At 52.3% G+C, this 554,082-nt stretch overlaps 25 protein-coding genes, 3 long non-coding RNA genes, 2 other non-coding genes and 4 pseudogenes across 83 annotated transcripts in view; 23 read left to right on the top strand and 11 right to left on the bottom strand.

The window, feature by feature from the left end:
• IGSF23 (immunoglobulin superfamily member 23) overlaps nucleotides 1–9,275 on the top strand; it is an 11,349-nt gene extending 2,074 nt beyond the window's left edge. Inside the window, exons 2-5 of the mRNA XM_081515938.1 lie at nucleotides 862–1,203; nucleotides 5,066–5,335; nucleotides 7,392–7,545; nucleotides 9,168–9,275. Of these exons, the coding sequence (XP_081372064.1) occupies nucleotides 862–1,203; nucleotides 5,066–5,335; nucleotides 7,392–7,545; nucleotides 9,168–9,177 (776 nt within the window). The 3' untranslated portion in view covers nucleotides 9,178–9,275. The remainder of the gene's footprint in view (nucleotides 1–861; nucleotides 1,204–5,065; nucleotides 5,336–7,391; nucleotides 7,546–9,167) is intronic.
• Nucleotides 9,276–9,553: 278 nt separating this feature from the next.
• On the top strand, nucleotides 9,554–9,626 carry TRNAG-UCC (transfer RNA glycine (anticodon UCC)). Its single transcript has one exon. It is a non-coding gene; the product is annotated as a tRNA-Gly (tRNA).
• A 9,825-nt stretch (nucleotides 9,627–19,451) lies between these two features.
• On the bottom strand, nucleotides 19,452–24,198 carry LOC145515469 (uncharacterized). Its single transcript, XR_014060896.1, has 2 exons — nucleotides 23,836–24,198; nucleotides 19,452–20,641 (listed from the first exon to the last, which is right to left on the bottom strand). It is a non-coding gene; the product is annotated as an uncharacterized LOC145515469 (long non-coding RNA).
• PVR (PVR cell adhesion molecule) lies at nucleotides 23,783–44,393 on the top strand. 6 transcript variants are annotated; one of them, XM_081515930.1, is made up of 9 exons: nucleotides 23,783–24,106; nucleotides 27,120–27,479; nucleotides 29,487–29,777; nucleotides 31,679–31,796; nucleotides 35,758–35,906; nucleotides 37,063–37,185; nucleotides 38,799–38,830; nucleotides 42,104–42,175; nucleotides 42,611–44,393. In XM_081515930.1, the coding sequence occupies exons 1-9, from the start codon at nucleotides 24,031–24,033 to the stop codon at nucleotides 42,746–42,748; spliced, it is 1,359 nt and encodes a 452-aa protein (XP_081372056.1). In that variant the 5' UTR covers nucleotides 23,783–24,030; the 3' UTR covers nucleotides 42,749–44,393. The 6 variants fall into 6 exon arrangements, 5 of the variants coding, with proteins under 5 accessions (XP_081372056.1, XP_081372059.1, XP_081372060.1 ...); XM_081515932.1 differs by lacking the exon at nucleotides 23,783–24,106 and adding an exon at nucleotides 25,838–25,894; XR_014060890.1 differs by lacking the exons at nucleotides 42,104–42,175; nucleotides 42,611–44,393 and adding an exon at nucleotides 39,266–40,572 and having other exon boundaries at nucleotides 37,063–37,219; nucleotides 38,759–38,830.
• An 8,899-nt stretch (nucleotides 44,394–53,292) lies between these two features.
• Nucleotides 53,293–71,100, top strand: CEACAM19 (CEA cell adhesion molecule 19). Its single transcript, XM_081515937.1, has 8 exons — nucleotides 53,293–53,347; nucleotides 54,070–54,438; nucleotides 64,279–64,429; nucleotides 67,171–67,254; nucleotides 67,659–67,705; nucleotides 68,722–68,801; nucleotides 69,570–69,638; nucleotides 70,259–71,100. Exons 1-8 carry the CDS (start codon nucleotides 53,293–53,295, stop codon nucleotides 70,310–70,312), a joined length of 909 nt encoding a protein of 302 aa, XP_081372063.1. The 3' UTR covers nucleotides 70,313–71,100.
• A 13,812-nt stretch (nucleotides 71,101–84,912) lies between these two features.
• Nucleotides 84,913–94,541, top strand: CEACAM16 (CEA cell adhesion molecule 16, tectorial membrane component). Its single transcript, XM_081507629.1, has 7 exons — nucleotides 84,913–84,925; nucleotides 85,298–85,375; nucleotides 88,561–88,905; nucleotides 89,225–89,500; nucleotides 90,628–90,906; nucleotides 93,062–93,388; nucleotides 94,099–94,541. Exons 1-7 carry the CDS (start codon nucleotides 84,913–84,915, stop codon nucleotides 94,539–94,541), a joined length of 1,761 nt encoding a protein of 586 aa, XP_081363755.1.
• A 31,496-nt stretch (nucleotides 94,542–126,037) lies between these two features.
• Nucleotides 126,038–135,727, top strand: BCL3 (BCL3 transcription coactivator). The gene is made up of 9 exons (XM_081505846.1): nucleotides 126,038–126,403; nucleotides 128,069–128,222; nucleotides 132,481–132,589; nucleotides 132,776–132,980; nucleotides 133,088–133,176; nucleotides 133,364–133,441; nucleotides 134,324–134,491; nucleotides 134,831–134,948; nucleotides 135,093–135,727. Exons 1-9 carry the CDS (start codon nucleotides 126,148–126,150, stop codon nucleotides 135,278–135,280), a joined length of 1,365 nt encoding a protein of 454 aa, XP_081361972.1. The 5' UTR covers nucleotides 126,038–126,147; the 3' UTR covers nucleotides 135,281–135,727.
• Nucleotides 135,728–147,832: 12,105 nt separating this feature from the next.
• Nucleotides 147,833–162,999, top strand: CBLC (Cbl proto-oncogene C). Of its 3 annotated transcripts, none has more exons than XM_081507616.1 (12): nucleotides 147,833–148,198; nucleotides 150,848–150,994; nucleotides 151,225–151,381; nucleotides 151,654–151,775; nucleotides 152,834–152,971; nucleotides 155,635–155,722; nucleotides 156,535–156,666; nucleotides 158,430–158,564; nucleotides 158,925–159,002; nucleotides 162,516–162,631; nucleotides 162,751–162,817; nucleotides 162,923–162,999. In XM_081507616.1, the coding sequence occupies exons 1-11, from the start codon at nucleotides 147,849–147,851 to the stop codon at nucleotides 162,758–162,760; spliced, it is 1,473 nt and encodes a 490-aa protein (XP_081363742.1). In that variant the 5' UTR covers nucleotides 147,833–147,848; the 3' UTR covers nucleotides 162,761–162,817; nucleotides 162,923–162,999. The 3 variants fall into 3 exon arrangements, with proteins under 3 accessions (XP_081363742.1, XP_081363743.1, XP_081363744.1); XM_081507617.1 differs by having other exon boundaries at nucleotides 158,925–159,020; XM_081507618.1 differs by lacking the exon at nucleotides 158,925–159,002.
• Nucleotides 163,000–168,954: 5,955 nt separating this feature from the next.
• Nucleotides 168,955–179,387, top strand: BCAM (basal cell adhesion molecule (Lutheran blood group)). Its single transcript, XM_081515821.1, has 15 exons — nucleotides 168,955–169,130; nucleotides 170,933–171,054; nucleotides 171,614–171,842; nucleotides 171,963–172,033; nucleotides 172,298–172,394; nucleotides 172,497–172,679; nucleotides 173,555–173,691; nucleotides 173,936–174,092; nucleotides 176,564–176,679; nucleotides 176,786–176,927; nucleotides 177,092–177,228; nucleotides 177,409–177,553; nucleotides 177,644–177,788; nucleotides 178,719–178,836; nucleotides 178,929–179,387. The coding sequence occupies exons 1-15, from the start codon at nucleotides 169,049–169,051 to the stop codon at nucleotides 178,932–178,934; spliced, it is 1,887 nt and encodes a 628-aa protein (XP_081371947.1). The 5' UTR covers nucleotides 168,955–169,048; the 3' UTR covers nucleotides 178,935–179,387.
• An 8,150-nt stretch (nucleotides 179,388–187,537) lies between these two features.
• NECTIN2 (nectin cell adhesion molecule 2) lies at nucleotides 187,538–222,334 on the top strand. 4 transcript variants are annotated; one of them, XM_081515818.1, is made up of 11 exons: nucleotides 187,538–187,832; nucleotides 201,094–201,489; nucleotides 205,247–205,543; nucleotides 206,728–206,845; nucleotides 208,950–209,098; nucleotides 216,411–216,564; nucleotides 220,070–220,133; nucleotides 220,281–220,358; nucleotides 221,233–221,486; nucleotides 221,671–221,723; nucleotides 222,084–222,334. In XM_081515818.1, the coding sequence occupies exons 1-11, from the start codon at nucleotides 187,742–187,744 to the stop codon at nucleotides 222,089–222,091; spliced, it is 1,662 nt and encodes a 553-aa protein (XP_081371944.1). In that variant the 5' UTR covers nucleotides 187,538–187,741; the 3' UTR covers nucleotides 222,092–222,334. The 4 variants fall into 4 exon arrangements, with proteins under 4 accessions (XP_081371944.1, XP_081371943.1, XP_081371945.1 ...); XM_081515817.1 differs by having other exon boundaries at nucleotides 222,020–222,334; XM_081515819.1 differs by lacking the exon at nucleotides 222,084–222,334 and having other exon boundaries at nucleotides 221,233–221,675.
• Nucleotides 197,447–199,914, top strand: LOC145515438 (large ribosomal subunit protein eL15 pseudogene; annotated as a pseudogene). Its single transcript, XR_014060888.1, has one exon. The product of XR_014060888.1 is annotated as a large ribosomal subunit protein eL15 pseudogene (transcript).
• Nucleotides 222,335–223,934: 1,600 nt separating the features above from the next.
• Nucleotides 223,935–235,067, top strand: TOMM40 (translocase of outer mitochondrial membrane 40). Its single transcript, XM_081515810.1, has 10 exons — nucleotides 223,935–224,035; nucleotides 224,148–224,427; nucleotides 225,107–225,174; nucleotides 225,603–225,695; nucleotides 226,563–226,664; nucleotides 227,741–227,846; nucleotides 232,752–232,874; nucleotides 233,017–233,093; nucleotides 233,202–233,304; nucleotides 234,407–235,067. Exons 2-10 carry the CDS (start codon nucleotides 224,154–224,156, stop codon nucleotides 234,544–234,546), a joined length of 1,086 nt encoding a protein of 361 aa, XP_081371936.1. The 5' UTR covers nucleotides 223,935–224,035; nucleotides 224,148–224,153; the 3' UTR covers nucleotides 234,547–235,067.
• On the bottom strand, nucleotides 233,848–263,330 carry LOC145515436 (uncharacterized). Of its 2 annotated transcripts, none has more exons than XR_014060886.1 (3): nucleotides 262,777–263,330; nucleotides 236,964–237,035; nucleotides 233,848–236,023 (listed from the first exon to the last, which is right to left on the bottom strand). It is a non-coding gene; the product is annotated as an uncharacterized LOC145515436 (long non-coding RNA). The 2 variants fall into 2 exon arrangements; XR_014060887.1 differs by lacking the exon at nucleotides 262,777–263,330 and adding an exon at nucleotides 242,351–242,486.
• On the top strand, nucleotides 240,011–245,283 carry APOE (apolipoprotein E). 4 transcript variants are annotated; one of them, XM_081515813.1, is made up of 4 exons: nucleotides 240,011–240,466; nucleotides 243,412–243,477; nucleotides 243,943–244,132; nucleotides 244,435–245,283. In XM_081515813.1, the coding sequence occupies exons 2-4, from the start codon at nucleotides 243,435–243,437 to the stop codon at nucleotides 245,141–245,143; spliced, it is 942 nt and encodes a 313-aa protein (XP_081371939.1). In that variant the 5' UTR covers nucleotides 240,011–240,466; nucleotides 243,412–243,434; the 3' UTR covers nucleotides 245,144–245,283. The 4 variants fall into 4 exon arrangements, with proteins under 4 accessions (XP_081371939.1, XP_081371937.1, XP_081371938.1 ...); XM_081515811.1 differs by lacking the exon at nucleotides 240,011–240,466 and adding an exon at nucleotides 242,585–242,635; XM_081515812.1 differs by lacking the exon at nucleotides 240,011–240,466 and adding an exon at nucleotides 242,585–242,950.
• On the bottom strand, nucleotides 249,991–252,740 carry LOC145512381 (small ribosomal subunit protein eS17 pseudogene; annotated as a pseudogene).
• On the top strand, nucleotides 257,084–259,029 carry APOC4 (apolipoprotein C4). The gene is made up of 3 exons (XM_081515815.1): nucleotides 257,084–257,159; nucleotides 258,348–258,489; nucleotides 258,841–259,029. Exons 1-3 carry the CDS (start codon nucleotides 257,084–257,086, stop codon nucleotides 259,004–259,006), a joined length of 384 nt encoding a protein of 127 aa, XP_081371941.1. The 3' UTR covers nucleotides 259,007–259,029.
• APOC2 (apolipoprotein C2) lies at nucleotides 260,893–261,638 on the top strand. The gene is made up of 3 exons (XM_081515816.1): nucleotides 260,893–260,947; nucleotides 261,120–261,279; nucleotides 261,548–261,638. The coding sequence occupies exons 1-3, from the start codon at nucleotides 260,893–260,895 to the stop codon at nucleotides 261,636–261,638; spliced, it is 306 nt and encodes a 101-aa protein (XP_081371942.1).
• Nucleotides 263,331–267,238: 3,908 nt separating the features above from the next.
• CLPTM1 (CLPTM1 regulator of GABA type A receptor forward trafficking) lies at nucleotides 267,239–294,360 on the top strand. The gene is made up of 14 exons (XM_081515809.1): nucleotides 267,239–267,335; nucleotides 273,365–273,477; nucleotides 279,238–279,361; nucleotides 280,356–280,514; nucleotides 282,935–283,052; nucleotides 287,313–287,398; nucleotides 288,150–288,270; nucleotides 288,878–289,122; nucleotides 289,851–289,944; nucleotides 291,954–292,144; nucleotides 292,422–292,517; nucleotides 292,838–292,973; nucleotides 293,607–293,774; nucleotides 293,986–294,360. Exons 1-14 carry the CDS (start codon nucleotides 267,264–267,266, stop codon nucleotides 294,273–294,275), a joined length of 2,013 nt encoding a protein of 670 aa, XP_081371935.1. The 5' UTR covers nucleotides 267,239–267,263; the 3' UTR covers nucleotides 294,276–294,360.
• A 4,257-nt stretch (nucleotides 294,361–298,617) lies between these two features.
• Nucleotides 298,618–327,492, top strand: RELB (RELB proto-oncogene, NF-kB subunit). Its single transcript, XM_081507628.1, has 12 exons — nucleotides 298,618–298,713; nucleotides 298,959–299,256; nucleotides 300,260–300,307; nucleotides 306,204–306,550; nucleotides 315,712–315,869; nucleotides 317,268–317,359; nucleotides 317,538–317,669; nucleotides 319,310–319,414; nucleotides 321,451–321,666; nucleotides 322,460–322,528; nucleotides 322,673–322,750; nucleotides 326,697–327,492. Exons 1-12 carry the CDS (start codon nucleotides 298,618–298,620, stop codon nucleotides 327,080–327,082), a joined length of 2,025 nt encoding a protein of 674 aa, XP_081363754.1. The 3' UTR covers nucleotides 327,083–327,492.
• Nucleotides 327,493–327,694: 202 nt separating this feature from the next.
• Nucleotides 327,695–353,213, top strand: CLASRP (CLK4 associating serine/arginine rich protein). Of its 11 annotated transcripts, none has more exons than XR_014060884.1 (21): nucleotides 327,695–327,739; nucleotides 328,789–328,916; nucleotides 335,887–335,984; nucleotides 336,532–336,633; nucleotides 336,798–336,877; nucleotides 339,017–339,101; nucleotides 340,177–340,325; nucleotides 341,138–341,234; nucleotides 342,240–342,318; nucleotides 342,403–342,476; nucleotides 343,316–343,357; nucleotides 347,272–347,487; nucleotides 347,602–347,889; nucleotides 349,283–349,540; nucleotides 349,854–349,897; nucleotides 350,180–350,240; nucleotides 350,471–350,529; nucleotides 350,606–350,652; nucleotides 352,195–352,277; nucleotides 352,773–352,797; nucleotides 353,068–353,213. XR_014060884.1 is itself a non-coding variant. In XM_081515808.1 (21 exons), exons 2-21 carry the CDS (start codon nucleotides 328,818–328,820, stop codon nucleotides 353,108–353,110), a joined length of 2,025 nt encoding a protein of 674 aa, XP_081371934.1. In that variant the 5' UTR covers nucleotides 327,695–327,739; nucleotides 328,789–328,817; the 3' UTR covers nucleotides 353,111–353,213. The 11 variants fall into 11 exon arrangements, 6 of the variants coding, with proteins under 6 accessions (XP_081371934.1, XP_081371933.1, XP_081371930.1 ...); XR_014060881.1 differs by having other exon boundaries at nucleotides 327,695–327,955; XM_081515808.1 differs by having other exon boundaries at nucleotides 349,854–349,893.
• A 509-nt stretch (nucleotides 353,214–353,722) lies between these two features.
• Nucleotides 353,723–357,476, bottom strand: ZNF296 (zinc finger protein 296). The gene is made up of 3 exons (XM_081515799.1): nucleotides 357,096–357,476; nucleotides 356,708–356,857; nucleotides 353,723–354,811 (listed from the first exon to the last, which is right to left on the bottom strand). Exons 1-3 carry the CDS (start codon nucleotides 357,382–357,384, stop codon nucleotides 353,826–353,828), a joined length of 1,425 nt encoding a protein of 474 aa, XP_081371925.1. The 5' UTR covers nucleotides 357,385–357,476; the 3' UTR covers nucleotides 353,723–353,825.
• On the top strand, nucleotides 356,652–367,649 carry GEMIN7 (gem nuclear organelle associated protein 7). Of its 3 annotated transcripts, none has more exons than XM_081515801.1 (3): nucleotides 356,652–356,817; nucleotides 363,174–363,261; nucleotides 366,843–367,649. In XM_081515801.1, the coding sequence occupies exon 3, from the start codon at nucleotides 366,851–366,853 to the stop codon at nucleotides 367,235–367,237; it is 387 nt and encodes a 128-aa protein (XP_081371927.1). In that variant the 5' UTR covers nucleotides 356,652–356,817; nucleotides 363,174–363,261; nucleotides 366,843–366,850; the 3' UTR covers nucleotides 367,238–367,649. The 3 variants fall into 3 exon arrangements, with proteins under 3 accessions (XP_081371927.1, XP_081371926.1, XP_081371928.1); XM_081515800.1 differs by lacking the exon at nucleotides 356,652–356,817 and adding an exon at nucleotides 360,443–360,600; XM_081515802.1 differs by lacking the exon at nucleotides 356,652–356,817 and adding an exon at nucleotides 360,603–360,753.
• A 463-nt stretch (nucleotides 367,650–368,112) lies between these two features.
• Nucleotides 368,113–369,182, bottom strand: LOC145515428 (uncharacterized). Its single transcript, XR_014060880.1, has 2 exons — nucleotides 368,860–369,182; nucleotides 368,113–368,737 (listed from the first exon to the last, which is right to left on the bottom strand). It is a non-coding gene; the product is annotated as an uncharacterized LOC145515428 (long non-coding RNA).
• Nucleotides 369,183–369,504: 322 nt separating this feature from the next.
• PPP1R37 (protein phosphatase 1 regulatory subunit 37) lies at nucleotides 369,505–405,833 on the top strand. 2 transcript variants are annotated; one of them, XM_081515798.1, is made up of 13 exons: nucleotides 369,505–369,853; nucleotides 398,752–398,849; nucleotides 399,873–399,918; nucleotides 400,197–400,297; nucleotides 400,652–400,771; nucleotides 400,962–401,112; nucleotides 401,203–401,358; nucleotides 402,654–402,766; nucleotides 403,402–403,543; nucleotides 403,630–403,796; nucleotides 403,896–404,616; nucleotides 404,950–405,040; nucleotides 405,132–405,833. In XM_081515798.1, exons 1-12 carry the CDS (start codon nucleotides 369,652–369,654, stop codon nucleotides 405,030–405,032), a joined length of 2,100 nt encoding a protein of 699 aa, XP_081371924.1. In that variant the 5' UTR covers nucleotides 369,505–369,651; the 3' UTR covers nucleotides 405,033–405,040; nucleotides 405,132–405,833. The 2 variants fall into 2 exon arrangements, with proteins under 2 accessions (XP_081371924.1, XP_081371923.1); XM_081515797.1 differs by lacking the exons at nucleotides 404,950–405,040; nucleotides 405,132–405,833 and having other exon boundaries at nucleotides 403,896–404,819.
• Nucleotides 405,834–409,832: 3,999 nt separating this feature from the next.
• On the bottom strand, nucleotides 409,833–419,094 carry NKPD1 (NTPase KAP family P-loop domain containing 1). Of its 5 annotated transcripts, XM_081515773.1 has the most exons (5): nucleotides 416,449–416,561; nucleotides 415,544–415,614; nucleotides 414,585–414,691; nucleotides 413,298–413,429; nucleotides 409,833–411,940 (listed from the first exon to the last, which is right to left on the bottom strand). In XM_081515773.1, the coding sequence occupies exons 4-5, from the start codon at nucleotides 413,317–413,319 to the stop codon at nucleotides 410,130–410,132; spliced, it is 1,833 nt and encodes a 610-aa protein (XP_081371899.1). In that variant the 5' UTR covers nucleotides 413,320–413,429; nucleotides 414,585–414,691; nucleotides 415,544–415,614; nucleotides 416,449–416,561; the 3' UTR covers nucleotides 409,833–410,129. The 5 variants fall into 5 exon arrangements, with proteins under 5 accessions (XP_081371899.1, XP_081371896.1, XP_081371895.1 ...); XM_081515770.1 differs by lacking the exons at nucleotides 414,585–414,691; nucleotides 415,544–415,614 and adding an exon at nucleotides 417,292–417,442; XM_081515769.1 differs by lacking the exon at nucleotides 414,585–414,691 and having other exon boundaries at nucleotides 415,165–415,614; nucleotides 416,449–416,856.
• Nucleotides 419,095–419,641: 547 nt separating this feature from the next.
• Nucleotides 419,642–429,478, bottom strand: TRAPPC6A (trafficking protein particle complex subunit 6A). 2 transcript variants are annotated; one of them, XM_081515795.1, is made up of 6 exons: nucleotides 429,349–429,478; nucleotides 421,832–421,899; nucleotides 421,557–421,708; nucleotides 420,983–421,066; nucleotides 420,729–420,822; nucleotides 419,642–419,941 (listed from the first exon to the last, which is right to left on the bottom strand). In XM_081515795.1, the coding sequence occupies exons 1-6, from the start codon at nucleotides 429,430–429,432 to the stop codon at nucleotides 419,938–419,940; spliced, it is 486 nt and encodes a 161-aa protein (XP_081371921.1). In that variant the 5' UTR covers nucleotides 429,433–429,478; the 3' UTR covers nucleotides 419,642–419,937. The 2 variants fall into 2 exon arrangements, with proteins under 2 accessions (XP_081371921.1, XP_081371922.1); XM_081515796.1 differs by having other exon boundaries at nucleotides 421,557–421,674.
• A 501-nt stretch (nucleotides 429,479–429,979) lies between these two features.
• BLOC1S3 (biogenesis of lysosomal organelles complex 1 subunit 3) lies at nucleotides 429,980–433,575 on the top strand. The gene is made up of 2 exons (XM_081515794.1): nucleotides 429,980–430,029; nucleotides 430,497–433,575. Exon 2 carries the CDS (start codon nucleotides 430,505–430,507, stop codon nucleotides 431,096–431,098), a length of 594 nt encoding a protein of 197 aa, XP_081371920.1. The 5' UTR covers nucleotides 429,980–430,029; nucleotides 430,497–430,504; the 3' UTR covers nucleotides 431,099–433,575.
• A 3,037-nt stretch (nucleotides 433,576–436,612) lies between these two features.
• On the bottom strand, nucleotides 436,613–436,893 carry LOC145515423 (cytochrome b-c1 complex subunit 6, mitochondrial pseudogene; annotated as a pseudogene).
• Nucleotides 436,894–454,849: 17,956 nt separating this feature from the next.
• Nucleotides 454,850–454,922, bottom strand: TRNAG-ACC (transfer RNA glycine (anticodon ACC)). The gene has a single exon. It is a non-coding gene; the product is annotated as a tRNA-Gly (tRNA).
• A 9,067-nt stretch (nucleotides 454,923–463,989) lies between these two features.
• LOC145515420 (very-long-chain 3-oxoacyl-CoA reductase-B-like) lies at nucleotides 463,990–476,292 on the top strand. Its single transcript, XM_081515793.1, has 11 exons — nucleotides 463,990–464,179; nucleotides 464,510–464,556; nucleotides 468,879–468,954; nucleotides 469,199–469,309; nucleotides 469,479–469,546; nucleotides 473,465–473,509; nucleotides 473,737–473,771; nucleotides 474,086–474,167; nucleotides 474,676–474,741; nucleotides 475,442–475,591; nucleotides 475,782–476,292. Exons 1-11 carry the CDS (start codon nucleotides 464,020–464,022, stop codon nucleotides 475,887–475,889), a joined length of 948 nt encoding a protein of 315 aa, XP_081371919.1. The 5' UTR covers nucleotides 463,990–464,019; the 3' UTR covers nucleotides 475,890–476,292.
• A 697-nt stretch (nucleotides 476,293–476,989) lies between these two features.
• On the top strand, nucleotides 476,990–479,599 carry LOC145512916 (retinoblastoma-like protein 1; annotated as a pseudogene).
• Nucleotides 479,600–490,798: 11,199 nt separating this feature from the next.
• Nucleotides 490,799–508,978, bottom strand: EXOC3L2 (exocyst complex component 3 like 2). Its single transcript, XM_081515764.1, has 11 exons — nucleotides 508,456–508,978; nucleotides 504,923–505,556; nucleotides 503,241–503,352; nucleotides 502,139–502,240; nucleotides 501,943–502,043; nucleotides 501,633–501,743; nucleotides 500,018–500,153; nucleotides 497,037–497,159; nucleotides 496,419–496,574; nucleotides 495,535–495,656; nucleotides 490,799–493,332 (listed from the first exon to the last, which is right to left on the bottom strand). Exons 1-11 carry the CDS (start codon nucleotides 508,976–508,978, stop codon nucleotides 493,050–493,052), a joined length of 2,403 nt encoding a protein of 800 aa, XP_081371890.1. The 3' UTR covers nucleotides 490,799–493,049.
• A 7,738-nt stretch (nucleotides 508,979–516,716) lies between these two features.
• MARK4 (microtubule affinity regulating kinase 4) lies at nucleotides 516,717–546,580 on the top strand. 3 transcript variants are annotated; one of them, XM_081515767.1, is made up of 18 exons: nucleotides 516,717–517,055; nucleotides 521,780–521,980; nucleotides 524,239–524,292; nucleotides 524,390–524,438; nucleotides 525,167–525,232; nucleotides 525,314–525,384; nucleotides 526,513–526,569; nucleotides 529,132–529,368; nucleotides 532,727–532,846; nucleotides 533,300–533,399; nucleotides 534,722–534,831; nucleotides 534,939–535,098; nucleotides 537,552–537,769; nucleotides 540,068–540,171; nucleotides 542,372–542,650; nucleotides 542,805–542,884; nucleotides 543,822–543,866; nucleotides 545,268–546,580. In XM_081515767.1, the coding sequence occupies exons 1-18, from the start codon at nucleotides 517,005–517,007 to the stop codon at nucleotides 545,330–545,332; spliced, it is 2,067 nt and encodes a 688-aa protein (XP_081371893.1). In that variant the 5' UTR covers nucleotides 516,717–517,004; the 3' UTR covers nucleotides 545,333–546,580. The 3 variants fall into 3 exon arrangements, with proteins under 3 accessions (XP_081371893.1, XP_081371891.1, XP_081371894.1); XM_081515765.1 differs by lacking the exon at nucleotides 542,805–542,884; XM_081515768.1 differs by lacking the exons at nucleotides 529,132–529,368; nucleotides 542,805–542,884.
• Nucleotides 546,581–550,412: 3,832 nt separating this feature from the next.
• The window catches only part of CKM (creatine kinase, M-type), a 9,371-nt gene continuing 5,701 nt past the window's right edge, over nucleotides 550,413–554,082 (bottom strand). For 5 of the 19 annotated variants that reach the window (XM_081515792.1, XM_081515790.1, XM_081515791.1 and 2 more), the window contains exons 5-8: nucleotides 553,405–553,576; nucleotides 552,020–552,143; nucleotides 551,418–551,607; nucleotides 550,413–550,910 (exon numbers count right to left, since the gene is read on the bottom strand). In XM_081515792.1, coding sequence (XP_081371918.1) covers nucleotides 550,732–550,910; nucleotides 551,418–551,607; nucleotides 552,020–552,143; nucleotides 553,405–553,576 — 665 coding nt within the window. In that variant the 3' untranslated portion in view covers nucleotides 550,413–550,731. Of the gene's footprint in view, nucleotides 551,018–551,308; nucleotides 551,640–551,900; nucleotides 552,144–553,404; nucleotides 553,577–554,082 lie in introns of all 19 variants that reach the window. The other 14 variants (XR_014060879.1, XR_014060878.1, XM_081515776.1 and 11 more) reach the window with 14 other exon arrangements.

Raw genomic sequence — 554,082 nt, 5'->3', positions numbered from 1 at the left:
GGAATGGCAACCCACTCCAGTATTCTTGCTTGGAGAATTCCATGGACAGGGGAGTCTGGCAAGCTACAGTCCTTGGGGTCGCAAAGAGTCAGACATGACTGAGTGACTAATACAAAAACAACCCGTGTTAGCTAGACCTCAGTTGGGAATGGGGAGTTCTTGGTGTCTGTTGTTTTGTTCTCAGCCTCTGGAACCTTTGGGGAGATTCTACAACAATGGAAGAGTCAAGTTTAACATTCTGGTGTATTTATATTTATATATAGTGATTCAAGGAACTGTTCTGTGATCAAATAGGGAAAAACTGAATAGTGACTTTTTCTCACTTGATTGAAGGTTAGAAATGAAATAAAATAGCCATGCTCCAGGCAAGTAGGACTTCTGGAATTATCTCTATGGTTCTAGCTCTGAAATTCCATATGTATACACATATGGAATTATATATATATTATATATATATATAGGTTTTATAGGTATTGTATATATATATAAATTGCATGTACATGCTAAGTTGCTTCAATTGTGTCCAGCTGTCTGTGACCCCATGGCTGTAGCCCGCCAGGCTCCTCTGTCCATGGGATTTCCCAGGCAAGAATACTGGAGTGGGTTGCCATACCCTCCTCCAAGGGATCTTCCCGATCCAGCAATCGAACCCTTGTCTCCTGCATTGGCGGGCAGATTCTTTACCACTGTGCCACCTGAGAAGCCCCTCCTTTCTATTTATTATTATTATCACCGTTGTCACATCAGCTCTCCATGGCACTCATTCTCACCAGGGCGGGAAGGGTTAGCGGCTGGGGCAGCATCTTGCCTTTGGTCCCATTGCTCCCTCACTCTCTCTTCTCCCTCCCACCCTCCTACAAGGCACCCTGCTCGCATTCAGTACCTGCTCTGCCTCCTTGGAGCTACCCTCCTCTGTGTCTCTGGACCCCTTGACCGAAGGAGCCGATGCCCACCTGCCAGTCCCCAGAAGCCTGGATGGGGTTCTCGCCACTTCTTGGTTCCGAGGGCATGAAATCCAGCCAGAAGCCATGATCTTCTCTCCCGAGGGCCTCCCAGGGCCTGGCCACACTGGCCGGGAGACGCTGGACACCCAGGGCAGCCTGATCATCAGAAACGTGACAACTCTAGATGCGGGCAGCTACACGGTGGTGCTGGAAACCAGCAGGGGACGCAGGAGTGCAACGAAGCAGATACAGGTCAAAGGTAAGGTCACCCCTCTCCCTCCTCGGCAGGGCGGGAGGGACGGAGTTTTCGGTCCGCAGGGCCCCGCGGGACCCATTCTGAACCCATCATCCATTCCAAACATCCCAGAACTTAGAATAGCAACCAATATTTTTTAGCTTTTGATTCTTGTGAACAGTTCTGGTCTCAGCTAATTTTAGCCGGTCTCACTCTGGTGTCTGCAGTCAGCCGGTTCGGAAGGATTGCCTGGGCACTGGTGCGGGATGGCCTCCTCCCTATGTCTGACAGTGGCCTGGCTGGCAGTTGGGGGGATGGGGGTAATTGGGCCACGAGTCTTCCCATCTTCCAGCCCAGTAGCCTGAGCTCGTTTTCTTATCAAAGGTGCAGAAGCTGCAAGGCTCTGGAGGCCCAGGCTCAGAATTGGCCTGCCAGTACTTCCGCCATGTTTTATTGGCCAAAGTGAGTCACATGACCGGCTTTGCTCCAATGGGACGGAAATGGGCTGAGGTCCATCAGTCTGGGCTTCCCAGGGGACTCAGCAGTAAAGAACCCGCCTGCCAATGCAGGAGGCATAAGAGACTCGGTTTCGATCCCTGGGTCGGGAAGATGCCCTGGAGGAGGAAATGGCGACCCACTCCAGTATTTGTGCCTGGGAAATCCCATGGACAGAGGAGCCTGGCAAGCTGCAGTCCATGGGGTCACAACAGTCAGACTCAATTTTGCAACTACACCATCACCACCATCAGTCTACATATCTGTGATCTGAAGGCCAGTTCTTCTAGAAGCCTACTCTGCCTAGAGTGTGTGCAGACTCTGAAACTCAAACCACCTGCGTCAAGTCCTTGCTCCTTCACTTCCTAGCCACATCCCTTTGCAAAGTGACTTGCCCTCTGTGTCCTTCAGCATCCTCCTCTGTAAAAACAGATCCATGGTAGACCCCCCCTTGTAGGAGTGCTGTGAGGAACAAATGAATTAATCCACACCAAATACCTAGAACAGTGCCTGGCACCTGTTGCCAAAATCTTGGTTCTCTGTGTGAGATGCCAGGTAAAAATACAGAGACAGGATTTTGGAGGAAAGAGAAAGAGTAGCTTTATTTCTTTGCCAGGCAAAGAGGGAACACAGCAGGCTACTCCAGGCAAAGAGGGAACACAGCAGGCTACTCCATTAAGAACTGTGTTCCCCGCTGGAGGGGCTAGTGAGGAGTTTTATAATCTTTATAATGGGGCTCATGGTCTGGGGTAGGTGATAAACGATCAAAGTAAGGAAGGTCTTGTATTCTTCCTTTTGTAGAATTTCGACACAGCCCTAGTTGACCTCAGGCAACTCAGTGACTCAGTCTTTCTGTCTCCTGGGGTTATTGGCCCGTTATCTTCTTTCTGACAGGAAGAATGCTACGGAGAATTGTTACAAGAAGTGTGGGGGAAGGTGAACCCCAGGTGCAGGGTGTAACTCACATAGAGTCTGAGAGTGGTTAAGGACTTAGCTTTGCAAAAGGCAGGCCTTGCAACCTGCACAGTGAATCAGTGGCAGTTAAAGTAAAACTGGTATTGCTTAACTCTTTCAGGCCAGTTTATGCTATTTCCCCAGCCTGCTCATTGGTTCCTTATTTTCCTTCTTTATCAGCAAAATCTCATTTCTATCTTTGCTGCAATGCACAGAGTAAGCAAATGTTTGCCATGAGTATTTCAGGGGACCTGACCTCTTTGACAGAGAAGGCAATGGCACCCCACTCCAGTATTCTTGCCTAGAAAATCCCATGGATGGAGGAGCTTGGTAGGCTACAGTCCATGGGGTCGCTACGAGTCGGACACGACTGAGCAACTTCACTTTGACTTTTCCCTTTCATGCACCGGAGAAGGAAATGGCAACCCGCTCCGGTGTTCTTGCCTGGAGAATCCTAGGGACGGCGGAGGCTTGTGGGCTGCCGTCCGTGGGGTCGCACGGAGTTGGACACGACTGAAGCGACTTAGCAGCAGCAGCAGCAGACCTCTTTGAGCCCTTGTTTTCCCATTAAAAGGATGATAACAATGAGATCTACCTTGTAGGGTTGTTGTGAGGATTAAATGAGTAAATCCAGTGGCTTTCAAGTTTTTTAAATCATGACCCAGTATGTTCATATATCTATACATCACAAGTCACTTGTCTTTACAAGTGTCATAAAATAACAATTATTGCTATGAGTAATGCATTCTGATACTTTCTTTTACATCTCATTTCACATTTTAAATGCTGATTATTCACTCAATGTGCTCAGTCATGTCCGACTTTTTGGGACCCCATGGACTGTAGCCCTAAATGCTGATTACAACCTACTAAAACAACCTACTAAATGACTTCACCCAAGCATGGGTCTTACTCATAACATAAGAAGCCAGTAATATAACGAGCTATAATTAACATGTGTTGTTGTAGTTAACATGTTTAGAATGGTGCTTGGCTCACAGTAACAGTCCAATATAGATGGCTATTATATCAATTCTTGTTTTTAATAATTTTATTTATTTTTGGCTGTGCTGGGTCTTCATTGTTGTGTGGGTTTTTCTCTAGTTGCATTGAGTGGCGGCTACTCTCTGGTTGTGGTGCACAGGCTTCTCCTGCGGTGGCTTCTGTTCTTGCCAACCACAGGCTCTAGGTGCATGGGCTTCAGTAGTTGTGGCTCGTGGGCTCTAGAGCACAAGCTCAGTAGTTGTAGCACAGGGGCTTAGTTGCTCTGTGGCATGTGGGATCTTGCCAGACTAGGGATCAAATCTGTGTCTTCTGCATTGGCAGGCAGATTCTTTACCACTGAGCCACGAGGGAGGCCCCTACATTGATTCTTATTTCTATACCCGTGGGTTCTTTCTCCTTCTGCAAGGCTTAGCTCAGGCACCACCTCCTCCAGGAAGAATTCTCTGAGCTCTTTGGCTGGATTGAAGTTTTTTTTCACTTTTCATATTGCACCGAATGGTAATCAGCTCCATATGGAGGTCTCCAGCACTCACCATGACATCAGATCCAAATCCCAGCTGTGCCTCTCTCTCTCTGACCATGAGCCCTGGCCCTAAGACCCCCAGACCTGTCTTTCACCTGAAAAAAAAATAAAGAACTGTGGTGAGGAGGTGGGGAGGGGAGCTTCCCTGGTGGCTCAGCGGTAAAGAATCTGCTTGCCAATGCAGGAGATGTGGGTTCCATCCCTGGGTCAGGAAGATCCTCTGGAGAAGGAAATGACAACTGACTCCAGTATTCTTGCCTAGGAAATCCCCTGGACAGAGGAGCCTGGTGAGCTACAGTCCATAGGGTCACAAAGAGTTGGACACGACTTAGTGACTCAGCAATAACAATAAATGGTGAGGATGATGATGTATGCTGTCTGTAAGGAGCCCTCCCACGAGCCAGTGGCCCAGGCCCCAAGCCTTGGAGGACCCCTTGAACACCACCACCCTCACCTACATCCAATCTATCAGCAAATCCTGTGGACTCTACCTGCAAAATAGTTCAGAATCCAGCCACTCCTCCAGAAGCTCTTGGCTTCTACCCTGGTCCAGCTGAGGGCAGGGGACCTGGGGTATTTATGTACCAGTCCACATTGGTCACTGTGGAAGGCTGTGTGCCCACTCTCCAGTGCTTTGGCTGCTGCTACCATAAGCAGAGCAGGCTCTGGCAGCCTGTGAATGCCCTGAAGCCACAGATGCAGTGTTGGCAGTCATATGCGCTGAGGACAGCTCAGCTCCATCCAGTGTCTGGATCAACAGTGGGCACAGACCAGGCCCTCCAAACATGTTGATGAATGAATGAATGAGTGAGTGAATGAATGAATGAATGCCTCTGTGGTGAACAGAGGAAGTTGTTGGCCTCTCTGAGTGGTCTCCACCCATGTGACCTTGCTCCCTTGTTTGTACAGCCAACTATGATGGGGTGCAGCTGGTGACATTCCCGGGAAATAGACAAGGTATCCTCTGGAGTGACCTCAACTACTCTGTGATCCTGCAGTGGGAGGCTTTAATCACACCTGAACCTGTGCTACGGTGGACCTTCAATGGGAGACCTCGCAAAACTGGGGAAAGGCTGATTATCCACAGGTTGTCCATGAATGATCTGGGCACCTACTTATGCTTGGCCGAGAATAGCCAGGGAGTGTACCTCTCCCAGCCTGTGACTATCATGCTACCACGTGAGTCTCCCACCCTCACCCCAGGCCCCTGGTCAGTGGCCAGCTTTCCTGATTCCATTGAGCCAGCTTCTGTGAGCAGTTCCCTCTGAGACCCTTTACAATCAAGATGGCATCCCATTCTTTCATCCTCCTGGCAGAGGGGGATTATTATCCCATTTTACAAATGAGAGGCTGTGACCCAAAGACATGAAGGCTAATGAAAGATCGGGGCAGGATCTGGAGCTGGCTGTCTGGGTCCTGGCTCCAATCGCTTTCTACTGTGTGAGTTTGAGAAATCTCTTTGCCTCTCTGAATCTCAGCACATGCCAGAGGAAAAATGAAAGTGATAATACAACAAGTGGTTCCAAGCACGGGCTTTGGAATTTGAATTCCGGCTCCACTACTTGCTGGCTGTGTGGCTCTGAGCCAGTGCCTTGACTTCTCTGTGCTTCAGTTTCCTCAGTATTCAGAGGGATATAAACTGGGAAAACAATAGTGCCCACCCCAAAATGTAGCTGTGAGCATTCAGTGAGATAAGCAGGTGAACAGCTTAAAATAAGAGTGCCTAGCACTATGGAACACTAGTGAGTGCTCAATAAACATGAACTAGTATCATTGCTATGATTAGTATTATCCATATTATTATTAATTTCGTGCCTATTACCAGAGGCAAGAGTGTGTACAGAGGCTCAGGTGGCAATCACAAGAAGAGCCAGTTATCGGGATTAAAAAAAGTGGTTTGGGAGCCAGTCAAAGTGGAGTTCAGTTCCTGCCCCTGTGCCTTCTTAGCTGGGTGACTTAGGACAGGTGGCGTCCCTTCTCTGGAGCTTCAGTTTCCTCCTGTGTATAACCAATGTGATCGCGTAGACCTCTACAAAATTGCTGTTAAGGAACTGAAATGGTAAATGCTGGAAGCTAGTTAGCTGGTGCTTTAAATAGCAGCAGTTACCATCCATGTTATTTTTAGTATTTCTATTCAGAGAGTGGTGAAGAGGAGCTGCCTAGAGAAGAGGGGGAGGCATGTAGGCAGAAGGAATCACTTGAGCAAAAGTCCAGAGCAAGGAAAGGATGGAGATGGTGGAGAGCCTGGCTTGGCTACATTCCTAGAGCTGCGCCCAGCCACGGTTCACTGGGAGGTTTCAGGATTTGATTTTAGGTAATTTACTGGGAGAAAAAATATAAATCTTGGAATACCTGGTGACCCTGATACATTCACTGAGAATGACTGTACTTCTAAGACCCCCTTTCCTTGTTCATCAACTGTTCAGGAAATGTTTATTGAGCACCTATTATGTGACTGGCCTATGCTGGGCAGTGCTGAAGACAACTGGTAACAGAGACAGTCCTGGTTCTGCCATCACAGGACTTCCAGTACAGTAGGGGACAGACCTGTCCACAAACAGTAATGACCAGAGTGGGCAGGGCTGGGGTGGGGGAACTCAAACGGCTGTGAGACCCAAGGGGGCGCCTGACCCAGCAAGGGAATCAGGGAGGGTTTCCTGGAAGAGGGGACATCTGAGTTGGTAATAGGACACATAGAAATTGTCCAGGCCAGGGGGAGAAAATGGCATTCCAGGGGCACAGATAAAGGCTTAGAAGTAGGAGAGGGAAGTAGAAAATTAAGTAGAATCCAACAAGGCTCGGTTATAAATGTAGAGGGTAGAAAGAGATGAGACTGGCCAGATGCAGGTTCTTAAAGGTCAAGGTGAAGTCCTGGGAAGTCATGGGAAGGTTCTGAGCAAGAGAGGAACAGGGTCAAGTGTGGACTTTACAAAGACCCCTCTGGGGACTTACCTGGTGGTCCAATGGTTACGACTCTGTCCTTCCAATGCAGGGGGCACGCGTGGGTTCAATACCTGGTCAGGGAACTAAGATCCCACATAACAAGATGTGGCCAAAAAGAAAAAAACCCTCTGGCTTCTATGTGGTGATGAGATGGGTTGGGGAGAGACTGAGATGGGAGAGCAGGGAGGCTGGGGTGGAGACAGGGAGGATGGGGGAGGAGGTGGAATGGCAGGGGGAGTGGGGGTATGGAGGGAGGGTGTCTCCTCCAGTCTCTCCCCTTCTTGGTTCCCAGAAGCTGACATGGAACCCACAGAACCTGCACCCATCTCTCAGAAACCCCCGCTCTCCCTGTCAGGAGGATCTGCCATTGCTCTCATCGTGGCCGCATCTGTGGTAGGCTTGGTACTGGTTGGAAGCGTGCTCTTCACCTTCATCCAGAAGCTAAGGTACCTGCCTTCCCTTCCTCCCATCCACTCAGCCTCCACAAGGCACAGAGCTCTCTCTGCAGCAAGACTGAAGCCAAACCAACAACCTTATCCCAGGGAGCATAAAGTTCATTCAGAGAGAATGACATGGACCCCCGATGTGCTCCACCCAACTAGTCAGTTCCCAAAGTAGCCCCGGGGAAACAGAGACAGGAGACGGTCCTGGAGCTGGATTCAAATCCCCGTTCTGTCACTTACCCAAAGTGAGGCCATGGCAAGTCACCACCCCTCTGGGCCTCAGTTTGCCCATCTACAAAATGGGGGTGGTATTAATAGCACCTGCCTCATAGGGCTCTCATTTGGATTTCTCAAGCCTTTTGGGGCTTCCCTTGGTGGTCCTGTTATTAGAGCTCTGTGCTTCCACTGCAGGGGGTACAGGTTCAATCCCTGGTGGAGAACTAAGATCCTACAAGACACACAGCAGAAAAAAAAAAAAGCAGGGCCTAGGATATGGTCCTCATTTTCCACATGAGTAGAACTAAACTGCAGAAAAATCCATCAACTTACCCAAGGACATGCTGCTAGCAAAGAGTTGACCCTAAATCAAACCCAGGTCTAACTCCAAAGTCATATTCTTAGAGGGGAAAGGTGAGATATCAGGTAGTATGAAAATGCTCACTCAGACTACTCAGAGTCCCTGCCTCCATGAACAGCAGAAGGGGTCACTTCCTGTCCTCCCTGCCGTTCTTGCCAAGACCTGTTTCTGACAGACCACTGCTGATGTCATCCAGAAGGAACCAGCCTTGTCCAATCAGCTGGGACCTTGGAGATGAGGTCATGAGGACAAGCATGGCTGTCTTGACTCTCCCGGTGGGAAGAGGCAGTCTCCAGAAAAGAGGGGTCTGGACTGAGAAGCACCCCAGGAAGGCCTGCCAAACCCACCAAGGGCCAAGGGAGATTCCCCATAGGTTTGCAGTTAAGTTCTTGGACCCTGACACCTTAAGCTCATCCTAGCTCTGTCATATGCTAGCTTGTGGGACTTTGGGTGACCCCTTTAACTGCTCTGTGCTCCATCTGTAAAACAGGGATAATGGTAATATAATATCTGCTTCAAAAAGTAGGTGTGTGAGGGACTTCCCTGGTGCTCCAATGGCTAAGACACCGTGCTCCCAATGCAGGGGTCGTGGGTTCAATCTCTTGTCTGGGAACCAAGATCCCACGTGCCGCAACTTAAGAGTTGAGTTCACATGCCTCCATGGGGCAGCTAAGACCCGGCACAGCCAAATAAATAAATTAAATAAATATTTTTTTAAAATAAAGGGTAGATGTGGGAATTCCCTGGTGATCCAGTTGTTAAAGACTCCATGCTTCCACTGCAGGGAGCGTGAGTTTGATACCTGGTCAGGGAACTAAGATCCCACATGTGGCCAAAAAATAAAAATAAATAAATACTAAAAAACAAAACAAAACAAAACAGGGTAGATGTGTGGATTACATAATATGGTGAGAGTGAGATACTGTTAATAGTGCCTGGCACATGGTGAGCCTTCAAAGAATGTCAGCCGCGTGTATTATTATTATGGCTATTTTGTTATTATTATTATTATTATTATTATTATTATTTCTCTCTCTCTCCATTGTAGGTCTGGCTGACAACGAAGAGATGGGGGAACCATTTGGGGTATTTTTCAGTTTAAAAAAATTGAATAAAAATAAAAATACAAACAAATGAATCTAGACAAAAGGAGACATTACAAGCAGATCTTAATCATGAATTTTTCTGTGGTATTAAAATACTAACAGCTATTTTACCATATCCAGTCAAAATATACATTTTGTGGAACATGTGTACATTTCTATTCAGTATATAATTAGTAGTGGAATTTCACAGTTGTAGAATATGTATATCTTCAGCTTTTCTCAAACAGTTTTTATAAAACAGTTTGGGAGTATCGATAACTGTTTTCCAATCAAATTCAATGTATTTTCAGACAATGGGTTCCACGGTGAAATACCACGTAGTAGGATTTCCCTGGTGGTCCAGTGGATAGGACCCTGTGCTTCCAATGCAGGGGACGTAGGTTCAATCCCTGGTCAGGGAACTAAGAGCCCACATGCCATCCGGCATGGCTGAGAACAGGCTCCTGGGCTCTGAAATCCCTATTTCCAATCATTCTACTGTCCCATTGCTCCCTCCCTGGAGCCAGACCCCACCTTCCCATTGCTCCTTCCTATGTCAGGGAGGTGTCCTTGTGTTCAAGTACATAAGCTAAAAGCAAGGTACAGAGAGGGTAAGTGATTTGCCCAAAGTCACACAGCCACATGCGATGCCAGCTCAAGTCTGCCCAATACCAAAGCCTATTTCTTAGACTAGCACTGTTCAAGAACACTCTCTGGTGATGGAACTGTCCCTATCTGTACTGTCCACCACAATATTATCCAACACAAGTGGTTATTGAGCCCTTGAAATGGACATCATGTAACTGAGGAACTGAATTTTTTAATTGACTTTTAATTAATTTTAGTTTATATATCCACCCGTGGCTAGTGGCTATTGCATTGGATGGTGCAACTCAAACTCCTAATTGTTAGAAAATAATAATAGTAAATCCTCCAGCAGCCATATGTGTATATTACTGACTGCATGGCAGTTCTGGGGTCCTTGCTCTGATCTATCCAAGGGTCCAGATTTGCTCAGAAACCCCTAATACTGAACCAGATCCTTTCCTACCTGAGGCATCCTGCCCTCCCACATCCCTCTACTATAAAGGACAAATGAGTTATTTCGTGTCTGGGCAGTGGTAAAGGCAGCTGGTTCCCTGGGTCTTAGAGTTGACTGCAGCTGCCACTCAGCCACCAGCTAGAGAACAGCTGGCCAGGGCTTCAGAACAGCTGAGAATCATTACGATGTTCCTCCCTCACAAAAAATAAATTGTGCAAATTTTCTCAAAGAGATTTCCTGACCACCTCTGTTATAAATTCACTCCCCTGATTGAACTTACCCATAGGACTGTTCTGCCTTATAGTACTTAGCACATTATGTGATTAAATATTTATTGGTTATACCAATTGATAATTTAACAATTATCTCCATGATAGGGCTTCCCAGGGGGCTCCAGTGGTAAAGAATCCACCTGCCAAGCAGAAGATGCGGGTTCAGTCCCTGAGTTGGGAAGGTCCTCTGGAGAAGGAAATGGCAACCCACTCCAGTATTCTTGCCTGGGAAATCCCATGGACAGGGAGCCTGGTGGGCTACATACAGTCCATGGGGTCACAAAGAGTTGGACACGACTTAGCAACTAACCAACAACTTCTCCATGTTAAATGTCAGCCCCATGAGAGCCAGACCTGTATCTGCTACACAGTGTGTGCTCAATAAATGTTTGTTGAATGAATGAATGAATGAGAGACTAAACCCACACCACTAGGAAAACTCAAAAGCTCAGAAATGAAAGCATTGGCTGAATCTCCAGCCTTCTCTAAGTTGGAGTTTAACAGCAATAACAACCTGACTTGAACTCCTCTCTGTCTCTCTATCAGAAAAAAAAATTAAAAGGTCAGGCATCTTGAGTCCCCTCCCCTAATCCCATGTGGAGGGTAAACGATCATCTGGCTGCAGCAGAAGAGCCCAGTCTCAGCAACTGTGGTAGCAGTTACCCTCAGAGTCCCAGAATTCATTCTCTCCTCCCTCTATAATAACCACATCCTCAGTTTCAGCTGGGCACGTGATGTCCAAGGGGAAAGAAAAACAACCTTGTCAGTAAAATGTGTAAGGGTTATGTGTGAATTGCAGAACATGCCCTTCAGGTGAGGGAGCATCTTCTTCTGTTGGCAGGAATGAGAATGTGATGGCTGGAACCAAGCAGATATATAGGATCATGAGGTGACCGTCTCACATGCAGGAGGACAGAGTAGCAAGTGTGAAGTGTGCTGAACCCAGCTTGTGCCGGCTCACAAGAACTTACTTTGGGAAATTCCCCAGCAGTCCAGTGGTTAAGACTCTAGGCTTCTACTGTAGGGGGCTTGGGTTCAGTCACTGGTCAGGGAACAGATCTCATATGTCTCAGGGCAAAAAAAAAAAAAACCCAGAAAACATAAAACAGAAGCAATATTGTAACAAATTCAATAAAGACTTAAAATGATCCACATCAATAATCTTAAAAAAAAAACTTACTGTGTACATCTCTTCCTAACTCCACATTCAAAGATGGCATGTTGGTAGACTGAAATCAATTGTGATAGTGATATTTACACCGAGGAATTTGGGAATTACTACAAATCCGGAAAATTTTTTCCAGAGAGGTAATTTACCAACCCTCTGCTGAAAAACAGATATCTGGAGATTTTGTGAAGCTGTTCAACTAGCCCTGTCTTAAGTGAAAGTGAAGTCGCTCAGTCGTGTCCGACTCTTTGCGACCCCATGAACTGTAGGCTACCAGGATCCTCCGTCTGTGGGATTTTCCAGGCAAGAGTACTGGAGTGGGTTGCCATTTCCTTCTCCAGGGGATCTTCCCAACCCAGGGATCGAACCCGGGTCTCCAGCATTGTAGGGAGATGTTTTACTGTCTGAGCCCTATCTTAAACACATGTACAGTTCCTTTTACATGAAAGAAGAAACAGAAGTCTATCTTGCCGAAGCCACTCTTGTTTTAGTTCCATTGTTTTTTGCAACCCAGCCATTATTCCTTTTTTAAAACATTTATTTATTTGGCTGCACCAGGTCTTAGTTGCAGCATGTGAGATCTTGTTCCCTGACCAGGGATTGAACTTCGGTCCCCTGTATTGGGAGCTCAGAGTCTTAGCCACTGGACCACGAGAGAAGTCCCAATCTGGCCTACTCCTAATGGATATATCTAACCCTAAGATTTAAGCCATAAAGTCAAAGATTTAAATGCCACTTGGAGGACTTCTATGGTGGTCCAGTGGTCCAGTGGAAGAATCTGACTTCCAGTGCAGGGGACAAGGGTTCGATCCCTGGTCAGGGAACTAAGATCACACATGCCTCAGGGCAGTTAAATGTCACAACTAGAGAAGCCCACGCACCACAAGGAAAGATCGCAAGTGCCACAACTAAGATGTGACACAGACAAATAAGTAATAAATGTTAAAACAAAATAATAAATAAATTCCACTTGGCAAAACAGAGGCTGAATGGCTGGAAGAGAGCCTATGACCATATATGCTACTGCTACTGCTAAGTCACCTCAGTCGTGTCCGACTCTGTGCGACCCCATAGACGGCAGCCCGCCAGGCTCCACCGTCCCTGGGATTCTCCAGGCAAGAACGCTGGAGTGGGTTGCTATTTCCTTCTCCAGTGCATGAAAGTGAAAAGTGAAAGTGAAGTCGCTCAGTTGTGTCCGACTCTCCATGACCCCATGGACTGCAGCCTACCAGGCTCCGCTGTCCCTGGGATTCTCCAGGCAAGAGTACTGGAGTGGGGTGCCATTGCCTTCTCCGATGACCATATATAGGCTTGAATGAATTGGGCCACAATCAAAGTGTGAGACAGGAACAAGGAAAATAAATTGCCAACTTCCCATGGTGGCAGTGGGGGGTGGGGCGGGCAGGCTGGGGAATGCAACTATCAAAAACATGAAAGAACTGAGAATCCCACACCTTGTTCTGGTTTTCTGGCTCTGATTGTGTAGATGTTCTGTATCCAGACAAAAGAAAGATAAAAACAAAGAAAAACTGGAACTTTCCTTCTCTGGGCAGCAATTCTCTCCCTCCCTGGCAGCCACATCTGCCATGATGAGCTCACTGACTATAGGCAGAAGCTAAGAAGGAAGAATAGACTAGATGTGGGGTAGAAGGAGAGGGCAGAGAGAAAGCTGAACTGCCTTCAGATTAGAGGAGACTCAAGGAGGAGCAGAAACTGATGAGACAAGGTTGCCTCCAAGATGTGTCCCAGACTCACAGCTCATCCTCTCAACCTGCTCTTCTCCCAGGGATCCCCCATCTTGACAGGATATAAGCTTGGCAGGGACCCCAAATCACTGAGGCTTAAACAAGATAGAAGTGGACTTCCCTTGCAGTCCAGTGGTTAAGAATCCACTTTACAGGGGACCTAAGTTCCATCCCTGGTCGGGGAACTAAGATCCTACATTCCAAGGGGCAACTAAACCCACATGCCACAGCTAGAGAGCCTGTGTGCCAAAACTTAAGATCCAGCGCAGCCAAAAATAAATATTTAAAAGGAAAAAAAAAATTCCATGCTCCCAATGCAGAAGTCATGGGTTCAATTCCCAGTCAGGGAACTAAGATTCTGTATGCCACACAGCATGGCCAGAAAAACAAAACAAGATAGAAGTTGGTTTCTCTCGCGTGTAACAATCCTGATGGATGCAGTCCGGGAATGGTATGGAAGCTGTGCTTGGTGACATCATCCAGGAGCCCTGGTTTCTTTACCTTGTAGTCTGGTCCTCCCCAGGATGTTACACAGTCAGAATGGTGCATGGCAAAGTCCCCATTCCAGCCAGCAAGAGGTGGCAATGTTGGAGACAGTCTCACTGCCTTCCTTTGATGGCACAACCATCAAAGGTGACGTGAGAAGTTTCTCACATCACTTGTACTCACATTCCAGGGATCAGAACTTGGTCACATGACCCCACAAGACTCTACTATTAATTTATTGTCGTTCAATTGCTCAGTCATGTCTGACTCTTTGTGACCCCATGGACTGCAGCACACCAGGCTCCCCTGTCCTTCACTATCTCCCGGAGTTTGCTCAAACTCATGTCCATTAAGTCGATGATGCCATCCACCCATCTCATCCTCTGTCGTCCCCTTCTCCTCATGCCCTCAATCTTTCCCAGCATCAAGGTCTTTTCTAATGAATCAGCTCTTCGCATCAAGTGATCAAAGTATTGGAGCTTCAACTTCAGCATCAGTCCTTCCAATGAATATTCAGTGTTGATTTCTTTTTGATTGCCTGGTTTGACCCCCTTGCTATCCAAGGGAATCTCAACAGTCTTCTCCAGCATCACAGTTTGAAAGCATCAGTTCTTCAGCACTCAGCCTTCTTTATGGTCCAACTATCACATCTGTACATGACTACCAGAGAAAAACCATAGCTTTAACTGTTCACTTTGTTAGCAAAGTGAAGTCTCTGTTTTTTAATATGCTGTCAAGTTTTGTCATAACTTTCCTTCCAAGGACCAAGCATCTTTTTTTTTTTTTTCTGGGTTGAGTCTTTTTATTTTTTTTTTTAATAAATTTAATTATTTTAGTTGGGGGCTAATTACTTTACAATATTGTAGTGGTTTTTGTTTCATGGCCGCAGTTGCCGTCCATAGTGATTTTGGAGCCCAAGAAAATAAAGTCTGTCACTTTTTCCATTTTTTTCCCTTCTATTTGCCATGAAGTGATGCACTGTTAATTACTCACTCACATCTCCAGTCTCACTTTGCCCCCTTGTTGCCCCTCTCCAGCTGCACTGACTTTAGTCAGGGCTGGATAACTGCTGTAACAGATATCTCCAAAATGTCAGGGGTGTGACCCAGTAAAAGCGTTATCACCCACTCATACCATAGTTCACTGCAGGTCACTGAGGAGACTCCGTCCCTGCACAGTCATTCCTGGACCTGCTTTGCTTCAAGCCTGGGTCTCTGCCCTGCTCTGGGTCATATGACCACAGTACTATGAGAGATTCTGAGAAATGAAATTTTCCTGAGCTCCTGGAAATAAGAGGAAATAGGTTTAGGGGAACAGCTAGCCAGTTGAACTTAACGGAGTGCTCTTATGCCACCAGTTGTTGCACATGCTATTTTCTCTGCCTGGAAAGTTTACTCACCTTTTTTCAACCAGTTAATTCCTAGTGATTAAAAAAATCTCCATTCAGTCACCACCACCTGCCTGGATTTCACTCCCCCACCCTAGCTGCACACACCCAGGAAATCCCTCTTTGATAGTCATCACAAGTTAGGGACTTCCCTGGCAGTACCGTTGTTAAGATTCTGCCTTTCTACTGCAGGGGCTGCAGGTTGGTTTCCTGGTTGGGAAACTAAGATCCCACATGCTACACAGCGTGGGAAAAAAAGTTGCCGATTTATAAGTGTTTGGGTGATACTTTCACAATGTCTGTCTCCCCAGTCAAGACTGAGTCCCAAAGGACCGAACTGTGTTTCCCTTTGCTCAACATCTTGCCCTCTGAACCTACAGCAATGCCAGTCCATGATGGGCGCTCAATGAACACCTGCGAAAGGAATAAATGAATGGATAGAAGAAATTTAAACACTTTTTGAGCCCCCAAAGTTCTGCAGCATGGAATAAAACACTAACCTAGTTCTTTTCTGTCCTCATGGGGTGAACCAAGGCGTCCAGGATCTAAGGTAAGGTGAATAAACACACCCAAATGCGTAAGGAATGCCTAACTATAATCTCTGGCCATAATTTCTCTCCACAACGCTTATTTTTCACATCTATTTGCCAGGGATGACAAATACATTTCTTCTCAACTACCACTTTTCTAAAAAATATTATCATTGTTTTAATTCACAGTTTCTTTTTATTTATTTATTTATTTTTGGCTGTGCTGCATCTTCACTGCTGTGTGGGCGTTTCTCGAGTTGCGGCAAGCAGGGGCTACTCTTCATCGCAGTCCATGGGCTTCTCAGTGCTGTGGCTTCTCTCGCTACCAAGCATGGGCTCTAGAGCACCCGGGCTTCAGGAGTTTCAGCAGGTGGGCTCCGTAGTTGCAGTTCCCGGGCTCTAGAGCACAGGCTCAGTAGCTGTGGCACATGGGCTTAGTTGCCCCACAGCATGTGGGATCTTCCCCGACCAGGGATTGAACCCGTGTTTCCTGAACTGTTAAAGGATTCTTTACCACTGAGCCATCAGGGAAACCCTCAACTGCCATTTTTGATAATCTGGCAGTGGGTCCTCGAAGATCGGTATTAAGAATTCTGGGAACCTACTCATGCTCCCCAGGAAGGAATGCCTGCACTGATTGCTGATGCCTGCTGAGAGCCTGGACATGAGAGTGAAGTCAGCAACCCCGTATTTGCTTCCGCTGCTCATCAGCCAGGTGTCACATTCTCTGTACTCTCTGATGGGGACTGAAAGAATTTTAGGCCTACTCAAAATATACTATGATTCACAATTACAGAGGCACAGCAACATTTCTGAGCTATTTTAACAATGTCTAACACATTCATTGGGCCAAGAAATATGTACTGAGCACCATCTATGTGACAGGCTCATGCTAGATGCTGGCAATACTGCCATGAACAAGACAGACTTGGTCTCTTCTTAACAGTTTACAAATTCAGTCTCCAACATCCACCCATTTCTTGCCCAAGTTCTCAGCCTTTCCCCCCTCTTCCAGCCCACCCTCAATTTCTTCCCTCTTTCAAACACACCCAAAGGTTCTTCCTCAAGTTCTCTCAAGCCCACTCTCTACCTCTCTCTCTGTTTCTCTCTCTCATATACACCCACACAAGTCAATGAGTAGTGAAAGTCGCTCAGTTGTGCTTGACTCTTTGCGACCCCATGGACTATACAGCCCATGGGAATTCTCCAGGCCGGCATATTGTAGTGGGTAGCCTTTCCCTTCTCCAGGGGATCTTCCCAACCCAGGGATCGAACTCAGGTCTCCTGCATTGCAGGTGGATTCTTTACCAAATGAGCCACACAAGTCAATGAGTAAGTTTTGTTTAAATTCCAGTATTTACAGAAAACATAATTGTATATTCTAGAGCAAGAAAGAGGAATTAAGGTCATATAACAATCAGAGACCAAATAATCACTAAAGTCATTCTTTCATTCATTCATTCATTCATCCAGCATGCCTTCCTCTGGCAACTGGTATTGAATCCTGTGCTGGGCAGTACTGGGGACCCAGAGGTGACCATCACAGCCACGCCCCTGTCCTCCCAGGGCTCACAGTTCACTGGGGGAGACAGAACCATCCCCAGATAGTGATAACCCAGAGTAGTTGGGGCTGGGACATGGGAGCCCAGAGAGGGCTCCTCATCCAGTCTGGGAGTCTAAGAGGTCATTTTGTGGGAGGGGTCAGCTGTATTGGAGAACAACATTAAGATGATTAACAACAAGAGCAGCCATATACCCTGAAAGTGATATTTACCAGACATTGTACTGAAGGGCTTTAATGCATCATTTCCCCAAACCCTGGAAAGTAGATATTATTATTAGTCCCATTTTACAAGATGAGGAAGTTGAATTGTCACTGCCAAGCTGTCAGTTACACAGCCCTGGGTTCTGCCTCTGTGGAACTTTACAGCCCAGCAGGTGACAGATCCACCCCTAGAAAGTGATAACTCAGAGTGTGCAAGGCTGGGACAGCAGAGCTCAGGGGGCTCAGGGAGACCTGAGGAGGGATAACCCAGCCTGGGGGATCCAGGAAGGCTTCCTGGAGGAGGGGGTGGCTTAGCCTGAAGTGGGAGCCATTAACTAGTTAAGACCAGAGGGAAAGTGTTCTGGCCTGAAGGTGACCAAATATGGTTTGCTTAAAAGGATTACAAGGGTTTCCGTCTGGCTGACACATAAAGGGGGAGTGGAAGAGCATTTGATCGGCGGCCCAGTCATGCAGGAACTAGTCAGCTGGGCTTTGGAACTGGAACTCGTTCACGCTAATGCCAAGGATGCATCAAAAGGTGTGGTTCTGATGAGTCATCCATGGGCAGAGGGAAGGGCAGGAAGGTTTCATTTCCTTCCTCGGGTGGTGAGAGGACTGTGGGATTTGGAAGGGAAGGATAGAGGGGAACAACCATTGTGAGGCATCGGTACATCTCAAATAGAAGTGAGGTTATCGGGCTGGTGGGAGGTGAGAGGGAGGAAGTGTTTGCTCTGGTAGCCCTTGCGGAAAGGCGGGAAAGTGTTTTTTATTTGGGGGTTTCTCTGCGGCTTTTGCTGCCTAGCTTCGGAGTACAGAGATGAAAGCTCTGCCCTTGCCTACCCCTCTCCCCCAATTCTCTGTCCCAAACCACAAAGAGGGCAGGGCACCAGGGCACGTCACTGCTATTTTCCACCTGAGGAACATGAGCTTTATTATCTGCCATGAGACCCTCCCCCTGCATAACACCGAATGACTCTCTGCTGCCCAAGTTTGTCGTTCCTAACCAGGGCACGTGGCAAGGCAATACAAGGAGATCTCCCAAGCCCCGGGACGCCAATAATAACAGCTGCCATTTGTCAGAGCAGCAAAATAAACAACCTTTTTAGCCATATAACTTATTTAACCATCACTCTATGTTTTTGTGATCTGTTTCCCAGATGAGAAAAAGGAGGCAAGAAAATCCATACAGGTTGCCTAGGATCAGCAGCTGTTAGTTGGTGAAGGTGGGATTTGAATCAAGGGCGTCACATTCAGGAGCCCCCACCGCATTGTTCCTGTCTCACCTTCTTTCGTTCTCCCCCACCCCCACCGCCTCTATCTCCCTCTCTCCCTCTTTCCCCCCTCACCCCATTCTGCCACCCCCTCTCCCTCTTTTTCTCTTTTCCTTCCCTACCCTCCCACCCAGGCTCCACGTTCCTACAGCAAATCAAAACTTCACATCTGAAATTGTAAAAGCTTCATTTCACTACTACATGATTCCCTGGGTAGGAAACACTGCCACATTCCTAGTTGGCTGGCAAGAGTACTGAATGACAGCTAGGCAATATCCTCCAAAACCACAAATGTGCATGTGCTTTGACCTGGCAAATCAGCTTCTAGGAACCTAGGGAACTGATACTATCACAGGCGTGGGAAATGGTGTGGACATGTCACTCATCAGAGGATAGTTTGCAAATGCAAAGAGTTGGAAACACTCTAAGGGCTCATCCGCTGAAGACAGGTTCACAATTTATTGTGGGTTCATGCATTGGAATGCTGCATAGCTGTGAATGAATGAACCAATGAACCAATGAATGAATGAATGAATGAATGAGGCAGCATGCTATGTCCTTGCCTGGAAAGATCAACAAGATTTGTTGCTAGGTAAAAAGCAGGAAGAGGCAGAACAATGCTACTATTTATTTTTTTCAATGTGGGAGGAAAGAATAAGGAAATTATGTATAAGGAATATATATAATATTTGTATAGGTATATAAGGAAATTTGTATATGTCTGTATATATAAGGAAAATACACACATATACAAAATAAGTTTCTTTTATATACATAAGAAAAGAATAAGGAAATATGTTCATATTTGCTTAATTATACAAGCTTCCATGTGATTCTGTTAAAATACAAATCTGATCATATTGGCTCAAAACCCTCCAAAGTCTTCCAACTTCTTAAAATGTCAATGTCTTATCCTGACCTGTTCTTGTTGTTGTTCAGTCACTAAGTTGTGTCCGACTTTTTTCACCCCATAGACTGCAGCACACCAGTCTCTCCTGTCCTTCACTATCTCCAGAGTTTGCTCAGATTCATGTCTAGTGAGTCGGTGATGCTATCTAACCATCTCATCCTCTGCTGCCCTCTTCTCCTTTTGCCTTCAATTTTTCTCAGCATCAGGGTCTTTTCCAACGAGTCAGCTCTTCACATCAGGTGACCAAAGTATTGGAGTTTCAGCTATAGCAGCAGTCCTTCTAAAGAATATTCAGGGTTGATTTTCTTTAGGATTAACTGATTTGATCTGCTTGCAGTCCAAGGGACTCTCAAGAATCTTCTCCAGCACCACAGTTCAAAAGCATCAATTCTTTGGTGCTCAGCCTTCTTTATGATCTAATTCTCACATCCATACATGACTACTGGAAAAACCATAGCTTTGATTATATGGGCCTTTGTTGGCAAAGTGATGTCTCTGCTCTATAAAATGCTGTCAAGATTTGTCATAACTTTCCTTCCAAGGACCAAGCATCTTTTAATTTCAGGCTGCAATTGCCATCCACAGTGATTTTGGAGCCCAAGAAAAGAAAATCTGTCACTGCTTCCACATTTTCCCCTTCTATTTGCCATGAAGTGATGGGATCGGATTCCATCATCTTAGTTTTTTAATGTCCTTGTCTCCTTCACTTGTCTTATTCTTCTTCATAGCTTTTACCATCTCGTGGTATATATAGTACCTGTCTACTTTTTTATTATCTTCCTCTCCCCAACTCTCATTCAACCCAGGACCTCCAGGAAGGCAGGGACTTTTTTTCTTGCAGGTCGCTGTTATCTGTAGCACCTAGGACAGGGCCAAACACACAGCAGGTGCTCGATCAACATGTATTGACTGAATTAATACAAAGAGCAAAGGGCCATGGTGGGAGAGCCCAGGGAGCTGTGGGAACCAGAGGAGGGTGGTTTCAATGGGACACCAGACCACTCTCAGGGCTCAGAGGTGGAAAGGACCTGGAGTGGGGGTGCTACCGGGAACCAGACAACTCCTTAACTCCACCCACTCATTCCAGCTGACACCCTTTTCTCTCCATCATGTCCTTGCCCAGTCATATCCAGACCTGCAACAAGATATTTTATTTTATTTATTTTATTTTGGTTGTGCTGAGTCTTCATTGCTGCACATGGGCTTCCTCTAGCGGGGACTAGATGGGACTTCTCTTGTTGCAGAGCACAGGTTCTAGGAGCACGGGCTTCAGTAGTTGTGTGGTGCAGGCTCAGTAGTTTCTGCTCATGGGCTCTAGAGCACAGGCTCACACATTGTGGCCCACACGCTCTGAGGCATGTGGAATCTTCCCACAGGCTCGAACCCATATCCCTTGCATTGGCAGGAGGATTCTCATCCACTGTGTGTGTGCGCTAAGTCGCTTCAGTCGTGCCTGACTCTTTGCTACACTGTGGACCATAGCCCACCAGGCTCCTCTGTCCATGGGATTCTCCATGCTAGAATACTGGATGTTGCAATGCCCACCAGGGAAGTCCAGGACATTTTATTTAATTCGTAGATTTTGACAGCCTGGAGCTTTTGGCCTTCCCAAGTATTTATCAACTGAAAGGGGTTTTCCCTGGGAATACCAGCCACCAAAGGACCTTCCCCTTCTACTGATCCTCACCACATCCTAACCCTATCCCTGAGGCCCTCCCTTTTTGACCCCATCTTTGACTTCATCCCTAACTTTCACCCCATCCCTGACCCTCAGCCTTGCCTTGACCCCACTTTTCAGCTACAATAACAGAGCCCATAATATCCCCATTGCATGAATTGTTCAGGACCAAGGTTCTAATGGTCTGATTGGAAGCAGAGGCCCCACTCTTGTTGCTAGGAAGTCAGACGTCCAATGGGGAGAAGACAGAGTGTGGGGTGACCTGGGCCCAAAATATGAAGTCCAAACACTGGTAAGGGCAGGGGGCAGCCGTTAACTATCCAGAGTCAGAGAGGTGGCTATTGAAACCAGAGTAGCCGTAGCTGGGAGCCCTGGGAGGAGGGGGAACCCCAGAGGTGACGTCACAGCTCAGGGGGGGAACAAAGCAACAGCCAGTTTCCCAATTTGGAAATTACTCACAGGCCCTGAACAAGAGTGCCAGGAAATTCAGAGATTTCCCAGAGACCAGCTTCCACATTTCCATTCAGAAATTCACCTACGTACATGCAGAGTGAGAGACACCCAGCATCAGAACCACCCACCCATGGCTGTGTGCCAGGAGTGGGCTCCGGGACCAAGGCAGAGAGGACAGCAAGAAACAGTATCCTCTGAACTGGCCCAAGTCCAAAGGGGGAATTTTCTAGAAAGATATGGGGATATCCCAGAACATGGGTCAGAATTGCTAGTGGGCCAGGTGGGGACCCTGGCTAGGATGAACAGGACTGGGGATGAGGAAGTCTCACAAGTTTTATATCTGAGCACAGCGCTGTCTGGGTCTCTCTGTCACCTCTTGATTCTCTTTCACCTTACCCTCTGCCCTGTGTTTCTCTATCTTTATGTCTTTTGTCTTTTCTCTTTTTCCCCATCTCCCAGTGACTATCTGAATTTATCTCCATTCCTCTGTTATTCCTCCATTTCTATCTTGGTCTCTCCCATCTCTCTCCCTTCTATATGTTCATCCCTAACCGTTATCACCTCCAGACATGATGCTATTCTGTGTATTGCTCTTTCAGTGGTCGGTTTCCTTCCAGTAGAAGTGGGCTTCATGAAGGCAGGGATTTTTGTCTGTATTGCTTTCTGCTGTGTCCCCTGTGCCTGGAATACTGCCTGGTTCAATAAGTATCTGTGGAATGATAACTGAATGAACTGTCATTCTCATCCAAGTGAGGATATTAACATTCAATGCCATCAACATTATTTTATAATAATTGTAAAGCAACATGAGTTGTTATTCGTGATCGTGGCTGTTTACTGAGTACAAAATATATACCAGGAATTGGACCAAGTGTGGTAGAGAAGAAGCCAATTCTGACTCCATGTTGGAACTGTTTCTTTGACTTGCTTTTTGTTGCTTTTGTTATTATAATCATACAGAATGGCCCACCTCAGAGAATCCTTCCCCTCTGCCTGACTGTTAAATTAAGGGTTTAATTTAATTAATTTTAAGGATTCGGTCCACCTATCGATGGCACAAAGAAATGAACACATTCCCTGCCTCAGGCGTGCCATTCTGAGAGATGTTGGCAAGATTAATGGCTTTTTTACTTTGCTTCCTCATCTCCTCCCATCTCTGATCTATAAAAGAACCTGTCATCCAGACCCCATAAGATGGTTGTTTTGAGGCACTAGCTTGTCATCTTCTTATTTAGGCGGCACCCCAAATAAAATTTCTTCCTTGTCCCAATCCCTCATCTCTCATTGGCCTGTCGGGCAGCGAGCAGAGCCAGCTTGGACTCGGTAACATTAGCAGTTGCATGTTTAAGTCTTTACAAACAGACAGGGTATTGTTATCCTGTCCATTTTTCAGATGAGAAAACTGAGGCCCCAAGAGGAGAAGCAACTTGCCCAATATGACCCCAGGGGTGGCAGCTTTGGGAGTTAGGAACTCAGGATCTGTCCCCATGACAGACTCGAATCCCTTGCTCTGTCCCTCGCCAATCCTGAACTTTAGAAAGTCGCTGAACCTCTTTGCCAGCGCCTCAGTTTCCTCGGGGCTCAGCGGTAAAGAACCCGCCTGCAGTGCTGGAGGAAACCCCAGTTGGATCCCCGGGTGGGGAAGAATCCCCTGGAGAAGGAAATGTCTACTTGCCGCGGTATTTCTTGCCTGGGAAATCCCATGGACAGAGAGGAGCCTGGCCGGCCACAGTCCGTGGGGTCACCACGACTAGGACACGACTCAGCGACTGAAACAACAACGACACATCCGAACCCATGTCCTAGCGAAGTCACCGTCGTAGGTGACGTCAGCAGAGTGTAGCAAGGGGGCGGAGGGAGGGGCAGTACACGGCGCCTCCGCGGGCGCCGCAGGAGCCAGACGGGTACCTGCGAGGGAGCCCACCTCCACTTCTTCCTCGCTGCTAGTCCAAGGAGGTCCTCCCCGAGGCTGCGGCGGCTGAGTGAGGCCGAGATTCCTGCCCAGAAGGTGTGGAATCAGCACGAGCCGCGCCCGCGCGGCTGGCAGAGCGAGCAGACGCCCGGCTCGAGTGTGGGAGGCCAGGCGCGCCCTGCCCTGGGGCGCCGGGAGGAAGCCGGCATGGCCCCTGCCTTTCTCTTCACTTGGCGGCTGCTGCTGTTCCTGCTGTCGCTGTTCTGGGTGCCCCTGGGAGCCGGTGAGTGATACCGCGCGATCGGGCGGCCCCCGTTCCCCCTCTCCCTCCCCACCGGCCCGGGCGCTCGCCCCACCCTGAGTTACTCGCCGCCCTTCGCCCGCTCCCCTCCGCCCCAGTGCTGCAGGAACGCCGGGGCTGGGCCCGACTCTCCAGAGAGCTTCCCGGAAAACCGCCGGACTTCGAGAGATTTCTGAAGGGCAGGGCAGGCAGGCCTCTGGGGGGAAAAATAAGGCGGAAGGTGAACTTTCACGGGACCACACTTGCCCGGGCATCACACCCGCGCACCTGCTCGCTATATCAGCGCACTCTTCTCCCCAGTCCTAACAGCCACCGAGGATGCTTGATGAGGGGAAGGAGGGCAGCGGCAGATAACCTCGTTTTCTCGTTCCCCTTCGACCGCGTCTGGCTCTAGACCGCGGCCATTCATTCATTCACGCATTCATCCCACACACGTTTATTGAGTGCCTACTACAGGCCACGTTCCGCATACTGGGAGTATAGCTCTGGTGTCAGACAGCGGTGAGTTCAAAATAGCTTTTGGCATTTAACGCCTGTGTGAGCTCAGGAAAATGACCTGAGCTCGCGGTTTCCCTGAAATGTCTGTTGGGGGCTGGGAGGAGGAAGGAGGGGAGAGTGGAATCCCACCTAGATGGTGTCTTGGAAACACCCTGAGCTAGATGCATTGAAGAAAAACAATAATGGTGATGATGATTCACGTGAACAGTAATAATACTGAACACAGACTCGAGGAAACCAGAATCTCCTCATTTCCCAAAAGGTCTCAACCCAGGCTCTGCCCCTCTCTTGCTGGTTTACCCAGGCAGGTAGCTTGACCATGAAAGGCTCACTTGACCCCTCTGTCCAATGAGGGTGAAAATCCTAGTGCTAGGAGTGTGGATCTCATGGACCTTGGAGAGGGTTGGAGGAGGAGTGGCCCAAGGGAGCAGCCCGGGGGCCTGGCACACAGTGGAACTTGGACCTGGCTGTGACACAGGGTATAAGCCTAGAGAAAGGCCACTTCACCCAGTGTCAACCTCACAGAGGTCGAACCATCAGAGAAGGAGACACACTTGCCCAGAGCTGCACAGCACATCCATGGTAGAGCTGGCATTCCATCCGAGACTAGCATGCTCAGCTCAACACTCAATCCCCTCGTGTCCAGACCAGGTCCTCCCTCCGCACGCCTTGCTCCAAGCACCCTAGTCCACTATGTCCTGACCTCCTCTTCCTCATAGCAATAATTATAATATTCACCTGTATAGAGTGCTTGGCATATGTCTTTACATAAATTTCATCATTTAGTCCTCCCAACTCCCTCTTAGGTTACAACCACCTCCATTTTAAAGATGAGGAGACTGAGGCTCAGAGGAGTGAAACCATGGGCACAAAGGCCACAGTTAGTGAGTGGAAGGACTGAGATTCAAAGCAATTAACTCCTTCTCACCGTCTCCTTTATCGCTATTATTATTAATAAGGATGCATAGCATTGTGTTTATCAATATGGATAAAAGTCAACACATATTGAGGATCTAGTGTGTGCTGGGACTCTAGGCAGAATGATTTTCATATGGAGTCTGTGGATGAGAGATCAGGAGTCTTGATTGAAGATGGCCCAGGTTCAAATCCCACCTCTGCCACTTGCTCTCAGTGTGACCTGGAGCAAAAGACTCTGTGGTTTGGATTTCCCCTCTATAAAGTGGGGCTGACAGTGGTGCTTTGCCTCAAGGTGCTGCTTAAGGACCAAACGCTGGGAGATGTGTGAAGCACTCAGAACAGCTCCTAATCTGTGTAAGCAACTGCAGAATGTTAACTGTAATTAGTCCTATTTTACAAACTACCAAAAAAGAATCAGAGATGTTAAGGAATCTGCCTGAAGCCCTCACAGCAGAGAGCTGAGGGGATCCAAAAACCCTGGGGCTATAATCACCTCCCTTCTTTTTAAAAAACACTTTTTTTTTTGGGATGTGGACACTTTTCAATGGTCTTTATTGAATTTGTTGCAATCCTGCTTCACTTTTATGTTTTGGCCTTTTGGCTGCAAGGCATGTGGGACCTTAGCTTCCTGACCAGGGAGGGATCAAGCCTGTGCCTCCTGCATTGGAAGTCTTAACTACTGGACCACCAGGGAAGTCCCATCTACTCCCTTCTTATGCTCGGACCCCCTACATTTTCCCAACCCAAGGTCACAAAGAGTAATAATAATACTACTTTATTTCATGGATCCTAAGACGTTGAGTTTCTTCCCCCTTGTGTGTGTGTGTGTGTGTGTGTGTGTGTGTGTGTGTGTGTGTGTGTGTGTGTGCGCGCGTGCGCATGCGCTCAGTCACTCAGTCGTGTCCAACTCTTTGTGGCCTCATGAACTGTAGCCTACTAGGCTCCTCTCTCCACGGAATTTTCCAGGCAAGAATACTGGAGGGGGTTGCCTTTTCCTACTCCAGGAGATCTTCCCCACCCGGGGATTGAACCAGCATCTCCTGCATTGGCAGGTGGATTCTTTACCTCTGAGCCACCTGAGAACCCCTTCCTCCCCTTCCCATACCTCTAAATCGGAAGTGCTCCAACAGCGTCCCAGTGCATCTTAAAATTGATGACTGGAGATAACAGAAAAGTTTTGGAGCTAGAGAGTGATGCTGGCTTCATAACATCATGAATGTACTTAATTGCCACTGGATTATATGTTTTAAAGTGGTTTAAGAGGCAAATTTAATTGTTTAACTGCAACACGGACCGCAATTTCAAAAATTGATGATGCTGAGATAGAGGAAATACGGTAATAACAACCCAATGGGGCGGGGGAGGGGGGAGGGGAGCGGCAGGGAGGAGAGGGGCGGCGGGACCCAGTTGCAGACCCAGTCCAGCCCCCATCTCATCCTCACCCCTGGACCAGGATTGGTGCTCCGCATCCCCTTTCCCCTCAACACACACATACCCAAGGGGCTCCAAGCTCCAGTAACCCCCTACCGCATCCGGATCAGGGACACTCAGATGTGACCCACCCTGTGTTTCCCCGCAGGGACCAAGATAATCCCAGTACTGGCCCCAGCCCAGGTGTCCGGCTTCGTGGGAGAAACTGTGACACTGCCATGCCAACTGCACCCCCCGGAACACAATGTGACGGTGACGCAAGTGACCTGGACCAGGCAGAGACCGGCAGAGCTCGCCCGCAGCGTGGCGGTCTTCCACCCCATCCAGGGCCCCAGCTTCCACGAGTCCAGCCGGTTGGAATTCACGGCCGCCAAGCCCGGCGAGAAGCTGTGGGACGCCTCGCTGGCCGTGCGGGAGCTGCGTGTGGAAGATGAAGCTAATTACACCTGCCAGTTCGCCACGTTCCCGAATGGTGACACGAGCGCTCGAACCCAGCTCCGTGTGCTCGGTGAGCTGGGAGGAGGGAGGAGCCGAAAGGGAGGGATGTGGAGTGGGGTAGGGAGGTAAGCCAAGAGAGGGAAGGGTCCAGGAGGGAGGGAGAAATTCCGAGGGAACAAAAGAAGGAGGTCGGGCAATGACCGGCGGGACGCAGGGGAGATTAGAAGGGGGAGGGGGTCAAGGACGGAAGAGAGTCAGAGGTCCTGGGATGTAAGATCTTGGGGACTGTGGGCCAAGGGGATTGGAGGATCTGGGGATGCTGGTGGTATAGGGGGGAGTGGCTGATGCAAGAAGTAGGTGGGGACAGAGACTGGCCTGGGAAGCTGGGAAGCCACTGCCAGCTTGGGCAGGCGGATTCGTCTTGCAACCTGCTTTCTTCGTCTGTAAAAGAGGCTTAGTAACAATAGGGCTGCCTTCAGAAAGCTATCCTGAGGGTCCAAGGAGTTCATCCAGGTGAATCACTTAGAGCAGAGACCTATGTGGGCTGGGGATAGTGGGTCAGTTATTGTTACTCCTTTTGGTGAGGAAGTGAGTGAGTGACTGCTCAGTCGTGTCCGACTCTTTGTGACCCCATGAACTGTAGCCCGCCAGGCTCCTCCCTGTGGGATTTCCCAGGCAAGAGTACTGTAGTGGATGGCCATTTCCTGCTCCAGAGCATTTTCGCAGCCCAGGGATCGAACCCATGTCTCCCGTGTCTCATGCATTGCAGGCGGGTTCTTTACCCACTGAGCCAAAGGGAGAGCTGAAATAGACTGGGAGGGGAAGATTCTGATATCCAGGAGTGGAGGGCTTTCTCCTACCTGGGGGGGGGGGGGGAATGTCCTTGGCATTGTCATGGAAACATGCATTCATTTTTATGAGTACCAGAGAAAATATGACAGGCCTTCCTCTTGGCAACTGAGTATGAAGTCGCTTTGCCTCAGTTTTCTCATCTGTGAAATGGAGATCGCTATGAGGATGAACAAGAGCTCATGTTTCTTTTTTGCTTCTGTGTCAGGAACCGTTCTGGGCCTTGTAAGAATGACTCACCATTCTCCAAGGGATCTTCCCAATGCAGGGATCCAACCTGGGTTCCCTGCATTGCAGGCAGATTCTTTAGTCTGAGCCACCAGGGGAAGCTCACTATCACTTTCTGCGTCAGTAACTGTTCCGGGCCTTGCATGAATGACTCATGGAAGGTTAATTCCTTGGAGCAGTGCCTGACACACGCCCCCAACCAAAGGCATCTCTCATCATTTCCAAAAACTTAAGACTTCAGGTCTTATGATTTAGGATGAGAGTAAAACAGAACCAGTGAGTCAAATTAAAGAGAAATCTTGGGTAACAAGAGCACAGGTACTGAGGGAAAAGGAACCACATGAAATCCCAGGTCTGGGAATCACCAGAATGATTAAGAAATGGGCAAGGTAGTTTTAGAGTCAGACAGACCTTGTGGGAAGATCCAGTTCTGTCATTTATGACTATGGAACCTTGAGCCAGTCACTCTTGTCTGAATCTCCAGAGCACAGCTCAGCCCTCCCCTCCTCTATGAAGCCCTCAGTAACCACCACCCCCGAGATTCAGGCACCCCTTCCGGGATCCCCCATCCCAGCTTTGCCCAGTCTGAGTCATCACTGTCTGGGGAAATCCATTTTCCTTTCTGACAGTCCACCCCATGAAGGCAGGGGTGGGGCTGTCTCAGTCGTTCCTGAGTCCTCAATATTGCCCATCACAGAGCCAGGCACCGTATTCAATTACCAATCATAATTATATATATTGAGCACTTATTTCCTGCCAAGTACCGTTTTAAGAGCTTTACTTATAAATTCTCATCGCTAGTCATCCTCCCCTTATCCCCAGTTGACAGACAAGGAAACTGAGGCACAGACTTGCCCAAGGCCACCCTACTGCTGGGGCAAAGCGGGGATTTGAACATGGCCACATCCGGTGCCCTCATCTCGGTACTCCCCTGCTGCTGAGATGTTTATTGCATGACTGCTGGTGAGGCGTAACCCGTGTCTTTTGCTCCTCTTCTCAGCCCAGCCCCAGAACGAGGCTGAGACCCTGGACATCCCACTCAGCCCGAACCCTGTGCCGGCTGCCCGCTGTGTCTCCACCGGAGGTCACCCACCTGCCCGCATCTCCTGGTCCTCAGATGGAAAGACCAATACCACCCAGGTGCCAGGGCCCCTGCCCGGCACCGTCACCGTCATCAGCCTCTTAATCTTAACACCGTCCAGCCGGGTAGATGGCAGAAATGTCACCTGCAGAGTGGAGCACGAGAGCTTTAAGGAGCCCGTGGTGCTCCCCATTACCCTGGCTGTGTCCTGTGAGTTGATCTAAGTGTGAGCAAGGGAGGGAGGGGCTGCCAGACTGTCTCCACCCTCCCCCTGCCATTGGCCAGCTGTCTCCACCCTCCCCCTACACTGACTCCGAGGATCGCTTTCAACATTACATCATCATCAGAGCTGGCTCTCTGACTATTGCCTTACACCCATCCCCACATCGTCTACACCAACTCCCCTAGGCCATAGATAACCCTGTCCTTCACTGTCTATACCAGCTTCTTTTTTCTTTTCCTTTTGGCCATCCCACAGGGCGTGTGGGATCTTAGTTCCCTGTGCCTAAGTGCGTGCTGTCACTTCAGTCGTGTCCAACTCTTTGTGACCCCATGGACTGTACCAGGGTCTTCTGTCCATGGGATTCTCCAGGAAAGAATACTGGAGTGGGTTGCCATGCCCTTCTCCAGGGGATCTTCCCCATCCAGGGAGTGAATATGAGGCTCTTATGTCTCCTGCATTGGCAGATGGGTTCTTCACCACTAGCACCATGTGAGAAGCCCCTTAGTTCCCTGACCAGGGATCAAACCCATGCCCTGTGCAATGGAAGCGCTGAGTCTTAAACACTGGACTGCTAGGGAAGGACTCTACCAGCTTTTTAGACCATACTTCACACTGCTCCCTGGGGGCCGCTGTCTACACGGACACCCCACATACGCTCTCTTGAGCCTGCACACAGTGCCTACACCCTCTTCCCTGGGCAGCAGTCTGCACTGACCTTGTGCACACTGCTACACCGCTTCCTCACCATCAATACCAACTCCCTTGTGTTTCCTACACTGCCATAATTCCATTTGGTAACGCTACTTCCCAGGTGATGCTACTGGTAAAGAATCTGTCTGCCAATGCAGAAGATGCAGGTTTGATCCCTGGGTCGGGAAGATCCCCTGGAGGAGGAAGTGACAACCCACTCCAGTATTCTTGGAAAATTCCACAGACAAGAGGAGGCTGGTGGGCTACAGTTCGTGGTGTCACAAAGAGTTGGACGCTACTGAGCACACACACACACTATTATCTACACTGGCTCCTGTGGGCCCCAGACAGCATTACCCTCACTGTCTACACCACTCCTTTAGGCCACCAGCTGAGGGCAGTTGGCAGTTGACCACTGCTGCCTTGACACCCTGCATTTTCTACTCAGGTTCTCCTAGATACTCTCTCACACCGACCCACAACATTGTCTACACTGGCTATCCTGGAGAACTGCCTACATTGTCCCCACCCCCACCCCCCATGTAGTCTACACTCCCCTTTGCCCCACTGTTGTCTACACTGGCTCATCTACAGACTGGGTCCTCCCATCACTGTCTGGACTGACTACTCCCTGCCTGACAGTTGCTGCACTGTCTACACCCGACCCCCTCAACTGGATCTGAGTGAGGAGGATGTCTAAACTGTCTCCTCCCCAACACACATAGAAAAACACCCTTTCTCATTGGCCTTCCCCCTGGGGACTTTAAAATCTTCCCTGTTGACCACATTTGAGTTGGGTAAGACGCAGACTGAAATGTGGTCATCCAGGATTCTCTTCTGCGGGACTTGTCAGAGCCTTGAATATGCTCACGTGTGTTATGAACATCCAGAAAGAGGCTTTTTCTCACAGGACATCCCAGGCATGCCAGGACCTGGCTTTATAGGGAAAACCAATCGAGAAGCAGGTCGTGGGAAGCACTCCCTGTGAGCCCCGCCCTAGCACCCTGCTGAGGACTCCTAGGCTTCTATTCTTGGGGTGGAAGCTGGAACCCATTGCCCAGACCCCTCTCAGGCCTCTCCACCTTGAGCTGTTCCCCAAACCTGCCAAGGCCCTCTTCCTGTTGTGGCATGAATCCCAGCTATCTTTAGGCCCCTTGAAGGCTCCCTGTCTCTAAGCCTGTGTGTCTGTTTCCCCCAGACCCCCCCGAGGTCTCCATATCCGGCTATGATGACAACTGGTACATCGGCCGTAGAGAGGTTGCCCTGAACTGTGACATCCGCAGCAAACCAGAGCCCGTGGTCTACAACTGGAGCACGTGAGTTTCTGGGTCAGAGGAAGGAGAGGCTGGGGGCCTGGACTCCAGGGTCTGAGGGAGGAGGGGCTGGGGGCCTGGACTCCTGGGTCTGAGGAAGGACGGGTGTAGGCAGGAAAGTTAAAAACAAAACAAGAAGTCAACTGTGGGCCCCCAGGAAAATATCTTGTATGCACAGAGTTAATGAAGTGATAAAGTCCAGGTTTGTTGACACACCTGCTCTTTATGGGGTGCCTGCTGTGCCAGGTACTTACATGCACCCCACGTGATCCCCATGCTCTGGCCACAGTCTACACTATCGCCAGGCCCAGGTTAAAGATCTGCCCAGGAGCTGTGGTCATCTGCCGGGGCACACAGGTATAGAGGTGACTCTCTCATCGGTGTCTGGCTCCAAACCCAATCCTCTTAAGCCCCGGGCTATGCCACCTGCCCAGCCACCTTGTGTAACCTGCTCAGTCACCTCTTACAGAGCAAATACTGTCCCGTCCCCATTCTCATTTTTTAAAAATATCTATTTATTTGGCTGCATCGGGCCTTAGTTGTGGCCCGTGGGATCTTCGTTGTGGCGCACAGACTCTCTAGCTGTGGCGTGCATGCTTAGCAGTTGCAGCGCACAGGCTCAGTTGCCCCAAGGTGTGTGGGATCTTAGTTCCCCAAGTGAAAATCGCTCAGTCGTGTCCAACTGTTTGTGACCCCATGGACTACACAGTCCGTGGAATTCTCCAGGCCAGAGTACCAGAGTGGGTAGCCTTTCCCTTCTCCAGGGGATCTTCCGAACCCAGGGATCGAACCTGGGTCTCCTGCATTGCAGGTGGATTCTTTACCAACTGAGCTACCAAAATTCTTTACCAACTGTGCTACCAGGGATCGAACCTGCCTTGCAAGGCGAATTCTTAACCACTGGAAGCTACCACCAGGGAAGTAGCCCCCTCCTGATTTTCCTGATTGAGGAGCAGAGCAATCAAAAAACTTCCTCAAATTCCTATTGAGACCAAGGACAAGCGTGGGGAAAGATAAAGGCAAAGGGATAAATGGTTTAACCTAATTTTTATTGGGCCCAGTTTTTCTTATTACAAAAATAACTTATGAGCACTGTAGAAACTTTGGGCAATATGGTTATGAGTAAAAAGAAGAAAATAGCTCTTATAGTCCTGTACCCACTCATCTCCAGAAACATCACTGTTACCCTTTGTTATATATCCTTCCTGTCTCTTTTTCAATATTTCTAAAAAAAAAAGAAAGAAACTGTGCTGTATGTATAATTTTTGAAAATTTTCCTCTGTCCATGGATACATTTCTTTTGTTTTTGTTTTGTCTTTGCCACACCTCACAGCATATCTGATCTCAGTTCCCCGACCAGGGATGGAACCCACGCTCCTTTGCAGTGGAAGCACAGAGTCTTAACTACTGGGCCACCAGGGAAGTCCCTCTAGTGAGCACCTTTCCAAGTCAGGGCACATAGATCTATTTTCCCCCAGCATTTTATCAGGAAATGTTTCAAGCCTACAGAAGGCTTGTAAGCATTTTCCAGTAAACATTCAAAAGCCCGCTGTGTGGATTCTCTCACTAACATTTTCCTGGCCTTGCTTTATCACATTCCTGGCCTTCAGTCCATCCCTGTTGCCATCTATCCAACAGTCCTCATCATTTATGCATTTCAAAACCCCACCACCTGCTTCTTTGAGGGGCTAGGACTCTGTCACAAATGAGGCTGTCAGTGACATAACCAGTCCCACTTGGGGATACAGAGGTGCTTTCCCGTTCTCAACTATGCAAATGTCGTGGTGGCGGGCATCCCCATCTGTCCACCTCTGTGGACAGCCAGTCATGTCTCAATGGCCGGCCAGCGAAGCTGCCAATCGAAGGTTTTCGATTGGTATTGACAGCTGGCCTTTACCTTCCTGTCTCAAAGTACTGCAGCTCAGACTCATGAGCCATACGGCCAGGTTTCCATGCCAGCTCTGCAGAATACCCACACCCGTGTCCCGGTTTCCTCTGTCCGTTAAACCAGTGTTTTCTTTCTTTCTTTTTAAATATTTATCTATTTATTTGGTTGCACTGGTTTTAGTTGTGCCATGTGGGATCTAGTTCCCTGACCAGGGATCGAACATGGGCCCCCTGAATTGGGAAGGCAGAGTCTTAGCCACTGGACCACCAGGGAAATCCCTAAACCAGCGTTTCTTGACTACTTACTATGTGCTGGATGCTACTGACCCACGTGCTGCATGCTAAGTCACTTCAGTCATGTCCGACTGTACTGTAGCCCAGCAGGCTCCTCTCTCCATGGTATTCTCCAGGCAAGAATATTGGAGGGGGTTGCCATTCCCTCCTCCAGGGGATCTTCCCCACCCAGGGACTGAATTTGCATCTCTTAAGACTCCTGTATTGGTAGGTGGGTTCTTTACCACTAGCACCATCCACAGGCTTCGGTAAATGAAAAAGAACCAAGTTCCCCCCTCTCAGATCTCCCGGTCTGGGGAGAGAAACAAACAAGGTAATGTTGGAATTCCTTGGTGGGTCACAAGTTATGTTTCCACACTTTCACTGCCAAGGGCCCCTGGAGTTTAATCACAGATCAGGGAACGAAGATCCCACAAGCTTTAGGGCATGGCCAAAATAAAAAAAACTTTTTTTTGTAATTTAAAAAATAAACAAGATACCATTTTTAAGGATGGAGTGTATCAGGTGGTGATAAATGCTGTAGGAAAGATCATGCAGAGGAGGCGGAGGGTCACTACAGTTGAAAGAGTGTAACCAAGGAAGGTGTCACAAAGGTGATGTCTGAGTAGAGGACTGAAGGAGGTAAGGGTGAGCAGTGTGGGTACCAATGGGAAGGGCATTCCAGGAATAGGGAACAGCATATGCAAAGACCCTGAGGTGGGAACATAACTGAAGAGTTCCGGGTCAACAAGTCAGCCACCATGGATATAGAGGCAGGAGCAAATGGGTCAGTGCGTCAGGGGGCCAGCTTGTGCGGGACCTGTGCCCGTGGTCAGGACTTTTCCTTTACGGAAGGGCTCTGGACAGAGGGCTGAAGAACTTATGCTTTCAAATTGCGGTGCTGGTGAAGACTCTTGAGAGTCCCTTGGACTGCAAGGAGATCAAACCAGTCAGTCCTACAGGAAATCAACCCTGAATATTCATGGAAAGGACTGATGCTGAAGCTGAAGCTCCAATACTTTGGCCACCTGATGCGAAGAGCTGACTCATTGGAAAAGACCCTGATGCTGGGAAAGATGGAGGGACGGAGGAGAAAAAGGCAGCAGAGAATGAGATAGTTAGATAGCATTATCAACTCGATGGACATGAATTTGAACAAACTCCAGGAGATAGTGAAGGACAGGGGAGCCTGGAGGGCTACAGTTCATGAGGTCGCAAAGAGTCGGACACGACTGAGCAAATGAACAACAACAACAGCAACTGGACAGAGGAGAGACTGTGGCTATGTTCTTTTTGTTTTTGATGTTTATTTATTTTCGGTTGAGTTGGGTCTTAGTTGCTACACACAGGATCTTCCTTGCAGCGCGTGGGCTTCTCTCCAGTCATGGTGCGCAGGCTCCAGAGTACGTGGACTCTGTGGTTTGCAGCAGACAGGTTCTCTAGCTGAGGCGCCTGGGCTCAGTAGTTGTGACTTGCAAACTTAGTTGCCCCCCAGCATGTGAGATCCCAGTTCCCCAACCAGGGATCAAGCTCATGTCCCCTGGATTGATTGGCAGGCAGATTCTTAACCACTGGACAACCAGGCAAGTCCATCTGTGTGGATTTTGAACGTGGGGCAGACAGGCTTTGCTGATAGGCTGGATGGGAGTGTGAGAGGCAGAGTTGGGGGAAATCCAGGCTTGCTCTGAACTTGTATTATAGTTGGTGTGAGAGTTTCTATATTCCTGCTATGCAGTGGTGCCCCAACACCTGTTACTCTAGGCCTCCGACTGAGACCACTTCCTCACCCATCTGTCTCTCCCAGGACCAACGGAACCCTGCCATCCTCTGCTGTGGCCCAGGGCACTCGGCTCCAGATTCGTACTGTGGATGAGACCATCAATGTGACTTTCATCTGCCTTGTCACCAATGCCCTAGGGACCAGCCAGGCAAATGTGACCGTCCTGGTCAGAGGTGAGGAACCCCCTGGGTGGGGAGAACAGAGGAACTTAGGATAGATATCGAAGAGGATATTGAAGTAGGATTCCCCCTGAGGGAGGGGTTTAGAGGTGGTCCCTGGTTAAAGGAGTCCCTAAACCACAAGAATGCTCAAAGCTCCCATTCTTTCCCTAAGCCCCTCCATGGAAGGTTCAACGGGCTCAGCTTTACTATCTGTTAACTCACCATCTGAACCATTGGAACCACTGTACAGCCACCTGGACACAGCCCCTCTGCAAACCCAGGCTGGGGGAGTTGCATAATGCCTCTTCCCAATGGATTCAGGCAGGCTTTTCCAGGTATATTAGACAGAACTCTGTCATTTGCAGTTGATAGAAGCACAACTCAAAATAGTCCAGGCAAAAATGGGACTTTATTAGAAATCACCTTCAGGTATGGTTAGATCCAGGTGCTCCAACTGTGTAACCCAGGAACTTTTCTTGACCTCTATTGTCTCTGCTTTTCTTTTGCTGGCTTTGTTCCCTGGCAGGCTTTCCTCTCAGGAAGGTAAGATGATCCCCAGCAGCTTATAGGCTCACAGCCCATCAGTTTAGTAATCCCAAGGGAAAGAATACACCACTTTCAATACCTCTAGCCAGAGTCCAAAGGCTGGCTCTCATTGGCTCAACTTAGGTCACAGTCCACCCCCACCTCATGAACCAATTGCAGCAGCCAGAGAGAATAGAATGCTCTGATTGGCTAGGCCCAGGTCAAAGTCCCATCCTCTGGCATGTACACGCTGCTATATTTAAAATGGGTAACCAACAAGGACCTACTATATAGCAGGTGGAACTCTGTTCAATGTTATGTGGCAACCTGGACAGGAGAGGGGTTTGGGGGAGAATGGATACATATATATGTATGGCTGAGTCCCTTCGCTGTTCACCTGAAACTATCACAACGTCATCTGTTAATCAGCTCTACCCCAACACATAATAAAAATTAAAAAAAAAAAGAAAACCCAAGTCCCATCCTAGAAACCAGAGGGTGGGGTAAAGCTCAGCTAAACCATATAGACTGAGGGAGGCAGAGCGGTAGCCTCCTTCAAAAGTGAAGTCTAATATTTTGGGAGGCAGGTGAAACCCCCCAAAAGTCTCTCAGCTTAAATCTCTGCTTCCTTCTCTTCTGACAGAACGTCCTGGGGAGCAGTCACAAGAGGGCTTGACCTCCAGGCTTTATATCATCCTGTTCTTCGTAATCCTGTTTGTTCTCCTGCTGGTGTTCCTGATTTATCTCTTCTGGCGCAAAAGATCCAGTGAGTCCCCTCTTTTTTGCAATATAACTCGCCTGTCTGCTATAAATGAACATCATCACAGCCGCCATAATTAAGCACGCACTGTTAGCCTACAGCCTCTGTACTAAGCCTTCCACGTGGCAACCTCTCCCTGAACCCTCATGCCAACACCATGAGGTTCCCTCACTTGACAGACAGGGACACTGAGACCAGGGAGTTTTATTCATTGGATCATTGACTCATTTTTACCAAGTGGGAGTAGATCCTGTAAGTCCTGAAATGCCACAGTAAGGACTTTGGCTTTCAATCCAGGTGACATAGAAGCTCCTGCCAAAGGGATGAAGTGTAGAATAACACTTAACCACCCCCCCACTTTCCTTCATCTGCCTTGCTCAGGACTGGCTCCCTGAAAGGAGGGGTTGCCCCAACCCCTGGCTCTAAAAGGTGCCCAGATCCCTGGCTCAAGGGCTTTGCAAGGCTGTTCGCCTGCCTGGAATGGCTCCCTCTGGCAAAGTCCTGTGGCTAATTCTGTAACCAAAAGAGCTACATTTTGCTGAGCACTTTCTCTGTGCCAGGCACTTCCTGTGCACAGCCCCCTTGAATGCGCACAACCACCCTGTAAATAAAGTCCTCCTGTGAGCCCATTTTACAGATGAGGAAACATTTGCTCAGAGAGATGACATTACCTGCCAGCTGGCACACAGCTGGAAAGTCAAGAGTTGAAGGCAGATCTGTTGGTTACAAAGTTTTATTCATTCAACCACTAACCAAAAAGGCCTCCTCGCATCCCAGTGGGAAGCCCTCTCCTCCAGGGAGCCCTCCCTGATCTTCCCCTGAAATGAACCAAGCACCTGCTCTGGGCTTCTCCACCCCCACCCCTTGCCCACTCAGGGGCATCACGGTGTGGGGACTTGTCTGTCTCTCCAGTGGACTGGGAAACCCAAGAGCACCGAGCTAGAACTGTCAGTCATGGCTCTGTCCCCAGCCCTACCACTGGATCAGGCACAAAAGAGGCATCTGAGGAAATGTTTGGTGAATGCATCACATCCAGAGCCAGACTGCCTGTGTCTGAGGCCACAGGCAGTCACCATGGGCCAAAGCCTTACTATGACTCAGTTTCCTCATCTGTGAAACGGGCATGTCCATACCTGTTAATGTAGACCCAGCACTTACCATAGCATTTGGCACATTGTAAGCCACATGCTGGGTATTTTTGTCTATTTTGTTTACATCTATATCCCCAGCACCCAGAATGCATCTGGCACAAAGTAGACATTTGCTATTTGCTGAATAAATCCTTGTTTGATGGTTGAGGAAACTGAGGCACAGAGAGGTTAAGTCAATTGCCCATGGTCACACAGCTCCTAAAGGACTGGGATTTGAACTCTTCCGTCTGGTTCCAGAGCCCATGCTCAATAAAGATTTATGTATACTTAATAACTGAAGGAATAACTAGATGAAGCCTATACCCCAGCTGTGTTTTTAAATGTAGAAACCATTTTGGGACATGACTCCCCCATGTCAATAGCAGAGCCGGGACTTAGAATTCAACGGGCCTGGTCACCCACCTGTGTCTTCTTCCCATGCTTTCCAGCATTGTCATTCACTGCTGATCACTTCTCCTCTCTCCTCAGGTCGGAACAAGTACAGTCCCACTGATAATGGGGTAAGTGTGGTGGTGGAGCTGAGGAGGGGGTGGGGGTCTACACGAACCCCAGATTAATGGCCGTGGGCTTTCCCAAGAAAGGGCCAGGCATCTCTGGGCGCCCGCAGCACTTAACCTGGGATTGTGCATTTTCAGATCTCGCCTTTCCTCCCCATTCATGACCATACCTGGAGAAGTGCTGCCCTGGCTTCCAGGGTTGGGAAAGGAGCAGGCCTGTAGCTCTCTGCATGCTGGGCTTTGGCAGGAAGAATTTTTTTTATAAGGGCTTGAGGCTAAAGTTAGGATAGAGGATGAGATGGTTGGCATCATGGACATGAGTTTGAGCAGACACTATGAGATAGTGAAGGACAGGGAAGCCTGGTGTGCTGCAGTCCATGGGGTTGCAAAGAGTTGGACACAACTGAACAAGAGGCTAAAGTTTGCATATTTCCCTAGAAAGTCACCTATTCAGAGGTTGCCAGCAATTCCCAGGAACCACCAACAGAGGGCCCCAGGTGACAGCGTGGGGGCTGGATGGTGAGACTGAAGCTGGTGAGCACGTGGGTCTTCCAGCTGGACTCCCGCCCCCGCCTCAATGAAGGGAGTCTCCCTCCAAAGACACTGGCCACCCTTCCCCTGCCAGACCTCAAGGAGGCCCCCTCTGACTCACAACATGGTAACCCGGGTGGAGGGCAAGTTCAGGGGTCTACAAGACCAGCCTCAGGTTCAGTCATTCGCTACAAGGACTATGGAACTCAGGAACACTGTTTACTCACGGACATAATTTACTACACTGCAAGGATGAGACCAAGAACAGCAATGTGAAAAAGCACACAGGGCAGGGTCCCGGCACGAGCTTCTGGTTGTTCAGCCCTGGTGGAGTCATGTGGACAGCACTTACTGCTCCTGGCAGTGACATGTGACAGCACACACAGAGTGTTGCCAAGCAGGAAAGCGCGCCTGCGCCTTGGTTTCCAGAGGTGTCGCTCGTGTAGACATGGCTGACCACCCATGCAGCTGCCCTTGGCACCAACATAGAAAGGGTTGAAGAAAGAGTGCGCGCATGATCAATCGTGTCTCACTCTTTGCGACCCCATCGGTGTCCATGGGATTCTCCAAGAAAGAATGCTGGAGTGGGTTGCCGTTTCCTCCTCTAGGGGATCTTCTCGGCAGGGATTGAACCTGTGTCTCTTGCATCTCCTGCATTAGCAGGCGAATTGTTTACCGCCGCGCCCCCTGGGAAGCCTGGCACCAACATAGGTCAAGCCATTATTGTGGGGCCTAATGCCCCCACCATGAATCACACCATTGGCATAGATTATCCTGTATAGCCCACAGCCCCAGGTAAACAAAGCCTTCTGTCGGCCAGGACATTCCAAAGAAGGGCTAAGAGGTTACTTCACAGGAACCAGGGCCAAAGGGCCAGGTCTTTTTCTGAACAAGGTTAATCCTTTCCTGCATCGTAGGGCCACACAGAATGTTGCAACTACCAGAGATTTTTTTGGTGAGAATTTGACTTCCAGCCTAGAGCTTCTAAATCTCTGTTTTAGTTGAATCTCGGTGGCTTATAAGAAATAGTCAATGATCCTTGTCATCAGAAGGGAACCAGAGGCTGGAACTCAGCTGCCCCGGGACTGTCCAAGGAGCAGGAGCAAGTGGTGGCCCTGAAGTGATGCGGTCCCAGGAGAGCCTCTGTGGCCAGCGTGCTGGGGTTAACAAGACCTTGGTCATCCACAGAGGAAAGCAGGAAGTTGTTTCCAAAACAAGGAGGAAAAGATAGATGCTGAAGAATCAGAAGCTACAGCTGTGCAACACAGGCTGCCCTCAGATCTGGATGGACATAGCCCAAGCCCCAGGACGAAGAGCTTCTCTGATACACTGACATGTTTATTTTATAACTGTCCGTAATCTTGGGACTCATTTTTACAAAGTGGGAGTAGCTCCTGTAAGTCCTGAAATGCCGCAGTAAGGACTTTGGCTTTCAATCCAGGTGACATAGAAGCTCCTGCCAAAGGGATGAAGTGTAGAATAACACTTAACCACCCCCCCCCCTCCACTTTCCTTCATCTGCCTTGCTCAGGACTGGCTCCCTGAAAGGAGGGGTTGCCCCAATCCCTGGCTCTAAAAGGTGCCCAGATCCCTGGCTCAAGGGCTTTGCAAGGCTGTTCGCCTGCCTGGAGCCCCATTCCCCACGGCTCCCTCTGGCAAAGTCCTGTGGCTAATTCTGTAACCAAAAGAGCTACATTTTGCTGAGCACTTTCTCTGTGCCAGGCACTTCCTGTGCACAGCCCCCTTGAATGCGCACAACCACCCTGTAAATAAAGTCCTCCTGTGAGCCCATTTTACAGATGAGGAAACATTTGCTCAGAGAGATGACATTACCTGCCAGCTGGCACACAGCTGGAAAGTCAAGAGTTGAAGGCAGATCTGTTGGTTACAAAGTTTTATTCATTCAACCACTAACCAAAAAGGCCTCCTCGCATCCCAGTGGGAAGCCCTCTCCTCCAGGGAGCCCTCCCTGATCTTCCCCTGAAATGAACCAAGCACCTGCTCTGGGCTTCTCCACCCCCACCCCTTGCCCACTCAGGGGCATCACGGTGTGGGGACTTGTCTGTCTCTCCAGTGGACTGGGAAACCCAGGAGCACCGAGCTAGAACTGTCAGTCATGGCTGTGTCCCCAGCACCTCCTACCACTGGATCAGGCACAAAAGAGGCATTTGAGGAAATGTTTGGTGAATGCATCACATCCAGAGCCAGACTGCCTGTGTCTGAGCCCACAGGCAGTCACCATGGGCCAAAGCCTTACTATGACTCAGTTTCCTCATCTGTGAAATGGGCATGTCCATACCTGTTAATGTAGACCCAGCACTTACCATAGCATTTGGCACATTGTAAGCCACATGCTGGGTATTTTTGTCTGTTTTGTTTACATCTATATCCCCAGCACCCAGAATGCATCTGGCACAAAGTAGACATTTGCTATTTGCTGAATAAATCCTTGTTTGATGGTTGAGGAAACTGAGGCACAGAGAGGTTAAGTCAATTGCCCATGGTCACACAGCTCCTAAAGGACTGGGATTTGAACTCTTCCGTCTGGTTCCAGAGCCCATGCTCAATAAAGATTTATGTATACTTAATAACTGAAGGAATAACTAGATGAAGCCTATACCCCAGCTGTGTTTTTAAATGTAGAAACCATTTTGGGACATGACTCCCCCATGTCAATAGCAGAGCCGGGACTTAGAATTCAAGGGGCCTGGTCACCCACCTGTGTCTTCTTCCCATGCTTTCCAGCATTGTCATTCATTTCCGATCACTTCTCCTGTCTCCTCTGGTCGGAACCAGAACCGTCCCTCTGATAATGGGGTAAGTGTGGTGGTGGAGCTGAGGAGGGGGTGGGGGTCTACACGAACCCCAGATTAATGGCCGTGGGCTTTCCCAAGAAAGGGCCAGGCATCTCTGGGCACCCGCAGCACTTAACCTGGGAATCTGCATTTTCAGATCTCGCCTTTCCTCTCCATTCATGACCATACCTGGAGAAGTGCTGCCCTGGCTTCCAGGGTTGGGAAAGGAGCAGGCCTGCAGCTCTCTGCATGCTGGGCTTTGGCAGGAAGAATTTTTTTTATAAGGGCTTGAGGCTAAAGTTAGGATAGAGGATGAGATGGTTGGCATCATGGACATGAGTTTGAGCAGACACTAGGAGATAGTGAAGGACAGGGAAGCCTGGTGTGCTGCAGTCCATGGGGTTGCAAAGAGTTGGACACAACTGAACAAGAGGCTAAAGTTTGCATATTTCCCTAGGTCACCTATGCACCTGTTAGAAGCAATTCCGTATCCACCAACAGAGGGCGCCAGGTGACAGTGCAGGGGCTGGATGGTGAGACTGAAGCTGGTGAGCACGTGGGTCTTCCAGCTGGACTCCCACCCCCGCCTCAATGAAGGGAGTCTCCCTCCAAAGACACTGGCCACCCTTCCCCTGCCAGACCTCAAGGAGGCCCCCTCTGACTCACAACATGGTAACCCGGGCGGAGGGCAAGTTCAGGGGTCTACAAGACCAGCCTCAGGTTGAGTCATTCGCTACAAGGACTGTGGAACTCAGGAACACTGTTTATTCACGGACATAATTTACTACACTGCAAGGATGAGACCAAGAACAGCAATGTGAAAAAGCACACAGGGCAGGGTCCCGGCACGAGCTTCTGGTTGTTCAGCCCTGGTGGAGTCATGTGGACAGCACTTACTGCTCCTGGCAGTGACATGTGACAGCACACACAGAGTGTTACCAAGCAGGAAAGCGCGCCTGCGCCTTGGTTTCCAGAGGTGTCGCTCGTGTAGACATGGCTGACCACCCATGCAGCTGCCCTTGGCACCAACTTAGAAAGGGTTGAAGAAAGAGTGCGCGCATGATCAATCGTGTCTGACTCTTTGCGACCCCATCAGTGTCCATGGGATTCTCCAAGAAAGAATGCTGGAGTGGGTTGCCGTTTCCTCCTCTAGGGGATCTTCTCGGCAGGGATTGAACCTGTGTCTCTTGCATCTCCTGCATTAGCAGGCGAATTGTTTACCGCCGCGCCCCCTGGGAAGCCTGGCACCAACATAGGTCAAGCCATTATTGTGGGGCCTAATGCCCCCACCATGAATCACACCATTGGCATAGATTATCCCATATAGCCCACAGCCCCAGGTAAACAAAACCTTCTGTCAACCAGGACATTCCAAAGAAGGGCTAAGAGGTTACTTCACAGGAACCAGGGCCAAAGGGCCAGGTCTTTTTCTGAACAAGGTTAATCCTTTCCTGCATCGTAGGGCCACACAGAATGTTGCAACTACCAGAGATTTTTTTGGTAAGAATTTGACTTCCGGCCTAGAGCTTCTAAATCTCTGTTTTAGTTGAATCTCGGTGGCTTATAAGAAATAGTCAATGATCCTTATCATCAGAAGGGAACCAGAGGCCGGAACTCAGCTGCCCCGGGACTGTCCAAGGAGCAGGATCAAGCGGTGGTCCTGAACTGATGCGGTCCCAGGAGAGCCTCTGTGGCCAGCGTGCTGGGGTTAACAAGACCTTGGTCATCCACAGAGGAAAGCAGGAAGTTGTTTCCAAAACAAGGAGGAAAAGATAGTTGCTGAAGAATCAGAAGCTACCGCTGTGCAGCACAGGCTGCTCTCAGACCTGGATGGACATAGCCCAAGCCCCAGGACGAAGAGCTTCTCTGATACACTGACATGTTTATTTTATAACTGTCCGTAATCTTGGGGGTAGGCACCAGAATTCCTCTGTCTGTTGGAGAAAATATTTTAAGCAGATAGAGACCTTGGGCCAGAATGCTAAACCAGAGAGCTGGGCATGAGCCACTCTGCAAGAGAAAGTGGGAAGGATGTGTGGCCTTCTGTCTGGGAAGATGGGAGAATGCAAAACAGAGAAGGGTGGGGAAGAGATGGGACCCAAATGGGAGGGATAGGGCATGACAAGGCCAGTGGGGCTCCACAGTGCAGGGGCATAAAGGGAGACTGGTTGCCCAGCTGCTACATAAACCCCTTGTCCATTCCCAGCCCCCAAACCTTATTAAAGTTAATTTATTACACCTCGAGTGGCTGTGTGCGAGGGGGTCTTTTGTGGGAACTGGGGAGGAACAGCGTTTTGCCCAAACCGTCACCATGAGAGACAGAAACAAAGGTGTGGAGGCAAGACCTTGAATCAAGAGGGCCACAAAGAGGGACTGCCCTGGTGGTCCAGTGGTTAAAGCTCCCAATGCAGGGGCCCCAGGTTTGATCCCTGGTCAGGGAACTAGATCCCACACGCCGCAACTAAAGACCCTGAAGGCCACAACTAGAACCAAGCACAGCCAAACAGATAAATGGTGGTGGTGGTTTAGCTGCTAAGTCACGTGCAACTCTTGCAACCCCATGGACTGTAGCCCGCCAGGCTCCTCTGTCCATGGAATTTCTCAGGCAAGAATACTGGAGTGGGCTGCCATAACCTCCTCCAGGGGATCTTCCCGACTCAGGGATCAAACCTGCAGCTCTGGTGTCTGCTGCCTTCGAAGGCAGATTCTTTACCACTGCACCACCTGGACTTCAATGTGCACACCTTAATTTTAAAATGCTGTATTGCTAAAAAAAAAAAAAAAATTCTAACCATCATCTGAGCCTTCAGTAAGTCATCGTCTTTTTGCAACAGTAACACCAAAGATAACAGATCACAGACCATGATAACAGATAGAATCATGAAAAAAGCTTGAAACATTGCAAGAATTACCAAAATAAGATACAGAGACACCAAGTCAGCAGAAGCTTTTGGAAAAATGACACAGACCGATTTGCTCAATGTGGAGCTGCTCAATTTATTTAAAAAAAAAGCCAACAGTATCTGCCAAGTGTAATAAGGCAAAGAGCCATCAGATGAGGTGGGCCTGTACATAAAACCCTCAAATCAAAAGTTATAAGAAGATATCAGGGGTCCACTTTGAGTTTATTTGCACAGAAGTAATAAAGTGAGGGTTTAGCTCAGTCCCTCAACAGATGAATGGATAAACAAAATCTGGTCTATCCACAAAACAGAATATTATCCAGCCATGAAAAGGGATGGGGTACTAATGCATGTGACAGTCTTGGAAACATGATGCTAAATGAAAGAAGCCAGACACAAAAGGTCACTTCTTGCATGATTCCATGTAAATGAAATATCCAGTATAGGCAAATCCATAGAGACAGAAAAGAGATCAGTGTTTATTGGGGCCTGGGGGAAGGGGGAATGGGGAGGGAGTGCTTAGTGGGTTCAAAGTTTCCCTTTGGCATGATAAAAAATGTTCTAGAAATAGATAACAGTGATGGTTGCACAAGATCATGAACCTACAAATGCCACTGAATTGTACACATTAAAACAGTAAATGTATGTGGATTTTGTCACAACAAAAAAAATAATTTAAAGTTTTTATTTGAAGAATTTTTTCATTCCCCAGAGATTACTGGAAGAATTTTCAGGAACCAATTAAACTCATGAAGGGTAGGTGAATTGTTGGAGAAAAAATAATATTCTAACTGTTAAAGAAAAAATTACCTAATGACACTTGTTAAAACATGGTGTTCTCAGACACTCAGTCATGTCTGACTCTTTGTGACCCCCCCGGACTGTAGCCTGCCAGGCTCCTCTGTCCATGGGATTTCCCAGGCAAGAATACTGGAGTAGGGTGCCATTTCCTCCTCCAAGGGATCTTCCCTATGCAGGGATCGAACCCACATCTCTTCCATCTCCTGCACTGGCAGGTGGATTCTTTACTGATAGCGCCACCTGGGGAGCCCAGTTAAAGCATAAAGTGAAAGTGTTAGTGGCTCAGTCATGTCTGACTCTTTCCAGCCCCATGGACTGTAGCCTGCCAGGCTCCTCTGCCCATGGGATTTCCCAGACAGGAATTCTGGAGTGGTTCTTTACCATCTGAGCCACCAGGGAAGCCCAAGGCAGACTTTATTTAGGGAGATGGGGTCATCACCTTAGGTACAGGGAGCATCTGCCAAGGGGAGAGGGACTGGACCCAATTCCAAATACAGTGTGGACACGTGGGGATTCATAGCCAAGGAGCAGGCTGGGAGTCAGTGGACGGAAAACAACTAAGAGGTGGTGATAGGGAGCAAGATCCCTGTGGGGCTCCTGGGCACAAAAGCCTTTCTGTGTCCCTCATTTCTTGATTACAGGAAAGATGCTTCATTCAGCCTCCCTGACCTTCCCAGAGTTCCAACAGCAGGTTCAAACAGTTGCTATTAATATTATGGAAAGGAGAGGGTATGGAGACAAAGGAGGAAGAGTCAAGAGAAATAACAGTGCGCACTTGGGGCAGGGTCCTGGTTCACCCTCAAGGGATACATATAAACAATATCTTTGAGCCGTTTTGCACACCCTGGAGCCCCCACTAGATGGAAGAAGTTAAGGGGTGTGCTGCCCACAAGGACATAGACCCCAGACCGGTTGGCACCAGAAGGTTGGTGATGCTGACTCCCACTTACCTCACCACCAACCAATCAGAACCATTATTATAACCAATGGAGCAAGTGTTCTCTGAACTGGGAGAGGGAGAGGCAGGGCAGTTATTCTAGATTTTCCAGTTCCTAAAGCTTCTCTCTCTCTCTTTCTCCCCCCTCCCTCCTTCCTTCCTGCCTCCCTGTCACCTAATGACTTTGATTCCTCTTATAACTACTAAAAGGAAAGTCAAGGTTTATTTAGAACATTTAGACAGAATGAACACAAAAGGAAGAGTAAAATTCAGCCAGCTTCCAACTGCCTGGAGAGAATCACTGTTAATTGTTGTTGTTGTTGTTTAGTCACTAAACAACATGCCCCCCTCCCATGCCCCCCTCGAGATGGTTCAAAGTCAAGATTTCTTTCCTGTCCCAACCTAAGGGATTTCCCTGGTGGTCCAGTGGTTAGGACTCAGTGCTGACAATGCTAGGGATTCGAGTTCAATCCCTGGTCAGGGAACTAAGATCCCACGTGCCATATAACTATTATTATAACCAACCATTATTATAAAACTCCTCACCGGAGATCCCTGGTGGTTCAGTGGTTAGGACTTCATACATCAACTGTAGGGGACACAGGTTCTATCCCTGGTGGGGGAACTAAGATCCCATGTGCCAAGTGGCATGGCTAAAAGTAATAATGACGGTAAATTAGGGGCTTCCCTGGTGGCTCAGTGATCAAGAATCCCCCTGCCAATGCAGGAGACTTGGGTTCGATCCCTAATCCAGGAAGATCCCACTTGCCGAGGAGCAACTAAGCCCATGCGCCACAACTATTGAGCCTGTGCTCTAGAGCCCGGGAACCATGACTAGTGAGTCCCCATGCCAAAAGTCCTGAAGCCTGAGCGCCCTAAAGCCTGTGCTCTGCAAAAAGAGAAGCCTAATGCAATGAGAAGCCCGTGCACCACAGCTGGAGAGCAGCCCCCACTCGCCACAGCTAGAGAAAAGCCCATGCAGCACTCAAGACCAAGCACAGCCCAAAATAACGAATAATAAATTACGTTAATAATAATAATAAATTTTAAACATTATGTTAAAATAAAACTCTTCACAACCCCCTGCAGGTCAGGACACAGCTTCAAGTTCATTAGCCCCCTGTCGTCCCCTTACCTGGCAAAACAAGAGAGCTCTTCTTTTCTACTTCTCCCAAAACTATGTCTCTGAGATTTAGTTTGGCAGAGGGGTACAGAGGCTGGATTCAGCTTCAGTAGCTTCAAAGGTAAGAAAGAGTTTAGCTATGCTGATCTAACAGGATTCTTACTGGATCAGATATCACCTGGGGGGGTGGGGGGGTGGGGTGGAGGAATAAGAACCCGATCAGATACCAAAGGAAGGCAGTTCTGGCTGAACTGATTTAGAAGGATTCTTGCTCAAAATGGACAAGGCCAAGATGAACAACAGAAGTCAAACGTCAATCCTAGCTGGGAAAAAGTTCAAGAAAGCTTACGCAGAGTTCAGTCAATGAGAGAATTTTTGTCAGTGTTTGAAAATGTAACAGTGGGGGTGCTTCAGACTCCAACAGCAGAAAACCCCTCTCGCCCCGCCCACCCCCACCCCAAACTCCCCAGGCTGAGGGTAAAAACAAAGAACTGGATTGGTGTTCAGCTCTGCTTCTCTGCTGTTTACTCTGTTTTCCTCCACATACTGGCTGTCATCCTCAGGCTGGTGCCAAGGTGGCTGCTGTATTCCAGCCATCACAGCCAAACAACTATGGGGAGAAGCAACCCACTCCATTCAGGGAGAGTTTCCCCAGCAGCCTCCCCTCAGCTCTGATTGGCCGGTACTACCCACTGCTCAACCAATCCCTGGCCAGAGAATGGGACCACCTGGGAGTGAGGCAGGAGACAGATGGGCTCTAGGCTAGGTATTTGCAATTATCCTCCTGCTTACATTTCCTGGGAAAAGAGGCAGACAGGCTCTAGGTTAGATATTTACAATGAGCCTCCTGTTTGCACTTTGAGTTAGAAATAACAGGAACAGGGTAAATAACGGGACTTTGTCTCCTGTGGACACTTTAAGATAACAGTCACAGCAGGGACAGAGACAGGCTAAATTCTGTTTGAGTAAAAGATCAAGAGGTCACACATTTCCCATCCCTGGGGCAAGGGAGACACAGCACATGTGCAGAAAGATTCCTTGGGGGTCAAAAAGGAGGAGGCGCCAAACCATAATAGGTGATGCCAAGGCCCTCCATAGACCTCTGGGATGAAATCCATCTTGAAAAAAGTTGTGCATCCTTGTTGGGGAGGGTCCTAGAGCAGGTCAAGTGTGGAAAAAGAAGTCAGATAATTGGCAAAAGGTAAACAAAGACCTGGGCTCCCCAGGTGGTACTAATGGTAAAGAATCTGCCTGCTAATGCAGGCAACGTGGGTTGGATCTGTTAGGTAGGTAGAATAGGAAACAGGAGTTAAAAATGGCGGTGGCTAAAAGACAAGGAAGGGAAAAGCCCGCGAAAATAGAACAAAGGAAGGTCCATGTACCGGAGGGAGGCTCTCAGGTAGAACAAACAGCACTCCTGGCTAATCCAATTTGCATAGGGCAGGTCCAGGGGGGAGGAAAAAACATATAAAAAGAGGAGCCAAAGGGCTCTCTCTCTCTCCCGCGCACTGGCTCGCTCCCCCACTCTCTTCTCTTCACGTCTTTGGGTTGGCATGCCCTCACACCTCGAGGATGGAGTCTCCTAATAGTTTCTAAATAAAATAGAGCTGTAACACGGAGCTGTAACACTGATTTGTCTAAGAGCTATAACACGGTCTGTCCAAGACCCGAGAGCTGTGACGCGCCGAGGGCTTTAATGTCCGTCACTCCAAATCTTTGTTGTGACGAGACAGAACGGAGAAGCATACACTTGCCTGACAGATCCCTGGGTCAGGAAGATCCCCTGGAGGAGGGCACAGCAACCCACTTCAGTGTTCTTGCCTAGAGAATCCCAGGAAGAGAGGAGACTAGTGGGCTACAGTCCAAAGGGTCACAAAGAGTTGGACACAACTGAAGCAACTTAGCACACATGCATAAAGACCCAGAAGAATTGCACCAGATACTGTGTTCCTCCTCATTAGTGGGGGAAGCCCACACCCTTTCTCTCCAGTTGTGCATCTCTCCCTTGCTTCTGTCTTAACTAAACAAACTGTTCCTCTGCGTGTTCTCCCACCTGTTGTACTATGCCTCCAATAATAAACCTTGCATGTGTTTTCACAGTTTTTGCCTCCTTAAAACATTCTCGCTTTCAAATGGAAGCGAGAGACAGGGAAATTCTGCTTCTAGCCTCTAGCCCTTTGTGGTCTGGTGGCTAGGATTCCTGGTTTTCGCCCAGGTTACCCAGCTTCAGTTCCTGGGCAGGGAACTAAAATGTGGCTTCAAGTCACCACTCACTGCTGCGTCTCTGAGATTAAGAGGCTTGGTCCAACCAGGACTTGCTTTCTGGGGCTGGTGAAAAGCCAGGATGAAGACTACAGAACAGAGGATGGAATTAACATCTGGTACCAGTGACCAGTTTCCCTAGCAGCTTGGCAGTAAAGAATCCGCCTGCCAATGCAGGAGACGCAGGTTCGACGCCTGGATCAGGGAGATCCCCCGGAAAAGGAAATGGCAACCCACGTGGGCTACAGTCCATGGGGTCGCACAGAGTTGGACACAACTGAGTGACTAAACAACAACAATTAACAGTGATTCTCTCCAGGCAGTTGGAAGCTGGCTGAATTTTACTCTTCCTTTTGTGTTCATTCTGTCTAAATGTTCTAAATAAACCTTGACTTTCCTTTTAGTAGTTATAAGAGGAATCAAAGTCATTAGGTGACAGGGAGGCAGGAAGGAAGGAGGGAGGGGGGAGAAAGAGAGAGAGAGAAGCTTTAGGAACTGGAAAATCTAGAATAACTGGCTTTGCTTGGTGCCCTGCCTCTCCCTCTCCCAGTTCAGAGAACACTTGCTCCTAGAGTTTAACAGGAAAAATTCATTAGAATCCCTGTGGCCCCTAAACTCCACTTCTGCTGCGCTCCAAATTCCTACCAGAATGAGGCCGGTCTGGGCAATCTGATTGCAGCCCAAGATTGGGGCAACGACCTTGGAAAGAAATAAAGGCTGGGTTTGCAACAATCCCTCTGAGGCAAATGGACAGAGCAAACCTCAAAACAGCAGCAAAAGATCCTGGAAGAATTCTGACCCCCGGAACACCGCCTCAAGACCTTCCAGGCTGTAGAGACCGTTTGGGAGGCGAGGATTGAAAACACCTCCAGGGAAACACACTAACCACAAGCAGGGTCACAAATCTGGGAGGCAGGGCAGGCCCATAGACAAGGTGGATAATAATTACAAATAACGGGCATTTACTGGCCCCTGCCTGCAAAGTCTCATTACTCCTCCCAACAGCCCCATAAGTAAGGGTGTTTGCCCCATCCTCCAGAGGAGGAAACCAAAGTTTCAAGAGGTGAACTCTTTTGCCCAAGATCCCATAACCAAGTGGTGGCAGAGCTGGGCTGACAGCCAGGCTCACCCACTCACAGCAGGGCAGTCCTCGAGTCTACGGATGTTCAGACATCTGGACCATGCCCCCCTCGAGATGGTTCAAAGTCAAGATTTCTTTCCTGTCCCAACCTAAGGGATTTCCCTGGTGGTCCAGTGGTTAGGACTCAGTGCTGACAATGCTAGGGATTCGAGTTCAATCCCTGGTCAGGGAACTAAGATCCCACGTGCCATGCAGCACTGCCAAAAGATTAAAAAAGAAGAAAAAGGAAAAGAAAGAAAAGTGTTCCAACCTGGGGACCCTGGAAGATGCCAATCTGCTGAAGTGTGTCCAACACATACACATACACACACACACACACACACACATATACACATACACACGCGCATACGCACACGCACGCACACACGCACATACACACACTCACACACACATACACACACTCACACACATGCGCGCACACACATGCACACATACACACGCACGCATACACACATACACATGCATACACACGCATAGACACACGCATACACATGCACACACGCATACACACACATACACGTGCGCATACACACACACACATTCACACACACTGCTACATGATGTATGGCACCCTGACTTGGTGTTCTCTCCTCCTACAAGACAAGAAATCTCACCTGGCATCAACCCTCTCAGATCCCTAGGTGTGCGCTGTCCCATAGAAGTTTCTCTGACGATGATGGAAATGTCCTGTACCCATGCTCTCAAGTGTGGTAGCCACTGGCCACATGGGGCTGTTGAGCACTTGAAAGTGGCTAGTTCGAGGAACTAGGTTTTTTAAGGCATTACATTTCAATTAATTTAAATTTATATTTAAATAGCCTTATGTGGCTACGGTCATAGCACAATCCTGGAGCCTCCAGCACCCAGGTCATGCCCCAACAGAGCTCAAAATTACACTTGGTTCCCTCCTACTTCTTCAGCTTCACCCCCCAACATGCACTTCCTCCCCACTCGGCCCTCCATTCTTCCAGGATTTTGCTGACTCCTCAATGTACCTCGAGGGCTGTCTCAGCCTCCATGCCTTTTGCCTATGCTGTTTACACTGCCTGGTATACCTTTCCCCAATCCATCCCACCACATTCCTCCTCCTACTCTAGGAGGAGACATCCCCTCCTCCAGGAAGTCCTCCCTGCCTCTCTTGTTGAGTAAGGCATTCCCTCAGGTTCTCCCGGGTCCTGAGGCTCCTCCATCCCAGCATTGATGATCACTCTGTATCATCATTGTCTGGGGATGGGCCTCTCTCTCTCACACACAGACACACGCGCGCACGCATACACACACACAGAACTGTGAGCCCCGCTGTGGACCGAGGGCAGAGCAGGAGCTGTCTCAGTCATCACCATGTTCTCAGCATCACTTGGCCCAGGGCTGGGCATAGCGTGTGCATGTTGGACTGAACGAACAGAGGGATGTTTTTGAACAACTATGCTAAGAGCTTCAGAGTGAGCTAGCTACAGGTCAGATTCCATCTTCACCTGCTTATCAACTTGCCTCTTTCCTTGAGCCTCAGTTTTCTCATTCCATGAAATGGAAAGTTATGCATGGTGGATATGGGATGAGATAATTTGGACAAGGTATTACCTACCTCCTTGCCTGGCCCAGGGGGATTGCTCAATCCAAGGCTGCTGTGACTGTTGTTTTTGCTGTTATAATTATTGCCTTGGTAGTGACAGGGAAGAAGAGATGTAAAGGGGTCAAGGGAGGAGTCTTGGGAATCCCCAGGAAGTTCTTCAGTCACCCTGGAAAACTGGTTCAACCAGCTTCTGTGCGGATCATCCCTCATCTGAAGGAGCACAGGTGAGGCCTTCAGAGCCTATGGAAAAGGGGTGCTAGGCTGGGCCGGGCTCAGCCATGTCTCAGAGGCACCCCCAGGATCCCCACTGAGCGGCTCACTTCAGATAGCCAGGGCCCCACCCTCGGGTCCCCTCGGTGTCCAGTGGGTGGCCCCTTGGCATCTCCATAGGACATCAAGATGGAGATTCCTGCTAGGGCCCAGCACACCTTCCCCAGGAGGCTCTTGCTCTCAGGTAAGGAGGAAATGTACCCCCAGGGCTAAGGAGAGAAGGGGTCCTTAGCCCAGGGGCTGAGGTTTCCTCTTGAAAGAAGGGAAAGTTTGTCAGGGGAAAGGAAATTATGAGAGTAAGATGGGAGGGAGGGGCAGAAGAATCACAACCTCATCCCCACTTAACCTGTGGAGTTTTCTAGAACGTCAGGGCCACGAAGGCTGGAATTGACTTCTGTTTGACTCCCTGCTGAACTTCCAGGGCTTAGGAATCTAGGGAATTTTATTTTCTTTTATTATTGTTTTGGCTGTACCACGCAGCATATGGGATCTTAATTCCCTGACCCACACCCCCTGCGTTGGAAGTCTTAACTACTGGACCACCAGGGAAGTCCATAAGGAATTTTAGACATATCATATATAACTGGTATTGTAGCATGAACAATATATTGGTTAAACAATTATTAGTTAGACAAATTAATAAATTAATTCAGAGAGTCCATGTGTTTGGAGGCAGATCACATACCATCTCCAAGATGAAAAACTTTCTGGACCAATGGGATGGCAGATCTGTGACATTCACACCTGGGTTCCCACTTTTGCACCCAGAGCAGACATCACTAATCAATCCCAGCACTGCTGCCAATGAGCAGCACACAGAGCCTGCAGTTGAGGACCTATAGGGAAGAGAATGCTATGGTCCCTGCCCAACACTTCTGATCCCGGGCCTCGCCTATAACCCCACAGCCTCCATCCTGACCCTCTGGGTCCCCCAAGGCTCCTGGGCAGCCCTCCGTATCCAGAAGATTCCAGAGCAGCCTCAAATGAACCAGGACCTTCTCCTGTCTGTCCGAGGCATCCCCAAAACCTTCCAGGACTTCAGCTGGTACCTGGGGGAGGAGACCCATGGAGGAACAATGCTATTCACCTACATCCCCAAGCTACAACGACCCCAGAGGGATGGCAGTGCCATGAATCAGCGAGACATCGTCGGCTTCTCCAACGGCTCCATGCTGCTGCGTCATGCCCAGCCCAGTGACAGTGGCACCTATCAGGTAGCTGTCACCATCAACCCTTCCTGGACCATGCGGGCCAAGACTGAGGTCCAGGTGGTCGGTGAGTGTTGGGCACTGGGGGAAGAAGTGGGGAGGCTAATGCAACCTGAGCAGCCACCAAGCTCTGTGCAAACATTTGGTCCTCTCGTTCCTTCATGCAACACATATTGGTTAAGCACTTACTCAGTACCAGCCTCGAAGTTGTCATTTAATCCTCTGGTGCATTAACTAAGAATACATCTATTGAATGTCTACTTTGTGCCAGACACTGAGCCGGACCCTGGAGAGTGCACCATTCATTTATTCTTCACATGCATGAATTCATGAAATATGTATTGAGCACCTACTGTATGCCTAGTCTTGAGGGATCTATGTTCATAAGTCAAGAATTTATTGGGAATTCCCTGGTAGTCCAGTGGTTAGGTCTTGGCACTTTCACTGTGGGGACCAAGGGTTGATCCCTGGTCAGGGAACTAAGATCCCACAAGCCTCGCAGTACAGCCAAAAAAATAAAAATATTGATGAATCTACTCTGAGAAAAACAGAGATATGGCGGCAGACAACAGCAATAGCTAATATTTCCTGGGTACTTGTTATGGATCAAAAACTGTTCTAAACACCTGCCCTAGAACACAACTTCTCAACCTGGGCACTATTAACATTTTGGACTGGCTATTTCTTTGTAGCAGAGGCTTCACAGTTCTGTGCACTGTCAAGTATTTAGCACCTTCCCTGGGCTCTAGTCACCAGATGCCAATAGTGCCCTCCCGGTAGTGATAACCAAAAATATCTTCAGACATTGCCAAATGTCACCCCTGTTTGAGAACCACTACCTATATTAATTCATGTGTATCTTTTCTCAGAACTCCGTGAACTATTCTATGCCAATTATATCTCAATAGAGCTGGGAGTGGAATGACTTAACTTTTCCAGGCAGACTTGGTCACTCATCATCTAGGTCCCCACAGGACTCTGCTCATCCCTTTACCTTTGTGATTGTCATCATGGGTTCTAATTTATCACCTTAAGAACTTGTCCTGTGGTAACTCCCTGGCGTTCCAGTGCTTACAATGCCTCGCTTCCACTGCAGAGGGCACAGGTTCGATCCCTGGTTGGGGAACTAAGATTCCACGTGTGCATCAGTGCAGCCAATCAAACAGACCACAGAGTGAGAAAAATGGAACATACTCACCCTTTTATTTTTTAATTAATGCTTACCGAAGTATAGTTGCTTTACAACGTTGTGTTATTACTGTTCCTATTGTACAGAAAAGTGAATCAGCCATACATATATCCCCTCCCTTTTGAACTTCCTTCCCATTCAATTCACCATTAAGTAGAGTCCCTGTGCTGTACTATTAAATGACTTATTATAGGTAAATGCCAGCTTTACCCATAATAACTCATTTAATCCTCACTGCAGCTCTGCTAAGCAGGTAACATTATTAGATCCATGTTACAGATGAGGAAACTGAGGCACAGAGAGGTTAGACTTGTCCAGTAAAAACAAATAAATAAATAAACAATGATGTGATATAGAATAGGCTTTGCTGAGAAAGTAGGCAAAAGAAGGAAGCGGGTCCTGAAGATTTCTAGGGCAAGAGTTCCTGGTAGAGGGAATAGCATATACAAAGGCCCAGAGATTAGACTAGCTGGGTGTGTTTAAAGTATAGACAGAAGGACTCCATAGCTAGAAGACAGTGAATGAGTTGGGTGTGGAGAGGTGAGGTCTGAGAAGTAGACAGGGGCCAGGTTTATAGGCCATGGAAAGAGTGACAAGAAGCCACGAGAGGGTTTAAGCAGGGGAGTGATCGGATTCACAGCTTAACCCATCCATCAGGCACACGGCAGGTTGAATCTCTGTTTTATCCTGAAGGTTTGAGGCAGAGTATCAGGCAGCTCACCATCAAATCAGCAGCAGAGATGGGACTCAAATGCAGCGCATCCTGAATTAGACACACAACTGCCTCTGCAGGAGCTAAATTCCCCATTCACTCCTCCTTCAGCAAGCACCCCCTAAGAACCACCTCCTCAAGGCCTCCTCTGTGTCCGGCCAGTACTGGGCAGTGCTGGGGGCAGAGTGGTGACCAAGGCAGCCCTGACCTTCCCCTCCTGGGGCTCACAGCCCAGTGAGGGAGACAGATATTAACTTCATAATCACACACACATACAATAGATTCTTATGCACAGTGCAGGTACTGGGAAGGAAAGTACAGGAATTATGAGACTGTAAAGAGGGGTGTCAGGGAGGTTATCTGAAAAGGTGATCCTTCAACAAAGTTTGGATGATGATCGGCAGTTCTTTTTTTTTTTTTTTTTAATATTTTTTGTTTTGGTTGTCCTGAGTCTTAGCTGGGGCATGCAAACTCTTAGTTGCGCCATGTGGGATCTAGTTCCTTGACCAGGGATTGAACCCAGGCCCCCCACATTGGGAGCACAGAGTCTTAGCCACTGGAACCACCAGGAAAGTCCCCTGGAAGTTCTAATTGGAGAAGAAAGGAGCTCTGAAAGGTGTATGGGCAGAGGGCTCAGCCTGTGCATAGAGCCTGGGGCAGGAAGCTATAGGGCTCACAAATTAGCTGGCAGGAGGCCAGCATGGCTGAGACAGGGCAGTGAACAGGGGGCATCCTAGAAGGCCAGCACTGCAGGATAGATTTGAGCCAAGGCCAAGGGCTTCCCTGGTGGCTTAGACCGTAAAGAATCTGCCTGCAATGCAGGAGACCTGGATTTGATCCCTGGGTTGGGAAGATCCCCTGGAGAAGGGGATGGCAACCCACTCCAGTATTCTTGCCTGGAGAATTCCATGGACGGAGGAGCCTGGCAGGCTACAGTTTATGAAGTCATGAAAGTTCGGACATGACTGAGCAACTAACACTTGGGTTGTAAGGATAGAAGCTCTCTCCAACTGACTCAGAGTGGGGGTGTCTTGTAGAACCCCAGAGGTAGCCCCTGGGATGTGGGCTTTATATTAGGCCTGGGTTCACAGATGCATCAGAGCCTAGAACAGGGCCAGACACACTATTGAATGAATGAATGGACCAGGCGCCCAGCCTGGAGGGTGGGAAAGGAAGCTTTACTGGGAAAGCAAGTGCTCCCTCCCCCTCCAGGGGGCGCCATCTCTGGTCTCATGTCTGCTCCAGGGCTCCAATCTCCTCTCACAGCCAAGGATTCCTACTAAGACACTACATAGGCTTCTTTGCATATTCTGAGTCTTCTCTTCCAAGATGTGGAGATAGAGAGAAAGGGAGCTGGAGAGACAGACAGAAAATCTGGTTGGCCCTATCTGGCCTGTGGGTCTGCTTCCCCTTGAGTCAAAGGCCCACCCCTTTTCCAAGGAGATGGGGTCAAGTACAACAAACCAGAAGGGGAGCTGGGGATCACGGCTGGGAAGATGAACCAGGACTCAACAGCCGAGTAATAGTCACAAGGTAGACTTTATCATTTTGTTCAAGATCAATCTTCTAGTGCCTAGAGCATGGCTTAGCACACATGAGCCATTCAGTAAATATTTGCAACCCCATCTCTGGTTTATGAAGCACTTCCTACTTGCTGGCACCTCCAACTAAGTGCTTTGCTGACCTCACTTTATTCCATTCCCATAAGAACCTTGCAGGTAGCCCTGGGATGGTCCCCATTTTACGGAAGGGTAAATGGAGGCCCAGAGCGAGCCCCAGAGCACGCCTCTGGGAAGGGGAGAAGTCAAGTGCATAGCCCTGGCCCTCCTGCCACGCAATTCTTACACACAGACTCCCATGGAAGTACTGAGGGGTCCCCGCGGAGATAGCAAGCAAAGGGGGCAGGGAATGGCCTTGATTTCAGAGCACTGAGCACAGGGACCAGGCAAGCCAGGCAGTTCGGCCCAGCAGAAAAAGAAAAGCAGAGGAAAAGGCAGAGGGAATTAGGGATAGGCTTGGTTGGGAGGGTCCTCATGTTAGGGTGGGTGTCCTCAGCTCCAGACATTTATATTGGAGGGCTCCAAATTCAGCCCCCCAACCTAGGTGGGAATGGAAATGGCCGACAGCACTTCCAGCATCCCAGGGAACTCACACACTCAATCTCTCTTCATCACGAGGGAGTTTGGCTGGAACAGAAGCCAACTCCGACTGGCATGTGCAGGAAGGTGTTTTTAGGTTTGTTTTTTTTAATATATTGATCTTTTAAATTTATTTATTTGGCTGTGCCAGGTCTTAGTTGCATCACATGCGATCTTCTAGTTCCAGTATGTAGACTCTAGTTCCCTGACCAGGGATCGAACCCAAGCCCCCTGCATTGGGAGCGTAGTGTCTTAGCCACTAGACCACCAGGGAAGTCCCCAGAAAGGGGTTTAATAAAGCTTAGCATGTCTGAAAAAAAAAAAAAAAAACACATCAATTTATTTAAAGCTCAGAAACAGACTCACAGACATGAAAAGCAAACTTATGGTTATCAAAGGGGATGAGGAGGGATAAGTGAGGAGTATGGGATATAGAGCATTATATATAAAATAGATAAACATTAGGGATTTACTGTATAGCACAGAGAACCATTGGGGAAGGAAATGGCCACCCGCTCCAGTGTTCTCGCCTGGAGAATCCCTTGGACAGAGGAGCTTGGAGGGCTACAGTCCATGGGGTCGCCGAGTCGGACCTGACTGAGTGACTAACACTACTGCAGGGAACCATAGTCAGTATCTTGCAACAATTTACAATAAAGGAATCTGAAGTTATACAGCTAAAACTAGCCCAACGTTGTTAACCAACTATAGTTAATTAAAAAAAAAAAAACTATAAAAAAATAAAATAAAAAAGGTAGTACATGTTCACAGGAACTTCTCGAGGCTAGAAACAAGGAACAAGGTATAAATAACTTGGTGGAACTGCTCCTACTGGAATAGCCATTGCCCACAACATCTGGGCCCCTGGGGCCCAGAACCCCTGCCTGCGGGCCTTTGGGAGGCTGTATTCATTCAATGAGCATCTACATCAAGCACCTACTGTATGCCAGGCACTGAATTTACAGAAGGAAAGTACAAAGATCACTGCTCTTGTGGAGTTTATATGTTGGTGGACGTGCCGGCTCCAGCCTCACCATCACAGGCCCCACGTGGTATCTGCATCTCTGGCTTCACATGGATGCATCTGATCAGGGAGCCTGGGTCACATGACAGGTCCCCATGGAAAAAGAACCGAAGAAAGAGAGTCTCTGGCAGGACTCCCAAGGCATATGATTCACAGAAACACAAGTGAAGGCTCAGGATGTGTAGATACCGTAAACCGTCCCTAGTTTACAGATGACAATACTGGGGCTCAGAGAGGGGAAGTCAGTCTCCCGAGGTCACACAGCCCGCAAGCAACAGAAACTTGGCTCAAAAGTACAGAGAGGGGAGCCACAGTCCCAGACACCTAGTCATGAGGGTTTGGGGCCTTTGAGCTACTCTGCCCAGTTTCCTCAAAGTCTTCAGGCCCTTTGATACCCGTGGGGGTTAATTGTGGAGCCTGACTGCCCCTGACTGACCATGTACAGTGCGTTTCTCACACAGTTATCTTCTATGCCCTCCCAACCATGGCACGATGATCCCCATTTTACAGATGGGAAATCTGAAGCACAATCTGAGTAACTTGTCTAGGTCATCCACATAGGGAGAAGCAGATGCTGGACTGGAACCCAAGCTAGTTGGCTCCAGAGTCTATGCTCCTAGCTAGGTCTCTATTCTGCCTGAGTGTTAACAGCTATCATCGTAAACTAACTATATGGAATCAAGAGTTTAGTCCTGACCCACAGTGCAGTTACGGAATTAGACACAAAGCCTGCCCTTGGGGCCCTAGTTGAACCCAAAGCCCCCCTGGCTCAGGGAGTTCTTTCCCACTCAGGCTCAAGTTTAAGCTGCCAATAATGAAACTGAATGTGGTGCAAGCAAGACAGGCTTGAAAGTGGCCAGAGAATGGAGAAGGGGAACTTCTACTCTAAAAGCCTCTTCCCTCTGAAGGGGGAGGAGTAGGGGGATTTTAAGGGTTAGGAAACAGACAGGTCATCAGGGCTCTAGGAAAGGGGTGGAGATTTCAGGGGCAGCCTTGGGCACGCGCAGTCACCCATGCTCCTTTGCACATAGCTCTAACTGAGCCTTTGTTATTTTAGTTGTTAAGTCACATCCGACTCTTTTCAACTCCACGGACTGCAGCCCACCGGGCTCCTCTGTCCATGGGATTTCCCAGGCAAGAATACTGGAGTGGGTTGCCATTTCCTTCTCCAGGGGATCTTCTGACCCAGGGATTAAACCCGAGTCTCCTGCATTGGCAGACGGATTCTTTACCACTGAGCCACCAAGGAAGCTAATTTTGCCTATCAGAGTATAAATCCCCTCTTTGGGCAGAGATCTAATGAAACAAAGGTAACTCTTGGACACCTCCAGGTCTCAGCTGCACAGGCGCACTCATGGGGTCATGTCAGAGCCTGTTTTGGGGCGGTTGACCACTGTATATCTCTTAGCGCACAGCTGCAAAGCATCGCTGGAAGATACCAAGTGCTTTGAAACCAACACAGAGGTAAATCAGAGCGAGTGTTCTTCAGCTCTCAGGGCCAGGTATGAAAACAGAGATAAACGAGGCAAGGAAAGTCGGCCTTCTTGGATCTAGCCAGTTCAGTCTGGTTTTGTCTCGGGTCTTGGCGACATCCTGTTGATAAAACACAACTAACCTGTGTGGTTTTTTTTAAAAAAAAAAAAAAACAGTTTCTGTACCTGGGACCTGGACTGCATAACACAGGTGTCAACATGACCTTTAGTGAAATGGCCAAAACTTTCAGAGGCTTTGTTCTTATGTCTGTAAAATGGGGGCAACAACATCACCACCATCATAGGATCCTTTAGATCCCCAACATTTTTGGCACCAGGGATTGGTTTCATAAAAGACAATTTTTCCATGGCGGGTGGGGTGGGGTGAGTAGTTTAGGGATGATTCAAACGCATTACTATTATTATGCACTTTATTTCTGTTTATTATTACATCAGCTCCACCTTAGATCATCAGGCATCAGATCCCAGAATTTGGGGACCCCCTGTTTAGAGGACTGCCTTGGCAAATCTATGTGAAGCTGTTACTTTTGAAACTGTGGAAATAAAGGATAACCAAAGGAGGAAAACAAAGGCTATTAATACAGAGCTTGCTGTAGCAGGGGAGTCAACCACTATCCCTTGCATTTTGGCAGAGACTCAAAGGCAGGCGGAGAGGTGGAAAAGCTTTGGAATGAAAAACAGGAAAGGCTACAGGTGTGTCCTTGTGGGAGGCTGTTGGCACAGAAAAGCAGGACATCCTAGGTGATTGCTTAGGGTACGTGTTTGGCTTTCTCTGGCTGGCCCTGAGTTAGAAAAAAGGGACAAAAATTAGGGAGGCTGTTAGTTGTTAATCAAGTCCTGGCCATTTGGCACTGATTGTTACAGAAGTTATTGTTCAGCTTCCTGCATTGTCACTAGAGATAGAAATCTGGCTTCCTGTAAGTCTGACTTTAGCTGGCTTCCTGGGCTATTTGTAAGAGAGTTGGTTTCCTAGGCAGTTCGCTGCACCTTGTGAGTCAGAATTCTGTTTTCAGAGCGGGTCTGACAGTTGTCGGTTTGCATACTGGTCTCCAAAAGCTCTTTTTCAATGTGATTCTATCTGATCAAAGATCAACATGGAGGGACTTCCCTGGTGGTGCAATGGTTAAGAATCCACCTGCCAACACAGGGGCCACGGGTTCAATCTCTGGTCCGGGAAGATCGCGCATGCCATGGGGCAGGTACGCCCGTATGCCGCGAGTACTGAACCCACGCTCTAGAGCCTGAGAACCACAGCTACTGAAGTCCATGCGCCCTAGAGCCTGTGCTCCGCAAAAGGGAAGCTACCGCAATGAAAAGCCCTCACACAGCAATGAAGCGCAGACTCCGCTCCACAGCAACAAAGACCCACTGCTGCCAAAAATCAAATTAAAAATAAAAGGATCAACAGGGATAAATCTACCCCAGGGAAGACCCAGATTCTTTGTTAGTAGAACTGAGAATAGATGGTCCCAGAGACCAGTGAAGCAAAAAGCCAAAAGAAAAGAAGTTTCAGTCCTGAAAGAAGAAATAGAATGTGAGGCTTGGTTCCAGCTACTTCTTGCTGTGGGACACACTCAGTAGTATAAAACAAAAACCATTTTATTATGTTCATGATTTCTGGGATCAAGAATACAGAGAGCTTCGTGATATCCAGCCTCAGACGAAAGGCTTCAAAAGGCTGAGCTTGGCTCAAATGCCGGAAGCTAAAAGCACCCAGAGGTGTCTTCATGCACTTGCTGGGCGTTCAGTTGGGGCTATCAACAGGATCACCATCACGTGTCCTCACCCGTGTAACTGCTTGGGCTTCCTCACAACATGGTGGCTGGGTTCTGGGTTCATGATGGGAAAGCATGGGAAGAGCAAGTGTTCTGGAAGACCACACAGAAACTCTGTGGCTTCTTCAGACCTAGCCTTGGAAGTCACACACCTTGATCTACACCGTATCTTTCTGATTACAAGTGAATCACTAAGGTTGGCCCACATTCATGGGAGGGGAGATTAGACCTTCCACTGGATAGGAGAACGGCAAAGTCATATTGAAGAAGAGTGTTCAGTTGCAATCAACTTTGGAAAATATAGTGATTCACAGGCTGGCTCTTCACAAGCTCACTGTCTGTAATAAAGGGCAGAAAAACTTCCTTGGTAGTCCAGTGGTTGAGAATCCGCCCGCAAGGCAGAGGACACCATTTGGATCCCTGGCCGGAGAAGTGTTCACATGCCTCGGAGCAACCAAGCCTGCACACCACAACTACTGAAGCCCTTGCACCGAAGAGCCCTGGATGCAGCACACAGCAAAGACCCAGCCCAGCCAAAAATAAATAAAAATTTTTAAATAAATAATATTTTTTAAAAATAATAAAATAAAAGGCAGAAAAGATAGCTAAAAATAAATAAAATTTTAAAATAATATTTTTAAAAATAATCAAATCAAAGGCAGAAAATACAAACAAGCTGTGAAAATCATGTGAATCAGGGAAGTTTTCTGCTACAGCAACAGAAACTGCTTCTGCCTGATTTAAACAGAAAAGGAAAAAATTCAAGGATCCTAGACAACTCAGAGAGTCTCCAGAATGGTAGGGAACCAGGCTTGGAACATGTTGTATGTTGAATTGCATGCTCAGTTGCTTCAGTCATGCCCAACTCTCTGCGACCCTGTGGACTATAGCCCACCAGGCTCCTCTGTCCTGTGGGGATTCTCCAGGCAAGAATCCTGAAGTGGTTGCCATGCCCTCCTCCAGGGGACCTTCCCAACCCAGAGATCAAACCCATGTCTCTTATGTCTCCTGAATTGGCAAGTGGATTCTAAACCCCAGGCTTAGCTACCAAGAAGGACTGGGATAAAACAGATGTCTAGATTGAGATTAAATGCTGGAGGTCCTCTTGCAGGGGGCCAGAGTCAGGTAAGGCTTGGTCCCAGATCTGGCATGTTGAGTTTGAGAATCCTATGAGTCCTTTATGTCCCTGACAGTCCAGAACCTCATCCTTTTCCTGGAAGCGGGGGTCATCAGCTGAGGCAAGAAAAAGCCAGTCGGTGGAGCAAGGGTGGGGCAGTGTATCAGGAGGTAGGTGTGGGATGTGCTGAGGTTGGAAGGAAATCCTAGAGAAGCAGAGATTTTGAGGTGGGGGGAGCCAAGGTATTCCATCTGGGACATGCTGACTTTTCCGTGCAGCGGAATCAACCAGACAGTTGGATGCTCAGATCTGAAATACAGGAGAAAGCTCTGAGCTGGGAAGATGAAATCACACATCGGTGTTCTATGGACTGTCACTGATACAGTGGGGAGGATGATGCGGAGACTTTCCAAAGCATCACATGGCCCTCTCTCTCTCTCTCTCTCTCTCACTCCCCAGAAAAGCCTAAGGAGCTGCCGGTTACCAACCTGCCTGTGAGTGCTGGGATTGTGGCTGCTATTGTCATTGGATCTCTTGCCACTGGGTGTATCTTCGTTGGCAGCATTGCCTATCTCCTGGTGACAAGAGGCTGGAGGGCTCAGAACCACAGGTACAGGAGACCCAGCCCTCTCTCCTTCCCATCGGTCTGCTTCCCCTCCCCTATTGGATCCCCTTGATTCTTCTTCCCCAAGTCACATCATCCAACTCATACACAATCTCATCCGTCCTGGAACCCCTGAGGTGGAGAGGATCTTCCTATCTTGTATTAGACAGAATTCTGCATTGTAAGGGACAGAGACCTTACCTTTATACTGACTTACCAAGTAATAAGAAATGTTCTTGTCCAATATAAGTGAGCTTCAGGTATGGCTGGATCCAGGGGCTCGATTCTATTAGGAAACTCCTCTGTAGACGTCTCAACTTTCCTTTTCTCTATGGTGGCTCCATTTCCAGGCAGGTTCTCCCCTTAAGGTGTGACAAGATAGCTCTCAGTGGCTCTAGGCTTATATTCCACCAGCTCAGCCACCCAAGAGGAAAAATAATACCTTTTTCCTGTTAGTTCCATCAAAAACCCTAGAGCTGCCTCTCACCGGCTTAACTAAATCATATGTCCTTACATGAAACAATCACTGTGGCCAGGTCTTAGAATGCAAACTTGAGCTACTTGTATAACCTTGGAGCCAGAGAGATAAACCTGATGAATGAAATCCATATGATGAAATGGATTGAGAGTGGGGAAGGTTCCTCAGAAGAAAACCCAATATAATTGCCAAAGAATGGGAGTGGATGGTGGGCAGGCAAAGGCAGGAAGGAGGGAGAGGCAAAGACATAGAGAGAAGGGGGAGGAGGCCTGTTTTCCCGGGAACAGCGTATTCATGAAAAATTACCTTTTCATGAGATCAGTCTCTTCAGAACTTTGTCTCCTACCTTGATTCTGAGCTGAGATGTCTCATTTCACTTCCACTCAGTAATCCCTAGAAAATGAAAGCAGTAATTTTGTCTCCTCCCTCAACTCTTCCTTATGTGTTATAGTTTCCTGACCTTCAAGATTTTGTCCTCCCTGAATATGTTCTAATTTAGGGGTGGCAAACAGCTTTCACCTCCCAGCCCAATTCTGATCAGTAAATCAACCTACACATATTTGCTGAGGGCCTGCTATGGGCCCGGCACTGTTCTAGGCACTAGACAGCTTGATGGAAAAGGAGGTGGGGGGGTCCCATCTAAGTTAGTGAGAAAAGATACTGTGATGGATTAACAATGTCTGCTACAGTCATATCAAAGGTAGTGGAGGCACATAAACCTTGCCTGCTAGACATCCTTGTCATCTCAAAGGTGATGCAAAAAGAGATGATGGGGGACTTCTCTGGTGCTCTGGTGGTGAAGAATCCACCTTGCAATGCAGGGGATGAGGGTTCAGTCCATGTTTGAGAAACTAAGATCCCACATGCTGAGGAGCAACTAAGCCTGTGTCCTGCAACTAGAGAAGCCCACATGCCACAGCTAAGACCAGATGCAGCCAAAATAAATAAGTAAATAAAAGGGAGCTGCAGTCCATGGAGTCACAAAGAGAAGGACACGACTGAGCAAACACACACACACACAAACACCATAGTTTGCCATAGCCTTCGAGACTAGAAGTCATTTACCAAATGGCACAGAACTGGTCCATGAATGGCAAAAAGTTCTCAAGATAGTGAACCTTACCTGCCTACCTTGTAAGCTCCAGAACCAAAGCTAGACACCGTATATCCTGACCCTCTGACCAGCTTCCTTCCCACAGGGCCAGTGATTCTAGGTAAGTTTGAAACATTTCCAAATCTAAAAAATTTTTAACCTTTTGATGACATTTTTAAAGTTATAATATTTTTAAAGGCGTTGAATCAGATGGGGAAAAGAATTCCTTTTTCTTCTCTTTTTGCATGATTTTGAGCGTGGCAAATGAACACCTTGATCAGGTTCTTTAATGCCTTTCTAATGCTTGCTAGCTTCTAAGAAGAGAAAATAAGAAACATATGGAGCTACGAATCTAAACCATTGTTTGATTTTTATTTTCTCACTTTCTATACTTATGTCCAGCTGTACGGAGTTTTATTTTCATTCACAATGTAACAGCTTCCAACTGGTCTCTCTGCTGCCACTCCCGCCCCCATAGTCCGTCTCCCATTCTCCCGTTTAGCAGCCGGAGAGTCTGTTAAAATTGGTCAGGGACACCCCTGGTGGTTCAGTGGTTAAGAATCAGCCTTGCTATGCAGGAGACTTGGGTTCGATCCCTGGCCTGGGAACTAAGATCCCACAGGCAACTAAGCCCGGGTGCTGCAGCTACTCAGCCAGCAAAGATCCCGCATGATGCACTGAAGATTCCCCCGGGCTGCAACTAAGACTCGACAGAGCCAAATAAATAAATAAATCAGTCAGCTCTGGTCCTGGAGTCAAGGCCAAAGTCCACACCATGGCCACAAGTCCCAGTTCAACCTGCCACCCACCTTCTCACCTCCCTGACCTCACCTCTTGCCACTCTCTCCCTCACTCTCTCCTTGCTATTCTTTTGCTGTTCTGGCTCCTGCCTCAGGACCTTTGCACAGACTGTCATCTCTACTTGGAACTCTCTTCTCTTGATTTCTGCACACCTGGTCCCCCTGTCTACTTCAAGCCTTTGCTCAGTTGTCACCTTCTCGATGATGCACCCCAAACCACCCTGCCTGAAACTGCACACACATACACACACACACACACACACACACACACCACCCTCTGCCCCCTGCAGCCTTCATTTTCCTTCATCCCACTTTTCATTCCCTGATGTTCAATGTCCCATCATTTATTCGAATCCTCTCCCTCTCTCCTCACTAGGGTATCCACTCCAGGAGGCCAGGGGTCTTTGTCAGTCTTGTTCCCAGCTGTGTCCCCAGTGACTTCAACAGTGCCCAGCCCGTGGTCAGTGTTTTTATAAATATTTGTTTAGTGAATCAATGAATTGGTGGTAGGGAAGTCATGTACTTTTTAAACAAGGGTATTCAAAAGAGCCGATTTAAAGAGGAATGAATATTAAGGAAATCATGAAACACGATTCAGGAGCTGAATCGTTCAGGTGGTCTGTGTAATTGACGAGGTTAAGGATGCCCTGTGTAAGGTGGCAGCAGGGGAAACCTGAGGAAGGACTGTGTGACTGGGGATTATGGGTGAAGAAGCTGGGATGGGGCAGGACTTGTCCTGGGTCATTTTGAAGCAGGGACCCTCTCTCTCTCTAGGGCCTGATGGGTTTTCCGGCTTCTCTGAGTCTCTCTCCAGCCACCTGAGCATCTTACAATTCTAATATCCTTTCCTCCATGTGCCCCCAGGATAACAACCACAGAGAAACCAGAGCTGGGCCCCAGTCATCGTGCCGGTAAGCCAGAGGCCCCCATCTCGCAACCCGGCTCTCCTCAAGGGCTCCCCCCTCCTCTGCCTCCCAGTCGAAAACCCCCTTGTGGTCCCCAGTTTGGGGCCTCCCAATCACTTCCCCCACCCAGACCTTGCTAGGACTCCCCAGATTCAGCCCACAGATTCTGAGCACATTAGCGCTCACCCCAAACCTGTTTCTCCTCCTTTTCTCAATGTCTACTACTCCCATCCTCTGTCACCACCTCACTGGTGGCTCCTGTCCTCCAATGGGTCACAATCCCACCCAAGCTCCATCTTCTGGATCTCCCAACCCAGTTCCTCACTGTCGTCCCAGCTCCCACACTCACCTCCACCCCATTTCTGAGCAGAGTCCTTCTAAATCTCTGACCCTGTCTCTCCTCTGCTCAAAAACCCTCTATGGCTCCCTAGTACCCTTACAACAAAGTTCAGACTCCTTAACATGACTCTCAAGGCCCCTCGTAAACTGGTCCCCTCTGTCTTTCTTGGCTTCATCTCTCACAAGTAACATTTCCATCCCCAAAACAATACAAAGAAATATATATATATATTGGGGTTGCCAAAAAGTTCATTCAGATTTTTCCATAAGATCTTATGGAAAAACCGGAACAAATTTTTTGACCTACCCAATATAATCCAGACAGATGAAACATAGTTCCACAAACACCAGCGTTCTCACCGCCAGGCCTCTGCACACCTGCTCTCTTGCCTTTGCATGGCTCTCACTTCTCTTTCTGTTCTCAGAGGTCCCCTCCTCCAGGAAGCTCTCCCTGACCCCCTTCCAGGAGCCCTATGGGCTCCCCCACTCCAGCTCTGCACACTCTGGGTTGTCCCTGACTGGGGACAGGCTTGTCTCCCCCACTGAACCATGCGCCCCAGGAAGGCAGGGCAAGGTCAGTGCTGCCTCAGTCACTACTGTGTCCCCAGCACAGGGCTGGGCAAGAAGAAGGCTAACACAAATGTTAGTTGCAGCAGCTGGAACGGACCTGTCCTCTGCTTCAGGTGATGACAACATCTATGAAGCAATGCCATCTCCAGTCCTCCTGGTGTCCCCTCTCGGTGACACGGGGCCCATGAACACCGTCACGGTGAGTCCCCACCCCTCTCCCCTAAAGCCTACTTTTGACCTGTTGCCTCCCCTCCGAGTGTGCTGGGGTGTCCTAGGGTGCCTTGTCACACAGTTTGGGAACTCCTGTTCCCTGTCTAGGCCACTCCCTATTTTAAAAATATAAGCAAAAGAGCCTGAAAGGAAACAGCACAACACAAAGACAATTTGTCTCTGGGCGTGGAGGCTGGTGGGTGGGCTTTATCTGCCTCTTATAAGTGTCTGGATTTTCTACACTGAGCAGATATTCCCTGTACAGTCAGGTGGAAAGGGTTGATTAAAGTAAGAAATAAGAAGAGAGACTGGGAATTCCCTGGCGGTCCTGTGGTTAAGACTGCACTTTCACCGCCAAGGGTGCAGGTTCAATCCTTGATCAGGAAACTAAGATCTCACAAGCCTCATGGTGCAATCAGAAAAAGAAAAAGAAATAAGAAGAAGGTGGAGGAGAAGAAGGAAAGGGGACTTAAACAGTTAAGACTGAAAGCTTAGAACCATATGTGTTTTCGGGGAGGCTGAGCATTACCTGGGTGATTGTCAGGCCATTGGTTGCACCTCCCATGCACCCATTCCTCAGAGGAGAACTCAGGACACTGAGTACAAGGGAGGTTAATTCCCTTCACTTAGAGGCCTCAGAGTCAGGGAGGGGAGATGGAGACCCGGATTCCAGGTGTGTCTGGACACGAGGGCAAAGGTGGGGGGTGTTAGGGTGCCGGGGGCCTGGCTCACCTGTGTTCTTCCCTTGCAGCCGCCAGACCTGCCTCTGCCCCCGCCCCCACCGCCCCCAGCGCCGGAGCCTGAGAACCACCCCTACCAGGTGTGGAGCTGGGGGAGGGGAGGGGGGGGGTCAGGACCACCAGGCTCGGTGGGAGGGGCTTCCTTTCCGACCCCGCCCCCGATTCCCGCGCTCCCGGGAAGGAAGTGCGTCGCAGCCTCGCTGAGACTTCCCGGGCAAGTCATTTCCCGTCTCGGGGGGGGGGGGGCGAGGGGCGGGTTACAGTTTCCTCCTTCGTCGAATGAGTTCCAATGCAGTGAACTTACACAGGAAGAAATGAAGTCCAGAGAGGGGAAGGGCCTTGCCCTGGCTCACACAGCGAGTCAGGGCCCCACTGCAGGTGCCCCGCCGTTCCTGGGCCTGGGTCTCAGCCGGTCGCCCGCTGTCTGCCCCTGAGCTTCTGCCTCCGTCTGTGTCCCTGTGTGTCCTGTCTTACGTTTCTCTGTACGTGTCTCTCTACCCCTGGGGGGTCTCCCCACCCCGCCCCCCAGCTCCTTGTGACCTTGTGTCTCTCCCTAACTTTTTTCTGTTCTCTGCACAGAACTTTGTTTCTGTCTCTCTCACTGTCTCCTTGTCCCTCCTTTTTTGTGTCTCTGTCTCCCCCTGGCTCTCACCCCCAACCACAACAACCCCTCCATCTCTTTCCCTCCCCTTCCCCCCAGGATCTGCTGAACCCCGACCCTGCCCCCTACTGCCAACTGGTGCCCGCACCCTGAAGGGGTCCCAGGCGAGGCCAGCCAGGGAGAGGAGACGCCTCAGACTTCCCCGGGGGCCTTGAACCCGCAGAAAAGCCTCCGCAGAGACGCAGCTGCACGGCCGGGACCCCGGGGCTGTGAGGTCGACAAGATGGACTCAGCCAGTGGCTTAGGCAGCATCCAGCAGGATGGTGATGGGCCTAGCTCCCCACTCCCCAGCTGAGTGAACAACCTGCCCTGAGGTCTGGCTCTCCAGCAACCTGACCTGGGCCCATTCCTGGGAAAAGCAGGCTCTTGCTACCCCCGCTCCACTCCAGAGCCCTCCATCTGGATATTTGGAGGTGAAGAGGGTGGTCTCAGGCCTGCTTCCAGCCAGACCTCACAAGCGCCTGCTTGGCCGGGCCCCCTCATCTCAACCCACAGCGCCCCACCCAGCTCTGTTGACCGCCCCGGGAGCCCCTTCCCCTGGGCTCCCCACCACACGTGCCCCAGGGCACAGGGCACATGACCACATGACCACAAGCTCTGGCCTCATGAACCTGTGGCCCCAGAGGACATTCCAGGCCAGTTTCCACGGCCACTGGGGCCCCTTCCCTGTCCAGGTAGATCCAGCCCCTCTTAAAATTCAGTCTCTCAGAACCTGTGGCCAACTTCTGCCCGTTTTCCCCCACACCCCCAGTTTGGGGCAGCCACTTTCTCCTCTACCCCGACTCAACCCTGTCCTCAATGTGGGTTCCATCTCTCGCCCTCTAATTTATTCATTCATTCAGCAATAAATAAACTGTGTGCCCTGCACGGTTCAAAACAAACATTCCTGCTCTCCTGGAGGGTCACTTTGGCAACAGAGAGTCAAGAAACAAATAACATATGTGGTGTGTTGGCGGGAGGCATAAAGAGAGAAGGAGAGTGGAAGTGTTGGGGGACTGTGTGTGTGTGTGTGTGTGTTTGCACACGCGTGCACACACACGTGCTCAGTCACTCAGTCGTGTCCGACTCTTTTGCAGCCCCATGGACTGTAGACCGCCAGGATCATCTGTCTGGGATTTTCCAGGCAAGAATACTGGACTGGGTTGCCATTTCCTCTTCCAGGGGATCTTCCCAACCCAGGGATTCTTTACCACTGAGCCACCCGTGGTGTGTTGGGGTGGGAGGGATAGAGAAGAGTGAGAGTGTTTGGGGATTGAGGTTTTAAATGAAGAGGGCAGAGGAGGCTTTAGCCGAGAAGGTAACAGTGAACAAAGACCTAAAGGAGGAGAGGGAGGGAGCCATGGGGGGATCTAGAAGGAAAGCACTCCAGGCAGGGGGAATAGCAAATGCTAAGGCCCTGAGGTAGAAATCTGCCTGGTGTGTTTGAGGAGCAGCAAGGAGGCCAGCGTGGCAGAAGCAGAGTAAAGAACGGGGAAAAGGTGGCAGGTGAGGTCAGGGAGATGAGCAGGGGCAGACCACGTAGGACATGTAAGCCCCTGTGAAGACTGGCCTTTGCTCTGGGAGCCGAAAAATAAAGACGGTATGGTAGATGCAAGAAAGACCCTTGCATTACTTAGGGATTCTGTTACACCCAGCTCCCTGTAAATCCTGATTGAAACAACCCCCACATCCAGAATGGCAGTACTTTTAAGAGTAAGTTCTCTGAGGCTGACTGCATGCCTTCTAGCTCACTTGGTACCAGCTTTGTTCTACAATAAATTGTGTTCCCCAAAATTCATGTTGAAGCCCTAATCCCCCATGTGACTCTATTTGGAGTAGGACCTTTAAAGAGATAATTAAGACTCTTGAGAGTCCCTTGGACTGCAAGGAGATCCAACCAGTCAATCTTCAAGGAAATCAGACCTGAATATTCATTGGAAGGACTAATGCTGAAGCTGAAGCTCCAATACTTTGGCCACCTCATGCGAAGAGTTGACTCATTGGAAAAGACCCTGATGCTGGGAAGGATTGGGGGCAGGAGGAGAAGGGGACGACAGAGGATGAGATGGCTGGATGGCATCACCGACTCGATGGACAAGAGTTTGGGTAAACTCCGGGAGTTGGTGATGGACAGGGAGGCCTGGCGTGCTGCGATTCATGGGGTCGCAAAGAGTTGGACACGACTGAACGACTGAACTGAACTGAACTGAACCAGGTCTTAGTTGCAGCACGTGGGGGTTCTGATCTTCATTGTGGCATGCAGGATCTTTAGTTGCAGCATGTGGGCTTGAGTTCCCCGACCAGGGCTCAAACCCAGTCCCCCTGCATTGAGAGTGCAGAGTCTTAGCCACTGAGCCACAAAGGAAGCCCATACCCAGAATACGTGCATCTGTGCATGCTAAGTCAGCTCAGTTGTGTCCAGCTTTTTGCATCCCTTGGACTGTAGCCTGCCAGGCTCCTCTGTCCATGGGATTCTCCAGGCAAGAATACTGGAGTGGGTTGCCATGCCCTCCTCCAAGGGATCTTCCCAACCCAGGAATCAAACCCATGTCTCCTGTGGCTCCTGCATTGGCAGGCGTATTCTCTTACCGCTGAGCCTCCAGGGAAGCCCTCATACCCAGAATATGGAGAATCAAAATATATGTGAACAGCCCAGTCAATACACCTTCAGGATTCATGTCAGAGCCCACGCTCTCACCCACTATGCTTCCTGGAGAGAAATTCTCAGGCAAGTCTGCCCTCCCCCATCTATTCATTCAGCGACTCATCCGTTCATTCAGCGAGTGCTAGACAGGGTGGAGGGGGTGGCTGGGGAAGAAGTGCACAGAGCTAAAAGATATTTAGAATGAAATATTGATATTCTATAATTTTATCCTGGATTAGATGTGGTGGATGAAGGAGAAGGGTGTTGTCAACAATGTGTTCGTTCATCTATTCAACAAACATTAATCGATCACCTGCTGTGCGCGGCCGTTCTAGGCTCAGAGGAGACACCTGTGAACAACACATACGGAGATCCCTGCCCTCAGAGAGCTGACAGCCAGCAGCACTGAAGGTAGTGTCTGAGGGGAATGAGGGAGAGGGGCTATGAGGGAGAAGAAAACAGGCACCAAGGAAGCCAGGGTGCCAGAGTGCCCGGGTGCCTGGTTTGCCACTGCAGGGTAGGGGACTGGTGCCATTCAAGCTGCAAGAGGGCAAGGTTTGCAAGAAATGAAGGCATACATCCCCACAGAAACTTGTTCACAAGGGTTCATAGTAGTGTTATTCATAACAGCTTAAAATTAAAACCACCCAACTGGCTGTAGGCAGATGAATGGATAAGCAAAATGTGATCTACCTGTAGAGGAATGAAATAGGAGTTTCCCTGGTGGCTCAGTGGTAAAGAATCTGTCTGCCAATGCAGGAGACTCAGGTTCGATCCCTGGTCCGGGAAAATCCCACATACCAAGGGGTAACTAAGCCCGAACGCCACAACTACTGAAGCCCATGCTCTGCAACGAGAGAAGCCACCGCAATGAGAAGGCTGAGCACTGCAACTAGAGAGTAGCCCCTACTCGCTGCAACTAGAGACAAGCCCATGCAGCAACAAGAAAGACCCAGCAAAACCATAAATTAGTAAATACATGGAATGAAATACTGATCCACACTACAATGTGGAGGAAACTTGAGAACACCATGCTAAGTGAAAGAAGCCAGACACCAAAGACCACCCGGTGTATGACTGCACTGGAATGAAATATCCAGAACAGGCAAATCCAGAGAGGCAGAAAAGAGATTAATGTCTGTTTGGCAGGGGACTGGGAGGGAGAGAGAATGGGGAATGACTGCTAATGGAGACAGGGTTTCTTTTGGGAATGATGGAAATGTTCTAAGGTTGATTGTGGTGATGGTTGTACAACTCTGCTGCTGCTGCTGCTAAGTCGCTTCAGTCGTGTCCGACTCTGTGCGACCCATAGACGGCAGCCCATCAGGCTCCGCCGTCCCTGGGATTCTCCAGGCAAGAACACTGGAGTGGGTTGCCATTTCCTTCTCCAATGCATGAAAGTGAAAAGTGAAAGTGAAGTTGCTTAGTCATGTCCGACTCTTAGCGACCCCATGGACTGCAGCCTACCAGGCTCCTCCGTCCATGGGATTTTCCAGGCAAGAGTACTGGAGCCGGGTGCCATTGCCTCTACAACACTAGGAACACACTAAAAACTTAGCACGTGCGTTACATCTCAATAGCACTGTTTTTTGTTTTTGTTTTTTTTTAATAAATTTATTTATTTTAGTTGGGGGCTAATTACTTTACAATATTGTAGTAGTTTTTGCCATACATTGACATGAATCAGCCCTGGGTTTACATGTGTTCCCCTTCCTGGACCCCCCTCCCACCTCCCTCCCCATCCCATCCCTCTGGGTCATCCCATTGCCCCAGTCCTGAGCATTTGTCTCATGCATCGAACATGGAATGGTGTTCTGTTTCACATGTGATAATATACATGTTTCAATGCTATTCTCCCAGAACGTCCCACCCTCACCTTCTCCCTCAGAGTCCATAAGACTGTTCTATGCATCTGTGTCTCTTATTCTGTCTCGCATATAGGATTATCGTTACCATCTTTCAAATTCCATATATATGCACTAGTATACTGTATTGGTGTTTTTCTTTCTGGCTTACTTCACTCTGTATAATGGGCTCCAGTTTCATCCATCTCAACAGAACCGATTCAAATGTATATTTTTTAATGGCTGAGTAATATTCCATTGTGTATATGTACCACAGCTTCCTTATCCATTCGTCTGCTGATGGACATCTAGGTTGCTTCCATGTCCTGGCTATTGTAAACAGTGCTGCGATGAACATTGGGGTACATGTGTCTCTTTCACTTCTGGTTTCCTCGGTGTGTATGCCCAGCAGTGGGATTGCTGGGTCATATGGCAATTCTATTCCCAGTTTTTTAAGGAATCTCCACACTGTTCTCCATAGTGTCTGTACTAGTTTACATTCCCACCAGCAGTGTAAGAGGGTTCCCTTTTCTCCACACCCTCTCCAGCATTCATTGCTTATAGAATTTTGGATAGCAGCCATTCTGACTGCTGTGAAATGGTACCTCATTGTGGTTTTGATTTGCATTTCTCTAATAATGAGTGATGTTGAGCATCTTTTCATGTTTGTTAGCCATCTGTATGTCTTCTTTGGAGAAATGTCTGTTTAGTTCTTTGGCCCATTTTTTGATTGGGTCGTTTATTTTTCTGGAATTCAGCTGCAAGAGTTGCTTGTATATTTTTGAGATTGTTTGTCTCTTGCTTCATTTGCTATTATTTTCTCCCATTCTGAAGGCTGTCTTTTCACCTTGCTTATAGTTTCCTTTGTTGTGCAAAAGCTTTTAATTTTAATTAGGTCCCATTTGTTTATTTTTGCTTTTATTTCCGGTATTCTGGGAGGTGGGTCATGGAGGATCCTGCTATGATTTATGTTGGAGAGTGTTTTGCCTATGTTTTCCTCTAGGAGTTTTATAGTTTCTGGTCTTACGTTTAGATCTTTAATCCATTTTGAGTTTATTTTTGTGTATGGTGTTAATAACACTGTTTTGTAAAAAAGAAAGAAAGAAAAGGGGAGGGTTTGGGAGGCCAGTCTTGAGTTTAGTTCAGTGTGTCAGCAGGGGAAGGCAGTTGGAGATCCAGGTCGGTGGTGTTAGACTGGGGACAGTGAATGGCGTGCTCCCTGCAGCACGGCTGCCCAGGTAATACCCTCTTTGTCACTGGTTGAGTTTGGGCTTTCTGGACCCGTTCTGGTTGCTAAGACTTGCAGGCAGGACGCGAGTCAAAGCGGAGCCAACAGGGGGCAGCATAGGGCCGCGCAGACCCATCGGCCAGTGCCGGGCTGCGCGGTGCCGCGTATCCACCTGCCTCCAGCCTCGGCCCCTTTCTTTGGCCCTCTGGGCACCCATGGAGTCCACACGGCTGCCCAGACCCCGAAACATGGGCGCCTCCCTCCCTTGGTCTCACTGAGGCGGGCCGCGGACCCTGCCCCCTAGTGTCCTGAGCTGGGCCTTCCCTCCTCTCTATAGTCACCGCAGCTTTCAACTACCTGCGAGGCCTGCCTGCTGGTGGGACCCTCAGCCTTACCTCTCAGACTTCTAGCTCTCGCCCCAACCTTTGGTCTGTGATCTGAGGGACTGAACTTCTTCAAGAACCTTGAAGAAGGTTTCTCTTCCCTCTTCCTGGAGTATGCCTGTAGCCACATCACCCCCACTGTACCTGCCTTACATATTTATTCATCCTCCAATCTTGGCTCAGATGCCTCTTCCTCCAGGAAGTCCTCCCGGACTCCCAATCTGGGTCAGATCTCCCATTCTGAGTTCCTATCCACCCCAGCCCTGCCCATGCTAGGTCATCATCACTGTCTGGAGATGGGTTTATCTCTCTGCTGGACTGTGGGTTCCCCAGAGAACACAGTCAGGGTCACCCGATGAGTCCCAGCACGACCCAGCATGGGGCACAGGGTAAGGGTTCCAGGAATGCGTGTGGAATAAGTGAACCTGTGTGAATTCTCGTTATCTGTATCTTCTTTTCCTGTGTCCAGCATCTCCATTCAGTTACTATACATCAAACTCTGTTGAGTGAACTCAACTGAGCACCAGAGACAGGAAGATAAACTGGACTAACCCCCACTCTCAGGGAGCTCAAAGTCTAGTGAGGGAGGAAATGTGGAAGCCAATATAATAATAATAATAAATGTTTCTTGAGCATTTACCAAACACCATGCAATAAGTGCTTTACTTATTTATTTTATCCTCAAAACAGCTTCATGAGGCAAGTACTATGATTCCAACGATTTTACAGATGCAGAAACGGAGGCTAAGAAAGGTCAAGTAAGGGACTTCCCTGGCAGCCTAGTGCTTAGGACTCCGAGCTTCCACTGCAGGGGGCATGGGTTCAATCCCTGGTTGGGGAACCTTTAATATTCCACATGACCCACTGTGCAGCCAAAAAAAAAAAAGGCCAGGTCACACAGGCTGTAAAGGGACAAACTGGGAATGGAACCAAAGACTCCAACTCCAAGCTTTATCCTCTGCACGGTTCCAGTCTGAAAGGACGAGAGACCAGGATGTAACCCACACCCACTCAAATGCTGGGATCTGTGTGTCCAAGCAGAGGGCAATGCTTAATCCGAAGGAGATATCGCTGATGGTGGGATTTCGGGCACTGGCCCAGTTTTCGGCCCTGTTAGGAAGAGACCAATGTCCTTGGCTGGGACTGGGAGCCTCTAGGCTCCCTGGCTCACTCAGACCCATCTCTGTCCGCTAGGGGTCACTGCCCACCACCACCTACTTCCCATGAGTCCACGGACACCTCTAGACTCTCAGGCCCGTGGCTCCTTGTTTTACAAACGAGGAAGTGGCTGCGTGGGGAAGGAAGTGCGCTGGGCCATGACCAAGAATGATAATGATTCATGGGGAAAACCCTTTTCTCCCAAATTCAACCCCTTTGTGCGCAAAAGGGCATTGCACTCTGAAAGAGTCGGCCAGGGTCAGATGGTGTGAGTAGCCTGGCCTCAGAGGTGTGGATGCCCCTTCACCACCCTCCACACCTTTGATGAGGGTGCAGGTTTGTTCCTCTACTCGGGAGAGGGGGCTGAGTCGAGCCCCGAGGTATTTTTATCTGCTGAATGCACTGGGGTTCCATAGACGATTTCGTTTGAGGAAAGCATTCCACTGAATGGAAGCAAACACACCTGAAGTGAAGCAAACACTTCAAAATATTGAACCATTTTTGGATCTTGGCACACGGAAACCCTTGAGGGGTGATGAAAGGGTTCTAAAACTGTATTTGGGGAATGGCCGAATATTATGAATATTATGGGATGGAAAGTATACCCCTCAATGAAGCTGGCAAAGAGATTATGACATTCAGGAGGTGACTGGAAATTTGGACACTGATTGGGTATATGAAGATACTAAGGAATTGTTCACTGTTGGTTTTGTTTTCACTTTTTAGGTGAAACAGTGACATTTCAAGTATGTTTTTTTTAACGAGTCCTTACCTTTTTAATGAGTCCTTACCTTTTGAAAAGACCCTGATGCTGGGAAAGATTGAAGACAGGAGGAGAAGGGGACGACAGAGGATGAGATGGTTGGATGGCATCACCGACTCAATGGGCATGAGTTTGAATAAACTCCAGGAGTTGGTGACGGACAGGGAGGCCTGGCGTGCTGCAGTCCATGGGGTCGCAAAGAGTCGGACTTGACTGAGAGACTGAACTGAACTGAACCGAACCTTTTAGAGATACAGAGTGAAGTATGAATAAAAACAACACCATGGCTGGAATTTGCTTTCAGAATCCAGTGGGAGAAGAGCATGGGTTGGAAACAGGAAACAAGATTGGCCTGAGCTCGGGGGGAGGGCGTTATTCTGCCCTCTGCTTTGGATGAGCATGTAAAATCTGAAGTTTTCCAAAGCTTTTAAATTGCTTTTAACCATAACTCAAAATCCAAGTCCAGCCCCTTCCCATATTCTTGATGGGGAAAAATGAGGCCCAGAGAGTAAGGACAGTTAGCCAGGTCATCCCTCCCAGGCCCTTTCTGCCCTTTTGGGGTCCTCAGAGAACCCCGGCACTCTCTCTGCTCCCTTCCACCTCCCTAATTCTGCCCTTCACTTCCAGGCCTCGACCACCTTCCAGAAAAACCCAGCCCCTCACACGTGCCAACCTGGCCCCCTGTGGCCCCTCACCCTACACTTAAACCCTTCCCTTCTGTTCCTGGAGAAGGGGATGGCAACCCGCTCCAGTATTCTTGCCTGGAGAATCCCATGGACAGAGGAGAGCCTGGTGGGCTACAGGCCATGGGGTTGCAAAGAGTCAGACACAACTGAGCGACTTTCACTCACTCTGTTCCTCATTGGCGCTTATCCCAAGTTCAACTTTACCATCACGTGACTCATCTATAATGCGCTATCTTCTGTCCAAAGGGCCCTGTTCTGGGTCCCCTGCTCCTTTTTCTATTTTTTTCTTGGCTGTGCCACACAGCATGTGGGATGTTAGTTAGGGATCTTGGTTCTCCAACCCGGTATTGAGCTTGTGCCCCCTGCAGTGGAAGTGCAGAGTCTTAACCACTGGCCCACCAGGGAAGTACCCCCCTCTTCTATAACCAGCTCCTCCCACTGTCCTGTCTCACTCAGTTCCAGCCACACCCGGTCTCCTTGCCTTCTTCACACTCATCCTGGCCCTTGCTGCCTCAGGGCCTTTGCACTTGCCCATTGTTATTTAGCCACTAAGTCATAGCCAACTCTTTTGCAACCCCGTGGACTGTAGCCTGCCAGGCTCCTCTGTCCATGAGATTTCCCCCAGGCAAGAATGCTGGACTGGGTTGCCATTTTCTTCTCCAGGGGATCTTCCCAACCCAGGGATCCAACCCGTGTCTCTTGAGTCTCCAGTATTGGCAGGGGGATTCTTTACTACTGAGCCACCTGGAAGCCCAAGACTTCCGCCAAAAACACAGCTCCCCTAGATAGTCACAGTCTTCCTTGGTCTCCTCCTTCAGGTCTCAGCTCAAACATCACCTCCTAGAAAGTCTCCCTGACCTCCCTACCAAAAGAGCAACCCCTGCCACTCCTGATCCTCTGGCCCTATCTTATGTTTTTATAACACTTATCTCCACCTGACATGATATTCTCTATCAGTCTTTCCATTATGACCCGTCTCCCTCCAATAGGATTTAGCCCCACAAGGAGAGGGATGTTGCCTGTCTCCCCAACCAGCCTAGCAGGTAGTCCGTGTTTGATAAATATTTGTTCAATGATTGAATGACCTGGAAAAACCCAGGTGAATAAGGTGAGACTGGGGTGGGGGCAGGGAGCGAGACAGGTATCCAGGCGACGGGAACAGCCAAGGCGAAGGTCTGAGGCTGGCCCCTCCAGTCCACTGTCCACCCCCCACCGGGCACAGTAGCCTGGTTCTTCCAAGGGTGAGGAATTAAGGGGACGTGGAGTTCTTTCTCCCCAACAACAGCTTCCCCAAGACCAAGCCCAGACCTTGCCAAGCTGGCACAGGAAGCCACACCCTGAAGTCAGATCCATGAGTAAATATTACAGCACCCTCGGCCTCGCCCTGGAGAGATAAGGGGAACAGGAAAAAGGGGTCCAGAAACCTGCTTCAGCCTCACTAAGTGAGTAGCTCTCAGAGCGAGGGCTCTGACCAGAAGGACAGGGCAAATGTCCTGGCACAAGAGCCCCAGCCACGGGTTCCATCTTAGAAATGTTGTCAATCATGGGTGGAGTCTCAGAGAGGAGACAGAGTGGAGGAGGCCCCAGGTCACCTCCAGCTCCCTGGGGCACTAGTGACGTGGCTGGTGAGATAAGAGGGCAGGGGTCAGGGGACAGAGTTGACAAAATAAGATCAGAAAAGTTTGTCCCCAGCTGCAGAGAAGATTAAGACTTGCCCACTTCAATTTCCCAAAGCTAAGGTCTGAGCCTCAGTTTCTTTGTCTGCAAAATGGGTTTTCAGGGAGGAAGGGTGATGCTGGCTGAGACAATAGGTAAAGTCAATGCAACAGTTAGAACTGGACATGGAACAACAGACTGGTTCCAAATAGGAAAAGGAGTACGTCAAGGCTGTATATTGTCACCCTGCTTATTTAATTTATATGCAGAGTACATCATGAGAAACACTGGGCTGGAAGAAGCACATGCTGGGATCAAGATTGCCGGGAGAAATATCAATAACCTCAGGTATGCAGATGACACCACCCTCATGGCAGAAAATGAAGAGGAACTAAAGAGCCTCTTGATGAAAGTGAAAGAGGAGAGTGAAAAAGTTGGCTTAAAGCTCAACATTCAGAAAACTAAGATCATGGCATCTGGTCCCATCACTTCATGGGAAATAGATGGGAAAACAGTGGAAACAGTGTCAGACTTTATTTTTTGGGGCTCCAAAATCACTGCAGATGGTGATTGCAGCCATGAAATTAAAAGATGCTTGCTCCTTGGAAGGAAAGTTATGACCAACCTAGATAGCATATTAAAAGCAGAGACATTACTTTGTCCACAAAGGTCCGTTTAGTCAAGGCTATGGTTTTTCCAGTAGTCATGTATGGATGTGAGAGTTGGACTGTGAAGAAAGCTGAGCACCGAAGAATTGATGCTTTTGAACTGTGGTGTTGGAGAAGACTCTTGAGAGTCCGTTGGACTGCAAGGAGATCCAACCAGTCCATTCTAAAGGAGATCAGTCCTGGGTGTTCATTGGAAAGACTGATGTTGAAGCTGAAACTCCAATACTTTGGCCACCTCATGCGAAGAGTTGACTCATTGGTAAAGACCCTGATGCTGGGAAGGATTGGGGGCAGGAGGAGAAGGGGACGACAGAGGATGAGATGGCTGGATGGCATCACCGACTCGATGGACACGAGTTTGAATTGGTGATAGACAGGGAGGCCTGGCGTGGTGCAATTCATGGGGTTGCAAAGAGTCGGACACGACTGAGCGACTGAACTGAACTGAATAATGTCAAAATAATGTATAAATTGTTAGTAAAATATATCAGTGACCCAACCTCTTCTCTCCTCCCTGGTCCAGCCAGGCACACACTTTAAAATGTTCAAATATCACATGGAGAATAACAAAAAGAAACAGGTGAACCAAATTTATGTCACCCATTGTAGGCAAAATGTTATCATTTCAACATGCTGCTACGTCTCTTCAGTCGTGTTCAACTCTGTGTGACCCCACAGACTGTAGCCACCAGGCTCCTCTGTTCACGGGATTCTTCAGGCAAGAACACTGGAGTGGGTTGCCATACCCTCCTCCAGGGGATCTTCCTGACCCAGGGATCAAACCCATGTCTCTTATGTCTCCTGCATTGGCAGGTGCGTTCTTTATCACTAGCGCCCATCATTTAAACATGGACTCAACATAAAAAGTGATCAATAGGTTTTGCATTCTTTGTGTATGTGTCTGCAATAAATCTCCAATATTTTGGGGGCTTTTTTTTCCTTTTCACTTTCAGGTGTTTTGTTTTTTTTTCAGTTTTATTAGGAAAAAACTTCTATAGGGAGTTCCCTCATGGTCTCCATGCTCTCACTGCAGAGGGCTCGGGTTCAAACCCTGGTCAGGAAACTAAGATCCCTTAAGCCACGCAGCATGGCCAAAAAGGAAAAGGAAAGAAAAAGTTGAATATATCACTGTTTAAAGTGCACGGCAAGATGGTTTGATTTACATATTTTGTGAAATGATTGTCACAACAGGTTTAGTTAAACCTATCACCTATAAATACAATAAAAAAAGAGAAAAATAATTTTAAATTTATAGATGTTATAAGACATGAAGATTTAATACCTCCACCTCTCCTTCCTCATCCTCTCTTCAAAATTTTATCACACATGCATGCTCAGTCGTGTTTGATTCTTTGCAACCCCATGAACTGTAGCCTGCCAGGCTCTTCTGTCCATGGGGTTTTCCAAGCAAGAATTACTGGAGCTGGTTGCTGTTTCCTTCCCCAGGGGATCTTCTCAACCTGGGAATGGAACCCATGTCTCCTGCATTGCAGGCAGATTCTTTACCACTGTGCCACCTAAGAAGCCCATGCTTTTAATTATATCAATAATTAGTGTTTGCACCATTATAATGACAATGTAAATATTGTTCACTGCAGGACCTATTAGGATACTGCGATTATGTGTCTTCCGTTTTAGTTGATGTGTAATTGACCTACAGCACTGTTAGTTTCAGGTGCACAACATAATGATTCAATACTTCTGTACATTACAAAATGATCACCTCTTCGGTGTGTACTTTTCACTCACAGCTCATCTAATCGCTGTGACTACCACACTGGATGAGATGGTTGGATAGCATCCCCGACTCAATGGACATGAGTTTCAGCAAACTCTGGGAGATGGTGAAGAATAGGTAAGCCTACTGTGCTGCAGTTCATGGGGTCACAAAGAGTCAGACACAACTGAGTGACCGAACAACAACCAGCACCCTGGACAGCATGTCTAGACTTCTGCAGTCACCTCACTGCCTCCCAGCATCTGCTGTCACCTCCCACAGTCTGTGCCCCACACGCGGCCAGAAGATCCCATCGACACCTAGATCAGCTCCCATGCCTTCTCTGCTCACATCTCTCCCAGGGCTCCTATCTCAGAGTGAAAGCCAAAGTCCTCCTGTAGCCCACAAGGCCCTGCAGGATCTGCCCGTGTCCCCTCTCTGCCCCCTCTGCTCACTGTGCTCCAGCCACACCAGCCTCCCACTCACCAAAACACTGCTGGCTCAGGGCCTTTGCACTTGCTGTTCTGTCTGCCTGGAATGCTTTTCCCCCAGAATCCCCCAGATTCAATTTTCCCTCATTGAGTCTCTACTCTGATGTCATATCCTAAAATGTCTTCTCTTGACCCTACATAAACCAGTGCCCCAGACACCTCCATCCCCTCTCCTGCTTTCTTCTTCTCCATCCCATTATCTCCACCTGATATATTATACCTATTTATTTGTCAGCTGACTATCGCCCCAAACAAAAGGTCAGCTCTATAGGGCAGAGATTTTTCCAGTCTTGTTCGTAGCTGTAACCCAGAACCTAGCACAGTGCCCAGCACCTAGTAGATGCTCAATAAATGTTTGTTGAAAGGTGAATGAATGATCGCCCCTGAGTAGCCCACTCTGGAATAGGCACAGCACTGAGCCCTCCACACACCTGCTCTCCCTTACCCCCAGAGAAACCCCAGAGAGGTCAGTGTCATGACCACCTACCACCCGCTTGCCAGACAGGCAAAGGCCCCTGCCCAGGATGGCCAGGTTTACTTTCTTCCCAGCTCTGGGCCTGGCACATAGTAGGTGCTCAAGAAACCACAGCACTTAATTGGACCAAAAATCCAGGCTCGTGTCTGGGAGCACCAGGGGGAGGAGCTGGGGAGATGGAGCCGGGAGTGAATCAGGAAGTGCAAGGACCACAGAGAGAGGAGGGTCTGTGTGTTGCTGAGGGTGGTAGGGAGCCATGGTGGAGTCTGGACAAAAGCCAGGATCTGTCCTCAAGACTCTTGGAGCTGAAGCCTCTTCTCGCTACTCAGCCAGATGACAAATCCCCAGAAACCCAGACCTCCCTGGAGACTCTTCTGTCTGTGTCATCCGTCCCTGGCGTCCAGTTTCACAAACACTCTCTCAGCCTCTGGTCCATCATCCAATCCTGTGCTGGGCAGTGCTGGGGACATGGTGATGCCCACAGCACAGCAGCCCCAGTCCTGCCCTCCCACGACTCAGTCACTTTGAAGAAACAGACCTGCCCTCTGACAGTGAAGACCCAAGGTGGTCAGGGCTGGGACTGACTGGGGATGAGGGGCGCACCTCATGAAGTCTGGGAGTCCAGGAGGGCTTCCTGGAGGAGGAAGGGAAGTTGTTGAATAGGCAATGAAATAGAGCAGGGGGAAGCAGGGATGTGCTGGGTGGAGAGAGCGCAAGTGAGGCAGAATAACTGGAACAGAGTTCCCAGAAAGAACAGGTGTTCAAGCAGGCAGGGACCAGGCCATGCGGGGCCACAGTGACAAGCTGGGCTTTCTCCTGAAGGCACTGAGGAGCCATAGCAGATTCTGGGCACTGAGAGGGAGCCAAACCAGGGTCAGAGACCAGGGAGGAGTTGGGGAGGGGAAGCCAGATGAGGGGCCAGTGAGGGTTGGGGAGAACTGGACTAAGGCAGGAGCCACAGGGAGAGAGACAAAGACGCACAGGGCATTTAAGAAGCAGGCATGATAGAGTGTGGTATGTGGTGGCGGGGAGTGGGGGGTGGGGAGGGGGTAGATTAGAATCAGGGACAAGGCCCTGTCTCTGTCCCAGTGACGGTAGACGGTGGCGCCATCTCTGATAAGAGGATGGGGAGGAGGAGCAGGTCTAGGGAAAGATCTCGAGGTCAGTTTGGGACGGGGTGAGCGAGAGGTGCCCAGGGACATCCGGGGAGGTGGGGGGGGGAAAGCATCCTGAATGATATCCTGAGCCCCTGGATGAGGTTCCCGGGGCTCAGGGGAGAGGGCTGGGCTAGGATAGAGAAGGGTGAGTTGAGGTCACAGGAGGGATGGGGGAAGCAGACCGTGCCAGGTCACCCACAACTCACCTGGCCACACCCACCCCTCTCAGCTCACGCTGTCCCCCACGTCAGAGCCCTGCCTGCCAGGGCAGCTCAGGACGCGATGCTGGAGGAACAAACCAGGACAGGTGAGCCACAGGTATGGCCCCCGGCCCAGAAGCAGGATGCTGGAGCCTCAGAGACACCAGAACCCAGATGCCATCGAGATACTGATAACACATTTGTCAAGGACAAATATTCTTGGCTGGGGGGGGTGCTTCTCACCCCCACCCCGTCCCCCTACGGCCTCTACCAAGCATCACCTTCCCAGAGACAGCCCCCCTGCCCCCCCCACCTCTGGCCCCAATTCCAAAATTGCCAGCCCCCTTCCTGGCTTGATTTTTTCCCCACAGCACTTATCTCCATCTGACGTGGGATAGATTTTATGTTTGGTTTGTTTACCCCGCAAATCTCATCCCCACAAGGGCAGGAATTCTACCTACTAGCCCCTAGAACAGTGCTTGGGAGACCAACAATGCTGATTAAATATTTGTAGGATGAATGAATGCGCAATTTCTTTTTTAAAAAATATATTTTATTTGTTTATTTGGCTGCACCGGGTCTTAGTTACAGCATGTGGGATCGAACTTGGGCCCCCTGCATTAGGAGCATGGAGTCTTAGCCACTGGACAACCAGGGAAGTCCCTGAATGATTTATTCTTGAGCCTCTGCTCCTTACCAGGCATCATGGTAAGTACTTCACACAAGTTCATTCATTTCATCCTTCCAACAGCCCACGACGTGGGTATTATCATTGCTCCCATTTTACAGATGAGGAAACTGAGGCCCAGTGGGCTCCATAACTTGCCTATGGTCATGGAAACTAGGAACAGCAGAACTAGGTCCAATAACACCACCACCCCTTGTGTTAGGGACCCAACTCTGCCAGGCACTAAGTTCCTGATACGTGGCAACTCACTAACCACTCAACAACCCTGATTAGAGTCTACACATCCCTGGTATTCAGAGCAATCAACAGAGACTCAGGAAGAGGCTGCTTCTAGCCTTGCTTCCAAAAAGTGTAGAGCCAAAGTCAAGACTGGACTCTCTCTGGCCCCAAAGTGTCCACATAAGCCCATTTCACAGACAGAAAGAACAAGGCTTCAAGAGAAGAAGAGAGAGAATGTGGCTTGCTCAGCCCCATGTAGGAAACCAACAAGAAACACAGCCCCTGGGACTTCCAGTGGTTAAGATCCCACATTTCCAATGCGGGGGGCCCGGGTTCAATCCCTGGTCAGAGAACTTGGACACTGTGCCACCACTAAAGATCCTGCCTCCCACAACGAAGATTAAAGATCCCATGTTCCGCATCTGAGAACCGGTGCAGTCAAATAAATGAATATGTATAAAAAACAAACAAAAAACAGAGCCCCACAGAAAGTATGCAGTCACTAGCCTCCTTCCCTTCTGTGTGGGTTCAGAAACAGAGCAGAGTTCAGAACCCCCTGCCTGCAGGAACTTGGGCAAGTCAGAGCCCTTACCCCATGCCTCAGTTTCCCCATCTGCCCGCAGGGGCTCTGACAGTGATCGCATCACAGGGCAGCCACTGAGATGAAACCTGAGGGTCACCCACAGATTTGGGCCTGGGAAAATGGCAGTCATGGTGACTGGGTTTTATCCCTCGGTGTCCCCCGCAAGTTCACCGGGGAGAACAAGGCCTGCACCGTGGGTAAGAACTGCCCTAAAATCTTCCCCTGGCCCTCCTCCCGCCTCCCTGGTGACCTGGTTCTTCTCCCGGTACCAAACCCAGGCCCTCGGCACAAAGAAGGTCAGGCAGCGCCCCAGGAGGCCTGACCAGGTCGTGGCCCCTGGCCTGTGCCTGCCACACCCGCTCTGGTACCCAAACGGGGCCCCAGATCCTTGGTGACTCGATCCCTCCAAATTCAGGTGATCTCCCCCAGCTCCAAATCACCGAACCCTCCCAGGTCTGGCGCCAGACAGAGCCAAACCCCAACCAGGAAGGGCCTCGGAGCGCCGGGCCACCAACGCCGTTGTCTCCAAGAGCCGACTTTGGGGTGAAAGATGGTGCTGATCCGAAGCAGATGGCTCCTTCTCAGTGGTGAGCGAGATCGGCACCCCTAGAGCCTTACCCCCCGTGGTCTCGAAGAAGGGAGGGGAGCCTGGGGAGGGAAGGTATGAGCCAGAAACCCAGCAGGTAGGGGCGACAGCTCTGCTTCATGCAGGCACGATTTGCTCCTCCAAGAAGCACCAGTGTGGGGCAGGCCGGGGACTGTCACCCAAAGAGATTTTTGAGGTGACTTTGGAGATTTCTAAAACCGGGGTGTAAGTTAGGGTTAGGGAGCTACTGCTGTGCCTCATTCATGTGGCAAACCCTTACTAAGCTACAGAAGCCTTAACTAGCGTGAATTGTAATCAACAGCTCAGCCCCTCCCTCAGGATGTGGTTTGGGCCGTGCTTTCCTCTTCTTGGCCTCAGTTTCCTCATCTATGAAATGGGTCTAACTCCTGGGGTCATTTGAAGGTCATCCCCAGCAGCATTTACTACCATCTACTGGGTGTTGTCCTATATGCTTTTTGTGTATTCAAACCACCCCACCCCTGACCCTCACTCCATAGACCAGAAGCCTGAGGTTCAGAGAGGTGAAGTCACTGGTCAGGGTCACACAGCCAGAAAGTGACAGGGCTGAGTGCTAGATCCAGAGCCCTTGCTCATAGCCAAGCTCCATCAGCATGGAAAGTACCAGAAACCAGGCCAGGCATGTAAACACTTCTTACATGAGAACCGCGACAGCTTCCTGATCCAGGCAGCCACACACAATTCCATCCCAGGCAGACCCGACCAGCTAGTCGGGTTTGGGGCTTATCTGCTGGGTTGAGAACAGAAAGGGTGGAGTGGATTAATCATAGCCCTACTTTCTGCTGTGGTTGAGCCTGAGGAGGCAAAGGAAGGGCACCCAACCAGGGACCGAGGTTCCCTGGGGGGGTGGATGAGGCAGCTTAATCTTGTACGTGGAGACCTGATGGCTCTCACGGCTGGGGAAAACCCTCTGGGTCTCGTCCTGGGTCCCATAGGCTGAGTGGGTGCTGTGAGCTTGCTATGAGCAAGGCCAATGCTAGATCCTTAGCACAGCCCATCAAATCCGGTCCTCAGGTCATAGCCCCCAGGACTGAGTCCCCCGTTAGCACCTGGCAGACAGTTATTGAGCACTTACTATATGAAAGAAACACATGTGCCAGGAGCCCATGTCTCCTCCCCCATCAGATGTGGGGAGCGGTCAAGCCCACCTCACCCCACCCCTCTGGCTCCTTTTCAGCCATGTTCCTGAGTTCGAGGGCCGAGATCATTATCACCCCGGAGCCTGCCCAGCCAGCCGAGGGCGACAACGTCACTCTGGCTGTCCAGGGGCTTTCTGGGGAACTGCTGGCCTACAACTGGTACGCAGGGCCCACGCTCAGCCTGTCTTACCTGGTAGCCAGCTACATTGTAAGCACAGGAGATGAGACCCCTGGCCCAGCCCATACGGGGCGGGAGGCTGTGCGCCCCGATGGTGGCCTGGACATCCAGGGTGCCCTGCCTGGGCACTCGGGCACCTACATCCTGCAGACTCTCAACAGGCAGTTTCAGACGGAGGTGGGCTACGGACACATGCAGGTCTATGGTGAGACACCCCCCAGAGCCCCTCTACCCTAGCTGGGCTTTCCCAGCTCCTTCCCAATCCTTCTTAAGAAAAAAAAAAAAACTAAAAAATGTTAAACCCATTAAAAAAAAAAAAGAAAAAGTTCTAAAATAACATTAAAATGCTCACCTCCTCCCAGATGGCTTCCAGGATTAAACCTGCCTCCCATCCCATTCTTTGCCCCTCTGGCTGGGGTTTCAGGGGTACTGCTGGGATCCAGCCATGCCCCCTGCCTGGGGAAGGGGAGACCCTGGGAGCAGGCAGTGCCCGGCCCCCTCCCCCTCTGTCTCTTGCCCCACAGAGATCCTGGCCCAGCCCGTGGTCGTGGCCAACAGCACAGCCTTGGTGGAGCGCCGGGACACACTACACCTGATGTGCAGCAGCCCCAGCCCCGCTGAGGTCCGCTGGTTCTTCAAGGGCGATGCCTTGCCCATCGCCGTGCGCCTTGGCCTGTCCCCCGACGGCCGGGTGCTGACCCGGCATGGCATCCGCAGGGAGGAGGCAGGCGCCTACCAGTGTGAGGTCTGGAACCCTGTCAGTGTCAGCCGCAGCGAGCCCGTCAACCTGACCGTGTACTGTGAGTCCTCCCGGCCCAGCCCCCAGCCTCATAGATGGGGAAACTGAGGCCAGGAGAGGGTGCCCGAGGTCACACAGTGACCAGTAGGCCAGCTGGGGTTAGAGTCCCCTCAGAATGCACTTGACCCATCTCCCAAGGATGAGAAGACCACGTATGAAATTGAATCAACTTTCCCTTTGAATCAATATCTTCAGGACTGGTTGTTTTCGAAAGGGAGCGGGGACATGAATGGTGGAATGGGAGTGTAAATAAAATTAAAAACATAACCGAAGTATGGAGTCATCCCCAGGGGCAGCAGATACACTATGTGGCATTCAGAGAAAGGGCTTCTCAGGTGGCTCAGTGGTAAAGAATCCACCTGCCAATGCAGGAGATGCAGGTTCGATCCCTGGGTCGGGAAGATCACTTGGAGAAGGGAATGGCAGCCCACTCCAGTATTCTTGCCTGGAGAATCCCATGGACAGAGGAGCCTGGGGGGCCATAGTCCACAGGGTCACAAAGAGTCAGACACGACTGAGCGACTAAACAATAACGACAACCCAGAGAAAAGAGATCACTCAGGTACACGAGGGATGGCAATGTAGAAAAACTTAGAACCTAGAACCCTACAACCAGGGAATTCTGGATTTGAGAAGCTCTGGATTCTAGACTCTGAGAACCCCAGAAACTTTAGAGGCAGAGATTCTTAGACTCTAATTCTAAAAACTTAGAGCTGCCCAACCCTAGAATCTTAGAAACAGATTTCTAGACTCTTAGCCTCCTAGAACATAGAAACACCTGCTCTTAGAACCCTAGAATTCTAGATTCTTAGAATGGCTTATTGGAAACCAATCATTTAGACCTTCTTTTCCCTTAATGAGCCCGTAGATGTCAAAAACATTTTGCAGCGTTGTCTGCTCCAACATCGTCTTTCTACAGAAAAGACAACTGAAATCCTCTGAGAGGGAAAGTGATTGTCAAGATCTTAGAGCAAGTTAGAGATCCATGTGGGATTTGCAAAGGCCAGAGCACTTTTTTCCTCCAGATTTTCCCAGGGGCCCCTCCTGGTGGAAAGGAAGCCAGGGGGGTGCCCACCTCAATGGCCCTCTCCCTCCACTGCCCTGTTTCTCTCCCTCCCGCCCTCACAGTTGGCCCAGAACGCGTGGCCATACTCCAGGACTCCACCACCCGCACAGGCTGCACCATCAAAGTCGACTTCAACACATCCCTCACGCTGTGGTGTGTGTCCCGGTCCTGCCCGGAGCCCGAGTATGTGTGGGCTTTCAATGGGCGGGCCTTAAAGAACGGCCAGGACCACCTGAACATCAGTAGCATGACGGCCGCCCAGGAGGGCACGTACACGTGTATTGCTAAGAACCCCAAGACCCTGCTGTCTGGATCTGCCTCAGTGGTGGTCAAACTCTCTGGTGAGTCGCCCCAGCCTGACCACCGCCCCCTCCCCTTGGAGGCCCAGTTGGACCCCAGCTTTGGCTGCTCCACCCACAAGTCTGCTGCCGTTTGCCCAATAGATGATGGGAAAGGGAGAGATTCTCACACCATTCATTGGCCAAGGGACAAAGTGGCATTTCAGGTGGACCCTCTTCATCCCCAGGTGACAAAAGGAAGGCAATCCGTGCCTTATCATACCCCCCTCCATGAAAAAACAACAACAACAACAAACCATCAACATATCAGACTCTCTTCCTTGAGGGGTGGCAAAGCCAAAAATGGATTACATGTCCCAAACGGTGCAGCGGTAGAGTGGAAAAACATTCGATGTCCCTTTACATGAACGGCCCTGTTTTAAATTCAGTCTGTCACAGCAGCTGCAGGCTGGACCCCCTCTCTGCCCCAGAAACAGCTGAACCTCCGCGCAGCCAACTCAATTATTCAGTTATCTGGCGCGGATGCTGGTGCGCGCGTGCGCACACCGGTGCACAGGCAAATGCACTCCCGGGGAAATGACAGCCATTCATTGGCAAATGGAAAAACACAGCGAGAGAGGCACTGTCTTGCCTCTGTCCTTAAACAACCTGGCGGTGGGAGTAGCACGACACAGCTGGTGTTCTCAGAGCCATCAGGATCCTCAGGGGACATCTGCTCATCCCCTGGGGATGGTGGCTTTGAACACGAGGGCCTCATTCATTCCGCCTTGGTTCCTTCCCAAGTGGCCACCATCCCCCGGGGACAGTGGGAACAATCCTTCCCTCCCTCGTGCCTCCCTCCTACTAACAGGCTGGGTCTCATCCAAAGGGTGGAATCTCTTTCACCCAAAGCAGAAATGGCATCCCCAGAGGTAAGTGTACCTCCTGCCCCACCCTACGGGGGGCCTTGGCAGCTGGTCTTGGCAGGAGATGGGGGGGGGTGGACCAGATGACCTGAGGTGCTGCCCAGAGCCCTGTCTCTACAGGTCAAGATGGGGGGTGTCCAAGGTGTGCAGGTATGTGCAGGGAGTGGGTACAGCACCCCCAAGGGCCTGCTGAACTGTCAGCCACCCTGTGGCAGGTACCAAGGGGGGGAGACAGAGGAAAGGGAGCCACCACCCTGCCCCCACCTGGTCTGATGGAGGAGACATGGTCTCTGCCCTCGGAGAGATGGTCTTGAAATAGGGAAGCACGGCCTCCCTATTCAAGAGCTGCCAGTCAGAGAGAAGATGCCTCACACATCACCCAAGCAGTGATGAAGAAGACACGGCAGCCACCTCCTGTGAATTCTAATCAGATGGAGGAGACACAGGGGACACTGGGACACTTAAGCAGATTTTGTATTCTGATGGGGTAGACATGGTCTTAAAGAGACATGGCTATTTTTTTTTTTTTTTTGAGAATTCCTAGTCTGATGGGGGAAACTCAGTTTCCACCTTTGGGGGTACTCCCAATCTGATGGGGGAGTACAGGCCCCCCACTTTCTAGGACTTTCCAGTCTGATGGGATAGACATGCCCCCCCATTCAACTTCTGGGGTCCCCAGCTGACTGGAAAGACCCAGCCCAATAATAAATTGGAATTTCCAATCTGATGGAGGAGACATGGCCTCCCACCCTGTGGAATCTTTCAATCTAATGGGGAACTATAGCTCCCCCTGTTCTGAGGTCTTGCAAGCTAACAAAAAAGACAACACCTGGAGTACATAGCTCCCAACGATCTAATGGGGGAGACACGGCCCCCATAATCTGAGAATTTCCAATCTGATGGGGGAGATGCAGCCCCTGGACTTTTAACAATTTCCAGTCTGATGGAGGAGACATGATTCGGCCCTCTAGGGTCTTCCAGTTTAATGGGGAGAGATAGTTCCCCAAGAGCTGGAAATTCCTAGTCTAATGGGAGAGAGACGGCCCCCACCCACAGGGGTCTCCCACACTGATGAGGGAAAACGCAGCTCCCTGGCAGGCAGGCATTGTTGAGACACCAAATCACCTCCACTGCCACACAAGTCACCTCCTTCCTCTGTCTCCCTCCTGGCACCCCGGCACAGAGAGGGCCAGTCAGTTGGGGGAGGCATAGATGAGCTGGCTCGGGGTGGGCGGGGGGCACTGTGACCCATGCAGGCCCAGCTGACCCAGCCGCCCTGGCTCTCTCCCCAGCGGCCGTTGTCGCCATGACCATTGTTCCGGTGCCGACCCGGCCGATGGAGGGCCAGGACGTGACGCTGACCGTCCAGGGCTACCCCAAGGACCTGCTGGTCTACGCCTGGTACCGTGGGCCTGCCTCCGAGCCCAACCGGCTACTCAGCCAACTTCCTTCTGGGAACTGGATCGCAGGCCCCGCGCACACAGGCCGGGAGGTGGGCTTCCCCAACTGCTCACTGCTGGTGCAGAAACTGAACCTCACGGATGCCGGCCGCTATACACTCAAGACGGTCACTCTGCAGGGCAAGACTGAGACGCTGGAAGTGGAGCTACAGGTGGCCCGTGAGTGTGAAGGAGGGGACAGGAAGGGGTGGCTCTTTTCAGGCAAGGGCTCCCAAAAGTGGGGAGGGGGAACTCTGCCTCCTCCAGCTGACTTGGGCCTCCCCAGGTGGAGCTCCTGCCTCGTCTGTCAAACTGATAGACCAGGGGCAGATTGGCTTCCTCCGTCAGACTGGGGGCACTCAATGGGACTTCCATGCCTTCTCTCTTCTGTAAGAAGCACCCCAGACCAAAGGTTTCAAAATAGAGGGTGTAGACTGAGGGTAAGGTACCCTTTCGCCTGGAACATAAAACACAGGAGATACTGCCGCTACCCTCACGCTGTTCCTCTTCCGTCAGCGGTATAGAGTGAGGGTGGATCCATGCCTCCCTCTTCAGACTGTCATCTTAGACCATGCAGATCATGTTTTGTGCTTTGTGTTACAATAAGAAAACAGAATTTCTACCCTCAGAGGGTACCTTTCTCTCTCAAGCTGAAATAAGGACGATCTCCTCCATCGGGATGGAGACCCCTAGGTGGTGGGAATTGGGTTTCCTCTTCAGACCAAAAATTCCCAGTGGTCAGAAACAATGTCTCCTCCATCAGACTGGGAATTTCCGGATGTTGAGGACTATAACTCCCAGTCAGACTGGGAGCTCCCAGAAGTCAGGAATAATATCTCCTCCATCAGACTGGGAGCTTCCAGATGGTGGGGACCGTGTCTCCCCATCAGACTTGGAGCTCCCAGAGGCAGAGATCATGTCTCCTCCATCAGACTGGGAGCTCCCAGAGGCAGGGAACGTGTCTCCTCCATCAGACTGGGAGCTCCCAGAGGCAGGGAACGTGTCTCCTCCATCAGACTGGGAGCTCCCAGAGGCAGGGAACGTGTCTCCTCCATCAGACTGGGAGCTCCCAGAGGCAGGGAACATGTCTCCTCCATCAGACTGGGAGCTCCCAGAGGCAGGGACCGTGTCTCCTCCATCAGACTGGGAGCTCCCAGAGGCAGGGACCGTGTCTCCTCCATCAGACTGGGAGCTCCCAGAGGCAGGGAACGTGTCTCCTCCATCAGACTGGGAGCTCCCAGAGGCAGGGAACATGTCTCCTCCATCAGACTGGGAGCTCCCAGAGGCAGGGACCATGTCTCTCCCATCAGACCGAGCATCCTCAGAGGTCTAAGAGGCCATGTCCCTGGAGCCTTCCCTCCCATAGCAGATCCGGCAGTCTCAGAAGCCATGTCCCTGAGTCAAGGACTGTGACCCCTCTCCCTCAGACTTGAAGCTCCCAGGATCAAGGACCCAATCACTTCCAGACACCCCTAGCACCCTCCTTCATCCATTCACTCATCAAAACCTAGTTTTCTGGGTCAGTGTTGGGGGTAGAACGCTGGTCCATAACAGCAGGTCACCCCCTGATGCAGCTTCGGAACTCCTTTTCACCCTGTCTCTCTTCTCACAGTCAACCTTCCTTCCTCGCACAAGGACCAACGCCACACCTTCCTGAATCTGAACCTGGCGCAGGCTGAGCATGGGGCGGGTGGGGCCGCCGGGAGGCCAGGGTCGGGCCGGGGAGCAGGAGGAATGGGGGCACTGGGGACCTGGTCCCCCACCTCCCCTGATGGCTTCCTCCACCCCTGTGCCCCGTCCTTCCCCCCACAGTCCTGGAGTAGCCCTGTGGACCTGGAGACCTCCAGAGAGACGAGCTCTTCGCGTCGCTCTCCTTGTCTCCTCCCCTGGAGCAGAGGAACACGCGCTTCCAGCAAGGATGCCGGACCGTGGTCCTCTGTTCTCCTGCTTTTACCCTAGAGTTACAGCCAACAGGGCCCTACTCCTTCGCTGAGCTGTCGGAGAGCCACAGAGGCTATAAACATCCTGGTTAACACACGCCTGTGTCAGCCTCTCCTTCCACCGCTGCCAGTCTTGTCATTCCTGGTGGCCACACTTGCTTCCCTTCCCACCCAAGATGATCTTGGTCTGGCTGCATGCATGCACAGGGATGCCCAAAACGCAGGGCTCCAAGCCCCCACTGCTTCATGTCACAGCCTCAGGCCCTTCCCACATCACCCCAGTTTATTTCTGAGGGTCCTGCTTTCCAGTGGCTGAAAGAGTGCCTCTCCTGTGGCACCAAACAGCTGTGGGACATGCCACCCCCCTCTACACTGCACTTCCCTCCATAACCTGGAGCCTGATGCAAAGCTATTCGTGCACAGGACAAGGAATGACCTAATTTCTCAGAAAGAGTTCCAGCACTTTCTGGCCCATGTTGATTTAATCAAAGATGCCCTTTTGTGCCCTCCACTATCCTGGGATTCCCCCACCCCCACTCCATGTATCTCTCAAGCATCACCTGCAGAATCCTAAAAATATCTCCCTCCTCCTCTACACACACACAAAAAAGCCCCTATGAATTAATGAATGCAAATGGAGTAGGGGTGGGGTTGAGAGGTGGAGAGCAGTGGTGAGTGGGAACCAGAGGGCGAGTGTCTTCTGACCCCTCTCACTAGGGTCTGAGCCACAAGCCTCCCCCAGCCAAGATGACCCACTATAGTGAGACCTGGTGTTAATCAGAAGTGTTATAGCAGACTCCAGGCTCAGGGTGGAAAGAGAGGTTTGGGCAGGGATGGAAAAACTCAGTAGAGCTATTTCTCAGAAACCTTCAAGACAGAGCCTTTCTGGGGATGGCCGTGTTGAGCTGAGATGATGAGTGGTGAAATTCACCCAGAATGAGGGCTCTAAAATCTGGGCTAGAGTCCTGCATTTGCTATGGATTCACTAGACCCTCCATTTGTCCACCAGCAAAAAGGTGTGGACTTAACAATACTGGAGTGGGTTGCCATTTTCTTCTCCAGGAGAATCTTCCCACCCAGGGATCAAACCCAGGTCTCCGGCATTACAGGCAGATTCTTTATCATCTGATCCACCACGGAAGACCTAGGATAGACTAGCGTTTTCCAAACCATTTTATTAGCCTCAGAACCCTTTCTTCAAATGCAAGCTTACATGGTATGTCAATATATTATTTTTTAAAACTTTTTTAATATATGATTTTAAATCACAGTGCGATAAAAGCAGATATCAATTCAAAAGCTATAGCCCTCTTCTCTCACCACCACCAACTTTCTACACACTGTTGAAAAAATATTCTTACATTTAAATAATACTTGGATTACAGAGGCAATTAAAATGCAAAGTACCAACCAAAATCAAATGACAGTGAAAATATTATATATAGAAACTGTGGGATATGATCAAAGCCACACTTGGGGCAGGATGATAGCTTTAAAATGCTTAAATACATTGAGAGTACCAAAAAGAAAAGATTTTGAAATTGAGCAAAATAAGATTACCACTCAAGAAACTAGAAAAAGTCCATGAAATAAACCAAAGAAAAAATGTAAGAAGTTAAGAAAGGTAAAAGCAGAAATGGATGAAATATAAAATCAAACAGTCAATAAAACCTAAAGCTGGTTCTTTGAAAATACCAGAGAAATGGACAAACTTTTTGCAAGTATGATAAGAGACAGAGAAGACTAATATATAAACAAGAAACTGTTCTGATAGAAGTAGAGCAGATTAGATGCTCAATAAATATGTATAAGGAGGGAAGAGTATGTGGATACTTCACCAGCAGCCACTCCTCTTTGCTCTTTTATGACAGCAGGCACTGCCTCCCATAAAGGAAGCTGAAAATGCCAGATACTCACTTTCCCAAACTGCCTTGCAGTTTCAAGTGGTCATGTGACCAATTCTGGCCAATGAAGGAAGGAGAGAACTAAAAATTCTGTCCAGTGACTCTCCCTACCTAAGTGGGCACTAAGGGAATTCCATGGAGTTGAAAGCTACTGGCTAAGTCAATGTTCTCCAATATGAGGTTTCCAGGCAATGGCACAGCTAGGAAGTGAGGATGGATTTTAGCCCATACTCTTAACCCCAACAACACTATCCAGACCCAAAATGGGAAATAGCATCCACATTCTCCCCACACCTCCAAGTTCACATAAGAGTCAGTGACATATGTATCAGTGAGAATTTTTCTTCAATGGCTAGTAAGAGAGATTGGACATAACACAAACAACAAAGACAACACTAGAATACAAGATAAAAGAGAAACTGATACGTTTAAGAGTAGCTTACATAGATAGAAGATTATTTCTCTCACACATAAAAGGTGACCATAAGCAGAGCTGGGATGATGGCTCCACAGTGTCATTAGAAACACAGTTCTTTCTGTCTTTCTGCTCCATCATTCTTAGCTTGGGGCTTTCATTCTCTTGATCACCTCATGGCCCAAGATGGCTGCTGGAGCTGCAGCTGCCTCATCCAAGTTCCAGGCAGGAAGCAGAAAGAAGAGAACAAAAAGTAAAAGCACCTCCATGCCTGATTATCGACTGTACCCCCTACCTGCCCCTTATTTTCCTTTTTGGCCACACCGCGTGGCATGGGAAACTTTCCTGATAAGGGATCAAATCCATGCCTTCTGCACCAGAAGCACAGAGTCTTAACCTCTGGACCACCATGGAAGTCCTAAACCATGTTCTTTTTTAAGGAACCTTCCCCAAAGGCCCATCCTACAATTTCCATTTACATCTGATTGACCAGCTCTTAGTCATGTGGCCACCCTAGCTGCAAAGGAGGCTGGGACATGTAGTCTTTTCCCTGGGTATATCACAGCTCCAAAAGAATGGATCCCAGGTGGACAGCTGGCAGGCTCTGCCATGACATACCTTGGAACTCCTACTTTCCAAGCTGGATGAAATGGCCTTTCTCCTCTAAGCCCAAAGGGAAGGAGCCCCAGATACAGTAGCCAGGATTTGGGAAAGACTGAGGTGGTGTTCTGCCAGAGCTTGCTTTGTGTAGTGGAGAATGAGGCCAGCAGGAGGGGTGAAGGAGGGGAAGGGGTGGCAGCTCAGTTTTCTAGGTCAAGCCAGATCCTATATCCTCGGAGTGTGGAGGCTCAGATGTCCCCAGGACCAAGTCTCCTGTCCCCCTAAGCTTACCTGGGCTTCTGGACTGAATCCTCCAGGCAGCCCAATCCCCCTCTTTAACAGTCCAGGAAAGAAAAATAGCAACAAAACTTCCCAGGTGGCTCAATGGTAAAGAATTTGCCTGCCAATAAAGGAGACCACAGGAGACATGGCTTCTGTCCCTGGGTCGGGAAGATCCTCTGAAGGAGGGCATGGCTACCCACTCCAGTATTCTTGCCTGGAGAATTCCACAGACAGAGGAGCCTGGGGGTCACAGAGAGTTGGAAACAACTTGACAACTAAACTATGCTGACCCTGGTGGTCCCATGGTTGACGCTGCCCTCCCAACTGCAGGGGCCCTGGGAGTGGGGAACAATAGTAATAGCTCCTAATATCTCAAACATTGATTTTGTCCTTTTGTGTCTCTATCTCAATGAATTCCTACAAGAACCCTGAGTAATTACTGGCAGTTCCTCCATTTTACAGATGAGGAAATTGAGACCTAGGGAGCCAAAAACCTCGCTCCAGGTCCCATAGTTCCCACGGCTCCTGGAAGGAAGCTAGCTGAGTTTCCGTCACTCCTCGGCAGAGCCGGCCAGGCCAGGGCACAGGCTTGGAGCCCAGACAGAACTGAGAGCAGCCACTTGAGCTGAAGGACTCCAGGCAAAGTGACTTTTCTCACTTACAAGACAGAGATAATAATAGTATCCACCTCCGAGGGCTGTTGGTTGAAAAGATTAAATGAGTCAATATAAGGAAAGAATTTATTTACCCAAGTGCTTGATGAATGCTTTTTAGCTCACTCAGGTGGTAGTTTGGGCAACAGGCAGATGGAAAAGCCAAAAATAACTATTTTTCTGTCATGTCTTCTTCCTGAGGGGCTTAATTAAGCCTGTGTCACAAGTTCCCCTGTGACAAACCTAGGCAGTGTGTTAAAAAGCAGAGCCATCACTTTGCCAACAAAGGTCCATATAGTCAAAGCTATGGTTTTTCCAGTAGTCATGTACAGATGTGAGAGTTGGACCATAAAGAAGGCTGAGTGCCAAAGAATTACTCCTTTTGAATTGTGGTGCTGGAGAAGACTCCTGAGAGTCCCTTGGACAGTAAGGAGATCCAACCAGTCTATCCTAAAGGAAATCAACCCTGAATATTCACTGGAAGGCTGAAGCTGAAGCTCCAATACTTTGGCCACCTGACTGGAATAGAATGGCCACCTCTCTGGAAAAGACCCAGATGCTGGGAAAGATTGAAGGGGAAAGGGGAAGGGGGCGACAGAGGATGAGATGAGATGGTTAGATGACATCACTGACTCAGTGGACATGAATCTGAGCCAAACTTCGGGAGATAGCAGAGGCCAGGGAGGCCTGGTGTGCCACAGTCCATAGGCTTAGAAAAAGTCAGACACAGCTTAGTGACTGAACAACAACAACACAGGTTGCCCTCATTTTATGGAATACAGGATGTTCTTGAAAAATTGTAATCATCTGAAAATAGTTTATGAGAAAGATAATACATGTGTACAATTAGAATCCTGAAGCTGAAAGCTTTTTATTTTAATTTAAAAATAAAAAATAATGAGGAATCCCCTGACAGTCCAGTGGTTAAGACTCGGCGCGTTCACTGCTGGGGCCCCAGAGTTCCATCCCTGGTTGGGGAACTAAGACCCCACAAGCCATTCGTTGCAGCTAACAACAACAACAAAAGAACAAAAAAGAAAAAGAAAATCTAAAAAAATCAAAATAATCCCAATGCTGCTCATCACAGGTGCCAGGGGAATGTGCCCTCAACACAGATCCTCTGGCTTGCGCCTCACCGCCTGCCTTTGAAATGGAGCTCTATTTCTCCAGTCTCCTAGCTCTTCATTAAAAATACACCTTCCAGGTCTCACCCTGGGTCCAGGAAGTCTGTGTGTCTCCAAGGAAGGGAACTGGAAACTGGATTCTTTTTTTTTTTTTAATAAATAGCCTGGATGATTTTTGTCGGCTGCAAAGTTGGGGGACCCAGATGCAAGCACTGTCTGATCAAAAAAAAGGAAAATAAGGCACAAAGAGTAGGAGGCAACTTACCCAAAGTCACTGAACCAGGAAGGGGCAGGGCCAGGGATTGGCCCAGGATCACACAGCAGGTTTTCAGACTGGAGGCTGAGACTGGGGCCTCTTCTTCCCCAGGGGCCTCATAACCACTCCCCTTCTCCCCGCACCCCCACTACCCACTCCCTCCCCACAAAGCGCAGAGGGTGCTGGGGTCCTCTAGGACCCTTAGCAGTGGGTGGGAGCCAAGCCATAAATCCAGTGCAGTCTCTGCCTCTCTCTGCTCCCTCCCTCCCTGCTCCCCCAAGATGCCTTTTCTCAAGTAACCTTTCTGACTTGAGTAGGGGAGGGGTGGGGGTAGCAACGACCTTGAGGCCAAAACACACAATGGCCCAGTCAGGCTCTGGAGCCCTGCCAGGGAGAGGAAGGAAGCCTGCCCTGTTTTTCTCCCCTGGGCTGGAATGTTGATTCAGGAGAGAGAGAGAGGAGGGTGAGACAGAGAGGGAGAAGGAGGGGGAATGGGGGGGGACAGGAGAAAGAGATGCGGGTGGACTAGGAAGGAGGGAGTGGGCAGGAGAACAATAGTAAAAGAGGTGGGTACCCAGCACCAAGGTGCCAAGCCTGGACTTTGGGAACCAAGCGGGGAGTCTGGTCAGCACACACTGTTCAGGGTCCAGAGGGGTCATCCAAGCCCCTCGAGGTTGTGCAGGACCAGGGCAGCCAAAGGGCCTCACTCGTCTGCTGACCACAGACAGAAGCTCCCTGAGTTCCCATGGTGACCATCAGAAGCAGGTGTCAGGTGCCCCCAGAGGTAAGGTCACCTTTCTGAATCATCTCCCCTTTTGCATCATGGTCTGTCCCCTCCTCTTTTTTTCCTCTCACTCCACTCTGGCCACACTGATCTCCTGGTTATTGTTTGAACAAACCATGCAACTCCTGCCTCAGGGCCTTTGCACCGGCCTTTCCCTCTGCCGGGAATATTCTCACCATGGATTCTTGAATCACTCTATTCAGGTCTCTACTCAAATGTCATCTCTTTAGAAGGCGATCCCCCCAACACCCAATGGCGTCTAGCTTTGTTCTTCAGAGCCTCTATGACACATACACCCACCACTTCACATCTTCATATTATAGTTTTTTCTCTTTTTTTGGCCACACCAAAGGGTTTGGGGATCTCAGTCCCCCAGCAGTGAAAGCCCTGAATCCTAACCACTAGATCTCCAGGGAACTCCAGATTCTATATTTCTTCCTTCACTTGTTCATTATCTGTCTTTTCCACCAGACTGTGAGCTCCATGAGGCAGGAATTTTCCTTCTTTTGACTATCACCTTAAATCAGTGCTTGGCACAAAGTAGGTGCTCAATAAATAGTAGTAATAATGATAAGGAGACTATCTCTACCAGATAACAAAATACACAGTAGAATGATTGTATCAGCTATCTACTTACTGTGTAACAAATTACCCCAACACTCAGCAGGTTTATTATCTCAGCTTCTGTGAGTCAAGAATTCGAGAGTCGGGACTTCTTTGGCAGTCCAGTGGTTTAGACTCTGTGCTTTCACTGCAGGGGGCGAGTGTTCTATCCCTGGTCAGAGAACTAAGATCCTGCATGCTGCTTGCTTCAACCAAAAAAAAAAAAAAGGAATCCAAGAGTGGCTTCGCTAGGTGGTTCTGACTCAAGGTCTCTGGTGAGGGTACAGTTAAGATGATGGCTGGGTCACAGTCATCTGAAGGCTTGACTGGGACTGGTTGAGAACCCACTTCCTGGCTCACTCACATGACCATTGGCAGAAGGCCTCAGTTCCTTGCCACATGAACCTCTCTGTAGAAGGCTCATGACAAAGCAGTTGGATTTTCGCAAAGCAAGTGACTCCATGGAAGAACAAGAGAGAAGCCACAGTGCCTTCAAGACTTGGTCTCAGAAGTCACACACCACCATCTCTGCCAAACTCTACCAACTAGAAGCAAGTCACTACTTCTAGTCACATTCGAGGGGAGGGGAATTCCTCTCCACCTTTCAATGGGAAGATTGTCAAAGAAGTTGTGGACATATTCTTAAACCACCGTAGACGTAATAAGATGTAATAAATGAAACAGTGTGGAATGAGGAAAAAAACAGCTGAGAGACAAGGAATGCTAGAAGGTGTCTGAGTCAGTTCACACTGCCGTAACAAAGAACCACAGACAGGGTGGCTTAGACAACAGATGTTTCTTTCTCACAGTTCAAGAGGCTGGGAAGTGCAAGATCGAGGAGCCAGCAAGGTAGATTTTAGCCTGAGGCCTCTTCTTAAGGCTTGCAGGTGGGTCCCCCTCACCCTCTGCTCTCATGGCCTCTTCTTTGTGGGCTCACAGAGACAGAAAGAGAGCAAGCTGTCTGGGGTCTCTTCTTCTAAGGACACTAATCCTATCAGCTCAGGGCCCCACCCTTGATTACTTCCCGATAGGCCCCATTTCCAAACACAAGCACACTGGAGGTTAGGACTTCCACATATTGAATTTGGGTGGGGAAACACAAGCATTCAGTTCATAATAAGGGGCAACATAGGACTTCCCTGGCAGTCCAGTGGTTAAGACTGTGTGCTTCCAATGCAGGAGGGGCAGGTTGGATCCCTGGTTGGGGAAGTAAGATTCCACGTGCTGTCTGGCTCAGCCAAAAAGATAAAAAGCAAACAATAACACATAATAAGTGGTGACACGGGGGCAGAATCACTGTCTGCATTCCCCAATTCCAAGAACAGTGCCAGGCAAATACTTGGTATTCAATAAATACTTGATAAGTTTACTAAATGAATGAATGGATGAATTTGACCAATATCTGCTGACTATGTACTCCTGAGAGTCCCATGGACAGCAAGGTGATCAAACTAGTCAATCCTAAAGGAAATCAACCCTGAATATTCATTGGAAAGACTGATGCTGAAGCTGAAGCTACAATATTTTGATCACCTGATATGAAGAGCCAACTCATTGGAAAAGACCTTGATGCTGGGAAAGATTGAAGGCAAAAGGAGAAGGAGGTGGCAGAGGATGAGATGGTTAGAGAGCATCACTGGCTCAATGGACATGAATTTGAGCAAACTCCAGGAAACAGTGAGGGACAAGGGAGCCTGGCATGCTACAGTCCATGGGGTCACAAAGACTGAGCACCTGAACAACGATGACAACAGTGTACCCTCAGCAGGTCCCATGCAAGGTCACAAGAGCACATTCTGATGGAGACAGCCTGACCTCACAGAGCTTACAGCCCAGAGCAGCGGACAGGTGTTAAGAGGTTGTTACAGAGTCATGACAAAGGGTCATGAAGCCTTGATGGAAAAAGGGTGGTTTCTGAGAGAGAAACACCAGAGCATGTAATTTAGGTGGAGGCTCCAAAGCAACCTCCCTGGGATGATAGTCACAGTGTGTATCAGTTTCCTGTGGCTGCTGTAATAAACTGTCACCAACTCAGTGGCTTTAAACAGCAGAAATGTATTCTCTTACAGTTCTGGAGATCAGAAGTCTGAAATGAGTTTTACAGAGATCAAATCAAGGGTGTCACAGGGCTGGTTCCTTCTGGAGGCTCCAGGAAAAAAAAAATCCATTCCATTCCTTGCCTCTTCCAGCTTCTGGCAGCTGCCAGCATCACTGGGCTGTGGCTGTATCACTCCCATCATCATCTCACCATCTCTTCTGGGGTCAGATCTCTCTCTGCCTCCTTCTTACAAGGATGCTTGTGATTACACTGAGGGCCCACCAAGATCATGCAGGATCATCTCTCCAGCTCGCGATCCTGAACTTCATCGCCTCTGCCGAGTCCCTTTTGTCACACAAGGTACCATTCTCAAGTCAGATTCAGACCTGGACCTCTTTGCGTGCTAAGTCGTGTCCAACTCTTTGCAACTCCATGGACTGTAACCCACAAGGCTGCTCTGTCCATGGAAGTCTCCAGGCAAGAATACTGGAGTGGGTTGTCATTTCCTCCTCCAGGGGATCTTCCCGACCCAGGAATCAAACCCAGGTCTCCCACATTGCAGGTGGATTCTTTACCACCTGAGCCATGAGGGTAGCAGATTTCTCTGGGGAGCATTACTCAGCCTATCACAAAGTCGGAGGAGCTAGGTGGAAAGTTGGCAGAGAAAGCATGTCAAACCAAGGGCCAGGAGGAAGGAAAGCAGATTCAAGCCAGTGTGGCAGGGACTTCCCTGGTGGTCCAGTGGCTAAGACTGCACTCCCAAGGCTGGGGGCCCGGTTTCCATCCCTGGTCAGGGCACTACATCCCATGTGCCGTGACTAAGGGCTTGCTTGCCCCAACTAAAAGATCCCGCCTGCCGCACCTAAGACCCAGCGCAGCCAAATAAATAAACATTTTAAGTGTGGCAGGAGTGGAGTCAACACAGGGAGAGTGGAGGAGGTGAGGCCGAGGGGGAACAGGGAAGGTGCAGGGCCTTGTAGGCTGCGGTGAGGACCTTGGCTGTCACCTTGAGAGGGATGGGAGCCCCGGGAGGCTCTGAGCAGAGGCTGGATGGGCTCTGACTCAGGTCCTAAGAGGATCTCTCTGGCCACCTCTTGGAAGACACTCTGGTAAGCAGACATAAGAGCAGGGAACTCAGAGAGGAGGTGACAGCGGTACTGACCGGAGGTGACGGCAGCTGGGCCAAGATGGTGGCCGTGGAAGTGGGGAGAGATTTTGCAGCCAGAGTCGACAGCATTTGCTGATGGACTGGAGGGAAGAGAGGAGTCAAGGGGTCTCTCAGCCTTTCTCTGAGCAGGCGCTGGAGGAGGGGCTACCATACATGAGGCTGGAAGGCTGCAGGCAGAGTGGGATCTGAGGTTGGAATGAAGACATGTGACATTTCAGAGGCCAGTGATCGGGCAGACGGCCTGGATGGACCCCAAGGCCCACAGGCTCCGAGAGGGAAGTTGGCACAAGTTGTGGACTGTGGTTTTCACCCACTTCGAGGGGCCCTTTGTCCTCTCCCCCAACTTCCCCTCACGCCCGGGTGGAGCCAGCCTTGTTTGTTTCCCTCCCGTCATCCGTTTTATGATGGGGAAGGCTGGTTTTCCCCTAACCCAGCAGACACCTCTCCCCTCTGCCTGTCCCTGACCCTCCCGCCTTGGGAAGCCCCGCGCTGGTCTCCTGAAATGTCCCAGCAGGATGGGGCCCCTGCCACCCATGCAGCCAGCCAGATGGGCCCCAAAAGGGGAAGTGGGTCACCCACAGTCACCCGGCATGCGGTCAGCTCAGGACCCAGGGTCTCGTCTTCTTGATGTCCCACCACAGTCCTGGGAGGCTGGGGGAGGAAGTGACCATCCTTTTCACATTTCTCATGAGAAAACTGGGGCTCCAGGAGAGGACCGAGCTCACCCAAAACGCTCCACCAATGGGGAAGCTGGGATTGAAACCCAGGTCCTGACAGACGGATGTCTTCGTTGTAAGCACTGTGGACAAGGTGATGGGTGAACAGAACCCAGTCCCGTCCTCCCAGGACCCCAGTAGGGGAGACGTAACTGTCACCGACAGTGACAACCCAGCGCTGGTCAGGGCTGAAATGGAGGGGGCCCAGGAGTCTGGGTTGGGGATGCCTGAGCCAGCTGGAGAGTCAAGGAGGACTTCTTGGAGGAGGGGATGGCTCACTGAGACCTAGAGGATGAGTGCGAGGGAGTTAATACACGCAAATATTCCACTCGCAGGGAACAGCATTTGCGAAGGCCCAGGATTAAGAGGAGGAACCTGGGGACTTCTAAATCTAACCTTGTACCTCCTCTGATTAAACTCCTGTGGCTGCTGGCAAACTCTTTAGCCTGGCATTCTTTCATTCATTCAAACTAACATTCCCTAAAGTTCACAGCTAGTGTCAAGACCTGTGGGGACACAGCCCTCCCCATGGGACTGTGACCCTGACTTGGAGAGGGGGTCAGAGAGGGACTCCTGGAGGAGGAGACATCTCCTCCAAGACCTGAGGGAGAAGAACAAGAGATGCTGGGAAGGGGACTTCCCTGGTGGTCCAAGGAAGTGGCTAAGCCTCTGAGCTCCCAGTGCAGGGGACCTGGGTTCGATCCCCGTTCAAGGAACTAGATCCCACATGCTGCAACTAAGACCTGGCACAGCCAAACAAATTGATAATAAGAGAGATCCTAGCAAAGAGGCAGGGAAGGGCGTTCCAGGCAGAAGGAACAGCCTGTGCGAAGGCCTGAAGGTGAGTTCTGAGTATGACACGCTCCAAAAACTACTCACGTTCAGTTGAGGCACAGGGCGGTTTGCGAGAGGTAAGAGAGGCCAGCCTCGCAGCCCCGTGTGCGGACTTCCTTCCTTCCAGGGCACTGGGAAGCGGCGGGAAAGTTGTGTGCAGGGGAGAGACAGGAGTAGGCTGATAAGTCAGAGAGACACCGCCCTCCACCGCTGGAGGATGAGCGCGAGGAAGCCTTAGAATCACAGATGGGTTTCTTTGGAGGTGGGATGGCGGGGAGGATTTGAACCTAGCTTCTGAAGGACGGGGTCCCGATCTTCTGAGGGGCTCCAGCTCTGAACGGGAGGCTTGGTCCGTAGCAACCGCTAGGTGGCGCGAGGACACCACCATCACCACCAGCCGGTTCTGCTCACGAAAGGGAGTCCGGCCCAGAGTCCCGCAGCCCCGAGCCTGGGTGGGGGCAAAGCCCACAGGCCCTTTGCTTCTGTGTCCCGTGGTCCTGGTCCCTCCAGAGCTGGGGCTTGCTCATGGTGGTATTTCAAGCATTTAGGTGCTGCTCGGACTTGGAGGGTCCGGAAAGAGGTGGCTGAGCGGCAGCATATTTTATCTGTCATCACATTGGAAACTCAGACTAGAGGGTCTTGTTTCCCGCTTCCGGGTCTTGGTGCGTGTGTTGGGGATGGGAGAGCGGTATTCTTACCTCCTTCATCAGACTGGGGCTACCAGTCTCCTCCCTCAGATTGGAAACTCATTTCACACATCAGAATGAACCTTCCTTACCTTCCCCCAACAGACTGGAAATCCTGTTCTGCATCCAGAGAACTGGGCCTTATCTTCTCTGTCCTACTTGGGAAATCCTGTCTCCCTCCTCAGACTTGATAAGAGCACTTTATTGTCCTATCGGGCTGGGACTTCTGCTGTCTCCCTCCACCCCCTCCACCACCACCACCCCCAACCCGGCCACCGGAGGGGAAGATACACCGGGCAGTTACCAGTCCTTCTTCCATCCGTTGAAGGACCCACACTCATTTTACCCAGAGGTAAACTGAGGCCCAGAGCTGCGAGGCTGCAGGGCCAGGTGGAACTGCAGATGCTCGCCTTCCCCTTTTGCCCCCTTCTCTGCACCTGCCCTTTGCCCTCCGCGCCCTGGGTAACTCCCCTGGCACAGGGAGTAGGGGAATTTCGCCCGCAGGCCTCAGCATTGCTTGCCCGCCTTTTATTGGCACGGGGCGGAGGCTGGGGGTAAAGTCCAGAGCTGGGCTTGGGGCTCAGGGCAGGAAGGAGGGAGGGGTGGCGACCTAACCCGCCCGAGGCCACCCCTGGAGGGGAGCCCTGGCAGGTGGGGAATGGGCAGGACCGCATCCTGGTCTCGCACAGAGAAACAGGGTGTGGGTTCAAATCTCCCCACTTCTGGTTCCCCGCTGTGTGGGCTTGGAGTGGAAACTCTGCAGGCTCTCCAATCCTCAGCTTCCCCAGCTATGAAAAGAGGATGCTCCTCTGGGTGGTTGTGAAGACTCGCTGAGTTCCTGCATGAGAAGCACTTGGCTCAGTGGCTGATGGTGACCCTGGAAGTCAACATGGACCCCCACCATCTCCTGTCCCCAGGGGTCTACCTCCTAAATCTCTCCAGTTGACCCTCTCCACTCCTCTTGCACCTACCCTCCCAACCCAAGCCACCTGCTGTCTTGAGGCACACAGCTGGTCCCCCTGCACAGTCAGAGGGGTCTTTCCAAAACTCAAATTTGGGAATTCCCTGGCAGTCCAGTGGTTAGAGTGCCAAGCTGCCACTGCAGGGGACAAGGGTTGGATCCCTGGTCAGGGAACTAAGATCCCACAAGCTGAACAGGGTGGCCAAAAAATAAAACAAAGACTCAATCCTGACTTCTGCTCAGAACCTACTCTGGCTCCCCCGTGTCCTCGGGAGAAAGCCTGAGCACTGCACCTCAGTTCCAGGCCTCCTGGACACTGTGTGGCCTGACCACTGCTTGCCTCCACCTTCCTTTCCGTTTTTCTAAAAGATCCTAGTGTTCTCTCCATCAGACACTTCCTCAGCTGCTTTAGGTCTCAGCTGAAACATCAGGGCCCCAAGGATGGTTTCCCCTGATCTCCACAAAACAGGCCTGATCCTCTCGTTCCTCCCCTTCCTGTTCCCTGTACCTCTCCACACAGCCCCTCTCACAGGTAGAAATCAGACACATTGGGGTGTCCACCTTCAAAATAGCCTCTGAATTCAGCCACTTCTCTCCATCGCAACTGCTCCACCCACCATCACATCACCTATGGCCTGGACCACTGAGTCTCCTCCTCCTTACTGGGCTCCCTGCCTCTGTCCTTGGCCCTCATGCAGCCAGAGTTTGTTGTTGTTTAGTCACTTCAGCCATGTACGACTCTTTGTGGCCCCATGGACTATAGTCCACCAGGCTCCTCTGTCTGTGGCATTATCCCAGGCAAGAATACTGTAGTGGGTGGCCATTTCCTACTCCAGGGGATCTTCCCGACCGAGGGATTGAACCTGCATCTCGTGTGTTGCAGGAGGATTCTTTGCTACTGAATCACCACACCCAGAGGGACCCTGTTAAATCCTAAATCCGATCACATCCTTCCCTGGGGGCCTGGCTCAGAACCCTCTCGTGGCTCCCATCTCCCTCCGAATAAAAGCCGAAGTCTCTATAGTGACCCGGAAAACCCGAACAGTCTGTTCAAGCCTCCCTCCACCCCTCATCTTCCTAATCTCGTTTCCATCCTTCCTCCCTGCTCCCTCTACTCCAGCCACACTGGCCTCACATAGCCAGCACAATCCACCTCACCACCTCAGGGCCTTTGCACCTGCTGTCCCCTCAGCCTGGAACACTCTTCCTCCCAGATGTCCGTACGACTCCTTCTCTCCCCTCCTTCACGTCCTTGCCCAAATGTCGCTCCTTATAGGGGCCTTTCAATTCACTGCAAAACAGTATTTTCTAATTACTTAGAACTTTTAAAGTGGTCTCCTTAATGGTGTTTGGGTGAAAGAGGAAATAAAAACTGCAATTACAGACGATTTAGGAAAAGATGATGAGAGCATTTCATTTCACACCTCATGATGAAAGCAAAGCTGTGCTCCTGGAAAAACATTTATATCCATGAATGCAGAAGTCTAATCGAGTGATTAGAATGAATTACTCTAGTGTCTGGGCTTCCCTGGTGGCTCAGTGGTAAAGAATCCGTCTGACAACGCAGGAGACATGGGTTTGATCCCTGGGTCAGGAAGGTTCCCTGGAGAAGAAAATGCCAACCCACTCCAGTATTCTTGCCTGGGAAATCCCATGGACACAGAAGCCTGGCGGGCTACAGTCCATGGGGTCACAAAGAGTCGGATCATGACTTAGCTACCAAACAATAAATAGGGGCCTCTGGATTCAAACAAACAAACACTTTAGGACTTCCCTGGTGGTCCAGTGGTTGGGAATCCACCTGCCAATACAGGGGACACAGGTTCAGTCCTTGGTCTGGAAAGATTCCTCATGCCAAGGGGTGGCTAAGCCCATAGGCCACAACTCGAGAAAGCTCTGGAACAGCAGTGAAGACCCAACACAGCCAAAAATAAATAAATAAATTTTTAAAATGAATATAGGGGGAGAATGGATACATGTATACGTACAGCTGAGTCCCTTTCTTGTACACCTGAAACTATTGCAACATTGTTAATTGACTATACTCCAATATGAAATAAGAAGTTTAAAAAATTAAATAAATTAATTTTTTTTAAATTTAAACCAGGGGATGACAGAGGATAAGATGGTTGGATAGCATCACTGACTCGATGGACATGAGTTTGAGCAAGCTCCGGGAGTTGGTGATGGACAGGGAAGCTGGGTGTGCTGCAGTCCATGGGGTCACAGAGAGTCACACACGACTGAGCCACTGCACTGAACTGAAACCACTCTCCGCCTCTCCCTCCCCCCACCCAGTCCCTTGACGACTTCATTTTTTTTTTTTTTTTTTTTAGTTCTTTATTTATTTATGGCTACACTGGGTCTTTGCTGCTGTGCACAGGCTTTCTCTAGTTGCAGTAAGCCAGGGCTACGTTCATTGTGGTACACAGGCTTCTCATCGCGGTGGCTTCTCTTGCTGTGGAGCACGGGCTCTAGGTGGGAGGGCTTCAGTAGCTGCAGCACCCAGGCTCAGCAGCTGCGGCGCACCCCACGGGCTTAGATGCTCCGTGGCTCGTGGGATCTTCCCGGAGCATGGATGCAACCCGTGTCCCCTGCATTGGCAGGCAGATGCCCATCTGCCTGCGGAATCCCTGACAGCTTCATTTTTCTCCCCAGCAAATACTTGACACTCTCTGTATTTTCCTTGCCCTATTGATAGTCTGTCTTGAGAACTAGACTCTGACTCCCCAGGGGCCAGGCCTTATTGGTTCACCCCCAGAACAAGGCCTGAAATACCTGTCGGTGAAGTGTGTGGATTGCATGCCTCTATTTTGAACCTGTAAGACATTCACAAGTTTCAAAATCCAAAAGACAGAAAATGGAAATGAGAAGCAACCTATCCACCACAGCGACCTATCGACCTGGCCTGACCCTCCCCATTGCTGTTCCTCCATCCCAGTGTCTTGTCCAGAGATAGTCTATGCACGGATGAGAAAATGTGTACACGTATTTCTTCCCCCTCCTTTCTTTGCAAAATGGCACACACTCTTATCCTGTTCTGCAGTTTCCTCCTAGCAATACATCTAGGAGATCACACCACATCAGTTTCTGATTGCTTCCTCATTCTTTCATTTTTCTCTTTAAGCAACTGCATGCATGGTGACCAAGGTGGAAAGAGTTTTTGTCGCAATCACAGTTTTCCAGGAGCAGTGGTGGCTGAGAGCTCAGTGCCATCTCACAGACCCCCAGACTCACACTGTGAGTCTGCAATCAGGATCTCCCACAGGCTTCTGGTGGGCATGCAAACCAGAGTGGCCACTTTGGAAAACAGTTTGCCAATCTCCCCAGAGGTTAAATATACACTTCTAATATGACCCAGCCCTTTCATTCCTGGATGTTTACCCAAGAGAAATGAAAACCTCTGGACACACACACACACACAAAACCTGTATGTGCATGTCTCTAGCAGCTCTCTTCTGAATCACCAACAGTTGGAAAACAGCCCAGATGTTTCTTCAGCTGGGAGATGGAAAAGCAAAACTGTGGTTCCTCCCCACGTGGCAAGAAAAATGCAACACACTTCGAATTCGACAACCTGAATGAATGGCAGATGCGTTCAGCTGAGTGAAGGAAGCAAGACTCGGAAGGCTCTATTATTCCATTTAGAAGACATTCTGAAAAAGGCCACTTGGTAGTGACAGAAAGAGCTGTGGTTGTGGGGGCGGAGTGGGGGAAGGGTGTGACCACAGAGGGCCAGCAGGAGGGGATTTTGGGGGTAATGGAAACCATCTGCATTTTGATTCTGGGTGACTACTGCATGTGTGGCACAAAGCTTATAGAGCAGCACAGAGAAAAGAGTAAATTTTACTGTATGCAAATATTTTCATGAGTTTTACTAAAAGGGTACCTAGCTTCATAGGAGCCCATGTATAGGACATTCTGGAACAGCAAAACTATAGGAATGAAAAACAAACCAGTGGGTGCCAGGGTTGGGGGATGAGGGGAGGGGTTGACTGCAAAGGGGTATAGGGGTAGTTTGGGGATGATGGAACTTGATGGTATCTTGATTGTGATTTGACGATATGACTATAAACTTTTATCAAAAGTCATACCTTGTACACACTTAAAATGAGCGCCTTCTATTGTATCGTATTGTATTATAAATTATATTTCAATAAAATTGGGTTTGGGGGGGTTTAAATATAATTTAATCTCAAGTGGTGGTGGTGGTTTAGTCACTAAGTCATGTCCAACTCTTGCAACCCCATGGACTGTAGCCCACCAGGCTCCTCTGTCCGTGGGACTTCCCAAGCAGAAATACTGGAGTGGGTTGCCATTTCCTCCTTCAGGGGATCTTTCTGACCCAGGGATTGAACCCGTGTCTCCAGCATTGCAGGCAATTCTTTACCACTGAGCCACCAGGGGAAGCCTCAATAAAGTTGGTCTTAAGTATCCTATCTCAGGACTTCCTTGGTGGTTGGGTGGCTAAGACTCCATGCTCCCAATGCAGGGGGGCCTGGGTTCAATCTCTGTCAGGGAACTAGATCCCACATGCCACAGCTAAGAGTTCGCATGCCACAAGCAAAGATCTCGCGTCTGCAATGAAGATCGAAGACTCCATGTGCGGCAACTAAGACCCAGCACGGCCAAATAAGTAAACACTTTTTAAAATTAAAAAATAAATGTTTATTAAAAAAAAAAATCTTATCTCCCCTTGCCCTTCCCTGACTGTGTGACCTTAGGCAAAGCCCCTAACCTCTCTGTGCCTCCAGTGAAGGAGGAAGGATTTGGGGAGGAGGTGGGTGCTGAGGTCTCGGGTCTCATCATGAGTACCTAGGTACACCAGTATCCGCAAGAGATGTTTACAAACAAAGCAGAGGGGCTTTATGAGGCTTTAGGGTGAAACTGGGGTCAGACAGCTGAGCTGTTGACAATGGCTCCTGTGTCTTGGAAGGACAGGTCCTGGACTGAGCACTGTCAGGCCTTTCCTGAGTCCCTTTGAACCACCGGGCACTCCTTGTTGACCTAGAAGAGAGGAGAAGCATCCCTGGGTCCCAGAGGGATGGTGTCAGGGATGCATATTTCAGAGCATTGTAAGAGTCTTTTCAGTAGTCAGATGGAACTGCCAGATCAGTTCCCTGCGGTCTCAGCTGTTCGAGGCAGAGTTTGGGTATGTACAGCCCCTGGCCTGCTCTTACCGGCTCACACGTAGGGGAGACTAAGCTATATCAGTGATATCCCAGAAGAGCTGGCGGCTCAGGCTGAGGAATCCAGAGGGGGCACGACCCAGCCTAAGGAGAGAAATCAGGAAGGGCTTCCTGGAGGACAGGCTGCCAGAGCTGAACCCTAATATGCTGACTGAACACCTACTGAATGCCCTGGTTTGGATCTCGGTGGAAGAGACTATTTTTGAGGCTGAAGTGAAAGGGGTGTGTATGGGCAGAAGGGTGGGGGCAGAGGCTGATGCTAAAAGCAGGGGTGTGGGTGGGGGCAGAACAGTGGGAGCTAAGACAGGAGTAAGATGGTACCTGGTTCAAGGCCTCCCTGGCAGGAGCCTGGACTTTCTTCCTCTCATGCCCCGGGTAGGAGCAGCTTTGTTAAGATCCATCCACGTGTGCAGGGAGACTGAGATGGGAAGAAGCTGGGAGGGGTTGGGGGAAGTGATGGGAATGAGGTGACTGAGTGATGGGAATGAGCCACATGGAGAAGCGGGTACACGTGTTACTGAAAGCTGAGGCGGACCGGGCTGCTCAAAAGCCAACAAACAGGCCAGACTGGTGGAAAGGAGAGTCTGCTTTATTTCAGATGCCTGCAGCTGGTAGGGGTGGGGGTGGGGGCAGACATCTGTCCAAAGGCCGACTACCCCCCACTCCTGGCAACCAGTGGGGCAAGAGTTTCATAGACAGAAGTGGCCGGGGAGGGGGGCTACTTGCAGAAACAGTACAGTCAGCTCTGACAGTCGTCTGCAAATTGGTCATTGGTGGTCTGACCAGCATCATCTTGATTGTTCCAGGGACAGTTAATCTTCATTCCCAGGGTCCCTTTGTTCTCATTTCTTTGAGGCCAGTTCTTGGAATCGTGGCAGCTCATGTCCTGGGTACAGTCTGGTCATCATGTAGTTAACTTCTCCACCTGATGTTTTGGTGTCTATAAGACAGCTCACAGGATATGGCTCAGAATATTATCTATAGCCCTTGAGAAAGAAGTAAAGGTTCTTGACTCTGCTTAATGACTACATTATTATTATTTGGTCTCCTTTGACTGTTTTCCTTTGTTTCTTCATTTCTCGTATCTCTGATTAAACTTACTCTTTGACTAAAGTTTTCCACAGACAGAAGGCAGGCAGAGGACATGGGGCAGGAAGTGAAGGACCGTAAGGTCCTGCTCCATTTCACAGGTAGAGTGAGAAGGCAGAGTTCTTCTCTCTTAGGTCCCACCCAAGACCCTTCCAAGAGCTAGGAGGTCTCTGCTAATAGAGCTTTGTTATTTTTAAAGCATTAACACAATGATGCTTTAAAGATGCATTGCCAAAGATGCATTTTTCTCATTCTTTAGTTCCTCAGACTCTCTGATCTGATCATCCCTCGTTTCTTAAATTCTGTTCATCTTGGCTCCTAAAGTTCCACAGTGGCAAATATCTTTGATCCTTGGAGGCTCTGATTTGTTCATTCAGTAAACATTTATTGAGCCTCTGTCCTGTGTGAGTGCCAAGAACACAGAAAAGAACAAAATAGATGAAATGATGCAAAGAGCCGACTCATTAGAAAACACTCTGATGCTGGGAAAGATTGAAGGCAGGAGGAGAAAAGGACAACAGAGATGGTTGGATGACATCACCGACTCAATGGACATCCGTTTGAGCAAACTTCGGGAGATGGTGAGAGACAGGGAAGCATGATGTGCTGCAGTCCATGGGATTGCAGAGAGTTGGACACAACTGAGTGACTGAAAAACAACAAGATGAAATTCCTGCCCTAGGGGAAACCACATTTATTGAGGGCTAAGGTACCAGGATCAATTCTAGGTGTCCACATGTAACTCCTTTAATCCTGCCCCCAACCTTATGAGTTAGAAACTTGAGTAATCCCCATTACCAAATTCAACATTCAAAAAAAAAAGATTATGGCATCCGGTTCCATTACTTCATGGGAAATAGATGGGGAAACAGTGGAAACAGTGACAGAATTTATTTTGGGGGGGCTCCAAAATCACTGCAGATGGTGAGTCCAGCTATGAAATTAAAAGACGCTTGCTTCTTGGAAGAAAAGTTATGATCAACCTAGACAGCATATTAAAAAGCAGAGACATTACTTTGCCAACAAAGGTCCGTCTAGTCAAAGCTATGGTTTTTCCAGTAGTCATGTATGGATGTGAGAGTTGGACTATAAAGAAAGCTGAGTGCCGAAGAATTGATGCTTTTGAACTGTGGTGTTGGAGAAGACTCTTAAAGAGTCCCTTGGACTGCAAGGAGATCCAACCAGTCCATCCTAAAGGAGATCAGTCCTGAATATTCATTGGAAGGACTGATACTGAAGCTGAAGCTCCAATACTTTGGCCACCTGATGCAAAGAGCTGACTCATTGGAAAAGACCTTGATACTGGGAAAGATTGAAGGGAGGAGGAGAAGGGGACGATAAAGGATGAGATGGTTGGATGGCATCACCGACTCAATGGACATGAGTTTGAGTAAACTCTGGGAGTTGGTGATGGACAGGGAAGCCTGGAATGCTGCAGTCCGGACACGACTGAGCAACTGAATTGAACTGACAAATGAGGAAACAGAGGCACAGGATTCTGGAATGCCTTGCTCCTAAAAGTCTCAGTCAGTCAGTTCAGTCGCTCAGCCATGTCCGGGACTCAAGGATTCTTTGCTCCTAAGATTCTAAGGTCTCACAGTTGTTGGTGTTGTTGTTTAATGAAGTCTAGTTGATTTCTGATGTGTGTTCACTTCTGCTGTACAGCAGAATGATTCATTTATACATATATATTTTCTTTTTCATACTCTTTTCCATTATGGTTTCTCTAAGTTTCTAGAGCTGTCTGTCCTAAAGAGTCTGTTGTCCTTCCATTCAAGTGAACAGTGGACTCAACCTCATCGTGGAGTGAGAAATTGCAAGTTAGAACCACCATGAGATTCACACATGTACACACACATGCACACACACCAGGATGACTCACATTTTCAAAGTCTGACCAGATTCGGTGCTGACAAGGTTGTGGGGAAAGGAAAACCCACAGCAGACACCGAGATGGGAGTGAAAATTGGAGCAAACTGTCTGGCGGTATCTCCCACATCTGGACATCTGCTCACCCTATATCCCAACAATTCCATTCTAGGGTTATGGGGAGAAATGTGTGCTCATGGGCTCTAGGAGATGTACACAGCATTGTCAACAGAAGACAGAACCTGGAGACCGCTCGCATGCCCATCAACAGGCAAATGGTTTTGTAAATTTCCATACAAGAGAGTGATCCACAGTTGTGGAAATGAAAGAAATCCAATAGATGTAAGAATATGCATGAACCTCACAGACATACCTCACAGAGAGCTTCCTAGGTGGCTCAGCTGGTAAAGAATCCGCCCACAGTGCGGGAGACCTGGGTTTGATCCCTGCGTTGGGAAGATCCCCTGGAGAAAGGAAAGGCTAACCACTCCAGTATTCTGGCCTGGAGAATTCCATGGACTGTATAGTCCATGGGGTAAAAAAAAAAAAAAAAAAAAAAAGAATCCACCTGCTAATGCAGGAGATGCAGGAGACATCGGTTCGATCCCTTGGTGGGGAAGATCCCCTGGAGAAGGAAATGGCAACTCACTCCGGAATTCTTGCCTAGGAAATTCCAGCGACAGAGGAGTCTGGTGGGCTACAATCCATGGGGTCACAAAGAGTCGGACACAACTGAGCGCGCGCACACACACTGACATAAGATTGAGTGCAAGAAGCCAGATCCAAGAGACAGCATTCGAAGATTCTCTTTATTAAAAACTCAAGGGACTTGCCTAACAGCCTAGTGGTTAAGACTCTGCGCTTCCACGGCAGGGGGCATGGGTTTGAACTCTGAGCAGGGAACTAAGATCCCACATGCCTAGTGGTGTAGCCAAAACAAAACAAAACAAAAAAAAAAAATCAAAACTGGGTGGGGGAAATAAATCAAGAGTTTGAAACTAACATATACACACTACAATATATAAAAATAACCAAAAAGGACCTAACGTATAGCACAGGAAACTATACTCAACATTTTATAAAGATCTACAAGGGAAAAGAATCTGTAAAAGAACGAATACATATATATGTATATGTGTGTATATATATATATATATATATGGAGAAGGCAATGGCACCCCACTCCAGTACTCTTGCCTGGAAAATCCCATGGATGGAGGAGCCTGGTAGGCTACAGTCCATGGGGTCACTAAGAGTCGGAAACGACTGAGCGACTTCACTTTCACTTTTCGCTTTCATGCACTGGAGAAGGAAATGGCAGCCCACTCCAGTATTCTTGCCTGGAGAATCCCAGGGACGGCGAAGCCTGGTGGGCTGCCGTCTATGGGGTCGCACAGAGTCGGACACGACTGAAACGACTTAGCAGCAGCAGCAGCAGCAGCAGCAGCAGCAGTATATATATATATGTATAACTGAATCACTTTGCCTGTACACCTGAAATTAACACAGCATTGTAAATCAACTATTGTGTGTGTTCAGGTTGTCGGACTCTTTGCAACCCCATGGACTATAGCCCACCAGTCTCCTCTGTCCATGGCAAGAATTCTGGAGCCGGTTGCCACTTCCTACTCCAGGGGATCTTCCCAACCCAGGGATGGAACCCACATCTCTTGCATCTCCTGCCTTGGCAGGTGGATTCTTTACCACTAATATCACCCCTCCAAAAAAAGAAATGAAAAAAAGAAATACAGTTGTCATTTATAAATTGACCTCACATTCGAAGCCTCACTACATTACTATTTATGGTGGCTTTTCATAGATATGGAATGTCCTGTGTCACATGCCTTATGTGAATAAAGACAGTGTCAGTTCTTCAGGATAAATAAACAAAAGAATAAATTAATCAATTAAAAACTGTAGTGGTCAGGTGTGTATTCTTAGGCAGTAAACGGAAAATAATAACGGCATCAAAGAATGAGTTACCTTGAGAAAAAGAGAGAGCTGCGATTGGGAAGAAGCCTTGGAGAAACTAGCATAACCATTTCTGAACCTAACTGTCCCTTTGAAAAGAGTTGGCGAAATGGAGCATCATCTGCCATGCGATATTTCATAATTTGAAGATTTATATTCTTCTTCATCCCATGATTCTACAATCTCTCTGTTTATCCTATGACTTGTTTCTCCAAGGGGGGGGGCAAGATTTCTCAGCCCAGTTGCGGGGACGGTGTGGGCGGGGGGCGCGGCAGGAGACCGCGGTGGGAAGCCACAAGAAGAGAATCTGGGATCTGAAACACAAGATACCATTTGACTTTCCCAGCAGTGAGCAAGGGTTCTGGGACCGTGTAACCACAGGAGGCCCGAAGGCACAAGTTCAGAGGTGGGCACGGCCGCAAGCCAACCCCACCTCCACCTCCCGCGGAGCCTGGCAGTAAGAGGTCCCGCGTACCCCACTTCTCACCAGCCAGCCCAGAGCCAGGGCTCCAGGGGCACAACCTTTCGAGGACGCCTGGCGCCACCCCCAGGCTTTCTGATGTGGAAACTGAGCCGGCCCAGGGCTGCGCAGCTGGGAGGCTGCGGTGCAGCCAGCGACCTGATTCCTCGGGGCGGGGTAGCGGAGACACGCCCGCCCGGTCCTCACTCTCATGGGAAAGTGCGCAGGGCAGGGGTGGCCCCGACTGGCACGGGCGGATAGAGACAGGGAAGGTGAGTCCAGCGTGGCCCCCGGTCAAATGAGGAAGGGAGGGTCTGGCCTGACCTGCTTTCCCAAGAGCCTGGGGGACTTTCGCATCTGTGTTTCTAAGCCCGGGTGGCTGCAGGGGAGGTTGTGGCCTCGGGCTGGGGAGGCACCGACTTCCAGGGAAAAGGCCAGCTTTTCAGAGAAGGTGCTGTCCCTTCATCTGAGGTGGCCTCTGTGCTCTGCCCTGCTCGAGAAGGGGGCGGGGGGCTCCCAGTTCATTGGGGGAGGGTCGCCTCATCTGGGGAAGGGTCTAGACTGATGGAGGAGGCAGACATCCCCTTTCCTCCTGGGTAATTTATAGCTTGTACTTCAATACTGGAGGAGGGCATGTCAATCCACTTCAGTGTTCTTGCCTGGACAACCCCACGGACAAGGAGCTTAGCGGGCTACAATCCATAGCGTCGCACAGAGTCGGACATGACTGAAGCGACTTAGCACCCACATACTTCAGTATTGGGGACAAGACTCAGTCTCATTAAGTGTTCCCAGTAAGATGGCTGGTTCAAGCGACACCACTCAGTGAGCTAGTCTGAGGGAGGAGGTGACCCTCAGGACCTCAGCTAGTCTGAGGGACCTGGAGGACGACTAGACCAGGCTCAGAGAGTAAAGCACTTGGCAGCAGCCACAGGGTTGGAAACTGGCAGAGTAGAAGGTAGACTCAGATTCGATTCATCTCACTCCTTACAGGTGAGGATGACGTCGGCAACTGTGCCAAAGGCCCTAGGAAAATTCACTGGATCCACTCAGCCATCGTGTTATCACCACCATGATGACTCAGAGGACGATACTGATACCCAGAGAGATCAGATGCCACTCCAAAGCCACTCAGGCAGAGCTGACAATCACACTCAGGTCATCTTAACTCCAAAACCCATTGTCGAGACGGGGTCCCCCAGAAAGCAGATATTTAGAGTTGTTGTTGTTGTTCAGTCGCTAAGTCCTGTCCAACTCTTTGTGACCCCATGGACTGCAGCACACCAGGCTTCCCTGTCCTTCACCATTTCCCGGAGTTTGCTCAAATGGAAGTCCATTGAGTCAGTGATGCCATCCAACTATCTCATCCTCTGTCGCCCCCCCCCCCCGCCCTCAATCTTTCCCAGCATCAGGGTCTTTTCCAATGAGTCAGCTCTTCGAATCAGGTGGCCTAGAGTTAGGAGAGCAAAAGATTTATGGAGAGTGCCATGTGGGAAAGGGGGCGTGGGGAAAGCAGGATTGGGTAGGGGGACCATCGGGCCAGGATGCTAGCCCCAGGGGCTCCTGTGGAAGCAGACCGCCCGTGAGGAATTCCACAGTGGACAGAAAATGGCCAGACCCTCTGACCCCGCTTGGCTCTGTCAATGGCCGGAATCCCCAACTGGCAAGCTGAGACAGACCCTGAAGGAGCCAACTGTCAGCCATCTACATGCCTGGCAGCTGGGCCACTAGTCCTTTCTTCAAAGGGCATCCAAGCAGCGTGCCTCTGTGGCAGCCCTCCCATACCCTATATTAATAATAGCAATCATTTGAAAATAACAGCTTCCACTTACTGAGAATTTACTCCACGCTGGTCTGTGCCAGCATGTGTTAACACCTTTGACCCTCGCTACAATCCTGTGAGACGTGCACTGGTTTCACCCCATGTTATAGATGAGGAAACTGAGGTTCAGAGAGTGTGAGTCACTTGCCCAGGGTCACACAGCTGCTAAGTGGCAGAGATGGGGTTTGAAGACCCTCAATTAAAGCGTGAGCCTCGTTTACAGATGAGGACACTGAGGCCCAGCAGCACACCTCCTTTTAGTCCACCATCACCTCACTGGGACGTCCCTGCCTTACACCTGACCTTCCCAGAACCCCACTCCCACCCCCTATCCTCTCAGGGCAGATGCTGATATCCACAAACCCCTCCCACTGCATCTCCCCTGTCTGATCGAAGCAGTGAATTGGGGGCGGGGGGAGGCTGTCCAGTCTCCAAACTTGCCTGGGGAGAATGTTGCAATCTTCTGACTCAGCGGCGTGCGTGCAGACCCAGCAGGAGGGAGAAAAGGGAAGATTAAGTCTTGGCCCAAGCCCCAAATGGGCTGTGTAGCCTGGTGCCAGGGATTCCAGCAGCTGCCAAGGCCCCAGGGTGGGGAGGAAGCAGGAGGTGCAGGCCGGCCTCCAGGAAGCTGGCCTGTATTCACCCCTGGGGGTGGGGTGGAGCCTGGGAGCTGTCTGCTGACCCAGAAGGGACTTGCAGCTCAAAACTGTGTGACTGGGAGGCTATGTGACCTTGGGCAAGTCCCTTCCCATCCCAGCTCAGCATCTCTGTTTCCCTCATGTCTGCAAAATTCACTTGCTCTTCCCAAGCCTCTCTTATATCTAACTCAGTCCTGCTGCAAGGCAATCTTCTCTCCATCTGCTCCACCCTCCCTGGCCTGCAGAAGAGCACCGGAGAAAGAGCGCAGACTCAGACATCTGACCTTGCCTCTCCTGTGCCCTAGTTTCCCCATCTAAATGATTCCTTCCCAGGAAGTGGCTAGGATGAGAGCCGAGAAGGGAGGCCTACCGTCTCTGGGACTAATGAGCATCCCTTCTAGGTCTGTGGTGCAGCAATCAAGATGCTGGGGTCACAGAGTCCTGGTTTAAAATTGTGCCTCCCCCACCCATCTCTCATCATGTTCCCCTAGGCAGTGACTTCACTGCTCTGTGTCCCTTTCCTTCCCTTTAAAACAGAGATTTTCACTGAATTTTTCTTACCAGGTGTTAAGAGAATGAAGTTAGCCTGTTCCTAAGCGGGAGCTCGGGCAGAGCAAATGGGCCTATCTTGTCTCATCTCTGGGTGGAAAGCATGACAAGAAAGGCCTGGCCTGGGGACTTCCCTGGTGGTCTAGTGGCTGAGACTCCAAGACTTGGAACTCCCAATGCCAGGGACCCAGGCTTCGATCCCTGGCCGGGGATCGAGATCCCGCATGCCACAACTGAGACATCACATGCTGCAACTATTAACAAAAAAGCCCACATGACACAATGAAGATCAAAGATCCCGCGAACCACACACTAAGACCCGGAGCAGTCAAATAAATTTATTAATTAAAAAATTACAAATAATCAAAGGCTTGGCCTGGTGGTGAAGGCAGACAACGTGAAGCATAGATATCATTCACTCATTCAGTCAGCCATTCACTCTGCACACCTGGTATCAATCTGCTCAGAAATCCTGGGAGGCAGAAGCTGTCATCATTCCCAACCATAAAGTCACAAGGAAAGCCCAGAGTGGGAAAGCCACCTATCCAAGGTCACACAGCTAACATGCTGCAGAACTAGGGCTCAAACCCAGCATGTTGAATCAATGAAATGGGTCCTGCCGTTGAAAATTTGGGTTAATGGATTAATAAGAATTGATATCATTCCTACACCAGGTTATAACAGGAAGAATGGTTATAATGGGAAGAATAATAACAGCAGCTACATTGTATCAAGCACTTTCTATAGTTCAGGACCTACAGAATGGAAGCATGTTTTCTTGATTTAGTCTATTTTATAAATGAGGGAACTGAGACGCTATCAGTTCGGTTCAGTTCAGTTCAGTCGCTCAGTCGTGTCCGACTCTTTGTGACCCCGTGAATTGCAGCACACCAGCCCTCCCTGTCCATCACCAACTCCTGGAGTTTACCCAAACTCATGTCCATCGAGTTGGTGATGCCATACAGCCATCTCATCCTCTGTCGTCCCCTTCTCCTCCCACCCCCAATCCAGCCCATGAAAGCCGGAGACAGGACTCCTCAGTCAGAAGCAAAGAGGACAAAGGCCAGGAATTAAGCCGATAGGAACTTAGGGTCTGAGCAGCCCAATCTTCTCCTTTTAGGAGAAACTGAGGCCCCAAGGGCAAGAAAGCTGGCCCAGAATCACAGCCTTCTAGCTGTGGGACTTCACTTCCCTCTTGGGACCGTGAGCAGGTATAATCGTGGCGCTTCCTTCCCCAGGGAGGTTTGAGGAAGGACAAGGGAAGAAGAAGCAGTAGGAGGCAGTGTGACCAGGCACAAAGGTTGGTCTGCGCGGGGAAAGTGGTTAGACACCAAGCAGAACTTCCCGGCCTCCTCTGGGAAGTTTCTGGGACTCATCCAGGGGCCGCCCCTGCCTATGGGGGGGGCCCTCCAGAGCTCATGGCCCAGAGAGGGGAGACCCTAGTCCTCCCCGCCAAGGGTGCAGGGAACAAGGGGGGAAAGGAGGGGGGAGCCGTCCTGGTTCCGCATCCTCCATTCCCGACACAGGAGGGAGGTGGCTGTGGGAGCTGGGACTTTCCTGAGCAGCAGAAGATTCTGGGAAATTAGAGACAGCTGCGGGGCGGGGCTGACTCCAGGCCTCCCTTCTCTTCCCTCCCCTCAGTCCCTGCTGGTTCCCCAAGCATGCCTCCCTCTGCCCCAAGGAGGCCCTCCTCCAACTGATCCTCCTCCCTCAGACCATGGCCACCACCCTGAGACCCTCAGCTCTTCTCCCTCAGAATTTGCCTCCACGCTCACAGCCTCTTCGAATCTCCTCTTCCCTCAAACCCTTCTTCCCCCACCCTCCACTTTCTCCTCCTCTCTCAGAGCCACTGGCCTCACTTAGTTCTCTCTCTGTCTCAGACCCTCACCTCCCCACTCAGACCCTCACCTCCTCCCCTCAGACCCTCACCTCCCCACTCAGACCCTCACCTCCCCACTCAGACCCTCACTTCCTCCCTCAGACCCTCATCTCCTCCCTCAGACCACCTACTTCCCTCTTGGACCTGTCTTCCTCCTTCAGCTCCTCCTCCCTCAGACTCTTTTATCCCTCCTCCACCCTCAGATTCAGAACCAGCAGCACCCTCTCTTTCAGCCCCTCCAAGCCCCCTCTGGGCTGAAAGCAGACGCCCCCTCCCCAGTCCCTTCTGGGCCCAGAGTCATTGCTCCACCTGCAGCAAGGGAGCCGGGCATGGGAGGACCTTGGGCGTCCTTCCAACCCTACCTCCTAGGGTCATCACCTTGACAAGCCTCACAAGCAGAGGCTCGGCTGCTCTCTGTACAGCGGGGCAGTGCTCTACACCCCATCCCTCCCCTGTGTTGGAGAGTCACCAGAGGTGAGGGCTGAGTGGGTGGGAACCCCAGACTTCACAACCTAATTCCCTCACCTCTTCCTCTGTAGCCCCCACAACTCTGGGGGCAAGGGTTGACTTCAGCCTCATTTTCCAGTAGAACAAACTCAAGAGAGTTTGAGGCTCAAGAGAAATGACCTAAGGTCCACTGTCAACAAGGGGTGGGAGTGGGACTTGAACCCAGGTCTTGCCCCCAGACACTCTCCCTTTACAGGGCTCCGAGGGGGAGACCCAGAGAGGCAGAAAGGAGAGAAGCAGGGAAGAGAGGGAGGCTCCTGTCTGCCCACAGCTGCCCCTGATATCTCAGTGAACGATCCCCTGGGGTGGGGTCCCAGTCTTGGACAAAGTCCCTTCCTGAGAACTGGGGGCCTTACACCCATTTTCAGGGTCCCAGGATGGGGAGACTGAGATGCAGACAGAGATGGAGAGACAAGGCGACAAGGCGGGACTGGAGGCTGAGGGACGGAGACGAGGGAAGGAGATACAGAGACTGGGGGAGACACACAAAACCAGGAAGACCTAGAGTGCCGCCTGGACAGACCCGGGGTGCAGCACCCATTCCCTCGCCCCTTTAGGTCCCCCAAGTCTTCCGCTCCGCCTCCCGTAAGTCAATGACCGGCACTCAACCCCAGCGACAGCCCCGCCTCCAGGGAAATCCGGGAAAGCCCCGAGCGGCTGGGGCCCCTCCCCGGGGCGGGGAGAAGGGCGGCAGGGGAGGGGTCAGGGGAGAGGCCCGCCTCCATCCTTCCCTCCCCCTGGCCCCGCCGTCCCCAGCTCCAGCCTGCCTCTGAGTCATGCCCCCAACCAGCCTGGCCTGTTCCCCAACCACCAACCCCGCCAGGGATGGGAGGGGGATGCGGGGGCAGAAGGGAAGCCGGCCGGCCCCTCGTCTTCTGGACCCGGGCTTTGGTCGCTGTGACTCTGATCTTGTGACTCTAAGGCTCTTGCTGTCTCCCCGTCTCCCTCTTACTTGGCCTCTCACGACCTCTGGACCCCTTTCGCCACATCTGTTTCACTGTGTATCGAAGATTTCGGGGGCACCCACCCTGTGCGCGGAGGCTTGGGCTGGATCATGGGACCCCGCGGGGAGAGACACGTTCAGGGTTTCTCTGTGCACTCCCCACCGAAGTCCCCGTCCCCCGCCCCCAGCGAAGTTCACACCCCAAATTGAGCAGGCACATGGAGGAGGCAGAGATGGGGGCAGGGCAGGCAGAGGGATAGTGCCCGGGCGCCCGCCGAGGGTAGTCCCTGCCCTGGGTGCGTCTTCTCGCTCCCACAAAGGAGGAAACGACTCAGAGAAGGGAAGTGCCTGGTCAAGGTCACCCAGCGAGGAAGTGGGAGTCTGGAATCGAACCCACGTCCTGGCGACCCCAAGGGCCTCAGGGAACTGCCTCCCTAAGGAGAAGGGGGTCACGGGGAGAGGAAGAGGCTGAGAAGCAGACAGCGCTCGAGAGACAGACGCACGGAAAGGGGTGCCCAGAGACGATGGAGACAGAAACATTGAGAACAGAGAGAGACACAGAGATACAGAGACATCCATCCAGACCCGCGAGTCAGGGACAGTTCCAGACTAAGATACAGAGATAGAGACCTACAGCCAGAGAGAGACGGAGACGCAGCCTGAGGCCCGCAGCCGCAGGGGTGGGGACCCCGCAACCCGGCGACCCCGCCTCCTTCCCACCCCCTGCTCACCCCCGGCCCCCGCCTAGGCCCAGCCGCCCCCGGCGCCCCGGGGCCGGGAGGGGGCGGGCGCGGGGCGCGGCGCGGGCGGGGCGATCGGCGGGCTGCACCGCGGGACGGCGGGAGCGGCGGCGGGTCCAGGAAACCCCTGGGGCGGACGGGTGGCCCCGGGGGGGCCGGGGGCGGGGAGGCGGGCAGCCGGCACCGCCCGGGCCGACAAAAGTCCCTTCAGTTCAGCCGGCGGCAGGGGAAGTCCCGGCTCTCGGCGCAACCACCCTCCCGTGCCGCCGAGCCCAGCCGCGCTCCGGCCGCCCGCTCGGCCGCCGTCCCCGGCGGCCCCATGCCCCGATGCCCCGCGGGGACCATGGACGAGGGGCCCGTGGACCTGCGCACCCGGCCCAAGGCCACTGGACCCCCGGGCGCCGCGCTGCCGCTCCGCAAGCGCCCTCTGCGCGCGCCCTCCCCGGAGCCCGCCGCCCCGCGCGGCGCTGCGGGCCCCGTCGTCCCCCCGGATCCCCTCCGCGGTGGCTCCGACACACCGGCTGTGCCCGCGCCCCCTCACGGCCTGGCGCGGCCGGAGGCAATTTACTACCAGGGTGAGTGGCTTCCGCGGGTCATGGCCGGGTGGGGGGCAGGCAGTGCAGAGGGTCACCACCCGAGTCAGGCGGCAGAGCTCCGACCTTAACACAGGGGGCCTCGGGGGAGCCGAGGGACAGAAGCCAAGGTCCCAAGAACACAGAGAGGGGGTTCCTGGGGAGTTGCGGGCAGAGACTGAGGTCCCAGGGGTGCAGATATGGGAGCTTCAGAGAGCCAGCACCTTGGGACACAGATACCGGAGTTCTAGGAAGCTGGGTGTGGAAGTCCTGAGATCTGAGACCCACCTATAGGGAGCCAGGAAACAGTGCCCAGCAGTCCAGATACCGGGTCTCAGGGAGTCAAGTCCCAGGAACACAGAATTATAAACTCTTAAGAACCCAGATATATAGGGTTATAAGGAATCAGCAGCTGGACCCAAGAAGCTGGGGGTTTGGGGATCCTTGAACTTTATGTGGGGTCAAAGGGAGTGAGGGGAACAGAGGCTGGGGTTCTAAGGAGACATATTAAGGATCCCCATTTGTCAAAATCTCAGGAACCCAGATGTCAGGAGAAGATCAGCACAGAGTGGGAGTACTGAGTACTCCAATATCTGGGATCACAAAACCCCAAGGAAACTGATCCCAATACCAGGGGTCCTAACAGTCAGCAGGACAGAGATCTGGGGTTCTAAGCACCCGGTACTGTGTGCTTGCAAGTGATCAGTGTCTCACTGGTGTCATGAGGTCAGGTGGCCTTAGAGGGGGCTTTGGGGACTGAGGATTCTAAGAACTGGGGGGCAGGACTGAGGAGTTCTGGGCCTCAAGGATTTAGGACCAGGAAGGATTTGGGGGTCTCTGGGCAGAAGGCCTGAGGTCACCAAGGCCTGGTATTGAACATACAAGGACCAGGAAACTTGGGGGTTTCAGGAATGGAGCCCCCAAGAACCAGGAGATGACAGAGAATAGACACTATTCTTCCCATCCTGTCTCCGTCCCTGATATCCAGGAGGGGGCAGCCTCTCCCACAGCTGTGCCCACTTCACAATCTCCCAGTGACCCCCAGAGCTGCAGAGACCCCAGGCCTTGGGCCTCCAGAACTTTGCCCAGTTTCTGCACCTTTCATCCCCTCAGGGTACAGCTTCAAGCCCTCCATCAGGAGGCCTGTCACTGCCTTCTCCTTCCCATTCCCCCATGAAAACCTGAGCCTCAGTTTTCCCCATCTGAGTGATGAGTAGATGTGGATTTGCCAGCTAGCCCGGTGCCTTCCAGCAGTTTGATCTGTGCCGGATTCTGGCAGTACTCCCTCTCCCCAAACTCTGTACACATTCACCCCACCCCCTACACCTGGTGCTTCATCCACCCTTACCTTCCTCAGCCACAAATTCACTCAGCAAACTGGCCCTGAGGTCCCCATGCTGGGCGATAGTGCAGAATCGTTGCCTAGTAGAAGATGAGGGGTCAGACCGAAGTAAAGATAAGTGACAATGTCCAGGGCTGGGGAGGGGAGCTGCAGGAACACAGAGGAGGGACGTGGTAGAGGAGTTTGTCTTGGGCTTGGAGGGCTCAGGAGGAGATGCAAAAGGGACCAAGGGAAAAGGGCAGGTAACACAAGAGCGAAGGCCTGGAGCTGGGGGGCAGGTTGATGATCTGTGGGCTTGGCCTCATGCATGTCCTTTCTCTTCCCAGGACCTTTGCTGTCCCTGTACCCCACCCCGACCATGGGCTCCCCCTTTCCTCTGCTGAACTTGCCTACACCTCTGTACCCCGTGGTGTGCTCCATGGAACACCCCCTGTCAGCTGACATCGCCATGGCCACGCGAGCTGATGAGGATGGAGATACGTGAGTGACAGTCCCCCGTTCATGAAGGGGAGTAGAAGGGTGGGGAGGCCAACCCTCCACCCACCTCAGCCACCCATTGCAACACAGGGGCACTCAGCACGAGCTCTCAAGTTGCCCGCACTGAGTTAGAATCCTGCCTCCCCTGTCTGTGCGACTTTGAGGAAGCCCCTTTCCCTCTCAGTTTCCTCTTCTGAAAAATGGGCACCCTGAGAGCCCTTACCCCCCAGGACTGTTTTTGAAGCAGTGGGCTTTAAAGTTTTTACCAAAAGCCAAAAGTGAGAAAGACATTTTACTTTTAAGACTGACTTATTATATGAATTATACATGTTAAGCTCCTTGCCCAGAGCCTCGTAGATTGAAAGCGTTCAATCTGTATTAATTAATGTTACTATTATCATTATTACCCTTTGCTAAGCACACACACATATATAAACTTGAAATAAAAATTGCACAGAACAAAACAGCACTCATGCTTACTACTTTGGGGTTTTCTATTCTAGTCTATGTCGCTGTTTCCTGGTCATAGCCTACTAAATTAATCTGACAATTCTTTAAGTTGATTTCACAAATCTCATGGTTTTATCATCTATTGTTTGAAGGACAGGCTTCTGAGCTGCATGAAGCCACCAAGAAATCCTGCATGGGATCATTTAGCCCAGGCCTAGCACTCACAACACTTGACCACCATGGTTATGGTAATTCTACCAACCTTGGATGGAATCTCAGCTGGTCACTTTCTCACACCTCTCTACCTCAGTTTCCCCCTGTACAAACAAGAACCACAAGATGAAGGTCTCTATGAGGCAGAAAAGAAATGATTTCAATAAAGCAATTATCTAGGAATCAGCTTTGGGACTCTGGAAACCACAGGGGGGGGATGCAAGAAAAGTGGGGGGTCTCCACCACTGACTCCTGGGTGACTTCACATTCCGAAGCCTCAGTTTCCCTATCTGGAAATCAGGCCTCATGATCACAATGGGGATTCAATGCAGTGAAGTACAGGACTTACAGTGCATAGAACAAGACAGGACACACAGTGGGTACTCAGTACATGGGAGTGGATTTTGTTGGAACAGAGCTACCAGGGTGGTTGTGGACTATCCTTGTGAACCCAAGCAGGACAAAGTGTCTGAGATATAAATGTATCTTTATATATATGTGTATATATAAAGATATATATATTTACACACAAAGGTCTCAGTAAAACTAGTTCCCGCCGCCTCTGGGTACCTGTGGGGTCATCTGTGAAATAGATTCAATTTGTCTCTGTCCCCAAGGGTGGTTTGTTTGCAGCCTGTGAAAGCCGGGTGCAGAAGACGACCTGGCACACCAGTCTCCAGCCCCACGCCCCAGCCTCCCTCCCCGCCCTCCCCCTTCTCCCCCAAAGCAAACACTTCTGCCTCAGCTGCCTGGTGGGGGAAATCCCTTCCCGCAGAACTTGACCGCAGCCCAGCTGCTCTGCCTTCCCCACGTCAGCACCCGTCACTCACTCGCAGCCTCCCCCTCCTGGCGCTCCCTCTAACCTTAACCCCTTCCGCTGGGGCCAAGGCTTTACCGGAATGGGCAGCAGGCCGGGCGGGGGCGGGGTGGGGGGACACGCTAGGTCTGGGTCCCCAAAGGGACAATGCTACGGTTCGGAGGCCGGACTTCGAGGTATTCAGGGCAGTAAGATCTCAGGGCATTTGCAATCACCCACCCCCACCTCCCAAAGGTCTGGCAGTGGGGAGCTGGAAGTCTGAGTTTCCACAGGGGTGGGGTGGGGGGACGCGTTCTGAGTCCCAGAGGGCAGAAGTTGGGGTACTACATGCCTTGACCGCTGAGCGGGTAAGGCGCCGGGAGGCAGGGCAGCCGGGGGTCCTAGAACTAGGAGCGATGGGGACAGTTCGTACCCGCCAAGAGTTAGGGCATCGTATGCCAGGGTCGCAGGAGGATGCATGCCAGGATGTGGGGAACAGGGAGGCAGCTGGAGTCTGAACCCTGCGGGATGGAGTTCTAGCGGGGTCCCCTGGCTGGAGCAATTGGGGTCCTTCCTTACCCCCAAGGTAACTAGAGCTCTTTGGGTCGGGCTCCCCTCTCCGCCTCATTCGAGGATGGAAGTTGGGGTGCCGGGGTGGCCGGGGTAGATCCCCAAAGGGCCAGGCTTCCCTCCCCCGGGAGCAGGAAGCGGAGCCCCGCCCAGCAGACCTGTTACTGGAAGTCCGAGGGCTGGGCCGCCCCTCCCGTCCCCACTTCCTCCAGCCCCGCCCCACCCCCTGCGGCCCGCGCGTTTATGGGAACTCAGGCCTGGACGGTTTCTCTGAAATCATTTTCTCCCTCTGCCCTCGCTTAACCCCGCCCGCCCCGAAGGGGACCCAGGCGGGGCGTCCTGAAAGATGCGGGGAGGGGATGGAGCCCTTCCCCGGGGGCCCCTGGCCCAGGTCCGATCCCTCCCCCGAGATTTCTTTTTTTAAATGTGGCTCTCCCGGTTCAGGATCCGAGTTCAGCGTTTCACCTGCAGAATCTCTTCCTGGGAGCTGGGAGTTATTGCGGGCGATACTTTACCGAGGAGAAACCCGAGGCTGTAAAGGGCCACGTGACTTTGCCCACGCCTCAGGGCAAGAGATACTTGCAACCCAATTTGCAACCCTGGCTCAGCCCCCGCAAAGCCCTCAGGGGCTGCAGAACTTCTCTGCCTCCAGCACCTAGGAGGTGGATTCAATTCCGCCGTGGGGAGGACCGCCGTTCACCTCTCTTAGCCTGGCCCAGGTTTGGCAACAAGCAGCGGCGGGTGAGAAGGAAGTTGCCCCCAGTAAATGGCCGTTAAAGAGAGGTTGTGGGGCCTGTGTAACTTCAGCCAGCCTTATGGCCTCAGCGCCAGCGTCTCCCCACCCTCCTACAATCATCCTAGATTGTCCTCAGCTCTGAATGGCTCTTCCATCTTCGGGGGCCCTGAGAAGCTGGCAGGAGGTTTATTGGAAAGGGTTCTCCAGCCCAGTGCCCGCGGGGATGGAGAAAGCAGGACTGGGCCGAGGGAGAATTCGAGCCGCTCTGTAGTTTCAACAGGGCCTCAGGGATCCCACAGGGAATATGGCAGCTGGAGCGGCCTTTCAGAGAGTTGGGGCCAGAAGGCTGGGCCTTCTATGCCCACACGGACCAGTCAGCGGATGCCATTGGGTGGCGTCTACCCACCCCCATGACCTGGGCAAGCAGCCCTTTTCAGCGGAGGGTAATTCCCAGAGAGAGCCGCGATTTGACAACCTTCCCAGAAGCTGAGGAAATAGAGTCCTTCAGTCCTAAAGCGGGGATCTGGGTTGCACAGTCCGGCCTCCCAAGCAGTGACCCCCATCCCAGCTTGTCCCACCTGTGCCGTCATCTCCCTTCTGGGCAAAACTTGCCCCGTGTACCTACTCCTGGGTTGGAGGCTGAATGTGATCTCCAATCACCACGGATGAAGACCATCCAGTTCATCCCCACCCATTCCACAGATGAGAAAACTGTGGCCCAGAACGGGGTGAGCACATGGTCCCCAGCTTCAGGGATGGTCAGGGATCCTTGAGCGGGCCTCATCTATTCAGGGTGTTTGTGGAGCACTTTCTCAGCACCAGTCACTGCAAAAATGCTTTACCTGGTGGAGTTGACATTCTATCGAGGGAGATTCAGACAGGAAACAAGTGTACGATGTCAGGTGATGATGTGGAGGAAAATAAAGCGGCGGGGGGGGAAGCCGCTGCTGTACCATTTAAGCAGAGGCCCCAGTGAGGGGAGTTAGCCCCAAAGATATGGGGGTGGGGGAGATACTGTTCCTGGCAGAGGGAACAGCCAGTGCAAAGGCCCAGGAGGCAAGCATGCTTGGTATGTTTGAGGAAGAGCAAGGAGGCTAGTGGCCAGAGTGAACTGAGGAGAGTGAACAGAGAAGACATCAAAAGGAATCGAAGAGAGAGAGACAAGATCACCTGGGGCCTGTGGGCCATGGTGAGGACTTTGAGAATTCTGTGCAGAAAAGGGGCATGATCTGACTCAGGTTCTAAAAGGGTCTCTCTAGCTGCTATGTGGGGGGCAGACAGAAGGGCAGTGTGCAATTAGAGAGGCCAGTAAAGAGGAGACACTCCAAGAGGGAGATGATGGTGCCTGAACCAGGATGGAGGGAATGGGGGTGGGGAGCAGGGGTTGGATACCCTAGTTACTTCTAAAGCATCCTGAGCATTTTGGAGTTAGCACTGCTAAGCGTACAGGGGTGAGAGGTGACCACTCTCTCATGCCTGTAATTCTGCACCCCCAGGCCACTCCACATTGCCGTGGTGCAGGGCAATCTGCCAGCTGTGCATCGACTCGTCAACCTCTTCCAGCATGGCGGCCGGGAACTGGATATTTACAACAACCTCCGGCAGGTGAGGCTGTGGACCTGAGTCCTAGGGGAAGAAGAACTGGGGGCCCTGACGCTTGAATCTGATGGAGGAGGGGCTCAGATTTCTGGTTCAGACTACCCCTGGGGGTCAGGATTCGGAAACTCTGAGGGAAGCAGGCCTGGGTCGCAGGGCAGGAAACACGAGTCCCTCACAGTCTCTGTTCCCCAGACACCGCTACACCTGGCTGTGATCACCACCTTGCCGTCTGTGGTCCGGCTCCTGGTGATGGCCGGTGCCAGCCCCATGGCACTGGACCGCCACGGCCAGACAGCAGCCCACCTGGCGTGCGAGCACCGCAGCCCCGCCTGCCTGCGAGCCCTGCTGGACAGCGCGGCCGGGGGCACCATGGACCTGGAGGCCCGCAATTACGATGGTGAGTACCTACCCGGGCGCTGGATGGGGCTGTCTGGTAGGACCTGGAGTCCTTCTGAGGCTGCAAAGCCCCAGGCCTACTTTTAACTGAGTCTCCCGCTCTTTGAGGGCTCACCGCCCTGCACGTGGCCGTGAACACCGAGTGCCAAGAAGCGGTGCTGCTCTTGTTGGAGCACGGCGCGGACATCGACGCGGTGGTGAGCGCGCTTGTGTCGGGGTTGGGGTGGGATGGAGGCGCCTGGAGGAGCAGGGAGGGGCGGGGCCAATGGGACGGGGCTCGAAGTACCTAAGGAAACTGAGATGCTGGACCCAGGGTCGGGATGAGGGCCTCCGGCTGCTTGGGCAGAGCAAGGGGACGCTCAAGACCTTCCTTCCTTGCCGCAGGACATTAAGAGCGGCCGCTCCCCACTCATCCACGCCGTGGAAAACAACAGCCTGGGTATGGTGCAGCTGCTGCTGCAGGTGGGTGCAGCCCCTTCCTGTGGCCTCTCGCCCACCCTCTCCTCTGGCCCTGACCGCCTGTCGCTCCATCCCTGCCACCGACCCCTCCTCCTTCCAGTTCTGGCACCTGAGCTTGCTACGCTTCCAGCCCCGACCCGTCCTCCTAGGCCTCTTTCAGCCAACCCTAGGACTTCACTCGGAGAAGGCAATGGCAGCCCACTCCAGTACTCTTGCCTGGAAAATCCCATGGATGGAGGAGCCTGGTAGGCTGCAGTCCATGGGGTCGCGACGAGTCAGACATGACTGAGCGACTTCACTTTCACGTTTCACTTTCATGCATTGGAGAAGGAAATGGCAACCCACTCCAGTGTTCTTGCCTGGAGAATCCCAGGGACGGCGGAGCCTGGTGGGCTGCTGTCTATGGGGTCGCACAGAGTCGGACACGACTGAAGCGACTTAGCAGCAGCAGCAGCAGGACTTCACTCCTCCAGACTACGAACCAGACTCGGGCCATCTCGCATTCCTTCCTCTAAACCCCTAAAACGTTCCAGGCCCCGCCCAGCTAGAGTCTTGCTGACCCTTGTCTTCCGGCTTTGGCCCAGTCCCCGCGCTGTCCTTCCGCTCTGACTCCGTCTGCGATCAGGCCCAGACCCCTGGACCCCGCCGTTCTCTGACCCCGCCCCCTTTGCCTTGGCCGGGGCTGCGGAGTCCCACGCCAGTAGATTCGGTACCGCCCCCAGACCCGCGTGGTCCCGCCCCTGTTTCCAGTTTCCACCCTTCTCTGACCGTCCCTGGGTCTGGCCCCGCCCCAGCTTATGACCCCGCCCCTCGTGCTGGCCCCGCCCCTGGGTCCCGCCCCCTTCCACCCAGGCGGTGGTCCTGACCCGCACCTCCCCGCCGCAGCACGGCGCCAACGTGAACGCGCAGATGTACTCGGGCAGCTCGGCGCTGCACTCGGCGTCCGGCCGCGGGCTCCTCCCGCTTGTGCGCACGCTGGTCCGCAGCGGCGCAGACAGCGGCCTCAAGAACTGCCACAACGACACGCCGCTCATGGTGGCGCGCAGCCGCCGGGTGAGTGCGCGCGCTGGTGGCGGTGAGGGGATTGCAGGAGTTGCGGGAGTTGGGGGGGTGGGGCCTGGATGGGGAGGGGTCTGTCCCCAAGCGCCGGTCTGCAGGGATGGGACAGATGAGTGGCATGTGTGTGCAAGGGATGCGGCAGTGTGCGTGTGCGCGTAAGTGCTAGGGCGTGGAGGCGAGCCGGTGCAGCCTGACGCGTGAGTGTGAGTTCTAGGCGGAGGAGAGACTGAGGCCCAAAGAAAGGAATTGACTTAACCCCCTTGCACGTCCTGGGAGAGAGGCAGGGCTGTGTGGGCAGGGCTGGCCCGGAGGTGCTCATGCAACGTCCCACAGGTCATCGACATCCTGAGAGGCAAGGCCACACGTCCTGCTCTGGCATCCCAGCCGGAGCCCTCCCCGGACCGGAGCACCACCACCTCCCCTGAGAGCAGCAGCCGCCTCAGCTCCAATGGTGAGAAGCCAGCACCCAACGCCAGCCCCCCAACTCCCAGAACCCTCCTCCCTCAGCACCCAGGAGTCGGGACCCCCAGCCTCCTCCTCCCTGGATCTAACCTCTGGCCACCCTCACCCCCTCCTCTCTCTTGTCTTCCCGCAGGTCTTCTGTCAGCATCACCACGCTCCTCGCCCTCCCAGTCTCCCCCCAAGGACCCTTCTGGATTCCCCATGGCTCCCCCCAGTTTCTTCCTTCCTCCCCCATCTCCACCGACCTTCCTGCCCTATGTCGGGGTCCTCCGAGCCCCTGGCCGGCCGGTGCCCCCTTCCCCAGCTCCAGGAGGTAGCTGAGAGGAATGGGGGGGCAGATCTCGGACTCGTGAGGAGGGACCTCGCTGCCCTGTGGGGTCAGCCCTCCTGGAAAACTGTGAAGATCTCACTCTGCCCCCCCCCCCATCTTCTGGATCAGAATTTGCACAGAAGCACATGTATTTACCCATAATCCCCCTCTTCTCAGCACGGATATTCGTGGATCTCATCCCCGCCCCCAACCCAGGACTCTTACCCCCATTTTTCTCAGGCATCCTTGTCTCCCAGTCTTCAGTCTGGAACTGCACCCAAACGTTCATTTCCTTCTCCTCTCCCAGAGCTGGTGGAACCAAGGAACAGCTCTCCCTTCTGCACTCTACCCACCTCAGTGAGGAGGGAGAGATGGGCTGACACCAGGCACTGATATCCATGTAAATTATTAGGCGTTTTGGTCGGATTTCTTTTGTAATAAACTATTTTTGTACCATATCCCTAGCTTTGCTGGGTCTCTTACATGAGGAGGTTGGGAGGAAGTGTCACACGCACACACCTGGATGCCATATCCAGCTGACTCAAGTGAGTCTCAGACTGACAATGACAGGTGTGGGCGATGCTGGGACTTCCAGGTGTGTTGTAAACATTGCATCGTTTTGTCACTGTGCCATTGTTTCTGGAGGGTGATATGAAGTGTGATATCTTTCCAGAGGACCCTATTGGATTCCATAGTAACCTTGGGTGTGTGTGTGTGTGTCTCTGAAGGACTCTGCGGTTTGTGGGTCCCTGTGGTACCACAGCTGCCTGTGTTGACCTGTTGTAAACTGTTAATTCCAGTTGTCTCTGGGTCTCCATGCATGAGTGTTCTTAACACTGAGACCTGCATTTATTGTGTGATTGGTTCTGTGTGACCGCTTAGCTTCATGTGTCACATTTATTCAGTGGCTCCAGGGTCCCCCCAACATACATACATATATATATACACACATATATACATGTGTGTATATACATATATGGGCTTCCCAGGTGGCGCTAGTGGTTAAAGAACCTGCCCTGCTGGTGCAGGGGCCGTAAGAGACACAGGTTCGATCAGGAAGATCTGGAGGAGAGCATGGCAATCCACTCCAGTATTCTTGCTAGAGAATCCCGTAGACAGAGGAGCCTGGCAGGTTACAATCCATAGGGTCACAGAGTTGGACACAATCGAAGCAACTTAGCACAGGTACACACACACATATACATATATACATATGGGTATATAATTATACACACACACACACACACATATATAGGCCTCACTGTGGGGCATGTGGGATCCTAATTCCCTGACCAGGGATTGAAACTTCGTCCACTGCATTGGAAGGCAGATTCTTAACCACTGCCCCACCCCCCACCCCGGGAAGTCCCCAGATATATTTTTGACTCTATAGACACATTTCTTATGTATCAGTCAGGGTTTGCATTCATTCCCTGTTGCCACTGTAACAAAGCACCACAAATTCAGTATCTTAAAACAGCACAACTTCAACCTCCTACAGTTCTGGAGGTCAGCAGTCCAAAATCAGGCTCACCAAGTCAAAGTGCCAGGAGAGCTGCTTCCCTCTGGAAGCCAGAGAGGAGAATCTGTCCCCTTGCATTATCCAGCCCGCAGAGGCTGCCTGCATTCCTTGGCTCTTGGCCCCTTCCTTGTATCAGAGCAATTTCTGTCTTCCATCTGTACATCTATTCTGATCTCCTGTCTCCCTCTTACGAGGTCCCTCTGATTCCCCGGGGTCCACCCAGATAATCCAGGATAATCTCCCTTCCCGAGACTGTTAACTTCCTCACATCTGCCAAATCCTTTTTGCCATATAAAGGAAAAGTCACAGATTTCCAGGGGTTCTGATGTGGATATCATTGGGAGTCTTTATTCAGCCAACTCCTTGGCTTCAGTCAGAGAAACAACATTACTAGCAAAAGGTATATGGATAAGAGATTCATTAAAGGGATTTGCTTGGGGACTTCCTTGGTGGTCCAGTGGTTATGACTCTGCACTCCCAATGCAGGGGGCCTGGGTTCAATCCTTGGTCAGGGAACTAGATCCCACATGCCACAACTAAGAGTCTGCAAGCTGCAGCTAAAGATCCCACATGCTGCAGCCAAATAAGCTAACATATAAATAATAAATAAACAAATTAATTCTCTAACAGTTCTGGAGGCCAGAAGTTCAAAATCAAGGTGTCAACAGGCCACACTCCCTCCAAAGCCTCTTGGAGAGAATCCATCCTTGTCTCTTCCAGCTTCCAGTGGCAGCTGGCATTCCTTGGCTTGTGGCCGCATCACTCCCATCTCTACCTCCCTCTTCACGTGGCCTCCTTCTCTGTGTATCTGTGTCTTCTCTTCTGTCTCTTATAAGGACCATTTTCACTGGGCTTAGGACCCACCCAGACCCCATCCAGCATGATCTAATTCTTGACATCCTAACCTGAAGTGCATCTGCAAAGACCCTTTTCCCAAATAAGACCACATTCACAATTTCCAGGGCCTTCGGAATGTTTCCTTGTGGGAGGCCACCATTCAACCCAGGGCTTCTCAGGTGGTGCTAGTGGTAAAGAATCCACCTGCCAATGTGGAAGATACAGAAGATTCCCCTGGAGAAGGAAATGGCAACCCACTCCAGTATTCTTGCGTAGAGAATCCTAGGGACAGAGGAGCCTGATGGGCTGCAGTCCATGGGCTTGCAGAGACACAACTGAGCACATACACACACACATGCATGGCTCAACCCACTACACAGGGTGACTTTTGGGCGCTGTAAGCAGCTGCATGTGAGAACTTCCCTTGTGATAATCCCACCACATGAGCAAGGTCATGTGCAATGCTGGTCTCTCCAGCAGACAGTGAGCTTTGGGAGGGCAGTGTCCTCTTGCTGCCTGACCGACGGCAGCCAGCACACTGCCTGGCACAGAGCAGACCCCTGAGAAATGATGGTAGAATGCCCTACAGTGTCTGTGATTCTTCATGGCTGTGTCTGATCCCTTGTCCCACTGTGTGGCCAACGCAGGGGCAAATATTAGCAGCAATGTATTGACCATGCGTGCTAAGTCGCTTCAGTCGCGTCTGACTCTTTGCAACCCCGTAGACTGTAGCCTGCCAGGCTCCTCTGCCCATGGGATTCTCCAGGCAAGAATACTGGAGTGGGTTGCCATTTCCTCCTCTAGGGGATCTTCCCAACCCAGGGACTGAACCCGTGTCTCTTACATCTCCTGCATTGGCAGGTGCATTGGCATGAACACCACCTGGGAAGTCCCGCATTGATCATGCTGCTGCTGCTAAGTCGCTTCAGTCGTGTCCGACTCTGTGCGACCCCATAGACGGCAGCCCACTAGGCTCCCCCGTCCCTGGGATTCTCCAGGCAAGAGTACTGGAGTGGGGTGCCATTTCCTTCTCCAATGCACGAAAGTAAAAAGTGAAAGTGAAGTCGCTCAGTCGTGTCCGACTCTTCTCGACCCCATGGACTGCAGCCTACCAGGCTCCTCCATCCATGGGATTTTCCAGGCAAGAGTACTGGAGTGGGGTGCCATTGCCTTCTCCCGCATTGATCATAATGGGGCCCATATTCCAGATGGGAAAACTGAGACTCAGAGAGAGCAAGCTGCCTGTCTAAGGCCAGGTCTGCTGCCTCCTAAATCCACGTTCATAGTCCCTGGGGCCTCTTGACTCACGGGAAGTTACTGTGTGGCTGTGTCTATTATTTTAAGTGTGTGCATGGGCACCTGTGTGTGGAAAGGGTGTAGGAAAGCAGGTACGTGTGATTGAGAGCACAGGCCCTGGAGTCAGAACTGGGTTTGAGTCCTGCCCTTCTGCTCCCTAGCTGTGTGACCTGGATTGGGTGACTTTCATGGCCCTGAGCCTCCATATCCTCAATTGTAAAATGAGAATAATGTCGACCTCTCAGGGTCGATGGGTTGATGACGGTTTGATGAGAGTAGAGGTACCAGCCCTATCATTGGCCTGGAATGTGTATATCAGGATCTCCTTGTATCTGTGGGTCCAGACAGTGGGTGACGTGCCTCTTTGTGTGTGAGAAACTATCTCTGGGTTCAAAAGCTGAACCCGGCCCCTGACCTTGGCAAGCTACTTCTCTAAAACAAAGGATCTGGCTTCTCCACAGATGGAAATCCCCACTCAGCGTCCTGACCTTGGGACTGGGCACGTGTCCTTCCTCACCCGGCCCCCTTCCCCTGAAGAAAGGCAGACTCCTAGGAGGTGGTGAGGAGGGTCATAGAGAGGGTCTCCAGCCCCCTTACACCAGCCCTCCCAGAATTAAACATGCCTCCCTCAACCAGTGCCACCAAGGCTGTTCTCATCTGTGAAAGTCCTTGCATTCTTGGGCCAGAAGTCATACTTCCGAAGCATTTCTCCACGAGCCCTACTCCTGTTGCAAAGTTTCACTTGTAATCACCACCCTGGGTAAACCCACACGCTCAGCCAGAGAACATCACTTCCAAGTGAATGCATTGTTGTTTCTGCATGCTGTTCTCACTCAGTCGTGTCTGACTCTTTGCAGCCCCATGGACTGTAACCGCCAGGCTCCTCTGTCCATGGGATTTTCCAGTCAAGAATACTAGAGTGGGTTGCCATTTCCTTCTCCAGCGGATCTTCCTGACCCAGCAATCGAACCCTTGTCTCCTGCATTGGCAGGTGGATTCTGTACCACCGGCGCCACCTGGGAAGCTCCAAGTGCTTGCAAGAAATCTTCCAAATCTTAAATATGGGTGCTGTTCCCCCCAAATGCTTTTATGAACATTAGAACTAAACAGAGTGCATCAGCTGGTTGATAAGGATTTGATGAGAGTGTAGGTGCAAGCTCCAAGCATGTGAGCAGACCCTCAGGTCAGCCACACCTCCATTTTACAGAAAGGGAGACTGAGGCCCAGAAAGGGGAGACTCTGACTCGGTGAGGTGATGAGTCCGGGATTCCATGATTTACCTTCACCAAGCGATGGAATTCATCATCAAGAGTACAACCACCCCTACCGTGTACCTCCTGATATGATGCACAGAGAAGGACACAGCATCATTTTTATAATAGTCCTGCCCCCAGAATCTGATCACAAGGAAATGTCAGACAAACCCAATCCTATACATTGTTACGAAAGAACTAAGAAGGGGCCTGCAATTGATCAAAAACGTCAACTTCATGAAACACAAAGATAGGCTGAGTGACTGTACCAGACTGAAGGACACTAAAAAAGACATTAAAACTAAGTTCACGAACTTCCCTGCCGGTCCAGCGGCTAAGATTTCGCCTTCCATTGCAGCAGGTGTGGGTTCCATCCCTGGGGGTGGAGCTGGGATCCACATGGCATGTGGCCGAAAACACAAACATAAAATAGAAGCAATATTGTAACAAATTCAATAAACACTTTAAAAATAGTCCACATTAAAAAAAAAAAAAAACTTAACTAAATGCAACTTGTGATCTCAGATTGAATACTGGACTGAAAAAAATAGCTTGCTATGAAGGAGAGTTTGGGAACAACTGGCGATTTGAATATAAACTGTGTTGTTAGATGTCAGTATTGGATCACTGTTATATGTCCTGCTTTTGATAACTATACAGTGACTGTGTAAGAGAATGTCCTTAGATTCGAAGCAAAGAGGTATTTAATCTGAAATTTACTCTCAAACTGTTAGAGGAAGTGGGGAGAGCAAATAATAAAGCAAACTGGCAAGTCGACAGCTGGTGAATCTGGATGAAGGGTATACAAGACGTCTTTGTCCTATTCTTGAGAATTTTCTGTAAGTTTTAAATGATTTCAAAACAGAGAAGAAAGTTTGCAAATTAAAAGTCATGGTTTTAAGGCTCAACGTTTCTAAGAGGATAAGTCTGTGCACGCATCTGTGCTCAGACCTCGGGGAGTCAGAAAAGTGAACTTGCTGCTTCAGACTGCTTTGGAGTGTGACCTGGGCTTTAGGGTGTGTTTAAGGTCTAGGGATGTGGTCAAGGCCCTGGGGGCGTGGCCAGAATGAGGGGCCGGCCATATCCTTGGGTGTGGACAGATTCTCAGAGGTGTGGCCAGAGTCTACCAATAGGGCCTGATAAACTCAGTTCCCAAGGGAGGAGGTAAATCTGTGCATAGAGCGCCCTCTTGTGGCTACCCTGGGGTGTGGCCTCCACTTTTAAAAACTGTTCAGTCGCTCAGTCGTCTCTGACTCCTTGCGACGCTATGGACTGCAGCACGCCAGGCCTACCTGTCCATCGCCAATTCCGAGTTTCCTCAAACTCATGTCCATTGAGTCGGTGATGCCATCCAACCATCTCGTCCTCTGTCGTCCCCGTCTCCTGCCTTCAATCTTTTCCAGCATCAGGGTCTTTTCAAATAAATCAGTTCTTCACATCAGGTGGCCAAAGTATTGGAGCTTCAGCTTCAGCATTAGTCCTTCCAATGAATATTCAGGACTGATTTCCTCTAGGATGGACTGGTTGGATCTCCTTGCAGTCCAAGAGACTCTCAAAGAGTCTTCTCAAAACCACAGTTCAAAAGCATCAGTTCTTTGGTGCTCAGCTTTCGTTATGGTCCAACTCTCACATCCATACATGACTACTGGAAAAACCATAGCTTTGACTAGACGGACCTTTGTTGGCAAAGTAATGTCTCTGCTTTTTAATATGCTGTCTATGTTGGTCATAACTTTTCTTCCAAAGAGCAAGTGTCTTTTAATTTCATGGCTGCAATCACCATCTGCAGTGATTTTGGAGCCCAAGAAAATAAAGTCTGACACTGTTTCCACTGTTTCCTCATCTATTTGCCATGAAGTGATGGGACCAGATGTCATGATCTTAGTTTTCTGGATGTTGAACTTTAAGCCAACTTTCCCACTCTCTTCTTTAACTTTCATCAAGAGGCTCTTTAGTTCTTCTTCACTTTCTGCCATAAGGGTGGTATCATCTGCATATCTGAGGTTATTGATATTTCTCCCAGCAATCTTGATTCCAGCTTGTGTTTCATCTAGCCCAGCATTTCTCATGATGTACTCTGCATATAAATTAAATAAGCAGAGTGACACTATACAGCCTTGATGTACTCCTTTCCCTATTTGGAACCAGTCTGTTGTTCCATGTCTAGTTCTAACTGTTGCTTCCTGACCTGCATACAGATTTCTCAAGAGGCAGGTCAGGTGGTCTGGTATTCCCATCTCTTTCAGAATTTTCCAGAGTTTGTTGTGGTCCACACAATCAAAGGCTTTGGCATAGTCAATAAAGCAGAAGTAGATGTTTTTCTGGAAGTCTCCTGCTTTTTCGATGATCCAGCGGATGTTGGCAATTTGATCTGTGGTTCCTCTGCCTCTTCTAAATCCAGCTTGAACATCTGGAAGTTCACAGTTCCCAAACTGTTGAAGCCTGGCTTAGAGAATTTTGAGCATTACTTTGCTAGCGTGTGAGATGAGTGCAATTGTGCGGTAGTTTGAGCATTCTTTGGCACTGCTTTTCTTTGGGATTGGAATGAAAACTGACCTTTTCCAGTCCTGTGGCCACTGCTGAGTTTTCCAAATTTGCTGGCGTATTAAATGCAGCACTTTCACAGCATCATCTTTTAGGATTTGAAATAGCTCAACTGGAATTCCATCACCTCCACTAGCTTTGTTCGTAGTGATGCTTCCTAAGGCCCACTTGACTTCACATTCCAGGATGTCTGGCTCTAGGCTGGTGATCACACCATCGTGATTATCTGGGTCATGAAGATCTTTTTTGTATAGTTCTTCTGTGTATTCTTGCCACCTCTTCTTAATATCTTCTGCTTCTGTTAGGTCCATACCATTTCTGTCTTTTATTGTGGCCATCTTTGCATGAAATCACTCCCTATTTCCCTCTAGCTCCCTTCCTTCAGCCCCAGGCAACCCATAATATATTTTCTGTCTCTATAGATTTGCCTATTCTGGACATTTTATATAAATCAAATCATATAATATGTGGTCTTTTATGACTGGCTTCTTTTACCTTAGCATAATGTTTCTGAGGTTCATCCATTTCTTTCAATGGTCAAATAATATTCCATTGTATAGAAGAATTGCACTTAATTTACCCATGTATCCATTTTCATCTGACAGACATTTAAGTTGTTTCCACAAATCTTTGTGTGAATATATATTTTATAATATTATTTCTTTATTTTTGACTATTCTGGGTCTTCGTTGCTATGTGGGCTTTCTCTAGATGTGGCAAGTGGGGGAGTGGGTAGTCTCTGGTTGCAGTGGACAGGCTTCACATTGCAGTGACTTCTCACATTGTGGAACAGGGGCTGTAAGCTATGCAGGCTTCAATAGTTGCAGCTTGAGAGCTCAGTAATTGTGGCTCCCGGGCTCTGGAGTACAGGCTCAACAGTTGTGGTGCACTGGCTTTCTTGTTCCAGGGCGTGTGGGATCTTCCCGGATCAAGGATCGAACCTGTGTCCTCTGCATTAACAGGCAGATTCTTTACCACTGAGCCACCAGGGAAGTACCTGGATGTATGTTTTTAATTCTCTGCGATAGGTAGAGATTGCATGCAACTCCTGGATCATATGATGACACTGTTTAACATTTTGAAGAGCTACCAAACTATTTTCTGCAGCAGCTGAAACATTTTACATCCTCACTGGTAGGCTGCAGTCCATGGGGTCACTAAGAGTCGGACACGACTGAGCGACTTCACTTTCACGTTTCACTTTCATGCATTGGAGAAGGAAATGGCAACCCACTCCAGTGTTCCTGCCTGGAGAATCCCAGGGACGGGAGAGCCTGGTGGGCTGCCGTCTATGGGGCCGCACAGAGTCGGACACGACTGAAGCGACTTAGCAGCAGCAGCAGCAGCAGTGCCTGAGGCTTCCAGTTTCTTCACAGACTCTCCAATACTTGTTACTGCCTGTCTTTGGAGGAGGGAGCACTGCACAGCTTGTGGGATCTTAGTCCCCAGACCAAGGATGGAATCTATGCCCCCTTTATTGGAAGCACAGAATCTTAATCACTGGACCACCAGGGAAATCCTAGTGTCTGTATTTTTTATTACAGCCTTCCTGGCAGGTGTGAAGTAGGATCTCCTTGTGGTTTCAATTTTTGTTTCCCTAACTGATCGTGTCTTTTCAGTATCTTTTCTTATCATCAGTTCATTTGTATCTGCTTTGCAGCTACATGAACTCTTAACCAGTTTGCCATATGCGATCCAGATATTTTTTAAGCATTAATGATATCTTCAGAGTCCATCTTTCCCTTTGCTGTGTCTTACATTTAATGCTCAACGTTACCACTCATGGTTTCATACTATTATCACAAACAATGCATTCCCCAGGTAATATAGAGTACTGGTTTTGCAATTCTTCTTACTTGGTATAAAAAAGGAGGGAATGGCCACCCACTACAGTATTCTTGCCTACAAAATCCCATGAACAGAGGAGCCTGGAGGGCTAGTCCATGGGGTTGCAAAGTGTGGGACATGACTGAGCACACACGTGTAAATAACATTGTGTTACACTAACTCCTCTGTACTTGCTTTTTTTTTTTTCTAAAGTCATTGTATTAGTTTCCTATTGCTGCTGTAACAAAGGACCATAAACTGAGTGGCTTAAAACAACACATTTCTCTCACCATCCTGGGGACCAGAAGCCCCAGATCAATGTGCTGGCAGGACTCTGCTCTCTCTGAAGGCTCTAGGGGAGTGTCCTTCCTTGCCTTTTCCTAGCTTCTGGCTTCTGCCAGCAATCCTTGGTTTATATATGCATCACTCCAACCTCTGCCTCCATCGTCACAAGGCTTTCTCCCAGTCAGCATACCTTTTTTTGCATCCCAGTTTCCAGTCATACTGGATGTAGTGTGTATACTCAGTTGCTCAGTCATTCTCGACTCTTTGTGACCCCGTGAACTATGGCCCACCAGGCTCCTCTGTCTATGGGATTTTCCAGGCAAGAATACTGGAGTGGGTTGCCATTTCCTCCTCCAGGGGATCTTCCCAACCCAGGGATGGAAATCGCATCTCTTGTGTCTCCTGCATGGGCAGATGGATTCTTTACCACTGGGCCACCTGGGAAGACTGGATGTATGGCACACCTCGTCTAAACTTGGTTAAAGCCTGCAAAACCTCATTTTCTGATAAGGGCCACTCACAGGTTCCAGTGGAGACAGATGGGGGAGGGGGACTATTCAACCCAGTAACACTCATCGTTGCGTTTTTACGATTCACGCTATTGGAATGTGTGTCCATTTCATTCATTTGGACTGCTGTATGGAAGTCCTTTGTGGAAGGATACCACAATGTAGTCATTCCTTCTCCTGATAATGAAACTGGCCTTGTCTTCAGTTTTCTCCATTTCCGACAAGGTTGCAATTAACATCCCTGAACCTGTCTCCTGGAGGCTTTTAGGGCAGTATTTTTCAACCTGCCAAAAAAGATCCATTAGTGGGTTGTGAAATCAATTTAGTGGGTTGCAAACACAATTTCCCCTTTAATGAAATGAAATTAACTAGAAGATATGAGAGCGCATGCGCATAGATGGGGTAAGGCTTGCCCTGTGGAACTGTTTCAGGTGTATAACGTCTCAACGTGAGCAAAAGTGTTTACAAGCCACCGCTCTGAAGGATGTAGCTGGCAATGAACTTGTCCTGCCAAGGCTTTGTTGGACTCTGTCAAATTACTCTCAAACCTAATTTGTCCATTTACACTTGCATCAACTCCTCGTCAACACTTGGCATGGTCAAAATTTTGAATTTTTGCCAGGCCAGTGGGTTGTCATCCTGCTTCCTGGAGGTGGAAACAGGCTCAGAGAGAGCAGGAACACAAGGAGCTGGGAGGTGGACCCTTCCATCCTGACTACAAAGACCCAGTCTTTGTCTAGTTTGAGGAGCAAATTCAAAGATTCCACAAATTAAGGATTCTCAGGTTCTAAGAGATAAGGGATGGGGGCTGAGGAGGGAAGTAGGGTGTGACGGAGGCCTCAGATCTCATCCTAAGTGTTCTGCCTCTCCTTCTACCTCACTTTTTGAGAATTCAGTGAGAAAATGTAAAGCCTGACACACAGGGCTTGACAGAGAGTGTTTAATAAATGTTTTGTTGTTGCTCAGTCGCTCAGTGGTTTCTGACTCTTTGCAATCCCGTGGACTGCAGCACGCCAGGCTTCCTTGTCCTTCACCATCTCCCGGAGCTTGCTCAAATTCATGTCCATTGAGTCAGTGATGCCATCCAACCATCTCATCCTCTGTCACCCCCTTCTCCTCTTGCCTTCACTCCTTCCCAGCATCAGGGTCTTTTCTAATGAGTCGGCTCTTCACATCAGGTGGCCAAAGTATTGGAGCTTCAGCTTCAGCATCAGTTCTTCCAGTGAATTTTCAGGGTTGATTTCCTTTAGGACTGACTGGTTTGATCTATCATTATTATTATTACTATTATTCTCTGATTAGAAATTCTCTGTGCTGTGTGCTTAATCGCTTCAGTCGTGTCCGACTCTTTGCGACCCCATGGACTGTAGCCCTCCAGGCTCCTCTGTCCATGGGGATTCTCCAGGCAAGAATACTGGAGTGGGTTTCCATGCCCTCCTCCAAGGGGATCTTCCCAACTCAGGGACAGAACCCAGGTCTCCCGCACTGCAGGTAGATTCTTTACCGTCTGAGCCAGCAGGGAAGAAATTCTCTAGGTAGGGGCATATTTGTCATCAGAACTAGGCCTCTCCTGGCCGGGGCGTGGCCAGGAAGCCAGGGGGCGTGGCCGGATGCCAAGAGGGACGGAGGGACGGTCTGACCCACCAGGGCCCCGCGCAAAGGCCCAGCGCGCAGCCCTGGCTGGGTAGCTGCTATAGGCGAAGCAGGTTGGGGAGAAAACCGCGTCTCTCCATCCCTGCTCTGAGCAGCTGCTGCATTCATGAGTCCCATCTTCCGGCCTCATCCCCTGGGGACCCAGAAGCCTCCCCCCCCTTTGGAAATCTGGGTGTCGCAATTCCAGCCTGATTTCTCTCAGGCCCCTGCTTATTATGTCACCAGATTCCTGCTCCCTCAGACACCCTCCTCCCAACTCCTGCTCTTAGCGGACCCACGGGTCTGGGCACGCGGTATTCCTTCTCCGGGACAGAAAGGTCGCACTATTTCCCTAACGTTTCCTCCTAGAAGGTTCAGCTCTAACCTTTAATTCCATGCCACGACCAATGACCCAAACTTTGACCCACGACCCAGGAAAGCTACCTTCCAACACAACTCTCCTTCACGGTCTGGGTAGCTAAACTCCCAGCCCCACCCTCGCCTCCAGCAGAAGTCCTAGATTTCCCCCAACCCCTCCTCCTTGGGACCCAGGCTCCCACCCCTCCCCAGAAAGGGCTCAGGCATCGGACCTGCGATTCCCACCCGCCCAGGAAGTCCTATCGCCACCCACCAAAGCCACCCCATCTGGCTTTCCTTTGGGGATCGGACGTGAGAAACCTCATCTCTAAGGAACCCAGGTGCCAGAGTCCCCAGCCCCCGCCCCCTTGGGGCACACGAGTACCGGCAGTCACCTCCCCCGGTTCTCCAGGGGCCGCCCTCACCTCTCCCGCCCCGTCCCGCCCCTACCTGGGGCTGGGCGGTGCCAGGCCTTTATCTGCGCGCCCCCGTCCCTCCTCCGGCGTCAGAGGGACCCATGGCTGCGGCGGCCCTGCGGGGACGACAGTGGGGAGAATCCCGCTCGTTCGGCCGCGCGGTGAGGCTGCTGCAGCGCCTGGAAGAACAATGCGGGGACCCCCGGCTCTCCTCGAGTCCCCCCTCCCTTCGGGACCTGCTGCCTCGCACGGCGCAGCTGCTGCGCCAGGTGGCGCAAGCCCGGAGGGAGGCCGGCAGAGGCGTCCCCGAGGGTCCCGGGGGGGCGTGGGACTTTCTGGTGGTCTATCTGGCTAACCTGGAGGCCAAGAGCAGGCAGGTGGCGGCGCTGCTGCCACCCCAGGGCCGAAAGATTGCCAACGACGAGCTCTTCCGGGAGGGCTCCAGATTCAGGTGAGCTCTTGCGCCAGGACAAAGGTTGAGATCGCCGGTGGGGCTCCCGTCAGGCTCCGAGCATCCTCCTTCCTCCGACCCGGGAGTCCCGATCGCAAGCCCGTCTCCGTGAAAGAACCTGGGAAACTAGGCCTCCTAGGTTTTTTTCCTTCTTTGGGCATTGAGACCCTGAGCTCACCATGTCCCCTTCTTTCTTGGCTCAGAAGCGGGCTGCTCGCCCCGAGTAGACACACATTCCCGAATGTGGGGACGCCTGGAAGCTTCCTGCAAGAGGAGCACTGGAGAAAGTGCTCTGAAGCCCCCATCACCAACCCTGCCTGGGACACTCTCAGAGCCTGTCTTTAGTTCCTTGGGTGGCTAGCTCAGGATCTAAGGCTTCTTTTTTTTTTCTTTTTGTCTGCAGGCTGCCTGCTCTGGTTCTGAATTTCCGAGAAAGGGCTGTTGAGTGACAGGGGCAGAGTTTTGAGGCCTAGAGCCCAGAACAAGGCTTGGAACAGTAGCTCTCAAACCCAACAGGCCCCCAAGCCCTTTCTTTAGAGCAAATATTTTGTGGTGTCTCTTTAAATCTATCCTGAAATGACATACACCGGGTGAACAACCTACCTACTCATAATTCTTTTTAAAAAATCACTGTAATGCTCAAATTGTATTATAAAGGAATGATCAAAGGAATGTTCTTTATAATAAAATTATTTATATTTGGAATGAAAATGCCCAGGCACTGTTACAGTTACTCTGGAAGGCAGAATTGACTAGTTCTTGTACACTTGTACCTGGGGGAAAAAATCATCCATTTCTGAACGAAACAGACTTCCCTTGACACATAGGATAGTGAATTTCTGTAAAATTCAGAATCGATTTTCAATGTGCAATAAATGCTTATGTAGGGTTAGGACTCTGTTTTCACTGCAGAGCCAGGATTTGATCTCTGGTCAGGGACCTAAGACCACAAGCCAAGGGGCCCTGCAAAAAAAGAAAAGAAAAGAAAAGCTTATGTAAAATGCAATTGGACTCTAAGCTCAGATCACTGTAACCAGATTTTCCCAGATTTTCCATCTTCACGAATGTCTGATGGGACATTGGAAAGTGGAGTAGGGGGTGGGTAAATCTTACTGGAGGGGATGGTGCCCCACAATCTAGCCTCAAGCAAATTTCTAGAAGCTCCTTAGAAGGGTAATATAACTCCACTGAGCACTACTGTTCTAGATTCAGTAGGTTCTAGAAACTAGGAAGCTTAGGGACTCAGAGAGTGGCTCAGTGGATTTTCTAGAGTCAGGGGGTCCTAGCAACTCTTTGATGGAGATTCTAGACCAGGACTTTCCACAAAAATTTAATGGAAGCCACATATGTAGTTTTTCATTTTCCAGTAGACATATTACAAAAAGTTTTTTAGGCAGGTGAAATGAATTTCAGAAACTTTAAAAAATTCGTTATATCCAAAATATTATGAGCTCAACTTATAATCAATAAATATAAGGTGATGCTTAATGTGATAACTCACATTCTTTTTTTTTTTCCTTTTGCACTAGTGAAAGTCACTCAGTCTTGTCCAACTCTTTGTGACCTCATGGACTATATGGTTCATGGAATTCTCCAGGCCAGAATACTGGAGTGGGTAGCCTTTCCCTTCTCCAGGGGATCTTCCCAACCCAGGGATCAAACCCAGGTCTCCCACATTGCAGGCAGATTCTTTACCAGCTAAGCTACCAGGGAAAGGATATCCACTCCACTATTCTGCCCTAGAGAATTCCATAGACTGTATAATCCATGGGGTGGAAAAGAGTCGGACATGACAGAGTGACTTTCACTTTCATTTTTGCACCAAGTTTCTGAAACCTAGTGTGTATTTCACATTTAGAACACATTTCAAGTTGGACCAGTCACATGTGAATAGTGACTGCTTTACAGACTGTGGGAAGGGAGGGTGCTTAGAAACTATCGACAGTTTCCCTATAAAAGGCATCAAGAATCCAACAGACCTGGAGGCTATTAATATAAAATAATAAGAACAGTAACTAATTAACATGCCCTGAATGCTGACTGTATACCAGGTTGTGCCTGGCATCTTATATGCTCATAAGATGGGTAAGAATCCTCATTGCGCACCACCCCCTACCCTACCATGAGGCAGGGGCTGTACCCATTTCACAGCTGAGGAAACTGAGGCTTGAAGAGGAAAAAAGGAACTTGCCAAAAATCACAGAGCTAAGTGTCAGAGCTATCCTCTGCTGCTCCCCACATCCTGGGTGGTTCCTCAGGGAGGCAGTGAGCAGGAGGAAGCCCAGGGGTCCACCATCCAGGGCTGCCTAAACCAACAGGGAGTCTCTGAGCTCAGACTGCCCTAAATGGCCCCAGCCCCAGTGCTCCCCACATCTGACTAGGCAAGGCTTCAGGCAGAGGCTGGGATTCATTTGCTAGGGGATGCCTCAGATATGAGGCAGTACCTCCCTTTCCTTCACAGATGGGGAAAGAGAGGTTCCCAGAGGGGACACATCAGGACTGTAACAGGTGGTCTCAGAACCGACTTTTATCGTGCATTAACATTTTAGAGGCTGGGGGCCTCATCCCTGCGGGTGTTCCCCACACAGCGTGGAAGGGTCAGTGGGGGTCCCAAGGTCAAATCCAAGTCCTCAGAGCTCATCCCCGCAGGCGGCAGCTGGCCAAGCTGGCCCTCATCTTCAGCTACATGCACGCGGAGCTGGACGCGCTCTTCCCTGGGGGCAAGTACTGCGGACACACGTACCAGCTCACCAAGGCCTCCGCCCACACTTTCTGGAGGGAGTACTGCGGAACCCGGTGAGTGAGGGCCCAGCCCAGGACCCCTCAGTGGCTAGAGCCCCATCCTGCCCCTGACCAGGGGCCCAGGAATTCAGGCCCTCAGGCCCCCTCCTCCCTCAGACCCAGGAGTCAGACCCTCAGCCCTTCCTCCCTCAGACCCAGGGGTCCAGCCCTGCTCCTTCCCAGGAGTACTCCCATGCTAGGCTCCCAGAGGCTTCATGTGCATCCCCCACCCTACCCCCATCTAGATGTGTGCTGCCCTGGGCTGAGTTTGAGGCGATTTTAGGCATCTGCCACCCAGTGGAGCCAGGTTCCACAGCCCTGGCCTTGCGCTCCACCATCGACCTCACCTGCAGCGGCCACGTGTCCATCTTCGAGTTTGACATCTTCACCAGGCTCTTCCAGGTCAGGGAAGGCCAGGGTTTGAAGCCCAGGCTTGTGGGTCCTGGGGGAGGAGAGGTTGGGAGCCCAGACTCCTGGGTCTGTGGGAGGGAGGGCTGGGGGCCTGGACTCCTGAGTCCTGGAGGTGGAAGGGCCTGGAATCTTCTATGTCAAAGATATTCCTGAGGCCCACGGTGGGTGTGAGTGAGGCGTCTGTGTTCTTGGACCCCGGGAGGCACTAGGAGCGTGGACAGCTTCCTCAGCGCCTCCCTGACCTCAGCGCCGCCCCACCCTAGCCGTGGCCAACACTCCTCAAGAACTGGCAGCTTCTGGCAGTCAACCACCCGGGTTACATGGCCTTCCTCACATACGAAGAGGTCCGAGCCCGTCTGCAGACTTTCAGAGACAAGCCAGGCAGGTAAAAAGGCCAGGCCTCGTGAGGAGGAGGCTACGGGGCTTGCAGGGTCTGGATCCTGGGCTGGGGTGTCTGGGTGACCCAGACATCCTTCAGAAAGTAAGAACTGAAGGGCCGTGGTACATGGGACCCAAGAGAGTCAAGAACTCAGAGGAAGAATGCTGAGTGCCCCTGCAACCTAGGTTGTCCTGGGACCACCTAAACCCACCCACAGTCCAGCAGCTAAAGGGACAATACCCCTGGTCCAGCAAGGGGACCCAAAAATCTTGCCCTGGGATACGATCTGTTTCTCATAGGTTAGAACCCATGCATCTGTTAAATATTTTGAATATGACCTCCCACCTGCTGGGAAACCAGACACCTGAGTCCTTAAAGTATTTCAAGCCAGGAGTTTTGAGCCATTGGATCCCTCTAGAGGGCTAAAAATTGAGGGACTGAGCTACCTGAAACACCAAGAGGTTAAAGGAATGGATGTCAGATTCCTGAGTCTTTGCAGGGCAGAGGTGCGGGACCCTCAAGATGGTATGTTAGCACTTTTCCAGTTACACTTGAGACTGGTGTAAAGGGAAAGAAAAAGTAATTAATTAATGGCCATAATTGAAAAGACCAGGCATGGGTTTCAGGAACAGCTGGATCCAGGAGCTCAAGTGCTGTTGTCAGAAATCAGTTCCTGTTCCTCCCCAGCTTTCCTCTGTGCTAGCCTCATTCTCAGACAGTCTTTCCTTGTGGTGGCAAATGCTTTCTAGAAGCCACGCCTGTACACCCTACCAGCTTAGCAGCCCCTATAGAAACGGGGTGCCTTGCTCCTATTACTTCCAGCAAAAGTCCCAGCGTTGTCTAAACCCAGTGATGGTGGAGGAGCAACCTAGCAGGTGAACACCCCCAGACATTCCCTACAGTGGTGGACAGGGACTTAGTGCCTCTTTTGCCTAAAAGATAGGAAGTTTATGAGGGAGCAAGAATTTAGACACCTGGATCCTCAACAGGGTGAGGGGCTAGGAGGTTCCAGAGGGTCAGCGGTGACCACTCCCTCCCCCATCCCTTCCTACCCCTTCCTCCAGCTACATCTTCCGGCCCAGTTGCACTCGCCCGGGGAAGTGGGCCATCGGATACGTGAGCTCAGACGGCAGCATCTTACAGACCATCCCTCTCAACAAACCCCTCTTCCAGGTGCTCCTGGAAGGACGGAAGGAAGGCTTGTGAGTCACCATCCTAGGAGGGATGACCACGTCTGAGAGCACAGGGTTCACAGACAGACAACATGCATTTGACAACATAAAATTGCAATACTATAGTGTTCCAGCAGGTGGCAGGCAAAGGTGCAGGAAGGGACGTCTTTCCAGTTCCCACACAGCTGCCATGTTGAGCTACTAGCAGGTCTAGGAGGAGTGTGTGGGAGCTGGACACAACCCCAGTGGTCCCCTTCCTTGAACTTGCACTCAAGGCTTTTGCTTCTAGATATCCATGTCCTGTTCTAGAATCTAGACTGTGAGAGCAGAAGGAGAACTGAGCAAAAAGCTAGACTGGGGTTTTCAGTCTGTAATCTTGGCCACCCCAGGGCCCCTCTTTCAGAATCTGACTTGTGTGGGACAGGAGGGGTGAAAAAGGTAAACAAGGTTCCTGAGTCTCACCTTGGAGGTTTAACCAGAGCCTCTTTAGCTAGCAGTAATATCTATATGATATGCTGAGATAGATAACGGATAGATATATGATAGATGGATACATAGATGATAGATAGATAGATAGGAAGAAAGAATAGATGAACAGATAGATTAGATAGGCAGCTAGCTAGGTAGGTAGGTAGATGCATGGATGATGTTGGATAGATAGATAGAATGGATGAATGTATAGATAGATATAGGGAGATAGGTAGGTAGGTAGATAGATAAAATGGAGGATAGGTAGATTAGATAGGTAGCTAGATAAGTAGATGGATGGATGGATGGATAGACAGGTAGACATGCAGTTGTGTGTGTGCTAAGTCGATTCAGTCATGTCTGACTCTTTGTGACCCCATGGACTGTAGCCCACCAGGCTTCTCTGTCCATGGAATTCTCCAGGCAAGAATACTGGAGTGGGTTGCCATTCCCTCCTCCAGGGGATCTTCCTGACCCACAGATCGAACCCACATCTCCTGTATCTTCTGCATGGCAGGCGGATTCTTTACCACTGAGCCACCGGGGAAGCCCATATTTCTGTTTAAAGACACCTAATTTAATATCTTTCGTTGATACATTCGCTTTGAACTTGTGGCCAGCAGCACATAACTCCCGCCTGAACGAAGCTCATCTCCCACACGTATTTTCTCCATAAGGCACATCACAGCCTTCCTACGCTTAGGACACTAGACGGCACTTCAGCACTCTGCCTAGGGGTGTTGACACCAGTGCAGTCACCAAGACAGAGCACTAAAATGGGGCACTACTCAGACTGGGAAAAGAACACGTTTATAATATGAGAGCTGAAAGGAAAAGGCCAAATGCTGCCCAGTTCATTCTCAGCTAGGAGCAGGCCCGGCTGTGAATGACCGTGAAAGTGCCGCAGGGAGTATTGATTTTGAGGTTCCAAATACAGTTTAGCAAGTAGGCAAGTCTGCACATACAAAATCCACAAGTAATGAAGATCTACCGGGTATGTGTGTGTGTGTATTTATGTATGTATGTGTGCTCAGTCGCTCATCTGACTCTTTTCGACCCCATGGACTGCAGCACACCAGGCTTCCCTGGCATGCTATATACCTTATGCTATATACTATAAGGTATTGAGTTCCAGGTCAGATTTCAGTGGAGGATTCCAGAGTTAAAATAAATGTGAACCCCATCCATCTGGTTTAACCCCTCTGATCTATGTACATGAGTGCATGCACGCACACACACACACAATTCTAGAAAAGGACACGTCAAGAGAGAGGTGGGGACGGGACACCAAGCTCTTTCTACCTCACAGTGAGACAGTTCTCTGGGTCTTCAAACACTGATCCTAGCAGTTCCTCTCTCACTGGGTGTTTGTGTGTGGGGACTGAGTCCTCTGTGTTTTCTAAGCACTGTCTTACTTGATCCTCATCACCCATCTTTAGCCTATGATTACATCCATTTTACAGAAGAGAAAACTGAGGCCGGTGAGGTAGAGTTGCCCAGTACTGATCACTTATGACTTGGGTGGGAGACTCAGGGTGTGCAGAGCCTTCTTCTGGGCTGTCCTGGAGCCAGTCTCTCAGACCTGGCCCACAGCATGACTGTGTGGCCTCAGGCATCGCCCTTCTCATTCAGAGACCCAGTCACCCTCTGTGAAGTGAAAACAGTGTAGACAGACCAGGAGGTCCTTCCAGCCCTGTGGGCCTAAGACTGTAGGATCTGGTCACTCGTGCAATCTGTGACAAAGATGCTATTATGGGGACTTCCCTGGTGGTCCAGTGGATAAAACTCTGTACTCTCAATGCAGGGGGTCCAGGTTTGATCCCTGGTTGGAGAACTAGATCTTGCACGCTGCAACTAAGACACAGCACAGCCAAATAACTTTTAAAAAGAAAGGTGATGGGTGAGCTGTGAAGGAAGATGGTTTTGCAGTTTTAGGGGGGAAAAAAAAGATGATTTTACGCTGGGGCCTGAAGACTCTAGGATGAGTGAAGTTCTGGAAGGGCTGGGCCTGAGGTTTGATGCTTCCTGGTTCTCATTCATCTGGGGTTTCCAGAGCTGGAGTCCTTCTATGGGGGTCTGAGGGGACACAGTTTGCCCAAGTCCCCATTTGAGGAGAAGGGAGGGAAATATCCCCAGGCTGGCCATGTATTTGGGACAGCCGCTCCGGGGTGGGGTGGGGGCGCTGGATGGCCCCCCGCTCCGTACCACCTCCTCCCTTCCCCCAGCTACCTCTACCCGGATGGGAAGAACCAGAACCCGGACCTGACTGAACTCTGCCAGATGGAACCGCATCAGCGCATCCACGTGTCGGAGGTGAGGCCCACCCCCAACCCCAGCTCACCTGCCCCCTACCCACACTGCACCGCTGCTCAGGGATCCTCTGCCCTGAGTCAGGCCCCGGACACCCAGAAGCCTTCAGGTTTTGTGCTGGCTTGGTGGCCATGTAACCTGGGGTAAATTGCTTGACCTCTCTGTCCCTTCTCTGGAAAACACAGCCCCTCCTGCCTCTTACCCAGGGGCTTTCCTGGTAATGAAGCCAGGAAATTATACTGCTGAGAGCATCAGGGCAGCTAATGCACTTTGTGCATTCACCAGCGGCAGCTTTTAGTCTTCCAACCATCCCAAGGGGTGAGAGAAATGACAAACAAAATTTTGAGTAGAAGTGTATCCCATGTAGGGACTTCCCTGGCAGTCCAGTGGCTAAGACCCTGCACTTCCACTGCAGGGGGACGCAGGTTGGATCCCTGGTCAGGGAACTAAGATCCCACATGCCATGCAGTGCAGTCAAAAATTTTTAAAAATTAAAAAAAAATTTAAGGTATATCCATGCGATATTTGGGACACACTTAGATTTCAAAATGTATTCACTGTTCATCAGAAAATCAAATTTAACAGGGCATCCTGTATGTTTATTGGCTGAATCTGGCAACCCTGAGTGTAGACCAGCCCCAGAGAACAAATCTGATAACAAAAGCACATGTAGGAGGCAGCTGGACACACAGCCTTGAACCTGGGAGAGGGTTCAAGGCTGGTGCTGAGGTTTGGGACTCACTCCCAGTGGCCCGACTTGCCTGCCCGCGGCTGACAGCACCCCTGCTTCCGGTGGTCCCCTTCTCACCTGACAGGAGCAGCTGCAGCTGTACTGGGCCATGGACTCCACGTTTGAGCTCTGCAAGATCTGTGCTGAGAGCAACAAGGACGTGAAGATAGAGCCCTGCGGGCACCTGCTCTGTAGCCGCTGCCTGGCTGCCTGGCTGGTGGGTCTGACCCCGCCCCGCCTTCCCGCCCCGTCTCCCACCCCTTTCCTCCAATAGAGCATCTCCCCTGAAGGTAGGAGGAGAAGGGGACGACAGAAGATGAGATGGTTGGATGGCATCACCGACTTAATGGACATGAGTTTGAGCAAGCTCCAGGAGTTGGTGATGATGGACAGGGAAGCCTGGCGTGCTGCAATCCATGGGGTGGCAAAGAGTCGGACACGACTGAGTGACTGAACTGAGAGCATCTCCCACATGCCTCATCGACCACATGGGGAAACTGAGGCCCAGGAAGAGCAGAGGCTTGCTCCATCTATGCCTCTGTCTTTCTCGCTCTACACTTGTCACCTCTGCTTCTCCGTCTCCAGTTACATTATTCATGGAAAATTCTGCATTGGCCCCGGTGGGAGACAGTGGTGTCTGCCGGACTGGCCACAGTTAACATGCCCCGGGCATTTTGAGCCTGTAGCAGTCCCTCGCTGGGTGATCTGGACCAGTGGCTTTACCTCTCTGGGCCTTATCTGCCTTCTCAGGGGAATGCGGCTGAGGCTAGTGACCTCCCAAGGGAGGATCCAGGCCTGAGGGTAAGAGGAGCCCCTGTGGAGTATAGGTGCCTAATACACAGCTTTTCCTTTGTGATGTAAGTGTTTGGCCTTAAGCTTTTGATTGAGGAGATTATCATAACAAAGACATCCCTCTTCCGGACTCAGCAACTAGCAAAACAACTAGATAAGGGAACCGCAGCCCTGAGCCTTGAAGTTTCCCTTGAGAAAGCCCTAGGTAACTGAACATGGAGTGTCCCGCTTCTTTTCCAGTCCCTGATTCTTCCTCTTCTGCTTTAAATTTGCCAGTCAACAGTGAACACCCGAAATCCTAGGCACCCCACTCCATCCCCAATAAAGGCAGAGCCCCAGGTCTGTCTCCTCTGCCCTCTACCTGCAACCTCCTCTACCCTCCAGGACCTGTGAGTAGTAAGTCTTGTTCTTCAAAGTTCCCTGATGGTTGATGCTGAGATGCGCCCGGCAGTCATAAGAACCAAAGGGCCGGTCCAGCCACAACACTGGCCCCGGTGGTGGTGGCAGGGGGTGTCTCTGGGGATCCCCCACAATGAATATGTACAGGCCAGGCAAGTGTCTCAGGCATTCCTTTTGTTGCTCAGTCGCTCAGTTGTGTCCGACTCTTTGTGACCCCATGGACTGCAGCACACCAGCCTTCCCTGCCTTTCACCATGTCCTGGAGCTTGCTCAAACTCATATCCATTTGATAGAGTCGGTGATGCTATTTAACCGTCTCATCCTCTGTCACCCCCTTCTCCTCCTGCTCTCAATTTTCCCCAGCATCAGGGTCGTTTCCAATGAGTCAGCTCTTAGCATCAGGTAGCCAAAGTATTGGAGCTTCAGCATCAGTCCTTCCAATGAGTATTCAGGGTTGATCTCCATTAGGTTTGACTGGTCTGATTTCCTTGCAGTCCAAAGGACTCTTAGGAGTCTTCCCCAGGCATTCCTACCCCATAGCATCTCTACCACGAGGCTGAGACCCACATAGCACCCTGTCTTCCCTGGGCTCCTCCTGACCTCAGGCAGCCCCTCCTTCCCATCCTACATCTCTCTCTGTCCATCTTTCTCTCTTCCTCCTCTCTCTCCCTCCGTTTCACTCCCTCTGTCCTCCCCACATCACTCGGTGGGGGATAAAGGCCCCTGTCGTCCCAGGGGACGTGGTGGGAACAGGGAGACACTGACCCTTTCCCTCTCCACTTCCCCCAGAGCTCAGACAGCCAGACCTGCCCCTTCTGCCGCTGCGAGATCAAGGGCCAAGAGGCTGTGAGAATCCATCAGTTCCAAGTCAGCACCACTGTGGAGGACTCAGAGGACAGCAGTGATGAAGAGGAGCTGGAACAGGTAAGCAGGGCCAGGCAGGAGCTGGAACGGGAATCCTTAGGGTCTGAGGGAGGGGGGGCTGGAGGACTGGACTCCTGGGTCTGAGGGAGGAGGGGCTGGGGGCCTGGACACTGGGTCTGAGGCAGAGGGAGCTGGTGACAGGATTCTGGGGTCCCAAGGACACAGACTTTCGCCTCCCCTAGGGTTTGGGGCTATGACTTTCTCTAGTATAACCCTCCCGAGGGTAGGACTTTGTCTCATTCTCCATTCTACCTCCAAAGCCTACAAAGTGCCTGAATGCTGGGCCTCCTGGCAAGGGGCACATGTAGGTGAGCAGAAAGTGATGGCTCACATGCCCTCCCCACCCTCTGTCTCCCTTAGATGGCCCCTTCAGCTCCTCCCCTGCCCCCTCGGCTGGATCTGTGCTCCAAGAACCCCAGCAGCAGAGGCCAGCTGAAGGTGATGAGTGGGGCACTTGTCTGGGGTGGGCAGGTGGCTTCCGTTCACCCCTGGGGTCCCCAGTCTGGCCAGATGCCTAGGGGTGCAGGCCAGGCACCCATTCTTTGCACCCATTTACAGATGCCATCTGACATCCATACCTCTGTGGCCTCTTCTCTTCTTCTCTCCCTTACTTACCCCACCTCACTGGCTTTCTGGCTCCTCTTGCAGCATCCCAGGCATGCCCTACCCCAGGGCCTTTGCACCAGCTGTTCCCTCTGCTTAGATCTCCTTTCCCAAGGCTCATTTTCCCATCCACTCTTTAGGGAGGCCTTCCCTGACCATCTATTGAAAATAACACCCCCATGGGGCTTCCCTGGATTTCCTTGGTGGCTCAGACAGTAAAGAATCTGCCTGCAATGAAGGAGACCTGGGTTCGATCCCTGAGTTGGGAAGATCCCCCAGAGAAGGAAATGGCTACCCACTCCAGTATTCTCGTCTGGAAAATCCCACAGACAGAGGAGCCTGGTGGGCTACAGTCCACAGGGTCAAAAAGAGCTGGACACAACGGAGGACTAACACTTTCACTTTCTGGGGCTTCCTTGGTGGTCCAGTGGTTAAGACTCCTAGCTTCCATTTCAGGGTGCACGGTTTCAATCTCTGGTCGGGGACGTTCCACATGCTATGAGGTGTGGCCAAAAAAGAAAATAGAGCCCCTCACCCCCACCCTCCCATCCCTCCAAGCCCCTGCCTGTCTGAATTCTCCTCGTCCTCTCACGAGGCTGGCAGAGCATATAATCCATTGTTTTCTGTCACCATCAGCAGGTTGTCATCTTCCCGAAGATTAGGACTTTGCCTCATTCTCTGTTATGTGAACTGTGCCTGACACATAGTAGGTGCTCAAGAAACAGACATTTGAATGAGCCAGTGGAATGAGTCTTCCCCATAGCCCTAGGAAGTCAAAAATGTTCCTCTCCTCATTTTCCAGAAGAAAAAAAACTCAGAGAGCAGACTGCACCTGCCCAAACACACAGCCTGAAAGAGGAGAATACCCTTAAAAAAAAATCTGTTTATTTTCTTAGCAAGCCCCCACTTTGCTTCCCCCCCCGCCCCCCCCGTACTCTTCACCGGAGCATTTTCCAAATCCCAGGCTTCCTGGAGTGGGGGCAGGGGGTAAGAGGAGGTCTCTGTTAGATTTCAGGCTGAATACACACCAGATCCAATCGATACTGGGCAGTCTTCAAACAAACAGCTCAGGAAGTCCGGGAACATTATTCGACCACAGCAAACAGGAGAGCCAGCCGGGGAGCGGGGGCCGGGGACGGGGGGAGGCGGGTGGTGACACCAGCCAGGGAAGCTAAAAACAGATCTGGACCTGCAGCCAAAACCAAATGGAAACAGTGAGAGGCACTCAGCCGGCTCCCAGTGGACGATCAAAGGGACACAGGGCAATGGGCTCCTCTGACCAGATGGTCGCACCGTCACTGAGGCTGTACCCTCCGCCCAGCAGACTCTTTTCTCCTCTGCCCAGACCCTTCCCAGTTCAAATTCCAGTCAACTCTTCTTCCTTCATTGCTTAAAACATGCTGTAGGAGGGAGCCCCAGTGTGCTATTTCCCAGCAAGGTGACTGTCATAATGAGAACAGCTCATATATATGTGTGTAACTCTTGCTATAGGCCTGGGGCTACCTTTTTTGGGGGGGGGGTGGCCGGCCATGCCACGCAACTTGCGGGATCTTAGTTCCCTGACCAGGGATTGAACCCGTGCTCCCTGCAGGGGAAGTGCGAAGTCTTAACCACTGGACCACCAGGGAAGTTCCTGGCACTGTTTTGTTGTTGTTGTTGTTGTTTTGCTGTGCCAGGTCTTCTTTGCTTTGCGTGGGGTTTCTCTAGTTGCAGCCAGTGGGGGCTACTTGTTGTCATGGTGCCTGGGCTCATCATTGCAGTGGCTTCTCTAGCTGTGGCACACCGGCTTAGTTGCTCGGTGGCATGTGGGATCTTCCCAGGCCTGGGATCAAACCCTTGCCCCCTGCATTGGCAGGCCTATTCCTATCCACTGTGCCACCAGGGAAATCCCTCCCTGGTGCTGCTTTTTAATGCAGTCATTTAGTTGCCATGACAACCTGATAAGGTAGATGCTATTATGACCCCTATTACACAGAGGGGTACACTGAGGCTCCAAGACCTGAAGGCCACCCAGCTCAAGGATGTGAGAGTCAGGACTGGGAACCCAGGCCCCTGGCTTCAGACTCCAGAGTCCATCCTTGTTTTTCTTGTCTGTGAAATGGCCGTGATGCCAGTCCCTGCCATGTGGGTAGGATGAATCCCCTGACTGGGCATGCTCCCACACAATGCTGTTCTCCAGCAGAGAAATCCCCCTTCGGGGGTTGAAACAGTCATTCAAAGGGACCCAGGTACCTTGCTGTGGCCACTGGGGATCTCTCCCCTCCTCAGTGCCTACACGTGGAGTATATGGGGACATGCATGGCATGCACCCCATGGGTTGTGAGGAAGTCAGCAAGATTGGGCATTTGTAACCTGAATCAGATCCCCTCCCTCACCTTTCAGAAGCCCCCAAGACCTCAGGACTCCAAGAATTAAAGCTATCGTCCTCTCCATCAGCCCATAAGACCTGGGGATCGGACCCCTCCCCACCGCTCTGACCTCCCAGCGCAACCTCGACTCCTTTCCAGCATCAATGGACCCCTTATTGTTCTAACAAAGCCAGCAAGCCCACCACGCACTGCAACACTTCTGCTCACATCCTTCTTGCACTCAGACTTCTGCTCAATTTCCCCCTCCTCCAAGAGGCTTTCCCCAGTCACCCTCAGGTCTGATCACCACCCCCTCACCCCGTCCACTCTCAGGTCTTTGAAGGACACACAACTTTCTGGGATATTTCCTTGTTCATGCACTGATGACTCATGTTAATCCTCTTGCTTAATAGACTATTGGCTCCATGAGGACAGAGATTTTTGTCTGTCTAGTTCCTGCTGTCTCTTCAGAGCCCACAACAGTGGCTGACACACTGTAGCTACTCAGGAAATTTGTGGGATGGATGGATGAATAAACAAATGAATAGGTAGATTGCTGGGTAGATGGATGGATGGACAGTCAGACAGATGGATGGATGGGGGATAGAAGGGGGAATGGCTGGATGGCTGGATGGGTAGGTAAGCAGATGGGTGGATGGATGGACGAATGGACAGATGGATGGAAGGGTAGATGGATAGATGAATGGATGAATGGCTAGGTGAGCAGATGGGTGGATGGATGGATGGATGGATGGGTGGGTGTATGGATGGACAGGTGAATGGATGGGTGGATGTATGGATAGACAAACAAAAATTTTTTCTACTCAAGCCAGAGGTGTTAGGGGAACAAAACAGCATGGACTAGGGACAAGACCCTACCATGCTGCCCCCCACTCCCCACCCCTGCTCCTGCCATCACCATGTTACCCCTGGTCCAGGCCTGTGAGATGAAGTACTGCTGCAGCTTATCTGTGAGATTTCTTAATCTCCTCCCCTGCAGGCACCTCTGACCCTTCCCAGACTTCGAGACCCTCTTCCCTTGCCAAGATTCTGGACTGAGGCCTCAGCCCCATGGGAACTCACCTCCAGCCCCCAGGCCAGGGAGGGAGCCCGAGGGTAGGTGCAGAGGGCAGCTGGGGCCCAGGACTCCAGGGTCTGAGAGAAGGGGGGTGGGGGCCGAAGGGGAACGCTGGTGCTAGGAAATCAACACTGCCTTTAAACTCTTGCCATTGCAGAAACTCCTAAAGCGAAAGTCTCCCCTTCCATCTGCCCCTGAGGGATCCGTGAAGGCCTGGATGCCAGGTGAGGCCCCCTTCCCACCCAGGTTCCTGCCCTCAGCCTGGCCTTGCTCACCCCACCCCACCTTCCTATGATACTCTCTAAACCACCTCTCTTTCCGCCCCACAGGGCACCAAGATGTGCTGTGGCAAGGGAGCCCCAGGGGATGGAAGGGGTTTATGGTGCAAAATAAACTGCTGAGCCCAGTCTGTCCTCTGGTGTGTGGAGGAGTGTGGCAACCACTAGGGGGCAGCTTGGCGTAGGTGGCGGTGCCTGAGGCTTGATCCCCACCTGCTTAACCCAAGCGTCTGGAGTTCGAGAGTCAGGAGTGGGGGACCCAGCTCCTCTGGATCCAGGAATCTAGACACCCAGACCCCTCCCCTCTCAGACCCAGGAATCCCGCCCTCAGGACTTAGAACTTAGGAATTCTCAGAGAATCAAGCATCCGACTGCCTTTCCTCATCATGGCAAAAAAGAAAAAATATTCCTGGACCCAAATCCAGATGCTGCTGTTTAATTGCTAAGTTGTGTCCAACTCTTTGCAACCCTGTGGACTGTAGCCCGCCAGGCTCCTCTGTCCATGGGATTTCCCCCAGGCCAGAATACTGGAGTGGGTAGCCTTTCCCTTCTCCAGGGGATCTTCCCAACCCAGGGATCAAACCCAGGTCTCTCAGGAGAGACTTTCACTTTCACTTTCTTTACCAGCTGAGCCACCAAGGAAACCCAAGAATACTGGTGTGGGTAGCCTATCCCTTCGCCAGCCAATCTTCCCAACCCAGGAATCGAACCAGGGTCTCCTGCACTGCAGGTGGATTCTGAAGCCCTCAAACCCAGACACCCAAGTTCTAATGCCCTTAGACAAAAAGTCCCCACATTTCCTTGAAAGTGACACACCCAGTCTTCCCACAATCCATTCTCATATCTCTCTCCTCCTCTCCTCGTGGGAACCTTCTTCCAAAGTAGCAATGGAAGTGTCTCCCCACCGCATCACTAATCCTGAAGGAACCCAAGCCTCCCTCTGCCTAAGTTTAAACCAGTTGCCATCCCAGGAGCCCCCAGCCTGTGCTCAGTCCCTGGCCGGGCAAGGAGGGCAAGTAGAGGGCTGCAGGAACCTGGAACAGAGAGCTGATTCAATTGAGGAGGTCAGGGAGGGCTTCCAGAAGGAGGAAACATCTAAGCTGCATCTGAAAAGATGAGTTAAAAGGTAATTCAGTGTAAACAGAACATGGAAGTATGAGTCACAGATTTAGTTACAAGGAACAGAAGCCTCCTCTGGGGCAGGAAGGGAATTGATTGAGAGTACTTGGGATCACTCACAGATTCCCAGAAGTGATTAGAGAATCAGGATCGGAAAGTGATCGAGAGAACACGACAGGCAGCTGGCCTCCAACCATAACCCAGCCACGATCACATCACAGAACGTGTCTAAAGGGGATACGCTGGGGCCTCAGTGACCACCAGATGTTGGTCATCTCTCTGCCTCTGCCACCCCAGAATAGGCTAGCTGTTGCATGGAACAAATCACACCGAAACTTTTTTTAAATATAATTTTATTTATTTACTTAGGGCCGCGCTGGGTCTTCATTGCTTTGCGCAGGCTTTCTCTAGTTGTGGCGAGCAGGGGCTACTCTTCATTGCGGTGCACGGGCTTCTCATTCCAGTGGCTTCTCTTGTTGTGGAGCACAGGCACTGGGCACACGGTCTTCAGTACTTGCAGCACGTGGGCTCAGGAGTTGCGGCTCATGGGATCTAGAGCACAGGCTCAACAGCTGTGGCCCAGGGGCTTAGCTGCTCCGAGGCATGTGGAATGTTCCAGGACCAGGGATCGAACCTATGTTCCTTGCACTGGCAGGTGGATTCTTATCCACTGTGCCACCAGGCAAGTCCAATACAGAAACTTATTTGTGCGCAACAGTAAGGGTTTTGGGTGGTTCTGGCTCAGGGTGTGATTGAGTGGTGCTTGGAACAGGGCAGCTGGGGACTGGACAGACATCCCTCTGCTGTCTCAGACCTCTCCACGTGGTCTCCAGGCTTGCTAGTTTGGGCTTCCCCACAGCATGGCTGCCTCAAGGTAGTCAGAGTGCTTATATGGTGACTGAAGTCTTCACAGAAGATACTCCAGTGACGCAAACAGAAGTTACATGGTTTTTTTCTACCTAATCTTGGAACTCATGAACGAAGTGTTTTTTTTTTGGTCAAGCTGCATCTATTGTGGTACACGGGCTTTCTCTAAGCTTCAGTGCCAGGGCTTATTTTCCCCTCGGCACGTGGGATCTTAATTCCACGACCAAGGATCAAACCTATGTACCCTGATTTGGAAGGCAGATTCTTAGCCCCTGGACCACCAGGGAAGTCCCCAGTTCTGCCACATTTTAATGGTTAGATGCACTGATTTAAAAGGAGGGGCATGTTTAACAGATAGACCCTCACCTCTCAATGGAAAGATGGTCAAGCTCAGCTTGTAGGAGATTATGTGGGATGAGAGCTATCGTCACAGCCATCTTTGAAAAGTAGCACCTGTCTACTACTTTGAAAAGTAGGATCTTTTCAAAGTAGCATCTTTGGAAAGTAGTAGTCTTGGTTTGTTTGGTGTTAGCACCTGATTCCAAGGTAGAGGGGTATTCTCCAGGCTTAGCGCATCTGAGCTACAATGGAGGCAGGAAAGAAATATCTGTTTGGTTTCAACAGAGGGTAACAGGCTTTTGGATGGAAGGATTTTTTTTAATGTGGGATGAGGTTGTGTGCATGCTAAGTCACTTCAGTCGTGTCTGACTCTTTGCAACCCTATGGACTGTAGCCCGCCAGGCTCCTCTGTCCATGGGGATTCTCCAGACAAGAATACTGAAGTGGGCTGCCATTCCCTCCTCCAGGGGATCTTCCCAACCCAGGGATCGAACCCACATCTCTTATGTCTTCTGCATTGGCAGGCAGGGTCTTTACCACTAGCGCCACCTGGGAAGCCCTGAAGGGAGTGCAGCTACTAGCTAACCCACCCCCACAAAAGTCCATTGTAATCCACCGCTTTGAATGTTCAGCATCAGTAGGTATCCTTTACTTTAGACTTACATTCTCTTCCCCACAGAGTTCTTTTTTTAATATTTATTTTTATTTATTATTTTGGCTGCGCCAGGTCTTAGTTGCAGCATGTGAACTCTAAGTTGTGGCGTATGGGATCTAGTTCCCTGATCGGGGATCGGACATCAGCCCCCTGCATTGGGAGTTCAGAGTCTTAGCCACTGGGCCACCAGAGAAGTCTCCAACCCCAAAAATTCTTATCAAAGCTCTCCTTGCACAATTAAGTATTGTACAAATAAAAATGCATCATGCTGGCCCCCGAGACAACACAAACTCTCAGTAGTTACATTTTCCAGATGCAAGTCTCGAGTCATGGGGGAGTAGACATTCCTCCTCCAAACACATCATGACTCCCCTGTATTCCACAATCTGTGAACTAGTTTCAGAGTAACCGGTCCATGCTGTGGATTTTCCCCGTGGCTCATCGGTAAAGAATCTGGCTGGGTTCGATCCCTGGGTCAGGAAGATCCCCTGGAGGAGGAAATGGCAACCCACTCCAGCATTCTTGCCTGGGAAATCCCATGGATAGAGGAGCCTGGCAGGCTACAGAGTCAGAAGCGACTGAGCACGCACACACATCCCACACTATATCTAAGATAATAGGATAAAGGTATAGAAATACAGGGCTTGTTACTTAAAATGTCTAAGTAGCTACACATGAGACAGCAATGGAATTACAAAATTCATTGACTTCAGGCATAGCTCCTTACACCAAGTACCATTCAGACACTGGGGATACAGTGGTGAACTAAAGTTCCCATTCTCTTGGAGCTTCTGTTTTGTGCAAAACAATAAAAAATAAATATGTGGCAGTGATAAGTGCTGCAGAGGAAAAATGTAGTGAGATAAAGGGCTGGGTTAGTTGCTGCATCAGAAAGGATGGTTAAGGGAAGCTCTGTGATAAGATGATGCGGTAGAGATTTGAAGCCAGACAGGGAGGGAGAGATGGCAGGAAAGAATGTCCCACGAGAGGGAAGAGCAAGAGCAAAGGTCCTAAGACTGGAGCAAGCCTGGCGATGGAGGAAGACCATGGAGGCAAAGAGATCAATGTGGCAGGAAGAGAGCTAGCGAGGCGGGGCAGAGAAGAGGAAGATGAGGCCGGGGAGGCAATGAGGACCAGATCCAGGACATTGCGCACCATGGAAAGGACTTAAACTTTTACTCAGAAGGAGAGGATCTGAGCAGAAGGGTGACAGGGGCTGACTCACATTTTAATGAGATCCTTTCGGCTGTTTTGTGGAAGTAAATTGTAGGGGACAAAGACAGATATTTCAGTACTAGTTGGTGCAAGTCCTCAAGGAAACGGCCCTGGTATTTATGACTTCCCTCCTTCATACACACTCCATACACCCCCACATTTATGAACCAGAACCAGAACCCCGGCTGGTTGGATTCTTAAGGAAGGTGGAAGGGGGCTGTTGAGGAAAGGGTATACCTAGCAGCCCCAGCAGAAGGTGTATGAGCCAGGGTCAGGGGAGCTGGGGAGTGGGTGCCTGGGGTCCCTGTGTGGACGCTTGTGCCAGGGAGCTCTTTTGTCCACTCGCGAGTTTGCAGGTGTGTTGGGTGATGATCCAGTCTGGGTGGGGTTTGCATGTGAGCCTGTGTGCTCCTGCATTTGAGCCTTGCAAACCTTCCCTGAGTGCTTATTCCATGTCTTGCCTGGGCTGGACACTACTGGGGACACAATAGTGACCACAATAGCCCTGGCCCTTCCCTTACCGGCTCATGGTCCAGTGGGGGAGATAGACTTATCCCCAGACAGAGATGACCCAGAATGGGCAGGGCTGGGTGGGGGAGCCCAGAGGTGGACACTTGACTCAGCCTAGGAGAGCAGGGAGGGCTTCCTGGAGAAGGGGAGCTAACACTAAAAGCTCACCTCTCCCAACTATAACAATCGCTCTCCTGTATGGACAAAGTAGCCTTGATCAGTCTAACCAATAACCCCCGTGGTGACTTGTAATCTAAGATGTCCCTGGTGCCTGACCAGTGGTCCCCCTTCTGCCCATCCACCCCCCACATCTGATCAGAGGCCTGGGGAAAGTCTCCCAGCATGACCAGCTGCCCATTACTAGCCAGTGTTGAGGGCTAGCTTCTCCCGGGTAACCAGTGAAATCTCGCCCCACCCCCACCCCCACCCCCACCCCCACCCCCACCCCCACCCCCACCCCCCAACCAGCATCTAGGAATTTTGTCCCAGCCAGGCCTGCCTTGTAAGGAGCCGTGGACACTCTGATCTGTGATCCCAAGTCTGACCTGTGACCCTTCCTTGTGACCCATGGTGGGACTCCTCCTTTTTTGCCCTCAGGTGCCTGGGCCTCCTCCTCGCCCCCACTCACCTGTCAACCCCATTCTCTTCCCCTCCCCCCAAAGTTGGAAGGGAGTAAAGGGAAGAGAAAGGGAGGAAGGGGGGTGGCATTCCTAGGATTCCCTGGAAGGGGGGAAGAGAGGGAGGGCCCTAGGGAGGAGAGCTAAGAGAAGAGCGCCCCACAGCCCCCGCCCCCGCCAGCATCTCGGGGGCCTAGGCAGAGCTGGGTGTTGAAAACCATCAGACATCAGACCCATTAGACAGTAGACATTAGAACCGGGTGGGTTCCACGCCACTGGTCAGACAGGAAAGCAGCCCAGCGCACTGGCCACTGGGAAGGCTTCACGGGGCATACTGGGAGAAGCTGTTCTAGGCCACTGGTCAGGCTGGGGATTGCTGGTTGGACTGGGAGAGGCTGGTGCAGGCCACTGGTTAGACCCGGGCCAGCAGGTCGAAAACGACGAGGGGAGCCCAGGTCACTGGCCGGGGTGGGAACGGGTCCCGCCGGTGAGAATGAGGCGGAGAGGGTCCGCGGTGGTCCAGGGAGGACCCCGCTCTGGACACTGGCCGAACTGGTTGGTCAGGTCCCCCGCCAGGGGCGCTGGTCAGTCGGAGCCTGACACCCTGGGGCCTGGGGGCGGGGAGCCTGGCTCCCGGCTGAGCGCTGGGAGGTCGGCTCCGGGCAGTGGGAGGTCCTGGCCTGGCGCCCGGGTTTGGAGGGGGACGAGAGGGAGACCGGGAGGGCGGGTTGGGGCGGGGCTGCCTGGGGCGGGGCCTCCTCGCTCCAGCCCGGGCGGCGGAGGAGCCCCAGCCCGGGCTCAGTCTCTGCCCCTGCCGCCCGCCGCTCGCCGCCCGCTGCCGCCGCCGCCTTGAACATGGAGCCCCCGGACGCGCGGGCTGGGGCGCGCAGGGCCCCGTGGTTGCTGGTGCTCGCGCTCCTGCTGGCGGCGCACCCAGGTATGGCTCGGGCTGAGAGCAGGGCGCGCCTAGGGGGCGCGGGAAGGGGAGGGGAGGTGGGGAGGGGCTTTCACCGACCCCAGGGACCCCAGGAAAAGAGGGATATGGGGGTGCCCCATCCCAGTGAGAGACCTAGCGACAGCCAGGCAGAGGGGTGGGGATCTTCGGCTGTGTATTAGAAGCGATCTGAGAAGTCGTGGGACCCTGGCGTGCGGGCGCTCCGCTCCCTACCCCCTCAGAAGCTGGGATCTGACCCCACTCCCATCCCTGCATGGCCCCTACTCCCCCGGACCCAGAGGTCCTGGCCTCCTGTGGCCGGAGTGCCTTTTCCCCGGGGACAGAAGAGACCAAAACGGAGCTCCCCGCTCACAAGTTGTCAAGTTTTGAGAGGGTCAGGGACCCTCTGGCTAGAAACCAGCAAGTCACATGCGATTGCGGGTTCCCCCCATTCAGATTCAGAGACCAGACTCTAAAGGACCCGCCTCCCTTGCCTCCCGCTCCATCAGAAAGGGCTGGAGCCCAGCCCCTGGGCAGTGACAGCGGAACCGAGTGTTTCCAAGTGACAGAGCCCCCCTTCCCGGGGGCCCAGATAAAGCCACACACCTGTGTGGTGGTTGGAGGAGAGGTAGAGGCCCTAAGGGGCTGGGGGAAGACAGAACTGGGGCAGAGAGAGATCTCTCCGACCCTCCTTGCTGCCTCTACCGCTCAGACCCAGCCCTGGGCACCAGCCTGGCCCCACACTCCCTCCCATGGGGCAGGCCCCGGGCCAGAGGTGGGTGCCTGGGAATCCAGGGCCCTGGCACAAGCATGGCGAACAGTGGGTCCCCAGAGGCAGAGCTGGGCCAGGCTCGGCAGGGAAGGGAAGGGAGATTCTAAGAACTGAGAGCTCGGGCCAGGATGCCAGCCCAGAGACTGAAAGAGCTCACTTTCCTAATGCAAACACCTCTACCTGCTCGGAACCTGGGACAGGAGTCCGGGCCCTCTGCTCCCTTCTCCCTCAGGACCCAGGATCCGGGGCCTCCACCCTCTCCTGTTCTGAGGCACGAGCTGCTGCTCTATCAAAGGGTTAGAGGGGCCGAGGGGCGGGTAGGGGGCTCGGGCAGGTCTGAGCCAGCCTGTCCCTCCCACATTCCTGAAACCTGCCCAGCCCTGTCCCCCCTCACCGCGCCCATACACCCATCCCGCCTCAGCTCCGGCCCAGCCCCAGCCCCCCGCTCCTGAGGGAGAGACCCGGGGGGCAGGGCCGGGCGACATGGAGACTGAGAGGAACGCAGAGAACCGTGAAACTAAGAGATGGAGACGCAGGGTGATGGGCACACACACAGACACACACACACACACACACACGCAGAGGCGGTGACTGAGATGGAGACGATTATCCACCTCGTTGTGCCAGGCCCCAGGTGAAGTGCTGGAGGCTAAGGAATGAGCCCGCCAAGGCCCTGCCCTCGAGGGGCATTTGGTCTAGTGGGACAAGCAAGGACACACAGGATTTGAGCCCAAGAGGATTGTATGGAGGCCACTGGGGCCCTGTGTGGCCCAGAGGAGGAATCTTCAGTTCTGCAAGTGAACGGAGAGATGGAGAGACATCCTAATGGGATCTGAAGCTCAGAGATGCAGAAATGAGAGATGAAGGGAGAGAGGAGCTGAGTCTGAGGGAGCAGGGGCTGGGGGCTGGACTCCTGGTCTGAGGGAGGAGGGGCTGGGGGCCTGGACCCCTGGGTCTGAGGGAGGAGGACTGGGGACCTGGAGAGCTCTGCCTCCTGGTGGCAGTGGGAAAGAGCTCAGTCGCCCTCCCGCAGGTTCCAAGGCTGAGGTCCGCCTGTCTGTGCCTCCCCTGGTGGAGGTGATGAGGGGGGATTCTGTCACTCTGGACTGCAGCCCCTTGGGGACCCATGACTATTTCATGCTGGAATGGTTCCTGGTGAGTGCTGTGGGCTGGGAACGAGGGCATGACCGAGGGAGGCCTGAAAGTCAGGGCTCAGTGGAGCTGCAAACTTGCATCCCCTCATCTGAGCCCGAAAGCCCCTAGGAGCCCCACCAAGCTGTCTTTCCATTTTACAGGTGGGGAAATGGAGGCCCAGCAAGGGGAAGCCCCTCTCCAGGGTACCCTGGTGTCCGGGCACAGCTGAGGCTAGAATGAAAGAGGTCCCCTGGCTCTTGAAAGAGGACATTCAGAGGCAGACACCCAGAAGGCAGGAGCCCGGGGATGGGACTAAAGAGAAAGAGAAAAGAAACAGGAGACCCAGGGCAGGAAAGGGAGACAGAGGTGGGAACACAGTGAGATGGCGAAAGAGGGAACCAGAGAGGGGAAAATGTGACTACAGACAGGGGGCAGGGGTGGGAGAACTGGAGAGAGGACAGAGGGACCAGCGAGAGAGAGAGAACCTGAGACAAGAAGACCCATGGAGCGGCAGAGAAAGGGGACACGGGGAGGGCTCGTGGCTGGGCAGCCTCTCGCTGAGACGCTCCCCTGCCTGCAGGTCGACCGCTCCGGGGCCCGCCACCGCCTGGCCTCGGCCGAGCTGCGTGGCTCCGAGCTCCGGGACAAAGAGCTCAACTCCCGGGGCCGCAGCCCCCCGTACCAGCTGGACTCCCGGGGGCGCCTGGTGCTGCCTGAGGCCCAGGTGGGCGACGAGCGTGACTACGTGTGCGTGGTGAAGGCGGGGGCAGTGGGCACCGCTGAGGCCACCGCCAGGCTCAAAGTGTTTGGTGAGTGTCTGTGTTTCCCCTCCAACCCCCGCCCCCCCCCACAACACACACACATCCTGGGAAGGGGCAGGGAGGTGAGAACCCCAGGAACCAGCTCCTGACTGTAAGTCCCTCCCACAGCCAAACCAGAGGCCCCGGAGGTCTCCCCCAACAAAGGAACCTTGTCTGTGACGGAAGACTTTGCCCAGGAGGTACCTTGGGCTGCACCTTGCTTCCAGGGTTCGGAGGGGAGGAGGGGGTCCTGGGCTCCTACAGCCCAAGGTCGGGAGAGGCTGGGGGCTTGGGCTTCCCAGTCCGAGGAGTAGGGGTCCGGGAGCTCCAATCTTGGGTCTCCCGGGAGGAGAGGGGTGGGAGCTGGACTCCTGCGTCTGGGTCTGGTCTGGTCCCCCCAGGGAGGGGGACCCAGTCTCCAGGGTCCTGGCTCCCAGCCTGTTGTGGGCCTGTGTCTGTCCCAGATAGCCACCTGCAGCAGTCGCAACGGGAACCCAGTCCCCAGGATCATGTGGTATGAGAACGGGCAGCCCCTGAATGTGCCCCTGGAGGTGAACTCCGGTGAGTGGCGCCTGAGGGAGCTCGGCTGGACCTCAGGGGCTGGGGCTGGGCGGTGGCCAGGCTGGCTGACCACCTCCCCCCCGACCCTGCCCCCTCTCGCAGAGGGCTACATGACCACCCGCACCATCCGGGAGGCCTCTGGCCTGCTGTCTCTCACCAGCACCCTTTACCTGCGGCTCCACAAGCCCGACCAGGAGGCCAGCTTCCACTGCTCCGTGCACTACCTCCTGCCCACCGGCCAGCACGGCCGCCTGGACAGCCCTTCCTTCTCTGTCACCCTGCACTGTGAGTCGGAGCCAGCCCCCCGGCTGCCCCCACCTTGGACTCTCGTGCCGAGGCCTGACCCTCCAAAGTGACCCCGTGACCTGCCCCACCCCTTCCAGGCCTTCTGCTCCCTTACCTCAGGCTGAAGTGGGTACTCGCCTCTGACCTCTGACCTCAAGTGCCAGCAGGAGCCCCATCCTGACTTCTGACTCCCCCCATAACACCCTGAATCCCGTGGAGTCTCAGGACTAACCGTTGTGCCCCACGCTTCCACCCCAAAATGGATCCCCCAGAATCTCACACTGACCTGTCACCCACACTGTAGCAAAGGAAAGGACTAAGGTTGGCCAAAGGTTAGGGGTCATATCTTTTTTTTTTGGCCACGGCATGAGGCATGCGGGATCCTAGTTCCCCGACAAGGGATCAACCCCGCGGCCCCTGCATTGGAAGTGTGGCGTCAACCCCCCCACAGCCCTGCCTCCAACTCTTTCTATGGTGCCTGTCCTGTTCTAGATGCCCCCGGCCCCTCCAGTCTCCCACACAAGGCAGCCAGAGAGCCCTTCCCGAGGTACACACTGACCTGTATTCTCCACCTCTGGCCTCAAGTCCCTGATCTCAGAACAAGTGCAAACCTGAGCCTCAAAAGCTATGACCTCTAGGGGACTTCCCTGGTTAAGACTCCACGCTTCCAAAGCAGCAGGTGTGGGTTCAATCCCTAGTCAGGGAACTAAGATCCCACACGCCTCATTGCATGGCAAACGAAAAAGGAAAAAGACATTACCTCTCACTTTTGGCCAACCATAGCCCTTTCCTTTGCTGCAGTGCTGACGTCTCCCCTTTAACTTAGCCCTGTCTTTTACCCTTGACCCTGATTGTGAGTCTGCCCTTTCCCTTAGATCCCACAGAGCACGTGCTGTTCTGGTTGGGCAGCAAGTCCACTGCCGATGGCTGGGTCCGCGAGGGTGACTCTGTCCAGCTGGTGTGCCAGGGGGACGGCAGTCCCAGCCCGGAGTACACGTTTTTCCGGCTTCAGGTAACCCACCCGCTCATTCCCCTGACCTCTGTGACCTACTCGTCTGCACCAACTTCTGACCCTTCACCTGGGTGACCCCTGGCTTAGCAAGGCACGTGATCAATGACCCAGGAGCTATCTGTTCCCCGATTTGTGAGAGTCTTGACATACCTTGATGCTTGGCTTGGGTGACCCCTGACCTAACCTGACCTTGCCAGCCCAGACCATCTCCTGAACCGGGTTCCTCATTCCTGGTCTCCCCCAGGACAAGCAGGAGGTTGTGCTAAAAACAAGTCTTGAGGGGAACTTGACGCTGGAGGGGGTACAGCGGAACCAGAACGGGACCTATGGCTGCAGGGTGGAGGACTACGACGCCCCCGAGGACGTGGAGCTCTCCAAAACCCTGGAGCTGCGGGTGGCCTGTGAGAGCCCCCAGAGCGGGAGGGGGGCCCTGGCATCAGCTATCTCCTCACCCTCGCCACCCCCCAACACACAGCCCTGTCTCCAACCCTTTCTATGGTGCCCAGCCTGGTCTCAATGCCCCCGGCCCCTCCAGTCTCCCATACAAGGCAGCCAGAGACCCCTTTCCAAGGCATACACCTGACCTTCTCCTGCCTAGAACCTGCTGTAGCTCCCCAGTCCTCTGGGGACAAAACCCACATGCTTCACCCCAGCCTTCAAGACCCACCGGGCTGGCCTCACCTTCGGCGGGCCCTTCTTCCCATCACCCCCCAAGCTCTTCTCCTCTTTCCTACAGTAACTCCCCATCTTCTCTTCCGTACAATCCCAACCCATCTCTCGGCTCCCAGTCTTCCAAGAAGCCTTCTTGGTCCACCTGCACACAAGCCCTGAGCAAAGGTTCTGTCCCTCCTGGGCACTCCTGAAACCTCCCTTCCTGGGGCTAGACACTGTGCCACGTGTGAACAAGACAGCGCAGCCCCAGCCTCCACCAAGCTCCAGGGTCCAGTAGGGGAGACAGATGTTAAAAGCTGAACACACTTTTTTTTTTTGAACACACACTTTGAGTCGCAGTCCTGCCTCTATAGAGACTAACGCAGAGGAGTGGGATAAGGAACTGGCGTGGCGAGCAGGGATTATTTTCCATGGGGGGTATTGGGGGCTGCAGATTCTGACTGCAGGCAGGAAATTTATGGGTAGTGCCTCGGGATCCACACCTCTTGGTGGGTGATGAGGGAAGGAAGCAGGATGCAGCAGAGGCGGAAGTTGGGCTTCAGCCTAAGGAAGACCTCTACATGCTCACAGGGCACTTAGAAGCTGAGAGATCCCGAGTTGGGGTACAGGGGCCAGGCCTTTTGTACGTCCACGTCAACCCGTCACTGGATGTGGGCTGCCTGGGGAAGGAGGGGACATGACCTTGAGCCAGGGGCTCTCTCTGCGGCTCAGGCAGTTTCCAGAGAGGGCTGACAGCTGAGGGCTGACAGCTGACACCCTTCTCAACAGCTGGGGGAGAAAATCCTTTGGTGCCGAAGGGGAAATCTGAGTGTCCATGGCAGAGGGTCAGAGAGACCTCTCTGAGAAGGGGAGCATGTGTAGGAAACCGAAGAATGGAACCAGAGATATGATGAGGTAGAAGAAAACATCCCAGGCTGTAGAAACAGCACGCGCAAGGGCCCTGGGGCCCACACTGGCATATTGGAGAACAACAGGGAAAGAACAGGGTAGCTGGAGCTCAGAGAACAGGAGGGGAAGGTGGGAGATGAGGTTGAAGCAGTGGGCAGGGTCAACCAGGTAGAACTTTTTGGCTTTATCAAGGAAAGAGACCTGTATGCCCACCATACTGGGGAACCACTGCAGGGTTTTTTGTGTTTTTTTTTTCTCCTCACTGCAAGATTTTAAGCAGAGGCAAGGGCTGACCAGTGTGTGTTTTGCAAAGATCCCTTGGGGGGCCTTCCCTGGTGGTCCAGTGGATAAGACTCCCTGCTCCCAATGCAGGGGACCCAGGTTCAATCCCTGGTTGGGGAACTAAGAGTCCCACATACCATTACTAAGCCCTGTGATGCAACTAGAGAAGCCTGGGCACTACAAAAAAAAAAATAAAGAGGAGTGGGCTGTTTTTTGGTTTGTTTTTTTTTTTTTAAAGAAACCAGCACAGCCAAAATTAAATAATTAAATTAAAAAAAAATTTTTTTAAGTCAAACTTGGACACGACTGAGCAACTACACTTTCACTACTTGAAAAAGAAAAGATCCCTCTGGCTGCTCAGCAAAGAATGGACCAGAGAGGACAAGAGTCCTGCCCAGTACAGAGACCAGTGAGGACGTGACTACAGTGGTCAAGGCAGTTGGACCCCAGGATCAGAGATGGAAAAAAGTGAGAGGATCCGTTTGGGGAACAGAGCAGAGAAAGACTTGATGAAGAAAATGGGTTATGTGGAGGAGAGAAGGCCAAGATTTGAGGGGTAGTCAGAGAAGGAGCGCCCAATACCTCCCAGGTTATCCATTAACCTTGGGCTCAGACATCAGCTCTGGAGGCAAGTTCAAATTGGGCCTGTACATTGTTTTTTTGTTGTTGTTATTGTTGTTTTAAGTGTTTATTTTATTTATTTAATTTGGCTACACCAGGTCTTCATTGCGGCATGTGGGGTCTAGTTCCCCGACCAGGGATCAAACCCGGGCTTCTGCATTGGGAGCACAAAGTCTTAGCCACTGGACCACCAGGGAAGCCCCGTGGGCATGTATTTTGGAGTCAGACTCCTAGATCTGGGCTCAAAGGCCCAGATGAGAGAGTGGAGAGCTCGTGGAGCTGGGGAGAAGTTGGCATTCTCTGCTGACGATTGTCCATTCACGTCTGCCCTCCTCAAAAGCCCTGGGGAGTCCCCTAACTGATCAGGTGAGGGTCCATGGAAGGTGACAGTCTGTTCCCCCTACTCCAGACCTGGACTCCCTGGAGCTCAGCACAGGGGAGGAGCTTTCCTTACCTCTGGGTAACAGCACAACCGTGACCTGCTCTGCGCGAGGCCTACCCACCCCGGACCTATACTGGACCAAGGTGAGAGGGAAAGGCGTCCCTCCCCAGCACGGGACTCTCTCCTTTCCATCAACCCCTTCCTGTCTCTCATGCCCAGCTGGTGCCTGCTCTTTCTCTCCCCACCCAGGACTCAGCACCCATAGGGGAGGACTCCACAATCTCCCTCCACTCCGTCACCTTCGATTCCGCTGGCACCTACTCGTGTGAGGCCTACATGCCCAAGATCCCCTTCCTGAGTCTCACCCGGAGCTTCAAGCTGCTGGTTCAAGGTTCGGGGTGCGGGCAGGCTGGGATGGGGATAGTATGGGGGCTGTGGGGGGCCAGGACAAATGAGATGGGTCCACGGCTGGTCCTCCTCTCCTCTTTTTCTCTCCTTCCTTTTCTTTCCCCGGGTGCCTACCTCTCACCCCCTTTCCTGCCCCACCACCCGCAGGGATACCAGAGTTAAAGGCAAAGGAGACTCAGCCCAAGGCCGAAGGCAGCTGGACCGAAGGTGATGAAGTCACCCTGATCTGCTACGCCCGCGGCTACCCGGAGCCCAAACTCAGCTGGAGCCAGTTGGGCGGCAGTGTAAGGGACCCTCCTCTGCCTCGCGAACCCTCCGGGACCCTCCCCAAATCCCAGCCCCCTTAAAGGTCCACGCATCGTGTCCTCCCCATCCTCCACCTCCACCAACTGCTTCCTTTTCACCTCTACCCACACCCTGAGCCCTTGATCCTGCAAACCTGGGCCTGACCTGAGCCTCCATAGCCCACAGAACCGGCCTCCGGGGGCCAGGGCTGGGTGAGCAGCTCCCTGACCCTGAAGGTGACCAGTGCCTTGAGCCAAGATGGCGTCTCCTGTGAGGCCTCCAACCCTCTCGGGAACACCCATCACGTCTTCCACTTTGGAACCGGTGAGTAAACACCGGGGTGGGACGACACCGGGTGCGGGGCAGACAGAGGGCTGCTGGCTGACCCCTTCCCCCCCCCGCCCTGCCCCGCAGTGGCCCTCCAGACCTCCCAGGCCGGCGTGGCGGTCATGGCCGTGGCCATCAGCGTGGCCCTCCTGCTCCTCGTCGTTGCCGTCTTCTACTGCATGAGACGCAAGGGGCGGCCCGGCTGCTGCCAGCGGAGGGAGAAGGGGTCTCCGTGAGTGGCTTGCAACCTTGAAACTGACCTCTCTACCCCAACCCTGACCTCACCTCCTACCTCAGCCCCAAACCAACCACAGCGCCAACCCCAACTCCATTGGCAAATAAGATGCTATCCCATCTCCAGCCTCTGACCTGGGCCATGACCATCCCCTCCCCTCTCCTCAATCCCACCCAACCCGTAACCAACTCCCAGCCCACCCCAAGCTCACCTTAACCCCATCCCCAATCTCATCCCCACCTGTGATCCACACCCACCCCATCCCAATTTAATCTCATTTATACCTCCAGCTTCCTCTCCAACCCCAACCTCTCCCCTAGCCGCACCCTCAGCTCCAGCGCATATCCAGTAACCAAACACCACCTCCCCATGCACACCTCCCATCCCATTCCTAACTCCAAACCCATCCCTATCCAACCTTATCTCCAACCGTGACCACACAGCCACCCTCAACTCCAGTCCACAGCCATCCCCACGTGCGTGGGGATGCTAAGTCGCCTCAGTCATGTCCAACTCTTTGCAACCCCATAGACCATATAGCCCGTCAGGCTTCTCTGCCCTTGGGATTCTCCAGGCAAGAATACTGGAGTGGGTTGCCATGCCTTCCTCCAGAGCATCTTCCCGACCCAGGGATTGAACCTGCCCCTCCTGGGACTCCTGCATTGCCGGCGGATTCTTCACCACTGAGCCACCGGGAAAGCTCAGCCTCTCCCAGAGCCCACCCCAGTGACATCACCAGCTCCAACTCCAAGAGCAGCGTTAAGCATATCCTCACCCCATCCCTGACCCCAGGGCCACTTCCACCTCCTACCCCACCCCCAGCTCACCCCCACCCACCCACCCCCAAGTCTGTCTCCACCTGCCACACCCATAGCCAGTTCCTTCCTTGGCCATGACCACCTCCAACACACTGCCTCCTCCCACTAGGCCACCTGGGGAACCTGAGTTGAGCCAGTCAGGATCAGAGCGCCCAGAGCAGACAGGCCTTCTCATGGGGAGTGCCTCTGGAGGAGCCAGGCATGGGAGCGGGGGCTTTGGAGATGAGGTGAGTGAGGGCCTGGGCCCCTGGGGAGAGGGGACCACTGTGGGTGGAAGAGCCGCTGTGGGCCCAGGCTGATCTCCCCATCTTCTCCTCAGTGTTGAGCCTGAGGGCCTTCCCAGAGGCAGTCATTGAACCTGACCTGGAGTCGCGAGCATCAGAGGAGCCGCGAGCATCAGAAAATCAGCCCCGCTCACGCCTCCGCCTGCCCCCACCTTCCCAGCCTTCCCTCTTCCCTCTCTGGGCCCTCCCTTCCTTCCTCTGTGGGCTGGGCAGGGACCACAGCGGCCTGGGAGGGAGGGGACCTTCCTCCAGGGATTGTGACTCTCCCAGACCCCAGAATAGCTCCTGGACCCGAGCCCAAGTCCTGGCCTGGGACGAGGCTTGAGGGTCGGCTGGCTGGGGCTATTTTTACCTCCTGCCTCCATTGCTGGCCCCCTCCCTCCCACCTGACGTCCTGCTGCAGAGTCTGACACTGGATCCCCGCCCCCTGCCCTGACCCCATCATCTGTGGACACTGGAGTCTGGAATAAACGCTGTCTGTCACCTGGACACCATCCTGTGGCCAGAGCCGCCTCCTCTAGGGGATGAGAGGGGAGGGGGGGTGCAGGTGATGCTCTGGCCCAGCTGGCTCTCCCACCCCCTTGCTGGACCTAAGGAGAAATCTGATGTCATGGAGAAAGAAATGAGAGAGAGGATGGAGGGTGACTCAGCTGGAAAAAGGTGGAGAAGAGAGGTGCTGGGGGTCCAGAGGGAGCTGAACCTGGCCCCTGAAGACCAGTGCCTTTCAAGGGAGGTGGGGTGCTGTCCCCTTAAGTAAAAAATGCCCAGTCTCTCTTGCCAGAGGCCCAGAGGGAATTGAAGCATCCAGAGAAAAAGCTCTCTCTGAGCTGTAGAGTGGATGGAATTAGGGATTTAGGCATCTCCTCTGAGGAGAGCCTGGGGCCCACAGCTGGGGGAGGAGGGGCAACTTGGAGGAACCCGCATGAAGGGATCTAGGCAGAGAGAAGAGACGGCAGAAACAGCAAAACAGAGAGACTTACGGAGGCAGAGGGAGAGGCATTTGAAAGGAGGACGGAGAGGCTAAGGAGGAGGTCAGAGGGATGGGCTGGGGCAGCTCAGAATTGAGAGAGTGCCACTGAGTCAGACAGAGATGTGGGGAGAGAGAGGCAAAGACAGACAAATAGAGACATGTCCTGGATCTATTTACTGTGCAGTTCCAGACCACAGCAATAAAGCGAAGATCACAATAAAGCAAGTCACACGAATTTTTCGGTTTCCCAGTGCATATATTATGTTTACACTGTACTGTAGTAAGTATCAACCCACTCCAGTGTTCTTGCCTGGAGAATCCCAGGGACGGGGGAGCCTGGTGGGCTGCCGTCTATGGGGTCACACAGAGTTGGACACAACTGAAGCAACTTAGCAGCAGCAGCAGCAGCAGTAGTAAGTATGTAATAGCGTTCTGCCTAAAAAAAAAAAAAAAATGTACATAGCTTAACTTAAGAAACACTTTCAAAAACAAAACACTTTCTTGTTAAAAATGGTAACCATCGTCTGAGCCTCCAGTGAGTCATAGTGGTCACATCAAAGGTCACTCATCAGTGACCATAACAAACAGAAGAACAATGAAAAACCTTGAAATATCACGAGAATTACCAAATGTGACACAAAGATACAAAGTGAGCAAAGGCTGTCGGGGAAAATGTCACCAATAGACACAGCGTTGCCACAAACCTGTAATTTATTTTTAAAAAAATGCAGTATCTGCAGAGCACAATAAAGTAATGTGCCATACAGAGAGGTAGGGCTGCAGAGACAGAAACACAGAAACAACTGGGATTCAGAGAGATCATTCCAGTTAGAAAGGGAGAGAAAGAAAAGTTTCAAAAGAGCAGTTCAGAAGCAGTGGGGGGCAGACAAGTGTGACCTTGGGCAAGTGACTTCACCTCCCTGAGTCTATCAGATAGGGATAAATCACACTTGGGCCGTGGACGGCCATTGTGAGGAGAGGGAGCAAGTGTCCCTGTGCAATGCATGCTGGGAGGTCTCGGCCGGTGACCCCACCCCTCTGTCCTCAGTTTACTCAGCCGCCCGATGGACCAAGTGAGATCTGTGGCCGTGGGGAGTTGAAGAGATGCTATGGGAGCCTCCTCGTAGGCGACTGAGCAAATGCTCAGAGATTTCCAGAACGGAAGAGCTCACATTGGCCGAATTAAGGTGCTCAAATCCCATGATTTATTGAGTCAGATTAAAACAAACAGGAGGGACTTCCCTGGTGGTCCGGTGGTCAAGACGCCACCTTCTAACGCAGGGGTCGGGGTTCAGTCCTTGGTTGGGGAACTAAGATTCCCGTCGGGTGTGGCTAAAAGATTAAAAATAAATAAACGTGTAAATAAATGTGAGAAACAAGAGAGATAGGGCAGGTTAACACGCTGAGATGGGGATCAAACGATTAAAGTTCTGCTGCCTGAGCTGGGGGGTTCTCTGTTGTGCTCTCCGTGCGGTGTGGTCTCCACGCCCAGAGTCGACCGGGGAGCAGGGAGGATCCGGAAGTTGCCGGGGCTGCGTGGAGGCAAATGCATTCAGCCACACCCGCAGGTGGAGGAAAACATGCTTGCTGGCCATGACTCTCACCTGCATGACGTGAGCACAGGACTCACAGAGCAGAGCGAAAGTCCCCAAGAGTCACCTTAAGGACTTTCGGATAAGTGAAATGAAAGTGTCAGTCAGTCGTGTCCAACTCTTTGCAACCTCATGGACTGTAGCCCGCCAGGCTCCTCTGTCCATGGGATTCTCCAGGCAAGAATACTGGAGTAGGTAGCCATTCCCTTCTCCAGGGAATCTTTCCGACCTAGGAATCGAACCAGGTCTCTTGCATTGCAGGTGGTTTCTTTACCGTCTGAGCCACCAGGGAAGCCCAAAGACTCTCGGATACTTGAGGTTTAATTAATCTTTCCATCCTTCTCATGGACGTTCATCTCACATTTTGTTTTTTTATTGAAGTATAGTTGATTTACAATGTTGTGTTAGTTTCCAATGTACAGCACAGTGATTCAGTTTTACATATATAGACAGTCTTTTTCGTATTCTTTTCCATTAGGATTTATCACAGAATATTGAATAGAGTTCCCTATGTTATACAGTAGGACCTTGTTGTTTATCCATCCTATATATACTAGTTTGCACTTGCTACCCCAAACTCCCAATCCTTCCCTCCCCTACCCAGAATGGAATATTCTTTTTAAAAAATACAGCAGACACACAGAGAAATCATAGAATGATTGGGAGAATTTGATAACTGTGAAAAGTGTTTAGTACAAAGCCTGGCACAGAGCATGTGTTCAGTATGTGTTTAGTATTGTTATTATTATCATTCATGGAAAATGGAGTGACAGAAAGAAAAGCAAGAAAGGGACCAGGTGGAGAGAGATACCACATTAAGGGCAGATATTGGTGAGGGGGGATTTGGGAAGCTGGAGGGGGAGGGAACAGATGGCTGGGGGAGGGGAGAGAGGGAATCCCAGCGACAAAGGGATGCTCTGCCCAGCACCTGGTCCCCAAATTAATGAGGGGAGGGTCTTGGCCTGTCTCCCAAGAGGGCATACATTTGCATAAGCTCCCTCATCTACATGGCATTCCGGGCAATTTGCATACAGATGGAAGCCTGTGCCCTCCTTAGTCTGACCCCTCCTCCCACCTTGGCCAAGGGTCTGGGGGAAGGGGCAGCAGGTGTGGGGGGTGATGAACCACCATGATATGGGGCTCCAGGAAGTAAAGGCAAGTTCGGAGTAGACTCCCCTTGCTCCTCAACCTTCTGTGGCTCCCTATTGCTCTCAGGACCATGAGGCACCCTTCACCTAGCATTCAGGACCTGCTAAGATGTCACCCCTCACACATACCAACTGCTCCATCTCTCACATCTTGTGCCTTTGTGAATTTACTGTTCTCCCACCTGGAATGTCCTCTCTGGTTTCCCCCACTGTAACAAAGCTTGCCTCTCCTTCAAAGCCAGGACATCTTTAAAAATTCTGACAAGCTTTCCCTAGTGGCGTAGACAGTAAAGAATCTGCTTGCAGTGCAGGAGATCTGGGTTCAATCCCTGAGTCCGGGAGATCCTCTGCAGAAGGAAATAGCAACCCACTCCAGTGTCCTTGCCTGGGAAATACCATGGACAGAGAAGCCTGGTAGGCTACAGTCCATGGGGTTGCAAAGAGTCAGACACGACTGAACAACTAACAACACTCCTTGTCCTTGGAACTTAACTGGAATTTGTGTCACCTCTGGACTCATACAGATTTTATTAGTAAAGATGTGTTTTTTGTTGCAAATGAAAAAAAAAAAAACTGAATTAAAAAAAGTTGTGTAAATGAAAAGGGAAAATTATTCATTCATACAAGCAGGAAGGTCAAAGACTGACTACTTTCAGGCATAGTTGGATCCAGGGGCTCAAATAGTCTCATCAGAAAGCTGGCCTGTTCCATTTCTCAGCTCTGCTGTCCTCCTTGCACAGGCAGTTTCTTTTGTCTCCGGAGGCACCCAGAGTACCAGTGTTCTACCAGTTTAGCAACCCTCATCAAAAGAGGGTGTCCCTTTCCAGTTAGTTTAAGCAGACATCTCAGGACTAATTCCCACTGGTCAGGAATCAGTCCCACCCCCATCCATGAGCCAATCCCTGTGGCCAGGGGACCCAATGCTCTGATTGGCCAGGACTGGGCCAGGTTCATTCTGAACCATAAGGGCTTAGTACAGAAGAGGTTTTGCTGTTGTTCAGTCTCTCATTCGTGTCCAACTCTTTTCAGCCCCATGGACTACAGTATGCCAGGCTTCCCTGTCCTTCACTATCTCCTGGAGTTTGCTCAAACTCATGTCCAACCATATCGTTCTCTGTTGCCCCCTTTTCCTCTTGCCTTCAATCTTTTCCAGCATCAGGGTCTTTTCCAATGAGTTGGCTCTTCACATCAGGTGGCCAAAGTATTGGAGCTTCAGCTTCAGCATCAGTCCTTCCAATGAATATTCAGGGTTGGTTTCCTTTAATGGACTTCCCTGTTGGCACTAGTGGTAAAAAAAAAAAAAAACAAAAAACAAAAAACAAAAAAAAAACCTGCCTGCCAATGCAGCAGCAGACATAAGAGATGCAGGTTCAAAACCTGGGTTGGGAAGATGCCCTGGGAGAGGGCTTGGCAACCCACTCCAGTATTCTTGCCTGGAGAATCCCATGGACAGAGGAGCCTGGCAGGCTACAGTCTATAGGGTCGCAAAGAGTGGGACACAACTGAAGCGACTTAGCACACATTTCCTTTAGGATTGACTGGTTACAGGGCAGGTAAAATATAATACTTGGCATCAACTCCCTAGCTCCATCAGGAAGCCTTTGGCTCTGTGCCCCTACCTCCTGGTGGTTATGACTCTCCAGTGAAGTGTCACCTCTGAGACTCCTTGACGCTGGAAGTCAACTCCCCAGGTATGAGACTCACCCAGTCATCTGTCAACAAACACACAAGGTAGTGTTCAGCCTTATCCAAGTCCCCTTCTGCATGTGACTAGGGGCATGAAATTCCAGCCTCCTGGGGCTTACCTCCTCCTTGGCTCACCCCAGCTCACAAAGAAGAGCCAGGAGACAGTTGAGCACACTCCTTGACAGGCTTGGAGAAGAATGGGTGCTAGGCGGGGGGAACTTCCTGGAGAAACTCTCCCTGGGGACTGGTTATTTTGTCCAAGGGAGGAATGGGGGAAGGGGTCAGAATATCACAAAGCAAATCAGTAGCAAAGTTGGCACTAACCCCAGGGATCCTGGCCTTCTAGTCTGGCCCCAGATTGGGGAGAGAAGGACAGAGAGTTCTAGAGAGAATTTACTATGCACCTATGGTCGTTCTCCTTTATCTAGGGGATACATTCCAAGACCCCAGTGGATGTGTGGATTGTACTGAACCCTACATATACAGTGTTTTGGGTTTTTTTTATCCTATATGCACATCCCTGTGACAAACTTTCATCTATAAATGAGGCACAGCAAGAGAATATCCAAACTGCCAGCATCACTACTCTTGTGCTTTGGGGCCATTATTAAATAAAATGAGGGTTATTTGGACATCAGCCCCGCGACACCACTGCAGTCTATCTGATAATAGAACCGGCTACTAAGTGACTCAGAGGCAGGTAGTGTATAAGCACTGGACGGAGGGATGATTTATGTTTAGGGCTTGAGACTTCATCATGCCTCTCAGAATGGTTAAAAACCGATGAATTTTTATTTCTGGAATTTTCCATTTGATATTTTTGGACTGGGGTTGACACGGGGTAACTGAAACCGCAGATAAGGGGGAGTGGTGACGACTGTATTTGTCCAGCTGACCTCATGCCAGGCTGAGAGACACACCATGGGGAGGTCCTAGCCTGCTGCTTCCTTGCTGGGAGGCATGGGGGCAGATAATCACTCTATGCTCTGTGTGCTTTTCAGCAAAATAGGGATCGTGATATCTCCCTTCATGCGATTTTTGTGTGGAATTAACTGACAAGTGGGCATCTCTGGCGGCTCAGCTGGTAAAGAATCTGCCTGTAATGTGGGAGACCTAGGTTCGACCCCTGGGTTGGGAAGATCCCCTGGAGAAGGGAAAAGTTACCCACTCCCAGTATTCTCATGGACTGTATAGTCCATGGGGTTACAAAGAGACACAACTGAGTGACTTGGGGCTTCCGTCATAGCTCAGTCGGTAGAGAATCTGCCTGCAATGCAGAAGACCCAGGTTCGACTCCTGGGTTGGGAAGATCCCCTGGAGAAGGAAATGGCAACCCACTCCAGTATTCTTGCCTGGAGAATCCCATTGTCAGAGAAGCCTGGCGGGCTTACAGTCCATGAGGTCGCAAGAGGTGGACACGACTTAGCGACTAAACCATCACCAACTGACAAGTAGCCAACTCTTTGATTTTGGATCCAGTCACTTCTTTCTTTGTGCCCCAGTTTCCTCATCACATAGGGTGCTGTGGGGGGTTATTTGAGATAATAGAGCGCACTTGGATTACCGCCTGGCACATAGTCAGTGCTAAATACAATTAACAGTGTTATTACCAAGATGTGAATGCCAGTCAGTAAGTCTCCACTACTTAAGATCTTGCACTTCTGGGCAGGAAAACTCAGGTGTGTGGCAGGTGGGAAGGGAGGGCAAGTCTATGGGGGTCCTCTTGGTAGGCCACGAAGCATCAGCCCCCAGCTGATCAGCTCCTTTTCCAAGGAACTGGAACCAAGGGATTTCAAGCGCTCAGTGGCATCGTCTCCCTCAGCCTCTTGCTTGCCGCCCTCGTCCCTACACGCCGGGCGGCCTCACCAGCTCCCCCAGGCAGTCCAAAGAATGTGAAGAGGTAGGTGGGGGAGGGGAGGAGCGGGAGCCGCCGGGGAGAGACGAGGGGCCGAGTCTGAGCGACAGACACAAAGACTCGAGGAGGTTGGGAAGATAGGAGAAGTGGGACAAGGACACGGGGAGGGACTACTCAAGTCTGGAGGCCCGACCGTAGCCCAACCCTGCAGGGCCAGCCGAGGGCTAGGAGCGGTCTGTGCTGCCCCCTGGCGGAAGGCCGCAGTAAGGCGATGGTGCGGACCAGATGCAGGAGGAGAGGGCTGCGGGATGGAGAGAGGTCAAGAGAGACGCAGAGAGAAACCAGTCACTGAAAGAGACAGAAACGCACCGAGAAACACAGGGACAGAGAAAGACACAGAGATAGAAACCCACAGAGTGACAGGGGCAGAGACAGACACAGATGCAGGGAGCAAGAGAGACAGAGCCAGAGTCAAAGGGATGAAAAAAGACAAGAACCAAGTGACACAGAAACAGTGATAGAAAGACCACCAGGAAGAAAGAGACCAGAAACACAAAGCGACACCGAGACGTGAAAACTGAAAGACCCAGAGATAAACACAGGGACGGAAAAAGAGGCAGAGAGACTCACAAAGAAAGAAACAATAAAATACAGGAATCTAAAAAGACACGACGCGGCGACTCCCAAAGACTCAGGCAGAGATTAGAAAGAGATGTGGATAGCCTGGCTGAGATGCGGACAGACCTGACAAGACAGTGGGCACCGGGAGAGAATTGAGAAAGAAGCCAGGCGAGGAAGGGGGTGGAGTCTCAGCGTGTGGGCGGGGCTCCAGAGAGGCGGGTCTATAGGAAACCACGTGCCTCACGCATGTGTGTCCATATGGCCCTATCCAATACTGAAGGGGGCGGGGCCGAGGCAAACTGAACTCCTGAGGGGCGGGGCAGACTACAGGGAGAACGAATGGCCAAGGCCTTGCCTGGGGGCGGGACTTCGTGGAATCGGAGACATTCGGAAGCGCTGTACTTGCCCTATTAGGCAGGGGGCGGGGCTGGAGGGCAAGTTAGGTGTAAAGGGGCGTGGCTAGAGCACTAGGGGGCCGGGTTTGCCTGGAGAGGGCAAAGAGAGAATTCTGGGGCATAGGGGCCGGCGATCAAAGAGTCCTGGGAGGGACGAACTTAGAATCCTGGGGAGCAGCGGGTGTAGAATCCTGGGAAGGGGAGGGAAAGGAATACTGGGGGGGCGGGGCGAGCGTAGAATCCTGGGCAGAGACAGACTTGGAATCCCAGAAGGGGGCGGGGTCAGACCTGCCTGAGGGGGCGTTGCCGGAGCCAGATCTGAGCCAGATCTGCTCCGCGAGGAGGGGAGGAAGGGGGTGGGTCCTGTGACGTCAGTTAGTCCGAAGCCAGAAAGAATCTAAGGGCCGGGGGCGCTGAGCCGGGAGAACCCGACCTCGACAGCAGAGCCGAGAAAGCCGAGCGCCGCGGGAATCGGCCGGGAGCCGAAGCCACTCAGGCACCTACTCGTCTGCCCAGTCTATTGGCGCACGCAGAGTGGCCCTCAGGCCCCTGCCCGGGCCCAGTCCCTCCCCGGGCCCCTCATGGCCCGGGCCGCAGCCCTCCGGCCGTTGAGATTGTCGCCGCCGACGCTGCCGCTATTGCCGTTGCTGCTGCTCCTGCTCCGGGATACCGGTGAGAGAACGCAGTCGCCTCCCCGCCGCGCGCGAAACCATCCTTATCCCTACCCCCAGAAGGAGGGTCGCGATGATAAGGCGAGACTACCCCCATCTTTCCTTCTCTCAGAGTTGGGAGTCTGAGGCCCGGGGAGAATTGAGGGCAGGGAGCCAGATGTCCTCAGAGGGGCGGGCGGGGAGCTCGGACTTTGGGCCCCTTACAGGGCCAAGAATGATAATTCGGACGACCTGGGGAAGGGCATGAGGGCTCCAACCCCGGGCCCCAGGGTGCTGAAGGCTCTGACTCCTGGGCCCGGGAAACAAGGAACTCCTGGGCCCCAGAAAAATTAGGGGCTGAGGGCTCTATCTCTTGGGTCCCAAGGAGAATGAAGGCTAGGGGCTCCGTCTACCGGGGTCCTGGTAGAATTGGGGTCAGGAAGGGCTCGAACTTGTGGGTTCCAGATTGTGAGCGGGGTTCTCTGTCTCTAGGGTCCCAGACAGAACTGGGGGGGAGAGGAGGCCAAAAGGCCCTGTCTCCTGGGCTCTAGATTTAATTATGGGCATTGGAATGTCCTGGAATTCAGATATAAATGTGGGCAGAAACCCTGTCTCTTGGGTTCTAGATCTAATGAAGAGCCAGAGGCCCTGTCTGAAAGCTGGAGGCTCGGTCGGCTTGTGTCCCGCGTAGACTAAGGAGGCAGGGTCCCGCCGTCTGGGACCTTTCCCGTTCCTTGTGAGCGATCGGCGGGGACATCCCTGGGGAAGTTTTCCGGGTTTCACTTTCGTCGAGACGGGGCAGGGCAGGGGCGGGAGCTCTCCAGGCTCACCGTTCCGGATTCCCGGTTTCGGGACTTCATCTCTCCTCTCGTCGCGCCTTTGTCCTCAGAGCCGCAGCGGGAGGTGGACGTGAGGAGACGCCGCCCTAATCCGCTGTTTCTCCCTCCGCTCGGCCCAGTTCCCCGCCCCCTCCCCGACTCCTGTTTCCCCCACTTCCCCAGGGGAGGGGTGCATCCCCAGGAGAGGGAGGGGCTGCGAGGAAACAGGTGAGGGAGGCTCTGGCCCCGCCCCTTTGCAGGTGACCTGGCTGTTTATTCCCAGCTAGAAACTCATGATACTGGAGTTTCACAGACGTTTGCCAGAAAGTGCGAGGGAGCTCGCGGGAGCCCTTGGTCTTTTTTCCCCCAGCGTCTCTCTGAATGGTCTCCCAGTTTTTACCCAAAGCGAGGCCACTGACTTTTCCTTCCTCCTGTCTCTCCCTCTGCGTCAGACACAGTGAGATAAACTCAGAACCTGCCACCTCTGGCAGAATGCTCAGAATCCACCCCACCTTGGGCCAGGCGTTGACTTGGTGCGTGATCTCGCAGAAGGCTCTCTATCGCCCTAAGGGACAGGTCCAGTTCCTGTTCCCATTTGACAGATGAGGAAACAGAGGCTTAGAAAGGACAAGCCACTTTCCCAGCATCCTCAGCCAGTTTGCAGACTTCAGAGCCTTTCTTGGCTCTGCCCCACCGGTGGGCTCCAGAAAGTGCCTCTGAGCCTCCATTCCCTTCTTTGGAAAACTGAGATAACAATTCCATCCCAGCAGGGACACTGGGGTGGGTGGGGGGCAGGTTCAGAAATCCCACTAATCCCCTGAGGAAACTCTTAGCACTTGAGGAGAAGAGCTTCCCCCTTCCCCACACTCCATCCTTGTGCCTTTGTGCCCTGCACTCTCTCATCTCTGCCTCTTTCCTTCCCTCCTTTCCTTCCTCTTCTTCTCTGTCTCTCCCTCCCCTCCTTCCCTCACTTTCTCTCCCCCCGCTTCCTCTCTCCATTTCTCACCCTCTCCCTGTCTGCTCCTCTGGCTCTCTAATCTCTCTCCAAGCTCTTTCTCTCCTCCTTTCTCACCCTCTCTCTCTCTCTCCTTTCCATCCATCTCTGTTTCCCTGTCCCTGGCTGCTCTGACTTCCCCCTCCTTGGCCTCTGAGGAATGAGAGTGCACCACCTGGGCTTCCTGCTGGGCCGGCTCCCCTCCCCAGTCCTCCTGGGCTTTCACTGCTCATCCGTGTCAGCCAGGCAGCCCCACGTAGTGGAGGGGGATGGGAGGAGAGGGGACTGCCGGTCTGCTGTCTCTTCTCATTAGGGAAGGAGAACTGGACAGGGGAGAAGTAGGAGTGGGTCAGCTCACATCCTGGGGGGGAGCAGAGGGGCAAGAGGAATTCAGGGAGAGGCTGGAGATACACGGATGGGGACAGAAGCCAATAGAGGGAGGGTGTCAAACAAATTTAGGGACAGGGTCAGAGATACATATAGAAATGGAACAGACAGATGGGGGGATGAAATCCAGCGATAGGGATGGGGCAGAGAAAGGGGGGAGCAGGGGAAAGGGAGCTGGAAAGACATCTCGATAAAGGCAGGAACGGCATAAAGAGACAGAGGTTTTGTGACAGTTGGGTGGGGGCCCAAAAGACCCCAGCCAGTCACTGATGGTGATGCTACGACCCAGGGTGGTCAAGGCACAGGCCAACCTCAAGGCCAGCACTGTGTGGGGGCTACCGTGAGTGATGGACACAGGAGGGACAGGGAGTTGGGCAGGCTGGCTAGCTCCCCCACCCCTACCAGAGACGCTGTTACATTTTTAATGTCCCAGCGATGCTGTGAAATGGAGCAAGAGAAGGAGGAGAAAAGGGGACCCAGCAAGATGGCCCAGTGAAGATAAAGTATGTCAGGGGTGTGGAGGAACATGCAGAGATGGGGAGACCCAGGAGGCAGAGGGTCAGAGCCACGGAGAAACAGAGATCCTGAGAGACAGAGACCAGAAACCTGGAGAGATTAGAGACCCCAGGAATTGGTGCAGGGAGCCAGAGATGAGGAGACCCCCAGACCCAAAAGATCCAGACCTCAGATGTCAGAGTACAGAAGAAAGAGAATATGAGAACAGGTAGGGTCTTTTGAGCATGGTGAAAATGATCTGAAATTGATTGTGGTCATGGAGGCACAAATCTATGAATTTACTTAAAGTCATTGAACTAAACACTTTAAATGGGCAAATCATATGGTATGGGAATTATATCTCAATAAACTTTTAGAGAGAGACAGACGGACAGACACAGAGAGCAGAGACTAGGGACTCCTGGGAGACACAGAAGGACAGACTGGGAACCCTAAGAACCAGAGACAGAAACACAAGAGATCAAAGAGACAGGACCTGTGAGAGGAGGGCCAGAGTCTCAGAGACAGAAGTGTTTTGGTGTAAACTCAGCCTGGGCAGAACGGTGGGGGTGGGGTTCTGTCTGAGGGGCTCGACCAGGAAGAAGAGTCCTGGAGATTCACCCCCAGAAGCATCAGACTCCACAGGGGAGACCTTCAGTAGGGGTGAAGTCCCTGCAGAAAGGCAGAAAATCACAGACCAGGGAGGGGAATGATGACCATCACCTGAGCTGAGTGATGACCACCATCAGAGAGGTGGGCTGGGGGAGGCAGGTGAAGATATGCAGACCCAGACAGACAGCCCGATATCTTGGCTGCTTCTGCTCAACAACACCCCCCGCCCCCAACCAAACCGGCTCCTGGATGTCCTCTGTGGGGGTGAGCACCATGATTAATGCAATTAATTAATTAAGGAGGTAGCTGAGGCAGCAGCTGAGGCCAGCGCTCCAAGCACACTGGCCTTCAAGGGCCAGCTGGCGTCTGCCACACCCTGTGGTCAGAGGGCAGGTCACGATACCTTGTGGGTCTGGAGAGGTGAGCCAAGCCAGGAGGAGCCAGCCAGGCAGGCAGGAACCCAGGAGTCCGGGCCCCCAGCCCCTTCCTCTCAGCCCTGATTTCCCCTCCCCAGATCTCAGGGTCTCAGGCTCTGGGTCTCTGTCCCCACCCGCCCAAAGGATTCCCCTGGACTCACACAATGCCCTGAGCCGCCCCTACCCTGCCACCACAGGAAGCCTGGCATCCCAGGCCACAGGCAAGGGAAGTGTGTCTGGGGACCCAGCTGACACCCTGTGAAGCTGTCACCAGCCTGGCTGGCCAAGGAAAGCTGAGGGCGGCTGGCATTCCCACGGCCACACCCTCCCCCACTGTGCTGCTGACCATGTTCTGGCCAAGGTCAGGGCACAGGCTCCCGCCCAGCAGTGTCGCGGACACTAGGGTCTGAACTCCAGGCCAACCTTCCTCCTGGCTTCATCTCTCCCGCCTCTGCCTGAAACGCAAAACATCTGGGTATCAGCCAATACACCTCGTTCCTCTCACCACCCACCCCTGCCCCGCAGCTGGTCAGCCTCCATGTCCCAACCATTGCAACTTCTGAATGTGTTTCCAATCGAGTTCATCCTCCATCCCCACAGCCCTGACCCCCGACGCCTGGCCCCACTCCATTCTGAGGGTTCTTTCTAAAGCACAAATCTAACCCTGTCCTTCCCCCTGCCTATAACTCTCTATGGCTCCCTACTGCCCCTAAGAAAAAGCCCAGACTCTAACTCAGCCTCAGCCTCTGTCATCTAATGCACTGTTGCTTCCCCATCTCCACCTCATTGATTCACTCAGCACATTTCTGGAGCTCTTACAGTGTGCCAGGTACTCTTCTAGGCTCTGGGAATACAGCAGTGACCAAGGCTCAGATGGTAGAGACTCTGCCTGCCAATGCAGGAGACCCGGGTTTGATCCCTGGGTCAGGAAGATCCCCTGGAGAAGGGAATGGATACCCACTCCAGTATTCTTGCCTGGAGAATTCCATGAACAGAGGAGCCTGGCAGGCTACAGTCCATGGGATAGCAAAGAGTTGGACATGACTGAGGGACTAATACTTTCAAGACAAAGATCCCTGCCCCCAGAACTAATGTTCTAGCAGGGAAAAGACATCAGGTTCAATGAGGAAAACGAAGCAGTGTCAAGGGAATTTCTGTTCTCATCATTAGGGTGGTCAGGGAACACCCCAGAGCAAAGATATGAAGGGAGTGAGGGAAGGGAAAGTATTCCAGGATGAGAGAACAGCAAGTGCAAAGGCCCTGAGGTGGAACTTGCCTGGCATGTCTGAGAAGTGGTGAGGAGGATGGCGTGTCTGGAGTAGGGTGAGCCAAGGGGAGAGGGTAAGAGATGAGGTCAGAAAGAGGATGGGCACAGGTCACACAGGACCTTGTGGGCTGCTGTAAAGACTTGAGCTTTTTTTTTTCCCTGAGTGATGAGAGAGCCATAGAAGAGACCCTTCTCTGCATGTGGGAACTGCAGCGGGCACCTGCAGCCCTCCACGGTGGGGAGAGGGGTGTGTGTGGCATGACCTAGGGGAGAGATGCCACTGGCTTAGACCAGGATACAGGCAATGCAGGGGTCAGACCTGGTCCACTTGAAGATGTATTTTGAAGAAGCTGATGGGATTTCCTGATGGATTGCAATGCAGGTTGAGAGAGAAAAAGTGGAGTCAGGTATGACTACAAAGCTTCCATCCTAAACCTTTTACTGAGGTGGAAAGACCTAAAAGATGGGCTATTAACCGTATGGGGGCTGAACCATGCTATTCATTCATTCAAAATGAGACATTTAGAATGGGGATCGTGGAGCCTTGGAATTTTAAAACCTTCATTTCACACATATGGAGCATCTACCAGGAGCAGGTCTCTGTTGCAGATCCCGAGGGTACCCCTATGAGCAAGACCAGGCAAAGAATTCCTGCCCTCCAGGAGCTCAGGAGGGTCATGAAAACCTGTTGTGTGAGATGGGGAAATAGTGAGGTGCGGAGTGAGGGGATGAGAGGCAGCTGGTCAGAAAGAGGAAGGGTGTGTGGCCATCCGGGACAGAATATTGGTGATGACAGAAATTTCTGAGAAGCTTGCCCCACAAGAAGCTAAAAGTGGGGTTTTTTAATTTAATCAATTAATTCATTTATTTCAGGCTTGCCAATCAGAGATTGAACCCCTGCCCTCGGCAGTGAAAGCAGAGTCCTAAGCACTAAGTTGCCAGGAAATCCCCAAAAGTTTTTATTTTTTTTCTTTTTTTAATCTTCTGAAGCTACCAGGGCCACTCAAGTTGCAGGAGGACAACCTCCCTCAGAAGAGGGGTGTGAACCCCAGGCCACGACAGTGAAGCCCAAGTCCTAACCACTGGGCCTAACCAGGGAACTCCCCAGAAGAGGGGCAACTGGCAGCCACAAGATTTCCTTAGGACAAGAAATCTGAGTCTCCAAAGGGACCCAGTGACCCAGAGAGAGATGTGGGGCTCCATGGGCTGGAACTTGGCTTCCCTTGGGAAGGGTCTCCTCCTCCAGGAAGCCCTCCTGCCCTTCCCCTCGGCTGGGTCAGGCCCCTGCTTTAGATCCTCCCCTCCACCCCCAGCCCTGCCCCACCCCCGACTATCTGTACAATCTCTCCCCTCTCCTGGAATGTCAACTCCTGGAGGACTTGTCCTGACACGTCTGTGGAATGTGCAGCCAGAACAGATACTGATATTTATTTAACAGTTTCTTTTTTTTTTCCCAACAGTATTGATTGAGCACCTACTATAACCACACCCTGGTGTGGGCTCTAGGGATACAGTAAGCAACAAGATAGACAAATCCCCATCCTCAGGGACTGACTCTAGTACCCGGGGTCTCCGTGTTGAGCAACTATTTGTTTGCCCACTGGTTGGCACAGACTGGAAAAGAATGGCTAGCAGGAAGGTTCTACCACTCAAGCCCTTGAAGTTCTAAATCTTTGCTTTAGTCAAGTTGTTCTCCAAGTGAAGAACCCTCAATGGTTCCCACTTACCTCAAGAAGAAAACTTAAACCCTCAGCCCCACCCTACATCTCTTCTGTGGCTCACTGGCCTGGGTGTTTTTTCCCTGAGTTCCCTTCCCTCCTCACCCAGCTTGAAATGGGCAGAGCCTTTGGGAACCCTTGTCCCATCCTCAGTGCCTCTGGGGGCCACGCAGGTAATGGGTCCTGGCACCTTGAGGGAAGAGGGAGACCCTGCCTCAGCTCCACCCAACTGCTGCTCCCAGGGTCTCATATCCTGATTTTTGTCTGGATTTGACCTCCAGATCTTTCTGTGCTGCTAGGTCACTTCTGGAACTGTGCTACCTGAGCCAAAAGTAACTATGAGGGAGCTGGACTTGGCCGGTAGCATGCGGCTGTCTGCCCCCACTTGATTCACCTGCTGTGCCTGCCCTCCAAGGAACCTACGGGAGAAAATCATGTCATGGACTTGTCGCCAGGGACCCTACAGCATTGCTTAAACATTCCCATTTTACAGATGGAGAAAATCAGGCTCAAAGCAAAGTCACCTGGGGACTTCCCTGGTGGTCCAGTGGCTGGGAGACTACATGCTGCCAATGCAGGGGGCCTGGGTTCGATCCCTGGTCAGGGAACTAGATTCCACATGCCGCAACTGAGAGTTGCCATGCCACAGCTAAAGATCCTGCATGGCACAATGAAGACGGAAGATCCCACATGCTGAAACCAGGACCTGGTGTGGCCAAATAAATAAATATTGGAAAAAAAAAAGTCACCCACCTAAAAGGGGACAGAGCCAGCAGGAAGCTCCCAGCCATCTGCTCCAGGGTCCCACACATGACACTCTGCAGTGTGGTCCCTCCAGAGGGGAGGATGCCCCTATCTCAAGGTGGTCCCCCTGGGTTTGAGTTGCAAGATATATGTAGGGATTCCATGAGAGGATGTGTGTGTCACATGGCCTTCACTGATGGGTTCTTTTGAGAAGTGCCTAGGACAGGTCTTGCCCGAAGGACTGCCTTCTTTTGGGGACCCTCTCACTAGGGTCACTTGTTAATGTTCCCTGGATTCCTGTGGGAGGCCAGCAGCTGCACACACGCGTCCCCTCATGTCTCAGTCAAAGACAGCTGGGCATGGGCCCTTGCCTCAGAGCTGGGTGTCAAGGGCTACTTGTAATTATACTTAGCTGGTTGTGTTTATTTACCAAGCACTGATCTTGCACTTCCTGGGGCCCTGTGTGCTAAGTGCTCAACAAACATCCTTTAATCCTTAAACAGCAACCCCTAGGAGGTGGGCACCATTATTACCCTCCCCTTTACAGCTGAGGAAACTGGCGCACAGAGAGGTTAAACGACTTGTCTAGTGTCACATAGCCAGTAAGTGGCAGAGCTGGGATTTGAAGGCACTCAGTCTGTGCTCTCAGTAGCCATGCTGTACTGCCTTGCACAGTAAAAAAAAATTCACCTTAAAAAAAAAAAAGTTATTAATGCATTCATTTGGCTGCGCTGGGTCATAGGGTTAGAGTTAGGGATGTGGCATGTGGGATTTAGTTCCCTGGCCAGGTATTAAACCTGAGCCCCTGCATTGGGAACATGAAGTCTTAGCCACTGGACCACCAATGGAAGTTTCTGGAGAAACATTTATTTTTATATTGGTTTTTATTAAAAGTCAGAAAACAAATGATGAGCTGAGAAATAAAAGACATATATTCAGACAAAAACTGGCATGCCAATGCTCACAGTAGCTTTGTTCATAATCACCAAAAGGTGAATACAACTCAGTTGTCCATCAGCTGCTAAATGAACAAACAAAATGTGGTCAGTCTGTACAGTGGAATATTACTGAGCCATAAAAAGGAACCAAGGCACTGATCCATGTTACTGCCTGGGTACACCTTGAAAACATTTGCCAAGTGAAAGAAAGTAAACACAAAAGGCCACATATTTTATAATTTGATTTATGTGATATGCCCAGAAGAGGCAAATCTCTAGACAGAAAATAGATTACTGATTGTTAGTGACTGGGGGATGGGAGGTGCAATTGACTGTATAATGGGTACATGGATTTCTTTGGGGCATTACAACAATGTCCTAAACTTGATTATGGCAATGGATGCATGACTCCTGTGAATATATGAAAAGCCACTGAATCATACATTTTTAATGGATAAATGGGAATTAATCTCACTAAGGCAGTTAATAGAAAAAAAAAAACAGGGTCAGAGGGTTGTAGGTTTTATAGAAAAGTGAGAGAAAAAAATGAAATACATATCCTTAAAATTTTTTTAAAATTTCTTTTGGCATAGATTTGAGTTTTTGTTATTTTTGGAAGATTCTTTTTTCCCTCCAAATATTTGATAATGAATAATTTCCAACATACGCATGTAAGTTGGAAGAAAGGCCCAGCAGCCTCCCTCGTCTCTGCCTCTAGACTTGACAGCGGGTCATATTCTGTCATGTTTGTTTCATCACTTTATCATTTTAGGGTTTTTTTTTTTTTTTGATGAACATTTGAGAGTACATTGCAGATATGATATTTCCACCTTTTATCTTCCCCTTCTTTTTTCTTCTTTTTGGCTGTGCTGGGCTGCTTGTGGAATCTTAGTTCCCTAACCAGGGATTGAACCTGGGCCCTCAGCAGTGAGAGAGCCTAGTCTTAACCAGTGGACCAACAGGAAATTCTCACCCTCCCTTTATCGTCTAAGAAAAAGAAATACTACATAAAAGAGATAACCAACAAGGACTCCCTGCATAGCACAGGGAACTATACTCAATGTTTTGTTAAACCTGTAAGGAAAAGAATCTGAAGACAATTCTGAATCACTGTGCTATACACCTGAAACTGACACATTGTAAATCAGTTACAGGACTTCCCTGGTGGTCCAGTGGTTAAGAATCCGCCTACCAGGGAGAAAGGTTCGCTCCTTTTCTTCTGGCGGCAGCCATCAGGGTGAGTTGAAATGGGTACGGACAAGTACATCCAGGAGCTATGGAGGAAGAAGCAGTCAGACGTGATACGCTTCCTACCCCAGGTGCGCTGCTGGAGGTACCACCCGCTCTTCGGCGCTGCACCGCGCCCCGCGTCCCCGCCCTACCCGGCCCGACGAGGTGCGCAGGCTGGGGTACAAGGCCAAGCAAGGTTATGTCATACACTGGATTCGTGTGCGCCTCGGTGGCCGCAAACGCCCAGTTCTAAGGATGCCACCTTCGGCAAGCCTGTCCACCATGGTATCAACCAGCTCAAGTTTGCTCGAAGCCTTCAATCTGTTGCTGAGGAGCACACTGGACGCCACTGTGGAGCCCTGAGGGCCCTGAGTTCCTACTGGATTGGTGACGATTCTACATACCAGTTCTCTGAGGTTATCCTCATTGATCCATTCCATAAAGCTATCAGAAGAAACCCTGACCCCTAGTGGATCAACAGACCAGTCCACAAGCACGGGGAGGTGGCGGGGGCTAACTCTGCAGGCAGAAAGAGCTGCAGGCGAGGCAAGGGCTACAAGTTCCACCACGCTATTGGTGGCTCTCCCTGTGCAGCTTGGAGAAGGCGCGGTATTCTCCAGCTCCACCGCTAATATAAGTAACATTTGTCAAGTTCTTAGCTAATAAACAATTTAGGACGTCCTTGTCTCCTTAAAAGTGTTTTTTAATTTGTCTGTTAAAACTGGTTGTCTGCAGATTGCTTCATTGAATGCATTGTCAAATTATGAAAGTTAGGGACTTCCCTAGTGGTCCAGTGGTTAAGACCCTGAGCTTCCAATGCAGGGGGCACAGGTCTGATCCCTGGTCAGTCTGGAACTAAGATCCCACATGCCTGGAGCTAAGATCAACTAAGACCTGGCACAGCCAAAAAAAAATTACGGAAGTTAAAGTGTAGTGATGCTTGAAGACTAAGTGATGGTGTATCTCGTCTCTAATAAGGGAAATGCCTTTGTTTTTGCTTTGCTAGGGAGTTGATATATCCATATTTAAAATGCTTTTTGGTACAATAGGTGTAAAGTTCTGTAAAAGAAGAGTGCAGAAATTTAACCCTAGATTTGTTGATGCATGTGATGAGACCTGCAGCTTTACTGGGGTGATGCAATGCTCTGCAGTTCTATAGAGTTTGGCAGCGACAACATTTTAAGTTGGATTTTCCTTGGAAATGTGAAGGGCATCCTGATCCTTTCTCAAGATCATATGCAGAAAAATAAAGTTGACTAGGGTCCATGTTTTAGGCTTAATCTAATACTACATTTATGTAACTGCTGCTTCTGAAAGGCGAAAAGTAATGCCACTATTTTTAAGAGAATTGAATAGACCTGTTGCAAGAGGGTTCTCAGAAATGAATCAAATCCTGATTTACCAAAATTAAATTGCCTTGGCCTCCATGGTACCCCTGAAGTTCACATAAAGCTCCTGGTTCAGACTCTGGTATCTGTAGGATACTGAACTTCATGCAAAATGGTTGTATTGACACTGGTGTCGATTAAAACTAATGGAAATTGAACATTAGATAAGTGAGAGGGAGTTATTAGCCCTGAGGTTTGTAACGTTAGTAGGATTGGGAGGTTGATGTTCATCAGATCCCTTTCATGTGTAGGACAATAGGAAAAACTTACCAAAAAATTAAATGTTTTATCTGTAGTATTAGTTTGTGACCATCATGAACCACCTTAGGGGATGCAGGAAATAGGGGTGGTATCATTGCTAAGTGTTCTCTAGGGTCAAGTCACTCCATTCTTAAAAGGCTACTGAGAGGGACTTCCCTTGGGGGTCCAGTGACTAAGACTCTGTGCTCCCATTGCAGTGGGCCCAGGTTCGATCCCTGGTCAGGGAACTAAATGCCACATGCTGCAATGAAGATCAAAGATCCTGCGTGCTGCAACTAAGAACTGGCAAGCTAAATAAACAAATAATAAGTATCTTTTTTAAAAAAAGGCTACTGAGAAAAGTCATGTAGTTGGTGTCACTACAAGTTCAATTGGCTTCTGACTGTGCTGTCTACAATTGTTCCCATCCCTGCTCAAATGACCCTCAAGAGCCTCACAGTTCCAGACTTGCTGGGCCACCAGTTGTGGTTGGGCTCACCACCTCATTCTGCCTATTGCATCGTGTCTTCCTGGAGACTAGACTTCTGTCTCCCAGGGTGTATTTGAGTGTAGGAAATACGGAAGAGGAATTGCCCCAGTTCTTGGTTTGCTCTCTTAATAGGTAGTTTAATTTTGAAATCTAATTGCTGATTTTCTTGAACCAATTTTTCTTGTCTTTTTCTCCAAGGGTCTTTTAAAAGGCCCACTTAAGTGATTTCCAGAAAACAGGCTTGCAAAACCTTTTGAGACCCAAATTCCTTCTCACTCAAAAAATCTTAAACCATATTCTTTTGTGTGTAGAGGTTGTTCAACTATATAATAATAGAATAAATGTCTATTAAACTAAAAAAAAAAAGAAAAAAGAATCTGCCTGCCAATGCAGGGGACACAGGGTTCGATCCCTAGTCTGGGAAGTTTCCACACTCTGCAGAGCAACTAAGCCCAAGCACCACAACTACTGAAGCACAGACAAAAATTAAATAAATAAATAAAATTTTAAAAATAAATCAAATCAACTATACTTCAATAAGAGGGAATTCCCTGGCGGTCCAGTGGTTAAGACTCGGCACTCTCACTGCCAAGCCTGGGTTCTATCCCTGGTAGAGGAACTAAGACACTAAAAGCTGTATGGTGAAAAATGAAATAAAATAGGATATTTTTAAAAGATTTTTGATTTAAGGAATACTTTGTGGTTGTTCAGTCACTAAGTCATGTCCCACTCTTTCCCACCCAATGGACTATATAGCATGCAAGTCTCCTCCGTCCTCCACTATCTCCCAGAGTTTGGTCAAATTCATGTCCATTGAATTAGTGATACTACCTAACCATCTCATCCTTTGCCACCCACTTCTCCTTTTGCCTTCAGTCTTGCCCAGCATCGGGGTCTTTTCCAATGAGAGCTCTTCACATCAGGTGGCCAAAGTATTGGAGCTTCAGCTTCAGCATCAGTCCTTCCAATGAATATGCAGGGTTGATTTTCTTTTTAAGATTGACTGGTTTGATCTCCTTGCTGTCCAAAGGACTCTCAAGAGTCTTTTCAAGGACCACAATTCAAAAGCATCAATTCTTCAGTGCTCAGTTTTCTTTATGCTCCAACTCTCACATCCATACATGATTACTGGAAAAACCATAGCTTTGACTCTCTGCGGATCTTTACTGGCAAAGTGATGTCTCTGCAGATTAATATGCTGTCTAGGTTTGTCATATCTTTCTTTCCAAGGAGCAAGCGTCTTTTAATTTCATGGCTACATGAATGTTACATAATCACAATTTATTCATCACACCTAAGATCACGAGCAGTAATTCCATAATCGTATGACATATAGCCCAGAACCTAAATGGCCCTAGTTTTCCTCAAGCTGTCTTATCTGGCTGGCCTTTTGGGAACTGGGACGGCGTGAAGATGCCTGCATTACCCTGGGGTCTGCATTTCCGGGGTGGGGTGGAGGGGGCCCCCTCCCATGATGCCCCTGCCTGGCCCAGGGATTTCTAGGTCCTTCCCCGACCCGACCTCTCTCTCTCTCCTCTCTCCCCAGGAGCCCAGGATGTGCGAGTTCAGGTCGCTGCTGAGGTGCGGGGCAACCTGGGGGACACGGTAGAGCTTCCGTGCCACCTGTTGCCTTCAGCGCCTGAAATCCGAGTGTCCCAAGTGACGTGGCTGCGCCTGGACGCGCCTGAAGGCAAACAGAACGTGGCCATCTTCCACCCCCAGTATGGTCGCAGCTTCCCCAGCCCAAAGCCCGGCAAGGAGCGGCTGTCTTTCGTCAATACCGCGCCGAGCGCGGGGGCCGGGCAAGGCACGGAGCTGGAGGTGCAGGACGCCACGCTGTCCCTCAGGGGGCTGACGGTGGAGGACGAGGGCAACTACACTTGCGAGTTTGCCACCTTCCCCAAGGGAACCAGTCGGGGAGTCACCTGGCTCAGAGTCATAGGTGAGTGGGGTAGGGGGTGCGGGGCTGCGGCGAAGTGAGAGGGGGAAGGATGCAACGCGCGAGCGCCCCCAATTGGCCTGTTTCTGGGCTTTAGTTGGGAAATCGACCTACCTTGTTTGCGGTCATCAGCTGGCCGTGATTTCATTAAGCACCTGCTATTTGCCACCGGTAGTTCTGCAGGGAGGAGATACAGCCGGCAAGAAGCACTCAGTAGATTGAGTCCCTACTCTGTGCCAAACACTATGCCATGCTCTAGGGATGAAGCCCTAAGGAGAACAGGAGTCCCCGTTCTCCTGGAGCTTAGACTCCAATTAAGGGAGTTCAGTTCAGTTCAGTCGCTCAGTCGTGTCCGACTCTTTGCAACCCCATGAATTGCAGCACACCAGGCCTCTCTGTCCATCACCAACTCCCGGAGTCTACCCAAACCCATGTCCATCGAGTTGGTGATGCCATCCAACCATCTCATCCTCTGTCATCCCCTTCTCCTCCTGCCCCCAATCCTACCCAGCATTAGGGTCTTTTCCAATGAGTCAACTCTTCGCATGAGGTGGCCAAAGTATTGGAGTTTCAGCTTCAACATCAGTCCTTCCAATGAACACCCAGGATTAATCTCCTTTAGGATGGATTGATTGGATCTCCTTGCAGTCCAAAGGACTGTCAAGAGTCTTCTCCAACACCACAGTTCAAAAGCATCAATTCTGCGGCGCTCAGCTTTCTTCACTGTCCAACTCTCACGATAAATAAGAAAAATAAGAGTGAGCTGGGTGGTGGTAGGCGCTTTAGAAATTGGAGGAGAATAAGTTACCATTTTAGTGAGGGTGGTCTGGTGCTATTTGAACTCAAACTAGGGAGGGTTTGAGGGAGTCCTGCAGGTCCATGGAGGAGAGTTTCAGGCAGCAGGACCAGCAAGTGCAAAGGCCCTGGGGCAGGGCACACCTGGAAGGTCTGAAGAAAAGCCAGGAAGTCAGTATGGCTGGAGATGAGTGATTGGGGGGGGCAGGGAGAGGCAAGGTCAAGCCAGTGATGGGGGAGCACAGATCACAGATGACCTCATGGACCATGAGAAGATGTTGGCTTTTGCCTTGAGAGAACAACAGCTACAGGAGATTCTGAGTAGAGGAGGAAGGTGTTGACTTGGGTTTTCACAGGCTCCGTGGGGAGTGAGGATGGAGGCTCACAAAGGCGTTGAGGGCATAAGTCCAGGAGACAGGTGATGGCAGTTAGACCAAAGGGGAGGCAGTGGAGGTAGTGAGATGTCATTGTCTTATGGAAACATTTTAGAGGTCAAGCCAGAGAATAATCAAATTAGCAAACGAAAGGAGCTCCAGGATGTTGTAATACTCAGAGTAAGGCCCCAGCGGACTCACGTAGAGAGAATGGTCAGTGAAAGCCTCTTAGTCAAGTCCCTAAGTGTAAGCAGGAGCCACCCGTGGGGAGAAGAACGAAGGCACAACAGAGGGAACAGTCTAGGCAAAGGCTGGGATAAGAGAAACAAACTAGCACATTCTAGGAGCAGACAGGAGGCTCGTGGCAAGGGCTAGAATAAGCCTCAAAGAGGCGAGGAACCAACAGGTCCAGGTTACATGAACCTCACGGACAAGAGACCAGGTGGCTGGAATTCATCTGATTTTTTTTTTTTTTTCTCCCGTGCTGAGCAGCTTGGAGAATCTCAGTTCCCCAACCAGGGATTGAACCCGCACCCTTGGCAGTGAAAGCATGGAGTCCTAACCACCGGTGGACCACCAGGGAATTTCCTTCATCTGAAATGTGATTTGGAGCCATAAGAGGGTTTCAAATCATAAGAACACCCTGACCAGGGTCTTGAAATTCTTTAAAAAAAGGGGGGGGGGGGAGGCGGTCACTGGCAGGACTTCCCGTGGTCTAGTGGTTAAGAATCCACCTGCCAGTGCAGGGGACATGAGTTCAATCCCTGGTCCCAGAAGATCCCACGTGCCATGGAGCAACCTAGCCCGTGCACCACAACTACTGAGTTCGCACTCTACAATAAGAGAAGCCACCGCAATGGGAGGCCCATGCACTGCAACCAGGCGTGGTCCCCACTCACCACAATTAGAGAAAACCCGCTTGCAGTAACGAAGACCCAGAGCAGCCAAAGATAAATAAAAGAAGAAAAAAAAAGATCAACTGGCTGCCAGGGTCAGGGAGGGATGGTGGGCATGGGGCATCAGAAGGGTAAACAAAGGTAGAAGGAAGCAAGGAGACAGGTGAGAGAAGGCATTGGCTTGGAAGAGGGAAGAAGCAGGGAGGAGTGGGGAAAGGAGCGAATAAATAGAGAAGTGAAATAATCACCCTTTTGGGAGATAGTGGGTGCTTGTCCGTGAATTAAGGGATGAGGAGGAGGAAGAAGAACTCCCAGCCTTCCTGCTCCAACAGAAAGTGACCAGCATGACCACTTAGCAAAATGTGGAAGAGTTAGGGAAGGCATCTTTTCAAAGGATGCTATTTCTTGCTAAATCTTGGCAACCCCCTGGGGTTCCGCCTTCCTCCAGCAACTCTGAAGAAGCCACATCACTCTGGATACGTTCCCCCCAGTCTGAGCCCCAGAGAGTTGGAGAAGTGTGCCCTGTAATGACCCTCAGTACACACTTCCCTTCCCAAGGAACCCTGAAACCACAGTTGTTTCGTATAGTAAACCGCTCTTCTCCTCCCCATCTTTCGCAAAGGCCTCTCTTTTTTTTTTTTTTTTTTTTTAAGGCCTCTCTTTTTCTGCCATCATTTGTTCTAGTCAAGAGATACGTAGAGATCACTTACTACCAGGCACCAGGTGCCTATAAAAGCGCAGAGCAGAACAGGGAAGCCTCTACCTTCTTGGGGAGTCAAACATCAGGGAAGTTTCTATGAGAAAGTGAGGCTGGGATCTGGAAAAGGAGGAGGAGCAAGACAAGAAGAAAAGATGCCAGAATATTCCAGGCAGTGCAAGTCACTAAAGACCCAGCAGTGGGCAGGAGCAGGGACCAGGGACAGGTAGAGATGCGGGTCAGAACTTGGGACTGTCTGGTTATGAGCACACATCAGTAACTGTGGTTGACATTATTATTCCTCATGGAGGTTTTACTCCGCCTAATATTTTTCCATGTCTCCCAGGAGGATGGGTGAAAAGGGCAAAAAATGTCCAGTTTTGGGAATCTCCATTGCCTTTATCCCACTTCTGGGCTGAAATCTAGTGGTGATTAAAGGAAAAGAAGTAGAAGTTCTTTTCAGCTGGACCTTTGAACCGCATTGTTCTGATTTGGCTTTTCGTTTAAAATTACAGCCTCCTCCAGGCTTGTGGACACTGTCTGCTTTACTAGCAGAACAGAACAGAAGATACATTGTACTATAATGGCTAACACTTAGATAGCACAGTGAGTGTCAAGCGCTGTCCAAAGTGCTTTATATGTCAATTTATTTCATCTGTGTGGTGGGTCCTATTACTATCCCCACTTTACGAAAGAGGAACCTGACGTAGAGAGTTGGGAAATGACTTGCCGAAAGCCATGCAGCTGCAAAGCAGTAAAGTTGGGAAGTGAAGCTCTGCATTTGGGCCTTGGGCTTCCCAGATGACTCAGCTGTAAAGAATCCACCTGCCAATGCAGGAGATGTGGGTTCGATCCCAGGATGGGGAAGATCCCCTGGAGAAGGAAATGGCAATCCATTCCACTCCAGTTGGGACTTAACTGCTCAGCTCCCCTGCTGAGGGTGTTTGTTGACTGATTCTAGGTGTGGAGTGACCCACTCCCTCTGTTCCTCTCCCCAGCCCAGCCCCAGAACCACGCCGAGAAACAGGAGGTCACATTCAATCTGGATCCTGTACCCGTGGCCCGCTGTGTCTCCGCAGGCGGCCGACCACCTGCCCGGGTCTCCTGGCTGTCACCCTTGGATGGGGAGGCCAAAGAGACCCAGGGGTCGGGGCCCCTGCCTGGCACAGTCACTGTCACTAGCCGCTACACTGTGACACCCTTGAGCGAAGCAGACGGGGTCAAGGTCATCTGCAAAGTGGAGCATGAGAGCTTCCAAGAGCCCAAACTGCTGCCGGTGATTCTCTCCGTGCGCTGTGAGTACATCAGGCTGTGACCGCCCCCCACCCCAATACACTGGCTCCTCTAGGACACTGTCTACACAGTCCCGGAGTGTGGTCTACACTGGCACTCTGGATCAAATTCTGCACTGCCTTCCTGCCCATTGTCTACATTAGCTTCCCTAGGCTCTCAACTTATTGCCACAATCAATGGCACATCAGAATGGGCTTGCAAGGGTCAGTTTTATACATTTCTTCCCAATTCCACGTCCATTAAGTCTTACTGGTAGCTTGAATTAACTGTGGGGAGTATTTATACCAAGAAAATTGACAAACACTGCAAACTAGGGCTATCCCTTTCTTTTTTTTTTTTCAAACCAGCATACAACTGCACCCTGCAATCTCTTGTGGCTCCCAGGGACCCCCCAGATGACACTGCTCCTTCACTGTTCTACATCAGCTACTCTGTCTACTCGGCCCAACCCAGTATTGTTTATGCACACACCCCCGTTCATACTGTCTGAATTGGCTCCTTGGGTGCTGTCTATACTGACTCTCCTGGGGTCTCTATACCAACTTCTGCCCCGAATGTGACCACACTGGCCCCTGTGGACCCTGTCAACGTAATGTGTTGTTGTCAATGTTAGTGGCGATGGTGGTGGTGGTTTGGGGGGATCTTAGTTCCCCGACCACGGGCTGAACTCGGAGCCATGGCAGTGAAAGCACCAAGTCCTAACCACTGGGCCCTGTGAATACCGACCCCTTTCCATATGTTCTGAGCTAGCTCTTCCCCAAACTGCTTACCCCGACACCCCCGTACCCCGATATTCCCCAGAGAGGCTCTCCCGGCACTTTCCCCACAGACTCTGCCAAATAGTTACCTTAGCAGCTTTTCCAACCACATACCCCAACTCAGCATTTTCTATACTAGCTCCCCAGACAATGCCTTCAGTTAAACTAATTCCCTAATCTGCTCTGGGCATGTCAGAAATGACACACATTATCTCTAGTTGGCTCGCTCGGGCACTGCCTGCACTGAACAATAACTTCCTCAGAATGACCCTTAGTGAAGTCCCTGGACGGTCTCTGAGCAGGCACTGTCCCTGGGTCCACCTCCTGCCAGCTCACCCTGTTTCTTTAGGATTCTTATCTGTCTACTCACTCGTCACCCCTTCTGGGATTCCCCCGGTCACTGAGCCAGTCCCCCCTATTTCCTGCAGACCCCCCCCAGGTCTCCATATCCGGCTATGATGACAACTGGTACATTGGCCGTAGTGAGGCCACCCTGAACTGTAACGTCCGCAGCAAACCAGAGCCCACGGGCTACGACTGGAGCACGTGAGTCCTGTTTGCAGCCAGACTCCTATGTCTGAATTCCTGGGTCTGAGGGAGGAGGGGCTGGGGTCTGGATTCCTGGGTCTGAGGGAGGAGGGGCTGGGGGTCTGGATTCCTGGGTCTGAGGGAGGAGGGGCTGGGGCCTGGATTCCTGAGTCTGAGGGAGGAGGGGCTGGGGGTCTGGACTCCTGGGTCTGAGGGAGGAGGGGCTGGGGGTCTGGACTCCTGGGTCTGAGGGAGGAGGGGCTGGGGATCAGGACTCCTGGGTCCGAGGGAGGAGGGGCTGGGGGCCTGGACCCCTGGGTCTGAGGGAGGAGGGGCTGGGGATCAGGACTCCTGGGTCTGAGGGAGGAGGGGCTGGGGTCTGGATTCCTGGGTCTGAGGGAGGAGGGGCTGGGGGTCTGGATTCCTGGGTCTGAGGGAGGAGGGGCTGGGGGTCTGGATTCCTGGGTCTGAGGGAGGAGGGGCTGGAGGCCTGGACCCCTGGGTCTGAGGGAGGAGGGGCCGGGGACATGGATTCCTGAGTCTGAGGGAGGAGGGGCAGGGGGTCTGGACACTAGGTCTGAGGGAGGAGGGGCAGGGGGTCTGGACCCCTGGGTCTGAGGGAGGAAGGGCTGGGGACATGGATTTCTGGGTCTGAGGGAGGAGGGGCTGGGGGTCTGGACCCCTGGGTCTGAGGGAGGAAGGGCTGGGGACATGGATTTCTGGGTCTGAGGGAGGAGGGGCTGGGGGTCTGGACCCCTGGGTCTGAGGGAGGAAGGGCTGGGGACATGGATTTCTGGGTCTGTGGGAGGAGGGGCTGGGGGTCTGGACCCCTGGGTCTGAGGGAGGAGGGGCTGGGGATCAGGACTCCTGGGTCTGAGGGAGGAGGGGCTGGGGTCTGGATTCCTGGGTCTGAGGGAGGAGGGGCTGGGGTCTGGATTCCTGGGTCTGAGGGAGGAGGGGCTGGGGGCCTGGACCCCTGGGTCTGAGGGAGGAGGGGCTGGGGATCAGGACTCCTGGGTCTGAGGGAGGAGGGGCTGGGGTCTGGATTCCTGTGTCTGAGGGAGGAGGGGCTGGGGTCTGGATTCCTGGGTCTGAGGGAGGAGGGGCTGGGGGTCTGGATTCCTGGGTCTGAGGGAGGAGGGCCTGGGGGCCTGGACCCCTGGGTCTGAGGGAGGAGGGGCTGGAGGCCTGGACTCCTGGGTCTGAGGGAGGAGGGGCCGGGGACATGGATTCCTGAGTCTGAGGGAGGAGGGGCAGGGGGTCTGGACACTAGGTCTGAGGGAGGAGGGGCCGGGGGTCTGGACCCCTGGGTCTGAGGGAGGAAGGGCTGGGGACATGGATTTCTGGGTCTGAGGGAGGAGGGGCTGGGGGTCTGGACCCCTGGGTCTGAGGGAGGAGGGGCTGGGGGTCTGGACCTCTGGGTCTGAGGGAGGAAGGGCTGGGGACATGGATTTCTGGGTCTGAGGGAGGAGGGGCTGGGGGTCTGGACCCCTGGGTCTGAGGGAGGAGGGGCTGGGGGTCTGGACCCCTGGGTCTGGGAGAGGAGGGGCTGGGGGTCTGGACCCCTGGATCTGAGGGAGGAGGGGCTGGGGTCTGGACCCCTGGGTCTGGGAGAGGAGGGGCTGGGGGTCTGGACCCCTGGGTCTGAGGAGGGAGGGGCTGGGGGTCTGGATTTCTGGGTCTGAGGGAGGAGGGGCTGGGGTTTGGACTCCTGGGTCTGAGGGAGGAGGGGCTGGGGGCTGGGTCCTGGGTCTGAGGGAGGAGGGGCTGGGGTCTGGACTCCTGGGTCTGAGGGAGGAGGGGCTGGGGGCTGGATCCTGGGTCTGAGGGAGGAGGGGCTTCGGGTCTGGACCCCTGGGTCTGGGAGAGGAGGGGTTGGGGGTCTGGATTCCTGGGTCTGAGGGAGGAGGGGCTGAGGGCCCAGACTCCTGTGTCATGAGAAAGGAACACCAGAGGCCTGAAACCGTAAGTCCCTCAGGAGGAAGGAGCTGGCAGTTTGGGGTGTCAAGGAGTAAGTTTCAAGTCTGTGGAGCTTGGCTCTTGAGGGTTGTGTCATCAGGGACCAGACCTGGGCCCCCCGTGGACCATGCTGTCCCTCTCATGTGACCCCCACACCCTCCAGGACTTCCGGTGTCTTCCCAGCCTCAGCAGTGGCCCAAGGCCCCAAGCTGATCGTCCACTCAGTGGACCGGCTGTTCAACACCACCTTCATCTGCACCGTCACCAACGCCGTGGGCACCGGCCAAGCCGAGCAGGTGGTCCTCGTTCGAGGTAAGCGGGTCTTGGGGGTGGTGTGGCGACAGGCTCTGCTCCCCAAGTGTTCCTCCCGCTGGGCTCCGGGGCTGCACTGGGGGGCTGTGCCGCTGACCTGGGGTGGGCTGCATTCCCCTCACCAATGTGGGGGATGGCTTTTATCCCCTACCCCAATTGCAGTCTGGATTGGGGTGACTGGGTAGGTGCTGACAGAGGAGTTAGGAAGTTGAGGCCTGAGAAGGGTCCTTAGGAAGAGATTCAGGGCAACTGGCGCAGCCTCCAGCCAATGAGACACACCCATGGAGTCAGACAACTCACAGTCACGTGAGGGCAGCTGGAGGAATACTCAGAGACAATAGACTTTTTACAGTGAGGGCTGGTCGGTACCACCCGGAAACCAGTTTGCGTGTGTGTGTTGGGATGTTTGTGTTCCTGGAGGTGGTATTTTGGGTTTGTTTTGTTTTCTGTTCTTTTGTTGGCCTGCCGCTCAGCTGTTGGGATCTTAGTTCCCCGACCAAGGACCAAAACCAGGCCCACGGCAGTGAAAGCATGGAGTGTTAACCAGTGGACCGCCAGGCAACTCTCTGGAGGTGGTATTTTGGAAGCAGTGGCTGGTGTGTCTGGCAGTCAGAAGTTCTCTGAGTCTCCCCGATGGGACCCAAGATACACAGCTGGAGAGGAAAAAAGTGAAAGTAAACGAAGCCCAGGTGCGGGCTGATGGAAATGGGGTTGAAATCACAACTGTAGACTGCGATGCTTAGAGGGAGCCAGGGGGCCTCGGTGTGCCCTCCCCCCATCTCAGAAACACAACCAAAGACAAACTCAGAGTCACCTGTGTGGAGACAGACACACACACACACTGGAGACAGGTGGAAGCAGGTCTCTTGCTGAGATGATCATAACACACACCACACATACGCACACACGCACACATCTAGAAAGACACCCACATGAAAATGGATCCTCAACCCATGCCCCCCCGCAAAAAAAAAGGAAAAATGAAAACTGATCCCTCTTGAGGAATTCCGACAATGCCAGGGAGATGTGACATAGCCACTCCGAAACACTGTCAGACCACACACCCAGAGAGACATCGGCCCGCCCTCAGCACATCTCACACGCTCAGGTTCACAAACACACACACCTGGAAGGAGACACTGCCACACAGACATGCTACAAACAAAAAGAACCTCAGGCAGCAAGCCCACACGGGGAAACATCACCCAGATGCTGAGAAGGAAACTCGAAGACGTTCTCAAGGGCACGCCCTCGGAAACTCCAGAAATGCCACTGTGGAGCTTCTCTTTCAACAAATTATCCTCTGACAAGTTATTTGTTGAGGTTTCCTCTTGGCCAGCCATTCTCCTTGATGTTGGGAATACAGCGATGACCCAGTCGGAGTCCTGCCCTCCAAGGCACACCCAGAGGAGGGTCAGCTCCACCCACCCAGCAAGGTGCCCACTGGAAATACACCCCCTGAACCTGTACCCCAGATACACACCCACCTAAGAAACTGGTCTCTCCACCCACACTGGGTCCATGGGGGCGGAGCCTGCAGAACCCAGACAGGATCACACTGAAGGGCCATGGGAGAAACACACAACCACGCCACCTCCGAAACAGCCAGAAACCCCAGGAATGTCCACCGCTGGCAACCCCCAAAGCGAACACACCAGCACGAGTTCAGCCTTGGACAGGCAGGATTCACCCAGTGAAACACACGTACCCAGAGCCCTAGAAGGAAGCTGGGAGTGGGGTGGGGCACACACAAAATCACACACCTGTGGAAAGACCCCCAACCCCCACAAAGGTAACCACAGACCCACAGGCAGTCAAAACCATCATTGCAAAGTCGCGCACCTACAGATGGACACCAACAGATGGGGGTCACTCTCTGAGCACTCTAGAAAATTCAGTCAAAGGTAGTGATGTGTCAACAGATGGCCTTGCCCGGAGAGGAAATTCACTCACAGCTCTTGGCAAAGTCACCTCAGAGGGTCTCAGAGACGCCTCACGTTCCTCATATGCACAAAGACCTGTACAGGCCGTCACACTCCGTTTGGGGCTCACGACAGAGAAAACGTAAGTACACAGGCCACGCCACAGGCTAGACATTGCTTCAGAAACTTCTGACCCTAAGACAGGAACACGCTCAGCCAGCACCTCCAAAATACCACCTTCAGTAACGCGGACACACGTCCCGACACGCGTGAAAACTGGTCTCCAGACTTCACTGAACAAATCTTTCCCGCCTTCACCCAGGGTGCCGGTGTAGAAATATATCCCCACCAGAAGGGCCAGAGTACTACTGGCCCGTCACACTTGAGGTGGACTTTTTCTCTTCTGTTTTACTGTTGCTTGCACTGATTTGACAGCCTGCTAGGTCATGACCCCCACCCCACCCCACCCCGGTTTTGAAAACATCTAGAAACTGTGGCCTGGGTTCCAGCCCCTTCAATGTCCAGAAACGTGGGGAGGGGACGGTGAGGTGTGAGCGGGTCCCTCCCTGGTCTCTCTCAGTCAGATCCTGCATGCCAGGGTGGGGGAGGTGGGCATGTGATAAGATGCTGGTTGCATCCGTGGGCCCCAGACGCCCCCTCCCTCATCCTCACTCCTCCCCACTTAGTGCTCCCCCGCTTCCTTCTCTACCCTCCCCCACCCACATCTTCCCCCATCCTCCCCCAGACTCCTCCCCTCCCACCAGCTCAGCCTCCTGTACAGGGAGAGGAAACCCCCAGGACTGTGGGCTTAAGGGGCGCCATTTTCCACCCTGGGGATGGTGGGAGGTGCTCAATCTCCTCAGTCCCCTTTCTCTCAAGTGCTAGAAGCTTTGGGATCAAACATCCTCAGGCTCAAACCCATCTCTGCTTCTTTCTGGCTGGATTGGCCACACAATTCTGTGACCCTGACCTCAGAGTTTCTGGAAGGGAGTGGCAAATTCAGATGCCTACAAGGTCCTGGCAAGTGACAGAGTGGCCAGGTATGGAACTCTGTTCCCTTCAGAGTCTGCAGCCTCACTCAGCCACAGCCCATCACCAGGTGGAGGAGACGAGAGTTTGATGATGCTGGATCTGGGGGCGGTTTTTTGCCTTACAAGAAATCTGGAATTTTCAGTGAAATGACCTAGCGCTTTAAATGTTGGGTAGCAAGCTGTTGTTTCGTGTATGCATGTGTGTACGTGTGTGTTGGTTTTTTCTTTTTTGGCCAGGTGGCTCGGCAGGTGGGCTCTTAGTTCCCCAACCAGGGATTGAACCTGTGCCCCCTACAGTAGGGCTTCCCAGGTGGCTCAGTGGTAAAGATCCCCCTGCCAATGCAGGAGACGCAGGAGACTCAGGTTCTACCCCTGAGTCAGGAAGATCCCCTGGAGAAGGAAATGGCAGCCTACTCCAGGATTCTTGCCCAGAGAATCCCACAGACAGAGGAGCCTGGTGGGCTGCAGTCCATGGGGTCGCAGAGTCCAAAACATGGCTGAGTGACTGAGCAATCCCCCTGCAGTGGAAGCACGGAGTCTTAACCATTAGATGGCCAGGGAATCCCTAGCAATTTTCTTTCTTTCTTTTTTTTTTTTTTATAAATTTATTTATTTTAGTTGGGGGCTAATTACTTTACAATATTGTAATAGTTTTTGCCATACATTGACATGAAATTTTCATTTTGGTTTTGTGTTTGTTATTTCGGGAGTCTTTTTGTTTGTTTCTATTTTGTTAGCGACACACTAGGCAGGTGTGAGGAAATCCATCTGAGGGAAGGGCCCCCACCCGCGCAGAGAGTGAACGGGGCTCTCCCTTCCCTCCCCACCTCCCCGTTCTCTGTCCCGTGTGGAGTCACCTCCCTAGTTCCCGCACTGCCCTGCTGTGTCCTGTCCCCCGCCCCCCACCTCCAGATGTCTCCTCTTGACCTCGTGTCTCTCTCTCTCTCTCTCACCCCCTCTTCTCTCTCCTCAGACACCCCCCGGGCCTCGCCTCAAGGCGCGGGCCCAGTGGTGTGGGGGGCTGTGGGGGGGACACTGCTGGTGCTGCTACTTCTGGCTGGGGGGTCCTTGGCCTTCATCCTGCTGAGGGTGAGGAGAAGGAAGAGCCCCGGAGGAGGAGGAGACGGCGGCACAGGAGGGTCCTACGACCCGAAAACTCAGGTGTTTGGGAATGGGGGTCCCGTCTTCTGGACGCCCGCGGACCCTGGCCCCCTGAGGCCAGAGGGCAAGGACGAGGAGGACGAGGAGGAAGAGGAGGAGAAGGCAGAGAAAGGCCTCATGTTGCCTCCGCCCCCGGCCCTGGAGGACGACTTGGAGTCCCAGCTGGACGGCTCCCTCATCTCCCGGCGGGCGATTTATGTGTGACCTCCCCCCACCCAGGCAGACAGACAGACAGACTGAGACAGACACAGCGCTGTGCACACCAGCCAGCCAAGGGTCCCAGACTGGTTGAACTCGTTTGTCCGGAACACACTGGAGTTCAAAGCTACCTCCCGCTTCCTTTCCTGGGATGTAGAGGGCGCTGGAATATCACACACTGGACTTCTGAATCCCGGCCACAGGGAGCAGGGGAGGCCCCCCGTGGGGGGAGGGGGGTGCTCGGGAATGGGGACCCACAGAGCACCACCCCCACAGAGACTCTCGGTTTGGGCTCCGGCCTGCCCTAGCCCCATGACACTCAGGAGTTAATAAACGCCTTGGAGGAAAACATCCCGGGGTGTCTTGTAATACATCAGACCCCCTCTTTGGGGGGTGGGACAGGGACTGCTAGGTCCCAGCGGGTGGGCGCTGGAGAGGGGGAGCGTGGTGGGGGCTAGATTTGGGGAGGCTGATGGAAGGGAGGACTCTGGTCACTTGGGTCCTCGAAGGACACATTGGATGTCCGAGCCGTCTGAGACCCGGGAAACTGGGCTCAGGGGCTGGCGCTTGGATGCGGGGCTTCCAGGACAGTCTTCCCAGGCCAAGTGGCCAGACTGGCAGGAGAACTGAGTTCCTGGGCACAGCAGGGCTGAGATCCTGGACTCCTGGGCCCTCAGGAGTGGGGAGGGCCTGGGATCTGATCCTCTGGGGGCATCTCAGACCTGACCTCCCCAGGTCTGCTGAGGACATTGGGAGGGAGGACTTGCCACCTGCATTCTCAGGGTGCTAAGAAACCAGGGAAGCCCCACCTGGGGAGGACATCGCGGTGGCCTTTCCTACCTCCTTCCTATTCCCTTATCCCCTGGCTGGGCCCAAGAAGGAACTCTGTATCCTTCTCACTGCCCCCTCCCCCTGTTATAAAATCTTCCAAACTCGGGCTAGGGACTGTGGTGGTGGGGGCGAGAAGGGAGGCAAGGTTAAATAAAGTCACCTCCACTCTCCTGAGCCCCATGACCACCTCAGGTAGCCTTCATCTCTGCTGCCGAGGCTGTCATGGGACTCAGTTAAGGCCGTACCCAAACACCCAGCGCGGGGTGGAGCACCCAGGAGAGGCTGGGCGAGTCTGCTTCTTCCACCAGCATAGCCTTCCACTCGCTCTACGGCGGACACAGCGGTGGCGCGCAGTCAGTAATGGCTGGCGGGGAGAGGAGCAATCTTAGGATGGACTGAGCGGCAATTACTCTGATATTTCCCCGACGCTCTGAGAAGCCCTCCAGAGGATGCCAGGCTGTGTATAACAGGAAGCTGTGGAAATGGGATGGTCCAGGGATCCAGACAGCATTGCCTCTGGCAGCTTTCTCTCCTCCTCTTTGTAGTGGGGTTGATGGAAGGGGGAGGCCTGTGGGCGGGGCCTCGGCACACATGTTATTTCCTCTGGTTGTTTACTGTCTGCACCACCCTGTCCTGCCCTGCCCACCTCCCACCCCAGCTGTGGCCTCTTCCCCCAGTGGGAGGGTAGTGCCAGGAGTGCAGGGGCGGGAATGTGGTCTATCTGGCAGACAGTGGGTCCCCAAGTGTCTGCTGGGCCCCTCCTTATGCATCTAGAAAAACACCAACTGTGTGCCAGACCCTGTCCCTTGGAGAGCACAGTGTGGAAATTGGCAAGTAAACAGGTAATGGCTCCAATAACGATTCAGGAAGTGGGAAGTGTTACAAAGGAAAGGTCTGGAAGTTGGGGGCGGGGGGAGTCATACTTCTCTCCACCCCTTTTCCTGTGAGGTTGGAGGCCCTCTGTTGCTCTGCCCAGGATAACTTCATTCTGTATAATGCATGAGGGGTTCTGAGCCCAAGCCCAGAATCACGCCTGCCCCCGATTTTCTGCCTTTTTGCTCCATTCCTCGTCACCTCTCTTCCCTTAGCACCACACTCTCCGATCAGCTCTCTGCTCTCTGTTCTGCTCCCTCCTGTCCCTAAAAACAACATGAGGCTTCCTCCAGAGGACCTTGGCTCTGGCTGGCTGTTCGCTTTTCCTGGAATGCTCTCATATCCTCATGGCTCGCCCCCTACAGCTACTTCAGGTCTTCGCTCAAATATCTCGCAGTAAGGCTCTCTCTGACTACCTTTGACTACCCTGCTCTATCACTTAGCACTTCCCTACTATAAGTAAGGTGAATGACATTGGCATTATGTGGCATTGTCTTTATATATGAAAGTGAAAGTGAAGTGTCTCAGTCGTGTCCGACTCTTTGAGACTCCATGGACTGTAGCCTACCAGGCTCCTCTGCCCATGGGATTTTCCAGGAAAGAGTATTGGAGTAGGCTGCCATTTCCTTCTCCAGGGGATCTTCCCAACCCAGGGATCGAACCCAGGTCTCCCGCATTGCAGACAGGCACTTTACCATCTGAGCCACCAGGGAAGTATATATATATGTATAATTTTTTGGGGGGGCTATCCTGGGTCTTAACTGCAGTGCACGGACTTCTCATTGTGGTGGCTTCTCTTGTTGCAGAGCACGGGGCTCTAGGCATGTGGGCTTCAGTAGTTGTGGCTTGGCGGCTCTAGAGCGTGGGCTCAGTAGTTGTGACACACGGGCTTAGTTGCCCCACAGGATGTGGAGTCTTCCCGGACGAGGGCTGCAACTCGTGTCCCCTCCATGGGCAGGTGGATTCTTATCCACTTTGACACCAGGGAAGTCCGCTACAATTATCCTCTATCATTTGCTGTCACCTGGCATATTAACTATTGTGTCTATTTCTCTACTTGTGGCCTCCCTGCCCGACAAAACATTCATCCCATGGGCCTGGGGCTTTTGCATGTTTTGTTCACCATTCTATCACACAACAAATGCTCAGTGAGGATTAAGTGAATAAAAGTATGTCCTCTGCCCTTGGGAGAGGTGGTAGGCAGGCAGGTGATGACTCGAGGGTGGAGTGGGACTGGGACTAAGGCGCTGTGTGGCTTCCTCCTGGAGACTCCCTCATGCGTCCTCCTTCTTGCAGAGACACCCAACACAGCCGGAGCAGGGGCCACAGGCGGCATCATTGGGGGCATCATCGCTGCCATCATCGCTACTGCTGTGGCTGCCACAGGCATCCTGATCTGCAGGCAGCAGCAGAAGGAGCAGAGGCTGCAGGGGACAGAGGAGGAGGAGGAGTGAGTGATGGGTCCTAAGAAGTGGGTGGGGAGGGGTTCCAGGACTGGGGCGCATAGGGTGGGGGAGGAGGCTGGGAGAAAGTCATTGGTAATGGCTGTGACGCTGAAATGGCTCAGCTTCTCTGCACACCAGTGCCGAATCAAATCTCCAAGACAGAATTTGGGATGACTGGCAGGCTACTGTCCAGAGGGTCGCAAAGAGTCGGACACCACTGAATTGACTTAGCATGCACCCAGAAAAGAGTAGCTTTATTGCTTTGCTGAGAAGACTCTTGAGAGTCCCTTGGACTGCAAGAAGATCCAACCAGTCCATCCTAAAGGAGATCAGTCCTGGGTGTTCATTGGACGGACTATGTTGAAGCTGAAACTCCAATACTTTGGCCACCTCATGCGAAGAGTTGACTCATTGGAAAAGACCCTAATGCTGGGAAGGATTGGGGGCAGGAGGAGAAGGGGACGACAGAGGATGAGATGGCTGGATGGCATCACCGACTCGATGGACATGGGTTTGGGTAGACTCCGGGAGTTGGTGATGGACAGGGAGGCCTGGCGTGCTGCAATTCATGGGGTCGCAAAGAGTCGGACACGACTGAGCAACTGAACTGAACTGAACTGATTGCTTTGCCAGGCAAAGGGGGACACAGCGGGCTACTGCCCTCAGAACCAAGTGTCTTAACTTGGGGAAGATATTGAGAAGTTTTATAGTAATTGTTCAAAGAGGGTGCGATCACCTCGTGGACATTCTTCTGATGGGTTGGTGGTGAGGTAAGTAGGAGTCAGCAGCATCAAGCTTCAGGTCCAACTAGTCTGAGGTCTCCATGCTTGTGGGCCACTTACCATCATTAATCAGTTGCTTCTCCCACCTGGAGGAGATTTCCTTATCTGCAGAGTAGCTCAAAGATATTGTTGTGTGTGTATCCATTAATAGGGAAACAGGACCTTGCCCCAAGGCTGCTGTTAACTGTTTCTCCCTGTTTTTGCATCTCCTGCCTTCCCTAAGTAACAACTGCTTGAATCTGCCCATTGGCACTCAGGGAAGGTCATGGAGATTGAATGAAGGGTCTTTCCTATAAACAAAGAAATGGGGGACACAGAAAGACCTTGTGCCCCAGGAGCCCCACAGAACCCTGCATGGTATCAGCTCTGTGAAACAGTGATCCAAAATGACCAGGACTTAAATGGGGTGGAGAGGAGAGTTTATTTCCTAGAAATTATGGCTATGACAATTCTGCTCTGTGAAATCATCAGAGTCCAGGTTCCTGCTATCTTGTTGTTCCGCCTTCCCTTCATTCACATTCCAAGACAGCTCCCTTCTCTCTTGTCATTGTCTACCTACACGACAACCAGACATGGCCATCCTGGCCTCAAGGACCACCGTGCCTGCCACTGGGAAGGGGAAATGGAAATCGAGGGCAGTCCTGTAAGGGAACCATCACATTCTCTCATTTCCCATTGGCCGGGGTCTAGTCACATGGCTGCCCTAGCTGCAGAGGAAGCTGGGAAATGTAGTCTTTATTCTGGGTGGCCACGTGCCCAGTCAAAATCTGTATTACTGTGAAAAAAGAGGAACCTGGATATTAGGGGAAACTAGCCCCACTTCTCTCTGTAGAGCACTTGTTATGAGAGGCATCTTGACATCTCTAAAGCATCTTGTGGAGACTTGATGAGAGGCATCGTACTTGTGATCTCAGTGAAGCCTCATATCCATTCATTCATTTGTTCATTCAGTAGGTAATTTAGAAAGTATCCCCGTAAGGTGAGGCCCTGAAGTTTAGGAACACAATGATGAGACAAAACACTTAAAAGATGTCCAAAAAAGGGCTTCTCTGGTGGTCCAGTAGTTAAGAATCCGCCTGCCCATGCAGGGGACACGGGTTTGATTCCTGGTCCCACAGGATCCCACATGCTACAGAGCAACCAATCCTTTGCATCCCACATACTGAGCCCACGTGCCGACAGCCTGTGCTCTGCAACAAGAGAAGCCCATGCACCTTAGGGAAGACTCAGCACAGCCAAGTAAATAAGCCTTTAAAAAAAAGTCCAAAAAATAATAAATTTAAAACATGAATAAAAGATATCCACACACATCAACATATCATATCAAGGAAACCTAAATTCTCAGACAGAGCTAAGGATACCATCTTCTCAAAGAGGAAACAGGTTCAGAGAGCTGAAATCACTTGCTGAAATTCGTTCAGCAAGAACGTTTTGGGGGCAAAATGATTCTGAAATAATATGACCCAGTGTGTGTGAGGGGAGCACTTGTTAAAAATGCACCTTCCTGGGCTTACCCTAAACCTACTGAATCAGCACTTTCACAAGAAAGGCTTGGCATCTATATATTATAACAAGCTCCCTAAGATGCACATGGAAGTTTGTGAACCAGTCTTAATCACCTAGTCAATGCAAACCAACAACCTGCTGATGTTCTCATCCTTTAAGCCCATGAGACCCAGTGGTGTCTGAGATGGCCCTGGCCTTGGGCTCCTGGGGTTCACAGTCTGGAGAAGACAGATCCATCCCCAGACAGTGGCAGTCCAGGATGGCTAGGAATGGGCTAGGGAAGCTGAAGGAACTGAGCGCGGCTACAGGGCACCTGACTCAGCCTGAAAGATCAGGGAGGATTTCCTGGAGGCAGGGACATCTGAGCTGGGGATTGAAGGTGTAGTGAGCACCCACCATTATTATATATACAGGATACTCTGGTCTGTGGGTGTGCAGAATGAGGGAATTTAATATAGTGTGGGGGACAGGAAAGCATTTCACTCATTCTTTTCATTCTCTCTCTTTTTAAAATTATTTATTTATTTGGCTGTGCTAGATCTTCATTGCTGCGCCCCAGCTTTCTCTAGTCACAGCAAGCAGAGGCTACTCTCTAGTTACGGTGCACAGGTTCCTCATTGTGGTGGCTTCTCTTGTTGCAGAGCACAGGCTCTAGGTGCACTGGCTTCAGTATTTGCAGCCTGTGGCTCTAGATGCAGGCTCAGTAGATGTGGCCCATGGGTTTATTTGGCCCACAGCACATAGGGTCTTAGCTCCCAGACTAGGGATCGAACCTGTGTCCCCTGCAGTAGCAGGCAGATTCTTAATCACTGGACCACCAAGGAAATCCTTATTCTCTCTTTCTCCAAACATGTCCTGATACTTCTCATTGTAGGTTCTGGGAACACAACACAAATCTCATTTTCCCCCCGTCACACTGTTTGCAGTGGGATACAGTTGTTGAATGAGATCAGAAGTAATATTTCAAATGCAAACTCAGTACGTGCCCCATTAGAGACACATAGCTAGCTATGATCCTATAACAGGAACTCTGGATTCTCCTGGAGAGTCAGGAGGACTTCCTGGAAGAAGAGAAATTCATGGAATGAGTAGGAGACAGCAGGGCAAGGGGAGGTGGGTGGTGGAAAAGGGAGATCAGGTAGAGGAAAGAAATGTGCAGTGGCCTTGGAATAGAGGGGTTCTCAGGGCTTAGCCTCCACCTGACTTACCTCCTACCCCACAGACTGGAAGGACCTCCCTCATACAAGCCACCAACCCCAAAGGCAAAGCTGGAGGAACCAGAGATGGTAAGCACTTTCCCTGGAGGCCAGACTGCCCCCACATCCCCACCTACCTTTCCCCACTGAGGCTGGGGCTGGGATTGGGGAACTGGAGGGAAGAGGCTGTCAGGGTAGGGGGGTGGTCCTGACTTGTCCCTCTCTCTCCCGTCGCAGCCCTCCCAGCTCTTCACCCTGGGGGCCTCAGAGCACAGCCCACTCAAGACCCCCTACTTTGACGCTGGTGTCGAGCAGGTAGGAGCTTGGGAAAGGTCAGGGATGGATTTGGGATCTGAGTTTAAGGGCCTCCTTACATAAGAGGGGGCTTCCCAGGTGGTGCTAGTGGTAAAGAATCTGCCTGCGAATGCACAAGACGTAGGACTCTGGGTGGGCAAGATTCCCGAGAGTAGAAAATGGCAACTCACTCCAGTATTCGTGCCTGGAGAATCCCACAGACAGAGGAACCTGGCAGGCTACAGCCCATGGAGTCCCACAGAGTTAGACATGACTGAGCACGCATGCAGAATCTTACATAACAGATCAAGGACTAAAGGTTACAACTCAAGTTCAGGGCTGTATCTCTGGTCAGAGCTTAAAGGATTGAGATGTATTTAGGATTCGGTGAGGATGGTCATGGTTTTGAAAGTCCAAGGACAGGGATGAGAGTTAAAATCACTCTATCAAAGAGGACCGGTTGAGTATCTCCATTTGCCGGATTCTGTGCCTGGAGCTGGGACAAGACAGACAGTCACTCCTCTCAGTGGCCTTCTGGAGGTCAGGGGTTGGATGTTGAGTTTGAGAACAAGTCAAGTTTCAAGGGTAGAGCTTAAGTTTAGGTCAAGATTGAATTCAAAGGCTCATGGCGAAAGACCAAGGTTTCAGGGATCAAAAGAAAAGGAAAAGCTTAGGATCAACGGGGTAGGGTCCATGCTCTGGGCTTTGAGTTAAGAACCACCTACATGATTGTTCCAGTGCAATATCAACCCAGGTGACAAGGGGTGACATAGGGTGAGGTCAGGTCTGGTTGGCATGGGGAGACAGTGGTCAGGATTTGAGGGTCAAGAAGCAAACTGGGATTCTGTGTCATGCTCAAGAGGTAACCTTGGATTCATTCCCTCCCCATTCCCAGGAAATGCCTCGATACCACGAGCTGCCCACCTTGGAAGAGCGGTCAGGGCCCCTGATCCTTGGGGCCACAAGCCTGGGGTCCCCCATCCTGGTGCCTCCAGGGCCACCTGCTGTGGAGAGGGTTTCCCTGGATCTAGAGGGCGAGGAGGAGGAGGAAGACTATCTGGACAAGATCAACCCCATCTACGATGCCCTGTCCTACTCCAGCCCCTCTGAGTCCTACCAGGGCAAAGGATTTGTCATGTCCCGGGCCATGTATGTGTAAGCTGCCATGGCCTTGCCCTTTCACCTCTCATTTTTTGATATCTTAACTTTCTGCCAGGGATCTAGGGTCCCTGACCTTGGGCCCAGCCACTGTCAGTTACCACACATGCATCTCATCTTTGACTTTTATCTTGGTGGCTCCACTGTGACCTCTAATCAATGATCTCTGATTCAGAGAAATTGGCCATGACAATGGAAACCTGATAACCTTAGGAGGGGCTGGAGAAGGTAGGTTTCTGCACAAACTCTTACCCAAGGATTCCCCAGACATAGATTATACCTCTCACGACCCACCATCTCCAGACTCCTCCCAAATCCCAAAGAAGACCCCAGACCTGATTTTTCCTCAGGCAGTAACTCCTAATAGCTCTGCTGGGGTGGGTGTTGGGGACATCCTGCTGCTCAGACCTGAGCCCTCCAGGCGGCAGAGCCTCTCTCACTCATCCCCCACCCTGTTCCCTAAAGGTGGAGGGAGGGGATTCCCCAGCCCAAAGCGGAACTTCCCCATCTCCTCCCTCCTGCAGGCAGGAGTCTCAGGGTACAGACCCTTCTTCCCTGTGCCCCCACTACTCCAATTCCTGTCTCCAGAGAATTAAGCCCCAGCTCAGGGCTACATGGGGTGAGCCTCATGCAGAGTGTGCCTTGCTGATGCCAACCTTGGAAGAAGAATTTGCTGTTACTTTGAAGACTACTGACTCCTTTTACTCCTGCCCAGTGGGATTGGACCCAAACATCTCCCTGGAGGTTGGGGGCGAGTGGATCACCTGGGTTAGGGCTAGGGGATGTGATTTTTTTTTTTTAATATAGCATTTCCTGCAAAATATGAGTTTGTACTTTGACCAGGTCTCAACTGGTGTTTTCTGTGGGCTGTTTAGGGGATAGGAGTGGAACATAATGTGTAATGAATGGGGGGGGGGGGGCGCAGGGTCCAGGGCTTGAGGGAATCAGTAGACTAGAAGTTAAGATAGGTTACAGACAAAAAGAAAAGGACCGAAGATATGAAAAGATAATTAAGTGAGGGGATAATGAGCAAAAATGCATAAGCCATGGTTAATGGAAGGAGCGGGAGGAGTCCAGGGCATAAGAAAAAATAATCTACAACAGCAGTCTAATGGGTAACAGACAGAAATAAATGGAACAAAGTAGAAATAGCAGTAATTAAGTACAAGGGGCAGGGGTGTAATGAGTGAGAGTAGGCCAAAGGCAAAATTATGAATAATGTTGTAATAGGAGCTCAGGGCACGATGGGTAATAGATCTCAATGAATGAGCCAGGGGTAGAGGAGTGAATAAGGGAGAAATGGGGCAACAGGCAAGTTGAGTAATAGACATAAAACCTGATGCTCAATTAAGGTACAGCTAGAAGAATGCGGGAGGAATTCCCTGGTGGTCCAGCAGCTAAGACTCTGTGCTCCCAATGCAGGTGGACAGGGTTCCATCCCTGGGCAGGAAACTAGATCCCGCGTGCTGCAACTAAGAATTCACAGGTCACAACTAAAGAACCCACATGTCCAGCCGTGCAGCCAAATATTAATAGATACATACTTAAAAAAAAAAAAAAGAAAGTGGGAAATGAACGGGCGTAAAAAGGCTAAAGGTCGTACAGGCAACCAAGTTGAAATGAATGGAGCGGAAGGCATGCTGGGTAATGGGACAGGAATGAATGGGCCAAAGATAGAAGCTTCAGTGACTCTGAGGCAAGGGTTGGGGGAAAGACACAGAAAGCATGATGGGTAACGAAAGGGGTGGGCCTACGGCAACCGTCCGGTTAAATAGGTAATGGGCATTGTGGGTAACAAGAAGCAGAACAGAGTTCATATAACGGGTTAGAATTCTCCCCGTGGCACTGTGGGAAGGGAGAGCACTTCCGGCTTTCGGTCTGCGACTACGGACGAGGGGGCCGCCCCTTTGCCGCGGTGCCTGGTGGGACGCGAGGCCTGACCTTGCTGCCTAGCCGCCTCTGCCGCGCAACCCATCTTTATCCGTGTCCCTTGACCCTCTCACGTTAGCCAATGAACACACAAGATGGATTACGACACCAGGGCTCGACCCCTGTACCTGCAGAAGCCAATCAGGAAGCTGCAAGGGCCAAGGCCGACCAATTATCATTACAACGTCGCCGAGGGGCGGAGTCGAAAGAGGGACGCCTTCGGGTATGGGGCGGAGGTGTTACGTCAATGGGCGGTGCAAAGTGAGCTGCACAGACCAATGGTCAGTGAGCTCCAGAACCCGCGGCATCGCGAGCCAATCGGCGTGGGCTCCCCAAGCCAATGGGAAGGGCAGGGAGGTGTGCTGTGACCTGTCTGAGAGTGGGAACCAACAGAAAAGGACGTTCCAAAGAGGTGGGTGGGACTCTCATCCATGACTCCAATAGTAAGGCCAGACCCTGAAGCTGGCGGGAGGACCTCAGGGCCCGCTAAACCAATGGGCTAGGTGGGGCGGGGCGACGGTGGCGGCGGCGGCGGCGGCGGCAGCGGGTTCGGTTGCGCGTGGCCCACGGGGTGGGAGCGGAGCCCGGACCGGGAGGAGGCGCTACCGCGCGTGAGAATTGGGGTTCTGAGCGGGGGGGGGGGGGTAAGGGGGGGTGTTGGCTGGAGACTGGGCCTGGAGCCTGCGGGCCTTGACCTCTGCCCTCTGACCTTTCCCCTTGCAGGCGACCATGGGGAACGTATTAGCCGCTAGCTCGCCGCCCGCAGGGCCGCCGCCGCCGCCTGCGCCTCCCCTCGTGGGACTGCCGCCACCTCCGCCCTCTCCTCCCGGTTTCACGTTGCCGCCACTCGGGGGCGGCCTAGGTGCTGGGGCTGGCACAGGTCGAGGTTCCGAACGGACCCCCGGGACTGCGGCTGCCAGCGCTGGAGGGACCGGGGATGATGGGGCCTGCGGCTGCCTGCCCAACCCGGGCACGTTCGAAGAGTGCCACCGGAAGTGCAAGGGTGAGGGGCTAGGGGCCTGGCACGGGTGTGATGGCCCGGATCGCACTGAGGACCTTGGGAATTGGCACGGACCATTGGAATCATTTAACAGAGCGTTTTAGGAGTTGACGTTGGGATCAAATAGTGGAACGTTGAACCTGGGGCTTAGAATGATGGGATCAAATGATGGAACCTCAGGATGGAATGCCAGAGCGGTACAGAAAAACCTTAAGGACCTCATGTACCCCAGGAATCGGCCAAACCAGCCTCATGTGATCGGGAGGGAAACGGAGGCCCAAGGTCACAGGGCCAGCAATGGGTCAGTGGGGGTGGAACCCAAGGCTTCTGGATGCTGGCTTGGAGTAATTGTGGTAGCGAAAGTGGTGGTGGGTTATTGAGCACTGTTCTCAGGAGTTCTATGTGGTGAGCATCTTCAACTAACAGATAAGTTTGAGATGGATAAAATAACTTGCCTAGGGTCACACAAGTAGTAGATGGTGGCACTGGAATTTGGATGCAGACAAAGGCTTTGGGCCTGAGCCCATCCTCTGGGCAATTCTGCCTCTTTACTGGATGAGTTGCTTTGTGCGGTGTGCTGCTTGTGGGTTCCTGGAGAAGGGAGGGTGGGGACCATAGGGAAGAAAGGGATGAGTGATGGGGTGTGTGTGTTGAAGTGTGACAGCATTTTTCTCTCCTTCAGAGCTGTTTCCTATTCAGATGGAAGGTGTCAAGCTCACAGTCAACAAAGGATTGAGTAATCATTTCCAGGTGAGCCTTTCTGGTGCCTCCAGAGGTCATCCAAGCCATCCCTCTGCATCTGCACATACAGTCCTTTAACTCCTCCTTAAAGATCTGGGCTCCTTGATACTTAAAGACACCAGAGACAATGCCAGGCTGACCACTCAATTTGGGGGCAGTGGTAGGGTTTAGGGACTCACCCTCGCAACCAACATCCAGGCAGGGATGAAGTACCAGGTGTGCCCCCACACATCCCTTCTCTTGAGTGTCTAATCTAGTCAGGCCACACCTTCCAGTCTTCATCCCCTGCCATGCCCAGATACACCCTGACAGGGAAGTCAGATTGGCAAGCATCCCCCATCGCAGGCTGGAGGGGAGCTGACTTGGAAGTGGGCTCAGCTGGGTTCCTTGGGGAGTGGCCCACAGGCTCATCACCACAGCCCTCCCTTTTCTCCCAGGTGAACCACACAGTAGCCCTCAGCACAATCGGGGAGTCCAACTACCACTTCGGGGTCACGTACGTGGGGACGAAGCAGCTGAGTCCCACAGAGGTGAGGTACCTTTTGCCATTCATTCATTGTATCTTTCTTCTAACAAATAATTTAGCCAGTCAGTCGAAGAAAACTTTGTCAGTAGGAGACTGGGCTGCTGGTGGTGTGGGGAGGTGGGAACTGTGTCTCTTCAGGGTGCATCGGAACCTGGATCATTCCTTCATCCTCACCCCCACTTCTCTGGGTGAGTCTGAGGACACCAGGGTCACCAGACAGTGATGACCCAGCGTGGGCAGGGCTGGGCTGCGCTGCAGATCATGCAGGGCTTTGAAGGCCAAGCCAGGCATTTGAACTTTCACTAGGGGGCACTAGAGAGCCACGGAAAGATTTGAAGGAGGGGACGATGCGGTGATACAAGTGCTTTGGAAATAGCATTTCTCAGGCTGTTTGGGAGGCTGGGTTAGAAGCGTGAAGGCAAAACTGGAAGCCCAGAAGGAGGCTGGGGCAGGACACAGGTGGAGTTGGGGGGCTAAATTAGGTTTTTGCTTGTGTTAACTATTTCCATGCAATAAACTTATTTATTCAGCAAACCTTCAGGGCACCCCCCATGTCCTGCCCATCTCTGTGCTGGGTGGTGCTGGGTGGGGGACACAGCGGTGACTGAAACAGCCATGGGGGCTCACAGCCTAGTAGAGAAAGAGAATAAGCTTGTCCCCAGAGAGGAACAGTCCAGGGAGAGTAGGACTGAAATGGGGGAACCCAAAGGCTGAGCCCAGAACAGAGCCTAACTCAGCCTAGGTGGTCTTAGAGGGCTTCCTGGAGTAGAGGACCTCATTCTAGGCTTTCCAGTCCTAGGCTTCTCACCAGAACCCATCATGCATGGACATCCATGATACTAGGCCTCTCACCTCTAACTCTGCCCCACAGGCATTCCCCGTGCTGGTGGGTGACATGGACAATAGTGGCAGCCTCAATGCTCAGGTCATTCATCAGCTGGGCCCTGGCCTCAGGTCCAAGATGGCCATCCAGGTGAGTGGAAGGATGGAGTCGGCAGCTCCCCCAGCCACCCTGAGCCCCAGGCTGCCCTTGGGTGTTGAAACCAAGAACTCAAGGTACAGTGTGGCCAAACAAACTGAAACATCAGAGTCTGGAGCAGAGAAAGGCTTATCGCAAAGATCAAGCGAGGAATACGGGTGGCTGGTTCTCTACAGACCAAACTCCCCCATAGTTTTCAGAGAGGGAGTGAGTGAAGTCACTCAGTCATGTCTGACTCTTTGGGACCCTGTGAACTGTAGCCTGCCAGCTTCCTCTGTCCATGGGATTTTCCAGGCAAGAAGACTGGAGTGGGTTGCTATTTCCTCCTCCAGTGGATCTTCCAGACCCAGGGATTGAACTCAGGTCTCCCGCACTGCGGGCAGGCTGTTTACTGTCTGAGCCACCAGGGAATCCCAGTTTTAAGGGAAGGGCTTTGAAAGGCAAATTGGGGGCAGGGTGCTGCAGGATGTGTGACTTTCTTCTGGTTGGTCAGTGGTGAGGCCATAGGGTGGTGTGCCAGGAGTCTTGTGCTCGGCTGGAAGTTACCATCCTCCTCCTGGGTGGAGGCCTTAGCATATCCTTGACAGGAGCTAGAATTCTGCCTTATCATGGCACTGTTGTGCTGTGCTTAGCCACTCAGTTGGGTCCAACTCTTTTTGACCCTTTGGATTGTAGCCAGCGAGGCTACACTGTCCATGGGATTTTTCAGACAACTTTTCAGAATACTGGAGTGAGTTGCCATTTCCTCCTCCAAGGGATCTTCCTGACCCAGGGATCAAACCCGTGTCTCCTGTGGCTCCTGCCTTGCAGGGGGGGTTCTTCACCTGCTGAGCCCTCAGAGAAGCCCTCAGAGCACTGTTGTGTGACTCTTGGTGGATTACTTTTCTTTTCTTTATGCTTTCCCTCTCTTCTCGGATGAGTAAATGGATCTGCCCTTGGGGAATGTCTAGGAGGTTGAAGCCTTTTTCCTACAAACAAGAAGGGGAGGCCACTGAAAGGCCTTTTGTACCCCGGGGGGTCCCATGGGGTCCTGCTCAGTTTCACCCTCATACTTGGCCCTCCCCCCACAGACCCAGCAGTCGAAATTTGTGAACTGGCAGGTGGACGGGGAGTACCGGGGTTCCGACTTCACAGCAGCCGTCACTTTGGGGAACCCAGACGTCCTGGTGGGTTCAGGTAAGAGGTACAGGGCTTGGAAGGTGGTCAGATGCCACGCCCAGCAAATCCATTTCTCCCTCTGACCCTCCTTTTCTGCCGTCCAAGAAATGGTCAGGGGCAAGCGTGACTTCAGAACACAGAGCATCAATCAGGTCCCATAGCCTCGTGGGGGAAAAAGACAGGTTCAAGTCCCAGCTCTGCCACTGGCTTCACCGCAATTGGGGGGAGCACTTCCATTACCCTCATGGGCCTCAGCTTCCTCATCTGTTAAAATCGGGTTGCCTCACAGGGTTGTCGAGCAGGTCAAGTGTGGAAAGTCTCAGATGGGGTCAGGCATGTGACGGGTCCCAAGGAAATGAGCTGCTGCGTTACTCCTGGGGCTGTGGGGTTGCTTGGGGGCACAGAGCTGACCCCAGGGCAGGCGGAGTCCACGTGCAGCTGAGGGGAGGCAAGTCAGTCTGAGATGGAGGGCGACAAGGAAGATTCCTGTTTGGGTTGGCTGGGGGCAAGGACCTGCTGACTAATGTCTGTACTTCTGGTCTCTCCTCTCTGCTTCCCCCTTTTTTATTTTTGTCTCTGGGCATCTGCCTTTGATTTCTCTACATTGGTCTGATGTTTCTTGACTATGAATCATATGTTCCATGTCCAGAGGATACGGTGGTGAACTAAGGAAAACTAAGTCTGTCTTCTGGACATTCTAGTGGTGATTTTTATATTATGTATATTAAGGGAGGCGTGCACACGTGCTAAGTCACTTCAGTCTTCTTGAACTCTTTGTGACCCCATGGACTATATAGCCCACCAGGCTCCTCTGTCCATGGGAGAGTCCAGGCAAGAATACTGGAGTGGGTTGCCATGGCCTTCTCCAAGGGATCTTCCCAACCCAGGGATCAAACCCAGGTGTCTTATATCTTATGCATTGGCGCGCAGGTTCTTTATCACTAGCACCACCTGGGAAGCCCCTGGAACCTTCCATTCTAGAGACACAAGTAAAGCAGATGGGTGATGGAGCCCTATGGAAAGATGGTGGTGTCGGGAGGGGTTGGTGGAGTCTTGAGAGAAGGCCTCATTACATAGGTGATATCTGAACAAAGACTGAAGGATGTGAGGGAAGGTGCCAAGCAGATATATGGGGAAAGAGCTTTTCAGCAGGAAGGAACAGCGAGTGCAAAAGCCCTGAGGTATGACCCTTCACTGGAACCTCGAGGAGGACTGGAGCTGTAACAAATGAGGAAGGAGGGCAAGTGGTAGAAGTCAGGATGGCAGGGCTGAAACATAGAGCTGTGGAGAGCTGCTGGGTCTGAGGCCACGAGAGGATTTTGAAAGGGACAGGATCATCCGACGTAGCTTTTGACAGGACCTCTCGTGCCGAGGTGTGGAGACCAGGCCACAAGGGGGCAGCAGAGGGGGTAAGCGGAGGTCTGGGGGCCTGGATGTACTTTGAAGGCTGAGCAATAGTATTCGCTGCTGGATTTCGTCTGGGAGATAAGAGGGAGGTCAGAGTTGAGAGGTCAGCCTTTTTTTTGGCTTGACCCACCGGAAGGGTAGAGTTGGTGATTCCGGATTCTCGTGCCTGCTGTTAGCTCTGTCAGGAAGAGCAGGCTCTTGGGCAGTGAGTGCGGTGTGAAGGTGGGAAGCCAAGACCCCTGGGTGCCCAGCACCTGGAACCGTGCTGGGAACAGTAGGCGCTCAGAAAATACCACGCGAAGGAGTGAACAGCGGTCACCGCAGGTCCTATTTCCCACCTGGTGCCCTTTGCCAGGCCCTCGGCACACTATGCGCACCCAGGCCTTCATCCAGTCACTCGAGCCAATAGGGATTGGCTCGTGCAATCCTTCACAGCCCTGTGGGGTGGTGCTACTGTCATCCCCAGCTGATTGAGGCCCAGAGAGGGCAAGTACTTCCCCAAGGACACACAGCGAGGCCACCTCCAGAGTCCATGGCACCAGGCCCCCTGCCCCTGCAAACACTCACCAGCATCAGCCTTTCATGCTCCTCATCACTGGCCTCTAGGTCTCTCTTCCCTGGAGCCCCAGGCCACCAGTGACACTCTCGTCTCTTAGTCCCTATGGACGTCCCTTCCTCCCCTTAAGCACCGATCAGAACTTCTGGGCCCAGGGCAGTACCGAGCACATGAGTAACTGACCACTGACAGCTGGTGGCTCCACCCATTCTGAGCCTCGGTTTCCTGGTCCATCTCAAAGGCACAATCACAGCAAGCGCACCTTGGTGAAGGAATCAATGGGAGAACCCGTCAGCCCCTTGTGGGGCCAGACACAGCTAGTTAGGGTTCACTGTGGGATGGGTCTCTGGGCCACCCCACAACAGGCAGGGGGATTAGGGTTCTCACAGGTGAAGAAGGCAAGGTCTGGGGTGAAATTGGCCCCACCCGGGGCTCGCACAGTGAGAATGCAGAGGGGCTGGCATTGGAATCACGGTCGAGGCCTAATGAGGCCTAACGAGCCCGCGGACTTACCTGGTCCCCTCCCCTGGCCTCAGCTCCTCCTCTGGGGCCTCGGCTTTGTCTGAGCACCCTGAGTGTATGCCCACCCTGGGGCACACACAGCCCCTCCCTGCCCTCATGGGCTCCCAGGCCAGTAGCCAAGACTCTTGCCTTGAGACAAATAATCACACAGTGATGACTCTTTCAGTGACCGTGTTACTGTTGGGGAGAACGCCTACTCGGGAGAGGTCCAGGTTGCTGTGAGAGCTTATAACAGGAGGGCCCAGCTTTCCTAGAGTGACAAGGACAGTGTCTCTAAATGCCAGTGTCTAGACCGAGGAGGGTGAAGAGAAGGGCAGCACTCCCAGAGGAAGGCTGGGTCGCCGAAGCCCCAGGGAGTGCAGCGTGGGGAGGGCAGGAAGCTTTTCTGTTAGGCCCCAGCCAAGAGCCCGCTGTGTACCCCCCTCCCCAGGGAGCCAGGTGTGGGGGAGCTGGGTCTAGACACAAGTGGGAGGGGAAAATAGCAGGCTAAGGAGGTGGAGGATGAGATGGTTGGATGGCATCACCGACTCAATGGACATGAGTTTGAGTAAACTCCAGGAGTTGGTGATGGACAGGGAAGCCTGATGTGGTGCAGTCTGTGGGGTCGTAAAGAGTCAGACTGACTCAGCAACTGAACTAAACTGAACTGAAGGAGATGGAGATGCTAGAAAGGGCAGGATGTTCAAGAAAAAGGCCTGTGAGGAGATGAGCACTGGGCAAGGACTTGTGAAGCTCTCGGAGGAAGTCTGTTAGAAAGCTGGGGATGAACCACAGGGGGCCTTGCACCCGTGTCCTAAGAAGCCAGGGTGTCCTTGATGCTGGGGCGTCATGGCAGGTTCTGAGCAAGGGGAACAGGGTCGGATGTGTGCTTTAACAAGATCCCTCTGTGTACAAAGCTGCTTGGAGAGGGTGGGACTGGGGTAGGAGGCCAAGGAGGAGGGTAGGGCTTGGGAAGCAGAGGGTGAGGCAAGCCGAGGAGATGGAGGGTGGGAGAGGAGTTCGGGGTCTCGAAGCTCTCAGTCTAAACCATGACCAGAGACTCTTGAGTTGAAGTCCCTGTGTGACCCCTGGATGGTCACTTTTCTCTCTGTGGGCCCGAGGGACAGTGGCTGCTCTTGTCCAGAGGTGTGCTGGTGATGGCTTAACAACTAGCTGGTGGAGGAGGGGCCAGGAGGTGGGTCAGTGTCACCCACTCCCGGGGAGAAGCCAGCTCCAGCCTGCCCTGCCTGCAGCTGCCCCCAGGACGCCTCCTGGACCCTGGCCAGCAGCCCTCCACCTCCCTTACCACCCCCCGCCCCCCCCCAGTGGCAGCCCCTGCCTGGGTGTGCCTGAAGATGCGAGCAGGTCCCATCCTGTCCTCCCGGCCTGTCCCGCTCCCTCAGGCCAGTCCCCAGTCGGTGCCTCTGATCTCTGTCCAGGGAAGCGTCTTCATGTCTCTGGTTCACACTTTGTACTCCTGTCCCTGAGGCTTTGTCCCACCTCCAGCTCTGCCCTTTCCCTGTCCTTGCCTGTCCCCACCTCCTTCCCTCCTGCCCCAGTCTTTCCCATTCTGGCTGGGTGTCCATCTCTAAGCTTACCTCACCGGTCCTCACCTGCTCCGTCCTTCAGGTTGGGCATCTTCAGGTCCTGCCATCCACCTCCATTTCTGATCGCTTCCCTGTCTCTACAGAGGTGACTCTTGCTTTCCGGTTCTCTGTCATCGCTCCCTCTGCGTCCCCCACTGCCTCCCTTCCTCCCTGGCCCTTCCCCTCCACAGTGATCGCCTCTGTGGTGTCCACCCTCCTGGGCTCTCAAAGACAGACAGTCTCAGTCCTTGGGCTCAAGGAATTCAGCCCGGCGGTTAGCAAACACTGAGGGGCCCTCAGAGCCATCCTTCCTGCCGAGGGGCTCGCGAAGTAGACTTCAGCAGGGCCGGTCTCTGTGATGGCTGGGCCCTGGCTGTGTGCTGAGCACACCTTGTGTACACCACGCCTGCATCCAGCACTCTGCTCTTCCTCAGAGTCTCATGAGGTGTCCCGTTCACAGAGAAGTGGTGCCAGTGGCCCTCAGTTACCCCAGCAGCAAGTACTGGGGCTGGGATTTGAACCCAGGCCGCCTGGCCCCCTGAAGTGTGCTCTCACCTACTGCTCGTGGAGGCAGGGTGGCTCGAAGCCTGGGCTCAGGAGATGGGGAGGCCTGAATTCTGCCCCTGATGTGTCCTGTGACTATGTGGGAGCGACTTGACTCCTCAGCCTCTGCAGCCTCCTGTGTAAAGGGAGGTGAATGCAGAATAGATGAGTTCCTGGGGGGCGTGGGAGGCTGACCTCAGAGCCCTGTGAACGGCTCCAGCAAGGAGCCCAAGTGGGAGGCCCGAGGAAGCGGGAGTCCAGTCTGGTGCCCTGACTGGGTGAAAACTAACCACCAATCTCAGAAGTCATAACTGCACCTCTTGCCTGCAGGAATCCTCGTGGCCCACTACCTCCAGAGCATCACACCGTGTCTGGCCCTGGGCGGAGAGCTGGTCTATCACCGGCGGCCCGGGGAAGAGGGCACTGTTATGTCACTAGCTGGGAAATATACATGTGAGCCTGGGAGCCTGGAGTCCTGGGGCTGAGGGAGGAGGGGCTGGGGGCTGAATTCCTGGGGCTGAGGGAAGAGGGGGAAAACCTGGATCTCCAGTTGCCCGACCCAAGCCCCCTTGGTAACCCACCTGCTCTCTTCCAGTGAACAACTGGTTGGCGACAGTAACATTGGGTCAGGCGGGCATGCATGCAACGTACTACCACAAAGCCAGTGACCAGGTGAGTCCATCTGAGGACTGGCTGGCTGGGTATGGGGTGCCCAGGACTGGCGTGCCTGAGAGTCCAGCCTAGGAGGCTGACTCGTGTGTGTTGCCCTGGCCCCTCCAGCTGCAGGTGGGTGTGGAGTTCGAGGCCAGCACAAGGATGCAGGACACAAGTGTCTCCTTCGGGTACCAGCTAGACCTGCCCAAGGCCAACCTCCTCTTCAAAGGTACCGACCTCCCTTTCCTTATGTGAGAAACAAGCAAGAGGTGACTCTGCTCTGAGTGGGATATGGGCCAGAGGAATTGGGAGGGGGGCAGCATGCCGGGCCCCCAAATTGCCCAGGAATGCTTGTTAAGAGGGTGGGTGCCTGGGCCCCGAGCTTTGCAGGGACCATCCCCACCCCAGCCAGCAGCCCTTTAGCAGTCTGCACGCATGGCCCTTGCTTTTCTTTTTCTCATGCATGGAAGGCAAGTTGAAGCGCAGCCGGCCTTGCCGCACTGTCTCACCTTAGGGAGGCTGCCCAGTCACAGCCAGACCCACAACCTTCCCCCAGGCTGACTGAGTCTCATCTTAAGTTTCTCCTTGCGCCTCAGTGGCTCTCGGGTTTAGGGTGTGTGGAGACCATCCAGGAAAGGCTGCTTCAGTGGCCCTGGTTCAAGGCTTCTAAAGGCATCCAGGGGAAGTCCCTGGTGATCCAGTGGTCTCACTCTCAACTGCTGAGGGCCTGGGTTCAATCCCTGGTCAGCAAACTAAAATCCCACAAGCCATGCAGTGTGGCCAAAAAAATTTTAAAAACGTAGCCAGGAGGCCCAGGGAGAGGGGTTTGTTTTGCCTCTGAAACCCGCCTTAAGCCCTCACTCTGCAGTCAGCCCCGGGTCTGAGGCTGCATTTGTACCGCAGCTTCTCTGCTCCCCTTCAGTGATCCTCGGGCTCCACTGGGTACGGACAGCAGCGGGCACTGGCACACCCATCAGGTCCTGGCATGAGCCGTAGAGATTCCAGTCTCTGATTCAGCAGATACTCAGCACCTGCTCTGTGCCCAGCTGGGGACACAACAGTGACCAGCCCCACCCCCACCCCCAGGCTCACAGTGGCAGGGACAGACCCATCCACGAAGAGCAGTGACCTGGTGTGGACAAGACTGGGATTGGGAGGGTGGTCCACGGGGTGGCCGAGGGCTTCCGGAGGGGAGCGGTCTCAGAGTTCGGAGCTGAAGCACTTGAAGGGCGTGAAGAGGGGTCCGGATGGTGGGGACAGCATGGTCAGCGGCCTGGCCGGTGATACCTGATGTGTCGGGCAAGGCTCTTCACATAGCTGTCCACCCACAGGCTCTGTGGACAGCAACTGGATCGTGGGCGCCACGCTGGAGAAGAAGCTCCCGCCGCTGCCCCTGACGCTGGCCCTCGGGGCCTTCCTGAATCACCGAAAGAACAAGTTCCAGTGCGGCTTCGGCCTCACCATTGGCTGAGCCCCCGCAGGCCCCGCCTTCCTCGCCCTTTCTCCTTCAGATCCCACCTCCCCCTCCCCCTGCCACGGAGGGGAGACCTGAGCCCCCCCTCCCCCTCCCTTCCCTCCCTCCTTGGGGGTCAGGGGGCAGCGGAAAGGAGGGGACCCATCACCCCAGCAGCTGAGGGGGGATTCTCCGAAGGACGGGCACGGCAGGACGTGGAGGACAAGGGGCCGCGTGCCCAGTAAGCTTGGGGTCCAGGAAGCGATTCTGGAGTCGAGGGGCCTACGGGATTCTGAGCACCAGGCAGAGGCGGCCAGACAACCTCAGGGAGGTGTTGGGGTGTCCCCGTCCCCCGAAATGGCCAAATGGGCCCAGCCCCAAGGGGGCAGCAAGGAGAGGCGCGTCCCCAGTCACCCCGCCCCTGCCCGCTTTCCCATCCACCCCTCGGTATAAATCATGTTTATAAGTTATGGAAGAACTGGGACATTTTACAAAAAAAAATAAAAAATAACAAAAAATATACATGGAAAAAAAAGAAATGGGAGGCCTCTGTTTTCCTCTGTGTCTGTGGCCCATTTGGTCCAGCCCTGACCTCCCACAGTGGCCCGTAGTGGGCAAGGGAATCCAGCCTGGTCACTGGCCAGAGCCCAGACCAGAGAGGGGAAGGGCCTGGCCCAGGATCACACAGCTGCCCTGCGACCTTCCCGACGAGGACATCACAGGCCTTCCCTCCCCGGGAGGGTGCGGCCTGTGGTCACTCAGCCTGGCCTGGCCAGCGAGGCTGCAGAAGACTTTGTCCCCGTGAACTGAAGCGGGTGGGGGGAGGCAGCAAGCTGGGACTCGGGTCTTTCCAGGTTCCAAAAGAGGCAGGGAATGAAGGGGTATTAAGACTTGACTATAATAGAAGGTCAAAGCTTTCAAGAAACTTCAGGAAGCATTTGAGCACCTGGAAAGAGTTTGGAAGCATTTACTTCTCGGGTTGGGGGAGGGGTGGGCTGGAGTCTGACTCATTGGCGGGGAGAGGTGTGGGGGCTCAAGCAAGCTGACATTGCTAACCCCTCTCCAGACAGGGGAACTGAAAATTCATCTCACGCAGTGTCTGGGCAGGGAGGCTGCTGGCCTGTGATGACCCCTTATAGTTCAGAGAAGCCACTCCACCCACTCCCTGCCAGCACCTTCTGAGGCCAGAGCAGACAGGCTGACAGCAACCCAAGACGGGCTGGCATTGGGGCTCCCTTCCTGGGACCAGACATCCAGCCTCCCCAGCCCCACGGAATCCAGTAGTCCTCACCTTAAAGGACCAGGAGTGAATCCCAGCTCCAGTTCTTCCAGGGTGACTTGACCATCCACCTCAACTCTGAATCTCCTCTTGAAAGAGGAAAGTGGACAAAGCGGACTCCATCTTGGCTGTGGGACTCCATTTTAGACTTATTGTGAACTTTGGACTACATGCCTGGGTGCTCTCCCGGTGGACTTTGAGCTATGTGCCCAGAATCTATGGAAACAATATACTAACTGAAAAACAGACACCCCCCCCCCCATAAAAGGACTCCAGGACTCTTACCTAGACTTCCCAGCACCGAAAAGAATGTACTAATCTACCCCAGAGCAAAACAAATTATTTCCACAATACCTATTGATACATGTTAGCCTAATTAGCTGTCTGGACTAATATATGAATCATGGTTTAGCCCCTTTACATTATCCAGGCTAGTTTCGAGGAATTTGGGGATGTGGGCTTGAGTGTGTACACTTATGGTATATAAGATTGTCACAAAAACTGGCCGGGTCCTTGGCTAAGAGGAGACTCTGCCTTGCCTGCTGATGATTTGTCCTGGGTGAGTTTGCTTCCTGGAGAGCATGGCTACAACATTTTTGGTGCATTGGCCGGGAAGCGCCTCACTTTGAGGAGACAAGTCCCATTTGGGGCTACTCCGGGGCCTTGCGGCTTGAATCAGCTAGAAGGGGGAGGGTGCCTCACCCCGGACCTCTCACTTTAGCAAGTAGTGGACGGCAGCGAGGAAACTGAGCGCTCACGTTAGGAGGGTCCCACCCAATAGGGTGGAAGAGGGGGCCTGATCAACCTCCTGGGAGAGATTAGAGAAGTGCACGGACCTAAGGTGACTGACGTATGAGAGTGACTGTGATTGTCGGGTACAGGTTGATGGACAGGGCTTTAAGGAAGACTCTATTGTGAATGTCATTTAGGAAGGTGGTGTCTCGGGGAAAATTATTACCAGGCAATCGCAAGAGGGTTACTGGGGGAAGAAACTTGGTCTCTGTGCGCACGTATTCTGCCCTCCCCCGGGAGGTGACCCATCTGCTGTGAAAGTCTCAATCCCCTCAAGCTTGTTAAGGCAGAGAAAGGGAAATACATAAGTGAGTACAAATTGGCTTTTCCGGAGATAGCCTAGGACGTGGGTTATTTAACTCACCTGTGCTTTTGTCCACACCCGATCAAGCTCACCAAGGCGGAGAAGGCATTTCAAGTTCGGGGAGAAGTGGGCCTAGACAAAGTGATATTCTGGTTCAAGCGCATATAACAGCAGGAGAAAGCACACCAGACTCCCCTCTCCCTCTGGGACTTGATGGATAAAGCCCTTTTCAATCCTGTCAGGGAAGAAGCTGAGTGGCAATTTAAGTGCTTCATCAAGTGGAAATATCAGAAGTATCTGGGGTACCGGAAACTCCGCCAACAGGAGAAGGAACACTCCCTCCCGGAAAGGTAGGCAAAATGGGAGGAAACGGATCTAAGGCAACTATCCTGGACAATATGATCAAAAGTTTCAAAAAGGGGTTCAGAGGAGACTAGGGTAAAAATGACACCTGGCCGGCTGCGCACCCTCTGCGAGGTTGAATGGCCTGCTTATGGAAGTTGGCTGGCCACCAGAGGGCACATCGACTTGAAAATAATAAAAGCAGTCTAGGCGATAGTTGAGGGAAAACCTGGACACCCAGACCAGTTCCCATACATAGACTCCTGGCTAGAGCTGGCCCAAGATCCCCCACCACGAGCACGATTTTATATTCAAAATGGAGAAGGAAAAAGGCACAGAAACTAACTGATGATAAAAAAGAGAGAACAGGATCCAAATGAGGAGGAACTTCCTCCCCCACTGTACTGGATGATCAACCCGTCCTCAAATGTGTCGGCCAGGCTGGGGCCCTTAACAGCCACCAGGCCGAGGCCTGGGACATTCCAGCACCACCGCTGTCCCCGGCCCTTCCATCAGCACCCCCAGAGGTGGTAGAGCTGCCACCCCAGCAGGCTCTGACCCCAGCGGGAGAGACCACTGGTTACCACCTTCTGGATTCAGCTCCAGCCACAGACGCACGACCTAAGCTCTACCAGCAGCCCCCGCCCCCAGTGAGTACCTGAGTGCCGTTGAAACGGGATGGGGGTGGGGGAGACATTGGAATTAAACTAAGCCTGTGCTCTGCCAAGGAGTTAGAAGAAAAGACACCATTTCAGATGCCCCTTAGGGAAGTCCAGCAGGCCCGCACACAGGGGAAAGACGGTAACTATCACCAGGCTCCCGTGACCTACTACTACCAGCTATTTTCCTCTACTCATATACTGAATTTTCAAAAATATATGCCATCATATTCAGAGGAGCCACGGGGCATGATTAGATTGATGGAAACCATTTTTCATACCCACCGACCAACATGGGACAATATTATCCAATTATTAACTTCCCTCTTCAGTACCAAAGAGCGGTATAGAATTCTTACTAAAGTCAAAGAAATGGCTGCTAGAAATGGTTCCAGAAGGGACTGTAAACCCACAGAGGTGGGTGGAACAAACCCTTCCCAATGATAGACCTAATTGGGACTATAATACAGACGAGGGGAGAAACCAATTAGACAGATACCGTACAGCCATTCTACAAGGACTAAAAAGGGGAGCCCGCAGGCCTATGGATATGGCAAAACCTGCGAAGTAGTGCAACGAGGGGCTGAGCCCTCTCCTGAATTTTGTGAAAGACTGTGTGAGGCTTACAGACTCTATACGCCGATCGACCCCGAGGCCAGGGGCTTCCAAATCATTATAAACTCAGCATTTGTGTCACAGGCTTATTCTGACATTAAAAGAAAGCTCCAAAAGCTGGATGGAGTATTATCAATGTCCAGCTCCCAACTAATTGAAATTGCAAACAAAGTATTCAGAAATAGAGATGTGGAAGCCAAGAAAGAAATTGAAAAAAGACGGAGGGAGGACAATAAGAGAGCAGACCAGAGATTCGCAATGCTAGCCGCGGCCTTGGGAAAGCCTGCTGGGCTGCCCACAAAAGCCGCTCCCTCCTGGCGACGAGACCCATCCCTCAGGAGACCCCCATGAAAGCCTAGGCCGACGTTACAGCCCAGTCAGTGTGCCTGGTGCTGAGGGTTCGGCCACTGGAAAAACGAATGTCCTAAAACCACTAAAAACCGGGAATCAACCAAGACAGTGGTAGGCCTTGACAGACTAGAGACCGAACAGGATGCCGGGGCTCAGAGACACAAGGTCCCCAAGAGCCCATGGTAACATTAAAAATAGGGGACCGATTTATTGACTTCATGGTGGATACCGGAGCAGGATTGCCAGTAGTAAGTGACCCCGTGGCACCTCTCGAAAAAGGCCACCGCCGTAACTGAGATATCTGGAAAGGAAATGATTAAACAATTCTGTAAACCCCGAAAGTGCCAAACGGCAGGGGGGCACCAAGTGACTCATGAGTTCTTATATATCCCTGAATGCCCAGTACCTCTATTGGGAAGAGATCTACTCTCTCAACTGAGGTGACAAGTGACCTTTTCCCCCCACTAACACCCCACTTTGCATGTGGGCTCAGGTACTTACTTGCTCTCCCTCTCAGTTACCCCACAAGACGAATGGAGGTTACATGAATATACTGAGAAAAGACTAGAGGGGATGAACGGCTGGGAGAAAACATTGGCTCAACACTTTCCCGAGGTGTGGGCAGAAGGAAACCCCCCTGGGCTCACCAAACACCACACTCCAATAATAATAGAACTTAAGCCCAGTGCCACCCCGGTTAGAAAATGCCAGTATCCATTGCCCCTGGAGGCTCGTCTCGGCATCCTGCCACATACAAATAGACTGAAACAGGCCGGCATCCTGACTGAATGCCAATCAGAATGGAATACACCAATCCTACCAGTTAAAAAGGAAAGGGGACAGGACTATAGGCCAGTAAAAGATTTAAGGCTGGTCAGCCAAGCTGCCGTGACCCTGCACCCCACAGTCCCAAGCCCCTACACCTTACTCAGCCTTCTCCATCCAAGTGCAAAAGTCTATACTTGTCTGGACTTAAAAGATGCCTTTTTCTATATATGCCTAGCCCTGGTATCACAACCAATTTTTGCTTTCGAGTAGGAAGACCCAACAGGGGGCGCCAAACAACTAACCTGGACTCACCTCCCCCAAGGGTTTAAAAATTGTCCAACCATTTTTGAAGAAGCCCTGGCTTCCGACTTAGGCGCATTTCAGCCAGAAAAGTTTGGTTGTTGGCTGCTCCAACATGTGGACGATCTGCTCCTGGCCGCTGAGGACAAGGATGATTGCTGGGAAGGAACCAAGGCCTTGCTGGGACTGCTGATGGAGGCTGGTTGCTGGTGGTGCTAAGTCACCTCAGTCGTGTCTGACTCTGTGCGACCCCATAGACAGCAGCCCACCAGGCTCCGCCGTCCCTGGGATTCTCCAGGCAAGAACGCTGGAGTGGGTTGCCATTTCCTTCTCCAATGCATGAAAGTGAAAAGTGAAAGTGAAGTCGCTCAGTCGTGTCCAACTCTTAGTGACCCCATGGACTGCAGCCTACCAGGCTCCTCTGTCCATGGGATTTTCCAGGCAGGAGTACTGGAGTGGGGTGCCATTGCCTTCTCCGAGGCTGGTTACCGGGTCTCAAAAAAGAAGGCTCAGATCTGCCAGGAGGAGGTAAGGTATTTGGGATTTGTTCTTAAAGGGGGGCACAAGGCTGTTGGGCCAGTCCAGCGCCATGCCTCTATCTGTGATGGACGGGCTCCCACAGTGGGTATCACCTCTACGGAGGAGTGATATGCCTAGCTTATGTGATTTTTTTGCATCAGGCAAGACAACAAAAATCAAGGATAGAATGGCATTAGACATACTCACTGCCACACAGGGCGGAACTTGTGCCATACTTAAGGTTGAATGTTGTGTATACATTCCTATCTATCTGGCAATGTAACGGCTGCTTTGGGTGACATGAGGGACCAAGTAAAAGCAATGTCAGGTGAAAATATTCCCTTCTGGACCTCGGTCCTATCTTGGGTAAAGGGTGATTGGTGGAAAACTATGCTCACTGTTATTATAGTCATTTTAATAGTTCTTTTATGTGGATCTTGCATTTTACAATGTGTTGTTAACTTTGTATCCCAGAGACTAACCTCACTTTCCCAGACTGGAGTTAGGAGGCCTAGGGTACAATATATTCCTATGAGTGATGCTCCCACTGAGAGTTAAGAGCATCAAGAGGGAGAAATGAAAGAGGAAAGTGGGCAAAGCGGACTCCATCTTGGCTGCAGGACTCCATTTTAGACTTATTGTAAACTTTGGACTACATGCTTGAGTGTTCTCCCAGTGGACTTTGAGCTATGTGCCTGGAATCTATAGAAACAACATACCAACTGAGAAACAGACCCCCCGGATAAAGGGACCCCAGGACTTGTACCTGGACTTTCCAGCGCCGAAAAGAATATACTAATCTACCCCAGAGCAAAACAAATTGTTATAGCCACAAAACCTATTGATATATGTTAGCCTAATTAGCTGTCTGGACTAATGATATATGAATCATGGTTTAGCCCCTTTACATTATCCAGGCTAATTTCGAGGAATTCGGGGAGGAGGATTTGAGCACGTACACTTATGGTATATAAGGTTGTCACAAAAGCTGGCCGGGTCCTTGGCTAAGAGGAGACTCTGCCTTGGGCCCGCTGGTGTAATAAACTGCACTCCGCTATTTGCATTGTCCTTCTGAGTGAGTTTGAGAGCAGAGAGCGTGGCTACAACACTCTCAATTAAGGATGCCCATCTGTGAAACAGCTGGGGCTCGTGAACAGGGCTGCAAGGGAGGGAGGGACAGGAGTGTTCGCTGTGGCCCGGCACAGAAGTGAAGTCCAACACGGGCCCACTGTTTGCCAGCTAACCCTACTTGTTCTCAGTACAAACATAGCCTGTTGCTTCACCGAACGATGGTGTTAAGTGCAACTCGTTTCCCGGTTTTGTGGACCAAGAAACTAACTGGAAGTTCAGAGAGGCTAGTTTGTTGGCTCAAGGTCACACAGCTGAAAACTGGCAGAGCCTGGATTCAGGCCTGAGCAGTTTGGTTCCTGAGTCCACAGTCCTAAGCAGGCAACAACCATGCTTCAAGCCCCAAGGAAGGAACAATACACAGTTGGGGAGAAATGCTGGATTTTCAGGTCTCAACTGGGGAAGGGGGATCAAGAGAGGCACTCTCCTGTGACCAAGGTAACAGCCCAAGAGGGAGCTCCTGTTAAAGTCCAGATTGCACTCTCAAAGCCTGGGCTTTTAGCAGATACCTTACACTGTCCCCAGAACTCCTATCCCATTTCTATCTGGGCTGGCCAGCTCCCTTCCCCACCCCACCCTCTGCTACCCAGAGTCTCAACCCCCTCCTTCCTCTAACCAGGGATTTCAGGCCCCTAGTCCTTTCCCCAAATTCTATTCATCCATCCTCTGGAAAAGAGAGGGGCAGAGGATGGGTACTGTGGGCAGTGGGCTGCTCCAGCCCTTTCTACGCCCACCGTCCCAGCCCTCACCAGCTCACTCACCCACCAGAATGGAGGAAGCCGCCTGAGTTACTGGGTGAGATGTCATCTTTTCACGGGGGCTGGGAGTGGGGGCTGCTAGGCCTCCAAGCCCCACCCCCGCCTCTCCTTGCTGTGTGTGAAGGGGGAGGACAGCCCACCTCGTGACCTGAGGGGGCTGGCCCAGCTTGCCCCAGCTCTGGAGGAGTGGGCGGGCCAGGGGGGAGCCCTATAATTGGACGAGTCTGGGATCCGTGAGTCCCTACTCAACCCCGGAGGCGAAGGACAGCGGTTTCCGGAGGCGAAGGACGCGGTGAGAAGCAGAACTGGGGGGCACAGAGACCAGCTCGGGGCTTCTGTGGGGGACGGGCCGTGGGAGAGGTGGACGAGGCGACGGTCCGACGCCGCCCGGGCCAGAACAGAAGCCGGAGCAGAGGAGGAGACCAGAGGCAGGGGACTGGACCTAGAAGGGTGGGGAGCAGGCGCATCCCGTTTGGACTGGAAGGTGGGTTCAGGGGAGCAGCTGGACCTGCAGGAAAAACCAGACGAGAGATAGCAAAAACCCACTAACAGTCACTGCCGTTTATTGAGCACCTACTGGGTGCCCACAATCGTCCTAAGAGCTCCGGTAAGGGGACGCTCAGGGGCGGCGGCACGGTAGCTAAAGCGTGGGTTGAAGGACTTTTAAATGAGGATTAAATTAGCGAATATGCGGAAGCCAGCGTTTAGATGTGAAGTTGGAGCTGAGAATGGGAAGATATAGTGAGGAATGCGAGGTCGGAACTTTAGAAAGTCCCGCCGGGCTCTCTGGGAGCTCCGAGATGGAGGGGAGGGCGGGGTGAGTGGAATCCGAACTCTGGGAGAGGGATGGAATTTAGGCGGCGGCAGACCTGGGGATGGGGAGATAAGAGAAGACAATGAGGGAATGAAATAGACAATGAAGGGGCAGCTGGGTAAATATTTGGAATTGGATTAGGATGTTGCTGGGATGCGAGGCTTTGAAGGCTAAGACCGGGTGGGGCGGGGCTCTGAGGGGGAGGGGGTACCCCCACCCCTCCGGAGTTGAGTGACAATTTCTTCCTCCTTCAGGTTGGCCAATCGCAAGCCAGAAGATGAAGGTTCTGTGGGTGGCCGTGGTGGTCACGCTCCTGGCAGGTATGGGGGCGGGGCTTGCCCGGGTTCTTTGCCCCACCCCCTCCCATCCTGGGCTGGCCTTCCTCCCGTCCGTGGGTCCTCTCTTCTGCTGGTCTGTCTCCCCAGGTCTGAGGTCCCTCTGACATCCCTTGGTTCTGAGCTGCAGTCTTACTTTCTCTGAGCCTCAGTTTCCGCATCCTTAAAATGAAAGTTTCTAGTGCAGTGCTGTCAGGCAGGTAGTGAGGCGGTGATTATTCTCTATCTGGGGCTGTTTTATTCTCTATCACCCCAGCATGGCCGTACGTGGACCACACACAATCCATGCTTGTCAAGTGATTAAACAGGCTTGGCGTCTCTCCACCCCCTCCCCATCTCCCAGTGCTCTAAAGAAGCCCACCAGCCTCTGTGGAGCACCTCCTCTGTACTGGGTACTGTGTGCCTGGAGCAGGCAGAGGACACTGACCGCCATGAACTTGCTGTGTGCAGGATGCCAGGCGGATATGGAGGGAGAGCTAGGGCCCGAGGAGCCCCTGACTCCGGAGCAGCTCCGGGGAAAGGACAGCCAGCCTTGGGAGCAGGCGCTGGGCCGCTTCTGGGATTACCTGCGCTGGGTGCAGACCCTGTCTGACCAGGTGCAGGAGGAACTGCTCAACACCCAGGTCATTCAGGAACTGACGTGAGTGCCTCCTCCCTGGTCCTGATCCCTCTGGTGGGCAGTGTGTTCCGGACCCCAGTCTCCTCTGGTCTGGGTTTCTTTCCTTCCCCATCACCAACACTTGGCGGGGGGGGGGGGGGGGGGGGGGCGTTTAGTCTCTGCTCATTTCTTGCTTGCTTTTCTCCTTGAGCTCCTGGTTTTCCCTCTCTCTGATCCTGTTCTTCGGCCTTTCCTGTCTGGCACGTTCCTCTTCATCTCTCCCTCCATCACCCTAGCTCAGGATCCCTAGGTCTTCTCTCCATTCCCACCCTCTTGGCCCCCAGGGCGCTCATGGAGGAGACCATGAAAGAGGTGAAGGCCTACAGGGAGGAGCTGGAGGGACAGCTGGGCCCCGTGGCCCAGGAGACACAGGCCCGTGTGTCCAAGGAGCTGCAGGCAGCCCAAGCCCGGCTGGGCTCCGACATGGAGGACTTGCGGAACCGCCTGGCACAGTACCGAAGCGAAGTGCAGGCCATGCTGGGCCAGACCACCGAGGAGCTGCGGGCCCGCATGGCCTCCCACCTGCGCAAGCTGCGCAAGCGGCTGCTCCGCGACGCCGACGACCTGAAGAAGCGCCTGGCCGTCTACCAAGCCGGGGCCAGCGAGGGCGCCGAGCGCAGCGTGAGCGCCATCCGCGAGCGCCTCGGGCCGCTGGTGGAGCAGGGCCAATCGCGGGCTGCCACCCTGAGCACCCTAGCCGGCCAGCCGCTGCGGGAGCGTGCCGAGGCCTGGCGCCAGAAGCTGCACGGGCGCCTGGAGGAGGTGGGCGTCCAGACCCTGGACAAGATGCTCCAGCAGCTAGAGGAGGTGCGCGCCAAGGTCGAGGAGCAGGGCAGCCAGATGCGCCTGCAGGCCGAGGCCTTCCAGGCCCGCCTCAGGAGCTGGTTCGAGCCCCTGGTAGAAGATATGCAGCGCCAGTGGGCCGGGCTGGTGGAGAAGGTGCAGTTGGCTCTGCACCCCAGCCCCACCTCTCGGCCCAGCGAGAATCATTGAGTGCTCGGGCATCGCCCTGGGGGCCCCCCCACTCCCACCCCGAGCCTTGCGTGCCCCCAGCCTACAGGCAGTCCTGCTCCTGCCCCAGCTGTCCTCCTGGTGGGCCCTAGCTTAATAAAGATTCATCAAGCTTCATGGCAGCTGCTGGGCGTCCGTGTGTGGTTAGTCACAGCTCAAGCCTCAGTTTCACATTTTTTCCCCTTGCTGACTACACAGCACTCCGTCCTGCCCCCTGAGCCTGTGTGTGTCTGTTTTCTTTGTGTCTATTTCCTTCTGTCCCCTATTAGAGTTTCCCAGAGACTCAGCGGTAAAGAAACCGTCTGCAATGCAGAAGACTCAAGAGACATAAGTTTGATCCCTGGGTGGGGAAGATCCCCTGGAGAAGGGAATGGCAACCCATTCCAATATTCTTACCTGGAGAACCCCATAGTCAGAGGAGCCTGGCACGCGCTATGGTCCACAGGAAGTGACTTAGCACTCACGCAAGTCCCCTTTTAAGTCTTTCCCTTTTTCCTCCATCTCTACTCACAACTGCTCACCCTCTTCCTTGACTCTCACCGATTTGTCACTGAGACAAAGTTTTGGAACAAATCCACCAGTGGGTTAAACCCTTCGGTTGCCCCTGACTACTCTGGGCAAAAAGAGCAACCTCGCTGAGCCTCATTTGGCTTGGCTTCACAATATCTGCCTCATGACTCAAAAGACTTCAGACCACTGCTGTGAATATTGAGCCATTCTCTGGACTTGCCTGGTGGTCCAGTAGTAAAGAATCCGCCTCCCAATGTAGGGGACACGGGTTCCATCCCTGGTTGGGCAGCTAAGATCCCACATGTTGTGCAGCTACTGAGCCTGCATGCTCCGGAGCCCTTCTGCCAGAATAAAGACCCAGTGTAGCTAAAAATGATCATTTTTCTTAATTAAGCCGTTTTCAGGTTTTTTTTCCCGCTCTTACTCTCCCGCCTGCCTTATCTGATTCTGCCTCCTTCCCTCTGTCTCCATGCTGTTCTCCCTGAGATGCTTTGTTTTTCTTTCACTTTACCTCCGTCTTTTCTCTCTCCCTCTGGTTTCTCTTGCCTGTGTGTGTGAGCGTGTGTGTGTGCACGCACTTGCGCACTCAGTCGTGTCCGACTCTTTGTGACTCCATGGGCTGTAGCCTGCCAGGCTCCTCTGTCCATGGAATTTTCCAGGCAAGAATATTGGAATGGGTTGTCATTTCCTCTTCCCGGGGATCTTCCCTACTTAGGAATCAAACCTGCGACTCTTGTTTTTCCCGCACTGACAGGCAGATTCTGTACCACTGCGCCACCTGGGATGCCCTCTCTTGCCCCTCATGTGGCTTACTTCTTTTTTCCCTTCTTCATCTGGATTTGCCCTCATCACCATTCTGTTGCACATAAACCCTCTGCCTTCACCCCTTCCTCTTGTTCCTTCTCTCCTCCAAGCGGGTGGTTGGCTTCTTGTCTACCCTGACAAACCTACTGGGTGCTGGGTGCAGACTGCAGAGAGAGGCACACTAAGTGTCTGCAACAGGGCCCTGCTGTTTAGGGCTGGAGGAGCCAGTTGGAAATTGACACTCAGAGAAGCTTGGCCGGAGCCTGGAGGTGCCAACGCTGTCCTCTCCCACGCCCTTAGTTCTCCAAGGAGGGGAGTAGGGTTCCTCTCCACAGGGGACAGGCCAGGACTTGTATCTCCCAGGCTGACCTCTGCCTGCTTTGGCTCCAATACACTCTGCACTCCACTCCGAGTTTTCCCTGGAGTTGCTTTGTTTGTCCTGATGGAATCAAGCCCCTCCCCACCACCAGATGCTTCACCCTTGGGACTGAGTGGGGGCGGGGGGAGTTTTCTGGAAACTCAGAGGCAGGGGGCCTAGTCCCACCCACGTTTCCTGTTAACTCCACTGACTCACTGTGTGCTCAGGGTCTGGGGCCGAGCCCCCTGAGCCTGTTTCCCGAGATGTCCGTGAGGGCAGGGGTGTCAGCCATATTGTCCACTTGAAGACCTGAATCTTGAATTCTCCCTGATGAAGCCAGCTAAGCATAGAGGGTGTCCCACCTCACCGCAGCATCCCCCTCCTACCGCCCCCGGTTAGTTTTGTGCAAGGAAGCTGACGGGGGGGGGGGCTGTGGGGGTGGAGGCTGACCCCAGCAGGAATCCAGAGGGACAGCCTGAAGTCCGGGAAGGGGAGGGAAAAGATGAGGGACAAAGAAGGGGAGGACACTTAGCCTCTCACTGAGCCACTTAATGTTCTTGGCTGCGCCTCAGTTGCCCCATGTGTAAACAGAAACTCGGATAGCTGAGGTGAGGACGAGGCAGGCAGACTGCAGTGGTCGTTCGGTTCTCGCGGGATGGGGTGGGGAGCAGGGGGCATTTGAGTGGACATGTGGGGAGCACTGGGGGCTCAGAGAGGAAGCAGATGGGGCCGCCCGACAGGGATTGGCAGCACGAAGCTGGCCGGAGGGCTGTTGCAATCTTGCCATGGCAGTGTCTGAGCCTCACTTTCACAACCACCCCCCTTTGCCCCAAGGCTGACATGTGGGTGTGGGGGCACGAGGCCAGCCAACCTGGAGTCTGGGGCCAGGACCACCCTCTCCCAGCTGCCAGGGTTCACTAGCAGTCAAAGACAGCTGGGCGGAAGAGGGGGGATGCCTTGGAGGGCAGCCACAGGGGGATGGATGTGGTGGAAGGGAAGAGGGGTGGTGCTTGGTGTTCTGAGCAGCCAAGAGGGTGCATAAGGGCAGATGGAGTGTTTACAGGGGCCCTGGAGGCTTGGACAGCAGGGGAACAGAGAGAAGGGAGTTCCTGGTAGATCGCTTAGAGGGGCACACGTCGAGAGTCTTGCAGCTGAGGTTTTGCACCTTTGACAGGTTGAAAAGACCTCTTTCCAGAGAATTCCCTGGCGGACCAGCGGTTAGGACTCACCGCTTTCACTGCCATGGCCCTGAGGGCAGTCCCTGGTTGGGAACTAAGATCCTGCAATGCGTGGCAAAAAAATAAAGACCTCTCTCCAAAAAACATTTCGGGCTGTGAAATTAAAATCCCAGAGGAGCATCCAGGGAAGTTTGGGGGAGTCTCCCAGATGCAAAAAGATGGGGGAATAGGAAGGCTAGTCTGAAAGTGACATTGGATGTGATAAATGTGCAGGTGTGTGGCGGAAGACTGTAGGACCCCAGACTCCGGGAGGAAGAGTCATTTTAGCTGAAGAGGCTGGCAAGAAGGGAAAGGGGATGGTAGAGATGGCCTGGGGACACAGTGTGAATTGACTTAGTGAGTTGGGTTTTTTTTTTTAATAATTATTTATTTATTTGGTTGTGCCGGGTCTTTTAGTTGCAGCATGTGGGATCTAGTTCCCTGACCAGGGATCAAACCCAGGCCCCCTGCATTAGGAGCGCAGAGTCTTAGCCAGTGGACCACCAGGAAAGTCCTAAGTTAGTGAGTTATTGAGTGTTACTGAGATAACCCACCCCCTGCCCCCACCCGCTCAAGGCTGGGAGAAGGGTATGAAGCAGGAGAGACCCCTGAGGGAAGATGACCACAGGGAGAGGGGGAAGGCTGTCCCCTGGGTTGGGAAGGGACTATAGCAGCTTGAGGTCCCCACCAGTCAGGGAAATTTGGAGGTGCAGGTGCTGAACAGCAAAATGCTTTGGGCCTAAGGCTTCAGTTTCATGCCCTACTTGATCCCACCACCACCAAGGAGGGGTGGAAGTGGAGGAGGTGGGTGGGCACAGGGAGGCAGATGGTCAGGTGAGGGATTAAGAGAATGGAGACTAACCTGACCCCCAACCCCTACCCCTCCACACCCCCGGCATCAATAAGGCCCCGGGCCAGGCCACGTCCTGTCCCCTGTGCTGTCCTCAGTGCCCGGAAAGGAACCTTCAGAGTGCCCCTCCGGACCCACCCCACCGCAAAGTTCATTCTGTCCCTCTTGGTCTTATTGGTGGCTCTCTTCATGGTTTTGGGTGGTAAAAGTGGAATGCGACACTGAGAATTTGAGGTTTGGAAGACTGAAGCTAGCACGGGGCCGGGGCACAGGCTTAGAGGATCCCTAAGAGCTCTGGAGCCCATTCTGTGTGCCGGTTCTCATATCGTCCACCAAGTGCCCCCGCATCTCCACCCGCCGAGGGCGGGTCTCAGGATTGTCTAGAGGCTGGTCCAGTGGGTGGCAAGCTGCCTAGGGGAACGCTAGCAACCGATGACGTATCACTCTCGCTCCTTCGGGATTGGATAGTTTGCTTTTACCGCCTAGAAAGGGCGGGGAGCCACTCCAGTCCTGAGAGGAAGGCAATTAACAGCATCGTGAACCCGATCTGGTCGCTCTGGTACCCTCCGCTGCATTCTAACGCCATGACACCCAGAAACACATTCAAGGATCTCCTTTTCCATCCCTGGAATCTCATCTTAAAGGCCTCCCATTATGGAAATGTTTGCACCCTTGCTCCTCTTCTGGGCACTGCCAGCCGCAGCCCAGGTGGCCCCAGGCCCCATCAGATTCCTTCCCATCATCAGAGGGGTACCGTGGTTCGGTCAAGTCATGAAGACAACACAGCGAGTCGTTAGCACCGTCGAACACAGAGAAGTTCCTCTGAAGGCCACGTAAGGATCCTTCCCAGGGCAAGGGAGAACTGGGGTGTATGGATTCAGAGACTAGGAGGTGGCAAAGTTCCTGTGGTCACACAGTTGGTTCTCAGATCTCAGTGTGCTCAGACTTGGGGGACTGGTTCCCTGATGCCTATCCAGCCATACTATAAAGATCGTTCTGGAGGATGGTGAAAAAACCCAAGCCTGAGGGGCAGGCAGACATAGGTCTACAGGCCGGCAAAGACTCACTATGCCCGATGTAATAATGAGCTTCAGTTTTCATGGGTTGACTCATCACCATGCAGGTGGTAGATCTTTTTACACTTTGAACTGATAACAAAGAGGGATTTGAAAGAGGGCATGGGCTAGAAACCGGAAAAGACTGACACAATCCCCAGTCTCCATATCGCAGCTTTTATGTCCCTTCCTCCAGGAAGCCCTCCTTGATTCCCAGGTTGGGTCAAGCACCTCCATCCCAGCCCTGTCCACTCTGGGTCATCTCTATCTTGCGATGGGTCTGTTCTATGCCCCACTGGACTCTGAACCCTGGGGGCAGGGACAGGATTTCATCAACACTGTGGACACAGGCATAGCCTGGCTCAGGACTAGGCATGGTACAAAGATTTAATATTTGGTGAAGAAATATGGTAAATCAGGGAGAAAAAAAACTAAAGTAATATATCATTTTTACCAACCCCCGCTGAGGCAGATACTATCACTGCTCCTATTTTGCAAGAGAAAGAAACTGAGGCACAGAAGGCTTAAAGTCACTTGCCAGACATCACAAAGCCCAAAGTGCATAGAGATGGGATTTGAACCCAGGTGGGGCTTCTAGGCACCATGTTCTACTCTGATTTCCTCCCCAAAGTCACCCTGCCTATCATATCAGCTGCAATTAAGCACATACACCCAACCTCAGCCTCACTGGCATCACATCCAGCATGTTAAAATGTGCACATGTCATTTTTTTTTAGTGTTTTTATTTTTGGTTGTGCTGGGTCTTTGTTGCTGCAAGCAGGCTTTCTCTAGTTGAAGTAAGCAGGAGTTACTCTTTCTTGCGGTATGTGGGCTTCTCATTGCAATGGATTCTCTTGTTGCGGAGCATGGGCTCTGGGTGCACGGGCTTCAGTAGTTGGGCACATGGGCTTAGCTGCTCCGAGACATGTGGAATCTTCCCGGACCAGGGATCGAACCCATGTCCCCTTCATTGGTAGGCGGATTCTTAACTACTCTAGCAACAAAGAAGTCCCCCATATCTTTTATTAGATAGAATTCCTATGAGGAGTTGCACTGCTCTTGCCTAGTTGGTATATGGGTATATCCTATAGCGATTTCATCAAAAAATTACTTTTAACTTGGTTTATTTAGAATTTTGGAATCAATCAAATGATTTCCTAAGCATGTTCCTAAATCCCCAGAAATCTCTCACATTAAAGACTCAGAAGACACACAGGGGGACTTCCCTAGTGGTCCAGTGGCTGGGACTCTGCACTCTCAATGTAGAAGACCCGGGTTCAAGCTCCAGTCAGGAAACTAGATCCCACATGCCGCAACTAAGACCTGGCGCAGCCAAATAAATAAATATATAAATATTTTTTAAAGATGAGTACACAACAGTGAAGAAGAACTAAAGAGCCTCTTGATGAAAGTGAAAGAGGGGAGTGAAAAAGTTGGCTTAAAGCTCAACGTTCAGAAAACTAAGATCATGGCATCTGGTCCCATCACTTCATGGGAAATAGATGGGGAAATAGTGGAAACAGTGTCAGACTTTATTTTTGGGGGCTCCAAAATCACTGCTGATGGTGATTGCAGCCATGAAATTAAAAGACGCTTACTCCTTGGAAGAAGGTTATGGCCAACCTAGATAGCATATTTAAAAGCAGAGACATTACTTTGCCAACAAAAGTCCATCTAGTCAAGGCTATGGTTTTTCCAGTGGTCATGTATGGATGTGAGAGTTGGACGGTGAAGAAAGCTGAGCGCCTCAGAATTGATGCTTTTGAACTGTGGTGTTGGAGAAGACTCTTGAGAGTCCCTTGGACTGCAAGGAGATCTAATCAATCCATCCTAAAGGAGATCAGTCCTGGGTGTTCATTGGAAGGACTGATGTTGAAGCTGAAACTCCAATACTTTGGCCACCTCATGCGAAGAGTTGACTCATTGGAAAAGACCCTGATGCTGGGAAGGATTGGGGGCAGGAGGAGAAGGGGACGACAGAGGATGAGATGGTTGGATGGCATCACTGACTCGATGCACATGGGTTTGGGTAAATTCTGGGAGTTGGTGATGGACAGAGAGGCCTGGCGTGCTGCAATTCATGGGGTCGCAAAGAGTCGGACACGACTGAGCGACTGAACTGAACTGAACTGACACAACTGAATCCCTTTGCTGCATACCTGAAACTAACATAATGTAAACAACCATACTTCTATTGAAAAAAAAAACAAACTTTTTTTTATATTGAGTAGGAAAAAGGATGAATGAAGCCACTTTGAAAAACAGTTTAGCAATTCCTCAAAAAGTAAATAGGTATTGTACATCAACTACACTTCAATTAAAAAAAAAAAGAATCACCTTGGGAATTTTTTTTTGTTTTGTTTGGTCCGAGGTTTAATGAAAATATTTCAGCGCAGCAGAAAACTTCAAACAGCTCTAAATTCACCCCAACTGTAGGCTGCTGAGTGACCTGCAGTTTGGACAGACTGCCAAAGTCCAAGAGCTTCAAGGTTTTCTTAGCGTCACGATCTACTTCAGCGATTTCCTCAGGCACATAATTCTCTCTTCCCTCTCCTGCCTTCTCCTGCAGCTGGATGGAGACACCCCTCACTGGGCCTCTCTGAATCCACTTCATCAGATGTGCAACATGACCTTTGATCTTGTTGCTGAGCTTCGTGCCAGAATCAGGGCTATGTCCTGGCCTACACGCTTGTTGGTATGGAAGTTGCTGCCCAGGCTGGTGTAGTACTTCTCAGTGATGACCAAGGGCCGCTTTCTTCACGGTTTTGGTGAAATCTTGGCCCATGTTGGTGGGTCCCTGGTAGAAGTGGGCGTTTTTAAAATTAAAAAAAAAAATACAAAAAACCCTGTTGTACATTATATGTGGGGGCTTCCCTGGTGGCTCAATAGTAAAGACTCTGCCTGGAATGCAAGAGATCCAGGTTTGATCCCTGGTTTGAGAAGATCCCCTGGAGAAGGAAATGGCAACCTACTCTCATCTGGGAAATCCCCTGGACAGAGGAGCCAGTGGGCTACAGGCCATGGGGTTGCAAAGAGTCTGACACAACTGAACATGCACACATTGCATGCACATTATATGAAAGTTATTATGAGAGTAAATCCTAAGAGTTCTCCTCACAAGAAATTTTCTTTTGCATTTCTTTAATTTTGTATCTATATGAAATGTAGGTGTTTAGGAATCTTTACATGATGTATGTAAGTCAAATCATTACGCCATATTCCTTAAACTTAGATAGTGCCGTATGTCCAGTTTATCTCAATAAAATTGGAAGAGGAAAAAAAAAAGTTAAACAAGGTTACCACGTGACCCAGCAATTGCATTCCTAGGTCTCTACCCAAAAGTACTACAAACAGGTTCACACAAAAACTTGTACACACCTCTTCACAGCACTTTTATTCATAATAGTCAAAAAAAGTGGAAAACAGCCAAAAAATACCTGCTAATTGATGAATGAATAAATAAATCCATATAGTGTATGTATATCTGTATATGTATATCCATACACAGTGGAATATCATTCAGCCATAAAATGGATGAAGGACTGGGAATTCCCTGGTGGTCCAGAGGTTAGGACACTAAGACCTCACTGCTGAGGGCCAGGGTTTGATCCTTGGTCAGGGAGTTAAAATTTCACAAGCTGCACTAAAAAAAAAAAAAAATCCAGGAGAGAAAAAAAAGGAACAAAGCATTGACACATCCTACAACATGGATAAACCATGAAAGAAGCCAACCACAAGAGACCTCATGTTATGATTCCATTCATATGAAATGTCCAGAATTGGGAAATCTAAAGAGACAGAGGATAAGATGGTTGGATGGCATCACCAACTCAATGGACATGTGTTTGAACAAACTCTGGGTGATGGTGACGGACAGGGAAGCCTGGCGTGCTGCAGTCCATGGGGTCGCAAAGAGTCGGACATGACTTGGCAACTGAACAACAACAAAGAGACAGAAAGCTGGTCAGTGGTTGCCCTGCCTTGGGGAGAAGGGGATAGAAGTGAGGGTTAAAGGGTGTGGGGTTTCCTTTTGGGTTATGAAATGTTCTCTAATTAGATAATGGTGATTGTTGCAAACTTTGCGAATGTACCAAAACTCATTGAATTGCGCACTGTATTTATTTATTTATTTTTGGCATCACCACACTGCATACAGGATCTTAGTTCCCCGACCAGGGATCAAACCCCAGTCCCCTGCAGGGAAGCGTGGAGTCTTCACCACTGGACCATCAGGGAAGTCTGAATTGTATACTCTAAAAGGGTGACTGTTATGGTATCTCAGTTTTTTATTATGTGTTTTCTTTTTCAAATATCTCAACTTTTATAATAAAATGAATAAATGGAGATCTTCCAGACGAAGGCAGAAAGTAGAGATGGAAGGGATATACCGATCTCTCTTCCACCCCTGATTTCCTCGCCACAACCCAGAGCAGCCAGGGAGGTGAGAGGTTAGGGATGATGGAAGGGAAGTGAATGTAGGATTTCATGGGACAGGGAGTGGAATCTGGGCTGAAGCAGAGACCCCGGAGTGGACAAAGTGGTTAGGGGTCTGGTGGTGGAACTGATGGTCTTGTGGACACAGAGGTTCAGGCTCAGAGATGCTCTCTGTCCCCAGACACACATGCTGAGATATCAGGGCTCACTGCTCCCATCCCCCACTCCCCCCTTGTGACCTCTCTGCCCCTCACCCCTCACCCACAGTTGTTTTTGAGCCACCCCTGAGGTCCACCCTGAACGACCTTCAGCCTGTTTCTGCCTTGGATGACAGAGATGGGCAAACATTGCAAGCAGGGAACAGCTCATGTCGACCTTGGAGCCCGGGCAGGGTCAGAGACCTTCCCCTCAGGCCCACCCATCCCTGGCCCCGCTTCCATCTGTCTCTTGCCCTCTGGGATTGGGGTGGGGGAAGTGAAGGCAGAGGTCATTTCTGGCTTGGTTAGACAGAGTGAAAGGGCTGGCTTCAAATTTACCACTTGCTAGCTGGGGAGCCCAACCCCCACAGCTTCAGTTTCTTCATCTGTAAAATTGGAATGAAAAAGATGCCCACTTCGCAGCACTGAGGTTAATTCAGTGAGTTAATGAGCTAAAGCCCCGATGGGTAGCGAGCATCAGGAAATGCAGGCTTAATAATTAGCAGCAAGGTTGACAGCATGGATTTGCAGAGTGCCTGGCATTGTTAGGGTAAGTTAGGTAAACGATATATTTTACTCTCCTGCATAGGCACATAGTTCATGACTCTGGTTTGTGGATGAAGAAACAGGCCCAGAGACATTAAGCAATATACACCAGGTCACACAGCAGGAAGGAGGTGGAGCCAGGCTCTGAACCCAACACCCCACTGCTTCCCCTAACACAATGCAAAGTGGGGTTTTTTTTCTTTTTTTTAAATCATGGTGAAACACGTGACATCAAGTTTACCATTTGAACCATTTTTTAGGTGTATGGTTCAGTGGCATTAAGTAGATACACAATCTTGTGCAACCATGATCTCTATCCATTTCCAGAATATTTTCATCATCCCAGTCAGAAACTATAGGAGATTTTATTTCACTTATTATTGTCAGTGGCTCAGACGGTGAAGAATCTGCCTGCAGTGCAGGAGACCGGGGTTCGATCCCTGGGTCGGGAAGATCCCCTGGAGGAGGGAATGGCTACCCACTCCAGTATTCTTGCCTGGGAAAATCCCATGGACAGAGGAGCCTGGCAGGCTACAGTCCATGGGGTCGCAAAAAGTTGGACACGACTGAGCAACTAACACACATTGTTAGTGAGGAACTCTAGGGAGCATTCATTGAGCACCTACTGTATGCCAGAGCCCACACGGGGCCCACTGGAATGGATGGCGTTCTGGAAGGCCTCCTGATCAGTTCTGTACAGTCATTCAGGTTGTGGCCAAAGTTCGATTGTCAGAGTGCATGTGTGTTTAGTCACTCAGTCATGTCCGACTCTGCTATCCCATGGACAGTAACCCGCCAGGCTCCTCTGTCCACGGGATTCTCTAGGCAAGAACACTGGAGTGGGTTGCCATTTCCTCCTCCAGGGATTGTTGGAAGCACCACATAAAAACACAGGATGTCTGGTTAGATTTGGGTTTCAGATACACAACCAATAAATTTTAGTATACTTCCCAAATACTGCGTGGGACATATTTATACGAAAAAAAAGATTCATTATTTCTCTGAAATTCAAATGTCACTGGGGGTCCCGTATTTTATCTGGCACCCTTAGACCAAAGAATCCAGCCCGTGGTTTCTTGGCTAAGTTGTGCGCCTTGGCTCACAACTCAGTCCTCCGGAAGAAAAAGGCTCATTTTTTTTCTGTCTGGTGTTTGACCGAAGCCTGATGTTGACAACCTCCCACTAAGCTCTCTCTCACAGGGCCTCTTGGCTTTCATGCGGACTCTGGGAGGCAGACACTTACAGCTATCCCCATTTTACAGGTGGAAACATTGAGCCCAGAGAAGGGAATATATTCACCCTGGTCAAGCAGTGAAGGTGTGTCTGACCCTGTAGCCCAGTGGCCAAGGTATCTCAGAGACAAAAGAAAGAATAGACAACTGTGATCTGTGAGCACCTATGTTGCCAGCTTCCACACTAAGAATTTCTCTTAGGATGTCCCCGGGGGTTCAGTGGTTAAGACTCCGAACTTCCAATGCAGAGGGTGTGGGTTGGATCCCTGGTCCAAGAACTAAGATCCCACATGCCACAGAGTGCGACCAAATAAAATAAAAATTTTAATTTTGCAAACTTAAAATATCTAATTTCCCTTGTTATCACATCATTTAATTTATGTCCTAAAGTACGGATTGTGGGCCTATTTTACAGAGGAGGAAACCGAGGCCCCAAAGAGGAGCTGTTACAAGATGTGGAGCCAGGATTTGAACCCAGTTCAGCACAGGAGGCCAAAGAAACTTCTATCTTTCCCTGTCAGGTTAGGGTGGTGGGAGGGTAGGAAGGAGGCCAGCAGGGGCGGGCATGGCCTGTGACTGTCATTGTCACCTGGGCCCCTCTCTCTCTGAAGTCCCTGCCAAGGGGCGTGGGGAGGCGGCCAGGGGAGGGCTCTGCTCAGTGCAGCCTGCCCCTCCCCCAGCCCGGAGAGCTGAGCACTGAGGGACAGAGGCCCCCAGAAATGTCGTTCCCTGGACGCAGGCCTCAGGCCCTGGCCTCCCTCTGCTTCTGCGTTCTGGTCCTGGCCTGTGTCGTGGGTGAGGAAGAGCCAGGGGTGGGGTATGGGGACCCCGCAGCAGCCTGGGGTGTGAGTGTGAGCGACTGCGAGGCATGCAGATCTGTGTGCGTGTCTGGGAGTCGGTGTCAGGGGTGGCCATGTGTGAAAAGTGTGTACACGGGGTTGGTACAGATGACACTGGTCATGAATTTGCACGTGTGTGTGTGTCAGCAAAAGAGTATGCAGGCAAGGTAAACGTGTGAATGTGTGAACATGCATTTGAATCCTTGCGGGCACATGTGTGTCTTTAGGGGGTATTTATGCAAAAGATTTGAGGGTTAGTGGGTGGGAGAGTGTCTGTGTGTACTGCTGTGTGAGTATGTCTGGGTTCTGCATGTGCAGTTCTTAAGTTTTGTTGTTTTGGCCGTGCCACAAGGCATGTGGGATCTTAGTTCCCCGAGCAGGGATGGAACCCATGCCCCCTGTATTCGAAGCGCAGAGTCTTAACCACTGGACTAAGTAATGAAGTCCCTCTGAACATGCATTTAAAATATCACTACAGTGCCTCCGATGTGCCGGAAACTGGTTCTCCGTGTTAACCCTGAACTCTCACAATAATCCTATAAGCTAGGTCCTGTCCTGAGCCCATTCTACAGAAGGGGAGACTGAGTTTTGAAGAGGTTAAGTTGTTGGCCAAGAACACCCCACTGGTCGCGTGGGTGCTTCTGTACATGCCTGTAAACATGTACCCATGTGATGGCTGGTCTCTGTAGGTGAGGCTTTGCCCAGGTGCGGAAGTGCTGGACAGACAGGTGTATGTGATTCCTGGTAGAACCCCTGGCCTACCAGCCTGACACAGGGCTTTGCCAACCTCCATCCCTGGGGACATCCCTCACTGCCCACGGAGGTCGTTCAGACTGTGTGGGTGGGGTCACAGGAGAATAGAGGAGGCAGCAGGATCAGCTAGTGAGGGAGGCATGGGGGCCAAGGGTTACAGACTGCGGGAGGGAACCACAGGCAGATGGAAGGCTGATGGGGGTCATGAGCACAGCGGGTGAAAGGAGATGACCTATGGCTGAAGGGGGGCGAGGGGTCAGAGGAACATAGAAGGCGGTGAGAGGACTGCCAAGGGGACACCAGGAGTGACAGTGACCGCGAGCATGGGGGGAAAGGGAGAGGGACAGGTTCAGGGGCCCAGTCATCTAGGTTGTCCTCTGGTCCCATCTAGCATGCCAGCAAGAAGGGCCTGAGGGGACTCTGAGCCCCCCGCCAGCGCCAGCCAGGAGTTCCTGGAGCCTGGTTCCAGGCAAGGTGAAGGAGTGGGTGGAGCTGCTGGTGAACAGAATCAGAGAGAAGTGGAAGTGGTTCTGGTGAGTGTGCGCAGAAGGGGGCTGGGGGCCTGGTTCTCAGAGGGGGGGCCGGGCTAGCGGGCCTGGACTCCTGGGTCTGAGGGAGGAGGGGCTGGGGGTCTGGATCCTGGGTCTGAGGGAGGAGGGGCTGGGGTCTGGACTCCAGGGTCTGGGGTAGGAGGGTCTGTGCCCAAACTCATGGGTTCCCAGGAGCAGGACGGGGTGGGGGCAGGGCTGTGATGCTGGGTCTGAGCAGGGTGGAGGGTAAGTGTTGAGCGCAGGGGCTCCTGGGTCAGAAGGAGGAATGGGTGAACAGAGCAGAAGTCTTGGAGGGTATCTGCGGTCTCCACTGTGACATCCCCTCCCTTCCAGGGGCCCCAGGGCCTTCCAGGGCTTCATGGAGACCTACTACAATGACCACCTGAAGGACCTGGGTTCTCGTGCCCAGGCCTGGCTCCGCAGTTCCAAGGATAGCCTCCTGAACAAGGCCCACAGTCTGTGTCCCCAGCTGCTCTGCAGGCCCAGCGACCAAAATTAAAGCGTCACACCCTCTGCAATAAACAAGTTCTCCTGTGTGTGTCCCTGTCCCAGTCCCTCCTGGACTCGTCAGAGATAACCCCCCATCCCCCTCCAGAGGTTAAGGGGTGGAGAAAGTGACACGTGGCAAAGGAGCAACAGTGGGGGTGGGGGTGGGGAGGGGAAGGACTGGGAGGCCTGGAGGGATGACCCCACCCTGCCCCCAGTGCTAGACCCACCACTGCCAGCTTATGGGGGGCAGAGGACTTCAGGCTTCTCGGTTTGGGCTGGAGGATGAAGGCTGGAGAGTAGTTAGCAAGCCCCCCACCCCTGCCAGCTGGCCCTCCTTCAGAGCTCTGCCTTCCACTCCCACTCCCATGCGATGGAGACCCCAGATCTGATGCCTGGTGGGTACCCAGAACCCCCGACCCCTCCACAGCCCCCCATTCAACCTGTCTCCCTCTCTGTCCCCATGCCACCTCCCCCCAACTCTCTCCCTCCCACCCCCTCAGTCCTGTTGGCCAGGACTTTGGCCGAGGTGTCGAGGTGGGGGTGGAGGGGTGGATCTCAAGAGCTATAAAGCCTTTCTCTGCCCATTTGGAGCTGCTAAGGACAGCCGCCAGACTCTGGTAAGAGAGGGGACAGAAATGGGGGGCGGCGGACAGCAGGAGTGGGCCAAGATTGTTAGATCAGAAACTGCAAAAGTCAAGATTTTCGATTCCAGGGAACTCCCTGGCCATCCAGTGGTTAAGACTCCGACCTCCCAATGCAGGAGGCACGAGTTTGATCCCTGCTTGGGGAACTAGGATCCCGCATGCTGCTTGGCTCAGCCTTGAAAAAAAAAAATTAGTTCCAGTTTTAGAATCATGGAATTTAGGGACTACTCTGGTGGTCCAGTGGTTAGGACTGGGCACTTTCATTGCTGGGAGCCTGGGTTCCGTGCCAGGTGTGAGAACTTAAATCTCTCAAGCCGAGCATGTGGCATGGCTGTGGTTAAAAAAAAAAAAAAAAAAAGAATCGGTTAAAAAAAAAAAAAGAATCATGGAATTTAAAAACTGTAGGATGTCTGTGTGTGCTGATCCTTCTCACGTCAGATGTCAACCTCCACGCCGCAGTCTCTGAAAAGTGGAGGGGGATGTGATAGGTGGAGGGGGATGTGATGGACTGAGCCCTGTTGTCCCTGAGAGTGACTCCCTCCCAGGGTTGGGACCAAGATGACTTAGGAATGTGGGTAGATCAGGGCCCAGAGCAGAGGAAACTCACTCATCCAAGTGGTGGCTCTTAACCCAGACTGTGGCACCTGGCCCTGTACTGACTGGGACTTAACATAAATGTCACCCCACTGCTGAGGCTTTCCCAGGCTACACAGCACACCCTCTGCATTCCAGAGCACTTATCAGAGAGAGACAGGCGCTACACTTCATTCATTTGATGTTTGCTCCTTGCATTTCTCTCTCCTGTTGGCTTCCTGAGGGCAAGGGCCACTGTGTTCACGGCTGGGCCCAGAACTGCACCTGGCATGCAGTAGGTGCTGAAGAAACGCTTCTTGAATGAATGAATGTTAGAATTAAGATGTTGTGGGGAATTCTCTGGCAGTCCAGTGGTTAGGACTTGGTGCTTTCACTGCTGGGCCTGGGTTCAGTCCCTAGTCAGGGGAACTAAGATCCCACAAGCCATGCAGTGCAATGAAAAAAAAAAAAAAAGAATTAAGATGTTACAATCAGCAAGCAGGAGTAGCATCATAGATTATTAGGAAGTGAGGCTCAACTCATTAGGAACTTGACTGAGGCGGGAAGGAAGGGGAGAGGGCGTCCTAGGCCAGTATCCCTGAGGCCTGGAGACCCCAAGACCAGATGTCTCCTGTGGCCCTGCCCCTACCTGCCTCAGTGTTCCAGGTCTCCTGACGCCATGGGCACAAGATACTTCCTGGTCGGGTTTCTCATCCTCCTGGTATTGGGATTCGGTGAGTGGGGTCTGTAGGGGAGGTGAGGATGCCAGGAGGCGGAGGAGCCCCCTAGCATCCTCCCAGTCCTGTTCTTGTCCCGCCTTGCCCCTGTCCATTCCTCTCCTTCCCCCTTTTCATTCTCCCCCTGCGGCAGGCCCCTCAGCTACCCTATAGCACTCTTCTTCTGCAGAGGCCCAAGGGGCCCATGTTCCCCAGCAAGACCAGACCTCCAGCCCTGCCCTGCTCACCCAGATGCAGGAGTCACTCTTAGGTTACTGGGATACAGCCAAGGAAGCCGCCCAGAAGTTGTACAAGAAGACATACCTGCCCACCATGGATGAGAAAATCAGGTATCACCCGCCTCTGACCCACACCCCAGGAGCCTGAGTTCCAGACCCCAGCCCCTTCTCCCTCACACTCAGGAGTCCAGGTTCAAACCTGTAATCTCTCAAAGCCCAGGTATCCCAGCTCCCAATACCTAGCTCTGGGATTCTGGGAGCCCATCCTTGTCCTACTTAGGGATCCACAGCTTTGGCTCCTAGTCACTGTTTCCAACAGGACACGTGATTCTGGGCCCCCAGCCCCTCCTCCCTCAGTCCTTCTGTCCTTTCTCCCTAGGGACATATACAGCAAAAGCACGGCGGCTGTGACCACCTATGCAGGGATTATTACTGACCAGGTCTTTTCTATGCTGTCAGGAGAAGATTAACAGCTGGGCCCCCAATCTCGGGGGAGTCCAGGCTCCAGCAACCCCCTGGGTCCCCTGATCTACACCCTTCCCCACTTCCTTGCAACTCTCAGCATCCTGTTCCCAATTCTAGCCTGACTTATCAACAATAATAATAAAGCCAAGTTTATTCTTTTCGATGTCGTCACTTTTCTGAGACCTCAGGGTCCAAGATGGAGGAGCTGATGCCTGCCAGCCAACATTTATTGAGCACCTATTCTATGTATATCTCCCTAACCTGATCAGTGGAAATAAAGAGATGAATAATAATAATGAATAATCATAACAACAATAATTAGAGACTGACCTTCACCGAGGTCTGGCTTTCTCATCCATTTTTTTTGGCCATGCCATGTGGCACGTGGAATCTAGTTCCCTGACCAGGGATCAAACCTGTGCCATCTGCTGTGGCAGCACAGAGCCTGAACCAGTGGACCAACAGGGAAGTCCCAGCTTTCTCGTTTGTAAAATGATAACTGAATCAGTTTAGTTCAGTAGCTCAGTCATGTCTGACTCTGTGACTCCATGGACTGCAGCACACCAGGCCTCCCTGTCCACTGCCAACTCTCAGAGTTTACTCAAACTCGCATCCATTGAGTTGGTGATGCCACCCAACCATCTCATCCTCTGTCGTCTCCTTCTCCTCCTGCCTTCAATCTTTCCCAGCATCAGGTAAATGAATACAGCTTACTTACAGTGGCCTCTGACTGTGTCTGTGGCCTGGACTGACACTTTTAAAAAATTAATTTATTTTTAAGTGAAGGATAATTACTTCGCAATATTGTGTTGGTTTCTGCCATTCATCAACATGAATCACTGGGCTGACACTTTAAATATGCCGTCACAGAGAGGTGTTCAGAGGCCCTGTGGCAGAGGGGAGAGTGGTGCCCATGAGTCATTGCTGAGTGTGGGAAGGCAGTGCCCAGGTTGGCTGCCACCCAAGAGGGCAGATCTGTGAAAGCTGTGTTCTGTGTCAGTTCCTATACATTTGCCCCACCCCCCATCCAGGCGCTGGAGACACAGCAGGAAAAAAGACAGCCCTGCCTTCATCAGTTCAGTTCAGTCGCTCAGTTGTGTTCAACTCTTTGCGACCCCATGATCTGCAGCACGCCAGGCTTACCTGTCCATCACCAACTCCCGGAACTTGCTCAAATTCATATCCAACTTGGTGATGCCATCCAACAATCTCATCCTCTGTCGTCCTCTTCTCCTCCTGCCCCCAGTCCTTCCCAGCATTAGGGTCTTTTCCAATGAGTCAATTCTTTGCATCAGGTGGCCAAAGTATTGGAGTTTCAGCTTCAGCATCAGTCCTTCCAATGAATATTCAGGACTGATTTCCTTTAGGATTGACTGGTTTGATCTCCTTGCCTTCACATGGCCCCTCAAAAAGGTACTGATTGGATCCTGATCTAGCTTCATACGGTTTTACTGATTACAGCTTGGCAGTATGCTTTTTTAGCTCTTCTTATTAGCAATAGTAATAATGTTTCCTGAGCTCCTATTCAGGACCAGAAGCTCTGTTCCATCCTGAGCCACAAATAGAGAGGTGGAGGGGATGGGGTGGGAGGCACAGAGGACCCATGGAGAAGATAACTTCAGACAGCAAGACAGGTGATGAAGAAAAGGCGAAAGAGTGAGGAAAGAGTTCAAGATCTAGGTGTAGCCACCTTGGATAGGGGTCACAGGGAGCGTACTCTAAAGGACACAGCTGGGCTGGTCATTGTGGAGTCACAATGAAGTGTGGTAAGCACAATTGTTGATGGAAAGTAGGGCGAGGGGAGGGGAGTATTCACTTGGCTCCCAGCTCTGAGAGGATGGAAGAGGGTATCTGGGCAGTGGGGAATTACCGGCCAAAAGCACAGGGGGTGAATTAAGAGCAGAGGCCCTGCAGTCTGAGGGAGGACAGTGCTGGGGCCCATGAGTGGAGGGGGCGAAGGGCCTGGACTCCTGCATCTGGAAGGAGTAGAGAGTGGGTCCTGTGCCCCCAAGTCCCATTGGTTGGGCTACCGGCCTTTGAGGATGCACGGCCTGTAGTCTGCTAATAGACTTGACATGAACTTCTGGCCAGCCTTTTCAGCTCTCTTGGGGCAGTTTTCCCAGTCCTGGGGCTGGGCAGCTGTGAGTCCAGCAGAAAACAGGGGCCTTGGGGAGAGGTTGTGGGAAATGCCCCCAAAGTCCCCAGGGCCTGGGAAGAACTGAAGCTGCCAAGCCCAATGGGTGATGGGGCAGGGGGGGACCCTGGATGAACAATCCCTGCTCTGTCCACTTATTTCCCACAGACTCAAGCCAAACCAAACCACTGCCCAGGCTAGTTCTGCTTCCAACCAATCCTGGTGTACTTCCCAGACTCCTCCTTCCTTTCTCAGGCACCCGCCCCCCCATCCCATTCCCTTCAGGACTCCAGGAGTCGAGGCCCCCAAACTCTTCCTCTCCCAGAATTCAGGACCCTCAATCCGTTCTCCTTGGGGACCCAGAAGTTCAGGTCCCCAGGTCCCTTAGAATCTGAAATCTTAGCCTCTAGTTGGTATCAGGCGTCCCCTAGTGGAGCACAGAATGGGTCTGATCGGTGATTCATTTAACAGGAATGGAAGTATTTACTTGGTCATTCAGTGGACATGGGGGACGGCTTTATAAGGGCCCCATTTGAGGTCACAGTGTAGCTCAGAGCCCCTGGTGTTGCAACAGATCAGGACTCTGAAGTATATGAGGATGTTGGGACATCTAGAGCTGAAGGCAGAGATAGGGTTAACAGTGAAACTGGTGAAGATGAAGCTTCAAGACTCCTCACTTGCCTGGGCTTTCTTTGGTTCTCTATTTAAATTTGTACACGTGATTTTGCACTTTTAAAAAAGAGGTTCACAGGTAATTTCCTGGTGGTCCAGTGGTTAAGAATTTGTCTTCCAATGCAGGGGACGTGCGTTTGATCCCTGGTGGGGGAACTAAGATCCCACATGCCTCAGGGCAACTAAGCCCATGTGCCACAACTAGAGAGAAGTCTGTGCCACAGTGACGATCCCAGGTGTGGCAAATAAGACTCACAGTGAAAAAAGAAGCCCACAAAATCTCCATCTGCCCATCTTCTCGGAGAAGGCAATGGCACCCCACTCCGGTACTCTTGCCTGGAAAATCCCATGCACGGAGGAACCTGGTAGGCTGCAGTCCATGGGGCTGCTAAGAGTCGGACACGACTGAGCAACTTCACTTTTACTTTTCACTTTCATGCATTGGAGAAGGAAATGGCAACCCACTCCAGTGTTCTTGCCTGGAGAATCCCAGGGACAGGGGAGCCTGGTGGGCTGCCATCTATGGGGCCGCACAGAGTCGGACACGACTGAAGCGACTTAGCAGCAGCAGCAGCAGCCCATCTTCTGGGAGACTTCATCAGTATGTTCATTCCATCTCTAGACTTGACAACTAGGCCTACAATTTCACAGAATCATTACTATCGTTAGTATCTGTACTAGAAGGGGACAAGGCAAGAAGTTTTCTAAGGTTTCTTCTTGTCCTTGTGTTGGTTCACAGAGGTTAAGTCATTTACTTTCTGCACTCGAGAGTTTCATTCTTTCACTCAGCAGTCATGCCCTGGGACAGGGCTGGAGACACATGACCATGACCATCCGGTGGCCATAACCAAGACACACCCACTTCTGTTAGTGATGACACAAAGTGGGCAGGGACGGGGTGGGGAGTCCAGGGATACAGGAGGAGTGGGAGGCCATGCCCCACCCAGTCTGGGAGCTCAGGAGGGTTTCCTGGAGGAGGGATAATACTTTTGAGCTGAGGCCTCGAGGAAAGTGGAGCATGTAGTTAGTAAAATGTTAAATAAATATTTAAAATATCTCAATGCAAAGCCTGCTCTCCTTTCCTGACCATATGTAAAGTTCATAACCACAGTGCTTGATACTCATCACTTACTAAGCCCCAGTGGTCATGTATGGATGTGAGAGTTGGACTATAAAGAAAGCTGAACATAGAAGAATTGATGCTTTTGAACTGTGGTGTTGGAGAAGACTTTTGAGAGTCCCTTGGGCTGCAAGGAGATCCAACCAGTCCATCGTAAAGGAGATCAGTCCTGGGTGTTCATTGGAAGGACTGATGTTGAAGCTGAAACTCCAATACTTTGGCCACCTGATGGGAAGAGTCAACTCATTGGAAAAGACACTGATGCTGGGAAAGATTGAGGGCAGGAGGAGAAGGGGACGACAGAGGATGAGATGGTTGGATGGCATCACCGACTCAATGGACATGGGTCTAGGTGGCCTCCGGGAGTTGGTGAGGGGCAGGGAGGCCTGGCGTGCTGCGGTTCATGGGGTTGCAAAGAGTTGGACACGACTGAGCGACTGAACTGAACTGAACTGAAGACTAAATGAGGACGGGGCCAGGTGCTTTACATTCCGAGGAAAAAAATGAAGTCCAAAGAGATAGGTCACTTGTCCGCAATCATTTAGCCGCTCCGCAGCACAGCCAGGGTTTGAACCCAGGTCAGACTTCCACCCAATTCACTGGTGAAGGTTTCACAACTGCTAAGTCTTCTGTCCTCTCTGGGCCTCTATTATTCTTTCCTTGGGCCAAGGGTCTCTCAACACGCATCCGGAGCTGTAGCAAGCTATTGAAAAAGCATGGAGTTCTTTGAGCCCTTGAAGCGGAGTCTACAGCGGCGCGCTTCGCTGGAATGCGAAGACCACGAGGGCAACGTGCCTGCGCACTAAACTAGGCAGCCCCGAGGCTTAGGGAGGGGCCGAGAGGGTCCAATTAGGAAGTGTGGTGGCGAGAGGACGCTGAAATAGTAACTAAGTGCACAGGGCTATAACCTAGGGAGACTTGTCAGAGGAAAAGAAGAGAGGTCAGAAAGCGAGGCCATCGACCAAAAGTCCTGTCTTCCGAGTCTTGGGTTCGGAGGCCAGGAGAGTTCCTTTTACGCAGAAGGGGTGTGGTTCAAGCGGAGCGGTTCTACGCGTTACGGTGGCCGGGAAAGCTCATGAATGTTGAAACCGAAAGGTTTTAAAGAATCCGCGGGGCGAAGCGGACAGAATGACCCAGGAGGCTCACACAACTGAAAGGGGCGGGGTTACGCGAGAGGGGCAGAAAGAAGGGAGGCTGTGGCAAGCGTACATGTTCGCCAGGAAAGTCCTGGGAGTTAGGGGCACGCAAGGTGTCTACTGTTTTCTGTTGTTTAGTCGCTAAGTCGCGTCTGACTCTTTGCGACCCCATGGACTGTATGGCCCGCCAAGCTTCTCTACCCATGGGATTGCCCAGGCAAGAATACTGGAGCACGTTGCCATTTCCTTCTCCAGGGGAATCTTCCCTACCCAGGGAATCGAACCAGCCTCTCCTACTTGGCAGGCGGATTCTTTACCACTGAGCTACCTGGGAAGCCCGAGGGTAGCTACTAGGTAAAACAAACAGGACGCGGGAGGACTAGGGTACGGTGGCCGGATCGGCCCTTTCATAGCCGGAAGCGGATCCCGAGAGGCGTGGCTGAGGCGCTCTTGAGGGATAGATACGGTGGCCGGCGAGTCCGGCAAATGTGAAATCTCGCGCGATCGCGCTGGAGCCGTCCGGGACGGGGCGGTCCTGGCGGCGGGGGCGGGGACGCGGAGCGGGAAGATGGCGGCGGCGCAGGAGGCGGACGGGGCCGGCAGCGCCGTAGTGGCGGCCGGGGGAGGCAGCTCCGGTCAGGTACGGAGGCCGAGAGGGGCCCGAGGGGTTCTTCCCCACCCGGGGGGCCTCCCACGGGGCGTGTCCTGCCTCTTTTCACGTAATCCTGTGCTCTGAGGGGTCCTTGCCCAGAGGGACCTTGAATACCGGGCCCAGGCGGGGCCAGGCAGCCTGGGAGGCCGGACAGTGCGGGGAGCGGGGCCCTGTTGCGCGCCGGGTCCCCTGCATGCTCGCGCCGGGCGGCCACCAGGCTTGCTGCTCGAGCCGAGGAGACAGGGGCGCGGAGGGGCGCAGACTTGTGCCCAGGCTCCCTGGGTTCTCGACTCCACGGTTCCAGGCTCCCGGACGGTTCCTAGAGTGGGCTGGCGTTCACGGCGTGCTCTAGGTGTGGGCAGTGATTGATTATTTTGGAGTTTTCTAACTCTGGGGAAGTCAGGTAATCATCGTGGTGGAAGGCACGCGCCGTGGAGACTGACAGACCCATTTTACAGACAGGAATCCAAGGAACAGACTAAGGCGCTTAGAGAAGGTCACCTAGGTTAGATTTGGGATCTGTTCCCTGTAAAACTTAACCGCCGTTGCTGAAGCAGGGTGGTCGAGACTGAGATGGGTTTACTTTCAGCGTCCTGTGGGGAAATTAATCCTGGCACTGACTTTTGACCCATTGCCACTTCAGCTAAACAGGCTGTAGAACATACTAGTTCAGGCAGCCACCCTTCAGATGTTTAGGGAGTCGATGGAGTGACAGCAGAGGTTCTGTCGACCCACCCACTGGGATGTCACTGACATGTGGGAGGCAGTACAGGGGAGAGGAGCGCAGGTTGTGAGGAGAGAACAAATCTGAAGCTGACTGTGTGTGTGACCTTGGGCAAGTTCCTTTCCCCCCTTCATTTCTCCGGTGGTAAATGGAGGGATTGGGCAGGAGGACCAGCCCTGTGGGAGCCCTGCTCTCTCTTCTCCTAGCCACGAAAGTGGCTCTAACCATGTCCCTTCATCAGTGGAGTGAGAGAGAAGACAGGCGTATAAAGAAGTACAATCCTGGAGTGACAAGGGTGGTGACAAAAAAATCCATGTCAGGGACTGAGGGAGCCCAGAGGAGGGGCAAATAATACCACCTGGGGAGGACGCTAGGGTGAGATGTGTATGACAGAACCAACCTTCCTGGTCTGGATGTTTTCAGCATCTTCAACCAGGGCCTGGCCCCAAGGGTAGTCCTAGGAACTGTTTGTCCCTGTCTTCAGGGGCTTCCCAGTCTCACTGAAAGAAGGCCTTTCCCTCTCGTGAGTTTCTGTTGATTATTGCCTGAGAGGTGTTCAGAGAGACTAGGGCTCAGTCTGCCCTGATTGCCCTGAGCTTACAGAAACCCGCCCCCACTCCACCTCCGCAAGATCTCTTGTCCGACTTCTATGCAGAATCTTTCAAGATTTATCCCTTTGCTTTCAGGATTAAGTACAAATTCTTTGGCAGACCGAGGCATTGCGTGATCTGCCTTTTTCCCCTCAGACTCGACTAGGATTTCTCAGCTTCAGCACTATTGACTGACATTTGGGGTTGGACAGTTCTTCATGGTAGTCGCTGTCCTCTGTGTTGTATGATGTTTAGCAGCATCACTGGCCTCTACACGTTGGATGTCAGTAACACACATGTCCCTCCCCCGTTGGACAACCAAAAACATCTCCAGATGTTGCTAAATGTCCCCTGGAGAGAGTGGCGGGGGGGAAGGGGAGAGGAGGCAAAATTGTCCCTGCCTGAGTCCCTGGACAAGAGGAGCATCAGCCACTGTGAAGCCCTTACTGTGAAACGAGGCACATACCTCGCTCTCTCTTCTCCTAGCCATTGCACGTGTTTCTCCCCTCTTTACCTGACTGATCCTTATTAGTCCTGGATATCTCAGGTGTTCTCTCCCCGAGGAGCCTCTTTGACCCTCTCAGACTGGGTCAGGGCTCACTGTCCCTGGGCTGCCTAGTGCCAGCCCTGCCCACTCTTGGTTGTCACTGTCTCTTCCAGTGGACTGGGAGCCCCTGGAGGGCTGAACGGGAACTGCCTTGGTCAGCGCTGTGTCCCCAGCACTGCCCAGCTCAGGAGTAGGCACGGAGCAGGCGCTCAGCACCTGTGGGATGAATGGGTCTTGAGGCAGAGGCCGGGCTGAGGTGGAATTCCCAGTGTGGATCCAGGCAGTCAGAGAGGATGCCCCGAGTTCTTCCCAGCCCCAGCCTGATCTCAAGGCCTCCGCTGCTTCCTGGGGCCCTTCATGGGTGTTCTGGGGATGGTGTGAGACTGGGCACGCGGGTCCCAGAGCAGGAACTATGTCTTAGTCACTGCTGTGCCCTCTGCCTCTGCTGCCGCCCTCCCCTGGCCCCTGGGCGTGTCCTCAGCCATCTCCTGCTCCAGCCAGCCTGCCCCTCCTTCAGCCAGGGCCTCAGACACCAGCCCACAGCTCTAATAATCTTCCCTTCAGCTGATAGGGGTTGAGTCCCCGCTGCTTGTTAGTCCCCATGCTGATACTGGGGATCAGCTGTGAATAAACAGAGGCCTTGTGCTCTTGGGGCCCATGTATTTGTTGAGGACTGGGGGGTGGGGTGCAGTTAGGGACAGGGACAGTGAATAAGAGAAATAAGAAAGTATATACAGATAAGAACATATATAAGAAAAACATACAGTGGCCCAGGTGGTGGTAAGTGCTGTGGCCAGAACTAAAGCTGGGGAGGAACATAGGAAGTGAGGGGTGGGTAAGAGGGTTGTCACTTAAATACAGTGGTCTGGGAAGGGCTTTCTGAGGAAGCGATGTTTGAACAAAGACCTACCAGAGATGAGGGAGGGAGTCACACAGACAGTGGGGGAAAGCCCTTCAGGTGAAGAGAACAGCCAGTGCAAAGTCCCTGAGGCAGAAGAGGCCTGAGGTGACGAGGAAACAGTAGGGAGGCTGGCCTGTCTGGAGCTGGTGACTGAGGGGAGGTGGATGAGAGCAGACAGGCATGGAGGATCGTGCCAGGCTTCAGAGGGCCACGGTGACAGCTTTGCCTTTACTTTACTGTGAGAGAAGTGGGAGCCGCGAGAGGGTTACCTTTTTAGTAAGGTGTAATTTAGACACCTGTGGTCAGTGTGGAGTTCAGAAGCTTTCTGTGCCTTTCTGCAGTTGTGCAGTGCAGCCACTGCCCCAGTGTGGTCTGAGAATGTTCCCAGCCTCTCAGAATGCTCCCTGGTTCCCTTCTGCATGTTTTCTGCCCCAGCAGTGGTCCTTTTTACGGCTCAGTAGTGGTCCATTGTGCTGACCCAGCACATTTCACTCATCAGAAGACTTGTTTGTGGGTTGCTTCTGGCTTTAGGTATAACACTGCTATGAACATTTGCATGTAAGCTTTTATATGGACGCATGTTCTCAGTTCTCTCGGGCAGAGACCTCGGAGTGGGATTGCTGGCTTGGTTGGCGGGGGCACACTTAGCTTTTAAGTATCTGCCGGATTTTCCAAAGCAGCAGCTCTGTGTCTCCCACCAGCAGCATACAGCTCTTCCAGTTTCTCCACATTCTCACCAGCACTTGTGCTTGTCCCTCTTTTTGATTACAGCCATCCTAGTGATTTGGTTTCCCTTTGCATTTCCCTGGGAGGGTGTCCAGGCCAGCTTGTCCACCATCACGGGTAAGATAACAGACCTGGAAGCCAGCCGGGTGCTGAGGTGCTCAGTGTCGGACTCTTTGCAGCCCCGTGGCTCCTCTGTCCATGGGATTTTCCGGGAAAGAATACTAGAATGGGTTGCCATTTGCTACTCCAGGGGATTGTCCCAACCCAGGGATTGAACCCGTGTCTCTTGTGTCTCCTGCGCTGACAGGTGGGTTCTTTACCACCAGCGTCACCTAGGAAGCCAGCAGACGTGGGTTCAAATCCTGGCCTGACTTCAGCCTTCCTTTTCTTGACCCAGAATCAGCTCAGACCTGCCAGAAACCCTTGCCCCCTTTCCCCAACCCGTACCCTGTGTGGCCAGGAGCGAGGCTGGCCCTGAACCCTGCACAAGGGGCCCTGTGGCTGTTTGACCTCGCCCACCCCTTGGCCAAGACTTTGCCCACACCTTTTCTCTCCCTCAGATGCCCTTCACCCAAAAGTCAAAGACAGCTCCTCAGGAGGCCTCCCCGACTGCCTGGCCACCCCTTTGTCATCACCCCCTCTGCTTGTTTCCTCCGGAACACATCCCCATTTACCATTGTTAATTATCCTGTTTACTTTTCTGCGGGCATGCTTCCCTCTAGACCCTGAGCTCCGGGAGGGCAGGGCCTAGAGCTGTGTGGCCAGCACCCACCCCACCGCCCAGCACCAGGCCTGGTGCTTGGGAGGTAACTTCTTTTGACATGCGAAAGAAATCTTTTCTGCCCTAAATGTATGGTATTATCACAGCCTGGCCCTTGGGTCAGAGAGGTGAAGTGTCAGTGAGGGGAAACGACACGCCCAAGATCTCACAGCCGGGAACTGTGGGACCAGACTGCAGCCTGGGTCTCTTGGACTCCAGAGCCTCCCCCTTTGACCCCAGTGCTGGGTGCCACCCCCCACTTCGGGAGTTGAAAGGAGAGCATGCTCACTGGTGAAGGGGACCAGAAATGGCAAGTGATGCGTTTAACAAACACCGGCCTTGGCTTCTTGGCAGCCTCATCTGGCTGGGGGGGCCTCTGTCTTCCGCTCTCTGGGGCATTTGAAGCTGACAGAAGGCAGAGGAGCATGTCTGGGGCAGGAGGGGGAGAACTGGGGAAGCCCAGGAACAGGTAGACTTGAGTGGCTTGGGTGTTAAGGGTGGGCCCTTGAGGCAACCTTTGTTGATTCTCCAAGTGTTTATCGAGCCCCTGCTGTCTGCCAGCACTGGGCTGGACAGTGCTCCCACCTAAAAGCGATCGTGACAGTCCTGGTCCTGTTCTTAAAAGCTGGGGTGTAAGGAGACAGCTGTCAGGAGGGAATAGGGCAGGACAGGGGACCCAGCAGGTGCAAAGAGAGGGGCAGGAAGAATTTCCCTATCTCAGGCCCTTCCACTCTGACATCATGACATTCTCTGCTTCTGAGCTTCTCTGTCTTTCTTTATTGCTTTTTAAAAAAATTTATTTAGTTTTGGTGGTGCCGGTTCTTGGTTGCTACGTGCGGGCTTTCTCCAGTTGTGATGAGCAGGGGCTTCTCTTCAGTTGTGATGTGAGGGCATCTCATTGTAGTGGCTTGTCTTATTGCAGAGCTCAGGCTCTAGGGCCCTCAGGCTTTAGTTGCTCCTGGGCATGTGGCATCTTCCAGGATCAGGGATTGAACCGGTGTCCCTTGCATTAAAAGGCGGATTCTTAACCACTGGACCACCAGGGAAGCCCCTGAGCTTCTGTTTCTGAGTGAAGACTCTGTCTTGGGCAGCCCTGCCTGACTCCCTGGCCTGCCCACCCCCCCCCCCGACCCCCCGCAGTCATCCTTCCTGAGTGACCCAGACACATGGTGGCTTAGGCTCCCCCAAGCCTCGTTTGCCCGACTGCCAGGTGGAGATGTTCCTAGTTCTGGCCTGACAGGTGTTCTGAGCCATGTACAGGTCATGCACATCCGCCTGTCTCATGCTCCAGTTGTGGTTGTGTTTCTCTGTGTCTGTCTCACTTGCTGGATCCGGAGCCCTTGGAGGGAGGGGGCCCCCCACAGGGGTGGCCACAGAGGAGGCATCGTGACTTGTTTGCATAGGGAAGGACCTTTCCAATAAACCCCAGCCTTGCACAATCTGACACCTGCCGCATGACCCTTTCTGCACTGTCCCTGGTGGGCACCTCAAGTCCTGGAAGCATCCTGGCCTCCGGAGCACTGGCCCGTCCTCAGAGTCAGACTGTCTTTCTCACCTTCACGTGTCCACCTGCTGCCTCCCTCATTGCCTCCCCTGCACCGGCCGACTAGTTATAATTTAGGGGTCGGCTCTGGCGTCCTCTCCTCCAGGACTGCTCCCTGACCCCCAGGCTGGGCCAGGCGTCCCCTCTGTGCTCCGCCCTTGCTGGAGCTCAGCCTTGGTGCGTCAGGGTGTATCCTCCGTCCTCACTCTGGCCTGTGTCCCTGCAGGTGACCAGCAATGGCAGCATCGGGAGGGACCCGCCGGCAGAGACCCAGCCCCAGAACCCACCGCCCCAGCCAGCACCCAACGCCTGGCAGGTCATCAAGGGCGTGCTGTTCAGGTGAGCGGATGCGGCTTTGGTGTTGTCTACTGACAAAAGCTCAAATAAGGAAAGCGTAAAGAGGGAGTCCTCTGGCCTTCCAGTGGTTAGGACTCTGCGCTTCTGCTGCCGGGGGTGGGAGTTCAATCCCTGGTCAGGGAACTAAGATCCCGCAAGCCTCATGGTATGACCAAACAAGCAAAATTTAAAAAAAAAAAAAGAGGAAAGGAAAGAATAACTGAGAATGACCGTCATCACTGTATTGATGGAGACCCTTTCTATTTTTTCATAATTCTGGAGGCTGGAAGTCTTGAGATTGAGGTGTCAGGCTGTCTCGTTTCCTTTGAGGCCTCTCTCCTTGGCTTGTAGCTGGCCGTCTTCCTGTGCCTTCACCAGGTCTTTCCTCTGCCAGCATGTCTGTGTCTTAATTTGCCCTTTGTATGTGGGCAGCAGTCTTGTGGGATTAGGGCCCACCCTGAGTAATGACCTCACTCAGCCTTAATCACCTCTTCAAAGGCCCCGTCTGCCCATATTGTCACTGAGATACTGAGGGTTAGGACTGCAACACATGAACTTGGGGTGGGGTGGGGTGGGGACACAATTCAGCCACAACATTTGCATTACATAAAATTTAGCATTTTAACTTTTTTTTTTTTTTGGCTGCACTGCAAGGCACATGGGATCTTAGTTCCCCGACCAGGGATGGAGCCCGTGCTCCCTGCATTGAAAGCCCAGGGTGGTAACCACTGGACCGCCAGGGAGGTCCCATTTAACTATCCTTAAGTGTACCATTCGATGGCATTTGGTAATTGATATTGTCGTGCAACCATCAGACCATCTATCTACAGAACTTCGTCATCTTCCCCAAACTAGAACTGTGGGCTCCCCAGGTGGCTCAGTGATAAAGAATCCACCTGCCAGTGTAGGAGACGCAAGAGACATGGGTTTGTGGCTCAGACAGTAAAATCATCTACTTGCAATGCAGGAGACCCAGGTTCGATCCCTGGGTTGGGAAGATCCCCTGGAGAAGGAAATGGCAACCCACTCCAGTACTCTTGCCTGGAAAATTCCATGGATGGAAGAACCTCATAGGCTACAGTCCATGGGATCGCAAAGAGTTGGACATGACTGAGCGATTTCACTTTCACTTTCTTTTCCAGTATACTTGCCTGGAAAATTTCTTCCCATGGAGGAGCCTAGTGGACTACAGTCCGTGGGGTCACAAAGAGTCGGACACGACTGAGCACACACACCCAAACTGAAACTCTGTACCCATTAAACACTGACTCCTTATTTCTCCCTCCCCTGCTTCAGCCCCTAGCCACCACCATTCTACAGTACCTTCTGTTTCTGTGCATTTGACTGCTCTGGGTACCTCCTGTAAGTGGAGTCGTACAGGCCATCCTTTCGAAACTGGCTGGTGGTGATCCTTTACCTGTGGATTCATATGACCATTCTTAGGTACCAGGGGACAGGACCTGCCTTCTGGAAGCCCAGCCTCTGACCAGGCCCTGGGGAGCCTCTGGGAGGGCGTGGGAGGTGGGGGGAGGAATCTGCCTGGGTGGGTTTCTCGTCAGTGGAGCCCCTCCCTTCTCTTCCCCGTTCACTCCCTCCTGCCCCCTTGCCCCCGTGTCCAATAGCAACTCTATGGGACCATAGCGCGCTAGGCTCCTCTGTCCATAGGATTTTCCAGGCAAGAGTACTTTAGTGGGTTGCCATTCCCTTCTCCAGGGGATCTTCCCAACCCGGGGATTGAACCCACATCTCTTGCATCTCCTCCATTGGCAGGTGAGTTCTTTACCACTAGTGCCAACTGGGAAGCCCAGTAAGGAGTTAGAATCTTCTTATATATCACTTTTTTCTTTTCATGCTTCAGGCAGCTAGGAATAAAGATTATTTTTATCTTTCCCTTCATTTTTACATAAGAGGTAGCCTATTTTACACAGTTCTGCACCTTGATTTTTCTAATTAACAATATATCTCAGGAACCTCTCCACATCAGTGCATAAGAGAGCTTCCTTCAGATAGGCGTTCTTCATACAGACACGATGTAGGCTCATTTCCTCCTTAGAACCAGGCAGCACCAAGAAACAGTCCCTGTGGCTGCCCGGGGACCTTCTCCATCAGAGTTCTTAGATGGGCTTCAGGCTTTGTGCTCAGGGGCCTGTGAACTCTCTGAAGGATCAAGCAGATTGTGAGAGTGGCCTTTTGGGAGAGTAGAGGGTAGAGTCCATGGTTTTCAGCGCCTCCTGCAGCTATACCAGTGGTTACCTGGAGTTAGAGGGTGGGATGCGAGGGCGGTTTATATGATTTTTTATATACTTAGAATTTTTTCTGTGGATGTATTGATAGACTGCCTGCTTGAGGTGGGAGGGAAGTCTCTTTTATTTACTCACTCCAGTAAGTTGAGAAGCAGTAGCTGAGGCCAGCCCTGGTATCCTCGGGCAGGGCCTCCTAGTCTGGGAGGCGGGGAAGGTGGGCTGCATCTGTGGGCTGCATCCGAGAGGGCCCGTGATGAGCAGATGGTGCACACTGGAGGGAACTGGGGATCTGGAATCCTGCAGAAAGTTTGGTCTGGCCTGCCATGTCTTACACACTGGGGCCCAGAAGCCCAGAGTGGGTGGGCCCCCTGCAGGCCATGCGCTAAGTCAGGGCAGAGCTGCCTGTGGATGTCCTTGCTCCCACACTCTTCTCTTGGCATATTTACTAAAATAAGAGCCTCTCTTGGAAGTGGAGGGGGTCCCTGGAGATCACCAGTGTCAGACCTTTCCCAGCCCTGTGCATCAGGGACCTCCTGGGGCCGCAGCGGATGGCTCAGCTGAGCCATGGCCCCCGAGACCCCAGGGCTGTGTGCCTTGTAGAGGCAGAGGCAAGTCCCTGCGCCTGATCTTGCCCTTCGGTGTGGTTTGGGGCTCAGCAGGGAGGTACCCACGCGCACTAGAATTCCCTTGTAGTGTTTTTCACTATAGTTCAGAGTTTGTTGTATGCCTTTTTTCATATGATGAAAGTAACGGTAATAACTGACACATCTAAAGCATTTACTGTAGGTACCAGGCTCTATTCTAGATGATGTATATATCGTGTGTGTGCATGTATATATCAATACATCTAATGCTTATAAACAACCCTGAGTGGTAGGTAGTATTGTTGTCCCCATTTTAACTGTTGAGGAAATGGAGGCCTGGAGAGGTTGCACAGTCAGGAAGTAGCAGAGCTGGACTTCGGATGCAGATATTGCAGCTTAGAAGCTGAGCACTTAACCTCTCTGCTACACAGTCGACCCTTGAACAATGTGGGGATCAGGGGTGCCTACCCTGTGTATCCACATATAGCTTATAGTCGGCCTTTTGTGCCGGCGACTCCTCCATATTTGTGGTTCCACTTCCACAGGTTCAACCATCCATGGATTGTGTAGTACTGTAGTATTTACTACTGAAAAAGATTTGTGTGTTCAGACCTTTGTTGTTCAAGGGGCAACTGTATGGCTTTTCACACCTGTGATCAATAAGTCCTTGCCTCATTTAGTAATTACAGAGCTGCATGTATCTGAGAGACCTGAATTAATACAATAGAACTTCCCCTCTGTCTCGTGTACTGTTCCGGACTTAGGCAGACCAGGGTTCTGCAGTGTTCTGCATCCCAGATTCCTTCCTGCTCTTTGTTCATTCCTGGATTTTGCCCTTTATCCTCATGGCCTAAAACGGCTGCTGAGGATGTGGCCATCATGTCCACATTCTGGGAGGGAAGAAGAAATAAAGGAGGGATGCTCTGTCTCTTTAAGATACTTGTATAATATACTGTTTTTACATTTTAGTGACCAGGACTTCACCATGTGTCTACACCTAGCTGAAATGCTAGACTTGTAGTCTTCATTCCAAGTAGCCAAGAGGTCCAGTTAAAATTTAGGAGTTTTCTTTCTGATGGAGAAGGGGAAGATAAATATTGGGAGAAAACTAGCAGTTTGCTATAGTTTTATTGTGGGCCTTTTATTTTGTTCATTAAAAACTATTCAAATAGCAAAGCGTAAAGAAGAAAATAAAAATCGCCTAACGGTAGCCAGCATTCATCACGATGTTGGTGGTGATCCTTTTGCTGCATGGATTTTTCTCTGGTTGCAGCGAGCCGGGGCTGCTCTTCATTGCAGCGCACAGGCTTTTCATTCCGGTGGCTTCTCTTGTTGCAGAGCATGGGCTCCGGGGCTTGCTGGCTTCAGTAGTTGCGGTTCCTGGGCTTTAGAGCACAGGTTTAGTAGTTGTGGCATACGGAGTTAGTTGTTCCTCGGCATGTGGGATCTTCCCAGACCAGGGATGGAACCCGTGACTCCCGCATTGGCAGGTGGAGTCTTTACCACTGAGCCACCAGGGAAGCCTCTGTGCAGAATGTTTTTAAAGACAATGTTGTGTTTTGAGGCATTTTGTTCTGTTTTGCTTAGCCCCAGGTCTTCCCTAGTCCCCCAAAGCAAGGGAGTCCATTTTAAAGTTGCTTTGTACTTTATACCTGTCTCTACTTTTATGTTGGCATAAAGGTGCATTACAGAGTGTTGGGATTTTTCTCTTCTTTTTATTGCAACAAAAAATGTATATAACATAAAATTTACCATTTTAACCGTTTTTAGGGCTGCAATTCTATGGCATTAAGTACATTCACATTACTGTGCAGCCATCATTGCCAAACTTCTCCAAAACTTTTTCATCTTCCTCATCTGAAACTGTCCCCATTAAACCCCAATTTCCATTTCTCTTTCTCCCAGTTTGGATTTTCTGTGGGGTTTTTTAAGGATATTACACAATGTGGATGGATAACTCTATATATTTTCCTTCCCCTTGCCTTTCTCTTTTAAAAGTGTATCCTGGAAATATCTCTGCTTCATTTTCAACTCAAAGATTGTATATTATGTTTATTCAACTTTGTAAATTGAGAAAATGACTCTAATGTATTTGTTTTAACTAAGAAAAAAAGAATATGTCTACACAACTATACTTTAATAAAAATCAGTAAAGAGAATATATGTTTACATGTATTATGTATAAAAAGTATATGTAAGAATATATGAAGAATATAGAGAATATATTGCTATATTAAGACTTGTAATTGTATATATAAAACTAGTGTTGGTATCTTCTTACTGTATATATATATTTTTTTCTTGGCCATGCAACGAGGCTTGTAGGATCTTGGATCCCCAACCAGGGATTGAACCCACATCCTCAGCAGTGAAAACGCAGAGTCCTAACCACTGGACTGCCAGGGAATTCCCTACATAACTCCTCCAACTAGTTTCCAACAGAAGAGTTGGTCTGCATAACCTAGCCCAATGTTACTAAAAATAGGGACTCACGATTCTTTACTATCTGCTCGTCCAGTTTTCAGTTGACTTGAAGTTCTGAGGTGTTGCTCTCCCTAATGTCTGTGCCTCTAAAATCCTGGGGTTCCAGATTCCAGGGTTCTCACACTTTGAGATTCCAGGGGACTGGGACATGAGGTTTCCTAGTTCTGAGGTTTCGAGGGTCTGAGCCCCTGCAGCCTGTGGCCACCAGACTCCCTCCCTGTGGGAGTCAGCGCCAGGCCTTCCACACTGGCAGACACAAGCATCTGGGGTCTGTCCCAAGACATGGCCTTTGGGGTCATCTGGTCTTCTCAGCAGCCCTGCAACTACCTTCTCAGGGACCACCCCCCTCTTTGATCAGACCCCCAGTCAGGCCACAGCAGGTGCTGAGTCAGGTTAGGAGGAGCCACATTAGGAAGAAAATGACTTACCACCTGCTCTGCTTGCCTCCTCAGGATCTTCATCATCTGGGCCATCAGCAGCTGGTTCCGCCGAGGGCCGGCCCCTCAGGACCAGGCAGGCCCCGGAGGAGCCCCGCGCGTCGCCAGCCGCAACCTGTTCCCCAAAGACACTTTAATGGTAACCGCTGGCTGGGATGCCAGACCCGGGAGAGGAAGAGGTGGGGGAGGGAGAGGGAGTGACACGGGCAGTCAGGACAGACGCCATCCCTGGTCATAGTCAGGTCTGTGAACGGGTCTGGGGTCAAAAGACTCTAGGTTCATCTTCAGCCTATGAAACCTGAGTCACTCAAGTGACATTATGAGGAGCAAGGAAATTCTTTTGGGTTTGGGCTGGTGTTCTCTCTGGGGAGAAGGGACATCATGCAGGAGCAGCAGGTGTTCTCACCTCAGCAATCTTGGCTTCTCCTACCTTTGTGGTTCTCCAGAGCTCTGGGATTCCAGATTTCTCGGAATTCTGGCCAGCAGGGTTACCACCGTTCAGCTGGTTCTTATCAGGGGCCTTCCAGGTTCTGGAGAGAGAAGGTCATGGGGACGTGAGAAAGAGGGGGTTCCAGTGCTGCCTCTGCAGCGTCCCTGGGTTCTCAGTAGCCTGCCGACACTCCTGCATATCTTGACTGGGCTTTATCCATCGAAATTCTGATGAAGAAGCCCATGAGAGGCTGAGAGGGCACATAATGCGGGGAGGTTTGGATCCTTTCTAACCCTTTCTAATTGGCAGGCTGGCCATTGTTAAGACTCAAGGTTGATCCCTCGGTTTGGAAGATTCCCCTGGAGAAGGAAATGGCAACACACTCCAGTATTCCTGCTTGGGAAATCCCATGGACAGAGGGGCCTGGTGGGCTACAGTCCATGGGGTCACAAAAGAGTCTGACACGACTGAGCACGCATGCCTTCCTTCTTAGATGTCATAGGCTCAGACCGGGACAGACATGGTGGGGTATGAGGAAAGAGATTTATTCTACCAGCTGCCACGCTTTTCCCCATTAACCCTCCCCACCCCAAATTGTTCATATTACTGTGATGACAGCTCCTCGTCTGCTCTTTTATCTGTCAACCTTCAGAGGCTCCTATGAGCGGTCCTGGCTCACTCCCCCCGCTTCCCCTCCCAACAGAACCTGCACGTGTACATCTCTGAGCACGAGCACTTTACAGACTTCAATGCCACGTCGGCGCTCTTCTGGGAGCAGCAAGACCTCGTGTACGGCGACTGGACTAGTGGCGAGAACTCAGATGGCTGCTACGAGCACTTTGCTGAGCTCGACATTCCACAGGTGGGGACGGCTTCTGCTTTCTGGCTCCACGGCTGCTGGGCCAGCACCCAGGGTGTTTCCTTGAACCAGCTCCCAGGCCTACAGTCGGGAGTCCGGGTTCCAAGCCTGGCTCTTCCCTCAGTTCACACGCTGTTGAGCACAGGCAACTCCCCAAGGTTTCTGGGCCTCGTCCCCCCCACCTCTCCAGGCAGATGGAGTTGGAATTGGCCTCATACCTGCTTTCAGGGTTGTGATCTGTGTTTTAAACCAGTGAAAGACTAGTAACTGACCCTGGAGGTATCCAGTCAGGCAGCCTGGTTTGAAAAATACAGTTAGTGTTGATTAAGTGCTCACTGCATACTGGGCACCGGACTAGGCTGACTGGGGGGGAACCTCCCAAGGCAGTGGGAACTTTTCTTTCCATTTGACTAATGAGGAAGATTAGATACAGAGAGGCCACACCCAGGGTCACACAGCCAGTGACAGTTTTGAACTCATGCTGACTGTGAACTCAATGACAGCCCCAGGTTCCGATCCCACCTCCTCCAGGAAGCTCTCCCTGATATCAGGCTCAGGCAGAGCCCTCTCTGGGCTCCCCCACCTAAGCCTTGCCAACTCTGGAGGGGGGTGCTCACTACCTGAATGTGGATCTCTTTCCCCGTGGGACTTTGAACCGTGTGACGGTAAGGCCAGGACCATCTTGGTCACGGCTGTGTCCCCAGCTCTACCCGGCAGTGGGCTGGCTGCAGAGTCCGTGACTGTTGAAGCATCAGTGAATTTGATGGCTCTGTGAATGTTGACCTCTCTCTGGGGCTGCCCTCATTCATGTCTCCCCATCAGGTCTTCTCCTCAGCCTCCTAGGGAGGAGGGAGTGTGGGTGCTGTGTCTGGCTCTGTCTTGGTCTGTCTGGTAGCTGGAGGTGGTGGGGCGGATGCAGGCCTTCTGAGGCAGGTACGACAGCCCAGGCTATGGAAGGGGCAGCTCCCATGGAGACCTCACATCCAGCCCCTAGACCCCTCCTCGAGATCCCAGGAGGGCTGTGGGGCAGGAAGCCAGGCAGTGAGGGCTGCTCCCACGGACTTGGAGCTCACTCTCCTTCCCAGCTTTGTGACGGGAGGGTGTCCAAGTTGTCCCTGATGTTGATTTAGGGAGGTGACTGAGCACCGATACAGAGAGGCCAGTCCCATTGGAAGAAGGATTTACTACTTACATTTCCTGGGAGGAGGGGGCCCACAACACCATGCAGGGCCACATGGGAAAGTGCCAGGTTTGGGCAGAAGCAGAAGGGGCAAGGGGCCTCTATTGAGGTTTCCTCAGGAAAGGCAGGCCAGGTGGGGAAACAGCTTAGGACTGGCCAGCTTGGTCAATGTGTAGGCTCCGGGCTGGAGGGGTGGTCTCTATAGTCGTCTGGTGCCTGCCCTGGGTGATTCAGTGCTGGAGCGGTGGTCTCTAGTCGTCTGGTGCCTGCCCTGGGTGATTCAGTGCTGGAGCAGTGGTCTCTAGTCGTCTGGTGCCTGCCCTGGGTGATTCGGTGCAGCCTGGGGTATGAGAGTCAGATAAAGGGCTCATTGGGGGTGTGGACTTGGGCTTCTTGGTTTGCGTTTTAAACGTGTAGTCCAAGGCAGGCGAGTTGTTTATTGTTCCCAGAAATCCGTAACCCTGGGAGGAGCAATCTCTCCCCCGCACGGTTAGCACAGAGATGGGCTTGAAAGACAGAAGTTGAGGACACAGTGCGGCCAAGTTACTCCCAGCTCCCTGTGGAGGTCAGACAGAGAGGCTCCAGCGAGGCCTTGGCCGCCCACCCCGGGCCTCAGGCAGGCAGCTGCCCTGCTTCAGTTTCCTCATCTGTGTTGGGGAGGGGATGAGAATAGCAGGTGAAAGACCCAGGAAGGATACAGACGGTGAGAGACAGGGCCCTGGGGGAGCCCACAGGCTGGGTTCAGATCCACTTACTCACTGCCTGTAGATGCTTCACGTGAGCCTCAGTCCCCATATCTGGAAAATGGGATAACATGCTCCACTGCCTGAGGTTTATGTACATTGTGTGGATGTGGACTCCCGGGATCGGGCAGTTGCCATTCGAAGTGCCCAGAGCAAGGTCTGACCTTCATTGTTGCACCGTTTAATGAATTCAGGCTGCTGGTGTTTATTGAGTGCCTCCTCTGGGCTCGAGTGACTGTGCTCAGCGACCTTGGATACTCCTTACAGGCCTTCTGTGCCCTCCGTGCTGACCATCTGTGTCCTGCAAGTGGGCCCTGAGGCTCAGCGAGGCCACACAGCCATTGTGTGTGGAGCCCGGTTTTGAATTGGAGACTAACTCCAGTGTCTGGCCCTCAACCCCTCAGCTACACTGCCTGCCCTGAGCACTCAGGAAATGGGGGTGGGGGTGGACATCATTCGGGGCTTCACTGTTTCCTTGTCCCCATGCACCCACCTTGCAGAGTGTCCAGCAGAACGGCTCCATCTACATCCACGTCTACTTCACCAAGAGTGGCTTCCACCCAGACCCTCGGCAGAAGGCGCTGTACCGCCGGCTTGCCACAGTCCACATGTCTCGGAGTAAGTTCCTCTCCGCCCTGGGGCCTGGCTGGTGCGGCCGGACTCGAACCCCAGGTATCCTGCGTGTCTCTGGACACCTATGGACAGGCAGGAGAAGAATCTGCTTAGAGCAGGTGGAGAAAGGGCCTTTGGAGGGGGAGGAGTTGGTATTCACAGAAGGGGAGGGTGGGGCCGGCTGTGTGCAGTGCCGGGCCTGGTAGACCAGAGGGTCCACAGTAGTCTGTGGGTAAATGTTAGCTGGATTGAATGAGCAGAGGGAAACCGGAAGGCCCTTGGCCATTGGTTTCATCCAGTGTGATCTCCAGTCATCCATGTCAGCTGCTCCTGGAGTGAGTGCTGCACAGTGGGTGTCTGGGACCTCCCCTGGGGCCGGGTGAGGCTTCCGGGCTTTGGGTTTGGGTGCGTCCTGGTGGCTGTACTCCAAGCCTCTGTCCCCCCGTATCCCCCCAACACACACCTCTGAGCGGGGCCTCTGTTGATGAGGCAAGCTGGTGGGGGCCACGTCACCAGACTGGCCCCATTCTCAGCCTTGCTGGCCGTCCGCCTGGTGCCAGGTGCACCTCCTGAGGCTCTTGATCTGGTGAGCAGACCCCAGGAGTGCCAGTGACCCCAAAAAGCCCCGGGTCAGAACTGTGGCCATTTACACAGCCTTGTACTGAAACTGAGCTTCTCTCTGCCCAGGGCCGCCTCTTAAATTTTTTTTGTTTTCAATCTCTTGTTACGAGCACATGGTTTAAAACTCAAGTAAATTCAACCAGACAGCAAAACTCATCCGTCTCCTGCCCACCACCCCTCAGACTCCCCGTTTCCACTCCCCACTGGCAGCTGCTTTAGCTGTTTCTGCTCCTTAATCTCCAAGGCTCCCAGTAACAAGGCGATGCTGTAATTTTGGGGTTTTTCTGTTCTAGACATTGTCTCTTGACTTCCTACTCTAGAAGAGGAAATCTCAACTCAGGAACATAATTTGATTAGATTCAAATTCAACATTCAAATGAGCTTGAGTTTGTGGCCCTTCCTCCCGTCTGAACCACACAGTGTATGTGTTTATTTTTCCCTTCCTATTCTAACTTCTTTTCCCTGAGGTTAATAATTATTGGCATTTTTTCATCTGCTCTTTGTCTTTTGTCCTTGAGTCCACTGTCTCCTAATGGGCAGTCATAGGACTCTCTTGACACACTTGAGTTTCAGCAGATCTAGAGAACAGACTCCCTACCTCCTACCCCGCAAAGCCCCCATCCCCTTCATGTAAATGCTGTGTGCCCCACCTTGCTTTGATTCTTTCGTGCCTGCGGACTTGGTTTAGATCCCTCCAGCTGTTTTGTGTGGGACAGCGACAAATGCACTTTAATTTGTGTGGTTAGGTCTTTCCCTACTTCTTTGGGTATAAAAATAACCCAAAGGATGAGAATATTTTTGTGATCATCTGCACTGGATGAAACAAAAAACTAGTGACTCTGTCAGTTCTCATAGCTGAGTCAGAAAAGCCCCGGGTGTGCTGAGCACTGTTTTAACCAAGCAAGTGTGTCTGTGGACCATGTTCTGCAGGGCGTTCAGCCCGGCTGGCTGGCGGGCTTCAGTGGAGCGCATCCTCGAAGATGTGGGCTGAGGGGGTGTGGTCTGCAGCCCCCGCCCCACCCCACCCCCCAAAAAGGTGTCCCCGCAAGTCTGGGTCACACGTGCCTGACACCTGAGAGGTTACTTCGAATGTGACCCAGGTGGGCATTTGCTCACCTGTCCAGTTATCCCCCATCAGCCCTGCTCAGTGCCAGCATCCTTTGTGGTTTCGTCTTTGGTGAATGTGATCTGTGTCACTGTGTGGCCGGCCAGGTCATGTTCACGGTCAGTGTCACAGATATTGGCGTGCTCTGCAAAATAGAATCTGCAGCCTGTGAACCTGAGAAACCGCCGGGGTCACCCAGGCTTGCCTCACAGCTGGGCCCTCTTAGAGCAGGGGCTCGGAGGGACACGCCAGCCCACTCCAGGGCATAGAATGAGAGTGTGGGGTCGGAAAAGCCCCCTCCCCAAAGGACCAGTGATCAGGACTCTAGCACAGTGCTGTCCCGTAGAGATACGCCCGCCACAGAGGTCATTTTAAGTTATCTAGTGCCGGCGTTAAAAAAAAAAGATGAAAAAATGATTGTTAGTAATAATTTTATTGAGGTCAGTGTGTTATAATTTCAGCATGTAGTCAGCATAAGAAATTAACAGGATGTTTTAGTCTTCTTTTTCCTGTGCTCCATTTCAAAGTCCAGTTTGTGTTATGCACTCGTAGGACATCTCCGTTTCAGCGAGCCACATTGTTGGTGCTTGGGATGTAGTTCTAGAAGCTTTAACTTCTGAAAGGGGAGCTCCTTTCACCCTTCAGAAGCTAGATCCATCTCATATCATAATCCCATTTGATGCCACCAAGTTGCAGAATGTTCTCCACCTGAGTGGAGAAGCCTCTCTCCTCTGGGGCTGGCCCCTCCCTTCCCCGGACAGCCTCCCTCCCCCAGGTGTGGAGATCAGTGGAGCATGTCCCCCTGGATTCATTCTCCAAGATGTCCACTGTTGGGTGTTTCCTGCTTTCCCCCAACAAGTGGGGCCTAGATCTCAAATGCCTTCCCCGTTAGTAATAATAGCAGTGCCGGGATGATATTCACGGGGACGATAGGAGCAGCTGTTCCTGGGCTGAGACCCTCAGTCAATTGCCGGAAGAGTTTTTGAGTGTGAGCTCATCCATAGACTCCAGAAGCCCCCAGAAGCCCCCAGTTCTGAGTGGGTGGGAGGGATCTGGACCCCGTGGTGTTTGTCAGTGGACTGTGCTGGGATGCTCCGCCTGGCTGGGCTCTGTAGAGCAGAGAGCCACCTCCTAGTGGTCCTGCCCAGAAAAGGGGAGGCTTTTATCCCCATTGTCCAGAGCAGGGACTGAGGCCCAAGGAGGTGACATAGCTTACCGATGGCCCCCAGCTCGTGGGAGACAGAGCCAGGGTGTGACCCCAGGGGCCCCCGCTCTTGGCTAGCTCCCTCTCCCAATTCCCCATCTCTCCCTAGCCCCTGAGGGCAGGATGAAGTCTCAGACGGGCCGTATGAGGTCCCAACATAAGGAGGAGCTGAACAGTTACCCAACCGGGGTGGAGGCGGGGCGACAGAGCGTAAACAAGCGCCAGCCCTGTCTGTCTGGCGTGTTTTGGCAGGGTTGGGGGCAGGGTGGCAGGGAGCCTGTGGCTGACCTGGCATCCGCAGGAGGAAGTGAGGTCCATTCCTGCCCAGGGACTCAGCCCCACAGTACTTTCCATGTTGGCGGCGCTCGGCCTTCTCCAGCACTGTCGCGGCCCACCTGTTTACATTTGTCAATCCCGCTGCTCGTCACTATGGGCCCAGCCTAGAGTGGGGGATATACCAGAGTCCAGGATGGGCCGAACCCCACCTGCAGTTCGTAGACTGGTTGAGGGGACAGACAGCAGACAAGTAAACCAGTGCACAGGTGACCAGTGGGTGGTGATGGGCTGTTGTGAAGGAAACAGAAATGGCGAGGAGCAGGCCTGGGCAGTCTCCTTCAGTGGAGGGGGCAGAGGGCCATGTAACCAGGGGCTGGAAGAGGGAGAAGGAGCCCACCAGGAAGATTCCCACCCTGCTGGGTCCCTGCCAGGGGACACACAGCAGCTCGTCCGAAGGCCCAGGGTCAGCACATCTGAGGAGAAGGAAGTGGGGTGGGTGAGGGAGGGAGGTGGTGCAGGCTGAGAGTTCAGGGGGCCGTGGTGAGCCTCTCAGGGCCCTGCCCAGGGTGGTGGGAGCCCTCTAGGGTTCTGAGGCAGAAGGATGATGCAACCAGATACTTGGTTACAAAGAATCTAGCTTTCCTGGGCAGAGGGGATCTTGGGGGGGAAGAGTGGCCACCAGGAGGCCAGTACCGAGGTGACTCTGGTCACCCAGGAGGGGGGCCCTGGAGGGGAGGCAGTAGTCACGTTTTTGGCATGTGCTGGAGGGCACATCCACCCAGGGTGGGCTGATGGAACGGATGCAGCAAATTGTGGAGAGGGAAGACTGGGGACAATTTGGTGGATGCTACTGTGGCCATAAAGATGGGGACCCCGAGGCTAGGTGAGACGTGGAAGGCAGTGCAGGCTCTCTGGTTGCTGCTGCTGTCGGTTGGCAGGTGGAAGAGTGGGAACTGGGAGCCAGGTGAGCAGCCGTTGGTGGGCAGAGGTCTGGGGCCTGCGTCCCCTGAGTGCCAGCCCATCTCAACGTCCACCCCTTTCCCGGCCTCCCTGCCTGCAGTGATCAACAAATACAAGCGCCGGCGGTTTCAGAAAACCAAGAACCTGTTGACGGGAGAGACAGAAGCTGACCCAGAAATGATCAAGGTAAACATGAGCAGAGTCATCAAGTCCTGGGGGTGCCATCCGGACCTGGGTTCCCAGCTCAGTAGACAGCCCAAGGGAGTCATCTCCTGCACCACCCCTGAGTCCCTGTGGGAGCCTTTATGTCTCGGAGCCTCAGTTTCCCTTGCTGGAAGCAGAGTCAGGATACAGTTAGCTCTCAGGGAGCGGGGGGGCTCCAGGCAAGGTTCAAGCCGACCTCTGGCAGCGGTGGGGCGGGCCCTCTGTGTACCATACGCAGACCCACCCAGAAGCCTCTTGCCAGCCCTTTGCGGGGGTTGGGTCCCGGCACAGGGAGACTTGCCTGAGGTGTCACAGCCAGGAGATGGCAGGGCTGGGATCAACACCCAAGTTGCCGGGCCCAGAGCCCAGGGTTGCCCCGGCACAGAGGAGGTACTGGCTAATACTGTGGCTCTGGAAAGAACACTCCCAGTCAGTCCAGGAATGTGAACCTGTGGTGGCCCCAAGAGTCTCCCTCTCTACAAGGTGGTTCCAGGCGGGAGGGTGGCCCCTGAGTATGGAGGCTGCACTCCACAGCCTAGCACACCATCCCACCCAGATGGGCAGACCTGAGTTTTCTGCTCCAACAGGTGGCTGGGGACAGCCAGGGCAGTGGGGTCTAGAGGCTGAGTGGTTGCTGTGGTGGTTGCTCTTTTGCCATCGCGATGGTCATGGGAGTCCTCTGGAGGAAGCGAGCAGCTGCCTCTGAGGCCCCCTACTCCCTGTCTTCCCTCAGAGGGCCGAGGACTATGGGCCTGTGGAGGTGATCTCCCACTGGCACCCCAACATCACTATCAACATCGTGGACGATCACACGCCGTGGGTGAAGGGCAGCGTGCCGCCTCCCCTGGACCAGTGTGAGTCTCACCCCCCTCAGGCTCCTGACAGTCCATTTCCTCATCTCCTGGTCCCGTGCCCCCACCCCTCTACTCCCTTGCATCTCCAACTAGGTGTCCCCGCTCCCAAGCTTCCCGCCCCACCCTCTAGACACTCCCCTTTCTCTCCCTCCCGCACCCCCTGGTGACCCCAGCACTGACCACCATGTGCCCAAACCGGTCTCATCTGGCCCACGAGCTTTCTTCAGAGGGTGTGCACTGTTGCCAACCTTGGAAATGGAGGCAGCATCACTTAGGAAGCCAGGTTTCTGACTCTTACAAAATCCTGATGTGCGGTGGCCCTTGGGGCAGCCAGAGTCTGGAGCTAGGCTACACCTGTCCCTCCAGCTGGGGCCTGCCCAGCCTGCCCTTAACCCTGCCCTCCCCGAAGTCATGCAGTCTTTCAGCTCCTTGGCACAGCCCAGAAATGTCCCCTGTCCTCCAGTCTCTGTCGGGGGGGCCCCACTGGATCCCTGCGAACATCTGAATTTGACTTCTTTGTCCTCGGAGGCTGGAATCGCCCCACCGCCGTGGGTGCCTGTGGCGTCCGGCCCGGGCTGAGCGGTACCCCCACCCCTCGTGCCTGCAGATGTGAAGTTCGACGCCGTGAGTGGTGACTACTACCCCATCATCTACTTCAATGACTACTGGAACCTGCAGAAGGACTACTACCCCATCAACGAGAGCCTGGCTAGCCTGCCACTTCGCGTCTCCTTCTGCCCGCTGTCGCTCTGGCGCTGGCAGCTCTACGCTGCCCAGAGTGCCAAGTCGCCGTGGAACTTCCTGGGCGACGAGCTGTATGAGCAGTCAGACGAGGAGCAGGACTCGGTGAAGGTGCGGCAGGGGAGGGGCCTTCCCGGGCTGCAGGAAGGGAAGGGGAAGTGGACTGTGCTGCTGGCCTGGGGGCTGCTGGCCGGTGCTCTCCTGCCCACAGTTTCACAACCTCCAAGGGCCCCTCCCCGTGGAGGGCAGGAAGCAGGCACTCGGCCCTCTGGCCCTGGCTGATGCTGGGGGTCCTGCCTTTGAGGCTTCCATGGCTGTCCTTGCCATGGCTTTTCTGTTTTCTGGGCCAGGCCCTCTGGGTCTAGATCTGCCCCTTCTGCCCCACGGCCTGCCGCCTGGCCTTTGGGCTCCGACCCGAGGTCTCTGCTCGCTCCGCCTGTGTCCTTGAGCAGCATCCTTCTCTGCCCGCCTCGGGCATGTTGGGTCTTGGCTGCACTTGCCTGGGGCCGTCTCTGGTGTTGGGTTTCTGGCCCTCGCTCCGACTGTCCCTGCATCTCTCTCAGTTATTACTCTGCCTGCCCCCGTCGCTGTCCCCCCGTCTCTCCTCTGTCCCCATTTTTCCTCCTCTCTCTCCGTGCCTCCCTCGCCCACCCTCTCTGTGCCCATCTGCCCATTTCTGACCTGCTCTACTCCTGGCCAGCACGCCGCCTCCCTGGAAGCCCTGGGGCCAGGTCTGTGGGAATATCATCAGGCTCTTCCCGGGCCAGAGGAAGGAGAGACGGGCCAGCTAACGGGGAGCCGCAGCGGTGCTCACGGCCATCTCCCCACCCCCGCCCCAGGTCGCCCTCCTGGAGACCAACCCCTACCTGCTGGCGCTCACTATCATCGTGTCCATCGTCCACAGTGTCTTTGAGTTCCTGGCCTTCAAGAATGGTAGGCTTGGGACCCTGGGCCCTGTGAGAGGCCATGGGGGACTGGGGGCACGGGGGTGCGTGTGGAGGGTAGGGTGCTCTCCCTCCCTCTTCCTCTCAGGCCCTCTCCCTGCGTGGGGCCCGCCAGCCCCTCTCCAGAGGTCCAGGGAGTGGCCACCAACTCCCAGCCCAGAAACTCCCGGCCGCCGGGCGTGGCGCAGGGGGAGGGGCAGGCCTGCTGTTCTGGCAAAGGTCTGGTCGGCACCGCCAGGAAGCAGGGCCGGGGAACTCCAAGGCCGGGAGCAGGGAAGCCCCACAGCTGCTCCTGCCGCCCTGCCCGGCAGGCTGCCCATTGGGGGAGACCCCTCGGGAGCAGACAGGGCCCACCTGAGTGGGAAAGTGACAGCCGTGTCCTCAGAGGGCCCCAAGGTGCCAGAGGCCAAAGTGGTGATGGCCAGTGTTTGAGGGACCCTGGCCACCTGCCAGGCACTGTGCAGGCACCCTCGCCAGTGAGCTCATGGAAGCCCCGCAGCCAGAGCCTGGGAGGCAGCGTCATTACCCCACATTTATGGATCAGAGAGGTTGGTTCCTTGCCCACAGTCATACAGCTCCCAAGCGGCCCAGCCAGGACTTGGATACGGGAGCCCGCTTCAGCTCCCGCTTCATACTCCTGGCCCTGCTGGCTACTTCCTTCCCTAGAGAACCCAGGTCTGAAGGAGGCCTGGCCCTCTGCAGCTTCTGAAAGTGGCAATAGTAATGAGTATTATTAATATTATCATCGTTATTATTAAGAGGGCATGGCCTTGATTGAGTTACCTTCTGAAGAATTGTAACATCGAAACCCAACAGTAAGTGCTGCTGACCCCAGTAGGGAGGAGTCTGTTAGCCGAGATGGGTGCCGGTCCAGGCTCCTGCTGACTGTGAGCTGGGTTCCTCAGGGTCCCTCTTTCCCTAAGCATAAATGAAGGCACAGGGGAGGTAGTCACTTGCCCAACGTCACAGAGTAAGGGTGTGGGCGCTGGGCGAGCTGGCTTTACACCCCGTGCTTGCTGCCTCTCTGGTCTGAAGCAGAACTCAGATCCACACACCCCCGCCAGAACCCCGTCTTCAGACGCATTCTTACTAGTTAGGATCGGGTGGGGGAGGTCCTGTGAGGGTCCCCTTCAGATCTCCTCAGGGTCTGGTGGTCTGACAAGAGAGGCGTGAGCCTGCTGGGTGTGCTGGGGTTCTGGAGTCAGAATCAGAGCCGGGTGGGCAGCCAGCACCCAGGCCATGCCCGTGTGAGCACGGGCCTGGCTTCTCCACCAGAAAACCTACATCGTGCTGAATCGGCCTTCTCTGGTGGCAGGGGCTGGGTGCACAGCCCAGCAGGGTCCCGCAGTGCCACGATCCTCGGGTCCACGGGGAGACCAGGGCTGGCAGGGGGACTGAGCTGGGCCCCACGGAGGGTGGCCGGGGTCCGGGGTGGGGGGGACACAGGAAGGAGCTTCTGTTGGAGAGCAGAGCCCGTGGTCCTTGTATGCCCCGAGCATGGGTGCCAACCAGTTCCTTCAAGGGTTTGGGACAGTGAGCTGAAAGAGTACGTGTGCTGGATCTTCCCACCCAGTGGAGGCGCCACAGCACCAGGGTGGACAGCTCAGGTCTGGTGTCACACAGACCCGGCTTCCGTGTAGATTCTGCCAGGCCAGGCTTTGTGGCCTTGGGGATGCCGCGGCCCTGACCGGCCCTCAGCTCTGAGCATGTGAGGAGCCCCGGAACATGGCAGCTGTTGTTGCCACCATCAGTCTAGGGGCTGACCTTGGTGGGGGTGAGGGGGTGGCCAACGTGAGGACTGCAGAGATCCTGCCTTTCTGGGGCTTCAGCGGCACCCTCGGAGCTGACACTCAGGGGAAACAGGAGTCGTGTACCCCCTTCCCCCTTGGCAGACTCAGTGCCGTCCTGGGAGTCTGAGGAGGTCGGGGCTTTAGGGAGCTGCAGGAGGGCCCAGGCGGCTCCTCACCTCCCGGCTGCCCCCTCCCTTCCCGTGCACAGATATCCAGTTCTGGAACAGCCGGCAGTCCCTGGAGGGCCTGTCCGTGCGCTCCGTCTTCTTCGGCGTCTTCCAGTCCTTCGTGGTCCTGCTCTACATCCTGGACAATGAGACTAACTTCGTGGTCCAGGTCAGCGTCTTCATTGGGGTCCTCATCGACCTCTGGAAGATCACCAAGGTCATGGATGTCCGGGTAAGGCCGGGCTGCCACGCTGCGGCGGGAGCCCCCGGGGGTTGGGAGCGGGGTCGCACGGCCCAGCCAGACCCTGGAGCTGGCCCCGGGGGATTCCCAGTGCCTGCCGCACTCCCGAGACCAAGGGGATTTTCACACCAGGGGATTTTTCGGGTCACACATGGGGCAGGGGAACTGGGAGCAATGGGGAAGGTCAGGGGCTGGAGCTGGCTCGGGGGTTGGGGGGAGGGCGGGAGCCGGCACAGTAGCTGACTGCAGCCTCCCTCCTTGTCTGCAGCTGGACCGGGAGCACAAGGTGGCAGGACTCTTCCCCCGCCCGACCTTCAAAGACAAGTCCACATACATTGAGTCCTCAACCAAAGTGTATGACGATGTGAGTGTCCCCCTTCCCAGTGGGCCCCAGGGAGGGTCTCCAGGTACCCGCTCGCTCCTGGGGGCCCCGGCTCTGGACAGTGGTTGGGGGCTGGGCGGTCTGCCTCTCGCGGACAGCCCCTTGCTTTAGGGCTTGTGTCATTCCCTCCAGTGTCCTCTGTCTGCCACATCGACTTCCTGCTGAGTCCAGAGTTCCCAGGGCCACCTGGAAATTCCCCCGGGCTGGCCTGCCAAACCAGGTGTGGGTGGGTGGGGGCGAGGAGCCAGGGTGCCAGGTGGGGCCCGAGGAGCCACGTCCCAGCCCCACCCTGTGCCCCGCAGATGGCGTTCCGGTACCTGTCCTGGATCCTCTTCCCACTGCTGGGCTGCTACGCCGTCTACAGCCTCCTGTACCTGGAGCACAAGGGCTGGTACTCCTGGGTGCTCAGCATGCTCTACGGCTTCCTGCTGACCTTTGGTGAGCAGACCCCGGGCGCACAGCTCCCATGGTGTCCGGGCAGGTATCCAGCCACGGCTCTCAACCCCGTGCTGGGGCCTCGACAGTGAGCTAATCGGCCTGGCCCTGCCCTCCCCACACTTGAGGTCCATTGTGGGAGACTGACCCATCCCCAGACAGGGACAGCTTGGGCTCGTTTGAGGTGGCACGTGGGCAGCCTCAAAGTGTTTCCCAGTCTGATCTGGGGGTCAGGGAGGGCTTCCAGGAAGCCCTGGATGGTGCATTTCAGTCCTCATCCCCAGAGAAACTGACAGAGGGAACAGGCAGACAAGGCAGTGACAGCAAGTGATGAGTGGTATTGAAGGAGTCAGAGTGAGGGGGCATTGAAGCTGGTGGGGGGACCTCTCTGAGGAGACGACATGTAAACTAAGGCCTGAAAGATGCCTAGGAGGGAACCGTGCAAAGATCTGGTGACAGCATGCAGAGCAAGTGCAAGGGCCCTGAGGTAGGATGTGCCAGGGTGTTGGAAGTAGCAAGGAGGCCAGTGTGGCTGGAGCAGAGTGAGGAGGGGACAGAGGCCAGAAATGCAGTCAGGGGTGGAGGGTCAGGATGCCCCTTCCTCTGCTCATGGGTGTCCCTTCCTCACCCCCACAGGCTTCATCACCATGACACCCCAGCTCTTCATCAACTATAAGCTCAAGTCTGTGGCCCACCTGCCCTGGCGCATGCTCACCTACAAGGCCCTCAACACCTTCATCGATGACCTGTTTGCCTTTGTCATCAAAATGCCTGTTATGTACCGGATCGGCTGCCTACGGGATGGTGAGGCCCTGTGGGTGGGTGGGTGGGTGGGCCAGCTGCCCACAGGCTCTCACCAGAGCTGGGCATGGGTGGGGCCCTGGTCTGAGGGAGGGGCCCTGGCCTAGGGGCTCAGCCCACTCTGGGCAGGACCACTCCTCCACCCCCCCACATGCTGGGGCCGGGTAGGCCCTGCCTCTGTCCCTCACGCCACCCCCCCCACCCCTCCCCCCAGATGTGGTCTTCTTCATCTACCTCTACCAACGGTGGATCTACCGCGTCGATCCCACACGGGTGAACGAGTTTGGCATGAGCGGCGAGGCCCCGACAGCAGCTGCTCCCGTGGCCGAGGCCCCGCCAGCAGCAGGGGCCCTCTCACTTGCCCCCAGCCCTGCCACGACCACTGAGGCCGTCGGGGAGGAGGCCTCTACACCCCCTCCCTCCCAGGCCCCCCAGGGGCCCAGCTCTGCCAGCGAGCCCCAGGAAGCCCCTCCAAAGCCAGCAGAGGACAAAAAAAGGGATTAGTCGCTCCTGGTCCTCCTCCGCCCAGGCTCCTGGTGACCACCACCCCGCCGCCCTGGCCCCTCGCCACCCCATCCCTGTTGCCCTTTCCCTGGACAGATCGGGCCGGGGCGGCAGGAGGCTCCCCACAGCCAGGGTCCAGCGTGTGGCGTGGGGACCGGGGCAGGCCAGGGCCCGTCATTTGTGGAGGCGCCGTCCGTCTGTCTGTTCCTCTGTGTTTCTAGCCATCGCGCCCCGCCAGCCCAGCACCATTGGGAATCATGGTGAAGCCGATGTGGCACTGCCGAGGGGGTGGGCCAGGCGGGGGAGGGGCCGGGGCCCCGCGGAGGGATGCCCATGGCCGTCCGTCATCTTGTCCCTCGATCCCCCACCAATCCCCCTCCTCCCAGACCACCGCCCTTTAACACAGTCTGGATTTAATAAATTCATATGGGTGTTTAACTTAAACTCAACAGAGCCCCCACCTCGTGCCTTCCTTCCTCTGCCACCCCAGGGAGCAGGTGTGGGTGGCTCTCCCGAGCATACACTGGGGTGCTCTAGGCCAGGACCCTTTCTCATCCATCTCTCCCTCCCAGAGGGTTCCAGAACTGTCCCGTCTCACAGACAGGGAAGCTGCCTGCCGTGACCTCACCACACCAGCACTCTTAGCCACAAAACCGTGTCAAAGCCTCACCTGTGCCGGGCTGATTATCTCCTGGCCTCAGGCGGCCTGGCAGGGCGGGAGGGTGGACTTACCACCCTGAGAGAGTCGAGTCAGCCTCCCTCGGTCCACGGTCCTGGGACCCTGGCTGCCTGATCTTGCTTCTGGGCTTAAGAGCTCGTCTCCAGGGAGACCCTGAGGGTGAATCCCAGCTCAGAACAGTGCCAGGCTATGGCATCCATAACTGTTGGGGCACCATCAGCATCCTCAGAGCTGCTTGTGCCAAGGACCCAGCCAGAGTCTTGGTGTGTGGTGTGCCTGCCTTCCCGACAGACTGGGTACTGGTTCACCCACTTTGTAGATGAGGGGACTGAGGCTCCTGGGTGTCCCTGCACTCCCAGGAGTTGGCACCCCATGTCCCCAGGTTTCCTTTTATTTGTGTGGGTGGTCTCATCAATACTTCAAGGAGAGGAGGCTTGGGGCTGAGAACCTCTGCCACAGTGCCCTGCAGAACCAGGCAGGGCATCCAGGAGGTCCCGGGAGGTGTGTACAGAGCCCCACCTGTGTTCACAGGCACATGTGCACACGCTGCAGGTTCCACCCCTCAGGCAGCTGCTCCACTCCCTTTCCTGCTGTGCGTCAGTCCCCGTGCCCACCTGCCTAGGAGAAAGCCCCAAGTCATCCCACAGCCTTGGGCAAGACCCATCAGTGTACCCCGCAAATGCTTGGGGTTCTCACTGCTTCCAATGAGACCACCTGGTCCATGCTTCTCATTACCCTGGGGTCCCCACTCAACCTTCTCCCTGGTCTCCTGCCCTTCCCCTCATCCATTCACTCTTTATCCAGCAGCCAGAACCTTTCTTCTTTTTTTGTTACCCTTCGTGGCATGTGGGATCAAACCCGTGCTCCTTGCAGTGGGAGCATGGAGTCTTAACCACTGGACTACCAGGAAAGTTCTGAGCAGCCAGAGCTTTGTGAAGCACAAACCTGACCCTGCTCATTTGTTCAGAACCTACCATGACTCCCCAGTACCCTTGGGAGAAGAGCCCAGGCTGCTAACAGTGCTGAACACTTGTGGGGAGGGCGCTTCTTAACCCTTATAGCCTCATCTCCCTTGCTCTAACTAGCTGTGACCTCTTACCCTCGCTCTCTTCCCTTACCTGAGACATGCTTCCAGGCACACAACCCTTCATCTTCCCCTATCCTCCAGGTTGTAGCTCCACAGCTCCTCCTCCAGGAAGCCCTTCCTGGCCACCTCCTCTGGGACAGCCCCCATCACCACCACCACCAGCTCCCTGGTCCCACATCCCAGCCCTGCCCACTAAGGGTCAGCACTACCTGGGGGCAGGTAGTGTCCACTACCTGGACTTAGCCCTGTGAGGACAGTCTGAGCTGCCTTGGCCATTGGTGCGTCCATGGCACAGAGGAGTCACTCTAAATGTTTGCTGAGTGCATGTTTGCACAATCCTGACTCACAGGCACACATCCAGAAGTATGGACCTAGATGGGACCTGTTTCAAGACACCAGTGAAGAGACTAATATACAGTCGGTCAACAAATGTTCCCTGAGCCCTTCCCCTGGACACTGCTCTGAGCCGTGGGGAGATCTGTGCACACAACAGGGGTCAAGACAACCCCAGGCCTGCTATCATGGGGCTCAGAGCCCCAAGCTGAGAATTTCTGATGTGTCCTTTCAGTCATTCACCCAACAAAGTGTTGTGAGCCCTGACATTTCACGGAGCAGAAGGGAAGCAGGTGGGCTAACTGGTCCTACACATAGGAGCCACTATTCAACACTCTTTATCATGAGGCAAGTTCTAGTCTAAGTGCTGTATGTGGTTCTCTTCATTAAATTTTGGTACCCAATGGCCCTGTCACCTTACAGACCACAGCTCTTGCCTCATCTCCACTGCTTCCCCAGAAGTCCCTCACATCCTTGTTATTCTCTGAACATGTCATGCGTGTTCCCACCTCAGGGCCTTTGCACTTGCTGTTCCCTGTGCTTTGAACACTCTTAACCTAGACATCCACATGGATCCTTCACCATTTCAGGTATCTGCTTGGATGTCACCTCAGACCCTCCCTGAACTTCCAAACCCAAATATTACCCTCATACTCAATCCCTGTATCCTGCTTTAATCTTCTGTAATACCACCATCACCATCAGACACGTATTTGCTTATCTCTTTTCCAGCTGTCTCTCCCCCGGCTTGGATTTCAGTGCCATAATGGCAGGGGCTTTTTACTATTGTGTTGCTTGCTGTGTCCGCAGCTTTTGGAAGAGTGCCTGGTACTATTACCCTGTGTGCAATAACCCTTGTTAGTCATAGTTCACAAGAGCAGATGAGAAAACTGAAAACTCAGAGAAATGAATTTGTCCAAAGTCTGACAAAGTAATGTGACATAAAGTGCTAGAGCAGCACCTAGCACATGGTAGAACTCTATACAAAGTGTCAACTATTGTTAGTATTTAATCCTCACAACCATATTATTAGACCCATTTTACAGAAGGGGAAACCGAGGCTCAGAGAGATGAAGTCAGTTTCCTAAGATCTCCTAGTAAGTGGGAGACCTAGGACTGGAACTTGAGCAGCCTGATTCTGAACCTTCAAAACATAGCCTTTCTAGCAATGCCCTTGTCATAGGCAGACTACAGCCTGCAGGCTCAAAACAGCATTTTCCAATTTTTCTGTAATTTTGACATGTTTTAAGTGGTTGGAGAAAAATCTCAATAATTTGTTGTTTCACATGAAAGTTAAAATTCAAGTTTCAGTGGCTATAACAATATTTTATCCTAGCACAGTCATGCTCATTGTTTCTGTATGGTCTTTGGCAGCTTTTGTGCTATGGCAGAGTGGAGTTTTGAGACGTCTGATCCTCAAAGCCTAAAACAGAACAAATTTGCTATCCAGCCCATTGGAGAAAATGTCTGCTCCCTATTTGGCTTGATAGCAGTACTCCAACTTAAGCTGACTTCATATCACCAGAAGGCTTAAGGCCACACCTTGAGAACTGCAGTGGACTCTCCTGCCTCTCATGAGCAGTTCCAGGGCTGGCTTGGGTGCCCTGGTACCCAGAGAGGCCCTGGCACACAGCAGGTGCTCAGTAAGTGTATGTCCACTGAATCAGTGAGTCCATGTGGGCCATGAAGAGAAGAGGTGGAACACTCAAAATTTTCACAAGCAGACACAGGATGTCAAACCTGGGCTCTGTGACCTGAGGATGCTTGGTGTCCAAGCTGTGACCTAATGAATAGGCTTAGACATATGATCTAACCAACTGGCTGCCCCTTTTTAAGCCTCAATCTCCTCTTCTCTGCATTAGTCCCAATTATATCACCTTTCTCTGATGTTGGTGCAAAGTGTGAGGCATTGGTGATGCCCCCAGGTAAGCCCAGGGATCAGGCACTCAACTCATGTACTCTGGGGTCTATGCTGTTATCATTCCCAGACAGTTATTGAGCCTTTGAGCTGAAAGTGCTGTGGGCTGTTAGAAAACCTAAGGGAGCTGTGGGGAGGAACGAAACATCCATCCATCCATTCAGTAAACATTTATTGGGCACTACTGTTTTTCAGGTGCTGTTCTAGGTGCTGGGGATACAGCAAGGAACAAAACAGACAAATCCTAGAGTTGACACCCTAGCTCTAAATGTTTAAGTATCTTCAACGATTGACTCAGTTGAAGGAACTGAGGTGTAGAGAGACCATGGAAGTTTTGAAAAGATTATCATCAGGGCAGCTATGGAGCCCGGGGAACCTCCTGATTCCGAAGCTTCCCTTCCAGCCAGAGAAACAGGTCAAGGCCGGTTGGCAGACTTGGGGAGGTAGGTCTCAGTTTCCTAATTTGCTACATGGGTAGGTTAGGTAGTGGCTCCAAGCGGACTCAGTGGTCTCGGCCTGGGTAATGTGCATCGTCGCTGGTCTGGCCCCTCCGATGTGCCCAGCCTCCTCTTCCCGGCCGGCCCCGCCCCCGAAGCCACGTGACGCGTGGGGGTTTTCCCGTTCCCCTGGCGTGACGTAACGACGGGGTGCGGGCCAATGAACTAGCAGGCCGGCGGCGCCGGGGAATTCCGCCGCCCCGCCCCCGCCCGCCGCCCGCCCGGCCCGGCCCGGCGCCCCCCGCAGCCCCGGGCGCCGCGCGTCCAGCCCGGCCTGAGGCCCCAGCCCCTGCGCCACTCTCCCGACCCGCGATCGTCCGCCAGACCGTGCCATCTGGCCGCTCTGCCCGCCCGCGTGTGTGTGTTTTGGTCTGGGCTGGCCTCCGGGCCGTCGGTCCCCACTGGCTGGGCCATGCCGAGTCGCCGCGTCGCCAGATCGTCCGCTGCGCCGGAGCTGGGGCCCTTGGGTAAGCGGGGCCAGGGATCGGGAGAGGAGTCTGGGGTGGGACTGGAGACGCGGGAGTTCTGGGGGTCCCGGAGTAGTCTGGGAGTTCCTACAGGAGTCCAGGGGTTTTGCGGGGAGAGTATGAGGGTTCTGGGGACACTATATCAAAGGGAAGGAAGGAGGCAGAGGATGATGACCGGGTCCGGTCCAAGGTAAGAGAGAGACGTCCCACTATAGAGTGAGAAGGGGGCGGGGCCTGACCCTGAGGCAAAGAAGGGGGCGGGACCCGACGGCAGAGGGGAGGGGCGGGGCCTGACTCGGAGAAGGAGGAGCGAAAGCTGTTCCTGAGGGATTGGGCGTGGCCAGACGCAGAGAGGGAGAAAAAGGAGGGGCCTGGCTCCCAGAAGGGGGCGGGTTCTGAGAGTAGGGCTATAAGGGGGCGGGGCCTAACGCAAAGAAGGAAGCAAGCGCTCGCCTACTCAGAATAAGAGGCGGGGCTTACGGTGATAAGGGGGCGGGGACAGACTCGGATAGGGAGAAGGGGCGGGGCCTGATTCTAGCAGAGAGAGAGAGAAGGGGGAGGGCCTGTTCTGAAAAAAAGAAGGCGGGGTCTGCCTCAAAGAAGAAAGAGGAGGTGGGGCTTGCCTCAGGAGAGAAGTGGCAGGATCTGAGAGGGACAAGAGGACTGGCTTGACACTGGAAAAGTGAAGGGTAGGGTCTGACTCTGAAAATAAGGTGGGGGGAGCTTTTCTAACTGAGGTTGATAAGGGCTCCTTCAGGCCCTTCTCAGCCTTCTTAACGGAGAGAAGGAGCAGGGTCTGAGTGTGACGAAGGGTGGGGTGACTGAGAGAAAGTAGAGAACCTGTCCACGAGTTAAGGAAGTAAGGCCAGACCAGGCAGGCTAAGGGTGAGGGGCCTGACCCGAAGAGGCGGTGCCAGGAGAGGAACGGGGTGGGGCTTGGAGGATTCTCTGGTTTTCCCGCCGCGTCTTCATCACCTCCTGAGACATGCCTCCTTCCCTGCAGGGTCCGCTGACCTCTCCTCGCTCTCTCTCGCCGTTTCCAGGACCACGGGTGAGCAGCCCTCCACAGTTGCTGCCCGTCTGCACGCTCCGGACGGGGCATAGGGAATCCTATGGAGGTGGCATTGTGCACGCCTCTATCTGGGGGGTTTTGCGGAGGTCCACCTCAGCTTTCCTCAGCCTGTGTCCCTCCCTGCCCGTTGAGATGGAGGTCCCCAGATGCCCCTGCCTCCCAGGTGATAAGGAGCTGGGCAAGTATAACTAGCCACTTACTCGCTTTCTAAGAGGAGTCCTCTTAAGAGATTCACTATCATAGTGCAGAGGGTAATAATTACATACTGGTGCCACCACCCCTTCACTGTGTGAATGTCTGCAAGTCATTCCCCTCTCTGGGCCTCAGTTTTTCTCATCTGTAGAATGGGCATAATATCAATGCCTCCCTTTTAGGGGGACCAAGATGAGTCAATGAGCTGACACAGCTAAACAGTTCAGTATTAAAACAATGACAATATGAAAGCAATATCTGGCATACATTTAAGGATCACCCAGAGAGCTGTTAAAAACAAATCTTTGGGCTCCACCTCCAGAATTTCTGATTCAGTGGGTCCAGGATGAGCTCTGGAAATGTGCGTTTCTAGCAGGTTCTCAAGAGATGCTGAGAACCACTAGTCTATAATGCCCCTCATTTGGTGCCATCCAAAATTCATGGGACTTCCCTGGTGGTACAGTGGTTGAGACTCCACGCTTCCACTGCAGGGGGCATGGGTTCGATCCCTGGTTGAGCAACTAAGATCCCACGTGTCATGCAGCAAAACAAACACACACACACACACACAATATACAGCACTGACCAAGGAAATACAGAACAATGGCCAAAGGATGACATCCTTTCTCATAAATGTGCTGGAATTTGCAGGTCAGGGATTGAATTCTGCCACCATGAAAACTCAGAGGTCCCTGGGGGCTGGGTCTGACCCTCTCTCTGGAGGTAGAATCTTGGGGTGGACCCCAGAAGTGCTGGCATGGCTGTGGAGGAGGGCCTGTGGGTTCTCTAACAGATCTCTGAGTGGGAGATTCTGAAAGGTGGGAGCTGCACTGGAAACATGTCCTGCCAAGCACTGCTGCTGGGCAGGAACAAGGCTGAGATTTTTCTGACCCAAGACCTAGATCTTTGGTTTCAATTAAGAGTCATTTTTGCCATAATCAATTCAATAAATATCGAGTGCCTATTCATTACCTGGCCCTGTGCTGGGCAGTGCTGAGGACTCAGCAGTAACTGAGACAACCCTGGCTGTGCCCTCATAGGGTTCCCTACCTAGACGTGGAGGCAGCTAGGTACACAATGAATTAACTGTAGGATTGTAAAATGTGATAAAGGCTATAAACAAATTTGGGATCGGTGACACCTAAATAGCAAGGTGGGGATGGGAGAACTGAGATGCAGGGAAATTTTCCCTCATTTTGATGGACCAGACACATCCTGGGCCCTGGGGTATAGTTGGGAGGGGCAGATGTGTTTCCTCCTCTCTGGTGCTCACAGCCTACCAGAGACTGATATGAATCACTGTAATATAAGGTCATGTCAAATCCTAACTAGTGTCATGAAAATGATAAAACCAAGGCACCTAACTATGAGTGACTGGAGTGGGGGTTCTGGGGGTTACCTTGGATAAAGTAGTCAGGGAAGACCTATCTAGGAGGTGACATTTGAATGGGGATCTGAAAGTGGAGAAGGAGGCATACAAAGAACTGAAAGAAGGGCATTGTGGCAGAGACTAGCCTGTGCAAAGGCCCTGAGGCAAGTGGTAAGAAAGACAGCTGCTCAAGTGTGCTCAAGTGGCTGCCCCTGAATGGTGGCAAGTTTGTGTAGGAGGCGGGGGGGGTAGGTTGATATTTGAGCAGACCCTGAATAAGAAGTCCCTAACATTTCCTGACTGAAAGAGGATTTTAGATAATAATAATTTTAGAAAACTAATAACTAAGCTTTATGAAGGGCCTGAAATGTTTAGACCCTATACTAAGCAATTTCCCAGTGTGCCTCTAACTCCTCATGCTAATGCCTGAGATATATCAGAGCTCATTTTATAGAGAAGGAGGCTCAGAGAAGTTAGGCGACTTGCCCAAGGCAACACAGCCAGCAAGTGACAGCTGGGATCCAAACTGACATCTGTGTGACTCCACACCTGATACTCTGATATGATGTCTTCCAACCTCCCCATTTTATAGACAGACAAACTGAGGCCTAGAGAGCAGAAGCAAATTTCCCAAATCCATAAAATAATATCTCTGACGCCTTACCCAACAACAGCCAGCATTTATGTATCACCGACTATTATGGCAGTTCTAAGTGCTTCCTGTGTATCAGCTCATTTAATTTTCAGCCTCACAAGAGGGGCGTTATTATTGTGTCCATTTTATAGATGAAGAAACCAAGGCACAAAAAAGAGGTTAAGGGGCTTCCCCTGGAGAAGGAAAAGGCTACCCACTCCAGTATTCTGGCCTAGAGAATTCCATGGACTGTATAGTCCATGGGGTCACAAACAGTCAGACACGACTGAGTGACTTTCACTTCACTGGTGGTCCAGTGGCTAAGACTCTGCACTCCCAATGTAGGGGATCCGGGTTCCACCCCTGGTCAGGGAGCTAGATCCTACATGCCACAACTAAAACATCCCAAATTCTACAACTTAAAAAAAAAAAAAAAGTTAAGTAATGGGCTCAAGGCCACATTAGCACATAGCAAGGAATGGAGCCAGGATTTGAACTGAAGCAGTCCAGAGCTTCAGTCGAAGTTGCCCGGGCCTCAGTTTCCCCTCACAGCCTGGGAGCTCCTTGAGGGCTCGGACACAGGCTGAGTCATCTTTGGAGCCCCAGGTCATCCAGCACGGATGCCTGAGAAGGTGTTTCCAAGTTGAAGTGACTTGATGTTGGCCCTGCCACTGATCGATAGCATGTCCCCTCCTCTCTCCCAGCCTCAGTGTCCCCATCTACCAAGTGGGGGTGTCTTCCTCACCCTGCTGACTTCACAGATCACATGAGATAAGAAGTGTAGGAAGCCTGCTTGCTTTCCAAGGAGCAAAGGTCTGGCTGCTGGGAGCCACTCCCGAGAGTGGAGGAGGAGGACAGATCTGGCAGCTGAGCAGCTCAGCGATCATCTAGCCACCAGTCGCCAGCGCAGGCAACCGTGGATGGGGCACCTACACCCTGCCTGCCCTCCCTGGCTGTGTGACCCTCCAGGCTTGCTTACTCCCTCGGGACTCCTGTTATTCTGTCTGTGGAATGGTGGGAGGTTGGTCTCGATCCTCCATGGTCCCTTCCAGGGCTGAGCTTTCCTGAGGAGGTGATAAGGGGCTTCCCCAGCTTTGCTATTATTCCCTCCTTAGGAAGTAGGGGTGAATCCCGGATCCCAGGTGGGCACTGCTGTGGGACCGGAATGGGATACAGAGCAGGTGGTTGCTTGGGGGTGGAGGATCAGCCTCCCTGGAGCTTCAGACACCAGCAAGTGATATCTTGGGGTCTCAGGTGGGCTTTAGGGAGGGGTACACCCTCACATTTTGTTCAGAATCTTTTTTTTTTTTTTTGGCTGAGCCATAGAGCTTGTGGGATCTTAGTTCCCCAACCAGGGATCGAACCTGGACCCTTGTAGTAAAAGCACAGAGTCCTAATGACCAAACCTCTAGGGATTTCCCTTGTTTAGAATCTTAGGTGTCCCTTTTTTTCCCCTGGTGATAAAACCCTTGGCTTTTCATCAGATTTTCAACAATGCTTCATAATCCCTGGCCTAAATGTTTTGAGGGGAGGCATTTGAGGGTAGCCTAACCCTAGGACCCCAACATTGAGAGCTGAAGGGAAAGTAGGCCAGGAGCGGGAGATGGGGGTTGGGGCTTAACATCCCAGGGAGTCGGAGCCCAGGATTTCCCAGGATGGAGGAAGAGGGAAGGGTTCTAGGAGGGGAGGGGGTTGCGGGGGGTCTGTCTTAAAACATGGAAGTCTTGACCACTTTCTGGACCTCACCTTTCTTATCTTTCTCTTTCTCTTCCTTCCACAGATGAACTGGGTAAGTATCACAGGGCGGTCTAGGGGGGAGGCTAAAGAGTCCCAGGTGCTCACAGAGGGGGATCTTGACCTTCCTTGTTGGTGAGGAGGTCACGGTGTGACTTCTGGGACTGGTGGGGGATTTTAACAGTCATGTGCTCCCAGGGTACTTAGCAGCACTTGTGAAAATTCAGCATATGCCAGCTGCCTTTAATATTAGTTACTATTACTACGACTATTGTTCATTCCTTGAGTGTATGGAGCACGTGCTGCGGATTCAGCCCCAAACCAAAGCCTCTGCCCTCTTGGAGCTGATACTCCCGTGGCAGAGACCGAAGGAAAAGGAATAAAGAACAAAGTAATGTTAGATTGGGCTAAGGCTTGTGAAGGAAATAAACAGGAAGGAGCCTGGGGAAAATACATTAGATCAGGCCTTTCTGAAGAGGTGAACTGAGACTGGAAGGACGAGAAGGAGCCAGCATGGTTCAAATGGGGGGACCAGGCAGATGGAGGAACCAGTACAACACCCTGAAGAGGGCCGGGCTTGGTAGGTGCAACAGAAAAGAGACCAGAGCTTGGTGAGAGGGGGTAGTGGGAGGCAAGAGGCCCAAGACAGCCGGGGCCCTGTGGCCAAGGCCAGGGGTGTGGGTTTTAGTCTTGTTTTCCTGAGATGAAGGGAGTCTGGGGAGAGTTTTATATGGGGAAGGTGTTGACTGACTCTTAGGGAGATGGGAGCCACTGGAGGTTTCTGTGCACATGAGGACAGGGTCTGATATCAGATCCCTCAGGCCCATGGATGGAGGAGCCTGGTAGGCTACAGTCCATGGGGTCGCTAAGAGTCGGACACGGCTGAGCGACTTCACTTTCACTTTTCCCTTTCATGCACTGGAGAAGGAAATGGCAACCCACTCCAGTGTTCTTGCCTGGAGAGTCCCAGGGACGGCGGAGCCTGGTGGGCTGCCGTCTATGGGGTCGCACAGAGTCGGACACGACTGAAGCAACTTAGCAGCAGCAGCAGGCTATGTGTAGTAGACAGACTGGAATAGGGGAGGTGGGGACCAGGAGCAGTGAATCAAATGGAAAAGGATGGAGGGCGGCCCAGGGAGGAGGCAGCGGGGGTGGGAGAAGTGGTGGGATTATACATGTATATTCGAGGGAGAGGCAGGAGAGAGAGTTCCAGGTGGTGCTAGTGGTAAAGAAGATGCAGGAGATGCTAGAGACGCAGGTTTGATCCCTGGGTCAGGAAGATCCCCCGGAGGAGAAAGTGGCCACCCACTCCAGTATTCTTGCCTGGGAAATCCCATGGACAGAGGAGCCTGGCGGGCTATAGTCCATAGGGCCGCAAAGAGTTGGACATGACTGAAGCGACTTAGCACGTGCACACACACACACATGCAGGAGAAGTTCATGGACTGGACTGGACCTAGTGGATGTGGGATCCTGAGCCGCTGACAAATATGCCATCCTTCCAGCTTGATCACTGGATGGTGATGCTCCTTTCTGAGATGAAGCTTCAGCAGAGTGGCTGTTATTCTTGTTATTAAATGGGGCAAGATGGAGGCAGGGGTGCCTGTGACTTAATCTTACCTTGATCCAGGTGAGACGTGATGGAGGCATGGGTGCAGGAGCTGTTTCAGAGGTGAATGGACATGAGGGTGCAGGAGAAGGAGAAACTAGGCCAACCCCCAGGGCCTTAAGAACTGGGGATGCTGGGGGTCTATTTGCAAGAAGGAAGGCTGGGGCTTTTTTGTGTGTTCAGAGCTGAAGCCCCTACTCTGTGTGTGTGAAGCCCACAAGAAATCTGTCTTGAAGAAATGAATGGACGGGAAATGGAGAGGGTGGTAGAAGTCAGGATTAAACAAGCCTTTTCTTTTAACAATCAGCGTCACTCCCAGTTTTGGCTTCTCCCGCAGAGATCATCGACGAGTACATCAAGGAGAACGGCTTCGGCTTGGAGGGGGCGCCGCCCGGCCCGGGCGAGGGGCTGCCGCGCCTGGTATCTCGCGGGGCGGCCTCCCTGAGCACCGTCACCCTGGGCCCCGCGGCGCCCCCGCCCCCGGCCACGCCGCCGCCCTGGGGCTGCACCCTGGGCCGGCTGGTGCCCCCGGCCCCGGGCGCCGGGCCGCGGCCGCACCTGGTCATCACCGAGCAGCCCAAGCAGCGCGGCATGCGCTTCCGCTACGAGTGCGAGGGCCGCTCGGCCGGTAGCATCCTCGGGGAGAGCAGCACGGAAGCCAGCAAGACGCTGCCCGCCATCGAGGTGGGCGGAGGGGGATGGGCGCCAGGGGTGGGGGGCGGGGCGGGGACTCGCGATTGTCTTGCCCCCAGGAGTCACATGCGCGTATTTCTTTATTCGTGCATTTTTATGATGATGATTTTTTTTAATTTCATTTATTTATTGATTTTTGGCTGCACTGGGTCTTCGTTGCTGTGGGCTTTTCCTAGTTACCGAGTGTGGGGGCTACTCTCTAGCTGTGGTGTGGGCTTCTCATTGCGGTGGCCTCTCTTGTTGCAGAGCAGGGGCTCTAGGCCCTCGGACTCAGTTGCTCAACAGCATGTGGGATCTTTCCGGACCAGAGATTGAACCCCTGTCCCCTGCATTGGCAGGCAGATTCTTATCCACTGGGCCAAGGGAGAAGTCCCTATGGTGGTTATTATTATTGTTGTTGCTACTGTTGGAGTGGATGATACCACTGTTGCGTGTGTGTGTGTGTGTTAGTTGTGCTCAGTCATGTCCAACTCTGCGACCCCATGGACTGTAGCCCGCCAGGCTCCTCTGTCCATGGAATTCTCCAGGCAAGAATACTGGGGTGGGTTGCCATTTCCTTCTCCAGGTACCACTGTTACTTGGCATTAAATTTAAAGAATTTTCAAAGAAAGACCTTCTTCCTGGCAATATGACAGTATTGATCAAAATTATTATTGCTGTAAAGGCAGTGTAGCCTCTTGGTTCACTGTAAGAATCAGAGTGCTTGAGTTCGAATCCTGCTTCCACCATCTGCTAGCTGTGCTGCCTCGGGCAGGTTACTCAGTCTCTCTGTGCCTTCTCTACAAAAGGTGATAATAGGGACTTCTCTGGTGGTCCAGGGATTAGGACTCTGTGCTTTCATACCAGAGGGCCTGAGGCTCAATCCCTCATTGGGGAACTAGGATTCTGCAAACTGTGTGGCATGGCAAAAAAAAAGTAAAATAAAATTCCCAAACTTCTGGAAGCAGGATTGCCCATCAAAGGCAACTTGACAGCTGTTGCCAAGTTGCCCTCCTCGGGGGTTGCACCCATGACTGTCTCTCCCAGTGATGTCTGAGAGGCCTGGTGCCTCATGCCTCTCCAATACGGAGCCTTCTTGTATTTCTGGATCTTTGCTCAAGTGTCTGTGGACCCTGAATTGTGTTCTCACCATCCCACTAGCCCCGGATCCAGGCCCAGCTGCTCCCTGACCTCCAGCTTCCTCCCTGGTGACCAGCTCTCGGTCCCCTGCAGATTTCCCTCCCCTCTTGGGCGAAGCAGCCAGAGTGGCCGCTGGTGAATTACACATCTGCTCCTCTCCCCTGCTTAGAAGCCTCCTTTGTCTCCCGAGTGCCCTCAGGAGGAGGCCCAAGATCCTCCTGGGGAAGATCCTCCCCGGGGCCTCTTAAGACCTTTGCTTATTTCTTTTTTAAAAAAAGATTTATTTATTTATTTAACTGTGCTGGGTCTTAGCTGTAGCACATAGGATCTTCCATCTTAGTTGTGGCATGTCGGGTCTAGTTCCTTGACCAGGGATGGAACCCAGGCCTCCTGCATTGGGAACGTGGAGTCTTAGTCACTGGACCACCAGGGAAGTCCCTCTAAGATCTTTCCTGGTCCGGCTTCTGCTGCCCACTCCCACCCAGCCCCCTCACTCCCCACCATCCAGCCATCAGTCCTTCAATACTGCTGTTCCTCCTGCCTGAAGTGCTTTCCACCTGCAGCCTTCAGTTCAGCTCAGTTCAGTTGCTCAGTCATGTCCGACTCCTTGCCACCCCATGGACTGCAGCACGCCAGGCCTCCTTGTCCATCACCAACTCGTGGAGCTTACTCAAACTCATGTCCATTGAGTCAGTGATGCCATCCAACCATCTCATCCTTTGTCGTCCCCTTCTCCTCCCGCCTTCAATCTTTCCCAGCATCAGGGTCTTTTCAAATGAGTCAGTTCTTCGCATCAAGTGGCCAAAGTATTGGAGTTTCAGCTTCAACATCAGTCCTTCCAATGAATATTCAGGACTGATTTCCTTTAGGATGGACTGGTTGGATCTCCTTGCTTTCCAAGGGACTCTCAAGAGTCTTCTCCAACACCACAATTCAAAAGCATTGATTCTTTGGCACTCAGCTTTCTTTATAGTCCAACTCTCACATCCATACATACTACTAGAGAAACCATAGCTTTGACTAGATGGACCTTTGTTGGCCAAGTAATGTCTCTGCTTTTTAATACGCTGTCTAGGTTGGTCATAACTTTTCTTCCAAGAAGCAGGTGTGTCTTTTAATTTCATGGCTACAATCACCATCTGCAGTGATTTTGGAGCCCCCCAAAATAGTCTCTCACTGTTTCCACTATTTCCCCATCTATTTGCCATGAAGTGATGGGACCAGATGCCATGATCTTAGTTTTCTGAATGTTGAGTTTTAAGCCAACTTTTTCACTCTCCTCTTTCACTTTCATCAAGAGGCTCTTTAGTTCTTCACTTTCTGCCATAAGTGTGGTGTCATTTGCATATCTGAGGTTTTTGATATTTCTCCTGGCAATCTTGATTCCAGCTTGTGCTTCATCCAGCATTTCTCATGATATACTCTGCGTATAAGTTAAATAAGCAGGGTGACAATATACAGCCTTGACATACTCCTTTCCCGATTTGGAACCAGTCTGTTGTTCCATGTCCAGTTCTAAGTGTTGCTTCTTGACCTGCATACAGATTTCTCAGGAGGCAGGTCAAGTGGTCTAGTATTCCCATCTCTTTAAGAATTTTCCACAGTTTATTGTGATCTACACAGTCAAAGGTTTTGGCATAGTCAGTCACCCCCTATTAACTGTGAGGCCTCAGCCCACCTCAGGGTTGCCTTTTCTGATCCCTGTCCTGGTGCCAGCTTCCTCGTGTGAGATGTTTCTGTCTCCTCTCCCTCAATGCCTCTCTCTTTATTTAATTGGAGGATAATTGCTTTACAATGTTATGTTGGTTTTTGCTGTACAACAATGTGACTCAATCATAACTATATATATATCCCCTCCCTCTTGAGCCTCCCTCTCACCCTACCCTTGCCTCTCTCTTTATGTAGACATTTATAGAGGGCAATTTGAAAGTGAGTTGGAGATATGATACTTGACTCAAAATGTTTCTGCCTGTATCTCTCAAAAGCCATGACTTTTTTTTGCAAGGTAGGACCTGTATAATGACAACACTGTTATCACGTACTAGAAGTGTAATATTCATACAACGATATCTTCTAAGTCCATAGTCTGTTGATCCCACTGACCCAAGACATCCTTTATACTTTTTTTCCTTTGGTCCACTTGTTTAATATCCGGTCTAGTCCAGTCCTGCCTTTAGTTGTCAGGTCTAAATGTTTGTGTACCCTCTCAATTCATACATTCAAACCCTAACTCCAAAAGTTGGAGTAGGAAATGGCAACCCACTCCAGTATTCTTGCCTGGGAAAATCCCATGGACAGAGGAGCCTGGTGGGCCACAGTCCATGGGGTCCCAAAGAGTTGGACACGACTGAGCACACACAACTCTGAAGGTGATGGTAGTAGGAGGTGAGGCCTTTGAGATCAGTGCCCTTATAAATGAGGTCCCAGAGAACGCCCTCAGCCCTTCCCCCATCTGAGGACATGGTGACAGAGCCTGTGCCCAAAAGAGGCCTTCACCAGAACCCAGCCATGCTGGCACCTTGATCTTAGACTTCCAGCCTCCAGAATTCTCAAGAAATAAAGACAGGCATCTTCAGTGTCCTTTGAACTGGGTTTGTTCCTCAGGCTGCCTTTGCATTTTGGGATGGGGACATTTATGGAGGACAGAAAAGTTGTAATTTTTTGTTGTTTATTTGGCTACACTACATCTTAGTTGTGGCCCGAGGAATCTTCGATCTTCACTGCGGTGTGCAGGCTCTTTAGTTGCCTCTCAAGGGATTTTTTTAGCTATGGCACGTGGACTCTTAGTTGCAGCATGTGGGATCTAGTTCCCTGACCAGGGGTTGAACCTGGGCCCCCTGCATTGGGAAGTGCGGAGTCTAAGCCACTGAACCACCAGGGAAGGTGTTTTTTAGTATGTCCCACATTCTGGATTTTTGGCTGTTTCTAGGTTAGATCAGGTTATTAATTTTGGCAGGAATACCCCAGCAGTGAGGCTGTGGTCCTCTTAGAGTCTGACATCCTGGCACGTGGGGTGGCAGTTTAACCTAATATCTGATGCTGAATCGGATCCCATGGTTAAGGTGGTTTATTACTCAGCTCCAGCTGCCCTCACAAAATCCCACAGACTGGGTGCCTTAAACCACAGGAATTTATTGTCTCATGATTCTGGAGGCTGGAAGGCCAAAATTGAGCTGTCGGCAGGGTTGTTTCCTCTGAGGCCTCTCTCCTAGGCTTGCAGATGGCCGCCTTCTCTCTGTCCTCACTTGGTCTCTCCTTTTTGTCCACATTGGTGTCTCTGTGTGTGTCCAAATTACCTCTTCTTGTTCAGTCACTCAGTTGTGTCTGACTCTTTGCGACCCCTTGGACTGCAGCGTGCCAGGCTTCCTTGTCCTTCACCATCTCCTGGAGTTTGCTCAAACTCATGTCCATTGAGTCGGTGATGCCATCCAGCCATCTCATCCTCTGTCGTCCTCTTCTCCTCCTGCCCTCAATCTTTCCCAGCATCAGGGTCTTTCCCAGTGAGTCAGTTCTTCTCATCAGGTGGCCAAAATATTGGAGTTTCAGCTTCAGCATCAGTCCTTCCAATGAATATTCAGGACTGATTACCTCTTCTTGTAGAATGGCAACCCACTCCAGTATTCTTGCCTAGAAAATTCCATGAACAGAGGAGCCCAGCGGGCTACAGTCTACAGGGTTGCAAAGAGTCGGAGACAACTGAGCAACTTTTGCTTCGGAACATAAGGCTATGAGGCAGATTGGATTAGTCCCCACCGTAAGTGAAAGTGAAAGTATTAGTCACTCATTCGTGTCTGAGTCTTTGCGACCCTGTGGACTGTAGCCCGTCAGGCTCCTCTGTCCGTGGGATTTTCCAGGCAAGAATACTGGAGTGGGCTAGCCATTCCCCCCTCCAGGGGATCGTCCCAACCCAGGGATCCAACTTAGGTCCCCTGAATTGCATGCAGATTCTTTATCATCTGAGAAATCAGAGTAGTCCCCGCCCTAAGGGCTGATTTCTCTGAAGGCTATAAGGCTTCCCAGGTGGTGCTAGTGGTAAAGAATCCACCTGCCAGAGCAGGAGATGCAAGAGACTTGGGTTCCATCCCTGGGTCAGGAAGATCCCCTGGAGGAGAAAGTGGCAGCCCACTCCAATATTCTTGCCTGGGGGAAATCCCATGAACAGAGGAGCCTGGCGGGCTACAGTCCATGGGGTCACAAAACAGTCAGACACAACTAAGCACAGCATTGACAGGGTCTGTCTCCTTGGGGCTAGGGCTTCAACATATGAATTTTGGAAGCGTGCAGTTTAGCCCATAACAGGTAGTGACTCACTTCCTTGATGGTCCAGTGGGTTAAAACTGCATGCTTCCATTGCAGGGCACTGGTTCAATCGCTGGTCAGGGAACTGAGATCCCACAAGCTGCGTAGCGAGGGAAGAAAAAGCCACCAAAGTGATGAATAATTCTCAGTCTAAATGAAATCCAGTCCTCTCTCAATTAACATAGTCATTGCAGTTTTTGAAACTTCAGTGTATTTGAAAGTTATGGGAAAAAATGTGTGCGTGTGCGCTCAGCCGCTCAGTCATGTCTGACTCTTTGCAGCCCCATGGACTGTCACCCACCAGTCTCCTCTGTCCACGGAATTTTCCAGGCAAGAATATTGGAGCAGGTTGCATTTCCTATTCCAGGAGGTAACCTGACCTAGGGATCTCCTGCATTGGCAGGCAGATTCTTTACCATTGTGGCACCTGGGGAAAAGTGCTATATATGTAAAACAGAAGAAGGTTCTGGCTTCTGACTTTTTCAAACAGTCTTGTCACCAATGTGAATGCTGTCGGGATATTCAGAAGTCTTACAGGATTTGTGTGGGTCTGTCCTGGTACTGCAGGCTGGGTAGCATCTCTGGCGCTGTGTACTGCCTGCTGTGTCTCCATCACCAAAATTGTCACCAGTATCACAAACGCTCCCTAGAGGGCAGTACGGGCCCACTGAGACACACCTGTTCATTGTATTTTATAGGCACCAGCTTTACATGTTCACTTTCTCTGGTGGCTCAGCTGGTAAAGAATCTAACTGCAATGCAGGAGACCTGGGTTCGATCCCTGGGTTGGGAAGATCCCCTGGAGAAGGGAAAGGCTACCCACTCCAATATTCTGGCCTAGAGAATTCCACAGTCCATGGGGTCGCAAAGAGTTGGACATGACTGAGCAACTTTCACTTTTCACTTTACATGTTCATATCACACTTTAGAGGTTCTCTGATGCCAGCAGGGCCCTGCGAGAGACCCAGGAAAACCAAGTGGGTCTGGACCCCACCTCAAGGGGCTGGTATCTCTCTGCTGCCCCATGTGGCTGCTGAGGAGAATTCCAGCCTCAGTTGTCATAACTTCTTTTAAAAAAGGAGAACCTGGAAATCTGGAATAACATGATGTCTCATACCTTTTAAATGTGGGCTCCAAATTTTCCCCAACTTCTTTTTTTTTTTTGGCCATGCTTCACACAGAGTCGGACACGACTGAAGTGACTTAGCAGCAGCAGCAGCAGCAGCAGCACACAGCGGTCGGGACCTTAGTTCCCTGACCAGGGATCAAACCTGTGCCCTCTGCAGTGAAAGCGCAGTCTTAACCACTGAACATCAGGGAAGTTCCTTCCCCAACTTAAAAAAAATTTTTTTATTTTATTGAATTATAGTTGATTTACAATATCATGTTAATTTCTGCTGTACATCAGTGATTTAGTTATATATACATATGTATATATTTATACATATATTCTTTTCATTATGGTTTATCACAGGATATTGAATATAATTCCCTGTGCTATCCAGTAGGACCCTGTTGTTTATCCATCCTACATGTAATAGTTTGCATCTACTAATCCCATACTCTCAGTCCTTCCCTCCCCTACCCCACCCCAACTTTTTATTTTGAAAAAATATCTTTTAAATCTTTTTTCTAGGTTTCTTGTTTGTTTCTATTTTTGAGGTATAACTGATATACAAAAAACTATATATTTAATGTACACATTTTGATGAATTTAGAATGAAAACAATTGCAATCTCCAGAAAAATTAGAAAAATAGCACAACAAGCACCTGTGTACCCTTCACCCGCATTCATCAGTAGACCTCAATTTTACCTCAATTTGCTATATCTGACCCTCTTTCCATGCACACAAACATACATACACATGTGTAGTGCTCACACACACACAGATATGCACGTTGCTTTTTTTGCGGACCCGTTTGCAGATGAGTTGTAAATATCATGTTATTTCACCTGTAGATACTTCAGGGGGCATCTTCTAGAAATAAGCTCCTGCATGGCTATGACACTCATGACTATCCCTAGAAAAAATCTATAATATCCCATAATATCATCTAATAAACAGTCCATGCTGAAATTTCCAAATTGTTCCCCAATTTTTTTTTTTTTAAGATCTGTTGATTGATTGATTTTTGGCTATGCTGGGTCTTTGTTCTGCATGGGCTTTCTCTGTTTGCAGTGAGTGGGGGCTTCTCTTCATTGTGGTGCTGAGGCTTCTCCATCTGGCAGTTTCTTTTGTAGTGGAGCACAGGTTCTAGGCTTGAGGGCTTCGGTAGCTGTGGCGCACCAGCTCAGTAGCTGTGGCTCACTGGCTCTAGAGCACTGGCTCAGTAGTTGTGGTGCTTAGTTGCTCCGGGCTTAGTTGCTCCAGGCATGTAGGATCTTCCTGGACCAGGGATACAACCCATGTCCCCTGCATTGGCGGGTGGATTCTTAACCACAGGGAAGTCTCTCAAAATGTGTTTTATAATGATTTCTCTCGCCTCAATTTAGGGTCCTATGTTGCATTTGGTTGTGTCTCTGGAGTCTCTCTCCTCTATTTTTTTTGGAAATTGAGTTGCATTTGATCAAATATTAAGTGTGTAGCTCTAAGGATTTTGACATATGTATGTGTTATTTAACTACCAGCAGATCAAAATACATTTTTTGTTCTTTTTTAACCCCAAGTATGACACCTATCTTTTTTTTTTTTTTGGCTGCTCTGGGTTTTAGTTGTGGTGTGTGGGATTTAGTTCCTCGACCAGGGATCAAACCCAAGCCCCCTGTATTAGGAGCACAGTCTTGGCCACTGGACCACCAGGGAAGTCTTCACCCATCTTTTTATTGTCTTTCGTGACACAGATATGTTTGAATGGATGACCTGCCGTTAGGGCTTGTTTGACATTTCCTCATGATTAGATTCTGGGGTTGCACTTCTAGAGGGGCTGTCATAGAAGAGAGCCTTCTTTATGGTCCAACTCTCACATCCATACATGACTACTGGAAACATAGCTTTGACTAGACGGACCTTTGTCGGCAAACTGATGTCTTTGCTTTTTAATACACTATCTAGGTTCGTCATAGCTTTCCTCCCAAAGAGCAAGCATCTTTTAATTTCAAGGCTATAGTCACCATCCGCAGTGATTTTGGAGCCTAAGAAAATAAAAATCTGTCACTGTTTCCAACTTTTCCCCCTTCTATTTGCCATGAGGTGATGGAACCGGGTGCAATGATCTTAGTTTTTGGAATGTTGAGTTTTAAACCAGCTTTTTCGCTCTCCTCTTTCACCCTCATTAACAGGCTCTTTAGTTCCTCTTCTCTTTCTGACATTAGAGTGGCATCATCTCTGTGTCTGAGGTTGTTGATATTTCTCCTGGCAATCTTGATTCCAGCTTGTGATTCATCCCAACAGAGGATGCCTGTGCTCTGTTGGCCCCGCATTGTTGATACTGACCTTGATCACCTGGTTAAGGTGGTGTCTACCAGGCCTCCCCACTATGAGTATGTTATCTGTGGACCACACTTGGAAACCTTGTGTGCATCCATTTTTTTAAGTCGAGTGGCCAAAGAAAGTGTATCTGTGGGTCAGCTCTCATGATATGAGGTCCCCAGGTTGGAAGCTTTGGGTTTAGGATCTAAAAGAGGTCTTCAACGGACACACTTCCATTGTTGCGGGGGGAGGAGATACCAGAGGAAGCTTGGATGGGTGCAGGTGTCTGCGATGGGACCCCAAGAGCACCCATCTTCCTGCAGCTCCGGGACTGTGGAGGGCTACGGGAGGTGGAGGTGACCGCCTGCCTGGTGTGGAAGGACTGGCCTCACCGAGTTCATCCCCACAGCCTCGTGGGGAAAGACTGCACAGACGGTGTCTGCAGGGTGCGGCTCCGGCCTCATGTCAGCCCTCGGCACAGGTACCTGACCCCTGACCCTTTGCCCTTGGCCATGGAGATTTTGAGGGGCTGAGGATCACCCCAGAAAACCTTATGGCTGGGGCAGCTTAACCAGACTTTCTTCACTGCATTGCCTAGATGGGAAACCAAGGTCTGGGAACAGTGGAGGGTCTCATCTAGGCCTGGAACCCTGCTGCATGCACATTCACATGCATTATATTTATCCCCATTTTGTAGAGGAGGAAACCGAGGCTCAGAGAGGTGAAGGAGCCCAGATAGCCAATGGCAGAGCTGAGATTTGACCCCAGACCTGACTTAACTGCAAGGCCCATTCTTTCTTTCACTTTATAATTTATATGTTTTCAATTAAAAAATGTAAAAGGTTCAGAAAGGGTGTGCAATGAAATAAATTTCCTTCCATCTTTGGTCCCCTAGTCACTAGTGCTCCTTCTTGGAGGCAACTAAAGATAATGCTATGCCTATATATGTGTGTGTGTGTGTATATATATATATATATATATATATATATATATATATATTTGTCATTCCCTTATGAATGGTAGAGACATTTGCACCTTGTTTTTATGTTTTAGTACATCTGAGAGATAACTCCTATCAGTACATTTAGAACTGTCCTGTCCTTTTCATTGGCTGCATAGTATTCCAATGCATGGATGTTAACGATTAATTGAATATGTCCTTATTAATGGGCACTTATTCCAATCTCTTGTTGCTCTGTTACTATTATTCAATGAATTGTTTCATATATACCCTTCTCTAGGATAGATTCCTAGAAATGAAATTGTTGGCCCCACATCTGTGCATTTATATTTTTAGCAATTTATAAACTTAATCAAAATGTAAGTTCTGTGAGAGCAGAGATTTTATCTCTTTTGTTCCCTGCTGTATCCCCCTGTTCCCTGTGCCTAGCACAGTCCCTGGCACACAGTATGTGCTCAGAAAATCTTGGTGGAATGAATAAATACTGCCATGTTGTCTTCTAGTACATGATCACTCGGGTGATTTACAGTCCCTCCAGCAATGAGTGAGAGTGCCTGATTCTCTACAATATCACCTACAGAGGGTATTATCCAGCGTTTTGACCTTTGCTGTTTTGGAGAGTTTTTTTAAAACTTGATATCACATTTGAGTTTAATTGGCAGTTTTCTTTTTATAAATGAGGTCAACTGGTGCTTTCATGTGATAAAGATAAGGTGTGTTCCCAGGTTCTCTCAGGAATCCTCCATACCCCTAAGGGTTTGAGCCCCAGTCCCGTCCCAATGCTGGAACCCTGGGCCTGGGGGGGCTTCAGCCTTTAAGGGTGTGAGCCCTGCAGCAGCATCTACCAGAACTGTCTTGTGGGTCAGGGCTACACCTGCCCTCTCAGGAGTGCCTCCCTTCACCCCTTCCCCCACTCAGCTTTAACAACCTGGGCATCCAGTGTGTGAGGAAGAAGGAGATCGAGGCTGCCATCGAGCGGAAGATTCAGCTGGGTATCGACCCCTACAATGGTGAGTCCCTGTGCCTAGCTCAGCATCCCATCCTCCCAAACTCCTCACCCCTCCGCCACCCCATCCCCCCACCTTTTCCAGTATCCACCATTGCCCCAGCCCCGCCCCTTCCCTGTCCCCTATCCCCTTACTAGGGTCTCCACCACCCACACTCAGCCTTCCCATATCTCTCCCACAGCTGGGTCCCTGAAGAACCATCAGGAGGTGGACATGAATGTTGTGAGGATTTGCTTCCAGGCCTCATACAGGGACCAGCAAGGACAGATGCGCCGGATGGACCCTGTGCTCTCTGAGCCCGTCTATGACAAGAGTGAGTTGAGGGTGCTGTTTCATTAGGATAGTCTTTGGTCGCAAGTACTGGAAAGCCCCACACACAATGGGTGAACAAACAGGAATTCTTTTTTTTTTCCCTCAGTTATTAAGTCTGTTCCTATTGATTCAGCTGCTCAGCCATATCAGGGCACTGGTTCAGCAGCTCTGTGATTCTCGTGGCCTTTCCCTCATGGTCATGAGCTGGCTGCCACAGCTCCGGACATCATGTCTGTGTTCAAGACGGTGTGCAGTGTCAGCCTGTATGGTGTGCAGGCTGTACACTGCCCACCTCTAGAGGTCAGCGTTTACTAAGTAGCCTATGGAAATGGGGCCTTCTGGTGTTGTAGAAAGCACAATCAGTACAACTATACAATGCACCCCTTGGGAAGAGGCAGCATAAGTAATAATCTCCCTCTTATACAGAAAATAATACATTTCTCAGAATCACCCTGGTAGGCATCTGCTTATGTCTCATTGGCCAGAACTTAGCTCAATGGCCACGTTTAGTTGCAAAGGAATCTGAGAAAGCACGTATTTAGATTTTTCATCCTCTATAGAGGGGTACAGGCATAGAAGAGGAGATTAGGAATGGCTGTTAGATTTTTAGGCCACTTACAGTGACTGCCACAAGCATCAAAATGGGCAGGGAATATTAATTCAATCCAGGATTTTATGGATGCAAGAGATAGAATCCCATCTCACATAAGGAAAAAAAAAAAGAATGTTGGTTTCATTAACTAAAAATATCCAGAGGTAGCACAATGCTTCAGGTTTGGCTGTATCCAGGCTCTCAGTGATGTCATTAGGGATCTATTTCTTTCCATCTCTCAGTCATGCTTCCTTCATGTTAGAGTCACTCTTAGCAGGGCCCTCCCAGGCAGGGGCAAAATAACTGTACGAAGCTCTAGTCTTATGTCCTACCAGCCTGGAACTTTTCTTCCGCTCCTGAAGAGAGATTCTTTTACCCAATTTCATTTTTTTTTTCTTGCATGCAGGCTTTCTCTAATTGCGGTGAGTGGGGGCTACTCTTTATTGAGGTGCGTAGGCTCTAGGCACTTGGGCTTCAGTAAGTGTGGCAAGTGAGCTTAGTAGTAGCGGCTCAAAGGCTCTAGAGCTCAGGCTTAGTTGCCTGAATGTGGAATCTTCCCATACTAGGAATCGAACCTGTGTCCGCTGCATCAGCAGGCAGATTCTTATCCCCTGTACCACCAGGGAAGTCCTCTTACCCAATATTTTTGCTCCAAGTCCCAGGGCTGTCTCTCATTGGCCTAGTTTTATTCGCATCCTCCTCTTTGACCAATCAGCTGTGGCCAGGAGGAGGTGATGCTTTGATTGGCCAGGTCTAGGGCACATGGTCACCTCTTAGCTACCATTGGGCTTTGACCTATCCAATCCCCAGGACAGAGATGGGAGCTCGCTAGACCTCACTGAGGAGCACTCATAGATGTCCGTTAACCCCTCCGCCCTGGGCATCTTCTTTTTCCACCTGGACCACAGGTTCCAAAAATATCAGACACCCTGGCTTGTCCATTTCCCACCTCTTCACACCCCGAGTGGGCACCCGTGGGGTTCCTGGTAAGGATTTGATGACTGAATTCTTTTTTTTTCCTTTGTGTGTCTTCCTTTCCTCTTTCTCAGAGTCTACAAACACGTCAGAGCTACGGATTTGCCGAATCAACAAGGAGAGTGGGCCGTGCACGGGTGGCGAGGAGCTCTACCTACTGTGCGACAAGGTGCAGAAAGGTGAGGGGCCTGGGGCAGTGAGTGGGCAGAGTGGGGTCTGCTAGCTTGCAGAGAGTGAGACGGTGAGGAATAGCTGGTTAACCAGGGGAGCCGAGTAGAAAGGTCCAGAGCTCTGGTTTCAGATATTGCCCATTGATTCACTCACTCACTAAGACACCCACCCACACACCCACTCCTCATTCATGAACAGAGAAGGAGGCCTGTTTATACCTGCCAGCGTTCAGTGCTGGGCAGACCTTGGCATCAGGAACTTTGGGGAACTATTCTGGTATTAAAATGGTGGGGTTGTATAAATAAATGCTTTATGACAGTTGGGTCGGGGCTCCAGATGGAGAAAATGGAGGAGGTTTCCACTTGAGTCACGTCCATTCAAATGTCAAAACCCCTTTCTCACACAGGGTTTTAAAACTTTTATTATTTATTCATTTTTGGCTGCGCTGGGTCATTGTTGCTTCGCGTGGGCTTTCTCTAGTTGTGGCGAGCAGGGGCTACTCTTCATTGCAATGTGCAGGCTTCTCATTGCGGTGGCTTCTCGTTGCAGAGGACAGGCTCTAGGTGCGCACATGCTTCAGTAGTTGGAGCACGCGGGCTCAGTAGTTGCGCCGCTCAGGCTCTAGGGCACGGGCTCAGCAGTTGTGGCGCAAGGGCTTAGTTGCTCCGCAGCATGTGGGGTCTTCCCAGACCAGGGATCGAACTCATGTCCCCCTGCATTGGCAGGTGGATTCTTATCCATTGTGCCACCAGGGAAGTCTGGGTTTTTGTTTTTTTTTGAATGAGGAATTGATTATTGGGTGGCTCCTCTATACTGGCCTCTGTGCTAGGCAGTGCTGGGACATAGCAGTGACTGAGACACGTCTGGACTCTGCCCTCACAGGGCTCTCAGTTCAGTGAGAGGTAGGGAAAGAAATACAAATTATAAATGTGTGTAATGCTGATAGGGAAGAAGACACAGTACTGAGACTGAACAACAGGAAGACCAGACATGGTCCAGGCATCTGGGAAGGCTTCCTGGAGGAGATGGTATTTGAGCCGAGATCTGAGGAAGGCCAAGGAGATTCTTAGGAGCCTGGGAATTGGGGTTAGGGCAGAAAAACTGATCCTGCCCCAAGTGAATGATTCAAGGTAGATGTGAGTTCTATTCCATCATTGACTCACTGGCTGATCTTGGTCAGGTGACTTCACTACCCTGAGCTGGTTTCCTCAACCCCTAAAATGAGCTGGTATTAGGATGAGATGGGATCCCAAGTACCTAAGAGCTACATCACAAAGAGTTAGCATTTACTGAGGATTTTCTGAGTTCCATACCTGGAGCTAATATTTTGCATAATGCTTAATAAATCCATCATACTTAACAAGGATTGATCACTTATTATGTTAAGTCCTGTTCTAAGCCCTTTTATTGGAATGACTCATTTAATCTTCCTAACAACTCCTATGAGGTGAGTGCTATGACTTTCCCTCTTTAGAGTGATGACACTAGGCCCAGAAATACGAGTAACTTCCCCAAGTCCTAGGAGCTTGCTTGCCTGGATTCCCATCTTGGCTACACCACTTCTTAACCATGTGACCTTGGACAAGTGGCTTAATCTCCTGGTGCCTTTGCTTTCTCCTCAATATCATGAGCTTCCTAGAATTGTTGTTTGTCTTAGAGGTAATCTGTGTGTGTCCAACACATATAAAGCCTCAATATCTATACATATATATGGGCTTCCCAGGTAGTGCTAGTGGTAAAGAACCCGTCTGCCAATACAGGAGACACATGAGATGTGGGTTCGATCTCTGGGTTGGAAAGATCTCCTGGAGGAGGAAATGGCAACCCATTCCAGTATTCTTGCCTGGAGAATCCTATGGACAGAGGAGCCTGGTGTGCTACGATTCTTAGGAGTCAGACACGACTGAAGTGACTTAGCATGCGCGCACGCATAATTAGTTTTATTCTTAGAAATATTGGTGTTGATTTTGAGGGAGGCTGAGTGAGTTGGGTCTCTGGTGGACCAAGTGTCTTGGCTCAGCTGATGCCCCCACTTTCCTGCCAGAGGATATATCGGTGGTGTTCAGCAGAGCTTCCTGGGAAGGCCGGGCTGACTTCTCCCAGGCCGATGTGCACCGCCAGATTGCCATTGTGTTCAAGACACCACCCTACGAGGACCTGGAGATTGTTGAACCTGTGACAGTGAATGTCTTTCTGCAGCGGCTTACCGATGGGGTCTGCAGTGAGCCTCTGCCCTTCACCTACCTGCCTCGGGACCATGGTAACCACGGCAACCCAGGGTGACCCACTGCCCCAGAGACCAGGTCTTTGGCCTTGCTTGGGGTGACCAAAAGGGGAAAGGGGAAGAGGCAGAAGTAGAATGTGGGCTCTGAGTTGCACAGACTGGGGTTCAAATCCTGGTCTGCTTACTGGCTTATGTGACCTTGGCTTTTCCTAGTCTCAGACTCCTGTGCAAAATGGAAATAATAACAGTACCCATCTCTTGACATTTTGGGATTATTTAATGATTTCTCCTCTCAGCATAGCTGCTCATGCCTGGGCTTCTGCTGGGAACATAGTGGTACCAAAGACAGCCCCAGACCTGTGCTATGAGGCTCATCGTCCTATGGGGGTGGGAGGGGTGGGTGGAACAGATCCATTCCCATACAGTGACAGCAAGAGTCGGGCAGGGCTGGGACGGAATTGCGTACAGAATTCGGCTTGCAGAGTAGGGCAACTGACCAGCCTTAGAGTTCAGGGAGGGTTTCCTGAAAGAGGGGGCAGCTGACCTGAAGACAGGAGGGTGACTAAGCAGTTTTCCAGGGAAGCAATAAGAGTTGAGGAAGAGTGTTTTAAGCACCTGGAACAGCAACTGCAAAGGCCCTGAGGCAGATTTATGCCTGGGATGTTCCAGTGTGGTTAGAAGCGGATTTGGGTTTTATTCTAAGATATGGACATCTATATACATGGGTTGGGAAAAAGCCAGAATAACTCAACAACTTCCCAAACAGTTTCTATAATTAATTCTTATTTTTCATGGGTTATTTTGTATGCCTCTGGTATCTCCTGAACAGACAGCTACGGCGTGGACAAGAAGCGGAAACGGGGGCTGCCTGACGTCCTTGGGGAGCTGAATAGCTCTGGTGTGTCCCCTCTGCCCCTTTTGATGTCCCTCTCCAGGTCCCTGGGAGGGGTTGACTGACCCCACCGCCCGCCCACCCCCCTGCCCCCGGTTGGGGAGGAGGGGCTGGTGGGATCCAGGAGTCTTCATCTTTGCCTTCTTTCAGATCCCCATGGCATTGAGAGCAAACGACGGAGGAAAAAACCAGTCTTCCTGGATCAATTCCTGCCCAGCCATGGCTCAGGTGGGTGTTGGTTCAGAGCAAACCCCTGCCCTCGAGGTGGGCTGAGGGGCTGCTGCAGCCCTGCTTTTCTAGCCTCTTCAGGCCCCCCAAGAGCTCCTACATTGCCAGTGCCTCACCACTTAACCAGCAACATAAAGTGGCAAGAATAGTGGTTCTGGACACAGTCCAGAGGCTCTTATCTCCACTTGGCCATTTACATGCTATGTGACCTTCATCAAGTTGCTCTACCTCTCAGAGCCTCAGGGCTCCTCTGAAAAGTATCACCACATACCTACCTCATTGGCCTTTTAAATGTTACTGTTATTTATTTTTACAGACACTCTGAGCATAATTGCTTTGTGTGTGTTCACTTAATCTGTGCAGTCCCTCTGGGGGGTGAGGGGTGGGTGCTGTCATCTCCTCCCATGCCCCAGTCCCATTTTGCTGGTGAAAAACTTGAAGCCCAGAGAGGTGACATCTCTTGCCCAAGGTCACACAGCCAGTCTGTGGTGGAGCGGGGAGTTACACCTGGGCAAAAGTTTATTTATATTTACTTGTTAATTTATTTAAAATTTTAATTTTAATTATTAGGCTGCAATAGGTCTTAGTTGCAGCATGTGGAATCTTCGATCTTCTCTGTGGCACATGGGATCTTTAGTTGCAGCATGCGAACTCTCAGTTGCAGCATGTGGGATCTATTTCCCTGACCAGGGATCAAACCCAGGGCCTCTGCATTGGGAGCATGGAGTCTTAGCCACTGGACCACCACCCATGGGCATAGGTTTAGATTAGTGATGATACATGTGAAACCAGTGGTAGGGAGTAGATGATGGATAAATGGAGGTGGTGTCAGAGCTAGCCAGCCTTGAATTCAGTCACCCTCTGACCTCTTCTACCACGGCCTTCATCTCAACTCACACGCCAGCCTCCAGATCCCATGAACTGTAACCCTGTCTGGGTGCTATCCAAAGCCTCCCCACTCGCTGACCGCTCGCTGACTGCTAGCTCTGAGAACGCTGTCCCCAGCACCCCAGCTACCCCAGGAGCCCAGCTCCCAGCCAGCTCCCAACCAGAGTCTGCTGGAGTTGTCAATCACAGCCAATCTCACCCGAAGGTTTCAAGTGTCATCTGTTGTCCCCCCCAACACCCTCTAACCAATGCCCAAGACCTTTGCTCCTAGAAACCCCCAGTGCTAGTCCATTTCATCAACCTTCGACCCTGAATCCCTGAAGTCCCTCATCATTAACCACTTAGTAATTCTTTCACCTGCTCCATCACCCCAATTTCCCAGGATCTAAAGTTCCCCTCTCTCATTCCTGTGGCAAAGCTGCCCTGGCACTAGAGTGGAATGGTTAGGAGGCTGGCCTCTGCAATCAGACTGGGTTTGAATTCAAGGCCACAATTTAGCCACTGTGTGATCTTTTTTTAAAAAAATATTTATGGCTGCATCAGGTCTTAGTTGCAGCATGTGGGATCTTTCTGTGTGTTATGTGGGCTGTTCGTTGAAGTACAAGGTCTTCTCTCTAGCTGTGGTGTGGGGGTTCTAGAAACGTATTTGTGGTGCATGGGCTTAGTTGCCCCGAGGCATGGGAGATCTTAGTTCCTGAACTAGGGATCAAACCTGTGTCCCCTGAATTAGAAGGTGGATTCTTAACCACTGCACTGGGAAGTCCCTGTGCAACCTCACTGGGCCTCAGTTTACTTAACTTGCAGATGGAGATCTTCCTTCTTGGTGTTCCTTCCAGAATTTAGTGAGGCCACAATGCACAGTTATTTAGTGTGCATTGGTGCCCAGGAGATGTTAGGAACTTGCCAGAAACCAGGAATGCCACCTGCATTTGTTATGATCATGTTTAACTGCATTCACAGCAAAACCCCAAATAACAGGAGCTTCAGTAGGATAGGACATTATTTCTCCTCTCACACAAACACAGTCCAGGGGTGGGTGGTCCACAGATGGTTTGGTGGCTGCGTGATCATCGGAGACCCAAGCTTCTGCCATTTTCAGCTCATCATTTCCACCTCATGGTGCAGAATGGCTGTTGCAGCTCCAGCCATCATGCCCAAATTTCAGCCAGCAGCACTTGGTCACATGTCCACATCAAGCTACAAGGGAAGCTGGGAAATAGAGTTCCAGCGGCACTGTGACTCCTTCTAAAATAAGTGTAGTCAGTCTTTGCTGGTGAGGTTTGTCTTGTCTCAAAAAGACTTCCACAATAACACTTACCATTTTACCTTGCAATTTTGGGACTTGATATTTCTCCTTGGGTCTCTCATGCTGTGGAGATTTCACCTTTTGGGTTGTCTTTATATGCTGGGGGGCTTTGAAGAATCCTTTTCTTCCTCATTCTTGAGGAAAACTCACTAGCATTATAGGAGCACAGTTTCAACCCTGGTTCCACAACTCACCTGTGGACTGCAAGTTATTTTGCCTGTTTGCTTATTAAATAAGAATGATTCTTAGTTTTTTGAGGAACTCCCAAACTGTTTTCCACACACCAATTTACCCTCCCACCAACAATGTATGAGGGTTCTCTTTTCTCTACATCCTCACCAGCATTTGTTATTTATCTCTTTTTGATGACAGCCATTCTGACAGGTGTGAGGTGATACTTCATTGTGGTTTTTATTTGCATTTCTCTGATGATTAACCATGTTGAGCATCTTTTCATGTGACTGTTGGCCAACTGCATGTCTTCCTTAGAAAAATGTCTATTCAGTTGTTCTGCTCATTTTTTTAGTTGGGGTATTTGTTTATTTAATATCATATGAGCTGTTTTTATTTTGGACATTAACCCTGTATTGGTCGTATCATTTGCAAATACCATTTGACCCAGCAATTCCACTCCTGAGTGTATATCCAAAACAAAAAAACAAAATCAAAACACTAATTTGAAAAGAGACATGTACCCCAATGTTCATAGCACCATTGTATACAATAGCCAAGAAATGGAAGTAACCTATGTGTCCTTCAATAAATGAATGGATAAAGAAGATGTGGTGTATATATATACAATGGATTACTACTGCTGCTTAGTCTCTTCAGTCGTGTCCGTCTGTATATGGCCCTATGGAGTGCAGCCTGCCAGGCTCCTCTGTCCATGGGATTCTCTGGGCAAGATTACTGGAGTGGGTTGCCATGCCCTCCTCACAATGTATTATTACTCAGTCATTAAAAAAAACTGTAATTTGCAACAACATGGATAGACTTGGAGAGTATTATGCTTAGTGACAGAGAAAGACAAATACTGTATGATTTAACTTATATGTGAAGTCATAAAAAAAAAGTAAATATAACAAAAAAGAAATACTGACAGATATAGAGAACAAACTAGTGGCTATCAGTGGGAAGAGGGGAGGGGAAGGGGAAATATAGGGATGGGGATTAAAAGGTACAAATTACAATGTATAAAATAAAATCAGCAACAGGGAGAGGGAATACAGCACAGGGAAAATAGCCAATATTTTATAACAACTATAAGCAGAGTATGGGCTTCCCTGGTGGCGTGGATGGTAAAGAATCCACCTGCAATGCAAGAGACCTGGGTTCAATCCCTGGGTTGGGAAGATCCCTTGGAGAAGGGAATAGCAACAAACTCTAGTATTCTTGCCTGGAGAATCCCATGGACAGAGGAACCTGGTGGGCTACAGTCCATGAGGTCGCCAAGAGTCAGACACGACTGAATGATTAAGCACCCACACATAAGTGGAGTATAACCTTAAAAAATTGTGAATCACTATGTTGTACACCTGAAATGTGTAATACTGTTCATCAACTATACCTCAAAAAAAATATTGGAAATTAAAAAAGAGAGAGAATGGTGATAGTCCCTACTCAGAGTTCTCCCTGGCGTTGTAGGAAGGAAGCCACATGATAAAGTATTTAGCCACAGACCCGGCATTTGACCTGGCGGGAGGTCGACCCTAAAAGCCCACCATGCTTCCTTCTTTCTCCTCATCCCTGCAGGACCGTACCTCCCGCCGTCAGTGCTGCTACCGGACGCAGACTTCTTCCCGGGCACCGTATCCCTCCCCAGCCTGGAACCCCCCGGCGGGCCGGACCTCCTGGACGACGGCTTTCCCTACGACCCCGCTGCCCCCACGCTCTTGACCATGCTGGACATGTTGCCCCCAGCGCCACAACTCACCAGCGCTGTCGCGGGCAACGGCGGTGCAGGGGCTGCGGTCGGGGAGCCCCCCGGCCCCGAGCCGCTGACTCTGGACTCGTACCAAGCCCCGGGCCCCGGGGACGGAGGCACTGCCAGCCTCGTGGGCAGCAACATGTTCCCCAATCAGTACCGTGAGGCCGGCTTTGGGGGTGGCCTCCTGTCCCCGGGCCCTGAGGCCACGTAGCCCCGCGGCGCTGGAGGAGAGGCGCTGGGTGGGGAGGGAGGTGGCCTTCCAATCAGGATACCCAGCACCCCCATCCCCTGGGGCGGCCCTTGGTCAGTCTTCCGACGTCCTCGTCCTTCTGAATCGGACATCTTCAGCGCTGGGGAGAAACTCCGTAGCACCGGTTTCTCCTGAGCTGATTTTACAAATGAGAAAACTGAGTCTGGAGAGGAAAGGGGCCTTGGCTCTCAAGCACTAGCTTGTTAAAGCTGCTGTCTCAGCCCCCACAAGCAGGGGCACCTTCTCCAGGGGGATTCTGTTGTGTATATATGGGAGGAGGGTGCAGATCCCCCATCCTCCTTCCCCAAGCTTGAAGGTGGGGGAGGGTAAGTTGTTTGTTCAGAGTCTTCCTAATAAAGATGAGCTTTTGATCCCTGGGGGTCTCGTCTCTTCGCTAGAGAAACACTCCCCGCCCTTAAGTACAAAGTCTCCAGGCTCCGCCTACGCCCCCCGATTTCCTCAAGCCCCGCCCTTCCTCTCACTCTCTAATCCAACCTAGTTCCCGCCCCTCGAGTCGGCGGAAGCGCCTCTGCCGCTCCCCGCCCCGTCCCTCAGCCTCCCACTTCCGCTTCCGGTGCGGGTAGCGCGCGCGCAGCGGTGGGAGGCGGCGACGAGCCGGTGAGTGCGGGCAGCGGGTGACCTGCTGGCCTCGGGTGGACGTCAGCCCGGCTTCGCCCTTGCCTCGGCTTCTCCACGGTCTACTGTGAGACTCTGCTCGGCCCGGGCCCCGAGGGCCGCCCGCCCCGCACCTCTTCGGCCTGCCGTGCCTCAGGCCGCGCCCTGCCTCCGCCGTCGGCCAGAACTCGCAGCGTCGGACCCTGCCGCTTGCCACAGGTCCCGCCCCCTTGTCAGAAAAACTTCGCCCGATCCCTCAGGCCCAGCACGGGTGCTCGAGCCCTGTCCTCCAGGCTTGCCCCTAAACGCAGCCCACCCCCTCCTGTCAGCTCGCTCCGCCTCCCTCAGCCTCTGTGCCCTCCCCCCGCCCCCAATTTAGATTCCTGCTTTAGACCTCAGCAGCGCTCCGTTCTTTTCCTCCGGCGCTGCCTCCTGCCCCCCTCCTCCCGCAAGTGTCGGGAGGACATCCACCACCATCCACGCCCTTCACCTGCCCTCGACCCCCACCTCCACACCACTACCCTTTTTCCATAAAAACTTTCTCCTCTTCGTCCACCTGCCTTCATCCCCAGACCGCTGGTACCCAGACCCGTCCCCTCGCCGCCCCCGCCACGGATGGCCCCTGGTGGGCGCCATTTCAGCCCTTCCTCTCCCTTGAGCTCCCAACCCCAGCTGCTCATGGTCTTCCTCCAGACCTTACTTCAAACACTCACTCCTTCCATCCTTGAACCTTTCATCCTTGATTCCTCCTCCTTGAACATAGGATACCACTTTACATGGGCTGCTCCCTCCAGAGTCAGCGGGAGTGGTGGTGGGGGATTCAGAATGCCCGGGGTACTGGATCAGACTTGCCCGGGATCCACCTGAATGTATCCTGCTGCACAGCTCTGCAGCCTCACTTCCTCTCCCTGAAGCGGATGTTCAGAATTAACTCTATCAACTTGTTAGGTGACGGTGATTCTGCCCGTATTTTTTTCTTTTTTAAGATTCTGCCCGTATTTATTTATTTATTTATTTTTAAGCCCATCTGACACTCCTTCCCTATCTCTCAGGTTGAGGCCCCAGCCTTGGCCTCACCACCATGTGGCACGAGGCTCGAAAACATGAGCGGAAACTTCGAGGCATGATGGTCGACTACAAAAAGAGGGCAGAGCGCCGCAGGGAGTACTATGAAAAGATCGTAAGTGACCTTTAATCTGGGCTGGGAGCTCCGTGAGAGGGCGGAGCCCTGGTTATCCTGGTACCACTGAGGCTTGGAAATAGACTAAGAGGGGATACCCGTTTCCTCAAGAGAATGTCCATTTTTTGAGCGTAATCATGTGCTATGCTGTGCTGTGCTGAGCTGAGTCTCTCAGTCCCATCCGACTCTTTTCCACTCTGGTGGACTGTAGCCCACCAGGCTCCTCTGTCCATGGGGATTCTCCAGGCAAGAATACAGGAGTGGGTTGCCATCCCCTCCTCCAGAGCATAATCATTGGGGGTGGAGGGCGGGGGACTGAAGTATTTTGTTTATTGTCGCATGCTGTGCTGTCTGGTGGGACTCAGAGTACAGAACTGGTGTTGGCAGGAAGGAGGGAAGTCTTTGTAGCACTCCAGACATAAGATTGGCCACCTCCGGAATGTTGTCGGTCTTGCTTATTCCTGTATTCACAGTGCCCAGAGGAGCTCAGCCCTTCTTAAGGTTTGACTTGGCACTCAGAAGGAGTACCATCAGTATTCACTAAGTGAATTCTGACCATTTCTCCCCTGTTAGTTGCTTCAGTTGCTTTTGGAGAGAAGAGCACACTCCATTTTGTGACCTAAAAGGCCCTTGTGGTCTGGCCTATCAGCTTCACCCTGAGGTAGCTCCATCTCTGCCACCACTGGGTATTGAGCCTGTAATGCCTCCTCTCAGCTCTTTAACTGTTATGTGTTCTTGAGACCCCAGGTTGAAATGGCATTGGCATACTAGGTTTCAGTCTTCTGTGAGATGGTATTTATATAGACTTTTTCATTTACTACTGCATCACTGCCGCAGGCTCCTCCCTGGTATTCTGGCTTCCAGTCCTGCTGCCTCTAATCCACCCTCCTCAGAGAGGTCTTTTTTTTTTTCTTTTTAAAATAATGGATGGAATTATTGTTATTTTTTTAAAAATACTTATTTATTTGGCTGCACTGGGTCTTAGTTTTGGCATGAGAGATCTAGTTCTCTGACCAGAGATAGAACCTGGGCTCCCTGCATTGGGAGTGTGGAGTTTTAATTGCTGGACCACTGAGGAAGTCCCTAGAGAGGTCTTTCTAAAGCACAAAGCTGACTCTGTCCCTCTCTTACTCAGAACTTCTCTGTGACTCCCTAGTGCCAGGTTCCTCATGACAGCCTTTAAGACCATCCATGACCTGGCTTTTACCACCTCCTCCAGACTCATGTTACTCTGCTTTCTGCCTTTTTTTGCTCATGTTATCTGGCCTCCCTACTATCTGGGGCTACTTTTTCTAGCAAAAAAGGTGTATAAAGAGCTACCAGTTTGCCTCCTAAAATTGTATAGTTCTCTCTAGCCATAGGGGCTTTGCGTGAGCTTTTCCTCCACTAGGTTAGCTCCTGCTCATCTCTCAGATCTCAATCCTCAGGGAAGTCTTCCCTCATCCTTCATAATCAGTCAGTGTCCCCTATAAATGCTGTCATAGCTTCTTGTTTTTCCCCTTTGTGAAATTTAACACACATTTTTAGCTCTGTGAGACTGGGGACTAGGTTTATTTGGATCATGCTACTGCTTTCCAAGCTTGAGCCCAACGTGGTTTAAAAGACTAGATGAATAAAACAATAATAATAGCAGTTGCCATTTTAATTGATCCTTCTCAGGCTCCAGGTTATGTAAGGAGAACATTACATGTATGATTTCTTTGAGTCCCTACAATCACCCATGAAACAGAGGCTGCTATTATCCTAGGAGAGGAATCTCTGAGAGCCCGTCTCCAGTGGTTTGGGAATAACTATGACGTGACCACAAGGACAGGGCCTGGGTCTGTGTTGGTTGAGGCCCTAGGATTGGGCCCAGAACACTATCAGTGCTGAATAACTGCCACTTATTAAGGGTTCAGGGTGTGCCAGACCCCATGCCTGCTACTTTGGCACATTGTTTCTAGTCCTTTCAGCAGGCCTGAGAGATGGGTGTTGATCCCTGTGTTGAAGGTTTGCTGATACCAGTAATTAATGCTGTTGAGCAGTTGTGTGTTAAGCGCTGTGCTGAGCGCTTGACATGCGTCTCTGTTTCATCATATCTTCACTGAAGACATGTTTATTTCCTTTTTAGATAAAAGCCCAGAGGTGGTCAGTCCTGCTCAGGGAACTGTCATTCAGCCATGAGTGGCTTCTCTTGCCAGTGTTTTCTTAAAGTCTAAGAGGGCTGCTCAAGCTCTAGCCATCATTCAGCAGGGAGGAAGAAGGGAGGGAAAAGAGGCCAATGGGTTCATGTCAGTTGTTAAAGTTTCTAAATGTTTGCACGTGATATATCCACTCGTATCCCCATGGCCGGAATGTAGCCCCTGGTCACATACAGCTGCCAGGAAGGCTGAGAGGCATACCCTGTATTTTGGGGGGCCTTGTGCCAGTTGTGTTAGAAGTCTTATTACTGTGGAGGAAGGGGCAGTGGATGTTGGTTGCCAGCTAATGGGCTGTCATAAATGGTGGGGATAGGGGCACCTCCCTCCCAGGTTATCGGAGTAGTCGGTGAGATTGGGCACAGAGACTCCCGAGGGCTGACCTGCCCAGGGTAACTTACTCAGTAAATGCCAGCTCTTCTTGGTGCTGAGGTTATTATTACCAAGTAGAGCTGGAATTGCATCCAGGTGGATGGATGGAGTAGAGGAAAGAAGTCTGGAGTGGAGTCACTCAGAAGGCCTGGGACTCTAGGCTCTCATCCATGTGGGCCAGAGAACTCTCTGAGCTTTGTTTTCCCCCTTGGGACAGTGGTGACGACAGCCCCTCTCGTGGTGACAGGGAAGAGCTTCAAGAATAGAACAGTGTCTGTGGGGTGCGTTGTGGTGCAGGCCTGTACAAGCAGCTATTGTCCCCAAACATGCACGTGATCAACATTCAGATCAGAGCCACCAAGCTGTGGACGGCGGCGGCTTTGAGGAGAGGATGGGGCTGTCACGCGGGTCTCTCATCTTATTCTCTGCCCGAGAGAGGCAGCTGAGGCCAGTGTTGAAGAAGCAGAGGCCGGCTGTGGCAGACTGGGTGGGTGTGTCCAGACAGCTGCTTTCTCTTCTCCTGATCTGTCCTTGGTGCCTGCTCTCTCTCCCTTCCTGTTCCTGGTTCCGTCATTGTTCCTGTCCCTGTCGACTCTCTTCTAATCAGTGGTTTGGGTAAAGAAACAGATTCCATGTTGATGAGAAAGTGGGAAATAAAACAGATCTCAGCTCTGGCATCTCTTCTCCAGGAGGCCCCAGGCTGACCCCGCCGGGCTGAGTGATGCAACCCTTTGCTCCCCCATCCCAGCACTACTCACTCTAGGTCATCACTGTGGTGCCCGGTCTGTCCCCCACAATGGACTGTGAGCCGTGGGGACAGGGCTGACTGTCTCAGTCACAGCTGTGGCCCTAGCACAAGGCCTCGCTCAGAGTGGGTGCCTGCTTCACAGTTGAATGAGTGAGAGAAAGACCATGAACTTGTCTGACCCTCTTTGATCCTGGAGATGTAATGGTCCAGTGGTTAAAAATAGATTTTGGCTCTTGAAGAAGTATTTGTACGTGTTTGTTTGGAGTTTGTTTCACCATAGCTAAGATGTGGAAACAACCTAAATGTCCATCAGCTGATGAATGGGTAAAGAAAAGTGGTCTGTACATGCAGTGGAATATTACTGAGCCATAGAAAGAAAGGAAATTCTGTCACAGGCTACAGCATAGAGGCACCTGGAGGACTTTATGTCCAGTGAAATAAACCAGTCACAAAAAGACAAACCCTGCAAGATTCCATGTGTATGAGGTATTTGAAGCAGTCAAGCCCTTAGAAACGGAAAATGATGGTTGTCAGGAGTTGGGGGAGGGGGAAAGGGGAGTAGTTGTTCAGCAGGTGTAGAGTTTTGGTTTTGCAAACGAAGAAGTTCTAGACATCTGGTGCACGGCAAGGTGAAGATAGTTAATGCTACTGTACTGTGCATTTAAAAGTGGGTAGGTTAGTAAATTTTGCGTTGTGTGCCTGTTACCGTGATAAAAAAAATTATTTTAGAAAAAAGGTGGATTTTGGAGTCACGTCTCTTGGGGCCCAGATCCTGGTTCTGTTTGTGACTGGTGTGATCTGAAGCGAGTGAGCCTCCCTGCTCTGAGCTCCAGTTTCCTCATCTGGGACATGGAGTAGGAGTAGCACCTTGCTCCCATGGTTGAGAAGTTTGAGATGTACTTAAAGCACCTGGCTTTTAGTGTGGTTCAGTGAGTTTTCCAGAAGCTCGCAACAAAGCCAGGCCACAGACCCAAGTCTTAACTCCCCGCCCAATGCTTTTTTGTTGCTGTGGTGCTGGTACAGTGAGTTCTTGGTATACGCCAAAGTCCATCCTGCGAACAGAGGGTGTGAGAGCCGAGCATTTGACCTGGAGCGGCCAGGCTCCTGGTCTTAGACTTGCCCTGGGTGGTCACGAGGCCTGAGATAAGGGACTGAGGGAGGCAGGTGAGGTGCCAGATGAGGAGCTGGATTGCAGCAGCGCCACCCTGTGGACGCGGGTGTAGCCCACAAGACAGGTAGCAGCCCCGTAGTAGCGGTGGTCATCGGTGAGTGTCCTTCTCAACTCCTGCTGGCTGGGGTTTGGGTGGGAGCTGGAGGCCGAATGAGGAAGTGCAGGCTCTCGAGAGCTTGAAGCTGATGGTTTTCTCAGTCTCAGGGGCTCAGTCTCCTCCTCTGTGAGGCTGCATTCTGTTGCCTTTGGTCAGTGTTCCTGGGCCCTGCCCTAGGCGCGCGGAATACAACAAGACAGGTCCTGCCCCCCTGTAAGTTCCATTCTAGTTGCTGGGGGGACAGGTGATAGATGTTGGGCGGTGCTCTGAAGAGAGTAAGGTAGGGTAAGGAGCTAGCCTGGGGTCAGTCAGGGGCTGTGGGGAGCTGTTTAGGTAGACTAGATGAGGAAGGCGGCTGGAAGGAGATCAGAAATAAGTGAGGAAACAAACGTGCAAGAGCAGGGCTGTTCTGTGGCGTGGAGGCCGGCAGTCTGGACCAGGCAGGGTGGGGCTGGGGGAGCCCGTGGTGAGAAGTCAGAGAGGGCCAGGCGGGAGCGGGCAAGGCTCTGCGTAGAGGGACAGGGCCTAATACGTTTTAACAATGCCTCAGGCGGGTCTGTGGAAAAGGAGCTGCAGAGGGCAAGGGTGGTAGCAAGGAACCGAGCACGGGAGAGGAGGCTGCGGAGAGGTCAAGGAAGGTGGCGGGGCAGGGGGGCTCGGGATGGGGGGTGGTTGGAGTCTGGGGAGGGGAGCTTGGTCAGGGTTTAGTGGGGAGCACCAGCATCCTGGCTCGTGGCTCTGGCGTGGAAGGAGGCTGGAGCTCAGCCAGGGCCCAGCACTTGTGGCTGGTGCTGCTGCTGCTGCCACCAGATTTTAGGCTTTCCTGCTGCAGTTATGGTCACTTGGGGTTGTAACCCCCACAGGAGAGCTCAGGCCAGAGGTGAGAAGTGAATGGAAGGTAGCAGCAGGTGGTGAGGTCATGGAAGGGGCTCTGGAGAAAACGGTGACTCGGGGGCCATTCTCCTCCATCTTGGTGCCTTTTTAAAAAAAATATAGCTTTATTGAGATATAATTCACATACTCGGGTCTTCCCTGATGGTCCAGTGGTTAAGACTCCATGCTCCCACTGGTTCTATCCTTGGTCAGGGAACTAAGATCCTTTGTGCCTTGAGGCACGGCCAAAAAAAGAAGAAAAGGGAAAAAATTTTTTTTTAAATCCACATACTGTACAGTTCACTGGTTTTCAGTATCTTCCCAACCCAGGGATTGAACCCAGGTCTCCCACATTGCAGGCGGATACTTTACCAGTTGAGCCACAGGGAAGCCCAAGAATACTGGAGTGGGTAGCCTATCCCTTCTCCAGCGGATCTTCCCCACCCAGGAATGGAACCGGGGTTTCCTGTATTGCAGGCAAGATTCTTTACTAGCTGAGCTACCAGGGAATCCTTCAGTATATTCACAGGATTGTGCAACCGTCTCCACTGTCTAATTTTAGAAACTCTTTGTGACCTCCAAAAGAAGCCCCATGCCCATTAGCAGTTAGTTCCTCTCCTTCCCCACAACCCTGGGTAACCGCTAATCTACTTTCTGTGTCTATGGATTCATCTATTCTGGACATTTCACATAAATGGAATCATAGGAAATGTGGCCTTTTGTGACTGACTTCTTTGACTTAGCTTAATGTTTTCCGGGCTCATCCAGGTTTTAGCATGGATCAGTATTCCATTGCTTTTTACTTCTAAATAATATTACATTGTCTGGTTATGCCATGTTTTGTTTCTCTGTCATGCATTGATGAACATTTGAATTGTTTCCTCTTTTTGGCTGTTGTGCCTAGTGCCACTGTGAAAGTTTGTGTACAAGTATTTCAGTATCTGTTCTTAGTTGTTTCAGGTATGGGGTGGAATTGCTGGGTCATGTGGCAGTTCTTTGCCTAACTTTCTGAAGAACCTGATTTCTCCGTGTTCTTGTTGGTGTTTCTTGCTCTTGGTTGTCCTTTCATTTTTAGCCGTCCTAGGGAGTGTGAGGTGCTGTCTTGTAGTTCTGACTGCTATTTCTCTGACGAATAGTGATGTTGACCATCTTTTCATGAGTTTATGCAGTCGTGGTGGCTTCGAGGCTGCTCCTGGCCAATGTGCTCGCACCTGGCTCTGAATGAGTGGCCCTGTGGTGGGTGTGGGGTGAAGAGTTGGGGACTGATATTTTAGGGAGGTCAGTCTTGGTACTGGCTCTGTAGAAGATTGAGCCAGAGCTCAGAGCTTCTTGCGGCCACCTTGAGAGGAAACCTGTCCCCAGAGGTTAGGTGGCCCTGCTAGTGCCGCCCGCACACCCCGGCAGGTTCTTTTACCTCAGAAGTACGGCCTGCTTGGCATAGAGGTGAACCTGCTGCTAAACTTGGTTGTGTGGAGAGTGGCAGGGTTTGGGGCTCAGTTGGGTGGCGACCTCCATCTTGTCCATCCCTGCAGAAGAAGGACCCAGCCCAGTTCCTGCAGGTGCATGGTCGAGCTTGCAAGGTTCACCTGGATTCTGCAGTTGCCCTGGCCGCGGAGAGCCCCGTTAACATGTAAGACTGGGTTTGAGGGTGGTATCTGTGGCTGAAGGCTAGGGATCCAAAGGGACCTGGTGTATGGACAGACCTGTGGAGCCTCACACAGGAAAGGCTTGGCCTGAGTGGGAGGGTGAAGGTCACTAGCTAAGGTGAGACGGCAGGGTTTGGGATGAAGACCCCATGGTGTAGTGGTTGGAGCACCTAGAGGGGAATGAGCAGGGCCACGGCCAGAGGCCCAGGTGAAGCAGAGAGTTGGTTGCCAGAGGGGGTGTTTTGGGGTGTTAGCAAGTGGCCCAGGGAGCTTGTTCAAGTTCCCATTCTTGCTTGGTTCTGAAAAATAGGACCCTGATATTCTCAGGGCCCTTTCAGGTCAAGAGCCTGAATGCAGATTCAGGGTTGCGTTGTGGCATAAGGAACTGAGGGGTGGGGACTGAGAGTAGGACTGGCATGGGGATCAGAGGGGCTGAGGGCCAGGCTCCCAAGCACAAGGTGGCAGGGAGCAGGTGCTCTGTGTCCAGGGCAGTGGGACCCTAGGCTCCTTGCTCCCCTGCTCCCACTTCAGGATGCCCTGGCAGGGGGACACCAACAACATGATTGACCGCTTCGACGTCCGCGCCCACCTGGACCACATCCCCGACTACACGCCCCCGCTGCTCACCACCATGTAAGCCGCCTCCCCCAGGGTCGCTGGCGCGTCACCTTCCTGAGAAGGAAGGAGGTGTGCATGTGGGGGAGCCCCCGCCAGCTGGAGGCAGGCCCCTCATCCCCCTTCCTGCCGGCTTGGGGTGAGAGTTTCCTGTGATCTCAAGACCTTGTCCTCCCCCAAAGCTCCCCAGAACAGGAGTCGGACGAGCGGAAATGTAACTACGAGCGCTACCGAGGCCTGGTGCAGAACGACTTTGCTGGTAGTAAGTGACCTGGGGTGTGGGGAGTGGGTTGGGGGAGGGGTCCCTCAGCAAGACTGGGAAGAAAAGTTACCCCAGTCCTTTCTACTTTGGCGCCTTGGGTGTGGTCCCAGCTCTGTCATGGACCTGTTCTGTTTGCATCCCTTTTCTCTCTTGGGCCCTCCGTCTCTGGAATTGGTACAGGAGATGTCTGCTGACCTAGATGGTCCTACCAGGTGGTTACTTCCACAGCCCATGCCCTCTAATTCTGTGATATTTTTCCTAAAAAATTGGGGGAAATAGGAAGAACATATTTTTTTTGTCCACCTGCATGGGTCAGAATGTTAGCTTGGAAGAGGAAATTTATGCTTGTTTTAAATGACTGTTCAGGCAGTTTGACAGCTTGCCAAGTGTTCATACATATCCAAGGTTCTTTTCCCAAGCCGTCACTTCACAAAAGAGAAGACACACGTCGGGGCTGTTCCCTGGCCTAGACTTGAGGTTCCGACCCTGACAGAGTTTTTCGTCTCTGTTACTGCAGTACAGCTGTGTGATCAGCCAGCACGATGGGGTGATGCCCCATTTTACAGATAAGGACATTGAGGCTCAGAGGTTGTGAGGGACACTGTGTCCAAAGAGTTGGGATTCTCACTCTGCCCTTAAGCGCTGCTGCCTCCTGCAGACAGCTCTGAACTGTAGCTCACCTCCTGAGAGGGACTCAGATCCTCTCTCCCAGATCTCCCTGTGAGATTAAGGGCCATACACTCATCCCTCAGCCTGGCTGGTCTCGTCTCCTGGCGAAGGGTGATTGTGGTGGTTTCTGTCCCTCAGGGTGATGTGAGGGTTCGAGTGAGGGATGCTTAGGGCCTCTGCACAGAGCCTGGCATAGTCCACCCTCGCTGTCCCCATATTTCTTTGTTTCTGAAATAGATGTTTAGCATCTTTAAAAACAGAGATTTTCAAATTCTGGCGATCAGTGAGGCCTTCACATCAGGGGAGTGTAGCATCACTGGTGCGGTGGTTGTTTTTGCCTTCCCCCAAGGCCACATAGATGGTTGATGATGGAGTCGGTTTCCCTTAGTTCTGCCTGATTCCATCTCTTCTTCCATTCATTCATTCATACAATTCCTGAGCACCTGTAGTGTGTCAGGCATTCTTCTGGGAGGAGGGGTCTAGTGGGGGAGCCACATAATCATGAAAGCGGGTGCTCATTACAAGCTGAGGCACTGTTTTGACAGATGGTATGCTGTTCTCTGAGGCACTTGACTGAGGCTGGACCGGTGGAGGGTGGGGTGGGGTGGGGTGGGGCAGGAACGCCCCAGTGAGGAGAGGTGGGCTCCCGACTCTGTCCAGGCCATAAGGACAGCCGTGAGGGGGTGGGAGGCGAGTGGCCTGGGGGACAGGGAAGGCCAGCTTAGCTGGGGTGAGACAGCTCATGTGACTGCCTAAGCCTGAAGCCCACATAGAGGCCCAGGGCCCTCCCTCTGGGCTGTGCAGACCACCAGCAAAACTGGGGAGCCTGTGGCGATGGCCGTGCTCTGTCACCTTGGGGCTCGTCCGGACCCCCCACCTCGCTTTACAGATAGAAAAGCTGAGGCCCTCTGAGGGAAGGGGACGTGTCCAGGGTCCCACTGGAGCTGGGCACATGTCTTACCGCCCACGGACCAGGGGGCTCCAGTACATCGCCAAGCTCCTCAAGTTGGGTGCTGTAGCTGAGAGAGAGTCCAGATTAGCTTAATTTAAACTGGGGCCCAGAGGCCCAGAGTGGAGGGCCCATGGGGTCCAGGTGACTGACGTCCAGCTCTCAGGATAGGTTTGTTGTTCTGAAGGATCCAGTCAAAGGTCTCTGTGACAGTGATAGCAGTAGCAGTGCCCAAGTGCTCACTCTGCCAGTGGTTCTCCCATTTTACAGAAAAGGAAACCAAGGCATAGAGTGGCTGAGTTCCTTGACCAGGGTTGCATAGTGAGTCAAGGGTGTAGCCAGGGCCCTCCTGCAGCTGCTGTGTCCTCACCACACACAGTGTGATTATCTGGGAATCCATGACTCTGCCTCCAGCTGTGCTGGGTTCACACCTGCCCAAGCCCCGCTGCATTCTTGAGTCCCCCCTGAATTCCCGGTGTCCCCAGCTCCCTCTGACTCACATGCCTCTTGCCCCACCCCAGTCTCTGAGGAGCAGTGCCTGTACCAGATCTACATTGACGAGCTGTACGGAGGCCTCCAGAGACCCAGTGAGGATGAGAAGAAGAAGTGAGTCGGGGTCCGGGGCAGCATGGGCTGCAGGAGCAGGAGGACTCTGCGCCCCACAGGGCATGGCCTCGTCGGTTCTGTCCTTCTGGTGTCCCCTAGAGCCCGGCTTGGTGGTTGGCACACAGTAGGTGCTCATTTCATCAGCGTTGTAAGGAGGAGGCAGCCGCTGGAGGGGAAGGGTTTGCTGACAGAGGGGAAGCTTGCTGCCAAAGTTCTACTTGGTGTTTTCCACTCCTGGGTTGGGAGGAGGTGCAGTTAGGAGAGCAGGCGCTGAACTGGGCCAGGGCCTGGGTTTGAGTCGTGCCCTCCGAGCCTGGGCGCCCCCTGCCTGGACGCGCCAGGATTACAGGAGATGGAGCTGGTGAAGTGCTTGTCCCCTGCCATGCAGTAAGCATGTGGCCAGCAGCAGCTGATGTCACTCCGCAGAGGGCTTCTCTGGGCTGTGTGCCCTGAGGAATGGCTCATCCCGCTACCAGCCTGGCTGGCCCCTCCGCCAGGGCAGCAGCTGCTCTGCAGTCCCAGAGCCCCCTCTTTACCCCCTGCTGCCGAGCCATCCCTACCGCGGTCCTCAGAGGTGACTGAGCTTCTCAGTGACTGACCCTTATCCACGGCCACCTGTTTTAGACGAGGCTGGCACAGGGATGGCGTCAGGGAGTGTCGACTCAGTTCAGCAGCACACATGCCCTAGGTCCCTGCTTCACCCTGGACCAAGTTGGGCTGCATTGTTACCCAAGAGAATGCGGGCTGGCTGTTGCGGGACACATAGTCGGGGGTGGCGGTGGAGAGGTCCAGTGTGAGCGGGGCCGGGGCACTGAGGACGGCCTCCACCGCCCAGAGGGAGGGCTTCCTGGAGGATGGTGCACTGGAGCTGAAGGAAGAGGGAAGGGCTGGGAGGAGGTGGGCACGGAGGGTTCTAGGCTGAGGGACCGTTTGAGGGCGCCAAGCTGCCTTGGCTCTCAGGAGGGTGGCATGCGGGCAGCGGGGTGTGGGCCCTGGAGGCTTGGCTGGGCTGCATCCGGCCCGGGGCCCGCCTCTCCTCCCGTCGCTGCCCTGACTCTTGGCTTCTCCATGCCAGGCTGGCAGAGAAGAAGGCGTCCATTGGCTACACCTACGAAGACAGCACGGTGGCTGAGGTAGAGAAGGTGACAGAGAAGCCGGAGGAGGAGGAGTCCCCGGCCGAGGAGGAGAGCAACTCGGATGAAGATGAGGTCATCCCCGACATCGGTGGGGTCCCCTCTCTGCCCTCCCCATCCACAGTCCCCGGGCAGCGTTTTTGTGTCTCGCCCCTCCCCCTCTGCGGGGCGCCCTTTGCTTACAAGCCTGCCTCTCCTGCCCCAGCCTCCTGCCATCCTTCTGTCTCACTCGTGTCCTCCTAGTCCAGCCTCCCTCGCTGTTTCTTTCTCCTTCCTCGTTTCTAGGACTCTGCTCCTCTGACACTGTCCCCACCTGGGTTCTGGCTCTGTTCTCTTCTGACCTCAGCCTCTCGGTCTCTCCCCGCCCTTCTCTTTCGCTCTCTTCTGGAAAACACACGTTCCTCCAGTTACAGAGCCGGCCTCAGCCCCCATCCCACTGCCCACCGCCAGCTAAATGCCCACTGATCAGACCGGCCACCCATTTCCCCCCTCGCCTCATCCAGCTCGCTCTCAGTCCGTCCGCTATTTGTTCAGACGTGTGTAAAGCCCACCTGCCACTCAGCCATCAAGCATCCCGCTCCCGAATACCTGAGTCCTGCACCCCTGCCTCCACCCGCCTAGATCTTCAGCCGCCCTCGTTCACGCCCCCGTGTACATCACTCCCTCCCCATCACATCCCCCCCACCCCTGCCCTCACCCACTGTTTATGGTGCTTGTTCCTGGCCGAGCCCTGTGCCAGCCTGGGGATACCAGGATGTGCTGACTCATGTCCGCCCGCCCAACCCCCCTCTCCTTGCAGAGGCCTGAGGTCTGGTGGGCACCCCTGACCCCATGTCCTGGGGCGCTGCCCTTTCCCTTCCTCTTGGTCGGCTTTATCCCCTGACAGCCTTTCTCTTGGTGCAGACGTGGAGGTGGATGTGGATGAACTGAACCAGGAGCAGGTGGCAGATCTCAACAAACAGGCCACGACCTACGGCATGGCCGATGGCGACTTCGTCAGGTGAGGCCTGTGGGCTGACACCACTCCCTACCCTGTGGACCTGGCATCCCTGCTGTTAACCCCTCTTCCTGAGCGCTGGTGTCCGACTCTGCGCCAGGAACATTACACGCACAGGCTCCCGAGCTCTTGGGGGGGGTGGTGGAGGTGGTATGGGGTGGTCCTTGGGGTCAGCTTCAGCTGTGTTGAGACAGAGGCCACCCCCAACTGTGTGACCTGAGGCCTTTTGAGCCCTGGGAGCTTTGGGGGTTTCTGGGCCTGATGGACAGCGCCCTCTAGTGGAGAGGCTCCTCTCCCTGGATCAGTCACTGGCAGTTGCTGGTTGGGCCTCTGCCCTGTGCCTCACCTGGGTGGGTCACATAGACTGGTCCCAGCTAACAGGGTACTGAGTCTGAGTACTCCCACTTCTGAACACAGCCTGAGCGTCTGAGCATCCTCACTCAGGAACAGCCAGCGTCCTCACCACAGCGAGAGTCTCACCTCTCTGGTCCTCTCCGCACACACTCCACCCCTGCCCGGCCTCTGTGGCCTCTTTCCCCTGTAGATGCCGGAGGCCCCACCTGATCTGGGGCCGCTCAGGTGCTGTGGGCTCTGCCTGCACCTATGCAGCTCACTCCCCAGGGGTCTTGTCAGCTGTCACTCTATCTGAGGGGCTTCCCCAGCCTCCCTGTTAAAAATTGCAGCCTATACCAGGTCCCTGGACTTCCTCTCCCCCTTCTGTAATTTCCTTTCCTGTTAAGTTTTTCACCATCTAACAAGTCACATGTTATGTGACCTTGGTCATTGTCTCTCTTCTCCTCAGAATGTTAGTCCGTGAGAGTGGGGAGTTTTGTTTTCAATGATCCCTGATGCCTGAGATAGCACTTGGCGTGCAATAGGTGCTCAGTAATAGCACTGAATGAATGCGAGACCCCCCCCCCAGGATGGCTTGGGGTCCTTCGCTTCCTGCAGTGACTCTGCCTGTAATCTGACCTCGTTCCTCCTGGTGGCCCTCCTCCCCCTCCGCAGGATGCTCCGGAAAGACAAGGAGGAGGCGGAGGCCATCAAACACGCCAAGGCCCTTGAGGAGGAGAAGGCCATGTACTCGGTGAGGTCTGGGCCCGGGTGGCAGGGCAGGTGTGTGCCTCGTGGAAGGCACAGCCTCACCAGCTTCATCCCCACCCTGCTCCAGGGCCGTCGCTCCCGGCGCCAGAGGAGGGAGTTCCGGGAGAAGCGGCTGAGGGGCCGCAAGATCAGCCCCCCCAGGTAGGTGAGGTTCTGCCCTGTGCCCACTCCCTGCCAGCCTTGGTGTTTCAGGACTCTGGGGGAGTAGCCAAGGCTCAGGAAAGTTTGGGGGGCAAGCTCGTGGCCTGTGGGCAGAGTTGTCCTAGTAGAGCAGTGAACAGGGAAGGTCTGGAATAGGTGTGGCCATGAGGGGCGTGTGGACACCCGCCCTGCCAGCCATCCCCCTCTCCCTGTTGGATTCGGGACCCATGTCACATTCCCTGGCTGTGAGCAGAGTCCAGGGGCACCGGCCTGGCCCTGGGCTGTGATTGCTTCTGTTGCTGGGCCACCTCCTCACTGTTAGAGTTTGGGCAGGTGACTTTCTCTGCTCGAGCTGCAGTTTCCTCTTTGGGAAAGAGGCACCGTCACCTTCCAGGAGGAGGGCTACACCAGTGCCCACAGTGAGGTCTCGGGCAGGTTTGGATGAGGCAGCTGGTGTGCGGAGAGCCCAGCCTGGGGCCTGGACAGACCCATGCCTCTGCCACATCTCTGTTCTAGGGGAGTCACAGGGTTGCTGTAAGGCTTAAGGGACCTGCGGTGGGCTCAGGGTTGGATGTGTGGTCTGGAAAATGTTCAGTCACGAGCTGTGGTGATTCTTGCCATCGTCACCGAAGAAGTGCATGGCTGCGGTTCAGGCTCTGGGCAGGTGTACAGGGATAGGAGGAGGGATGAGGGCAGGGCCCGTCGCCTGGCTGGCCGCCTCCCCCTCACTGTCCTGTGCGTGGCCTTGGGCACCCAGGTCAGGGGCTGGCCTTAATTCCATGCACACTGACCCCACCCCACCCCCCACCCCACCCCGTCCCATCTGGTTCTCTCTACAGCTACGCCCGCCGAGACAGCCCCACCTATGACCCCTATAAGCGGTGAGTTCCCAGGGCCCAGCACCCACCTGATGGAGGGCGAGGTGGGGCGGGGCTGGGTGCGCTGTAGGCTGCCCTCCTGTGATCACAGACTAGGGAATGTATTCTGCCTTTTTCTGATTTAAACGTAATGGAGTTTTGTGTTAAAAGTGACCAAACATGGCAGAAAGGAGGGACTTAGATGTCCAGTGTCTTTAATCTGAACTCCCAGAAATAACCAGGGAGAAATAACAGGCACAGAATGGCCTGGTCACACACAAAATGTGTCTCTTGGTATGGGAGTGGTTGGTTAGAGGCTTTGAGGGTGGACAGATCTCACAGTCTGACCAGTTCCCTTTGCCGGATGGGGTGAGATGGACCCTCGGGGCTGTTGGGAGGACAGGTGAGATAAGGCACGTACACCTTCTGAGGAAAGGTCTGGCTCAGGTAGGTGCTCAACTGTGGGTGCTGTGAGGGAGATTACATACTTTCTTTCACAAAATTGAGATTATTTCACACTTAATGCTTTTAAACTTGCTTTACACCTGACTTGACATCTTTTGCCAAGATAATGCACTGCTCATAGCAAACACCCTCTTCCAACAACATAAGAGAAGACTCTACACGTGGACATCACCAGATGGTCAGTACCAGAATCAGGTTGACTATATCCTTTTCAGCCAAAGATGGAGAAACTCTATATAGTCAGCAAAAACAAGACTGGGAGCTGACTATGGTTCAGATCATGAACTCCTTATTGCCAAATTGAGACTTAAGTTGAAGAAAGTAGGGAAAACCACTAGACCATTCAGGTATGACCTAATGATTATACAGTGGAAGTGAGAAATAGATTCAAGGGATTAGATCTGATAGAGTGCCTGAAGAACTATAAACGAAGGTTCGTGACATTGTACAGAAGGCAGGGATCAAGATCATCCCCAAGAAAAAGAACTGCAAAAAGGCAAAATGGTTATCTGAAGAGGCCTTACAAATAGCTGTGAAAGGAAGAGAAGCTAAAGGCAAAAGAGAAAAAGAAAGATATACCCATTTGAGGAGAAGGAAATGGCAACCCACTCTAGTATTCTTGCCTGGAGAATCCCAGGGACGGCGGAGCCTGGTGGGCTGCTATCTGTGGGGTCGCACAGAGTCGGACACGACTGAAGCGACTTAGCGGCAGTAGCAGTGACTAGATGGACCTCTGTTGGCAAAGTAATGTCTCTGCTTTTAAATATGCTATCTAGGTTGGTCATAACCTTCCTTCCAAGGAGTAAGCGTCTTTTAATTTCATGGCTGCAAGGTATTAAATTATAAATTAAATGGCACCATTTGGGAGAAATGAGGCAATGTCCAAATGATAGAATATTCGACTAGGTAAAGTTAGGTTCCTGTGTCAAGAAATATTTTTTGATAAAAACAGACTTATGAATTAAATATGTGGCCCTGGATTCAATAATGTTCACACAAACCAACTGTGAAGGACATTCAGGGAATGATTGGGTAAATTTAAATCTGGATTGACTATTAGATAGCACTAGGGAATATTAATTTTATTAAGTATGATAATGTTACATTATTTTGCCTAAATGATGTAATGCCCTTACTTTTTAGAAATGCGTATTCATTTTTATGTGTGGAATGTTATAATATCAGTAAATCTCTTTTAAATGCTTTTGAATAACAAGCATTAAAAACAGAGTGTCATTGTACTAACTACCACACATTCTCTGTGCACCCAGCCCTAGGTCATTCTCTATCTAGCACATGTTGTGTTGCTTCTCTGTGAAATTTGTCATTAGCAATAAAGACTTGTTGTTTGGTTGTTTTGTTAAAAAAAAAAAAAGATATACCCATTTGAATGCAGAGTTTCAAAGAATAGCAAGGAGGGATAAGAAAGCCTTCCTCAGTGATCAATGCAAAGAAATAGAGGAAAACAATAGAATGGGAAAGACTAGAGATCTCTTCAAGAAAATTAGAGATACCAAGGGAACATCTCATGCAAAGATGGGCTCAGTAAAGGACAGAAATGGTATGGACCTAACAGAAGCAGAAGATATTAAGAGGTTGGAAGAGTACACAGAAGAACTATACAAAAAAAGATCTTCACAACCCAGATAATCACGATGGTGTGATCACTCACCTAGAGCCAGACATCCTGGAGTGTAAAATCAAGTGGGTCTTAGGAAGCATGACTATCAGCAAAGCTAGTGGAGCTGATGGAATTCCAGTTGAGCTCTTTCAAATCCTCAAAGATGATGCTGTGCAAGTGCTGCACTCAATATGCCAGCAAATTTGGAAAACTCAGCAGTGGTCACAGGACTGGAAAAGGTCAGTTTCCATTCCAATCCCAAAGAAAGGCAGTGCCAAAGAATGCTCAAACTACCCCACAATTGGACTCATCTCACATGCTAATAAAGTAATGCTCAAAATTCTCCAAGCCAGGCTTCAGCAGTACTTGAACTGTAAACTTCCAGATGTTCAAGCTGGTTTTAGAAAAGGCAGAGGAACCAGAGATCAAACTGCCAACACCCGTTGGATCATTGAAAAAGCAAGAGAGTTCCAGAAAAGCATCTATTACTGCTTTATTGACTATGCCAAAGCCTTTGACTGTATGGATCACAACAAACTGAAAAATTCTTAAAGAGATGGGAATACCAGACCACCTGACCTGCCTCTTGAGAAATCTGTATGCAGGTCAGGAAGCAAAGGTTAAAACTGGACATAGACTGGTTCCACATAGGGAAAGGAGTACATCAAGGCTGTAGATTGTCACCCTGCTTGTTTAACTTATATGCAGAGTACATCATGAGAAACGCTGGGCTGGATGAAGCACAAGCTGAATCAAGATTACTGGGAGAAATATCAGTAACCTCAGATATGCGGATGACACCACCCTTAGGGCAGAAAGCGAAGAAGAACTAAAGAGCCTCTTGATGAACATGAAAGGAGAGTGAAAAAGTTGGCTTAAAACTCAACATTCAGAAAACTAAGATCATGACATCTGGTCCCATCACTTCACGGCAAATAGATGGGGAAACAGTGGAAACAGTGAGAGATTTTATTTTGGGGGGCTCCAAAATCACTGCAGATAGTGACTGTAGCCATGAAATTAAAAGATGCTTGCTCTTGGGAAGAAAAATTATGACCAACCTAGACAGCTTATTAAAAAGCAGAGACATTACTTTGCCAACAAAGGTCCATCTAGTCAAAACTATGGTTTTTCCAGTAGTCACATATGAATGTGAGAGTTGGACTATAAAGAAAGCTGAGCGCCGAAGAATTGATGCTTTTGAACTGTGGTGTTGGAGAAGACTCTTGAGAGTCCCTTGGACAGCACGGAGATCCGATCAGTCCATCCTAAAGGAAATCAGTCCTGAATATTCATTCGAAGGACTGATGCTGAAGCTGAAACGCCAATACTTTAGCCACCTGATGCAAAGAACTGACTCATTTGAAAAGACCCTGTTGCTGGGAAAGATTGAAGGCGGGAGGAGAAGGGGATGACAGAGTGAGATGATTAGATGGCGTCACTGACTCAGTGGACATGAGTTTGAGTAAACTCCGTGAGTTGATGATGAACAGGGAGGCCTGGCGTTCTGCAGTCCATGGGGTCGCAAGGAGTTGGACACAACAGAGCAACTGAACTGAACTGACATCTGTGTAGAGGAAACTCATTGCTGTTACAGTATGGATCTGTGCATCTCTTCTTAATAATAGTTTTCTGTCACGGCTTTTCCTGGTTGTATTGAGAAGGCCTCCATGGTCATGAATCAGATCCTTTCTGGACGGCTATCTTTCTGCCCACCAGCTCTGTTGTACCTCGTGTCTGTTGTCACTCGGGGCCCTGCTCTTCTGCGTCCTGTTGCTCTGTGGAGGGTTTGTTCACGGGTGGACAGGCTTGATGGGCCCGGTGGACTGAGCCCCTTTTCCCTGCTCTGCAGGTCGCCCTCAGAGTCCAGCTCCGAATCCCGCTCCCGTTCCCGCTCCCCGACCCCTGGCCGCGAGGAAAAGATCACGTTCATCACCAGTTTCGGGGGCAGCGATGAGGAGGCGGCTGCAGCCGCAGCTGCAGCAGCTGCATCAGGGGCTGCCACAGGGAAACCCCCGGCGCCTCCCCAGCCTGGCGGCCCCGCACCGGGACGTAATGCCAGCGCCCGGTCTGTAACGCTCACGCTGCCCGCCCTACACCCCAGCCACCGTGGGGGGGACTCGGGGCAGCAGGGGGGCCACGGCCCGGGCTGGCGCTGACCGCCCCCCGTGCCCGCCTGCAGCCGCCGCTCCTCCACCTCCTCCTCCTCCTCCTCCGCCTCGAGGACCTCCAGCTCCCGCTCCCGCTCCAGCTCCAGCTCCCGCTCCCGCCGCGGCGGGGGCTACTACCGCTCCGGCCGCCATGCCCGCTCCCGCTCCCGGTCCTGGTCACGCTCCCGCTCCCGCTCCCGGCGCTATTCTCGCTCCCGCAGCCGCGGCCGGCGGCACTCAGGTGGGGGCTCGAGAGACGGACACCGCTACTCCCGCTCGCCGGCCCGGCGCGGCGGTTATGGGCCCCGGCGCAGAAGCAGGTGCGTGGGGTGGAGGTGGGGGGCCCATCTGGGTGAGACCAGGCTCTGTGAGGGAGCGGAGGGATGGTGGGGTTGGGGGGACGGTTTTCATCCCAGATGTGGTACCAGTGGGCGGGAAACTGGGCTGTGCTTGTTCCAGGGGCTCCCCAGGTGTTTACAGCAGGTGACCCATAGGACCAGGGTGCCCTGAGGGCAGGGGCCGGAAAGTCAAGACAGCTCTTGGAGGGGAGGGCGGGGTGTGACGTAAGTGCTGCAGGTGGGGCAGGAGTACAGTCCCCTGGAGACGGGAGCATCCCTCCTGCCCTTCCCCAGGGGGGTCAGAGCTGCCCTTGGAGGGACACCACGACCTGCTGGGTGAGAGTGGGGCTTGCAGAGCGGCTGGCTGGGTGTGGAGTCTGGCCCTACTGCTGAGCTGTTGGGGCCTCTTCATCTGTAGAAGAGATAGAATCATAATGTTTCCTCTATTGAGTCGTGAAGTTGTGACAAATTCTACTTCAGTGCTTGGTCCAGAGCCTAGCACTTGATGAGTACCCTTGTTGTCAGCATTACTACCTGTGTTGTTGTGTGGATCTCAGTGTCAGCTACCCACGAGGTCTGGCAGGTAAAATTGAGGCACCCCGTGGGCCTGGTGACCCGGGAGCACACTTCCCCTCTGCTGGGGTCGTAGGCCACTCAGTGGCAGGTGTGGCGTGGCCCAGTTTTCTGATTTTTCCAGAGAAATTGAGTTTGATGTTTAAAGGACAGCTCTTGTTTTCTCAATATTGCTAACACAGTCAAATTTTTTTAAAAACCGGGACAGTCCCACTGGAGTCAGTGTGCGGTGTTGGTTTGGCATCCAGATCATTGCCTGGAGCCTGACCCAGGGCGATGGCAGGGGACAGGCTTGGGGTCAGAGGGGGGCCTGGTCACCCTCTGCCAGCCTGAGGAGGGGGCCCTTGCTGAGGAGCCCCCAAGTCTTGAGCAGAGAGAGGACGGGGCTCACACATCCCCAGACTGGATTCTGTGGGTCTGTGCCGCAGGCGAGTGGGGAGGGATGAGGGGTCTTGCCCACTGGTGACGAGACCCTAGGCTTGGCAGGGTGAGGAGGAGGTGAGCATCCAAGGGGGGCCCCCAGGCAAGTCCTGCCCTTCCAGAGGTCACCTCACAGGGAAGTGGGTGCACAGGTGTCTAGTGAGACGTGAAGAGCTGTTCTAGGCCAGTGCGTCTAGAGGACAGTCTGTTTAGAGACCAGGGAGGCCAGGGAGGATGTCTGAGGAGAGCAGCGGGAGGAACGTGGAGACAGACAGACCACAGGGCCTCGTGGAGCCGTGTAGATTCAGTGCCTGGGTGGGGGCGGCGCTCAGAGGGGTCCCTGGAGTCTCACAGCCTCCCTCCTGCCCTGCGGCGCCCCCAGGAGCCGCTCCCGCTCCGGGGACCGGTACCGGCGGGGCGGCCGGGGCCCCCGACACCACAGCAGTAGCCGCAGCAGCTGGTCCCTCAGCCCGTCCCGAAGTCGCAGCCCGACTCGCAGCCACAGCCCCAGCCTGAGCCGCAGCCGCAGCCTGAGCCGCAGCCGTAGCCGCAGCCACAGCCAGAGTCACTCGCCGTCGCCGCCGAGGGAGAAGCTGAGCAGGCCGGCAGCGTCCCCCGCTGTGGGCGAGAAGCTGAAAAAGTGAGCAGGGCTCGGGCTGGGGGACGGAGGTAGGGGGGTTGCCCCATTGTTCTGTTTCTGAGGGAACTTGGTCCTGCCCTGGGGGGTCTAGGGGTCCACACCTCTGCCCTTGGCAGGGGTGGGGGTGCTGAGGGGTCCCAGCCTTGCCTTGGGTGAGGGGTCATAGGGGGACATGACCCTGCCCTGCAGGGTCCAGGAGGCACGTGGCTTCCGCCTGGGGGTGTTTGGGGAACACGGCCTTTGCTGTCTGGTCCAAGGGCAGTGCTGAGGCCATGTGGGGTTGGAGGTGGCAGCTGCTTTTTCTTCCTCCCAGGACCGAACCTGCCGCTGGTAAAGAGACAGGAGCTGCCAAAGTCAGTAAGAATTTGGAACTCGCCCGTCTAATTCCCGCCAGCAGCAGTACCCGAGAGCTGGGCCCGGTGGGCCTGCAGGGGGGCCCGGGTGGGCCGGGAGATCCAGCCCCAGGGATTGAGATCCGTGCCCTGCTGCCCACTGGGGCTCCCAGACCCTCATGGCCGGTCTCTGCAGCCTGCCTGTCCTTCGCTCCTGCCCCTGCAAGTCCCAGGCTCTTGGATGAGGTGGGTTGTGGGAGCTCCGGGACACCCACCCGGTCTCCTGCCTCTTCTCCCCCTTCCCCAGCCCAAGCTGACGCCGCAGGAGAAGCTTAAGCTGAGGATGCAGAAGGCACTCAACAGGCAGTGTACGTCCCGTCCCCGCCCCTCCAGCGCTCCCCTGCTCCTCCTTCCTGTCTGGCCGCGGGAAGGCCCTGCTCTCTTCCGGACAGGAGGCCTTTGGGGAGGAGCGGGTGTGCACCCGCCCTGTGGCCACCAGGTCCAGGGCTTCAGCAGCCCAGCCTCTCTGAGCTCAGCTTCCACATCCTGTGGGGGAGCTGGAGGGAACCCCTCAGCCACTGTGCCCCTCTCCCCACAGTCAAGGCGGATAAGAAGGCAGCACAGGAGAAGATGATCCAGCAGGAACATGAGCGCCAGGTATGGGGGGCGGTGAGGGCGTGGGGCCCACACGGGGTGCAGCCCGGCCCCACCCTCACTGCCATCTCTGCCTCAGGAGCGGGAAGACGAGCTTCGAGCCATGGCCCGCAAGATCCGCATGAAGTAAGACTGTGCCCAGCCTGCCTCTGGGTAGTCCTGTGTTCCCCACCACCAGCCCAACCCAGAGCTCTGACCAGACCCTCCGGGTGGAGGAAAATCAAAGCCTTCTTCGGACCTTCGTGTCCTTCCCGCCTCGCAGCTCTGCCAGCCTCCAGCTAGGGTCACCTTTCCTGCTCTTTCCCAGATACCCACCCACTGTTCCCCAAGGCTGCTCTCGGGTCCTTCCTTACTGTCCCGTGTGGAGTAGCACCCCCAGAAGCACCATCCTCCAGCCCCGCCCTGCCCTCTTCATAGCGCTCGTCTCCCCCGGCATCCTAGTGTCCTGTCTGTGTCCTTTACTCACTCCTGCTGGTGTCCCCACTGAGAAATCGGGTCTGGCTGCCAGGCTTCTGCTGTGTTCTCTGCCCCCAGAACCCTGGTGCTCATAAATGCTGAAGGCTGGACGCAGGCCAGCCCGGTGCTGGGAGCCAGGGCTTTGCTCCCCCTCCTTTCTGCTCCTCTCCTCGCCTGACTCTTCTGTGGAGCTGAGTGGCCCAGAGCCTGGTTCAGACAGACTTGGGGTTCAGTTCAAGCTCCACTTCTCTCTGACTCTGTGGCCCTGGGGTGGGAGCTCGTCCAGACTGTGAACAGTCCTTGGTGCCAACTGCACAGGGTAACTGAGGAGTTAGTGCCCTTAGAGCTTCAGCCTGTGTGGGGCCCATGGGCAGATCTGGAGGCTGTAGTGCTTGGTGTTGGCCAGAAGGGAAGTCAGTCAGTCGAGAGCTGTGTCACCTGTTATTTATTTCTCTTTCTACCCTGTACTTGCCCTGGGTTCTTGGACAAGTACCTTAATCTCTCTGAGCCAGGATTCATCATGTGAGGTAGATGTAATAAGGCAGCCGTCTCTGTGGAATCCCGCTGTAAGGCTCCTGATGTGTGGTGCCTGGCACATGGGGAGGCTTGATGGCTGGAGCTACTGTTACTGGTTGGTTGGTTATTACACAGGCGCATCAGGAGGTGGGGAGCACAGTGCGTAGGGACTTGGCATTGTAGTCAGGCCCGGCTTCTGATCCTACCTCTGCTACTCCCTAGCTGTGGGCCTTTCTCCTGTCTGAGCCTCAGTGTGCTCATCTGCTAAATGGGGATGAAATAATTGTCCCATCTCATAGGATTGTGGGCAGGATTCTGTGTGATAGGGCCAGGCACTACAGCACTCAGTAAATGCAGCCCTTGGGATAGCAAAGCAAATCCCCGTCATTCTGACAAAGGCCAGATAAGCACTTAGCGTGTAAGTCCCTTTGTTCAGAGGCTGCGCCTGCAGCCTGACAGGAAACATCAAACTATCCAGCCCTCAGCAAACCTTTCCTCGGGTGGTAGACTGGAATTGAGCTGCCGGCCAGTGTCCCCTCTTTGAGCTCAGTGCCCTCGTTTCCAGGTGGGGAGAGGAGCAGGAGGAGCAAGACCTGCCCCTTGGCTCCCTCTTCCACTCGACCTGTCAGGTGACCCAGCTGGCCCTGGAGTTCGGTATTCTCACCTCTTCCCTGGTTTGCTTCCCCTCCCCTGCAGGGAACGGGAGCGCCGAGAGAAGGAGAGAGAGGAATGGGAACGCCAGTACAGCCGGCAGAGTCGCTCGCCCTCCCCCCGCTACAGTGAGTGTGCCCCTGCTCGCCCTCCCCTACAGCGAGTGTGCCGTGCCCCCGGTTGCCCTCCCCCCCCCGCAGTGTGTGCCCTCTCTCACCCTCCCCCCTCTACAGCAAGTGCGCCCCTGTTCGCCCCCCCCCACAGCGAATGTGCCCCTGGTCGCCCTCCCCCCCCTGCAGTGAGTGTGCCCTGGTCGCCCTCCCCTCTGTGCAGTGAGTGTGCCCCTGGTCGCCCTCTCCCCCTGCAGTGAGTGTGCCCCTGGTCGCCGGGCTGGAGGCTCTGGGGCATTAAAAAGAGATGTCAAAACTGGGTTACAGAAAACCACAGTACACCTTCCACATCAGTCTCCAATAAATTAAAATGTTTAAGACGTACACACATGACACACAGCGCTTCAGTCCCAAGGGAACTGCAGGAGCTCGAAGAAGCGCTCGTGGGTGTGGGCTGATGGGCAGGCAGTGTCCTGCTGTTCTCACCTGTACCCCTGTCCCCCTTTTTTCCAGGTCGAGAATACAGCTCTTCTCGAAGGTAAGCAGGCAGGCCCAGCTCCCCGGGGAATCACTGTTGTCCTCTGGAGGGAGGTCCCAGCCCTGGTTCCCCCATCCTCGCCCTGGCCCGCCCCCAGTCGTAGGAGCTGGCCCAGGGCCTGGCCTCGTGCTGCACGCAACCAACTTCCGCGTTGCTAAAGCCCCAGTGGTCCCATGTGGGTGGGTGTGTGTGCACGTGCCCACACGGCTGGGCTCCCTGCTTCCTGCCCAAACCCTCACAGGGCCTTTCTCCTTGCTTCTCTCTCTCCAGACGGTCGAGGTCCAGATCCCGAAGCCCCCACTACCGACATTAGGCAGAAGCATGGGGGGCAGAGATGAGGTGGGGGGACAAGGGCTCAAGCTGTGATGCTGCTGGTTTTCTCTCTAATAAAGTCACACGTTATTTAATTCCCTTCACCTAGTCTCTTGTTTTGTCTGTGTGGTCAATGCAGGGCCCCCCAAACCCCGGTGCCCACCAACCAAGGCCAGATGAGGAAGGTGCTTGGTGGCTTCAGGGAACAGGCGCCAGTGTGGCCTGGTGGGGAGGCCCGCCCACATCTGGGCACTGGAGCATGGCTCCTTGGTAATCAGAACTGCTGCTCCTGCCACACTCAGGGCCCAGGGTGCCATGTGGTGGGAAAAGGGCTGAGCACCCCGCCTGTGGAGGATGGGCCAGGACTTTGCCCAGGGGCCTCCGGTGACAGGTCCAGGCCTCTCCCTGCCCTCGCCTCGGCCCCTGCCCTGGCCTCGCCCACACTGGGAACCGGGAGCACAGCTTTCTGTGCCAGTCTTGCTGTGCCCCGGGCGCTGGGGGCTGGCCTCTCCTCTCACCCTGTCGTTCCAAACCGGTCTGTCCAGCTGTCCACCCCAAGGAGGCAAGCCTCCCGCCCCACCTCAGACACCCCAAGAAAACCAGAGTCCAAACGTGTAGCTGCGGGCAGGCTTTACTCATGGGTTGGGGGGAAGGATAGGAGGTCACAAAAGTGGGTAACCGTGGTGCCCTGGACAGCAGGGGAGCATTCCCTCTGCTCAGGCATCCCCAGCCATCTCAGGGTGCTTCTGCCGCAGGTGCTTGTCCAGGGTGGCCCGCAGGCCGAAGGGCACACAGCAGTGGGGGCACTCGAAGCGGGGCCCGCCAGGCCCCAGGCCGTGCATGCGGCGGTGGCGGTTGAGCTTGCTGCTCTGGGCACAAGCGTAGGAGCAGAGCTCGCAGGTGTAGGGCCGCTCGCCCGTGTGCGATCGCCGGTGCACTGTCAGGTTGCTGCTGTTGGTGAAATGCTTCCCACAGAACTCGCAGCTGCCCCCAGGCCCCGGCCCCCGGTTCTTGCCCGCTGGCTTCAGCGTCTTCTTGGGTGATGTCTTCTGGCTCTTCTCCGGGTCCATTCTCTGCTCCTTAGGGTCAGCACCCCAGCCGTCCCCACCAGGGCCCGCCTGAGCCCCGCCACCAGGAGCCCCGGGTTCTTGGACTCCTGCCGTGGCTGCTGCCCCGGCCCCCTCTCCTCCTCTGCACGGGAGGACGCTGGCGGGGGCTGCGGCATGGGCGGCGGGCTCAGGAGGGGCAGTGGAGGCCTGCTCCTGATCAGCGTCGGCCAGGCAGGGGCTCTGGGGCCGCAGCTGCCGGTGTGTCTTCTTGTGGCGGTTGAGCTTGCTGCTCTGGGCACAGGCATAGGGACACTGGTCGCAGGCGTAGGGCCGCTCGCCCGTGTGTGAGCGCATGTGCACCTTGAGGTTGCTGAAGGAGCTAAGGGTCTTCTTACACATGGGGCAGGTGGGGCTCCGCCGGGTGGGCCCCACCCGGGAGCCCTTGACCTCGGCTTCGGTCCCCACCACCGACGACACGGCCGATACGGCCGCAGCCACTTCAGCCAGGCCCAGCAGCGGGGCCTCTGGGGACTCAGGTTCCGTTTGGTAGATGGACAGTCCGTGGTCCCACTGGGCGTGGCGCAGCAGTTTCCAGGCTCCCGTGAACTGTCGGCCACAGCGGAGGCAGTTCAAGGCCTTCAGGTCCTCGCGTCCTGCATGTAAGAGAAGGGCCAGGAAGTAGTGTGACTGGCAAGTCAGAGCAGTTGCAGTTCACAGCTGCCAGCTGGATACTAGGTGTGGGAGAGGCTCTAGTCCAGGGGCTGAGAGGCAGCAGAAAGAAGAAGCCAGGCCTCCCGCCCTCCCAGAGGAAGGTATGCAGAGAGCGGGGCAGACAGATAAGGAGCAAGGAAAATCTGTGCAGTAGATGAGTCCTTGGGGATTCCCTCTGTGTTTGAAAAATCTTCAAGAAAAGGTTAAAAGAGCAGAGGGATGGATAGAGGAGTGCTAGCTTATATTGGGGTCATGAAGGCCTGACTCAATTACGCATGCTGGGCACCTGCCACCTGTAGCTCCCTCTTACAACTTTCCTTAGGAACATCTATGATCCCCTTTTCCTGCCTTAGAGACAAGGGTGCCAAAGTTTAAATGGGAGAAGGCTTAGCAGTCACCAATGTTTTGTGTGTTCTTTTGACCCTCAGGTACTATATTAGTAATGTACTTCCAGATCCTTTTGCCTTTATGTCTTCGATGGGGGTGGCTTTCCCGATGCAACACCAAGGTCAAGAGCACAGGTGGGGGGGTTGGAGAGGGTCAGCCTGTCCTGACTTCCAGGTGGTTCCCCTGCCCCCTAGCTGTGTGACCTTGGGCAAGAAATACACATCTCTGAGCCTCAGTTTCCTCATTTGCTAGAGTATAGGGATCCTAAGGGTCCTCTCCCTTTTAGACTTGCTGTGACCTCAGATGGAGAATAGCTGAGAGTTCTGGTCCATCAAGCCCTCTATAAGCATTAACTGTTGTTTAGTCACTAAGTCTTTGCGACCACATGAACTGTAACCCACTAGGCTCCTCTGTCCCTGGGATTTCCCAGGCAAGAATACTGGAGTGAGTAGCCATTCCCCTCTCCAGGGGATCTTCTGGACCTAGGAATCATCTAACCGCATCTCCTGCTTGGTAGGCGGATTCTTTACCGCTGAGCCACCTGGGAAGCCCATCGGTGTCCACAATTCTCCCAAGCCCAAGCACCTAGGAGTTTTGTTCCCATGATCCCATCACAGCCCCACCCTTGCCCACCGGGCCAGCCTCCCTGCTGCAATCAAAATCCCCCCTCCCCCTCTCACTGGAGGACCCTCTCCCTGGCCCAGCCCTGAATATAATTCCATTTCTCACAAATCCCTGGGGCACATGGCACAGGGGCTAGAAATCCAGAGCTGTGTATGAGCTCCACAATTGGTGCTGACCAAAAGCGCAGCTTGTCACACGTCTAGTACCAAGTTAAGGGTTTTAATTCCTAATTTAATAGAGCCGGGAGCCCAGGTATCCAGACACCCAGGACCTGGCTGAAACAGGGGCTTCCTGGCACGCAAGGCTGGGAGATTCCATCAGAGAGGGAGGCCAGAAGCCCCTTCCCCGACTCCAAGCAAATGCCCAGCATCTCGATGAGAAGTGATAAGTAAATGGAAGGGGGTGACAACACCCCCAGTCCAGCTGGCCTCGGCTCCCCTCCCCCAGGCCACTGCCCTCCCCAGAGGTCCCCCCTACTGCCACACTGGTCCAGCCACCTGGCCAGTTATTTCTGGCCAAGGGGAAGGAGAAGTGAAACCAGATTGGGGGTGTGTGTATGGCAAATCCCCAGACCCGTCTTCTGGGGCTGGCCACACCCTGTGGGTGGCCCTCCTCCCCTGCCCAGCCCCGCCCCCACCTACCCCCCTCACCACCACCAGTCTCAGCCCTAGGACAGGGCAGGCCCTGGCCACGCCTAGGTTGCACCCGGTGGGGAGCCAGAAAGGGGAAGTAGTGCTCACTGCCCCGCCTGTCCAGCTCAGCCCCTCTCCCACAGGAAGAGGGGCCCTTGAACTTGAGACCGGTGACTGCATCCCGGCTTTACTCACCTGAGCCCTGGCAGGGGCTGGGGCCTCTGAAGAGCTGACAGCCCAGCTTCTTGTGGTCCATGAAAGCAATGATGGCCTCCAACGGGAAGGTCTGCAGGCAGCGACCGCAGGTCAACAGATCTGGGTGTTTGTCGGCCCAAGGCTGGCGGTCTGCAGGGAGGAAGCGGGTGGTGAGCGTAGGGTGGGGCCAGGATGGGGCCTGGGGGTTCCGAGGGAGAGGGGAAACCCGAAGGTCAAAAGGCAGGTTAGAGGCCAGGACCTGGCCAGGAAATTAAGGCAGGGCCCGGGAATGGCGGGGGGGGGGGGGCCGGGGGTCGTGCCCCGAGGAGGTCCCACCAGAGAGAGAAGGGAGGGAGGTTGGCTCGGGGCTGGGGTAGAGGGCGCTCACCGTGAGGGCTCAGGGACAGCGGCGTCCACTGGTTGCGCAGGCCGAGGGCGTGGATGAGGCCGCCGGCGGGCACGGGGCCGGGGCAGTGGCGGGGTTCGCTCTCGAACTGCTCCGGCGCGGGCACTTCCTTCGGGGTGAAGGGCCCTAACCCCGGGGCCTGCAGGGGCCGCGGGTCCGGCTCGGGCTTCACGTCGATAACGAGGTCTCGCATCTCCATCTCGTCGTCTGAGCTGGCGGCGGGCGCGGGTTCTATTCGGCGAGGCATGCAGCCGGCCTTGCGGCGGGACATGGGTCGCGGGCAGGCGGACTGACGGACTGGCGGACTGGCGGGCGGAGGACAAGCGAGGCGTGCGCGCTCAGACCGAGGCGCCCAGGTGAGTGACTGCGGCGACCCGCAGCGAACTCTTACACGTGCTGGCCCGGCCCGTGGCTCCGCCCACTGAGGCGGGGCCTGCCGGGAGAGGACTGCCCCACCCTCAGCCAAACTTGATCAGGACCGTGCCCCCTGCGTTTGGCTGAACGATTGAATATCTTAAAGATAACGAGTTCACACGACCACGCACAGAAACAGCTATTCCTGATCCCGTTTCCGGGCTGGTGGAAACTGAGGCACAAGGTGCCCACTCACACCCCCAAGCGAGAAAATGGTAGGGGCCAAGTTTCTAGCTAGGCGCCCGATAGTAATCTGACCTATTCCATTGAATGCATTACAATAAAAATTCCTTGGGCAAACAAGGGTTAAGCACCTACTATGTGCCAGGTTCTGGACTAAGCACTAAGATGCAGCAGGGTAGAAAAACAGACAATAACCCTGGCCTCTTGCAGGTAATTCGTTCAGAAAGACAGCGTCTCAACAAGATAAACTAAGTAAAATATGAAGTGCCATCTGCGACAAGTGCCATAGGTGTGGGGTGGAAGCTAGGAAGGGTTGGGACCTGGTTTCTCCCCATACCAGGCCTGTGTATTTGAGGAGTTCTATAAACTAAGTTCTGTATTGACTGAGTTCTGTGAGAAAACAAGGTCAGCTCCAGGGACATCTTTTGACCACTTTAAAGTCTTCGGCTTTTCTGAGATGGAAGCCTTGGGAAGGTTTGGAGCCCAGGAGGGTCGTGATCACATACGCTGACTCTGCTCCTAGACCTGGACTTGCCATTCAAACCAAATAGCCAACCAATAGCCTCCTTCCGCTGGGGCCTACTCCAACTTCCCTTGTCAAAGCTGCTCTCTGATTGAAGTGGCATCAACACCCTGCCCCACCCTCCAACGTTGCAAGTTTTCTTTTCTTCCTGGCACCGACCACATCACCATCTAGAACGGTTTGTTTACTCTCCTATCTCCCCCTCTCCCTAACACAAGCCCCCCCACCCCCCAGAGGTCAGGGCCAGGGTCAGTTGGCCCTGGCCTGCCGGCTGTGTCCTCAGCCCAGCACTGAGGGAATTTCACATGCTAATCTCCTGGAGTGCCGCTTCAAGCCTGAGGGTTCATATTGTTATTCGGGTCTCAGCTCAATCGTCCTCCAAAGACCAGAGGACCTCCCTGACCACAGGATCTAAGAGAGCCCCACCCTGCTGAAGGCCTTACAATTTACACTCCATGACCTCCATCTGTCCTCAGTTCCCTCCTGAGCTTCAGGTTTCCCATCTGTTACCTGAGGTGGCTTCTTCTTCAATGCCACCTCCCATAATGGCCCAATTAAAGACGCTCCCCCAACCTGCTACCCCCTATCTTATTCTCATTTTATTCCTTTTGCATCCTTGACAAGGCTTGAAGGACCTTGTCGGTGTATTTGTTCATGTAATAACCTATTGGATCTCTCTCAGTAGAATGCAGGTTGTGAGATGGATGGAGCCAAATCCATCTTGTTCACAAACAGAGCCCAGAGCCTCTTGATGAAAGTGAAAGAGGAGAGTGAAAAAGTTGGCTTAAAGCTCAACGTTCAGAAAACTAAGATCATGGCATCTGGTCCCATCACTTCATGGGAAATAGATGGGGAAACAGTGGAAACAGTGTCAGACTTTATTTTTGGGGGCTCCAAAATCACTGCTGATGGTGATTGCAGCCATGAAATTAAAAGACGCTTACTCCTTGGAAAGACGCTTACTCCTTGGAAGGAAGGTTATGGCCAACCTAGATAGCATATTTAAAAGCAGAAACATTACTTTGCCAACAAAAGTCCGTCTAGTCAAGGCTATGGTTTTTCCAGTGGTCATGTATGGATGTGAGAGTTGGACGATGAAGAAAGCTGAGCGCCGCAGAATTGATGCTTTTGAACTGTGGTGTTGGAGAAGACTCTTCAGAGTTCCTTGGACTGCAAGGAGATCCAGTCAATTCATCCTAAAACAGATCAATCCTGGGTGTTCATTGGAAGGACTGATGTTGAAACTGAAACTCCAATACTTTGGCCACCTCATGCGAAGAGTTGACTCATTGGAAAAGACCCTAATGCTGGGTAGGACTGGGGGCAGGAGGAGAAGGGGACGACAGAGGATGAGATGGTTGGATGGCAACACCGACTCGATGGACATGGGTTTGGGTAGACTCCGGGAGCTGGTGATGGACAGAGAGGCCTGGAGTGCTGCAATTCATGAGGTCACAAAGAGTCGGACACGACTGAGCGACTGAACTGAACTGAACTGAATGGTTCGTAGTTCAGTTAACAGATTGTGTATCGAGCTCCTTCTATATGCATTTTTTTCAAAATATATCTGCAGAGGGTCTCTGTACCAGGCACTGGGTCTTGGGATCCAGTGGGAAGCCGAGGTCCACAAGACCCCTCCCTTAGTGAAACCGTGGGGAAGAATGAATTCTGAGCAGTGCAGTTTCCAACTCAAGCCAGACATTCTGCTTTTCAGGGCCTCAGTTTTCCCTTGTAAGACGGGCTGTGGGGAGTCCTGCAGGGCAAATGACCACCTTTGGTCTCTCCCAGGTGCTTCTCTGCAAGGCTTTTTCCTGGTGCGTGGCTGCTGAAAGCATGATCTCAAGGTTTCAATAGGGAAGGTGGGGGGTTCGGAATGGAAGTGAGGGGTAGGAGTATGCACGTGTAGGGGGTGGGGTGCCAAGTCCCATGTGCCTTGAAGCAGACGGGAGGAGCCTCAATTTCTTCTTCTGTAAAATGGACATCCTGGACGTCCACACCTTACAGATTGGTAGATCAAGAGCTAAGCGCAGGGTCAAGCCGCTGGCGGGGTGGCGCCCGGGGTCTGTGCTGGCTTCCGAGCCCGCGAGCCCGCCCGCGACCACGTGGGGCGGCGGCGCGGGCGGAACCCAGGCTCGGAGGCTCGTGGCCTGCCCGGGCCTCTGCTGCTGGCGCGCCGGCGGAAGCAGGGGCGCCAGCCGCCGTGAATCTCAGAGTGGTGGGTCGCGAGCACGATCCCGCTCCTAGGTCCCGGCAGGGGACGCCCACCCGCGTGCAAGACCCCGAGCGGCGGAAAGAGGCGGGTCCGCGCTGCACTCCCGACTGCACTCCCAACGCAGCCGCAGCAGCGGAGACTTCCCCGCGCCCGGGGTGAGTTGCAGGGGCGGGGGGGGGGGGACGGAGGTCGGAATGCACCGCTTCGGGAAAATAATAACGACGACGATAATAACAGTAATAATGGCTGCAGTACTCAGACTCCGGCCTTTCCTGGAGCAGAATCGTTCGCTTAATCTGTGTCGGGAGGTAGGAAGAACGTCCAGCCCAGGGCGGAGCAGGGAGTGGACGCCTGCGGGCCGGGAGGACCTACTTAGTATGAGAAAGGGAGAGCGACGGGTGGCCGGGGCGGAATTGAAAGGAAACTGACCGGCCCTGGTGGGGGGCGGGGGGATTCAGCGCTCGGTGACCAGATGCTCGCCGGACGCCCCATTTAACTATTTGCATCCAGACCGGGCCAGCACTTGGGGTGGTGGTTGTAGGCTGGTCAGTATCTTGGTGAATTCTGTCTAGAGTCTTTGCTGTTAACCGGGTAGCTCAATTGGTTCCCAACCCTGGCCATTGAAGGTTTAGCTAAGTGTTTGTCCAGGGAGCCGATCATTCCTATTTTCTAGAAAGTGAACTTTGAGGCCCCCAAGGATGGAAGTTTGTGAATCTCCTGCCCATGCCATTGATCCAAGTGATGGGCACTTTAGTTTTTCTAGTGAGGAATGGGATCCTTTTTTTTTTTTTTCTCTCTCTCTGAAACCTGGGCAGGAAATCCTTGGCTTGGAGACTGACAGGATTAAGGACTCCTGGCTTGGTCACCAGGAAGAGTACCTGCTTTTGCTGTCTTGGGCACACCCTATGTGACCTTTCTCAAACCAGTTTCTTATCAAGTCACGCCTTGACTCCCAGACCTCCGATGGCTCTCCTTTGCTGACTGAAAAAACTGCCCTTTTGCATAGGGCAGGGGTGATGGCCCTGACTGTTATCAGACCAACCTGGGTTTGCTCCCTTTTCCTGTCAGTCACCAGCTTGCACCTAGTAAATGCTTTGGCATCACCCAACTTCAGTTTCCTCTTTGGGAAAATGGGGATTGTGCAGGTATGACCAAATCTTTTTTTTTTTCCTCCTTAGTAGCAAAAACGTGGCCTATGCTGGCCCATGTTTAATTTAATTTTGTTTTACTAAGGAATTTAACAGAACTCTTTGGCAACTTGCCTCTTTCCCATCAGCCCTAGAGGGGAGTGTTTCTCCTAAAATACTCGTGTTAACCTACAAGTGCTGGGAGAAAGCCCTGGGGGCTGGTGACCCTGGACTAAACTGGGAATGCAGTGGTCAGATACAGTAGAAAATGTACATATCCCTTAATCTCATTCACAGCCATCTGTGGTAAGGTAATGAACAGGTAACAGTCCCATTAATTCATTGTTCACTGTGGTCTTGCCCATCAGGTGAAAACCTGGGAGTCTTCCTTGGCTCTACCCAGTCCGTTAGCAAATAGTGAGGGCTCTCAACCCTCAACAGATAGCCTAATCCAATCATTTCTCCCTGTCCCCCTTCACTGCCCCAGAAAATGTCATCTTCCATCTTTCCCGTGAGGTGGCTTCCTCACTGGGCTCCTTGCTTCTCCCCTTGCCCCTCACAGCCCATTCTTTGTGCAGCAGGCAGAGGGATCCTATGAGTCAGACCCTGCTCCTCCTCTACTCAGAGACACCTCAGTCCTCAAGGCCCCTGCCCCCACCTCCTGCACACTGGCCTCCTTACTATCACCCAGTCACCCTTCTATGGGCTTTGTGTTTGCTGTTCCATCTAACTGAAATGCTTTCCCCTCCATATCTCCTCATGGCTCAATTCCTCATTCCATTCTGATCTTTGCTCCAATGTTAGCTTATCAGAGCCTTCTTTCCTGAGCCCCTTCCTGAAAACCACCTCTTCACCCCCCAGGCAGGGCCAGGTGTCCCCTCTGGGCTCATGAGGCTCCAGGGCTCCTTCATTCCAGCCCTGCCTACTCTTGTGTCACTGTCTGGAGCCCTAGTGTGTGTCATCCACTGGACGGTAGGGGTCAGGCTCTTTGGCTCCCAGCTGGGTCTCCAGCACCACCCAGCGTGGGTCAGGCACAGAGCAGGCACTTGGATAACAGGGGGAGTCAATCCTTCCACAAATATTTACTGAGTGCCCCCTGGTTGCCAGCCCTCGTGATGTAATCGGACATGTCCCTTCTCCCAAAGGCTTACGTTCTGTGGCAGAACAGATGGCACACAGGCAGACAAGTAAATGCATATTGTCAGGAGGTGATAGTGCTGTGGGGAAAAAAAAGATACTGCAAGGTGAAAGGGCTATTATTTTCCTCCCTGTAAGGAGTAATGTTTGAGCAGTGACCTGAGTGAAGTAAGGGAGGAAGGCAAGCCATATATATGTCTCATATATGGAAGAAGGTTCCAGGCAATAAGAACAGCATGTGCAAAGGCCCTGGGGCAGGAATGTGCTTGGCATTTTCAGGGACTGACAACAGTGACCACAGGGTAGAAGGGAAGAAGATGAGATCAGAGAGGTGATAGGGCCTTGGAGTGAGGATTTTTGCTTTTGGCCAGGTGGAGTGGAAGCCATGGGAGGGCTCTGAGCAGTGGAGGTGTGAGATCAGACTTAGAGCTGAAGTTGAGAAACGCTGATTCATTTCTCTGCAGGATCCTTTCTTGCAAGGAGCTAACAGTTGAGCTGCCGAGACAGGAAGAGCCTCACAAGAAAAAGGACAATCCCAATCACCTCTGTACGGTGAGTGGCCCTGGGATGGGACACTGGGTACCTGATTCGTGTCAGTCACTTCAGTGGATCACTTTAGAGAGGAGGGGACTGAAGCAAGGGGAAGGGTGCACTGCCTAAAACTTAGGTCCTCTCTCCTGCCTACAATGCCAGCATCTCCTTACATGCAGTCAGCATCAGTGCAGTGGTCAGGGTGCAGGGTAAATTAGGAGTGTGAGATTAACGTTTACATAGTACTATATATAAAATAGATAACGCACAAGGACCTACTGTATACACAGGAGGGAACTATACTCAATATTCTGTAATAATATATAAGAGAAAAGAATCTAAAGAGGTATATATATATAACTATATATATATATAGTTATATAACTATATATATATATATATATAGTTTTCCCTGGTGGCTGAGTGGTAAAGAATCTGTCTGCCAATGTAGGAGAGATGGCTTCAATCCCTGGGTGGGGAAGATACCTGGAGAGGAAATGGCAACCCACTCCAATATTCTTGCCTGGGAAATCCCATGGACAGAGAAACCTGGCGGGCTACAGTCTATGGGGCTACAAAGAGTTGGACATGACTTAGCAACTAAAGAGCAAAATATATATATATTTATTTATTTATTTATATAACTGAGTTTTATATATATATATATATCTGAATTGCTTTGCTGTATGCCTGAAACTAGCACAACAACTAGAAAAAAAAACCCCAACCTCAGTGTAGTAGCATGTAATATGTTACAGGCGAGTGCTAAACTTTCACATTTGTTAGGTCATTTAGTCCCTGTGGCAACCCTGTCAGGTTGGTCCTCTTGTCAGCCTATTTTATAAATAGGGAAACTGAGGCACAGACCTATTAAGCAACTTCCCCTAGGTCACACAGCAGTACCAGTACTCAAACAGAAGTGTAACTTGAATAACACTAGGGAGAACCTAGTGTGTAGATCATGAACCTATGGTGCACGAGCCTGTTGAATCCTGATAACTAGCGGAGGTGGCCGTTGGTGCCATTTCTCCACATAGTGGAAGAGGAAACGAGGAAACTGTCTCGTGCTTGAGGTCACCCACCTAAGCAGGCCTGAGAGCTCAATTTCCATTCCATTCATTCCAGCAGAAACAGTATTTAAGGAGTCTGGTCTGTATGCCACCCCATGTTCCAGGAGCTGGGGCTACAGCAGAGGGGAAAAAGCAAGGTCGCTACCTGTGGGGAGGCAGCCATCTTGCAGGGAGAAAGACCATAAGCAGACCAGTAAATAGACAACATCACGAGGGGCGTGCTCTGAAGAATGAGGAAGCCGACTCAGATGAAAGGGGCTGAGGGGGAGATTTTGAAGACAGGCTGCTCTGGAAACGGGGAGAAGGAACAGGCAGAGGGAACCCCAGTACCAGGGTCCACAAAGAGACCACGCCAGGCATGCTTGAGACCCAGCAGGGAGACCAGTGCAGCCAGGTGGAGAGAGTAAGCGGGGGCGTGAGGCCAGGGCACGGGTGGGATCCAGAGCATGCAGGGCCCTGAGGGCTGTGGTGAGGACTTTGACTTTGACTCTGAGCAAGATGGCAGCCAGGGGAGGGCTCTGAGCTGAAGAGGGATGTGATCTGACCTAGGTGTTAATGGGGTCCCTCTGGCTGTGTGTGAAGACAGACTGGCAGCGAGTGAAGGTGGAATCAGGAGTCCAGTGAGGAGCTCACTTCAGTAGTCCAGGCAGGAAATGGCAGTGGCTAGACCGAAATGTTGGACAGAGTGAAAACTATTAGGCTGTGAATCAGCTAGTTCAGTTCAGTCGCTCAGTCATGTCCGACTCTTTGCGACCCCATGGACTGTAGCATGCCAGGCCTCCCTGTCCATCACCAACTCCTGGAGTTGGCTCAAACTCATGTCCATTGAGTCGGTGATGCCATCCAACCATCTCATCCTCTGTCGTCCCTTTCTCCTCCTGCCTTCAATCTTTCCCACCATCAGGGTTTTTTCAAATGAGTCAGTTCTTCACATCAGGTGGCCAAAGTGTTGGAGTTTCAGCTTCAGCATTAGTCCTTCCAATGAATATTCAGGGCTGATTTCCTTTAGGATGGATTGGCTGGATCTCTTTGCCATCCAAAGGACTCTCAAGAATATATATATTTTTTAAATTAAAAATATGTATTTTTCTCCCTGAGCATTTCTTGTTTTTTTTTTTTGCTGCCGCTAACCAGGGATAACCTGGTTAGAGTTCCCTAACCCGGGATAACCCAGGCCCCTTCCTTGGTGGCTCAGATGGTAAGGACTCTGCCTGCCAACACAGGAGACCTAAGAGATGTGGGTTCAATCCCTGGGTCAGGAAGATCCCCCTGGAGAAGGAAATGGCAACCCACTCCAGTATTCTTGCCTGGAGAATCCCATGGACAGAGGAGTCTGGCAGGCTACAGTTCATGGAGTCATAAAGAGTCGGACACAACTGAGCAACTAACACACACACTCTTATGAAAGCACCAAATCCTAACCAATGGTTAATCCTAACCAGGGAACTGCCTGCGGCCCCGCCCCAACATTTGTCTTTTATGATCTGGATATTTTTGAAGAACCAGGCTAAGATTTTTGTTTTTTTGGTAGAATGTCCCTCAATTTGAGTTGCCTTAATAGATTGAGGTCATCCATTTTTGGCAGGACCACCACAGAAGGGGTGCCCTGTCCTGAGTGTGTCATATCAGGATGCCCTTGGTGTTTGTTTGCCCGATTACTGTACATGTTGATTTTAATGCCAACATTAGAGTGTTGTCTACCATGTTTCTCCATTGCAAAGTCACTCTGAAGTCTTTACAAGGAATATCTTGTGAGGAGATACTTTTAAGACTTTGCAGATGTCCTGGGCCTTCTTAAACATATGGGAAGGACTTTCCCCTCTCCTCCCTTTATTTATTTCTTCATTTATTTATTTAAAATAAGTATGGCTCAAAAAATTTCACCCTTAAAAAAAAAAAAATCACCGTTTGGAGCTGACTCCTGTGTGAATGGGAATTTATTTGGAAGATGTGCTGTGCTTAGCCCCTCAGTCGTGTCCGACTCTTTGGGACCTCATGGACTGCAGCCCCCCAGGCTCCTCTGTCCATGGGGATTCTCCAGGCAAGAATACTGGAGTGGGTTGCCATGCCCTCCTCCACAAATAATGGATTGGTGGGGTGTTTGTGAGAGAGGTCAGGGCTTGTTCTTTTAGCAAATATTTATTGCTAGGGATTGGGGATAAAAGCAGTACAGGGGATTTCTTGGTGGTCCAGTGGTTAGGACTCCACACTTCTACTACAGTGGGCAACGGGTTCAATCCCTGGTCTGGGAACCAAGATCCTGCATGCTGAGTGGCACAGCCAAAAACTTAAAAAATGAAATTTACAAAGCAGTGTAAAGGCCCTGCTTTCATGGACCTTGTAAACAGGGGTGCTAGGTCCTGGGAAGGGGGTGACTGGCCGAGGGATGGTACCGATTTTAGAAGGAGGACTTAGGAGTTGGGTTTTGTATAGGTTAGGTGGAGATGGGGTAGATAAGCGTCTGCCCCCAGCCCCCTCTTCCTGTAGCTCCACACTCCCCATAATGACTCCCTGGTCTGCTTCACCCAACAGCCAGGATAATGCAGACTCCGCTGGCCACTCCTGTGCCTGTGCTCCGGCTCCCCCGGGGTCCTGATGGCTTGAACCGAGGCTTTGCTCCTGATGGACGCAGAGGCCCCCTGAAACCAGAAGTCCCTGAAGTCCCGGAGCCTCCAGAATCTCGGGAATCCCGGGAACAGCAGGCTCGAGCCTCCCTTCGGGAGCGCTACCTGCGCAGCCTGCTGGCCATGGTGGGGCGCCAGGTGTGCTTCACTTTGCACGAGGGTGTGCAGGTAGCTGCCCACTTCGGAGCCACCGACCTGGACGTGGCCAACTTCTACGTGTCGCAGCTGCAGACTCCAATAGGCGTGCAGGCTGAAGCACTGCTCCGGTGTAGTGACATTATCTCATACACCTTCAAGCCATAAAGACTTCATCATGTTCATCTTTCTGCCTTGGGCGTAGCTACAGTCTCCCAGGCCTCCATATGCTCCTGAACTTGGACCTCTGGGCCCCAGAGAGTTCAGAAACCCCTTGGAAATTCGCACCAAGCTCCAAGCAACTCTGACATCTCTGGACATCCAAGGTGTAGTCAGTAAACTTCTGCAGCCCCATGGGTTCTACATCCTGTTGAAAGGAATGCTCTACCTCACAGAACTCTCAGCTCTACAGATACATGGGCCCCATGCCAGTTCCTGAAGATTTGGGACAGAGGGAGGGAATAAAGGAAGGCAGATTACCTAATGGGAAATTGTCTATTGAAGAGGGTGCAAAGTTCAGCCACCCTGGAAATATTCCCCAATGCTTCCCTCCTGCCAAGGAATCAGTTATCTCAGGAAACTGCTTCTTGTTTTATTTCTCTTTTTAATGTACCCTATAGAGATTGAGCCAGATTTAGGGAGTGAAAGGGTGGCTATTGAAAGGCTGAATCCTGTGGAGCTGGGTCAGGAAGGGGAAAACATGTCAAGGGAGTGGGAGGAGCTGGGATAAAGATGTGGGGATTGGACCACCAGTAGTCTGTAACAGCTGGTGTGACCTGGATGCCAGACTTGGGAGACTTGGACTTTTCTGGTGGGCTGGCTTGTATACAGTGAGGGGAGTGACTTGAATTGGGTCACACGCAAGAGGTCCCTCCCATTGCCTGACCTCTGGGTGGGTAGCCTTTAGGTGGGTCGAACCCTGCATGGCAGCACTGTTGGGAAAAAGGGGATTAAGGGTTAGAGTGAAACTTTGCCCCTTCTCCATTTAACCCCGGCTTTGTAGCCTGGCCGTCCATTTCACACACTTTACTTAGCCCCATTACTAGCAGTCTTTCAACAGATTTATTTATTTATTTGGCCATGACGCTGGGATCTTATTTCTCATACTAGGGGTTGAACCCGTGCCCCCTGTAGGGGAAGCAGAGTCCTAACGACTGGACCTCCAGGGAATTCCCTCAGCAGTTTGTTTTAAAAAGTAATTTCTGCCCCCTCTGTAGTCTCATCAGTTTAAGAATGTTAAGTGAAGATTCCGTTCAATATAGATGTGATTTCCTTTGGTCATCTTCAGTGGTCAAAGTGCGGCAACCACTGAAGTTGAATGAAGCTTGTGCAGGGCCTCAGCTCCCGTTTGTTCATTCACAACGCTACCTCTGGCGACTCCTGGGCCCAGATTTCGAGTTGCCTTAGCAACGACGTCACTTGCTCCTCCCCAAGTCACCTTTTTTTGGTTTTAGCCCCACCTACCCAGGGTTGTGGTTGGGTTGGATAGAGCGGAGAAAGTGCGGAGGCGAATAGTAAACGACTGAGTCAGCCCTTGTGGGGGCGTGGCTTGAGTTCGTGCTAGTCCGCTACTGGCTCCGTGATGCACCTGGTCCATCGCCGGGTATTTTGGTTGGAAGATTCGTCTCTAGCTTTCGGAATTTCTTCCTTCGTCCAGCTTTTTCTTTTCTTAAAAAAAAATAAAAACAAGCTATACCAAGGCTAGGATACTCCTTATGGACTCATATTTCCGTTTTTAAGTTTAAATTATATAAAATACAATTTATACAAAAGAGCCCGACACGACTTACCGTCTGTATAACCACAACATCCAAAGAGGATCATTGATGAAATTGCAGCCTACAAATGGAAAGCTGGAGCCTAACCAGCAAGTGGAGACAGGCTTCGTCTCCAGGCAGAGGTTTCCTCTGTCAGCATCCATCACCTGTACTCATATAGTCAACACAACTCCTATAGCCTTTCAAGTTCTCCATCCCTTTACTTCTCTCCATATCAGTTGGCCTAGCCTCACCAAGCATATGTTTTTATTCCTATCACCTCCACTCCTTTCTCCGTTGCCTGAGCTTGTGACGAATGTGTGAGGGCCTGAATGTTAGTTATCTACTTTGAAGCTGGGAGGCTGGGGGCGGGGGAGCGGCTTAGGTTCGCGCTTGCGCGCTGCTCCGGGAGACGGCGTCCATCTCGCCCCGCCCCTCGTATTCTGCAGTTCCGGTTCTGCAGATTCACTACTCACGTTTCTTTTTCCCGTGGCTCTTTCTGCCTTTTGGTACCCGCTTTAACAACGCACGAGATAACTCTACCTGAAAATAACTTAAATTGATTTTCTGCTTTTCCGCGTACGCGGCTGGCTCACTGGCCCTTAACGAAAGTGCGGCTGCGAACGAGCAGACGCGCACGGGGCTCGGGGGAGGCGCGCTCGAGCTCCCGGCGGCGACGACTACGACGACCAGGAGAGGGGACGGAGTCGGCGCCTGAAGCAGTGGCTGAGCCCATGCCCCGGGACGGCGGGAGGGCCCGGAGAGACAAGTCCGGGGCCCGGGGCATGTCCCCAGGGCCCCCGTGAGGAGGCGGCGGCGGCGGCGATGGAGATCCCGCCGCAGGAGGCGCCGCCCGGGCCGGGCGCGGACGGCGAAGCCGAGGAGGCCCCTGCCGAGGCCCCATCTCCCGGTCCCGCATCGCCCCCGGCCGACGGGCGCCTCAAGGCTGCAGCCAAGCGCGTTACGTTCCCTTCTGACGAAGATATCGTGTCCGGAGCTGTGGAACCCAAAGACCCCTGGAGACACGGTAGCCACTGCTGGAGCGCGGGGGCGGGCTGGTGGGGGACCTGGGAGTCGGTGCGGCGACCAGTACAGAGGTGGAGCTCAATAAGTTGCCCCTAATAATGATTTAAGGAGACAGTCGTCAGTTTAGAGCTTGGAGGGTGTTAGAGAGGGAGTAGCTGTTGGGTTGGGAAGGTGAACATTTGCTGGGGTTTGCTGATGTGACGCTCATGGTGATCGTTTGAGGAATACAGACGGTGAGCAATCAAAGAAAGTTTAGTGGCTTGCGAGATTGATTAGGAGGGCGGTAGCCTTTGAGTTCATAGTTCCCTCAGAGAAGGATAGAACAGTCAAGGGAGGAAGAGTGGGTCAACATTGTCGCTGAAAGGGCAGTTGGAGGAGTTTGATGGACCCTCGGGGACAGAAAGAGGTTACAGTTGTTGGTCTGCAAGCCTTGGGGCAAGGGGTGGTCATGTGACTCAACTTCCTTGGCTGAAAGGAGGAAGAGGAATAAACTTGGAGTCTCGCGGTAGAGGAGTCAGTCAATCCCGGGATTGGGAAAGGGAGGCAAGGTAAATAAATTTGCCAGAAAAAGGAGCGGAGTTGGTGGTCAGTTTGGGGCTGGTTGAGATAGTCCAGGGAGGTGTTAGATCTTGGCATTAGGAAGAAAAGTCACCGCGTGCCTCCTCTTCCTCTCCTCCCCTCCCCCCCAAAAAGGGAAGCAGAACATTGTCAGTCATTCAGGAGCAGAGGAACTTTGGAGCCTGGCTCTGGCAGGGTTGTCCTTGTTTTGTTCCCCTTACTCCCGTCCCGCCTGCCCCGAGAAAGCATTGGAGTTGCTGGCGGTGGAAGGTGAGAGTGTTGGTGAAGTTTGATGGCTCGAAGTGTTGGGGAGAGAGAGCAACTGCATAGGTTATAAATTCTCTGGAGAAGGTCGGCTCTGTGTTGGAACTGAAAGAGCAGTTGGAGGAGTGTGTTTTATCTGTAGGGCTGGGAAGGTGGAAAGTCGCTCCAGAGATGGATGGCAGGGTTGTCCTGGACAGGTCTGGGACTCGTGCTGGGATGGAGCCGAAGAGGAGAGGGATCAGCCTGGACCCCGGTCTATAGAAGTTGGTCTGTTGGCGCTGGGGAGAGAGGTATAAATGTGTCTAGTCTGTGGGCAGTGGAGAAATCGATGGCTTCGATGTGAGGTTGGGAAACGTGGGAACTGAAAGCTGAACACACGAGGAGCAGCCGTAAATGCCATCTTGGCTAGTTAGTGTTTTGTTTGTTTTGTCTTTTGGCTGCACAGTGCGGAATTGCAGAATCTTAGTTCCCCGACCACGGATCAAACCCCGGGCCCTGTGCAGTGGACGCACAGAGTCCTAACCGCTGGACCTCCAGGGAATTCCCCGGCCAGTTGTTGTTAAAGAGACAGTGGTTAATTTAAAATTCTTGGCCTTGGGAGCCAGCCAAGTCCCTGAAAATAGGTTAGGTTGGAGGGCATGGGGGACTAGGGCTGAGGAAGGGAAGAGGGAATGGACCCCAGATATAACATCCGGGTCCAGGGAGCTCAGAGCAGGAGGAGGGAAGAGCTGGAGAAGCAGAGCAGGATGGTGGCTAGCCAGGGCTCCAGCTCAATCCTGAGTCCCATTTACCCAAAGCATGACCTCAGGCTGGGTTCCTAACTCTCAGAGCCTCGATTTCCCACCTGTAAGTGGGTGAGAATAGCCACACCACAGAGTTTCAGAGAGGACTGAATAAGGTTGTGTGTGGAAAGTGGTCGGCCAGGATGAGCCTTCATGAAGTTGCAGTTATTGTTGGTCATTTTAGGGGTGATGTTAGGTGCTACTGGTCATTTTAGGGGCCAGCCTGAAGGAGTTGGTTCATGGAGCTGGGGGGGCCTGCTTCACAAGCTTCCAGTCCGTTGGTGGGCTCGGGCCCGGGGGAAGGGAAGATGTTCCGTCTGTGGGCCGGAACAGGGTGGTGGCGGCAGCAGTTGGAGAGCCCGGGCTGGGGGCGGGGCGGGAGTAGGGGAAAGTTCCTGGCCCGCAGGTTCGCAGAAGAGCAACAGCTGTGTGTTAGCAGCTGTTGGGCTTTGGGGAAGCCATTTTTCTTCTCTGAGCCTCCTGCTTCTTTCTCTGCAAATGGAGGTGCTAATTTCTACTGTGGGGAAGTTGTGAGGATTAAATAAGATAGTCCTTGTAAGTTCCTGCCACATAAATAGCAGCTGCTGTTATCCAGGCAAATTCAGTCTGGTTTTTTTTTTTTTTGGTTGTTTTTTTTCATGTCTCATGGGCAGTCGTGAAGAGGCAGTGAAGGCGGGGGTTGGGGGGGCCAGAATGTTGAGCAGGAGGGTCAATTGGTGCCTGGCTGGGAGGGGTTGAGAGGATGGTGGCTGACTGGTCACCCCGGGGAAGAGGCGGAGGTGTGACAGCTCCCAGGCTGTTGGAGTCTCTCCTTCCTGGAAGTCCTGGGAGGGACGGCGGGACTGCACTCACTCTCCAAAAGCATCACTGGGTCTGAGGTGGAGAGGTGATGACTGCAGAAATAGTCTGGTTTTACAGGAGGGCGGGGAGAGGGGCTGAGGTTGACCTGTGCGGAAGGAGTTCCCAGGCAGGGGAAGGCTCATTGGTGAAGTTGGTGAGTTCGGACGATGGGATTTGGCAGGCCTGGTGGTGCTGACCGGTGACTCGCCCTGTGTCTGGGGAGGGCAGTGGAGTTGTTGGCTGGCCTGGAACTGAGGGAGACAGAGGCTCGCCAGGCTGTGGAAAGTTGGGCCAAGGGGCTGCCTAGTTGAGAGATCGAGGGTCTCAGCTGGGGGCTTCAGGGAGAGGTTGGCAGATCTTGGACGAGGGGCAGATTTGCTAGAGGTGGTCTAGAGCCGTGGGAAAGCAGAGAGGGTGTCATTTGAGCTGCGGCCCTGGTGGGAAGGATGAGGGAGGGGTCACGCTAGGGCCTGCTAAGGTGACACAACCCCAAGGCCAAGGGTGAGGGAGGAATTGGCGCATCGGAATTGGAAGAGGTCATTCAGAAGCTGTTCTTCCATTGCAGAGATGGAGAAGTCGCCCCGGCCCGAGGTGCAGGAGCGCCCCCGGGCTGGGAGCAAGCAGCCACTAGAGGAATTGGGCCCTAGCACTGGGCGCCCAGTCAGCAGAGCCTTGCCCTGGGAAGAGAGCTCGGCCAGGCCTGACAGCCTCCGGCTGCGGCGGGGGAGGCCTGGATCTGGGGCTTGGTAGGGGCTCAGCTTGGTGGGAGCCTCTGGGGATGTCTGCCTGAGACAGGAGTCCTGTCAGAGGTCATGTGTTGGGGGATTCCTGGAGGCCAGACATCTGAAGGAGGGAGGTGGTGCAGGAGGGTCTCATGCCTATCGAGGCTCAACCCAGCCCAGAAAGGCTCAGAAGGGCCTTTCTTGGCTCCCATGTCACATGATGTCCCCACCTGCCCCCAACTCGGGGCCTGCTTGTCGGCCTCATTTGCACTGAAGGCCGCCTGGTGTTAAGATAGACATTTGTTTCGTGCTGATGGTCTCTCTTCCCCGCTGGAATGGGAGAGCAGACACTGTCCCTCCTCATTCCCACTCAGTCCCTCGAAAGACACATGGGGATCATGGCTGAATGAGCGCCAGGGGCACGTGCAGCCATGCAGAAGGGCTGAGGCCAGGCCATACCTGGGGTCCGTCTCGCCAGGGTGTGCTCCCTGCCCGGCCTTGGCCACAGCGTGTTGTGGCTCTGGCACAGCCCTGATTCTTGCTGAGCTGGTTTGTTTCCTCATCTGTGAAATTGTGATCCCTGTCCTGCTGATCTGACTTCCAGGATGTCTGAGTGGACGGGATGGACCTGGTGGGGCAGGGTCTCTGCAGCAAGCCGGTTGCCAGTGGACGGGCTGTGAAGCTGGAGGGGAGGCCGCCTCCGTACTGCCAGGCTGGGGCACATGTGCGCCCCACACTCCCTGGGGGGTGGAAGTGGGCCCCCATGGAGGAGGGGCTCGCCTGCCGCAACCCCCATCCATAGTGGCAGGCCTTGCAGTCCCAGCTCCTTCAGAGGGTCTCGTACCAGGGACTCTTGCAGGAATGACCTGAGGCCCAGCTGTCTCCCTAGTCCCAGCTGACCGCCATGTGGGGAGGAGACACGGGTTTGGCGAGGCAGGCGTCGGGGAGCACATGACACCGGCCACAGTCTGGGCGGCTGTCTCCCCCCTCCCTCCAGTCCTGCCCATGACTCATCCCCGCTCCCTGACCTCCACCCGGTGCGGTCTGTCTTGGAGTCGGGGTAGGGGAGCTTTGCCCACCGGGAAACTCCTCACGTGGAGCAGAGGCGTCTGCAGGGTGGGATGGGGGAGAGGGGCTGGTGGGGACAGTGGCCATCGCGTTCCTCAGTGAGGATCAGAGGGGACGGAAACACCTTCCTGTTTGTTCTCACTGAAACCGGGGCTGCAAATTGAGTCCTTGAAACTGCTTTGACGGGTGGCAAGGTACCTTTCAGTAGTGGACAGAGGCTCTCTTGCTAGTTAATGGCTCATTTTACCTGAGTGGTGGGCGGTCTGGCTGGGGAGGAGCGAGTGCCCTTGTAGGGGGCGGCTCTGATGCTTCCTCCAGATTTCTGTCAGGGCCCACCCTCACCTCCTGCTGCCGGTGTTGGCACATAGACTCTGCCATGTGACTTTGGGCGATCGTTCTCTCTGTCCATGATATTTTTGTCTATGAAATACAGCTGACGGTCGTACCTCCTCATAGGGTGATGAGGAAAGTGAGATAACAGCATCCCTAAGGAGTGCTGGGGGGCCTTGTTCTTGTCGTCGCCAGTCTCCTGCCCCCGCCTGCAGCCCCTGCCCTCCATGCTGCGCTGTGTCTGCTGTGTGTTTGCACTCGCCTCTCCCCCAGAGTTTTCCTCATCAGAACCCTGTGGTCTATCCATCAGAAGAGTGCCCTGACACCCTTGACAGGAACAGTCCTGTCTGTGATGAGCTGGGTGACTCTGGGCAGGCTGCCCAGCCTCTCTGAGCTGAAACTCAATCAGCCTGTCTCGGCCTCCAGCTGAGAGGCAGCAAGGGCAGCAAGGGTCTAGATGCGAAGTGTTGAAGTGTTAGCCACAACCTCTCAGACACCGGCCATGACTGTGAACAAGTTCCAGCTGCCCCACAAGCCCCGGTCCCCTCTGGAGAATGGCCCGGCGCCCCGGCCCTAAGCCCCGTGGAAACCTGTCTCAGTGGGCGGGCCTGTGTAGGGAGCGGCTGGCCCTCCTTTCCACCTCCAGGGCATTATTTGTGTTCGCATCATGTTTCTCTCTTCAAGGGTGAAGACTGCGGGTCACCCCTGCGACCTGCATCTGGCACCCAGGAGGGTGGGCGAGCGGCAGGGGAGCGAGGTTTTCCATCAAATCTCACGCCACCGAGGCATTGGGGAGAAAGCCTCTCGGAGGAGTTGATGGGCCTGTGCCAGGCCCCATGCCTCGGGTGCTTGGCACTCGGTCCTCCAGGGGGCTGTCGGAAGTGTGTGCATGTGTTTCTGGGAACCAGGCATCTCCTGTCTCTCACAGGCGTTTGGATCCAAAAGTATTAAGAACCGTGAAGCCAGACGCCCTGGACTGGACTGGCCGTGACGAGGGCGGCTTCTGGGAATGGAGGCCAGGAATCTGTGTTTCTAGAAAGCTCCCCAGGCGGCCAGGTTTGGCTGTCCTGCTCAGGGCCCCTGATTCAGCTCAGCCGCTCGGCGCTCAGTCCCAAGGCTCAATTCCAGACTTCCGTTCAAGGGTGGCGGGGGCTGGCCTCGCAGACTTGTTTTAGAGCACATTGAAGTGTCTGACTTGCGGTAACTGCAGAAACGGGATTTGGGTGGGCGGCCTGCCGCAGTGGAGCTCAGAGGGGCCCGGGCCGAGGCCCCTGCTCTCCCGGTGACCCTGGCAGTCACCGCTCATTACTCCCACTGGCCGACCATTGGGCTGAGTGGGTATATCGGTTATGTCTCCCAGCCACCTGGGACGCAGGTGCTACTCCGGTTTGTAGATGAGGTACAGGAAGCACAGAGAGGCAAGGTCACTCACCAGAGGTCATCACAAAGCCAGGCAGTGTGGCTGGGGGGCCTGCGCTCTTCGCCCTGAGTCCTGGCTGCGTGAGCTTCAGTTAGTTGCTGCATCTGCTTCTGCCTGCTGTATAGTTTCTTCATCTTGAACCCATAACCCTTTGTAAGATGGAGATGACCATTCCAGCCTCACCAGGTAGCTCAGGGATGAGAAACAGCCCTAGTGAAGGAATTGGCTAGGTGGCACTCAGGAGGGGATCTCTGTGGTTCTTGGACAGCTCAAGCGTCCTGGGAGGTCCTCGCTGCTCCTCTCTCCTCAGCCTTGGCCTGAATTCCTCTTGTGCTCCCCAGCGTCGGGATGTGATGCGTGCTCAGTCCCTTCCGGCTGAAGGCTTGCGCAGCCTTTCATTTAGTGAATGCCGATGTTAGGGGTCAGGGAAGAAGGCAGGCCCTGCCTCCGTGGAGGTCACGGTTGAGTAAGGGAGTCGCACGGTAAACAGTTCTAATCAAATCAGGGTGCCCAGGACCCTGACTGGGAAGAGCTGATGGGCAAGGCACAGGTGGCTTCTTGGAGGAAGGGGCCGTCTCAGGCCTAAAGAAATCACTGGAGTGAGCTCCGTGAGGAGCATTTGGAAGAAATGCAGAGGGTTGGAGGCGGAGCCAGTGAGGCACAACCGAGGAGGAGAAAAAAGCCAGTCTTCCTGGAGTAGGAAGTCTGGAGGTGGAGGCAGGAGGGTCCGAGGCCAGACTGGAGAAGGCAGGGAGGGGCCACCCACCCAGGTGGGGCCTTGTGGGCCCTGCTGGCCTGGGGGTGGTAGGGAGCCCGCAGCAGGTTTTAAGAAGGGGCCCTCCTGCTGTCCCCACAGAACCTTCTGGGAGTGTGGCCTGCAGACGGTGAGACCAAGGCCAGGGGCCGCGGGCCTTAGGCTCTCGGCCTTGTGAAGCCTTGCGAAGCCTTGCGGTGGCTAGGAGCTTGCATTTGTTTGATTGATTTAATCACCAGATTTATCTGAACCTCCCGCTCCCCAGAAGGTTTTGCTCTGTGGTGTTCTCCCCATGGATCTCTGAGCTCCACCCTGACCCCACCCTAGTTCGTGCCTCCTGCCCTGGGGTGGGGGGGTGGGGGCATCGTGCACTTGGGTGCTTGCACTGCCTCCCCTGTGCCACCTCAGCAACTGGCTTCACCTGTAAAGTCCCCCAGGTCCCACACTTCCCAGATCCAGAGAGCTCTAAAAACTGGGGTCTCAACATAATAGAGGAGGCATCCTCTGGTGATTTTCTAAGATCAGAAAATTCTGAATCTAGAATATTGGCCCAGCAGTTTCCAGTAGGAGACCATGGAGTCCCCAGTGGGCCCCTTTCCCATTTCTGTGAAGCTGTAGTAACACGAGGCAGCCCAGGCCTCAGCCTTGGGGGCACTCTGGTGCCAGTCCACCTCTGCCTTCTGTCCAGAGGCAGTCGCCTGGCTTCTCTGCTCAGTACCCCCATTTGTGTGGGGATTGAGAAACTTGGGAGGCGACTGGACCAGTAACTAGCTATTGCAGGCACTCAGTAAGGGCTTGTTAGAGCTGAACAGGGCCGTGTCCTGGTGAGCCTGCCCCGGCTCCCTCCTTTCTGAGAGCAGGCTGACCAGCCCGAGACCCTGGGCTGATTGTGAATTCTGCCGTCCTGAAACCTCTCTGTGTCACAGTTTGCTCCTCTGTGGAGCCGTTTTGGCAGAAGAGGAGTCTATTTCGACTCTGGGTGGGGAGCCAGGCCCAGCCTTCCCAGCCAGGAGCACCCCGTAGCCCCCACAGACCTGGTGAGAATGCCGGGTCCTTGACCTCACTGCTCCCGGGCCGCCCCCATCACTCCTGCCCTGAGCCGGCAGCTCCCTCGTGGGGGTGCTTTCTGGGCTGGAGCTGCAGCAGGAGGTGGGGTCTGGTGCTGCAGTTAGGTAGGGCAGGTGGAAGGGGTCCTCTTTCCAGGAAGGGGGTTCCAGGGCCGGTGCCCCCAGGAATGGCCGACGCCCATTGTGCTTCATTTCTGTTTTCTCCCCCTGGGAAGGCAGCTCCGCGAGGGCAGAGCCTGGCTTGGTCTGGCTCCCCTGCATGTCCCCAGAGCTGCTCGCAGCCTTCCCCTTGATGGGTCGTGGTGGGTGCAGGTACCCAGTGGGCACTCTATATAAAGTTATTCTCACCCCCTTCCTTACTCTCTGCAGCAGCTCTAGAGCCTTTGCCTCAAGGTGGGGGTGGCGGTTTGAAAGTGTCTGCTGACAGCCGCTTGGCTCATGTGACTTGCCTGACGCCCTCTCCCTTTCCAGCAGAAGCCTGGGGTGGGAGCCCTGTGGTCTGATGCTGCGGAGGCCTTGTCGGATCCCAGCTGGGACGTCCTCCCCGGTCGGGTGGGTGGGAACCCGCTGGGGTCGGACTCGTGAGCCACTTTCACGCCCACCCCTCTGTCTCCCCAAAGCCATAGCCGCCTGCCAGCTGCCGTCAGCCGTGTGGTGGGGAAGCTGCTCGTGCGTCCCTCCCCTTTGTGCGAAGCCAGCACCTTCACAGCTGAACTCCCTGGCTTCCTCAGAGCCCCAGGGATGGTGAGGGGAGGCAGGGCAGGGCTGCCGGGAGATGGAAGCCCCCGGCCTCTGCCAGGGAAGGAAGTGATCCTGCGGAGGGTCAGGCTTCAGGATGACCATGATGGTGATGACCGTGGTGTGGTGATCTAAGCTCTTCGTGTGCATTTACTCATTTAATCTTCACAGCAGCCAGAAGGGGAAAGCTGAGGTTCTCGGGTGCCAAGGCCACACAGACAGTAAAGGGAGGAGCTGTGTTCGAACCAGAAGGAACAGGGCTCACCCTCTGCTCTGTTCCCCAGAAGCCTCCCAGGCAGGGCTCCTTCCTCACCACAGGACAGAGGCCACACCCCTGAGCCTGGCGGGGAGCCCTTCCCAAGCCGGTGTCCATCCCTGTCCACCCCCCGCCCCCCGGCACCCCCAGTCTAATCCACAGACCCCAGTTCCCTCTGCCGTACCTCCCTGCACTGTCGCACACGTCATCACCAGACAGAGCGCTGCTCTGCTCTCCCGGGTTACCGTGACGCCTCCTCACGCTGTTGTTATTTTTTGGGGTCCATCTCCCCCCCACTGGACCCAGGAGTCCAGTGAGAGACTGCGTCTGTTCCATCTGGCTCCACGAAGGAGACCAACCTGTGAACACACCCAGGCCCCACAGGGACTCGGAGAACAGTAGGCCTGCTAACGAGTGCCCCAGGTCGGGAGCCTCAGGCCCCTAACCCAGGACTGGGCCTCAGAATAGTTGGGGGCCCAAAAGGGAGCCAGGGGCCAAGGAAGATGTTCATGGGATCACTTGTCCACGCTGCCATCCGTCCATCCATTCATTTATCCGTCCGCTCATCCCTTGGCACCGCCTCTCTCCATTGTGTACCAGGTGACGGAGTCCTGCCTGCCCTCCCTGCTCTCATGTCCTCCCTCCATTCCCGAAGGAGCGAGCCCTGTTTCTTCAAATCAGGCTTATGGCTCTTCCCCCCACCGCCTTTCACACCCTACGCAGGATCCCTGAAACAGCTTATGAGGCCGGCGCCTGCCGCCTGCCCTGACCATGACTGGGCCCTCCCTTGCCTGTGTCCTCCCTGGGTTCAAGTGCGGTGACTTCTTCTCAGTTCCAGCCTGCTAGGCGATCCCCACATCCTGTCCTGGAATGCCTGTCTTGCTCGCACGGCTCTAGCTTGTCCTCAGGTACCAGCAAACCCTTCTTTCCAGGCCCTCTCACTTGGTTCCCCCCAAAAGGTGGTCAGTGGTCTGGTTATCTGTGGGCCGGAAGGTACTCTTGCGCCCTTGACTATGAGCCTCATGAGGGCAGGGGTGGCATTGATTGGGTGCTTCCATATCCCCTGGTGCTCCCAGCATGTGGCACCGAGAGAAGGAAGGGCAGGTGATGCTAGGCCTCAGGGACTAGACGGGTCCTGCCTTCACGCAGCCCAGGGACAGGAAAGGAATAGGAAGACAGGAGGAGGGCCCCGAGTCTGACACTGGTGTCCCCCTGCCAGAGCCCAGAACTAGCCAGCCTGCAGGAGTGCAGGTCAGCAGGGCGGGTCGGCGGGGGTAGGCCCATCTTGGCTGTGGACTTGCTGTGGGTCCTCGGCCAAGGCACTGCCTTTCTGTGCAGCAAGGGGGTGTCGAGGTCCCTTCCCACCACGTTTCCCTGTCTCTGTCCATAGGTCACCTCCACCATTTAGGGAACAGAGTGCTAGGACCTCTTCATCCTGGGCCGGTGGGCGGGGCAAGAGAGCTCAGGTTGTGGTAACTGGTCTGCCTCTGCCTTCGTGGCAGGCGACCTGAGTCCCTGCCTGCCAGTGTCACGGGAAGAGATGGAGGATGTCAGTGGGGTCCAGCCCTCCACCCCCTGGCTCCGGCCTCCACCCTCACTCCTTGTCCTGTAATCCCCTTCTTTCCTTGGGATACTGGCTTCCTGACACAGCTCTCCCAACTTTCCTCGCAGTGACTAGAAAGGGCTGTGTTTCCTGAGATGGGGGTTGGAGGTCCTCTGCCCCCCCGGGCCTGGGCTCAGCTCTCGTAGTCTGCGGCGTTGAGCTTTTCTAGGCTCCCCTGCCGTATCGCTGGCTGCCCGCTGCACTGCGAGCCCCAGGAGGGCGGGGCTGGGCTGTCCTGGTCACTGCCGAGGCCAGCACCGCTGGAGGCCCGGAGCCGGTGCTTGGCGAGTGTCATTCCATTAGCATGGAGTTGGGGGGTGGGTGTGGGCAGAGCCGGGAGATAGAGCTCCCCATGGAGCCCTGCTCAGAGCCTCCACGTCTGACAGCAGCCTGACCTGGTTGGTCCTGAGCAGACACCCCAGGCCAGTGAGTTCGGGGGGCGGGGGAGGGCAGGGCCATCTGACTTGCTGGGCGGCCGCCAGCTGTTGGGTTAAAATAAAATGCCTGTTCTCATTGACCACCCAGTCATGGGGATCCTGGGCTGTCACAGGCTCCGCCCCTATTTCCCATGTCCAGGTTATCCGGGGTGGAGGCTTATCTTGTCCTGGTTTTACAAGTGAGGCAGCAGGCTGGGTGGGGTGGCCTGGCACCCAGGACCGCTCCTCCGTCACTTTGAGGGGCAGAGTGACATGTCCTCGAGGAGGGCAGCTGAGAGACCTGCCTTATTGTGCCCCTGGGTTCCCTCCTGATGTTATTATGAAAACAGAGGATTTGGGCTCTGGGGCAGTGGAGTTGCCATCTGCAGCCCACAGGGCAGCTGAGCAAGTCCTGTCCGAGGCTCAGCTTTCTCCTCATCCCCTTGGTGGGGGCCAGTGAGGGGAGCTGGGGGTGAAGGGTGTGCGGTCACCCGGGAAGCTCAGAATGGTTGTTACTAAGGGAGAGACCCCTTACTTTGATTCTTTTCTGACTTTACAAATAAGATATGTTCACTGTAAAAAAAAAAGATTTGGAAAGTCGAAAGAAGAAAATGAAAATCACTTCTTAAGCTTACCATCTGGATTTTTTTTTTTAAAGCTCTGTTGAGATGTAATTCACGTACATTTCACCCATGTAAAGCATGCAGTTCAGCTTTTCCCAGAATGGTGCATTTGTCATCACAGTCCATTTTTAGAACGTTTTCATTACCCGACCTCCTCTCCCCCCCAAGAAACCCTGAACCCCTTAGCCGGGAATCCCAGCACCCCTCCCCCACCCCCTCGGGCCACCGCTGATCTGCTTTCTGTCTTGCTAGCTTCTGGACATTTCCTGTAAGTGGAATCGTGCCACCCGTGGCCTTTTGTGTCTGTCTTCTCTCACTGAGCACAGTGTTTACAGAGTTCACCCACGTCGTGACTGTGCCCGTGCTTCATTCGTTGTTATCACCAAATAACATTCCATCGTGTGGATGTTTTATCTCTTCATCCATTGATGTGCATTTGAGTTATTTCCACGTTTTGGCCGTGATGAATAATGCTGCTTCGAATGTTCACGTTCAGGTTTTTGTGCGGACCCAGGCTTTCATTTTTCTTAGGAGTGCGATTGCTCCGTTCATCTGGTGACTCTAACCCTCGGAGCAACTGCCAGACCGTTTTCCCGGGCGGCTGCCCCACTTAGGGCTCCCCTCCACCCGGCGAGGCTCCGCTCCCTCCTGCCACATCCTCCCTTCCTTGTCTGTCCCTTAGATCCCAGCCGCCCCGCACTGTGGTTTTGATCTGATCTGCGGTTCCCTGACAGCTGATGGTGTTGAGCATCTTTTCACATGCTTCTCGGCACTTGTATGTCTTCTTGGGAGACATGTCTATTCAGATCCTTGGCCCGTTTTAAAATGGGATCATTTGTCTTCTTGTTGGGCTGTAAGAGTTCTATATATATTCTGGATGCAAGACTCTTGATCAGAAGCAACGCGCACCACCTGGAATGTCGTCAGCGTGAAATGCCAGAGCACTTCCTTCTCGTCTCTTCAATGGCTAAGTTACAGTGCCACAAACACGTAAAAATAAAACTGGGCGGAGCCTGGGTATACAGTTGAATGTCCTGTATTTTCACTTCATTTTTCCTTTTTTTTTTTTTTTTTTACAAAGCGTGATTAAAATCCACTGTCAGGCCGTTCTAATTTGTTCCAGCCATTCCGCGTTGCTGAGCATTTAGGCCCTTTCCAGTTTTCAGCTGCATGAATAATGCAGCAACATTCAGCCTTGTCCATAAATCTTTCTGTTGTCACGGGGAGCTTTCTCAGAAGAAATTCTTAGAAGGTGGTTTTACCAGGTCAGAGGGTAGGAACCTTTGAAATCTCATATACAGTCTGTGCCCACAAAGGTCTAGAAGCCTTGAGGGACAGCACTTGGTTGTATCTCTTAATTTTTTTTTTTTTAAAGAATGAATGAATAATACTTGCATTTGGGTGTCTTGGTGCCCAGATGGTGTTTTGTTTTAATGAGCTTTCTTGAACTACTAGTTAACTTGTTACCGCGTTAGTTGCTTCTTCTTAGGCTGGGCCCATTTTTGTTTTGGGACGTTTTGTAAGCCCTGTGTCTCTATTTCAGATATCCACTCTTGGGCATTACATCGTGTGCAGATGTAGTTTTCCTCATTTATCATTGGCCTTGCTGGAAAGATGGAGGTGGGGGAGCCTCCTTTAAAAGAATCCCTGTCGCCTTTGCTCTTTTGCTGGCTTTCCGCAGCAGAGAGGGCGACGCGGGTTGGGGTGGGGAAGGGGGTGGCAGCTGGGCCCTGGTGGCACTGTGGGGGGTGGGGAGGGGGGTCATGTTAGTGGTGGCCAGGCCCGGGCAGAGGGGACGGCAGGTTCCCAAGAGGTTCTCCTGGAAACACACCTCCAGCTGCTGTAGGCTGAGCCACCCAGCGAAGCTGGTAGGGCCCCTAGTTGGTGACCTGGCGCCATCCGCCACTTGCTGAGGTCACGGCCCTGTGCAGAAGGTGGCCGAAGCCCGGTCCCTGGGCACATCCCATCTGCCTCACCCCCAGGAATCTAGACCACCCCCCCTGCCCTGCTCCTCCAGCATCCACATGCTGGGCCTCTGTGCTGGCTCTTCCCTCTGCCTGGGAGGCTCTCCCTAACTTTGGTGGGGTTACCGTTTGTCTGCTGACGTCTGCTCCCTGTCTTGTGTCTGCCTCCTCCATCAGAAGGGACTTGGAGGGGCTGCCTTCACTGCCTCAGGGTGTTCACTTCGAACTGTGCCTGGCCCTGAAGAGGCACTTGAGAAACATTTGAGGGAATGAATGAATTTCTGCCTCGTAACTTGTCTTTTAGGTCTCAGCCTAAATGTTCCTGCCTCTACAGGCCTTTCCGGATTACTGCCTCCAATCTAAGTGATCATCACTTGTGTTTTCCTCTGAGTGCTTTCTTGCTTATAATTCGTCACTTTTATTTGTGTGATTATTTGTCTGCCTTCCTGGCAATCACTCCCCGAGGGCAGGGATCTGCATCTGTTTTGTGCTCTGTTGTCTGCCCAGCCCAGGTTGTTTGGTAAAGAATGAATGAATATGTCCTTCAGCGCCCAGACAGGCCTCGTAAGGCTTAGTGGCGGTGCTCACCTTTCATAGGGGACGAAAGTCAGGTCGGGCAGCGAGAAGTTCCAGGCACTCAGTGTCCGTCCCTGGAGCCTTCATTGCACCAGTAAACAGCTCACAGTTATTGGATTTTAAAATTCTAAACTAAAGTCCCCAGTGCCTCTGAGTCCAGCTGGCCATCTGGTGCCCTGACCGGAAGCCTGAGGCAGGCAGCCTGAAATAGCCGGCCTGGTTGTCCCCTGATGGCCCTCAGCTTTCTCAGAGGTCCCCTTCCCTGAGCTGGGCCCGTTGCCTACCCAGGATTTCAGTAGGTGGGAGCGATGGGAAGTGGGGAGCCACTGAGTAACTTGCAGAGCTTTTTCAGGTACCGCAGTGCCCCCAGCCCTGTGTTGGGTCCCTCGCCTGTTTGCCTCACTTGACCCTGGCGGTGACTTTCAGTTCCCCCGAGGCTCGTCAGCTCTCTGTCCTCTGAGCCTTTGCACGTGCTGTTCCCTTTGCTGCAACACACTTCTCCCTCCCTCTGCTTTTTTTTTTTTGGCTGCGCTGCATAGCTTACGGGATCTTAGTTCCCCAACCAACCAGGCCAGGGATTGAACTTGTGCTCCCTGCAGTGGAAGCATGGAGTTCTAACCCCTGGACCACCAGGGAATTCCCTCCTTCCCTCTGCTTTTAAAAATATTGTTATTAAGTTCTCTTCATGGCATTTAAACTATGTATGTACCATACACGTAAGTTACAGTGTAGTATAATCAAGACCCATGAGCCTACCTCCCAGTTTAGGGCTGAGAACATTACCGTTAACTCAGCTCTGTCTGGGTGGGAGGGTGGGTGGAGCCCAGAGACCGGTGACAACTGCCCTGCCCCTTGTGACTGTCCTGCCTCTTTTTTTTTTAAGTTTTATCACCTGTGCGTGTATCATGAAAAAATACGGAGTTTGGTTTTGCTTGTTTCTGAGTGTTATAAAAATGACAATGTGTCGTGAGTGGAGACCTGGGGCTCTCGTTTCCCCTCAGCGTTATGTTTCTCAGTTCCATCAGTGGAAATGCTCCAGAGTCTTCCGTCGCATGGCTCTGCCTTAGCTTGTCCTTGATGGACATTTGAGCTGTTTCTGGCTTTCGGTCTTACACACTGGCGCAGCCGTGAACTTTGTGTACGCGTCACCTGGGGTGTGAGCAAGAAGTTCTCCAGGGTGCAGACCTCAGGGTGGAGATGCTGGGTGTAGCTGGAGCTGTGCACTGTCACATGATCACACCCAACTCTCTCAAGTGGCTCTTCCCTCCCTTACCTGGCGAACTCCTACTCAGACCCCCCCAGGTCTCCTCACCACCACCATCCCCCACTTTCTTTCCTTCAGTAGATGGAGCACCTACCATGGACCAGGTGCAGTTATGTTATATTCCCGGGTGAGATGGTGAATGAGACTCACAGCCCCTGTGCTCACGTGACCAGTGTTGTTAGGTAGCCCCTCCTCCAGGAAGCCCTCCCTGATTACCAGATCAGGGGCCCTCCTGCCTTAGTCCCACCCCCTCGGGGTCATCACTGTCTGGGAACTGCTGTCTCCCCCGTGGAGGCAGGGATCAGAGGTGTTTTGAATGCTGTGTCCCCAGCATCACCCTCCGGGGGTGGAGCACAGAGCAGGTGCTGAGCAAAGGATCCGTTGCACTGCTGAGACACTGACCCTTGAGGCAGGTGGGATTAAAGGGAGAAATGGAGTCCAGTATCCAGTACTTGGAGTTAAACTCGAACCCTGGGCCCAGCACCTCTGCAGATGGCTGAGCATGCAGGGTGCCTGCACCCGTGCTTGGGCCCATGGCAGAAAGAGGGACAGTGGCCTCTGCCCTGGGCAGCTGAGAGGAGCCGCCGCCCTGCTCTTTCCTCCTTAGCCAGTGGGTAGGCTGGGCAGGGGTGCCTCGCTGAGGAGTGGGAGTTTAGAGTTGGCATGCGTGTTCTTTGAAGAGGGCAGGACTGGGAGGCTGTGGTGAGCCTCACAGAAGGTGGACGAGGCAGGCGTCAGGCGTCCCGGAGGAGCGGTGGGGGCTGCGCGGGGCCGTCAATCAGTAACCGCAAGGGTGGTGGCGGCTGGTGTTGGCAGAGCGCCCGCCCTGTGCCGGGCGCAGCGCTGACACCATCTGTGTGCCAGCCGAGCCTGTCCACACCCTGTCCCTTGGGGTAGGTGGATCGTTGCCCCATTTCACAGATGTGGGGGGATGGTGAGGCGCAGAGGGGGGAGTCCGGATCGCCCGGCCTGTCTGAGGTATGCCTGGCGGTCTCCCCCCGGGAGCCTTCCCCCTTCAGCCCCGTGCTGTGTGGCGGCCGGGCAGAGCGCGCGCCTCCTGCGCCCTGGCTTCCCGGCCTGCTGGGAGGTGGGGAGCGGCGTCTCCCCTCTGCAGGCGGGGGAGCTGGTGCACAGAGCTGCGTGGCCCGGCCTGGGCTCCTCCTCGTCCCACCGCCCTGTGGGTCCCCTCTGTCCCCAAGCCTTCACTCCTGCGCCCTCAGGTGCCCAGCCCTGGGTAAATATTTGTCTCTGGGCAAGCAGGAGTGGTGCGACCAGTATTTCCGAGCCAGGTGGCAGGGGACAGGTGGACGCAGCTGGCCTACGGGTGGAGCCGGAGGAGCCTCTGGGCAGCGCTGAGCCTTTGTTTGCCCCGGGCTCTGCTCGCTTTCCAGGTGCAGCTCGGGGCCGCGCTGACGGCCAATCAACCAACACCAGCCTCCCGCCAAATGCATCACACAAGTGATCTCAGTGACTGCTTATAGACGCCGCCGTGTGTGTGAGAGTGTGAGTGTGAGCGAGAGTGATTGGCTCCGTTTTCCAGAAGAGGAAGCTCAACCAGAAAGAGATTAGGGCCTTGTCCTGTGGCGGCCGGGGTCTGTTTACGATGTCAGGGTCAGAACCCACCTGGGGCTGCGTGAGGTAAATGAAGGTACTCACGAGAAGGGCGCAGGGGCCTCTGTCAGTTCCCGCAGGGCAGGGGGTGTCAGAGCTGATGGGAACCAGACCTGGTCCCAGCTCTCCAGGCCACAGCACTGCTGACTTGCTCCTCTCTCTGGTCACTGGCTGTCCTGGTGCTCGGTCCCGGCCCCCAGCCCAGGCGGCCATGCAGGCTGAGCAGAAATCCCACCTCCTTCCTGTCAGATGGGGCCTGGGAAGGCCAGGCTCAGCCTTGTGGGGGCTTGGGGACAGCTCAGAGTGGGGGACCTGGGCTCCTCAGACGCCCCAGACAGACACTGCCAGATGTGCCGTCTGCCTCCAGAGGCCATGCCCTCAAGCGGCGGGCTGCACTGTTCTGTGTCGAGAAGGTGAATTCACATCACGAGGCAGAAAGCCACCAGTCACACACACACACACACACCCAGGATACACACACACACACCCCACCCCCCCAGGAGACAGCTCGCAGTCAGAGGGCCTGTCTTGGGGGCTCATGGTGGGTAGTGCTGTGGCTCCACCCAGCACAGGGCTGGACGTGTTGTCTTGGTTCAGCATCAGTGGGTGTTGAGCTCTGTGCCCACCCACGCGTGCTGGGGATGCAGCACCGCCAGGGAGGCAAGAGACAAATCAGCGTCGCCACCACAGACCCACTTGAGGCGGGAGTACGAGGGGGGCCCAGGGCCAGGGCAGAGAAGAGGGGGCGCGGCTGGGGGGTCAGGGCGAGGCTTAGGTAGGAACATTAGACACCTCGGACTGCCCCACCCCCACCCTGAGCCTGCTGGGGCGGGCTGCAGAGCCAGGCCGGCCACCTGCCTTTCTCTCCTGGCCACGTCCTTGGAAAGTACCCTACCTCCCTGGGCCTCGGTTTCCTCTTTTGGAAAGCTCAAGGGGGCGTGTACTGTAGCCCAGACTGTGGCTGTGGACAGGAAGGGTCGGGTGTGGTTAAGGGCAAGAGTTGTGGGGACTCCCTGATGGTCCGGGGGTTCAGAATCCACCTTGCAGTGCAGGGAACGCGGGTTCGATCCCTGATCAGGGTAACTAAGATCCCTCGCGCCACAGAGCAGCTAGGCCTGCGAGACACAGGAAGATCTGTGTGACTAAGACCGGACGCAGCCTAGTAAGTGATAACAAAGAAAGAAAAAGAGCCAGAACTGAGGAATCAGACTGCTTGGACCTGAGCCCCAGCTCCTCCCACTGGCTCTGTGACCTCGGGCAGTGTCCTTAACTTCCCCTGCCTCAGGTTCCTTTTTCACACGAGTGGTAAATCCGCCCTCTCTGGTTGCTGAAAGCAGTAACTGTCGTAATAGGCTAGCGAGGTGCTGTCCGTGTGTGTTTGCTGCCATGAGTAGCAGTGCCTTAGAATTAGAAGTGGCCTGTCACACTGCTGGTGCTTGGGTCCTTAGTGTGCCCTGTGTGACACCGGGGCCCCGGGGATTAAGGCCTGACCTCCCCCTCCCCCAGAGCGTCCTGGAGCTTCATCAAGCTCCTACTGAGGGGGAGGCTCCGTGGTGGGCCGAGCTGAGTCCTCTGTGACTTGGAAAGCTTCCGGCACCTTCAGACTGCACGTGTTTCTGTAACAGGATCTTCAGCTGGGCCCAGCGGTTTGGAAGGTGATGTGGATGTCGCGGGTGGAGTAGCCAGGCCCTCCCTCTTCCCAGCCTGGGACTCCTGGCTGGTTGCATAAGCCCAGCCCACCCCCTGCAGCTGGTGTCCCTGATCCTGCCTCTCCACCCCCAGTCATGATGCCTGCCTCCCAGGAGGGACAGGGAAGACCACTCTTATCACCCAGGAAGCTGTGGGCATCGTGGCCCCTTTGCAGGCCTGGGGAGGGGCCTGGGGTTAGAGGATAGGACTGGCCCGGCCTCTCCCTAGGGGCCTCCTGTCCTGGCACGGTGTGGCTTCCTGCCCCCATCACATGGTTCTCTGGGGAGAAAGGAAGAGAGACTTCATGCTATTGACAGAGTGAGTCGTTCATTTGCCGCAGTGATGTGTCTAGACTCAGGGAGCCCTTGGTGTAGGACAGAGAACGAACAAGGAAACAGATACCGATTGGGGTACGTCCTGTGAGGCCCCAGAGCGACATGGTGGAGAATAGGGGTGTGGGGTGTTGATTTAGAAAGGGGCCAGAGAAGGCGTCTCAGAAGTGGCGACATTTGATCTGAGACCTGGATGACAGGTTAGGGAGGGGGTGTGAGGAGGGGAGCGCTCTGAGCCGCAGCAACAGCGGTTGCCGACCTAGAGGCAGAAACAAGCAAGGTCAGGCCAGGGTGTGTGCGCGGGGATGGGGGTAAGACCACTGCGGGATCGAGTCAGGGGCCTTGTCCCGGGGTGAGGAGTCGCAGCCTCAGTCCCAGCGCAGGGACAGGCCGTGGAGACTGAAAGTGCCAGAGGCCACACCGAGGTCACCATGGCTTGTTATGTGCCCACCTGTCTCCAAAGGGCAGAGACTCCGAGGTAGAGGGTTTTCCTTCCCTGGGGGACCTGCTGGAGTGTCCCCGCACATGCTCATGTTTCTGAAGGTGCACACCCAAACACACCCGCTGGGGATCTCCCTAGCCCCCCTTGGCTCTGCCAGGGACAGGCAGGGGGCTGCTCAGGGAAGGCCCAGGAGACCAGGCTGGCTGGCGTGAGGGGTGGTGGCCCCTGGCGCTGGTACGGCTCCAGGACAGATGGAGCTTGGCATCACCGGTGGCGACATGGGCACCCTCTGCTGGGAAAGTTAGGCTTCCAGCCTGGGCGTGACCTCCGCTGCCTCAGTCCCTCTGAGCTACGAAAAGGCTGGTGGGGGTGGAGGAAGCCCAGTGCTTCGTCATCGGGAAGAGTAACTCATGACCGTGTCCCTTCGTTTTTCCCAAGGAGTCACAGGCAGAGGCTTTTTTTGGAGCCGGCTGTGCTGCTAGAAACCCCTGCTGGTGCAAGTTGTCCTATCAGAGGCCGCTGCTCCCCTCTGCTCTATCTGGGCCCTGTCACTGCCCCATCCTGTCTCCGGGCCTCCTGGCCCCCAGAGCACCCTGTAGCTGGGTCCTAGGGGAGCCCCCGGCCTGGCAGGGGACGGGGCTTGAGGAGTCGTAACCGCCGTGGGCATGGGCACCCGAGCACGGAGCCGTGGAGCTGACTTTGGCCGACTCTGGAGGCCATGGTGGCCCAGCCGTGAGAGGAGGGCCCCACAGGTGTGTGTCCTGTGTGCTCATTCAAGTGTCGCCTCCTCTGCACCTGATTTTGTGTGTCTTAGGTTGGGGGCCTGATCACCTCCCTTCCCAGGGGTGCTGTGAGGCTTCAGCTCAGGCGCGTGAAGTTGTCACCATCAGCGGGCTCCGTGCAGAACTCAGGGACGCTGCCGTCACCAGGCCTGTGCTGGAGGCCTCGGTCTCCCCGCCGCCACCACCACGTGCCTTAGGTTCCCCGTGACGGCCCTCCCTCTAGGTGCCCTGTCCCCCAGGCCTGGCTTTGCGTTCCTTCCTTCCTTCCTCCAGCCCTTATTGGCTGATCACCTGCTGGGCCAGACCTGACTGTATAATTAAGGTTGTCGTGGAAGGCTGGCCTTGGCCTCCCTCAGGCTTCTTCCCTCCGATCCCAGATGCTGCCCCTGGGCCCCGTGTGGACCACCAGCTCTGAGCAGCTGCTTCCCGCCCCCTATTTAACTTTTCATTATGGACGTCTCCCCACATAGCAACTGTAGGAGTATAATGAACCTGATGAACCTGCTTTCCAGCTTTAGTAATGACCCGTATGTGGCCAGTCTTGACCCTTAGGCTGCCTTGACCCCATTATTTTGCAGCAAATCCTAGATACCCACCATCCCCCCATACGTTCTTCTGAGTTGCTTCTGAATTGGCGGGGGCGCTGAGCCTCAAGCCACCCACCTTCTGTCCTCAGTGGTCATCTCCCCCAGTGCAGGACGAGACCGCGCTCCCTGTGGCCCTGTACACAGTATGCGACGCTCGGAGAGGAGCGCTCCCCTGCCAAAGAAGGCTCCCCACCCCCCTCACAGAGCGAGGCTCCGGAGGCTGCCAGGAAGGCCTTCACGCTCTGATTCCTGGGCGGCTCCCCTTGCTGCTCCATCTCTGGGTTAGTTTGCTTTCTAACAATGAGCACTGTTCCGTAAAAGGTGGTGTTCACCAGCACACTCTCCTGCTCTGCGCCGTGGGTACTAACCTGATAGGTATACAAGTTAGCACCTTTGCAAGGATCTCTGTGGATGAATCTCCAGGAGTGGAGGGGCTGGAGCAAAGGGCACACATTGGTCTTTTGGCGTCTTGATTGGTTGACGTAGCCGCATTGCTGTCGAAAGGGCATGTGCCTGTTGCTGCGGACGCCGGCTGCTCGAGGGCGCACCCGCTTCCCACCGCCACCAGCAGGTGCTTCCAGCTTGTGGGGGTTGGCCTGTCTGAAAAATATGTCAGTGTACTCGCATTTAATTCAAATTTCTCTTTATTCTGAGAATGAGCGTTGAAGGATTCCGAACCTTGGTGTCCATCTTTGGGGACTGGACTGGCGAAGGCCATCATCGAGGGGTGGCGGGGAGAACTCAATGAGCCCCCTCCCCAGCTGAGGAGCCAGCGCGGCAGCTGGAGATGCAGGGTGTGGACGACGCAGACGGGGCCAGCTCTGGCCTCTGCCTCCCGCTGGAGAAGTGCCCCTGGGCAGGTCACTTCCCACTGCAGGCCTCACCTGGAAGGCAGGGTGATGATGCCCACCCAGGACGGGTCATGGGGCGTTCTGGCAGTCTGGGCCCTGGCATTCTGCCCGCCTCCCTCCAGGCTCTTCCATGTTCTTCTGCACGTGGAGCCAACCCCCTCCCCACGATGTCAGAAGGCCCTGTCTGCCTTCAAGGCCCAGGACAGTGGCCAGATGTGCACTCTGCCGTCTGCCTCTCCCTCCCTCACCCTATCTCGGTGCCTTCTCTGAGCCTGGCCCTGTTAGGGACAATGTAGGGGACCTGCGTGGAACCCCATCCTGGGGCTCCCAGTCCAATGACAGTTCACTGTGGGCAGGGCTGAGACCGGGGAGCCCAGGGGAGGGAGCCTGACCAGTGGGAGGTCACGGAGGGCTCCCCAGAGAAGGGGCCCCCTGAGCTGAGGGTTGAAATGAGAGTGTCCTGCGTAAGAGGAGGGAGAGAAGGAGGTGAGGTGAAGCCCTGGGCCTTTCTGGGAAAGGAAAGGAGATTTGAGTGTGGCTGGAGCACACTGCTGGCAGGGGTGGGGGCGTCTATGGGCAAGTCTTCAAGGGGGCTTCTGAGACCTAGCTTCCCCCTCCACCTTGTCCCAGCTCAGTCCAGAGCATGCACAGCACCCCCTCTGCCCCCCAAGGGCCTCCCTGGATGGACTGCATACTCCTCTTCCCAGATAAGAACCCCGGGAGGCCAGGGACCCCTGTCCGAGCCCTCCCTGTCCTCCCAGCGCCAGCATACAGCTTGGCATGCGCCAGGCATGGGAGGTGTGGGCTGACGAATAGGAAGATGGTGTCTAAGTGGGAATTCTGGGTTAGAAGCCTCTCTCCGAGGGGCTGAAGACTAAAGGGGGATTTTATTGTCTTCTGAATCTGAGGAGCTTTGACTAGCTTGACTTCCGGCCTCGCTGGATCCTGTGTCTCTCTTCTTCTCTGGGCTCATCTCTCCCAAGTCAGCTTTATTCTCGGGAGGCTCTCTCCTCTTGGTGGATGCCGGAGTGGCTGCTCCAGAAGCGGGAGGGCACCTCGTCCACCCCTGGGGACACGAGCTCTTGTTTCCTGACAGCCCTGCAGGGATCATCCCCCTGTCCTCGGTGGTCACTGCATGTGGGGCTGCAGACAGGGCACCCCTGGGGAGGACGGCGGGACATGAAGGTAACACAGACGTCCCACCTAGGGTCTGGGGATGACGTCGTGAGGGCGGTGGGGCCCAGGTACTGACTGCCCGGGGCAGCAGGAGGGGATGTGGACAAGGCAGCCTCACCGTAGGGGGGTGGGCTGTGCGCCTGACACACCGTCTGCCCGGGGGCTGCTGTCCTGAGGCTCCATGTGCTTCCAGGTGCGTTTTCAATGCTGGCCTGGTGCCCCCTGAAGGTGTGAGTCCAAGCGGCCTGGGTGGGCGAGGATGGTTGTCCCCAGACGTCGAGGCGTGGACCACAAGAGCCTGGGTGTCCTGCTGGACTGATCACTGCAGTGAGCTTTCTGCTGCAAGGCTCTGGTTTCCTCTCTGTTGGGCAGGGTGATGGTGATGGTGCCCTTCTGTCTGGGGTAGGAAGGGCGTGACAGAACCCTCCGAGGATGGGCTCTGCAGATGCTCTGGCCAGGCCCTGAAGTCAGGACCACGTGCGGTTAGAACCCAGGCCCAGCTCCGGGCCACCCAGTAGCTTCAGCCTCCCTCTTCAGCTCTGGGCACCAGTCCCAACAGCCTCCCTGTTAGGAGACTTGGGGGCTCCCTGCTCCCTGGCCCTGGTCTCTGCAGACACAGTCCTCACCAGACCTCGGATAGCTCCTGACACTGCTCTGAACCAGCCTGGTGGCTCCTGTCTCGTGCAGAGAGTGGAGTGCTCGCTGAGGCCCGCTGGGTCCCCATCCCTCCCCCTCTGCCTCTCCTGGTGCCCTGGATCCTGCCCAGCCTGTTCCCACCCTGTCACACCTCCCCTCTCCCCCGGAGCCACTGCCCACTGCTCTCTGGATCTCTCATCTGTGCCTGCAGCCGGCTTTTGAAGCCTCAGGAGTGAGAACTGGCCCCCATCCCCTTGTCCCACCCCGCCACCCCCACTGTTGCTTCCTGGTTTTGACGCCCGCTTGGTTGACCACAGCTCCAGGCTGGCAGGGGTGTGGCCTGAATCACTGCCGCCCCCTGGTGCCCACCCCGTCCTTGCCTCTCGTGGGTGCCTTGCACCTGTGTGCAGAGGAGAGAGCCCTCTCTGCCCGTCACCTGATGCCTGGCATCGGGTTTCTGTTTCCCTTTGTGCGGCAGGGGTTGGGGGAGCAGTCTCGTTTGCCCCACAGCCTCTTCCTGGGAGACTGGCGCTGGCTGCACAGCGGCCTTGCTCCCCACAGCTCATACCTTCGCCCCGGCCCCTGCCTCCCCCCAGGCCCATCAAGGTTGTGTGAGAGTGGAACCGTGTTCCAGTTACAGAGCAGGACAAGTTAGAGTGTGCATTCCAGCCTGGCTGCTCCTGGCTCCGTGACCTTGGACAGATGGCTTGCCCTCTCTGAGCTTGCTTCCCCTGATTACCAAGTAGAAATGTAACTGCCAGTCTCATAAGGTCACGCAGCTGGCAGGACAAAATGGCGTAGAAAGTGCTCAGCATGGTGTCTTAGACGGAGCAAGTGCCCGATGCCTGGAAGTGGTGGCCGCAGCCACCATCATCACCTTTCTCCAGCTGTGTCTCCCGCTGGGCCGGGCCCTGCGCTGGGCAGCTCCGTGGCGGGTGCCCTCACGTCCCTCTCTCCTGAGACCCTCCAGATGTCCCTTTCAGAGAGGGAAAGAGTCATTGTGTTCATCACAGCCTCACAGGACGAGGATCAGAACATGGGTCCTCTTACCTGAAGCTGTGACCTCTTCGCATCCCACGCCTGGCGCCCGGGGGTGTGCCCCTCACAGCACCGCTCCTCCTCTCTGACGGCTGCTTACACCAGCCCCTGCCCAAATCAGACCTTTGCAGCCATGGCTGTGGGAGCTGGAAACACACTCAGAGGCGTGTCCCCCTCGCACACGCCTCACCAACCGTTCTGTCACTCGACAGGTGCTTTGTTCTCTTCTGGGTCCCCGCCTGCCAGTGTGGGGGACAAAACATGACCGTGACAGCCGGCCACCCTTGAGGAGCACCCTGGAGCATGAGCTCCGCCCTGGTCTGAGGGATGCACTGTGCTGACTCAGTCACCACACTCACCCTGGGAGGAGTCCCGCTCGGCCCCGTTTTTAGGGTCGGGTGGTTGAGGTGCAGACGTTACATTGTTTTGCTCGTGGTCGCCGAGTTTAAGTTGGGAGCCAGGACTTGGCCCCAGGTGCTCTGGCTCCAGAGCCCGTGCTCAACCACACTGCGAGACCCCACGTCTCCAGTGAGCTGCATCCCAGGCAGGGCCTTCCTGAGCTCGCAGGGGGCGGGGGGCAGCCAGGACCCAGGCCTCTCGACTTCAGGCGGGAGCTGGGCCCTCACCACTTTGCAGCTTTGCCCTCGGAACCTGGCCCCAGAGCTCCGACTCGGGCCTCCCAGCCTGGCCCAGCCCTGGTGGCCAGTGACCTCACCATGTGAGCTGCCCTCCTCACAGCTCGCTGGGTCCACTTGCTCGTCTGTGGGTGCCTGGCTGCAGCTGGAGGCCCGGGCCCTTTGACTCACAGCGACCTTGTGGTTCAGTTAAAGCCGGACAAGTCGAGGCCGGATGACCCGAGGTGGGGCCTTGATAATTTCATCACAGCATCACAGATGAACAGGTGTGCGGGGGCTGGTCCTGAGCCGGCCGCCCAGGCCAGCCCCCCCGGCCTGTAAAGTGCTTGGGTGGTGCCTGGCACAGCGGAACTGCTGTGTAAACGCTCTGTGTAATTTCTCTGAACCACTTGTACTGCTGTTTCCTTACCGTGTTTTTTTTTTAATGTTGGTTCATTAAAAAAATTTGAATATGTTTCATCTCATTTATTTCCAGTGATAATGTATGCAAAATGCTGGTTTTGATTTAACATTTCCTTTTTCTTATATATGAATGAAATACACATACGTACTGATGACCTCAGGGTCCTTCCCAGTCCACCTGACACTCACATGTGCCCACTGGTGACAGACCAGGCCTGGGGACGTGGCTGGCAGTGCTGTTGAAAAGCGAGACAGGGCTGGGGGTCCCTCAGGCTGAACCCCGCTTCTGTTCCTCTAAGTGTTGCACCCCACTGCTGCCCCCACCTGGAATGTGTGTCTCAGCATCAGAGGAAAATGACAAGACGCAGTTATCATTCTTTTTGAAAAGTAATTTTATTTCATTTATCAGTTTTGGCCTGAGTTGGGTCTTCGTTGCTGCGCGCAGTCTTTTCTCCAGTTGCAGCGAGCAGGGCCTGCTCTCTCATCGTGGTGCATGGGCCTCTTGTTGCCGTCCATGTCTTCTCGTGTTACGGAGCAGGGCCTGTAGGTGCACGGGCTTCAGCAGTTGTGGCACCCGGGCTCTAGGGCACAAGCTCAGTAGTTGTGCACAGACTTAGTTGCTCCGCGGCATGTGGAATCCTCCTGGGTCAGGGATGGAACCCACGTCTCCTGCGTTGGCAGGTAGACTCTTCACCACTGAGCCACCAGGGAAGCCTTCAGTTGTCATTCTTGTCTGCAGCTGCTCTGGGCCTTGGGCCCCAGGTCTCTGAGCCTGTCTGTCTCTCCTGCCCCTGCTCTCAGCTTCCCCTACTGCACACTAGTGGGCAGGCGCTGCCTCCCCCAATCCTGGCAGTGACCTTGTGTGAGGCTATACCAGCATCAAAACCCCATGGGCACCTTGCTGAAGGAGTGGCTGGATGGTACCTATGGTTGGTGTGGAGGTGGCAAGGTCAAGAGCTCCTGGCCCTCAGACTCATCAGGAGGCCTCTTAGAGCAAAGACCAGCCCAGTGGATAGGCTTTCAGAGGACATCAGGAGCCAGAAGTCCTAGGCAGTTCCGGAGGGCTTCCTGGAGGAAGCGATGTTGGAGCTGGACACCTAAAGGACCAGCCGCAATTTGAGAGGTTGCTGAGGGCTCATATTTCCTGTAGACTGTCTAGGATACTGAGAGGTGCTAGTTAACAACCCCATGTGTACCCAGTCTCTACTTCATCCCCATCTGAGGTGACCAGACCAACCCCACCTTGGCCTGGGGACCGTTACTGAAGGGAGTGGGTCTCAGGGAGCAGTTTTTGCCTTTTGGCCATCTGGTAAAGCCTGTGTACACTTTCTTGGAGCGACGATTTTTTTTTTTTTTTTAAATCCTGGAGTGGGTTGCCATGCCTTCCTCCAGGGGATCTTCCTGACCCAAGGATCAAACTCCCGACTCGATATCTCCTGCATTGGTAGGCAGGTTCTTTACCACTAGTGCCACCTGGGAAGCCCCATGGAGCAGCGATTCTTAAAGGCAAAAAATGGGATTTACAAAGGGTATCAGTTAAAATACAGTTTATTAAATACCTTTAAAATCATTATATAGTATTTATGCTCGTTCTCATTGGCACATGAAATAACAGGATATAGCAGCAGCTCGGACAACTCCCAAAGCAGTGATGAGCATTCGGGATCTGCAGTAACTGTTATGTGACGTGAAAACATATGCCCTTTCTATTGATGACAGAGTGTTAGGGTCTGCTAAAGAGTGTTTCTTTTCTCTCTTTTTTGCCTCTTACATTACTAAGAAGGAAATGCTAAATTGCATCACAGTTCAGCTAGTGAAACTAAAGAGGCAATTTTTCTCAAGTTCATGGACCCCCTGGGGTCAGTGGGCACCACCACCACCCCCACCGCTTGATAGATTCCCCGAGGACAGGCCAGTGCCTGTCCCCCCTCCCCCAGAGCTGGGAGCCACCAGGCACGTGATAGCGTGTCAGAGAGTGCCTCACTGGGTCAGTGAGGGGCAGCTGACATGGGGGAGGCTGCTGGTCACCTACAGCTTCTCTCAGGTTCCATGCTGCCCACTTCCACCCAAGAAGGAAGTGAGGGGTCTAGGATGGGACCTGAGCTCTGCGGAGCTGGGGGCCTCTATGGGCTTCTTTCCTCCAGCATCCCTACCTAACACAGCAGAGAGAGTTCTGGAGTAGATATTCCGCTCTGCCTGGACCAGCTGCCTGGCCCCAGGGAAGCAGCTTTCCTTCCCTGGACCTTAGTTTCCTCCCCAAGAAGTCATGGTGCTGTTTGATAGAGTTGGGGTGTTGGGCTCCTGGCCAGAGTGGTGGCTGCAGGGAGCGTCCCCTGGAAATGCCTGCCCAGAAGCTCCGCGGGAGCTCCTGCTGGCCCATCCCCTGCCCGCCCTGCCTCCCCCCTGTCCGCTCCACGCTGCTGGCTCCCTGCATCCAGGCCTGACCCCATGCCTCCCTGCCTCAGGGCTCTTCCTTCCTGCACTCCTGGCTGCCCCCCGGGCAAAATCCAGGCTCTGACAGCCAGAAACTGGCCTTTACACCTGGCGAATGGCTAAACAAAATGCATACCTGGACAGTTACTACGCAGCACTACAAAGGGGCTGAAACTCAAAACTATTACATTCCAGGCCGCCAGAGGCCACATACTGTTTACCACCATTTGTATGAAATGTCCAGAAAAGGCAAATCTGTGCAGACAGAAAGGCCAGCCCTACCTTCCGCATGGTGACAGGCCCCGAGATTCCCAAGGACAAGGCTGTGCAGTTGTTGGGTTTGGGCTGCACCCCTCGTTCATTTGGGGAGCCACTGCCTGCGGCCCTGGGGCGCCAGGGCCATATCAGGGACTCTGACTGCTACCATGTCCCTGGGGCACAGGAAGCCCCGTTTGGTGCTGAGGGAGTTTCAGGAGTGAGGAATCTGAGAGGCCGTGTGGCATCAGAGTTAAGGGCTGAGTTCCAGCTCCACCACTCACCAACTGTGTGACCTTGGGTGAAGTGCTTCACCTCTCTGGGCTCAACTTCCTCATAAGGTCGGAGTGTGGCCTCATTCTCTCATTCAAAGGAAACCACAAATCAGACATCTGCTCTGGGTCTGGCCCTGTGCCAGGTGGTGTTGGGGACCCGGGAGGTGACCAAGGGAGCCCCAGTCCTGCCCTGCGGGGGCTCCCAATCTAGTGGAAGAAGTAGCTGACAGGTAGAAAAATGGCGTGGTATTAGTTGTATGATATTTATGTGAAGGTGTTTGGGGAGCTCTGGGGAGGTGTGGGAGGACGGGGTAACTTGGTTTGGGGGCACTGGGGGGCCTGTCCCCAGAGTAGCAATCACAGCAAGGGGCCTCAACAGCAGGACTGAACTCAGTGGGTTGTTGGAAGGAGGTTGAGGGGGGAGAGGGGTGGCAGAGGCCAGTGGGTGGGAATGGGTGAATGAGGCCCAGGGTGTGGAGAGTCACCTGCCTGGGTCTTCTCTGCCTGCAGCCCAGAATGTGACCGTGGACGAGGTCATTGGTGCCTACAAGCAGGCTTGCCAGAAGCTGAACTGCAGACAGATCCCCAAGCTCCTCAGGCAGCTCCAGGTATGCCAGGTGGTCCCTGGGGGGAAGCTGCCCTCCCTGTGCCCCCCAGCACCCTCTGGGCCCGTGGTGTCTGCCCTAAGCAAGAGAGGGTACACGAAACACTCCCCCTCCCCAGCCTAGCTGGCCAGCCAAGGGCTAGTGTAAGTATGTCTTTGAAAATCCTCTTCTACGTGGTAAAACCAGTCAGACTCTTCATGAATATTTAAACAGTACAGAATTATATAAAGTAGGAAATTACTCGTCGAGAATCATCCGCTCCCCAAATAAATTCTCTTCCCCAAGGGGAAAAGACATGTATATGAAATTTAAAAGTCTGAATGACAAAAGTAATGTATATTCTCTAAAAAAAAAAAAGTTCAAATACTGCAGATATAAAAAGCAAGCTGTTTTTCGCTTCTTGCCCAAGTCCCATTCCCAGGAGTGCCCCCTGGTGGCAGCTTGGAGTTTTCACCCCCTAGACTTTCTGTACTTTTATAAATGGAGGAGTCACTCACTGTCCAGAAGTGTGTAGACACGTGGGCAGGTTCTGTTTTTTTATATGACTAAGGCCTTGCTGTGGGGTTTCTCTGGTGGTTCAGCCGGTAAAGAATCTGCCTGCAATGTGGGAGACCCAGGTTCGATCCCTGGGTTGGGGAGATCCTGGAGAATCTCCATGGACAGAGGACCCTGGCAGGCTACAGTCTATGGGGTCACAAAGAATTGGACACGACTGAGTGACTAACACACACACACACGGCCTTGCACACACACACACACACACACACACACACACACGGCCTTGCTGTACCTCTGGCCTGCTCGCCCCTAGGCATCACTCAGGTGCCTGCCCTGTCGCCTGTCCACCCTGGTCCCTGGTTGTGTTGGTAAAGCACTGCCTCAGTGCCTTCCCTCTGGACGGGTCATTCCAGAATGTTCCAGGGTTGCTTGTTTCAGAGCCCTGGCTGCCCCATTGTTAGGGACAGACAGCTTGACAGCCTGGTAAAGGTCGTCCTGCCTTGACCACCATCCGCTCTGCTTTCCCAGGAGTTCACGGACCTCGGGCACCGCATCGACTGTCTGGATCTGAAAGGTGTGTGTCTGGAAGGGTCCGGAGGCCCTTGGGTGGCGGGCAAGGCTAGGGCCTCCCTGGAGGTGGCCGAGGGCAGGCAGGGCTGGGCTGGAGAGAGGTGTGGGCGTCCCCTGAGGTGAGACAGGTGCCTCGAGCCTGGAGAGGCGCAGGGACCTTTCCTCCCTGAGGTGGCCCGGAGCCCGTGTTTCCACCCAGCGCCCCGCCCCACACCTGAGTGCACAGGCTTAGAGATGCGCCCATAGATGCGCATGCGCACACGGCGCTCCGTCTCGTCCCAGGTGAGAAGCTTGACTACAAGACCTGCGAGGCCCTGGAAGAGGTCTTCAAGAGGCTGCAGTTCAAGGTCGTGGATCTGGAACAGACGAACCTGGACGAAGATGTGAGCAGCCCGCCACCGCCCATCCCCATGCCCTGAGCTCCCTGCCCCTTAGAGGTCTGGGGGAAGGGCATAGCAGAAAGAAGGAACCCCCTTGGACAGAGGCTGGGCGGGGCCTCTTGAGCGAGGTCAGAGAGACGGCCAGAGCGGCCAGAGGGGGGGGGGTTGGACTCTGGGTGGGGCCCAGAGAAACGGTCTCATAGACTCACCCCAAGGATGGGGGATTCCTAAGAAAGGGGGAGACATGGGGAAGCAGGCCTGAGCGCAGGCCTATGGCCTTCGGGAGCCTAGTGCCTCAGCCCCTGCCTCGTGGCTTCCCCGGGCGGCCGCAACCCGAGCCCCGCTGTCTCTGCCCAGGGTGCCTCAGCCCTCTTCGACATGATCGAGTACTACGAGTCGGCCACCCACCTCAACATCTCCTTCAACAAGCACATCGGAACCCGGGGCTGGCAGGCTGCCGCCCACATGATGCGCAAGGTGGGCACCTCCGGCCCGCAGCCTCTCCTCGTAGGGCCTGGTTCCACAGCCCTTCCCTCACCAGCCAGTGTCCCCCGCTGTACAACCAGGTGGCCCTGCTGCCCAGGAGGCTGTTGGGGTATGGGGGGGGGCGCCCCCTGGTGGGGGGCGGGGCCAGCCTGACCCCGCCCCTTGCGCACCTGCCTCGCAGACGAGCTGCCTGCAGTACCTGGACGCCCGCAGCACGCCCCTGCTGGACCACTCGGCGCCCTTCGTGGCGCGCGCCCTGCGCATCCGCAGCAGCCTGGCGGTGCTGCACCTGGAGAGCGCCAGCCTGTCGGGGCGGCCCCTCATGCTGCTTGGTGAGCCCCGGGGCGGCGCGTGCTGGGCTCCGGCTGTTGGCCGGGTCCACCAGGCCTGGCCGGTCATAGCCCCCTCCCCCGCTTCTCCAGCCACGGCCCTGAAGATGAACATGACTCTGCGGGAGCTGTACCTCGCCGACAACAAGCTCAACGGCCTGCAGGACTCGGCCCAGCTCGGCAACCTGCTCAAGTTCAACTGCTCCCTGCAGATCCTTGACCTCCGCAACAACCACGTGCTGGACTCAGGTGGTTATGTGGTCCCTACCCCACCCCCGCTCCAGTCCCCCAGCACCCACCGTGTGGCCAGCCAGTCGCTCGTGGTGCTGCTGACACAGGGGTGGCCAGGACAGTCCCAGCTCTCCCCTCGTGGTGACGGCTCAGATGGGGCTGGGCTATGGGAACCCCGGGGTCTGGCCCCGACCGGGAATGAGGGAGGAGTTCCGGAGGAGGGAACAGCTCAACTCTTCCTTCAGGGTGAGGTGCAGTATTGACCAGATAGTTGATACTGGGATAAAGGATCAACCAGAAGCTGTTCAAGGTGTACAGGCAGGGATCTCTGGGTGGTGATGAGGAGGCTGGACTGGAGCCAGCCATTTAAACAGCCTAGGGAAGAATCCAGGCAGAGAATACCAAGTGCAAAGACCCTGAGGTAGGAAAGAGCTTATGCGTGCATGCTCAGTCACTTCAGTCATGTCCTACTTTTTATGACCCCATGGACTATAGCTAGCCAGGCTCCTCTGTCCAAGGGATTCTCCAGGCAAGAATACTAGAATGGGTTGCCATGCCCTTCTCCAGAGGATCTTCCTGACCCGGGGATTGAACCCCCATCTGCATTGCAGGCAGATTGTTTTACTGCTTAAACCACCAGGGAAGCCCGGGAAGGAGCTTAGGTATTAGATATCTTAGGGGAAGAGCCCCAGTGAGCCCGAAGATGAGTGAGCAGTGAAGAGGGACTAGTCACAGGGCCTTGTCAGCGGGAGGAACTTGATTTCATCCTGGCTCACTGGTGAGCAGAGTCCCTTGGCCTCCGTGAGGACAGGGTTCTGGGGGAGGGAGGTGCAGGATGGAACAGCAAGTCCAGCGCCTTCCTCCAGGGCATCTGGCCCCAGACACCACGAGTACTGAGCACCTACCACATTCAGGGCCTGTTGGCTCCTGGTTCACAGCCGTGAGTGAGGCAGAGACCTCTGCCTCAGGAAAGACAAAGCCAAGATACATTAATAATAATGTCTGTTAGATGATGAGACATGCTCTGGAGAAAAACAAAGCCATGATGGTGGACAGAGCTGTCTGCTTAGGGTAGACTGGCCAGGACTGTCCTGTGAGTGGGCAAGATTTGAGTGAAGATCTAAGGCAGGTGGGGGAGTCCTTCATCTACTTACCCAGAGGAAGAATGATCCCTGGGATCGGGAAGCTGTGTGTACCAGGTCCCAGGTAGTGGGGCCGGAGCCTGAGGGGCTGGGCAGGTTGGGGCAGGCATTTCTGTGCAATCACAGGTGGCTCCCGGGCCACAGACAAGACTTGCCAACGGGCCTCCGCAGGTCTTGCCTACATCTGCGAGGGTCTCAAGGAGCAGAGGAAGGGGCTGGCGACCCTGGTGCTGTGGAACAACCAGCTCACACACACGGGCATGGCTTTCCTGGGCATGACACTGGTGAGTCGGCTGGAGAGGGAGGGGGCAGCATGGCCCCTTCAGCACCTCCCCTGTCCCCCTTCTTCCTCCTCTTCCATGGTCCCGGCTCATCCTGCCAGTTGGGGAACCTGCCCTCTCCCGCCAGCCCTGCTTGGTCTCTGCTCCAGCTCCTGCTCCCTCTTTCTCTGAGGAGCGTAGCCCTTCCTTCATTGCCTCTCCACACCCAGCACCACAGCCTAGTACGACAGTGCCTTGTGCCAAGGGAAAACGTTTTGCATAGAAAGTTAGCATTCCTGGAAGTCTTCAGTAAGTCTTGAATCTACATCGTGGTATTCAAAGCAAGCCCACTTTGCTTGCTTTGGACTCAGACCCAGGTTAAGAATTACCCACAGCCAGACCTGTGCCCAGAGCCCTCAGGAGGCTGGCGAGGTCAGAGGGTGAGCCTGGGGCTCTGGGGTGAGGGGCCTGGCTGGACACTCGGAGGGCTGGGGAGTGGACGGGGCAGCTGGCACTTGGGAGATTCCTGCATACCTGAGGGATTCGGCCCGAAGCAGGAAGGCACTGGTGCTTGGACTGGAGGCACTGCCAAGGAGAGGCTACCTCTTTCCTGACTGGCCTCCTGGGCCTTTCCTGGCTCTCATGCGCCAACCCTCCAGCCACACACACACAGCCTGGAGACGCTGAACCTGGGCCACAACCCCATTGGGAACGAGGGCGTGCGGAACCTCAAGAACGGCCTCATCGGCAACCGCAGCGTGCTGCGCCTCGGCCTGGCCTCCACCAAGCTCACGTGCGAGGGTAGGGCGCGGGGGATGGTGGGGCCGGGCCGGGGGGCGGCCAGCCGGGTGTGGGCCCGTGGCCAGCCCCTGCGGTCCCCCTCCCAGGCGCGGTGGCAGTGGCGGAGTTCATCGCCGAGAGCCCCCGCCTCCTGAGACTGGACCTTCGGGAGAATGAGATCAAGACAGGCGGGCTCATGGCGCTGTCGTTGGCCCTCAAGGTGAACCACTCCCTGCTGCGCCTGGACCTCGACCGTGAGCCCAAGAAGGAGGCGGTGAGTGAACTCTTCCCTGCCGGCAGGTGGGGGGCGGGCCGGGGACTGCTGCGTGCAGGCCACCCAGAGCCCGAGCCCTGCCCCCTCCTCCGCCCGCAGGTGAAGAGCTTCATTGAGACGCAGAAGGCACTGCTCGCCGAGATCCAGAACGGCTGCAAGCGCAACTTCGTGCTGGCGCGGGAGCAGGAGGAGAAGGAGCAGCGGCTGCAGCTGTCGGCCTCCATGCCCGAGATCACCATCACCGAGCCCCAGCCTGACGTCGAGCCCGGGGAAGAGCCCACCGCCGAGGCGCAGGAGAACGGGGCGCCGGGCCCCAGCCCCGGGCCGGACTCAGACTCAGACTCGGACTCTGAGGGGGAGGACGGGGATGAGGCGGATGGGGAGAGGGCTGAGGCCCCCTGCCCCGCCCTGGTGCCCCCCACGGACTCCCTGGGCCCTGGGGACAGGAGCCCCCCAGGCTGCCCTTCCTCCCCCGCAGAGCAGCGCATCTCCGTGTCCAGTCCGGGCTGGGGCCACAAAGTGTTTGTGGTGACCCGGGTGGAGAGTCCACCCGAGAGGGCAGAGCCTCCTGTGGCCCCCGCCCCTCCTGGTCCTGCGTCCCCACCCGCCTCAGCCTCCCCCCCCACCTCACCTGTCCCGACACCCACTGAGGCCGCCAGCACTCCGGACCCCGGGCCGCCTGAGCCCCAGCCACCGCCGGAGCCACCCCAGTCGGGGCCACCATTGCCCAACGGCCTGAAGCCCGAGTTCGCCCTTGCACTGCCCCCAGAGCCGCCCCCGGGGCCTGAGGCCAAGGTGGGCAGCTGTGGCCTGGAACACGGTGAGAGGCGCCCTGGGGCTGGGTGGCAGGGCCCCTGGGTGCTGCATGTGACCCTGGGCGAGCATCCGCCTGTGGGGTGCCTCAGTTTCCCCTTGATGAAAGTGGACCTTGACAGGGACAAGTAGGACTGGGTTCTTGGTCCCTGCCTTACTCCCTTGGGTCCCTGGGAGCCCCTTGGAGGGGGGGCATGTCAGATCTGCTGACTGGAGTCTGAGGGTCTCAGTGGTCCCCGGACCTGTGCTCCCCTGCGAGTCTGGCTCAGGAAGGGCTACTGCCCCCAGCCCTCCCACCTTACTGGAGGCCGCCCACCCTTCTCCCCCGACCCTCCCACAGAGCTGAGCTGCTCCAAGAACGAGAAGGAGCTCGAAGAGCTGCTTCTGGAAGCCAGTCAGGAATCTGGGCAGGAGACACTGTGACACTTTAGGTGCGGTGAGGGCCGTGGGCCCAGGGGGCCGGGGAGCCAGTGGCAGAGCCCCGGCTCTGACAGGCCCCCTCCCCCTACTCTCCCCCCTAAGCTCCCTTTTACCTGTCGGTCTTCGAAGAGCTGAGGCCAGAGCCATGAGAATCTGCTCACCCTCACCCCCAGCTTCCTGAGGCCCAGGACACCAGGGGGTGGGGCCCTTCCTGGGACCCCCCCACACAGCAACACTACACGGGGTGCAGGAGCTATGGGGAGTGGCCCTCCCCACCCTGACTGAAGCACTTCTATTTATGTATCGACACTCGAAGACTCTGGGCTGGGGGTGGAAGGGAAGAGGAAGTGGATGCGGTCTCCAAGGTCATCGGGGTCACGAGGCCCATTTGGCTAGGCATGCCCCTTGGAGGCAGGCGTCCTAGGTGGTGGCGGATGGCCCCCCGGGCCCCGGGTGTGGGACCAGGCGGAGGCACGGCTTGGGAGGGGCGGTGAGCGGTGGCGGTGGCGGTGGTGGTGGTGGTGGTTGGACTTGGTGGAGCAGCCCCAGGCAGGGTGGGGGCCTGGGCTGGGATGGGTGGGGGGAGACGGGAGCCGAGGATCAGAGCTTTCTTTATCTTAAGTGCAATAAAATCTTTCAGGGAGCTGGGGTGGGGAGCAGCCAGGGCTTGGAGACCCTGCTGTCCGGGCCGCGGGAGGCTGCGCCCTGAGACGCACTACAACCCGGGGGGGTGGGGGGGGGCTGCTCCTGTCGGTGCAACTCTGTTCACACCTTTTCTAATAAACCAGAGCTGGGTTCCCCGTTTGCCTGCTGTCTTCTTGCGCTGATCCTGGGTCTCCGCTGTGGGGGCTCTGGGCAGAGGGAGGGGGAGGGCAGGGGTGCGACAGGTCCCGGCTGCGGAGCATCCACGGGGATGTGTGGAGGCCATCCCGGAGGAGAGCCCCGAGGTAGGACAGGCAGAAGCTGGGTCTCCCACCACAGCCGCCGCCCTGGCGCCCCTTCCTCATAGGAGCCCAGGCTCCTCTGTGTCTGACACAGCTGGTTCATCCGTGCTTCCACTCCCCTCTCTTCTGAAGAAATACCTTCTGAATACCTCCCAGCTTCAGGTCCAGCTCGGGTTCAGAGGTCATTGCTCTGCCCGGTCAGACTCTATGTGTTGCCATAGACTGTAGCCACCCAGGCTCCTCTGTCCATGGGACTTCCCAGGCAGGAATACCTGAGTGGGTTGCCCTTCCCTTCTCCAAGGACTCTTCCCGACCCAGGGATTGAATCTGGGTCTCTTGCATTGCAGGCAGGTTCTTTACCGCCTGAGCCACCAAGGAAGTGGCCCAAGGAGAGTAGACAGCAGCCCAGCCCCACAGCAGCCCAGCCATGTCAGCCCTAGACATCCTGGCAGGAGAACGCCCCAACCCCGGAGCCCAGCTGGTCGCCTGGTCACTGCCCACAGGTGCCGAGGTGTGGCTGGAGGGCTGTCGGGCACATATTTCTGGGAAATCTGAGTCACCTTTCAGAAAAGGTGAGAACCACTTAAGGGGAAGGTCTTTGCACCTACTCCTCTCCTGTGTGGGAGGCCAGCTCAGGTCAGGAAGAGATGCGGTGAAAAGATGATGAGAATCACAATATCGATGACCAGGAGCCCCTTATGTTCCTACACAAACTGGGGGGTCTCCTGTCCCAGTTGCCCAATGAACACCTTGAGTCACCAACCACTACAGTGTCCTAACTGTCCTTAGGGCAGCCACAGCCAGGACTCCCTCTCATTTGGGCAAAGAGCTGGGGGAAGACATGTACATTGGTCACCAGCCCATGGCACCCGCCTTGCTGGCAGCCGGGGAGACACCCACACAGTGTTCAGTTTCCAGGCTGTGGGCAGCGTCATCCTCTGACCGGTACAGCTGTGACCCAGTGGAGGGATGAGCCCCTCCAGACTGCCCTGCCTCCAGCCTCCCCTTCCTGGGGAGACCCAGGAGTACGAAATTTGTTTCAAAGTGCTGAGAAACCACAGTCCTTTGCCAAGTTGGGGTATTGTCAGTACAGCTCCCTAAAAATGTCAGTAGGTCTTTGGTGAAATTCAGCCATTGCCCAGGAGTCAACCCGGGTGGGGGCTTTTGGCCTAGAGCAGTGTTGGGTGCTCACCCATCCCCTTTGCTGTCTGCCTCCACCTCCAGGCCAGGTGATTAACAGACCGGGCTGAGGTGGGTCATGGGGAAGGAGCCTCCCCCTCACGGGGTGCCTGGGAACGTCTGGAGTCCTCTCGCCAGCCTTGTCCTTGCCCTTCACTTCAGCTTGTGGTGAGAAATTAAGCCTTTCCAACTGTTCACCCAGGGTTGAATTGTGATCCTTTCCCACATCTCAGATGGGACTTTGGAAATAGGGTCTTTATTGAGGTATTCAAGTTAAAATGAGGTTATAGGATGGGCCCTGATCCAATACAAAAAGGGGGAATTTGGAGACAGGGACAGATGTGCTCACAGGGAAGATGTAAGGACACCGAAGGCCTCGTGAGGATGGAGGGCTTGTGACGTAACCACGAGCCAAGGACGCCAGAAGCTGGAAGAGGCGAGGAAGGGTTCCCTTTCCAGGTTTCTGAGGGGGCATGGCCCTGACAACTCCTTGATTTTGGACTTCTGACTTCCAGAACCATGAGGAAATAAATCTCCGCTGTTCTAAGCTAGTCAGCTTGTAGAATTTAGTTATAGCAGCCCCAGGAGACTAGTAGACCAGTTCTGCAGTGCTCCTGATTTTCTGACTTTTAGGAATCTTGGATCGTGGAGGTAGATCCCTTTGGCCAAGGTGTTTTTTTTTTTTTTCAAAGGCCACGTGTCTCAGCTTAAGGGATCTTAGTTCCTTGACCAGAGATCAAACCTTGGTCCTTGGCGGTGAGCCTCACAGCTCTAACCACTGGACCACCAGGGAAGTCCCTGGCCAAGTATTTCTTTCCTTGCCTTCAGCCATCCAAGTATCACCCAAGCTTGTTGTGAACACACAAGTCCTTCACAACAGCTTGATGTACCAAATCTTAAAAGATCTCAATACCGTAACATGGGAGATGTTTATTTTCATGCACGTGGGCATTCCGGGTGGCAGACAGCTGTTCTCCATGAAGTGACTCTTGCAAGCCGGGACCCTGCCCTCTGGTGGCTCTGCCATCCCTAGGTCCTCAGGAGACCCTGCGTCCAGCAGGCAGGAGGGGGAGGAGAGCAGAGAAAAAGCAAGCCTGCCTCTTAAGCCGTTGCCACGATGGGAAAAAGACACACACTTCCACTCCCTTCTAGGTGCCAGCTCCCAGCAAAAGCCCCAAACTACAGAGGACCGGTAAATGCCAGGGGACAGGGAGCCACACCCAGCCCCTCTGATATCCTCTCTGGTTTGGTTTTTTGATGTTTTTTTAGTCTCCGAAAGTTCTAGTTTTGCCAGGCACATGGCCAGAATCTAAGATAAAATTGGGCAACAGTTTGACCACTGATGCACACCAGTTACAGGGAGCAGCTTCCTCCTGGGGCCTGATGCGGGGCGGGGGTGGCCTCAGTCCTACTCCTGACTTTCAACCAAGTCTACAGGTTAGTTCTGCCTCCCCAGCACCCTGCTCCTGGGGCCAGTTTGTTTGCAGCCTAGACTGCCCAAGTCAAGTGGGCTGAGGAAGCAGAAGGGAAGGGAAGCATGCTGCCTACAGCAGCACATCTATGCAGACACCCATCTAAAGTGTCACGAGGACCGTGTCTCTCTCCGCGGTGGCTTCTCTTGAGCAGGCTCTCCCCCTGCTGTTGGAAAACATCTCAGCATATCTGGGGTTTATGCCACCAGTTCAGCCTTGCCAGGACTGCCAGTGCTTCAGTACTGGCAGCTCCTTTTAAGTCACAGGCTGATTCTCTGCCCCATGTCCACTTTGAAGCAGTTATTGGCCAACCTTGGAGCTACAGCATGAGGGCAGTACCCCCACTAGGCTGCATAGCCTGGGGGTGAGTGTCTTCACAGAGTTCCTGGCTCCCTCTGGGATGGTCCTCTGGGCTCTCAGGGCCCTGGCTCAGAAATCAGGTCCACCTCCACCCCCCAGCCACTGAACTGGGCCAGCCACCATAGGCCTGAGCTTGTGACTGTTTGACCAATGAGAACTGGGAAGCTGCCCGGAGGAGTGGTGCCCCCAGCCTAGGTCTCTGTCCCTGAGATGGAAAGGAAGGTGGTGAGCCATGATGGTGGAGGCTGGCCCTAGGAGGCCCCCCACTTTGCCTCCATGTGCCCCATCTCTGCGCCTCAACTTCCCTGTCCTCAAGAGGCTCATCTGGTGGCCCTGGAGTGACCCATAAGGCAGGCATCCCCCCTGGACAGTTACTTATTCAGGGGAGGCAGTGCCGCCAGCTCCTCCAGACTGCGGTGCCAGCGAAGCCTAATTAACCCATTATGCCAGGGGAGGAGCCACCTGAGAGTGGAGCACCCTGCTGAGGTCACTGGGGACACCGCCCTCGGAAATGCCAGCTCCTGCCCTGCCCACGGAGGGGCAAGCTCAGGTGTGGGGACAGGGACCTGGATCCCCTGAGGCCTGGGTGCGCTCCACTGAGTCAAGGAGCACATCCGTCTGGCCCTCATCGCCCCTGCCTCCGCAGCCTCACCCGTCACCCCCGCAGCCCCTCCCGCCTCTGGGATGTCAGCAAGCAGGTTGCCAGCTGAGCCTGCCTGACTTCCTGGGAATGCAGTGGACTTGGCACGACAGGGTAGGCCTGGTGCCCAGTCCTCAGTGAGCGGGGGAGGCCAGGGCCATCTCTGCTTCTCAGCTTCCCTGCCCTCATCAAGGAAGACCAATCAGGGGGCTTTCACATTTTCATTTATTGCACTTGAACCCCGATTTCCTCATGGGTCCTTCTGCCCCGGCTCTCAGACACTGACACGCTGTCCCATTCCTGGTGGCTACAGCCTACAGCTCTCCCTGGCTCACAGATTCATCTGGGAAATATGGGCACCACAGGCCCCATTCTGGACACTGGCTCCTGGGTCTTGAGCCCACACAGGGCCCCTACACTCTCATCTGGGCAGATGCAAGTGTTGTGCCCAGAAGTCTTACATTCAAGGCCCACCTGGGCTGGATTGCCCCTGAATGAAAGGAGCTCAAACCATGGGTCTGGGCTTGCCCCCCTGGGCCCAGTCCCGGGGATGGTGGGCTTCGCTGGTATGCACAGGGGCGTGCCCTGCAGAGTGGCCTGCCCGGGCCGCCCCGGGGGCATGGTTGGCTCCGTTGGCGGCGTGCGGGGTGTCGCGAGCGGGGGACTTGGGTGGGCTGGGCGGCTTGAGCGCGCTGACGGCCCGGATGAGGCCCATGCGGCGGCGGATGGAGTGGTCCAGGTTGACGGTGCAGCGCAGGAGGCTCTGCGCCTCAGCCACGGTGAAGGGGAAGTCGGCGCCCAGGAAGCGCTCGAAAAGCTCGGGGTCGCCGTCCAGGTCGAGCACGTTCTGCAGCGGCTTGGTCATGGTGTGCAGCTCGCGGCTGTGGTCGCAGAACACGTCCCAGAGGCGCGCGCGGGCCTCGGGCGCGCCCCCGGTCTGCTGCCGGTCCTCCAGGCACTGCAGGGCCCAGCTGAGGCGGCACGGCCACTGGTTGGCGAGCACGACCCAAGCCACGGCCTGGCGCGGCGAGGGGCCCCCGAAGTCCCCCTGCTGCTGCTGCAGCAGGCGCACGGTGATGGGCACGGTGTTGACGATGCGCCGCATGGACACCACGTTGTCGGGCACGTACTCGTAGAGGCAGTCGCGCTCGTCGTGCAGGCAGAAGAGAGCTTCGCGGATGCGGCGCGCCGCCTCGGCGTCGATGCGGCTCTGCGCGCGCTCGCCCCCCGCCTGCGTCTGCACCGCCAGGAGCTGCGCGCCCTCGCCGCCTCCCGCCCCGGCCCCGCCCAGCGGCCGCAGCTTGCGCGTCATCTCGCGATAGAGCAGGTCGTCGCGGCTCTGCACGGCGTCGTGGAGGAACTGCAGCTTGGTGCGGCGGCCCATGATGGGCACCGAGAAGGGCAGCGTGACGGTGCGGTTGAGGAAGAGGTAGCCGTTGTCGGCCGTGCCCTTCATGGAGCCGGCGCTTTCGAGGCACGCGGCCAGGATGCTGGGGTCCACCACCAGGATGAAGATGAAGGGCGCGTGGCTGTCGGACAGCAGCGTGTTGATGGCGTTAAGCACGCCCACCACGCGCTCCGGGTAGCACGTGTCCAGCCCGGTGACCTCGAGCACGACGCGCAGCCGGCGCCGCTGGTAGATCTCCAGGAAGCACAAGAAGTCGGTGAGCAGCTCCACCTCCTTCTTCACCTCGCACATGAAGCCCAGCTGGCTGCCGAACTTCTCGCGCGACACCAGCCGCTCGATCTTCTTGCGCTGGCTCACAAACAGGTGCTTGCCCACCGAGTACACAGCCATGAGCAGCCCGGAGCCCGACAGCGTGGTGGCCGCGCCGCCGAACACCCGGAGCAGGCTGCTGTTGGTGGCGCGGTGGCTCAGCGAGCGGGCACCCACCGACAGGTAGAGCAGCCCCACACCCAGGCTGAGCACGGCCAGCAGGGCCAGCAGCGCCAGGCACACGCGGTGCCGGCACTGCCACTCGCGCTGGTGGAAGCCCGGCGTCGTGGCCGCCTTCGTGCCCAGCACTGAGTACACGCTGAAGGGCAGCGCGCCGTATTGGTGGCGGATGCCCTCGCACAGCGTGGTTACCAGGCCGGCCCACAGCTTGTCGGTGCCCGCGTACTGCCAGGCGCTGAAGCGGATGAAGAGGAACTTCACGTTCTTGCGGCGCAGGTGCACCTCGGTGATGATGGGCTGCAGGAACACCAGGTACCACAGCAGCTTCGGGAAGGCCCAGCCCCGCACGTGCCGCGGCCGCCACTGCACGCGCTCCAGCTCCTCAGCCTCGCGCTGGGCTGCCTCTTGCTGCATCAGTGCTGCGGGGACCGAGGGCACAGTGGGGGACGGTGTGAGCGGACGGGACCGGCTCAGGCCAGCACGGGGGCCTGGATGTTAGGGAGCCCACGGCCATCCCCAAGTGCTGGGCAGGTGCACAAGGGCGGAAGGAGAAGCCTGGAGCCAGGCTTGAACAGGGGAGGGTGGGGAGGAGGGCTAGGCGGTCAGAAATAGAGCCCCCAGAGGAGCGAGGATGGGTTGCGGCAGCCAGGTGCTGAGGAAGAGAAATGCAGGGTAGAAAGGATACCCCCTGGCTCCCATTTTCCTGGCTTACTGCCCCTCCTCCAGCTCTCAGCTCAGCTGTCACCTCTTCCAGGAAGCTTTCCCTGGAAAGCTGGGTCAGGTGACCCTGAACTCCTCCACTGAAGCCCTGCCCATGCTGGATCATCCCTGTCTGGGGACAGGTCTGTCTTTCGCGCTGGTCTGTGAGCCCAGGAAGGGCAGGGCCCTGGTTGTTTTGGCCACCCCGCATCCCTTGGGTGCTGGGAGAAGGTCTAGAGGACTGGATCGTGAGAGGTTGGGGGCAGGACCTTCTTGCTGGGAGGGTGAGTGAGTGAACCAGAAGCTCTGTTTGCTTTTACCTTTTGGCAGATCTTTTCTCCTCCCAGGACCCTGTTTTTTTGCTCTGTGACAACACAGGGGCATGATGTGGGCTTGTTTAGCAGGTGCTCACCAGGGCCGGGCACACAGGGGTGAGTCACCTCCGGTTTCTCTGGTGGTGATCGGGGCTGGGGGCTGAGCTGCAGCAGGTTTGAACCTGGTTAAGTTTCAGCTCATGTTTGCAGTTAACATTAGCTGTCAGGGGTCTTGTGGGTGCCTGGCCCTGGGCCCGGGCGGAGGAGATGGGCCTGAGGAGTACAGAGCCCAGGAGGGACATGGCAAGAGCCTGTAGCTTCAGCGAGGAACCGGTGCTCTCTCCCAAGGGTGCTGGGGAGCCATGGGAGGCTTCTGAGCAGGGAAAGGACAGGGCTAGATGTGTATTTTATTTTTTGTTATTTGCTTAACTTTCTGACTGCAGCGCGTGGCATGTGAGGTCTTAGTTCCCTGACCAGGGATGGAACATGCACCCCCTGCAGAGGCAGCATGCAGTCTTAACCACTGGACCACCAGGGAAGTCTCTCATAGATGTGTATTTTAGAAAGAGTCCTTGCAGTGGATTTGGTGGGGGAGGGGGGCAATGGCATGGGGAGGGACCTGGTTAATGCTGACTTATGGGCCTCTGGAATGGGGCTGACTGACCTCAGGGGCGAGCAGGTCTTGGGGAAGCCTGGGGCCGGGCAGGGACCCAAGGCTCCATTTCCCTTAATCCGTCTCCCTTGAATACCCACAAGTCCTCACCCGTGATCTTGTCCAGCATCATGTGCAGGCGGCAGCCAAAGGGGGCATAGAAACCTACAGTCACAGGGACAGGCACGTGGCAGAGAGTCTTGGCCAGGCAGCTGCAGTAGACGTCATCCTCTGTCAAGATGTCTGGGGGTGCCGGGGGTAGGGAGGGGGTGGGGTGGGGAAACCCGAGTCAATGAGGCTGGCCAGGCACCGCCCTCCTCCCCTTTGCTCTCCACAGTGCTCGTCCTCTCCCTGCTCTGCTGGCAGCCCCCTCCCCATCTCCCAGCTGCGACTCAGGCCAAAGCCCCTGACAGGTTTCTGCGGCCGCAGGTAGCCCCCTCCTCCAGGACCAGGTGTGCCCATCTGGGTCCTGGCTCCGTACCCAGAGGTGCATGGGAACATGGCTGCCCTGGCCCCACGCACCAGGTCACCAGGCTCATCATGGTCCCCCTGCGAAAAAATCTCACTGACTTTCCTTGAGGTTCCCAGGCCCTCAGATACTTGACACCGCCTTCCACACTCAAAGGCCCTGCCGTGTCAGTTTCTTAGCTCTGCCAGCCTGGCTCGAGCATGGATGGGCCCGGACAGCCACAGGCTCCTCAGCTGCCTGTCCACCCCTTACCCTGATCCCTCTCTGTGCCCCGGTGCCCACAGTCACTGATCCTAAGCCCCACAAAGACACGGCTTCTGGTCCTGGCCCCTTTCTCCACACGGCCTTAGGCACAGTGATGCCTCTGGGGGGCCCTGCCCCTCCTCTTAAGAGTGGGGTGCAGAGACGCTGGAGAGTGTCAAAGGGTCTGGTGGAGGCCAGGTGCTCTGTCTGTGTCGTGGTCTGGGGTGGCCCTTCAGGGCGCAGCTGCCCAGTCTGAGTCCCAGCACAGGGACTCAATGCACAAGTGCTACAACCCACTCTCCAGAGTGGGCCTGCTCTCCCTCTTTGGGCCCCCACTGAGCACCACTTCTTGGACCCAGAGTTGGGGTGCCAGAAAGGTAGAGCTGGGTTGCAGTGGGGGGGCACCGGCCAGCCTTGAGGTGCTCAGTGGGGGGTGGGGATGACACGCCCGCTTTCATAGAGGCCTCCTTGTTGTCCCTTGAACCAGCCACCTCAGAGTCAGTGCATTTGCCATCGACTCAAGAGAATGGCCCCATTTTGCTCAAATGTCAACTTAATGGGGTCTTGCCTGATGACCCTGCTTAATTTGCAGACCCCATCTCCTCTCCCTGCTTTATCCTTCCCCCAACGTGGTTATCACCCAGTGACACTCTTTTGACCTTTCCTATTGTTTCCTGTAAACCTGCCTCCTCCAACTGCCTACAGAATGTGAGCTCCACGAGAGCAGCAATCTCTGCCCTGCTCCCCGGGGCACTCCCAGAACAGAGCCTGGCACTCCTGTAGGTGTCCATACCTAGTCACAGAATGAATGAATGAATGAGTGAGTGGCTGGATGTCACTGTCAATGTCAATCACGACACTGACAGAGGGCCAGTCCCCTCCCATGGTTGCATTGCTCTCTGAATCTCCCAGGCCACTCCACATCTCTGGCTGCAGCCGCACACTTGACCCATTTCCCCCACCCCTGAGCTGGCCAGCAAGCTGGTGCTCATCACTCCCTGCCCCAAGTCAGGAGGACTGGGGGGAAAGGAAGCAGAGCAAGGGTGTCAGCAGAGGGAGAGAGCTGGGGCCAGGACACTGGCCAGCCCGGGGCCGAGACACCAGGGACAAGGCCTGGCTTGGGACCCTTGGCTCCCAACAGGTGAAGCGGCGGTGGCTGCCCCAAGGCCCAGGGTCAGGGATGAGCACCCTCCAGACAGAGCCCAGGCCCAGGCAGGAAGCAAGGTGGCAGGGACAGAGCCTGGGAAGGGGAGGCTGAGTGAGCACCGGAGCTGTAGGAGGTGAAGGAGCAGCCGCAGGCTGCGGGGGCGGGCAGGGGCCGGGCGTCCGTGGGCCTGCTGGGCTCCAGGAGGGTGCCGGCTGCAGAGGGCAGCGCTGGGCCGCCGATGGCCGGGGTGCTGGCCGCGGTGAGTGAGGTGGGGGGCAGCTGGGGGGCGCTGGCCGGTTGCACGGGGGCAATGGTGGTTGCAGGTAGCCGCTTCTGGGCCCCGTGAACAGAGCAGAACCGCTGCGGTGGGGGCTTGGGAGGCGGGGGGTGGGGCTGCCGCCTCTGCTGCTGCTGCTGCTGCTGGGTGGGGTGCTGGGGGCCCCGGTGACAGCCACCGCGCCCCCCCTGGTGGCCGTGGTAGGCCAGCTGCCTGCATGCCTGGGGGGGTGGCCGACACGGCCTGTGGGCGCCAGGTGCCGCTGGGTCGTGGCACCCCTGATGACAGCATCCTGGAAGGAAGGAAGTGGAGGTGACTGGGCCTGGGTCCCCAAGCCCTGGGGGCACTGGCAGGAATTGGGTTGGGTCTTCAGGTGGAGGGGGGCTCAGGAGAAATCAGGGAGATGAGGAGGGGGTGACGGCAGAGGGGCAGCCTCGCGTTGCACTCTCCCACGACTCGGGTGGGAGGAAGGGGAGGAGGTGCAGAGGCCTGGGCTTCAGCCAGGTCAGGGACTCGAGTGGGGATGCTGTCCCGGAGTTCCTGCTCCCCCAAATTCCCCAGTCCTCGGGGTGTCCCCCAGTGCAGGCACTGAGAATACTCCATTGGGAGCTGGCCCAGTTGGTCCAGAGGCCAGAGTGATGGGAGGTGACTGCAGAGAGAGGACAGGGTGGGGACTAGGAAAGGGGGGTGGGCCTCACACCTGAGCTCAGATGAGGCCCTCGGGAAGGGGGCTGCTCTGGGAGACCCCAAGGAGACTGAATCAGCCCTGGTGGGCGATAACTGCCCCCTCCCCACCCCAAGCAGGAGCACCTGTGGTCACCATGAGAGGCTGGACCCCCACTTTGTTCATACACTCACTGTGGGGGGGGGCTTGCCCTCTGACCCCTCCCTCCCACCACACGGCTCCCCCCAGGCCTGGTGACTTGGGGAGGAAATTCTTCCCACACTGGGGGAGGAGGGCAGGCCAGGTGGGCCTCCCAGGGTCCCCCACGGCCTCCTGTGCAGACGCCTCTATGGTGAGTGCTGGTGGCTTTTCTCTCTTGGGGCCTGAGGGTCTTCTTCTGCTTGGCCATCCCCCTCAGCCACTCCTCCTTGCTGCCAGGACCCCCCCAAAATGAACCCCTACCTTTTCGGTGCCCCAACTCCGGGTCCAAGAAGTAGCGCTTGGTGGCGATCCGGGGGGGCAGGGCACCCTTGGCGAAGTGGACGGTGTAGTGCTGGTGCATGGTGGCTGGGGGCCTGCTCAGGGAGGGGGCAGCAGGGGCCTGGCTCAGTGCCCAGCGCCCTTGGGTGCCCAGGGCGGCTCCCTGAGTCCTGCCGTGGATGAGCCCCCCTCCCTGATGCTGGGGTCCCGCGTTAACCCAGGTAGGGGGCAGGTGCTCCTCCAAGTAACAGTGGGAGGTCTGGATGGGGTTGGGGGGCAGATGGCGAGGCCCCAGGTTGGACGGTGTTAAGGGGGGTAATCTGGGGTGTTTGGGAGCTACTGGGCATTTCCAAGAGGCTGGGACAATGGGGGTGCTGAGCGAGGTGGGCTGGGAGCTGCTGGGTGGCTGAGTAAAACCAAGGGGGAACTAGGTATTGGGGGGTTGTGCTGTGGGACGTGGGGGCTGGTGCCCTTTGAAACCAGCACAGTGATGAGAGGTGGGAGCAGCAAGCCACGGCTGGGGCATTAGGGATGTAATGAGGGGTTGGAGGGAGGGGGACTCTCGGGAGAAAATGAAATCGGTGTGGTCCGATTTGGGAGAGGCTGAGAGCAAACTAGGGATGAGACGGGGTGGTGGGGGGCACCGGGTTTAAAATTTGAGGCGCCCATTTTAAGGATGGGAAGGATGCTGTTTAGAGGCGGGGATCGGTTGGGGGGGCCGCCGAGGGGCCGAGGAAACGGGGTGGTGAGGGCTGGGGACCAGGCGCGTGACCCCCGCTTACCCCACCCCATAACCCCCACCCCCCGGCCTGGGGTCTCCCGTACCTGAAGCCAGCCTGCAGCCCCAGCTCCCCACCCGGCTCTGCGCCAGCCCCTCCGTCCGGCAGCGTCAGCGCTGGCCCAACTGCGCAGAGGCCCAGGAGCTGGAGCCTGGGAACCGGGAGCCCAGCCGCCCGACCGGTTTGCCCGCCTCGTCCCCGCCCCATCCCCAGCAAGCCCTCCCAGTCCCCGTACGGTGCGCTCCACTTTCCAGGACTGGGGGTGCCCCAGGAAAGGCACGGAGACGGCAGGCCTCGGTGCCGCCCAGGGAGGGCCCCGCCACAGGGTCTGCAGGTCTGGGCGCCTCGGCTGCGGGGCGGGCAGGAAGCTGGGAGTCCAGGCCCAGGGAAGGAGCAATCCCAGCTTCGGGTGCCAGCTCCTCCCGGGCTGGACTGTGCGGCCTTGGGTGGGTGACTTCCCCTCTCTGAGCCCGGCTTCCTCACTGCTGAGTGGACTGGCATCTGGGCCTGTCTCTCGCGGCCGTCGGGAGTCCGCCAAGCCCAGCGCCTGGCGCTCAGCAACAGGCGCTAACCGACCCAGTTACTGGCTGCTCCAGATGCTTCACATAAAGTGACGACACGCGAGTTCCTGGCTCGTTAGGAGCCGCGCTTGGTGGACATGCTTTTTCCCCTTTTGGGGCCCAACACACAGCGTGTGGGATCCGAGGTCCCCAGCCAGGAACTGAACCCTGGCCTCGGCCGTGAGGGCACAGGGTCCTAGCCACTGGATCACCAGGGAACTCCCCACACACTTCTCTACAGTAACCCCCTTTTCCCTGACGACGCCCCCACGGGGCGGGGGTGAGGCCTGCCCTACAGAAGGAAACAGGACCGATGGAGTCCCTGCCCTAGGTCTTAGGGAGGCAGAGCCGGGCTTTGCAGGCAGTGTTTTGTGCCGGGTAGTGAAGGCGCCTTGCAGACATTCTTGGGGGGTGGGGGTGCAGAGGAGGCACCTTAGATACCTTGGAGGGGGGCCCCCTCTGCTATCCAGGGTCCGGTCTCCCTGTGGCTGCTGCTAGGGTGATGGGGCCAGCAGAGGCTCCCCCGGGAGATGGGGGAGGCAACCACTGAGCGGCACCCAGAGAGAAGGAAGCCGACGGGCCCTGCAAGGCGCCCAGTGACCAGACGCCGCTCCTCCTGCAGCCCAGCTATGCCTCCTTCTCTTTTCACCAGGCCTCCCAGCAGCTTCTTCCTCCCAGTCCTCCGCCAGCTCAGGACTCTACCCCTGTCCCGATCAAGGAGGCCAGGCTGGCGTGTTTGAGTCAGGGGTGGGTGGGTCTGTGGGGGCCCCTTATGGACTGTCCCTGGGCTTCCTGAGGGCAGGACTGGCCCCGGGCCATTCCCCCACTCCCCCACCCCTGCCTGCTGAGTTTAGCTGAGTGACCGAGATTCCTTTGGGACTCATCCCCGACAGTGCCAGCCCCTAGCCGGGGACCCACAGGGAAGCACGAGTGAGCAGCGGCTCCAGGGGATGTGGTGGGCAGCGGAGGCTGCAGGCTGGACACCGGAGACGGAGTAGGAGTTTGGGGAGGGGGCCAGGCAGGAAAGGCCTGTGCTAAGGCTCGGAGGCAACCCAGGGCCTGCGGGGCTCGGCTGTGTGTGCTGGGGAAGGGGCTGCATGCGGTGTCTGCACCAGACGCTATGGAGGCAGAGGAGCCCCACCCCCTGGGGGGGGGTCTTAGGCAAGGGGACCCCTCCTCCTCCCATTCCGGTCGATCCCAGCCTCGGGTTACAGCTCCGAGGCAGGGATACTTACCTACCTGAGGCAGCGAGTGGCAGAGCCCGGCAGAGTCCAGACAGGTGATGCCCCCAGATACTATGAATGTAAACAGGGGAGGTGGTGGCAGGGGGTGGGGTGCAGGCATGGAGGCTGAGCTGCCCAGAGACTAGTCAGCTAGACCATTGTTCTGGGTATGACTCGCACCCGTCAGGCACGTGAAGCGTGTATTCAAGAGTATGTGTGCATGTGTGTTGGGGGAGCTGAGGGTGTCTGGCCCACCCACTCATCCGTCCTTGTTCCTGGCAGCCCCCGCAGGCCAGCCCCACACCTGGCAGCAACTCCAGGGGCCCCTGGCTCTGCTCCCAGGGAGAGGTCCATTCTTTGGGCCCTCGCTGAGCAGAGAGCAGCCCCAGACTTGTCGATGCTGGCAAGGCTGCCTGTCCCGGGGGCCACCCTCCCCTGCCAGGTGTGCGGGGCGGGAGGTGGCCAGCCCCAGGGCTGAGGCTAGGGCGGAGGGGACCCGGGGGCGGGAAGCCACACGGGGTACTTCCGCACAGGGCCCGTGACACACATAGTCGCTTTGCCCCTGCCCCCAGCACTCTAGAGTGACCCCCCCCACCTTCCACTCTGACTCTGGTTCCACCTACAGAACCTTTATTGAGCACCTGCCCTGTGGAGGGATGTGTGCAACGTGGAGCCCCTCCACACCAGCCCCAACTGCTGCAGGGACCACCTGGCCCCCAGGACACCCCCAGCTCCTTCTGACACCCATCTGTTGGGCATCTGTGATGCCCTGCAGCACGGGGACCCCGGTTGGCCCAGCACCAGCCCCCAGCACAGGCAGCAGCGGGGGTCTCTGGGCTGGGGTGCCATGAGGCTCGTCTGGGAGTGGGACCTGGGTCTCCTCAAGGATTCTGGATCACCACCTGGAACTTACCTGGAAGAGAAGGGCTGGCCTTAGCTCAAGGCTGGGGCCAGAGGGGAGCGAGGGGAGGCTCCCCAGCCGCTCCGAGCCGTTCACCCGGGCCCTGCGCCCTCAGCCCGGGTGGCCCTGGCTGGAGCTCGTTTCCTCACTGGCCTGAGATGGTGGTGCCCCAGACCCATCCCCGGCCTGCGCCCCAGAGCTGTGTGGGTGGCTGGGGGCACGAAGATCAGGCAACAGGTCAGGCACGTAGGTTGTGGGGGAGGGGCCTGGCCCAGTTTCAGTGGCACGTGTGGCTCAGATCCTGCCAGCTCGGGCCCCAGTCCCCCGTGACGCGTGGCCCTGGGGACCGGCAGAGGGGAAGACACCCGAGGGAAGGGTGCCTGGAGGGCTGGTCGCAGGTGGCCCTCAGGTAAGGGTGGGGCCCCGGGGTCAGGAGGACACCCCCTCACACTGGCTGCCTTTGGAGCCCCTCAGCCCAGCACCCGCCCACCCCCTCCAACCCAGGTGACTTCTACTGTGTCCACCTGGGTTCTCGCGCTGGGAAGTGTTTGAAACCACTCGCCCAGGTCCTTGTCGTCGGCTCTCTCCTCCAGACTGGCATGCCCCTGGGAGGCAGTCTAGGAGGACATCGGGGCAGGGCCGTGGATAGGCCGCACCTACTGTGAGGCCTGGGCCCGTGACTTCAGGTCTCTGGACCATAGATTCCCATCTGCAGTGGGGCTGGGGGGCCCGGCCCCCAGGAGCGGGGGGGTGCCCCTGGCACACTCGAGGGACGGGAACCTCCCCCACCCCAACTCACAGGCGGGCAGGGCTGCCACGGAGGCGGTGACCAGGCTCCTGACGCCCAGGGTGCTGAGGGTGCCACGCAGGAGGCCGCAGGTGAAGGCCAGGAACTGGGGGCGGGGGACACGGGTCACCGTGGGCAGAGCAGGGGGAGGCCAACACCCCGGGGCCACGCCGGGCTTGAGGGTTTGCAGGGGGAAGTCCCCCTCCCTCTCCCAGGGTCCTGGGCTTGGGAAGAGGCCTGCCTCGGGCTGGAGTCCTGCATGGTACCTTGGGCGCTTCCTCCAGGTACTGCAGACCCGAGGCCATCCGGACGAGGAGGGGGAAGCTGTTGTCCTGCAGGACGTAGGTCCCCTGGGGACAGAGGAGGGTCTGAGGGAGCTGGGGTGGCGCCTTTACCTTTGTGGTGGTGGGGGGAGGGGAAGCAAGGGCCCAGTGCCGCCACCCTGAGGTCTGGAAGGACCTTTCCCTCAAAACGGCTGTGGTTGGTCTTGGGCCGTCCTTCAGGGCTGTACAAGGACCTGCGGGCCCTCCGACCAGGGCCTGGTGTCCTCCCCCCCACGCCCCTGCTGCACGACTTCCAGGGTGCCCGGTGGGGAGAAGGTGCAGCCCAGGCCATCGGGCCACCAGCCGGGCCCAGCGTGGGCGCCTAATGGGAACGAGGCTCAGGTGCAGACAAGCAGTGTCAGGCCGAGGCAAGACCGCCAGCCGCGAGGGGCCGGTCCTGGGGGGGCGCTTGTGGGGAGGCCCTGAGAGGGGCTGGGCCTGCTGTGACTGCCCTGAGCCGGGGGTCCCCTCCCTGGGTCTCCGGCCTCTGCCCGCTCTCAGCCCGGGGGGCACACACCTGGTGGTTGGTGCGGAGGCTGTCCATCTGCTTGTGGAACACGGCCACCCACAGGTCTTTGCACAGGAACTTGAGGACGTCCAGCTCCTCCCTGAAGGCTAGCGTCTCCCGGGGCAGCCTGGGGGGCAGCGGCAGACACCGTGGGGGCCAGGCTGGGGGAGCCCCGAGGTGAGGAAGAGGGAAGAGACTGGCCCGGGATCCCGTGGGGAGAGAGGCACCCTCCCTGCCCATTTGCCCAGGAAGGGATCCCACCGCGGGTCCCGCCCGCCTCTCACCTCTCGCCCAGGGCCTGGCCCACGCGGAAGCCCATGCCCTCCAGGACCAACAGGCTGGTTTTCTGTCCCTAGAAGGCCAGGGAAGGGAGGCTCAGAGGCCCTCGGCCACCTCCACCCGGGAGCCAGCCGGTGTGGCAGCTGAGGGGAGCTTGTGCGTCCCTGCCGGTGCAGGGAGACAAGACCCAGGATAGAGGGCTTCCTGAGTGGCAGGCTGGCTCCACAGAACGCATCAGCCCTCAGGCCCCGCTCGCCCTCACTCAGGAAAAATGGGGGTCTTGCCAAGGCTCAGCCTCACCCCTGTTGTCTTTCCTGGCAACACCCATCACTTCCTGTGTGTACTTTTCAGCGTCCGTCCTTACAACACCCTGTGGGGTAGCACTCCCGTCACCCCAGAAACTCAAGGTGACTTGCCCTGGGGCTCATGTGGCGAGCAAGGGGGCAGCAGTGAAGGGGTCACGAGGGGTGGGCCCCCGGCCCAGCCAGCAGGTGGCTGAAAAGTCAACTATGATCATGAGGCCTTCAATATGAGCCGAGACTCCTGGGAGGGACCCTCAGGGGCTCAGGGGAGGCAGGGGTTCGGCGTGCTCGGCAAAGGCAGTGGTGGCCAAGTGGCCTTCCAGGGGCAGGCCAGGGTCCCGCGGTGGGGGCTGAGGCTTGGGGACGGAACGACAGGAGGCCATACTTGCTGTCCGTCCACGTGCTCTGGAGCGCAGACAGCGTGGCTGGAGGAGAGCCGACCTGTCTATGTTGCTGATCTGTGTGACCCAGAGAGAGCTGAGTGGCCCTGACTCAGGGCATCAGAAACACCAGGATGGCGTTAGGGGGGCCGGGCACACACCGGGGGCTTGTGAGAAACATATGCTGAATGAGCAAAGTGAGGAATCGGGACCTGGGCCTACGCTGTGCCGGCTGCCTTGTGCAGAACCCCTTGTTTAACAGCCCCATAAGATAGGTTGTGTTTCACATCTGGAGACTGGGGTGCAGAGGGGTTAGGTCAGACCTCCCAGAGGCACCTTTGGACCTGAGCAGGTCCGGCTCCTGCATGTAGGTGGCTGACGGACAGGCGATCAGGGCAACACTCGCAGCTGTCGGTGCCCCGGGGAAGTGGCAAGGGCTGAGGTTGGCCGAGGGGAGGTACCAGGAGTGGGGGGACTGGAGCAGAGGTGCCCCGCGTGATGGCCCCCTCCTCTGCTGGGCCACACAATACCCAGACCCTGGCCCGCCATTCCGCCTTTCTCCTGTGGGAACTGGGCCTGGGGAAGGACGCAGCTTCCTGCCCATGACACCGGCGTGTGCATGTCCTCTGGCATGGCAGGGCTGGCCTCGGCGGGGGAGGCTGATTAGATGACTAAGGTGTGCAAGATCTGAGCTCGGGTGTGAGAGGCAGAGAGGGGAACACATGCCTGGTGGCTGGGTCCAGGGTCCGGATCCTTATCAGCTGTGGGCCTGGGGCAGTGGCCAGCTGCCCTGTGCCTCAGTTTCCTCCTGTGTAAAAGGAGGACCTTCCCAGGGCCCTCGTGAGGATTAAAGGAGTGGATAAGTGCAAGCCAAGTGCCCCGAGTTGGGCTCAGGAAGCGTTACTGTCGTCATTTGTGGCCTCTGCACCTGTCAGCCTGCTGATGAGCTGGGAATGGCAAAAGGGAAGGAAAAGCCCACAAAGGAGGGGCTCTGTTCTGTGGGTGGACGTATCTCAGCACCTGGTTCACTGCCCGGCCCTCAAAATGCCTCTGCTGCTCTTGCATCACCTCCCTGCTCTGGAGAACTCCTAGAGGGGGCCGGACGGGGCTCCGCTCTGCCCAAGCGCACCTGTGTTCCCAGGACTGCCCCACTCATCCCGCGGTCACTTCCTAGCTTCCCTGCAGGAGCTCACACACCATGTCTAGTGGGGATGACAAGCTGGTGACAGGGTTAAGTGGGGGGCGGGGGGGGTCCAATCTCCTGGGGGTGGGTGACCGGCAGCTAGCAACACAGCTGCTGCTGGCCTCACGGTCCCAGCCCTCAAAAGAGGCCAGGTAAATATCTGCTGCACTGCAGAGACTGGAGGTGGGAGGGAGAGGGGGCATAAAGCAAGCAGGGCGGAGGAGAGGCAGCGGGGAGGGGAAAGGGGGGAGGAAGTGTGACGGGGGTGGGTTCTAGGGAGGGGAGGGCGGCAGGGCTGGCACACCCCAGGCCCTGCAAAAGCTCCCCCGACACTAGGGGGTCATCACTGCTATGGAGGGAGGGCAAGGGGCCTCTCCCATCCTGTCCTGAGCCTGTGGAGCCCGGCCCAGCCAGAGCCGCTGCATTTCTGGGCTCCCCGCACCTGCTGCAGCCAGGTTTACACGAGAGCCCCCGGAGAGGAACTGAGATGATGGGAGAAGCGGGGCAGGGGGGGCCATGAGAGAAGGGTTATTTAGTGTGGGCACCAAGGGCGCCCACGAGCAGCATGGGCGCTCGGAGGAAGGAACGAGCCGACAAGGGAACATTCGTGGAAATGAACGTGGTGGCCAAAAGAAATCTCTTGGCAAGGGAGCCGAAAAAGAGAGAACTCTGGAAAGTCGCTAAAACCTCACAGATTGTTAAGGAGACAAAAGAAAAGAAAAGTTGACACGTGGAAAGAGACCCAGAAAGTCTACGATTCCTCTGAGCGCCACAGATGGAACAACAACAGGAGAAGAAACAAAGAGGAAAACGTGCTCAGCTGTGCTTGGCTAAAGGCAGATTCAGGCGTCCATACTGAAAAGGGCCACAGAGCCCCGAGCAGGAGGAACGTGAAACCAGTAAACCACACTGCCTCCCCCTGTGCCGTCCTGGACTGCTGGGTGGGGGAGTGCTGCGTGCCGGGCCCCTCAGTTATTTGTGAGGTTCAGCCCCCACTGGTAGGGCCGCGCTATGCTGGCCCAGGGCGGGGCAGTCCAGATCCTGCCTCAAGCACAGGGAGAAGGGATGACTTCTGACTTCCCCAGCGTGAACGGCCCCAGAAGATGCAAAAGAAGTATGGTGAGGAGACTTCCCTGGTGGTCCGGTGGCTAAGACTCCGAGCTCCCAGTGCAGGGGGCCCAGGTTCGATCCCTGGTCAGGGAACTAGATCCCACATGCCGCAACTAAGGATCCCATGTGCAGCAACTAAAAGACCAAAGATCCGGCGTGCTACAACTAAGACTCGGTGTGGCCAAAGAAATACATTTTTTTTCTTTAAAAAAAGGAAGTATGGTGAGTGACCAGGTGAGAGCACACCTCCCAACCTGTTGCTAGTCTTCTCCCCCATCATCCACCCAGGCAGTCTCCAGACAACCGCAGATCCCACCTTCCCTGCTGAGACTCGAAGAGCTGGCCCAGTCCTCCATCTGTCTGCCCCTCCGGCTACCCCTCACCTGTGCTCTGGGCTCCTCCCCCGCCCAGTGTCCCTCCCATCTCATCCACGTGGCCAGGGAGGACTTCCAAAGAAGTAAATCTGAGCCTGGCGACCTCAGTTTAAACCTTCTACGGCCCCCACCACCCTCAGGACAGAGCCCCAGTTCGCTCACAGGTGCCCCACTGCTGGCTCTGCAGCCTCAGAGGCACCACACCCCACTGCCATCCACGTTTCCAGGAACCAGGTGGTTTCCCAGGCTCTGGCCTGAGGACAAGGACTGTATCTGATGGCTGCACCACCCCCTCCCCCAGGCCCTCCTGAGAGAAGGGGCTGGCTGAGCGCTCACTGGGCTTCGGTGGACAAGGGCCCGGCCCGCACAGCTGTTCCCGGGGCCTCCAGAGGACAGCTCATTCCCACGCAGACTTCACTCCTTTGCCCACAGGTTCCCCTTATCCTCAAAGCTCCTGAGATGAAGAAACCACAGCCGCCTCCTCTTCCTCCTCCCCCCCCACCCTTCCTCCCCCACCCACCCTTCCTCCCGGAACTTTTCCTGCTCAGATAACAAAGGCCCTTTGACCTTCCTGTTCCTCCAGCCAGCCTTCCACTCAACCCTCCAGGAGAATCCATTCAACAGCTACAAATAACCAGGCAGGAGGTGGAGATCAAAAAGCCCTCAACAATGACTGTGGCTCCTGGGTGCCTGGCTGTGGGGACAGAGATGAACCAGCCACCATGGCTTTCCTCAAGGGGCTCTGGGACTGGTGAAGCTGCTGCCACAGACAAGCTCTGACCTGGATGCCTGAGTCCCGATTTTGCCTCTGATACCGGAAAAGCCCTTCCTGTCTGGTGTCTCAGTCCCTCGCCTGTAAAATGGGATAATAACGTCAACCCTGGAGGGCTGTTCTGAGGACTAAATCAGATAAAGCACTGTGCTGGAGCCGAGAAGTATCCAAGAAGCAGACAGGACACTTGCTGGACCAAAAAGAAGGAGCAGAGAGGGGAGGGGCCAGGAGCAAAAGAGAAGACTGCGGGGAAACCAGGCAGCTGCCCACGACGTGCTGCTCAGAAACAGGGTTTGCCAGCTTGAAGGAATGTAGAGAGATGGCAGTCTTCACTCTGGCTGCACACGGGAACTACCCAGGAGCTCTGAAGCCCAATGTCCAGGCCACCTCCCAGCCCAGTTCTGCCGGAATTCCTGGTGTGGGAACCCCAGCAATGGGGCCGCGGAGGCAGCCAGGCAGAGAGCCATTGCCAAAGGTCGTGGGCACATTTGTGCTCTGAAAACCCTGTGCTGAGCAAAGCTGAGTAACCGCGTGTCCCCCACACTTGCTTGGCCACATCAAAATCCTCCCAAGAGTGTCAGGGAAGATGCTGAGGCAGGTGAGAGTTTATAGCACAGGATTTGGAAGTGGGAGGCCCAGTTAATTCCTGACTCTGCCACTTGACAGCAAAGACTCCATCCATCAAAGCCTCTGTTCCTCGCCTACAAAGCGGGGAGGATCATGCTGACCTCAGTGGGTTGTTATGAAATCAGGAATGTGAGGCCCCTGCGGGCACCTGGTGGGTGTTACTGTTGGCCACAATACTAAGTGAACCCCAGTCCCCACCCTCACCCTCCAGGGCACAGGGGCTGTGCTCACTTCTTCAACAAACCCACACTGGGATTTTCCTGGTGGTCCAGTGGTAAAGAATCCGCCTGTCAGTATAGGGGACACGGGTTCGATCCCTGGTCCTGGAAGTTTTTACACGCCGTGAGGCAACTAAGCCCATGCACCACATCTACTGAGCCCATGTGCCACAAACACTGAAGCCTGCCCACTCCAGAGCTCCACAGGAGAAGCCACGCCAGTGAGAAGCACCACAGCTAGAGTAGCCCCTGCTCACTGCCACTGGAGAAAGCCCAAGTGCACCAACAAAGACACAACACAGCCAAAACCAAACAAATAATAAATTAAAAAATATATACATCCATTCTGAGGACCTACTATATGGTGATCAACGCAGACCTGGTCCCTGCCCACACCACAAAGCACGAAGTCTGGCAGAGGAGACAGCAGGAATTAAAGGATCATAATTCTGATTCGTATGGTGGTGTGGGAGGGGGAATGTGCAAACGGAACAAAGATACCCCCACTTCCACTGAGGGCTTCCCCGAGGAAGGGACATTTGAACTGAAGGATTAATAGGTTTCAATGTAGTATTGACATGCTGCTAAGTCGCTTCAGTCGTGTCCGACTCTGTGCGACCCCATAGATGGCAGCCCACCAGGCTCCACTGTCCCTAGGAGTCCCCAGGCAAGAATACTGGAGTGGGTTGCCATTTCCTTCTCCAGTGCATGAAAGGGAAAAGTGAAAGTGAAGTCGCTCAGTCGTGTCCGACTCCCAGCGACCCCATGGACCGCAGCCTACCAGGCTCCTCCGTCCATGGGATTTTCCAGGCAAGAGTACTGGAGTGGGGTGCCATTGCCTTCTCCCAGTATCGACATGGCAGGTAAAATAAGCTGGAAGATGAAGAAGGCGGCTGGTATGGAGTAGAGAGGCGGGAAGCCACACTGCAGCGGGGAGGGGACAGACGGGACCTGTATTTAGACAGTGGAACAGGCAGGGCCTGGCTGATGGCTAGAGGTGAGGGAGTAAAGGCGGTTATTGGAGACCCTTGGGTTCCTTGTTTGAATGCCAGGATGGATGGGGTGCTGGGGCACTGCAATCCTCTCCCTGACAGACAGGCCAGTGCACATTCCCTCTCCCACGTGTTATCGTTCTCACAGCATTTCCCCAAGGTACAATATAGATGCATTTATCTGATTTGTCTGTTTCCCCCACTACAACGTAAGCTCCACAAGGCAAGGGTTTTGCACAGTTTGCTGAGTAATCTCCAGCCTCTACAGCAAGGCCTGGCACCTTGCACGTTTTAATAGTTAAGAGTTTGTTGAATCTATGTTGGGATGATAACAAGCAACAGCCTTGTTAGGGCTCCTGGACCGGGAAGAAAACATAGATCAATAAAAATGTCTTGCATATTGATGATGATGATAGAATAATAATGAAAGAAGTGGGCATAGCACTCACTTATTAGGCATCTACTTTCTCCCTAACCCTTTCTTCTTAGTACCAGATTTTGCATTTATTTTTTTAGTACCAGATTTTAAAACAGAGCTCCATGTTTTGAGGGCTGATTATGTGTTAGACATGGCACTAAGTGCTTTCAAGTCTGAGCATTTTTCATAAGGACCAACTTTCAAAATTTCAAGCACGCTCTAAGGCCTCCTCTTGCCTGGAATGTTCTCCCCCCTACTTATCCCCAGGGCTTGCTTCTTCCCTTCTTTTCCTCAGAAAGGCCTTCCTCCACTATCCACCACTCCATCCGTTTCCTTTCCCTGATTCTACTTAAGTTTTCTTTATAGGACTTCTCACTAGCAGGTGGCACATTTATTGCTATTTTTATTGTTTGCGTGGGTGCCCTGCTCAGTCATGTTCAACTCTTTGTCACCCCAGTCCGATAGGCTCCTCTGTCCGTGATATTTTCCCTGCAAGAACACTGGAGTGGGTTGCCATTTCCTCCTCCGGGGATCTTCCCGATCCGGGGATCTTCCCGATCCAGGGATCCAACCCATGTCTCCAGCATTGGCAGGCGGATTCTTTACCACTGAGTCAGCTGGGAAGCCCATTGTTTGTGTAACTTCCCTACTAAAAGGTTAAGCTTTGTGAGGACAGGGAAACAAGTGCCTAGGAAACAGTAAGTGCTCAGTAAGTTTGTTGAATGAATGTCTCACCGAGTCTTAGGTGCTGTTATGATCCCATTTTACAAGGGGGTAAACTGAGGCACGCAGAACGAATCACTGGCTTTCACACCCAGGGTGAGTGGCGCAGACGGGATTTAACCCAGGCAGTAAGTCCTCAATACATACCAAGCAATCGTAATTACCACCCTCTTACTCTATGTCAGGCTTTGAGCTAAGAGCTCGTCCCCGAGCTGTCTCGCACAGTTCTAGGAGTAACCCGCGAGCCCGGCCCTGTCCGGACCCGGTTTTGCAGAGGCGGAAGCCGGCAGTGGAGGTCTCTGCGATCAGAAGCGGGGCGGGTATTCGGCCCGAGCCGCTGCCGCTCCCTCCGCGCCTCCCGGGGCCTCGACTGGCTTTCCCGCCGCGGCCTGTGGCTCCTCCCCACCAGGGCCCGGCGCTCACCCCGGGGCTGGGGTCTGGATCTTGAGCCCACAGCTCCGCTACCATCTCGGTGTGCAGAAACTCGAACAGTGCCGGGTCCGCCATGCGCGGGTCTCAGTCGCCTAACAACCGCTCAGCGTCTCGTGTTCTCATTGGCCCAGTTGGGCAAGCCCCGCCTCCTGCTCCTTAAACGCGGCCCGCCCACCCTTGCTTCCATTGGTGTTTCAGGCTAGCCTCGCCTTCCTTTCCTGGGCTCTCGTGGTGCGCGCGCGAACCCGGGAGACTAGGGGGAGGGCCTGCTTTGTCTGTATTAGCCGCGCGTGACAAGCACCTCCGCCCTTCCCGCTGTTTCTTCACCGTTTCCGGGTCCGCGAGCGTTTCCATTGGTCGAGTCGCTGGTTACACGTGACAGCTCGTCTTTTAGACTCTCTATTTGTCCACTCTTCTCGCAGCACAACCCGGAAGCGCCAGCCCAACCGCTTTCCTATTGGCCGTGCCTTTATTCACGCGGCTCTTTACAGAGGCCCCAACATCTGGTCCGGAGGGCTTACTTCCTGGTTGGTAGCCGGGCGGCCCAGGTGATAGGCCGCCAACAGCCGCCCAACTTTCTCCCGTATTGGTTGGGGCTGCCGCGCTCCTCGGTAAAGACGCCGCACTTCGGATAGGTAGAGGATCCCGCAGGCTCGGAGCTCTGGTGACCCGGTACGGTCTTCGGTGATAATGCTCGCCCCCCGACCCTTCGTGCATCCTCCCCCGAGTCCAGTTGGACTGTTACCCTTTCTGTGATGGAGGCCCTGGTTCCCGAGCGGCTCAGAAACCCGTGTGCTTCCGAATCCGTCACAGGCTTGGAGGACAGTGTGGAGGGTGTGGCCTCTGCTAGGAAGCAAAATCGGGAAGAATTTAGTTTAGGATTCTGGGACCTTGTGTCTCAGAGTCTTGATCGAACTTGGTGGTCCTCAGTTTTCCCATCAGTACACTGAAGAGGCAGAGTCCAGTAGTTTCTACCATCATTAGGGCTGATGGGCTCAGTTTGCAGAAACTGAGGCCCAGGCAGGCAGTGACCCCAAATTGTTGAGATAGTGGAGGAGGTGAGAATCCAGAAACTGCAGCTTTTAACCACGGCAGGGCGCCCGCCTCTCATATCATCCTTTCCCACGTCTTCTCCCTAGCTCGCGCCATGGAGTCCCAGAGTCGTCGGCGGAAGCCTGAGACTTTGGTGCAGGGGGAAGCGGCCGAGTCGGACTCGGATCTCTCTGCGTCCTCGTCGGAGGAGGAGCTGTACTTGGGCCCCTCGGGCCCAACGCGCGGCCGCCCCACAGGACTGCGAGTGGCCGGGGAGGCCGCGGAGACCGACTCGGACTCGGACCCGGAGCCAGAGCCGAAGGCCGCGCCGCGGGACCTGCCTCCGCTCGTGGTGCAGCGGGAGACGGCCGGGGAGGCCTGGGCTGAGGAGGAGGCCCCGGCGCCCGCCCCCGCACGCTCACTGCTGCAGCTCCGGCTGGCTGAGAGCCAGGCGCGGCTGGACCACGATGTAGCGGCCGCGGTGAGCGGCGTGTACCGCCGCGCGGGCCGTGATGTGGCCGCCTTGGCCGGTAGGCTGGCGGCTGCCCAGGCAGCGGGATTAGCCGCAGCCCACAGCGTGCGCCTGGCGCGGGGGGACCTCTGCGCGCTGGCGGAGCGTCTGGACATCGTGGCCAGCTGCCGCCTGCTGCCCGACATCCGCGGTTTGCCGGGGACCGAGCCTGAACAAGATCCGGGACCGAGAGCCTAGCCATGACCCACTGTCTCCACTGACTGTTCCCTGGGGGTAGGCCTTGCGGCCTCTTGACCTGGCTCTCTGCTCTGTTTAGCCACCCATCTTGCTGTCACCCTCAGGGATAACCTCGCCTCTGGATAATGCTGGGTGTGTGTGTGTACCTGCTGGACCGTAGCATCTGGTTCCTCCCCCTGGGCTTGGCCTTTACTTCTTGGTTCAGAGCTTGTGTCTGAAACTTGACTCCAACTCTTGGGTACCTAGCTGCCTTTTGATCTGTCTCCCTCTTAAGGGCTCATGGAGCCTCATCTTTCCTTTCTCTCTCTGACTTCCTCAGTTTGGTTTCTGTTCACAGGGGCTGGACCTGCTTCTTTCTCCCCACGGGAGCCCCAGAATCCGGTAGAATGTTGATTCCCTGATATCTTCCTTTACTCCCCTTGGCTCTGTCTCTCCTTTCCCCACTTCTGGAATTTTGTCCCTCTAATCTGGACCCTTTTTCTGCTCCCCAGGCTTGGCCTTGATTCCATCTCCGCCTTCTGGTCCTTGCTCTGCCACCTCTTGGCTCCTCCTTGGGCTTAGCCCTGCCCTCTTGGCCTGATCTTGTTTCCTGGGTCCAGCTGTACCCTTAGTTTTGGTTCTGCTTCTTTTTGCTTCTCCCATTCTGTTTAAACTACCTGCTTACTTCTGGGCTCCAGGGATCCCCTATGATTTTCTTCATCAGGTCCAAGATGAGGCTCCCTCCTGACCCAAGGAAGTCCCTCTCCCAGCTGTCCAGGCCCAAGGTGGCATCTCCTCCAGGACCAAATTGGTGTATCCTTCCCACCCCCCAGGCTGAGATTATGCCTTCTGCCCAAGCTCTAGGTATGAGCTCCAGGGCTCCTCCTGACTCACCAGGCTGAGAGTGTCCCCAGCAGGCACTGAGGGCCCAGTACAGGCTCGCCTTGGACCTTTGTGTGCAATATGACACCACTTTGCAGATAAGGACCATGTGTAGTTTGTTTGTTCATTATCTTCCCTGGATGCTATGGATGCTAAAAGGGCTTGGATTTCTGGGTTAGCTCCTTCTGTCTCCTCCTCCTCACTGCTCCCTCTTCTCCCAGCCCCAGCCCCTCAGTCCCATTCACATGTATTCCCCTCCCCCACTCTCTTATTCCAACCTGAGCTGAGATCTGAGCTCCCAAGATGGAGACGTGCTAAGAGCGCTCTATGGCAAACGTTAAAACTCAAGACCTTCACTGATATGATCAGTTCCTCTTATCTCCCCATCTAAGCTGGGGGCGGGTCCATAGGCGATTCTACTGCGAATGTGAGTCCCAAGAAAGGGATCCTTCCCACCTGGCTGATTGAAGGTGAACTTGTAGCTAGGAAATTGGGGCCCCATGTTTTTTCACTCTGGTTCTGCACTTACTTGTATTTTGTTCATTCACGACACATTTACTGAGCTCCTGTTCTGTGCCTGTCCTGAGCCAGGCACTGGAGATGCCCCACCCAGGCTGGGCCCTCTCAGAGCTGGCAATCCACTTGGGAAGACAGACATTAAAATATTATTGTGTAAGTGGATAGTCTTAATAATTGTAATTTATACCTGGACTATAATTTTTCTGGCATTGTGGTCAGTGCCCTAAAGAAATGCAGGAGTTTTGTGAGAGTGTAACTGAAATCTGTCAGACTTTGTTTGGAGGATGGTCAGATGGCTTCCATGAGGAAGTGATGAGTGAGTTTGAGGTGTAAAAAAAACCCTGAAGGTGTAAAAAGATGAAACGTGGGGTGGAAAAGTGTTGTGAGCAGCAGGAGCAGCATATGCAAAGGCCCTGAGTCAGAAGAGGGCATAGCCTATTTAATAACAGAAAAGGGTGCTATCTTCTAGTCTCTACCTGGAATGGGGAGACCAGGGGAGATGGGGTGGTGAGTGCTGTGCTAGCAGGGGCCAGACAAAGCTGGGCTTTTAAACCAAGTAAAAATCCTTGGTCTTTATTGAACAGCCAACAAACAGAGAATGATGCCATCTGGTAAATGTGTTTTGTGAAGGAGCCTCAGACTGATGCTTCTGCAGTGTGGTTGCCTCTGAAAAATACCCAGAAATACTGGTTTCAAAATCAAACCTCCTTTTAAATGTACAGCTGAGCTCAGAGCATGGGAAATCTGTACTCAAATTGCAGCGGTAGCTTCAAACCACCGTTGTCCTGACAGTATTTGCCAATACCAGATACTCAAAGCCTTGGGTTTTTTTTTTTTTTTAATAATTTATTGAAGTATAGTTGATTTATAGCATTGTGATAATTTCTGCTGTACAGCGAAGTGATTCAGTTATTTTTGTTGTTCAGTCGCTCAGTCATGTGACCCCATGGACTGCATGCAGCATGCCAGGCTTCCCTGCCTTTCACTATTTCCTGGAGTTTGCTCAAACTCATGTCCATTGAGTCTATATATGTTCTTTTTCATATTCGTTTCCATTATGGTATATATATTGAATATAGTTCCTGTGCTATACAGCAGGACCTTGTTGTTTATTTTATATATAATAGTTTGCATCTGCTGACCCCAAACTCCCAATCCTTTGCTCCCCCACCCTCTTGGCAACTACAAGTCTGTTCTCTATGTCTTTGAATCTACTCTGTTTTGTAAATAAGTTCATTTGTGTCCTGTTTTAGATGTAAGTGTAAGTAGATATCACATGTAAGTGATATATAGTATTTATTTTTTTGTGTGACTTACATCACTTAGTATGATCATTTTTAAGTCCATCCAGTTTGCTGCAAACGGCATTTCATTCTTTTTTATGGCTGAGTAATATTCTATTGTAGACATATATTACATCTTTATCCATTCCCCTGTCAGTGAGCGTTTAGGTTGTTTTCACATCTTGGTTATTTTAAGTTGTGCTCCTATGAACTTTGGGATGCATGTGTCTTTTTGAATTATAGTTTTGTCTGGATATATGCCCAGGAGTGGGATTGCAGGATTGTATAAAACCTTGGATTTTAACAGCTGCTGGACCTTGGGCCAGGTGGTTTGGAGACAAGCAGAGGCCCCTGCATAAAACTTGGTCCCTTGAAGAGCTACATGTTCAATGAAAGACTGTGGTAGAAAACTCTGAGTGATACCATTGAGGCACACTTAGGAAACTTGTCCATTTTGTCTTGGGCTGTGCATAAAGGGACTATTTCCTCAGGGAATTCGTAACTACAGGCCTAATTAGGGTTTGGGTTTACCCTTGTAGAGCAATCCAGGAAACCAGAAACGAACTGAAAGTAGGCCACAGCCAGGGGTTACACCCTCAACTGGCCTTCTGTGGAATTACAGCAGATTAATACAGACCAAACAGCTCACAATTGAAAAATGCCAGGCGTACCTGATGATAAAGTAATGAACTAGTGTGGGCTGCTGGTTCCTTTCCCCAACTTCAGCCTTGTAGAAACTGGAAGAAAAAAACAAAATCAGGATCTGAGAAATAGAAAAATGTTGAGTCTTCAAGGACAAAGAGAATTCTGGTTCTGGCATAGTATACTGGTACTTATTTCTTTGTAATAAATGACCAAAAGCTTAGTGGCTGGAAACAACTGTTTTATTATGCCCCAGATTCTGTGGGTCAGGAATTCCAGCAAGGCTCAACCGGAAAATTCTTTGGTTCCTTGGAGTAATGACTGAGGTCACTCAGGTGTTAGCTGGCAAGTGGGTTGGCACAGAGAGTCCCACATGATTTCACTCAGGTGCCTGGACTACACTTACTCAAAGATTAGGCTTGCTGACTGAAGTGTCAATAAGCGGCCTCCTTATATGGCTCAAGCTTCCTCCTAACATGGCAGCCCCTAAGTAATCAGATGCCTTACATGGCAGCTCAGCTGCAAATATATTTCAGTTTTTTTACTTAAAACTTTTCTGGTCATGCCACGCAGCATGTGGGATCTTGCTTCCTGACCAGGGATCAAACCCATGCCCCCTGCATTGAAAGCACGGAGTTTTAACCATGGATTGCCAGAGAAATCCCCAAATATATTTCAGTGGACAAAGTAGAAGCACTCGGGAATGTTCTCAGTTACTAGCTAGTCACTAAGTCCAGCCAAGATTCAAAGGCAGGAGTGGAGGGGAAGGAGACATGGGCCTTTGATGAATGATAGTGTCTGCATTTGTGAATCTATTTTGAAATCACTGCAGGTAGATGAGGGAGTGGATTGTGAAAGAGGCTTTGACTGTTTTGCTCCCTCTCTTTCACGTTGCCTTGGATAAATGATTGCCTGAGACAGCAGCAGCAGCCATGAAGACCCTCTGGGGAGGGTGAGGTCACATCAAGGGTGTTCCAGATTCCTATTTTATTTAATGGGTTGTAACATATTCCTCACATTGCTTTGATGCTCAAATTGTGTCCAGTTTGGCCAGTAGGATCTCTTTTTGAGCTGGCTTCTGTATCCTGTTGACATTTCTCCATCATTGTGTGAATACTTTCTTGCTGTCCAGCACAAGATGATCTAGGCACATCTTGTATTTTTCTCTGCCTCAACCTTGAAATCAGCCATCTGTGCATGGGTCCCTGGTTCCTTTTAGTGGGAAATGGTGTTTAGAAGCCAAGATGTAGGTGCTGGGTGTACTCACTGCTGGCGAGGTATTGCTACTCCCAGGCCCTCTCAATATACAGACCTAAAACAAAAACACAAGCAAGGCAAGCAAAACTACGTTATCAGATAATAATTCAGTAATTCAAATAATTCAAAACAAAACTGCGTAATCCCTATGCCATACACACATCTTAAAACTGGTTTTATTTTTAGAGTGGTTCACAACAAATTAAGTAGAAAGTACAGAGATTCCCATATGCCCCCAACCCTGCCCCTCACAGCCTTCCCCACTATCGATATCCCACACCTGAGTGGTACATTTATTACAGTCGGTGAACCTACACCAACATCATTACCACCCAAAGTGTGTATTTTAGAGTCCACACTTGTTATACATTTTATTGTGCAGGCTTAGTTGAGTCTGGACAGTGAGCTTATGGACCGTAGCCTGCCAGGCTCCTCTGTCCATGGAATTCTCCAGGCAAGAATACTGGAATGGGTTGCCAATTCCTTGTCCTACAGGTTTGGACAAATGTATAAATGATATGCATCTACCAGTAGAATGTCTAAAGGGAATAGTTCAGTTTCCCTGCCCTGAAATTAATCCTGTGTGCTCTCTCTCCCTCCTTCCCTTCCCCCAACCCCTTGGCAACAACTGATCTTTTTAATGTCTCCACAGTTTTGCGTTTTCTGGAATATCATATAGTTAGAATCTTACAGTATGTATCCTTTCAGATTGGCTTGTTTTGCTTAGTAATATTTAAGTTTCCTCCATGTCTTTTCATGGCTGGATAGTTCATTTAATTTGTGTGTGTGTCTGCTCACTGGACTTTATTAAGATGCAATCACTGATAATTACACAGAAGCTACTTGCCTAAGCTGAAATCCTTGAGGTTCACATAAACTTAGTTACACAGATAAATGGCATGTTCAGAACCATAGGAAATATCCCCATGCCCAGGTGATGAAGGCTGGGGGAATGAATCTGCACACTTATTTCAAGCCATTAAAACAGTCTGTGGGCCACACAGTGGTCCCTTGTGTGCCAGAAGTCAAAGAGCTCCTCTGTGCTCCTCCTTTTCTGTGACCTGTAGGATACATGCCCATCACAGAGTTGTAGCTGCTCCCGAGCCTTTACACATTTCTCCAGCTGCTCACATTGCTCTCTCACTGTTAGGGGATCACTGATTCCTCCTCCTCTTCCTCCTCCTTGGGGTCTCCGGACCCGCTCAGCATCCTTTGTTCATCCTCTAGCCCCATATCCGGCTGCATTTCTGGACTCAACACGAGCAGCAACAACTTAGTTCATTTCTTTTTAGTGCTGAATAATATCCTATTTGGAGGTACCACAAATGCACCTGCTCTAGGACATCTTGGCTGCCTCCAAATTTTAGCCATTATGAATTTAAAGCCGCTATTTGTGTGCAGGTTTTTGTGTTGATACACACTTCAGCTCCTTTGGATAAATACCAAGGAGCACAATTGTTGGCACACATTGTTTGTATTTCTTTCTATTCCAGTCTGACATCACGGGTTAGTTCTAGTTCTTTCTAAAAGGGACTTTCCAAGGGCAAAATCCTACAGATCTGGAAAGCATGGAGGACGATGCCACATGTGCTTGGAAAGACGAAAAGCACACAGATGAGTGAAAAGATCTTAGCTGTCCTGAGAAAAATAATCTAGAAGAGACTGACAGCTGAGAACCAAGCAATTTAAGCAGCAAAATGCCCTCAAACTGCAGGAGTTGTTTGAAACAGCTACCGGGAAGGCAAAAATAGGTCGATTGAATGGCTGCCTAAGCAGCAGCCAGATCCCTGACAGCCTCTCCTAATTGCAAATGAGGCAGCCACAGCTCCTCTGTTCTGGAAACGGTCCGGGGATTCATCCTGGGGGTGGGGGTGGGAAAATATGAGAATATTTGTCGTGGATGGGGTGTGGTCAGTCCATTCTGAAAACGGGACTGAAAGAATGAATGTACACTCTTTCTCTACCTCATCTAAAACAGAAAAATGAAGATACAGAAATGTAAGCTTCTAGGACTTCCCTGGTGGTCCAGTGGTTTAGACTCTGTGGTCAATGCAGGGGGCATGAATGAGTTCGATCTCTGGTCTGGGAACTAAGATCCCACATGCCTTGTGACACAGCCAGGAGATAAAAAAATAAAATTTAAAACATTTTAGAGGGGACCCGCCACCATCTCAGGTCTCTCGGCCTCACCAGGGCCCACAGGAGGGAGCTGACACCTGGGTCCTCTAATCCTTATGGGGAACCAGCCTTGTAGTTCCGGGAGATCACCTGGAAACAGGCAGGAAACACAGCCTTCAAAACAGCGCTGCCTCCTAGCTCCACAGTGGGATTATCCAGAAAGAGCCCCTAACGGAGATCGCATCCCTCTCCTTCCACGCCTCCAGCATCACCAGGCTGAAGTCACCCCCACCTCCTCCAGAGAAGCCGTACAATGTACTTCTCCGACCCCAAACCAGTTTTCGAGGGATTGCAGTGTGACTCCGTTTCCTTGGCGTATTCATAAAATAGTTCACTCAGTGAAGACAGGGAAGATTGACAACGCTACCCTGCTTCTTCTGATGTCCTGCACCAGGAAGTGGTGGGGTTTTTTATTTTTAAGTCTTATGATGTAATCAGTGAAATTTCACCTCCTGAATTTGGATGGATTATGGGATATGACCAACATCAGGCCGTAGACCTCTAAGATTGAAGGCCCTGGGCTGGGTCGTGGTGAACTCACCAAAGCAAATAACGCCTGTGAGGTGGTCCTGCGGCAGCCAGTCAGTGCTCTCCTCTCAGGACACTCCGTCCTTGCGATATAACTTTGAATTCGTATAAATCCATTAAGGTGCCAGTACAGTTTTTCTCTCATTTGCTGTTACATTTTTTTTTAAGAGAAAAAAGAAATGTAAGCTTCCTATTAGAGTTGGCCGATACCCTCCCTTGAACTGGGTCAGTTTACACACACACCCCACCCCTCCTCACCATTCCCTCGGAAGTGCCCATTTCCTTCCAATGGCAAACACAGCGTCAGCACCGGGTTGTATCTTTGCCAATCTGATAGGTGAAAAATGACACTCAGGGTAGTTTTAAATGGCAGGAAATGAAATTAAAACCACAGCATGACAGCATTTCACGCCCATCAGTTTGGCAGCATTTTAAAAGTCTTAACAATACCGATTATTGGTGTGGAAGTGAAGCAAGAGAAGTTTTACAAGCTGTGGGTAAGAAATGGACATTGACATGACTGCCTGGGGAGACAACCAATAGCTGGTGATGTACCCAGCTATTGGGTACACACACCCCAGCTCATGTTCTGTGTTCACAGAAACACTGGTAATTAAACGCCCATTAACAGGCGAACAAAGATATATGTTTTGGTATATTGATAAAGAATACTATACAGCAGTGAAAATGAATTAACTAAAGATCCCTACAACAGAACATCGGGCTTCCCTGGGGGCTCGGTTGGTAAAGAATCCGCCTGCAATGCGGGAGACCTGGGTTTGATCCCTGGGTTGGGAAGATCCCCTCGAAGAGGGCATGGCAACCCACTCCAATATTCTAGCCTGGAGAATCCCCATGGACAGAGGAGCCTGGCAGGCTACAGTCCAAAGGGTCTCAAAGAGTTGGACACAAATGAGCAACTAAGCACACAACAGAACATCAGAAGGCCAAGGCAAACTGCAAAAGAAAACATTCAGGAGGTTATCCTTCATCTAAAGTTAAATAACAAGCAAATGACTGGTACGGATTCTGGGTTTGTAAGTACATGCCCTATAAATTTAAAGGAAAGTGAGAGCAATAAAAGATTCCCCAATTGCTTCCAGTGGGCAAAGAGAAGGGTGTCACTAGGGAGGAATAGTTGGCAGGTTTCACCTAAGTTGATGACATTTTGCCTTTGAACTGGATAGTCAAGACAGGGTTATCCAGGGCTTCCCCGGTGGTCCAGTGGTTAACAATCCCCCTTGCAATGCAGGGGATGTGAGTTCGATCCCTGGCCAGGGAAGATCCCACATGCCGCAGAGCAGCTAAGCCCATGCGCCACAACTACTGAGCCTTAGTGCTGCAACTACTCAAGTCCATGCATCCTAGAGCCCATGCTCTGCAACAAAGAGAAGTCACCGAAATGAGAAACCCATGCATCGCAACGAAGAGTAGCCCCTTCTCTCCGCAACTAGAGGAATCCCGAGTACAGCAATGAAGACCCAACGCAGCCAAAAATAATTTTTTTTTAAAAGACGGGTGTTCGTTTATTTGCATGTCATACATATTCCATGAGGCAAATAAGAAATAAAGGTAGGTATGCTGATAGAGAGAATGGCAGGGGTAAAGCTCCCGAGGCTGGAGACTGGGATGCTAAGAGCAAGAGCCGGGAGTGAAATGTGATGGAATGGTCAGCAGGGGCCAGACCAGGCTGGGGACCCCCTTGAGAATTGTGTTGCTTTCTCCTGAGAACAATGGAGAATCATGGAAAGAATTTAAGCATGTAAGTTACACAATCAGATTTGCACTTTGAAATGACTGTATCAGCTATGAGATGAAAAGCAGAGAGAAGCAAGAGTGGGGATGGTAAGCCCAATCAGGAGTGATGACAAATGGAAATAATAATGGGAGTGATCCTAGACTTCCCTGGTGGTCCAGTGCTTCAGACTCTGTACTTCCACTGCAGGGGGTGTGGGTTCAATCCCTGGTCAGGGAACTAAGATCCGGCATGCCATGTGGCATGGAAAAATTCATAAATTAAAAAAAAATAATGGAGTGATCCAAGTTCAGGTGTACAAAAACGGAGTCAGTCAGCCATTGAGGATCTGGTTTCAAACACCTCTCTGCACCACTTCGAACTTGAACTTGCTTTGAACTGTGCTAGCTCCAAGGGCACCACCAGCTGTAGTCAGAACAATCCCTGCAAACTGCAAACTTATCCTCTCAAGGTCTCGCCTTGTAGCTGTGCAACCATTTCAGACGCCAACCAATCCTTCCTTAACAAGTACTGTTACTTCTTGCCAACTCCAATTGTAATTCTTGAGAAACAACTCACGTAACTGGCTGTAACTTTGCAGTGTTTGCCGTTTCAAACCTCCTCTCTTTTGTAATCTGGAGCTTCCCATATGGCACTGCTGCTGCTGCTGCTGCTAAGTCGCTTCAGTCGTGTCCGACTCTGTGCGACCCCATAGACGGCAGCTCACCAGGCTCCGCCGTCCCTAGGATTCTCCAGGCAAGAATACTGGAATGGGTTGCCATTTCCTTCTCCAGTGCATGAAAGGGAAAAGTGAAAGTGAAGTCGCTCAGTCGTGTCCGACTCCCAGCGACCCCATGGACCGCAGCCTACCAGGCTCCTCCGTCCATGGGATTTTCCAGGCAAGAGTACTGGAGTGGGGTGCCATTGCCTTCTCCACTAGTGGTAAAGAATCCAACTGCCAACGCAGGAGACGCAAGAGTTTGGGTTTGATCCCTGGGTGGGGAAGATCCCCTGGAGGAGGGCATGGCAACCCACTCCAAGATTCTTGCCTAGAGAATCGCATGGACCGAGGAGCCTGGTGGGCTATGGTCCATAGGGTTGCAAAGAGTCGGACACAACTGAAGTGACTACATGCAAGCATGCACTTTTTTGTTTGTTTTTTTTCTAAATATATATATTTTATTGAAGTATAGTTGATTTAACAATGTTTCAGGTGTACAGCAAGGTGATCAGTTACACATGTACACATATATTATTTTTAAGATTATTTTCCATTATCAGTTATTGCAAGATAGGAAAATAGTTTAAGTGCTTCTTGAATCTGTGTCTCCTGGGCTGAAGTTCTAACAAACCCCCAATAAACACCTTTTTAATTTCAGTCAGGATTTTGCTTCTGAAAGCTTTATTAGCAGGAGGCTGGTGTAAGGATCCAGGTGAAGTAAAATGGTGGCTTGGACCACCTTCCAAACTTGCAAGGACAGGGGGTCTAGAGATAAGCAGATGGAGTCAAGAACTATCTAGGAAATGAGATCAACAGACCTGGTATGGGTGACGGACAGGAGGAGTCCATCAAGGAAATGTCTGAGCTTTCTGGCTTGAGCCCCTGAAGGGATGGAGGTATAGACAATAAAGGTTTCCTATTGTCACTGTATCAAATTACCACAAATTTAGTGGCTTAAGGCAACATAAATGCGTTATCTTACAGTTGGGGGTCAGAGGTCCTGAAACCAGGGTATCAATAGGACTGCATTCCTCCTGGAGGCTCTAGGGGAGAATCCATCTCCTTGCCTTTTCCAACTTTAGGGAGCTGCCTGCATTCCTTGGGCTTCCCTGGTGGCTCAGACAGTAAAGAATCTGCCTACAATGTGGGAGACCGGATTCGATCCCTAGGTTAGGAAGATTCCCTGGAGAAGGGAATGGCTACCCACTCCAGTATTTGTGCCTGCAGAATTCCATGGACAGAGGAGCCTGGTGGGCTACAGTCCATAGCGTGGCAAAGAGTCAGATAGGACTGAGCGACTAACACTTTCACTGCATTCCTTCTTCATGGTCACTAACACCCAGCAGAGTCAAATAAATTTTTTTTTTTTAAAGCCCACACATCCTCAGATCATGCACGCACACTCACTCTCTGCTGAGGTCATTCCATTGCCCTCGCTCTCTGTCAAATCTCCCTTTGCCTCCTTCTTATAAGGATACTTGTGATTGCATTGTGAGCCCATATGGATAATCAAGATAACCCCCCACCTCAAGATCATTTAATCACAAAGATTCCTTTTGACGTGGAAGGCAATCACAGAGTCCAAGGATCAAGACCTACCATATCCCCCTGAATCAAGGAGCTCAGTTAAGGGCACAAGCCTTCTGGCAGTAGAGGGGGATCTTAGTGGGGGGAGTTGAGTGTTTGTCCTTATTGGAAGGCCTCATGGGATTTGAGCTGGCTCCAGATCTCTGCTTGCTTTAACTTTGGCTAAGTCCTTGACCCTGTCTAGCCCAAGGGAAGAATGAGTGCTGGCTGAGTCCAATTCACTTGCTTTTTTTTTTTTGGCTCCACCACATGGCATGCAGGGTCTTTAGTTACCTGACCAGGGATTGAACCAGTGTCCCGCTATAGTGGAAGCCCAGAGTCTTAATCACTGGACCTCCAGGGAAGTCCCCCAGGTTACTTCCTGATTCACAAGTTGCTGGAGGTTAGCGGATAAAAGCGTGGCTCCTGGAGCCAGCCTGCCTGGGTTCATGTCTGAGCTCTGCTGCCTGTCAGCTGTATGACTTTGGGAAAATTGCTTAACTTCTCTGTGCATTTCCTTATTGCTGTTATGGACTGACTTATGTATTCTCAAAATTCATGGACTGAAACCATAATCCCCAGTACCTCAGAATGTGGCTGTATTTGGAGATAGAGCTTTTAAAGCTTTTAAAGAGGTGTGTAAGTTAAATGAGGCCTTTGGCTGGGTCATAATCCAACCCAACTGATGTCCACTAAAAATAGGAAATTTGTAAATTCCCTGGTGGTCCAGTGGTTAAGACTTCACTGCAGGGAGTGAGGGTTCGATTCCTGGTCAAGGAAGTTCTGCATGCAGCGAGGTGCGGCCAAAAAGAAAAAGGAGAGGAAATTTGGACAAATAGAAACCCCAGGCATGTGCAGAGGAGAGACTATGTGACAACAACTTGAGAAGCTGGAGGTTTGCAAGCCAGGAAGAGAATTTCTCCAGAATTGTGAGAAACGCTTCTCATGTCTAAGCAACCCAGTTGGTGGAATTTTGCTATGGCAGCTGTAGCAAACTAATATGTATACTAAGTTAGGATAAAACCATTATCCATCTCCTAGGGTTGTTATAAATATGTCAGGGGCTGAAGCTACAGATAAGGCTGTCATTCACTATGTTCAGTCCTCCAGATGTCCTTGGGGCTCTCCCAGGTGACATCTGGGTTGCAAGAGAGAACCTTCCAGGTGCATGGGAAGCAGATGCTATAGATGTTATAAAGCCAGCCCAGGCAGTTATAAGGCACTTCCATCTCACACTATTGGTCAAAGCAAATCTCAAGGCCAGAGTCAGATTCTAATTGGTGAAACCTAGGGAAGGGTTCATTGAAGTTTTTCTGTGGAACGTGGTTGCCAAAACCGATAGAGATCCTGACATCATATCACATTCTAGCTCAGGGCTTTTTGTTTTTGTTTTTAAATTAATTAATTTATTTTTTTACTTTACAATATTGTATTGGTTTTGCCATACATTGACATGAATCCGCCATGGGTGTACATGTGTTCCCCTTCCAGAACCCCCTCCCACCTCCCTCCCCATCCCATCCCTCTGGGTCATCCCGGTGCACCAGCCCCAAGCACCCTGTATCATGCATTGAACCTGGACTGGCGATTCATTTCACATATGATAATTTACATGCTTCAATGCCATTCTCCCGTAGCATCCCGCCCTCACCCTCTCCCATAGAGTCCAAAAGACTGTTCTATACATCTGTGTCTCTTTTGCTGTCTCGCATACAGGGTTATCTTTACCAACTTACTAAATTCCATATATATGCATTAGTATACTGTATTGGTGTTTTTCTTTCTGGTTTACTTCACTCTGTATAATAGGCTCCAGTTTCATCCACCGCATTAGAACTGATTCGAATGTATTCTTTTTAATGGCTGAGTGATATTCCATTGTGTGTATGTACCACAGATTCCTTATCCATTTGTCTGCTGATGGACATCTAGGTTGCTTCCATGTCCTGGCTATTATAATATATAATAGGGCTTTTTGATTGAAAGTCGGACTACAGGGGGCGCTCCTGCGATCTCATGGAAGCAGGCTGGTTTCCAGTAGTAGCAGTAGTGAAAGTGAGTGAAAGTTACTCAGTCGTGTCTGACTCTTTGTGACCCCATGGACTATACAATCCATGGAATTCTCCAGGCCAGAATACTGGAGTGGGTAGCCTTTTCCTTCTCCAGGGGATCTTCCCAACCCAGGGACCGAACCCAGGTCTCCTGCATTGCAGGCAGATTCTTTACCAGCGGAGCCACCAGGGAAGCCCAGTAGTAGTAGTTTTAGTACAATACTAATACCAATAACTCAATGACAGGTCTTGTTTGAATTTCATCAGTTTTCCTGTCCATCAATGTCCTCTTTGTTCCAGAAGCCAATCCAGGATCGAACGCTGCATTTCCTTCTGAGTGTCCCCCGATCAGTAACAGCTCCCTATTTTACGTGACCTTGGCCCTTTTAAACAATATCGATCAGTTATTTTCTAGAACATCCCTCAGTTTGGGCTTGTCTGAGGTTTTCCCCATGATTATATTGACCCTATGCACTTTTGTCAGGAATACTCCAGAAGTGATATTTTGCACCTCAGTGCCTTATATTGGGGCTTCCCTGGTGGCTTAGCAGTAAAGAATCCTCCTGCAATGCAGGAGCTACGGGGACTCGGGTTCAGTCCCTGGGTCGGGAATATCCACCGGAGTAGGAAATGGCAACCCACTCAAGTATTCTTGCCTGAAGAATCCCATGGACAGAGGAGCCTGGTGGGCTGCAGTCCATAAGGGTGGCAAAGAATCGGACATGACTGGAGAGACTTAGCACATACACCTTATATTGAAGGTGAGTGATATTGATACAGGTGATATTAACCTTGATTACTTGATTGACATGGTGTCTGCTGGGTTTCTTCAGTGTGACATTACTGTTTGTCCTGCTGTAATTGACAGATATCTTGGGGGAGATGCTTTGAGATTATGCGTATATCCTATTTCTTCTCAAATTTTTGCCCAGTATTAGCATCCATCAGTAGATCTTGCCTGCAACAACTTTCATCAGGCGGTTTTTTAAATCCTTTTAAGATCTGTGATCTTGGGAAGTGCCGTCTACCTCTTGGCACGGTCTGCTTCAGGAACCAGTTGATTGGCTCTGGAAATCGTCCAGTGGCGGTCATCATCTTTACGGATGGGCTTCCGAGAATCCTAGGAGTGCTGACCTGGGTCTGGTTTGGCGTGTTTCCTGTGAATTCAGCAGGATCTCTTTTATTCTGATGATAGTGCAGGTGATCAGCAGTGCTCGAGAGATCCTTTCCAGCCAGGTGAGAGTACACATTTTCTTCTAAAACCTTGACTTATACTGGGTCTCCTGGTTGGAAGGGATGACAAGGCTCATTGACCAGTGGCGGCCTGCTGACCACACTCTCCAGGTACACAGGCAGACCTGTTTTATTGCCCTTCACTTTCCTGCACTTCTCAGATGCTGCACTTTTACAAATTTGTGGCAAGATGTGTGGCAACTCTAGGTTGAGCAAGTTTGTTGGCTCCATTTTTCCAACAGTGTTTGCTTGCTTCATGTCTCTGGGTCACATTTCGTTAATTCTTGCAATATTTCAAACTTTTTCATTAATACTGTATTTTGCATGGACCACAACTAGAGAGCCCGTGCGCCACAACTACTGAAGCCTGCAGGCTCTAGAGCCCATGCTCCGCAACTAGAGAGAAGCTCTAAGACCTAGTACAGCCAAATAGATAATAAATAAAATAAATACACTTTAAAATACTACATTTGCCATGATCTCTGTTCATTGATCTTTTTTAAATATCAGATTGAGCAAATGATTTATTTTTTATTTATGTTTTTAATATTTATTCACTTATTTGGCTGCACTGGGTCTTAGTTGCCACAAGTGGGGTCTTTCTGCTTTTTTTTTTTTTACTTGCCGCTTGCAGGGTCTTTAGTTTCAGCACGAGATCTAGTTCCTGACCAGGGATTGAACCCAAGCCCTGTGCATTGGGAGCACAGAGTTTTAGCCACTGGACCACCAGGGAAATCCCCCTCAGTGATGTTTGATGTAACTATTGTCATTGTTTTGGGGGGTGCCACAAACAGCACCCATATATAAGACAGTGAGCTTAACTGATAAATGTCGCTTGTGTTCCGACTGCTCCACCAACCGGCCCATCCTCCGTCTCTCTCCCTCTCCTCGGGCCTCCCTGTTCCCCAAGACACAGCAATATTGAAATTAGGCCAATTAATAACCCTGTTGAGGTCTCTGAGTGTTCAAATGAAAGGAAGAGTCACAGGTCTCTCACTTAAAATCAAAAGCTAGAAGAGGCTTCCCTGGCAGCTCAATGGTTTAGACTTCGCCTTCCAACGCAGCAGGTACAGTTTTACCCCTGGTGGGGGAGCTAAGATCCAATGTCCCTCTCGGCCAAAAAAACCAAAACATAAAATAGAAGGAATATTGTAACAAACTCAGTAAAGACTAAAAAAATGGTCCACATCAAAATATCTTAAAAAAAAAAAGACTTTAATGGAGGAAGTAACTACAGATGGAGGGAAATAGCAAGAGAACTAGAATTAGACGTGGAGCCTGAAGATGAGACTGAATTACTGCAACCTCTTGGAAAAACTCTAATGAATGAGGAGCTGTTTCTTACAGATTAGCAAAGAACGTGTTTTTTTGAGCTGGCCTCTATTCCTGGTGAAGATGCTGTGAAGACTGTTGAAATGACAACAAAGGATTTAGAATATGTCATAAACGTAGTTGATGAAGCAGTAGCGGGCTATGAGAGGACTGACTCCAATTTTGAAAGTTCTGTGGGTAAATGCTGTCAGATAGCACTGCAGGCTACAGAGAAATTGTCTGTGAAAGGAAGAGTCAATTGATGCCTCAAACTTCATTGTTGTCTTATTTTAAGAAATTACCACGGCCTCCCCAACCTTTAGCACCCACCACCCTGGTCAGTCAGTGCCCATCAACACTGAGGCAGGACCCTCCAGCAAGGGAAAGAGGACAGTCCACTGAAGCCTCAGATGATGATCAACGTTTTAAAAAATTGTTGTTTTTGTTGTTGTTGTTCCATCAATCAGTCATGTCTGACTCTCTGCAACCCCATGAACGGCAGCACACCAGGCTTCCCTGTCTTTCACCATCTCCCAGCGTTTGCTCAAAGTCAAGTCCACTGAGCCGGTGATGCCATCCAACCATCTGTCACTCTGTCTCCCTTCTCTTTTTGCCTTCAATCTTTCCCAGCATCAGGGTCTTTTCCAGTGAGTCGGTTCTTCCCATCAGGTGGCCAAAGTATTGGAGCTTCAGCTTCAGCATCAATGCTTCCAATGAATATTCAGGGTTGATTTCCTTTAGAAATTGTGTGTATATATATATATATATATATATATATATTGCAAGTGGGATTGTCAGTCTTCATTGAGGCATGCGAGATCTTTAGTTGCAGCATGTGGAATCTAATTCACAGATCTAGAACCTGGGCCCCCGGCATTGAAAGCTTGGAGTCTTAGCCACTGGACCACCAGGGAAGTCCCTCTGCTGTAAATTTTGTGTATATGATATTTGTGGTGGCTCAGATGGTAAAGAATCTGCCTGCAGTGTAGGAGACTCTGGTTCAGTCCCTGGATTGGGAAGATCCCCAGAGAAGGGAATGGCAACCCACTCCAGTATTCTCGCTTGGAGAATTCCATGGACAGAGGAGCCTGGTGGGCCATAGTCCATGGGGTCACAAAGAGTCGGACACAACTGAGGGACTAAAACTTATGCTCAATCAAGCTATGTATGTATGTATTAATATTTCCACTGTTCCTTGGCCCGATTCCACAGAGGAATGCCAAATTGAGGGATAATCTCCATTATTCATTTCTTTTCCTCCGTCAGAGCATCAGCACGTCTGGCTGGATAACCTCCAACCCCTCCAGTAAACATGCAGACAGCAGGAACAGCCTGAACCCAGAGGGCAATGTATGGAACCCATGTGAGACAGTGCAAGGGTCAGCGTGGACCTTGGAGGATTTCCTGAGATAAGCAGTTCTCTGGGGAGCCGCTGAGATTCCCAAACAGCACATCAGGAAATACTCTGGTTAGAGGTTTTATGGATGCTGGGGCAGAACCCATTGTCCTTTAGAGGCTTCGCTGCCGCCCATCTGCACGCAGGTCCCATCTGATGGGAGATAAGGTCAGCCAGAAGGTCACATGAAGGGGGCCAGTCAGTTATAGCTCAATAAAAAAAAGAAAGTGGGGGCCACCGGAAGACCATTTGGCCTGATGTATAGTCCACCAGTGAATTGTTTGCTTGGTACCTTTTTTAAAGAAAAAATTTGAGGTGTAATTGACATATAACATTATGTTAGTTTCAAGTGCAGATCGTAATGACTCAACATTTGTGTATATGTGAAATGATCACAGTAAGTCTAGTTAACATCTGTCACCATCGTCAGTTACAATTTTTTTTTCTTGTGATGAGGGCTTGTAAGATCCACTCTTAGCCATTTTCAAATATGCGATGCAGTGTTATGAGCTACAGTCACTGTTCCATACGTTACATCCTTGGGACACACTGTTTGGTACCCTTTTGTATCCATTTGTCCTTTTCAGCTTGTGGTGTATTTGCCTGACTAGCTGATAATATCCGTTAGGGATAAAGGCAGATTTAGACTACTGGGTGGGGAAGGGATGGGGGGTGGGCAGTGGGCTATGTGTTTAGCAGCCTTGTGGGCTCTGTCCTTCCCTGGAGATGGGGTGTCTGTCTCCACAGAGTGGGTTCCACGGTGAACAGCAGCAATTTTAGCAGGGAGGTCTATTAGCCTCTGGGCTCCCCAGGTGGCACTGATGCTAAAGAACTCAACTGCCAATGCAGGAGATGTAAAAGACATGGGTTGGATCCCTGGGTTGGGAAGATCCCCTGGAGCAGGGCATGGCAACCCACTCCAGTATTCTTGCCGGGAGTATCCCGTGGACAGAGGAACCAGGTGGGCTACAGTCCATAGAGACACAGTAGGACACAACTGAAGTGACTTAGCACTCACTCAGTTAGCCCCCATCAGGGCAGCAGTGATATCCCCAATGGCAAATCAGAGTACCAGCAGGGGTCAGGAATCCACAGGATTTCCATGTGCACCAGCAGCCCAGCAGACACTAAAAGCATGTCTGGAGTTGGTGTATGTATGCACTGCTAGTTTGCAAGCTCTAGGAAGAGATATGAGCTGGGCCACTGGGGCTGAACTTGTAGTGGGCAAAGCATAAGCCTCCAGCATTTGACCTGGAGGGGAAACTTGGGCATGACTCGTGATCAGGTTTCCCCAGGAATTTCGTCTACAGGAGCCATCTCGAAACAGAAGAAAGTCGGTGTTGTCTGAGGTGGAGAGGGTGCCTAAGAAGTATTTTTGTGGCTTTGAAACCATTTCTCTAGTTGTAGGGCAATTGGGTGGGCTTCCCTGGTACTCAGCTGGTAAAGAATCCACCTGCAATGTGGGAGTCCTGGGTTCAGTCCCTGAGTTGGGAAGATCCCCTGGAGGAGGGCATGGCAACCCACTTCAGTATTCTTGCCGGGAGAATCCCCATGGACAGAGGAGCCTGGTGGGCTACAATCCATGAGGTGGCAAAGAGTTGGACACCACTGAGCGGCTAAGCATAGCACAGGGCGACCGGGTAGACGGGGTCGGGCTCTCTGTCACCAGAAGCGACGGTAGTGCAAATGGATTTAAAGTGTTACAGTGATGCAAGATGATGGCAGGGTGGGTGCCTAGGGCCACGTGCAGAGAGAGGCCATGTCTTTAGAATAGCAAGGGGAGCAGAGAGGACTGGGTAGCCTCAGGTGAGGGTGGTAGCTCAGAGGGGGGCTTGTGTTTGATGCCACAGGGTCTAACTGACCTGAGAAATACGCTACAGGGCGTATCTGAGAGGCCAAAAGTTGTCATAAAACATCGTCTTCGTGGCAGTGGAAGTGAAAAGGTTTGTCAAAATGAGGTCAGCTGAGAGCTGGGGGTGTGGACAGTGCTCGTTTTAAAGTTTCAGGGGACTGATGTTCATTGCAGCATTATTTACAGCAGTCAAGACATGGAAGCAACCTAAAATATCAACTAACAGATGAATGGATAAAGAAGTGGTGTATATATATGCACTACTCAGTCATAAAAAAAGAATGAAATAATGTCATTTGCAGCAACATGGATGGACCTAGAGATGATCATACTAAGTGGAATAAGTCAGAAAGAGAAAGACAAATATCAAATGATATCACTTATATGTGAAATCTAAAAAAATAAAATGGGGGGTTGGAGGGAGGGTAGGTGAAATTCGCTCAGCCGTGTCCAACTCTTGCGACCCCATGGACTGTAGTCCATGGAATTCTCCAGGCCAGAATACTGGAGTTGGGTAGCCATTCCCTTCTCCAGGGTATCTTTGGAAACCCAGGGATTGAATTCAGGTCTCCCTCATTGCAGGCAGATTATTTACCAACCACAAGGGAAGCCCAAGATTACTGGAGTGGGTAGGGAGGGGATATATGTATGCTAATAGCTGATTTACATTGTCATGTGACAGAAACCAGCACAAGACTATGAAGCAATATTCTCCAATTAAAAATAAATTTAAAAAATAAATAAAAATTTAAAAGAATGCAAATGAACTTATAGACAAAACAGAAATAGACCTAGAGACATAGAAAACAAACTTATGGTTACCAAAGGGAAAGGGGGAGGGATAAAGTAGAAATTTGGAATTAATATTAGCACACCGCTGTATATGAAATAGCTGACAAAGACCTATTGTATAGCATAGGGATTTTGTAATAACCTATAAGGGAAACAAATATGAAAAAGAATAGATGTATACATGTATGTATAACTGAATCTGACGCTGGACACTTGAAATTAACACAACATGGAAGACTTCCCCGGTGGTCCAGTGGATAAGAATCCACCTGCCCAGTGCAAGAGACACGGGTTCAGTCCCTGGTCCAGGAAGATTCTACATGCAGCGGAACCACTAAGCACATGCACCACAGTTACTGAGCCCACGTGGTGTGACTACTGAAGCCCGTGGGCCTAGAACCCGTGCTCTGCAACGAGATAAGCCACTGCAATGAGAAGCCTGCGCATTGCAACAGAGAGTAGCCCCCACTCTCTGCAACTAGAGAAAAGCCCAAGTGCCGCAGTGAAGACCCAGTGCAACCAAATAATAATAATAAACAACAAATAAGTAAATTTAAAAAATGAATAAATCCAGGGAGACTTCCCCAGTGGTCCGGTAGTTAAGACTCCACCTTTCAATGCAGGGGACGTGGATGTGATCCACATACCTCTAGGCGACTAAGCCCAAGAGCCACAACTAGGGAGCTAGTGCTGCAACTACTGAGTCTGCGCCCTCTAGAGCCTGAGCTCTGCAACAAGAGAAGCCCAAATGCCAAAATTTAAAAAAAAATTTTTTTTTAAATTAAGAAATGGAATTTAAGGCTCTGGCTCTTGCCCTCTGCGATGGCCCCCACTCTGTGGAGTGTGTTTCTCTCTGAGTAAATCCACTTCTTCCTATCAAAAAAAAAAAGAAATGGAATTTAAGAAATCCAATTCCTGATCCTCTATCTTAAGTTCAATGGTGGGTGCCAGGGTGTAACTCAGGATAGGACTGACCTTGTCCTTGAAGGGGAATTCCCCCCAAAGGGGGAGAACTTGACCCTCTGAGGGCTCAGGGTTCTAGATGATTGCTTTTTAAGCTTTCCTTTATTTGACGTACAGGACCACTGTTTTCCCAATGTCCCAGCTTTTTACAGAATGTACAATTGTCTTGGGACAAAGGCAGGGGCCGTTGATTTTAACTGCTTTTTCCTCCTCCTTTCCTGAAGGCTATTGTAAAAGAACTGAGAAGCAGTTTCTGTAATAACACTGAGAGCCTGTCCGTCCTGGCCAATTACGCTATTTTGGATTTGCTCAGACAGTAAAGAATCTGCCCATCCCTAGGTAGGGAAGGTCCCCTGGAGGAGGGCATGGCAACCCACTCCAGCATTCTTGCCTGGAGAATTCCATGGACAGATGAACCTGGTGGGCTACAGTCCATAGGATCACAAAGAGGCGGACACAACTGAGTACACACACGTATGCTAACACACACACATGTTAGGGAGATTTCCAACTAAAGCAGACATGTTCTGGGGCATCTGAGTTTGATGCAGTGTGTCTTTTAAAAGTCTGTGTAACACCTTCCACAGAGATTTGGGGACGCTCTTCTTTCTGAGCACACAGTTCAACCTGGGACCAGGTTACCTTTGGAGGAAAGCCCTTTAGCATCACTCCTATCAGACCTGGAACACCAGGCTCCACTCGGGTCATTTCCTGGCCATTTTCTGGAGCACCTGGGAAGGGTTCTGGCCACCAGCTTCCCCGGTGTGGGGAGTTTTCTGCAGGAGCTCTTGGCATATGGCTTTAGTATCATCAGAGGGCCTTCCCTGGTAGCTCAGTCGGTAAAGAATCTGCCTGCAGTGCTGGAGACCCAGGTTCAATTCCTGGGTTGGAAAGATCCCCTGGAGAAGGAAATGGCAAACCACGCCAGGATTCTTGCCTGAAAAATGCCACGGACAGAGGAGCCGGACGGGCTATCGTCCACCAAATTGCAAGATTCAGACATGACTGAGCGACTAAACCACCACCATAACATCATCATCAATGGAAAGAACACATCTTACAAGCTGCCCTCTATGAGCAGGGTTATATATTGCCACTAATGTTGCCACTAATGTTTCTAGCTCCTCTCTGCATTTGGCAGGATCTTCTGGAAGTGGAAGTTTAAAAGATCTGCTGGTGTCCAGGGAACTTGGACTCTTTCCAGTGGAATCCAGGATACTTCTTTTTTTTTTTTTTGGCTGAGACAGATCTTAGTTTCAGCATGTGAGATCTAGTTCCCTGACCAGGGATGGAACCCTTGCCCCTGCTTTGGGAGCATGGAGTCTTTGCCACTGGATCACCAGGGACATCCCTGTCCAGGATACGTTTATTTATTTATTAGCTCTGGTTTACCCCAAGCATAATCTTACATTTTATCTGTTTATTTATTTATGGCTGCACTGAGTCTTCTTTGCTGCCTGAATGAAGGCTTTTCTCTAGTTTCGGGAGCAGGAGCTACTCTTCATTGTGGTGCATGGGCTTCCCATTGCAGAGGCTTCTCTGGTTTCGGAGTACAGGTTCTAGGCACCCGGGCTCAGGAGTTGTGCGCAGTCTTAGTTGCTCTATGGCACGTGAGATCTTCCCAGACCAGGGATCGAACCAATGTCTCCTGTATTTGCAAGGCAATTCTTAACCACTGGATCACCAGGGAAGTTTCAGTCTAGGAAGCATCTGACCAGCCCTTTGCCTGGGAAAGCCTGAAGCTGATGGATTTTGATTACAGAGCCCTGGTAAGTACTCCTGATTACCAGAGATGGCAAGACCAGTACTAAAGCCTCTACCAAGTTTTCTTCCTCAATATCGGCATTTACATAAATAACCTATATCCCCCAGTCCAGAGATCAGGCCCAAGTGCTCTTTGGATTCTTTCAGGCAAAGAGAAGTTAATCCTGGCAGCTGTGTGTTTGGGGGTTTTCTGGGGAAGTTGGGGTAATTTTAGAAATTAAAGGTATTTGCTGGGGAGGTGAGGCTAGATTTTGGGGAGATGGATTTGAAGCAGGGACCCAGAGATCCAGAAGACCTTCTGGAGGGTGAGGGACAGGGAGTTGGGTATGAAGAGGCATGTGGAAGAGTGGAAAGGGGGAATTTATGGGGGATGTAGGTTTTGTTCTACGTCTGACTTCTATTTTTTTCAATCTTGTTGAAGGAGTCTCTAAGGCTAGCCAGGATGCTCTTTTGCTTCTTTCTATCAGTTTGACCTTGGTTCCAACAGGGCATTTATTTAGGATGAGAAGTCTCTAAAATCTTTTAAAAACATAAATGTTTTTCCAAATCAAAGGATCCCTTATCTCACCATTGATGGGTAGAATTTCAAAGGTATTGTTTAGTCACTCAGTTGTATCTGACTCTTTGCAACCCCGTGGACTGTAGCCCGCCAGGCTCCTCTGTCCATGGGATTCTCCAGACAAGAAAACTGACCTTTTCCAGTCCCGTGACCACTGCTGAGTTTTCCAAATTTGCTGGCATATTGAGTGCAGCACTTTCACAGCATCATCTTTTAGGATTTGAAATAGCTCAACTGGAATTCCATCACCGTAGATGTGGGTTAGGGAATGATTGTTCAATGGGCACAGAGTTTCTATGTGGGATGTTAAATAAAATTCAGGTAAGTAAATTAAAAAATTAATTTGGCTTACTCAACAGTTCATGAATCAAACTACATTCCATCCACCAGCAAAAAGGTGCTCCATGGAGCTGTAAAAAGAAAAGTTTTTTTGCTTGTCTGTTTAATATTTGTTTGTTCAGCTGAGCCAGGTCTTGGTTACAACACGCAGGATCTTTAGTTGTGGTACGCAAACTCTTAGTTGTGGCATGTGGGGTCTAGTTCCCTGACCAGGGATCGAACCTGGGCCCCCTACATTGGTAGCACAGAGCCTTAGCCACTGGACCACCAGGGAATCCCAAAAGAAAAGTCTTTTATAGGTGGAAAGAGGGTGGGAAAAAAAGTTATTAGAAAAAAAAAACTTTTTTTTTCAGACAAAGTAACCCTCCCAATAGGAATGGAAGGATCTATTGGGCTATGAGCTCACTGGTACTGACCAGGTAATTCCAGGTTGACTGGTCAAAAGTCACATTCCTAGAGATTGAGACTACAATTGGGTTAGATATTGTCTTGTTTTCCTGGCATGGGGTTGAGCACAAGTGACTCCATTTTGAGCCTGCTATCTTCTTTTTAAGGGGGCTTCCCTAATGGCTCAATGGCAAAGAATCTACCTTCAGTGCAGGAGACTCGTGTTCAGCCCCTGGGTTGGGAAGATTCCCTGGAAGAAGAAATGGCAACCCACTCCAGTATTCTTGCCTAAAAAGTTCCATCGAAAAGAGTAGGACTCAACTAATCAATTGAGCATGCATGTCTTCTTTTTAACAGTCCCCTAATTTTGATTGGATTCTCAGCCTGAGAGATACGATTAAACTTTAAGGCATTAGTGCCACTCAAAGCTACCGCTCTGTAGTTCTCCGAGCTCTTATTGATCCTCTGTGCCGTATTCCCAAGTCCTGATGTTTTTGCTTAATCTGTGATACTCGCAGCCACAACTGCAGATTCACAATTTTTAAGCTGGACATTTTCTTTGTTTCTTTTCTGATATCCCAGGGAGAACACTTGGTTATCGGCTATGAACACACAATTAAAGCTTTTGAGAGAGTATGAGAGAGTACAGTGTACCAGGGAGATGACTGTGGTTTTTATAACCAGGATATTTCTTAGTGTTCAGAGTGCACTTTGGAGATATGATCCTCAAGACCCCAACCAATCAAATCAAATAAGTCAAAGAAAAACTCCACTAAAAGAATGATCTTTATATATATATATATAAAGATGATTATATTATATATTACAATATATTATATATAATTTTATTTATTTATTTATTGGCTGTACTGGATCTTTGTTGCTACTCGGGCTTTTCTCTACTTGCGGCAAGTAGGGCCTACACTCTAGTTGCAATGCACGGGCTTCTCATTGCAGTGGCTTCTCTTGTTGTTTTAAGCATGGGCTGTAGGGTGCGTGGACTTCAATAGTTGGGGTTCCCCACCTCTAAAGTGTAGGGTCGATAGTTTTGGCACATGGACTCAGTTGCTCTGAAGCATGTGGTTTCTTCCCGGACCAGGGATCAAACCTGTGTCTCGTGCATTAGTGGCAGATTCTTTACCACTGAGCCACCTGGGAAGCCCAGAGAGTCATCTTCTTAAGCCAGGTGGCCTCCTTAATGATCTTATGTACCTGAGTTTCAGCTTCCCCAAAAGTGTTAACCCAGGTACAACAGGTGATGTTGGCCACAGACACCGCCTCACTCAGCTAAAAGATAATCAAGGGCTGTCCTGTTACTGGGAACAACTTTGACCAGGGTCTAAGGACCTTTGCTGGGCAGCTGTGGTCTTAGCAAATGGAGACTACAGTATCTTCAAGAGTTAAGGAGATGTTTGAGGTCATATTCCTATTTACAGTTCATCCTAACTGGAAAAGTAGGGCCCTGCCAAAGGACGTTAACTTTGAATCATGAATGCCTCCTGGTAGTTCCTTTCTAACTAGACCGTGTAGGTCAAAGGGATTCAATCAATGAAATGTCTTCATTCCTTTGTCCACAAAGTTAGGGGGCACAGTTAGATAATCTAAGAGGCATTACCCAGCTGTACACCAGTCATCTAGGCGTTCACACACCCTACGAGAATAATAACCATTACAGGCAAAGACAAAACTTGTTGCAGGACAGACCATTCCCCTTATTGGGGTACTATAAATAGATCCATTCAAAGACATGGCTGTATTTACCCATTCAAGCCAGAGGTCAGTTAGGTTTTTAGTGCATACAGGAAGAAATCTCCTAGCCTGAAACAGAGTCGTTTTAAATCCCTTGCAAAGATGAGAGCTGCTGGTGAGAATATTTAGTGAGTGGGAGTAGATCTGATCTAGATAATCATGAGTAGGTGGCGGGTGCAAGTGTACAAAGATTTACATAGGTGTGTGTGTGTGTGTGTGTAAGTCACTTCAGTCGTGTCTGACTCTGTGGCCCTATGGACTGTAGCCCACCAGGCTCCTCTGTCCTTGGGATTCTCCAGGCAAGAATATTGAAATGGCTTGTAATGCCCTCCTCCAGGTTACATAAGTATTCCTGTGTAATTGGGTAAGCACGGGCAGAATAAGAGAAAGGAAAAGACAAGGCATTGGATTTCTGGCTATAACAGCTGAGACTTCTAAGGGGAGTCAATCATGGTTTGCAGTGACATTGCAAATAGAAGAGAAGTGGGTCACAGGAAGGATCAGCTGGAATCTCTCACCTCATGGACAGGTGAGTTTTTGATGACAAAGTCAGCAGTTTGAAAGGTTGCTCCACTTAGCAATGGCCTGGGAGACATGATGAGGGCATTATCTTGCTAGTCCAATGCCAGAGTAAAGAGAAGAAAGGGTTTAACATTTAGCTAAAATATGAACCTGTTTTTTTTTTTTGGCAGCTCTTGGGTTTTCTCTAGTTGCAGTGCACAGGCTTAATGGCCTCATTGCATGTGGGATCTTAGTTCCCTGACCAGAGATAGAACCCAAGTCCCCTGCATTGGAAGGCAGATTTTTTTTTTAAACCTAATAACAAGCTTTTAGTTTTTCTTTTTTCTTTTTTTAATTTATTTTTGGCTGAACTGGGTCTTTGTTGCTGTACACATTCTCTAGATGCAACATGCTAAGTCACTTCAGCCATGTCCTACTCTTTGTGATCCCATGGACTATAGCCCACTAGGCACCTCTGTCCATGGGATTCTCCAAGCAAGAATACTGGAGTGGGTTCCTACGCCCTCTTCCAGGGGATCTTCCCAACCCAAGGATCAAACCCAGGTCTCCTATGGCTCCTGCATTGGCAGGCCGATTCTTTACCACTAGCGCTACCAGGGAAGCCTCGTTGCAGCAAGCAGGGGCTACTCTCTAGCTGCAGTGTGCAAGCTTCTCATGGCGATGGCTTTTCTTCTTGTGGAGCACAGGTTCTAGGGTGCACGGGCTTCAGTACTTGTGGCACACCAGCTTAGTTGCCCTAAGACATGTGGAATCTTCCTGGACCAAGGATCGAACCAGCGAACCCTGCATTGGCAAGTGGATTCTTTACCCCTGTACCACCAGGGAAGTCCCTGGCACAGGTATATTTTAACAAGGTTGCTTGCTACCAAAAGACATCTCTACTTCAAAAAAAAAAAACCTGAGTTCTGAAGTTCAGTGGCACCGTGGTGAGGGATATCCAGGGGACAGTCTCTAAAATAAAGGGACCAGGCAGCTGCTCAGACTTGTCCACAGACTCTCAGTGTCATCAAGGGGCCAACGAATCACCGGCCAAAAGTCCGTCTGGACCTTTATCTCCGGGAGGGCTCACCAAATTTGTTGCTGAACCAGGTTCATTTGCCCATGGTAAAGCAAGCCAAAGGCCGAGACATTAAGGTTTGCAACAGAAAAAGTTTATTCACAAAGCAGTCAAACGAGATCTCAAATCCACAGATCCTGTTCCTCATAGGTGAGGAACTTGGGATAGCTGAGGGTGAAAAAGTTAGGGTGGTCATAAGTGTGGGGAAAGGAGATTGGATGTAGGGGAAAAGGTGAAGTAACTGGCATTCTGCACAGATGTCTCTGAATTATTAATACATGAGATGCTAATTATTAATACATAATTCTTCATGAGAAGCATGTTAAAAAATGGAGATACTTTAGCACAATCTGAGGGGGCTTCCCCAATGGCCCAGCGGTAAAGAATCCACCTGCAATGCAGGAAACGCAGGAGAGGAGGGTTTGATCCTTGGGTTGGGAAGATCCCCTGCAGGAGGAAATGGCAACACACTCCAGTATTCTTATCTAGAGAATCCCATGGAGAGAGGAGCCTGAAGGGGTACAGTCGCAAAGAGTCAGACACGACTGAACACACACAGTGCACTCTGAGACTGGAGTTTTTGCCCCTCTGGTGTCAAAAGGGCATCTGTTGGACACTTGTGCAAGCCCAGTTTAGGGTGGGTGGTCCCAATCAGTCTCAGCTGACTCGGACAGGACAAGAGCTGACTCTAAGTTCCTGAAAAACAGCTTAAGGCCCCATTACTGTAGTAACCCATAGGTCAGTAGTGTTATCTAGAGGGGTGGTTAAGGCATTTTAAAAAAAAAAAAAAAAGGCAAGCTTGGTCAGTGAAGGCAAGTTACAAGTGGAGATTTGTTTATTTTTTTAAACAAGGTGTTTCCTTAGTTGCTGTTCTGTAAGACCAACTCAAGAATTGTTAGTCACCAATTTCTGTTAACCCTGTGGAGCACAGTTTTAGTTATAGCCTTAGACTTGGGGAAGGCTTCCCTGGTGGCTCAGACGGTAAAGCCTCTGTCTGCAGTGCGGGAGACCCGGGTTCGATCCCTGGGTTGGGAAGATCCCCTGGAGAAGGAAATGGCAGTCCACTCTAGTACCCTTGCCTGGAAAATCCCATGGACAGAGGAACCTGGTAGGCTGCAGTCCATGGGGTCTCAAAGAGTCGGACACGACTGAGAGACTTCACTTTATAGTTGGGGTAGGCACTAGCCATTGAATCCACTTGTGTGCTGTAAAAGGCAATGAAAGTATGAAAGTGTTAGTTGCTCAGTTGTGCCTAATTCTTCGCGACGCCATTGACTGTAGCCCACCAGGCTTCTCTATCCATAGAATTCTCCAGACAAGAATACTGGAGTGGGCTGCCATTTCCTCCTCCAAGGAAATCATGGTTCAAACCCCACGTCTCTTGCATCTCCTACATTGGCAGGCGGGTTCTTTACCACTGGCGCCACCTAGGAAGCCCTTAGTAAGTTTATAGAGGGGAAAATTAGGATCTGCAGTAGCCAGCCAGGATTAGAAATCCACCAAGCTGTTGTGGGTCAAGGAAATTCTTGGGTTAACTTAATCTGTTTGGGAGACAATTGGATTCCTTCAGCACTTCGATTATGACCTAAGTAATAAACAGTGTCTAGAGATAGTTGTTATTTTGCATTAGAGACTTCATGTCTCTTTTCAACTAACTGTTGCAACAAATAAATAGAATCATTTATGGACGCCTCTTGGGGAACTGAGCACAGCAAGGGTTCATTTACATATTGTAAGAGAGTAGATTTCCTGGAGAAGTAGAGGGTGCTTAGACCTTAGTGGAGCACTTGGGAGAAATAAGAAGGCGTCTCTGTGCACCCTTGCCACATGAATGTCCGAGTATATTGTTGATTGTTCCAAGTAAGTAAAGGCAAATAGATGTTGGCGGTTGGGGTCCACAGGGATGCTGGGGGGAAAAAAGCCAAGCAAAGAGGTACAGCAGTGAACCATTTTGAGCCTGGTGGAATTAGTAACAAAAGAATGTTTGTGTTTGAAACAACTGGGAAGCGGGGAATATCTATCTTGTAAACAGCTTCCCAACCATTAGATTCCCCCCCCGCCCTTTGCTGGGTCCTCACTGCTGTGTGCAGGCTCTGGCAATGGTGAGCTGGGGCCACTCTCTAGTTGTGGTGTGGTGGCTTCTCTTGTTGCAGCTCACAGGCTCTAGAAAGAGGGGGCTCAGCAGGTGTGGCCCACGGGCTTAGTTGCCCCATGACACGTGGGATCTTCCCGGACCAGGGATCAAATCTGCGTCTCCCACACTGGCAGGCAGATTCTTAACCACTGGACCACCAGGGAAGTCCTCATTAGGTTTTCTAATCAGCTAGATCAGTGTTATAGGGGCTTGTACAGGAAATGATTAACGCTTGGTGATTAGATTGTCTATTGTTGATGTGAGGCCTTGTATGGATTCAGGCTTTAATGAATACCAAGGCAGTTTAGAAAGAGGTCTAACCACATATGTCAGAAATTTTACCGGCTCTGCACTTTTTGCTTTCGCAAAGTTAGGATTACAAATAGCCCATAGATTCAGTATTCTTGCCTGGGAAATTCCTATGGACAGAGGAGCCTGGCGGACTACAGTCCATGGTATCACAAGACTCGGACACAACTTAGCAACCAAACAACAAAAATGGTTTAGTTATGAAGGCAAGTTACAGTAAATAGACCAATTCTCTTAAGTATTAAATGCTAATATAAAAGAGAACATCTCACTGTTTAATAAATAAAGCTTAAAATGCAAAAAAAAAAAAGAAAAAGAAAAAGAAAGAGAAATAACCCATAGATTTGGGGCACCTCTGTTAAACTAGAGAATTTTTGTTGTAATTATTTCTCTTCTATATCAAAGACAGATTGTAAAGGACTTAAAAGATCAGGTCTAAGCCGTAACCTGCCAGCAAAAAGCCCTAACTTCATTAGCCAGAGTAGTACTAGACAATAAGATTGCTTGTCATTGCAAGAACATGGATTCAGTCTCATAGGAAACATTTTCTTATGGATCCTATAGGAATAAGGTCTACATTGGAGGGATTGCTTAAACTCGGTAATAGTGTCTTGTGCTGCTAGGATTTATATTCCTTCTTGTCATAACTCTGTTCTTGCTCCATCCAGATCTGTCAGTTTTTGAAGCTTTTGACCTCTGAGGTCCCAGTTAGCAACAGCCCTCATTGACTGAAAACAAGACAAGCAAACACATGTACCTTAATAGATCGGTGATAACCAAGAGATGTTACTGCCTCCTGGCCCAGAAAAGGTCCTGTGTACACCATGACCAATTCCCAACATGGAACTAGGGACTGGGGAAAGGATTGAACCAGCAGACTCCAAAGAATGAGAACTGCAGGCTTCTTCCAGACAAATGGGAAACTGCACTGGTCACGGGCTGTTCCTGACATGGAACTAGTAATTCCAGACAAATGGGAAAACTAACTGGAAAGCCCACTAGGTCAGGAACTTGACGAAAATAGAACAGAACTCACAACCAAGAAGAACTTACCCAGGGTCCTCGGAAATGGCCAGAAAGACAGTGAGTTCAAAGAGTTCACGGGGTGCCACACCTATGTTTCCTGCTGTCTCCAAAGCCATCAGAAATCTCCTTTGTCCTGCTGCTGCCACCAAATCTGTTAAATAACACAAAGTCCCAACTCAGTAAATTTAAAGATCAAATTGACTTTATTCAATGATTCATGCATCAGGCTGCATCCCATCTAGCCATAGAAAGAATCTCCACTGAGCTGTAGAAAAGGGAAGTTGTTAAAGGCAGAAGGAAAGGAAGGAAAGTCGCTCAGTCGTGTCCGACTCTTTGCGACCCCGTGGACTGTAGCCTGCCAGGCTCCTCTGTCCATGGGATTCTCCAGGCAAGAATACTGGAGTGGTTTGCCATTTCCTTCTCCATAAAGGCAGAAAGGGAGCTGAAAAAAGGATCTTTTCAGCAAAGAAATTGATTGTTTGAGTCAAGGCTATCCCCCTAAGGGGATGGAAGGGCTTATTGGGTGGATTACCTCACTAGCATTGCTGATTCATTGGACATGAACCTGGGCCAACTCCAGGAGATGGTGAGGGACAGAGAAGCCTGGTGTGCTGCAGTCCACAGAGTTGCGAAGAACTGGACTCGACTTGGAGACTGAACAGCAGCAAACCTCACTAGTACTGATCAGGCGATTCTAGGTTGAATAGTTAAAGGTTACATTCTGGTGGGGTTGAAACTACCATTAAGTTAGTTGTTAAATCTTGTTTTGCTGACCTGAGGGTTAGCACAACTGACTCCATTTGGGACCTGTTTTTTTCTTTTCATCAGGGGTGATGAAATAGCACTAGGATGTGGTGACAGTTGCACAATCTTGTGAGTGCACCTAATGTCACTGAATTATATCTATACTTTAAAAGGATTAAAATGGTAAAATTTCTGTTACATATATTTATTTTACCACAGCAATCGTGTCCAACTCTTTGAAACCCATAGACTGTAGACTGCCCGGCTCCTCTGTCCATGGGATTCTCCAGGCAAGGATATTGGAGTGGGTAACTATTCCTTTCTCCAGGGGATCTTCCCGACCTAGGGATCAAACCGAGTCTCCTGCATTGCAGGCGGATTCTTTACTGTCTGACCTACCAGGGAAGCCCATTATTAAATAATAATACTATTTATTATACATAATAGCTATAATTTATGTTATTAGAGAATAGCCATAATTATTAGATGATAATTACAATTTATTATTATCAAATAATTGCTTTCAAATTGTGGCGCTGGAGAAGACTCCTGAGAGTCCCTTGGACTGCAAGGAGATCAAGCCAGTCAATTCTAAAGGAAATCGATCCTGAATATTCACTGGAAGCACTGTTTCTGAAGCTGAAACTCTAGTACTTTGGCCACCTGATGTGAAGAGCTGACTCACTGGAAAAGATCCTGATGCTGGGAAAGATTGAAGGCAAAAGGAGAAGGAGGCAACAGAGGATGAGATGGTTGGATAGCATCACCAACTCAGTGGACATGAATCTGAGCAAACTCCAGTATATAGTGGAGGACAGAGGGGCCTATCATGCTATAGTCCATGGGGTGGCAAAAAGTTGGACACAACTTCGGGATTGAACAACAACAAGTGAAAAAAATAGAATTTGCAAAGGAGAAGTGAGGAGAAAGGTCACACAGAGCCACTGTAAGGCCTCTGGCCTACATACTGTCCCGGCAGAAGTTGTAGGTGAGGTTCTTCTGACAAACTATGTACTGACGAAACCCCCCGTCTGACACAACTTGGCGCCTGAACAACCACGTGATTGGTCACTCGTTTCAGTTCTGGCCTTCACCCACCAACAGTGAGACTGAGTTCAGTGACCCAAATGGAGGTTATCTATGGGTACCCTTTGCCCAGCTCTGTGGGTTGAGGGGAGGCTGAATGTATGCTGTCTCTGTAGGCGTTGGGAGTGGACTTCGAGCTCAGGTGTGGACCCATCAAGGGGCGGTGCTAAGACTATGGGCGTGGCTGTTGGTTATACTAAACCCCCGTTGGGTGTAGCTAGAGAGAGGGGCGGGGTGGAATGCTTGACTGGCAGTGTGGGCGGAGCTAACGCGGCAAGGGCAGGCCAGTCTTCTAATAGCTGCCCCAGGAAAAACCCCCTTGGTCCTAGATCGGGTGATCTGTTGGTTGGGGTTGTGATGGAGTCGGAGTGGGATGCGCTGAGAGTGATGGGAGCGGTTACAGCCCTGTTCCTGCTGCTGTGGGCGACCTGGGCTGTGGGCTCCACAGTCTATATTTACCTGCTGCCTCAGGCACGCCGGAGCAACCACTGGCTCAGGGCGCACGGGGCCTGGGCAGGTAAGAAAGGAGGGCTCTGCACTAAGCAGGCAGACGCGAGGCAGCAGGAACACCGGCAGATGACCGGTGAGGGCCCCTAGTCAGGGCAGAGGCCAGGGACCCCTGGAAGCATCACAGGTGAAGGGTGGAGATGTATTTAAGTCCTCCAACCTGCCCGAGGTGTCAGAGCCCCTCGCCGATGAAAGAGGAGGGCGAAAAACAGGAGGGTTGGGTCTCAGTGAGGGGAGTTCCCGGAAAATGTGCAAAAAGGGACAAGAGGGACATGGAGTGGATGACGGGGGTAGGATAGGGTGGGGATCCCCTCTTGCCCTTTCCTCCTCTCCTTTCTAGTGGTGACAGGAGCCACCAGCGGCATCGGCAAGGCTTATGCACATGAGGTGAGCCAGGGCTTGGGGTGGGTGGTGGGAGGGCTTCTCCTGTTTGCCTGTTGTCAGCTAACTCTATCAGACTAAGAATGGTGTGCTCTCTCTGGTTCCCACAGACATCCTTTCCAGGGAGCCTTTCCTCTGCTCCCCAGGGTGGGGGCAGGTGTTTGCACTGGGCTTCTTCTGATTTTTTCATTCAAAACATATTTATATAGCACCTGCATGCACCAGGCATCTTCTAGATGCTAAGGGGTACAACAGTAAACAAAATAGATTTTTTTTAAAAATCAAAAGACCTTGTCTTCTCGAAGCTTACGTTGTAGTGAGAGGAGATAGGTGTAAGGTAAACAAATGAAATGTATAGTAAATCAAATACTGGAATAGTTGCCATTTCCTTCTCCAGAGGATCTTCCTGACCCAGGGATTGAACCCAGGTCTCCTGAATTGCAGGTGGTTTCTCTACTGCTTGAGCCACCAGGGAAGCCCATCAAATGGTTATAAGAGTTAAAGAGAGGGACTTCTTTGGTGGTCTAGTGGTTAAGACTGTGCTTCCACTGCAGAGGCAAGGATTCCATCTCTGGTCCCTGTCTGGGAACTAAGATCCCACATGCCACACAGTGTGGCCAAAAAAAAGAAAGAAAGAAATAGAAAGTGTTAAAGAGAAAAATAAATCAAGAAAGGAGAAGAGGGAGCCCTGGGGATGTGCAGGTTCCAATTTTTATATAGGGTAATCAAATATGTCACTGAGAAGGCAGTGTTGAGCAAAGATGAGAAGGAGATGAGGGATGGAGTCTTGTGAATAACTGGGAGAAGGAATTTCCAGGGAGAAGAAATCACCAGTGCAAAGCCCTGAGGTAGGGAGCATCACTTGTTGGAGAAGCAGGAAAAGGCCTGCTGTGATTGTATCAGAATCACAAGGAGAGAGGAGCAGTAGGACATGAGGGCAGAAAAGCAATTTCAGGACAGATCATGGGGAATCTGGTAGGTTATTGTGGAGACTTTAACATCTACTGAGTGAGATGGGTTCTAAAGAGGGTTATGATACTATAGAGGGTGAGGATGCTAGCAGGGAGATCCTGCTTATGCAGGTTCTTGCAAAATCCAAGCAAGAGATCTTGATGACTCATCTAAGTGTGATAGCATCGGGGCATGAGAAGTACTTGCATTTTGGTTTTATTGAACTATCGACTCATGTATTTTGGCTGCACCAGGTCTCAGTTGTGGCACAGGGAATCTTTGATCTTCATTGCAGCATGCTGCATCTTTTAGTTGAGGCATATGAGATCTAGTTCCCTGCTGCTGCTGCTGCTGCTACTGCTAAGTCGCTTCAGTCGTGTCCGACTCTGTGCAACCCCATAGATGGCAGCCCACCAGGCTCCCCCGTCCCTGGGATTCTCCAGGCAAGAACACTGGAGTGGGTTGCCATTTCCTTCTCCAATGCATGAAAGTGAAAAGTGAAAGTGAAGTCGCTCAGTCGTGTCCGACTCCTAGCGACCCCATGGACTGCAGCCTACCAGGCTCCTCCATCCATGGGATTTTCCAGGCAAGAGTACTGGAGTGGGGTGCCATTACCTTCTCCACTAGTTCCCTGACCAGGAATCAAACCTGGGCCCCCTGCATTGGGAGCACAGAGTGTTAGCCACTGGGCCACCAGAGAAGCCCCAAATTTTGGATTGATTTTGATGTTAGTACTCACGGATTCTTTACCAGTTGAGCCACAAGGGAAGCCCAAGAATACTGGAGTGGGTAGCTTATCCCTTCTCCAGCAGATCTTCCCAACCCAGGAATCGAACCAAGGTCTCCTGCATTACAGATGGATATTTTACCAACTGAGCTATAAGGGAAGACTTGTACTGACAAGATTTATTCTAAAGATTGGATGTAGAGTGTGACTCCAAACCTCTGACCTTATATAAACTGAAAATTTGCTAAACCCACTTAGTTCTTGTAACCATTTTGTAGATTTGTTGAGATTTTCTTTGTAGACAGACATGTCATCCATGTACAGAGACAATGTTATTTCTTCTTTCCAATCTGCATACATTTTATTTCTTTTCTCTGCCTTATTGTACAGCCCAGGAAATTAAATAGGATATTTAGAGAAGTGGTAAGAGGTAACATCCTTGCCTTGTTCCTATTCTTAGAGGAAAGAATTCAGTTTTCAACCATTCAGCATAATATTAGGTTTTTAAAATTCATGTATGTGTGTATGTATGTATTTATATTACCTTTATAAGGTCAAGAGAGGCCCTTTCTATACCTAGGTTGCTAAGAGTTTTTTTTATCATGGATAGTTGACTTTTGTCAAGTAATTTTTCTGTCTGTTGAGGTGATCATATGGTTTTCCTTCTTTAATTTGATTATATGGTAAATTACATCAATGATTTTGGAGAGGTTGAACTAACCCTGCATTCCTGCAATAAACCCCAGCTTGAGCATTACCTCTTATCCTTTTTCTATATTGCTGGACTTGATTTACTCATATTTCATTGAGAATTTTTGTGTCTAAGTTTATGAGGGATATTAGTTTGTAGTTTTCTTGTCATCTTTGTTTGATTTTTGCTATTAGGATAATGCTGACCTCATAAAATAAATTACTTATAGGATTTGTAACCAGAATACCTCAAAGAATGGAGCTGCCATTACTGCAATGGAGTTACTGAGGAGAGGACCAGGTTTGGGGAAAGTGGAAAGGAGTCTAGTTTTGGACATTCTAAGTTTGACATTTTGGACATCCTGTCTTCCTTGGTGGCTCAGATGATAAAGAGTCTGCCCGCAATGCGAGCAGGTTTGATCCCTGGGTCAGGAAGATCCCCTGGAATAGGAAATGGCAACCTCCAGTATTCTTGCCTGGGAAATCCCATGGACAGAGGAGCCTGGCGGGCTATAGCCCATGGGGTTGCAAAGAGTTGGACACGACTGAGTGACTAATACACACATTTGAGATGCCAGTTAGGTATCCAAGCTTCGAAGTTCCAGAAGTTGGAAATGCCATTCTGGAGTTCAGAATGGGTGGAGATAGAAATTGAAGCATCATCATCATAACAATGCCATTTAAAGTCCTAAGACTAGGGGGCCTCCCTGGTGGTCCAGCGGTAAAGAATCCATTTGCTAGTGCAGGAGACACGAGTTTGATCTCTGGTCTGGGAAGATCTCACATGCTGAGGAGCAACTAAGTCCATGCTCCACAACTACTAGCCTGTGCTCTAGAGCCTGGGAGTCACAGGTACTGAGCCCATATCCTGCAACTACTGCAGCCCTTGTGCCTACAGCCCATGCTCTCCAACAAGAGAAGCCACCACGAAGAGAAACCCGAGCACTGCAACTAGAGAGTAGCCCCCATCTGCCACCGCTAGAGAAAAGCCTGCACAACAGTGAAGACCCAGCACAACCAAAAATAAATAAATACATGATATTGTAAAAAATAAAGTCTCAATACTAGATGAGATCCCCATGGTAGTGGGTGTGGATGGAGGAGGGGACCACAGTCTGAATCACCCCAAAATGCTCCCTGGAGCACTCAAAGTTAAGAAGCAGAGAAGATGAGGCACAAGAACTGAGCCAGAGCAGGAGGGAAACCAAGGCTGGAAGAGATATCTTGGAAGCCAGGCAAAGAATGTTGCCTGGGGTAGGGGGTGATGAACGTGTCAGCTACTGCTGGGCGGTGCTGAGAACAGCACTGGGTTTACCACCTTGGAAGTTACTGTTGACCAGAGTGGTTTGGGTGGCACAGTGGGGGCGGGAGTCCAACTGCAGTGGGTACAAGCGGGCCCGGGAGAGAGCCAGGGTAAGCAGTTCTTAGGATGTTGAGTAAAGTGGGGTGGCGTGATGAGAAATGGGGCAACACCTGAACAGAGAAGACCTTCTGGCAGGTCTGCATGTTGAATGGGTATCATCCAGAAAAGAGAGACCGTGATGCAGGGGGAAGATGGGAGAAAGCTGCAGCGATGTCCCTGAGTGGGCACGAAGGCAAGGGAGGCTAGTTATTGTTTAGTCACTAAGTCGTGTCCGACTCTCTTGTGACCCCATGTACTGTAGCCCTCCAGGCACCTCTGTCCATGGGATTTCCCAGGCAAGAATACTTCATTCAGGGCACCCTGGACTGTATGCTGTCCTTTAAGCTAGCCAGCCTTTGTGCAAGGGCCTCTGCACTTGCTGTTCCTTCTGCCTGGAATACTTTGGCCCCAGAATGCATGCTCCACGAGGGCCGACTTCCCTTATTTCTCTTTTGTTCACCTCTGTATCGCCAGCGCCTACACCAGCGCAGCACGCTGTCAGCACACAATAAGTATTTGTGGCTTTCGTAAATAAATAAACGAATGCATTTCCTGCAGCTCGCCCGGAGAGGTCTGAACGTCGTCCTCATCAGTCGAGACCTGAGCAAGTTGAAGCACGAGGCAAAGGAGATAGGTGAGTAGAGGAAAGGAGGGGAGCTGGGAAACGCAGCCCTCCTGGCTCAAGGGCTGAGGTTTGACGGGGCGTGGTCGAGGCGGGTGCAGGGAGCTGCCTCTGGGGCCTTCGAAGGATGGGGTAAGGGCCTGGGGCTGAACTGAGACCGGAGTGAGACGCAGGCAGAGATGAGTTACAGCCAAGAGCCTGGCTCCCACTCCGCCTCTCCCCTCCTTGCCCCCCCAAACCGTCACACACTTCCCAGAGCGGCTTTACGGCAAAAGCACACGAGTGATTCAGGTGGATTTCACCGGGGGCTTGGAGATCTATGAAACCATTGAGGCAGGACTGAAGGACCTGGAGATCGGAGTATTGGGTATGTCCCCGTGCCCTTTGGGAGGAGCGCTGCTCTCAACCGCCCCCGGGCTCACCCTGACCCGGAACACTCCCCTGGTCGCCCTCTCTGGCAAACACTCCCCTTTGCCCCCGCCCGGTGTCCCTGGGACTGTTGGAGTGACACAAGCACTTTGTCCCCTCTCATTCAGTAAACAACGTGGGCCAAAAATATACACTCCGCTTGAGTAAACTGCTCGACTGTGAGGACATCGCCAAAGTGAGTAAACTAGTCCGCGGGACCTCTGTCTTACATTGCTCCCTCTGTTGGAAAACGTCGCGCAGTACACTAGCTTGACTTAGTGTTTCGAGAGCTAGGAATCTATGCTCTCCTTCCATGGGCGCCCTTCTGCAGTGCTCAACCAGTTCCACTGTCTAAATTGAGTCTGGTTCTGCCCGTTTTATATTCTCCAGTGCTAACTTTCTGGAGAAATGAAGGATTTCCCTGGCGGTCCAGTGGGTAAGACTCCGTGCTTCCAATGAAGGGGCGCGTGGGTTCTGTCCCTGGTCAGGGAAATAAGATCCCACATGGCCGACAGTGTGGCCAAAAAAAGAGTAAGGGGCGGGGAATGAGCCACGTGGGAAAGTTAGCGCCTCAGTCTCACATCTATAAAAAAGGAATCAGTATTTTCTTGCTGACTTCGTAGAGCTGATAAGACAATATCAGCTGATAAGACAATATAATGCACATAAACCTAAGTAGTGTGCTCCATAAATGAGGGCTATTATTATTAGACATAGACAAAACAGGAGATCAGGATGGCTTTTAAATTCTCTATTGTTAGTTCTAATCATGTTAGTTTAAGACTTATGTTGTGGGAGTGGGTCTGGTAAAAGTATCTAAGGCCTTGATAAGACTAGGGAGTGGGGGCACTCTCCATCCCCCTTCTGATGTCTATGTCAGAAGCTTTCCCTGTCCCTTTTTCACATTAATAAAACTTTGTGATATACACACAAAAAAGGAATAAATTCTAAATATTATTATTTCAAAAGGAATGCATAAGGGAGTGAGAGGGAGGTCCAGGAGGGAGGGGATATATGTATACGCAGAACTGATTCACTTTGTTGTGCAGCAGAAACTAACACAACATTATAAAGCAATTATGCTCCAATAAAAATTAATCTCTGATAACAGAAGTCAGAAAAAAAAAAAGAAGGCATAGGCTCATTTTAGAAAATGCAAGGAGAATCAGCCTGTGTATTCTGCCTCTGGTATTAGAGGAAGTTGTGACTGAAGACTAACGCTGCAAATGAGAACGAGTAGGAGAGCTGGGTAAAATAGTTTTAAAATAACTGTTTGAAGGCATCAACCTACTAAGGCAACGAGGAACTGTCGCATCAAGATTTGAGGGAAGAGAGAATCCAAGAGAGGTGAAATCTGACATTTGAAGCAACATTTCCCTTCAACGTGGATAGTGTTGGAACTGCAACAAATAACACAGCACAAAGCTTTGGAAAATATCTCAGGTTTTAGGCTGGAATCCTGAACACTGTAATCCAGGAGTTAGGGTAAAGTAGGTTTCATAGGCCCTGGAAGAAGGCATGGCAACCCACTCCAGCATTCTTGCCTGGAGAATCCCAAGGACAGAGGAGCCTGGTGGACTCCAGTCCAGGGGGTCGCAAAGATTTGGACATGACTGAGTGACGAAGCACAGAACAGCAGCAGGTTTCATAGGAACTGAAGCCAATTTTCAGATGATCTTAATTACATTGGGATTATGTGGATGTGATATTTTAGCACCCCCTAGTTTAGCTACCTGGGAGACGCAAAACCAAACGATTTTTAGAGGAAAACGATGTAGTCCAGAGACTCAGATTAGCAGTTAAGTTTTTTTTTTAATATTGAATATCCAGCACTCAAAAAATATAACCAGGAATATTAGAGAAGAAAATTCATGATTGAACACAAGAGAAATAACAGATAATGTAACAAGGTCCACACGGAGCCAGGGTAATGGAAATATCAGCATAAATTTTTAAAAAATTGTGACATATATAACATAAAACTTGCCATTTTAACCATTTTGAAGTGTGCAACTCAGTGGCATTAAATACATTCACAGTGTAGGACAGCGGTCACCACTGTGTATTTCCAAAACTTTTCCATCATCCCAAACGGAAACCCATTAAACAGTATAAGTTAAATACAGGACCTGTAAGTTAAACAGGCCCTATTAAGCAGTATCTCCACATTCTTCCCTATTCCCTGGTAGCATCTAATTCTACTTTCTGTGTCTACGAGCTTGCTACTTCTAGATACCTCATACAGGAGAAATCACAGAATAGTTTTCCTTTGGTGTCTGGCTTATTTCAGTTAGCATAATGTTTTCAACTTCATCTGTGTTGTTAGCAAATACCAGAACTTCATTCTTTTTCTTTTCTTTGTTTTTAAGTTATGACAAATATATATAACTTAAATTTTGTCATTTTGACTCTTACGTGTGCAGTTCAGTGGTATTGTATACACTGAGATTGACGTGAAATAATCACCTCCATGCATCTCCAGAACTTTTTCAGCTCTCTACCTGTTGAACAGTAACCCCCAATTCCTAACTACCTGCAGGTCCTGGAAACCACCATTCTGTCTCTATGAATTTGACTATTCTAGGTGCCTCATATAAGTGGAATCATACCTTATTTATTCTTTTGGACCTGGTTTGTTTCACTTAGCATAGTATTTTCAGGGTCCATCCATGTCACAGCCTGTGTCCCAATTTTCTTTTTAAGGCTGAATAATATTCCATCATATGTATTAATATATATCACCCTTTATCTCTTCACCTGTTGATAGATGCTTGGGTTGTTTCCACCTATTGGCTGTTGTAAATAATGCTGCTATGAACTGTTGATGTACCAATATCTGTTTGAGTACCTGCTTTTTATTCCCCAAACTTTAAACTTTTTATCTTGTATTGGGGTATAGCCAATTAGCAATGTTGTGGTAGTTTCAGGTGAACAGCGAAGGGACTCAGCCATACATATACATGTATCCATTCTCCCCCAAACTTCCCTCCCATTCAAGCTGGTACATAACATTGAACAGAGTTCCATGTACTATACAATAGGTCCTTTTTGGTTATCCATTTTAAATACAGCAGTGTTGGGTACCTGCTTTTAATTCTTTTGGGCATATACCCAGAAGTGGAAATGATGGATGCAAGATTAGTCTGGCTAGTATCAGGGTCCCTTGAGATTCTATATGAATTTTGGGCAGGATTTTTCTTTCTGCAAAAAATGCTACTAGGATTTTAATAGCAATTGCATTGAATCTTTTAAAAAATATTTATTTTATTTATTTATTTGGTTGTGCTGGGTCTTAGTTGCGGCTGTGGGGATCTTTTAGTTTGGCCTGTGGGTTCTAGTTCCCTGACCAGGGATTGAACCTGGCCCCCTGTATTGCGAGTGTTGAGTCTTAGCCACTGGACCACCAGGGAAGTCCCAATACTTCCTTTATGTGGGTAGAAGCTAAAGATTTTTGTTCAGTTTTTACTCTAAGATTTGTGCACTTCGGTATGTATATGGTATGCACTTATAAATAGTTTATTGATCAGAAAACCCAAAGAGAAGTTTGTGAAATGAAGGTGAAAATCCCCCTTCTCCCTTCAATCTTATTCCCCAAAAGTGCCCCCCAGTTTTAAAATAGTGATAGGTTTTTCTCTCTATGCCTACAGAAGGATGTATATATAATTTTTATCCAAATGGCGGCAGCCTATTGTTCTGCACTTTACCTTTCACAAGTAGGCATGTATCTTGGGGATCATTTTAATCAGAATAATCAGCTGATCCATTCTTTTTACTTGTTGTTCAGTGGTCTTATCCATGGGCTACCCAGTGTTTATTTAGTTATCCCAGTATTGATGGATATTCAGGATGTTTCCTGGTATATATGACTACAAATTGTGTTATAATGTGTATTTTTGGACATATGCATTCCCCACAAATGTGAGTATCTTAGAAAGGAATACATTTCCAGAAGTGGAGTCGATGCATCAAAGTTTATGTGTATTTTAAATTCTAGTAGATGCAACTTTTAAAAACTGCGTTCCACATTAAAAGAAAAGTAAGCTAGAAAATAATGGGAGTTGTGGCAGAGTTGTGGTGAAGGAAAGGACTCATTGGTTCCATTTTCTTCCCCTAGAAGCTCCAGGATGTTATAAACTGTAACATGATGTCTGTGGCCCAGGTGAGTCGGGGCTAAGAGGGACTGGGTTCAGGGTCAGCGTAGCTCTGACCACTCTGGGTGGTCCTCAGTATCCCCCAGTACTGGACTTGGCATGGAGGAAGTGCTAGCGGAATATTCCCTAATGGAAAGTAGGGGAATAGGAGTGAACTTGAGGAGGGGGCAGGAGTCTGGGCAGGTGAAAGCAGTGGAAAGAAGGAAAGACAAGATCCTCTTCATTCCTCCTGCAGATGACTAGAATCCTCCTGCCCCGAATGGTCAGCAGGTAAGAGGCAGTCTGTTTGTCTTTCACTCTGGATCTTTCCCTATCCAACCTCTGGCTATTTCTATTCCCCAGCTCTCCCATTCACATTTCCAACTTTTCCCTATCTCTCTGATCTTTCTGATGAGGACAGCAACTAAAGGGTGGGGAGGTGGGTGAATCACTGAGACTCTTCCCCATTGACAGTGCTGCTAAGTCGCTTCAGTCGTGTCCGACTCTGTGCAACCCCATAGACGGCAGCCCACCAGGCTCCGCCGTTCCTGGGATTCTCCAGGCATTGACAGTGACTGCCTTCCAAATAATGCTTCCTCCTCCAGGGGCAAAGGCATCATCATCAACATATCTTCAGTAGCTGACAGGAAGCCTTATCCATATTTGGCAGTGTATGCGGCCACCAAGGTACCCAGACCCACAGACCAGGCACAGGCTGGCTGCCATGCTGTCATCCCTACAGTAGCCCTTAATCCTGGCCCTGAAGGTTATGGTGGAAAAGACCCGAATGCTTGTGTGTGTGTGTGTGTGTGTGTGTGTGTGATGTATCACCAGAGTCTGAAGCTATTAATAGGTCAGATATCTGGGGCACAGTCCAGTGGGCAAGTCAGATTTTGTGTTCTTTTATTAAGAGAAAGGAAAGCTAGGATTTCGAGAACCTCGGTGAGGTGGGAGGAGGTCAGGGAATATACAGACTGGCGCTGCCGGAATGGAGAGTGAGTGTATGGGAACAAAAGGAGGGCTTTCAGCAAAGAAACTTTCGGGGGTTAAGATGAGGACTTGAGCCATGAGGGAGGGGCCCCTCCGCGACCGGGGGAATGTTCTAGGATCCTGGACGGCCACGCCGGGACAGGGGGCGGGCCGGAGGACTCTAGGTGGAAAGCTCGTAGTCCTGGGACCCTCCTCTCCTCCGCAGGCCTTTGTGCGAAGCTTCTCCGTGGCCGTGGGCGCAGAGTACCGCTCCAAAGGTGTCATCGTGCAGGTGCCTGACTCCGGAGGGAAGGAGCTCGAGAGGGACCGGAGTGGCAACTCACGAGGGGGGAGGGGGCTCTGAGGGAGGAGGAGCTTGGATTCAGTGGAGGCTCCTAGGAGCAGGGGCGGGCTGGGAATGAGATGGGGGTGAAGTCTGAACGAGGACCGCGACTCAGTCTCAAAGAGCTTCGGTGGATGTAAATCAACTATCAGTTCAGTTCAGTTCAGTTCAGTCGCTCAGTCGTGTCCGACTCTTTGCGACCCCATGAATTGCAGCGCGCCAGGCCTCTCTGTCCATCACCAACTCCCGGAGTCCACCCAAACCCATGTCCATCAAGTCGGTGATGCCATCCAACCATCTCATCCTCTGTCGTCCCCTTCTCCTCCTGCCCCCAATCCTTCAGTAAAATTTAAGAAAGAAAGGAAGGGAAAGGGAGGGGGAAAAAGGAGAGAAAAGAAGGGAGGAAGGAAGGAAAAGAGAGAGAAAGAGGGAAGAAGGAAGAAAGAACCTTTTTTTGAAAAAAGCTTCCGTGGCGCGAAAGTCTCAAGGGGTGGATTCTCGAGGGGGCGTGGCCCGAGAGGCGTGGTCAGCGCATACCTAGGGGCGTGGTCCGCCAGAGGGGTGGGATTCAGCGATTCTTGGAGAGGGCCTGGGAGCTTAGGTTTAGGCGGGAAGGGAGTTCTTATCTTGACCCCTTTCCTACCTGCAGACAGTGAGCCCCTTTCTGGTTGAAACAAATATGACCTATCCCTTGAAAAGGGGACTGCTCATGGTGAGCTCCGAAGACTTTGCTCGGCAAGCACTGGACACGCTCGGCCTCACTTCCGAAACCCCTGGGTGCCTCAGCCACGCTCTGCAGGTTCTTTTCTGGGGGCAGTCCTGGGTGCGAGCTGGATGGGACAGCCCCTGCTGCGGGTCCACTAGCCCTCAGAAAGGAGGAGACGGACAGAGAAGGGGAGGGCCCCCCGCCCGGGCTGGGGAGCCGGGAGAGGAGAGGGGGGGACTCAAGAATGGGGCGTGTCTTGATCCTTGGTACCTCCCCTTCCCAGGATTTCCTGCTGACCATGCTCCTGCCCAGTTGGTTTTTAATCAGTCCTAGCGGATTTTTTCTGTTGGAGAGCTGTAATGCAGCAGGGTTGCTTTCTGAAAGAACTTGACTAAAGGCCTTGAAGGCGTGACCGCATGTCTGTTGTCCCCCGCCCCTTACCGGAGTCCTAAACCAGAACCATTGTTAGGGAGACCTCCCACCGGACAAGCAGACCAGTGGAACGGAATCGGTCTCCCAAATACCGGGACATTAGTGACAAGTGCAGCATCTCAAATCTCTGGCAGAAAGATGGAGCTCTTAATATGTGCCGCTAAGACTAGATAGATATTTGGAAAAAAACAAATATACACACACACATACATTATATATATATATATATACACAAATATAGCCTGTAGCAATGATGGCTGCACAACTTTGTGAAATACTAAAACCCACTAAATTGTACACAATTAAAAAGGATTAATTTTATGGTATGTGAATTAAATCTCAATAAAAATACTTTTAAAACAGAGATCCCCTGTGTATGTATATATATATATGTATATATATTTATGTATAAAGTTGGATTTAGTTCTCACACCATGTACCTGCATAAACTCCAAATGAATTAGAAATCCCTAAATCGCTATGTGAAAGTGGAAACATATCAACTAGAAGAATCCATGAATGAATTTCTTTCCATCTTGGAAGTGGGAGAATCTTTTATTATTAATACTGAAAATTAAAAGCAGCAAAAAAAAATTGAACTGTAGTTAATGACATACAGGCTGAATTATTTAGGAAAAGTGTACTGATGCCTGCAATTTACTTTGAAATGCATTGAAAAGTTAGGTGGATAGAATGAATAGAAATACGGTTAGACAAGTATGGCAAAATGTTCGTAACAGAATCTAAGTTGTAGACACGTGTACACCTCTTTCAACTTTTCTGCGTGTTTGAAATTTTCCATAATAAAATGTTGGGAGAAATCCAGGAGCAATAAAATTAAATTTATAAATAAAACGACTTAAGCAGATTTAGAAGTCACTTAAGATGATATGCTTTTTATCACATTTCCGGTGAAGGACAGGCTCAGAACCCTGGAGAAGAAACGGACTTTTTTGAGGCGAAGCGCGGATGTAGATCATCGAAGAGCCGTCGTTCTGCGACTAGGAGTTTCGCGCGCCTTGGTGCGGGTGGTTGTGGGTAGCGCTCAGCGGAAGGAGGATGAACAAGGGCGGGCACCACGCTGAGGTAGGTGGCGGTGGTCGCGCGATCTGAGAGGCGCTGCAGGCCTTGTTTCGGGAGCTGAACCTGGACGAGGGGAGCACAAGCTGACTCCGCCGCCATCCAGGACATCTGCAGCCTAGAAGAAGTTACACAGTGGTCCGCTTGTTCGTTATCTGTCGCCTGCCTCAAAAGCATTATCCCCACAGTTGGAAACCGTACCTTGGAAGGAAATTAAGCGAAACACAATTTTGAGTTGTCTACTGTAGTAGTTTTCAAAAAATCTGAGCCAATTTTTAAAGATGTGTTTCAAAATCCATATGAAGAGCTACCAAAGTTACCACGAAGCAGAAAACAGAGGATTCCTTGCAGTGTTAGGAGCTTTTTAATATCTTTTGGACACTTTGTTTATACTGAGGATAATTTTCATATGATTGGAGATGATTTAGTAAACTCTTATCATTTCCTTCTGTGCTGCTTGGATCTGATTTTCGCCAGTGACATTATATGCCCAAATAGACGAGACTCCTTGAATTCATCTGTAAAGGTTTATCATTCTGATTTACATACTGCTGATTTTAGAGCTTCTGTATAGCCTCGCTGCATCACGGCTGTCCTGTGTGAACTACAGCCAGAGCGATAAAGGAGCACTACTTTAAGCCGTATGTTTCAGAACTATTTGACAGGAAGATTTTAAAGGAGAGAATGGCTCCTGGGCCTTTCCAGTTTACTGAGAATAGCAAAACAGTGAATACAGAGTGTGAAGAATATGTTTTAACTGTTGGTGGTTATGATGAGAAGCTCTTTTGGGGAACATATGCAGAAGAGGAAATTGAAACTCCTGGAAACTTCACTAGTGATGCCCTGTTCGGGAAACTGACAACCCAGACTACTGTGGAGTGTAACCATCAGCAGTACTTTGAAACAAACCAACATTATTTATACCTTCTACCCACTGACAGGACAGCAGGATTTAAGAGAAAAAGCAGCAGTCATTAACTCCTGTTGCTTCAGTCACTCAGTGTGAGCTGATTACAGAGTATTGTGGCTGGATTGAAAAATGCACCAAGTAACCAACTTATAAATATTTTTGAGTCTTGTTTGTGTAATCCTAGGGAAAACATAATGAAAATAGTGAGAGAGACTCTGCCAACACTATGCTCAATCAACAGATGAACAGCCAGAATCTTGCATAGACTTTGCTGTAAACAAACAGAGGCTTGCAGAAATTTTGTATTATAAAATATTAGAGACTGCAATGGTTCAGGCAACACAAAGACTTCATGGAATAGACATGTCAGTTATTTTAGAGCAGGACATATATATTTCATCATTCCTTGATGGCCTGTTGTTTGGAAATTGTCCTCTTTGCCTATAGCTCACTTCATACTTTTCCCTGGATTACTGAAGTTTTTAATCTGTGGCCATTTTATTTTTATAAGATTATAGAGGTGGTGGAGTGACAGACTTTATTTTCTTGGGCTCCAAAATCACTGCAGATGGTGACTGCAGCTATGAAATTAAAGGATGCTTGCTCCTTGGAAGAAAAGCTATAACAAACCTAGACAGCTTATTAAAAAGCAGAGACATTACTTTGCCGACAAAGGTCTGTCTAGTCAAAGCTATGGTTTTTCCAATAGTCATGTATGGATGTGAGAGTTGGACCATACAGAAAGCTGACTGCCTAAGAATTGATGCTTTTGAACTGTGGTGTTGGAGAAGACTCTTGGGAGTCCCTTGGACTGCAAGGAGATCAAACCAGTCAGTCCTAAAGGAAATCAGTCCTTTGGAAGGACTGATGCTGAAGCTGAAACTCCAGTACTTTGGCCACCTGATGGGGAGAACTGACTCATTGGAAAAGACCCTGATTTGGGGAAAGATTGAAGGCAGGAGGAGAAGGGGATGACAGAGGATGAGATGGTTGGATGGTATCACCAATTTAATGGACATGAGTTTGAGCAAGCTCCGGGAGTTGGTGATGGACAGGGAAGCCTGGCATGCTACAGTCCATGGGGTCACAAAGAGTCGGACATGACTGAGTGACTGAACTAAACTGATAGAGGTGGTGATCTGCTCAGAGGAGGGACTCTCCAGGGACATGGTGAAACACCTGAACAGCATTGAAGAACAGATTTTAGAAAATTTAGTATGGAGTCATGATTCTGCACTGTGGGAGGCTCTCCATGCTTCTGCAAAGTTCCTACCTGTGAAGAAGTTATATTCCCAAATAATTTTGAAACCGGAGGTGGGGGAAATGTACAAGGACATCTTTCCCATGATGCCAGTGTCTCCTGTAATGCATCCAAGGGTCAAAGAAATTTGGACTGACAGTGGAAGTCTTCAAAAGGGTAGGGAACTGTTGTCTCCAATTTCTGTCCATGAACGCTACAATTCTCCTACGGCTGGGAGTGCTAAGAGACTTTTTGGGGAAGACTCCCCGCAAAGGAAATGCTTAAGGACAGGATCATAACAGAGGGAACAAAACTGAAATTTGTTCCTTCTTCAAGCATTACCGCTGAAAATATGTCAATTTCATCCAGACAGAGTCTTCTGTTAATGGCCAGAGACATAGTAATAGGGACAACAGGACATAAAATTACAACTGCATAAAATTACAACTGCATAAAATCTCCCACTGCAAATGATGCTGGCTTGATCACACTGATATCAGTTTCCATGAATGGGTCAGTCCTTAAGCCAAGGAGTGCTCTGCTGTCTAAATTCAGTACAGCGCCTCTAAGAGTTTGAAAGATATCAAACGTGATAAGGCAAGGTGAGCAGAGAACCAAGAAATGGGCGATAGGGACTTCCCTGGTGGTCAGCAATAAGACTCTGTGCCTCCAATGCAGGGGACCCAGTTTCCATACCTGGTTGGAGAACTAAGGTCTTACGTGCCTTGGCCAAAAAATATAAAAGAAGCAAGCAATAGCTATCGATGGTGTAGAATCACCAACCATCAAGAAAATGATGATGTGTTACTTAACTACAGGACGTTGTCAGTGAAAGAGCAGATCGTTAGCCCCTCCCCATTTCTATGATAAAAGCACTTTCAGGATGTTTTGCAGAAAGTTGGGGCTCTGTTTTTCAAAAAATTCAGCCCTTGTAAGTAGTAAATATCACTGAGTTACAAGAAAACTTGCATCAAAATTAAGCGGGATTTTTTTAAACATTATCCAAAATGTAGTTGCAGGTATATTTGAGTTGGATTGCCAACAAATGTTTTAAGTACCTTCTAAACATGCTAATAGTCATAGGGTTTTTTTTTCTGGCCGCATCATGTGGCCTGAAGGGGTGGATCTTAGTTCCCTGATAAGGGATCAAACCCTTGCCTCCTGCAGTGGAAGCAGGAAGTCTTAACTCCTGGGCCACCTGGGAAGTCCCAAAATTTTTAACATATTTTTTCTTTGTGTTTTTCAGATGAAGTAAGGAGAAACTTCATCATTTTCTAGCCCACTTTTTAAAATAATCAAATGTCTTCTCCTTCTAGGCTTTATACTATGAGGGTGAATAATCTGTTTTTGGCAAGTATGCTTTAAGATGCTTATGTTCCCAGTTTAATGTTGAGCAGGAGTTGGGTCCCATAGCATCTAGGGCAGAGGAGATGCACCAGCCTGTCTTTGACCCAGCGTGGTAACTGTACATCCAGGTGCCAGGGCCATTCTGGGTTGTCCAGACCCTTCTCATGCCCTTCCTCTCCTTGAACAGAGGTAGATTTATACCTGAACCCCCTCACTACTCCCACGACTTACTTTCCAACCCTAAGCCCTGTTAGCCTGGTGTCATAACCTAGCAAGAGAGATACTTGCTCCTTTTTAAAATTACTATCATTTTGTTTTCTAAGCCATTAACTTAATTATATATAATTATATTATGTCATATAATTCTCAAAATAGGAAGCTGCTTCTCAAGCCAGTAGAGTAAAATACAGAAAAGAGTTGTTAGAAACTGAATTTCCTATTAGTGAGATAACACCATGATAATAGGAGAGATGTTCTTTCTGAGGTCTTAATAGGATTGTTCATTCTTAGTGTCTAATTGATCCCCTGAGAATAAGTTGAAACCTTTTCCAAAACCACAGTAATATCACCTCATACCTTTTAATTATACTATATACGTCAATGAAACATCTGCATAATACTCCCCTCTCTTTGTTCTCAGCATCATTGCTACTTTGTAAGTTTCCCATTAGTGTTTTTATAAAGCAGTTCTTTTTTTTCAAACTTTAAACTTTTATCTTGTATTAGGGTATAGCTGATTAATGGATTTCCCTGGCGGCTCAGATAGTAAAGAGTCTGCCTGCAATGCAGGAGCCCCAGGTTCAATCTCTGGGTCAGGAAGATCCTGTGGAAAAGGGAATGGCACCCCACTCCAGTATTCTTGCCTGGAGAATTTCATGGACAGAGGAGCCTGGTGGGCTACAGTCCATGGTGTTGCAAAGAGTCAGACACAGCTGAGCAACTAACACACACACACACACAGCTGATTAACAATGTTGTGATAGTTTCAGGTGAACAGCAAGGAACTCAGCCATACATACACATGTATTCATTCTCCCCCAAGCCCCCCTCCCATCCAGACTGGCATTATTACATTGAGTAGAGTTCCACGTCATGTGCATGTTCGATAGTCCTTGTTGGTTATCCATTTTGAACATAGCAGAGTGTATATGACCTTCCCAAACCCCCTGTTCTTTTTTTTTTTTTAACTATTTATTTGGCTGCGCTGGTTGCTGTGTGAGGGCTTTCTCTAGTTGCAGTGTGCTGTTTCTCATTGTGTTGGCGTCTCTTGTTGTGGAGCACAGGCTGTAGGTGTGGGGGCTTCAGTAGTTGTGGTTCCTGGGCTCTAGAGCACAGACTCAATAGTTGTGGTACATGGGCTTAGCTGCCCTGCGGCAACGTGGAATCTTCCTGGACGAGGGATTGAACCTGTGTCTCCTGTATCAGCAGGCAGATTCTTAACCGCTGGACCACCAGGGAAGTCCCCCATTAGGGTGTGATCCCGGGCCCCTTAAGGATGTTTTCCAGGGCTAGGGGTCCAGCTTTCCAAAGAATCAGTTGTTCAGTATTTGCTTTTTCTAGTGTGTTTCCAGGATCTAGAAGGACTTGGATAAGCAATTCTTAAATAATTTTGACAAAATGTTATCAAATTTACCATCTGAGTCACCAGGGAAACCCTATGTATGTTTATTAAATTGCAAACCTTATTCTTTAAATGCAAAGTATTTAACTCTAACCCTGGCTAATTTGAATTAGTCTAAGATTTGACTATGAATTAGTAATTACGACAGGAGTTTTATTGTTAAATTTTAAGAAGAAAAGTGACATTTTACTTTTCTGGAAATTACATCCTCATTTTTTGTATAGTATCTACCTGTTTTATAAGCCAAATAACATCAAGTCTACCTTGAATCCATATAAATATATATTATATTTTTATTATATCAGTTCAGTTCAGTCGCTCAGGAGTGTCCAACTCTTTGTGACCCCATGGATTGCAACATATGCCAGGCTTCCCTGTCCACCACCAACTCCCAGAGCTTGCTCAAACTCATGTCCATCAAATCGGTGATGCCATCTAACCATCTCATCCTCTGTCATCCCCTTCTCCTCCTGCCTTCAATCTTTCCCAGCTTCAGGGTCTTTCCTGAAGAATGAGTCAGTTCTTCAGGCCAAAGTATTGGAGTTTCAGCTTCAGCATCAGTCCTTCCAATGAACATTCCAGGGTTGATTTCCTTTAGAACTGACTGGTTTGATCTCCTTGCTGTCCAAGGGGCCCTCAAGAATCTTCTCCAGCACCACAGTTCAAAAGCATCAATTTTTTGCTGCTTAGCTTTCTTTATGGCCCAACTCTCACATCTGTACATGACTACCAGAAAAACCATAGCTTTGACTAGACAGACCTTTGTCGGTAAACTTACTATATATATATATATATATATATATATGTAGGGCACACCAAATGGCTTTTGGGACCGTAATTCCTGTACCAAGGATCAAACCTGGTTCCACAGCAGTGAAAGTGCTGACTCCTAACTGCTGGACCACCACATAATTTCCATATCTTTATGTATATTTTTATGTAGCTATAACTGTTGTGTCATTCTCATTGTCGTTAGTAATGTGCAAAATGTAAATAAGCATTTGTACTTGTCTTTATAAGAAACTCTGGACATATTTTTATCAGATTTCAAGACTGGATAGCAATGCACATAAAATAGATAATAAAACATTGGAGTTTTGAGATTATTGAAAAAGACGATGATGCTATAAGCAAAGTAAAACTGTGACAATCTCAGAGAAAATATTTACAACTTATGTCACACACACACAGTGTTTACCTCTTTATAAGGAAAAGACTAAAAGCCCAATGTTTTAAAATGTACAAAAGAAATAGATCACAGAGAAACAAATATGAGCCATCATTAACTATATGAAAAGATATTCAACTTCACTCATAATAAGAGCAACTCCAATGAAAACCACCATGAAGGGGCAGTCTTCACCTATGAAACTGGCAAAAATTTCTAAGGTGGGAAACACCTTCTCATGCATTGCTGGTGGGCATGCAAAATGATACAACCTCCATGGGGAGAAATCTGATGATAGCTAACTAACTGAACAACATATGTCTTTACTCTCAGACCTAGCAATGCCACTCCCAGGAATACACCTTGCAGACCCATCTCCACAGAAAGAGCAAGACCTCACCTTGCGGTCAAGCTTGAAAATCTTCAAAGAACAGAAACAGGTATCACAGGTGGGGGCATTTTTGATTTTCTATTTTGAAAATTTTTAAGCCTATTTAAATTACAGGACTAGTATCTATGTTCACTGCTTCCTCTAGATTCACTGCTCATTAATGTTTGTTTAACTTGCTTTTATTTCTCTCCATGTATATGTGATGATGATGGTCGTGGTGGTGTTGTTAATGAATGGGCAATTTGAAAGTAACTTGAGACCTTATGATCCTTTACCCCTAAACGCTCTAGCAGATAATCCCTAAGAACAAAGACATTGTTCTAATAACAACAATTCAGTGATTGAATTCAGGAAACTTATAATTGACATACACTATTTTTTAAAAAAACAATTTTATTTATTTTTGGCCGTGCTGGGTCTTTGTTGCTTGTTGGGCTTTTCTCTAGTTGCAGAGAGTGGGGGCTACTCTCTAGCTGCACAGGCTTCTCATTACGGTGTCTTCTCTTGTTGCAGAGCACGGGCTCTAGGACTTTAGTAGTTGAAGCTCCCAGGCTTAGTTGCCTCGAGGAATGTGGGAACTTCCCGGACCAGGGATGTAACCCATGTCCCTGGACTGGCAGGCGATTCTTAACCACTCGACCACCAGTGGTTATATATATATATATGTGTATGTTTCTTTTGAATAAATACCCAAGAGGATTCTGAATCACAGGGTAAATGTATATTCGACTTGACAGGAAAGTGCCAATCTGTTTTTCAAAGTGGGGGTACTATTGGGTTGGCCAAAAAATTCATTTGGGTTTTTCTGTTACATCTTAAGGAAAAATCCAAATGAATTTATTGGCCAACCCAATATTTTGGACTCCCTTCAACACTATGTGAGAGTTCTAGCTGCTGCATATTTTTCTAGTGTTTGGTATTACCAGTCTTTTAAAATTTTAGCCTTTCTAGAAGATGTATAGTCATATTTCTTTGTGGCATTAATTTGAAAATCTCTGGTTATTATAGATGTTGACTGTCTTGATATGTTTGTTGGCCTTTAATATATCTTCTTTTGGGAAGTGTTCATGACTTTTGCCTATTTTAAAGTTGGATTAAAATTTTTTTTTCATTATTAAGTTGTAAAGATACTCTATATATTCTGATTTCAACCAATTTGGTGGAAAACATATTACACATATTTTCTCCCAGGTTGTGACTTACAGTTTCATTGTCTTAATTTTGTCTTTTGAAGGACAGAAGTTTTAAGTTTTGTTAAATCCCATTTATCTTTTTTTTTTTTTCTTTTTATGGTTAGTGCTTTTAGTGTCTTATCTAAAAAAACCTTGCCTACCCCAAGTTTATGAAAATTTTCTCCAATTCTTTTTTAGAAATTTTATAGTTTTAGAGTTTATATGCTAGGTCTATGGTTATATGTTATGTCTATGATTCATTTAAGGTAATTTTTGTGTGCACTGTGAACTGGGTTCAGTTTTATTCATGCAAATATCCAGTTGTTTCAGGATCATTTATTGAAAAGACTTTTCCTCCCCTTGAATTACACTACTTGTTTATAAAAAATCAACTTTGGGTCTATTTTTGCACTATTGTGTTGGTATGATGTATATCCTTATTCCAATACCACACTGTCATTTTTAAAGATTTATTTACTTGTTTATATGTGGCTGCACTGGGCCTTTATTGCTGTACACAGACCTTCTCCAATGCGAGCAGGTGCTACTCTCCAGTTGCAGTGCAAGGGCTTCTCATTATTGTCGTTTCTCTTGTTGCAGAGCACAGGCTCTAGGCACTCAGCCTTCCTTAGTTTCTGCATGTGCATGGGCTGCATAGTTGTGGCACGGGGGGATTAGTTGTCCCACAGCATGGGGTCTCTTCCCAGACCAGGGATCAAACCCACGTCCCCTGTATTGGCAGACAGATTCTTTAACACTGAATCACCAGAGAAGCTCCAATACCACACTGTCTTGATTACTATAGCTTTAAAAAAAATTATTGAAGTATAGGTGATATACAGTGTTATAAATACATATTCTTCTTCATATTCTTTTCCATTATGGTTTATCACAGGGTATTGAAAGTAGTTCCCTGTGTTACACATTGTTGTTTAACCATCCTACCTATATACTAGTTTGTATCTGCTAATCCCAGACTCCCAATCCTTCCCTCCTGCACCCCTCCTCCCCTTCGGCAACCATATGTCTGTTCTCTATGTCTGTGAGTCTGTTTCTGTTTCACAGATATCTTCATTTGTGTCATATTTTAGATTCCACATATAAGTGATATCATGTCATTCTGACTTACTTCGCTTACCATGATAATCTCCAGGTCCATCCATGTTGCTGCAGATGGCATTAGTTCATTCTTTTTTGTGGCTGAGTAATATTCCATTGTGTATATATACTGCATCTTCTTTATCCATTCATCTGTTGATGGGCATTTAGCTTGTTTCCATGTTTTGGCTATTGTAAATAGTGCTGCTATGAATATAGGAGCACATGTATCTTTTCAAATTATAATTTCTTAAAGCAGTGGTTTTCTTTTTTTTATATCCTACCTCTGGATCCCTGCTGTGAGCCCTGCCTGAGAGGTTGGGCCAGTTGTGTTGCAGCAGCAATCTGTTGTGCCCTGGGGTGCCCTGGTGGGGCATGGTGGTGGTGGTTTGGTTGCTAGGTTGTGTCTGACTCTTGCAAGTTCATGGACTGTAGCCTGCCGGGCTCCTCTGACCATGGAGTTCTCCAGGCAAGAATACTGGAGTGGGTTGCCATTTCCTTCTCCATTAAATCAGTGCTTTTTTAGTTTTCAGTGAAAATTTACTCCTAATTTCACTCCCAGGTGAAATTTACTCTTAATTATTATTTTGTATGCTTTTGTAAATGGAATTATTTCTTAATTTCTCTTTTAGACTGTTTATGGCTAGTGTATAGAAATACAACTGGTTTGTGTGTGATAACTTTATATCCTACACACTGCTGAATTCATTTTTAGTTCTAATGTTTTTTTTAATTCTTTAGGAGTTTCTACTTATAAGATCATGCTATTGCAAACAGATTTTATTTCTTCATTTCCAGTTATTTCTTTTTCTTGCCTTTTTCTAGAAGCTGGAACTCTAGTACTATGTTGAATAGAAATGGTGAAAGCAAATATTCTCGTTTTGATTCTGATCTTGGGGAATTTCAAAAAGATTGAAAGTTTTCAATTTTTCCCCATTGCATGTAATATTACTTATTTTTTAAAATATATTGCCCTTATCATGTTGAAGAATTTCCCTCCTATTTCTAGTTTATTCATTGCTTTTTGTCATAAAAGGTGTCAGTTCATGTCTGACTCTTTTTCATATCCCCATGAACATGAATGCAAAAATAATAAAATATTAGGAAAGCAAAGCAAACAATATGTAATAATAATACATCATGATCAAGTGGGTTTAACCTTAAAAATTCAAGATTCTTTGAACAATCAACCACCAATCTAAGTAATCCATCTTCCATTAATAGAATAAAGAAGAAAATAGTTTAATTACCCTAAAAGATACAAGAAGAGCATCAAGCAAACTTTATTTTCCATACAAAACTCTCATCATGCTGGGAATAGAAGGGATCTTCTTCCTTCTGATATGGAGCATCTATGAAAAGCCTACAGTTAACATGATATTTGGGCTTCCCTGATAACTTGGCAATAAAGAATCCACCTGCCAATGCAGGAGAATCAGGTTCCATCCCTGGGTTGGGAGGATCTCCTGGAGAAGAAAATGGCAAGCCACTCCAGTATTCTTGCCTGGGAAATCCCATGGACAGAGGAGCCTGGCAGGCTACAGTCCATGGGCTTGCAAAGAGTCAGACATGATTTATCAACTAAACAACAACAACAACAACATGATACGTAATAATGAAAGACTAAATGCTTCCCTTCTGAGCTTGGGAATAAGATGAGCGTGTCAGCCTCCAATCTTTTATTAGTTACGTTGTATTCCACTGGGGACTGTACCTACTGGACCCAATTTAACTAGTCACCTATTGACTGTTTTCCATCGTCGCCACTTTGAACAGCGTAGCGGTGTCTGTTTTGCACCTGCAAGAGTACTGCAAAGGGACACGTTCCTAGAAGTGGGGTTTCTGCGTTCAAGGGTATGAGCATTTTAAATTTCCCTTTGAAAATCGTTCCATGTATTACAAAGTTCTTTAGGCAAGACTACAAGAAGATTTGGGGGACTCTATTAATTCCATTTTCTTCCTCGGGCCCTCTGGGGTATTTTGAACTGCCAGATGATATCTGTGGTCCAGTGGAGGGTTGGATCTCAGAGCAACTTTGTCTGATTCCCAGACAAAGTCAGGGAAACTTTGAACTTCCCCAGCGCTTTGAGCTCCTTAACTCTATCCTTAACCACTTTGGATGACAAGCATGTCTCCCACCTGGACTGTCAGTTCTGTCAGGGCAGGGCCAAGGCTGTTGAGGTCACTACAGTGTCCCCAGCATCACCCTGTACAAAGTTGGGTGTACGAGATGAACTCAGTGGATGAATGGATAGAAGGAGTGAATTTACAGTGACAAAAAGAGAGGCAACCCAAGATGGGGACAGGACTCAGCTTCCAGGGGCTCAGAGAGGGGGTAGGGAGGCTCAGAGTGAGAGATGGAGACTTGAGGATTGGAAGGAGGCTTCCAGAAGGAAACAAGGTCTTGAAGAGAGAGAGAGTCAGAGAGGGGTGGCATCTCAGGAAGAGGCATGGGGACTGAGTGGTGACTGGGGATTAGAGAGAGCAGTTAAGGCTGGCAAGGATGATGGGTGCTCTGGCGGGGGTGGAGGCTACAGAAGACCTGGGAACTGAGGCCCCTAGGCAGGGTGGGAGTTTGGTAGGTCCCCACCTTTATCCTCCTCTTGCAGACAGCTTCGACCAGGCATGCCTCCTCCAGCTTGACCACCTGCTCAGTTATTGAGGGCTTGGGAGGGGCTCAAGGGCTTTGCTAGGTCAGCACTGGACACCATTGGTCTCTCCCCCAGACCTCAAGGGCCTCTTTCACACTGTCTGGGTGCTTTGATGGGGCTGCCTTAGACACAGGGCTCAGTGCAAAATGACCGGGCCTGGGTGGGCAGCTCATCAGAAAGGCATTGGGCAGAAAAGGAGGGTCCCCACCCACTCTTGGTGGGGCTGGAGGGGCAGGTGCGGGAAGCCCCAGGGTGGGGGTGGCTGCTGACCCCGGGCCCTCTCCTTTCCCAGAATTTCCTGCCCTGGTGCCTTTATGGTCCTGGCTACAATTTCACGTTTTGACGAAGCCCAATGATCCTGGTCCCAGATGAACCAAGCCCAGTCCGAGGGGAGGGCATGGCCCCCTGGAGGCCCCCTGCCTCCCTTTCTCCCATATGGCCGTGGCCCGTATGGCTAGTCCCCTCCCCAGCTGGCGTCGTCTCCTTTCTCCCCTTCCCAGGAAGGCGCTGCTCAGCCACTTCCTGGCTGTGTGACCAGAGTGTCCATCAGAGCCTTGGGGACCTCATCAGTGAACCAGAAACAATACCACCATCCATCTCCCAGGGGCTGATGGGGAGGCTGGCCCTGGCCCAGGCCCAGGCAGTGAGGCACAGGTATAGTGAGTTAGGTACGTGCTTGGCCTGGCACACAGCAGGGCCGGCAGACAGTGACCGAGAGCTCATGGAATCTATCTGATTGGGGTTTAAATCCCAGCCACCGCCTCTAACTGTTCTAACCTCTGAGACTGTTTCCTGCCTGAGAGGACCAGTCCGTTCTCCCAGGGCCAGGGGGACAGTGCCATGAGACACTCTTCATTTCTAAAATATTTTTTTTTTATTTGTGTCTTTGTTTGTTTAGGCTGCCCTGGGTCTTATTTGTGGTATGGGAACTCTTAGTTGCGGCATGTGGGATCTAGTTCCCCAAACAGGGATTGAGCCTGGGCCCCCTGCACTGGGAGCAGGGAGTCTTACCCACTGGACCACCAGGGAAATCCCAAGATGCTCTGCATGTTAGATACATTCAGGGAGCCCCTGACACAGCATAGGTAGGTACCCAATAAACAGCTATCACCCCACCCCAGTCCCACAGTCCAGAAATCAGCTCTGTGTGAATCCAATCAATTAAGTGTTTTCCAAGTACTTCCCCTGGGTCAGGATCTGAGCCAGATGCCTTGCACACAAATCTCCTCGAGAGCCTGGGGTGAGTAGGTGGGGTCTTGCCCCTGGCACTCTTTGGATGGTGATTTGACTTTTTTTATTAATTTTTTGGCCGCACCACACAGCACATGGGATCTTAGTATCCCAACCAGGAATTGAACTCATGCCCCCTGCGTTGGAAGCACACAGTCTTCACCACTGGACCACCAGGGAAGCCCCTGGATGGTGCCTTTAGAGGCACTCCTGCCTTCGTCTGGGCCTCTGTTTCCAAATCTCCAAGTTTGTTGAGTGAACCCTCGGGAGCATGGGACTTGGCATGCCGTAGGTGCTAAATTAATGCTGCCGTTAGGACCCTCCCCCGTTTTACAAAAGTGGAAACTGAGGGCATTCCCTGGTTGTCTAATGGTTAGGGCTCCTGGGCTTTCACTGCTGTGGCCTGGGTTCAATCCCTGGTCAGAGAATTGAGATCCTGCAAGCATGCAACAAGGTCAAAAAAAAAGGGTGGACTGAAGCTCAGGGTAAGGTCAGAACTTCTCAGGGAACCAAGAAAATGTTTGTAATCTAGAAAAAAAAGTGGAATACAATACTCACAACCAAAAAGTAGAAACAGCCTAAATGTCCATCAGCTGCATGCATGCATGCTAAGTTGCTTCAGCCGTTTGCAACCGCATGGACTGTAGCCCGCCAGGCTCCTCTGTCCATGGGATTCTCCAGGCAAGAATATTGGAGTGGGTTGCCATGCCCTCCTCCAGGGGATCTTCCTGACCCAGGGATTGAACCTGAATCTCTTATATCTACTATGTTGGCAGGCGAGTTCTTTACCACTAGCGCCACCTGAGAAGTCTGTCCATCAGCTGATACATGGATAAATACAATCTGGTATAGCCATACAGTGGAATGTTACCTGACAATGAAAAGAAATAATGTACTGACACATGCTACAACATGATGGATCTTGAAAATATTGTGCGAAGTGAAAGAAAACAGGCCCCCAAAAGTCACTTCTTTATTCACAGTAGCCAAGATATGGAAACAACTCAAATGTCCAGCAGCAGATGAGTGGATAAAGAAAATGTTGTAAAGCCATACAGTAGAATATTATTCAGCCTTAACAAAGAAATCCTTCCATTTGTGACGATCATGATGTGAAGTGAAATAAGCCAGTCAAAAAAGGACAAATTCTGCATGATTCCACTTACATGAGGTATTCAGAATACTCAAACTCTGGGGGTGAGGGAGGAACAGACTGGGAGTTTGGGGTTAGCAGATACAAATTACTACATACAAAACAGGGAAACAACAAGGTCCTACCATATAGCATAGGGAACTATATTTAATATCCTATAGTAAACCATAATGGGAAATATGAAAAGACTATGTATATAGATATGTGTAACTAAATCACTTTGCTGTGCAGCAGAAACTAACACAACATTGTAAGTCAACGATACTCTTCAATAGAAAATAATAAAAATTAAAATAATTCAGATTCATCAAAGTAGAGAACAGATGGGATGGGGGAGGGGGAGGGAGAGTTGTTTAATGAGCATACAGTTAGAGTTCAAAGATCTGATGTACAGCATTGTGACAATAGTTAACACCACTGTATTGTGCACTGAGAAATGTGTTAAGTGGGTAGATCTCACGTTGTGTTCTTAACACCCATACACACATATACACACACACAAAGACCCCATATTCTGTGATTCCATTTACACAAAAACGTTCCAGAACAGGCAGACCTCCAGAGAGAAAAAGGAGACCAGTGGTCACCAGAGCCTGAGAGGTATAGAGGGGTTGGGTTGATGGTTAAAGGGGTGCAGAGTTTCTTTAGGGGGGATGAAGTGTTCCCAAAATTGACTGCAGAGGTGACTGCACTGAACTGTGCACTTTAAATGGATGAATTCTCTGCTGTGTAAATTCTATTTCAATACAGCCATTTTTAAGTGGGGCACCAAAATCTTGAAAAAGAATCCTATCAAACTGAGATGAATACATCTTTCATTAAATGCCCACAAACCACAGCCGGTTCATTCCTCAACTCCCCACTTGTATAATTCATGACATTGAAAGTATCACTTTAGGATGTGAAGTGAGGGGCATATATCCTCTGGACATCTCACCTTGTCCTCGGCACAGAGAGGTTAAGCATTTCCTCAGAGAGGGACAGGAACTACAGCCCAGAGAGGGTCAGCTTCCTGCCTGGCATCACACAGCCCTGGGGCTCCAAGAGACTGTCAAACGTGAGTTCAAATGTGCGTGAGGTTCCAACCCCAGCCTCCACTCTGACCCCTGGCTGCCTCCTCCTTCCAACTTTGCAGAAAGAAAAAAAAAAAAAGCCATGCCAGGAAGCATCCATCATAGCCTGTCCAACTGGGCCGGAGGGGCAGGGGTCAGCAAGGAGGTGACCTCAAGGTCTCCGTGGGGACTAGGATCCGGCGGCAGGGCTGGGGGTGAGAGGCTGGAATTTTTCCCACCCTGAGATTTTCCTGCGTCAACCCAGGAGGGCGCCCTGGATGCCGCCAGCCCTGCCCCCAACCTCCTTCCTCTCTTGATACCGCTTCCCGCCTAAGGATGGGGGAGGGGGGTGTGCCAAGGTGGAACCACTGGGCCCAGGAGAGAAGGCACTTGGGGATGGACAAAATGAAGGTCGCTGGCCCAGAGAGGCCGAGGGCCTGCCGTAGAGTCACGCAGCCTCGGGGGCTTGGTGTAAATGGGGCGGCATGGCTGCTCCTGTCCTGCAGGGCCTCCCGCGGCCTCCACTCTTCTGCCCAGGAGTTGGACCCTAGCCCGGCCTTGGGTGTGTGAGAAGCCCTTGGCCCTGGGCCCTGCCCTGGGTCCTTCCTCCCCCCACACACTGGGGACTCAGCCCTTCCTTGTGTTAAATAGAAACCTCTTTATTCTAAGTATCGTACGTTCCTTAATACATTGGATTGAGGCCAGACCTTGAGGTGAGGGGAAAGGGGAAGGGCCTGGGATATTTGTGTACAGCCTTCCAAAACGCCACCCACCCCACGCTGGGCTGGGGAGGTGGTGCTGGGAACGGGCTTCATGGCCTTGGGAAAGTCCTTGCTCCTTCTAGCCCATTTCTCCTAGAAACAGAGAGTTTGGGGGTAGGGGAGAAGACCGCTAAGGTTCTTGCCAGCCCAAGGGTCTGCGGTGCCAGGCTGGGAGTCGAGTCGGGGGGGGGGGGATGGTCTGTCAGCAGCAAAGATGGGGGCACTGAGGTGGGGTTGGGAGAGTCTCAGCGTCGGGCCTGGGGCCGCCGTAATGGAGACGGAGCCGGAGGCCGAGGCCAGGGCAGGCAGGCCAGCCGGGAGAGGGGGAGGCGGCCCAGGAAGAGGGGGAGGCTGAGGCAGATAGGCGGCCGGGGCACAGGGATGTCTGCAAAGAAGGCACGGTCCCGAGGGGGGGACAGGGCTGCCACCTCGCAGAGTTCCAGGTCCCGGGTCACCGCCAGGATCTCCTGGCGGGCGGCTGTGTGGCGCAGACCACGGATGTCAAGAAGTGTTGCCACGTGCTTCTGCCTGGGGGTGGAGGAGGGGACAGGTGCATGGGGGCCTCCAGATACACTCCCAGCCCACCTGGGACACCCACCCCCCCAGCCGTCTTTTCCAGAACTTGTCTTAGTTCTGGAGCCCCTTTGCTCTCTCCAGATCCCTCCTCCATATCAGTTCCCCCTAGATCCTCCCTCCCCACCAACCCCCCTAGATCATGCCCTTCCCACCAGCTCCCCTAGATCCCACCAGCCCCCCTGCAGAACTTCCCTCCCAACCAGTTCCAAATCCCCCTACTCACAATGGGTTCCAGAACCCTCACCTCCAAAACCAGCACAAGAATCTTCCTCTTCATCCCATCTCAGCTCTTGATTAAAATAACCTTCTATCTTCACCCCTAGCTGAGCTCAGACCACTCCTGAATGACCATTCTGCTGCTCTCACGCCTGTTTCAGCTCTGGACTCAGTAGCAACCCTTAACTTCATCTTCACTTTCATATCACACGGCTCCACATCATCACTCAGATCTAGCCTGGAAGTGCTCACTCCCATCCCTATCCTAACCCTCACCTCACTCCAATACCCGGTCTAGAATATTCTCCACCACTGCTGTTTGGACTCTTGTCCAAATTCAACCTCAGAACACTCACTTCACCACTAGCCCATTCCTGGAATTGTTATCAAGCAATATTCTCCTCCAGAACTCCAAATTCACCTTGGGGACCCTCACTCCCACCAGAAACTGCTCAAAACTAACTCTATTCCACAATCCTCACCCCTAAATGCAACACATCGTAACCTTCCCTTCACCTGATCTCAGCTCCAGATCTCGGATCTAAAACTCAACTCCAGAACCACCATATTTCAATTCAATATCCTGCACCCAACATTCATTTCCAGAACTTTCATTTCAAACAAGGTTCTGGAGTCTTTACCACCCCCTTCAATCCAGCTCAGCATCTTCACCTGTCCACATTCCAAATTCAGAATCCCCGTAGCTCCCAAACACTCATCTAAAATGGAACTCAAGAAACTTCCAGCTCAAGTGAGCTGCAAAACGTGGCCCCCCGAACTCAGCTCTAGAACCCCTCCTCCCAGGCCAGCTGGAGACCTTTCAAACTTGGAGATGCAGCTGGTGGGCTGTATATCCAAGTTCAGATTCAAGTTCAGAAACCCCAGTCCGGCAGGAATGCTGGGACCCCTACTGCCATGCAACTCTGGGATGCTGTGCTTTCCCAAGGACACAAGTCCCACACCTCACAACCAGGACTATCCATCCTGAATCAGTTCCAGAGTCCTTACCTTCAGCCCTAAGTCCTGACCCGAAACCCAGCTGATGCGGTACTCCAGGGTCCTGTGGGGTGTGTCTCTCTGAATACAGAATGTCTGTCTGCCCGGCCAACGCTGTAGGACTACTGCCACCACCACGTTATGCGAGTGGCAGTGTTGTGTGGTGGTCAGGAGTACCAGCTTCAGAGCCTACTGTCTGGGTTCAAGTCCAAACTTGGCTGCTGGCTAGCTGTGACATTTGGGGTCAGCTAGTTAATTTCTACCTGCCTCCCATGGTGCTAAGCTCTCAGAGCTTGCCTTTTACTTGCAAAGAATTTCTAAAATAGCTTTCATTCTAAAATAACTCTTACTTATAGAGTGGGTGTGTGCGATGCTGTTTTAGGTCTGACCTAAGGACTCAATAAGCAAGAACTGGTGTTATCACTGCTGTCACCACAGATGATGGTAAATCATCCCCCGCTAATCATATGAAAAGAGAACTATTGTCCCCATGGATCAGAGGAGGAGACTGAGGCTCAGAGAGGATCACAGAGAAAGGAAGGAGTCCATCAGGACCTGAACGGCCCCTGCCACTATCCCACTGCGTGTGCGCCCGTGCGCCCCTCCGTGTCCCCGAGTCCCCCGCGGCTCCTCTGATGGGCCGGCCCTTCCTGCCGGCCGGGCGGCCCCGCGCCCCCCCCTGCCCCGGGCTTCCTGTGACTGCTTGTTTGTTTGTGAGCCCTGGTGGCGGCGGCGGCAGCGACGGCGGCGGCAGAAGGAGGGAAATCTTATTAATAATGCCCTGGTTTCCAGCAGGAAACGGCCGTCAGACACGCTCGCCGCCTCCCTCCCTCGCCCAAGAGGCAGGAAACGGACGGATATGCCAGGGCTCGCAGGAGACCTCGGCCCGGAGGCAGCGCCGGCAGAAAGGGACAGAGCGGCCGTGGGGGGTGGGGACCTCACCTGATGTCCGGGTAGTCCCGCACCAGCACCCCCACCTCCATCTGGATGCTCGGCGTGTCTTCCAGGCGGAGAACTTCGGCCAAACGGGGCACCACGGCGTCCAGCCACGAGGCCTGGGATTCCTGCAGTTAAGAGAGGACCTCGGGCTCACACCTCTCCCCCAGTCAACGTTTACCCTCTCGAAACCACCCTCTCCCGAGGCCTCGCCGGTTTTCTCGTCGGTAAAACCAGGCAGAGGGCGGGCTGTAGTCAGAGATTATCTGGAACCTTTGGAAATTTGAAGGAAAATCCGTAATATAATCTGTTTGTAGATAATTTGGGGCTCAGGAACAAAATGTTACCATTGGGGGAAACTGGACAAAGAATGCCAGCGATCTCTCTCTGCACTCTTATAACCACATGTGAATCTACAGTTATCTCCCCACAAATTACCAAGAAAATTCCAAGGACTCTAGGTTAGAAACTCCCGGGATAGCCTGAGTGAGACCCTTCCGGTCTTGCTGATTATAACTGGGAACAAATAAGATTTGCTGATTTTAAATGTTTGGGTTTGGGAGCGCTCAAGTTCTGAGTTTCTGTTGCATTTAGCGACTCTCTGTGCTCGTAATAATAGCTAATGTTCAGGATTCCAGGTCCCCTTTAACTGATCTAATCACCACAGCAACACATAGGGACCATTTTTTTCATTTGAGCCCAGAGTGAGCTCTCGCTAGGAGAAAGCGACTTTTTACCCGCAGAGGGCAGAGATCAGAGTGTTACAGTTGGGTACAAGTTGAGTGAGGGTCCCATTCTAAGCCCCACCCCGCCCCGCTATCGAGTCCCCGGATTCCCGGAAGCCAAGGTTTTCCTGGTTTTGGAGCCCCTCGCCCTCTGACCGCACTGACCAGCCGTCGAAACAGCCTCTCCAGCTGCGCGGCGTCCTCCCGGAGCCTCCCGGCCACGCGGCTGCGGGTCCGCGCGGAGCCACAGCGCAGGCGCCCGCGGAACAGGGGCCGTACGTACTCGACGAGCGCCCGCCGGTGCAGCTCGGCCACCAGCGCCTGGGGACCAGGGAAGCCGCGAGGGGGTGTGAGCCGCGGATGACCCTCTCTCCCCGCTTCCCACCCGCCCGCGCCCATTCTGGGTACCCAACGGGAACCCCTCCCCGCCCCCAGTCCCTCGGCAGTCCTCCTGACTCCTTATGGGGAACCCCTGTCCTGCTCCCTAATCAGCCCGCGAGCCCACCGGCCCCCAAAGGATGCCCCATCCCTCTCGGCTTTCTCCGGAGTTCCACCTCCCAGAGGCCCCAACCCTGCCGGCAACCCCCTCCCCCGCTACACCCCGATACCCGTGGGCACCCTCCGCGCAGACCTCAGATTGAGCGCCACCTATCTCTCCCTGATAGAGTTGCTCCCCACCTAGAAGAGGTCTCTCCCAGCGGAGCACTCTGGCTCCCCTCCGCCCCTCGCTCCACGGCCGCCCGGGTTCTACCCCGCACCCCTCCCTCGCCCGAGCAGACGCACCTGGTAAGGCTCATCCTGCATTCTGCGCAGCGCCAGGGCCTTAGCGCCCAGCGTGCCCACGATGCCATCCAGGGCCTCCGAGCTGCTCAGCCACTTCCTGCGCATCACCTTGCTAAAGTGCGGCTGGGTGGGACAGAGTGGGCAGAGGTTCGAGGCTCACCTCCTTTCCACCCTCTTTCTTCACTTAGCAATTCAATATTTGTTCCCCAAACTCTGCTCCTGCACAGTGCTGGGGACACAGCAGTGCCAGAGACAGTCCAGCCCTGCCTCCCTGGGGGCTCACAGTCCAGAAGGGGAGACGGACCCATTCCCAGGGAGTTAGGAAATCCAGAGGGGAATGGCTGAGTCAGCACAGAGAGTCAAGGAGGGCTTCCTGGAGGAGGGGTCCCCAGACCTGAAGCCCAGAAGATGGTCACTGATAGCCAAGTGAGGAGTGGGAGAGGGAGTGGCTGAATCCAGGGGAAAGCCAGTGTGAAGAAGATTTAGATTTCAGATGGGCCTGCAGGTCAGAGGGCCAGAAAGGTCGGTGTGGCTGGCAAAAGCATCTAGATAATTCACAGGCCCAATGCAAAGTGAAAATGGGAGACCTTTGTTCAAAAACAATTACTTAAGAGGCAGCAGAGCGTTAAAACAAGCTAAGGGCCAATCTAAGCAGGGAAGGAGTTAGGGTTAGCAAGGAGGGGGAAGGTCGTGGATGACTGCCCAGTGGACAGATGGGGCTGGTCAGGTGAATGGAGCAGAGCACACAAGCCTCCTGGGCTGCATGAGGGTCTCCAGATTTCTCCTGAGGGTACTGGGGACCCGTGGAAGGTTCTGAGCAGGAGAGGGAGCGGATCAGCTTTGTGCTTCACCGAGATGGCTGGGAGGGGGCAAGACTGAGGCAGAAATGAGGGGTCTGGAAGAAGGGGGAAGGGATGAGGAGGAGGCAAGGACAATACAGGTAGTAGATGCATAGGATGTAGTAGGTGGTCACCTGTTGGGGGAGGGGCGGGAGGCATCTAGATCCCAGAGGTGGGGTGGGGAGTGGGTCTGTCCCTGAGATGGAGGCTGGGAGGAGTGAGGGGAGGGAGATGCTGCTGTTGGGTGGACACTGGGAACGGGAGGCCCCAGACACCTTTGAGGTTGGTGTCCATGGGGGCCCGAAGCAGTATCCTATCCCATTCAGCCCTGCACCCCATTCCTGCTCTCTCATCCCACAGTAGCCCAGTTTTCTGATCCTCCAGAAATGAGGCCTGTGGGCTTTTGTTAGAAAGCAGGTGTGAATCAAACGAGCCAACGCTTTTAGTACAGGACTTGACTCAGGAAGTGTTGCTGTTGCTATGAACTCTGCACATTTATGAAGATCACAATGATCAGTACCTGAGAGCCAGGACTTGAGCTAAACACTTTATGGCCGCAAGCCCATTGCTTCCTCACAGCCATCTGAGAAGGCTGTGCCCATTTTCCAGATGAGCAGACAGAGACCCCAAGGGGAAAGCCATTTGCCCAAGACCCCCTACCTGGAAGTGGTACCACCAGACGTGGAATAAAGACTGTACCTAATTCCCCCACCACACTCGCTTACTTTCATTCCCATACTTGTCCATTCAGTCATTCAACAAACATTCTCTAACCTTTCCTGCATGGCCCAGCCCTGCGTGGATCACTGGGAATACATCGGGGAACTCTTGGGGACACAGCGCAAAATGAGATAAACAAAACTCCAAGCGCGTGATCATCATAAGCCATTGGGAGGAATCTGAATTCTGACCTGATATGTGATGATATTAAGGACTGATTGTTCCATTTGTTAGGTATGAGAGTGGCAGTGAATTGTGTTTGTTTAAAAAGGCCGGATTCCTTATCTTTTTGCAGATACAGGTTGAAGTGCTGATGGATGAAGACAGGATGTCAAGGATGTGCTTTAACAGAATCCAGTGGGCAGGAGAGGTGGGGGGAGAGGTGGAGCTGATGCTTGCTGGAGCTGGTCCACGGGAGGTCATTCTGCCGACTTTTGTGTACGTTTGAAATTTTCCATTACAAGAAAGTTATTTTAGAAACATTCCAACAAATCCTTGCCCTTGAGAAGCTAACATTCCAATAGGAGGAGACAGATTGGAAAGAAAAAAAAAAACAAAGGATATAGCATGGCAGGTAGTGATAAGTGCTTTGGAGACAAACAGAGCCTGGAGGGGAGAGGGGTGTGGGAGTCTCAGGGGGTTTCTATTTTAAATAGGAGAGTCAGAGGAGGTCCTTCTGAGAAGGTGACATTTGAGTCAAAACGTGAAAGAGGTGAGAGAAGGAGCTCTGGGCCTATTGAGGAAAGAAAAGTCCAGGCAGGTGCAAAGGTTCTGAAGTTGGAATGTGTCTGACACATGAAGGAGCGGCTGGCGGGTGGATGTGGCTGGAGTGGAATAAGCAAGGAGGGAAGCGGGAGGAGATGAGGTCAGAGAGGGAAAGGGTAGACCATCCAGGCCGTTGGGGGGCCACAGCGAGGACCTTGGCTTTTGCCCAGAGTGAGCAGGGAGCCGTGGAGGGTTCTAAGCAGAGGTGGGACACAACCTGATACACAACGTGGACAGAGCACAAATTACAACCAGGGACACGCACAACTCTCACTTCTGTTGCCCGGTGTTCCCACCGGCCCCCCACTCCTGTCTCTGAACCTCATTCCCTCTGTGCATGTGCAGGAGCCCAGAGACGAGTAAATGGGGCTCTTGGGACTAGGAGAGGCTGGGCAGGGATTTGGGGGGACCTCAGTGAGGAGGAGCTCCACCCAGTCTCCAAGGCCCCTTCCCACTGATGGCTATCCTCCCCCTGACCATGTCCTCCTGCCTCTTCCTTCCTGCACCCCCCACCCCCCTAAACCACCCAGATATAGCCGTTACCCCACCCACCCCCTCTGCTTCCCGAACACTGAGTCATGGGCCGAAAGGAGCTGCAGGATGATGAGGTGGGGTCAACCCCTTGCCCTGGCCCCACGCCAGCCCACCGCCTCTCACCTGCAGCTCCTGGAACAGCAGGTCAGTCAGGACGCGGTGGCAGAGTCGGATCACGCGGTCCAGAGCGCTGGCTGCCGCTTCCCTGGCCGGCTCACTCTCAGGAGGCCCCACTCGGGCCAGGCGCTCCGCCAGAGCCCTGCGGGGATCCATGGAACCAAATGTCGTGGACCCCAACATCTCAACCCAACTGTCTGGACCTGTCTCCCCTTAGACGGACCCTATTTTGTGGGGCACAGGGGTGACGGGTCAGAGGGGGAGCTGGCGGAAGTCAGGGGCTCTGGGGAGGGCCTGGGGTGAGAAATATCAGGGGATGTCTGGAGGGTTGGGGATTTGGGGGGCTCTGTGGACTGTCTAGGAGTCTAGGGGGATGTAGTGGGGAGGAAGTGGTCTCTCTGGGTCTGTTTCTTTTGGTGCTTTCTGGGTGAGAGTGGGGAGACCTCCATCCTAAAAGTCTGTGATTCTAAAGGACTATAATTCTAAAATTCTACCTTTCTCATTTTCTGTCATTTTAACAATTGATGACCATCTCCATCACTGAAAGGAGAATAACCTGGTTTGGAGGGCACTTGGCACTTTCTGCCCAAATTCCAGAAGACCCCCTTCTGAGAGCATATCCCTGAGTCCCCACACTTGTGCCAGGTTTTTCTCTACAAAAGAGTGGAGGCCACTGTCCACCCACTGCGGACAGATTAAATGAATGATGGTAGATCCAGACAGTGGACAACAGTTCAGATATGAAGGAGGAAAGTGGGAACTCCTCAGGTGCTCACAGAAAGACCACCAAGGTGCAAAAGCAGAAAGGACAAAGTGTGTTCAATATCCTACTATTTGTATTTTGGGGGAGTCATCCCCCACCCCTTTTTTGGCTATGATGCAAGGCATGTGCATGTGGGATCTTAGTTCTCCACTAGGGATCGAAACTTTGTCCCCTGCAGTGGAAACGCAGAGTCTTAACTGCCAGGAATGTCCCTGTATTTCTTTTTTTTTCTTTTTTAAGGGAAGGAATAATGTGTATGCACATAGTAATATATTTACTTGTGTAGGTATGAAATATGCATATGCATGCATATCTATGCATATGCATGAAGTGTGCCTCTGCATATATACACTTATTTACACATATTTACTGGTAAATGTATCAAATACCCCTGCAAAGATATGGGAGACGTTAGTAATAAACTGGACCAGAGGAGTAACGGAGGGAAGCTTTTCATTGTTTGCCCTATTGTATCTTGAATGCATTCCCAATTTTAAAAATTCAGTTACAAGTAAGTCAATAAAAAGGGAAGTAATATAACTGAATCACTTTGCTGTGCAGCAGAAATTAACACAACATTGTAAATCAACTATACAAGTAAGATAAAAACATTAAAAAAAATGTAATTCCTAGAGTCTGGCTTCTAGGTTCCTATAATTCCAACACCCCCAGGTTTTCATTACTCTATAATCTAGTGATGCTGTGGTTCTTTCTAGGACTCCCAGGTTTTAGGATTCTCAGGTCCCCTGTATATGCCTCTCGGGGCCAGGTGTGCAGTCCCCACCCAGGATCCAGGCACCCCAGTTGAGCTTGTCACCCTGGACTGGCGTCTCCCCCATACCCTGTGGATGCTCTCACCTCAGAGGGGGGCCGCAGTTGACCAGGGAGATGGTCCTGCTGATGTAGGTGTCGGGGGGCAGCTCGTGGACTCCTGGGTTCTCATGGAATCGCTCCACGCGCTGCTGGAAGCTGGTGGGAGGAGAAAGCAGAAATGGCAGACAGATGGAGCACCACAGGATAAGGGTCCCTAGCTGGGCAGTCAGCTCTGCAAAACCTGTGATCCCTATAGAGGTGCCCCTGCCCATCTTGACTTGATTCGCTTTCATCTGTCCTCTCTCTGTTGGATCCCGGGTCCAGATGCCCACCCCCCACCCCCAGTCCTCTGTACCTCTGCAGAAACTCTGCCAGCCCTCCTAGGCAGCAGTGGGCCATCCGCTCCCCAAACTCCTGGCTGATGCGGGGCGCTCGCTCTGTGTGCTCTTCCAGCAGCTGCATGGTCCAGGGGGGTGAGAAGGGGGTGAGGAGGGAGCCAGGTCCCAGTTTCCCACCCCGGCTGATTCTCCCTCCTCTTCCCCACCCCGTACCTCACACACGTCCTGGGCCAGGTTGCTGGACCAGTCCTCTGTGCTCCCCCAGTGCTCCCCATCCTCCTGCAGCACTCGAAGCAGGGCTGCCCGTGTCTGAGCCTGGAGGAGGGTGGAGGCAAGAGTCAGAACCCCTGGAGCCTCTCCCACCACGATCCCATCCCCATACCTTAGGCCCCAGCAGGTCTGGAGTCTACCTGTGAGCTCATCAAGGTAACACCGGAGAGAGGGGCTGGCCCAGAAAACTGCCCCAGCCCTTTCCATTCCTAAGCCTACAATTTGGCGCCTGATATTAAGAGTCTGTGGTTTTAAGGCATCTCCATCTAATAGCCAGAGGGCTTGAGGGTTTATTCTCTCATTATCTGATGATTCTAAGACTCTCCTCTCAGGTTCTGCAAAACAGTTCACTCAGGGTTTCCAAATTCTGTGAGTTAAGAATTCCAAGAATCTGAGGTTCTCAGGTTTACACATCTCTGATTCTCTAGTCCTGTGCTGTCTTCAGTTCAGTGAGTCTGAGAATCTAGACTTGTTCAAGTCTAAACTTCAAAGCTTCAAGTTTAGAATAGAACTAATCAGAATCAGAATTGCAACTAGAATTAGAGTTGCAAAGATTCTGATTTCTGTGGCTGAGGCAGGACTGGCTTTTAGACACAGCCGTGGCTGGGATGAGTGTTTACAGCAGGGCCATTATGCTTAGTGGTAACTATGCCCGGCCAGTTATTAAGCATGTTTATTTACTATCAGTCCTGTTTATATGCAGAGATGTTTTGATGCCCTCTTTCTATGAGTCCTTGGGTCTGTGAGCTGAGGTCCTGTGACTGACTCTGTCTTGCTGTAAGATTTGAAGTGTCCGAATATATTGAACCTTTACCGAGTGTCCCTATGCCCGGCTGGGTGCTTGAGATACACTGAACATGAGACAGAATTGATCAGTACAGGCTTACATTTCTGTCTTTTGGACAGAACTCAGAAGTCCATAAAGGGAAAAGGGAGATGGAAATAGGGAAAGGGGGAGGGAAGAGGCCCCCCAAGCCTAGTGTAACCCCTCTCTCTCTGCAGAGTGCCTCCCTCTCCCTGATGACCAATGCCAAGTTCTGGGTACCTTCACGTCTGTGACACATTCATCTTCCAAGCCACGAAGGGTGCCGGGTGACAGAAGGGGCCCCAGCTCCCCATTCTCCAGGGCAACCATGTCCACCAGACCTAGGACCTCTCTAGGGGTGGGGGAAAGAGACAGGGGGTCTGTGAGAGCTGGGGCTGCACAACTGAACCCCTCCCCACACCCATCCCTTCACACTCTGTGTTTGTGACCTGAGCCACTCCCTTCCTCCCTTGGGGCCAGCTTTGCTCATCCCTCAAAGGAAGTCTCTGGAATTGTTGCTCCCTTGGCTCCAGCTCTCTGAGTCAGCTCCCTGATGGATGGTGTCCGGGCAAGACTTGGAGGGATCAAGTCCAGACGTGACAATCTGGCACGCAAGGTCTCACCCACCAGAGGTTCACAGGACAGAAGCTCCCTTCCACTTCCACCCATAGTCCCTACGGCCCCGCCCCTAGTCCCCACGGCCTCGCTTTGCCTGGTAGGCCACCCCCGTCAGCCCTCACTCCTGGCTTCTGCCCTTCTGCATGCCCCAGCCTGTGCTATGCCATCACTCTCCCCACACTTCCCCACCACCCCCACACACAGCAGCCTTTGGCTCATGGGATCCCCTCAGCCAGAAGCCCCATCTCCCTGCAAGTCAGACTTAACATCTTGACATCCCAGGCTCCCTATTCTGCCTCCCCTCTGACGGTCGGCATGAACAGATATTCCCAAATGGGATGTGGGTTGGGGGTAACTTGCCTTACTATTCTTGTGTCAGCACCCTGATTTTGATGAGGAACCACCCACTCCCTCTCCTTCCAGTGTGTGGTTTGGGTGTGGCTGATCCCTTTTCCCTGGAGCCCGTAGTGACCCAGTTATTGCTAATCATGGTATTCCATCCTCTGGCCACAAGAATGGAATGATTTAAGGTCCAAAGGCTCGATCGTTATAAAATTCTAGGACTGGAAGTGTCAATGGTACTCAGGTTCTAGATGCTAAGATTATAGAATTCAAGGGGCTAAAACTGTGAAGGATCAACAGTGTCAAAGTTCTAGGATCCAAAGAGGGGATGGGGAATTTCCTAGTGGTCTAGTGGTTAGGACTCTTGAGCTTTTACAGATGAGGGCAGGTTCAGTCCCTGGTCAGGGATTTAAGATCCCACAAGCCTTATATGCCAGACCAAAAAAAAACCCCCAAAAAACTAAGGTATAGGACTCAAAGGCTCATCAGTGCCAAGGTTTTAGAATTGAAAATGTCATCAATTCTAAAGTTCTAAGATTGGAAGAGTGATCGGTGCTAGTGAGCTAGAGAGCTGTATGGGTTCTAGAATTCTAAGGGTCAACAGTGCCAAGATTTCAGGAGGACAAGGGTCACTGGTGCTAAGATTCTCGGATTAGAAGGGTGGGCAGTGCTAAAATTCTAAGAGTGCAAGTGTTGAGGACTCTAAGGTTCCTGGCTGGTACTAAGGTTCTAGGATCAGAAGGCTTCCTGTTGCTGAATTCTAGCGTAGGAAACGTGCTGAGCCATAACATTCTCGGACTGTAAATGTCACCAGTGCCGAGTCTGGAAGGGTCAAAGATGTTGAAGTTCTAGGATTGAAAGTCCAGGGTCTTTAGGATCTGAAAAGGCTGGGACTGGGACGGGGTGGAGGGAGGGGTGTTCTACGCGGCTTCGGGGCAGCTGATCGCTGGTCCCCAGCTCACCTGGGGTACACCTGATTGTGCCAGTGCAGCAGCGCGTAGCGGTCGGCCAGCGGCAGCCTCCGGCGGGCGGCGGCCCCGATCCACTCGGCCAGCGCTCCGTGGTAGCCGCGCAGGTAGATGCCGAAGGCGCCCAGGCCGGCTGGGTAGGAAGGCGCCAGGCGGCCCCGCACGACGCCCATGTCCTCCAGCAGCCGTCCCCGCAGCGCCTCCAGCTGCCCGGCCAGGCCCCCGGGCGCCCCGGGCGCCGCCGCCTCTAAGCGCTCCCGGGCCGCGCGCGCCACCGCCTCGGCCCAGCGGGCGCGCAGCTTGCGGGCAGCCTCGGGTCCCCGGCGCCCGTCGGCCGCCTCCTCCTGCACCAACACCTGGCCCAGCTGCGCCACGGCGCCGGCCCCAGCGCCCGCGCCCAGCCCGGGGCCCGCTAGCGTCTCGCGCACCAGCGCCCACATCTCGCGCTGCAGGGCCTCGTAGAGCAGAGCCACGTCCCGCGCCCGGCGGCCGCCGCCCGCGCTCTCGGCCTTGGGCGGCCCGGGCGCGCCGCCCCCCGACGACGCCAGCTCTTCGGCCTCTAGCTCCAAGATGTGCTCGTCGGCCCGCGCGAGCTCACGCTGCTGGATCAAACTCAGGATCTCCAACACTGTGGGCGCAAAGCGGGCGATCAGGGGCTGGAAAACGGGGCGGAAGGGGGCGAAAATGGGAAAGGGTGGGAGGCGAGGGGGAGAAGGTTAGGGGTGGTGAGGGGATGGGGGCAGAGGTGGAGGAGGAGGTCAAGGGAGGAAGGTGAAGAGAATGGAGAGAATGAGGAGAGGGGTCAGGACTTGGGGAGGGGAGGATGGGGGAGAGGGGATGAAGGAAGGGGAGAGAGAGAGAGTCAGGAAAAGGAGGAGACAGGAGAGGGTTGGGGAGGCAAGAGGGGGTTTGGTGATGGGAGAGGGAGCCTGGACATGAGAAGGAGGTCAAAAGACTAGAGGGTATCTAATTAGGAAGAGGATAAGATGGGGGAGTCAGAGGAAGATGGGGGTAGGGTTTGAGGAAGAAGGAAAGGATTAGGGCTTGCGGTAAGGGGTCAGGGCTCCGAAGAGAGTATCAGGGGGTGGGTTAGGATATGAGGAGGGGTCAGGGGAGTTGAGGGCGGATAGGATAGAAAAAGTGCATCAAGATTTTAAAAAAAGGCATCAGAGAAAGTGGAGAGGCTGAGGGAGGACAGTCAGATCCAGGTGAGGGGAGAGATGTGGGCTTGGAGGTGGGAGGAGGATGCGAGGACCAGAGGTGGGGCTTTTGGGATGCAGACAACTGTGGGGGTGATCTGCCTCTCTGGTGATTTCACACTCCCCCAGGAGAGGGGAGTCCTCTGAGGGCTTGCAAGGCCTCTGAGTGTAGGCAGAAGCAGGGTCCCAGTGGCCCAGGGTTACCCCCAACACCTCCCCCCACTCCCCTTCCTCCCTGGCAGAGAAACTATTTCCTGGCCAGTGCTATTTCTGCCCATCCGTTTCCAGAAGGCGGGGGCTCCACTCACCCGCTTTGCACCTCCCTGCAGTGCCCTCCCAGTCCCTAGGGCGCCAGGCTGAAATAGCTTCTGATGCAGGATGTGGAAGGCATCAGAGGATGAAGAAAGGGGACTCTGGTGCTGGGGCAGCAAGGGCTGTCCGTGGCGGGAGGCCAGGGGTGGGGGTCGGGGAATAGAGACAGGGCTTGAATGAAGGTGGGGATTGGAACAGGGTTGGGGTTGGGATGGAGTGTCAGGGTTGGGGCTGGAGATGAGGATGGGGTGAAGGCGGGGTGAAGGCGGGGGTTGGGATGCAGGAGTTTAGGATGAGAGCGAGGTTGGTGCTGAAATCTGAAGAGGGAGGTCGGAAAGGAATTGAGGATGACATCTGGGCTTTGGGGTAAGGATGGGGTTGGAGATGAGTTTAGGTGAAAGCTGAGGATGGAAAGAAGGAGGTGAGTTTGAAGAAGTCTGGAGATGAGCTGGGGTTAGGAATGTGGAGTGCTGAAGTTGGAGGTTGGAAGTGGGGGATTAGGATTGGGACTGAGAGGTTGAGTTTGGGTTAAGGTTGAAAATGAGGGCTGGGAAGTTGGGGAGGTGAGTGGGGTTGAAGGGGGACACTGAGACAGACCTGGGGTTGGGGGTTGGGAGTGAGATGGAAGAGAGGAAAGAGTTGTACACAGGGATGGGACTGAGAATGGGATGAGAGGAAAGCAACGGGCCATGGCACGGGACTGGACCTCTTGGCAGTTGTCATGATGTTGGGCATAGCTATCAGGTTAAAGATGGCATTTGGAAAAAGGGATGGGTTGAGAATAAGCATGTGGATATGTCTCAGGGTGGAGACGGATGATGGGGTTGGAATAAGGGTGACTGGAAACCAGAAAGGCACTGAGGAAAACATTGGGGTTTGGGGTACAGCTGGGGTTGAGGATACAGCTAGAGTGGCGTTATGAGTTGAATTGTGTTTGTTCCCCCCCACCTCAAAAAAAAAAAGATATGTGAAGCCCTAACCCTTAATATCTCAGAATGGGATCTTATTTGGAAATAAGTCATTTGCAGAGGTCATCAAGTTAAAATTGGATCACAGGGTGGGCCCTGATCCAGTGTGACTGTTGTCTTTGTAAGAAGGGAAATTTGGACACCAAGACCGACAGGCACAGAGGAGAAGATGATGTGAAGGTAGAGAAGGCCACAGGCAGATGGAAGGTGGGAGGGATGCAGCTACAAAGCTAGAAATGCCCAGCGAAGTGCCAGAAGTTGGCAGAGGCAAGGCAGGTCTCCGAGTGAGTGTGGCCCTGCCAACACCTTGATTTCAGACCTGTTCAACTGCAAGAGAATAAACGTCTGCTGTCTTAAGTCAGCCAGTTTGTGTACTAACAGGAAACTAACCCAGGTGGTGGTGGGTTTGGGGGGATGCAGCTGGGAGATGGAGGGAGACATCAGGCATGGGGGTGAGCTTGAAGATGCACAAGTGGAAGTAGGGATGAAGTTGAAGGTGGAGGCTGGGGCTGGGGGTTTAGGATTGGGGTGGAGTTAGGGTTGGGGTTCAGAGTGGGATGGAAGAAGAGAAGAGGTTGATGATGAAGGAGGAGGTTGAGGTGGAGGTTGGAGTTTGGGGCCAGAATTAGGGCTAAGGATGAGAATGGGGTGGACTGTGGAGGTTAGGGAGGGGTTTAAGGTCAAGGTCAAATATGGATACTTTGAAAGGAGATGGGATTGAGGCTGAATTTGAGGGGAGTAAGTGAAAGACGATTGAAACTGGAGACAGGGAGGAGGTTGGAGGAGATAAGACCAGAGTTGGTGATTCGATTGTCTTTGGACAATGGGGCAAGGTTGAAGGCGGCAGGTAGTGAGCAGGACAGATTGGGGCTGGGAGTGGAGATGGGGCTGAAGCTGGAGCTTGATGATGGAGATTAGGACTGCAGGAGGGACCGGCTGGCCCTGTCCATGGAGGTGGGCGGATGGAAATTGGAGACGTGAATGGAAATGAGGTCACAGGTAGAGACACCGTGATTCTCCCAGGTCTGGGCCAGGGCTCCCAACTCACCTGACAAGGGCTCTTTCACCTTTGGGGGCTCTGGGACCTTGGGCGGGGGTTCGGGAGCCGCCTCACCTGCGGGCACCACCCTCTCAGCCAGTGATGCCCGCCGGGGCTTGGGCCCACGCCCCAGTCTCAGGAAGGCCAGTCTCCGTGCAGCCTCTCCAGCCGCCTCCTCGTCGCCCTGGGCTCGGATCCCCTGAAGCCTGGCCAGGAGGCCGAAATCTGCTGAGCTCCTGCGAATCCCTGGTGACAGCACCCGGCCCAGGAAAGAGCGAGGCTGCCCATCCCCGGGGCTGCCCACCCGCCGGCCAGGGGTTTTGCCCAGCCGGAAGGGGGACAGGCCTGCCAGCTTCTCCAGGGTGGCTCGGCGGCGACATGACGTTCCATTGGGCAGGGCCCCCAGCTCCCCAGCCTCCTCTTCCTCCAGTCCTGAGACTTCCTCAAAGGGGTTCCGAGAGGACCTCAGAGGCAGTGTGCCTGCCCGGGGCACCTTAGAGTCTGCCACCCCTAGGCTCTTCAGGATGGGCATTTTGACAGGAGAGGACCTGGGGGTGGGAGGGGGGAATGGACCATCGGTATTGTTGGTGACAGGTGGCATTGATGACAGTGCCTTTGTGTACCCAGCACTTTGAAGCATGTGTGCCAAGCACTGATCTGAGCACTTACACACCCCTAGAATCTGCACAACTTCATGAGGTGAGCACTGTCACTATGCCCATTTTGCAGATGAGGAAACTGAGGCTCATAAGAGCCTAATGTCCCATGGTGATTCAGGGACAAAGCTGGGATCCAGAGCCAGGCCTGTCTGATTCTAGATCCTGGGTTCTGTCCCCAGAGCACTGGCATTCAGACCCTTCCCCTACCTCACTCCTTCCCTGGGATCCTCCTATTCCAGGAGAAAACAGGCTGAGAGGGGAAGGTCCCCTCCTGCATGGGGACCCAGACCGCACCCCACCATCCATCCAGGCATCCTGTTCACACTCTTGGGCACCTTCATCTCCTCCTCCATCCAGTCAGTACTCCTGTAACCTCTACCCAATTCATTCCTCCAGCAAACTTTTACTGGGAAAGATCCAGAACAAGCAAATCCATAGAGACAGAAAGATGAGTGATTGCCAGTGACTCGGAGAAAGGGACTAGGGCCTGACCACTTAATGGGTACAGGGTTTCCTCTTAGAGGGATGGAGATGTTCTGGAATTTGTGGTGACATTTGACCAACCTTGTGAATATACGAGATGCCACTGAACTGTACACTTTAAAATGGCTAATATGGTAAATTTAATGTATAGATTTTACCACACACACACATACATGCACACATGTACACACACACACACACACACACACACTTATTAGGTATTTGTATCAGTCCAGCCCTGTACAGGCACTGAGGACATAGTGGTGGCCAAGGCAGACCCAGTCTCTGCCCCGTGGGGCTGGAAGCTTCCAGAATCTGGCCCATTCCATCTCCTACATCCCTGCCTCCTCCCTCTTCATGGCTCCTACCCTAGTCCAAGCCCCTTCCTGCTTCTCTACTTCAGCTTCCTCCCTGATCTCCAGCCTCTAGCCTCTCCTCCAGTGCACCTTTGAGGACCTCGTTAGGGCTCACACCCACCCCTCCCCTTTTCTTAACCCTCCATGGCTCCCCAGTGCCCTCAGAACAAAATTCAGGCCTGCCAGCTGTATCCCTCATCAGCACTACCCCACATTTTCCTCCTTCTTCCTCCAGGCTCCTCTGGGCTTCAACATCTGCTTCTACATGGAACTCTGTTCTCCATGATCCATTCAGGCTTTGGGACCCAGCTCAGATGTTGCCGCCTCCAGGAAGCTCTCCAGGATACCCAGGCTGAATCAGGTGCTCCCCTCCTTGATACTCCCACTTTGGGTCATCGCTGTCTGGCGATGGGTCTTTGAGCCCCGAGAGGGCTGAGTCAGGACTGTCTGGGTCACCACTGTGTCCTCAGCTCCCAGGGCAGGCACTCTGGGAATGAATGGGGGCCAAACAGGAAACAAAGGAAGGGGGCAAGGACTTCATTTCTCCTGGGGGAGGAAGAATGAGAAGTCAAACTGGAGAGGTCAGCAAGGAGCAGGCCAGACAGTCATGAGGAAGGGCCTGAGCTTTCTCCCGAGGGCACTGGGTTGGACACAACTGAAGTGCCTTAGCATGCACCAGTGGTTAGGACTCTGCGCTTTTACTGCCGAGGGCACAGGCTAGACACAGGTCAGGGAACTAATACTCAAGTGTTGCAAGTGCACTGAAGCCTCCCACACCTCTCCCTGATCCCGCCCGCTCTAGCCCTCTTCCCAAGGAAAGCCATCCCTTTGCCTACCCAGACTAGTACCCAGAAATAGCATATTGTTTTGCGTGGTTTCAAACTCTCTATAAACACTATCGTACTACATGTATCCCCTGCAACTTGCTTTTTTCTTTCCTCACATTTTACATGTGAGATTTGTCCATGCCTCTCTCTGTGGCTCTAATTAGTGCTGCACACTATACTCCACCGTGCAACTATGACAAAATGTGTAAAGGATCAGATGTTCGCACGTCCTCCTCTGGCCAGACACATAGGTTGTTTTCAACGGGAGAGGGTCGGAGCAGGTCAGGGACAGGGTTGAGATGGAGCACTGGGTGAAGGGGTGCACAGGGGCACTGGGAGGAGGCCGATGCTGAAGGGGCCCTGAGTTGGCTGGGCTGTGGGCACGAGCCTCTCCTTTGCTGGTGGTGACCCCACTTCTTTCCTCCCTGACTTCAGCCTCTAGACCTTAGCCGTTGTCTCTCAAGCCTCCTGTCCCTCAAAACACCATCCTAGCCTCTCTCTAGTCTCCATGGTCCCCAATCCCCTTGTGAGGCAGTCACCATGGCAACCCTTGCCTGGAACCCCTGGTGCTAGCCCCTCCACACACACACACACACACACACACACGCACACACACGCACACACCTCACATACTGATTCTCTTTCATCTTTCAAGCTGGGCTCCACAGGCCTCATCTCCAAAATGGCTCCGTCATCCCCTAGAACTGGCTCCATCATTCCTCCCCCACCAAAAAACTCCACCTCCCCCTCAAAACAGGGGCCTTCAATTTCCCTCCAGCGGAAGTCAACACCACTCAAACTAGATCTTTTTTCACCCAAAGGAGATTTGACATTTCTACACCAGCTCTGACATCGACCCCTTAACTGGAACCCCTCCCCCCCCAAATCATTTCCAACATCCTCAGAACTGTCTGCAACATTTTCCCAAAATTGACCCCGACGTCTTTCCCCTTCCTGGCTCCAGCACCTACCTCTGCAACCTGACGCCGACATCCTGCCCCCTCCAGCCCCCTCATCGGCCTCCGGGTGCCCGGCCCCTGACTCACTTCCGAGGTATCCCTCAAGCCCCCCAGCCTCTGGGCTCCCGCAGGATGTCTCGGCCACCAGAGCTTCCCTCTTTGGGCTCCTCCTCCTCTTCCTTGCTGCCAGCCTTTCCCCAATGCCCCAAACCTTCTGCAGGCCGGCCGGCCTGTTTGCAGAAGTCATCACCTCCAGTTCCACGCCTGTGATCAGGGAACTGCCCTGACAAGCTGTGTCCTTCACAACCCCAATCCAGACCCCGCCCGCAAACAACTCCGTCACCAGCCCTGCCTGTTCCAGGTTCACCTACATCTTCAATCGCAACCTCATCCCGCCTCCTGCTCCATCTCCATCCCAGCCCTTGTCACCGCTCCCATCTCTGGGACCCCATCTCTTGGAGATGGAGCAGACCGCCCATCCCTCTCTGGCCTCAGCCTTCCCACCTGAACTCAGAGAGCTTCCGACCCAATGACATCGTGTTTCTCTTCTCCCTTGGTGCTTCCAAGCTCTCCATGACTCCCTGGCAGCCTGGGTTGTCAAAGTCCCCACGATGCACCCTGCACCCTCCTCCTCCTGCTCCCCCTTTCTTCCCCCCAGCCTCTTGCTGGCTGATACCCCCTCACCAGGTCAGGCCCTAGAGTTTCTCTTTGTCTCCAGCCTCTCCTGGCTTCAGGGCACACATTCTCCCAAATTCTGGTCCAGCCCCCAATTCAGAGGCGCCGGGGGCGCGTGACTCCCCTCCTCCTGCACACTCACCTCCTTGTCAGTGTCCCCCTGTCCCCGCTGCTGTCCTGTGTTGAGGCTACTTCAGCCAGGACTGCCAAGAGCTTGGATCTGAGGAGGGGGGGTTAGAGGAGGTCAATTTCCTGTCAGGAAACCCCTCCCTCTCTGGGGCCAGGGGCGGGAAGGACTTGTTATCTGTCTGCCCTTTTAGGCCAGGCTGTGGTTGGGCTGGGAAGAGGGACAAGGCTGCAGTCAGGCCCCACCTTCATCCACCCCAACCGGAATTGGCAACCCCCCCAGTCTGCTCTTCACACCTCCCAAGGTGACAACGCCATCCTGGGTACCCCCCGAGACACCCCATGCTGGCTGTGGGCCCCGAAGTTCTCTCGTGGGTTCCCTGCTCTTGGGTAAAGACATGGAGGAAGGTTCTGCTGGGACCAGGGGCTGGTTGGAGGCCTCAGGGGATGGCCCTGGGCAGGGCTTTGCTTCTGTGGTTCTCTCTGCCTAAAAGCCCCTGTCCCCAGGTCTCCATATGCCTGCCTTCTCGTTATTACCCAGGTCTCAGCTCCAGCGTCCTTTCCTCCAAGGAGAGGTTCCCAACCAGCAAAAGCACTTCTGCCTGCCTTGTACTCTCCTCCCTCCCCTGGTTTGCTCTAATTTGTCAGTTCCTTTATAGCACTTTCTACAGTCTGAAATGATCAAAGCCCTCTGTCTCCCTGGTAGATTTTCTGACTGTCCCAAACGTAAATTCAGTGCAGATTTTGCTTACCGTGTTCATCGCGATAACTCTAAATACACGCCCGGCACATAGTAGGTGCTCAGTAAAGATCTGTTAATGGAATGCACCAGTGGGGCTAGAGCAGTGCTAAGGATGGGACGTTGAGGATGGAGACAGCAGATGGGTTGGGGCTAGAAATGGGTTGGGGGTTGGATGGAGTGAGATGCAGGATTAGGGTTACTTTCAAGGCTGGGTTTTAGGCTTAGGTGGCCCTTTGGGTTCCCAAGCATAGTATCCCAGGTGTTTGGCCTGAGAGAATGATCACTTGCCTCAGCTCAATTGGGGTTGGGGTGAAGTAGGGTTGACATTAGGGACAGATGGGCTCAGGGATCACTCCTTCTCCCCTAGCCTGAGTGAGGGCTCTGTGGACATTAGGTTGGGATAAGTGCATCAGGGGTTAAGATTACAAGGTCTGAAGCCCTCCATTCAAGGATTGGATTTGTCAGCAGAGGGCCCCAGGGAGGGGGCTTATTTGGTGGCCGAGAGAGCAAGGGGAGAAACAGGCTTTGTCCTCCCCAAGTCAGTGTGGACCCATGATAATGAGAAGGCAGGCCGGGCTGGAACCGAGCATCTGTTATGGGCCATGGACACTGTTGGGTCTCTCCCTCTTTTTTAACTTATTTTTTTTTTATTGATCTGTAATTCTTATGCCATAAAATTCATCCTTTTAAAGCATATGTCAATGGTTTTTGGTATATTCACAAGGCTGTGGCAACCATCCCCACTATCTAATTCCAAAACATTTTCACCACCCCAAAAAGAAATCCTTAAATCCTAAAACTTCTTAGCAGTCATTCCTTACTGCACTCTCCCCCCATTCCTTGGCAGCCCTGAATCTACTTTCTGTCACTAAAGATTTACCTGTTCAAGATATTTCATATAAATGTGTTGTTGTTTAGTTGTGAAGTTGTATCCGACTCTTCACAACCCCATGGACTGTAGCCCTCCAGGCTCCTCTATCCATGGAATTTCCCAGGCAAGAATACCAGAGTGGGTTGCCATTTCCTTCTCCAGGAAATCTTCTCGACCCAGGGATCAAACCCTCATCTCCTGCATTGGCAGGCGGATTCCTTTACAACTGAGCCACCTGGGAAGCCCATTTCTTATAAATGGAATTATACAGTAAGTGGTCTTTAGTATGCTTCTTTTGATAAGCATAATTTTTTTAAGGTTCTCCATGCCACAGCCTCCCGTCTTTAAGCCTCGGTCTCCCCATCTGGGAAATGAGGTGGGGACCATACTGGGAACTACGGAGCCAGGATGAGCCCTGAAGAGTGGTGGGCATCCTGTGGAGGGAGGTGATCTTCTGCCCTCGTGTGGTGTTTCTGAGAACTGCAGCTGTCAGCGCTAGGGCTGGGCGGATTCAGCCTGTATCCCATTCCCAAGACCCCACCCCTCATCCCGCAGAACGCTTGGGATCCCAAAGCTTCTAGAACAACATTCTGAGCTCCTCCCTCTCTGCCTCCCACCACCCCTGAGACCCCCCCAGGCTCCATTTGTTGAATAATAATAATATCACCCGTTTAAGAAATTCTAATCTGTTCCCGCATGAACTGCTTTCCTTACATAGTCTCATTAATTTGTTGCAGAGCGAGGCTGCTACTTTTACTCTCCAGGGACAGGAAACCATAGTGGCCAAGAGCCTACGTTGTGGAGTTTGGTGACGCTTGTGTTCAAATCTCAGCCCTGCTGCTCACCAGCTATGTGGACTTCAGCATGTGGTTTTTCTTCTGTAAGCGGGGGTGACAATGATGGTCCAATCTCATGGTGTAGCAGAAAGGATACAGTGCACAGAGCCTGGCACAGAGAAAGTCTGAGTAGAAGTAGCTGTTAGTATCAGGCAGTGATATACAGGTCAATATGTTACGATCAGCTCTCTGCCGAGTGAGGGCGGAAAGCCTTGCCTTGTAGCACGTGCCAATTTCCATGGTGTAAATATTCCTACCATGGCTAATTCCAGGCTACCAGGGTGACATCATTGAAAGCATATGGGGGGAAAGAGATGTGCAGTCACCCCTTACATAGCAGTTTCACTGTAATAGAATACAATAGATGTAAATAACCTCAGGATCACACATAAGAACAAAACGTAAAATAATTAGGATGTGATGACTATTTATTATCTTTGCTTTAAATATAATTTATTTAATTGTATGTTTGCATAATTTAATTCTTAATAATGGCTGTTTAACAACTAGCTCCAAAATCCCTGAGACTTCAACAGTCAGCTTGCTAAGCTGGCTCCAGCAGGTTGCTGTTATCGTCAAACCAGTTTTTTAGAAAGGGAAACTGAGGTTCAGAAAGACGTTCAAACAGACATCGATCCCATGCAAGGGCTGAATCCAAGGCCAGGACAGTGTCCCTCTTCCTTTCATTCCACCCAGGTCTAGAGCGGACGCGTGGTCCCCACGGCACTGTGTGATCTCAGCAAAGCCCTTGACCTCTCTGGTCTCAGTTTGCCTAGTAGGAGAATACTTCCATTGGGTTCTTTTGCACCTACTTCAGCCCCGCTAGGAAGGCAACATGCAGACCCTCCCCCTCCCTTTATAGAAGTGTGAAACTGAGGCCCAGAAAGAGCCAGTGCCTGTCCTGAGTTCCAGAGCTGCAGCGAGTCCTGGGACCCCAACTGGGGTGCAAAGGAAAGGAGACTGCAACCCACAACCTTGGGGTCTGGAGTTTCCTGGGAGGTGGGAGGCAGCATTGCTAGAGAGGTTGGTCACCCTTCCTCAGTGGCTCCGCCCAGACACCGTCCCCCCAAGCATCCTTAGCCCGAGGTCCCCAGAGCTTCCTGGACTGGGGAGAAGGCGGGGCTGGGAGGGAGAACGTGGAAGCGTCGCCGGCCTGGTTGTTGCCTTTGGGGGCTTCTCTGTCAGTTCTGTCTCTTTGTCTCCATTCTCTTCTCGGATGTCTGCACCTCCGTCCCTCCTTCTGTCTCTGTGCGTGGATCGATCAGTCTCTGTCGCTCTCTGTGTCTCTGCGCCTCTCACCCTGTGTCTCTGTATGTGTCTCTCCCAGCGTTTCTCCCTCGTTCTGCCTTGCTGTCTTTTGGCGGCTCCATCGTCTGGCTGCCTGTTCATCTCTTTGTGTCTCTGTGTTTCTCCCTACCCCTGTCTCTCTATCTCTTTGTGTCTCTTTGTCTCTCTCTTCCTGAGCCTCCCCGTCTCTGCGCCTCTCAGTATCTTTCTCTGCGTCTCTGGCGCCGTGCCTCGGCGTTTCTCACTTCTCTTCCGGTGAGGCTCAGCTCTCCGGTGAGAACCTGCTCCGAGCTGACGCGCCCAGACCTGCCTCCGCCCCCAGGACGCCCGGCCGGCCCCGGCCTGCGCCTTTAAGTGCCGGCGGCAGGGGGCGGGGTCTAGGCGGCCCCGCCCCTCGCACCCCGCCCCCTGACGTCCCTTCCTCCCCGGCCCCTCCGCCGCCTCCCTCTGCCGCCGCCCGGGCCGGCTCCGCGCCCCCTCCCCGGCCCCCGCCCTCCCGCCTGCCCGCCGCCCCCATGGCGCCCCGGGCCCCCGCCGTTCGGGGCCACTAGGACCCTCGGCATCCCCTTCCCTCCCTCGCCCTGCCCCCTCTCCTACGGCGCGAACCCGGGTGTCCGCGGCGCCCAGCTTTTAAGCTCGCGTCCCCAGGCCGGCGGGGGGGGGGAGGGGAAGACAGGGGACTCCGGGACCCCCGCCCCCCCCGACCCGGCCGCCCAGTCCCCCGGAACTCGGAGAAGATGTCTTCGCGGACGGCGCTGGCCCCGGGCAACGATCGGAACTCGGACACGGTGAGTGGGGCCCGGCCCCTTGGGGAGCCCCGGCTGGGTCTGTCCGCCGAACCCCTCGCCTTGCTGTGCCCCTGGCCACACAAGCCCCTACCTTCGTTTTCCCGGCCCGGCCTGCCGACCCTCCGCCCGGACTTCCAGGCCTCTCGACCCTCCCCCACTCACTCCTCAGCCCAGCCCGACCCCTGGGGGCGCCCCTCTCGCGGGACCCCTCACTTGTCCCTCTGCAGACCGCTTCCGCTCGGGTCTCTTCTCTCCAGGAAGCCCCCTCCCCTGCCTTGCAGGAGCCCCTCCCTTCTCCGGCGGGTTCTTAAGCCCCTTCCCCTCCAGGCCGCCCGCATCCGACAGATGGCCCCCTCCTGGATTTGCCGGGCTCCTGACCCCAAGGCCCAGCCCCGGCCCCCGCTCCCCCACCCAGGAAGGCCTGGCCCGGTGCTGCCTCTGCCCCTGGCCTTCCCCGACTGGATCTGGGTCCCGGGCTCCCCAAGATCCCCTCCTCTCATCCACAGTTTCCCGGCCTTCCGGAATCCTCCCGGCTCTTGTGGGCACCCCCTCACAGGAAGCCAGTTCCACCTTTCCTGGGCAGAGGGCCCTTTCTAGCTTGTTCAAGGTCTCTCCACTTCCAAGGCCTGGTCCCCATCTTCCAAGCAGCCCTGTCTCTGGATCCTCAGCGCCTCCCATCCCCACAGATCCCCCCCGGACCCTCTCTGGTCTCTTCCTCTCCCAGGAAGCCTTGGCCTCCAACTTCCAGGCCCCCTCAGCTCAGTCTCGGATTTCTAGGCCCTGAACCAGTCTGACTCCAGGCCTCATTCTTCCTGTATCAACTCCTCTGCTTCAGGCAAGCCCCCTTCTCAAGCCCCCAACCCTGTGACCCCCCCCCCCACAGGATACTACCTCACCCCTTAGAGCTCCAGGCCCCCATCCCTTCCACTGACCCCAGGGCCTCCTTCTTCCTTGCCAGGGTGTCTGGCCTCCCAGGGAAGCCCCCTCCTCAGCGTCAGAGCCCTTCCCCAGCTCACAAGGCCTGGCCCCAGATCTTTCTTCCAGAAGACTCCTGGGCTTGAAGCTTCTGGTCTTGCCCTGCTCTAAGCCCTCTTCTCTTGGGGTCTGTCCGCTGGGAGCTTTCTCCCCAGGTTCCTAGGCCCCTGACCTCCCCATCAGGCTCACCCTTTGTTCCTTGGATCCACTGCTTGCCCGGGAAGCCCCTTCCCCAGGATTTCAGGCCCCTAGACCTTTCTCTGGTTCCAGGGACTGCTCCTAGAAACCCTCTTCTTTAACTTCTAGGAGTTTCCTCAAGACCTAGGTCCCTGGCTCAGGTATCCTTGGCCGCTGACTTCCATTGTCCCATGGCTTGGACCCTTCCCACTATTCCCAGGTCCCCCTGCCCCTACACCACAGCCCAGAACAACCCCAGGGAGATCCCCCCATTCCTCATTTCCCTGATTTCTGATTATTCTCAGTGCTTCTAAAGACTCTCCCACCAAACAATGCCAGACTATTCCCCAGCTGGGTTCTTCATCCCTTTCCCCCCAGGGCGTTCTGCCAGCTCCCTGCCAATCCCCAGCCACCCTCACCCTGGATGCCCACCAGAGAGTTTTGTCTCTGTCCCTTCATCTCGCAGGATCTTGCCTCAGAGCTCTGTCCCTCATCACCATCACCACTGCCACCACCGGACATCATGCTCCGGGCCAGACTCTAATTTGGAGTCTCCAATGAGAACCACCGCTCCCTCAGTCACCCCAGGCTATGATAGGGAGCCCACGGGCCTGGGTTCAAGTGGTGGCTCTGCTAGCCGCTTTGCCCTGTGACCTCAGATAGCTGGTTCTCGCCTTCTGAGCCTCAGTTTCCTGCCCTGCAAAATGGGGGTGATCACTTGAATTCCTCAGAGGATTAGTCAAGATGATAGGGGCAAAGCCTGACACACAGGACCTGTTTCACACATGTTTGCAGCATTGTGACTGTAGGTGCGAGTCAGATTGCGGTGGATCCTCAGTGCAGGGCTGTCATTGGTTGCTGTGCGGGCTTGCAGGCCATTCCCTGCTTGGAGCCTCAGTTTCTTCACCTCTGAATGGGATTGATGGTAGCACCTCCCTGTTAGGGATGTTGTAAAAGGAGCCAAAGAGATTATGTGAGTAAGATGCAGAGGGCCAGGCCTACTGTAGCTGCTATTATTGTTATTGTTGTCATGATTTTGGTTATCCGGAGAAGCATAAGTTCACATCTAGTTTCTGTCCCTCCCTAGCTGTGTGACCTCAGGCAAGCGACCTCACCTCTCTGAACCTTAGTTTCCTCATCCGGCAAACAGGGTTCATACAAGCACTTCCACCTCCTCTTGTTCAGATGTGTGGGGAAATTCGGGGATGGTTAATTCTCCCCTCTCCTCCCAACTCTAGTCTGTAAGACCTGCTTGTCAGTCCTGGTAGAGGGTCACCTCTCTCCTCCTGGAATCTGAGGTCATACCCCCCTCCTTTGCCACCTGGACGTGACGCCACCTACCATGACGACAGCCATGTAGGGTCATGCCCAAGTTCCAGGCCCCCTACCACCCAGCCTCTGGAGGTTCCCTAGCAACAGGCCCAGTGTTGGGGCGCCAGCCGGTCGGGAGGGAGCTGGGCCAGCTGGTGATGCTGGCCAATTTTAGCTCCCGCCCCCAGCCCCTGGGGGCTTTATCACCCACTGCCCCAGCGGCCCCTTGCAGGGGTCCCTCAGCCACGCTGCCTTCAGTGGGATGCCAGCCCAGCCCCAGTTGGCTCCCCTGGTGCCACCTAATGGGGATTCTTCTCCAAGCCCTCATCTGGGTGAGAATCAGAGCCGTTATCTGCCAGGATTTCCAACTCCCTTCCCACCTTCCCCTGGGAGGAGGCCCGGAGTTATGAGCAGCCCAGCGAGGGATGTGGGAAACAGCTGGGGTCTCAGGAGTCTGCAGAGCCGGGTTCAAATCCTAGGCACTCTGCTTCTGCCCTGTGACCTTGGGCAAGGTACTGATCGTGCCTCAGCCCTGGGGTCCCCATGTAGGGAGTGCGGATCGTAATTGGGCCCCCCTTGGAGGCCAGGGTGACGGCACAGTGGGCCGCAGGCACGCGGCTAGGGCTCCAGCACTGCGGCTGTCTTTCTGCCCCTCATGGGGAACATTACCTCCCTGTTTCTTATGAATGAACTGTGTGACCTTGACAAGGCAGCATCTCACTGCAAGCCTCAGTTTCTCCTCTGGAATATGGGGGTGCTGGTGCTGCCCTCAATGGGCTGCTGTGGGGATTAAATGCAGATGAGGTGCGTTAAAGCCCAGGATTTGGCCCATAGTAAAGGCTACTTAATAAAAATGACAGGAGCGTGAGGCAGTGTGTTGTAGCAAAGGGGAAGACATCAACTCTGGGGTACACGATCTGGGTTCAGGTCCCAGCTATGAACCTCAGTTGAAAGTGAAAGTGTTAGTTACTCAGTAGTGTCGACTCTTTGTGGCCCCATGGATTATATGCAGCCCTCCAGGCTCCTCTGTCTCAGAAAAATCCAGAGAAGAATACTGGAATGGGTAGCCATTTCCTTCTTCAAGGGATCTTCCCAACCAAGGGATTGAACTCAGGTCTCCTGCATTGCAGGCAGATTCTTTACCATCTGAGCCACCTGGGAAGCCCTGAGCCTCAGTTTCCCTACCTGTAAAATGGGGGTGATGATGCTTTAATGACTAGCGCTCTTTAGATGTTGGTCCTCATCACTGTTAGGTGGCCTGGCAGAGTCCCTGCCAGGAGCTGCCCTGGGCCCTCCTCTTTGTTGCATATCCAGCCTTCTCTCTTCCTCAGTTCCCTGTCCTCCTGAGTCCCATCCCCCAGCCCTGGGAAGGGCTCAGGGACAGCACAGGGTCTGAGCTGAGCCGTCTTGGCTGGGGCCTCTGGCTCCCACACCCTGGGCCCCAGCACTGAAAGGGAGGCACAGTCCCTGAGGCTCACAGTGAGGGCAGGGCAGCCAGGAGCAAGCAGGTGACCTGCAGGGGAGAGGCCCAGGAGGGACAGGATGGCAGGAACAGAACTTCAGGGACAGACTGTGGTGTGGCGTGGGAGATGGCGGGTCGGGGTGCCGATGGAGCTGCGGTGTTTCACAGGGCGGTGGCAGGGGTGGGGGACAGATTGAGGAGACAACAAAGTTTCCTACAGGAGGAAGGTTACCAGTGTGGCCTACAGTGTCAGGGTGGAATGAAAGGTGGTTGGTTACAGTGTTTGGAGTAGAACTGGGGACAGTAAGGATCAGAAGAAAACATTAGAAGCAGGAAACTGGGAGTGAAATGTTGATACGTGGGTTTGCCATGGAATTGAGGGGCTGGGTGGGGACAGAGAGGGAAAGTTGGGAGTAGTGCGAGTTGGGGTAGAGGGTTGAGTTCAGACTGGTGGGGGTTGAGGACTGCAGCATTAGAATAAAGTATCTTGGAGCTGATGGAGGTCTCAGTGATTAGGAAAGGAAGTTGAGGCAGGGGTAGTCTGATCACAAGGAGGGGTAAAGAAGAAGACAGCCGATGTCTGGGGTCCCGAGTGCCTAAGAGTTGGGGGACCTCAGCATCTTTGTTCTTGGAGACGTCTTTTTGGAGAGAAGGCTAGGGGAACCAAAGGCCTCTGTCTCGCGTGGGTTTGCAAAGGGCCTTGAGAGGGGCAGTGGCCATGGCTGGGGTTAACTGCCCCAGCACACTGGCAGGTTGAATGGGCACTGCCCACCACTCATGCTCCCTCTCTCCCACGCAGCATGGCACCCTGGGCAGCGGCCGCTCCTCGGACAAGGGCCCGTCCTGGTCCAGCCGTTCCCTGGGCGCCCGCTGCCGGAACTCCATCGCCTCCTGTCCCGAGGAGCAGCCCCACGTGGGCAACTACCGCCTGCTGAGGACCATCGGGAAAGGCAACTTTGCCAAAGTCAAGCTGGCCCGCCACATCCTTACTGGCCGGGAGGTGAGTGAGGGAAGGGGCGGGGCTGGGGGCAGAATCCTGCAGCCCTGGTGCTTGGTGGGAGGAGGTCAGGCGTGGCCCTCACTTGGCTTTGTGGCCGCAGGTAAATCTCTGACTCTCAGAACATCTCAGGTGTTTTTTCCAGAACAACCCAAGTAGGAGAAGAGAGCTCGTTTCAGGCATCCCTGGAATTGTGGGGCTATCTCAGTCAGATCACAGGCAAGCCACGGCAGGGTCTCTTCAAAGTCACGTGGCTTTTGTACCTAAACCTAGGCCGTGCGTGCATGCTCAGTCGCTTCAGTCGTGTCTGACTCTTTGCAACCCCATGGACTGGAACCCCCCAGGCTCCTCTGTCCATGGGATTCTGTAGGCAAGAATATTGGAGTGGGTTGCCATGTCCTCCTCCAGGGGATCTTCCCCACCCAGGGATCGAACCCATGTCTCTTATATCTCCCACATTGGCAGGCGGGTTCTCTACCCCTAGTGTCACCGGGGAAGCCCCTACACCTAGGCCACCTCCCTGTTTTAATGGTGGACTTTGGTTCAATGGAGTCTTCCAGTGATCTTGACTGAGAACGCAAGAGGTTTATTCATGTTTACGCACCCTCCCCACCTGGCCTTCTAAGGTGGGCATATATATACTGAGTGTGGCAACAGTGTTGCAGAAATGGGGAGGAGTCTCTAACTCACACTTAATGGGGGAAAAAAAGAGATGATGGGTGTGTTTATGACCCTTGTACACCTCTTTCAATTTTAGAGAAAGCGACAGGAGCAGTTTCTTCTGCTCTCATACTGTCTATGCCATACACACAAAAGATACCAGGCCCCAGTGGCTTTATGGGCAAATTGTACCAAACATTCCAGTTTTATGCCAGTACTGCCAGAGACTAGAGAAAAAGGTTCCGCTGCCAGATTTTATGTGCTTGTTCAACAGTGACAGTGAAACCAGGTAAGACATAAAATTGTAGCCCGATCTTACATGTGAATATAGATACAGAAATCTTTGACAAAATATTAGCAAATAGACTCTGACGTATCAATGAAAGAAAGCTGTGTGGTGACAAAGCTGGGTTTATTTGAGGAATGCACAGTTCTTTTCAAATTGACAATTTATTCATGTAATTTGCCACATTCACAGATTCAAGGACAGAAACCATATGATCATCTGAATACTGGCATAAAAAGTGCTTGTCAAGATTAAAAACCCATTTGTGAAAATATAAAGGAAGCTTAGGGACCCTCTTCCCCCACAAAAAGTACATTATTCCCCTCATGTGGGTTTTGAACATGACTCCAGGGGTTTCTTAGGGAACAGAGCCTCCCAGGGGAAGAGTTCTGTAATCCAGTGGATCTGGGGTGACTGAGGGTAACCCCAAAACTCTTTGAGAAAACCGAAGACCTAAGCTGGATTAAGACTTTTGAAGTGCTGTACCCTAATGTGTAATTCAAAATAAAAACATAGCTCAACTGCAAGATTAAGTACAAAGAGGCTTCAATAACATTTTGATTTTTCCCCAATGATGACTATCCCAAAACTCTTTCAAAACTAGCTATAGATTTTAAGTGTGTAAAGGGTTGACTCTGTCAAACTGCATAAGTTCAAACCCCAGCCCACAAACTTCCCAGCCGTATAACCTTGGCCACGTTATGGAACAGCTCTGTGCCTCAGTTTCCACATTTGTGATAATGAGGATAATCTCATAGGGCTATTGGGAGGATTCAGAGTCCTCATTTAGGGGCTTTCCTGGTGGTTGAGTCTGTGCTTCCAGTGCTGAGGGTGCAGGTTGAATCCCTGGTTGGGGGACTGAGATCCCACATGGCAGGTGGCCAAAAGAAAAAGAGTTCTCATCTGTAAAGCACATAGACCAGGGCCTGGCTCATGTGACTACTTGGTTAATGTGAGCTCTGGTTATTATTTCTTGTTCCACAGTGTGAATGGTCTGAGATGCCCTCACAAAGGGGCCCCCTCAGGGTCTCGGTCACCCTCACTCTGGACAGGCCCCTGGAGCAGCCCCACCCAGACCCCACAATGGAATAGGGGATATTTCCCTGCAGAAGTAAGGGTAGCACTGGACATGGTGAGAACAGCATGTGTAAAGGCCCTGAGGCTCCAATCCCCATCCACTGAGAATGGCCCGGGTTGAGGGCTGTTTCTGAAAGGGGACAAAGGAAGGACATAACTAAGATGTCTGGGCGGGGGAACCTTTCCCAGCTTGAGGGCCTATGGTACCTTGACCTGTCCCCTTTTCTTCCATCTTCAGGTCGCCATCAAGATCATCGACAAAACCCAGCTGAACCCCAGCAGCCTGCAAAAGGTGAGACCCAGGGAGAGGGAGCAAGGGGGAGGGGAAAGGTTGGGGAGAGGGTCCTTGAAACCCCCCACCCTCATCTTTCTCTTTTTCTTTCTTCCAGCTGTTCCGAGAAGTCCGTATCATGAAGGGTCTAAACCACCCCAACATCGGTGAGGAGGGGAAGGGAGTGGGCTCAGTGGATACCAACCAGGGCACTTGGGAAAAGAGAATCAGGGGGAGGAGAGAACTGGCTGTTACAGTAGTTAGAAAGACCTGTTTTCTCATAGCAATATCCCTGCTCCCTGGCTGTGAGACCTTGGGTGAGTCACTCAACCTCTCTGAGCCTCAGTGTCCTCCTCTGGAGTGGGGGGTGATAAGAGGGCTTATTACTTCAAGGTCATTGCGAGGACTGGATAAGATCATGCATGCAGAACACTTAGTTCAGAGCTAAGTTGTGGGAGCCGCTCTGATTATTGTCATCAGCAGCATCCATTGTCATTGTCATTATCATTAGTCAGAGCCGAGAGAGTGAGGTCTTTACCAAAGAAGCAGGATATAGCCTGGCCTGAATGTGGCCACAGCATTTATTTATCCTTTTGTTCATATACTCAGTGAGTGTTCCCTGAATGGCTGCTCATGTGCCAGACTCTAGGGCCCAGCAGCGAAGAAAACAGGCACATATCGCCAGCCTCACAGAGCTGACGTTTTTGTGAGGAAGTGGAGACGGTGGTCAAGTGGGGTCAGGGAGTTTGGAAAAATCTTGCCATCGGTAGGGAGCCATTGAGTGTTCTTGAGTAAGGGGTGTCGTGGTCAGCACACGTGCAGTTACCGAGTGCGGGTGGAGGGTGAGGGGTCTCTTCTCGCCTAACCCCTCTACCACCACCCCCGGCTGTTGCAGTGAAGCTCTTCGAGGTGATTGAGACGGAGAAGACGCTGTACCTGGTGATGGAATATGCAAGCGCTGGTGAGCCCCCTCCCCTCCCCTCCCTGCCCTGCTCTCTGCGCCCCCCATGCCCGCCTGACCCACTCGGCCTCTGCCCTGCAGGAGAAGTGTTTGACTACCTCGTGTCGCACGGCCGCATGAAGGAGAAGGAGGCTCGAGCCAAGTTCCGACAGGTCAGGGTCCTGGCTGCAGGCGGGGCTGGGAGGGGCTCCCAGTCTGCAGGGATGAGGGTCTGATTGTGAGTCTGGGCTGTTGAAAGACCTGGGGGCGTGGCTTAAGATGGGGTGGGGGTGAAGGTCGACAGTTGGGTGGCCATGGGCATGCAGAGACCCAGGTATGAGGATATTCAGATGGAGGGGTGCATCTACCTACCTGGGTAGGTGAGAGGACCAAGCATGAAGGTGCCCAGGTAGGCCAGTGTCCGGTGTGTGAGTGTGAAGGTGTGCCTAAGAGGGCACGCAGGTACCAGGGTGCCGAGGTGTGTAAGTAAAGGAGTGTGGGTGTCTAGGTATATAGGTGTGAGTTCTTTGGGTAAAAGTGCATGCGGTAGCTGGGGTGTATGGGTGAGGGGACCCCAAGTGTGGGTATCTTCAGTTTGTGGGTAAGAGGACACAATATATATGGGTGCGCAGGCGTGTGGCTAAGAGGGCATGTGGTTTCAGCTGTGTGGCAGTGAGGATGCTCGGGTATATAAGGAGGTGTGAGGGAGCCCATGGCTGGGCATATAGGTTGATGGGCCAGAGAGTATATGGCGCGAGGACGTTCAGGTGAATGAGGGAGTGTGTGGATGTCCAGGTGTGTGGCAGTGAGGATGCTCGGGTATGTAAGAGGGTTTGGTGGGTGGAGACCTGAGCAAGAATGTTGATCCGGGACCGTCCAGCTGTTGCACGCAGCTATACTGGGTGCGCGGGGCTCAAGCCTTGGTATGTTGGGGCTGCCTGTCTGTGTTTGGGTGTATGAGGTTCTCATGTGTGTTTCTTGACATGAAAGTCAGGAGGGGCCAGTCCTGTTACCTTGGTGCTGGTGTCCCTGCCAGGAGGGTGTCCCAGTGTCTAGGTACAGGATGCCCAGGTGTCTGGGTGGAGGTGTATGTCGGTGCAGCTCCCTCTTCATTTCCTGCGGTGACTGAGTGGGGAGTGGTCAGAGTTAGGGCTCGGTGGGGACCCAGCATCATGGCCTGTGCTTAGGGAGGCCTGGAGTCCAGAGCTCAGTCGTAGTTGGGTTCATGGGGTCTCTGAGGGAGGCTGAGTGCTTTGGGGGCCACGAGTAACCAATCTCCCCTCTTCGCCCCTCCCCTCCAGATTGTATCGGCTGTGCACTACTGTCACCAGAAAAACATTGTACACAGGGACCTGAAGGTGAGCCCCCCAGCTCAGCCCACAGACCCCTGCTTGTCCCCAGCCCCGCTGCAGTCCCCCGGGGCACCCCGTACCCTCCACATCTCCCTTCCTTTCCTCCTCGTGCTCCTCCCTCAGCATCCAGAACCCCTTGACTTTTTCCCAGGCTTTTGTGGCAAAAAACAAGGCCAGCTGAAGCGGGGAGCAGGTGGGGGCGGGGACAGGAGGAGTGAACAAAGGGGAAGGAAACAAAGTGTCCCCGAAAGGCCTCGGACAGTTACATGTGTCCCGGGCAAGGTCACTGGAACGCACACAGTAAAGAACATCACTCAAAGTCTCCGGAGACTTTAGAACATTCAGGAAGCTTCGAGAATTGAGATCTTAGAGCCCCAGAGTCCCACGGCCTCCAGGATATTGGAGTCACAGGCATCTTTGAACTCGAGAGGGAGGGTGAGTGCCTGGTGGGGACGGGAGACTCAGCTCTGCCCCACCACCTCCCACCCCAGAGAACCTCCTTTCTCAGGAATGCTCGTCCCAGACCGGAGAAAGACACGTGTGTCTGGTCCAAATCAGATTGCCTGTTATCATAATGGTGATTTCTTGAGCACCCACTGTGTCCCAGGCCCTGGGCTAAGTACTTAAGGAACTGCTTCTCAAGGTTTCCACCGCAGAATACTGGGTTTGTTTGAGTGGTTTCAGTTCCCAAGCCATTGTGGACAGGGACTTGGGTAAAGTATAATAAAAATTAAAGGAAAAAGAGATGTATAAAATACAAGCCCAAGGAACTTCCCTGGTGGTCCAGTGGTTAGAACTCCATGATTCCACCACAGGGGGCACAGGTTCAATCCTTGGTCAGGGAACTAAGATCTCTGCATGCCACTCAGTAAGACCAAAAAATAGAAGAAAAAATAAAATACAAGCCTGATTTTTAAGATGATTATTATTAGAGTCAAAAAAAACCCAGAAAATTCTACTGTCAAACTGCTGTAGAAGTTTCAAAACACTGCCTCTGTGCTGCTGAAGTCCTCACACAGCCCTCTGAGGCAGCTCCTCAGAGGCGTGAGTTGGCCCTGCAGGGGTGTGAGTGAGCCTTTGCGAACAGCCTGGAGGAGGCACGCCCTCTGGTGGAGGGTCCTGGAAGTGGCTAAAAGGGGACTTGGGGATCCGGTTAGTGCACCCTGGGGACTGACCAGGAGCAACAACCCGGAAGAGGATGGGGCTGAACTCTGGAGCCTCAGATGCCACGAAGGGGAGTGTCACCCCTGAGCAAGATGGAGGTGCCCCTAGATTGAGGTTTTGTGTGTGTCTTTGTGGGTTCTGTCCCTTTGTCAGGTCAGAGATGCAGAAGGGTGGCACCGAAATGTCCCACCAGGAGGGAGGGAAACCAGGAGGAAGCCCCACACGCCGGGTTGGGGAAGGGCAGAGGTTGGCAGGGGTCAGGTGCAGGCAGTGTTCTGAAGGGTAGGTTTTTTGTGCGTCAGTCTGTAGTCAGCACACCAGAGGAAGAGGGATGCTGGAGGCTCTTTCCACACTCGGGCTGTGGAGATGGCAGGCCTCTTCTGGGTTCCAACTCTGCTACTTTCATGCTCCCAGGGAAGCATGAGGTAACCTCCCTGAGCCTCAGTTTCCTCGCCTATGAAATGGCAAATACACAAACACCTGCCGCCAAAAATAGGCAAAAACCTATACATGGCGTATAAAGTACTTATTGAGTGCTGACTCTGCCCCATGTGCTGTGATGAGCACTTTTCAGTGCCGGTGCTATAATGACCTTCAGTTTGCACATCAGAAACCGAGGCACAGAGAGGGCTGGTAATCTACCCAAAGTCACACAGCGAGTGAGTGGTAGAGCTGGGATTCAAAGCTAGGGTTCTTCCAGAATCTGTACTTTAGCCCTGCATTATGTAGCTACTTTTATAAAGGATAGTCTAAAAGCCCAGTGCATAGTAGGTGCATAATAAGTTTTGTATAAAATGATTTTCATTTTTATAAGTGTTGAGCAGTCCATCCTCATTTTTTTTCTGCTGGGTGAACTGAGACTCAGAGACGGGCAGGGGATTGCCTGAGGACCTTCAGCCCTGCAGGCCACGTGGGAGAATAAGAGCTAACATTATATAGTGCTTGTTGTCATTTAGTCGCTCAGTTGTGTCCAACTCTTTGCAACCCCATGGACTGTAACCCTCCAGACTCCCTGTCCAGGGGATTTCCCCGCCAAGAATGCTGTAGCGAGGTGCCATTTCCTTCTCCAGGGGATCTTCCCGGACCAGGGATGGAACCCACGTTTCCTGCATTGGCAGGCGGGTTCTTTACTGCTGACCCACCAGGGAAGCCCATTACATAGCACTTACCAGACGTGAAATATTATCTGAGGCCTTTTGCACGGATTAACTCACTTAATTCTCACACATCCCTGTGAGGTGGGGACCTTGATTATCCCTATCATATAGATGAGGAAACTAGGCCCAGAGAAGTAAAGTCACTACCCGAGGTCATACGGGAAGAGGGGACGAGGCCGTGGCCGCTCCAGGTTGGCTGGCTCTGGTGCCGCGCACATCCGCCCTCTGCCCTCTCCTTGCCTGGCAGGCTGAGAACCTCCTGCTGGACGCTGAGGCCAACATCAAGATTGCTGACTTTGGCTTCAGCAACGAGTTCACGCTGGGCTCGAAGCTGGACACGTTCTGCGGGAGCCCCCCGTACGCCGCCCCGGAGCTGTTCCAGGGCAAGAAGTACGACGGGCCGGAGGTGGACATCTGGAGCCTCGGCGTCATCCTGTACACTCTCGTCAGCGGCTCCCTGCCCTTCGACGGGCACAACCTCAAGGTGCTGGGCGGGGCTGTCCCAGGGGCTCTGACTCCCCCGGGGAGGGCGTCTCCCGCCTTCACAGGCTGGTCCCCATCCCCCAAATCCCTCCCCTGCAGAGGCCTGGAGGGACGGGGCTGAGTTCTCAAGGCAGGACGGGGGTCAGGCAGGACCACATTGGGGTTTAGGAGTGGGCTTGGCAGCTGGCAAGCTTGGGTTCAAATCCCACTCATTCACCCATCCACTCAGTATATAGTTGTTGTTTACTGTCCACAAGTCGGGCTCTATTTTAAGTTTTGCAGACACGGGGTGAACAAAGGAGACGTGCTGCTCCCTGGGCGATCCCTGAAAACAGGCTGAGTGGGAGAAGCCAGTCACAAAAGGCCCCCCATGGTAGATTCCATGCCTATGAAGTGTCCAGAACAGGCAAATCACAGAGATCGAGAGCAGATCAGTGGTTGCCTAAGACGGGGGAGGCGAGGGGAGTTGGATGACAGGGTTTCTCCTGGGGGTAATGAAAATGTTCTAAAACGGATTTGAGTGATGACTGCAACAGCTCAGTGAATATACTAAAAAACCACTGAATGGTGCGCTTAAAAAAAAAAAAATCCTTCTCTCATGCTGACATTCTTGCAACAGAGCCAGGCAGAAAATAAAATAATAAGCAAAATATATAGCACGTTAGATGCTGGCCAGTTCTATGGAAGGGGGTGGGAAGTGTGGGGTGAGTTGTAGTGTTGGGTTGTTTCTTTTTTTTTCTCCCTTTGAATTTTTTATTCTGAAACATGCTGATCAACAGAGACGTTGTCAGACTAGAACAGAGGACAGCGGTCCTTTTCAGGAGATGCTCTGATTGCCAGCCTGTGGCCACGTGTGCTGCATGTATGTGTCTGCATACACCCATGCTGTCACTGCCATCACAGTTCCTGATGGAACACATGGGAGTCAGTTGTAGACACCACATCCCTTCCCCCCCTGAAGATTGCATACAGCCGGGATCTCCTGAGATGGGGCATTTTCTGTCCACGATCACGCTCAGGAAATCCAGCGCTGAAGCAGTCCCCAGCTCTAACCCACAGCCCGTCCTCGGGTTTCATCAGTCATCCCAAGAATATCCTTGGCAGCTATTTTTTTCTCCTGCCCCAGCGTCCCCTCGGGCGCCCTCATTGCGTTCGGTTGTCCTCTCTCTTTAGTCTCCTTTCATCTGGAACAGCTCCTCGGCCGTTCTTTGTCTTCCGCAGCCGGGTAGTGATGAGTTCAGGCCAGTCATCTAGCAGAAAGAGCCTTCCTCGGTCTGGGTTGCCCAGTGTTTCCTCCTGATTGGATCCAGGTGGTGCATTTCGGGTGGGGATTCCAAAATTCGGGCAGGAATGCTCAGGCCTGCTCAAAGTGGCCATGAGGAGCAGTCAGGGGATCAGGGAGGTCATTGCCAAGGACAGGCCAGCAGAGCCCTGAGTGGTGAGGCGGAGGGGCCCCTTGTCGCCGTGGCGTCAGCCAATCAGCCAACCCCTTCGAGCCTCAGTCTCCACCTCTGTTCAGTGAGGACCCTGCAGTACCAGCCTCATAGCAGCAATGTGAGGACTTGATGAGATCAGATAGCAGTCTTTCTGAGCCCCAAGCGTGAAATCAGGAGATCTTCCTGGATGGCCAGGCCAGCATCTCACCCGCCCCAGGCTCTTGTCACTTCCTGCTGTCCTGGTTTCCTCACCAGGCACCCCAGGCCTTGCTGGGTGAAGGAAACATGTGGCTGGGAGCCATCTCTGCTCTGTCATTTCCTTGCTGAGTGACCTTGAACAAGTCTCTTTCTGAACCTCTCCTTGTGGGGACACTTACAGCCAGACTGGGTGTGTGAGGCCCTTCACCAGGACTTGACATAAAGCCAGAGTGTCACTCCTGGGAGCTGCGCTGGGGTCAGTGCCCCTTTGATTACCTCGCAGCATCACACAGCAGTGGCAGTGTGGAGCGGTGGTTACACAGCACAGGCTCCAGGGCCCGATTGCCTGGCTTTGAACCCTGGCCCTGCCACTTTCTGGCTACACAAACCCAGAGCAAGTGACCTAACCTCTCTGGGCCTCAGTTTCTTCATCTGGAAAATGGGCATCGTGACCCTGCTCCACAGCATCCTTGTGAGCATAGATGTCACACGTGTGAAGCGCTTAGAACGCAGCCGGCTCATGATGAGGGCTCTGAAAGCGATACTTATCACTATGAAATATTCACGATCCTCCAGGCTGTGATAATGTGTAGTGTAGGAGGCTCCCCAGGCCCAGGCCTCAGCCCGCCCTGTTAGGAGAAGGCATCCTGAGGGAACTCCCAACCCAGGCCCTGGCACAGGGCTCCACCCAGAGACACCCTTTCCTCCCTTCACCTCCCACTCCATTTCCTCTGTCCCCCAGTTCTTTGTTCAGGATGGAAGGGGCTTCCCCTGGTTTGCCATGCCATGAAGCATGGAATTTATTTTTTTCTCTTGTAGCCTTGTCAGGGTCCTCCTAAAAAGCCCTAAAAAAAAGAAAAAGTCAGCATGTAAATCAGTGTTCGTTCTTGGAGACTGCCAGGGCCTCATAGCTTTTTGGAAAGACAGGTGGGGGGGTGGGCAGGATGCCGCTCTCTTGTCCCCTTTTGTAAACCTAGTCTTTCCTTTTGTTTTTATTTTTGACTGTGCCGGGTCTTCATTGTGGCACACGGGCTCCTCTTATTGCAGAGCAGACTCTAGACAGTGCGGGCTCAGTTGTTGCAGCACACAGGCTTTCTAGTTGTGACAAGTGGGCTTAGTTGCCCTGTGGCACGTGGGATCTTAATTTCCCAGACCAGGGATTAAACCTGCATCTCCTGCATTGGAAAGCAGCTTCTTAACTGGAGAAGTTCCCTAAACCTAGTATTTAAAAAGCACTTGCTCTGGGCCTGACTCTTACTGGGCATTCACTTCTTTAAACTCACTCCTACCCTGGCCTGGAAAGTGAGCGCTATGGTTGTTCCCTGTTTACAGATAAGGCCTTACAGATAAGGCCCCAGAGGCCAACTCACTGGCCCACCTCCTCTCTTATCTGGCTCATAGAACTCACCCACTCTGTAAGATTTCCTCAAAGTGAAAAGTTATATTGCTTTAAAAAAAAAAAAAAAACCTGTTTGAAAACTGCTGCATCTGTAACAGTGTTCCCATTTTACAGATGGGAACTGAGGTCGAGAGAAAGTGGTGGGGTTTTTCCCACCACGTCAGGGCTAGGACTTAGAGGCCCTGTCACTTCTGTTGCGGGATTGAGAAAGAGGAAGAGAAAGTGTGTGTGTGTGTCTGTGTGTGTGTGTGTCTGTGTGTGTGTGTGTGTGTGAGATAGGTGGGGAGGTGGGGTGGACCCCTCCCCCAGTAACCCCATCCCCCCAGGAGCTGCGGGAGCGAGTCCTCAGAGGGAAGTACCGGGTCCCTTTCTACATGTCAACAGACTGTGAGAGCATCCTGCGGAGATTTTTGGTGCTGAACCCAGCTAAACGCTGTACTCTCGAGGTGAGCTTGGCCCCCAGCCTGACACCCCTCCCATTGAAGCCCTCTTGCCTGACATGGTTCCTCTCCCCTGTCCAATCCGCCTCTGGAAGGTGAGGGGAGACAGGCAGCCCAGGAAAATGCTCCTAGACTCATCCTGATGCTACCGCCCCCCCAACAGCCTCGCCCACTCCCCGACATGCCAGTAATTAGCTAATGAGCTCCTAGGATGATTACAGGGTGCTGGGGGCCCAGATGATGCGGAGGAGGAAGGGTGGCTTCAGCAGGCTCCAGATGGGGGCTGGGGGTTGGGAGAGGAGGTGCTAGCTCTCAGGATGGCCTTGATTCTGGGGTGTTGGGCCTTGAAGGTGGGGGGCAAGGCAGGGCAGGAGCCCCATTTGGAAGCTAGGTTTATATCCCGGTGTCTTCTGATATCTCTCTCTTTCCCCTTCCGTGTCCTGCTCCCAATTCCTGCAGCAAATCATGAAAGACAAATGGATCAACATCGGCTATGAGGGTGAGGAGTTGAAGCCATACACAGAACCCGAGGAGGACTTCGGGGACACCAAGCGAATCGGTGAGGGTCAGGGAAAGCAGGGCCATGGGCCGCGGAGCTGGGAGTGGGAGCCACCCAGCACCTACCCTTTGTTCAGTGCATCAGAGAAGTTTGCAAGGCACCTAGGGAGAGCAGAGAAGTCTGGGCTCTGGTCCCTGCCCTGCTACTTTCTAGCTGTGTGACCCTGGGCCAGTGGCTTCCCCTCTCTGTGTTTCTGTTTCCTTGTCTATAAAATGAAATAATCTCTATAAAATGAATAATAGAACCTGTCCTATAGGTTTGTTATGAATATTAAATGAATGAGTTTATATAAAGCACTTACATTAGGCATGAAACAAGTACTTTTGAGTCATAGTAGGCATGTAATAAGTGCTGTTGTGTTAGCTTTGACTATTAACACACAAGAACTCACAGGTGACTTCCAGAAGAGTTTGGACAAAGCCATCAGTAATCTGCATGCTTGAGAAAAACTCCCACCTTGGCACATGGCTCATTCACCACCCCTTCAGTCCCAATTCCTTCAGCCCGGAGCCCTCAAACTCTTGGCCCTAAAGCATTAGCCCTGGAAGAGCCCCTTAGGGACCATCTAGTAAACCCTCACTCTGCAGCTGATGAAATTGAAGCCACCATCAGATCTGGCTATATTAATCAAGACTTTACAGTTGCAAGTAACAGAAAACCCCAGCCATTCTGGCTTCAACTAGAAAATAATAATTGGTTGATCCATATGAAATCACCATTTTCATAGCTCAGAAATTATCAGTATGGGCAATTTCATGTGGTTTAACCTAATAGTGATGTTATTTCATTCACATAACTGAAAAGACCATAATATGTCAGCTTTCAGGCACAGCTGGGTCCAGGTGCTCAGAGACAGTTGTTAGGAATCTTCTCAGTGGTGACTTCTTTCCCAGGCAGCTCTCCCTGCAGGAGCAAACTGACAACAGCATATCCTAGTGGCCTGGACACCTCAGCAGGAAGAGAAGACACTTTCCATGGAAGCTGTAGGGTGGGACCCATTGGCTACCCCCCTGAAGCAGTCAGTTTGACCTTGGGAATGGAACACTCTTATTGGCCAAAAGTGGGTGTGGCCTTGGGGATAGAGCACTCTGATTGGCCAGACCTGAGTAATATGCCTGCCCCTGGGGTTTGGAGCAGGCAGGAGTCAGCTGGGGGATCTGAGCAGGGAAGAAATATTCTTCCAAGGAAAATCAGGGTGCTGCTGGCAGAAGGGGGAATGATTACTGGACAGGCCAAAGTGCAGGCATTACTGTGTGATGCAGAAAAGAGTAGAAGGGAAGGATCTGGGGAGACTGAACCTCCTCTCCATCCCCCTCTCCCAGAGGTGATGGTGGGTATGGGCTACACGCGGGAAGAAATCAAAGAGGCCTTGACCAGCCAGAAGTACAACGAAGTGACCGCCACCTACCTCCTGCTGGGCAGGAAGACTGAGGTCAGAAGGCGTCAGGGACATTCGGGATGCGCGATACCCGGGGTGGAGGGAGACCTCTGGGACAAAGGGGAAGGGGCTGAGGTTCCTTGTCTGTCATCTTCCTGCAGGAGGGTGGGGACCGGGGTGCCCCGGGGCTGGCCCTGGCACGGGTGCGGGCGCCCAGCGACACCACCAATGGAACAAGCTCCAGCAAAGGCACCAGCCACAGCAAAGGGCAACGGAGTTCCTCCTCCACCTACCACCGCCAGCGCAGGCATAGCGACTTCTGTGAGTATTGCCCCAACACTCGTACATGCCATCCCTGGCCCCAGACCTGCATTATGTCAGGGTTCTCTGGCTGACAAGCAGCAGAAACCAGCTCAAGCCAACTGCAACAAAGGGAGAAACGTCTTACAAAGGTGCAGGGACATTGCATGGAATGTGGAGGCAGCCAGGCTCAGGAAGGGATTAGAAACTGGAAAAGCAGCCAACCCCAGAACAGACACTTTGTGTCTTGCTTCTTCTTTGTTCATCTGGTTCTTCCTTTCTGTTTTTCATATCCTGCCTTACCTTTTCCCCAGTCTCTTAACTTCTTACAACTCAGTTTTAGAGGCCAGCTCAATAGTAGCTGAAATCTCTTTGATCCACTTAATATCAGAGTCCAGTTGGGATTAATGTACTTGACTGGGACACAGGAGGACACATTGTACAAAAAGGCTGCTGAAAGCCTGCCCTTTTGCCTCTCTTCCACACTTACTAGTGGTAAGGGGCTGGGGAGACATCTGCTTGCATCCTACATTCTTCAACTAACAGATATCTCATTTCCTGCAGAAAACAGACCCACAACCACTGCCACCATAAATGAGACACGGGAACTTGTAAGAGGTCTCTACCTATACCCTCATCAAATGTTAATCATCTTCACTATATTTTTTAACAGCTTTACTGAGAAATAATTCACATACTATGCAGTTCACCCATTTAAAATATACAATTAAGTGACATTAGTATGTTCACAGATTTGTACGTCCTTCACCACAGTCAACTTTAGAACATGGTCAGTACCCTGGAAAGAGACTCTACAACCCTTAGCCATCTACTTCAAATCTCCCATCCACCCCAGCTCCCCACCCCTGACAACTACTAATCTACTGTCTCTATACATTTCCCTTTTCTGGACCTTTCTTATAATTAGAATCATACAATCCGTGGCCTTTTGTGACTGCCTTCTTTCACTTAGCATGTTTTCAAGATTCATCCATATCATAGCATGTATCAGTACTCCACTTTTTTATTGCCAAATAACATTCCATCACATGGATATACCATGTTTTGTTTATGCACCATCAGTGGAGGGTCATTTGGGTTTTCACCTTTGGCTGTTGTGAGTAATTTTCTTTGTGGGTCTTTGTTTTCATTTCTCTTGGGTGTATACCTAAGGGTGGAATCGCTGGGTCGTATGGTAACTCTATGTTTAATAGTTAAATAACTGCCAAGGTGACTTTCCATTATTTTTGCATCCCTACTTCTCTCCTGGGGGTGAAGTTCCTTACTCTGGGACAGGCACTGGTACAGGAAGAGGGAAGTCAGGGAAGCTTAGTCTTGAGCAGGAAATATCCTGGATGGTCAAGCCATTCCCCTTCCCTGGGTCTCCTTTTCCCCACCTATACAGTAGCGAGATTGGCCCAGAAAGACCGTGAGAAGCTTGTGATTCCAACAACCTATGATTAGAACATAGTAACCTTTAAAAATAATCCACATGGAGACCATTCTGGGTTCCAGAGTTTGCAGGATGAAAGATAGTTGATGGGTGCCCCGTGTCTGTCACTGTAGAGCTTGTTGTGGTTCTGGGGCTTTTGAGCATTAAGTTTTCTGAATTTTAACACACAGAAGTTCCAACTCGCTGAAGTTCTAGAACACCCTTAACCCCTGGGTTCTAAAACCATAAATTTCCAAGATGTTCTAAGGGACCGAATTTGTTTTGTTTTTGAAATTAATAGTCACATCCTTCAAAACTCGATAGTGCAGAAAGCGTAGACAGTAAAAACATCTTTGTCCTACACGTTTCTCCCAGCCCCCAGTCCCATTTGGAAACAGCCACTGTTACCAGTTTTATGTGAACTCTTTTGGAGAAGTTTTATTCATATATAAATATATAAAGAGACAGATGTGAAAAGGAAAAAGATATGAAAATGCCTAAAGATGTATAAATACAATGTTAATATATTAATATACCATAAAGATATTATCCCCTTTAAATAGAAGTGATAGTCTTTGGGCAACATTCATTATAAACAAGTACAGATAAATAGATATAGATAGGTATGTACTTTCTCCTCATTTTTACACATGATAGCCCACTGTAGACCTCATACATAGCCTTGCCCTTTCTATCTCACAGTCTATCTTGAAGATCTTTCTATATGGGAACATTTTTTATAGTTGCATAGTATTCCATTGGGTGGCAATATCTTGACTTATTTAATTATTCCCACATTAAGGGGTGTTCAGGCTGTTCCCAATCTTTTGGCCTGAAAAAGAGAAAAAAGAAGTAGGATTCAGTGAATAACCTGCACATGTGTTGTGTCATTTCCGTGGAGCCTCTGAGTCCACGAATACGTGTCACTTAGACATTGTTAGAATGGCCTGTGCGAGGAGGTCTGAGGTTCTAAGGATCACCCAGAGTAGATTTTTGCTTTTTCTGCTGACGCCAGCACAAAACTGTCCCCTCCCTCTACCAGGTGGCCCATCCCCTGCACCCCTGCACCCCAAGCGCAGCCCAACCAGCACGGGGGAGGCGGAGCTGAAGGAGGAGCGCCTGCCAGGCCGGAAGGCGAGCTGCAGTGCTGCGGGGAGCGGGAGCCGAGGGCTGCCCCCATCCAGCCCCATGGTCAGCAGCGCCCACAACCCCAACAAGGCAGAGATCCCAGAGCGGCGGAAGGACAGCACAAGCACCCCTGTGAGTTGGGGGGTGCTGGGGGGATGGCACCCGGGCGGCCTCCCCCTCGTGGCCCAGCCTGTCAGCGTCCCCTGGGCCACATTTCTCGCACTCCGTCATTTCCCATCCCTCCTGTTCCCCAGACCACCGCACAGGATTCTGTTATATCCATTCATTCATTCACTCAACACACATGTATTGAGTGTGCTCTCTGCCTGAGCTTGTACTCGAGTCTAGTGTATAAGTTAGGATTCAGTGTCAAAAACAAATTCTCTGTGCTTTCAACTGGAAGGATTTAATATGGAGAATTAGGTGTGGTGCTTACACAACTGTAGGAAGGGCTGGAGGAGCAGGCACTGGACAAGACCTACAAGAAAGACACATTACCACGGCAGAACTGACCCACCAAGGGAGCGCCCGCCTTTGAGGCCCCCTTGAGCTCTGCTGGGCTACGATGCAAGACTCAGAGATGTCATCCTCTACCAGAAGAGCCTCTTGCTGCCCAGAGGTCTGGAGAACTGGCATTGGTGCCTGCTGAAGCAGAGACCCTCATCCCACAGTCTTGCCTGTGTGAGCAGAAGTCAGAGGGGGCAGGAAGGTGGCTATCACCCCATTTCCACCTTCCAGATCTCCACAAAAGCAGAGGTTGCCAGATCCCCTTCATACCCAGAACCTGGGCTGCCGAAGAATTTCTGGAGAATGTAGCATTTGGCTTTCTCGCTTCTACAGCTCCCTAGAATGCGATAATACAAGCTGAGGGAACCAAAATATCCTCAACATCGGGAGACAGAGGTGGAGGCAAGTTACAGGAAGGGGGTCAGGATACAGAAGCCGCATAGACCAACGTTTGAATTACACTGATGAGCTGTGTCACCTCGAGCAGGTGACTCCCCCTCTCTGAGCTTCCCTCTGCCTCTGCCACCCTGTGAAGTGAGCTTATCAAAGAGCTTGGGTTGTCGGGGGGTTCTTCTGCCATCTTCACACAGTGCCTGGCTCAGTAAAGACTCAATGAATGAAAGCTGTTGTCATTGTTGAAATACATCCACACTTCTAAGACACTAAAAAAGGACAGCAAATTACCCCTTGCCCCCAAAAATAGAAGGCAGGAAATAATAAAGAGAAGAAATCAATACAGGAGAAAACAGATGCACACTAGAGAAAATCAACAAGCCAAAAGCTGATTCTTTGAAAAGATTAATAAAGTCAGTGGACCCCTAGCAAGACTAATTAAGAAAAAAACACACAACATTGCAAATCAACTATACTTCAATTTTTTAAAAAAAGAAGAAAGAAGATAGCAAGCACAAATTACCAGTTATCAGAAGTGAAAAGGGGAGCTTCATTGTGACATAGAAAGAAAGATGGTATTAGGAACTACGTTATGCCAATAAATTTGACAGTTTAGACAAAACGGACAAATGTCTTTTAGAAACACACCAAAACTGACCCGAGAAGAAGTAGAAAACCTGAACAGTCTCAACACTTCCACATAAAGAAAACTCCAGACCCAGATGGCTCTAAACTGGTGGAAGTCTTCCAAACATCGAAAGAAGAGATAATACCTATCTTAGGCAGACTTCCAGAGGAAAAAAGGATCACTTCCCAGCACATTTTGTGAGGCAACAAAATCCTGACATGCTATTCCTGTCCTCAGCTCAGTGCAGTGCAGGGTGGCGATGTATGTATGAACAGATGTGGTCAATACAAAGCAATGTGGCCAATACAATACAAGGCTGTAGCTGGGAGCGCAGAAGGTAGCTGACTCAGCCAGGGCCCAGGGCAGGCATATGTTATGACCTGACACCTGAGAGATCCCTAGGAGTGAGTCAGAGGGGAAGGTAGGAGGAAGACCCAAGCAGAAGAGACAGCCTGTGCAAAGGCCTTTAGGAGGAGAGATGCGACTTCCTTGGCAATCCAGCAGTTATCACTCCACCTTCCCACGCAGGTGGCCTGGGTTCAATCCCTGGTCCAAGAACTGAGATGCCATGTGCCTCTCAATGTGGCATAAATAAGTATGTTTTTAAAAGTTTGACATGCTGGAGGTGGGGGGAGGTCTGGGAGAGGAGAGGTGGGCAAGGTTGCCCCCTGGGAGCTTTCCGTGACCTTCTCTCCTCCCAGCTCCAAGGCCCCCCATGACTCTTAGCCTGCATTGCTGGCATGACCCATTGACCTTTCATGTCTTTAGCCAAAGTAAACCGTCACTTTTGGTTTGCACACAGGCCCCTGCCTCGACCCTAATGAGGGAGGCCAGAGAGGGGAAAAGGGATTAAGGAGTGTCCCTTTTCCCCCTCACTCTCCTCCTGGCTTTGTCTCCTACAGAATAACCTCCCTCCCAGCATGATGACCCGCAGAAACACCTACGTTTGCACAGAACGCCCAGGGGCTGAGCGCCCATCCTTGTTGCCAAACGGCAAAGAAAACAGGTATGAAGGGAGGGCAGCAACGGGGAAGGAGAGATGGGGTGTAGGTGAGCAGGGCCCCCTGATCTAAAATGATAGACGTTGTGGGGAGGGGTGGTGTGGGGATGGGAGAGTCTGCACGTCTGCCGTTCCTTTGGCAGAATCTACCCATGTCCTCCTTGTCCCAGACCCCCCTGAAAAATCCTCCCCCCTTAATTAGTCATCAGCACCAGCAAAGCAGTCTACCCCACTCTCTGCCCACGAGTCTGGGGAACCTGAGTTCATTTTTTTTTTGAATGATCCATTTTTAGAGTTGGAGAGAAGCCCTAGAATGTCACAGTTGCAACATCCTCTAGTTGGCGGGATTTCAAACTTATTTGCCTGAGTTGGTTCAGGCTCCTTCAGCTGGCAAGTGAGGGAAACCAGTGCAGGCTGGCTGGAGCATACGAAGAGGATGAATTGGTTCACATCACAGTTCAAGTCCCAGAGTGGGGCGGGCTTCAGGATCATGACACTCAACACCCATCAGGACTAGAGGGTGTGACACGCAGGTGCACTCTGGGAAACACCCAATAAAGGGAGGCAGGTGTCACTCTTTGGTGGGGGCAGGGTAATGGAGTGTTTGGAAGTGGTGATTCAGCTCTGAGTTCCGAATCTCGCCTCTGCACTCCACGAGCAAGATAACCATCGGCGGGTCTCTGAGCCTCCGTTTCCTCCTGTGTGAGATGGAGCCAATGTTCTCTGCCTCCAGTCCCATTAGAGGGATCCGGTGGAGATCAGGTGTGTCCAGTACCTCACATAGGGTCTGAGACACAGTAGGCATTCGATGAGTCAGAACTTATTTGGGGGTTATTAAATAAAAATAATTAATAGTCAACATTTATCAAGCAGTAGCTATAGGCTGGGCCTGTGTACGTTAGCTGGTTGAATGCCCCTAACAATTTTATGAGATCGATCCTGGTATCTCATTTTACAGCGGAGGGAATGAGGCACAGATAGGTTAAGTAACTTATCCAAAGCCACACAGCTGGTAAGTCAAGGAGCAAAGATTCCAGACTGACTCCAGAGTCTGTACTTTTAATCAGTATAATATATGGCCTCCAAGTCCTGGCCAAGAGATAGCATATAGTTAGGTTATAGATTCAGGAGGGAAGAGATCTTAAGGCACAGTAGATGAGATGGAGGTTTAGTCCTCTGTGATGCAACCATCCAGAAGTAGGAGGCAGGGTCCTCCAAGGATTCAGGACCAATCTTAACATGAGACTACAGCTTTGGATCTGAGGCCACTGCACCAGCTGCCACTATTTCCCAACCAGCAAAAAGGGTGGAAAGAGAGTGGAGTGCAAACTGCTTTTCTGTTCAAAGGCATAACCCAGAAATGGCCCAGAGCACTTCTGCTTACATCCTATTGGCCAGAACATGGTCATATAACCATCCCTAGCTGCAAAGGAAGCCGGGACATGTAGTCTTTGGCTGGGTGGCCATGTGCAACGTTTATACTCTCGGGGGTTTGGTTACTAATAGTAAAACAAACTGTATGGATTCTGGGTGAGAGGTAATGATATCTGCCAGTCAGGGCTCCCTCTTTGAGATCTGGCTGGTCCTGGCGTCCCTAGAAGGATAGTAATTGGAGGTCTGGCTTCTGCTGTGAGGACTGGGAGGGTCAGAGGGCCTGGGAAAGGTCCTGGGATAATGAAGGCACCCCTGCCTACACAGAATCTTGAGAATTAGAGAGAGGGTTCCTTCCTCTTTATTTTTACCTGTTGAAAATTTTCATAATGAATGTAAGTTTCCTTGATGTTCACATCTATTCCTCTCCCACGTTTGAATAATGAAAGTTCAGATAGCAAAGTGTTTGCACAATTGGTTTGGTTCCTGAGGTTTGGATGGCAAATAGCAGAGGATTCATTTAAAAGTGTATCTGAATCTATTCAATTGCCAAGTTTGGAGAGAGGAGAGTTGGGATAGGGGATGGTTTGGAGGGGACAGAGTTTGAAGAAAGAATGGTTTGAAGGAAGAATGATTTAGTAGGTGAGAAGAGTCAGTAAAATAATGCTAAGGTTGTATAGTGCACAACCTGCACAACTCTACACAGCAGCCCTGTCTCTGAGTTCCAGATTGGTAGAGGTTTCTGATCTCAGGACAGACCAGTGAAGAATCAGAGGGACTGAGGACTCTGGCATGCCTCAAAGCTCCACCCTAACTTGTACCTCTCTGCCCACAGCTCGGGTACCCCACGGGTGCCCCCCGCCTCCCCCTCCAGTCACAGCCTGGCTCCCCCATCAGGGGAGCGGAGCCGCCTGGCACGCGGCTCCACCATCCGCAGCACCTTCCACGGTGGCCAGGTCCGAGACAGGCGGGCAGGGGGCGGGGGAGGTGGGGGCGTGCAGAATGGGCCCCCCGCCTCTCCCACACTGGCCCACGAAGCCACGCCCCTGCCCACTGGGCGGCCTCGCCCCACCACCAACCTCTTCACCAAGCTGACCTCCAAACTGACCCGAAGGTGAGCCCCACGGGACATGGGGGACAGGGAGAGGGATGGGGGCTGATGGGACCTAACCTGTCTTCTGCTCTACTCTGCCTCCTGTACCCCGACATCTCCATCTCCTTCTCCTTCTCTTCCTCCATCACTCTTCACCTCCCTCCTCACACTACAGGGTTACCCTCGATCCCTCTAAACGGCAGAACTCTAACCGCTGTGTTTCGGGCGCCTCTCTGCCCCAGGGATCCAAAATCAGTAAGTCCCCTCCACCTCTGCTCTCACTGGTTCTGCCTCCCTGTCTGCATGTCTGACCCCTGTGCGGACCTGGTGGGAGGGGGCGCTGTGAGCTGGGTAGGGGGTCTGTATGTGGGCTCTGGTTGTTCATTTACTCAGATAATAAACAATAGTCTGGCCTCTGGAGCCAGATTCAGGGTTCAGACCCTGAGCTCTGCTGAGTGACCTTAACCAAATGACTCAGCCTCTCTGGGCCTCACTTTCCTTTTCCCTAAAATGGGGATAGTAATAACAGTATCTTCCTCATAGGGTTGTTGTGCAGACTAAGTGAGGTGATACATGGACTGAGCTTTGAATGTTGCCCTGGAAAATACTTTATAAGTGTTTTCTATCATTTTTATTCTTTGAGTGTCTACTGTGCGCTTGGCACCATCGTGAGCCCGGAGTAAAGTGAATAAGAGGGATAAAATCCCTGCCCAGGGCATTCTACTAGGGGACCCAGACAGTAAACAATAAATAAAATATATAGACTATCAGGTAGTGGCAAGTACTAAGGAGAAAAATAGAACAGAGAACCGGGGTGGAGTGGTGGTGGTGATGTGCGTGTCAGGGTATGGGGAAGGAAGAGTACAGTTTAAATGGAGCAGGCCTCACTAAGGAGGTGTCATTTGAGCACAGGCTGAAGGAGGGCTTTGTGTGTCTGTCTGTCTCCTATATGTAGGTGAGTCTCTACCCACCCCGCCTCTCTTTTGTCTTCCAAATTCTTCAGTATCTTTCCTCCAACCTGCACTAACCATTTCCGAATGGGCTCGCCTTCTGGGTATGGAGAGGGAGATCAAATCCTGACTCCCAGCCCAGCTCCAGCCCTCAGGGAGGAACCAGGGCTGAGGCAATGGATTGAGGGAGGGGGGCCCCCTTATGTCCAAATTAGACACTCATCCCCCCACCCTTCCCATAGGGTCACAGACGAACCTGAGAGAATCGGGGGACCTGAGGTCACAAGGTGAGTATCTGTGCTTCCCCTTTTGCCTCAGACCCCTCTAGAGTAAGCACCTCTCCTCACCACCCCCACCAGACCCCTAGCTGGGGCCCGAACCTCATCCTCCAAAGCCAGTTTCCTGAAATGCTTCTGTGACCCCCTCTTCTCTGCCGCCTCCTCTTATGTGCCCTCACATTGATTTCCTCTCATGTCCACCTCCATCCCTTAGCATCATCCCTTGACCACCTTTAACTTCAGTCTCTCCCATCTATAACCCACTCCTCCCCCTTTGACACCACACCACCTTTCCCCTCTCATCCAGTGAGGCACAATGGTTGCTGACAACCCTGGGCCAGTATAGAAACTCCAGTGGAATTAGCGAGTCTCCTCAGCAGGGCCAACAGTCCCAGAACCGAATCTCATTGGCTGGAATTGGGTCACATGTCCATCCCTAAACCAATGCCTGTGATCAGAAGAGTGGAGTGCTCTGATTGGTCAGACTTGGTCACATGCTCATCTTTGAACCAATCAAAGTGGGGGAGAGGTGTGGAATGCTCTCTTTGCTTGGAAGTGAGTCATGTGTTCACCCTTGGAGCTGAGAGGTGAATCTGCTCAACCTAAACCGGAAAGACTAGATCTGCAGTGCTTTTCAAGGAGAACACTCTTGGTATTTGAGAAGAGACATTTCTTTTGTTAGGCAGGGCCCTCTCACACTGCAGAATGTGTATCATTCCTGAACCATCCCCCCACTCTGATAAATGCAGGCAGCGGTCCCTTCCCAAGACATTTCGACAATCAAAAAGCCCTCAGAAATTTACTAGTATCTGTTGGAAGACAGTACTGCTCCTAGGTGTGAGAAATCCCTAGTCTAGAGTGAGGAGAATTGGTTCTCCAAGGGAAAAAATGATTATTACCAGAAGAAGGATATATTAGGAAACAAGTTGAGCTGCTATAGGGAAGAGACCCCCAAATACAAACAGGAATAAGTTTCTGTCTCACACAAACTATGTGTCCAGGCCAGGCTGGCAGGGCCACTCTGTTACGTGAGATCCTTCGGGTACCCAGGGCTCCTGCATCCTCATCCCTAGAGCCCTGTCAACTTCATAGCCCATGCTAGCTCGTGCTGCAGCCTCATAGGAGGTGGGGCAAGAGAGTCCAGGGCATACAGTTTCCTTTGAAAGAGGTGATATGGAGTTACACGGTCACTTCCACGCACATCTAGGCATTTGGAGACAAGACCACACCTGGCTGCAGGGGAGGCTGGGAAATACCGTCTCCAGGTGGATAGCTATTTACAGAGGAAAGACTGTCCCTGGAGTAAAAGAGGTTTTGAGAAGACGTCTAGGAGAGCTGTCCCAAAGTGGGAACAGTGAGTTACCTTCCTCTTCTCTCCCATCTCTAACCAGTCATATCTTCCTACCTCAGTTGCCATCTACCTTGGGATCAAACGGAAACCGCCCCCCGGTTGCTCCGATTCCCCTGGAGTGTGAAACTGACCAGCTCGCGCCCGCCCGAGGCCCTGATGGCAGCTCTGCGCCAGGCCACCGCGGCCGCCCGCTGCCGCTGCCGCCAGCCACAGCCATTCCTGCTGGCCTGCCTGCACGGGGGTGCGGGCGGGCCCGAGCCCCTGTCCCACTTCGAAGTGGAGGTCTGCCAGCTGCCCCGGCCGGGCCTGCGGGGAGTTCTCTTTCGCCGCGTGGCGGGCACTGCCCTGGCCTTCCGCACCCTCGTCACCCGCATCTCCAATGACCTCGAGCTCTGAGCCGCCACGGCCCCAAGTCCCCTCCTCTTCCTCGCCCCCTTCACTTCGACAGAAAAATGGGGTCAAGGAGGGGATTCTCCCTTTGTCATCACCTCAGTTTCCCTGAAATGGATTTGGGGGCAGAGGTCGTCCCCTCTGTGTTCTCCAGGGCCCGCTGAGCAGGAGAGAAGAGCGAAGGGGCTTCGTAGGAGGGAGCTGGCACCTTCCTGGAGCCCCCGGCCCACCCGGTCCCCCCTCACCCTGCCATGGGGAACCTGAGGAGACTTTGGGGCCAGGGCGGGGCAGAAAAGGAAACTGAGGAAACTTCCATTCCCCGACAGCTCAAGAATTAGGCCTTGGGCAGGGGCAAGAAGAGTTGCTGAGCCTAAAGACTGAAGAATTGGGGGTGGGGGGTGCTGGGAGTGGGGGTCAGAGAGGCAGAACCCTTCCCTTCCCCCTCCCCTCCTGCTCGAGTCCCCACTTCCTGCCCCAGGCTGGCGCGGGGCACTTTGTACAAATCCTTGTAAATACCTCCACACCCTCCCTTCTGCAGAGATCTCTGGAGGAGCTGCCGCTCTCACCTCTGGTTTTTAAGTTATTACACCCCCCACCCTCCTCCTGTCAGCCCCCTCACCTGCAGCCTGATGCCCAATAAAGTTAGAGGAGAGTCCCCCCTCCCCCACGCTGACCCTGGGGTTTTCCTTCCCTGCCCTCACCTGCAAGTGAGATGAAGAGGAGGTGTGTGACTTTGGGCCAGTGGTTTCGCCTTTCTGAGCCTCGGTTTTCTCATCTGCAGAATGGGAGCAGTGGGGGTATGGGGTCAAGGGTGATTGTGGAAGAGGGCAGGAAGGGACTTGGCCTCGTCCACGAGGCCCCAGTTCCTGTATTGGACCCCTGTTCATCCACTCACATATTCACCCACATGTTATATTGGACTCTAAGCCACTTCTTACTCCAGTAGTAAGTACATTTATTCAATAAACAGTCATTGACCGGTGCCTACTCCATGCCAGGCCCAGTGCTGGACACAGAGATGCAGGGAGCCCCTGTCTATGGGGGACATGGATTCTGACAGACACTAGAGAAACCATTGCTTTTTGGAGGGGGTTGGGCCAGAAGAGAAAGTGAGAGGGTTTGGGGAAGGCACTCCAGAGGAACTGATGCTGGAGTTTGGCTCTGAAGGATGAGTAGGAGTTGACCAGGTATTGGGCATCCCCTGGGCACAAGCCTGGAAGTGGGACAGCATGGTATAGCTCAGAGAACTGTGGGTAATTTCAGTATGGCTGCTGTGTTGGGAGTGGGTGGAAAATAAGCAAGAGAAATGCTGTATTAGGACTAATAATCTAGCTACACTTAAGCAAAAAGGTATTTGTTTGCTCATTTCATAGGCCAGGGGTGCCTGACTTCAGGTATAGCTGGATTCAGGCCACAGGCTGGCTCATCTCTGCTTTTTTCAGTGTAAGTTTCGTTCTAGTTCAGTTCAGTCGCTCAGTTGTGTCCGACTCTTTGCGAGCCCATGAATCGCAGCACGCCAGGCCTCCCTGTCCATCACCAACTCCCGGAGTCTACCCAAACTCGTCCATAGAGTCGGTGATGCCATCCAGCCATCTCATCCTCTGTCATTCCCTTCTCCTGCCCCCAATCCCTCCCAGCATCAGGGTCTTTTCCAGTGAGTCATCTCTTTGCATGAGGTGGCCAAAGTATTGGAATTTCAGCTTCAACATCAGTCCTTCCAATGAACACCCAGGACTGATCTCCTTTAGGATAGACTGGTTGGATCTCCCTGCAGTCCAAGGGACTCTCCAGAGTCTTCTCCAACACCACAGTTCAAAAGCTTCAATTCTTCGGCGCTCAGTTTTCTTCACAGTCCAACTCATATCCATACATGACCGCTGGAAAACCCATAGCCTTGACTAGATGGACCTTTGTTGGCAAAGTAATGTCTCTGCTTTTTAATATGCTATCTAGGTTGGTCATAACTTTTCTTCCAAGGAGTAAGCGTCTTTTAATTTCATGGCTGCAGTCACCATCTGCAGTGATTTTGGAGCCCAAAAAATAAAGTCTGAAGCTGTTAGTAGTTTCATCCAATAGGTGCCTGGTGTCAGCGGTGACACCAGCAGTTCCAAGCTTTTATCCTTCCAGCTTAGTGGCTATAGCAGAGTTCCTCATTGCCAACTTCAAGCAAAAGTCCCAAGACAGGCTTTCATTGGCCCGGATAAGTCGTGATCACCCCGAACCAGTCACTGTGACTGGAGTGGCCTGTACCTCGGGCTGGACTTAGAGGGGTTCCTCAAACGAAAGTCAAGGTATCACTATAAGGGAAGTAGAAGCATGATAGATGTAAGCAGAAAAGGGCTGTCCGGTGCAGGAGGGCAGGGCACTTCACCAGAGCCTTGTGGGCCAAAGTGCGCGGTCTGGGCTTTCATCCGAGGGCACTGGGGAGCCACGGAGGGTTGCTTGCAGGCAAGAAGCTTAGTTAAACTGCCTCACTTGCCTATTTAAGTCATGGTAGGGTCGACTGTTGTATTCTTCATGGGACAGGAAAGTCAAATGAGAGCTGAAGAGGGCTAAAAATTAAGAGTGGCTGGCTCAAGAAAGAAAAAAAGTGGTCAGTGTTGAAAAATTCAGGGTCTGAGGCAGAATCAAAATCCTATCATGAGTTAGCCCATAACAGGACTCTGCTGAAAGACAGGTGCTTGTAGTTGAGAGGGTGGAAAAACGAGGTGTGCAGCAGGGGAGCGAAGCCTGTCACAAAACCCTCAATTCCTGAGTTCTTCCTCGGTTCCCAGCCCTGGGCTGGAGACACAGTGGCGGCCAAGACAAGCCCAGCCCTGCCCTCACATAGGGTTCACATTCCAGGGGAGGAGGCAGCTGTGTCCTCAGTGATGATTCTGGAGTCGGTGAGGCTGGTTGGGGGAGTGGAGAAGGGGAAACTGCCCCCGCCAGGGAGGACTTCCTGGAGGAGGAGGCACAGCTCCCCTGGGACAGGGAGAATGGTGAGCAGCTAACCAGGCATGGCAGAATCGGGGGGCCTGGGTTGGGGGGCAGGCATGAGTTCTAAGCAGAGAGAAGCAAGAGTACAAGTCCTTCAGCAAACGGCATATGACTTAACTGAGTATGGAGTCACTGAGAGATGAGGCTGGAGGGCTGGTCGGCCTTGAAGGTCATGGAGAGTTACCTGGGTTTTTACTGAGGGTACTGGGCAGCCACAGCAAGGTCGTTGAGTAAGAGAGAGTCGGGCAGGCAGGTTTGTGCTGTGATGGGAGGGAGGGAATCAGGTCAGAAGGGCGGGGGGACAGAAGGTGGGGAGGGAAGGGGTGGACTTCAGGCTTAGGAGGCAAAATGGGAGGGACAGACATGATAGCTGACAGGTGCCTAGATGGCGGACTTGGCTGGCTCGGACCATGGTCTGTGATTTAAGTGGCACTGAGTGGAGCTCGGATTAGTGATGGGATCTTCAGTTGGGGACAGTATTGTAAAGGACATCCCAACGTCTACCAGACCCTGAGTGCCCTGACCTTTGGGGTCTCTTCTATTTCCATAATCTCTCTGGGAACTCTTGGGGACATCCCTAGGCCTCAGTTTCTCCTCTGGAAAATGGAGCGATTGCTTGATCTCTAGGGGCCCTTTACCTGTGTGACTTAAGAATGGAAAAAGTGCCTCCTCCAGGTCCCTGGCGGGCTCTGTCTTCCTAACTTGGCCTCACATTTTCTTCTAAAACCTTTGTCCGTTTGGGGGCCCACTCACTACCCGCTTGATAATGAAGGCCTCGTCCTATTGGGTCAAGTAGAAGTGGTTGACGTGGCTGACACCCAATACCTGTTCAGATGTTTTTTTGCCTTCGATTACCCGCTTCTCCCATTCCCGACCTCATGGCCACTTCCTGCTCTTTCCTAGAACCAGGATCTCCAAAAGGCCTGTCCTCAAAGACTTCACAGGGATGCTGTGACCCAAGCTCCAGCCTGGAAGAGGAAAGAGCTTGGGCAGACATTAGGGTGGGAATTGCACAGTGTAAGGAATGGAAAAGTGTATAGAGGAATCGTGAGAAAAGAACCGGGAAGAAGAGCCTTCGGCAGATGGTACACATTTGTTTGACCTTGAAGAAGCACACGTAATAGAGAATTCTAAGAGATACGGGAAACCATGGCAGGTTCTTGAGCAAAGCAAGGGAAATTGAAAAGACTGGTAACAGCTATAGAGGGCTGTGTGTGTGTATATATATATATATATATTCGATCTGAATTCAGATCGCACAGAAAGAGGGTCAGGGAAAAGCATCATGAAGTAGATAGTGATGAGATGCATCCAAAGTCTCAAACCACAGACCCGGAGGGCAAATTCAGATATTTTGTTTGACCTCCGTTTTTCCCTAGAATGGATCCTGTGTTTGAGATCTGAGCATGAGTGACTGGGAGCGGAGGTTGGGAAGGGCCCAAACTCAGTGTGTGACACTGGACCACACCTCTCTGGATCTCAGATTCCCCATAGAGCCTTGTAATGTTTTAATTAGATGCTGTACCCTGAACTTGCCTCATTTTAGAGATGGGAAAAGATGAGAAGGGAATGGCTACCCACTCCAGTATTCTTGCCTGGAGAATTCCACGGAGAGAGGAGCCTGGCGGGCTACAGTTCATGGGGTCGCAAAGAGTCAGACACGACTGAACGACTAACGCTTTCGCTTTAGAGGTGGGATAAAACGTGTGTAGCCCTAGGACATGCCTAGGGACGACAAGCCACTTTGAGGTCACACAGTAGCCAACTGCCGAAGTTTTTCCTCCTCCTCCTCCTCCTCCTCCTCCTTCAGTGCTAATAACTTTCAAACACAACGCTAAGGCCACCATTGCTTTTATTTGTTGCTTTGAGTGGAGAAAAAGCAACAGCTCCAGGTGAGCTCTATTAGCCAGAGCTCCTGATGGAGGGCGGAGCTTGGGGAAAGAAGAGGAGACCGTAAGGGAGGTTTTTCATTGGCTAGAACCCAGAGAATGGAGCCCATTGGTTGGAACTCTGGTTGGAACTGGAACTAGAAGGATGGATAGAGCCCCAGGTGGACCAAGCGTTTATAGGCTGGGCTCCAGGAGGAAGGGGCGGGCCTCCGGTGGGCTCCCTTGGGCTGGCGCTCCAGCAGTCGGCGGCGGGCTGGCTGTGCGCCTACTTCTGGGCGGGGATCATGTCGTCGATGGACTGGCCCTTCTCCAGCTTCTTCTCCATCTCCACCATGAGCTTCACACCATCCACCACCAGCTGCACCTGTTCTACCTCCGACGAGCCCAGCCGGTCGGCGTTGGACACGTCGAACACTGAGCCCACGGCAGCCGTGTCCACACCACCTGCGGGAGTAGGAGGCAGGGGCTAAGGAGCCAGCAGAAATGCTGGAGCAGGGCCTGGAACGCGAGCCCCCGTGCCAACAGCGCAGGCGGACGTACTGGGTGAATGCCTACTGTGTTAAATGCATGCAGTTTCCTGAGCGTCTGTCTATTCTCGGGCTGGCTTTAGGTACCTCACCCCTCAACCATCCGACATTGTGGGTAACGGAGTTGAGCTCGGTAGCTGGGCTGCCTGGGGTCGAATCCTGACCATCCTCCCCTTTACAGATGGGAAAGTGAGGCCCCTAGGCGGCCAGGGACATGCACAGTGTATATTAACCATATAACCATGATGGCATATGGACTCCTCTGAGATAAGGCGTGCTGATGCCTATTTTCAGAGGAAGAACTGAAACTCACACAGGAGCTGCCCTTGCTGACCCCCAGAACCCGTGGGGATGCTCCTGCTCCCCTTCAGCCGCCGCTAAGGGCCAGCCCTGGAAGCCGCGGGAGGGAACTTGGAAGCCGCACCTGTGCCTCGCTTCTGCAGGCGCAGGCGAGTGAGGATCTCCTCGAACTTAGGATGCTTGCTCAGGTGCGGCAGCTTGACATGCACGCCTCCACGCAGCCCGGTGCCCAGGTTAGAAGGGCAGGTAAGCACGTAGCCCAGGTGCTCGTTCCACATGAACGGGTGGCCGGCTTTCTTGAATATCTCCTCAATCTGAGGTAGAGGGAGAGGACCCGGGATCAGCGCTGCGGGCGCCCCCAAATACACCCAAAACCCGGACAGGGATCCGAGGGACGGGGTAAGAATGTCGACGGTGGTAGGACTCCGAGAGGACGGGTCTGGAAAACCTGGAGGCACGAGATTCTTGGGGCAGGGGCCCGACCGCACACGTGATGGCTGGATTCTGAGGGGGCGGGGCTTGAGGACGCCTTGAAGGCAGGTTCCTGTCCGCGGGGCTTGAGGATAGGGGTGGGGCCGGTTTCCCAAAGGGCGGGGCTTTGGAAAGCTAGGGGTGCGCTGCTGAGGGGAGTGGCTTCGGTGCGGGGAGGAGCCGGGTTCCGAGGGGCGGGGGCCCGGAAAGCGGCTGGGGGCGGTCACGTGGAGTCACGCGAGGGCAGGCACCCACCTTCTGCAGCCCCACGCAGAAGCGGCGGAAAACCTCCTTCATGTTGCCCCCCTTCTCCATGGAGATGACTCGGAGGTGGTCCTCCTCGTTCACCCACACCAGGAAGCTCTTGTTGTCATTGTGCCTAGCATCGGGCGCAGCAAAAGGTCAGGGAACCAGCTCCGTGGGAACCCCGTTCCCTTCCTTCTTGCAAACACACGTCCACCGCTAGGGGGCAGCGGGCCTAAAGGGCACGAGGCCTGAGCATCTCACAGTCTCAGCAGCTTACACCTTTACTCTAACGTCACAGGACCTGTGAAATCTCGAATCGTGGGACAGGTGACTTTTTAGGGTCTTAATTCTTTGCACAATATTTTAGAATCTCAGAATCGCTGAAAAACGGAAACCGAGAATCAGTTGATAAATCTTCCATGACATTGTGACATCGCAGAGAGTCTTAGACTGGAAAACTTTAGGATCTGGAAATGTTTGAAAGCATTGAATCACAAAATGTGACATTAGTGGAACCTGAAAACACTTAAAATCTTGAAATCTTACGACCTATACTCTCCAAATTGTTTGAAACCGAGGTCCTCAAAACCTTTTAAAACCTTTGACTATCAGAATCGAGACAGGGGAGGGGGGAGGCGGTTTCCCTGATAGGTCAGTTGGTAAAGAATCCGCCTGCAATGCAGGAGACCCCGGTTCGATTCCTAGGTCGGGAGGATCCTCTGGAGAAGGGATAGGCTACCCACTCCAGTATTCTTGGGCTTCCCTTGTGGCTCAGCTGATAAAGAATCTGCCTGCAATGTGGGAGACCTGGGTTCTATCCCTGGGTTGGGAAGATCCCCTGGAGAACGGAAAAGTTACCCACTCCAGTATTCTGGCCTGGAGAATTCCAGTCCATACGGTCACAAAGAGTTGGACACGACTGAGCAACTTTCACTTTCATCAGAATCAGGGATTAAAAAATTACTAGAAACCCCAGCTAGCAACAATAATTAGCAATAAAAATCACGCCAATGGCCAGTATGGATACTTACTATATACCAGACACTTTTCCCAAAACTTTGCATAAATTAATTCATTAATCCTCATAAGAACCCCAAGAGCTATGAATTATCATGATCCCATTTTATAGATGGAGATTTGAGGCAGCGAAACATTAAAATACGTGCCCAAGATCACACAGCTAGTAAGCGGCAGCCCTGGGGTTTGAACCTAGGGAGTCTGGTTCAAATCTTGAGTTTCAAGCCTCTTAAAATGTGACATGCAGACCACAGGGAAGGCAGGAGTGGAGGGCAAGATCACCCTGGAGAATTGCTGTTATGGTCTTGACTCTGGTGGAGGGTCATGGGACTACTAGAGGAGGTGGGGCAGAAGGGGGCATTGGGCATGGGCCTTACCAGATGCCACGGGCATCGGGCCAGTCTCGGGCCATGCCTGAAGCCAGCAGCAGCGGAGACACGGGCTTGTCGAACAGGAAGTGGTCGTCGATCAGCTGCTGCTGCTCCTGCTCTGTCATGCTCTTCAGAGGGTAGTATTTCCCCTTGAACTCGCCCGTCAGGCTGTTGAGGGCTGGTGAGGGGCCACAGGAAGGAGGGATCAACAGCCTGCCCTACAAATGGGGTGCAGAGGCCCTGGGGACCCCACACTGCTGTTCCTCAGGGGCCTAGGCCTTGACCCTGTGGAGGTTCTAAAGGTGTCTAAGCCTAAATTCATGACGCCCCCCCCAAAAAAAAATGCTCCTCCGCTGTCTGCCCAGGCCTGAGAACACCCATGCCATGTGCTCAAGACCAAAAACATGGATTCTCCCTTGCCTGCCACCAAGCCTCACATCCAGTCAGTCTTCCTGCGGGCAATAGCGTGCTGGTGCCCACTCCTGCTGGCTGGTAGGACAGAGTCAAAGTCTCAGGAATCTGGGAGCCATCAGTAAACAATATCATAGTATATATAGTTTTTGTGTATATTCATAGGTATTCATAATACATAGTATATATTATGTGTTGGAGGAGGAAATGGCAACCCACTCCAACATTCTTGCTGGTAAAATCAAACAGACAGTGGAGCCTGGAAGGCTACAG

This window comes from Giraffa tippelskirchi, chromosome 7 (assembly GCF_054371585.1).
Source record: "Giraffa tippelskirchi isolate mGirTip1 chromosome 7, T2T-mGirTip1v1.2.pri, whole genome shotgun sequence".
In the NCBI taxonomy this organism is placed as follows: domain Eukaryota; kingdom Metazoa; phylum Chordata; class Mammalia; order Artiodactyla; family Giraffidae; genus Giraffa; species Giraffa tippelskirchi.
Note: the sequence above shows the minus strand (reverse complement) of the source record. Positions and strands in the feature narration are given on the sequence as shown.

Excerpts from the sequence above, each read along its gene's own strand:
- APOC4 (XM_081515815.1), top strand. The coding sequence starts at position 257,084 with ATGTCGTTCCCTGGACGCAGGCCTCAGGCCCTGGCCTCCCTCTGCTTC. Across the intron at positions 257,160-258,347 it reads GGTCCTGGCCTGTGTCGTGG|CATGCCAGCAAGAAGGGCCT; the intron begins GTGAGGAAGAGC and ends GGTCCCATCTAG. Across the intron at positions 258,490-258,840 it reads GAGAAGTGGAAGTGGTTCTG|GGGCCCCAGGGCCTTCCAGG; the intron begins GTGAGTGTGCGC and ends CCTCCCTTCCAG.
- NKPD1 (XM_081515769.1), bottom strand. The coding sequence starts at position 416,548 with ATGCACCAGCACTACACCGTCCACTTCGCCAAGGGTGCCCTGCCCCCC. Across the intron at positions 413,430-415,164 it reads CTTCACCTCCTACAGCTCCG|ACATCTTGACAGAGGATGAC; the intron begins GTGCTCACTCAG and ends CGGCACCCCCAG. Across the intron at positions 411,941-413,297 it reads GATGCTGGACAAGATCACGG|CACTGATGCAGCAAGAGGCA; the intron begins GTGAGGACTTGT and ends CGGTCCCCGCAG.
- ZNF296 (XM_081515799.1), bottom strand. The coding sequence starts at position 357,384 with ATGTCCCGCCGCAAGGCCGGCTGCATGCCTCGCCGAATAGAACCCGCG. Across the intron at positions 356,858-357,095 it reads GCTGTCCCTGAGCCCTCACG|ACCGCCAGCCTTGGGCCGAC; the intron begins GTGAGCGCCCTC and ends TCCTCCCTGCAG. Across the intron at positions 354,812-356,707 it reads CAGCCCCTGCCAGGGCTCAG|GACGCGAGGACCTGAAGGCC; the intron begins GTGAGTAAAGCC and ends TCTTACATGCAG.
- PPP1R37 (XM_081515797.1), top strand. The coding sequence starts at position 369,652 with ATGGAGATCCCGCCGCAGGAGGCGCCGCCCGGGCCGGGCGCGGACGGC. Across the intron at positions 398,850-399,872 it reads AGCTCCTCAGGCAGCTCCAG|GAGTTCACGGACCTCGGGCA; the intron begins GTATGCCAGGTG and ends CTGCTTTCCCAG. Across the intron at positions 400,772-400,961 it reads CCGCCCACATGATGCGCAAG|ACGAGCTGCCTGCAGTACCT; the intron begins GTGGGCACCTCC and ends CCTGCCTCGCAG.
- CEACAM19 (XM_081515937.1), top strand. The coding sequence starts at position 53,293 with ATGGAGATTCCTGCTAGGGCCCAGCACACCTTCCCCAGGAGGCTCTTG. Across the intron at positions 67,255-67,658 it reads TCAACAGTGCCCAGCCCGTG|GATAACAACCACAGAGAAAC; the intron begins GTCAGTGTTTTT and ends ATGTGCCCCCAG. Across the intron at positions 67,706-68,721 it reads GGGCCCCAGTCATCGTGCCG|GTGATGACAACATCTATGAA; the intron begins GTAAGCCAGAGG and ends CCTCTGCTTCAG.
- LOC145515420 (XM_081515793.1), top strand. The coding sequence starts at position 464,020 with ATGGAGTCGGAGTGGGATGCGCTGAGAGTGATGGGAGCGGTTACAGCC. Across the intron at positions 464,180-464,509 it reads GGCGCACGGGGCCTGGGCAG|TGGTGACAGGAGCCACCAGC; the intron begins GTAAGAAAGGAG and ends TCTCCTTTCTAG. Across the intron at positions 475,592-475,781 it reads GCCTCAGCCACGCTCTGCAG|GATTTCCTGCTGACCATGCT; the intron begins GTTCTTTTCTGG and ends TCCCCTTCCCAG.
- PVR (XM_081515930.1), top strand. The coding sequence starts at position 24,031 with ATGGCCCCTGCCTTTCTCTTCACTTGGCGGCTGCTGCTGTTCCTGCTG. Across the intron at positions 24,107-27,119 it reads CTGGGTGCCCCTGGGAGCCG|GGACCAAGATAATCCCAGTA; the intron begins GTGAGTGATACC and ends GTTTCCCCGCAG. Across the intron at positions 37,186-38,798 it reads CTTCTGGCGCAAAAGATCCA|GTCGGAACAAGTACAGTCCC; the intron begins GTGAGTCCCCTC and ends CTCTCTCCTCAG.
- TRAPPC6A (XM_081515795.1), bottom strand. The coding sequence starts at position 429,432 with ATGGCGGACCCGGCACTGTTCGAGTTTCTGCACACCGAGATGGTAGCG. Across the intron at positions 421,900-429,348 it reads ATCCAGACCCCAGCCCCGGG|GGACAGAAAACCAGCCTGTT; the intron begins GTGAGCGCCGGG and ends CTGGCCTTCTAG. Across the intron at positions 420,823-420,982 it reads ACCTGGAGGAAGCGCCCAAG|TTCCTGGCCTTCACCTGCGG; the intron begins GTACCATGCAGG and ends CCCCGCCCCCAG.
- APOC2 (XM_081515816.1), top strand. The coding sequence starts at position 260,893 with ATGGGCACAAGATACTTCCTGGTCGGGTTTCTCATCCTCCTGGTATTG. Across the intron at positions 260,948-261,119 it reads CCTCCTGGTATTGGGATTCG|AGGCCCAAGGGGCCCATGTT; the intron begins GTGAGTGGGGTC and ends CTTCTTCTGCAG. Across the intron at positions 261,280-261,547 it reads ACCATGGATGAGAAAATCAG|GGACATATACAGCAAAAGCA; the intron begins GTATCACCCGCC and ends CTTTCTCCCTAG.
- CLPTM1 (XM_081515809.1), top strand. The coding sequence starts at position 267,264 with ATGGCGGCGGCGCAGGAGGCGGACGGGGCCGGCAGCGCCGTAGTGGCG. Across the intron at positions 279,362-280,355 it reads TCCCCAAAGACACTTTAATG|AACCTGCACGTGTACATCTC; the intron begins GTAACCGCTGGC and ends CCCTCCCAACAG. Across the intron at positions 283,053-287,312 it reads CACAGTCCACATGTCTCGGA|TGATCAACAAATACAAGCGC; the intron begins GTAAGTTCCTCT and ends CCCTGCCTGCAG.
- EXOC3L2 (XM_081515764.1), bottom strand. The coding sequence starts at position 508,978 with ATGCCCATCCTGAAGAGCCTAGGGGTGGCAGACTCTAAGGTGCCCCGG. Across the intron at positions 503,353-504,922 it reads CACAATCAGGTGTACCCCAG|AGAGGTCCTAGGTCTGGTGG; the intron begins GTGAGCTGGGGA and ends CCCCACCCCTAG. Across the intron at positions 496,575-497,036 it reads TGCAGGATGAGCCTTACCAG|GCGCTGGTGGCCGAGCTGCA; the intron begins GTGCGTCTGCTC and ends CCTGGTCCCCAG.
- BLOC1S3 (XM_081515794.1), top strand. The coding sequence starts at position 430,505 with ATGGAGTCCCAGAGTCGTCGGCGGAAGCCTGAGACTTTGGTGCAGGGG.
- BCAM (XM_081515821.1), top strand. The coding sequence starts at position 169,049 with ATGGAGCCCCCGGACGCGCGGGCTGGGGCGCGCAGGGCCCCGTGGTTG. Across the intron at positions 172,034-172,297 it reads CGGAAGACTTTGCCCAGGAG|ATAGCCACCTGCAGCAGTCG; the intron begins GTACCTTGGGCT and ends TGTCTGTCCCAG. Across the intron at positions 174,093-176,563 it reads CCTGGAGCTGCGGGTGGCCT|ACCTGGACTCCCTGGAGCTC; the intron begins GTGAGAGCCCCC and ends CCCCTACTCCAG.
- BCL3 (XM_081505846.1), top strand. The coding sequence starts at position 126,148 with ATGCCCCGATGCCCCGCGGGGACCATGGACGAGGGGCCCGTGGACCTG. Across the intron at positions 133,177-133,363 it reads GCGCGGACATCGACGCGGTG|GACATTAAGAGCGGCCGCTC; the intron begins GTGAGCGCGCTT and ends TCCTTGCCGCAG. Across the intron at positions 134,492-134,830 it reads TGGTGGCGCGCAGCCGCCGG|GTCATCGACATCCTGAGAGG; the intron begins GTGAGTGCGCGC and ends AACGTCCCACAG.
- APOE (XM_081515813.1), top strand. The coding sequence starts at position 243,435 with ATGAAGGTTCTGTGGGTGGCCGTGGTGGTCACGCTCCTGGCAG. Across the intron at positions 243,478-243,942 it reads GGTGGTCACGCTCCTGGCAG|GATGCCAGGCGGATATGGAG; the intron begins GTATGGGGGCGG and ends TGCTGTGTGCAG. Across the intron at positions 244,133-244,434 it reads CAGGTCATTCAGGAACTGAC|GGCGCTCATGGAGGAGACCA; the intron begins GTGAGTGCCTCC and ends CTTGGCCCCCAG.
- TOMM40 (XM_081515810.1), top strand. The coding sequence starts at position 224,154 with ATGGGGAACGTATTAGCCGCTAGCTCGCCGCCCGCAGGGCCGCCGCCG. Across the intron at positions 225,175-225,602 it reads GATTGAGTAATCATTTCCAG|GTGAACCACACAGTAGCCCT; the intron begins GTGAGCCTTTCT and ends CTTTTCTCCCAG. Across the intron at positions 232,875-233,016 it reads ACTAGCTGGGAAATATACAT|TGAACAACTGGTTGGCGACA; the intron begins GTGAGCCTGGGA and ends GCTCTCTTCCAG.
- CBLC (XM_081507617.1), top strand. The coding sequence starts at position 147,849 with ATGGCTGCGGCGGCCCTGCGGGGACGACAGTGGGGAGAATCCCGCTCG. Across the intron at positions 148,199-150,847 it reads CGGGAGGGCTCCAGATTCAG|GCGGCAGCTGGCCAAGCTGG; the intron begins GTGAGCTCTTGC and ends TCATCCCCGCAG. Across the intron at positions 151,776-152,833 it reads TTCAGAGACAAGCCAGGCAG|CTACATCTTCCGGCCCAGTT; the intron begins GTAAAAAGGCCA and ends CCCTTCCTCCAG.
- NECTIN2 (XM_081515817.1), top strand. The coding sequence starts at position 187,742 with ATGGCCCGGGCCGCAGCCCTCCGGCCGTTGAGATTGTCGCCGCCGACG. Across the intron at positions 221,487-221,670 it reads TTTGTCATGTCCCGGGCCAT|AGAAATTGGCCATGACAATG; the intron begins GTATGTGTAAGC and ends TCTCTGATTCAG. Across the intron at positions 221,724-222,019 it reads CTTAGGAGGGGCTGGAGAAG|GCAGGAGTCTCAGGGTACAG; the intron begins GTAGGTTTCTGC and ends TCCCTCCTGCAG.
- RELB (XM_081507628.1), top strand. The coding sequence starts at position 298,618 with ATGGAAGTTTTGAAAAGATTATCATCAGGGCAGCTATGGAGCCCGGGG. Across the intron at positions 300,308-306,203 it reads CGCCGTTTCCAGGACCACGG|AGATCATCGACGAGTACATC; the intron begins GTGAGCAGCCCT and ends CTTCTCCCGCAG. Across the intron at positions 315,870-317,267 it reads CATGTCAGCCCTCGGCACAG|CTTTAACAACCTGGGCATCC; the intron begins GTACCTGACCCC and ends TCCCCCACTCAG.
- GEMIN7 (XM_081515801.1), top strand. The coding sequence starts at position 366,851 with ATGCAGACTCCGCTGGCCACTCCTGTGCCTGTGCTCCGGCTCCCCCGG.
- CEACAM16 (XM_081507629.1), top strand. Across the intron at positions 90,907-93,061 it reads AGTGGTGGTCAAACTCTCTG|CGGCCGTTGTCGCCATGACC; the intron begins GTGAGTCGCCCC and ends CTCTCTCCCCAG. Across the intron at positions 93,389-94,098 it reads AGTGGAGCTACAGGTGGCCC|ACTTGGAGCTCCCAGAGGCA; the intron begins GTGAGTGTGAAG and ends TCTCCCCATCAG.
- MARK4 (XM_081515765.1), top strand. The coding sequence starts at position 517,005 with ATGTCTTCGCGGACGGCGCTGGCCCCGGGCAACGATCGGAACTCGGAC. Across the intron at positions 524,293-524,389 it reads ACCCCAGCAGCCTGCAAAAG|CTGTTCCGAGAAGTCCGTAT; the intron begins GTGAGACCCAGG and ends TCTTTCTTCCAG. Across the intron at positions 526,570-529,131 it reads TTGTACACAGGGACCTGAAG|GCTGAGAACCTCCTGCTGGA; the intron begins GTGAGCCCCCCA and ends CTTGCCTGGCAG.
- CLASRP (XM_081515804.1), top strand. The coding sequence starts at position 328,818 with ATGTGGCACGAGGCTCGAAAACATGAGCGGAAACTTCGAGGCATGATG. Across the intron at positions 349,541-349,853 it reads GTGGGCGAGAAGCTGAAAAA|GACCGAACCTGCCGCTGGTA; the intron begins GTGAGCAGGGCT and ends TCTTCCTCCCAG. Across the intron at positions 350,241-350,470 it reads GAAGGCACTCAACAGGCAGT|TCAAGGCGGATAAGAAGGCA; the intron begins GTACGTCCCGTC and ends CTCTCCCCACAG.